Genomic DNA, 548,978 nt, shown 5'->3' on the forward strand with positions numbered 1-548,978 from the left:
GTGTCACAGAATATTTTTTTAGCTGGCACCTGCTTCCTTAGTGCGCCCTGATTAGTGATCTTTTGCACTTGCTAAGTGCTTTCATTGTTGCAAAATTAGTTACAACACCTGCCCTGCCCCAACTGACAATAATGAATTAGGGGCTGATTAATGGATTTTAACTTCCAGCCTGGCTCCTGCTTGTCTCCCTTAGCTGTAATTCAGGACCTTTGTGGCATATGTGTAACTATTCTGAGGTTCAGAGCAGGGTCACATAATAGTTGCAACTGGCAACTGAACTCTGGAGGGGCCCCTCAGGAAGCACTACAGGAAATGGCTACTAATGATGAGCCTGAACTTTTGAACCTGGTAAGTAGTTTCAGTTTTGCTAAGATCGTATTTCTGCAATTTAGCACTTATTCGCGGGGCGCGAAGTTGTACTGGGAAGCCGCGAACTCACGCGAACAGTGCGAGCAAAATCCGCTACTCGCGGATTTGCGGATTTTGTGGGAGATTTGCGAATCTCGCGGATTGCGAATTTCCCGAAAATCCGCAAAATCCGCGAGCGAAACGGATTTTCCGCCCATACCTAACAGTGGGTTAATATGCCTGCTGCAAAGAATGTGTAGCACGCAGATCACAAAATGCATATCATGTAAATTGGTCAGTGAGTTACTGCTTTTGTCTGAGAGAATATTTTGGTATTTTCAGTTTAGAAGTTAAAATCCTAACATTGAACAGTGAGCTATTAACCGTCATCAAAGACCTGCATGAAAACTTCAAGGTATAGATTAGAACATTATGATTTTTCCCCAGTCTTTCCTTATCCTAAAGTTGGAAATGGGTTTATTAGGATAGAAATCAATTCTGATTATTAAAGAGAACCACCCAACCATGGTGTTATGTTTTAAATTCTGAGTTTGTGCTTCATTAGTGTTGCAAAGCCATCCTGTGCCCTCCCCAAAGTTTTGCTGACTGGTACTGGTGGTACCTGACTCTGACTGACCCTGGCCTCTGCCTGAACAGGCACAGGGCCAGTGCTATTCTGAAAGAGACACTTAAAGATACTGTGAAACACCTAAAAATACTAGGGTGCACTGTGGATTAGGGTACCCCTATGATTGGCATGACCTCTCCTATAAAGCCCTAGTTCATAATAAGGCAGGGAGATTAGAACTACCTTTAAGTCCCTAGAATATAATAGGGCATGGCAGTTTAGAGGCCAGCAGCCTTTTCTGCGTTTGCATGTGTGCACTGCTGAAGCCTGAGGTCAGTTTAAAAGTAGCCCTGTGTTGTAGGATTGCTTTTAAAATGCAAATTGTGCCCAAACTCGACTTTTGGGTTTGGGGAACTTATAAATTGATCAACTACAATGCTAGGGCAAAATTAAGTTAAGTGGAAAAATGTTTTCAACTTAACTATGGCTGTATCATATTTGCCACATAATACATCATCTGCTGCATAATCTAACAATTTGACCCAAAACAATTTTGTAGCTCAAACGGATCAGAAATTAATAAAAGAAATGTGACTTATGTTCTGTGAAGGAACATGTGACATATTTCCGCAAACAAATACCCTGCATACCATCACTACGCAATTATCATTCCGCAAAGACAAACACCTCTCAAATTATCACAACGCAAACCTTTACAACGACTATGCCTTTACCACGCATGCCTTTACATCGCAAAGGCATGCATGTTAAAGGTATACTCATTGTAAAAGTTTTAAAGGTAAGTGTGTATACCCTACCCTACCCTACCCTACACCCTACCCTACACCCTAATGTAGTACCCCTGCACAACCCACCCTCAACACAGTCTTTTTCCTACAATAACACTACCCAGCAAAACCCCCCAACACTACCATAAACCACTTTTCTTCCCTACACAAACACTACAACACTACCTTAATACACTACCCCTACACGACCTACACTACACAAACACCACATCACTACCCTAAACTATACAAACACTACCCTAAACCCTAAAACACTACCCTACACTACACAAACACTACAACACTACCCTAAAACACTACGCCCGGCATGACCCTCACTACACAAACACTACAACACTACCCTAAACCCTAAAACACTACCCCTGCATGACCCTACACTACAAAAATACTACAACACTACCCTAAACCCTAAAACACTACCCCCAGCATGACCCTACACTACACAAACACTACAACACTACCCTAAACCCTAAAACACTACCCCTGCATGACCCTACACTACACAAACACTACAACACTACCCTAAACCCTAAAACACTAACCCCTGCATGACCCTACACTACACAAACACTACAACACTACCCTAAACCCTAAAACACTACACCCAGCATGACCCAACACTACACAAACACTACAACACTACCCTAAACCCTATAACACTTCCCCCAGCACGACCCTACACTACACAACCACCACAACACTACACTACACTACACTACACAATCACTACCCTAGCATGACCCCCCCCACCCCCAAAAAAAGAACCCAAACCCCCTTACCTCTCTCTTGTCGTGGTTCCACACTCCTCCTGATTCCATCTTCATGAAGTCTGGGTTTTTTTCACAACGCGTGTGCATTTACCATACATGCCTTTACAACGTAATTCGTTGGATAGGCATGCGTGGTAAATGCACACGCGTTGTGAAAAAATGCGGAGTGTTGGTATGCGAGGTCAATGACCTCGCGGAGTAATGGTATGCGGGCTGAAAGTCTGCGGAAAAAAAGATGCAGAGTAAACGTTGATTACCTCTGTGAAGCGCAGGGCCCTTTGCAAAGGTTGACTGGTCACCTTTCTATCTGCTGCATTTGTATGTTACACAGGTACTAATGAGGCAAAAGCTTTGCAGAGGCTGTTAGTATGTATAAGTATGTTAAAATAATAAAGTATCATAAAATGCACCGCATCACACTGCAGCCTTTTTATTGTTGTTTCATTTAGTCAACACTGCAACATAATTTTGGCCTCCATTGCTGCATAACTCCAGTGGACCAAAAGAAGGCTGCACATGTTAAAAGTGTTTATGCATGAAGCAGAGACCATGAAGTTTGCAAACTTAGGGGCTGATTACGAAGGCAGGCAGACTTCAGTCCGTCCGCGATTGAATCGGGGAATGGGACCACTGGCCTTCAAGGTGGCGGCCCCACGATAGGCATTACAATGCGACCGCCACTATGGCGTTCACCGTGCCTATCTTTTACATTGCAGCAGGTGCTGCTGGCTGCATCATCTGCCACAATGTAAAAACTGACATGTTACATATATCACTGCACTACGTGGCAGGCACAATGCGGTGCCTGCCACATGGTACACTAATATGTAGGGGGGCTTCTTAGATGCCCCCCAGGTCCCATGTCTGGGGGCTGGGGAAAGGGGCCCAATATGGGCCTCCAATGTCCCTTTCCACCAAAATTTCATGGTGGGAGAACTGCCTTGGATTGGCTGGTGGGTAAGGGGTATCGTAATCCTTACTGTGGTGCCTGGTAGGTACTGTAGTGTAGTTCCTATTTTCCCAATAGGCCCTGCGCATTGGAATAACATAAACAGTAGTATGGACGTAGAAGTGCGGATCTTCCAGGTCTCCACTGACTATGCTAAACTTAATTGGGTTTGTTACCAACTAGCTCAGAGGTCACTGGAAACTTTCTTGACTGAATAGGAAGTGATCAGCTTCCCTGGTACAGACAAGAAGGGATTCAGTTTTCCAACAACCGCATAAACATGACAACTTTGCTCCTTAGAATAAGAGTCAATCTCTAGAGTCGTGTGAAACAATAGACAGTTATTTGACTCAGTCAGTTTTGTGCAGATTACTTTCACCAAAGTGCAGAGAATAGAGAGACGGGCGTTTTCAATAAAAAGGTATTATTTATTCAACAGTCTTTCTTCTCATGCAAGAGAAATGAATTGCCACAATTGCAAGACTTGTTATTATAAAAAGTGCGTACAGTAAAATGAGTATTGCGAAATAATACTGTAAAAGCATTGATATGGTTTCTTAGCCATACAATGGTTTAAAATGAATAAAACATATATACAGTCATATATACATTTAGCTAACGTACTCAACTGGTGCTTCTAACTACGCCTACTCCAGTGTACCTGCCCTAAGCCTAATACTTGGGAGGGAGTAAGTAGGTAGCAGTTTTAGTTAAGTTGGTTTTGCCAAGGTTTGCTTCAAGAATTCTCTCTAAGGGTTTAGTCAACACCATACCTCTGAATAGAATGTTGGAGGTCTGGTACCTCCTTCCAGGGACTCGATATCCCAGTCACTCGCAAGAGTAGGCTGGAAACGCCGGAGCTGGATTTCTCGGCAAGAGAAAAGACAGCGTCTCTCTCAGCGTGTCGAGGAAGAGGAGGGGCAGCGTCCGCGGGCAGATTGCATCTGCTGGGCTCTGAAGGGGACAGCTGTTCTGCTCCTATGTGCACCACATCGTTCGCTGATGTCGTAGAGGCAGCGATAGCATCAGTATCAGCGAAGCAGCGTTTGCTTAAGGCAACGTTGGTAATATTTATACTTGAAAGGGGTTTGGTTTGACGTAAGTTTTTGGACATAAGACGTCAATAAAGATGTCACTAGGAAGTGATCGTCTCTTAGTGCTCATTAGAGTTCTATTACTAATCAAAACATAGCAAGCGGGGTTTTCCCAGGTTGCTGAGTTTTATCTTGTTGAAGAACTCGGAGTGTAATCTAGGAATCTTAGATAGTGGCTTCTGCTGTGTCATTTGCTCTAATGAGCTGCAGAGGAAGCTGCAGAGGAAGTGATTCTGAAATGTGGCTCTGTTCGTGTTAGGCCAGAGACGAGTTTCTGAAATATTACTTTTGATCGTTTATGCCAATATAGGGGTACAAAGGGATTAGAGCCGTATAGGGGCATAAGGTCACAGTATTGATCAGGGTCCTAGATTAGAACGCGAAACCCACTCCACGAATTTATGTCCATCAATTTACTAAAAACTATAGCAAAAAATGCATGTGTAACATTACCCACCCCAAAATACATATATGCATTTGAAATGGCGTATTTGAAATACATGGAATGTACTGTACGTCTTTAAGCATAGAAATCATTCAAAATTATAGCATATGTAATCAATGAATGATTTTGCGAAAAAATTACACATGAAATATCTCTTAATAACGAAAAGAAAGGCGAGATAATTTCATCACATATAAATGCATTTGTTATAAAATGTGCTAGAGGCTGGTGTAAAGTTCTTATGTCTCTAGTATTACCTAAAAATAGAATTAGAAACTTCTGTTCTTTATGAATAGGTCTACTTTAAGCAAAGAATTTCGTGCCAGAAAAAGGTAAATATTTTTATAAAGGGTTCAATTCAAAAAAATTCTTGTTGAACGGGGGAATAGAGTTCCAACGCTTTTTAGCAGTTTTTGTTGATCAAAACTGAAGGCCGAATTCAGAGTTCATGAGAACGCTGTGTGTCGGAATGCTTTTCTAAATTATTGTTTCTGTTCGGGGGAGAACATCATATCAGACAGGCTCTCAAAAAATTGGTCTACAAAATCAGGTGACAGTTCGACCAAGTTTGATAACGCTGTAACTTGGCAGGTGTGAGAATGATTGCTATCATCAAAGTCTGGATCAGCAATGCTCACAGAAGGTCATACCTGGGGGATGTTGCTTTTATTTCTCGCTCCACTGTTACCACCTAGTCGTAGCACAGGAGTCTCAACGAATGCCGTCATCAGGATTGGTAGCCGCTGGGGACAACACAATGCGTGAGCCGTTACCGGACTTAGCAAAGTATCGATATCCATTGGTACTGCTGATGGAAGTGCAAGACAGATGTCCAACACGCACTCATCTCCGCATAGCATACATCAAAGCACAGGTAAGATGCAGGTCTGCCATATCGGTCTGAATGAAAGAAACCAGGTCATGTTCAGATCTCTCAGCCTGGCCAATCCAAGGACTCTAGTTATTCGGTCCCGGTAGCGTATTGCTAGGATCGTTTCTTCCATCCTTGTAGGAGTCATGTCTGAATTTTGGCTTGCCATATCGGAGCAGGAGGGTCAAAAATAAAATGCCTGCTACAAGTCCCAATAATAGGGGTATGCCGCCAAAGACTGAATGGACAAAATTAGGAATGATTCCTAGAATTGCTTTGAATGGTGTTAGCAGTCCCGTAAAAATCGTCTTAATATGCCTGGGATGCCTGTGGCACTAGACATGTTAAGGAGTTGGCTAAGCATTTCTGTGAAATGCACGGGGCAATTTGTTGATAAAAGGTCATGAATCTCTGATGTTGTCCTTGCAACTAGGAGATCATACGTCTCTTTTGATGACGTGATGGGCACTGTTGTCTGCAAAAGCACAGACTTCATTCTGCTTAAAGTATCAATTCGTATAGAAGAGAAATTCAAACGAGGCCATAAGGGAGTCTCAGTGTCTCCAGGGCCGTTTGGAAACAATGCTTGCATACAGCATTTGACCATGGATGTTACGCTTACGAGATAGGCTTTCCCTGGCAAAAGGCCACAACAGCTGTGATCCGTTCTTAGAATGTAACTCCCATTCGAGAGCTGCTTAAAGAAAGGCTCTATCTGCGTTGCAGGTGTGACATATTGGTGGCATGAAAGGTTGTTAGAATTTCCTTCACAGGCTCCGTGTAAATTAATACCCTGGCACAAAAGTATACCGCTTAGTGAATGTTTACAGTTCTCACCACTAAGAAATACATTTTTGTTGCTGTCACTATAGCATGTGTGTGTGTATGGTAATTTCCATGTTGACTTAATGTATCCTTTACCCAATCGTTCATACTGGCTAGTAGGTATGTATTCAAGGCAATTTTTAAATTGGAAAGTTATCGGAATTGTGATAATCCTGTGTATTATCCATTCAATGACAGGACTTTCTGACATTGTCAATGGTAATCTCTCAAGTTTTTCGATGCTCAGGATTGTATAGTCTGCTCCTTTCTGTGCCAAGCTGATTTGTTTATCAGTAAGGTTAAAGATGGAAAACAATGACGTTCTGTTGATTAAACGCCAAGGCACATAGCCTGAACGAAGATTTTGCAGCGTCCAGCCTAACTGTACAATAGAACGCAATTGCGACTGGCCATGCTGTAACATTAGCAAGTCTTTGTCTATTATATCTATGGCAGATGATACAACACTGTCTAGTGAATATATTCTGGAGTCATTAACCCATTGTCCACAACAAAGTGATTTTTCCAAATTAATACGATCAATTTCTCGTATTTTTTCTGCTGTTTCAATTTGTGTGACTTTCCAAGCCTCGTTGTATGCAGCATAGATACTGGTCGCTATGAAACATTTTTGACGCTGTTTGCGTGGTCCCATAATAAAATCGCGCAAATCAGCACCATCTTTAAGTAAAGATAAGTGTAGCTTAATTTCAGCCAGTGTGGATGATTCTAGCCATTCAAGGCACATCTTCCCTACACTGTATGTTGTTACAATCCCTGGATGTTGTCTCTGGGAGTATCTAGGGTCTTGTCTGGACATTGTTAACCCCTGTGTTTTGTTCAGGAATCTATCTTGACAGTTGTTTGTGTCAGTAGGCCAGATTAACCAATTTTTCCAATCAGGATGTGTTCTGTTTAAATGTAAAATTTTAGATACGTCTATCTCAATATCTGTTGTTGCATTTTCAGGTATTGGCTTTGGAATAGACGGTTTGTTAAGGTCTTTAATCTTAGCTAGGCCAAGACAGATTGTTTGTTGAATTGTTTCATTTAAAAACATTATTTGCTCTGGGATCATGCAGGCTCGAAATAGTGCTTCTAGGCCTTGTACCTGCCAATCTTTTGTACCCCAGATTGTTTTTCTTTCAATGTTATTTTTCCAATAATCAAAACCAAATGTCATCATTTTTTCATAAAATGCTTCTGAATATATCAATTTAGTATTTGTCAGCATAGTTTTCAATCCTGTTTTGTCTAACAGTTTATAATAAAACGTTTCTGCATCACTGGTGTTAAACCCTGAGAAGTACTGAAATTTCTCATAGAATGTTTTAGAACTGCTTTAAGGTGGTGTAGCACAATGTTCCCATTGGCTATACTTAAAAACATTTCTAGGCTGTGCAGATTTATGCAAGTAATGATCACCATAGTGTGTGTAGCAGAACATCTGTTCATAACTAGACGAACCTTGTAAATAAGCATGATCTGTGAATCTAGCTGACATTACTAAATCAGACATCATATTATTAATACTTTCAAAGTCCCAATCATCAGAGAATGTACTAGGTTTTACAAAGTCACTTAATGAAACCTTGAATTGATGAGGATACTTCAGGATTTCGACCGGACCATATATTTCATAGTCAGTTTTGTCCCATACTACCCCGCCGGGTATTGGAATGGCTGTGACGTTTACTGTTGACAGTTCTCTTTTCTTCACGTGGGATGATCTGTGTGGTTTAAGGACTAATTTGATGTTCTGACTTGCGTTGTCCATTGTATTGTAATAAACCTTCCTAAAATTAAAACTAAAATTAGGCATAGTAGGAGTATGAATACCCCTGAAATAATCCAATGCTCAATCAAGGGTGCATCCATATACACTTCTTTGATTTGTTGAAAGAGTTCTGTTGCTTTTTCTTTAAAAGTCTTTTTTGTTTCTGGCATCACTTCGGGGTTGCTTTGATCCTCAGAAAAGTTATCGAAGTTGATGAAGTAGCCAGAGGCAGTTCTGTCAATTGTTGGAATTGTTCTCTCAATTTGTCTTTCGGTAGCACATTCTGATGCCACATCATTGTAGACTGGTGTTTCTTGACGAACTGTTTCAATCTGTGTTTCAAGAGGCACGAGTTCCATGGCATTATTGCGTAGTCCATCTCTGTGCACTGCAGGCTTATCGAATGTGATTTGTCTTTCAGTTTGAACCTCTTGGATTGTTGCAAGTTTGGGTATTCTGTTGTTTCTCGGGAGTCCACTGGGCCTACTGTTGATTATAGGCCACATGCTTGTGGTTTTACCAGGTCGATTGATACAACTCTGTTCTCCTTTTTACCAGCAAGGGGCGGTAGTACTACTGATCTTGTTCCTTTGATAGCTAAGACAGGTACTGCTTTTCTGTAAGAAGGCCCAAATTCCTTCTTCACCGCTATTTTTTCTCTGACTAGATCCCCAATCTTTGGAATCCAGACAGGCCTTGCTGGGGCTGGTGGTGCCTCGTCAGTGGTAGCTGGCTGTTGCTTTAACTTTATGTTGCTTAAGGATTTTCTTGTTTCATTCAAGTCCTGTAAAACAGCCAAACGATCTTTGATGTCAAAGTCTGTTTTCTTATCTTTTACCACTGATACCTGACTATCTAAGTCCTGAATTTGCATTCTAGTTCCGAACAGTAGTTCGTATGGGCTGAAACCTTTTAGAGAATTTCTTGGCAAGTTATTTAGGCTTAACTGGACACTTATTAAATGTTTGACCCACCCATCACCCGAACCTAATACCTTCGCTGTTATAGATTGCTTTATGTCCCTGTTTTTTCTTTCTACCACACTGTTCCCTTCGGGGTGTGACGGACAAGAATACCGCAAGCCAACGCCCATGCTGGCCATGGCCTCCTTATAAGCTCGAGAGCTGAAAGCAGGACCTTGGTCAGAATGGAACATGGAAATTGCGTATGTGCCGATAAAGACTCGCAGATCTTTTATAACCGTTCTGGCGTCAGCCGAGCGCTGGGGGCCACATTTTTTAAGTGGATTTAGCCTTAATGATTAATAGGACGCTGTGTGGTAGGTAGACAACATTATGCTTACCACGACATTAATGCGCTTGACTCATTGCTGCGATCTCTGTCGCAGTCCGGGCAGTTCTTTACATATTTGTAGTGGTGCAGGCTCATTCCTGGCCACCAGTATACTGACTGTAATTCAGTCAGAGATTCCTTGATCTTTTTGTGCCTAGGACCCAATCCCATGTGTGCGTCTGCTATTAAAAATATTCTCCTGTTTGGAATTACCCTATCCCCCACTCCAGGGATTCGAGCAAAAGGAACAGAGTTTGCATCAATTACGTATGCATAATTGAGTGGATAGTTCACGGGTAGTGCTGCACAGTCGCCTTTTACGGATGTTTTTACTGCCAGCATAGTTTCCCCGTCTATGTATTTTTCTGAACGCTTTTTTGTGGCTAAGCAAGCCGGTTTAGTTGCTTCCGCTGTGGCTGTATTAGCCAATGAATTCCCTGCAACGTGAACGCCATCACGTTGATGACTCGGAGAGTGTATCACGTGAGTCTTTTGTAGTTCTTTCTGTAAAAGAGCTACCTGTTTCCAGAGCATTTTATGCTTTATTGTGGCACCTGTGTCATCTTTGTAATCATTTTCAATCCAGCTCTGCAACTTATTATTGTAAGAGTTGAGGCAAAAATGCGAATCGCACACGATTAGTGTCGGGAATTCACGTTCCGCAATTTCAAGCGCCATCTTTAAAGATCTGATTTCAGCTCTCTGAGCCGAACAGTTCCTCACTGATTCAGTTTTTGTTATTTTCGGTCTGTATTTACTGCACAGCCAGCGACCTTTAACAATCGCACAGGCTGCATCGTAGGATTTGTTCTCTACGTTAAAATGCTGTACGAATCTATCTGTATAGATTATACAGGCGTACTGTGGGAGAGGCAGAAGTTCGATTGGCAGAGGATATTCTTCTTCATATTTCAAATCATTCAGTTTTTCGAATTGCGAGGCGAAATAGTATTTCACATCTTCCGCTCCAAGAGAATCTACACACTGTATCCATTTTGGATCCATTGACACTGTAGGCAGGTTTACTGGGCTGAATAGCGCCTCGAAGGCGGATTCCGCTGTGAGGATATTGATCCTTTTGCCATGTGCTAGTTCTCGTTCATTTCCTAATGCAGTTTCTACTGCTTTCACAGTTTTTTCTGTGGGACTGAATGTTTTTTCCGCTTGTGTGTACAAGTGAGATTTAATTGAAATTGGTACCTTTTCTCCCTCATTAGAGGTTAGGCACGTGGATCCGCATCTTCCTGGGATGACTCGGATTACAAAATCGCGTGTGTTGTCACGTGTATCTAATTTTGTTTTTGCTAACATGTCTGTTTGCAGTGATCTCAAAATTTCTGTATGTTTTTGAGTCCAAGTAATTGGTTTAAAATCAGGTTTAATTAGTTCGTAGAGAGGTTTAACCCTCTCCGCATAATTTAGAATGTAAGTTCTACCGAAATTCAGGAAGCCAAGAATCGATTGTAAGTTCTTCAGCGTTTTCGGAGCTTGGAGTACAGCGCACTTCTCTAAGAAGTTGTCCGCTAGGCTTTTTCCTTCACTTGATAATTCCTATCCTAAAAATAATACTGTCAGATGGGCAATTCGGGACTTTTTAAAGTTGAATTTGTAACCCTCTGCTGCAAACCCAGGTGTAATGGTGTTCACTCTTTTCAAGTGAGTCTCCAAGTCGTCATCTGTGAGATAGATGTCATCAACGTAAGATAATGCCTCATCATCATATATTTGTAGTAACTCTGTTACTCTGGCTGAGAATAGTCCTGGGCTGTTCTTGAATCCCTGTGGGAGTCTACAGAAATTTCTCTGTGACCCAATTACTGAGAAAGCGGTCAAGTATCTGCTTTCTGGTGCAATGTTTTGACAAAAGAAACCATTAGATATGTCTAATGTCGTTTATATTTTTTCCTAACTATATTATTCATTAGTGCAGCACTATGCGAATTTTGTACTGCAAAAGTTTTGCAACATGCGTTAAGGTGTTTGTAGTCCAAAACTAGACGATATGAATTGTCTGGTTTGGAGACAGGAAACAAAGGATTGTTCATTTGAGAGGTGCATGTTTCAATCACCCCCTGATATTCAAGTTGATCTAAAATCTCCCTGACTTGTTTTTTAGCTTCTTGCTTAATGGGATACTGCCTTTGTGCAGTCGGTTGACTTTTTAACTGGATTTTGTGAGGAGGAGAGTCCTCATCCCATCCTACATGATTTTTATATAATGGCGGTGCCTGGGCCACTGCCCATTTCCTTGCATAAGTATATTTTTTGTGAATCGGAATGTGATTCGAGAAGGCAGGCATAATCATTTCTTCGCCACGAGGGCACTCCCTGACAAACTCTGGGGGCCAATCCTTTTCAGCTAACAGAATGTCATAGCCTTTTGAGAGTTTATCCCAAAATAGACCCCTTATTTTCCTAGTCTTATCACCCTCTATACGCAATGGTATTTCGTATATCTTATGGGGCTCGCTAACTCTGGTGTCGGCAGTTTCAACCTGAATGTATTCATTCATGTCCACTGTCTCCAGATGACTCATCAGGATCTTGCGGGCTATACTTATTTCTGCTGCACTGTCTAGCATTGTCTGTGCCCACTCCCCGTTTTTCAACTGTGTCCTCAGTATTCTCGGCATGTTCGATTACTCTAATACTGGCTACCTTCTTTTTGGGAAATTGAGATTTTTTACTCTGAGCAGGTTCCTTGTCTTTGGACTTGGTGTGCTCTCCTGGGTCTGACCGTCCTCTTCTTTCCGATTTCTGTGAAAAAGATCGAGAGGGACGTGTATCAATACTTTGATATCTATCAGGCTTCTTCAAATTATCCCTATTTCTAAGGTTATATCTTTTCGCAGAGGGCTCCCTCTGGGGAGACTGGTGTTCTCGAGTCGGAGTTCTTTCCCTCCATCGAGGAGACCTTCCTCTGAACTGGAAAACTTTTTCCTTGGGAGTGGATTGTTTATTTCCATCCCAGCTCTTTTTAGGAGTGTTTGAATTATTTTTAATAAATAATTTTTCAGGATTTTCGAGCAGTTGGGGCTTTGCTGGTTTTCCACCTAAGTTGTCTCTACCTAATTCTTCATAGCATTTTTCTATGATTCTGGCAAGCTCAATTGGTTGATCTGTTATATCTGTTTCCTTCAACTTCTGGCGGATCGCCACAGATGCTGCTTCTCCTTTTATATTGGCTAGTAATATAGCCGAGACCTGCTTGAAGTCTTTCAGTAATTTCATACCAAGAGTTAAAGCAGGTTCTGGACCGTATTCATTCTGAATCTGTTTTAGCACCTCTGGTATTATCGCCATTGACGGAACACCATGTGTTTTTGTGTAAATGGAAGCAAAGACTGTACCCCAAGTGTCACAGTCCTCCACGTGTGGTGCGACCCCCATTGGAAGGCAGATGGTCAGAATCCTGTGTTTCTCAATAGGGGTAGTATTCAGAAATACTGCCTCTATCTGAGTAATTTTCTGCGCTAACCAGAAAGGAATTTGTTCCCGTTTTATGGGTGTTTTATCAAGACATGATTGTATGTTCTGTGGTGTAATTTTATTGGTGTTCCCCTGATGAGGGGTCAGCTGTGGTACATTAACAGCTGTTTGGACTGTTGCAGTCCGCATTACATATTGGACTAATTGCCTATGTATTTTGATTAATGTTTTTAGCTGTGCTAAAAGTTCTTCTCTAGACATTTTTGCAATGTCCGGATGTGGTGTGCAGCTGGCTAGAACCGGCCACGTTGCTCCTGGTCTACCTAGTGGACCGAGCCTTGTAATATGATCATTGTGTTTTAGGGCGCCTTTAAACCAGAGCAGGTGCTCTTGGTATTTTAATGGGATTTCAATCTCCTTGAAAGGAGCGTACTCTTCCGGTGGATCCCCTACTATATAGTAGTGGAACTCGTGTGTTGCGGCGTTTTGCCGCTGGAAATTTTATCCATGAATAGAATACCTCTGTCTGCTGATATTCGTGTGCCTCTATCACGAAGACGACTGTGCCACCTTGTGTGGTCAGTCCATTGTCTATAAGTTTTGACGTTATAGATTTTCTTAAATGTGCCGGGATGATTATTGCACCCGGTTCACTAATTTCATCGGGACTGTGCTGAGTCGCATTTACTTCGGTTCCAGCGGTTCCGTTTTCAGTGTCTGACATTATATTGTCAGGTTTTTTCAGAGCAGGTCTCCAAGGAGACAAAGATTAGGTGCACAATATTTTGGAACAGTGTATCCTTCAACGTTGAATAAACCAGAGCTTTACATAGGAATCTCTTCCTACTAAGTTCGGGCGGATTTTAACCTTTCACCCACTCCAGACGTCTATTGGAGTATTTATGGTAGAAAGGGGTCTGTGTGAAAGATGCACGACTGAGTTACTCTAACGTCTTGCGTTAGTTTTATCGCCTTACCAAACGTTGGGCGCCATGTAGTGTAGTTCCTATTTTCCCAATAGGCCCTGCGCATTGGAATAACATGAACAGTATTTTGGACGTAGAAGTGCGGATCTTCCAGGTCTCCACTGACTATGCCAAACTTAATTGGGTTTGTTACCAACTAGCTCAGAGGTCACTGGAAACTTTCTTGACTGAATAGGAAGTGATCAGCTTCCCTGGTACAGACAAGAAGGGATTCAGTTTTCCAACAACCGCATAAACATGACAACTTTGCTCCTTAGAATAAGAGTCAATCTCTAGAGTCGTGTGAAACAATAGACAGTTATTTTACTCAGTCAGTTTTGTGCAGATTACTTTCACCAAAGTGCAGAGAATAGAGAGACGGGCGTTTTCAATAAAAAGGTATTATTTATTGAACAGTCTTTCTTCTCATGCAAGAGAAATGAATTGCCACAATTGCAAGACTTGTTATTATAAAAAGTGCGTACAGTAAAATGAGTATTGCGAAATAATACTGTAAAAGCATTGATATGGTTTCTTAGCCATACAATGGTTTAAAATGAATAAAACATATATACAGTCATATATACATTTAGCTAACGTACTCAACTGGTGCTTTTAACTACGCCTACCACCAGTGTACCTGACCTAAGCCTAATACTTGGGAGGGAGTAAGTAAGTAGCAGTTTTAGTTAAGTTGGTTTTGCCAAGGTTTGCTTCAAGAATTCTCTCTAAGAGTTTAGTCATCACCATACCTCTGAATAGAATGTTGGAGGTCTGGTATCTCCTTCCAGGGACTCGATATCCCAGTCACTCGTAAGAGTAGGCTGGAAACGCCGGAGCTGGATTTCTCGGCAGGAGAAAAGACAGCGTCTCTCTCAGCGCGTCGAGGAAGAGGAGGGGCAGCGTCCACGGGCAGCTTGCATTTGCTGGGCTCTGAAGGGGACAGCTGTTCTGCTCCTATATGCACCACATCGTTCGCTGATGTCGTAGAGGCAGCGATAGCATCAGTATCAGAGAAGCAGCGTTTGCTTAAGGCAACGTTGGTAATATTTATACCTGAAAGGTGCCTGGTTTGACGTAAGTTTTTGGACATAAGACGTCAATAAAGATGTCGCTAGGAAGTGATCGTCTCTTAGTGCTCATTAGAGTTCTATTACTAATCAAAACATAGCAAGCAGGGTTTTCCAAGGTTGCTGAGTTTTATCTTGTTGAAGAACTCGAAGTGCAATCTAGGAATCTTAGATAGTGGCTTCTGCTGTGTCATTTGCTCTAATGAGCTGCAGAGGAAGCTGCAGAGGAAGTGATTCTGAAATGTGGCTCTGTTCGTGTTAGGCCAGAGACGAGTTTCTGAAATATTACTCTTGATCGTTTATGCCAATATAGGGGTACAAAGGGATTAGAGCCGTATAGGGGCATAAGGTCGCAGTATTGATCAGGGTCCTAGATTAGAACGCGACAGTACCTCCAGCATTGTAGGAACCATGAGCCCCTCTGCCACACTGGCGGGCTCAAGGAGCCAGTCGGGTGCGTGGCGGTTGGTCTTTCCGACCACCAGGGAACCACCCATCATTGTAATATGGTAGGCGTAGATGCAGTCACCAATGGCGGTGGGACCGCCACTGACTGGGTGATGTAGCGGTTTCACCTCCATTATAATCACCCCTTAAGTTTGGTGTGCATGCACATCCTACATTGCCAACCCCTGGTAAGTTGCACCACTACTGCTGAAAAAGGCCATTGGAGGTACCAATGGACGAGGTGGACTGGCCTCAAGGATCTTGTGACCTCAGTGACAGTCACTGTCAATCTAGGGTGTGCTTCTTTGTATGCCTGCTCGCAAGACTGGAGGTGAACTGCATTATGGATTGTGGTAGACAGGCCTTCAAGGTTACCTCACACTTGCCACCGTTAGGGTCCACCTGCTGGTGCTAAGACACCAGGGCTTCTAAGGTCTATCGGGCCTTCTAAGGTGTAGAATCGGAATGAGCTCTGTCAGGAGTGTGGTCTGGTGGACTGGTCATGAAGGCTGAATATGGTGCTCCAGTTCCAAATTCAGCAGCTCTGGCCAGAGAGCCACATCCTCTCCCAAACTGAACACCATAGTGCCCCCCTGAGAGAAACTTGCACTGCCTTCAGCTACAACTCAATTGTGCTGCAACTAAATTCAAATTATGCACTAGATAACAGTAAAATGCTGCCTGAAAAAAAAACGAAGAACACCCTGAAAAAAGCAAACACTCATAAGGAATGCAAGAATAAGCAAATCGTGTGAAATGTATTCAAGAACAACATGGTTACCTTAACAGTTTTAAACTCATTGGCCCACATGCATCATTGGGGTGAATGTAAGACATTGATCTACATTCTGTCCATCAAATTGTTTTTTGTCATTTTCTCCCTGAGTGTACTGGGGTAGCTCAGACGTGGGTCCCAGAGCCTCCACACCACTGGAGTCAAGCTAGCCGGGCTGATGAGAGGTGTTACCTCGAAACCGGTCCGGTCCTCGGATGCTTGATTCCGGTCTGGGAAAGATATGGCTGTGTAGTTCGGACTGGACTGTTCCCATGGGGCACAGGGTCAGAGCTGATTTGCATAAAGCCATTATCTAACCCAGGGTGGTGTGGAGTGCAAAAAACGATGGATTTAGGCCCAGATCATTGTACTGGGGTGAATGTAAGACATTGATCTACATTCTGTCCATCAAATTGTTTTTTGTCATTTTCTCCCTGAGTGTACTGGGGTAGCTCAGACGTGGGTCCCAGAGCCTCCACACCACTGGAGTCAAGCTAGCCGGGCTGATGAGAGGTGTTACCTCGAAACCGGTCCGGTCCTCGGATGCTTGATTCCGGTCTGGGAAAGATATGGCTGTGTAGTTCGGACTGGACTGTTCCCATGGGGCACAGGGTCAGAGCTGATTTGCATAAAGCCATTATCTAACCCAGGGTGGTGTGGAGTGCAAAAAACGATGGATTTAGGCCCAGATCATTGTACTGGGGTGAATGTAAGACATTGATCTACATTCTGTCCATCAAATTGTTTTTTGTCATTTCCACATGCATCATTGTGTCATTTTGCATTTCTTAATTTGCGAAAAATAAGGAATCGCAAATTAAAAAGTGCAAAATGCTATGCATCATTTTTTTCGGTATTTCTTTGTGATTCGGTAAAAATCGAAATTTTTACCGAATCCCAAAGAAATACCGAATTCTTAAGTTAATTTTCGCAATTCCCATTGATTCCTATGGGCCTAAAGGCCCATAGGAGTCCATGCAAATTGCGAGTGGCACTTAGAAAATTTCATGGGTGCAGGGGGGGGTCCAAAGGAGCCCCCCATGCACCCCTGAAATGTATTTTTCGCATCATGTTTCACACACACATGTCCTATGGACATGTGTGTGTGAAACATGAATGTTGAAAAAAAAACATTTAAAGCATTTTAAACACTTTTTCCAAATTTACCGAGTGGTTCAACCACTCGGTAAATTTGGAACCCTAATTGCGAATTTCCACTTGTCAAAGTAATGATGCATTGCTTTTAAGAAGTCGCACATCTGCGACTTCTTAAAAGCACCCGCAATTTTAGAACTCGCAACAATGTTGCGAATTCTAAAATTGCTTCATGCATCCCAAAAAGCACTTTTGCATTCGCAAACGACCGATTTTAAGTAATCGCACCGTTTGCGACTACAAAAATGCTTGATGCATGTGGGCCATTATTCAGAAATGTAAGTGATTTTTCCTGAAAAATTCAGGACATGACTATAGGACCAGGAAGGGACCCGTTTCAATGTCCATTGCTTATATCCTTATAAAATGTGCACTGCGGCTCTGTGTTAGGGATGTGATTTTTTTTTTAAAACCACACTGCTTACATTTTTAAAGCTTAAATAATTAAAACAGTTGAAAACGATTGTATTAGACAATTCCACTTCACCCATCAACCAGGTATTGCAGTCCCTTTAGGAATGGTGCACTTCCCCACCATGGGAAAACAATGTTGTTCAAAGAAAGAAGAAAAAAAGAAAGCGCTTTCACTGGCAAACTCTGTAAAGTGGCGCTAATGTGTGTGGATGTAAATAATAATCTGGCCTGTCTGCTGACCACTCTGTATTGCTTAATGTAGGTATTTCATTTTTTTTCTCTCCGTCCCGAGGTTTTGCTTTGGAATTATAAAACGGTCAGTAAATGAGGAAATATCCAGCCAAAGTGTCCGCCTATTTTGGATCCATTTCACAGAGAAACAAATAAAGAAAAGGAGATGCAAGAGAGAGTACATAAGAGCTCTTGAAATCAGAACTTAAGCAGGAGTGAGACAGAGACAGCAATGGGTATGAAGGAAAAGAGACAGTTTTTTTCCCCTTCTCTGCCCTTCCCAGGAGCCGAGCTTTCCTGCAGCATAACAAAGGGCAGAGGGCGGGTGGCCTCTTCTCCAGGCAGGTCAAGTGCAGGGCCATTAGGTAGCGCTTTCACGTGCTAATGGCCCTGCCATAGACAGAAGAGAGAGGGGAAATTCTTTTGTCCACTCGTCCCCCCCCACCCTTGTCCCCCGTGTCCCCCCCACTCCAAAATCTGGGGGGGATACATCCCCCGCGTCCCCCACACTTCCTACGCCCATGCTTACAATAATAAGTTGCAGAGCTGGATTGAAAATGATTACAAAGATGACACAGGTGCCACAATAAAGCATAAAATGCTCTGGAAACAGGTAGCTCTTTTACAGAAAGAACTACAAAAGACTCACGTGATACACTCTCCGAGTCATCAACGTGATGGCGTTCACGTTGCAGGGAATTCATTGGCTAATACAGCCACAGCGGAAGCAACTAAACCGGCTTGCTTAGCCACAAAAAAGCGTTCAGAAAAATACATAGACGGGGAAACTATGCTGGCAGTAAAAACATCCGTAAAAGGCGACTGTGCAGCACTACCCGTGAACTATCCACTCAATTATGCATACGTAATTGATGCAAACTCTGTTCCTTTTGCTCGAATCCCTGGAGTGGGGGATAGGGTAATTCCAAACATGAACAGGAGAATATTTTTAATAGCAGACGCACACATGGGATTGGGTCCTAGGCACAAAAAGATCAAGGAATCTCTGACTGAATTACAGTCAGTATACTGGTGGCCGGGATGAGCCTGCACCACTACAAATATGTAAAGAACTGCCCGGACTGCGACAGAGATCGCAGCAATGAGTCAAGCGCATTAATGTCGTGGTAAGCATAATGTTGTCTACCTACCACACAGCGTCCTATTAATCATTAAGGCTAAATCCACTTAAAAAATGTGGCCCCCAGCGCTCGGCTGACGCCAGAACGGTTATAAAAGATCTGCGAGTCTTTATCGGCACATACGCAATTTCCATGTTCCATTCTGACCAAGGTCCTGCTTTCAGCTCTCGAGCTTATAAGGAGGCCATGGCCAGCATGGGCGTTGGCTTGCGGTATTCTTGTCCGTCACACCCCGAAGGGAACAGTGTGGTAGAAAGAAAAAACAGGGACATAAAGCAATCTATAACAGCGAAGGTATTAGGTTCGGGTGATGGGTGGGTCAAACATTTAATAAGTGTCCAGTTAAGCCTAAATAACTTGCCAAGAAATTCTCTAAAAGGTTTCAGCCCATACGAACTACTGTTCGTAACTAGAATGTAAATTCAGGACTTAGATAGTCAGGTATCAGTGGTAAAAGATAAGAAAACAGACTTTGACATCAAAGATCGTATGGCTGTTTTACAGGACTTGAATGAAACAAGAAAATCCTTAAGCAACATAAAGTTAAAGCAACAGCCAGCTACCACTGACGAGGCACCACCAGCCCCAGCAAGGCCTGTCTGGATTCCAAAGATTGGGGATCTAGTCAGAGAAAAAATAGCGGTGAAGAAGGAATTTGGGCCTTCTTACAGAAAAGCAGTACCTGTCTTAGCTATCAAAGGAACAAGATCAGTAGTACTACCGCCCCTTGCTGGTAAAAAGGAGAACAGAGTTGTATCAATCGACCTGGTAAAACCACAAGCATGTGGCCTATAATCAACAGTAGGCCCAGTGGACTCCCGAGAAACAACAGAATACCCAAACTTGCAACAATCCAAGAGGTTCAAACTGAAAGACAAATCACATTCGATAAGCCTGCAGTGCACAGAGAGGGACTACGCAATAATGCCATGGAACTCGTGCCTCTTGAAACACAGATTGAAACAGTTCGTCAAGAAACACCAGTCTACAATGATGTGGCATCAGAATGTGCTACCGAAAGACAAATTGAGAGAACAATTCCAACAATTGACAGAACTGCCTCTGGCTACTTCATCAACTTCGATAACTTTTCTGAGGATCAAAGCAACCCCGAAGTGATGCCAGAAACAAAAAAGACTTTTAAAGAAAAAGCAACAGAACTCTTTCAACAAATCAAAGAAGTGTATATGGATGCACCCTTGATTGAGCATTGGATTATTTCAGGGGTATTCATACTCCTACTATGCCTAATTTTAGTTTTAATTTTAGGAAGGTTTATTACAATACAATGGACATAGCAAGTCAGAACATCAAATTAGTCCTTAAACCACACAGATCATCCCACGTGAAGAAAAGAGAACTGTCAACAGTAAACGTCACAGCCATTCCAATACCCGGCGGGGTAGTATGGGACAAAACTGACTATGAAATATATGGTCCGGTCGAAATCCTGAAGTATCCTCATCAATTCAAGGTTTCATTAAGTGACTTTGTAAAACCTAGTACATTCTCTGATGATTGGGACTTTGAAAGTATTAATAATATGATGTCTGATTTAGTAATGTCAGCTAGATTCACAGATCATGATTATTTACAAGGTTCGTCTAGTTATGAACAGATGTTCTGCTACACACACTATGGTGATCATTACTTGCATAAATCTGCACAGCCTAGAAATGTTCCAATGGGAACATTGTGCTACACCACCTTAAAGCAGTTCTAAAACATTCTATGAGAAATTTCAGTACTTCTCAGGGTTTAACACCAGTGATGCAGAAACGTTTTATTATAAACTGTTAGACAAAACAGGATTGAAAACTATGCTGACAAATACTAAATTGATATATTCAGAAGCATTTTATGAAAAAATGATGACATTTGGTTTTGATTATTGGAAAAATAACATTGAAAGAAAAACAATCTGGGGTACAAAAGATTGGCAGGTACAAGGCCTAGAAGCACTATTTCGAGCCTGCATGATCCCAGAGCAAATAATGTTTTTAAATGAAACAATTCAACAAACAATCTGTCTTGGCCTAGCTAAGATTAAAGACCTTAACAAACCGTCTATTCCAAAGCCAATACCTGAAAATGCAACAACAGATATTGAGATAGACGTATCTAAAATTTTACATTTAAACAGAACACATCCTGATTGGAAAAATTGGTTAATCTGGCCTACTGACACAAACAACTGTCAAGATAGATTCCTGAACAAAACACAGGGGTTAACAATGTCCAGACAAGACCCTAGATACTCCCAGAGACAACATCCAGGGATTGTAACAACATACAGTGTAGGGAAGCTGTGCCTTGAATGGCTAGAATCATCCACACTGGCTGAAATTAAGCTACACTTATCTTTACTTAAAGATGGTGCTGATTTGCGCGATTTTATTATGGGACCACGCAAACAGCGTCAAAAATGTTTCATAGCGACCAGTATCTATGCTGCATACAACGAGGCTTGGAAAGTCACACAAATTGAAACAGCAGAAAAAATACGAGAAATTGATCGTATTAATTTGGAAAAATCACTTTCTGTTGTGGACAATGGGTTAATGACTCCAGAATATATTCACTGGACAGTGTTGTATCATCTGCCATAGATATAATAGACAAAGACTTGCTAATGTTACAGCATGGCCAGTCGCAATTGCGTTCTATTGTACAGTTAGGCTGGACGCTGCAAAATCTTCGTTCAGGCTATGTGCCTTGGCGTTTAATCAACAGAACGTCATTGTTTTCCATCTTTAACCTTACTGATAAACAAATCAGCTTGGCACAGAAAGGAGCAGACTATACAATCCTGAGCATCGAAAAACTTGAGAGATTACCATTGACAATGTCAGAAAGTCCTGTCATTGAATGGATAATACACAGGATTATCACAATTCCGATAACAACTTTCCAATTTAAAAATTGCCTTGAATACATACCTACTAGCCAGTATGAACGATTGGGTAAAGGATACATTAAGTCAACATGGAAATTACCATACACACACACATGCTATAGTGACAGCAACAAAAATGTATTTCTTAGTGGTGAGAACTGTAAACATTCACTAAGCGGTATAGTTTTGTGCCAGGGTATTAATTTACACGGAGCCTGTGAAGGAAATTCTAACAACCTTTCATGCCACCAATATGTCACACCTGCAACGCAGATAGAGCCTTTCTTTAAGCAGCTCTCGAATGGGAGTTACATTCTAAGAACGGATCACAGCTGTTGTGGCCTTTTGCCAGGGAAAGCCTATCTCGTAAGCGTAACATCCATGGTCAAATGCTGTATGCAAGCATTGTTTCCAAACGGCCCTGGAGACACTGAGACTCCCTTATGGCCTCGTTTGAATTTCTCTTCTATACGAATTGATACTTTAAGCAGAATGAAGTCTGTGCTTTTGCAGACAACAGTGCCCATCACGTCATCAAAAGAGACGTATGATCTCCTAGTTGCAAGGACAACATCAGAGATTCATGACCTTTTATCAACAAATTGCCCCGTGCATTTCACAGAAATGCTTAGCCAACTCCTTAACATGTCTAGTGCCACAGGCATCCCAGGCATATTAAGACGATTTTTATGGGACTGCTAACACCATTCAAAGCAATTCTAGGAATCATTCCTAATTTTGTCCATTCAGTCTTTGGCGGCATACCCCTATTATTGGGACTTGTAGCAGGCATTTTATTTTTGACCCTCCTGCTCCGATATTGCAAGCCAAAATTCAGACATGACTCCTACAAGGATGGAAGAAACGATCCTAGCAATACGCTACCGGGACCGAATAACTAGAGTCCTTGGATTGGCCAGGCTGAGAGATCTGAACATGACCTGGTTTCTTTCATTCAGACCGATATGGCAGACCTGTATCTTACCTGTGCTTCGATGTATGCTTTGCGGAGATGAGTGCGTGTTGGACATCTGTCTTGCACTTCCATCAGCAGTACCAATGGATATCGATACTTTGCTAAGTCCGGTAACGGCTCACGCATTGTGTTGTCCCCAGCGGCTACCAATCCTGATGACGGCATTCGTTGAGACTCCTGTGCTACGACTAGGTGGTAACAGTGGAGCGAGAAATAAAAGCAACATCCCCCAGGTATGACCTTCTGTGAGCATTGCTGATCCAGACTTTGATGATAGCAATCATTCTCACACCTGCCAAGTTACAGCGTTATCAAACTTGGTCGAACTGTCACCTGATTTTGTAGACCAATTTTTTGAGAGCCTGTCTGATATGATGTTCTCCCCCGAACAGAAACAATAATTTAGAAAAGCATTCCGACACACAGCGTTCTCATGAACTCTGAATTCGGCCTTCAGTTTTGATCAACAAAAACTGCTAAAAAGCGTTGGAACTCTATTCCCCCGTTCAACAAGAATTTTTTTGAATTGAACCCTTTATAAAAATATTTACCTTTTTCTGGCACGAAATTCTTTGCTTAAAGTAGACCTATTCATAAAGAACAGAAGTTTCTAATTCTATTTTTAGGTAATACTAGAGACATAAGAACTTTACACCAGCCTCTAGCATATTTTATAACCAATGCATTTATATGTGATGAAATTATCTCGCCTTTCTTTTAGTTATTAAGAGATATTTCATGTGTAATTTTTTCGCAAAATCGTTCATTGATTACATATGCTATAATTTTGAATGATTTCTATGCTTAAAGACGTACAGTACATTCCATGTATTTCAAATACGCCATTTCAAATGCATATATGTATTTTGGGGTGGGTAATGTTACACATGCATTTTTTGCTATAGTTTTTAGTAAATTGATGGACATAAATTCGTGGAGTGGGTGTCGCGTTCTAATCTAGGACCCTGATCAATACTGTGACCTTATGCCCCTATACGGCTCTAATCCCTTTGTACCCCTATATTGGCATAAACGATCAAAAGTAATATTTCAGAAACTCGTCTCTGGCCTAACACGAACAGAGCCACATTTCAGAATCACTTCCTCTGCAGCTCATTAGAGCAAATGACACAGCAGAAGCCACTATCTAAGATTCCTAGATTACACTCCGAGTTCTTCAACAAGATAAAACTCAGCAACCTGGGAAAACCCCGCTTGCTATGTTTTGATTAGTAATAGAACTCTAATGAGCACTAAGAGACGATCACTTCCTAGTGACATCTTTATTGACGTCTTATGTCCAAAAACTTACGTCAAACCAGGCACCTTTCAGGTATAAATATTACCAACGTTGCCTTAAGCAAACGCTGCTTCGCTGATACTGATGCTATCGCTGCCTCTACGACATCAGCGAACTATGTGGTGCACATAGGAGCAGAACAGCTGTCCCCTTCAGAGCCCAGCAGATGCAATCTGCCCGCGGACGCTGCCCCTCCTCTTCCTCGACACGCTGAGAGAGACGCTGTCTTTTCTCTTGCCGAGAAATCCAGCTCCGGCGTTTCCAGCCTACTCTTGCGAGTGACTGGGATATCGAGTCCCTGGAAGGAGGTACCAGACCTCCAACATTCTATTCAGAGGTATGGTGTTGACTAAACCCTTAGAGAGAATTCTTGAAGCAAACCTTGGCAAAACCAACTTAACTAAAACTGCTACCTACTTACTCCCTCCCAAGTATTAGGCTTAGGGCAGGTACACTGGAGTAGGCGTAGTTAGAAGCACCAGTTGAGTACGTTAGCTAAATGTATATATGACTGTATATATGTTTTATTCATTTTAAACCATTGTATGGCTAAGAAACCATATTAATGCTTTTACAGTATTATTTCGCAATACTCATTTTACTGTACGCACTTTTTATAATAACAAGTCTTGCAATTGTGGCAATTCATTTCTCTTGCATGAGAAGAAAGACTGTTGAATAAATAATACCTTTTTATTGAAAACGCCCGTCTCTCTATTCTCTGCACTTTGGTGAAAGTAATCTGCACAAAACTGACTGAGTCAAATAACTGTCTATTGTTTCACACGACTCTAGAGATTGACTCTTATTCTAAGGAGCAAAGTTGTCATGTTTATGCGGTTGTTGGAAAACTGAATCCCTTCTTGTCTGTACCAGGGAAGCTGATCACTTCCTATTCAGTCAAGAAAGTTTCCAGTGACCTCTGAGCTAGTTGGTAACAAACCCAATTAAGTTTAGCATAGTCAGTGGAGACCTGGAAGATCCGCACTTCTACGTCCATGCTACTGTTTATGTTATTCCAATGCGCAGGGCCTATTGGGAAAATAGGAACTACACTACAGTACCTACCAGGCACCACAGTCCTGCCGAGTATCACTCATCAGACGTGACTCCGCAGCACCACACTGAAATGCATTGTCACGCATAATTCACATAGCTGACAAGGTTTCAAATTGCTATGTGTGACAGTTTCATAATTTCAGTGTAATTATGAGTGACATTTCAACAACTATGAGTGAAACTTTCTCGCGAGCAAAATCAAGCAATGAACATGAGGGAATCATGTAAATATAGGAAAGTACATCCATTTGTGTATAGCTGCTAATGTTTCAGATTGAATATGTAGCGCCATGAAACCGTTTGGTGACCGTGCGCGGTAAAAATGATTTTAACATAACATAACATGTGTGACATTTTCATAGATTCAGTGGATCGAAGAGTCAGGCAACGACTAAATATGTAACACAGAGTGGCACTTTCTTGCGATCCGAATCATGGAATGAAGTCAATGGAAATAGACAAATGCCAGAAATTAACCTTATTTGAGCAACAAGGAAGTCAAACTCTGCAGCAGGTGCTTTTAACGCTATTATTTAATTTCTAAACAATCAGCACCCTCCAACCCAGACTCTGCAGTACCACAATGCACCTCTGAGTCAGGGCGTGATCCCCTAACGTCTGCCTCCACCCCTCCTAAGCAGCAAGAGCACAGGTCAAAGACAGACCCCTCAAGCACAGTGCGCCGGGCCACAGATTGAGCCCCAGGGGAGAGTGAGACAGAGCCCCCACCTCACCTCTGGTCCCAATCCCCACTCTGACCCCGCAAAGCAGACACAGACCTGCGCTGAGAGAAGTGACCAGTGTAGTACAACATGGGAGAAGGACATAGTGCTCCCCAACCAGGCCCAGACCCTCTCACATCCACTTGCCCCTGTTCCAACCGCCAAAAGTACGACAGACAGGGCATTGCCACGTCTCGGGGCTGCGAGCACCCTTCTCAGCCCTCCTCCCTGCCGAGAAGACATGTAGGAGCGCAGACTCCTATAGGCTGCACTGCCCCCCACCCACGGGACCCCAAACGATGACTCCCCAAGATTTTTGAGCCATCTCTGAGCAGGTGGATTTGTTCCCAGAACTGTGAAAAAATACTTGGAAAAAGGCCCGGCATTCCTGGATCTGTGCAATCATTCCTGATTGCAGGTGCTAAACTCGTAAAAGCAGGAATTTCTTAGATTCCAGCACCTTGGTACCAGGCTCTGCGCCAAGTTCCGGCTAACTCATGTGTTATTTATATATTATACACTGATGCACCTAAACAACCACTACTGTTCTCACTGATCATCAAACAAGTAGCGCCCCCTCCCCAAGGAAATTCGTCTTACTTGGTCCGCGTGAGAGTGCCCCCTCAGTGAGTCCTGGTGAGCGCTGCAACCGTCATGACTCCGTCACTGACGTCCCATCTCAGGGCCCTTTCTGTAAGCCGGTACGGAATTAAATATTAATTACAATAATGAATTCAGTTGCAGGCAGACGAGCGGCTATTAAAGGCCACAAGGGGAGGGTGCAAGTCGCAGAGTTGCGCGCTGCTAGCCAAAGCCTGGACCCAAGTAATCTCAGCAACTTCTATAAAGACCTGAGGCTTGAGACCATAATTTGTTTGTAGTTTGAGAGACTGATATCTGAGGCTCCAAAACTGTTAAACAAGCAAACTCAAATAACTTCCAATATCTTCGGCGCACTGGTCGAAGTGGGCGGGATCGGCAGGGCACGCTGTGCCCCTACTTCTTCAACTCCAAGGATTTTGATCCCCTACGTTTTTATTTTGAAAATGCGTCCCAGGACGCAAGAAATCACCATCACCTATAAATAAAGCTCAGCGTTCCTGGTGTTCGAGGACGAGCGGCAGAGAAATAACAGGACTCTGTCTTCCTTCTTGCCCAGAGAAGAAAAATACATTGTCCTCTGCTGCTCTGCCATTTTTGCTGCCCCCCCCCCCCCCCACACGCTCTTTCTTTCTTCCCTCTCTTTCTGCCCAGCAGTTCTTCTCTTACTGAAAACCATGACTTCAAGACGGGGTTCTCACTCTCTTTCCTCTCCTTTCTTTTATTTGCTCCCCTGTGAAATGGATCCAAAAAGAAAAACATTTTTGCTGGAAATGTCGTATTTGTTTGACATTTCAATTCCAAAGTGCAGCATCCGGAATAAAAGGGTAAAAATTTGAAAAATATCTAAATAAAGTAAGACAGAGTGGTAGCAAACTGGCCAGATTGATTTTATTCACACTGAAACACATTAGCGCCACTTTTACAGAGTTTGCCAGTGAAGCACTATTTTTTGTTTTCTTGTTTTTGTTTTTCCTGGACTTAGAACTAGTGCACCAATCCTGGAGGTACTGCAATGTGTGGCTTGGGAAACAAAATATGTGCTGCGGCTCTGCGTCCAGGGATGTGGTCTTTTTACCATACTGCTTACATTTGCTAAGGAAATAAGTAATGGACATTGAAACGGGTCCCTTCAGGGCCCTATAGTCATGTCCTTAACTTTTCAGGCAAAAGCACACACTGATTTCTGAATAGTGAGTGTTTAAGCGTTAAGGTAACCATGTTGTTCCTGCTTACATTTCACATGGTTTGCTACATTTTGCATTCCCTATGAGTGTTTGCTTTTTCCAGGATGTTACTTTTTTTTGTAGGGTGCATATTGCTCTTGCCTAATGCATCATTTACATTGAGCCGCGTCCAGGTGTTTATGGCCGGCAGCAATTGGGTAGTAGTTGAAGGGAGTGTGAGTTTTCTCAGTGGGGCAGTATGGTGTTCAGTAGGGATGAGGATGTGGCACTATGGCCAGAGCTGCTGAATATGGAACGGGGAACTAGGTTCAGCCTTAATAACCAGCCCACCAGACCACTCTCCTGAAAGAGCACAATCCAATGCTAGACCTTAGAAGGCTTTGCAGGACCTTAGAAGTCCTGGGGCCTTATTTATGAAGGCCTTGCGCCACCGGTGCGTCACTTTTTCCCATGTTAAAAGTGACGCACCGGCGGCGCAAGGCCTTCATAAATAAGGCCCCTGGTGTCTTAGCACTAGTAGGTGGACCCTTGCAGTGGCAAGTGTAGGTTAACCTTCAAGGCTTATCCACCACTATCCATACTGAAGTTCACCTCCAGTCTCGCTGGCAGGCCTATGAAGCAGCACAGCCTAGAACAACAGTGACTGTTACTGTGGTCACAGGACCCTTGAGAAGGGCCAGCTCTAGGGCGGTGCAACCAGTGTGACCGCACAGAGTGCTGACTTTGGGTGGAGGCATTATGTTTGCAAGTATATTAAGGTTTTAAAAGCTCTTGCTGCCTCCTTCCTGACCTCCAGCAACTTTCGGCAACAATTAAAATGTCATGATGACTCTGGTGTTTAATGTTCTTCATAGAGAGAGATCATTTTGTCTAGAGGAAGTTTTGATTCATGGAAAGGTAGCTCAGAGGGTTAATGTGCCTGCTGCAGAAAACGTGTACCATGCAGATCACAAAATGCACATAATGTAAATAGGTCAGTGGGTTGCTGTTTTTGTCAGAGAGATCATTTTGTTACTTGCAGTTTATACGTTAAAATCCTAACATAGAACAGTGAGCTATTAGCTTTCATCTAAGAGCTGCATACAAACTGCAAGGTATAAATTAGAGTCTTATATTTTTCCCCCAGTCTTTGATTATCCTAATGTTGCAAAAAGTGTTCTTTTGGACAGAAATCAATTCTGATTATTAAAGAGAACCCCCAACCATGGTATTACGTTTTAAATTCTGAGTTTGTGTTTCTCCAGACCAATCACTAATAAATTATACGGCCTACTAGTATGGTTGTCATGTGACTCCTACACCTTATAGTCCTTAGTCTTATGTAACATTTTCTATACAGTGATTTACACACATATTGATAGTCTCTGAGTAATGTGTGTGATGTAAAATGCTCTGACACCCTACACTGGTATGAGTGGCACTGTAAATCAAATTAAATGTAAGGGTGGGCGGAAGTCGCGTAATGGACTTTCGCGGAGAGGCACGGAAATTTAACCAATTTCCGTGCCTCTCCGCAAATTTCCATAATGTGACTCCCGCTTGCCGCCCGCCCGCCTCCCGCCTGCAATATTACAAAGATTAAAGATGAAATAAGAGTTAAAAACACTTACCTTAACACGGGGACAGCTCTTCCTGTATTGCGCATTCTTATTTGAAACTGCGCATGAACAGGCTCCCACACATGTGCAGTTTCAAAGAAGAAGGAGCGATAGACCAGGAAGAGATGTCCCCGCGTTAAGGTAAGCGTTTTTTAACTCTTATTTCACCTTTAATCTTTGTAATATTGCAGGCGGGTGGCGTGCGGGAGGCGGGCAGGCGGCGGGCGGGCAGTGGGTGGACATTTCCATTTCGCCACCCGAGTATGCGGAAATTTGCCCCGTTTTTCCGCCTTCTTTGCGGAAGGTGGAAGGGCAAATTTCCGCACATTCCGTGGGCAGAACGGAAATGTCTGACCAACCCTTATTAAATGCATCTGAGAGAGAGTGTGGTTATCGAGACTTGAGGGGCGCTGTTAAATGGTGGTAGTGAGGGAATCCATGGCATTGGGGGGCAATAACAAACATAAATGCACAGGGCACCACCAGTGCTAAGGATGGCCCTGCCTTTGAAGCCAATCTGCCTCACCCATAGGTACCTCCATTTGCCTTGTTTCAGCAGTAGTAGCTGCAACTCACCAGGGATTGGCAATGCAGGAATTGCATGCACACCAAACTAAGTTCGCAAACTTCACAGCCTCTCTGCTTCATTCACAAGCACTTTTAACATGTGCTGCTTGCTGTTGGGCCACTGGAATGAATTATGCAGCAAAAGAGGACAAAATGATGCTGCATTGTTGACTAAATTATGCATTAAAATAAGGCTGCAGCGTAATGCAGTATATTTTCTGATATTTTATTATTTTGACATGTGTACACATGCTAACAGTCTCTGGAAAGATTTTGCCTTATTAGTACCAGTGTAACATACAAATGCAACAGTGAGAAAGGTGATCGGTCAACCTTTGAAATAAGCCATCCACTCCGCAGCAAAACAAGTCACATTTGTTTATTAACTTTTGATACAAATGAGCTGTAAACAATGTATTAGTTTAAATGGTCGGATCATGCAGCAGATCTTGCATTATGAGGCAAATATGGCAGGGCCATAATTATATAGAAAACATTTGCAAACTAGGATATTTTGCCATTCATGTTTGAACTGCTGTCGTGGAAAAAGGGAGAAGTGCTGATGACGAACTCCATGGCTCGGCGACAAATGGCTTGTGCTTCCACATTTTATCGTATTTGGGACATTCTGTGATTAGAAGCATATCCCATTTTGTGAATGTGTTTTAATGTCAACCTTTATAACCTTAAATAATCATATGTATCCATTTGTTGATTAAACTGGGCAGTGAAATGCCAAACAAATACTAAAAATTGGGACGTTTGCGCATTCTGGCCACACCTCTGGCTCCGCCCACTGATCCAATACTTGGTTATTCCCACCCTCTGATTTTCCGCCCACAGTTCCCCTACTTTGTTTCCCCCACTTTGACCACTGCTTCCATGGTATTTGGAGTTTCTGCGTGTCCTGCGTCGAGAAAGAGGTTTAACTTCTGGCAGCTATTTTATCCTCAACCAGCAGAGGGCGCTCTCTCATTCCTTTTGCGGCTTCCCGCTTGGTGAAGCAGAAAGTTTTGTGATTTTTGTACAGCGGCCAGCAGACTAATTTAGCAGCATCACCGCCTGGTTCCGAGTGTACCCTGCAGCAGGGACAGGAGAGAAAGGGGGGGGTGGGGGTGGGGGGGGGGGAGGGTGCCGGGATATGTCTCACAATTAATACATTTACCTGATGATGACAACACCAAATATGTCCATTTATTGGAGACTAGCAGCCCGTCCCGACGTTGTCCGGGTATGAATTGCTGTCGGCCAGTAGTATATTGTTTTGTAGGATTTCGTTTTGATAGCATTTCTTATCTGTGACAGGCCTGTGAAACGCTCCGATTCACAGTGCACTGCTGATGCACTTAAGAGTGCGTGTTCAGTAGTGTGTGAACTCGAGTTTCCCTACTTTTTTTTTTCCTTCCAATATTATATAGCGCGAACTCGACAACATGGCATGACCACAATTTACATTACAGAAGAACACATTCATTTGTGGTAGGCACGGGGAGACAAAGCGATTTGCCTGGAATCACAGGATGTTGAGCTGATGCCGAGATTCAAACGTAGCTCCCCAGCTTTAAAGTTCGCAATTCTAGCACTTGTGGAGGGATGTGTGTCTAAAAGTGTATGGCGGTGATGGCCATCAATGAGAGAGACCTGTGCATTTTTCAAATGGGTGGTGAAAAAATATGAGTATGTTGCTGGAGATGTGGGCCGCCGTGCCACCAATGTACTTACCGGGGGAGGGTAAACACCCATTATTCAGTAACTTTCTTTCCGCATACCATCACTCCGCATACTTTCATTATGAAAGTACCATGACTCCGCAATGGCATTATAATGCATGCATTACATTTTATATGCTTTTACCACGCATACATTTACAACGTAATTCGGTGTAAATGCATGAATGGTAAAAGCATGTTTTTTTTTAATGTTTGGATAAGGTAAGTATGGGTATAGGGGTATATGTTTTGGGGTACTGAGGTATATGTTTTGGGGTGTTTGGGTCTTTTAAGGGTTCAGATATAGTTTTGGGTTTTGGGGTACAGGGGTAGTTTTAGGGATAGGTATGGGTTTTGGGGTACAGGGGTATTTTTAGGGTTCAGAGCTAGGTTTGGGTTTTGGGGTATAGGGGTATTTTTAGGGTTCAGGGGTAGGTTTGGGTTTTGGGGTACAGGGGTATTTTAAGGGTTCAGGGCTAGGTTTTGGGGTACAGGGGTATTTTTAGGGTTCAGGGATAGGTTTGGGTTTTGGGGTACAGGGTATATTTATAGGGTTAAGATGGGTTAGTGTTTAAGGGTGTTGGGGTATTTTAAGGAGTACGGGTGGGTTATGATTATGGGGTGTAGGGGTATTTAAAGGGAGCAGGGTGGGATTAGCACACAATATGAGACATGGCATGAAGGGCGGAACGTACCACACGCCCCCAGTGTTTGTCCCGCCCCCAGCACATGCCCACAGCACAATGCAGACACGCCCACAAGGGACTACTTTGCTGGCATGGTTCTTTTACCTTTTAAATGTATATGGTGGGCGTCTGCATAGCCTATGTCCTTCTGATGCAACTGCCCTTTCCAACTCTGTATTGGGTGTTGTGATTGGTGCTGTGGTTCCTGAGATTACCCGCCTCAAAGGTTTGGGCTCTCTCTTTATTATATTAGTTTGGGTTAATTGAATTGTAAATGAATATACTTTTTTTATAAAAGGCATTGCCATTTTTAATGACCAATTGCATTGCAAATGCTTTGTTTACCACGGAAATGAGGCGGATACGTTTTGCGCTGTCATGTGTCCCTTAACCGCGCCTCTACTTCTTAGATTGTATGAATAACCAAGCATGCTTTAGCTGTTTGTAAGTTGGCCCGTTCATGCGAGTGACTCGCACAGCTGCTTATATTGACAGGCCTCGCTGTTCTGAAATTTAGCCCTGATAATAGCGAGTGAATATTAAATTGTGCGCACGTTTTCCGCCCGTATGGTTTGACCTATGGCAGAAGCCGGTATAAGATTTCCTCATACTCATTTTAAAATGTAGGTTAAGCGTTTGGGATCACATGATGTAGCAAATTATTAATTTCCGTCATACATGATTTGTTCGGATTCCACTGCAAGTTTGAAAGATGGCTTCTTTTCCTGCAGACAGCTCTGTATATAAAATGTCTAAATAGAAACTCTCAGTTTCATGTGGTGCTACATTTTAAGACGCCTCCCCCCCCCCCCCCCCCCCCCCCCCATCCCTTTAGCCAGCCCCGTCACTTGATAGACAGGAGAGAGGTATAGGCAGTGCAGCAACACTGCCCAAGCCATCTCCACTAAAAGCCTCGCTCAGACAGCACAGTATCGGGGGCGAAGTATCATGTCCATCTGTAAGTGCTGCAGTGCTTACCTGTTATGGGATCAAGCACATTGACACACGCCGTGAAAAGTGAACAATTTAAGAGGATGTTGTCAGAGATGTTCTCTCTGGGTACAATGGCACAATGCTATGCCCTGTTGTCAGTTACTGCATTTAGTTATGACTACCAATCACAAGTGATGTGACAGGGAGATGCCCTGCAAGTGAAGAGAGCTTCAGAGGCAGCAAAGGCAACTGAAATGCAAAGGCTCTTTCACACAGCACACACAGTACAGCAACTTACATAATCATGTATGGTTGGATGGAACTTGACAGAGGCATGGAAAAACGTCATGTGGGACTTTGACTATATAGTATTAGTACTGTTCTTTGCTGCGTTTTTCTCTTCATTGCAGAGGGTACTATACTTATCCACACAGATCCAAACATGTGTATTGTTTTGCTGTTTGCCTACAAAACGGAAGATTTTGAATTTGTTTTGATTTGCTTTAACATGCCAAGGAGGGCTTTTCTGCAAGCCAATTTATTTCTGATGCAACATGAAGGTTGAGTTCCTTGCTACCTTCTCAGATCTCCTGTAACCAGGACAGTTTATTGCTTGCGATCGCTCTCAAAACGCATTTGTGGTTCATCTCTTAAGGCTGGTGGATTTCCTGTTGCACTGACACTGATCGGTTATTCGTTTCTCATGAGTCAAGGATGAAAAGATAACGGGAGTTTTCACTCGTTTAGATGCATACGACTCATTATATTGTCCATTCCTCTGCATCTTGCTTTGAGTCTCCGTAGCTCCGGGAGTAGGAGGGTTAATCCGGGCCTCAGTCCCTGGATTCCTGCACACTTTTACCGATTCCGAGTAACCACAGGCCTGTTTTATTTATTTTTCGGAGTTGTCGAGGGGCCTTCTTTTTGCCTGTTTATTCATTTATGTGTAGCCCGCCCCGACGTTGTAAGGAGCAAAAGGCTGCTTCTGGGCCCCGGCCGCCCCGACGTAAATACTGACCCCTTTACCTCTCTTCCGTGCTCCTCCCCCGAACGCCGTCTTTACTTTTCCACCCACGGCTGTACTCCTCCCGCTCCTGATGATGTCAGCACGTTCGTGCACACGGCCGGCGCTACTTCCAAGGGACTATTTTTTTAGTAAGGTATATTTTTTAAAGAACGTATATTTTTGGGGGTTATATAGCCTATGTCACTCTACAGACCCTGCCAATTCCAATGATGCATTGGGTGTTTGGATTGGCGCTGTGGTTCCCGAGTTTACCCGCCTCAAAGGTTCCCAGTTCTTACTTTATAATAGTAGTATAGATTGCTCCATCACAGACATGCCTGGCTGAAGAGTAGAGCCTCCTCCTTCACCCATCAAATGCAAGGTCCTTTGGCAGGCAGGTGTGTTTTGACTTTTGTAGGACAGAAGAGGCTCTCAGATGCCAGCCCACCAGATCTGGCCTGATGTCAGACACCCTCGAGCTAGTAGTTCTTGGCTGATATATTTAGACACAGCCTTAATGTCACTAAACCGCAAGGAACTGTGGGAGCTACTAGCCTCGCCTTTGGCATCAAAGAAGTTAGTTAACAAACGTGTAAATATAATCTCGAGACATGGACATAATTGCAAAAAAGCCTCATTCCTGGAAAGTGCTAAATCTTAGGCAGCCAACATGCAAGCCAAAAATGTCTTAAAGTATTCCCACAAAAAAACATTGCTCCCAGGTGGAAAGAGACGTGGTCTGATACAAATTGCAGGCTCTGCAAATACAAAGAAGAGACTCTTTACACATTTCTGCTTTTACAGAAGTGTAAAAGATGTCTTTTATGAATGCTTTTAAGAATAACTTGTACACAGTGTCAGTGTTCTTAAGACACTCTATTGCTTTTCCTTTTAGCAACCGTTAAACTCATTTTCTCAATATGTGCTCTAACGTTTAATTAATCCTGCACAATAAAGTGGTTGTTGCCAATTCCCTACAGTGATTTGGTGAATGCCATTATCTGAAGTTCCTAGAAAAGCAGGGCTTCTTGCTCCTCTAAAGAAATCCTAAAGTTATGGAGACTAGAATCACGTGGGTGAATGTCTTTGCTCATCTAACTGGACAGCGCATCTGACTCTGGGCTTTATGTGACTGCTACGAAGCAGTCTGCAAGAAGCAGTGCTGAGAGAGGCACTTAGGCTCCACCCACATGCTGCTTGGCCGCTCTACAAACTTTTGATTGGACAGAAGATATGTGCTTCCACTGAAAAATAGTATTTTCCTTACTTTTTAGCTCTCGCCTAGCGAACGCAGCTCAAGCGCTGCTTTGCCTTGTTATGTCTCGCCTAGCGAACGCAACCCATGTGCTGCATCGACTTGGCGAGACTATTGTTGTTGACTTGGGTTCAGAAGGGAGGCAAACCATGTGTGCGCCCGGCCTGCCCAAACAAGAGCTGTGCACGCGGGGCCCTCAGGACCACCAGCGGGCCCTCAGGACCACTGCAGTATCGCCGCAGCTCACTCCGACAGGAGTGGGCAAGAGAGGCTCCAGAGTCCGGCTCCGAGTCTGTGAGGGGAGCCTCTTTGGCAGTGAGTTATTTTGTTTGTCCTTCCTTACAGCCATCTGTCTTATTTCTTTCCATTTAAACCTCCCTGTCCTTCCACCCCTCCTCCTGTTTCCACTCCTGCTCTGAAAGCATCGTACAATATATATCTCTCATTAAGCCCTCTTCTGCACCTCTTTTCCTCTTCATTTTTTCTTATTGCTTATTCCTCTTTAGCAAATGTTTAGTTCCCCACCCCCTTCACACCTGTAATTCTCTCATTAACTCTGAGCACTCGCAACGCCTCCTCACTCCCTCTCGCGCCTTCCACACACCCTTCCTTTTCTCTCTGCTTCCTACTTCTCCTGTAAAGAGCACACGTGTCCCTTTCCACATGATCGACCCACTCGGTGTTTCTCTGTTGTGATTCTTGTATTCGTAGTTCTGCATTTATAATGAGCGTACTAAATGTGAAGAAAACAGAACTGACATTCAATAATGTGGGATTTGGACTAGTGGATATGTAGCACCAAGCTTCACTCAAAGCAGAGGCACAGGTAGATCTGCTAGAAAAAGAAATGAATAGACAACTGAGCGATTTCCTGCTGATCAATAACATCTTAGACCCATCACAGTATGGGTTTAGAGCTTTTCATAGCACTGAGCTGACTTTATTGAAATCAACAGAGGAAATAAGAGAGGCAGTAGATAAAGGAGGAAATGCCATACTAATCCTATTGGACCTATCTGCGGCCTTTGATACCGTGCACCATAAGGTTCTACTGAACCGGCTATCGGATATAGGAGTAAAGGGTTCAGCATGGGAATTGTTGCGATCATTCCTATCAGATAGGTCTCAAACAGTTGACCTTGACGGAAACATCTCAGAACCTTTTACCCCTCCATGTGGGGTGACACAGGGCTCGGCACTCAGCCCAACACTTTTTAATATCTATGTTGCACCTTTGGCCGGTATCATCAGATCATTCGGCTTCCAGCTCACCTCCTATGCTGACAACACTCAAATTGTGCTGTCGCTGACGGAGGGAGCATAGAAGAAGGCGGGTGAGCGTTTCTATGAGTGTATGGGTTCTATTTCAGCCTGGATGTCCTCCAACTGCTTAAAACTAAACTCTGGTAAGACTGAGGTTTTGAAATTTGGTAACAACCCTTTGGTCTGGACACCGGATTGGTGGCCGGAGGATTTGGGTTTGTGTCCTGAACCATCTAGGAAAGCCAAAAATCTGGGGATCATCGTGGATAATAAACTCACCATGGCAGATCAAGTTAACATGGTGACCTCAGCATGCTTTATGGTCCTCAGAATTTTTAAGAAAATAAAGGTCTTCTTGACCAAAGATAATTTCAGGACTGTTGTGACAGCACTCTTAATGTCGCGTTTCGACTATTGCAACAGTTTATATCTTAATGTTCAAAAACAACATTTGAACAGGTTGCAATTGGTCCAGAACGCGGCAGCTAGAGCGCTGACCGGAACATCAAGGTTCACCTCGGTCAAGGGAGATCTTAAAAAACTTCACTGACTTTCAATTCCGTTAAGATCACGCTTTAAAGCACTGTCTATTGTCTTTAAGTCGGTCAACGGTATTGGTCCGGATTTCTTGCGGAAGAAATGTTCTTGGTATACTCCAGGGAGGACATTGAGATCCTCTGGATCTAAACTTGTTCAGACCCCCCCCCCCTTTTTTTTAAAACTAATTGGGGAGGGAGAAGTGTTGTTCATTGTGCAGCTAAAGCCTGGAATTAACTCCTGTCCCAACTCAGAAATGCCCCAGATCTAATTTCTTTTCGCAAAGGCCTTACGACATGGCCTTTCTCCTACTGTTAGGCTTTTGTTATGTTTCCCAGGCAAACAGTACTTAGCGCCAGGACACCCTAGGGTAATTGCGCGCTCTAGAAGTATTAATAAAATAAAAAAATAAAATTTAAAAAAAAGATCATCAGCAATGCAAGCTTGTTTCACATGCACAGGGCACTTAGTGCATGGGCAGCAAGAAGGTAATATTTCTGACGCAGTGGCCCCCACCTGGTCCATATCCACGGGGAAAGGGCGGACCACACTCCCCAGCACTACAGCTCAGCAGGCAGGTTTCTTCGGGGCTCCGGCAGCGGCACAGACCGGCCCCCTCGATGTTGGCCACAGCATGTGCTGGATGGTCAACCGGGGTGGTCCTCACTCCACTGGGGGCCAAAGTTTCCCCCCTACTTCTTCCCCAAACCACACTGTGCAACAGCCTGTGGAAGCCATCACCAAGGCAGGGGAGCCGGAATCTTCTCTCCACCACCGCCACCAATGAGGCCCATGCCGTCCCCACAGAGCGCCACTTGTTATTTTTGTGCAGTCTAAGAGTGCATGTTTTCGCGTTGCCTCCTTATGTGCTTCTCTGCTTCCCCTATGTCCTGGATGAGGCTATTCAATTGACGATCGCCAAATATGCACTGGTGGAAACTACATATGTCCTTACCCAAACCTGTGTTTTTTTGCGTGTGGTGCTTGGTTTGTGGGCCCATGAACAGGTGGGTACATCCTGTTCTCCCACTGATGACCTCGGATCAAGGGCCTGGGTGTCGAGCTTCTTTGCTTGGTATATTCTAGGCTGCTTGCGGATAGTGTTCTGTGCAGTGTCTTAATAGAAGTGGGGAAGGGGGTGGCAGCACAGTGCCTCCCTGATCGCAAGGATGACACCTGCACTCAACCGGGCTAGAAAGGCTACCGTTTTGTTCCGACCGGTCAATGTGATGAGTAGGCATTGCACTGTAATCTACGTTTAGCAGTTTGACACTACCCCACCTGAACCAGTGTTCGGGGCAGAGCACGCAGCTGTGTGGTCTGATGCTCTTTTCAGGGGCTGGAGTTGGGGTCGCACACCAAGGGCGTGTCTGGTCGCTGTGAAAAGGACATTTATACCTTCGACGGCAGCTAGGTAAGGACCTGCACTGGATAAACACTTATTTCATTAATCCCCATAATAATTCTACCACTCTGAAGACCCATCTGGCTTCCTGTGTGTTGCGCTGCTTCTGGAGGGCTTCTACCAAGAGACACTGCTCGGACACTGGACTGCACTGGGTCATCACATGGGACCTGTTTGCGGAAAGGCCACAGTCAAACCTACACATGCAACTTCAGCCACAGACTCTGAAGGTCATTGAATGTCCCCTTTGACCATGCTTAGAGGCTGCATGGTGTCACTCCATGTGCAGAGTAATTTGCAGCAACGTCCTCCATGTCTGGGCTTGGCAGTTGGAGAGAGGAACTCTTGACTTTGTGGTCACATGGTCACTGTCTTGTAAGTGTGCAGCTGCCATAACAACAAGCATTTACAATGCAATAGGTCTTGCGCTGGCATTATTTTGAGCTATTGACATTGTAAATGACATTGGGTTTTTTTGTTTTTCTTTTGTAAAACATAAATAAAAGGCATTTGCTCTCGACTATTGACATTGCAAATGACACTGCCTTTTATTTGTGTTTTCTTTTTTAAAACATAAATAAAAGGCATTTGCTCTCGACTATTGACATTGCAAATGGCACTGCCTTTTATTTGTGTTTTCTTTTTTAAAACATAAATAAAAGGCATTTGCTATTGACTATTGACATTGCAAATGACACTGCCTTTTATTTGTGTTTTCTTTTTTAAAACATAAATAAAAGGCATTGGTATTAGCAATGCCAATAGCTTAAACTAAACTTTTAGCTATTGGTATTTTAAATTACAATGCCTTTTATTTATGTTTTACAAAAGAAAAACAAAAAAACTAAAAAATGTCATTTACAATGTCAATATCAAAATAATGTCAGTGCGAGACCTATTGCATTGTAAATGCTTGTTTCATTGTGTTAAGGCTCATGCTCAATACAGTAAGCCTGAGTTGATCATGATGATGAGCCAAAGATAAAGGCTGCACGTCCGTGCACGTGAGGGTCGCTCAGTGGCGTCTGCAGCGGTTCCTCCACCTGCCCCATTCAGTCTCACAGTACACCGAGTATCAACCATCTTGGAGCTGGGGGGCTTCTGTCTGCTAGGCAGGGCACAGATAGGGGGTGTCGAGTGTGGAGCGCTCCAAATTGTAGGTGCGTTCATGAGGTTAGCAAACGCATGTTTAAGGACAGCCGGGGAGAGGGTCTGGGGTGACCCTGGCAGAGTGGTCGCTCCCAAGTTCACTTTGTACATAGAGCACCCCGAAAGGCTCCACAGCATTGCGTAGCTGTCCAGCGATTCGATCCACTACTGGTTCAGTAGAAAGGGGTGTTTTGGTGCTGGAATGCCACACAAAAAACAATGTTGATATTGCCTTGCACTTAAGTGCCCTAATTTGATATAGCAGGCTGATGATGATGATGCAAGATCAACGCCACAGCCGAGGAAACTTGCTTCGACATCACAGGCTCCTCTACTGACCAGAGGCGTTTGACATTTTTTATCTTTTTGAACTGGTTTGGCTCGCACCCTGGCCTACTGGCCGAGATCTGGGGATAAATGCAATTAAATAACTGGGGGCTTTAGTGGTTTTAATGTTCAACTACCATCTAATTTTAATTATCCTAAGTGATTAGAAATATGGAATAAAAAAAAATCACAAAGCAAGAAGAAGAATAAATGAGGGGACCGAAGTGCTAGCCTTCAAAATGGCAGCGAAACGCATCCGCCATTATCATGCGGCAATGAACGCTATCGATATTGTAATTAGGGGTAGGCAGAACTTGTGGAATTTCACCCCGCGGATTTCCACAGATTTATATATAAACTCACCAAGATTCTGCCTAGTTCCGACAACGGCATTAAGAAATGGGACGTATTCTCCGCCCCAGACCACAGCTGGGCAATCACTCATGTGAACAATGTAGGAGGGTGTGGAATGCACTCCTGTTCATACTGTCTTCAGTTCAGCTTGTCTCAACGTACTCCTTTTGCGTGCAGCTTAGTTACAGTGTCCTGCCCAAAGGACACTGAATAGTTAACAGCATTAAGAAATGGGACGTATTCTCCGCCCCAGACCAAACGCACAGCGAAATGTGCCACCTTGGCTCTGCTTGATTCCTTTTTAAACCACTTCGATTAATTTTATTCATCTTTGTTCCCATCTTTTTGTTTTAGCTCTCTTGAATTATCGTCCCCACATGACTTCATAGTTCCGACAACGGGCAGAAAAATGCGTGTTCCTCTGCTCGCGCTGCGATTTAGCACTGGAAGCATGTTCAGCGCTGAAAAATCACCAAGAACGGCAACACGCGGTGCGCAAGAGCGCGCAGCCATTCGAGTTGATTTTGCTGCCACTCAAGTAGGAAATCTACTCAAGAAGCAGCCCTCGGACCGCTCTAACAACCGCTAGCATGAGAAAATTATGTCAAAAGCATTCCTAGTGACTGGAAATCGCACTAGGGGGTGTTAAAACTCGCTCATGCTCTTCAGCTGGAGCCCTGCGTTGTTCCCGTTGCCATCACATTGCTCAAATGGAGAAAAAAATTGCCACGCAGCGATTGGTGGAATTTGGATGGAACTATGCGTTAGAAGAGAAATGCAGTCACCAAATGTCTCCAATTCTGCACAGGCCTAATCATAATAAAGCAGGAAAAAAAGGAGAGCAACTTTGTGAATGTCTATCTAGCAGTGTTTCATGGTTGGGGTGGCCCCACCGTGCCGTCTGGCATGTAGAGATAAGATTGTCCTACCTGCTGTGTACCCGTGGAGTGAGATGTGCCTGAAGAAGATGTATCCTGAAGCGTGTTGCCGCCACCAGCTGTGGAAATTGTGTCTCCTGCTGGGGCACTGAGGGTCTGGAGGACCAGGCCACATAGGAAGTGAGGCCAAGTCTGGGACCAAAGGAGTGGCTCAAACAGCTGGCATCTGACGTAAAGAAAATCCAGTATTTGTAAAGCGCACAGCTACCTTGAGGCATCCCGGCGCTGGGATGGCATCACTGACTTCATCAGCTCACATGCCCTCACCTCCGAGAACTACATTTTACTGGGAGACCTCAACTTCCACCTGGAAAATAAAAATGACAGCAACACCACCACCCTTCCTGACAACATGGCCAATCTCGGACTCAAACAACTTGTCGACACCCCCACCCACTTAGCCAGACACACGCTCGACCCTATCTTCACATCCAGCAAATACATCTCCTTTGATCACACCACAGCTCTCCATTGGACTGACCACAGCTGCATTCACTACAGCTACAAAAAAACCACGACCCACATCCCACCACAACCTATTCCTCGAAGAAACTGGAACAAAATCACCACCGACCAGCTCTTCACTTCGCTTAACCAAAACCCCCCCACCTTATCATCGGACCCAAACCAAGCTGCCACCAAATTCACACAATGGATCACCCACAGCGCTGACGAATTAGCACCCTTGAAAAACCACCTAATCAAACAAGGTAATAAAAAGGCCCCCTGGTTCAACGATGACCTTAAGAAATCCAAGAAGTTATGTCGCACCCTCGAGAAAACCTGGAAAAAAAAAACCCAACCACTGACAACCTGACCACCTTCAAAGACGCAACCCGCAAACACCACCAACTGATCCGATCCACCAAGAAATCAGCATTCAAAGATCGTCTCAACAACTACGCCCAAAACAGCAAGGAACTATTCAACATCGTCAAAGAATTCACCAACCCCACCGCCGGCACCAAAGACATCACTCCCTCCCAAGACCTCTGCGACTCTCTATCCTCTTTCTTCCACAACAAAATCGCCGACATCCATAACAGCTTTAAAAACCTGTCCGAAGAACAACCCACTCCACCCACCTCAGAACTAAAACAGCATTCTCACAACCTTTGCGCCTGGAACCCAATCACCACTGAAGACACCATCCGACTGATAAACTCCATCCACTCAGGATCACCAACTGAAACATGCCCCCACCACATCTTCAACAAAGCAAACTCCATCATCGCACCCCATTTCCGCGATGTCATCAACTTCTCCCTCAATTCCGCTACCTTCCCAAATAGCTGGAAACATGCCGAACTCAGCGCCCTTCTGAAGAAACCCACAGCGGACCCCTCTGAGCTTAAGAACTACCGCCCCATCTCTCTCCTCCCCTTCCCGGCAAAAGTCATTGAGAAAGCCGTCAATAGCCAGCTCGCTGCCTTCCTTGAATCCAACAATTCACTCGACCCCTCACAGTCCGGCTTCCGAGCCAAACACAGCGCCGAGACTGCACTCATCGCTGCTACGGATGACATCCAAACGCTACTGGACTGCGGAGAATCAGTTGCCCTCATCCTACTTGACCTCTCCGCCGCCTTCGACAGTCTGTCATAACATCCTCATACAACGCCTCAGCAACGTCGGAATACAAGGAAAAGCGTTGGACTGGATCATCTTGTTCCTCGCCGGAAGAACTCAGAGAGTCCGCCTCCCCCCATTCAAATCAGAGGCCACCGAAGTCATCTGCGGCGTACCACAAGGATCTTCACTCAGTCCCACCCTCTTCAACGTGTACATAAGTCCCCTCGCAACCATCGCGCGACAACACGACCTCAACATCATCTCCTACGCAGACGACACCCAACTAATCCTCTCCCTCACCAAAGACACCAACACCGGCAAAACCAATCTACATGAAGGAATGAAAGAAGTAGCCAAATGGATGAAGAACAGCAGTTTAAAACTAAATTCTGACAAAACGGAAGTCCTCATCTTAGGACCGTCCCCCTCTGCATAGGACGACTCATGGTGGCCACCGGCCCTGGGCACAGCACCAATACCAACGAACCACGCACGTAACCTGGGCTTCATCCTAGACTCCTCCCTCTCGATGACCAGACAAGTCAACGCCGTCTCATCATCATGCTTCAACATCCTACGCATGCTCAAAAAAATCTTCTGCTGGATCACCACCGAAACAAGAAAAACAGTCACCCACGCACTAGTCACCAGCCGACTAGATTATGGAAACACCCTTTACGCCAGAACCACAGCCAAACTACAGAAAAAACTCCAACGCATCCAAAACGCCTCAGCTAGACTCATACTGGACATCCCCCGTCAAGCCTACATTTCCAGTCACCTAAAAGACCTCCACTGGCTTCCCGTCAACAAGAGAGTAACGTTCCGTCTCCTCACCCACGCACACAAGGCCCTCTACGACCTAGGACCAGAATGCCTCAACAAACGACTGTCCTTCTACACACCCACCCGCCAACTACGCTCATCCAATCAAGCCCTCGCCGCAATTCCACGCATCAATAGATCCACCATGGGAGGAAGATCTTTCTCCTACTTAGCGGCCAAAACCTGGAATTCCCTCCCCACTCACCTCCGCCTTACACAAAACCACCCCTCATTTAGAAAGCAGCTAAAAACCTGGCTATTCGATAAGTAATGCACCCACCCTCCCCAAGCGCCTTGAGACCCTCTGGGTGAGTAGTGCGCTATACAAATTACTGAACTTGAACCTGAACTTGAACTTGAACTTGGGGCCTTCGGGAAGATTAGTCGAGCCCAGAGTCATATGGTGCTGGGTTAACCTTCCGCCGGGGATCGAACCGTGAGCCCCGGCGTCCGGTGTCAGTCGCCCTGGTCGCAGTGCCATACCTCGTGGCAGGATGTGTGAGGCTATCCCACCCAAATAGAGGCGGAGTGGGGTGAGGTTGACGCAGGTGAAGGATACGCCTTACTGGAGCGGTGGACCAAACATTCATACGCCTGTCAGGGGAGAATGACTGGAGATTTTGTTTATGGTGGCCCTCATACACTCACAGATTAAGATCTAATGTCTCCTCGATGGCCTATGATAGCTGGTGTTGGGGGTAATGTACTGCACCTGTTGTAACTTGATGTTGTGCCTGGGGGAAGAGAACAAAATAAAGATTGGGGAACGGCCTCAATGTGCAATCCCGTGCAGGGGCGTAGACACTTTGCCACCCGTGGCGGTCCCTGCCTTTGCCACCTGCAGCGGTTGCATGGAAGAGCGGGGTCGGGGGGGGAGTTATGGGGGGGGGGCTGGAGATTCCTTCCTGCGTTTGCCGCCCGCGGCAAACGCATGTAGGACCGGGGGAGGCCGCCGCCCCCAAAACGACGCCACTGATCACGTGTCATGACCGCTGAATATGTCATTCTTCCACTCTTGTTTTACATGTGTCAGTAATCAAGTCAACCAACCAAAGCTGACTACACACATGTAAATCTATGACAGCCTGTGTTCGCAAACAACCAATGCAGCTGGGAGATTCACCACAAGAGAGGAAGGAGCCTGATGATTCTATGTTGGCGGGGTGGGAACCCTGGCAGTAAGGGGCTGTGAAAACTGCTAAACGCTCCCCTCGCCTTGGAGAGCACTCCCATGGCGAGGGGAGCATTGCATTTTTTTATTTTGAAAGAAAAAGTCCTGTTTTGGGAATATCTTTTTGAAAATAAAAACAGAAAACACTGTTTGGTAAGGGGCTGCAAATTGACGAGATTTAATGAGCAGCAATTTGCACACAAATGGGGTGCAGAGATACTTCGCATCCTACTCAGCATAGTCAGCAATCATTATTCAGCACGGGATACCACCTAGTCTTAGCTGGGTAAGACTGAGCCTCCCAACCCCCTGGGGCCATATGAACATCATTGGGGCAATATCCTGGCCATTGACAATCTCTAGGGGGTTGGTGCAGGTCTTCACCCTATCGCTGCTGTAGATACCTGGCCAACCTCTTACATATAAACTAAGGGAGAATCAATGGTCTCAAGGAATGTGTTTTATTTGAATTATTGTATGCAGATGATATGGAGCTGGTGATGAGTGCCTGGGTGGGGTGTGCACCAAAATCGAAGTAGGTCTCCACAGTGCTGAGGGTGATGAATTCGGTGCACACACCACCCAGGTACTCCTCCCCAGCACCTGTGGTTGCACCGCAACAAGCACTTTGCTCATCCGAGACTCGATTCTTCTCTGGTGCACACAATGACCAGGAGCTCTTCACCAATGCCTCAACTTGCACCACAACACGCAACCTGCGCGTCCGAGTCTCACCCCTTCTCCTGGTGCACACGACCAGGCGCTCGTCACCAAAGCCCTGGCTGCACCACGACACGCACCATGCGCGTCCGGAACTCGCTTCTCCTCCCGGTGCACATAAGGACCAGGCGCTTGTCACCAATGCCCTGGCTGCACCACAACACTCACCATGTGTGTCCGAGTCTCCTCTCCTGTTTCGGTGAACACAACGACCAGGCACTCCTTACCAACACCTCAGCTGCACCACAACACACTCCTTGCACGTCCAAGTTACACTTCCTCGCTTGGTGCACACAACGACCAGGCACTCCTCACCAACACCTCGGCTGCACAACGACACGCTCCTTGCGTGTCCGCGACTCAGTTTACTCCTGTTTGCCCACGATCACAAGGCAGGTCTTCTGAGGGTCTCAAGCTGCAAAAGCACGCACACACCGCGTTGCTTGGGACTTCTCCAGAAACTTTTATTATCCTGTGTTTCCAAACAGGGAGACAGCTCACCTCGGGCGCTTGGAGTTCAGGACGCAGCACAAAGCAGAGTCCTGTTCAAGAAGTCTCTTCCTTAGTAAAAGCTACAAACTGCAGGCCAGCCCCAGATCACAAGGCAAGGGTCAGTCCTATCCAGCAGTCTCTTCAGCAACTTCTTCCTTGGCAGAGGTTCTTCTTGACCATGGAAAAGGTCAGAGTCTCTGCAGACTCAACCTGTCCATTTCGCCATTCAAAACGACACCAAATTCTAGGGGTTACAGTTCTCTTAGTTATACCCCGTCATGGCTTTCAAGTTATTATGTGCACAGGGGTCCCTGACCCCTCCCTAAATCAGTTCTGGGAATCTCCCTCTCAGTGTCACCTTTCTCCCTTTGATACTGGGGGCCTGGATCCCTAATCACACAGCTGGAGATGGGCCAATTGGTTTAATGTAAATGTAAATGTGTTTCGATTTATATAGCGCACTTTAACCCAGGGGCCTCAAGGTGCTTGCTTAGGGAACCCGTCCTGGTATTCCCCTGTGAGATACCCCGGCCGGGTATCCACAAGGTGAAAGCCAGGCATCCCGCCGCGAGGGGCCGTAGTGGAGATTAAGCAAGCTATTGCCCAGAGTCGCAGAGTGTGACCCCGTGAGTCGAGTAGGCACCAGAGCGAGAATTGTCGACTCAGTGGAATTTTTGAGCCCGAGACCCGCCGAGGCGGGGAATCGAACCCTGGTCCACGGCCGATCTCAGCTTCTGGGTCTGCCGCCTCTAACCACTGAGCCACGCTTCTCCACATTTATAGCAATAAGCCCAGGCCTTTTCACCTCCCGGGCTTCTCCTCCCCCTACTCTCCAGATGCAGGGCAGCCTGGTGCCATCTCAACCCCTTCCTGGGTCAAGACCTCTCCCAGCTCCTCGTGCCTCACAGAGCCAGTCAATCCACATTCAGCAGAGACACACAGAAATGCTTAAAGCACAAAACTCAGGCACTTTTTAAAAGAGTGGCTTCTGAACACACAGTGACAAAACCACCTTCATAGAAAGTTGTGTTATGACACTGAGTTCATTCATACCAAACTGCACCCCTCCATTTCAAACTGATAGGAAACTAGGCTAACAAAACACAATACCCAGCCCCCCCATTCTGTCCTATGGGCAGAGTGGCCTTTCACCAGTGAAAACGAAATGGAGTGCTTTTCGCTGTCAGAACATAACAGACACCTCAGAACATGTTCTGCCTTTTACGTACACTGCACCATGCCCAGGGGTTACCCAGGACCTACCACAGGGGTGCCCTTGTGTATGCAAAAGGGAAAGTCATCCCTGACAAGTGTTTGCACTTGTCAGGACAACATCCTAACAGCACACTGCATGCAGGCCCTACACTGAAGGCCAGAGTTCCCTTCTCTGTGCGCCTTTGCATTACTAGCCCTTGCACACACAATGCACTTCACTAGGGACTTTACTAGTAAGGCAAACATACCAATCATGGCCAACCAATTACCATTGTACTTTAAACAGGGAACACTTGTACTTTGACACTGATCAGCGGGGATGTACGACATTACAACGCATGCTTTTACATCGCATGCTTTTACAATGCAGGTTTTACAACGCATACCATTACAACGCATAGTGCTTTGGGGCGCTGGATAGTGAATAGTTTAATTTACTATTCCAACTCCAGTCCCCGTGGATAGTAGGGAAGGTGTTGGACAGTAAATTAAACCTATTCCCTATCCTAGAGCGCCCCCCAGCGCAATGCGTTGTAATGGTTTGCGTTGTAAAAGTTGCGTTGTAAAGGCACTGCGTTGTGAAAGTTGCGTTGTAAGTGATGTTTCCCATCAGCGGTGGCAAAGTACCCAAAGCATCTATCAATCTGGACAGGCCATCAGCATTGGCCTGTTCTGTTCCTGGACGGTGTTCCATCATGAAGTCCATCCCCTGAAGGGAGATGGACCACCTCAACAGCTTTGGGTTCTCACCCCTCATCTGCATCAGCCATCTGAGGGGTCGGTGGTCGGTCTGAACCAAGCAGTGGGTCCCAAGTAAGTAGGGCCTCAGCTTCTTCAGCGCCCAGACCACAGCAAAAGCTTCCCTTTCAATTGCACTCCACCTCTGTTCCCTGGGGAGTAGCCTTCTGCTAATAAAAGCTGCGGCTTTGTCCAAGCCCTCGTTGTTCAATTGTGAGAGTACTGCTCCCACCCCTTGCTCTGAAGCATCTGTCTGCAATATAAACTCTTTGGAGAAATCTTGCACCCGTAACACGGGTGCACTGCACATGGCAGTTTTCAGGGCATCAAAGGCGGTCTGGTAGGCATCAGTCCAGACCTCCCTCTTGGGCTGTTTCTTGGACATCAGCTCTGTCAAAGGGGCAAAGAGGGTACCATACTACTTTATGAACCGTCTGTAATATCCAGTGAGTCCTAGAAAGGCCCTCACTCCTATCCGGGTCTTGGGGGTTCCCAAGCCAGGATGGTATCAATCTTTGCCTGTAGGGGCACCACCTGGCGTCTCCCCACCAGGTGCCCCAAGTACACCACAGAACCCTGCCCTATCTGGCATTTACTTGCCTTGAAAGTTAGGCCCGCCCTCGGCAAGACCTTCAATACTTCACAGAGGTGCCGCAAATGTTCCTCCCAACTGGAGCTGAACACTGCAATGTCATCCAGGTAAGCGTTGCTAAATTCCCCCAAACCAATCAGCACCTGGTTAACCAGTCTCTGGAAGGTGGCAGGGACGTTCTTCAACCCAAAGGGCCTCGGTGTTACCTGCCGCCCCCCCAGGTAATGCAGATCACCACCTGGGGGGGGTCCGGACCCGGAGGGACACTCTCTCGGCCTCTCGCTTTTGGCAGCTGCCCGAGCCTGGTGCTTCGGCTCGGATCTAGGCCCTTTCTGGCCCAAGGAGGGGTAGTACTGGGGCCGGAGTGAGAAGCAGTACTTTTGTATCAACGTTGATCCATGATTGAGGCAACTGTTAACGGAGCACCTAAACTGTCGTATTACACTTTACATTACTGTTGCTAACGAACTATCGAACTGTTGTTTGATGACTGGCCTCATTGGTGCCTGACGAACTACATGCTAGGTGCGCTACACACTGCGTTATTTTTCCCTTGCAGAGTACATGATTGTAACGTGACGAATTGCATTATTTCTTCATCGCACAGGCCAGGATTATTAGGTGGGGCCTTGCATTGTTTTTCCATTGCGCAAGTACATGATTGTAGCGTGACACATTGATATGTTTCTTCCTTGCACATGGCATGCTGGTGGTGATACGCATTGCATTATTCCTTCTGTTGCAAAATACATGATTGTGGCGCTACGTATGGCATTGTTTCTCTAGTGCACAGTACTGGGGAATATCGTTACGCATTGCAGTATTTCTTTTGCAACATGTGTGCTTCTAGAAATACAACCTGCCTAACCTTGTGGGAACGGTTAGAAGTAAATTTAACGGTTAGTTAGGAGTGGTGTTTGGGATTAGAACCTACCAACGCACCGGAAGGAATACTACACATTATTATATGTTGGTTTGGTATCGTGTGGTCATATATCGTATATCTTCTTATATAAAGATTAAACTTGTTTTATAAAAACTCGTGTGGAGTCTATTTGTGGTGACATCAGTGGGTTGCTGTGAGTGTGGTTGCAAACACTGTCCACTTGTGCCTTGGAGATAAGCCTGACTGCTTGTGCCAAGCTACTAAGGGGGTGAGCAGGGCTATCTCAGACGGTGTCCTTACTTACTAAGTATAACAAAAAGGGGAGTGGAGAGAGGAAGTGTCCTCCCAGACACACAAGTGGATTCGATCTCCCCGGCTACAATTTTAACAAACAAAAGGAATCCACCTCAGTGCGATTGGTATGGTCCCTACAATGGTGGGGAGCACACTGTGTTCTTTAATACCCCTCACACACCAAAAGGGCTCTTGGTAAAATTCTTCATCATAGGGATCTTCGCATCCCTCTACGGGATGCGGCATGCTACTAACCAACGGCTACGCGGGAGCACTGATGTAATCACTATGTGTGGTGCATGAGGGTTTGAATAGAAAAGTGAGTGGTGGGGTCAGATGTGAATTAATGCAAGGTTCGCGTAGATTCGCAAGCATGCGTAGTTGCTTGTCGGGCACGTTCGTGATGTTTTTTCCTTCTTCAGGAGCGCGTTGTGCCTGTTCGGGGCGCTGTCTGCGTGCTTGGGGGATCGTAGCTCGCTAACTTACCCATGCGGTCGCCTATGGGCGTGGCCATCTTGTTTTTTCAATTGTCCCGCCCGCTCGCTTTGCCTCATTTCTTGTTTCAGGTCGCGTATAATGTGTTCGCGTTGTGCATGTCATGTTCGGGAACGCTATCTACTTGTTCACGGCGACAAGTACGTGTTTGTGAGAAATATAGCGCAAACTTACCCACATGGTCGGGACTGGCGGGGCCATCTTGTTTTTCACTCTATGCTATGGTTCTGGGCCTAGTTTTCTATCCACCTTTAATCTTTGCAATCCTTACTTATTTTCACTGTTTTTCTCACTTTTTTTTATCATTTCTGTCTCTAAGTTTATATTTTGTGATTTATTTCTACTTTCACTCTGTTTTTGTTATTTTTCTCCAGTTTTATTTAACTTTTTGTCTTCAAGCTCCTACTTCTTCCCCCTAACTTTATTTTTTCCTTCTTTTCTTTTCTGCCTCCACCCCAGAACCATGGCCAAGGGCAGCAGTACCGGCTTCACGGGCAGGGCGCCTGCGCCCAAGAGCCGGCTGCCTTGCGGCAGAATGTGCCCTGCAGGGGTGCGGGCCAGACAACTTTTTGGAGAGGTGGAGGTGGCCGCCCTGGGTTTTTTCATCCAGCGCCACCTCCCCTTGACCTTGGCAGCAGGTGGCAGGCCAGGCTCCAGGTACCTTACCCAGGAGCGTCACCGCCGGTGGTCGAAGGTGCACCGGACAGTGTTTCGCTGCTCGGGTATCCAGCGCACCCACAACCAGCTGGCCCACCGGTGGTCAGACATCCTGGACCGGGAGCAGGACCTGTTGGACCTGCTAGATGTCGAGGTCGTAGGGCTTGGTGAGTAGCTAGTAATACATAGTAGTATAAGTATTGTGTATAATTCTTGGACGGATAACACGATTACTGGTGCGCTTAGTTACATTGCAGGTCAATTCCGTTTCAAAGACTCCTGTGATTGTATGACACAGGTGCTGCTCGGCTCTTCTCTTACTTGTTTGTGACTTTACGCTAACTTGGGCTGATTAATGATGTTAGAGTTTACTTTAGAGAACTGAAGTTAGTTAATGTTATTGCTAGAGTCTAGTCCTTCTATTATCCTTCAGTGAAATAGTGGTGGATGGATAATAGGTTTATTTAGTATTAGTTCATATTTTTTTTACTGTCTGCGTGACACCTCCACTGTCACTGAATGCTTCTTACCCCAGTCCTCCATAGAACCTTTTTGTAGTTTGTTTAGTTAGTGGTAGGCTTAGCATTAGCATTGTCAGTCAGTAGCAGAACAACATACGACGCAACCAACCAACAATTTGGTGTATGCACAAATGTATGCATGTGTCCACCATCTCATCTATGCATTTTTGATGGCAAAAATAAAATGGAAATCCAGACTTACTGGACAATTGGCCCGTCTGGAATAGGTGGTGTAGGTCAGGTGGTACTTAGGCTTCGTTAGTATTCTGGAATCAGAATGATTATGGAGAAATTGATTAGTGTTCATATAAGTAGACGCTCCGTGAATCCTGCAAGCCAGGAGTGGTTTTGATTAGATAGGTCAATTTTATTGCAATTGTTGTTTCCTAAAATGTTTGACCGTTTTTTCTAATGAATTATTTGTTTCACAGCACTCAATGTTTCTTTCTTTCTTTATTATTTCTTACATGATCAGTACCCACGGGCAAGAAGACGGGGTCCGAGTTGGCGGGACAACCACTAGAGGAGCGCTCCTCTACCGAGGATCCTGCTGCTTGCCCCAGTAAGTCCTACAGGGCCTATATTATTAAAAATGATATTTCCCTAACTTTTAACACACCTTCTTTTCTCCAAACTATTAATTACGCTTCCTAATTCAATTTTTAACAAAACCTTGTTTGATCTTCATTATCTGTTTTCCAAATTTTGGTTATCCCTGCCTTTCAGTTCCTTCAAACTGCCTCTGCTATGACTCTCTGTACTACTTCGATTAGACTGTCTGTAGCTAAGCTTGCCCTGGTGGCCACTCTTTAGTTAAGGTTTTCTTTTGAATAAGCTATGATAGACCAATAGCTGTAGCCACTGGGTCCATTCCTGTCCTTTGAGTTGTCCTCTTTAATCTCTAGGCTTTGATAATTCCCACCAACAAAATGCGCAACCAGATGTTTGTCTAGTATTTTTTGTTAGGATAGTAGTACATACTACTACTGTTGTGGGTATTCTGCACAGCCACATACAGAACTATGCACAAGAAAATAGGATGTTGGTTATGGGAGGTTGGACCTTACTTACACCTCAGTCAGAACTCAGAACCCACAATTCACTGACCGACTAGCTATAGTCTCTCATCATTATGTCCCGAACTCCCACACAAAGATACCCAATGATTTTATTACACAACCGAGAACATAACACCCTTTCGCTCACTCACTCGTGTACGTCCACAACACCACACCAAATATACCACAGAGTCTATGTGAAAGTTCAAAAGGTTTATTTATTTCAAATAATAACAAGCTTTGTAAGTTGTTCCATGAAATTACATCCAACCCCAACATGCAAAATAAAGAAGATTAAAAGTTAAAACTAAACATTTGTACAACTAGTGCATGATAGAGATCTGTGTGAATTCTGGGAGACCCCCCGCCGTTGAACGTATACTGGTTACATGCATCTTTCGTAAGCTCTGCAAATCTCTGGTTCATAGAAGGGAATCTTCTGCCTATTATGAGAAAAATGGGGCACGTTAGACAGTATAATACAATTATGCAAGCTTTTTGCAGTCATGCCAAAAAGTATAAGATTATGGCTAAGCAATAGGGACTAACCGAACTCCATAAAAAAAGTGGCTTGTTTTTAACCCTTTTCACTTGTATGCAACACTCATGTGGCCTTAAAGGCGACTTACTGTGCAACAAGCTGCGAGGTAAAATGCGCAAAACAGTAGAGATGAATCTAAAATGGTTACATGGCTCAGGCTAACTTTCCAAAGACTAGAGTAGGAGTAGAGGTGACCCTAGGGACCATATACTACTAATGTCTGTCTACTGACTCTACGGTAGTACGCAATTTGGACTAGTGATTATTTATGTTGTTCTTTAACTGTTTTTTCAATCTTCCTTCCTGGTGAAAACGAGTAAAATAGGGGGAGGTGTACAGGCATCTAAAAAGGTGTACTTTTTTTATAGGTGCACTACATGTACCAACCACCAGTGCCGGCGGGGCCAGCGGGGATGCCAATGCTGCCATTCAGGAGGGAGCAGGAGAAGATGCGGCACCTGCAGGAGCACCAGTGGGGGAGGAAACCGCAGCGGTGGGCGGTGGTAAGTTATATTCATTACTTATTGGCATTACTAGCTGGAAGGGGAACACTTCACTCACTGTACTGGGAGACTTATTAAGTAAGTATGAACTTGAAGTTGTACTGAACAATATACAGCGGTTGAAGAAGACACCCTTTACTTAGCATCACCAATGCATTAGCAATAGCATTACCAGCGTGAGTTGAGTAAACAAAGGCCTCTTCTATCAGACTCCAACTCAGCTGAGAAAGTTATGGAGAAGACAAAGTCAGATCAGATGACTTTGATGGATGTGTTGAACAAAAAGGGAAAGAACTAGGGTGGAAGGAGGAAGGACGAAAGAGATGTAATATGACTAGCAGAGAAGGATACTTTGGAAGCAGCATCTAGATGGCTGATAGGAATCAGATGCATGGGTTGTTGAAGGATGGGTAGAAGGTGAAATAAGATGCCTGCCTGGGTGGGCAACACAATATGGGTGGATAGTGGATAGCAAGAATCATCAGCGGTGTTTGTGTCAAACCCAAAGCCAAGGAATGGAAGGAAGGAGTGGACTCATGGGTGGTTGTTGGTGAAAGTGAAACGAGCTAAGGTTTGTTAAGCGATATATATAACAAAAAAATGATAGACATTTACTGTTAATGGATGGATGCCCCCTGGATGTGTTCATCATAGGTGGAGACTGTCACTGGATCCAGACGAGTCTTACTTTGAAGATAATGTAAAAGAAACTGCGCCAGAGTAGCAAAGCAGAGGGTCATCATATATTATATAAAAGTAGGATTTCATTTCAGAATACAGTTGATGACTCAGTACATCCTATATATTATCAAGCGCCTTCCTCTGACTCCAAGGACCACTTCCTACCTATGTTAATTTTTTTCGATTGTGTCAGCTCACCCAGCCAGCAGAGGGTGGCCTATCTGTTGGTTACACAATCAATGAACAAAGCACCTTATGCACTAGCGGTCGGTGGTGGGAGTGCTGGCGGGTGGTGGTAGGAGTAGGAGGGGCAGGGTGGGGGGGGTAAACTATGGGTTTTGATTGCAGTGCGCACAACATTTTTTAATTTATTTAAATGTTTACTTACCAGTAATTGTCCACAATCCATAGTTTGCTCCCCCCCACCCTGCCCCTCCCCACGTCACCGCGCGCCAGCACTCCCACCTCTGACCGCTACTGGACTGATATGTTGTTCCATATAAGTAATGATCATTGGATCAGCAGAAGTATATTATATTATCATTAATCTGCCTTTTTATAGTTGCCAGGGCACAGTGAAAGTCAAATTGAGCAATTGCCCTTCATGTAACACAGAGGGTATGGCCAGTGCCACCCGTAATCGAAAAATATACGAGCTTCCCCACCTGCAGCTTAGTATATAAAAGTAACAGGCGTCTGCGTATTGACTCGTATGTTGGTCTTGGACACAAGCTTAGCTGACTGACCTGGCTTGCTGGCTACAGCCTACAACAAGGTTATGTAATTTATCTAAACTAGAGATAAGAAAAAGACTGGTGTTCTTCTGTGTACTGGAGTCCATCCATAGTACTACTAGGGCAAGTATAATGCCGGAAAAAATACTCCAACAAATGTTAGAGGCCGGGGAAGCAGGAGGATAGATACTTACCACAAATGTTATGTACTGCGCTTGCTAGTGCTACTGTGCTACTATGTGTTGAATTAATTTTGTGTTACTGTTTTGCTAGGAGCTTTGGTTACAATTCTGTTTCTTTCTTTAAGGAGTTGGCAGCCAGGGCCCGGCAACGGAAACTGCAGGCCATCGTTGAGGAAAACCGCCGGCTGGTGGCTCAGGTGGAGGAGGAGGAGAAGGTGGCGGCAGCTGCTGTCTCTTCCAATGCCCCGGGCCCCAGCCAGGCACCGCCTGCAGGAGCGTGTACAAATCCTTGTGGACAAACACTTAAAGCCCGTCGATTATAGATGGACCCTGTTGATTTGCCCCTTTTTTAGTACTTTTGTTGGTGGGTGGGAATTGGGTGATGGTTTGTTTTATTTTTTGGACATTGTTTGGACTTGGACATTGGTTGGGGTTAGGGAGAGGGGTGGGTCAGGTGTGGGATAATCTATTTTTGTTATGAAAATAAATGTTATTTCTTTTATACTTACACATACGATGTTAATGTTTTGTGGGGGGGTTACTGTTTCACGAATTAATGAATGTCACAAGGTTTAATTGCAGATGCAGGGCAGTAGCCAATGTTTGATTTAAATAATCTGCCAATTTTGTAACATGCAAACAGATAGATGCGGTACCCCTCACTGAGTTATATTTGACCTACTAGTACTACCAGTCGCTCCTCCTAGTCCATTATACCTCCGAGCAAACTTATCTTACCTGTGATTGATGAGGATTAAGTTCGGCACAGCAATGGCTGCATGGTTTCTCAAGAAAATGGAGAAGATGCCATGGTTGTGGTGGTAGTAGTAGACACTGGCACTAGCATTTGCAAACAAAAAAAAAGAGACAGTCGTTTGCCTGAGAGAGACTGTGGGAGTAGTAGAAAAGTACAGTACATAAGAAGACTGCCAAACAAACAATATTGCAACTGCTAAACTAAAAGAAAACAATGGTGGCAGGGACAGCCTAGTACAAAAAGCTACGAAATTAAACTGTAGTTGTGTTGAAGGAATAACTTAACACAATCCTAATTCGTAAACTTTAATGCTTTAAATCCAGTCAATCCCGGCAATTAAATATGATGTATTCAGTGGGTCCCCTTTGGAAAATTAATTGGCTTGTACATACACTGAGCATGGGTGGGCAAGCAGAAGAGGATCCTCGACCTGCCTCATTGACATTTAATTAGTGTTGCTTTTACCACATCTACCCCAGCAAGCGTGTGATCAATTGTTGGTGTAGATTCGATGTAGTCACATCACACCTCAATATAAAATCACACAGCCCGGGGGAAGAGGGTTAGGGTTTGATGAATGGATGGGAAGGGGGGTTTTGGGAAATGTTTGACAAAGAAAAACAGTACGCATGAAGACAACAAAAGCAAAACAATATTTGAAGACGACGATGATCCAGTATACAATAAATCTATAAAGGGAGAAAAAGGAAATGCATGCATGATGACGATAACTTGATGGTTAATGAGTGGTACTTAACTACTATTACACAATTAGACAGTACAGTGAAGTAGTATTATATGAAATTTGCCTTCGCTGTATGCCCTCAGAGAAACCCTAATTACTTGCTGTACCGGGGTGCAAGCTATCAAAGAAAATGTAAAAATTGTTGTAGGGAGCAAACAAAGTCACAGTTGTAAATGAATGAAGAGAAAAAAATAATCAAATTATTAAAAAGACGAATATGATACTATAGTTACTGTATTATCCAGGTCCAAAATGTGTAGTTGTATCTCGTCATTCATCTTGGTCCTCCCTTCCATGGAGCAGACTTTGCACATCATTCTTGGGTGCCACTGGCTGGCTGATGAGGATTGGTAAGGTAAGTGTGAGTTGTTGCTCCAAGTATAATAGCACTGGGTAAAAGGTCGGCATGTAAGTGTTGATGGAAAAACAAAAGGGGTATTGAAAAATAAATGAATTAAAAAAAGCATCAATTACGGTGTAGTGCAAAAAGACAAGACTCTTGAGCGAGACGACTTTCAGACTGAGGCGGCTTGGATACATTGTGTCTACTCTACTATTTACACAGCATTAATCGACAATAAAACAGGACAGGAGCCAGCACAGAACAGGCCAACGGCACCGGGCCGTGACCCAAACTCCATTGAACTGAATTTTTGACAGAGCCAGACAAAAGGCATATACAGCAACCTAGCATTTTCCAAATTAAGTGACTAAGGGGCCAGATGTAGGTCGGCAAATACCGGTCGGTAACGGCCGATTTCGGCCGTTACTGACCGGTATTTGCAAATGGAGATGTAGGGGCCTTCAAATATACAGAATCTGTAAATTTACCGATTCGGTAAACTTACCAATTCTGTAAAATACCGAATCGGTAAATATACCGAATCGGTAAATCCAGATGTAGGTGGCACTGAAAACAGTGCCACAGGCCATTACTGATTCGTTATTTACCATGTAATTCTATTGCATGGTAAATAACGAATACCTGTGTACATGCACATCTGTGCATGTACACCTGTGCCATGTGGCACACATACATGCCCTAAGGGCCTAAGGGCATGTATGTGTGTCACATGGCACACAAGCCAAAATCAAGGGTGCAACCGGATCAGTATTTACCGATTCGGTAATTGACATTGATTCCTATGGGCCTGCAGGCCCATAGAAATCAATGGCAATTATCGAATCGGTAAATACTGATTCGGTAATTACTGAATCATACAGATTCGGTAAAAATTACCGAATTTTTACCTACATCTGATTTACCGAATCTAGAATACCGAATCGGTAAAATTCGGTATTCTAGAGTCGGTAAACCAGATTTACCTACATCTGGACCTAAATCAATGCGCCACTGTCTGTCATCATACCACTATTCGACTCCACCACTGCACAGGCATGTAGTCTAGGTCTGCTGTGGTTCTTGTTGATTGGTTGTGTTTATGTTTACCTTTTATGCCGCTTCCTGAAACTCATTCCATCAATCATCTCAGATCCAACTGACTGACTGCGTGCAAAGACAGTATGGTCATCATCATCATCAATCATCTTCATGATGTGGTATGTGTACGTGTTGTCCAACAGACCGACACCAACTCAGTCTGTCGTGAGTGACTCCGATTAAGTAAGTCCAGACTGCACCTGCAGTAGTAGGAGTACAATTGGTTATTTTTAAACAACATGGAAACATTGACTATCACTTGAGTCACTTTTACTTTGTTATTATTTTAACTACTAGTATAATTCGACTTCATGCACATTTGCTCAGAGTCAGCAAGCATCCAATGCAATGTATGGCATCATTCTTTAATCATATACCTGTCTTACTCTTCTCTTTGGCTGTCAGATCAGAGATGCCGAGCCTTCTGAAAGTGATGACGAGTTTACTTTAGTTTTGGATGCCTGCTCATGTTCTGACAGTGAAGAGTTGTGTATGCCTACAGACAGAGGTGGTAGCCTTAAGACAGTGATGAGTTAGGATTTGAAACAAAACAGAAGATGGCTATAGTCACGTACGTTTAACTTGTTATGGAGGTACTGTTAGAGGCTACATTATTGTATTGTACTCCATCTACACCCAATGTCTGGCAAGATGGAAATGTATTTAGGGCGAGTCAGGAAGATGGAGCAGGACTCTGAGGAGTGGAGTGGAGTGGACAGTTAAATGCACAGAAGTGCAACTCCAATAGGTAAATAAAAATAAGAGACAGTGGTGATGGAATTGTTGTGGTTTGATTTGAACCAGAAAGACAGATATACACACAAATAAAGGAAGGGAGAAAGTAACAGTTTGAAAGCCTAATTGTCAGGGAAGAGGAGCTCGTCCTCAAACCCTGGTGTTCCGGACAGAAGTAGGTTATATAACCCACCACTTATGTCTTCGGAGTCGCTCTCCTCTTCCTGCTCTGATTCACGTACTTTGTAGTCCGGTGGTATGAAGTGCTGATTCAATTTGATCATGGTTAACCTCTCCACTCTTTTGGGCGAGAGACTGGCCCTTTTGACAGTTACAATGGCACTAGCCACACTGAAAACGCGCTCAGAAGAGACACTTGCGACAGGGCAAGTCAGACACTTTATCGCCAGCCTACTGAGCACTTGCCATTGGCTTCTTTTCCAATACCAATACGCCAATGGGCTTTGCGCCATGAAGACCTCTGTTGTGTCATCCAGATAGGCCTGGACTATCCGCTCAATGTTCAGTGGTGCTCCGATTAGCTTGGCCTCTTTTGACTTCGCACCAGCAATGGACTTACCCATCCCTTTCTGTATAAACCAAGCAGCTATTTCTTTTGCTGTGTCTGATTAACAGAACCTGTTGGCGCTGTTGTTGATGTTATTGGTAGTGTTGGTGACTGCTGGGAAGCAAACGCACTGCTCTCATGCTCTGAAGAAGAACTTGATTCTGGATGCCCTGTAGTACTTGCCTTGTCCTGGGCTGGCACTGGCAGGCCTCTTATTGAGAGCCGTTCATTTTCTAAATCAGTGGCTTCCTCAGCTATTAAGGTTTTGTACTTGGCAACACCCCCTTCTGAAAAAGGAATTACTGCATTACTGTTCAGAAATAATTTGTACCGTGGATCCAAAATTGTGTCAGTAATGTAATGTCGATGTGACACAATCTTATTTTGAATCCTTGTATTGTCAGATAAGCGGCCGGCTAAGGCGTTTGCCAAATAACATACGTCTACTTTGTCTTCCACACCTTCGTATGTTTCAGACACCTCCTTCAGCTGTTGCTCTAGCATGTACAACAATGGGATCGCTTGGCCCATAGTACAGTCCTCCCTGCTGATTGCCACATCTCAACGGTCATGGCTTTCACAGAAGGATCCCCTAATCTTCTTGTCATGACATAAGCATTAAGTGGTATGTACTGCTCAAACAGACGATCAAGCAGGTAATAAGTTGAGTTCCAACGTGTTGGCACCTCCTGAATGAGTGCTTCGACTGGCATTTTATGCTCACGTTCAATGACCCTTAGCCGCTTCCGGGCTTTAAAAGAATGGTTGAAATGTGTGCAAATTCTTCTGCAGGTGGTCAGTAAGTTGCTGACTTTGCTTTAATTTTTCAGAAAGTCTTGAACAACAATGTTAATGCAGTGTGCCAAACACAGGACCCTGAAATAGCCACCATCTTTCATGGCCTTAACTACATTACTGCCATTGCCGTGGCAACAAAACCAATGTTAAGCCCTCTTCGTTGCAGCCATTCAAAGACCTTGCTGTTAAACTCAGCCAAAATGTTTGCAGCAGTATGAGATTTCTCCATAGCAAACATGGCTACAGTTGTGTCAACGCCTGCAGATAGCTTTTATCTAACACCTCAAAAAGAGATCCAGTGTGCAGTGATGCACATGTAATCAGTGGCTTGGCAACTGGTCCACATGTCTGTTGTCAGGTGGATACTATGAACAGCACTCTATTGTAAGGCTTTTCCAAACAATTCCAGCACGTCGTGATGTAGTTCTGGAACAGCAACTCTGGCAAAATAGTAGCGGCTGGGAACCTTCTATGTTGGGCAGATGGCTGTCACAAATTCCAGAAAACCCACCCCTTCAACAAAAGAAAAAGGGAGAAGGTCATGTGCTAACATTTTAGTCAGCTTTGCGTTGTACAAACGTGCTATTGGGTGGTTGCGTTCATACTTTCCCTCCTGCGTAGTAAACATGCTAAGAATGGTACGCTGCATGGTATTTCTTTCTGTTTGGCTCGACGCAGCACTTTGCATCTCAGTACTCCTTGGTGTCTCTGGCTGACTCTTACTCTTGTGCCACTGAGATGTTGCTGATGCGGAGGATGTGGACTGTACCACTGCAGTGCTGGGGACAGGGCTACTTTGTGTACCACTAACAGAAAGAATGTCTCCCTCTTCTTGTTCTTCCTGTTCGACCGTGAGTGGACCTTCAACTCTTTCATCCCCACCAACATCAATGGTTCCAGTTTTTATGCTACAAAGGTGGTCCTCCCACTTTGATTGCGTGGTGTTTTTTCAAATGGGTCATTTGGCCTCCGGTACCATGGTTTGTACCAAGCTTACCACGACTAACGGAGGTATGACAAATGGAGCATATAGCAATGTTCTCCTCCTTTATGCTAACCATAAAGATGTCCCACGCTGGGGAGCTTAACTTTTGTCTCCTGGTAGAGGTGCCACTTCCAATGCTTGACGAACTGGAGGATGTGTGTTGAATTTGACTATGTGGCTGCGCAGTAGTACCACTACCTACTTCTACTGAAGTGGTGCTTGTGCTGGTTGTAGGACGCTGCCGGTCCTTTGCTAATGTGATTATGGTAGCTGGAGGTCGTGTTGGTGTTGCCTGTGTTGGAGGTATGCGTGCTACACCCTGATGACTGGGTCAGGCTCATCGTCATCATCATTATCCTGCTGTTGTACATCAACCTCCATAAGTGTAAGGCTTTCTGGAAGCTTCCTTTTCCCTAGCCTGGTCTTGGTATGTGTCTCCCTCTCATGCTCAGGTTTTTGTGGCTCCCAAGTCACATCTAGATCATCAGAAGGGCTGCTTGGCAAAGAACTCAATGGACTAACCCTCCTTTTTCTTGGTGGGGATTTGGAAGACAATAGATCTCCTGCATGAGTGGCTTCCTTTTCTTCTTGCTCTGCATTAGGCTCAATTTCCTGAACTGCCCCTCCTTCGTGAGGAACAACAACTACTATTGCGGGCGGTGGTTGCAGTTGTTGTTGTTCACCACTTATCTGCTGTGTTCCCTCATGCGTTGATTGTGTACTACTTTGAGATAGCGATAAGTTTAGGTCAGGCTCAGCATCACAGCTTTCCACCATTAGGTTGGTGTTCTGACCGACTTTTTCGGTCCTCCTTTGAGGGAAGATGATTGGAGGTGACTCCAGTCTATTATCATTCTAGTGCAGGGATTAGACTCATAGACAGGGCCTATTCACAAGGTATAGTAATGTATTTTCGTACCCTTTTCCTTAGATCAGGGCTTATAAACTTATGTTAGGGGATAGATACATTAGTACTAGTGATAATCCGTCCTTTTGCAAGAGTGTTAGTATACCTTCGATGGAGTTATGCTTATTTCGGGCCTTGTAGGCCTCAAACGGGAGAGACTCCATCTTGCTTTCTGCCTCGGCAGCTTGAGATGCTTTTAGGTCAAATGTAATGTTTAAGTTACGAGGTGTTGTTCACTTGGAGAGAACCGGCTCAGGCTGGCCCTTAACGAAAGACTGTATTTTTCTCCACTCCGAAGACACAACATCAGGCCGGCCGGCTGGGAACGTGTCCTTGGTACGGGGAGGTACAAGAATTTGGTGGGCGGCAGGTTACTGCCCGTAACTTTCCATGAAGGAACAAGCTTCCATATTAGTGAAAGCATGAGGCAGTGAATCAGTCAGTCTGTAGGCGGCAGCTAGCCGTTAGCATCAATGCTATTAATTATTTCCAGGCAGACAGTCGCCATTTTGAAGTCCGAGGAAGACCAAGAAGCTGATACTCTTTTAGAAAGATTGAAGTTATTTTAGTTGGAGCAGCTGGGGAGCTTTGACCTATAAGATCAGAGCATTCCGAATGAAGCAGTTAGTCAAGAGAACGAATACCAGAGTGGCTGAAACTGAGTTATAAGATCGAAGCCGAGAAGTGAAGATGGTCCGTGATTGAGAGGAGAGAGGAGTAGCACAGAACTAGATGTTTGTCTAGTATTTTTTGTTAGGATAGTAGTACATACTACTACTGTTGTGGGTATTCTGCACAGCCACATACAGAACTATCCACAAGAAAATAGGATGTTGGTGATGGGAGGTTGGACCTTACTTACACCTCAGTCAGAACTCAGAACCCACAATTCACTGACCGACTAGCTATAGTATCTCATCATTATGTCCCGAACTCCCACACGAAGATACCCAATGATTTTATTACACAACTGAGAACATAACACCCTTTCGCTCACTCACTCGTGTAAGTCCACAACACCACACCAAATATACCACAGAGTCTATGTGCAAGTTCAAAAGGTTTATTTATTTCAAATAATAACAAGCTTTGTAAGTTGTTCCATGAAATTACATCCAGCTCCAACATGCAAAATAAAGAAGATTAAAAGTTAAAACTAAACATTTGTACAACTAGTGCATGATAGAGATCTGTGTGAATTCTGGGAGACCCCTCGCCGTTAAACGTATACTGGTTACATGCATCTTTCGTAAGCTCTGCAAATCTCTGGTTCGTAGAAGGGAATCTTCTGCCTATTATGAGAAAAATGGGGCACGTTAGACAGTATAATACAATTATGCAAGCTTTTTGCAGTCATGCCAAAAAGTGTAAGATTATGGCTAAGCAATAGGGACTAACCGAACTCCATAAAAAAAGTGGCTTGTTTTTAACCCTCTTCACTTGTATGCAACACTCATGGGGCCTTAAAGGCGTCTTACTGTGCAACAAGCTGCGAGGTAAAATGCAAAAAACAGTAGAGATGAATCTAAAATGGTTACATGGCTCAGGCTAACTTTCCAAAGACTAGAGTAGGAGTAGAGGTGACCCTAGGGACCATATACTACTAATGTCTGTCTACTGACTCTACGGTAGTACGCAATTTGGACTAGTGATGATTTATGTTGTACTTCAACTGTTTTTTCAATCTTCCTTCCTGGTGAAAACGAGTAAAATAGGGGGAGGTGTACAGGCATCTAAAAAGGTTTACTTTTTTTTATAGGTGCACTACCTGTACCAACCACCAGTGCCGGCGGGGCCAGCGGGGATGCCAATGCTGCCATCCAGGAGGGAGCAGGAGAAGATGCGGCACCTGCAGGAGCACCAGTGGGGGAGGAAACAGCAGCGGTGGGCGGTGGTAAGTTATATTCATTACTTATTGGCATTACTAGCTGGAAGGGGAACACTTCACTCACTGTATTCTGAGACCTATTAAGTAAGTATGAACTTGAAGTTGTACTGAACAATATACATCGGTTGAAGAAGACACCCTTTACTTAGCATTACCAATGCATTATCAATAGCATTACCAGCGTGAGTTGAGTAAACAAAGGCCTCTTCTATCAGACTCCAACTCAGCTGAGAAAGTTATGGAGAAGACTAAGTCAGATCAGATGACTTTGATGGATGTGTTGAACAAAAAGGGAAAGAACTAGGGTGGAAGGAGGAAGGACGAAAGAGATATAATATGACTAGCAGAGAAGGATACTTTGGAAGCAGCATCTAGATGGCTGATAGGAATCAGATGCATGGGTTGTTGAAGGATGGGTAGAAGGTGAAAGAAGATGCCTGCCTGAGTGGGCAACACAATATGGGTGGATAGTGGATAGCAAGAATCATCAGCGGTATTTGTGTCAAACCCAAAGCCAAGGCAAGGAAGGAAGGAGTGGACGCATGGGTGGTTGTTGGTGAAAGTGAAACGAGCTAAGGTTTGTTAAGCGATACATGTAACAAAAGAATGATAGACATTTACTTTTAATGGATGGATGCCCCCTGGATGTATTCATCATAGGTGGAGGCCGTCACTGGATCCAGACGAGTCTTACTTTGAAGATAATGTAAAAGAAACTGTGCCAGAGTAGCAAAGCAGAGGGTCATCATATATTATATAAAAGTAGGATTTCATTTCAGAATACAGTTGATGACTCAGTAGTTTGCAAGCACATCCTATAGATTATCAAGCGCCTTCCTCTGACTCCAGGGACCACTTCCTACCTATGTTAATTTTTTTCGATTGTGTCAGCTCAGCCAGCAGAGGGTGGCCTATCTGTTGGTTACACAATCAATGAACAAAGTACCTTATGCATTAGCGGTCGGTGGTGGGAGTGCTGGCGGGTGGTGGTAGGAGAAGGAAGGGCAGGGTGGGGGGGGGTAAACTATGGATTCTGAATGCAGTGCGCACATTTTTTTATTTATTTAAATGTTTACTTACCAGTAATTGTCCACAATCCATAGTTTGCTCCCCCCCACCCTGCCCCTCCCCACGTCACCGCGCGCCAGCACTCCCACCTCTGACCGCTACTGGACTGATATGTCGTTCCATATAAGTAATGATCATTGGATCTGCAGAAGTATATTATATTATCATTAATCTGCCTTTTTATAGTTGCCAGGGCACAGTGAAAGTCAAATTGAGCAATTGCCCTTCATGTAACACAGAGGGTATGGCCAGTGCCACCCGTAATAGAAAAATATATGAGCTTCCCCACCTGCAGCTTAGTAAATAAAAGTAACAGGCGTCTGCGTATTAACTCGTATGTTGGTCTTGGACGCAAGCTTAGCTGACTGACCTGGCTTGCTGGCTACAACCTACAACAAGGTTATGTAATTTATCTAAACTAGAGATAAGAAAAAGACTGGTGGTCTTCTGTGTACTGGAGTCCATCCATAGTACTACTAGGGCAACTATAATGCCGGAAAAAATACTTCAACAAATGTTAGAGGCCGGGGAAGCAGGAGGATAGATACTTACCACAAATGTTATGTACTGCGCTTGCTAGTGCTACTGTGCTACTATGTGTTGAATTAATTTTGTGTTTCTATTTTGCTAAGAGCTTTGGTTACAATTCTGTTTCTTTCTTTAAGGAGTTGGCAGCCAGGGCCCGGCAACGGAAACTGCAGGCCATCGTTGAGGAATACCGCCGGCTGGTGGCTCAGGTGGAGGAGGAGGAGAAGGCGGCGGCAGCTGCTGCTTCTTCCAGTGCCCCGGGCCCCAGCCAGGCACCGCCTGCAGGAGCGTGTAAAAATCCTCGTGGACAAACACCTTCAAGCCCGTCGATTATAAATGGACCCTGTTGATTTGTCCCTTTGTTAGTACTTTTGTTGGTGGGTGGGAATTGGGTGTTGTTTTTTTTTTTTGGGACATTGGTTGGGGTTAGGGAGAGGGGTGGGTCAGGTGTGGGATAATCTATTTTTTTTATGAAAATAAATGTTATTTGTTTTATACTTACACATACGATGTTAATGTTTTGTGGGGGGGTTGCTGTTTCACGAATTAATGAACGTCACAAGGTTTAATTGCAGATGCAGGGCAGCAGCCAATGTTTGATTTAAATAATCTGCCAATTTTGTAACATGCAAACAGATAGATGCGGTACCCCTCACTGAGTTATATTTGACCTACTAGTACTGTCAGTCTCTCCCCCTAGTCCATTATACCTCCAACCAAACTTATCTTACCTGTGATTGATGATTATTAAGTTTGGCACAGCGATGGCCGCATGGTTTCCCAAGAGAATGAAGAAGATGCCATGGTTGTGGTGGTAGTAGTAGACACTGGCACTAGCATTTGCAAACAAAAAAAAGAGACAGTCATTTGCCTGAGAGAGACTGTGGGAGTAGTAGAAAAGTACAGTACATAAGAAGACTGCCAAACAAACAATATTGCAACTGCTAAACTAAAAGAAAACAATGGTGGCAGGGACAGCCTAGTACAAGATGCTAAGAAGTTAAACTGTAGTTGTGTTGAAGGAGTAACTTAACACAATCCTAATTCGTAAACTTTAATGCTGTAAATCCAATCAATGCCGGCAATTAATTATGATGTATTCGTTGGGTCCCCTTTGGAAAATTAATTGGCTTGTACATACACTTAGCATGGGTGGGCAAGCTGAAGAAGATCCTCGACCAGCCTCGTTGACATTTAATTAGTGTTGCTTTTACCACATCTGCCCCAGCAAGCGTGTGATCAATTCTTGGTGTAGATTCGATGTAGTCACATCACACCTCAATATAAAATCACACAGCCCGGGGGAAGAGGGTTAGGGTTTGATGAATGGATGGGAAGGGAGGTTTGGGGAAATGTTTGACAAAGAAAAACAGTACGCATGAAGACAACAAAAGCAAAACAATATTTGAAGACGACGATGATCCAGTATACAATAAATCTATAAAAGGAGAAAAAGGAAATGCATGCATGATGACGATAACTTAATTGGTTAATGAGTGGTACTTAACTGATATTACACAAATAGACAGTACAGTGAAGTAGTATTATATGAAACTTGCCTTGGCTGTATGCCCTCAGAGAAACCCAAATTACTTGCTGTACCGGGCTGCAAGCTAGTAAAGAAAATTTTAAAATTGTTGTAGGGAGCAAACAAAGTCACACAGTTGTAAATGAATGAAGAGAAAAAAGGAATCAAATTATTAAAAAGACGAATATGATACTATAGTTACTGTATTATCCAGGTCCAAAATGTGTAGTTGTATCTCGTCATTCATCTTGGTCCTCTCTTCCATGGAGCAGACTTTGCACATCATTCTTGGGTGCCACTGACTGGCTGATGAGGATTGGTAAGGTAAGTGTGAGTTGTTGCTCCAAGTATAATAGCACTGGGTAAAAGGCCGGCATGTAAGTGTTGATGGAAAAACAAAAGGGGTATTGAAAAACAAATGAATTAAAAAAAAAAGCATCAATTACAGTGTAGTGCAAAAAGACAAGACTCTTGAGCGAGAAGACTTTCAGACTGAGGCGGCTTGGATACATTGTGTCTACTCTACTATTTACACAGCATTAATCAACAATAAAACAGGACAGGAGCCAGCACCGAACAGGCCAACGGCACCGGGCCGTGACCCACACTCCATTTAACTGAATTTTTGACAGAGCCAGACAAAAGGCATATACAGCAACCTAGCATTTTCCAAAGTAAGTGACAAAGGGGCCAGATCTAGGTCGTTACCGACCGGTATTTGCAAATGGAGATGTAGGGGCCTTCAAATATACAGAATCTGTAAATTTACTGATTCGGTAAATTTACCGATTCTGTAAAATACCGAATCGGTAAATATATCGAATCGGTAAATCCAGATGTAGGTGGCACTGAAAACAGTGCCACAGGCCATTACCGATTCGTTATTTACCATGTAATTCTATTGCATGGTAAATAACGAATACCTGTGTACATGCACATCTGTGCATGTACACCTGTGCCATGTGGCACACATACATGCCCTAGGGGCATGTATGTGTGTCACATGGCACACAAGCCAAAATCAGGGGTGCAACAGGGTGTCAAAGTGACACCCTGTCACCCTTGCAAAATCGGTAGGCCTATAGAAATCAATGGCAATTATCGAATCGGTAAATACCAATTCGGTAGTTACTGAATCATACAGATTCGGTAAAAATTACAGAATTTTTACCTACATCTGATTTACCGAATCTAGAATACCGAATCGGTAAAATTCGGTATTCTAGAGTCGGTAAATCAGATTTACCTACATCTGGGCCTAAATCAATGTACCACTGTCTGTCATCATACCACTATTCGACTCCACCACTGCACAGGCATGTAGTCTAGGTCTGCTGTGGTTCTTGTTGATTGGTTGTGTTTATGTTTACCTTTTATGCCACTTCCTGAAACTCATTCCATCAATCATCTCAGATCCAACTGACTGACTGCGTGCAAAGACAGTATGGTCATCATCATCATCAATCATCTTCATGATGTGGTATGTGTACGTGTTGTCCAACAGACCGACACCAACTCAGTCTGTCGTGAGTGACTTTGATTAAGTAAGTCCAGACTGCACCTGCAGTAGTAGGTGTACAATTGGTTATTTTTAAACAACATGGAAACATTGACTATCACTTGAGTCACTTTTACTTTGTTAATATTTTAACTACTAGTATAATTCGACTTCATGCACATTTGCTCAGAGTCAGCAAGCATCCAATGCAATGTATGGCATCATTCTTTAATCATATACCTGTCTTACTCTTCTCTTTGGCTGTCAGATCAGAGATGCCGAGCCTTCTGAAAGTGATGACGAGTTTACTTTAGTTTTGGATGCCTGCTCAAGTTCTGACAGTGAAGAGTTGTGTATGCCTGCAGACAGAGGTGGTAGCCTTAAGACAGTGATGAGTTCGGATTTGAAACAAAACAGAAGATGGCTATAGTCAAGTACGTTTAACTTGTTATGGAGCTACTGTTAGAGGCTACATTATTGTACTATACTCCATCTACATCCAATGTCTGGCAAGATGGAAATGTATTTAGGGCGAGTCAGGAAGATGGAGCAGGACTCTGAGGAGTGGAGTGGACAGTTAAATGCACAGACGTGCAACTCCAATAGGTAAATAAAAATAAGAGACAGTGGTGATGGAATTGTTGTGGTTTGATTAGAACCAGAAAGACAGATACACACAAATAAAGGAAGGGAGAAAGTAACAGTTTGAAAGCCTAGTTGTCAGGGAAGAGGAGCTCGTCCTCAAACCCTGGTGTTTCGGACAGAAGTAGGTCATGTAACCCACTACTTATGTCTTCGTAGTCGCTCTCCTCTTCCTGCTGTGATTCACGTACTTTGTAGTCCGGTTGTATGAAGTGCTGATTCATTTTGATCATGGTTAACCTCTCCACTCTTTTGGGCGAGACACTGGTCCTTTTGACAGTTACAATGGCACCAGCAACACTGAAAACACGCTCAGAAGAGACACTTGCGTCAGGGCAAGGCAGATACTTTATCGCCAGCCTGCTGAGCACTTGCCATTGGCTTCTTTTCCAATACCAATATGCTAATGGGCTTTGCGCCATGAAGACCTCTGTTGTGTCATCCAGATAGGCCTGGACTATCTGCTCAATGTTCAGTGGTGTTCCGATTTGCTTGGCCTCTTTTGACTTTGCACCAGCAATGGACTTACCCATCCCTTTCTGTAGAAACCAAGCAGCTATTTCTTTTTGCTGTGTCTGATTAACAGAACCTGTTGGCGCTGTTGTTGATGTTATTGGTAGTGTTGGTGACTGCTGGGAAGCAAACGCACTGCTCTCATGCTCTGAAGAAGAACTTGATTCTGGATGCCCTGTAGTACTTGCCTTGTCCTGGGCTGGCACTGGCAGGCCTCTTATTGAGAGCCGTTCATATTCTAAATCAGTGGCTTCCTCAGCTATTACGGTTTTGTACTTGGCAAGAACCCCTTCTGAAAAAGGAATTACTGCATTACTGTTCAGAAATAATTTGTACTGTGGATCCAAAATTGTGTCAGTAATGTAATGTCGATGTGACACAATCTTATTTTGAATCCTTGTATAGTCAGATAAGCGGCCGGCTAAGGCATTTGCCAAATAACATACGTCTACTTTGTCTTCCACACCTTCGTATGTTTCAGACACCTCCTTCAGCTGTTGCTCTAGCATGTACAGCAATGGGATCGCTTGGCCCATAGTACAGTCCTCCCTGCTGATTGCCACATCTCAACGGTCATGGCTTTCACAGTAGGATCCCCTAATCTTCTTGTCATGACATAAGCATTAAGTGGTATGTACTGCTCAAACAGACGATCAAGCAGGTAATAAGTTGAGTTCCAACGTGTTGGCACCTCCTGAATGAGTGCTTTGACTGGCATTTTATGCTCACATTGAATGACCCTTAGCCGCTTCCGGGCTTTAAAAGAATGGTTGAAATGTGTGCAAAGTCTTCTGCAGGTGGTCAGTAAGTTGCTGACTTTGCTTTCATTTTTCAGAAAGTCTTGAACAACAATGTTAATGCAGTGTGCGAAACACAGGACCCTGAAATAGCCACCATCTTTCATGGCCTTAACTAAATTACTGCCATTGCCGTGGCAACAAAACCAATGTTAAGCCCTCTTGGTCGCAGCCATTCAAAGACCTTGCTGTTAAACTCAGCCAAAATGTTGCAGCAGTATGAGATTTCTCCATAGCAAACATGGATACAGTTGCATGTCTGCAAGTGTCATTAAAAATCTCAGCAGTGTCAAGGCCTGCAGATAGCTTTTATCTAACACCTCAAAAAGAGATCCAGTGTGCAGTGATGCACATGTAATCAGTGGCTTAGCAACTGGTCCACATGTCTGTTGTCAGGTGGATACTATGAACAGCACTCTGTTGTAAGGCTTTTCCAAACAATTCCAGCACGTCGTGATGTAATGCTGGAACAGCAACTCTGGCAAAATAGTAGCGGCTGGGAACCTTCCATTTTGGGCAGATGGTTGTCACAAATTCCAGAAAACCCACCCCTTCAACAAAAGAAAAAGGGAGAAGGTCCAGTGCTAACATTTTAGTCAGCTTTGCGTTGTACAAACGTGCTATTGGGTGGTTGCGTTCATACTTTCCCTCCTGCCTAGTAAACATGCTAAGAATGGTACGCTGCGTGGTATTTCTTTCTGTTTGGCTCGATGCAGCACTTTGCATCGCAGTACTCCTTGGTGTCTCTGGCTGACTCTTACTCTTGTGCCACTGAGATGTTGCTGATGCTGAGGATGTGGACTGTACCACTGCAGTGCTGAGGACAGGGCTACTTTGTGTACCACTAACAGAAAGAATGTCTCCCTCTTCTTCTTCCTGTTCGACCGTGAGTAGACCTTCAATTCTTTCATCGCCACCAACATCAATGGTTCCAGTTTTTATGCTACAAATGTGGTCCTCCCACTTTGATTGCGTGGTGTTTTTTCAAATGGGTCATTTGGCCTCCGGTACCATGGTTTGTACCAAGCTTACCACGACTAACGGAGGTATGACAAATGGAGCATATAGCAATGTTCTCCTCCTTTATGCTAACCGTAAAGATGTCCCACGCTGGGGAGCTTAACTTTTGTCTCCTGGTAGAGGTGCCACTTCCAATGCTTGACGAACTGGAGGATGTGTGTTGAATTTGACAATGTGGCTGCGCAGTAGTACCACTACCTACTTTTACTGAAGTGGTGCTTGTGCTGGTTGTAGGACGCTGCCGGTCCTTTGCTAATGTGATTATGGTAGCTGGAGGTCGTGTTGGTGTTGCCTGTGTTGGAGGTATGCGTGCTACATCCTGATGACTGGGTCAGGCTCATCGTCATCATCATTATCCTGCTGTTGTACATCGACCTCCATAAGTGTAAGGCTTTCTGGAACCTTCCTTTTCCCTAGCCTGGTCTTGGTATGTGTCTCCCTCTCATGCTCAGGTTGTTGTGGCTCCCAAGTCACATCTTGATCATCAGAAGGGCTGCTTGGCAAAGAACTCAATGGACTAACCCTCCTTTTCCTTGGTGAGGATTTGGAAGACAATAGATCTCCTGCATGAGTGGCTTCCTTTTCTTCTTGCTCTGCATGAGGCTCAATTTCCTGAACTGCCCCTACTTCGGGAGGAACAACAACTACTATTGCGGGCGGTGGTTGCAGTTGTTGTTGTTCACCACTTATCTGCTGTGTTCCCTCATGCATTGATTGTGTACTACTTTGAGATAGCGATAAGTTTAGGTCAGGCTCAGCATCACAGATTTCCGCCATTAGGTTGGCTACCTCATCCACACTCATCTGCTTGGGCCTGGATTGGGCCCACTGATGCGGAGCTGCTGGCCCCAGCCTGCCCCCCAGACACCGCTGCTGCAGGCGTACTTTTTGGTTTCCCAAAAAAGGTTTTGGGGTCAACACCAGACTTAAGTGTCACTTCCTTCTCTGTTCTTCCTTCTTCTCAGCAACTTTCTTGGTCTTTGAGGACCTGGTACTTTCTTTGGGCCCATCTTCTTCAGATGTCAGCAGCACTCAGTTGCACAAGTTGCAGAGATGTCTGGTCAGGTCGCACCACATGTCAGGTACAACAGAAGGACGTCTGTCTGGCAGAACAACGGGCGATGAATGATGACAGACACTTCCTCCTCAGTCTTTTGTGCACTTACAAGCAAAGAAGGCAGAAGAACATCAGTCAAATGTGGAATTTTTTGTGCTTTAATTTTCTATTTGCTATTCTTACTCAGTATGAGTAAGAATAGCAAAGAACTAAAATACAAGCGTAGTGGAAGTGGAACTTGTTTATCCTTAATTTGTGCATCATGTCGGATGGATGCAGCATCAGTGACCTGCAGCAGATAGCAATGGGGATGGAAACAGTAAGCCACCCCCATGGTCAGCCCACCCTGAAACAACAAAGTACATACAAAGGTCAGGAACAGGAAGTTGAGATCTTTGGGGAACTTCCTTCCTCTTTTTTTAAAAAAAATGAACAGAAAAATGACTCCATGCTCCAAAAACTACAACCAAAGGACAACCTGAGGAGTTTTTTTAGCAAAATGAACAAAATCATCATTTTTGAGAAGGTATTATGCAACTCGAGACATATTGCTCGCAAGATTGCAAATTCGGCGTGTTCGGAGGCGCGAACTGTACAAAAAGTCATTATCGCGTGCCCGAGCACGCAGATTGAGCATGCGAACAAGACAAAAACTGTAAGGAAGGGGGCGTGGCTTGGACGCCGATGGCGATGGTCGCCTGAGAGCTCGGCTCCGGGACTGAGCCCGCATTGATCCTGCAGATCGGAGTCCATGAGGCACCCTAGTCCCCGCAAACCGACGATCGGACTGATTGGGACCCACTGGGACACCCGGTGAAACTTGAAAACCGGTTGATCCGACGGAAAATCGAAGTTTGGGGACCCGCGGAGTGCGACCCAAGATGGCGCCCGGACCTTCTCAACTCCTTGGCCGGGACCCTTAATCCGGAGGAGCATCGTTGGGCACGGCGCACCCTCCGCCTCCTATCTCCCTATGATGTGATGGTCTGGGTGTCGCTTTACTCAGACTCTGAGCACGGTGACCAATCCCGGACGGTCTGAGGTCCGGACTATCGTTGACTTTGGAACACGGACGTCTGGCGACCCTGTGTGTGGAACCGACCCCCTGTGCCGCACCCGGCTGCACCCCGCCGAGTGACTGAACTTCATGGGCAGCACGGCGCCTTGGCGCCACAGAGTCTCCGGCGGCGTTGGTGACTCTCGTTCTTGATCCTCATCGGCCAAGCGGGCCTACCCGTCCTGGCGCCGATTGTCCCCGCCTCCTTCTCGGTGCCCTCCGACGACACGGTGGTGGCGCGGCCCGGGGTTGCGGAAGACCAACAGGCCCTGGAGACAGAGATCGACGACCCTCGGCTCCACGACAATTTGCCGGGAGGGGCATAGTCGACGCCCGCGCTCGGTGGTGCCTCTGGCTGATTTTCCACCGTGGGACTCCAGCGCCATGGGAAAACCGAGAGGACCCAAAGGGACCACTCCAGCTGCCTCGGATTCGGAGGCGCCGGACAAAGATGATCGTGGGGACCCGGAGGGCTCTGGAGGCCCTCACTTGCAACAACAATTTGACCGGGTCCTGGAGGCGATAGCGACCACGCGCTCGGCCCTCCAGCAGGACATTGCCCAGGTTGCGACGAGCCTGGGCCTCCTTAGAGCGGACCATGGCAAGCTCTCAGATAGAGTCAAGGAAGTGGAGGGCTCGGTGAAGACCTTGGAGCCCGCGCAGAAGACCCTGGCCGCGACGATGAAGGATGCCCTATCCCGAACTGAGGCCCTGGAGCGGCGAGCGGAGGATGCGGAGGGACGTAATAGGCGAAACAACATTCGAGTGGTGGGCCTGCCGGAAAAGATTGAAGATGGCGATATGGTGGCCTACTTGGAAGCCTGGCTCCGGGACACGGTGGCTCCGGAAGGCCTGTCCTCCTTCTACACCCTGGAGCGAGCACACAGGGTGCCAGCGAGGCCGCCGCAGCAGGGCTGCGCCCCACGGTCGGTGGTGGCACGTTTGCTGCATTTTAGGGACAGAGACCTCATCCTTAATGCCGCCAGACATAATGGCCCTTACAAGGTGGAGAATAGCCAGGTGAACATTTTTCCGGACTACACGTATGAGACCCAGCGCAGACAGTCCTCTTTCCTGGCGATCAAGCGCGAGCTCCGGAGCGAGGGCATCCAATACTCGCTCCTGTTTCCCGCAAGGCTCCGCATACTCGTTGATGACAAGACTCAGTTCTTCGATTCCCCGGAGGAAGTCTGCAACTGGCTCGAACTCTATAGGGCTGGTAAAGATGGTTTCAGCTCGTCATCTCAGCTGGCAACAGAACCTGGACAGCGACGGCGGTCCAAAAGGCTTCGGAGTCGCCGCGGCCAGACGGGCAGACCTTCGACCGTGGAGACATCGGCGGAACGGAAGGGAGTGTTGGAGATGTTGTCTACGCTGTCTGGTTCGCGAGAAGGCCCCATTATTGAGGAAACGGACCCTGGAGACGAGGGGGCGCCAACGGACTCGGAGGAATCGGTGACCGACAGTGTCCACGTGCCGGTGATCACTCCTAACTCGGTTGAGGACCTTTTGGATGGACAGGGGTGATGGGGTGAGCTACTTCCATTTGGGTGGGGGTCTGCAGCGGGGGTGGCAGGGGTAGGCGATTACCCATGAACTCCGATGTGAATAGGGGAGGGGTGCCCTGCTCGTGACATAGCTTTTGTTTTGGGCTCACTTTGGTCTCGGTAGCCCGAGAGTCGAGGGCCCATTACCGGCGCCCAGCCCGCACCTAGCCCTTAAGGCCTTCCTGCGGTGGCGACCGCAGGATTAGTCGGGGATTGTGGGATTGTTAGGGGTATGGTTTGGATGGGAACTAGATGGTACTATTTGGGTCCTGTTCTGGGGAGGGTGGGCAGGGGTTTGTTCCGAACGGGGGTTGTTGTTTTTTTGGTTGGGGAAAATGGCCGCCATCAGTGTTGGGTTGATTGTTGCTCTTTCTTTGTTGGGACCGGGGTGGAGAGACCCGGAACGAACGATATGGGACAATGGCTGATGTTGCTAATGTGAAATGCATTACTTGGAACGTACGAGGGCTTCACACTATGTCTAGACGCCACAAAGTCCACGCTTATTTAGTGCGTAGAGGGGTGCAGATGGCGCTGCTGCAGGAGACCCATCTCAACAAGGCGGAAGGGGCGGCACTACAGCGTAGATGGAGGGGGCAGGTCTTCTGTACTTCGTATTCAGCGTATGCCAGGGGGGCGCTGATTTGGATCAGGGCTGGGGTTCCATTCCAGGTTACGAAATCCGTGGTGGACCCGGAGGGTCGCTACGTAGCCATCTCAGGCACACTGGGGGGGAGGGACCTGAACGTTTGCTGTGTTTATGCGCCTAATGTGGACCAACTCGCCTTCCTCTCCAGGTTATCGGGCTCGTTGGCCCACTTCTTCTCTGGGCCCCTCCTGCTCGGAGGGGATTTCAATTCAATAGTGGACGTGGAGGCCGACCGCTCGCACCCCCCTCCTCCCTGACTCTCCGGTTCACCGTGTGGCTAAAGGTAGGAGAGAATGGCAGACGCACTGGGGGCTCACGGACATCTGGAGGGCACAGCACCCCGATACTAGAGACTACTCCTACTTCTCGGGCCTGCACGAATTGCACGTCCGATTGGACGGGTTTCTGGGCTCGGTGGAGTTGACTTCAGCAGCGGTCCGGTCTGAATATTTGACCAGGACTATCTCAGACCATAACCCTCTCTTGCTGGACCTTCGCTGGTTTCCCGGGGTTCCCGATGTGCCCACCTGGAAAATGCGCCCGGAGATCTTGGAGGACATAGTTTTTAAGGCGGACCTAGAAGATAAAATCTCGGAATATTTCGCGTCCAATGGGGGTACTGCGGGATCGAGGGCGCTGGAATGGTACGCCTTTAAGGTGGTGGTCAGGGGCTACTGCATTGCTAAAAAGGTGGGCATGCGGCGAGTCATCCTTGATGACTTGGCTGCGGCGGATCGGAAGCTCCGTGAGTTGGAACTCCGCCGCCCCGGGCGACCGGAACTTCAGGAGCGCACGGTGGCGGCGAAAGAGGCGGTGGCGGCGGAGGTCGAGCGGTTGCGCTGCTTCGACTATAAGGCCTATACTGCTAGGTCGCTTGCGGAGGGGGACAGATCGGGCGCATTGCTGGCGTGGTTAGCTAACCCCACACGCCAAACTTCCCTAACGACGTCCATGCGCACGGCGGAAGGGGCCGAAGTGCACACTCAACCTGAGATCTTGAGTTGTTACCTGCGCTACTATGAACGCTTGTACCGCAGCTGCTCAGCCAGGGACCCCTCCCTGATTGAGGACTACCTGCGACCCCTGGAGCTCCCAGCGGTGGAGCCGGACGTAGCGAAAGCTCTGGGCTCCGATATCGAACTGGGTGAAATCCGCAGCGCCATTAAAAAGATGGCGAGGAATAAGACCCCGGGCCTAGACGGCCTTCCGATTGAATTTTATTCCGCCTATGTTGACCTCCTGGCGCCGAGGCTGCTGATAGTTTACAGAGAGGCAAAGCGGCTGGGTCGACTCCCCGGCTCGATGTGTGAGGCCTTAGTGGTTCCCCTTCTCAAACCGGGCAGGGATTCATCCGACCCGGCGTCCTACCCTCCTTTATCCATGTTGACGGTCGATTACAAGATACTGAGCAGCATATTGGCGTCGGGGCTGCTCGGTCACATGCGCACTCTGGTGCCCGAGGACCAGGCTGGATTCATTCCCAAGCGAAACACGACTATGAACATCCGCAGGCTGTTCCGTTTGCTGGGAGAACCGCTTGTTGACGCCCCGTGCCCGGTGGTCCTTTCGGTGGATTTGAAAAAGGCCTTTGACAGCCTAGAATGGGACTACCTGCGCAGTGTCCTACTGCGGTTCGGCCTCGGTGAGGGCTTCGTCAGGTGGACTACGGTACTGTATGCCTCGGCATCGGCCAGGGTACGCGCAGGCCCGCTGATTTCCTCACAATACCCGGTAGAGAGAGGCACGAGGCAGGGTTGTTCACTGTCCCCGCTTCTCTTCGCGCTAGCGGTGGAGCCACTGGCGCTGCTGTTCCGATCCGGAGCCCACTTTAGCGGTTTGCGGACACCGTCGGGCCCACATTATGTCTCGCTGTACGCTGATGACCTGTTGCTCTTCCTTGAGGACCCGATTGATGCCTTGAATGGGGCTGCATCGGCGCTCACGGCGTTTGGGGAGATCTCGGGCCTTCGGGTGAATTGGGCCAAGACCTGTCTGTTCCCGGTTCGCAGGGGCACGCCCAGCCCCGATATCAGTAGGGAGATTAGATGGGAACCTGACTGCTTCAAGTACCTGGGGGTGTACATCTACCACGACCCGACTGACCTCCTGGATGGGAACATAGCTCGCAGCATTCGCGCACTGCGGGGTAGCATGGATTTCTGGGCTACCCTGCCGCTCTCGGTGGCGGGGCGAATCGCTCTGCTAAAAATGGTGGCGCTCCCTCGGCTGCTGTACTATTTCCGTGCGCTGCCGGTTTGGATCCCGCCGGCCACCTTTCGTCTGCTACGATCAATGGTGGTGGGATTCCTCTGGGGCTCGGGCCGCCGGAGAGTGGCCCTCAAGACCCTGACAAGGCCGAAAGCTGAGGGTGGTCTAGCGGTACCGGACTTTGAGAAATATTACTTGGCAGCGCAGCTACAGACCTTCACTCAGGAAGTCGCCAGGGAATTCCGAGGCCCAGAGACCGAGAGGGGCACAGGGATGGCTAGGCATGTTATCTCCTTCATTGCGCTGCGTCAACGTCTGGCCTTGCAGGACCTGACGCTCGAGGAAAAGACCATTCGACTATGCTGGAACCGCGCCCACGCCCGGGGACGGTTGCGGCTGCCGTACGCACCCGAAATACCTCTGGGCATGTTGACGGCCCTGCCTCACGGCGGTGATTGGTCATGACTAGCGGATTGGGAAGACGCGGGTCTGCAGCTGGTGGGTGACCTTTACGAGGATGGGGCGCTACTGCCCTTTCAGGAGCTCATTGACCGCTTCGATGTTCCTCGTGGCGACTTTCTTTTGCACACAGCCCTGGTCCGAGCGATTCAAGCGCACTGGAAGAACGGAGTGGAAGAACCTCCTACATCCCCGGTATGCCAGTATGTCAAGATGTCCGCGGGTACGGTCAAGGCGGTCACATGCCTGTATAACAGACTGGTCAACGAGGGGTTAACCCCCCTCACCACCTTAAGAACCCGCTGGGAGGCGGACGTAGGGAAAGAGATACCGGAGACGACCTGGTCACAACTCATGAGGCGGGCCTGGAAGGGCACGCGCCACGCCCGTTTTCAATTGGTCCACTTCTATGTACTCCACAGAGCATATTTGACCCCGGCGAAGATCCAACAATACTTTGCCACGGACTCTGCGGACTGCCCCAGGTGCCGCGCGCCTGGGGCAGACCTCCTCCACATGCTGTGGTCCTGCCCGGGATTGTCCTCCTATTGGCTCGAGGTGGGCGACACCCTGGGGAGGGTGACAGGGAGGTCCTTATCGGTTGATGCGGCGGTGGGACTCCTGCACTGGTTTCCACATACCCCCAAAAATAAAATTTCTAGTAAATTCATCGATCTAGGGCTTCTCCTTGCTAAGCGGGAGGTGACCAGGAACTGGAAGGCAAGAGTTGGCCCTACGTGGGCCCGGTGGCACAGCGAACTTTTGAAGTGGGCGGCAGGGGAAAGCACGCTGCGATACCAGCTAGCTAGGAGGCAACACAACGAGAAGGCGCAGGAGGCAGCGCTAGAATGGGAGACATTAGTGCCGGCCCTCAGGGATTATTGCGCTTCCAGCGACTCTGAAAGTGAGGATGCAGCTCGCCCCGAGTCCCGATAGACAGTTATACTTTATATGTCTGTAGAGTTCCCGGGAGACTCTCCCATGATCCCTTCTACATCTCTTACCATACACTGATGGCGGGGTTGGGGAGGGTTCTGTTTAGTTCATAGAGTTTTGGGGGGGTTTTCCTTTTGCTTCCCTTTTTTTTGTAGGATGGTTTAGAAAAGCAGATGACGGATTGTGGATCATCCGGACCGGCCTTGCCCCCCTAGCGGGCCCTCACTGGTACTCGCCGCCCGACCCTCGGGTTGTGGGCTGAATGGCCGTGTGACGGGATGTCTTACTGAGAGGGGAGGGAATGTGTTCTATTATTTTCGATTGAACTTATAATGCTGGTCCACTTTGTAACTTTTTACTGATTCCTGCAATAAAAATATATTTCAAAAAAAAAAAAAAAAAAAAAAGACAAAAACTGTAAGGTCGCGTTGTCGCACTGTGTAAAGTTACCAAAACTACGCGAGCTGAATTACTAGGGTTACCTAGTGGCAGAAAAAGCCATATTATTTAACACACACCCAAAAACTGAAATTCCACCCCAAAAACCACATTTTGCAAATCAATCCAAAGCCATCCATGCCATACATGATGTTACAAATTAAACAAACACCACAAAAACAGTTGTTTAACTTTCATGCACCCATGATGATGACTTGAGTACTACCTCTGGGCCTACTGGCAGAGTAGGCCACAAGCTTGGAGGCCTATGGCAAAAGCAAGTGGCTGGTCCTACAAAATGGCTGCCACCACATGGCCAGGCCACCCACAGAAAGTACATACAATGAACTCAAGCAGGCATACACTAACTATATGAACACCCTGGGTTACCTATTGGCTGAAAAGCCAATATTTAATCAACACACACCCACAAACTGAAATTCCACTCCAAAAAACAGTTTTCAATTGAATCCAATGCCATCCATGATATGTAAAAACTTGAAATTCAACAGACACCACAGAAACATGGTTGGACCCATGGGTACCTCTGGTCCAACTGGATGAAATGTCAAAGAAATACAACGTGGCCCCTCATGAAAGTACAGGCCTTCCACAACAATAATTTTTAACAAGGATTGAAAAGCCCAGAAAACTGTAGGTAACAAAAAAAATCAAACAAACATGTACACCAATTCTCCAACTTACTTGTAAAATAAAATTTCAAAGCCAAAGTCCTCAATAAATCCAATCCAATGATATGATGCAGCAGACATACACAAAAAGTGATCCTTCCAGCTCCAAATCCAAATGAAAGTGAGGAGCACATGGACAAAGCACTGGGAGGAGCCTGCTGGACAGGAGCAGGAAGTTGGAGATTCAGGGGTACTTCCTTCCTCTTGAAAAAAAAAGAGTAGAAAAAAAAGAGGACTCCTTGCACAGAAGACTACAGCCAAATCACAATCTGGGGGTTTTTTCTGAGCATAATGATCATTTTCGAAAAGGTTTTATCATGCTCGAGAGATATTCTGTGCCAGATTGTAGTTTCTGCGTGTTCGGAAACGCGATTTTACCAACACTGCGCCGGAAGGAAGATCGGGCGTCCTAATGACGTGATCACGCGTCCAAATGACGTGATCGCGTTCACACAGTCTCGCGGGATTGTGCGGCCGGATTCCAAACCTTGTGGTGCACGCGACCCGGAGAGAAAATTGAGAAGGCGAACGCAAAAACACGGTAAGTCGTTACCGCGCACGCGAGAACGCTATTGAGCGCACAAGAAAGAAAACAACTATGCTACGCTGTAGATTGCGATGTATTCGACAACTTCGCATTCACCGCAAAGTTGCCACAACTTCGCAAACTCCGCGAGCGGAGTGTAGTTCACCGCCCAGGGTTATAAACAACCCAAAACTATCCCACCTCCCCAAAACCCAGCCCCACTTACCAGACCACATCCTCTCCCAATCCTTCTTCTTCCTGTGCCCACCCATCGCGCATCTAGACAGCGTACGGTTTTAACCACGCATATGCATAGTTAAGGCATATGTGTTGTTAGGGCAAGCATGGTTCCACTTCTGGGGCAATGGCACGTGTGGCTAAGCTAGCGTTGTAAAGGCTGTTTCCCCTTCTACCCCTTACCCAGCGCTTTCCCTTTGGCTTTTCCTACGCCAATGCTGTGCACAATATCACCATGCCTATCCCTTTAGGTTACCATCTCCCTCACCCCAATCTTCTCATTAATCCTTCCTTTACAAACAAAATCCTAACTCCTAAAGTCAGCTCTTAACCATATGTTTAACCGTACCCGTTCTAATTTTTATCCTTCTAGGTTGCTGATTTTTAAATTTGAAATTTTGTATTCCAAGGTTTTCACCCACAAAAATAAAATAACCTGAAATGGCATGCCTAGATTTCATTACAAGACCGGAGGCTATCATTATGCATTATCACCTTTAATGCCACTCCATGGCACTCCTCCAGCACTTTAAAGAACTACAGAACATAAAAAGCCCAACAATCTAGAATTAGAATCTTCTCAACACAGAAAAATACCCCACTCAGAAAGTTTTTCCCCTTTTAAATGCTGCTCCTGTGACAGAAAGGTACAAATATCTGCATGCTGTTTATTTTGGTTTCATGACAGATTTAGTTGCGCATGAAGAAGTGGGCTGTTTTGAATTGTTTCCAGGTTATGGAAGCAGCTCGTGTATGTTGTCTTTTGCATGCCAAATGCTGTGTTTTTTTTGTAAACAAGTGCGTCAGTGTGATGGAGGTTTCTTAGCTTGTCACAGTGTGAGGGCATTTACGAATGGTATTGCACTTAGTTATTTTGATTGGGCGCTTGACTGTTCACACGGATATTTTTGAGCACCGCATAACATACTTTGCGAGAGGAGATGTTGACTCCACACAACAATTTAAGTCATCCTAGAAGTGCAGACTGGTAGACTATAGAGAAAGTAGGGAAGTTTATCAAAAGATGGATAAAGAAGCCATTGGAGAAGGAAGTAAGGGGTGTTTTAAGAGTAGAGTGTTCAATGCCTGTTATAGATTAAAAGGTTTCTAACAATCCTTATTTAGATACTGAGTGGATAACTTTTTTGTTCAAGATGGGAAGAGACCCGCATAAAGGTCTAGAAAGATGCTTGAAACCGTGTCAAGATAAACTCTTAAATGTTTTAGGGCTGTTGGCACGTATCTTGGATATGGCAATGGAGGCGTTTCTAAAGGAAGTTCCAGTGGATTTGGAGAGATGATAGAGCCAGAGGGCTGTGTTGCATTTGAGCATGCTGGACTAAATGAAGAGAAAAGTAAGGCAGTGCTTATGAAAAGAAATCCTAAATTGAGTAACTTGGCTGGAAAAAGGCAAGTGAGAATCCCAAGAGTTTGCTCTTTGGAAAACGTATAGATAAAAGTCTGATTAAATGTGTGTCGACCTTCACTACCTTAGTAACGGCTCAAAATAACATGAGGAAAACTTTTGGTGGTGGAAGCATTTTTAGAAGGGCTGGCAGAAGGGGACTTTCTCCTGGCAGACGTTTGCAAAAGTCCCACCATAGTTTCAAGCAAAGGAGATATGGAAAAGGCTCCAGTCTGGAACGGTTTTCTATCTCCAGATAGGAACGACTTGGAGGACTAGAGGATTATGAGAACAAGGTCAAGGAAGTTCTGGATTCTAAAGTGAGTACAGTGACTATTTTCATTTTTTTCCTAGGAACAGTAGGTGGTCATTTGAAACATTTTATCCACCTGTGGGAGAGTATTTTTTAGATCCATGGGTTCTGGAGGTGAATAAGGGTTTTAGAATAGCATTTGTGGAAGTGCCAAAACAGGTTTGAGAGTTCAGAGAATTGATCTTAAGCAGAGATGAACATCTGTTTTAAATGGAGAGATAAGGTTAATGTTGCTAAAAGGAGCAATTTTAGCCAGTTGTGGGGAGGAGAGTAAGGGATGTGTAAATACCCGGTTTCTGGTGGAGAAAAAAGACAAGGGATGGAGTCCTGTGATCAATCTCAGAGAATTGAATGGATTCTTGATTTACAGGCATTTCAAGATGGAAGGTATCCATCTTTTAAGAGATATGTTTTTGAAGGACTATTGGCTAGCAGAACTGGATCTAAAAGATGCATATTTTATGATTCTAATAAAGAATAGTCAATCATTTATTTAGTTCAGATGGACCAACCAGCTGTACCAGTTTTAGTATTTATTCTTCGGCCTATCTTCTGCTCCATTGTACTTCACCAGGGTAATGAGGGTGTTACGGTCTTTCTTTCTTCTTTGAGAGAGAGGTATTTGGATCATTATTTATCTCGATGACATTTTGGTGATGTTACAGTGTGTGGAGGAATTGTAGAAAGAGTTGTGGTTGATCAGGAAAGTATTAGAAAATTTGGGTTTTACTGTGAACAAGGAGAAGTGGTTTATGAAGCCGTCAGACATTGGAGTTTCTGGTTTTCAACAAAGATGCTGCCAATGAAATGACGAAGTTACCTGGGAAAAAGGAAAAGATGATAAAGAAAGCGATCCGGTATGCATTTAAGAAGGAATTTTCGACTTTACAAGATCTAGCAAGGTCAATAGGATTGTTATCCTCTTTATTAAAGGCTGTTTTACCTGGAGCTTTACATGACCAAGGTCTACAAAGGGTGAAAGTGGAAGCTTTGTGACGGGGCTTGTGGAATGGCAACAAGATAAGTTTAGATCAAAAAGCAACTAAGGAGTTGTTTCAGAGGTCGAAGAATCTGGAGGCATGGAATGGGTGAACCATTTTTGGATGCGTACCAGATGTTGCATTGGAGACGGATGTAAGTTTGTCAGGTTGGGGTGTACGATTAGGTGTTCAGGAAACAGGTGGATTGTGGTCAAGAGTGGTGAGGAATCAGCACATAAATTGCTTAGAGTTGTTGGCAGGATCATATGTTCTCATGAATTTCAAGGACATTTTGAAGGAGAGTGCAGTTTTGTTAGAAATGGACAAGGTTCCAATGTTTGTCAGATCTGGCGAAGGAGTTTGGGGTTTTTGTTTGGAGCACAAAATAAGTGAGGGCAGACTATTTGCCTGGGAAAGAAAATGTTCCTGCCGATTGGAATTCAAGATTCTTGAGTGGCTTCAATGATTGGAAGTAGGATCAGGATGGTTTCAGGAGAATAGATTGGTAATGGGGTCCTCTGAAAGTGGATCTTTTTGCAAGCAGATTGACATATCAAATAGAGAGGTTTTGCAGTTGGATTCCAGATCTGGGTGCAGTAACTGTGGATGTTTTTCAAAATAATTGATGGAAGGTAAGGCTTATGTGCTACCTCCGCTTGCAATAATTCAAAGGGTTTTGCAAAAGGTAAGGAGAGATGTGGCAGGTGGTGTTGGTAACTCCATTTTGGTTATCTTAAGCATGGTTTCCAAAGTTCATGGTACTGGCTTGCAATGTAGTTTTCTTGTTCCCAGCGAGAGAGCGATTATTAAGCAACGGGGATGGAGAGGATCATCCGTCGGTGGTGTCGAGAGTATTTAACCTTCTTTGAAAAGTGTCAGATCTTCATGCTTCTCAGGACTTTTGGGGGAGAGCTCGAAGAATCATGGGTATGTTGGTGCATGAAGAGGAGTTTGGGTACTGGGGAGGCTCCTGTAGTGGATTTCAGGAGGAACAATTTGAGAGGACTTAGATACAGGACTATGAATTGGTATAAGTCAGCAATTTCTGCAGGTCACAGTCAGGTGGATGGAAAGTGTGTGGGAAAGCATGTCTTGCTATGCTGAATTAAGAAAAGTGTTAGGTTGAGAAGACTCCGTAGAGCGAGATATGGCTCTACGGAGATCTTAGAGATCACTCTAAAATGGCGCCCAGACTTCAATTTATGACTGAGACCCCATCTAAGCGTTAGTCCCGTTTACTCTACTTTCTTGGGCCCCCACAAGGTTTTTCACTCCCACTCCTGATCTGCCTGATCTGCCCCTCTTCTCAGCACCCATTCCTCCCTCTCTCCTCCCCCTTCCCCCTTCCCTCTACTGGGGACTTGCTCCTTCTGTATTGGACTTTTGCAACTGTAACTACTGTAACCATGTGTCCTTTAACAAAGCACGCCTTCACCCCTAGTTGGAGAGGGATCCAGCATGTATACCCTGGAGTCTCAGCGACCCCTCTGAGAGAGTCCACAGCGACAAGGGAGCCACACACAGTGGAGGTGTGGGAATTTCCACTGGGATCACAGCACACCAGATGTTAGACACTGTTCTTCCTTGTCTCCCGGTTGTGTTTCTTTTATCCTCCCACACCTCTTTCCCTCTTTCATTCTTTGTCTACCTCCCCTGCTCCTATTTCCTCTCCCCTGAATCTCCCCTCTTGCCTGCTTTTTCCTTTACATATATGTTTTAATGCATGGAACTACGCTCCAGCAACTTGTAACTATGCTCTGACCCTGTGTAACTTGTGACTATGTAACTTGTAACTATGCTCTGAAACAATGCTCGTCCTCATGTAAAGCGCTCCGATATCTCAGGGTCTAGCCAGCGCTATATAAAACTTTTTAAATAAATACAAATACGATGTGTTGTAGGGTGTAAATTTGGTGTTATCATGTAATACATTTTGGGATTTGAAAAACCCTACAATGAAGTTGGCTTCTTTGCTAAGTTGGCTTTCGTGTTGTAGGGTTTCAGATGTGAAAGCATTGGAGGTAAGTAGTAGGTCTTATGGTACGGGTGATGTGATATTTGAGATACGGAAGAAGACAAAGACTATGTCAGATTCAGTTTTTTATCCTACATTTGATCAATGTAAAACTTTGTGTGGCTAATTGTACGAAAGAATATGAGAGCTTAGTTTGAGTATAGATCGGATGGTGTGAATCAGTTATTGATTTCGTTTGTGACATCGTTTAAGGCATTGTCTTCTACTACTATTGCAAGATGGATCAGATGGACTATGGATCGAGCAGGACTTGATTTAGAAATATTTAAGGCTTATTCTATGAGGGCAGTGTGAGAAGTTAGCCTGCCATATGATGTTCACTAGTTCTAGTGGGCACCTTGTACCAGTCTAATCGACCCTTATTGATGGTGGTTGTAAAGTCAACCTTATAGAAAGCTATCCTAGTGGTAGCATGGACCAGCAGTCAATAGGCTAAGACTTCACAGAGCATGTGAAGCAAAATATTTTACCAATTATAATCCCTTGAATACCAAATGAAAGGACACCACACAAGGTATATATCAAATATATTTGTATTTATTCTAAACACAACCCATCTGCACTCTTTATGAGGTCAGAGGTAAAAGCACAATACAAGTTACTCAATTAGCATACGATAAGTTGCACAGTATATGTTTTGCCCTAGGGGCCTCACAAACCATATACTAAAATAGTGATATAAGAACCATGTCTGGAATAGAAAGTAGGCCTAGGGCCAAGGTAATCACTGGGGCTACACTAAACAACCAAAGGTTAGGTAGGAGGCCCACTGCAGACAAGTGCAGTGTCTATACACAGCCCCGAGTTACCATTGACTTTCTATGGAAAATGTAAAAGTTACAAAGTTACTGTTTAAGGGCACTTCCAGATGGACTACGAAAAAAACCCTTTAGACTAGGACACTTCGAGAGTCAAGACCCACGGGAGCGCCAGAGTACTCGTGTTACCTCACCCAGGGAAGCCGGGTGCATAGGTGCCTTTTGATGTCGGGTTTCGTCGTTGTTTTCAATGGAGATCTGCAAAGATGTGCTGCAGGCGACCAGAGGAAAAGTGTCCGGGTGGATCGAAGATCTGAAGAACCTGAAAGCAGAAGGGACAGAGTCTGGGTCACTAGCCAGTGTCCAGGAAGGAACCAGGAAGGAACCAGGCGATGTCACGATGATCTCAGGTGAAGAGGTGAAGCTTGTCTCTGCAGCCACGAGGTCCAGGAGGTGTCGACGATGACCAGGAGCTGGATTCGAGCTGTCCAACAAAAGATCTCGTCGACTCCGGTGTCGGTGTCCGGATTGGACCCAAAAAGCCTTGGCAAACACATTCCACGCAGGAGATGAAGATTGGCTTTGGTGCAGACCAGCAAGGTCTGTGGCGCTTCTCCTTTGCAGGGATGCTGGAGCAAGCCTGGAGCAACCAGGAAAGCAAGTTAAGTTCAAATGAAAGTCTTCAGGGGGCTCACTAAACAACGAACTAGGAACTGGGAAGACGCGTCAAGCTGAAAAGCAAGAGCAGGCCCCACGGGACACTTGTGGAGTGTGGAGGGCTGTGCTTCGGTGCAAATGGTGCTCGGGTCTGGGGCTTCTCGTACCCCAATGCACAACTGCGAGTTACCTCAGGAGTCGATGCAGTTAGCAAAATGCAGGATGACCAGGAGTTCCAGTCCCACGTCTCTCGTGACGGCCACGGGTTCCAGCTTTGCTGGGATCATCGAGCAAGGTCAGGATGTCTGGAAGTCCGTGTCCTGTGTTGCAGAGTCTTCGAGTTGTGGCGGGAGCCTCAACAATGCAGACCGGCAAGTTACTGGTGGTGCCTGTTTGCACAGGGTGGTCACTCCTTGACCACAAGGGAGATGTCTTCTGTCTTCCAGTCAAAATGAAACATTGAAGGTACAGGATATGTCTTTCAAAGATTCGTCCAGGGTAATCTAAAGTCCTAGGGACACAGCTCCTATACTTATACTAAGTTTAGCGGTTAGACTACCTGGCAGGTCCCTCCTATGGGTGGACATGAGAGGGGGGTGGTTACACCCCTTTCCCTTTGTCCAGTTTCGCACCGGAGTGGGGCTGGAGTGCCCCAGCAAATGGTTTGAACCAGGCTATGCATGGAGCACTTTGTGTGCCCCAGGCAGTGTCTGAAATGCATTCACTGAATGCAGCCCTCCCTGCCCCAATACACATAAGCCTGTCTGGGGAGGTTCCAGCACCTCCTTAGACAGGAAACCTATTGTCCAGGCCTTCCCTGCCGGAATTTCGTCCAGCAGTAGGAGGTCAGACTTATGTCTGTGGCAGCAGCATCCATTTTGTGAGGCTGAGGCTCTGGTTAACTTTAACCGGGTTTACCAGTAACTACATGTCATCTCCCTCTAGAAGCGTGGAATGCTACCCCCGCCACCAGGACTGGTTTGGGGGGGGGGGGGGGGGGTGTAGTATTCCAAAGTGTTTGACACCTTACACAACATGTTTTTGATAAAGCCAAACCAAAGTTAGCATTAACCCGCGAGGATTATAATGCACTTAAGAGTATATGGTATGGCTATATCATAGAACAGCTATAAGGAGATGGTTCTGAAAGCTGCAGAGGGGCTCAGCTCATGCTAGATGAACAGGTAGAAGATGCCTTCAATATCCGTACTACATCAATATATAACACTGTAGGTCCTGCTAACACCTTTCCATTTTATCAAAATTGCAAATTAGTTAATTTGCAATTTTGATAAAAAGGAAAGGTGTTAGCAGGACCTACAGTGTTATATATTGATGTAGTACGGATATTCCTGTGATCCTGTTTTCATATTTGTATATATTTTTGCCTTTTGATAAATTCAACATTTTCATATACACCCGCCTAGTTTTGTTTTCTATTCGTTGCTTAAAAATTGCTTTTATCTTTTGAAATTTATATATGACTCAAAAGAAATGTATTGTTTGATTTAATTTTAAACCTTGGGACCATTGATTTGTCCTTACAATTGATTTTAATTAATCCGAATACAGATTTGAAATAAATTACCTTGAAGGCATCTTCTACCTGTTCATTTATATTTACCCAAGCCCTCAAGGGTAGTTTGGGTTGCTCACTCTTACAAACAGCTCATGCTAGGGCACCCTCTCACATAAAACCAAGCACTCTGCCTCCAGGATTGATAAGGCCTGCCATAGGAGTGACTTATAGGTTACTATGTGTCTATATATAAGGTAGATATAGGTATACTATATCTAAGTAAGGGGTGATTACACCACCTTACCCAGGCTGTGTGAACAGACCTGCGGTGACAGTTTGGAGGGCCAGCCAGAAGTGGCATAATACATGCTGCAGCCCCTCGTAGGCCTTGGATGCACCTATGCCCTGTGTACCTATGGTACACTATACAGGGGCTCACAAAAGGTGACCCAATACCCAATCTGGTAGGCACCTCAATTACATAGTAACAATTTAGAGAGAAAACAGTTAGGCTGTGGTCCTGATTAGCAGGGCCACAGCCAGTCTAAAGTCGAAAAACCAGAGTATCACAACAAAAAGTGGGGGGTGACCATAGGAAGCAGACCCTACTCTCCTATAGGAAGTAACAGCAAGCAAGGCTTTTTGGTACGGTGGGAGATTTGAGGAAATTATGAAGGCTGCTGACTGTTCAAATGCTAGTGTTTTTCCACAGCATTGTAAACTGATAGAGGATATGGCAGGTGTTGGGTGGCTCCCAATATGCATAATAGCCTTCGGTCCTGTAATGAAATGAGGATTCTCCAATTGTAATAAAGAGAGAATAAGGATTTAATTAAAGACAAGGAGGCTAGCATTATCCCACCCATCTCTCCCATTGGAGGTTGAGTTTAAGAAGAATAAATGTAACCAGAAATACAGAAAAAAAGAGAAGAGATAAAAGTTAAGGCAGCTAATTCATAGTGATACAAGATGGTAATGGAGATGATTTGGGTCATGATTTTGTTTTAGGATAGTTATGATTTTGTTTTGTATGAATAAGTGGTTACTTTGTTTATTATTTGTTTTAGAGATTCATCAGCGATGTTGCGGATATCGGCGTTAGGAACTGGTTCTGGGTTGGAAGAATAAGAAGACAACCAGTGGCGGTGCGTTCATTGGGGGCGTTGGAGCGTTGCCCCACTAGCCATGGACGACCGCCGCTGGTGCCAACATGCATAATAAAAGTTCAAAGTCAAACACACATTTTTGTTTAAAATAAATACGAGCGCACTGACTCAGCGCTACAGGGCCGGGACGAGCCCGACAGAATCGGGCATTGCCTATGGAAGTGGGCCGTGGGGGGCGGGGCTGCGGCAGAGAGTGAGTTACAGCGCACAGGCAGGCAGCCAGAGAGCGTAAGCAGCTGCAGCGGGGTCGGGGTGACTACGCATGTGACAGCCAGGAGTACTCATAATTGAGACTGGCCTGCGCATGCGTAGTACCTATTAGACCTCGCCCCCCCCCTGTAGCACTGAGAGACAATGGCAGGGACCCGGGGCCCCGGTCTCAATATGGGCAGATTTTCTCCTGCTCATAGCCCAATCCTGGCGCAGTGGCGCTGTTAAGCCTGCGCCAGGATTGGCTGAGTAGACAGCAGGGTCAGGTCAGGATCATGGTGCCACGCGTGGGTGTTTGCTGCTCTGTTCAGTAATGGCCAATCACATATGGCTATATCAAGCCATGTTGAGGTGATTGACCATTTCTGAAAGCTGCAGTGACGTGACCGCGCGTGACGCACCAGTGCCAACTGAAAGTCGAAGGTTCTGGAACTAATTAAGTCCAGACCAGTACTGAGAGACCAGTCGATCCAAGCGCGTGACTGACTCCTGACTCGTCGTCGTATATCGTATGGTAATGTAAGTAAGTTAAGTAACGTTATTACTGTTGTTAATGCAGTTTTGAGTTTAGTCTTTTTTACACCCTCCTGTCCGACCTGTCGCACTGCAGTGCAGGCCCATTTAGTAACCTTAGAGATAGTGGGCCTATAGTAGGTATATGAAAGTGAGACGTGGGCTATAATAATCCGACACTAGGGCAGTGGAGTGTTTGGGTAAAGTAACGTTGCCTTGGGCCGTGGTCCGTGGAATAGCAGGTTTGCCATGGTCACGCTGCTTTGTTTTAGGTTTGTTGGCTTCCTTGCTTTTTCGTTTACAAAGGAACTATTTTGTATTCATTCTGGGAGTTGCTTAAAATAAATAGCTGCCTGCACCAGGCAGAAGCAAATTATGAAAAATTGCTCTTCCCTTCTGTGATTTGTATTAGAGCATGAAAACGAGAAGGAAACCGCTCCTTGGGAAGAGAATCGAATTGATCTGCAAGATGCGTGTGAGTGCCTACACGAGCGCACGCTTTCCCCCCCTGACGGCTTCTGCTGCCCTGAGCCCAATGACATCACATCAGAAGCAGGGCTTCTTTATAACCACTGAGTGTTTAACTTACTTGTTCGTTACATTTTCCTCACGCGTGTAATAAAAGGTCAGTATAGCTGCTGTAGTAGGGGAGGAAATAAGATAACATTGCTTCGTTTCTGAAGGCCACGGTGGGTGGTTGGACTACCAAACGTAATGGAAGTGCCAGCGGCCTTTGATAATTCACACACCTGATGGATTCGGATTGTGCGATTGTCCGGTGAAATCCGATATATTAGGCAATTGCCAAAGGTGTTGGAAAAGCCTTTTGTAACATTTCTGAATTGTCCAATATGGGAAATATTTTCTGAATAATGTTTTATAGCTAGACGATGATATTTATCAGAAATGGGGGTCCGGTTCAGTCACTTTTTTCGCCATTAGTTTTCCAAGTGCCGCCCAGGCACCTGCAAAGATTCTGTCATTATATTACTGTACGATAGAATAGTCATAGTATTGCCATAGTCTAGAGAACTCCTGTGTTTGTGTTTTTTTTCTAGTTTCTTCATTGCTGCAGGTATTTCTTATCCTGGATCATTGCCTGTAGCTGTAGGTGACATCATGTTTCATGTGATGTGGCTGATTTGAAGTCTTTTTTAATCTTTTGCTTCGTCAAACGCATCTATTATCTACTATGATTTTCGGCTCATGAACAGTAGTACAAGGAGAGAGACAAAGTTGCCTCACTTACAGAACTTCCAAAATCATTGGCGCTCAAGTAATTAAAGCAATTATCGTGGTTCATACACAACGAGAACCAAGAGAACGAAAAACTCATGTTCCAAACGCGAGCTATTAAAGATGATTTTCAGCAGGGATTTACACTACATGAAAAAATAAAGAGTCACACGAAACACATTTTTTTATTAACAAAACATTCAAAACACATAAAAAAGATAACAAGTAAAACAGTTTCCAAACATATCAAGCAAAACTGATGCACTAAACACGTTTTTCATTTCACCCTCTTTTTAAGAGAGAGAAAATGGAAGGTAAATGTTCCAAAGGCATGGAGCCTGCCTGGTGCTGGCATTGATTAGCAAATTAAACCACTTATATGCTTTTGGGAGATGGGCCTCCACTGAGAGGGAAAGGTCCTTTTCCCCTAATATGACGTCACTCTTGTCACCGAACATACTTAAATGACAAGTAATGTTGAGAAAATCAAATAGCATAATCACATTTGCAATTTACCCAGATTTATTTCGAGGGTAAAACCTGGGAAAAATTAAGGGAAATTGACAAGTAATTAGAGAGATGTGCGGATTTGGGGGAGAAAAGCACAAACGTTAACATATGTGCTATTCTTCATGTTATTCCCTTTTATTACAGAGAGACGCATCATTAGGGGTATTTGCCACTCTTGATAAATAACGATCCCCGGGTTGTCAGGTGAGATAAATATCAATAAATAACGCAGAATCGATAAATATAGATACACATTGCACCAAATAATCATAACGAGGGCTCGTGCCTAAAGACATTGCACGCCTGTCAACAAACACGTTTTTAATTAGTTTTAATTCTTTCTAAATATGAAAGCTAACAACTGGGCGTTTTCTTAGATTGTACATATCTATTACCTATGGGATTATCAGCACTTAATTTGTAAAAAAAATAACAATAATTCGTAGTTGCCAGTGCTGTCGAATGCCAGGGTTTCTGAATACCAGGCATGCTAAGTTTAAATTCATACTTTCACCAGCCTGCATTTCCTTTCTCTTTATCTCTCTTGCATGTCCTTTTTCATCTGTGCTTTCTTCATTTTACACTATTTTCTTATCGTTCTTGCCCTCCTCCTTTTTCCCTTTTTCGTTTTTCTTCGTTTAGCTCTCCGGCTCTGGGACAAATTCAGATGGTGAAAAGTAACCCTTGTTCTCAAAAAACGAATGTTGGTTGCAACCGCATGCACAGCGTGCCCATTGCCCGGCCATTATCATTTTGTGCTGATTGCTCTGTTTATTTTGAGAGTTGCACGACATACATCTCTGTGGTAGTGCTTTTAAAATCTAGTTTAAATGTAATTTTTTTTACTAAGAATGAAGGAACTCTGCAGTTTCAAATGGTCACGTTGTTGGGGTGACCCCTGCCCATTAAATGTTTCGATAGAAAATGCAGATTTGGTAGCATTTCTGATGACAGATTAGCCATTGCTCTTTTGAGCAGAACAAACTTCTGGCAACCCTGAAACAGGCATGAGCAACAATGCCCTTACTGAAAATGCACAGCTTTGGATTCTGCAGATCCATTCAGTTCTAAGTCAATTGCTGAAGCCCCCTTGGAAGCTAAGGTCTTTAAAGCACTAGTCCCCCCTAAATTGGAGCCGGTCATGGAAAATGAGCAATGCTTTAGTGTCACAAATCTGGATTTTTGACTTGAAAAAGGGCAGAGGCAGTCTGTTATGCAAAGTTATGTTATCAGTGTTTTTATAGAACTGCAATCACCCATGAGGGTACTCAGGCGCTCCGAACCAGGTGTGTGAGGCCAGCCCAGGGGGCTTACTTGAAAGTCTGAGTCAAAGCCAAGGAATATTATATATCGGAAGCTGGTAAGCGACGAAGCATCTTTGTAGGGGCACTTCAGAGCTCAGCTGTCTCTGATACCATACACCAGCGGTCTTCAAACTGTGATCTGCTCCCCCACTATGGGGACATGTCTACAGCTCTAGGCTGAGTGAAGTTCCACAGCATCTTTGGCCATTAACAAGGGATGAATCCGCAGGAAGGAAAATACACCAGTGCTTGTGATGTGAATTAAAACAGCCTGGAGGCACGACCTTGTTTTAGCCTGGATGCGCCCTTGTTTTAGCCTGGAAACAAGGCCTTGTTTTAGCCTGGATGCGCAACCTTGTTTTAGCCTGGGAGTGCCACCCTGTTTTAGCCTGGGACCATAGCCATGTTGTAGCCTGGGAGCACCACTTTGATTTAGCTGCGGATCACTTCCTTGTTCTAGCCTGGGAGCACCACCTTGTTTTAGCCTGGATGCTGGAGTTCTGGACTTTTTGGTTCCGTCCAGAGGTGTCAGGGTACAACACCCAAAGACCCCGGAGTTCCACCTGCCTTGGTGCACAAATGAACAGAAACACGGGCTTCTCGATGGTGGCGTCAAAGACCAAAGGTTTATTACTGCAGGGACACAGAAGTCATAGATACTACACACGGGCAGTAACCAGGAGCCTGTTCGATTTGTACAAAGAGGGCTGCTCCTTATATACTGTTTTTTATGCTAGGGGCAAATTCTTTACATGTAATACATTCCCAAAACCTTTGTGTCTAAAACAATAAATATTTGGCGTTACACAGGAACCGTCGATAATATCTGAGGCCAAACATTGCGAAGAGAGGGGTTCCCACTAGTTTGTCACAATTCCCTGTCAATATTGCATTCAGGACCCGGACCGCCTCATCGTAAAGTTCGTTACCTCCCCCTAATAAAGGTTCAGAAAGAAAGAAATAGAGCCAGGTGTGGAAGATAGAAAAGCGGGATAAGGGATGTTTGTGGGTTGTAAATGGGCAAGGCTACCGGCTTCGGCCGCCTAATCATGATCAGGTACAATGGACACGAAGACCAGTTTGGCAGGACTGGCCTCGGGCAGAGGAGGCAGCCTTTGTCGAGTCGTGCAGCCACAGCGTGATCTGGTTTAAAGTGTACGTGTCATGTAAGAGGTGAATCTCCGGCTAAGGCTACGTGTCCTTAATCAAAGTGGAGTGATCAGAGACTATTGCATATGTGAGGGCAAGGAAACACAAAATGGTGGCCATGATCTAAGATGGATGCCGTGGGTAGATCGGAAATATATCAATAGAAGGAGTGCTCTTGCTTGTAGCGTAGCGAAAACACCAGGATATACTAAATGGATCATTTGCGGTTCGCTGATACCAATATTATGTATTTCCGACAAACTTGAAAACACGGGTTCAAATTGTCACGGAACCGTCACGGAACCTCAGACCCTCCTTTTGCCCTTACATAGGCAATTACTCAGTCTATGTCAGAATCTAGTTCTATGCTCATCAGGTCAGTGACATGCTGTTGTATCATCATCCTTTCTCGTGTCTTTTCTCCAAACGCAGGTGGTTTTCTGAGACAAGTCGCAGCACAAAGACTACACAGAGCAGGACCACACTGGATAATCAGACAACATGAGAATAGGAATACTAGGATGACACCAATGACCATTAGAACCTTCCATCCCCACGCTGAGATTAGAGTCCAAAACCACTCCATGAAGGACCAGTTTCCCTTGTCTACATGTATGGAGTCTGAAATCTTGTGCAACTTAGAGATCGCCTCATAGACTGTTGGAGCATTATTAGGAATAAAGACACAGCAGCTCGATTGGATCATTTTACATACCCCACCTCGATCTGCAAGTATAACGTCTAGAACCATACGGTTCTGCAACGTCATGAGCCTATCCGCCTGAAGCTCAGCTGTTAGATTGCTAAGGGCACCAGCAGTTTCGGTAATAGTAGATTCAACTACCCGTGTTAGCTGACGTATGTTTCTACTATTGGCCATAGGCCCCCAGAACGGAAGGAAGCCTTTGAAGAAGTCTCCAGCTTCCTGACCAGCGGTATCTTCCTTGCTGAAGACACCTCTCGCTACTCTTGTTCTGTGGTAATCAGGTGAAGCAGTGTATGTCGGAGGCAATAGTCGAGCAATATAACATGATCCTGAGAAGTCGGCAGGCAACCATGTATAAGCTCTGTCTCGACAAATGAAATAGGTACCCCTAGCAGTGAGAAAGGCAGGGGAAGAGTTAGCCGGAAACACATAAGTCTCTACGCACTCACTCCTCCCTAGCTGAGCTCTTGGATTTCTCCCATTACCTTGCAAACAGACCTGACCTCGGTGAGGTACGACCCAGATTGGAGTTGAGCTTTTACGCTTGCTTTCTCCTAAACTAAGGCGATACTCTGAAGTATTCCAACTTAAATATACTCGCAATTCGTCTCTAGAGTAAGATGGAGTATTATTGACGTCCTTGACCATGTCAATAATTCCCTGGACTAAGGCTTTATTGGCAGAGTTATATTTAGTGGAACGCGGTGGACGTGGAGGATAGGTTTCAAGGGCATAAGCAAAGATGGTTTGGAAGGCCTGAAATGATCCATTATAGCTGTAAGGCAAAACCAGATAGGGAATACCTTTATCCATGGTGTGAGGTATCAAGCCACACACCCAGCAGTCTGTCGTGTTAACTACCAGTTGGTGTTGGTGTAAGAGCTGTACAAAAGTGTTGTTGATAAATTCTGAGCGTCGGGCTTGCTCATGTTCTGGAAACGAGTGAAAAGAGTGTATAGAAGAAACAGTAGAAATAGCAGGATCAAGGGGAGGTACTGTAGTAACTGGCACAAAAATCAAATTTATACTAAGGACGATTCCACCCACCAATGTTGCTAAAACAATCAAAAATGTAATGGCACATTGCATCAGAAAACATTTGCTATGAAGAATTCTATTAAGTCTGTTTCTGCGAACATAAATCACATTTTCTCGTTGCAGCGCAGGAAGCTCCATCTTCTACAATCCGCTCGCGACCACTGATGATGTGTACGTAGATGAAAATGCCTCTATCAGCCCTGGGAGTTCCCAGAACCAACAGAAAGATCGACCTTGTGTCAGACCCCTGCAAATTCAAACTAGGCACACAGCCACGACCCTACGGCTACCCAGACGGCAAGGCAATTTTAAAAACAATAAACAATAGCAAACTTCCTGGCTGAAGGCAAAAGTTCAATATATATATATCAAAATCACAATATGCAGTTGCCTGCTTTATTTGTCCATTTTATGGCTTCTTAGGTTGTATCTCTGCTTCGCTGGTACTGTCTGATCGGAAAATAGTGTATCACTAGCAGCTGTTGCAGAGTTTAAGTTCGCAGATAGCAAAGTTTCTTCTGATGCTGGAGACATATGTTCAATGTTCAAAGGAGTTTTTTTAGGAGGGGAGTCAGGTTTCAAAGTGTCAGTAATCAATTCGGCATCGCTGAAAGAGATGAACTTCGGTGTGATTTCAGATTCGGAGGCACCAATTCCCTTTTTCACCCAGTTGTCGTAAGGGAGCGGCAACGGAACACGCTTTACATGAGAAGCGTGAATCCAGTGTTTGCGGCCAGCGACACGAACTGCTGTCCTCGTTGCCAGTAAGATCTGAAAAGGCCCCACAAATCTTGGTTGAAGGTTCTTCGTCCTCGCGAAGTTCTTGATTACAATGAAGTCACCCGGTTTCAGCTGGTGCCCTGGACTCTCCGGAGGTTTTGGCAAGGCATCGAAAACCTGTTGATGAATAAGACTCAATTTAGCAGTCAAGTCGTAAAGGTAGTCTATCAACATAGGATATTCAATGGAGCAAAATTGTTTAGGCCTTGGCACACCCCAGATATTTGCCGGGCGGCCAAACACAATCTCGTATGGACTAAGCCCTATTCTAGAATGTACTGTTGCTCTCGTTGATAACAGGGCCAAAGGAAGTGCATCTGGCCAGGCTAAACCTGTGGATGCTTGTATTTTGGCTATTTTTAGCTTGAGGGTGCCATTGTAACCCTCGACTAAACCAGCAGACTGGGGATGGTTTGCACTGTGAAATTTCTGTTTCAATCCTAAACCGGCACACACACTCTGCATAACTTTCCCTATAAACTCACTTCCGTTGTCTGACCATACAATCCGTGGCATTCCATACCTAGGGAAAAATTCCTTGAGAAGAATTTTGGCAGTCGATAGGGCAGTGTTGTCCTTTAGTGGGTATGCTTCTATCCACCTGGAAAAAGCACAAACTACCACCAGGACGTACTTTAAATTGTTGCAGCGTTCCATGTGAATGAAGTCTAACTGAATCACTTCAAAGGGACAGGAAGGAGGAGCGAAATGACCAGCTGGAGTTGGAGTTCCCTTGCCAGGATTATGCATCAAGCACACCATACAATTTTTCACCACTCTTTCTGCACACTTACTGATTCCCTCATTCTTCCAGACCGGAGCCAACATCTTACATATCCCTTTAGAACTTATATGCGCTACTCCATGCGCCATTGTCACTACTGCAAGCACATACGCATCGGGCAACATCCAACGCTGCTGTTCTGTCAAATCAATCCAACATCCATTCGAGTCCAACTTGCCCGTACTTTCTCTCCATACACGTTTCTCTTCCTCAGTCGCTTCTTTCTGAATCTCTTTCACACTTTCCATAGTGTCCTCACACATTCCAGACTCAGCAATCCATCTTGCAGACGTAGCAACATACATTCTACTCATCGTGTCTCTAGCTGTCTGTTTAGCAATTTCATCAGCAAAGGCATTCCCACGACCAACATCATCCGTGATTGCTTTATGAGCACTGCACTTCACAATCGCAACTTCAGTCGGTAAGATTAGAGATTCCAACAAGTCGTTAACTAGCTGACCATGCTGGATCTTAGTCCCATGGGACGTAATGAAACCTCTTTCTCTCCACAACCGGCCAAAACTATGGGCCACGCCAAATGCGTACTGACTATCTGTAAACACATTCACTCTCTTTCCCTCAGCTAAAACACACGCTCTTGTTAGAGCTATTAATTCTGCAGCTTGGGCAGAATTCTGACTCACTCTTGCAGTCTCCACAATCGTCTTCAAAGTCGTTACCGCGTAGGCAGCAGTCACATCACCATTCTCCAATTTAAAACATGACCCGTCCACATACAGCGTACCATCTGGGTCGGATAGCGGAGTATCCTTCAAATCGATGCGTCCTTTTGTCTCTTCCTCCGTTTTGAAATAGCAGTCATGTGGCTCAGAATCACTCGACTCTTGATCAGTCGGCAACAATGTTGCTGGATTCAATACATTGCATCTCTTGATCTGAATATGACTCGCTAGTAATGTCAGCTCGTAACCAGATAATCTCGCACTAGTAAGGTGTTGTGTCTTCGTTCGGTTCATGAGTGTATCCACTGCATGAGGAACCATGACCACTAGCATATTGTTCATCACCAAACCAGCAGATTGTCGGATGGAAGCTGCAGCTGCCGCTGTAGCTCTCAAACAACTAGGTAACGCTCTGGCTACCGGATCTAATGTTGATGAAAAATACGCACAAGGGCGTTGTTTATCACCAAACTTCTGTGTCAGAACACTCAACGCGCATCCTTCTCTTTCGTGAACGTAGAGCGTGAATGGCTTACTGTAATCAGGTGTACCCAATACAGGAGCTGAACACAATGCTTTTCGTAATTCAGTAAAACTCTCTTGACATTCATCAGACCATGGCACCGGACTCGGAACATTTTTCCCAGTCAAGGCTACCAATGGTTTCGCTAACAGAGAAAAATTTGGAATCCACTGCCTACAGTAAGAGGTAATACCTAGGAAGGCACGTACTTCTCTCTGTGTGCGTGGAACACTCATCTGCGTAATTGCTTTTATTCTCTCTGGGGTCAACTTCCTTCCCTCCTTTGATAAGAGGTGACCTAGGTAGGTCACTTCTTGGTAGCAGTATTGCATTTTCGAAGGAGACACCTTGTGATTCAAATTAGACAAATGATGCAATAGGGAAATTGTAGCTGCTTTGCAAGTTTCCTTGTCATCGGCAGCCACTAAAAGATCGTCTACGTACTGTACTAGGGCAGAACCTGGAGGAAGGACAAAAGAATCTAACTGGCTTTTTAATGCTTGACTGTAAATGGATGGGCTTTCACAATAGCCTTGTGGAGCGCGTTTAAATGTGAAACTGCGACCTCCTAGACAGAAGCCGAAAATATCCCTACTTTCTTCGGCTATTGGAATGCTGAAAAAGGCATTCTTTAGGTCAATAACTGAGAACCATGTGGCTGTGGCAGGAATCAATGTTAACAAGGCAGTAATGTCTGGCACTACAGGAAACTGCGGGATTACAATCTTATTAACTTCTCTAAGGTCTATGACAAACCTATAAACTGGAGGTTTTGTAGGATCAGTTCGCTTCAGAATCGGTAATACAGGACTGTTACAGACATTTCCTCTAGTTTCTTCAACCACACCCTTCTTAATCAAATCTTGCACAATCAATAAAAGTGCACGCTCACCTTCACTCGATATTTTATATTGGGGAATTCTTGGAAATTTCACATTCGCTTTTAAAGTCACTACATACGGTGGAATTTCTAGGAGACCTACATCATTAGGACCAGTCGCCCAAAGAGAATCAGGGAGTGAACGTAGCTCCGGCGGGAGTGCGTCCATTGACAAATACATCGGAGAGGTGATATTTTTACCCAATGTAAGCTGTACTCCTTCCGGAGAACAGTACAATGTCGCATATAGTCTTTTTAACAAATCTAAACCAAGCAGGTTTTCATTACAACCTGTCGTCAAAATCAGGGGTGCTTTCAATTGGCACGGTCCAACAGAAATAGACAAAGGACCAGATATCGGGTTGTAAACAGGGGCGCCTGAAAAACCTACGGAAACATTTGTTGAGCCAGACAAAGGTGCGCCAGGGAGTTTCGCATGAATGATAGAACTTTTTGCGGCACCAGTATCCAACAGAAACGGTTCGACTACACCTGATGTTGCTACTGCGACATAAGGCCCACTCTGATCCACTGGAACTGATACTACTCCCTCTCTCTGTCCATGGCTGTCCTAGTACCCATTTTGTTGATAACCCTCATCTACTTCATTATAGTCCTCGACAAGATATTGTTGAGATCTATTTTGCTGAGTAGATTGTCCATTTCGTTGATCAAAGTGATTGGAGGGACGATCATTCGTTTGTGGAGGCATAGCACCTCGCCCTCGACCTCTAGAATTCTGCACAAAACCACCACGACCTCTCTGAGCTGCTGCTGCATTATTTTGCGCTAAGATCGGACATTCATTTTTATAGTGACCCTCTTTCTTACAGTACGCACACTGATTCCACTGATATTGAGGTCTTGATGAACCATAATCTGTCCTTTGGTATGAGTTTTGCTGCGTATTAGTTTGATTCGCGCGAGGCGGATACGCCTGCTGCAAAAGAACTTTAGTTTTTAAATCTTTCGTTTTCTTCTCTGATTTTTCCTTTTCCTCTTTATCTCTATTTTCGTAGTACTGTGCAGTTGCAAGTATTTGCGCTGTCGTAGATACAGCCCACGCACTTTCTGAATCCTTTAATTTATTGCATAATTCAGGTAACAAATTATGCACAAATTTATCGACAAACAATCTCTGTCCTCCTTCTGTACTCATGTCCTGACCACTATGATCCACAAAAGTCTCTTCAAACCTCGTGAAGAAGTCGGAGACACTTTCGTCTTTCTTCTGCCTGCATGCTGACAACTTGTCCCAATTTACACGTAGTGCTGGCATCAGAGTCTTCATTAGATCAATTATTCTACCTGGCAGATTAGCAATTAAAGGTTCGGGTTTCGCACCACCTATTTGTTGACCATCTGCTGCAGTGATAGCTGCCCAATCACCACCTAAAGCAGCTTGATGATCCTCTCTACGAATTTTAGCCCACACTGGTTGCGGAACTACGTTACCAAACAACATATCGATGTCGGCTAGGTTCATTATACAAGCCTCAACTGTCTGTGTCAATTCCTTGTAATATCCGGCTGGATTCTTACGTGGATCTGGCAAGGCCTGTTTCACCGCTAACACTTCTGCTCGCTTCCATGGAATGTGTATCTACACTCGTTGGAACTGTGCTGGAGCAGCTGCAATTCCTGCATTATCATCACGTTGTATTGCTTCGCACCAAATTGGAGGAACCTCCCTCATAGGATATTGGCGGCTTAGCTTCACTTTACCTTTTTCTAAGTCTCTCGGTGAACGAAGAGATGGATCATTCCTAAAACTTAAAATGAGTTCCATCGCTTCCTTTATATTCTCACCCACTATCATTCCAGCAGCAAACTCTTTTTGAACCCTAATTAAATCTTCCAAATCTGATTCAACATCGTCTTCTTCTATCTCTTCACGTAACAACGAGCACATCTCATCAAAGACGTACCGTTGCGTTGGTTCCCCCCACTGCATAAATGTGTCTAGCACATCTCTCGTACTATATCTTCTACCCTTCGAAATCCATCTGAGAGCCGTGGAATCTAAAACTCCCCGTTCCTCGGTACTCGGAAGCTGACTCCGTCTCTGTACAGAGTCAGGAGTAGGAGTCTTAATCAAAGTTTTATATATAGGAGACAGCAGATTAGTAACAGAATCAGTGATTCTTCGACGAACAGAAAGTGGAGTTAGCACACTCGCAGACGTAGAGAACGCAGTAGAGGTAGGAATAGATAACGGAACAGTAGGAGTATCGAGAAAAATAGTTTGAGGAACAGTGGGTACAGAAGTAGGTATAGAGGCTGGCAGTGTAGGAAGAGGAGGAGCTGTAGGAACATTCACATTCATCACAGGAGGTACAGGAACTTGATTCTGAGGAACAGGAGCAGGAGCACCAGGTTGTCCAGCAACCGGCAATTGAACATTCGGGACGAGTGGAGCCGCAGCACCTTGTGCATACGGTGGAGGTGACCGTAACAGATAAGATAACAGAGGATCGTTTTCGGAATCCTCCAATATCTTAGCCATTTTCGATGGCAGGGCAGGATAGCACTTGTCAATCGCTAAATTATGCTCTCTAATGGCTACATCTATAGCCTTCTCACACTCGTTAGCCTGCAACTGTTTAGTCGCTTGCTCTAGAGTTAACTCTTCTTGTTCTTTCTGTTCTTTCTTCAACCTTCTCATTTCTCTCTGTTTGGATTCTTTTCGCCAATAACGGAAAGAATCAAACATTGCCGGCCGGGCTTTCTTCTTAAACAATTTCGCTTCCAAGTTGTCGAGAATCTCTGGTTCAAAACTACCATGCAGTGGCCAACTAAGGACACCATCCTTCTTACAATAACGGACCCATATCTCATTATAAGATATAGGACCCACGCCATACTTGCAATATAAATCATATAGGGGAGTCCCAATCGGAGGAACCAGACAAGAGTCCTCCAATCGTGAGTCACTGTTGCAACTAAAACAAGACAACATTTTCCGACTTACCATTTTCAGTCCGGAACACAAAACAAACAAACACGGAACAAATATGTGCACTCGAACCAAGAACTTAGGCCTACCAAAACGAACTGATGTATCGATACCGAAACTAAACCAAATAGATTATCGTAACTAGAACAACCAATGATAGTCTGACAAAACCAAACCAAACCAAGAACCGATCAAGGATTTTTAACAATCCTCACAAAAGTAACCAGCTAGCTATCACTAAATACTTAACTGAGTCACTGAAGACGTCACCAAGGAGAAACCCGTCACGTTTCGCCGTACTAAGGACTGCACCTCTTCGGGTCCAAGACAGGGCGACGGTCAAGGCAACGGCCCACTGCAGCCGTCCTGAACGGGAAACCCTCGTGGAAGAGAACTTCGGGCCACTTTTGCGATATGCCGGGATCGATGAAGTGGGGCGCCTCCCTCAGGAATCTTCACACGAAGCTTCTCGAACTCTTCAGGCTTTTGGACCGGTACCGAATGACGTCGCCCCACGTTGGGCGCCAATTGGAGTTCTGGACTTTTTGGTTCCGTCCAGAGGTGTCAGGGTACAACACCCAAAGACCCCGGAGTTCCACCTGCCTTGGTGCACAAATGAACAGAAACACGGGCTTCTCGATGGTGGCGTCAAAGACCAAAGGTTTATTACTGCAGGGACACAGAAGTCATAGATACTACACACGGGCAGTAACCAGGAGCCTGTTCGATTTGTACAAAGAGGGCTGCTCCTTATATACTGTTTTTTATGCTAGGGGCAAATTCTTTACATGTAATACATTCCCAAAACCTTTGTGTCTAAAACAATAAATATTTGGCGTTACACAGGAACCGTCGATAATATCTGAGGCCAAACATTGCGAAGAGAGGGGTTCCCACTAGTTTGTCACAATTCCCTGTCAATATTGCATTCAGGACCCGGACCGCCTCATCGTAAAGTTCGTTACCTCCCCCTAATAAAGGTTCAGAAAGAAAGAAATAGAGCCAGGTGTGGAAGATAGAAAAGCGGGATAAGGGATGTTTGTGGGTTGTAAATGGGCAAGGCTACCGGCTTCGGCCGCCTAATCATGATCAGGTACAATGGACACGAAGACCAGTTTGGCAGGACTGGCCTCGGGCAGAGGAGGCAGCCTTTGTCGAGTCGTGCAGCCACAGCGTGATCTGGTTTAAAGTGTACGTGTCATGTAAGAGGTGAATCTCCGGCTAAGGCTACGTGTCCTTAATCAAAGTGGAGTGATCAGAGACTATTGCATATGTGAGGGCAAGGAAACACAAAATGGTGGCCATGATCTAAGATGGATGCCGTGGGTAGATCGGAAATATATCAATAGAAGGAGTGCTCTTGCTTGTAGCGTAGCGAAAACACCAGGATATACTAAATGGATCATTTGCGGTTCGCTGATACCAATATTATGTATTTCCGACAAACTTGAAAACACGGGTTCAAATTGTCACGGAACCGTCACGGAACCTCAGAGCGCCCTTGTTTTAGCCTGGAAACAAGGCCTTGTTTTAGCCTGGATGCGCAGCCTTGTTTTAGCCTGGGAGTGCCACCCTGTTTTAGCCTGGGACCATAGCCATGTTGTAGCCTGGGAGCACCACTTTGATTTAGCTGCGGATCACTTCCTTGTTCTAGCCTGGGAGCACCACCATGTTTTAGCCTGGGACCATAGCCATGTTGTAGCCTGGGAGCACCACTTTGATTTAGCTGCGGATCACTTCCTTGTTCTAGCCTGGGAGCACCACCTTGTTTTAGCCTGGATGCGCCCTTGTTTTAGCCTGGAAACAAGGCCTTGTTTTAGCCTGGATGCGCAGCCTTGTTTTAGCCTGGGAGTGCCACCCTGTTTTAGCCTGGGACCATAGCCATGTTGTAGCCTGGGAGCACCACTTTGATTTAGCTGCGGATCACTTCCTTGTTCTAGCCTGGGAGCACCACCTTGTTTTAGCCTGGATGCGCCCTTGTTTTAGCCTGGAAACAAGGCCTTGTTTTAGCCTGGATGCGCAGCCTTGTTTTAGCCTGGGAGTGTCACCCTGTTTTAGCCTGGGACCATAGCCATGTTGTAGCCTGGGAGCACCACTTTGATTTAGCTGCGGATCACTTCCTTGTTCTAGCCTGGGAGCACCACCATGTTTTGGCCTGGAAGCACAACCTAGTTTTTCATTTTCCCCAGCTGTCTTTGTTTGCATACAGAGGGATTAAAGGTTAATAGAAACACTAGTACCCTTGAGCAGCTTATCTTTTTAGGTGGCACCATTTCACAGCAACAGAAGTGTGCTCAGCGAGCGATTTAAGTGGGGGATTCAATCAAATTCATGTTGCACCTACGTTTGCAGTATTTTGAGTGCATACTTTAAAAATATGTCAAACCATCGCAGTGGAAGACAAAAAAGCACTTCCACCAGTCGAGAGAATCTTCATTAGGAAGCAAACTGATAACAGGCTGAAATCGCCTCGAGATGCCCCACTGCACTGCCCAGGGATGGGTTTTAGAAGCCATGACGCACTTTCGAATCAGAAAAACACAGTACTAGCCAGCAGCAGCAAATTTTTCCGCTTTTATCATTTACAAATCCTTTCTGCGCACCTTAAATGACACAGAAAGCATTGTAATTTACAATGCTTTCTGTGTCATTTAAGGCGCGCAGAAAGGAACTGTTTTCAACACTACAAAATTCTGATTTAATAAAATTTGTTCTGACCAACACTTCTTAAGGTCTAGTAAACAGTTCCTTTTTGGTCTGTGGAATTTTAATGCGCATCAACTGTATCGTGTAAACACATTTGGATTTGCAATATTTATATTCGCCTGCAGTGTAAATTGTTATAGTTATTTTTATATGTCAGTAGTAATTGTGTGGTCCATTGTTAGGGCAAGGCCACATCCTATAAACAATGTTTTCGCCCACTGTCTAAAGCATTTGAATTTTCCAGCACTATTACTTGTGGCTTGTAAATAGATTTGGGCACCCGCTATTCGAATTTGTCAGCCTGTATTTTCATTGGCATAGCCTACAGGTCGCGCCTTTGGGACCTTTTAAATGTTTAGCCATGCAACACTTGTTGTTGCACCAAGGATATTGTTAATGTTTTTCCTAGAGAGAGATCAGAGTTTTGTGTAATGGAAGTTTTGACTCATGGAAAGGTAGCGGATAAGGTTAATGCGCCTGCTGCAAAGAACATGTACCTGATGCAGATCACAAAATGCTGTAAATAGGTCAGTGAGTCACTGCATTTCTCAGTTAAATCATTTTGTCACTTGCAGTTCGTAAGTAAAAATCCTAACATACAATAGTGAACTATTGAAAACTGCAAGGTTAAAATTGTACTGTTATGTCCCCCCCCCCCCCCCCACCCCCCCCTCCCCCAGTCTTTGTTTGATTACCCTAATGTCTCAAAAATAATTTGTTATATTTTTATTTCCAGCACCTGGTAAAGCCTGACAACCTGAACCTTTACCTAACTTTTTGGGCAAATTTTGGAGAAAGAACAAGAGGCCCAACCTCCTTGCTGCTCTTTCATCCCGGCTACGACCCAGCAAACAACTGTGTTCAAGGTAAGGAAACTGATGATACTTTTTTGTAGCTTGGAGATAGGGCTATGTTTGTGGCCACTCACTCTACATGGTGGTTGGGGTGGGTGCCCATTCTGAACATTGTACCCTGACTGGATGGAATTTAGTAACACTGAGCCTGCCCTTTGCCCTGTGCTTTGGGCAATAACGGTTGTTAAAGGCACTATCTATCCTTGCCTTGTTAAAGGCCCTCAAACTGTGTCTGTTTCAGTGCCACTATGGCACACAGAGGAAGCAGGCAGTCAGGCTGTATTTTTTTACCTATCCTGTTGTCCAAAGGGGAGCGTTATGTAGGAGAGTAAGGTCTGCTTTCCTATGGTCACCCCATTTCTTTGCCTTTTGCTTTACTGGTTTATGACTTAGAAAGGCTGTGGGCCTGCTAATCAGACCCACAGCACAGCTGTTCTCTCTCTAAATTCAAACAATGTACTTTAGGTGCATTACCAATTGGGTATTGGGTCACTCTTGTGAGTCCCTGTATAGTGTACCATAGGTACCCAGGGCATAGGTGCACCCAAGGCCTACCAGGGGCTGGAGCATGTATTATGCCACCCCTGGCTGGCCATTCAAATGAGCTGTTGGAGCTATATCAGTTGCTGTCATGCACAAGATATATGTATTTGTACTGAAATTTTATATTATTGCACCAAATCTTAAACGTTGTACTTTGACTATTGACAGGCTTCTTTCATATTGGTAAGGACAGCATCGGCAAGATGAATACGGTACAACAGTTAATTACACGGTCATTCCATGCACGCCCACTAGAAGATAAACTACAGATAAAGAGGTTAGGACCTCATCGGCCTGACCTTCAACTCCAACAAGTTACCAAGGTCAGAGGAAAATGTTACAATCGTACATACTCAAACACCTGGTACACAAAAGCTGATTGGCTTACAGGGTACCCTTCGAAAAACAGACTGTTCTGCTTCCCCTGCTTGCTGTTTAATGGTGACTTTCCTTGGACAAAAGAAGGCGTGTTAGACTTGAAGCATCTGTCTGAAAAAATAAAGAAGCATGCACACACAAGAAAGCATATGGAAAACGTGACGAGACTGGGAATGTTGGGAGACACACCGATTGAACATCACATCAGCAATGCATATCGCCAAACAATACAGAAACACAATGAAACAGTTGCTAGGAATAGACACATACTATCAAAAATAATTGATTGCATTAGTTTCTGTGGTGCTTTCGAACTGGCATTGCGAGGCCATGATGAATCGGAAGGGTCCACAAATCCTGGAATATTCATGGGTCTTGTAGATTTAGTAGCAAGCATAGACAAGGAAATGGAATCGCATTAGCAAGTGCTACAGTCTTTAAGGGCACCTCTAAAACGCTACAAAATGAACTCCTGGAGTGTATGCTAGAAATTATGAGAAGCCATATTGTCCAAGAGTTGCAAAACACAGACTTTGTGGCTATTCAGGCTGATGACACCACGGATGTGGCCACACAAACGCGGTCCGTATTAGTCTTTCGGTACCTGGACAATGGCTATAATGTTGTGGAGCGGTTCTATGGTTTCACTCATTTAAAAAACTCCACTGCAGAAACCATTACTGCTGCTATACTGCATCAACTCAACTTTATTTTTCCAGAGGTGCATCAAAGAAAAAAACTTATTGCACAAAGCTATGATGGTGCGTCCGTAATGAGTGGAAGCCATGGTGGCGTACAGAAAAGAATTAGAGATGTCTACCCGTATGCTCATTATGTGCACTGTCATGCCCACCAACTTAATCTTATCATGCAACAGGCAGTATCGAAGATCTCAGAGACACGAATTTTCTTTCAGGATATAGGAGGCATGGCAGCATTCTTCTCACGTTCCCCAAAAAGAATGGAAGCACTTCAGGAGATTGTGGACAAAAGGGTTCCGAGGGGAGCCTCAACTCGTTGGAACTATAACATACGTACAGTCCAACTAATATTTCAATATAGGGAGGACCTTGTGAAATGTTTTGAAGCCATAGAAACCAATGAAACCCTTGATTTCAAAAGTCACAGTGAAGCCCGTGGCTTTGCTAGAACACTAAAAGATAGAGAGTTTCAGTTCTTTCTATTTTTATTTGAAAAGATAATGTTAAATGTCGAGACTTTATACAATCAGTTACAAGGACGAGACATAGATACTGTCTCTGTGAAAAGATGTACCACTGACTTTGTCGCAAGCATAAACAAAGTGAGAGATGAGGTTGACAATTTAGACAGCCAACTGCCAGCGGCTTCAATTTTTTCAAACCACAGGAAAAACATCACCACTCTGGTCCGAAGGGCAAAAGAGATATGTGACATTGTAATTGTACATGCACAAGAGCGTTTTGCTTTCACAAAACCTTTGGAGAGTGCCGCATTATTGGAAAGTAAATACTTTGCAAAATATAATGAATCCTTCCCTGAGCATGCTCTGCATGCGGCTGTGGAAGCTTATCCGATGCTCAACCAAGAGGACCTGAAAAGTGAGTTGACAGTAATGTACTCAATGCCTGTGTACCAGAAGGCCGAAGATACCAGGTCTTTGCTGTCTTTAATTCATGAACTTAATATGGAAAAGACATTTACAGAGACAGTAGCTTTACTAAAAATAGTAATTACCACTCCTATGACCACCTCAGAGGCAGAACGATCTTTTTCCACCTTAAATAGGATTAAGACATTCCTGAGGGACACCATGGTTCAGGAAAGACTCAATGCATTGGCAATGCTCTCTATAGAGAGCAAGCTTGTTCAAAATATTGCTGACTTTAACATTCAAGTAATTGAAAAATTTGCTGCGCTTAAAGACAGACGTGCTGAATTTAGATACAAAAAGTAAATATGTTGAATGGTGATAGTTTGTGACCTGTTTAGTTGGTTCTTTTGTTTGCAGTTTAAATAAAAACAATCTGTGAGGTTCTCAGCATTGTATCTTGAAGTCTGTTATAAAGCTCTGTGGTTATACTGAATAAGCAGCTACCTATGTTATATGACAGCTCTTTAATAATGTAATACCTGCACTTTCACAATTGCTTTATTAACCTTCCTGCTTCCTCAAATTTTCTTGAAAATGCACCATTTTTCCACTATTTTTTCAAAATTTTCTCGGGGGGAAATCCCCCCGAACCCTCCTTAGGGGGTTCGGGCCCGCTCGCTACACTCGCTTGCTACGGTGCAGTATGCTTAGGAGTTTCTGCCCCATGACTTTAAAATGTCACCAGCCGCCACTGAAGACAACTATAGTTTGTTGAAGGACTTCACATTTAAAAGAGGAAGAGCATTCAAAATGGAGTGTGTTTGTGTTAAGATCCTAATTCTATATTGTCATTTCATGTTCTGTAATTCTTTAAAGTGCTGCAGGGGTGGCATTAAAATGTTGTAATGCATAATGCTAGCCTCCGTGTCTTTAATGAAATCCTGATTCTTCATTACAATGGGAGGATCATCATTCATATCTTGGGTATGATACTGGACAGAGAGGCTCACCTCTCAATACCTCAATGGCATGGGACCGGATATCTGCATGGTTTACGGTATACACCTAAAAGAGCTGTTGGGAAGCGCCTACCATTGGACAAGCAACCAAGAACAAAACATTCCACAAGACAACATCGGACACAAAGCATGAGGGAAACCAAACATTGGAGGCCGATAGAGTTTGTCCTACGGAATTCAGTAAACATGTTTAGGAGCCATTCTTGCAACACGTGAACCAGGGGAATAGAACCTGGATCTCAGAGATATTCACAGCTATAACAGAGTGCTCATTGGCCAATTCATTCCATTTCCAATGACACCTGAAGTCTTGCATCTTGAAGACAACTTCAGTAAACTCCTTGAGAGGGACAAATGATGACAGTATTCAGTCTCTGATACCAGGAATTGTGTTGAAAATTGTATAGACTAGGGTTCTCTAACGAGCAGCTTTGGGGCTACTGTAGCTCTCCGGCTTCTTATGGGTAACTCCGCTGTATGCACCTGAACCTAGTAAATGAAAAGCTTTTGTTTGATTGAATTAGGTATGTTTCCAAAATTGAAAAGGATGTATTTGAAAGTACAATGTGTGTGTTTTCAGAACTGATAAGCTGATGTTTGTACAAATAACAGAATTAAGGCTAAGATGTAAATGGTAACTCGTGCAGCTTTGGGGAGATGTATTACTGATGTTCTTTCCTAGGTACCAGGCGGCATTGTGTATACGACTACTATGGCATGTAGAGGCACTTGAACTGTTTCAGGCATTCTTGCTGGTGATCTTGCCAAATGCACTGCGATGGTCACGGATTGTAATCTTGAAAGCAATGGGCCAATGGAATCTTGTCTGAAGTGGTCACTGATTTAACACTGTTCATTTGCGCTAGCAGCCCTGGATTATTTTCACTGAATACAAGTAGCTCTTATTATAGAAAAGGTTGGAGATCCCTGGTATAGACAACATCAGCAGAAAGCCAACTAGCCAGCAGTAGGAAATATCCAAGTACTGAAAGCTAGGTTGACACAGTAAGATATCTTAGAGGTAGGCTAGAGCAGTCAATGCTTGGGTCATGTCCATGAGCCATCTCTTCAGATTTGAAGGCGGTGTCCCTGTTAAAAGCACAAAGGGAAGGTAAAGGTTGCTGTAACATGGCAGTACACTCTCTACCTGAGTATGTGGTGATAACGATGTACATGTTAAGTGTTCAGGCAATGTTGTATCAGGATGTTTTCCTCACTGAGGACAGCAAGTAGGGGCAAGTGCTGAGATCTGTACTTGTGCAAGGCTTCAATGGTTGTACTACCTGGATGTGTGACTGCATTTTTTGGAGGGGTGCATAGATACCCTTGTTTAACCTGCAGTATGCATATATGAAGTATATTAGTTTGCCTGAACCTTCTTATGCAATACTAGTTATCAGGTGGCTTAGGAGACACATACATGCACTGTACAGGCCTGTGTTACACCTCATGGTCACAAGTTCAAATCCCGGCAGGTCCACTCTGCCTTTCATGCTTCTGAGGTAGATAGAATGAGTACCATTGAGTTGGGATACAATAAATATCTGATATTTAGCACTTCTGGGTGAACTTGAGCTTTACAAATACATATGTTTCCAACCTGTGTTTTAGAGGTACACGCATATCTATTCATCTTAGTACACCGGATAAATAACCCCAGACCAATCAGACTCTGCTTTTCTATAACACTTTTATTGCCATATTCACTCGCTTCTTACAGTCAATTTATCCATAGAAAATATGAACTACAGAAAATATCTGTCATTGTTACACTTCAGAGGTGAATACTGAACTGGAGAGGTAAAGGGACAGGTCCAGCAGAGCAAAGAGACAAGAGGAGAGTTTAGGGAGAAGCTCTGGCAAAGCAGCCTCCAGAGAGTGGAGGCAGGGAGACGTTTGGCACAAGTTAACACTAAAACACTACACAACACTGTGGGCATATCCTATGGTGCTTTGTTACAGAGGATGCTTCTATGGCTTGCTGTGCAGATCCCGCACACGGACAATGCAGAGAGTGCTTCACGAACCCCATTAGCAGACAAATACAAAAACATTTAGATATGAAATCAATGTTGTGCATCTTGCTCAGTGCTGCAGAAGGTGAGAGGGAGCATGTGTGCATCCCAGTTTTCCCCCCGAAGTGAACACATGCGTTTGGAGTCTAGCATGCCATTATGAACAGGTCAGGTTCTGATGCATAGGTACTGGTGGATGTCTAGTTGTGCATAAAATCTACAGTAGCCAGTTCAACCCTCACAAACTGAAGATCCCACCAGCAGGTCCTAAGATTTAGATGGGGCCCATGACTCAATGATTATCCTGTTATCTTCCTCTCAATGGAACTTGCACCATATTAAATTCAGGCCAAGAGCTGAGAAATATATATGGAGAATGTGCTCTGCACAGAACCCTTAAAAAGTTGGGATTAGATATGTTAGTGATTTGTCTAAGTGCTTAGGTAATTTCTGGGCACAGAAGTGCATGTATATGGGATGGTAAATCTCTAAATGTATCACTTTATAATTAATAGGCTCACTATGCTGTTTCCAGCGAATTGACAGCTTCAATGCTAGGATTATAAACTGCACCAAAGAGACACCTGTTTCAGAAAGTCTATGCTCTAGTATTCAACTATAACTCAATAACGTGTAACATTGACCATCATAGAAAGTTACTTCTTTAAAGATCCTAAACTAGGATGGTGTTTTGAATCATGATTTATGACACATGGGGACTCCATAAGCTCTACGATTTTAACATTACATGTAGAGGAGCTTTGGAGCTCTTGCAATGCACAGATTGGTTATTCTTTTAATGTCTAAATACACTAACTTACTGGAATCTAAGAATTTACTGATCGATAGTAAAATTGTTTATAATCGTGCATCTTTCATCAGCCTGGTAGTGGTGGCCGCTTTCCGTCTCTTATTCTGCTAAATTCTCACATCAGGTTTGATTGGATCATGTCTTGTCCAAGAACCAGAACACAGTTTTCATCTGGAACTTGTAGTTTACCGGATACCATAAATTTCTTTGTTTTTGCAAATCAAATATCACTTGTAAAGCACGCGGCTACTCATATAGAGTGTCCAGGTGCTACAAGTTATTTGACCACTGATCCCGCAAACAAGAATTAAAAGGCACAACTAAATAGCCACGTTTTTAAGCTGCTCTTAAAAGAAACAACATCCTAGGTAGCATAAAGGTGCAGTGGGAGGGGCATTCCAGCCTTCAACAGCCAACACAGAAAAGGAGGAGCCTCCCCATCTCTTCCTGTTCGTCTTAGGCACCACCGCCAGCAATGCATCAGCAGAACGTAAAGTTCTAGAAGGATGATATTGAGGAAGTCTCTTAGATAGTTGGGTCATAAGAATGACCTATGAGACACAAGTGGCAGCACAGGTTCTATTGAGGTGCCCCCTCTCAACTGAAGTGAGAGTTCTGGGCAGAATACAAAACGTTTGCACTGCTACCAGTCCACATTACCTCAGTCAAAATTCTTCATCTATATCCCTCTGACATGGGGTAGCTAGGGAAGCTGAAGTGTGCAACTTTCAGGACGGTCAATTAACTACAGTCACAGATGTTCAGATGGGTCGCTTTTCTCTACAATACAAGCTGTCCAAGAAATTCTGGTCCTGACATGGTCCAGAGTTCATCAGAAGAAGTGTCAGTGGTGAAACACCCTTTCTCCTGGTGAACATTACTAGACAATGCTGAGGTCTTTCATTAGTCTCAGAGTGTGTACAGGACGGTAAAACACGTTTATAACGCAACCTTTTTTCCGCATACATTCACTCCACATACCATTACAACTAAACTACCATTACTCCGCAATACTTTTATAACGCATACCATTATATCTTTTATGCTTTTACCACGCATCCTTTTACAACGAAATTCGTTGCAAAAGCATGAATGGTAAAAGTATATGTTTTTAATGTTTAAGTTGAAGGTAAGAATTTGCATTTATTTTGGGGGTGTTGGGGTATATGTTTTAGGGGTATTTTAAGGGTGAGTTTGGATTATGGGGTGCACAGTGTATTTTTAGAGTATGGTATTTTTAGATTATAGGGTTGGTTTTGGGGGTACAGGGGTATTTTTAGGGTTAAGGGCTAGGTTTGGGTTTTAGGGTACAGGGGTATTTTTAGGGTTCAGGGCAAGGTTTGGGTTTTGAGATGCAGAGGTATTTTTAGAGTTCAGGGCTAGGTATGGGTTTTGGGGTACAGGGGTATTTTTAGGGTTCAGGGCTAGGTTTGGGTTTTGGGGTACAGGGGTATTTTTAGGGTTCAGGGCTAGGTATGGGTTTTGGGGTACAGGGGTATTTTTAGGGTTCAGGGCTAGGTATGGGTTTTGGGATACAGGGGTATTTTTAGGGTTCAGGGCTAGGTATGGGTTTTGGGGTACAGGGGTATTTTTAGGGTTCAGGGCTAGGTATGGGTTTTGGGATACAGGGGTATTTTTAGGGTTCAGGGCTAGGTATGGGTTTTGGGGTGCAAGGTGTATTTTTAGGGTCAGGATGGGTTACTGTTTAAGGGTGCTGGGATATTTTAAGGAGTAAGGATGGGTTATGATTATGGAGTGCAGGGGTATTTAAAGGGACCTAGGTGTGATAATTTTTTAGGGTGTACAGGGTAATTTCTAAAATATATATATATATCAATGGCTCCCTGGGGACTAAATAACAATGAAGAGATGTGGGTACATCTGTAAATAAAAATAGTTATTGTTTCTGCAATTGCATTGAAAACAACATCTTAGAATGCAATAATACATTCATGTAGGTACATACCTGTTGAAAATAATTTTGAGCGATGTTCGACTATTTTTCTGGGACCTAGATTGCCCATCCAGGGCTCTATTAAGCTGTCCCAACTGAGAATTTAGATAGGCCCATTCAGGGCAGTATCTCTGTATGAAGGGCGGGATCATTGTGAAAAAATGGGTATTTTTGTCCAAATATATTGTTGCAAATATCCCAACCTTCGGATGAAATGCTCAACTAATATGTCTCAGTATGCACGCATGTATAATGAAATAGCAACTTGTTGCCACAATTGTTTTTAATATGTACTAGAGCACTTTATTGTACATAGCGCCGTTTTGGTAAAATGAATTGGTTTGCTATTTGCACACTAAAAGATGGCCGCTGTATTAGCTTTCCCATCACAAACTAACCGTCATCTATGTTGTTGATGAGAATGGGAGAAGTGGCTTTAAATGGCGCCGTGTAATATTGCACAGGTTGACACTGACGAAGCCTTTTGGCGAAACGCGTCTGTTGTGGGGGTAGGGGCTTAAATTAAAAAATTCATCATTCACGATATCGGTGTGCTGGTCATTCTTGTAGCCTTATGGGAGTGGATCGTGAGGAAATATATATACATACATATACTTACAATTATATACATTTAATATATATATATATATATATATATATATATATAAATATTTCAATTTAAATGAAAAAATGTTTTTTTTTTCAAATTAAGTAAAATATATTTGTAGATATATATATATATATATACACATATATATATTAAAATAATGTACTTTTACAAAGTATATGCCTTCACCACGAATGCTTTTGCGTTGTGATGGCATGCGTGGTAAAGGCATATGCGGAGTAAATGTTTGCGGGGTCATGGTATTTAGTTGTAAACGCACTTGCGTTATAAAAAATGCGGAGTAATGGTATGTGGGATTTTATCCCAAGGAATAACATCATACATTCATACAGGACATCTTCAGCAGAATGTGCGCAACCTACTAAGAGTACTGGAGAGGGCAGGGAGAGAAAAGAAGGCACTGAGTGTTGACTTATCAAACAGAGAATACGTAAAGATGTCTCCAGGCTTCAGGGAGGTAAAAGGAGTGGTATCTATATTCAATAGCTCATATAATGTGTGGATACTAAATCTAATTAGAATGTTAAAAAATGTTTAATATGGTTCAAATCTAATAGAAATATTTCCAGTACTTGGTCAACACTATGTTGATTTTCTGGGGAAGTATTCAGTCCTGTTCCCGTCTTTTGATTGACTCCACCACAGTCCTATCTGTCTAACACAGTGTCACAAAGACAGCCACGTAGGGGTCAGTCTACGCGTTGCTGTCCATACATACTTCAGGAGACTGTGCGAGCTCTCAAATACTTAATTAGAAAAAGTGATGAAGTCTAATGTCTCAGGGGTCCAATCATTGAGAAACCTACAGAGGCAAGCATTATAGCACCGACTCTGACGGCAGCAAACCTGCTGGGAGTGCTCTGATCAGGAAATATGTGGTTTGAATGGCAGAACCCGCCATTTTAGGCAGTTGGAAGCGTCTCCTCATCCAATCGGTGGATTTTACAAGACAAGCACAGACCTGCCAACTCACATGGATTCACCATGGTTCACGCAATTTCATCTCTTTTCACACGGGCACACGGTAAGGAGGCAAAAATCACACAGTGGCAGAAAAGCCAAGCTGGAAACTTCTGCACAGAGTGGCTTGTCTTTGGGAGCAGTAAGCAGCCGATATCCATTAAGAGGTCTGACAGACCCAAGGGCAGCAGCAACAGCCTCAACAACCTTTTTTTTTTAGAGGGGGTGAAGGATTTGATGAGGGATAGTGTGTGTCTCTTGAGTAGCTCTCAGCATAAGCCCACGCCCCCTCCAAGGCCCCACCCCCTCCTCAAATGGTTAAATTAATTTGTACGTTGGCAGGAATGCAAGCATCTGATTGGGCAAACAGTCATTAGCCTGGTTTGGTTTCAACTGCCTTCAAATGGAAGAAAGAACTCAGGGACACATGCCTGCTTTCCACCCACGACCACCAAAGAAGGATGTATACCCGCTCTTAACCACTATTTTTGGCTTAAATTACAATTTCATTTTCTTGAAACCCCATTTTAATGTCATTCCTACGACACAAACAGAGATCAGGATAAGGTATTTTAATTACATTAATAGTTATAGTCATGATTCCAAATGAAAAGTGCGAGTTTGTAGGTTACTAATCAGGAAGTAGGCACCACAACACAAATACAGTATTGTGGTAATTTTGCACTTGCACGCCGTACAATAATGCCTCTGCATTATATAGCCGATACATACTGTTGCCAAGCACAAAGGAGGTGCTCATGTTAATGTACTCCAAAAGAGTTAATACTGTCCAGATTCAATGTGTTACCTCACCTGTAGGCTACACGCAGACCTCCAAAGCTGGACTAAAACCAAGGCACTGTCTTACCAGCTTCCCTGGAGCAAAACAAGCTTCCAGACATTCTCAGTGGTCCACTCTCTGAATGATGGTTCAAGCAGGAGTTCTCGCTGGCCTCACTTGGAGCCATGAGCTAACCCGCCCTGACCTAGTCTCACTTGTCCCACAGCATGATACAGCTACACATGAGGAGACATGGATTCATGATCCACTGCACACATTTACATCATCGCCCTCCGTCACACCTCTCCTTCCTACATCTGTGTTTTTGGTTTATTTACAGTGATTTAAATCACAGTTCCTAAAGTTTATTTAAAACAAATGTGTGTTGTGTTTTTATAAGCAGAAAATGCTTCCGAGATATGTCACTCAGGTCCTCGCTCGGACAGTACCATCCTCCTTGAAGGATAGGTGTCTTTTGGGTAGCTGATGCTGTGAGTGGAGAGTCAATTCTATGTTTTTATTACAGCAAAATTAAATGAACAGAAAGAAAAAAAAAAGATTCTGGTTTCCGGAAGCCGTATTGCTTTTGATTTTAGGAAGAGGGGTCAAAACATTACTTAAAACGGGTGATTTAAACTATTATTTTGGAGGCAGAGGAGATTTTGAGAAATTTACTGAGTTAGAAGGCTGGAACTATTGTCTTGGATATGTGGGTGGACCTATTTTTCTACACAACATATAATTTGTTCAGGATGGTCATTAACACTATGACCCATTTGTAGGCATACTATACTCATGAGCTAGGCACAGAGGCAGACTGGCCTATGGGGGGGGGGGGTGAGTCAAAAGACTGATTTTCTCACTGGCCGGACCTCTAAGAGTTTTGAAGAGCAGAAGTAGTGTCATGTCAGATGGGAGATGGGACAGACTCAGGTCCCCGCCTTACTTGTGCAACTATGCTCCATCGCTCGTGACACCAGATGTAAATGAAACTATTGGGAAATCCCAAGATTTCCACAAAGGCTTATGGCCTATGCCAAAAGATTGGAAGTTGTCTGCTCTTTGTTCATAAACATTATATACCTTTAACTGACCCGTTTAACAAACTAAATAAAAAGGCTTGATTAGTTTGTCCCCATGGGTGCTGCACAACCTCCTCCCCGCATGGAATGGGATCTGGACCCCATGCACAATTCTGAGCTTTCATACTGAAACGGAATCACAAACTGGCACAATTAAAGTCATGGAAGGCTTGCAGAAGCAATGCTTGGTTAAAGCCCTGGATATCAGCGACACCCGCTTCTTAGATCACGGTCTCGAAGAGAGTGGTTTTCTCGCTGCTGACTGCGATGAGGGTGTCCGGTGGAAGCAGCTTGGTCTCTGCCTCAGGGGTCAGGTACTCCAAGTGATGGTGACCCCAGACCGGCGTAGTGAGGTGCTGCCAGCGCTAAAAGAAGGGAGAAAAGGGACCGTTGTAAGTTCCATTTTAACAAAAACATTTCCTAGAATTCATTTTCAACTTGGGCACCAATTCCTTTGATGGGCAACTCTTTCCCTTGTCATGTGGTTCAGTTAGGACCAGGGAGAAACACTGCCATTTTACATGTAAGTTTCTTTCTCTTTGACACAATGACTTTTGACATGTTTGATTGCGTGACAATGCAGAATTAGTTTCTCTGAAGCCACATGGCTTACCAAACCATTTTGTAAGTACACTATCACAACACCATGAACATTTTGTACAAGGCCTCGACACACACTGTGCAAATGTTATTTTCATCCATGAGGCGTAGCATTGCTATTAAAAGAGACAATAACGGTCAGCTCAGCTGAAGCATCAAAATGGAAGCATGATCACTGGTATAATCGCACATATTTCCATGCTAAAATCAGAGGACCACTCTATTGTAACGAGGTCGCAGCTGTGCCAAAATTTCAGCCTAGTTGGTTCCTGCTCCCACCGTCTGAGAGGAGGGATGTCCAACTTGTGACCCAGATGAGACCTACATACCTAGCCTTCAGGTTAAGGGGGTTAGATCATCCACTAGGGGATTCCTGGCAGAACACAGACACTCTGGACAACTAGGTTAGGGAACGCATAGTAGGAGTACACTATGCCCAGTACTCGTATGCCAGCATATATTAAATGTTTTTAGCACAATGGTGGAATTGTTTATTCTTTTCATTATCCTTGTATTGCTAATCACTTTTATCAGCTTCTATTAATCATTGCAGCACATATATGTTATACAAGAATCGCTGATGGTTCTATAAATATAGATAACGTATATATATATATATATATATATATATATATTACGAGCTCAAAACCTCGACAGTTGATTTGAAGAGGAGACGACAACAACGTGGTGAAAAACTTCTTTTTATTCTTTAGTCGCTATCAATGCGTTTCGCCTGACCCAGCAGGTTTGGTCACGATTAAAGTTCACAGTACACATACAAACATTTAAAGTGCATGGATGTCACGTGATGCATCACGTGACAAGTAAAATCATAGAACTGAAAAACAGATTCACAGTGGTTTCTGTAGTTCTTATTTCCGTCAAGAAAAATATGTAAACGTTTAATTCATTGAGGGGTTGATTTTCAAACACAATTATACAAATATTATTGTAAAACCAAGAAACAGTAATTGATATTAAAGGAGTATTTGTAACAAAAAAAGCGCAAAATACTCGCGCCCATTGTTATGATCCTAATTTCGATTGAGACTAGATTGCTCGACAATTATTGCACAAAGTACAGCCCCAGTGGGCTTAAATTGACCTCCTTCAAACAGACTGTAGTCAATGGTTTGTATTCGATAAATTGCACTTGCATCAAGAATCCCCCAAAGTTTTTAGCGGATTACCCTCAGAAACCAAAAACCAATAGGTTTATAAATTTAGCCCAAGTGGGTAAATCTAATCAGTTCAATCATTTGAGTGTCCAAACAAAATTAAAACCAATAATAACACAAAATTTATAAACTCTAAACTAGAAGAAATGGATTACGCTGACCAGGGAAGCTGGATATACCCAAAAATTCATCACTATTACAGTTTAATCAAGATTCATAGGTGTGTGTACAGATCCTCTTCAATATTTAATCCGTATGGGCTTTTTGTATTCAGTTCCACTATGTACCACGATTCTAGTTGGCGCAACTTTTTAACCCTATCCCCCCTCTTTCATTCAAGGGTACGGAATCAATAACAGAGTAGGAGAGACTGCTTGGATTCTTTCCATGGAACTTTTCGAAATGTCGGGCGACCGGATAAGATCTATCTGCATTTTTGATCGCCCTCAGACGTTGTAACACCCGTTGATGAACAGGCTTGATCGTGCTCCCTACATACTGTAGGTTGCATTCACAACATAAAACATTAATCGCAAAAGCTGTCTTGCAGTCATACTGTCCTTTGATCTTTTTAGTTCTGTTAGAAAGGCCTGGTTGGTATGTACTAACATTCTTCCCATGTTCACACGCTTTACATTTATTACACTTTAAGAACCCATCCTTTCTGGACAACCAATTACTCTTCGTGCTTTTTGTCTTTTTCTTTGCTTTAGTCAACGTGGTTTTCACTAACATTTGCTTAAATGATTTTGCCTTACGAAAGGTTATAAGGGGTCTATTGGTGAGTGAAGGACCGAGAATTGGATCATTTTTGATTATATGCCAATGTCATGTCAAGATTTTCCTCACCGATCCATGCAATTTGTTATAATTAGTGATCAACCTACACTCATTTTCCGCTTGTTTCTTCATCATATGAGTATCTTTGAAGAGGACTTCTTCTCTGGTTTTATGTTTGACTTTACAGAAAGATGTACTAAGACAGTTATCACTGTACCCCCTCTGTTTAAAACGTAATTGGAGGTCAGTTAATGCACACTCTCTGTCCTTAGGGTCACTGCAAATTCTCAAAACCCTTAGACCTTCCCCATAGGGAATGCTGTTCACCAAACTAGTAGGGTGGAAACTACTGGCATGAAGCACAGTATTTCCAGAGGTCTCCTTCCTATATATTTTAGTCTGCAATTTATTGTCCTTAATAAGACTGTGAGGTCTAAAAAATTGACAGATTCTGTGCTTACAGTACTGGTGAATTTCAAGTTTAAACTGTTTTTTTGTATTTTGGCCAAAAACATATTTAAATCAGGTGGGGGCCTCTCCAGACAACAAACAAGTCGTCAATAAAACTACTCCAATGAAGGATGTTGTTTTCCCATTCATTTTGGCACTGCTTCCGGATCACCTGCTCCTCCCACCAGCCCATATGCAAATTAGCATAGCTGGGGGCGAAGCAGGTGCCCATCGCAGTGCCACAGGTTTGGTGAAATAATTCATCATTAAAGATGAAGAAGTTATTCTTTAAGCAGGTTGAGACCATTGATAAAAGCATTTGGGTGTGAGCCCATAATTTAATTGGTCTTGTCCCAAGGAAATGTCTTATAGCATTAAGTCCATCACTATGCTTAATGCTCGTGTACAAGGTGGTGACATCAATAGTTACCAAAATCAAATCATCTTCCCAGGGAATATCATAGATGGATTTAAGAAAATCCCCTGTATCCAAAATATACGACGGGAGTTGAGCAGCTAATGGATTCAAGAAAGAGTCAATGAACTTTGAGGTGTTCTCTAACCCACTACCTATGGCTGAAATAATCGGCCTACCAGGGGGATTACAAGAGTCCTTATGCACCTTCGGGAGCAAATAAAAAACTGGGGTAACTGGATTAGTTTTTTTCAGATACTTATACTCATCATGAGTGATCAATGATTGTCCATACCAGTTATCCAATTCCGAATTGTACTGTGCGTGGCTGTTAAACAATCTCAGGTTTAACCCTTACATAGCAAGCTCTATTGTTTAACTGTTTATAAGCTTCAGATAAATATTGTTGCCTATCCCAAAGGACTACATTCCCGCCCTTATCAGCATCACGTACTATACATTTGTCCTCCTGCTTGATTTTATTAATAAGGGCCGTCTGAACTTTTTCTTGCTTGCTAAATTTTTTATTGCACACACTAGTACATTTCTCCAAGTTTTTTTAGGTCATTCACAACCAAATCGTTGAAAATGTCAATGTTATCGCGTGCAGTATAAGGAATATATCGAGATCTGGGGCGAAAGTTAGTTGGGTCACTAGCATTAATTGCCAATCCTTCAGATCTTGCTACCTCATCTGCTTGACTCATTAGTTCTGATGGTTCACCAGTTATTTGTCTTTCAAAGCTCCCTCCATTCTCATTATCTTCGTATATTCTACCGGAAGGTTGAATATCGAGCATGAGATCCATGTCCTGTACATTTAATTCTCCCAGTGAAGCCTCACTGTTTCGGTGGTTTAAAGTCTTGCTCACTGAACCCTGGTTCAAAGAGAAATGTTTTTTTTAGTTTCAAGAGTCTTGCGAATTTGAAAATGTCTATCCGAGTTTGGACGTAATTGAACTCGGCAATTGGGCAAAACGATAGTCCTAAGTTGAGGATCTGTTCCTCTTCAATAGATAGTTCCATGTTGGTCAAGTTGATCACCGATGTTTGTTGTTGGGTCAAATCCGGGACACTGTCCGGAGACGTTTGTGCATTGATCACTGCTCTTTGTTTTGCACCTTGGCGCCTTTTGTGCCTTTGCCTTTTCCTCTTGGCGGTTTGGCGTAATTTACCCTTGTTCTTGGGCGGAGGTTGAATCGTCGGTCCTCTTGAAAAAAACCAAATTCGTCAATAACTGTAGGGATTCGTTCTTCCATTTCCCCACTAGGCCCTTCCTTCGCTGAGGACACCACATCTGAACTTGGTACGCTACTTATGCCAGATTGGGCGATCTGTTGTTTTTGTGCTGCGCCACTCATTTTCATTCTCCTTACGTTTTCAAATTTTTTGGCAAATGTATAAATCTGCCCACGGTCATAGTCTTTTTTGTCCCTTATGAACTTTTGTGCTTTTCGTTCCTTGATTGAGGTTCCCAACTTTTTCAGCCGTTCTCCCATCTCCTTTTTGTAGAGAACAATTGGTTCTTGATTATCCTCTTTAGCCAACATGTTGTTGATTTGATTAATTTCCTCCATCATTTTTGCACGAACTTTCTCCGCATACTTAATTAAAATTCTTAGCATGCGGCAAGATGAGTCTTGGTTATTATCCGCCCACTCCTGTAGCATTAGGGGGTCGGGGTCTTCGTAGGTTGGAGCCACAAGTATTCTTAGCCCCCTTGGAATTCTCCCTACTTCGAGGTAACGCTGCAGGGATCTTGATTCCCACCATTTTGATAATTCACCCCGGGGTAATTTTTCATATATATATATATATATATATATATATATATATATATCTTAAAGAGCACTAGTAACTAAACAAAAAGGTTCTCGATCTGTTATGACTCCTGGAAGGGAGGCGGGCCAAACCATTTTTACCTAACTAGGGTACTTATGGTGGAACTATGAGCTAGCTGGTCTGTAGGCCAACATATTTTGAGGTGGTGCGTAGAATCAGTCTGGCACCATCTCAACCCTTACGTTGATCCAGCATCTGGTACCCAGAGATCAGTCACTGCTCGCAGCACATCACCGCAATTGTTTGTGACATACTGTAGAAATGTCATGGGTTACGTTCTAGTTGGCTGCAATGATCTGTTAGCTGTGCAGGGTCTAGGGCTGTGGCATTTGCACACATATTTGCATTCCACAGGGTGCAACTTCTAGCCATTTGGTTACGAGGACCTCAGTGGAGCTTCATGTTATCCGACTCGGAGTATCACATTTAATTGCAAGTATGTGGAGACAGACATGAACACTCTCATGGGGCTTAGCAGCAGTCCACAGTGTCCAGGACAAACATATCCCCATCATTAAACAGAGTCTTAATTCATGCCTAGCAGTTTCTCCTCATTAGAAATCCTGTGTCAATCTGTCCGATCAGTAATTTCTATGTTTGGATGACCTCACAACAAAAAGTGAACTAACAAGATCTCCGGCAAATAGCAGTATAATTCAATTAGCCTTGCTTTGGACTGTCTAGCTTCTCTGCAAATTGATTATGAGCAACCTGATGGAGGACAAGACCGCTATTTACGGTCTTAAACCGTGACTTCTTTAAACAGTGTATATCAGTGATCCACAAGGGCTTGTACAAGCATTATGTGTTGATGCTTTACATATCACAATCCAGTTCACACCTTCACATGAAATGGCCTGGGAATCGACGTCCCCTCAAAGGAGAAATATCCAGATTGATGAAGACTTCTTCTAGAGGTGAGTGCCTCTAAAGGCCACAGCCAGACTCCGAGTGACTCAAAAGTTTCAACATTATTCCACTTAAAGTGACCCTTGCGCCTTTTCTGAAAATCGCCAGAACTGTGATTCGGAGTAAAGCCAGCATTATTGCATGTGTACTGTTCTGGGTTCCTCTGAGGTAGTCAGCTCATCTACCTACATGTCCCACCTCCACAGATGATTGCCAGAAAGAGGTCAAGGTATAGAGTGGGTGTATAAAGCTGCCACGGTCCTCTTGGCACAGACGAACAAGTTACTTACCTTCGGTAACGCTTTTTCTGTCTGATACAGTATCTGCCTGTGGATTCCTCACCTTGTGAATATTTATCCCCTGCACCAGCAGCATTCGGAATTTTTTTGTAGCTCTCCACGTCGACGACGTCACAGAAGCATGGCTCCGCTTGCGACTCCGCTGACGTCACTGGAGCCATAAGAGAGCCTCGTCGGCGTGATGACGTCAGTTCCGCACTTTTTTCTGTGCCTTCGAGGCACACGGACGGACCAACACAAATATATATAGTATACACAGTATTCAAACCAACACAAACAGTGTGAAATCAATGCAATAAGCAAAAAGAATTAAACACTTCCATTGAACGTAACAGACATAAGATGAAAACATTGTAGGTATACAAGGGTGAACAACGGGGAGGCGGGTGGGTCAGTGAGGAATCCACAGGCAGATATTGTATCCACCAGAAAAAGTGTTACCGAAGGTAAGTAACTTGTTCTTCTGATGCAAACATCTGCCAGTGGATTCCTCACCTTGTGAATAGTCCCACAGCAGTCCCCACTCCCGGAGGAGGGTGTCCACCCTTCTATACCAAAAAGTCCTGTATGACAGAATGCGCAAAGTGACCATCCCTCCTCACCTCTGAATCGAAGCAGTAATGCTTCGCGAAAGTGTGGAGGGAGGCCCAAGTAGCCGCTCTACCAAGTCCTCTACAGGAACACCCCTAGACAAAGCATATGTTGAAGACTTTGCTCTAGTAGAGTGAGCCCTTATACCGTCTGGAGGATCCTTAACGGCCAAAGAGTAACCGATCTTGATGGACAAGATAATCCACCTGGAAAGGGTGCGCTTGTGTAGTGCCTGCCTTTCCAGCAGCCCGCAAAGCCCACACAGAGCTGGTCATCCACACGATAGTCTTTAGTTCTATCGAGGTAAAAACTCACCGCCCTTTTAGGGTCCAAGCGGTGAAGCCGCTCCTCCTCCTTAGAAGGGCGAGGGGGATGATAGAAGGTAGCGAGGGTAATGGACTGCCCTAGGTGGAAGGAAGTTACCACCTTAGGAAGAAAAGCAGCCCTGGTCCGGAGTACCATTTTATCAGCATGAATAGTCAAGAATGGAGGTTTTGAACTCAGAGCTTGAAGCTCACTCACCCTCCTCGCCGAGGTAATGGCAATAAGAAATACAGTCTTAAAAGATAATAGTCTCAAAGGACACCTGTGCAAAGGCTGAAAGGGAGAACCCATCAAGTAGGTTAAAACTAGATTTAAGTCCCATTGCGGTACAATAAAAGGAGTGGGTGGAAATGTATTACTAAGGCCCTTAATGAACCTTAAAACGATAGGTGATTTAAACAAAGACGGCTGGTCCGGCCTGCTAACGAACGCCGACAATGCCGATAAATAGCCCTTCACAGTAGCCACAGCAAAACCCTGCTAGGCCAGAGAGAGAGCAACCTGAAGGATGTTAGACAAGCGAGCCCTTAAAGGGTCAATAGAATTCTACCCACACCAATGGACAAATTTGGACCACCTATAAGAATAGATAGACTTGGTGGAGAGACGTCTGGCGGACAAAATAACGTCCACAACGTCAGAAGGAAGAGAAAAAGAATTCCGATTGCTCCGTTCAATCACCAGGCATGAAGGTGCAAGATCTGGAGGTGGGGGTGTAGAACCAGCCCCTGCGACTGCGAGAGGAGGTCTGCCCTGAGAGGGAGACTGAGCGGAGGGCACGAGGAGAGGTGGAGAAGATCTGTGTACCACACCCTTCTTGGCCAATCCGGGGTGATCAATATGACTTGGGCCCGGTCTTGGCGAATCTTCCTCAGAACCAGAGGAATCAAGGGTATGGGAGGAAACGCCTAAAGGAGTCGTGAGCCCCAACTCAACTGAAACGCGTTCCCTAACCCTCCCTGCATCGGATATTGGAGATTGCAGAATGATGGGCAGTGAGCATTCGTGAGTGGCAAACAGGTCCACCCGAGGAGTCCCCTACGTCCGAAAGACGTGACGAACCACCTCCGGATGAAGTATCCACTGGCGATAGGCAGCGAACTGCCGACCGAGACTGTCCGCACACACGTTCAGAACTCCGGCCAGATGATTTGCCATCAGACAAATCTGATGGTCCTGAACCCAGGACCAGAGACGCAGAGCCTCTCTGCAGAGACAATGCGATCCCACTCCTCCCTGCTTGTTGACATACCACATCGCGGTAGTGTTGTGCGTCAGGACTTGATCCGACTGACCGCGAAGGGAAGGGAGGAAGGCCTTGAGCGCTAAACGTATCGCCCACAACTCTAGAAGGTTGATGTGAAACAACCTTTCCTCTGGCGACCAACCTTTATCTTCAGGTCCCCCAGATGAGCACCCCACCCTAAAGTGGATGCATCCGTTGTCACTGTGGCCACCGATGGAGGAAGAAGGAAAGGCTTTCCTTGAGACAGATTTCCCTCCACCCTCCACCCTCCACCAAGACAGATCTACTACAGCTTTTCTGGAGATCCTCACAGACTCCCTGAAATCTCCGTTGTGCTGATACCACTGCCTGTAGAGGCACCACTGGAGCACCCTCATGTGCCAGCATGCATGGTTGACCATGGTTGACCAGCAGAATGCAGGAAGCAAACAGACCGAGCAGGCGAAGGACCTTCAGGAATGGAACAACCGCTCCATTGTAAAACAAGGGACTCATTTCCTGAATGTCGAGAATCCTTTGTGGAGGTGGGAATGCTCGACACACAGTAGTATCCAGTACCGCCCCTATGAACAGTTTGCACTGAGATGGCACCAGGTGAGACTTGGGCACGTTTGTCGAAAAACCCAATTTGTACAACAGCTGGGTTGTCACTTGCAGATGATGAAGCACCTTCTCTGGCGACTTTGATCAGCCAGTCGTCCAGATAGGGGAAAACTGGAATCCCCGATCTCCTGAGATGGGCTGCCACCACTGCCATCACCTTGGTGGAGACTCGAGGTGCAGTAGTAAGTCCAAACAGGAGAACCGCAAACTGATAATGTTGCGACCCTACCGTAAAACGGAGACTTCCTGTGCGACTGCAGGATCGGGATATGAAAATACGAGTCTTGCAAGTCGATCGACACCATCCAATCCTCCTGTTGCAGTGCTTGAAGAACAAGCGCAAGGGTGAGCATCTTGAACTTCACCTGCCTCAGAAAAAGGTTCAAGATCCTGAGATCATCCTTCATGGGTATCAGGAAATACCGGGAGTAGCATCCCTGACCCCTTTCCCTCTCTAGAACCACCTCTATTGCACCTTTTTTCAGCAAAGTTAGGACTTCCTCCTGCAGGAGAAGAAGGTGGTCCTCCAAACAAGCCCCTTGGAAAGGAGGGTAATTTGGAGGGAATTCCCAAAAGGGAAGAGCATACCCATTCCAAATGCCAGGACAGCGCAGCTGGAAGAAATGGCATAAAGGGAGCCTGAGCATACGCTTGAGGAACCCCCAGATTAAATGCCATCGGACCCATGGGACCCGAAGGTGCTCCAGAGGGGTACATAGCCCTTTCAAAAACTCCATACATTGCATTTAAATAAGGCATTGGATCCTTCCCTGAGCCAGGGAAAGGTTGATACTATAGAACAACACAAATGCCAATGCTGAGATTGAATTGTACAACTATTTTTAGGAACTGACTTTATGAACATAACATAATGGCCTGCTTTATAAATTCCAAACACCAATTTTAATATACTATTTTAGTCATCATACATTTATTTGCGCACATAATTCTTTGTGCATGACAATATATGAAAAGCACACAGAGAAACTATACAAATATATACAATAAAATTCCACCTGACAAACCATCACTATAAACACACTATTGGCCATAAACCATTCATTCCACATTCAAACTTACCACAAACATCCTACAAACAAAAGTCCCGGTATCACAAATACCTATAAAATACAAATCAGGCTAATTTTCAATGCAAGTTCAGTTTTTGTATGTTTTTTCTTACACCCTAATTGGGAAAAAATGTCCTCCCTATTTACAACATTATATTATATTCTATGTAACATGGGACCGGACGATTCACAAGTTCTCCTCAGGACCAACAATTTCTACAAAAAAATCAAAAATAAAAACACTTTAAGGCTTATTCTGATCTGAAAGAATATGGCCATCTGCCTGTGAGGCCCCCTCTTATCGCTATCCTACCTTTAATTTGCAGGGTCAATGATCAACATCTGTATGTCACTGTTTCATTCAAAAATGCATATCAAGACGGAGCTGGAAGGCAACATAAATCACTTTTAGACAAGACATACACCTCTGTGATGGCTGTCCTTAGGTCTGAATTGAAAAAGCAAACTTACCCGCTCACATGCGCCGGACCTGTCTCAAAGGGCAGCTAGACCTCCTGGAAAACAAACCTATTGTTCAATGATTTACCTCGCTCTAAAATCCCTCAAGACTCTCTCTGAAACCCGAGGCTTACCGTGAATTGTGTGGCTGCCCTCATTGTAAAAAGCGCCCGTTACGTGTGATTTCTTGTACTCGCAGTAGCCGGGGGGAACAGAAATTATCTCAATCATTATATGTTTACAACCACCGTACTGCGTCCTTGCTCAATTGGCGGTCGGCGTGCGGAAAAAAGCCTGACTTACCGCGTAAACGGGCGTTTTAGTCCTCCGTGTTCAGTTCCGTTGATACATTCGGCATGTGATTTAAAGTTATGACGCTGGTGAATCAGCGTAACCTATTTCCTGTATAGTCCCCTTCTCAGCGCTAAGCTGTTTGGGAGTTGTAGTTGCAACGGAACTCGTGCTAGGCGCTTAGATCTTAGAACTTATGAGCGGCAAAAGTCCTCATGGGGGTAGTAGTTGGTTTGAACAGAGATTAAATAGGAGATCTCGCTAAGTCCTATGGCAGCCTATTTTTGAGATGCCTGATTTAACATTCATATTCAGATGGTGAAATGCCAGCGGTCTGATCTTTTCCTAAGTGATAGGTTAAAATATCTCGGAAATCTCAATAAGGCCGCTGATTGCAGTGTTGAATTTCATGATCAACAGCGCCTCGCGCTGACTTAGTCGTGCATCCAGATCCCCTCCACGAGGGTCCCTGTCAACTTTTGATAAAACTGTCCATTTCAAATCGTTTTGCTCATGATTTTGGCAACCCAATGATTAACCAATGGTGCATTCTCAACCTTCCTATGTATTCTCGATTTATGCTGCGTAATCCTCTGCCTAACTTCCTGGGTCGTTTTTCCTATGTATAACCTGGGGCATGGGCAAACAATGCCGTAAACAACATTCCTGGTTTTACAGTTTGTAAACACTTCATGTTTCCAGTGAATATTTTCAAATGAAAAAAAACGAGTTCTCCATTGTTTGGTCACAGCAAGTACAGGCTCCTCATTTGTGATGTCCTACCACTAGTGCTAATCCAAACATACTCCTCAGTGTAGGTGTTTTTTCAATTGGGAGGGCTGCACGGACAATATGATTAGCCACGCTTTTCTCTTTCTTAAAAGCAAATAATATTGGTACCGAAAAGTCCTCATGTAGATCTTTGAGTAGGTGCCAATTGGATGTTATCAATTTTTTCAGTTGATGTGCATTGGGGCAAAACGTTGTCACACAGACTTGCCTTTTTAACCCGGGTTTGGTCTTCTTTTCCAACAGAGTATCCAGGGGTACCCACCACGCTCTCTTAAGGGAATGTTTAAGTAGCTTTTTTGGATATACTCTTTCAATAAGGCGATCCCTGAGTTTATTTGCATGTATAAAATATTCCTCTTTAAATGAACAATTTCTACGTATCCTTAGAAATTAGCCAAACGGCAGGTTCAGTCTTAGGCTCCGAGGATGGTTGCTCGTATAATGAAGAGCTTTATTCCTGTCAGTTGCCTTACGGAATAGGGTGGTCGCTAGTCCTCCTTCAAAAGGAAACATTTTGACATCCAGGAATGTGATTGATTTATTGGACGCAGAACAACTAAACATGATGTCATTAGTCCTTGAGTTTAGCTACACTACAAATTCATTAAGTTGTTCCTGTTCTCCGGTCCAAATTAGAAAGACGTCATCTATGTACCGATTGTAGTTAGAAATACATCCGATGAACGGATTGTCATTATATACGAATTTGTTTTCGTATAGTCCCATAAACAGAATCGCCAATTCTGGCGCAAAGGGACAGCCCATGGCTACTCCCTTTGTTTGATAGAAGAACTCTGAGTCAAAAGTGAAATAATTCTTTTGCAATGCAAATTTCGCAAGCTCCAGAATAAAGTTAGTGGGAACTCTCATCGGTTGTTCCCTTGCTTCTAGGAAAAATTCTAATGTTTCCACTGCCTGTTCTTGGGGAATCTGGGTGTAAAGGGAAACCACGTCTAATGTCACCATTAGTTGTATAGTGTCATCAAATTGTACCATTGCTATTTTGTTTTAAAAGGCTGTGGTGTCTTTCAAATGTGCCGGAATTTCCGCTATGAATGGTTTTAAGAAGAAATCAATGTATCTTGCTACCGGCTCAATTAAAGATTCGTGCCCCGACACTATAGGTCAGCCTGGTGGATTAACCTCACTTTTGTGCATTTTGGGCAGCGCATAAAACACTGGTGTTCTGGGGTTCTTATTCTGTAGAAATATAAGTTCCTTTGGACCAACAAATCCCTGATCAAATCCTCTTTGAATGATGGGAAAAAGTTGATTTTGCAATTCAATCGTGGGATCCTTTCAGATTCGTCTGTAGCAGCTGATGCCATCTAATTGTCGTAGTACTTCATTTCTGTATCTAGTAATGTCCCAGATCACCACTGCCCGCCTTTATCCGCCTGCTTAATGACCACTGACTTGTCATTCTTTAAAGAGAATAATGCATCCTTTTCAGCCTTGGGAAGGTTATAGTTGACATACCTTCTCTTTTTCTCCATGGCAGCTATACCTGATAAAATTGTTGTTTCGAACGCAACTACTTCCTTGGGGATTTTGGGACCTGATGGGAAAAAAATGGACTTCTTCCTGAGTCCAGTTACTTCCGAAGTGCGCGCATCTGGGGCTTCACTGAAAAATGTTTTTAGTCGAATCTTACGACAAAACTCTATTGTCTCCAACTTCATTTTGACAAAATCTGTAGGTCTTGATGGTACGAAATTAAGTCCTTTACCCAACACTGCTATTTCCGCTGTTGTTAATACTCTATCTGATAAATTGAAAAATGGGGTTGGTTCTAGATCTTGTAGTATTGACGACGAGTAGTCAAGGGAAAGGTTGATAAGCGCCTGGAAAAGGCTAAGGCGCAGGCATTACCGGACTCGGGCCAACCGGCGCCGGCCGTGGAGCCACTGGAGTCGATGACTCATCTGGCACTAGAACTTCTTCCACCGGAGCCAGAAAATGAGCCGGAGTCGGAGATGGAGCCGGCGTCGGAGAATGTGCTGGTGATGCCGCAGGTGAAGCCGATCTTATAGGAGAACCCTGATTCGAGGGAGAAGGCGATACATAGTTTTTACAATGTCGAGAAGCTGGAGAGGACGACTTTGGAGCTGTATCCTTTTCTGAACGGCGTCCAGATCCATGGCTCTTTTTCTTCTTATGCTTCTTTGATCTTGAAGCATGCCCCAACGAAGACTTCGAGCCCGACCTTGACCTGGAACGTGACCTCGACCTTCTTCGCCCTCTTTCCTCCTTCCTCATCTTCGCCATGAACAGTTTAGCTTCTCTTTCTTTTAACGCCTTCGGGTTCATTTTCCTACAACAGGCGCATCCCTCGACATCGTGATCCGACGAGAGGCACCAGACACAATCTTCGTGAGGATCTGTAATGGACATGTGTCCTCCGCACTCCCTGTAGGGCTTGAATCCCGACTTTCGACGACATCTTCGAGAAAGAAACAAGAGAAAACCAGGAATACAATTCAGAAACACAAAGTAGCAAGTGAAAACACAGAGAGTTTAAGAAAACCGTTAGCGTTGACGGCGTGGAAAAAAGGGAACTGACGTCATCACGCCGACGAGGCTCTCTTATGGCTCCAGTGACTTCAGCGGAGTCGCGAGTGGAGCCATGCTTCTGTGACGTCGTCCTCGTCGGCGTGGAGAGCTACAAAAAATTTCCGAATGCTCCTGGCGCAGGGGATATTCACAAGGTGAGGAATCCACTGGCAGATGTATCCATCAGAAAGGATTAGCGGGGCACAAGTTAAGGAAAGTGTAGGCTGAACTCTCTGGAGAGCATCAAAGATTGCTTTGCATATGATTAGTACCTGATTACAGTGGAATGTACCCAAAGTGATTGCCAGTAATTCACAAAGATTCAACCAACTGCCAGCCATAGCTTTGGTACTGTGTAAGCAAAGTCATCTAACAAGATATTTGTCTACCCAGCAATAGTTCCTGAGCTCGTTGTCTGTAGCAGCTCAAGCAGTACTCCACTGATGAGGCCCAGCAAGAGTTGAACATGCAGGGTGGCTTATGTCACTATTCTGAGAAAGCACAACTATCAATTGGCAGCTGAACTGACTCTGGGCATCTAATCTGACGAGTCAATTTTCACTCACTTCTGCAAAACAAATTCACATTTCCTATCAAACGGGGCGGAGGTGGGTCCATTCAATACAGGAGTGGTGGATCACACTCACCTCTCGCAGTGAACCCTTTGAGCGAAGCAGCTTGTAAGCGGTGGTCAGCGGGATGCACAGCATGGAGGACAGGGCTAGCCCCCACCCGATGGCCTCGCCCCACCAAGGGTAGACATAAGTGCTATTGTACGTCAGCGGCTTGTAGTTCACCACATGAAACAGAAAAATGCCCTGCAATGAAACCGAAATACAGGTAGAGGTAAGGAACAGCCCGAGCCACATTTGACATTCTATATCACTCAATTGACTTCAGTAAATATAGGCAAATATACCAATCAATTAGTTGTCCCGATCAGGCTTCATTCAAAACACACAGCAGACTGCATCACACTTAATGAGCCAAACTCATCAACCAGTACTTCACTCAGTGAGATAACCACATCCACCTTAGCAACTAAGACCATCAGACAACTTTCAGTGACACACAATCGAGCAAACAACATCCTGGCCACCATCCATAAAACACCACACTAAGTAGCAAAAGCAACCAACACCCAGCATTCAATGAACCCAATCCAACATACACTATCCACTGAACTGGATAACCTAGAATTCACTACTAAATGTCATAAAACATTTAACTAAGAGGTTTATATGCCAGTTAGCAAACACCACCAAACCATGTTCTGTGACTTAAAGGTTTCATTCCACATTCAGGACATTAAAACTCCACACTTCATTCGATAATGTATGGATCCCAATCTGTGTTCAGAACTTTAAAATGGACACCAGACACCACTCAGTAAAACAAGACCAATGTGAAACAAACACTCAATGCACTGAAAACACCATCCCACATTCAGAAAACTTATAGCATCATCTTAAACGCTGTACATGTCCCATTCAATGATGTGAAGGAGGTAGACTTCATACAGAAAACTAAACGTGCCATAGCTCATTCAGAAAAATATCAACAGCAGAAGATATCACAGTGAACAAAATATACCACAGTACAACCAGTCATGTTGAGTTACAAGTGAACAATCATATTTATACGGTGGAAGATCAAAAGAACACGAGTGCCATGATAAGAAATATATTTTCAGTAATAAAAGTAGATCCGACAGCAATATTATCTGTCCTTCCACGGTGTATTGTGACAAAGGAATACAGGACCTACTCCACACACCGCTTGATATACGAAATGGCCTTCCGGTCCACCAAACGCATTATTCAGAGGGGTTTTGTAACACACTAGCATATACAGTAAAAAGAATATGGCACATTATTTTACAAAACACCTCCTCCCCATTCTCACACCAGCACAGAACCATACTACATTCACTAAATTAAACCAGATGTATTTCATGCAGTTCAAATTTGCTGTGAGATAACCACTGAAGATAACAAATGCATTACATTCTGTGAATGTATTTCACCAACTTTTAATCCGTGAACTAAATTCAGTATTGTAGTTTATCCAAAAACTAAATACAGAATACCTCATTCAGAGCACTAAGTGCACCTACCTCACTCAGAGCACTGAATACACCATAACCTATTCTGAGCACTACATAAAATGATCCTCCTACAAAACACTAAACACACCATAGGTGTTATTCCGAGAACTAAACTTCATTCAGAGAACTAAAACAAAACCTCATTTAGAGTAGTGTATACATCTTGGTAAATTTAGAGAACGAGTCAGAGAACTGAATATACCACAACCTGTTCAGAGCAATAATTAAGCAAGAATTAGTGCATAACATATTCAAATAACTATATATAAAATCTAACTCAAATAACGATATGTGAATACCTATTCCACAGTTCTTGCAGAACACTGTCATCATTCAAACAAACTGCTCTAGGTCTCATTAAATACGAAAACTACTGTTCATTCAGGCTACTAAATACAGCACAGATTACCAACATAGGGAAATTCACCACACTTAGTACCAACAGGTAGATGGATTGTGTATTACTGAAAAAACAAAATATCCCAAATCCTATCTGGGGAAGTAAATATACCAGACTCTGTTCCAATAATTTAACACACTATACACGTTTCAATAAACAAATTCACCACTCTTCAGTCAATACCTAAAGACAACACACCCTAACTAATGATGTGAAACCTAACCAAGTAACCAACCCCATTCAAATAACTAAACACCTGATAACATGGACACACAACATTCAAATAACTAAACACAACACACCCTATTCAAATGCCTAACCATGTCATACCCTATTCAATTAACCGAACACAATATACTTACTCATCTCAAGTAACTAAACACGCCATACCAGCCACTGAAGTAAGTAAACATGCAATATTTTCTTCAAATAATGAAACTCACACACACATGCAAATACCCAGGTATTATTTCCAACAACTCAAGTACGCGACAGACTTCTATTTTTCCGTAAGGATGTGAAAATTAGCTTGAATGTCAGTGATTGTAGTTTGTTCTCGGTAATGAGTGGCAGTGGGCAAAATTTCAGACATGTTTTAAAATGTTTACTAAGGGTCAGTCACCTAACGCATCAAAGGATTTGGCACTATTTCTAATGGCCTGTGTGCGGTATAGGTACCAAGAGGTGACCTTACAGTGTTTGTAGATGTCGTTGCTTGCGTTACTTAAGGCTGCGAGTGTGCAGGTGGAATGCCATGTGCTGTGGCGCCTTGAACAGGTGGAATGGGTGAAAGCCGAGTGGCCCTCCCTGAAGTAGGTAAATTTGTCGTGAGAAACTTAACATGGCATTGGGTGGAGTATAGATCAATAAACAGAGAATGTAATGTACAAAGGAAGTAACTGACGTTATTGCATTCCAATTAGAATGCAGTCAAAACCAATGTCCTGGGACCCCAGTGATAAACATCAGCATTCATATCCAAGAAACAGTGACTGCCACCAAATCAGGGAAAAGGCCTTACAGACACCAGGTTACTCGTGTATTTATTGTTAATGTTGGATTGTAGTGCTGAGTAAACCCAATACAGTGGTCAGGAAAGTACAAAAGGATTACAGAGGACCACTTGGTGGACAACCAGGTGTGAAGGTCACTCCGTTTGCGAAGAAGGGAACCCATATTACATTTTTGTGGCTGGTACTGCAAAGGTGCAGCTTCCAGAGCACATTTGTCTTCCGGAACTTCAAGTTTAACCAACTATTTCAAGATGAGCCAAACTGGTGGAGTATGTAGCATTTAAAAGGATTGTTCAAAAAAGTGTTGCCTCCAAGATAAGCCGGTACCACAAACAGGCAGAATTGTTTTCGTTGGAGGATTGGAATTCAATACAGCTGGGGAAGCATCCAGGAGATGTGCTCTTGCTGAAGATTTCCCCTGGTTGTCCAAGATGTCACATTCTGTAAACAGCAATATGCTCAGTACATACTGAGGAGGCCAAAATATAGATTATTACAAGAGTCAGAGGAGTGAGGCAGTCAAAACCCATTAGACAGCAGCACAAGAGGGTGCATGCAACAAGAATCCCGCTCCGCTTTAAGAACTGATGGAGAATTTATAGTGGATCAGAATGATCAGGATCCTGACTTTTGTAGATGGGGTAAGAAATGAAACTCCATATTCAGGGCAAAACAGGAGTATCCACAGTGTTTCCTCTTAACAAACCGGCCCCTCTTTTATGATGAGGAAATTAGCTTACATCCAATTATGGGTCATACGAAGGGACTGACCTAAGAATTGCCACTGCTATTAAGATTGAGGTTTCTAGGCCTCAGACATTGAAGGGCAATGTTAACGTGAAAAACACGTTAGACAAAAGTTGTAAATAAGTTTATTTTAAGAGCACACATAGACATTAAATAACACTGGTGTGGGAGAGGACATAAAGGGACCGCAAAGGTCAGCGATATTCCGAAGTGGTCCATAGAGGAGGTTGTCACTTGTAGCCTGCAGCTAAAGAAGAGGTGAAATTAAGTTTTGAGATTCAACTCTGAGGTTAATCAATCAATAGAGAAGGATGGGGTGTTCAAATGGGTTGAATACAGCAGACTTCTCTAAAGGACCACAGGCACTCACCGGGCTAGCCACCAGGCTTGCTCTTGGACAATGATGACTAACAGCGTAGTAGGAGAAGAAAGGTTTAAATTGGGTCAAACATTGGCTGAGTTACCTACATCAGTGCAAGGAGGAGAAATTATTGCCTTCAAGATCAGGATCAACATAATAATAACAGCCGCTGTCGGACAATTGATGTCTGCAATTTTTTTATGTATGTCGGGCTCACATCCCATAGGAGCTGGGCATGTCCTTTACTTTCATAATTGTTCCTTTTAACTCCATGGAAGCCAAAGTGAATGATGCCAAGTAGATGCACCTTGAGTAATTATCTGTGAGCTCAACAAACCTATCCAATGCAGTAAATCCACTGTGCAGAGTTTAGGTAATACACCACGTCTAACCAATGAACTAAGCAAACCAGAAACTAGCCAGTTCACTAAATACACCAAACCCTACTCAGTGATACATAATATTTCGATCAATTTAACAAATATAGCATCCCAAAGAAATACACTAAGTACACAACAACCAAACAAAATAAATGAACACTCCTTGCCTTATTCAAGAACCCAGAGCACAACCTGCATCAAGAAGTGGACTAAGTAAGGACGTTGAATTGTGTACATTTTGCTGTGATGGGGAGTTTCGTAAAGCGCAGCTAGTTCCTTTGAAGTTGAAAATATTTGTAAAGCGCTCTGTGACCAAGCGGTTTCCTGGCGCTGGAGGATTGATAGTGTCAGATGGAAGAGGCAGCCAGGGAATTACAGGTTTGTGAAGGCTTGGGCATACAGATGGGTTTTGAGCGTCTTACAGAAATGCAAGTAGACAGTGATGGACCTGATGGTGGGTGGGAGACTGTTCCAGAAGCGGGGGGCGAGAATGGAAAATCTGGTACCGCCGGTTCTGGATTTACGGAAGCGGGGGACACAGAGGAGAGCCTGGCTAGAGGAGCGAAGATTGCGACAGGGGTGATAGTGGGTAATAAAGGAATTGATGAAAACGGGAGCAGTGCGGTCACGGGCCATGAAAACTAGGCATCCCATCTTGAAGAGAGTTCTCTGCAGGATGGGAAGCCAGTGAAGGGATTTGAGGAGAGGGGTGGTATGGTGGGACTTGGGAAGCCGATGGATAAGGCGGGCGGCCTGATTCTGGATGGTCTGAAGGTGCCGGAGCTCATAGGCAGGGATGCCCACGTACAGGCAGTTCCCGTAGTCCAAACGTGAGAGAATCATGGCCAGAACAATTATTTTAAGGGCATCAGTGGAAAAGAAACGGGAGATCTTGCGAATAATCCTGAGGGAAAGAAAACAGGATGATACAACAGAGCTAACCTGGGGACGCATGGAGAGGTCCTGACTGATTTTGATGCCCAGGGTTCTAACTGTCCCCAAAGGAACCGGAGGAGGGTCGAGGATGGAAGGCCAAAAGGCGGGCGTCCAAGGGCTGATGGCACCACCAGTCAGGACCAACTCCGTTTTGTCCGGGTTTAGCTTGAGGGAATTTTGATTAATCCAATCAGAAATAAAAATGAGGACAGAATGAAATTTGAGAAGAGAATCAGGGGCAGGGGAGAGGTCAAAAACAAGCTGAAGGTTGTCTGCGTAGTTATACACAGAGACCTCCATGTTGAGCAGGGAAATGAGGAGGGGATAGATATAAAGATTAAAAAGAAGAGGGGAAAGGGAGGAGCCTTTGGGGACCCCACAAGGCACAGACGGGGGGGGGCAGAGAAACCGGAGAGACGGACGGCCTGCGTCCTGCCCCGGAGGAATGAGGAGAGCCAAGAAAGGGCGGTGCCCTAGATGCCCGCTGCCCTGACTCAGCCGAGGAGGATGGAATGGTCGACCGTGTCAAAGGCAGCGGATAAATCAAGGAGCACCAAACCCTGGGGAGAGTTGAAATCCGCCTTGCTCTTCAGCTCGTCAAGAACAGAAATTACCACAGATTCGGTCAAATGGACCGGGCGAAAGCCAGCTTGATGTGAGGCTAAAAGATGATTTTCCTCTATATAGGTCGACAGGCACGAAGTAATGTGGCTCTCCAGGATCTTACTTAGGGAGAAAGGAAATGGGTCTGAAATTAGCAGGATGGGTGGGGGTCAGAACCGTTTTTTTTTAATGGGGATGACTGCAGCTGATTTAAACAGAGAAGGAACTATACCTTGGGAGATAGATGCATTAAGGAGGAATAGAGGGGGGTCAGGGCAGCCAGAAAACAGCTCCCTTAATATACGAGCCGGACCACAGTCGGCAGGGGAGCCTGACTGGACCTTCCCGAGAAGGGTGAGGAAGGATTCCCTCAAGATGAGAGGAAAATGGTCAAGGGAGGAAAGCAAAGGGGGAAGGGGAGCAGCGGGAAGGAGAGAAGATGGAGGGGGAGTGTTCCGTTTGATATTAGCAATCTTCTAAAGAAAAAAGTTGTTCAAGGAAAGGCAGAGAGGTTGGGAGGGAATGGGATTGAGATTAGCTCTGTCTGATGCGGCCAGGTTATGAGCAATCTCCTTAGATTTGTTAGCTGCTGACAGAATTTTACCCGAAAAGTATTCCAGTTTGGCTGAGAGAATAGCTCTCTTGTAGTTTTTAAGAAGAGACCTGTATCGGTCCCTCAGAAGGGGGCAGTAATTGCGCCTCCACTGGCGCTCTGACTGACGAAGGGCCAGTTTGAGTACTTTAAGGTCACTGGAAAACCATTTGTTAGCTTCGTGGAGGCGACAAGCCTTGACCCTTCTGAGGGGGGCGACCAGGTCGCAGGAAGAGGACAGCCAGGAATTAATAGCGTCGACTTGAGAATCGAGAGGAAGGTCAGATAGATCGGGAAGAGAGGTCGCCAGGGAGGAGTGGAGGGTGTTAAAATCTACCCTGTTCCTGTTCCGTGCTAAGATGTTCTTGGGCAGGGAGGGCCTGTCGGTGACTAAGAGGTCAATAGAAAAAGAGATGATCGAATGATCCGACCAGGTGCAGGGGAGAATGATAGTGGGAGATATGGTTCGACCAGCCGACCATATCTGATCCAGAATATGGCCATGGACATGGGTCGGGCATGAATGTGGGAAGTGAAATTAAAGCAGCAGCGAGTGTCGGAGAAATCTTTGGAGGTCTGACCTTTCCTGGGGTCACCAGGCCAATAGTTGAAGTCACCCAGTAAGAGAACAGACGTATTGTTAATAGCAAGAGTGGCCAACAAATCTTGAAGAGCGGGCACAAAAGTGAGGCATGGTTTGGGGGGGTAGGTATAGAAAAACAATGGTGAGGGGAGCTAGAAGGTTCGTTGAGGGGGCGACTAGGAAGTCCACATTAGGTATAGGAGGATAGGCCAAGGGTTGGAATTGGAGGTGAGACCGAATAATCATGGCCACACCTCCACCAGTTTTCCCATCAGGGTGATCTGCCGAAGGGCATAATAGGAAGCGGGTAGTACGGATGGAACGTCGGGCGCGGAGGCAGTAGAGAACCACGTTTCCATCAGGAACAGAAAATCAGGGGACTCAGTATCGAGGAGATTGAACAGTTCCAGTTGGTGTTTGCCAGCTGAGCGAGTGTTAAGAAGGTAGGCAGGAGCCGAAGAGGGTAAGGGAAAGGGGGGAGTAGGAGGACAATGGGTGAGGAGCAGGCTTGGGCTTAGGTGGTAAGACAGTGGTAGGAACGGGGGAAGGGGTCAAAATTCCAAGGGCTGCTATGCATTCAAGCGTATGAGGGCTAATGGACCAATTGTCCTGATGGGCAAGGAGCTGTGCAGAAGTGTACATTAAAAAAGGCGCAGGGTCGGTGGCCCCTGGTCCCGGTCGGTCGCGGACTGCCGCAGACGGGCTCGCCTTCGGCGCGCCCGCTGCGCTTTTGCGGGGGAGGTGTCATTTTATAGTAGTCAGGGTGGGAGGGCCGAGCAAGTAATCTGCTCGCCCTCTCACTCACCCAAGATGGCGGCGGTGTTACTCTGTACAGCGTCGAATCGGCTGCTGTAGCCCCTGCTGCAAAGCGCAGGTCTGAACCGGAGGTAGGGAGTGCTCAGGGGGTAGTTTCCGGTTAAATGGCACGCAAAATACAATTTTAACAATTTTAAAAAGTTTCGTTTTTAAAATAAACCACTGTTCCCGGCTCACGCCTCAGGAACCATGCGATCGAACTATCAATGGGGAGAGTGCCGACTGAATGAGCTTTTATAGTAGTCAGGGTGGGAGGGCCGAGCAAGTAATCTGCTCGCCCTCTCACTCACCCAAGATGGCGGCGGTGTTACTCTGTGCAGCGTCGAATCCCACTGAAAGGGTCGTTCTGTAACCTGTGCAGCAGCAGACGAGCACACATGTATGACTGAATGGCAACAAAACACCATTTGATACTGAGAACAGTACAAGAAGCACCAAACCCCTTGAATCATGTGAACGATAAGAGATCTGAAAGAAATGGTGGCCCACTTGGAGGAATCATCTCAGGCGTTCTGCTCTTAATTACACTGAGCCACCCAGGCTTTGCCTCCGAGTAGAAGTATTACAACTGTCTGTAGATGAAAACCCTTCTTGTATGGTGCTCGGCAGAATCTTGCGTAAGGTTCCTACACCTCAAGTGTTGTGCAGATAGAATAAGAGAGACCGGGCATAATTCACCAACAATGTTAGTACAAACAGCACTTCACCATGTGGTAATCATGAAAGTAATGCAACTGTATCCTAACACAGAGCAGCCTTATCGTCCACCGCAGATACCATGACTCCTTCTTAGCAAATTTGTTCCCTGATCTGTTGTGGAAAGTGTCAGTATAACATCGAGCACATTCGACTTTAGTTTGCTCAAGTTCTAGAAACACCTCCCTGTAGATTGGCCATAATCTCCAGGTCTCCTAGCTACATTTACTTGGCATCATTCAATTCAATTTTGCTGATGAAAAGCAATACCTCCCATTTGACATTTCTTTATGAAACACAAAGACCAAATTCCATTAGTTAAACCACTTGTACCAAATATCAGTTTTCAAACTGAATACTTAGAGCAAAACTCTTAAGAAGGCCTGCAAACAAAAACACTTGCAATGTTGCAAAATCCCAGGGTTTATGAAAATAAAAACCTCAACGTAAATACGATGCACTTAACAGAACATCGTCATCAGAAACTGAGCTTCAACATTCCTTCTCCCCGGCTCTAGAACAAACTCCGAACTTTTGTGTGCACCTGTATATATACATGTAGAAGTGCTTTGTTTGTTTGCAGATGTATTTTTCATGTATTTTAATGTATTTCATTTTCAACCTTGTTACCCCACTTTTAGCATGATACTATCTCTATATTGCTATGCACATTTTAATTTTTTGATAAGATTTTTAAGAGAAAAATGATGTTGCTTTAGAAATATACTAGAAAACACACTCAAACTGCTCTCTACACAAACTTGACTGTTGTCTGCACCGTTCACGCAATATTCAGCACACTACGTTACAACATCAGTCGCAACACCCATATGAACTAATCATGTGTTACTACACACTTAAAACACACTGATACACAGTCGCCAAAGTATGATGGCGGGTCTAAATAAATAAATTTAGATGGCCCATTCATTGCTCAGCTAAGTACACAAGCAAACATTCTTTCACAGCCACACTGTACATACAGACTCGTTCAGTGAACACAGTGCAAAGGGCATCAACACCATCATTCTATTAAACTAGATAACTGTGTCACTGCATCAGGTACATTCCCTGTCCCAATCCAAATACATAATCATATTGTGTACTACATGTATACAGTGCAACTGCGGGTTGCTGCAGGGACTTACAGTAGCTGCTTAGCGCGGGATGTGCTCGTGGCAGCAAAGGAGAGCTCATCAATGGTGTGAGTGGTTCTGCAATTGGAATTTTACAAACACCAGAAAAGCGAAATAAAGTAAAACAACTCTCCATCACAACGCTGGAAACTTGTCACTTTACTGAAGTATCCATACACTGAACCAAAATAATTAACTTTGTTTGTTGACTATGCAACAGAACTGTTAACAAAAAAATTCTAGTGGAAAATACTGCTCTACGTTTTTTTATAACCATGACTTTAGCTTGTGTATATATATATATTTCATTATACACAAATGGGTTATATCCCCACTGGAACAATAGTCTATAACATATGAGAAATCGGAGTTTCGCCTACTTGCAAAAAACAATGTTTTTAAATACTAAGCAGTTTTCACACGATCTGAAAATTCTGATAAAGATCACATTAATAGGTGCGATATCAACAATAATAAGGCATGGAATGGTTTAGTTATGATTAGGACCAACTACATGCCAGTGTGTGATAGACTAGACTGTATGAGCAGACTGTGACAAAGAGGTCAAATAATTTTTATATTATACATTTATAGGTATGACACATGAAGAAATAGGACTTCCTACATACTGAGTATAGGGCCATGTTTACAATGTTTCGTCCTGTTACATAATTCTATCCACTGCCTTCTTCAGCACAAAATTATACATGTTCAATTTATTAATTTCTAGCAAAAACCAAATAGGCGTTTCAGATTTGTATAATACTGCAATTCAAAATGGAGGCATACGAATCCATGGGGCCATAGGCCATGGAACAGTCTGCAATAAAAAAAATTATGGGCTACAAAGGTTCCATGCTCGTTCTTTCACTTTACGGAGGCCTTCGAAGACTAGTCCTGAGCACCAGTATACTGCCAAACAGTATGAAACAAGAACTGCAGAAGCCTTTACACTCTTGCGTTGCTTGCAATGGATGCTCAACCAATAATGGTTAGCCCTAATTAAACCGCTTTCTGCAAATCCTACATTTGTGGTTATTTCTTGCCCTGTGTTGAAAAGGACAGAATACATGCTGAAGTTTCTGCATTAATCCACGTGACTCTATGCAAAAAAAGCAGTTTGCATGCATGGTAACTGAGGTGGAGAAAAAAATGGAAACTGGTGTTTAAAAAGCCCGAGCACAGAAAAACACTAGTCATATTAAAGTATATGTATACATAAAGAACACTTCGCATCTTCACGTTTACATTAGTCAGGAAATGAGGTGGTTTGGATTTCTGCAAAGTTCTTTCGCTGCATGGAAGATGTGTGGTTTAGTAGGTAATATGCAGACGGTGGAATAACCATTTTAAACACAGCCCATTATTCTCCTGGACACTGGGATCTTATCAGCGAAGATTGGACGATTAAAAAAATATTAGGCTCTGTGAAAAGAAGTTGTGAAGCATGTTTCACTATTTCAATAAGCGTGGCTCTTTAGTCTTTGTGTAATTGCAATGTGCAGCACAGACATTTATTCATGCAATGTTATCAGGTTGGCCATGCGGAATTGTGTACATGTATCCAGGTAAAATACATGATTATATGCACTTATGTTTTGCTCTTTAAGTTTTATGAGAAGTGGTAACACTGATGTAGTAATCCACCCTAAGAATAATGTGCAGGGTGTGTATCAAGTGGCATAAGGCCAATGCTTTACTTGTCTTGTTAAACGCCTCCTTGGTGTATGTATCTTGTCTTGGTCTGTCATGAAATCAGTGTAATGGCAGGTGAATCTAAACCAATATTTTCTATCAGCAACTGTTAGAAGGTGGTTCTGACACTGCGGGCCACCCGGATTTTTTGCTTTTTGAGCACCTAAATGTTGAGCTTTTACTGTGGGGGAGTCTCATAAGTTGGGACTCACCCAGAGTGAACTCAGGATGTAAGAGACTGCATGGGGATTTTACTGGTGTCCCCCTGGCTTGACCAGGCCAAGGCGCAGCAGCTGGAGTAAGGGACACCGGGCTGGTTACATGCAGACACATGTGTACATGCGTGTGCACACGTGTAGGGGCCGCGCAGGAGAGATTCCTAGCATGCGCAGAATAGGAGCAGCAACAGAGTGAATGATATGGCAGGAGTTATGCAGACTTGGGTGTTGACATGGAATAGCCTTTATACACTGGAAAGAAACATGCCAGGGAAAGTCAGTGTGTTTTACACTTCATTATCCCCTTATGGAGATGTGGAGCCAATGGGCTAAAGTAACTTCCACAAGGCCTACCGATTCCCGACATGCACTAAAGTCCACTGTAACGGATGTGAAAAGAACTATTTTGCAGAGTCCCAAGCCATATTTGTACTGCTTTCGGGTCACCCAGAAATGTCATATTTCTCTGAATCACTGGCTGGGGTCTGTGCCTGGCAGGTTAGATTAATGACCTTCCAACCCAGAGCGAAGATCTTCCCACCAAGGAGAGAAGATAGGTGGAGCTACAGACTAATCATCAGGAGCTGTCGCTGGGTGCCAGGCACCAAGCTGAACCAAGGTGAAGGCAGCACTAGGGGAAGGGGACCATGTGACCAGAGACAATGGACAACGCCATTTTGAATAAACACAGAGGCTGGACAAGAAGGAGGGAGCAGGGGCAGGGAAGTGATGTGTTGCTGTGTGATAAGGCAAACAGAGACTTCCTGCCAGCCCCTCCTCAAATTCTTAAAAGAACTTGCACAGGAAGAGGAGCTCTCTCTGGGGTGTGGTCTGCTGAGGTGGAAGGTGCTGGAGCCTGGCAATGGCAGATGGAAGGAGGTACCCCTGACTGCCCCCCAGGGCCCTAACAGCACCAGAAGAAGTGCTTAGGATTAGTGCGCAGAAGCTCGGGCCTCTGCGCAGGGAGAAGAGAGGCCCAGGAGGAGAGGCAGGCGAAAGGCTGGCGCAGGGAACCAGTGAAGACCGTTCCCTGCATAATACACTCTCTTGGAGACCTGGAGGGCAAAGAAAAAACTGCCAGAGGCTGGGGGACGCCACCAAGAGCAAGAAGATGCAAAAATGGGGCAGATCGGACCCCCAGGGGCTGAGATATGGCCACCAGAAAGTAGGCTGCCTTTGAACCCTAAGGAGACCGATGAAGCGTGTGGGGCGCCGCCGCCGGTCTCAGAGATGCCCCTGGGGTGGGTCAGGTCCCGGGGGCTGCCCCCAAGGAGAAGTAAAGACGGGGAGCGCTGTCGAGCTCCCTGTGAAGGTGCCCTGCAGGGGGGCCAGGAGCCCATCCCTGGCCTCCACTGAAGACTGAGGAGGGGGGGACATCGTCGCACACCCCCGCGAGGAGAGAAGTCAGGGAGCGCCATCGCGTTCCCCGTGCAAATGCCCCCACAGGGTGCCAGGAGCCCACCCTGGCCCCCGACGCAAATGGTGATCGGGACACGCCGTTGCACATCCCCATCCAGAGAGGAGAGACCCTGGACCCCATCTCCGGGCCCTGAAGTAGCAGAGTGAGGGGGAGCACCATTGCACCCCCACCCCCCGAAGATGTGCAGGGGCCCCAAGATCCTATCCCCGGGCCCGAGTGTGGAGGAGGTGGGGGAGTGCCGTCGCACTCCCCTGAAGACCTGCGGAAGCGGGGAAGCTGTCTCGCGTCGGGCAGACCAGAAAACAAATGCCGGTTCCCGCGGCAGCATGCAAAGGCGCTAGACAGTCAGGGGGCTGGCGGGAGCCGCCGGGGGTGGTGTCCCTGAGTGGCTCTCCAACCAGGCGGGGTCCACGGTGGGACCGGGACCCACCAAGAAGAATAGTGGCGCTGGGGGCCCGGGTGGGACCAGGCCCCTGAAACTCCGCAGAGTGGCCGGGGATGGGCTCCCCGAGCCGTGACACTTACCTGGGGGTCCGGGTAGGACCGGGCCCCCCACCGAGGCCCAGGAAGAGATGCGAAGCGCCAGTCCCACGAACGCAGCTCTCCCCGGCACAGCGGTAGAGCCGCTGCTATGATATTCATAAACAGGAGCCTGAAGCGCCCCATGGGGGAAGGATTGTTTTGGTGCTTGGTGGCCCCCCAGAGGAGGGGGGGGGGTCACCGTCAATTGAGAAAAGGTGCTGGGGAAAGCTGCTGGAGAAGCGCAGTTCCCCCCCCCCCCCCCCCCCCCACCCCTCAGCATGAAGGGAAGTCCCACCCTAAGTCACATGAGGATTTAAAAAGAATAACCCCTCAAGGGCTCAGCCACGATTGCATCACCTCCTAGGCTGGAACTTTTGTTCTACAGCTAGGGGTGCATTAAGAAGTTCATCATGGAGTGAAGGGCTGAGTTGGGGATATCTTGAGAAGGGCATCCCCTGGATGTGAAATGGTGTAATTGCATTGAAATGCATTTACTAATGGTTATTTATTTCTATTAGAGGAACTGAATTTCACGTGTTTAATGTGAAGTAGATGTAAAGTGATGTCATAAGCAAAGTGGGGTTATGTTGTCAGACATTCCTGCTAGGGTGTCTGGCTGTATATGCGTAATTCTGTGATCATCTGTGATGCTTTTAGGGGCCGTAATTGCCATGCATTTTTAATGATATCAAATGTTATGGGTACTGTCATTCTAAAGTGGTGCTTAAACATGTATTCTTGCTGCTGCTGTTAGGTGAGGAACAACCCAGACTGTTAGCCCTTAAGATGTAGAGGTGCATACTTTATGGCCAGTAGGAGATGCTCAGTCAGAGTTTTGTGTCACCAAGGCAAGTGTACCCATTTTTAATGCTGGTTGAGGTAATGGGGTGGGTCACCGCTGGGATGGTGCCAGTGCGCAGGGCCCACGCCCCAGGTTATGATCAACTAACTGCATTGGGGCAAGATGATGTGCATACATGGGAGTGGTGGTACTAGTCCCCACTCCCCTGAGGGACTGGTGGAGATGTCATGCAATGTCACAAAGTAATTACAACAGCTTATGTATATTTGTAAATTGGTGTCTAGTATAGAGTAGTGTGTGTGTTTAATAAATGTACTCTTACTTTTATAAAACAAAGTACAGACTGGACAATCAATTATTGAATGTTATTTTTGCGCACCTGCAAATGGAGATTACTAGCCCACACCACCTCCCTTGAGTAAGCTTTCAGACTGTTCTGCAACGCTACTCTCCGAAAGTCAGGCGCTACAATTGGGTGTTTGATTCCCAGTGAAGGACAAATGTAGTCATGTTATTTGTGCAGGCCTCGCAGATGCTGCTTCGTTTTCCAACAGCAACAAGTAGGGGAGGTGACAACCTAGGAGGTGCAGCAAGATGTGCACAGACCTAGGTGCAATCAGCAATCCACCTCTATATCAAAACAATATTTGGATGATAAATAAATAGTAGGTGAATAGCAAAGCTGCCACTACCAAACACACTTGCAGCAGAAAACTATGGAATATACTGATTACATTTTGTAATCCAGCACCATGTTAATAAAATAAAATACTTACTTCTAACTCTGTTTTCCATTAAGGATATCTTCCTTATATGCTTTACATTGATAAGTGCCCCCATCATCAGGAAGAAAGTACCACACTTTAACCTTTGCTCTGCCAGCCGTAGAAATATTTCTTGTGGAAAAATAGGGATATGTATGCATGAGGTAAACCGCATTCAAAATCTAGAACAGTTTCTAAAAAGAACTAGAGTAAACCATAACTAAAAAACTTTGCATAAAGGAGACCAAGCTTTGTCATTGTCTAAATCTATAAAACCACTCTTGCCAGGTTGAAAGGTGGTTATCAATAGGGGAAGATACCATATACTGCAGAACCACAGTTACAGGTACATAACTTTCTTCTTCAGTATAGTATCTTTCTCAATCATAACCTTGGAAGTGGAGTATAAAGCACAAGCTGTACAACAAGGATTGTGAGACCTTTTGTGGGAACACTTCTAAGTGATGAAAAGCTGATCGAAGATACATTTACCAGTTTTGGTGAGCTCAGTCATCAGCCTAGGAATGAGGACACCGGGGACAAGTATGTAAAACTGTGCATCTCTAGCCAAGCAAAATCCTAAGGAAACCATATTGACTTGGAAATGTATCACTGGTTTCTGCTTGGCCTTTGAATATAAGTCCATGTGCCTCAAAACATCAATTCTACTTTTCTTTGTCTTCATAATAAAGGCGTCTTTGACATACCTGAAATGTAGATGTAAGCTGCTAATACTGGAAAATTGGGAAAGGCAATTGGTGCACTAAGCAATTAATGAACGAGAAAACTCACTTGTAACCCCAGATGAGTATGGTGCACAGGCCTATATCTTTAAAACAAGTATATTACTCATTCTGTTAAAAGTTGTACAACTGGTTCATACTACACAGATGTGTTCCTTCTGGGATGGAATGTAGGTTTTTCTATACTTTATAACAAGTATCTACCACAACTTGAAGGGTAATAAATAGGTGAACTTTCCCCTTCAAAAAATAAGAGTCACCCCATGTGGAAATTACAACTACATATCCTGCTGATGGGTATGGAGACACATTCATCAAGATCTCTAACAATGGAAAACCTCAAATTAGATCTTACACCTGCAAAACCAGATATTTTGCTTGCCAAAAACACGGCAAACCAGGTCGTTCTATAAAATATGCAAATCATGCCAAGTAAGGATAAACTGCTTACCTGTAATTCTAGTTCTCTTCGGGGAACACTCAAAGCCATAAGCACTGAACAGTCCTGCCCACATACGGGGACCACAGAGCACATATCAAATATAAAATATATATTTATGTTTAGATTTATCAAAGTACGTAGTACTCTAAGTACAATATATATTTATATATACACACATACATATACAGACACACGGCCTATAGAAAAAAAGGCTAAAGAATGCTCAAATTACATTGAAAAAAAACCTTCATGTAAAATGCCTCATAACTACTCAACATTTCTGCAGCACAAAAAATACAGTTTAATGTGCAAAACACTGCTATCACTTGAAAGGAACCAGTAATGGAATGTAAAGCATTGTTAGCCAATAGACTGCATTGGAAAAACAATACATAAAAAAGTGGCACTGTGCCTTTAAGACCCCAGAGGACCTCCTACATCCCACCATACCCTACAGGTGACAGTTAGGTCAGGTCTTTAAAGTGAGTTAGTGTAAGAACAACATAAAACAGCTACTGCATCCCCTGGATGAGAACTAGGATTACAGGTAAGCAATTCATTCTTCTCTTCCAGGGATACTCATCAATAGTCGTAAGTGCTGAATAGAATCGCGGGCACATCCCATATCCCTGCGCACAAACAGAATCATTTGATAGCAGGTGAAGGCATTTCTTAAAGAAGCATATCCTACAAGAGCATCTGCCAGAGTGTTTGAGTCAAGACAGTAACGCTTAGCAAATGTAGGTACCGATTTCCATGTTGCATCCTTGCAAATCTCAGCGATGGGTACATTTCTGAGTAAAGCAGCAGTAGCCGCCTTACCCCTTGTAGAGTGAGTTTGGGTCTAGAAAGTAGGCACTTATTGGCTAACTGGTAAGAAAGCACAATACAAGATACAATCCACCTAGGGATGGTTTGTTTGGAAGAAGCCATACCTGCTCCCACTGGACCAAAGTTGATAAACGGATGGTCAGATTGTCAAATTTCTTTTTTTTGTCCGAGTAAAATTTAAGGGCTCGATTAAGATCCAAAGAATGTAGAACTCTCTCTGTTGGAGAGGAAGGGTTAGGGAAAAAAGTTTGAAGATAAATGATCTGATTGATGTGGAAATCAAAGAACAGCTTTGGCAGAAAACTTGGAAGTGTTATCATGACCACCCTGTTCGCATGAATAACCAGATAAGGTTCTTCAGCATGTAGAGCCTGGATTTCAGAGACTCTATTTGCTGAAGTAATGGCAACTAGAAAAACAGTCTTCCATGTAAGGTGTTGTAAAGAAGCCTTGGGCATCGGTTCCATTAGCTTTTCAGAGACCCACATTAATCTCCATGGAGGAGAAGGTGACCTTACAGGGGGGTAGACAGTCTTAAAACCTTTTAGAAAGTCTTTGACTACAGGCATTTGAAAAAAGGAAACCTGCGTGGGAGACTTTCTGTAGGTAGTAATGGCAGCAAGATGCACCTTTATGGAAGAAAACTGTAGGCCAGACCTAGCTAGATGCAAAGGATAAGGCAAGATGATACTTTCTTGGCTGATGACCATTCTGGGCACACCATAATTAGAATTGCTTCCATTTGAAAGAATATGATTTCCTGGTGAAATGTCTTTTGGACTCTCAAAATGTCCATACAGTCTTGCGAAAGACCTAAGTGTCCATACTGGAGGAATTCAGGAGCCATGCTGTCAAGCTCAACGAGGGCAGGTTGGGTTGGAAGATCTGCCCCGAGTTTGTAAAGGAGATCCTGTCTGCATGGCAATCCCCTGTGTGTTCCTTCCGATAGAGGTTGCAGGTCCAGAAACCACCATTGGTGAGGCCATTCCGGTGCTATGAGAATCATTTTGGTTTTGGACCTGGATAACTTCTTGATCACTGCCGGAATCAACATGATTGGGGGAAACGCGTAGAGAAAGCAACCCTGGCGTGTTTATCAAAAGGGCATTCCCTTTCAACCCTGGGCAGGAGAACATGGATGCAAAGCTCCTGCATTTTTTGCTGCATTCGTCTGCAAACAGGTTGGTTAGCGGCAGTCTTGTGTGATGTCTTCGTTTGGTATCCAGTTGTAAGCTTCTCTGAAGTTACGACTGAGAAAGTCTGCTTGAGCGTTTAGTGTTCCTGGTAGGTGGATAGCTGACAATTGTCAGGTCCCTGGCAAATAGCTACTTCCATATGGCTTGTGCCTCCGGAGACAGGGCACGTGACCAAGTTCCTGCTTGCTTGCTCAAATAGTGCATTGTAGTTGTTAATATCAGGATGGAGCTTGTCTTTATGGAGGGATAAAAGGACTTGAGGGTGAAATGGAGTGCCCTCAGCTTCAGCATGTTGGTATGGTACAGATGTTCCTTGTCCGCCACAGACCTTGAGTGTAGAGATCCTATGTGGGCTCCACAACCCAGGAGGAAAGCATCTGTGATCAGAGTCTGTGTGGAAAGTACCTGGTAAAAAGGAAATCCTATGAGAAGGTGATGACTCTACATTCACCACTGGAGTGGCTGCTTGGCATCCTGTGAGAGAACCACTCTGTCCTCCCAGAGGTTTGAAAACGGAGACCACTGGTCTTCCAGCATTTGTTATAACAGCCCAATGTGTAGTCTGGCATTAGGCAGAATGATGACGGCATTGAACCCTACTTGTCTATCCGATGCATGAGGAGTGCGAAGACAGGGTGACATTTCGTGTTGATGGAGGATAACCTCTTTTCCGAAGAATACACTCTTGCGCCTTTTGTAGCCAGGATCGCTTCCAAGTAGTGTATGTTTTGAGTTGGGGCTAGCGTTGACTTCTTGAAATTGATATGCAATCTCAGATGTTATACAGTTTAGAGGCATATCTGAAAATGTTCCTGAGTTAGGACAGGAAAGGAGCTTTATATCAGCCAGTCTTCTAAGTTTGGGCAGACAAATATTTTCCTTCTCCGCAGGCATGTTGCGATCACCGCCATGCATGTGGAGAAAGTGCGAAGTGCTGGCTTGAGCCCAAAGGGCAGAACCTTGCACTGGTAGTGGGTGGATGCTACTCTCAAACACAAGAACTGCCAGTGTTTTCTTGCAATCAGGTTTTGAAAGTAGGCATCCTAAAGATCGATGACACACATCCAGTCGCCCTGATGGGGTAGCTCTGAAGGGCAAGCATCCGGAAATTCTCCCTGTGAATGAACTTGTTTAAAAGCCTCAAATCTAGAATAGGTCTGTACTCTCGATTTGGACGTTTCTTTCCTGAACCAGAAAATAGCGTTAGTATGTTCCTAGTCCTTTCTGGGAGACTGGAACCTCCTCAATCGCTTCTTTTTTGGAGAAGAGTGTGGACTTTGTTTAGTAGCAAGGTTTGCTGATAGCAAGATGTTCTCCTCAGTGGAACAGCAGGAGGAGGAGACTTGAACCTGATGGAGTAATCATTTTGCACACTATTCAAGCCCCACTTGTTTCTTGTAATTTTGCGCCACTCGTCCAGGTGTGTTACAATACTTCTCCCACCCCCCCATTGGATTGGAAAACAGAGAAGGGGGAAGCAGTTGCTCATCGTTTAGCTGCTGTTTGGGCAGAAAACACTGACGGACGAGGAGCACCTCTTCCTCGGGTCGGTCGGCGAGGATGGCAATGCGACCTGGCATGGTGTTGCTGCTGAGTTACCAAATTAGGTGCTTGAACCCTTTGCTGATAAGAGTGATGATCATAGGGACATAATCTGCGGCAGAGTTCTATGTGCTTCTCAATGCCTACTGCCTTAAGAGTATCTGGGTCAGACTTGATTTTCGCCTCTTTATTAGCCACATGTGTTCCGAATAATGAATTGCCAGGTGAATAGCAGATCAAGTATTCTGTGTTGAGCCTCAGGTTTAAGACCTGTAAGGCGTAGACAGATGCATCAGCAGTATCTTCGTTGGAGTCTTGGTTTTTCCACTAAACCACCCTCTTGCAGGATCTCCTGAAAGTCTTGCCTGTCCTCTTTTGACAACTTTTCAGTAAATCTGGACAGAGAGTGCGGAGGAGCAGTGACTTTAATAAAATATGTGAAGATGTTGCACATCTTTTTGCCAAGGGTCAATTTACTTACTGTCTTCATCAGAGGGCACTGTAGGTGAGGATGCCCCTTGATGCATCTTTCAGCAGCAGCTATTATACCCGAGTCCGGTGGTGGGCCAGATCTGAGGAAGATAGGGCCTTGGTGCCAGGTGCCTTGTACTTCAACATAAGTGAAGGTGCAGCACCCACAGATGCTGGGGTGAGAAGCGCCTGCAGTGCTGGTTCTAAAAGACCAGGAACTAGAAGAAGCATTGGTCTGGATGCCACTCTGATCAAGAGTTTTGAATATCACTGAAGCACACGAGAAAAGTGCAGGTGTGTCGATATTTAGTTTTGTTGCCCTCTGATTAGGACATCATTGAAGGTGAGGAGGTCATCCACCGGCGAGAGCCTTGTTGGAGGTGAAGCCGACAATGTTGTTGAGTTATCTCTAACCGATGAGTGAGAAGTGTAAGTGGTCCATGAGGGAGACCTGTGCGTCTCTGGGATCTAGATCAAGGAGATCTGGATGGTATACTTCTGTGAGGGGGTCTTAGAACTCGATCTCCATCTCTGTGAGGTCCTGGATGGTGATCTTCTCCCCTGTGGGGACTTAGATCTTCGCGGAGATCATGTTTGTATCCGAAGAAGTGATGATGGAGCCTCAGGAGGAAAAGTACAAGGAGGAGTACTTTTTGGAGGAGAAGCCTTGAGAGAGCCTAGATGGGGAATAGGTTTGGGAGTATTCCAAGCCTGGACTCTGGTGTGGTACACACCATTTTTTGAAACTCTCCAGCCAACATGGAGAGATATTGATTATGTGAGCGTTAGATTTCTGTGCCATAGGCGACACCTGATCACCTGACAAGATACCGACTTCTGAAAAGGGAGACCCACCTCTGGATGCTGATCTTCTTGCCCTAGACTTTGACCATGACCTCTCTGGTTCACTTGTGACAGAATGTACCTAGATGTTGATGGGTGTCGTACCTCCTTCAACATCAGACTAGCGGTTTCTGGTGCCGACGTTGACCGGTGGTGCGTCGGCAAATGCGCTGATGTCAATTCTACTGACTTTGAAGTTTGCTTCAATGTTCTTCTTGACAGTGCGTGTGCTATCTTTGATTTAGACGTCGATGAATATAGCCTTGACGTGGACTTTCTCTGGGTCGACGGGGCTGTCAGCTACTGCCTTGATGGCAATCCCTCTGACAGTGGACGCTTCAACGTCGATGCACGTTTAAGAGACCCTTTCGACGTCGACCGTGATACAGATGGCGAGCACACATGTACTTCTCTCACTGTTGATCTCCCTGCTGATGGTATGGGGAACAACGTTTGGGTGTTTTTTCCGTTCTCCCTCTGTGTGCAGATTTGTCCAGAGAGGAGGGCACATTGAAAAGGGCATGAGATTCCCCCCCCCCACTATCTTTTTGCCACACGAAGGGCATTTGTTGACAAGGGATGGCATTTTGTGACTGAGAAAAAAAATTCAGTCTGATAAATGGTTAAAAGTACAGGAGGTACTTAAAACTGTCAAGTAAAGGCAAAATCTTTTGCATTAGAATAGAAAATTCCGTCAGGATTGTCAAAACTGATGGGCTCGGTGCTCCAGGATACTTACTGAAGGAGCCAGAATTTTTTTTTTACCTACCGTCGCTTGTGGGGCATTTCGGGATGCAGGAGGTACTCTGGGGTCTTATGCCAGTTTATATCTATTTACTCTCCAATGCAGGCTATTGGTTAACAATGAGTTAAATTCCATTGCTGGTTCCTTTCAAATAAGAAGCAGTGTTTTATACATTAAAGTATCATTTTCTGTGCTGCAGAAATGTTGAGTGGCTATAAGTCATTTTAAATTAAAGTTTTTCAATGTAATTCGAGCATTTGAGCCGTTTTTCTCTATAGGCTGAATTTATATACTAGGGCAGTATCTACCTTCTGTATATATAATTTTGTATATATTTTAATATTTCTATATATAGTTGCAATTTTGTATATTTGTAGAAATATTCAAAACACAATTTTGTGCAGAGAATTTAATATATTTCAATACAGGTCAAAAGTATTTTTCAATCGAGCACTTGGTAATCAGGTGTCTGGCTCGGCGAAATTCTTGCACAAGTATGACAAAATCTCTGACCCCTGATACAGCAATGGCAGAGGTATTGTTTGCAATTGGGTGTGTGTAAAATTCATGTAAATATTGTAAATTTTGTAATTAATTGTGATACACAATTCTGAAATGCGCAAGGGACATTTAATAAGATACATTTGTGGAATCGATACATTATTTAAGACAAATGATCGCATCTGTCTAAATTGTATGATAGTCTTTTTTCACTATTCACACTGGGTTAAGACCACGTGACACGGAACTGTAATGGTTTTAAATGGTGTTCTTTGTGTAGCTCACTTGTAGGTGAGCAAGGAGCCAAAAGTTCCGAAACGCGTTTGACAGAAGCCTGAAATAAAGGATTCTAGGTGCACCCCACATGGCGTCATCTTTCCCTGGTGGGAAATGTTGGGTTTGAAATTACGGACCTGGTCCTTGAGGGTACGACACCGCTCACGTTTGAGGCGGCGACTTTTTGTCAGGGAGACAAACCATGAAACATCTACATCGCTGCCCCCCCCCCGAAGCATCGGGACTGAAACAGTTGGATATTCATTTGCGCCAGCTCTGAATTGACGGACGCCAAACGGAGAGTCGGAAGACCCACGGGAGAAGTCGCGGCATTGGGGTAAGGCTGGGCTGTGAATGCGAAGTGGGGGAGTGAGAAAGTTAGAGTTTCCTAGCTGCACGTGTACAAGGAAACCAACTATTGGGGTGTGGCAAAGTGCCACGTATCTGCAATAATGTCGGCTTCAGAGCTCCGAGAACGGGAAGAAGCAGCTCTCCGTATCTTTGATAATGAATGCGCAATGACGGCAAGTGCGTCCAAATTGGACAACACAAGTGGGACAATAACAGATTTAGGAATGGGTTTGAAACACCTGGAAAAATTACAGCGAACAGAGCTCTCTAAATGGTGGGAGTCTAAATCCCTGCAACGGTATCTAGAAGTCCAACGAATACCTAGGGGCTACGTATTATGGTTGCCCCCACTTATGAGGAACCAAATCCGGAGATGCTACGTGAGTTGGGTGCAAACAATAATGATGCCTCACGGAGAATGTTAGCCCTACTAATTAAATATGCAGACTTGGATAGACAAAAGATTATAGAGGAGTTGGATGCCCTTCTAATACTCCTTAATGCAGAACTAGATCAAGATAGGATCACTAAGAGTCTGTCGGAAATGAAAAAGATTACGAAAATTAGAGACAACCATTAAGGATAGAAAAGCACAAAAATTCTTGCGAGATAAGCAGGACTATGATAGAGGGCAAATTTACACCGTTGCCAAAAAATTTGATTCCATCAGAAAACAAAAGATGTCAAGTGCGATGTCAAGTGCTGCTATATCACCTCAAGAACCTCAATCAGGACAAAGCATCCTCCAAAGTTCTGAAGTGGATACGGATTTGGAAGATGAACAGACTGATAGAACCAGCAGATCGGTACCAACAGTAGTGGATGAATTTGCTTTTTTAAGGGAAGAAAGACGTTTCAACTTAAGACCAAGGCCACCAGTACAGATAACCAAACCGCAAAGAGGAACAGGAAGAGGAAGAAGAGGCGGAAAAACGCAGCAAGAAGGAGAGTTACGAGGGAAGTCGAAGAACAACCAATAACAGAACAACCCAGCCTCCATAATTAATCTCATGAGTATCATGTTGACAGACCAAGAACAAGAAATCCTGAAATTAGGGTTATCTTTTTGTCCAGAAGAAAATATAGATTTCTAAAAAAGAATCGACCTTTTCAAATTTGTACGAACTCTGAAATTACGCAAACATTTTCTCTTAAATCCTATGAATAGGCAACAACTAAGAACACAGGGAGAACTAAGAACCCAAGGAGAAGTAAAAACAGAGGAATTAACAGTAGATGATATGAATTTAATGTTGGAAATATGAGAAATGGAAAGTGGACGACTATCTCTTGATTACAATAAATGTATCAACCCTGTATACCAGCATTAGGCACACTGATGGCCTACGGGCAGCGAAACATTTTTTAGGTACAAGACCGATTAGATTGTGGTCGCATACCAACATGATTTTGAAAATGACAGATATGTCTGAAAAGCAATTTTTTTCTTTTCAATGATACCCTATACCACCAAATCTGCGAAACTGCGATGAGCACCTGCTTCGCCCCCAGCTATGCTAATTTGCATATGGGCTTGTGGGAGGAGCAGGTGATCCAGACGCAGTTCCAAGCAGAATGGGAGCATAACATAATGCGTTGGAGTCGTTACATCGAAAACTGGTTCCTGGTATGGAAAGGGTCAGAGAATGAGGCCAAACTCTTTGTTGAGAGAATTTAACGAAATTATCTTAATCTGTTTCACCAGCGAGATCAGCAAAGAGTGTGTAAATTTCTTCATCTTACATCCACAATTGCAAGGTAGCAACGAAATTATACAGAAAACCTACAGCAGGTAATACGTTGCTGCATGCGACAAGTTTTCACCCTATCAACCTCAAAAGAAGCATTCTCTATGGGGAATGTTTGAGGACTAAACGCAATTGTAGTGATAATGATGAGAGCAAAAAAGAACTGTCACATTTGCGTCACAGGTTCAGGAACAGAGGGTATCCCAGAAAATGGATTGATAAAGCCATGATTAAAGTAGAAAAAAAGAAAAGGGAAGAGATCTTGTTTGAAAAGAAAAATGACAATGTACAGCAAAAAGTCAAGTCAGACCAGGGTAATCAGTGTAGGTTCATTACCAAGTTCATTGCCCAACAACACAGACTACGACTGATCATTTGTAAACATTGGCACATAATAAGGAATGACCCTGCTTTAGGTAAAGCTGTACCACAGAAACCACAGTTGACCTTTAGACGATCGAAATCTTTTAAACAGTTATTAGCAAGGAATACCCTGATATCACAACCAGTAAAATCTACACGGCTTGATGAAAAGAAAGGGTTCCTGAAATGTTCAAAATGCAAGGCCTGTAAGCAGGGGTGTCAATACCACCAGATACAAGTCCGGTCTATAAGCAGAAATGAGGAACATCAAGGGCAAATTCACGTGCAAGACTGATTTTGCTGTCTACGTACTTCAGTGCCCTGGTGGCCTGAGGTACGTGGGCAGCACAATCTTGGAAGCCCATAAAAGAATGCTTCAGCACATTTGAGCAATTAAAAACGGGGACAAAACGTACCCAGTTGCTCGGTATTTTGAAAGTTTTCATGACAAAGACAGTAAGGGTCTAACTTATTATGTAATCGATGCGGTACCAGTGGATCAACGCGGGGGAAATAGAGTCAAGAAACTGAGAATACTTGAGCCCCGGTATATCATAGAACTAAACTCGAAATATCCTGAAGGTCTAGATGTAGAAGATCTCTACATGCACTTGTAGGTAGCAGTATTTGTAAATAGAGTTATCAAGTAAGCTGTTTTGAATTTGTAAATAGTATAGCCAAGAGTCATATAACTTTGATTTGTTAATCTGCAATGGGTTAGACGGAAAAGCAACAGCCCTAACAAGATTGTTTTGGGAAATGGCCACTTGGGCTGTATTATGAATCAACACATGAATTAACGCGTGGAATGCATTATATTTAGTTATACTAAATGCTGTGACTTCCTGCCGAGCTAAGACCTCTAGTATAACAACAAACACAAGTTGGTTATAAGGAATGTGCAATATGGAGACCTGCATTGCCCACTAGGGCAGTATCTACGTTCTGTATATATAATTTTGTATATATTTTTATATTTCTATATATAGTTGCAATTTTGTAATTTGTAAAAATATTCAAAACACAATTTTGTGGTGAGAATTTACTACATTTTAATACAGGTCAAAAGTATTTTTCAATCGAGCATTTGGTAATCAGGTGCCTGGCTTGGCGAAATTCTTGCATAAGTATGACAAAATCTCTGACACGTGATACAGCAATGGCAGAGGTATTGTTTGCAATTTGGCGTGTGTAAAATTCATGTAAATATTGTAAATTTTGTAATTAGTTGTGATGCCCAATTCTGAAATGCGCAAGGGACATTTAATAAGATAAATTTGTGGAATTGATACATTATGTAAGACAAATTATCATATCCGTTTAAATTGTACGATAGTCTTTTTTCACTATTCACACTGGGTTGAGACCACTTGACACGGAACTGTAATGGTTTTAAATGGCGTTCTTTGTGTAGCTCACTTGTTGGGGAGCAAGGAGCCAAAAGCTCCGAAACACATTTGACAGAAGCCTGAAATAAAAGAATCTAAGTGCACCCCATATGGCGTTGTCCTTCCCTGTTGGGAAATGTTGGATTTGATATCACAGACCAGCTCCTTGAGGGTCTGACTGGACGACATCGCTCACGTTCGAGGCGGCTCCTGGGTCTCCACACGAGTGCCCGACTATTCTGTGCTTATGACTATTGATGAATATCCCCTGGAAGAGAATCTGCAGAAACAAGGATTAATGGTTTCACAATTCATGACCAGGAGAGCACAGCTCCACTTAAAGCTTTCTTCAACTGAGGACACAGTTTAACAGATTTGCCGGTCTTTTTCCTGGGAGGCAATGGAAAATTGGCCTTTGATCTGCTTATTTTCCTACCAGCTCTACAGATGTTACCTGCATTCATCCTCATCAGAAACCGAAAATGTACTCTAAAGCAAAATAAAACATAAGATAAAAGGTACTTAATCAACAATATCCTTTTTTAGCAAAAGCAATGGGAGGGAGGGTGAGAAAGTGCTGTGTTTTAGCAGCTCAAATTAAACAAAGACCTGTTGATTGTAGTGTCACACAAACAATGGGTAAACTAAAATATCCAGGTGACTTCACCCATGTGTTTGATGTTCCATCAGTTACCTTACTAAACACAAAGTGTGCTGGAACATACAATAGCTTTAAATTTCATGCACAACCATAGTAAGAAATCCAAAATTGTTTCTTAACAATAGAGAGATATTAGACCTCTGAATCACAGAGAAGGAAATTGAACAAGAAATGGAAACCACATCTACTGGGAGAAGAGGAGGTGGTGGGAAGGCCAACCATTGGAATTTTGTCACATCTGCAAGCCGCCTGTAAAACCTATAATACACAATGTGATTGGACAGTCAGAAAGGAATCTTAAATGTACCTCAATTCAACACTGCTATAGTCATGGTCACCCAGTCGCTGGATAGACCAAATTTTTATTATGCAGGTTTCAGGCGAAAGTCTTGAAAACATGTGATCAGAAAAATAGGAGATATACAATAAAGGTCCAAAGGGACCGAAGGGACCGAAGGGTTGTCCCCATTGAATGGCTTATAAATAACGTTTATCTTCCCGTTTTCGAATGATAGGAATGTGTACAAATTCATAGAAATCTACAGATGTCCATGGATATAACTCACCATTCTTGCAAATGCTATTGACTCCTCTAAGATAAAGACATTACAGTGATTCCTCTGGTTTAGATTCTACATTCTAAATAGAAGAAATGTACATTACATCGAGTTCAACCATACAGAATAGAACCCATTCTAGAGTAGCACATTGCTAGAGTAGAAATGACCAATAGACTGGATCATCAACAGCCCTACTGAAGGCAGAGAGGTATGTCCTAAACGTATAAAATTAAAAATCATACATGACTGGTATTTGACTCCCACTAAACTCCAATCAGTAGAAGAAGAGTTTGGACTGTTGATATCACAACTGCGGTGGCTATTACCTATGTGTTCACTGGAGCGGTCAGGACATCAAGAAATACTAGTTCTGGGCGAGGCATACAATCTCCTCTCCAGCTGCACAGGCTTTCCCCAAAGACTCAAAGAACTACACAACTTGATTTTTCAGGTGCAGTTGGTATTCTAAGGTTTTGGTTCACTTTCAAATATGATTCTGTAGACTGAGATGGCAGTCTAAGGGGCAGAAGGAAAATGCTACTTACCAGTATGCATCTGTTCTTGGCATGTAGAGATGCAGAGTTACACACTGTGCATAGATCGCCACCTAGTGTTGGGCCCGGATGTTTGCAGTTGTTTTTGTCCTGAAAAGTCTTTGGAAGTCACGAGACAGGTGACTCCTCCCTTGGACTACAGTGCGCATGGGCATCGGCTCATCCTTAGATTGTTTTTCGCCAGCAGGGAAATGATGGAGTTTTGTAAGAAACAGGATGGATGCTCATGTAAGCTGTATCTAATTATGATGATACTGGAACAGATAAAAGTAGCCAGGGAGGCGGGGCGTGTGTAACTCTGCAGCTCTACATGCCAAGAACTGCAGATTACACACGGAGCATAGATTGTATAGCAGTAACCACGTTTAGCGGTGACCACCCTTATCTGTTGCAGTAGTTTGAAAAAGTGTTTTGAGTACAGCCTGGCCCACAGTAGCTTGTTGTTTAGTTTGCACATCTACACAATAGTGTTTTGTGAATGTGTGCGGTGTAGACCATGCAGCTGCTTTGCAGATGTCATCTAAGGGAATGTTCCCTAAAAATGCAATTGAAGCCCGTATTTTCCTTGTAGAATGGGCTTCAGAGGGTACAGATAACGTACGTTTAGCTTTGTGGTAGCAAATCTGTATGCATTTGGCAATCCACCAAGCTATCCCAGATTTTGATATGGGGTTGCCTTTGTGTGGTGGTGAGAAACATAAAAAGTTGTTTAGTTTTAGAAAAGGGCTGTGTTCTTTCAATGTAGAAAAGCAATGCTCTTTTGACATCTAAGGTATGAAGAGCTCTTTCTGCGACTGTGGCTGCGAGAAGATTACAGGCAGCTCTACAGATTGGTTGAGATGGAAGGGCAAAACGACTTTTGGAAGGAATTTAGGATTGGTTCGGAGAACAACCGTATTTTGATGCATTTGCAGTAAAGGTTCTTGAATGGTCAATGCTTTGTAACTCACTAACTCCTTTTAGAGAAGTAATAGCTACTAGGAAAGCAAATTTCCAAGTTAAGAATTGCAGTTCTGTAAAGTTTCAAAGGGAGGTCCCATTAACCTTGTGAGAACAATGTTTAAATTCCACACAGGTGAAGGTGGTGCTCTGGGAGGAATTATTCTTTTGAGGCCTTCCATAAAAGCCTTTAAGCAGGTACTCTAAAACGTGATAGATGTTGTCTATTTTGTAGGTATCCTGCAATGGCAGCAAGATGCAGTCTAATAGATGTGTAAACTAAGTTACATCTTTGGAGGTGTAGTGAGTATCCTATGATGTGTTGAATAGACACATCTAGAGGATTGATGTTGTTGTTATGACAGTATATTACAAAACGTTTCCACTTGGCTGCACAACATGCCCTAGTGGTGGGGCGTCTGGCTTCTATAATAACGTTCATACAGCCAGGGGGAAGGTTTTTCTTTTTTTTTTTTTTTCAAGACCTTTATTAGGTGCAAAGGGTTAATACACAGCTTTAGGAAGGTTAAGGTAGCCGAACTCTAGGACCTCGGGAGCCAGATCGCTAGGTTGAGCTGAGCTGGGTCCGGTTGTCTGATCTCTCCATGGTTCTGGGTTAGGAAGCGTGGAGACAGCGTGGCTTTTGGTGCGGTACCACAGAAAGTTGCAGCAGTGTGGTGTACCACGGTTGTCTGGCCCAAATTGGAGCAACTAGAATGAGGGTCAGGGAATGTTGTTGTAGTTTGCGCACCACTTGTGGAAGCAGTGGGAGAGGTGGAAAAGCGTATGCAAATTTGCTGAACCAGTTCACCCATATCGCATTGGGACAGCGGGTGTGGATATCTGGTGGCAAAGCTTGGGCATTTTGCGTTTTCGTGGGTGGCAAAGAGATCTATCTGAGGTTGTCCCCACATTTGAAAGAACGGTTGAAGAACTTGTGGATGAAGTTCCCACTCATGAATCTGTTGCGTCTGACGTCTCAACAAATCGGCTATGGTGTTTTGTACACCTGGAACTTGTTGGGCTAAGAGGAAGATATTTTGAGGTATAGCCCATCTCCATATCTGCTGCGCTAACAGAGTTGCAGAGAGTGTGCCCCTCCTTGTTTGTTTACGTAGTACATGGCTGTCATGTGGTCTGTGCGGACTAAGACAGCTTTGCCTGATATTTGCTTTTGGAATGCTTTAGGGCTAGCAATATGGCCAGTAACTCCAGGTGGTTGATGTGGAGTAACTTTTGTTGCGGCGTCCACCTGCCCTGCATTGTGTGCTCCAGTAGGTGAGCTCCACAGCCGGAGAGCGATGCGTCCGCTGTCATGACTATTCGAGGAACCGGTTCTAGGAACAGTCAGCCCCTGGAAAGGTTTTTGGTGCTCTACCACTGCAGAGAGCGGCGAGTCCGACTGTCTACCAACACAAGGTCAATTAATCGACCTTGAGTCTGGGACCATTGGCGTGCTAAGCACTCTTGAAGTGGACACATTTGTATTTTGCATGTGGTACTATGAATATGCAAGAGGCCATCAGCCCTATGACTTGCATGAACACTCGATCTGGAAGAGAGTGTTGCGGTTGGAATTTTGTTAGAAGAGTTTGCATATTTGTTATCCTGGCAGGAGAGGGATAAGCTAGCACTGTCGAGGTGTTTATTGTGGCACCGAGATATTGTTGTGCGTGGGACGGTTGCAGATGGCACTTGGTGTTGTTTACTGTGAACCCCATGTCGTGGAGTAGTTGGATGGTGTTGTGAGTGTGTTGTACACACTGACTGCATGAGCTGGCTTTTATGAGCCAGTCGTCGAGATAGGGGAAGACGTGTATGTGCTGTCTTCTTAAGTGTGCTGCTACCACAGCTAGGCACTTGGTAAACACTCTTGGTGCTGTTGTGACTCTGAATGGGAATACCTTGACTTGATAGTGCTGATCGTCCAGTACAAATCTGAGGTACTTTCTGTGCGCCGTGTGAATAGGAATGTGGAAATAGGCGTCTTTGAGATCTATAGTGGCAAGGAATAGTTTTGTAGAAGGAGAGGAAGGACTTGCTGGAGTGTGACCATATGAAAGTGGTTTGATTATATGTACAGGTTTAGTGGCCTGAGGTCTACACTAGGCCTTAGAGAGCTGTCCTTCTTCGGGATAAGAAAGTACAGGGAGTAAACTCCCTTGTTTTGTTGATGTGGTGGAATTAGTTCAATCGCGCTTTTTTGAAGGAGGGATACTACCTCCTGTTTCAGCAGCAGCAAATGTTCTTGTGACATTGTGCACTGTTTGGGTGGTATGTTTGGGGGGGTAGATGTTAGTTAGAGACAGTAACCTGATTGAATTATTTGTCGCACCCACCTGTCGGATGTGATGTTGGTCCAGACAGGAAGGAATTGTTGTAGTCTTCCCCCAACTGGACTGGAATGTGGTGGGGGAAGTGGAGGGAAGTCATTGGGCAGGGGTGGAGGCAGAGCGGGAGTTGTTCTTTTTGCCTCTGCCTTTGTTGTTACCCCTGTAACCCCCTCTTTGGTAGCTCCTACTGTAGGTGGATTGGGTAGGGGCTTTGTAAGAGGTAGAGGGACTATCTGAGGAGTAGCCTCTGGTGGTGCTTCCATAGGATGAGCGACGAAAGGAGCGTCTGGGAGCTTGCGACTGCAAGGCTCCCATATATTTTGCTGTGTCCGTATCCTTTTTCATTTTTTCAAGGGATACATCCACATTAGGCCCACATACGTGTTGCTCATCAAAGGGTTGATTGAGGATGGCACTTTGTACTTCAGGTTTGAAACCTGAAATGTGTAGCCAGGCATGCCAACGCAAAAGGACACTGGTATTAATGGCCCTTGAAGCAGTATCTGCTGCGTCTAGGGCACAACGATTAGAGGTATTGGGGATGGTTTTACTCTCTTGTATAAGTTTATTGGCCCTATTTTTGTACTTGTCTGGAAGGTGCAGCATTATGGATTCTAACTCATCATAATGTGCACTGTTGTACCTTGCTAGTAGTGCCTGAGTATTGGCAATACGCCATATGTTCGCTGCCTGTGATGCTGTTCGTTTGCCTGATGCGTCGATGAGCTTAGACTCTATCTGGTGGGGGAGCCTCGCCTGATGTTTGGGAATTGGCTCTTTTGCGTGCATTGGAGACTACAAGAGAGTCTAATGGTGCAGGCCCCTTAATGTAGGCTGGATCTGAGGGGGCAGCCTTATACTTCTTTTCAATTCAGGGGTTGATGATCCGAGCTCTAACTGGATCTTTGAAGACCTCTGGTGCATGCTCAATGACACCTTTAAGCATGGGTAAAATTGAGATGGACCTTTGTGTGGTGTCAAAGGTATCCATAAGGAAATCCTCCTCTACTGGGTCAGTATGTAGGTCAACCCCATGGTATTGGGCAGCTCTATGGACAAGTTGCTAAATCAAATAGTGTCCTCTCGTGGTGAAGGCCTGGAGGGGTATATGTCATCCTGTCGCATGTTAGGGACTTCTGGGGTGTTATAATCATCCCAAGGGTCAGGTGAGCAAGGAGGACTAGGATTATCTAGTGGCTCATTATCTGCACCACCCACTCCCCGTCATCGTCATCTTCTAATGGAGTAGGAGATGGTGTAGGGGAGAGATTTGGTAGGGGAGGGAAGGAGGTGGTGGTGGAGGAGGAGGAGGAGGAGGAGGTATCCTTAGAGGAGAGGTTACAATATCCTTCTTAGGATGAGGAGCTGGTGCCGGCGTGTCTAATTGTCGTTTTTTAGAACTAAGAATCAATCGACCAGTTTTGGGATCTTTTATAAGAGTCTTTTGTGTAGGATCTGGGTGAAATAGTTCCTCTGTGGTAGGTAGATCCTTCGGTGCCGAGGTTTTCGGTTACATAGGCTTTTTCGGCACCGAACCGGTAGCATCTTTTGGCTTTAAAACATGGTCTTTTGCTGTGTCTTTAGCCAGTGGAACATGTTTTTTTTTCGGTTTCAAGGTTTTTTTTCGGTTTCGAGGCATGGGAGTCTGTTTTTTTCGGTGGCAATTTTTTGCTTGGCTCAGAGTGAGGTTTTGGCATCGAGGAGCTGGTGCCAGTTTTCTGCGCCGAGTGCTTAGATGTGGAAGCAGCTGGCATGGAGGAGTAAGATGGTTTCTTTTTCGGTGCTGGTAGTTGTGTGCCGGCACCGGGAGTATGCTGACTCGAGCCCGAGTCGCCTAAAGGCTTATTAGGCTTCTTTGCCGAGCTCCAAGGCGGGACATCGGAAGCAGTCTCTCGGTATGCACCCAGGCCCAAAGGCAAGGGTGTGACCGAAGCCTTTTTGGAGGGTGTCGAGGAAGGGTCGGGGTCGACGTGTGTACTTACGACCCGCTGTGCCGGAGTAATGTCCTCGACGTCTGAGTCGTCGGCCTCAGAGTTGGTGTTGACGCCATGTTCTCGCTCTTGTTCTGGCACGTGGACGCCCTCCTGGCAGATGTCGCCTGGGATCGAAGATGACGAGCGAGCCATGGTTCATTGAGTTCGTCGGTCCTGAATCGTCTTTTTGGAGCGGAAAGAGGCGCAAGCTGAACAGTCTCTAGCCTCGTGCTCCGGTGAGAGGCACAGGTTGCACACCTCATGGAGATCGATGTGGGGAAACTGCGACCCACATTGAGGACACTTTTTGAATGGAGTCCTTTCATTAGCCAAACTCAGGCCTAGGTAGGCCCGAAGGCCTCGATCGACGACCGGAATCGAAGACTTCGAAGATGTTGAAGATTCGTGTCGATTGGAAACGAGTTCAAAACAATATCGTTGAAAAGGGTGAGGATTGCGCACCGATGGAGAATCGTTTCCAACCCGGAGCGCAGGAAATACATCCAAGCCTGATGGCGGAAAAAAAAACAATTTAAGGATGGAGCAGATGCCCATGCGCACTGTAGTCCAAGGGAGGAGTCACCGATCCAAAGACTTTTCAGGACAAAAATAACTGCAAACATCCGGTCCCAACACTAGATGGCGATCTATGCAGTATGTAATCTGTAGCTCATATGCCTCTAACATGTTGTTACTGGTGTAACCTTTGAAGTGATTCCTAGAAGCTTCACTTAGCCATTTTTGGATATATGGCTGGTTCTCTTTTGCTAAGAAAACTAAATATACATTGCTGGTTTAGCTTCAATGAGATCAAAGCAATCACATTTTTCATTTGTCGCTTGTGTAGGACATCTTTCAAATTTATGATGTCATTAGGAGACATTGTCCTTAAAAGATATAAGAGTGCAAGATCCCTATTGGTAAAGAGCGATATACTTATTTGTGTTCGAGTATTTCATATTCAACAGTGTTACGGGACATTGAGAGGTCCTGCAACACCAGGAGGCAGGTTCGTCTTATCCAGGACATGGTTCTCATCAAATACTGTGATGCTGAAACTGTGGTTTTAAAAAATGGTCTTAGTTTATCACACTTCATCTTTTTGGGTACCCAGTTCTAGACATGGGGAAAAGACTCTTTGGCTGAGGGAGACATTAACTATATTCAAACTGAAGGGGATAGCAACAATGGCGAAGAAGGGTGGTTCTTTTATGATGTCGCTGTAAGTATTGTGCTAGGGTTTACCACCTTGAAGGAGACCCATGATTGCAAGTGATGCCTTGGGGCTGAGTTTGGTTTTATTTGGTGGTTTGACCTTAGCTATGATTCTGTATTCTGAGCAATAGGACTTCTGAGCGTGGTGTATTGTTCGTCGAAGGAGACGGACACGGTGCTTCACTGTGACAAAGAGCACTAGATCGACTTGAGCGATAGATATTCCAATGAAGTATTTTCTGAAGGGATGTACTTTCAAGCATGGACGTTTTTTTGTAAACAACAATAGTTCTTCCATCCATTGTGGAAGTATTCTGAAGACACAGGTACTTACAACTTCTAAGTGGAAGAGGAGGGGCTCATAGATCATGCATTTGACATATGTCCATTGTTCAACCAGCTCATCAGGACTGCAGTGATTCCAGACATTACCACATTGAACAAACGATTCCACACATCAAGAAAACTCAGTCTGTATAAATTGCACTCAAATGTACTTGCAAGAGTTCCAAGTACCCGAACCCCACTGGTGGCGCTGCTTGGGTGTGATAAGGAAATTCATAAGGCAGGTCGCAAATTGGCGGCCATAGGTCTCCTACTAGCGGAAAGAAGTACTGCAATGCGCTGGATGCAGGGCCCATTCCCCACGCTAGCTGAATGGCACCCAGACCTAACATATTGCTCAACACAACCAGATCATTATAATGCACTACTTCCAGTCCATGCAGACCCAAAAACATTTGGGGACCCTACCAGGCATACCTAGCCAAGAAAGCAGCAGTTGAAGGGGAACCAACACCTTTTGATGAAACAGGAATAGTAGAAGATACAGCTAAAGGCAGCGATGCACGTGCAATGGAAACAATTAGAAAGAGCGCCCACAAGCTTAACACGGGAACACACAGCAAGCCGAGAGTTCATAGGTGCCAGTGAATAGTATTATAAGGAACCCAAGAGAGTGATGTAGCTGGAAATCTTATCGAATATCTGGTTTAAATGGGAAAGTGCAATAGATTATATGAAGAATACCTATATAACATATGTAAAATGATAAATGTATACTGGTTTACTGACTGTAATGTTCACACAAAAGCATAAATAAAGTTTATAAATGGACTTGCAACAAGAAGTTATTTTAACAGAATACACCAACTAGGACACCAACAAAAGCCAAAGTCTACCTGAATCTTTCATATCCATCTGTAAAAGCGATCCGACAGGTTTTTTCGACAGAACTATTTGTTGACTTGATTGGTGAGCAGATGAGATTTTCGGTACGCTCAGGCACACATAGAAAACCACTGGCATTTTAAACATAGTATAAAAAAAACTTTGTTTCAAGTAGCCTGAAGGCATCTTGTATCACATGTATGGTGTACTTGTACAGCACAAACCTAGTCAAAAGGCAGAAGAGCACTGTACAGAGTCTAATACAAAGATACAGTCAACAAATGATTGAAGAGGTAGCTAGGACTTGGGAATCAAACTGGATTGTTACTGTATTATGATGTAGTGTCCTTTAAAGAGGCGAGTCTTCAGTTCTTTCCTAAAGTGAAGCAGGATTAGAGTGGTTCTGATGAATTAATGGATGTCATTCTGGAAGCTTGATGCATAGATGAAGGCCTGAGGCCTTGTTTTTTTCTTTTTTACACTACCTTTCTTTTTACATTTCCTTGCTTCAAGTCTGTTGGTGTGCAGAGAGACATCAGAAATGGAGAGTCTGACAGCCAACTAGGTGAGGTGTAGATTGCGATGGTTTTGAAATGATGCTTCTGATTTACAAGATAGTGTGAGCTGGCAAGGGGATCCAGTGGAGTTTCATCAACGTGTGGGTTATTTGGTGATATTTATCCAAGTCGTAGGTGAGACATGCTGCGACGTGTAGGATGCCTGTACGGAGGCGGCGGGGGGGACCCTGTGTGGCGTCCTGGAGACCATGGAACAGAGAATTGCCATCTTCCAAATGCAAAAGTAAGACAGTTCTGAAGTTGCTTTCTCGAAGACACAGTTTCACTTTCTTTAGAAGAGGGAGCTGGTAGCAGTTCGCCATTTTTGCTTGGCAATATGCTCCTTTATGGTAAGGTTTGTTGTCCAGGGTGATTCCAAGTGACTTGACATTTGATGAAAGTTGGGGTGTCAGGGTTAAGCCACTCAATCAGGTTTGGACAAGCTGCTTGTTCTTAGCAAATAAAATAATTTTTGTCTTGGTGGGGTTTAAGTCTTCTATATATACACATGAACCTCTTGCGCTTCATAAGGCCGCTATTCAGGAATAAGTTTGCCAGACATTCTCCGCTACATGCTAAATTTATTTTCCGAGCTGGTGCAATCTTGCATCATCCTCTGGATGATACAATCTGCCTACTTCGCAAACTCACTTGATCTGTGAATATGAAGGATTCAGTAAAGGCCTGGTTGCTTCTAATGTTATATGCATCATCAACCTATTTGTTGTATTGGTCCATAAACAACATTGCGTCCCTAGAGTCACGTTGTTCATAGTAAGCTCTCCAACTCTGCACTAAAGGCAGGGATGATCAAAGAATGTAAATCTGAGGAAAATCTTACACTGAAGACAAATTTGCAAGTGCATGTGAAACAGAAAGAAAGAACAAAGTAATTCAGAACCTCCCCTCCCCTCACTCCCACTACCTGAAACACTCTTTCCAGACATCTAAATGTAGATACACACCTCCAAGAACAGTCTGAAACCTACAAACAAGGAATGTGTTTCCTTCAAGTCTTTCTTTCCCAGAGAAACAGGTTTTGGTTTTGTCAATATAATATGCAATTCCACAGTGATAAAATGTAAACTTGAAACACGTTAGAAAATTAGGTATTACAAATACTTATTTTACTTATACGGTTTTAGTGGTAGGTAGTGTTTTGATGCATGTCCTTCCTTAAGCTAGAGTGATGTCCTCGACGCCTGAGTCGTCGGCCTCGGAGTTAAGCGGCTGTGTCTACATTTGTCTCGCTCGTTCCCTCTCTCCTGGGGTGTGTGAGTGTATGTGTTTGTGTGAGTGTCTGTGTTTGTGCGAGTGTATTTGTTAGTGCGAGTGTATGTGTTTGTGCGAGTGTATGTGTGGATGTGTGGAGTGTATGTGTGTGTGTATATGTGTTTGAGCAAGTATGTGTTTGTGTGAGTATATGTGTGTGTGGGAGTATATGTGTGTGGGAGTATATGTGTGTGTGGGAGTATATGTGTGCGAGTAGATGTGTGTGTGCGCGAGTAGATGTGTGCGCATGCGCGAGTAGATGTGTGTGTGCGAGTAGATGTGTGTGCGCGAGTAGATGTGTGTGCGCGAGTAGATGTGTGTGTGCGAGTAGATGTGTGTGTGCGAGTAGATGTGTGTGTGTGTGTGTGAGTAGATGTGTGTGTGCGAGTAGATGTGTGTGTGTGCGAGTAGATGTGTGTGTGTGCGAGTAGATGTGTGTGTGAGTGTGTGTGAGTGTAAGTGTTTGTGTATGTGTTTTTGTGAGTATATGTTTGAGTGTGTGTGTGAGTATGTGTGTAAGTGTATGTGTTTGTGTGAATATATGTTTGAGTGTATGAGTGTGTGGGTCTGAATATATGTTTGAGTGTATGAGTGTGTGGGTCTGAGTATGTGTTTGTGAGTGTATGTGTGTGAGAGTATGTGTATGTGTTCGTGTGAGTATGTGTGTGCATGTGTGTATGTTTATGGGTGTGAGAGTGTATGTGTGTGTGAGTGTGTGTAAGTATGTGTTTGTGTGGGTGTATATGTGTTTATGTCTGTGACTGTGCATTCCCTGCTCAGGGCGGAGTGTCTGAGGTTGTGCTCATGGAGTTTTTTCCGATGGGGAGGCTTCCAGTGGTGAGAGCAGGGTGAGTCAAGTGGAATGGCCTGATCAGGGAAGGCCTTTAGTCTTATAGGGACCACCTATAACAATGTTATTAAAGAATGATAACTTTTCCCTGCAACACAAGGACTTCCATTACAACCGTGGCGACAAGAGATACAAACAGTGGAAAATGCTGAGTTAATGTTCAGTAACAGTTACTCTACTGTAATAACTATGTACAAGGTCCAGGTCCAGATCTGTAGGTCAACCAACTCCTCCTACTGGCACCAGAAGACTTGCCACTGTGCAAGGCTCTTGGTAGCACTATTCCATACATTCCAACTCTGAGCAATGAACAACATCATATACACAGCATACCCATATTACCCAGACAGCTCTCTTGACATAAAGATGACACACAACACCCAAGCCCCATAGTTTCTATACTACAGCCTCGGCAAACTGGCAACAGCGCACTTCACAACCTGGCAAGACAGGGCAAATGAGCGCCATCATAACCAAAAATGGATCCTCTAGGGTATGTAGGTTTGGAGCAGAGTGGGAGAAACAGATAGTTAATGTAAAATAACCAGCAAATCTGAAGGAAACATCGGAAAAGCAACTGGTGAAGAACACCTCAGAAATGTTTACGATTTGAGAAAAAGTAAAAGAACAGCAAGAATTAATAATAAAAGAGCAGACACCACGGGTGAATGAGGGAGAGGTCTGTAAACATACCACTGTTAATAGTGACTTCTTAGGTGGTACATGGTGCAGGCCAGCTACTCCAGAGCACCAGGAGATGAAAGAGGCCCAGTAAGTAAGGCCAAAACGCTGATGAAAGACAGCAATGTCACATATATCGAGTTTATAGCATCTTTTCAGGTACAAGCAGATTTCATGTTCCAGTTTTCATAGGTTTGTGGACCAGCTTGCAATGCAGATCCCTTTTGAGTCAGCAGAAGCATTGTTGAAACTGTTGATTACAATAAAAGTGTATTGCTTGCCTCTGGGATCCTTCATCTGCAGTACCATTTCCTTCATGTTGCTTTTCTACTTTTCCTTCTGTTTTTGGTTAAGATGCTGGTAACCCTACAAAGAGCCTTGTGACCAGCATGTCTCCTGGTTGAAGTAAACCATCTCCAATAAAAACCTATGTTCCTGTGGGATCTGTAGAAGGACAGCTGTGATGTGGTCTGGAGACCTGGTGATGTGGTTTTGGTATTGCCTTTAGAAAGGCCTATGTGTGAAAGGAACCGCCTTGTCCTTAGGTATGGACCATGAGGTGTACTCTCTTGGATACACTATGCATGAGGAATTAACAATAACAAAATAACAAGGATCTGGACGTGGTGCAACAGGTTTCTGGGTATGCCTGCTGGTGTTGTGAGATGGTTTTGTCGGACATTGCCAAACGTGAACTATTAGGATTCAGCAACATATCCATAAGATGACCCTTTGCACTTTTCTTCTGTACACGGGACTAGGAGACTGATAGAAGTATGGCTTCCCAAGTCGTTCCCTCTTTCAAGAATATTCTGTGTGCCATTAACATGAACTTGAAAGGCCATGTCCTATATCTTCATTATGGTGGTGGGCACGCAAGTACATGATATGTAGGCACAGCGAACGTTGAACCTTGCAGGTCGTTGATTTTGCCCGTAGGAATGTGTCCAACTTCACTTATTCTGTGGAACCCAGGAAAGGGCACCCTCAAGACGAGCGGGGTTCCTACATTTCCAAGTGCTTCAGTACTCTTCAGAGTAAGTTGTCCCACCTACTGTGCAGTATGCTACTTAGAGCGCCAATACAATTAGGGTTGATGCTTGGTTGTACTTTAAGGTTTTCAGTGGATCCTCTTTGATAGCATTGAATGGGTCTGTTTTGTTTTTGTGGGATCAGAATTCACAGTAGGTCACATAATAGTATCCAGAATTACATCCTCTTGTTTTTATTCTGTTCTTTCTTGAAACATATGTTAAGGGTCAGGACTTAGTTTTCATGGAAAGGGTTTTCCTACTTTTGGCCAGAAATCTGTCACCATTTCTTGTCCCTGTAGCATTTGTCATGTGATGTGGTTGGAGGGGAGATTTCTGTAGATATCTGATGCCCTGTGGGAGGAGTTTACCTATAAATTTTATGCAACCATGGAGAAGATTGTACATAATGCAAGGAGTGATCTGGGATGAAATTCAGAACCACTTAGGGTCATCCACCATGACAAGCAAAGACCACCCTACAGTGAGGGACTCTGCATAAAAGATGTTTGTCTCATGGGAGGAACTCTAGGTTGAGCATGTTCATATTCGGTCTTTGGCCTGTTTGTTAACTTCACTAAAAGGTTAAAATTTCCGATGTTTGATATCGGGTCTGTAACTTTGCTCCTATTCGGAAAGTATCTCCAAAACTTCAGCAATAAAACGTAAGGCATCGGCAGGATGAAGGAGATGCTGTAATTAAGCTTGTATTTTGTTACTGGGTGATTTCAGATTGGTGTTGATTCTGGGGATCTCAAACCAGTCCAACAACACCAGTGCATACATGCCACTCGTCACACCTCTACTGCCATTGAGTGTGTGCGTCCTGGTTTCTGCAAATGATCTTCAAGTCTATGGGTCAAAAATTGGAGGCAGGGCTGCCAGGGAATTGGATTTCCAATAATCATAGCAGTTCTATGTTCTATTTGATCACCATAAAACACTGTACTCAAGGTACATAAAGGGGGTATTAGGGTGCAGTCTTACTAGCCAAGTATGCCTCTTCTTTTGGACTAAGTGGACTCATAACCTTCATAGTAGGCATTGTTAAACCAGAGTGTCACATAAAACATCATACCCTTACTTCTTCTGAACTACAAAAGGGCAAGCACTGCAAATCATCCTTCCTAGAAAGAGTAATGTGTCAGGAATTGCATAAAAGAAAATGACTGACTGAAAATAGTGAAACTTCAAGTAACATAATGCCAAGAGAGAAATCAGTATAAAAGAAGCTACATCTTGTCCTGCCTCACTGTAGCCACAAACTTGAGAAAGAGTACGAGAAGAAAGCTGATTTGGTTGAGTAAAGTCACACAACTCATTCTGATAACTTCATGTGTGATTGCTTGTTTTAGTTTGACGTTAAGATCCACGGTTTGCTTGGGCAATATGTGTTTTTCCAGTCTTAGACAATGAGTTCTCTCTGGAGTGGTGAGATTAGGCTAGGCTTCAAAATTTCTTGATTTAAGCCCATCAACAGGATTTTAAGTGCGACGAAGATTCAGACACATGGTTCATTTGGAGTCAGTCTTAACAGTAACCTGCACTCAGTTTGAACAAAAGATCAATGTATTGGCAACTGTGGAACAGTGAAACTGGAAGATAGGTGCTATCCTGCCACGATTAAGGATGTGAGTACTGGCCAGAAGGTGGGAAAGGAGATACTGCATCAGGACACAGGGACAGAATGCGACACATGGAGATGGTATGGCCTGGGAGGTAGAGGACAACCAAACATGACCAATTCTTTGGAATGTCAAGCATTTTCAAATTTAAGAAACGTATGGACCTCCTACAAATCTTAATTTGTGCACAACCATTCGAAGGTGCGCAAATGAGGGCTGCCAAATGCGGGTCCGAGAAAGGCCAGTTCAATGTAGGATGTTTAGAAAATTAGTTCTATATAGAATCCCCATATGTATATTTGCTTTATGTCAATGTCCTGAAAAATTGGTATTGACCTACGCTGGAAAGCTCTGGTAAAAATACTGGCTGGTAACATCACATTCATTTGAAGGCATCCACAAACATTGGGACAGTGGCTGGAATAATTGCTATGTAGATAACCACCCAACACGCTTGGATTCTCGCTGGGGTGGGCTATGAGAAGTACTAACAAAGAAGGGAAAAAGTACTCAGTGTGATATTGTACAAATAAAACCCAATTGATATGTCAAAACGAAGGACAGATCAGAGCAGAGTATCCCAAATAAGAATGTGAAAAAAGTAGTGGATGGATAATCTGCTACAGTCACAAACGCTTCAGAAGCATGTCCTTCCATTAAAATGTTTCCTTTGGCCAAATGCTACTCGGAGACACAGGGACATTTTAAAATAATTTCTCAGTGAAGGAAACATAGCCAATCAGTTCAGCATAATTGTAGCTGCTTTCACAATACTGGCTGAACTAAACACGGATGACTCTCAAACTGATTTGATCTAGATGTAATTCCTTGTATTAGGCAAAAATGCATCAACTTGGCATCTCTCAATTTTTTGTGTCTACGAAATGTCTATCAAAATAGTTTTATCCAAATGTAGACCCCCTCAGTCACATTACAAAGGATAGTTGGGCAGATCAAGGTTATTAAAATGTCCAGAAACCAACATGGGAAGCACCAAAACACATTTTATCAAGTTATACATAGCTCATCTTTCGGCAACAAATATTTGATTACATTTAATCACCTCTTACGACAATTAAGGATAAAAGCTATAGCTCCTCTAGCTTGGTTTACAACTACAGACTCCTCTTATCTGTTGAGCAGTGAATGGAAGAAAGGGACTTACCACACAGACCAAGGGGGTAAAAACTGACCAGCACCACTTCATGTAGGGTGACGGACGATAGCCAATCATACGAGCAATATCATCCATGAATCGATCTGCACCTGCAGGGAACCAATCACAGAACACATTAGTGAGTAATCTGCTCCACCGGAACGTTAGTCCAGGCTCGTGGGTACTCAAACCTCACCACCAATCCATTTTATCTGTGCCTGGTGGGTGGAGCACAGTGATGGGTTCCGAACCCTTTGATATGGTCAAAGTATGTTACAAGTGGATATGATTTCCAGGATATCCCAAAAGTTGTTGGAGTTTAAAGACATATGGTGGAAACTCCTACAATCAAAGGCACTGTTTGGGGTTAGTCTGCTGTCCTAATTGTATACCTATTCTCTCTACCAACCACAAGACCAGCTTGATGTGCGTAACCCTGAGCCTATTGAATAAGTTCTTTCATTTTCAGGTCCCCATGGCTGTAGAAAAAGATGCTTTTGGAGCTGCGTTACATCCTGAAGAAATCAGCACGGAACGGATATAGCTAGCAGGCACTGTATCTATGGTGGCACATACATTTTATTGCTCTGCACCTGCCATTTCTGGAGTTAAAAGAGCGTTTCTGATGGAAACACAAATGTATGTTTTGCTGTACAAAACAATGATCTTGGATTATCTCATCAGCTCCCTTCCAAAACACCCCTTAATCAATATACTTGGAAAACGTGCATTAAAACCTTGAAACTGTACAGTTTCTGTTTCTACAAATATTTCAGGGAGAGAATACCTTTTCCTCAAAGCAACCCTGGAAAAGAAGAATATTCAAAGGGATGCCTCTCACAATGAACAACTACTGCAGAACCTTTTGTGGTCTACCTTTTACCGCATGAAACCTATGTACAGACAGTCCAAAGTCCTCATTTGTTGATATTATGAATGACTTTAACGCCCCCCAAATTCTTCAGGGCCTAGCACTGCAGTGATGGACAAACCTGTATCCTGCCAGGGTGTATATAAAACCACCTCGGATTTTCAAATTGTCCCCATCAAGGTTACCCATGCACTTACTATTTTCACATATATCATAGTTATACTACCTTGCCAGTTATGCAAGAAGTCTTTTTTAAAGTGATAATATGTGCCATTCCTCTGGTACTACTTCTGCTCAGAACGCTCAGAACACTCCTTGCCACACCCCTTCAGACACTTCCTACTTTTCCTCCACCATGTCCCAAGATGTACCGTCATCTTTCTACCTGCCTGAGAACCAGCAGAGCCCCAGTGTATCCTGGACTATGATGCATGATTACATTTAGACAGTGGTCTCACCCTCTAAGAGATTATTAGGCCTCCACTCATTTCACTCATTTCAGGAATCATTGCTGAGGAAGAGTCCTCCTCATAGGATGTGTTGCAAGAGAATACAGGTCTTTCTAAGAGATGCTTGCTCTCTAAGGTCACAGAAGCTCGAGAGGGGACCTGCCAGTGGCTGGTCCGAAGAAAAGCCACAGCCTCTGCAGGGAGTTGGAGAGACTGTCAGTCCGCCCTTTAAGCTTGATGTAGCCTGGAAACGTTTGTGTGTTTGTTTAGGAACATTTCGTATTTCTGCACTGACCGCTTTGTCCGTTTTACTGGGAAGGGGTGGCGGTCTGTATTTTTGTGCTGATGCACTGGCATCACACTCCCTGGGTTGTTTCTGGCAGATCCCAGACCTGGGGTTGGAAGCACCAGCTTGGTCTGAGTCCCTGTCAATGATCACCCTAGGATGATGCATAGGATGATGCAGTATCCGGTCTCCGGCCATTGTTCCTTGGTTGACTCGTGTCCTCCAGAACAGAGCAGATTGTGGGACCTGTGTTAAGTTAAGATCTCAGAGCTCAACTGAAGACGGAAACCCCACAATTTGAGGCCTCTGTATGTTGCCACTACACAGGGTGTTCATGCAATCCTGGAAAACTCTGGTATGCTATACTCCCAACGTGACTGTTAAGGATGGCCTATTCTGTGATGTAAACAGACTATTGTGAGGGTCTTGACAGGATGAGGCTATGTAAAAGGTTCCACGGTGATGCTGACCATGACACGGAATTAACAGGCAGACCTAGAAGGGGCGTCAAAGGACTGCGCTAAGGGGAGCTCTGTGTTTCTCACTAATACAATAGTGTCTCTAAAATCTGGTTTTACTCACACAGTTGAGTCAAGAACCAGAGCCTGGATGAGGAGGGGGGAATCTCTACTGCTACCACAGTATCAGTCACAGTACTACAAGAACGGCATACCTGTACATGCCATGTACCCGTTTCCCTTCTCAGGTCTGTCTTCTTTAGTTGTTACTAGAGGGAAAGAACTGTGTAATCCCTGAGCCCAGGCTGGTCACTCAGAGTCAAAAGAACAAAAAGGTGACAATTTATAACTTCAATCAAACTTCCAATTTAGAACTCCTAACGACAAACATTCTTTAAACACAGGGGATTTGTTAAAGTTTAACGCATATCCATTTCCTCACATTATATTAAAGTGCTGGAAAGGCTACCATGCAGACGTAATAAGTGTTAACATAATTTAAACATGCTAATTCTTTACCTTTGAGTTTTAGCCCAGTCAATGACTATGGACCCCAATCGATTAATCTCACTTGATGAGAGCTAGATTATAGCCGATAGCAACACTGGTAGAACCTAGATTTCATGTCCAGACCAGAGTCTCAACAAATCAGTGACATTTGAAAGTTTAACTGATCAGATGCTCCAACATGAGGTTCAATCTTGTGATTACTGAGGGTCAATTGCTTTCCTTTCTTGCCTTTCAAGGAGAATGGAAAAGCCAGGGATCTCTTTTATCGGTTGTCTGCCCAAGGAAGAAACCTGTGGAGCCTGCTTGGAAGTGCGTACAGGCCCTCTTTTAAACCCCCACTCTTGCTGCAGTTACCTTGATAAATGGGTTTCCTTTTTTTACATATTCACTGATGACAGTGCTATAAATAGAAGCAAGTCCGGCATCTGGCTGCTTGCCTGCGAGTTGTGAATCAAAATACAGTCCTTCCAAAACAGAGGTGATAGTTCTAAAGAAACAAACAGACCTCTGGATCAATAATTCATGTCCATCTCCGTGAGAGCCTGTGGCCGCCTATAGATGAGACAAAGACCATAGCTCTTGTCTGATGAGATGTCATTGGTCCAAGCAGGGCGTGCTTAGGAAAAGAGTGGATTACCCCATTGTGAAAACACCAGGCAGTCCTGCCTAAATCTTGTTTTACGCAGAAATCAAACTCAACAACTATATGAGAAAGAAGTAGTAGAATAAGCCTACTGTTGGGCTGTGTAAGGGCCAGATCCACCTGCAGACCACAGAAGGTACCTAACATAGGCTGCAGATTGTTGGATTATGACAAAGGAAAGGCACACAGCACCTACGCGGACTTAAGTCTGTATATAAGCCAAAAAAGAAACTTTGTGAGCGAAAACCATGTTCACTGGTAAAATTACATAAACTGGGCTGAAGAGGAGAATACAGCTCTAAAATCTAGATTGCCTCGCATTTCATTTTAGATTTATTTTCTGATTAATCTAGCTACACACGCTTCTGTTTGAATAATTTGTTTACGTCATTTAAGGATTACTTGCGATTCTAAAATCTGTTGCGGCTTCAGCACTTTTGACTATAGAGAATTATTTGCAGGATCGAAATATTTCATTATTGAGCATCTTTATTGGTTTTTTTAATTGTAAGACTGCTGTTATTAATCTTATGGTTGTATTAAAGAAGAATAGTTAAAAAAAAAAATCAAAAAGGGAGCCCAAATAATCTCCAAGCATGCTTACTAGCAAGGCTGTCTGCTCAGCCCTTATACAAGCACTGCACTGCTAAATACAGTCATTAGGAGGAAAGTGGGACAAGGAAGGCTCTTTTGATTGGTTTGTAATTGCTTTTCGGAATGACCTCCATAACCATTACAGAGCTTGAGCGACTTTCCAAAATTGCACCAAGTGGTCACTATCTGGCGACTCACAAGACCGTAGCAACCATCGGGTGCACTAAAGATGTGTGAATCAACTCCTTATCAGTGAACATCGAATTATCAGACGGCACCTAAAAGACTGTGGGCACCAGATTGGGCAACACACGTGCTGCGCACGTCTCAAATCATAAGTGAAGCGCAACATTAGGAACAGCAAACTCTTAAGTGATCGCACATTGTGTAGTGCACCACTGCAGGACACTGAAATTCTTCCCACATCTCAAGTCCAGCCATACATGCTGCCAACATAATCACCACTCAGGCGGTGCGGAGACTGTCTTGCTGCTTGACCCAGAGGCACGTAGTCCCAACACAGTCGAACTAATTGTCCACATTCCGTTCCAGGAGCCGCGGGATATCCTGCTGTGTTGGATCACCATTGCATTGAGTACTCAGAATTTTGGAGGGTGAGATTCAAGGGCTTCTCAAAATATTGCCATTAGTAACCTAAACCGTGAGCAGGGGCGGTGGATGCCCTTCCATTTCCTATCCATCCGCTATGAATAAACAGAGTCAGGGCCAGGTACAACAGAGCAGATGTCGCTGCTGCCGACCTCCTGTGGTGAACCGGGAGTTCGACAGCAATAGGATAGCCTGTCTGCATTCTTGCTTCTCACCTCTCTGGGAAACTTCATCAACGCAGAATGAGTCCAAGAAGAGAAATTGTCATTCTGTATAGCCTAGTTGGGACAGGCAGCTATTAGGGCTAGAATTAAGGGCTTTCTGTCGTGCAATGTTACATTGGGGCAGTAGACAGTTTTCTACCACGACCCAATACAGGCTACTCTTCAAGCGTTCTGTAGCACAGACGTCAATTTGCTGTAACAAGAAGCCAATGCTCGTCCTTTGAAACCAATGACTCACCATAGTAACCTTCATCTTTGGTATGAATGCAACAGATGAAAGGAAAAGTAAACAGGGCCCTAGAGCCCTATAGCGGAAAACAATCCTTTAGCAAGAGTGTTAGGGAATCCTTCAACGAGCTAGAGTCTGAAGAAGGATGAAACCCTTAGTGAGAAGGAGAATTTAGGACTTGCTCAAAAAAGTAAGTACCTATGAATGGGGAACGTCTTAGCAGGTGCAGGGCAGAGAAGTGGAATTGAAATTCCCAGCAAGGGAGGGGAGGGAAAGGAGGAATCTGCGTAAAAAGCAAGGGGCAAAAAAAGCAGGACTTTCAGCAAGTGGGTGGATTGAAGAGGCTGGGAATCCACACTGGGATGAGTACCCTGCAGAGGTGGGAATGTGTCAGCAGGTGAATGCTAGGGGCTGAGAGGAATCTTCAGCGAGTGTATCGCTAGAGGGGTGTAAAATCCCAAGCAAGGCAGGAAACATGGGCCTGGAGAAGGCGGAAGTAGACAAGCATTTGATGCACTTAAGAGGTAGAAATCATCCTTAGATGATCAGCTGGAGGAGGCTGGAATGTCTGGCAGGCAATGTATGGGAGAGGGAAGATACAAACAGGAGATGGAAACCTGGAGGAGGCAGGGATGTCCAGGAGGTGATAAGCTAGGAGAATCAATAGGCTCAAACCAGGTAGATTATGGGAAAATAAGGAATGCCCCAGCAGATGCGGGGCTAAGCGGCTGGACAAGTGGATGCATTTCCACTGTGTAAGTAAAGGGTGTATGAGTTTCCATGCAGAAGGGTGAGTGAATGAGAATTTCTTCACAATGAATCATGGAAGACCTTTCCATGCAGGCGAAGGGGCTTTGCTACAGTTAGGCTGCTGCATGGATTTCTCTACATTAGGGTAATCGGTAACGGATAGATTGGGGAGTTGTCCTGTAGATGAATGAATAAGTAATATGTTATTTACCCTGTAAGCATCTGTTCATAAAGTGCTGAAGATTCACATGCTTTGCAAACTCCCACCATCTAGTGTTGGGCTTAGGAGTATGCAACTGTTTTCCTTTCTCAAAGAAGTCTTTCACATCACAAGGTATAGTGACCCCACCCTTTGTTGCGCATAGGCATGGACTCCATTGTTAGTTTGTTTCTTACACAGAGGTTGAGCACAAAGATAGACTAGTAGATAGAACGGTATAGGAAGTGGACATTTGACAACAATTGACTCCCAGGGAGGCAGGTGGGCTGATGTAAATCTAAGCACTACATACTATGAACATATGCTCACAGGGTTAAGTGACAAATTCCGTTTGCAGCATGTGTGGCTGTAGAAACAGATGCTCTGCATAGACTGCAGAGCAGCACACCCTTAACAGGTGGTTTGCTACTGGATATTGCAGATGATTGAAACATAGGTACCCATGCATCAAACCAAAAGCCGGTCGCAAACGGGCAGATTCGCAGAATCTGCCCCTTAGCGACCGGTATTTTTGCATTTGGGATGCATCATCCCAAATGCAAAAATTGCAACTTAAAAAATTGCTGAAATTGTGATTACTTAAATTGCAATTGCATTTAAGGAATCGCACATTGCCATTCCTTAAATGCAATGCATTGAGCAAAAAATGATTGCTATTACACTATTTGGAATCGCAAATTACCATCAAACTAAAGTTGATGGTAATTTGCGATGGCTTTGAAAAATGCACCAAAGTGCATTTTTCAAAGTCACATTTTACACACACACATGCATTTGGGGCATGTGTGTGCGTAAGATGTGGAAAAAGGTGAATTTCAGGGGTGCAAGAGGGTATCCTTTTTGAACCCTTGCACCCTTAAAATTTCATGCGCAGTTTGCGAGTACCTATGGTGTACTCGCAAATTGCGCATGCAATTTCCATTGATTCCTATGGGCCTCTAGGCCTGTAGGAATGAATGGGAATCAAATCCTTAATTGTGAATCGCATTTGCGAGCCGCAATTAAGGAATCGCATTTTTGGGGGAAATACTTCATGCATTGCATTTTGCGATTTCTAAATAGCGAATCGGTAAAATTTGCTATTTAGAAATTGCAAAATGCGTGTTTGATGCATGTGCCTCAAAGTTCTTATAACAGTCTTGACCAACTCTAGATTGTTGGCGTGCTAAGACATCCATTCAGTGATGCTAGGCAAAAGTGCGTGGAGTGGACCACTTAGCTGACTTCCAAATGTCAGTATGAGGATATTTCCAAGGAAAGCCATTGTGACTCCTTTTTTGTGTGTGCAATGCAGCCTTGGAGTGGCAGGCAATGTTTTTTTAGCCATTATTTAGCAGGCTTGGATACATTTGACATCCACCTGTCTATGCCAGTCTTTGACAAAGCAGGGCTTTTGTGAGGTTTAGTAAAAGCAACTAAAAGTTGCTTTGTTTTGTGAAAGAGTCTGGTTCAGTCAATGTAATATACAAGGGTATGCTCGATGCCAAAGGCGTTTTGGGCAGTCTCTGCTACAGAGAACAGCTGAAGAAAAATGAAAGGGAGCTCTGTGGTCTGATTGGGGTGGAAAGGGGATACCACCACCTTTGGAAGAAATCCGCAGTTACTCCTAATGCCAACCTTGTTTTTGGGAATCTGGAAGAAAATGTCTTCTAAAGAAAGGGCCTGTAGCTCGCTAACACATCTTAATGATGTGAGAGCAACAAGGAAGTTGCCCTTGCAAAGAGGAACTGCAAAGGGCAAGAGTTTAGTGGTTCAAAAAGGGGGAACCCATGAGCTGGTACGAACAAAATTAAGGTTCCAGCTGGTGAAGGAGGGGTATTTTGAGTGGGATAACTAGTCCTTCCATGAAACTCTGGAAGACACAGATTTTGAATAAAGTATAAGTGTGGCCTGATACTTTTCAAGTGAAAGAGGTAACCGAGTAATATCTTGAACTGGCGGTTTAAGAGGTTCCAGGTGCTTGGAAATTCAATAATGAGCAACTCTTTTTAACTTTGCAGCATACCAAGCTCATATAGTGTGCTTGCATGCTTCCTTCAGGGTGCCAGTGAATTCCTGAGGTAGGTTGAGATAAACTATAGGACCTCAGGACCCAAATTATAAGATTGAGCAGACTGGGGTTGGGATGTATGACTCTGCTTGGTTATGAGTGAGAAGATCCAGCCTTTTGGTTAGCTTCTCGTGCATACAAAAGGACATCTCAGAAGGGACAAGAAGCAGGGTTGTCTTTCACATGTGGGAGCCACCAGGATGAGGGTGAGGGATGTTTGCCGAAACGTCCGGACAACATATGGAAGGAGTGGGTGAGAAGAACAGGTGCACGTAGGCCTAAGCTTCCAGACAACATATGGAAGGAGTGGGTGAGAAGAACAGGCGCACGTAGGCCTAAGCTTCCAGACAACATATGGAAGGAGTGGGTGAGAAGAACAGGTGCATGTAGGCCTAAGCTTCCAGACAACATATGGAAGGAGTGGGTGAGAAGAACAGGCGCACGTAGGCCTAAGCTTCCAGACAACATATGGAAGGAGTGGGTGAGAAGAACAGGTGCATGTAGGCCTAAGCTTCCAGACAACATATGGAAGGAGTGGGTGAGAAGAACAGGTGCATGTAGGCCTAAGCTTCCAGACAACATATGGAAGGAGTGGGTGAGAAGAACAGGTGCACGTAGGCCTAAGCTTCCAGACAACATATGGAAGGAGTGGGTGAGAAGAACAGGCGCACGTAGGCCTAAGCTTCCAGACAACATATGGAAGGAGTGGGTGAGAAGAACAGGTGCATGTAGGCCTAAGCTTCCAGACAACATATGGAAGGAGTGGGTGAGAAGAACAGGCGCACGTAGGCCTAAGCTTCCAGACAACATATGGAAGGAGTGGGTGAGAAGAACAGGTGCATGTAGGCCTAAGCTTCCAGACAACATATGGAAGGAGTGGGTGAGAAGAACAGGTGCACGTAGGCCTAAGCTTCCAGACAACATATGGAAGGAGTGGGTGAGAAGAACAGGCGCACGTAGGCCTAAGCTTCCAGACAACATATGGAAGGAGTGGGTGAGAAGAACAGGTGCATGTAGGCCTAAGCTTCCAGACAACATATGGAAGGAGTGGGTGAGAAGAACAGGCGCACGTAGGCCTAAGCTTCCAGACAACATATGGAAGGAGTGGGTGAGAAGAACAGGTGCATGTAGGCCTAAGCTTCCAGACAACATATGGAAGGAGTGGGTGAGAAGAACAGGTGCATGTAGGCCTAAGCTTCCAGACAACATATGGAAGGAGTGGGTGAGAAGAACAGGCGCACGTAGGCCTAAGCTTCCAGACAACATATGGAAGGAGTGGGTGAGAAGAACAGGCGCACGTAGGCCTAAGCTTCCAGACAACATATGGAAGGAGTGGGTGAGGATGTTAAGAGTAGGCAAAGATGCATGTCCAATTCATCCATAGATCATTGCTCATGTACTGTGGGAATCTGGAGGTGAAGTTTTGGCATTTTGTGCGATGGCGAAGAGGTCGACCTTAGGGACCTCCAAGGACAGAAGTACGGGAGTTCAACTTTTGGGAGACGTTCCACTCAAACTTGTTGCTGCATCGGGTGGAGGAAATCTGCAAAGTTGTCCACTCCTGGAAAATACTCCATTAGTAGGTTATTCAGTAGTGAATCACCCAATGCCAAATGCTCTGCGCCAATGTTGACAACTGCAGTGAATGTGTGCCGCCTTGCTTTTGAAGGTATTACAGGATGGTCATGGTGTCCATTTTTACGAGGACTACTTTGCACTGAATCTCCATGTGGTGATCATGTACCGTAAATAGTTAGTTGTTGAAGATGTGTTCCTGGCCTGGACAGTTCGGCGTCTGTGGGGACGGCCACATATGGAACATGGTCCGTGTGCCTACTCTGCCTGCTGCGTCCAACTTTTTACTCTCCTTATCTGGAGGGGGAGAGTCTCCTGTAGCCTGGGCATTGACACGCTTACACGCCATGTAGACTACTAGTGAGTCCAGAAGTACATGGTTATGTATATTGCTGCCTTCTGACGGATCATCCACATATCATAGGGGTCAGCAGGGTGAAGTAGGCTACCCTCCTCTGAAGAGGAGTGTGGTGAACCCTCCAGTGCGTATGGAGGAGGAAAGGTGTTGGGTGGTGAGTGGTGGGAAAGAAAGTGGTGGAAGAGCAGTAGAAAAAGAAGGTTGAGAGCGAAAGTGCTAGTTACCAACTCCTTGTGTCTTTTCTGCTTTGAAAGTGGAGGGAGCTCCAAAGTAATCTCTTCAAAAGTCGATTTCTTCCTCCTATGGAGAATCTCCAGTGGTTTTGGTGAATTACTGAAGAGTGGCTTTTGGTGAGCATTTAGCTCCTCCAGCAACCGTTTGGGGATTGGTTGCTCCAAATCCTCAAAGTTGGCCATGAACAACATTTTCGGTGCAAAGTGTGCTTTCGGTGCAGAAGGAGTCTTCAAAGCAGATTCCTGCAGCGATGTGGCTTCGGCATCGACGCACGCTTGTGTACATTTGCCGACGACCCTCCTGGCTTCAAAGGGAATCAAGGCTTGTGCAAGATCTTTGTGAATGGTAGAGGGAGCGTTGTTGGATCGGAAGGCTTCAGTCGGTGCAAACCACCTCTGCACTCATGTGGGTTGTGTGTGGCTACTGACCATTCTCACAGTTGCAATCTTCTTCCATGCTTGTGAGGCAATAAGTCTTACTACTGTTCTCCCTCTGACTAGGAGGGAGAGCTTGGCTCCGAACTGGACAAGCTGCACCTTTGATGGGCCAGCTTCTTCCTCCACTTCAATGTGTTGTTCCACAAAGATGCTGTATGTCTCTTTGGACTCTTGCCTCTAAATACTCAGATGGGCCCACGTATGTCCGCATTGGTACTGCAGAGTCTCTTCAATGGGAGGGGAGGCAGGCTCACACGAGGTGTTGTTGTGGATGGGAATTTGCACTGCATCCAAAGTAGTTGAGAGGTCTGGAACTTAAAGTAACAAAACAATAGAAATGCAAATCCACGTTTGCCCCATCTAATGGTGCACTGGCCGAACTACGGGTTACAAATATACAAATATTTTGAATCCGTAGTGAGTGTGGTTTTGTCCTTTTAATACCTGCAGAGCATTTGGAGTAGTCTAGGGAACAGGTATAAATATCACATTAACATAAGGGAAGACATTAGAATTTGTTCCGGCCAAATCTAATCATGCAACGGCCTGGTAATGGTTTTCTAAATAATTTAACTCAGCAGTGTGGATGCGCCACAATTACAATGTGTTTATACATTATAGTCGTTTTCAGATATCAGTTGGGGAGGAGACTCACTTATGATGTTTGAATGGCTTGCTATCAAGGACGGAATGCTTTGAAACACAAATCAGAAGTTCTGGACATTAGTATTGTCTGGCTCTATCAGTACGCTAAAATATACAGCCCTCATCAGGTCCTGTTGATGGTCACTTGAAATAAGAGTGGGACCGAAACAGCGACATATTGGGGCTTGTAGGGCACCTATTACGATTGTTAAGATTAGTGAGGACAGTTACGTTGGAATACAAGGACAGTGGTCCCACTTGTATGGAGCTCTTTTATGCCCTCAAACCCACCTCTTCTCTTTGTTTTCCATTGTTTAAAAATTGTAACACTTCTGATATAATTGCATTTGTGTCTTTTAGTAGAGATGTTTGGTGCAGTTAATATAAGTTATTGTTGATGCATATAGGGTACATTTGGTGTTTAGAATATTTAATTGACGTGGATTACATATGAAATAAATATGAATTGCTCTCTTCTGATTTGACCCAAACAGGGGAATTGGGATTGTTTAACCATTTAACTAATTTTACAGTGTGCACGGGCGTTTTTGGATGTACTATTTGTCATTGGGAGAGAGGCAGAGATTTGCAGACTTGATGGACGGTCCCGGGGAACTTGGGAGTGGCACCGGGAGCAGTATTCGAAAGGGCTTCTTGTCCATCACTGTCCGTTCATTCTCGTAAACAAGATTCTCAGGATGAGGGGTAGAGGGCCCCAGTGGTAAAGCATAGAGAGAAGATTGGTCTTTGGTGAAAGTCTTGGGTAGACGAAGAACAGGTCGAAAATTTGTTGCAGTGATTTTTTCCCGTAGGTATAGGAGTCAAACGATTGAGTGGGACAGGTGGTAAGCACAAATATGCACTGAACACAGAGCACAATCGGTTCATGTCCGAACCCAAATGCAGAAAGAACAATCTAACAATGGAGCTGGTGCCCATGCGCATTGCTAACTAAGGGTGGAATCACTATACCTTGTGACTCAAAGCACTTCTTGGAAAAAAAACAAGTTGGAAACGTCAGAGTCCAACACAAAATGGCACAAGTACGCAGAGTAGGTGGATCTACAGCCACACAAATGAGTTTATCTGCATTAGGAATCATGGATGATGTTCCATGAATGAAAAACCATGGATGTTATTGCTTACAAATGGACAACTGAAGGGATTCCCTTCAGCTGGAAGGAAGCAGAGAGCAGTTACACTGAACAGGAAGCATGGGACGTTGACATTTCAGAGCTGCTCCCGGTCTGTACAGTGGACAAAGCTCCAGTGTCTCGTGAACCTTGTCTCCTGTATTCCCAAACTTCCCCCTTCTTTCCACCCTGGTCATGGGCCTACCAACCACCTTTCCTACTATTGATTTCTCACCACTGAAGTTTAACCAGCAGCCTCCTTACCGTAGACCCAGGCGATAACGACGCACTCCCAGAAGGCCTGCCACAGGAGAGTGATACCGCTGGCTGAGTAATAGTCAAAGAGCTGGAAGACGTACATTCCACCCTGTGGTTACAGGATAAAACAAGACCATATTCAAAGACGTCTCAACATGCAAAATACCTTGCTGCATATATTTGTGAATGCCAATAGAATCCACAGAAAATGTATATACTTTATGTGTAGATTTATGTCTTCTTATTAAACTGGTTCAAACGTGAGAACTAGCCTGCAGTACATTATTACATGTTATTTCAATGCTTCTAAAGAATGCAGCACTCGCACGGAGCAAACATCAGGACCCACTCCAGGACCACTTGGAAGGGCTTGTTTCCTATTTGAGCTCCTTACAGACTCCTATAACCATCTTCCAACAACAAAGTATTGTATGATACATCTTCTTTGTGTTTTTGAAAGCAGTGTTAGAGAGTTTAGGCCTTGAGGGCTGCCACGTGCAGGGCAAAGACGCATTCTACAGATGGCAGCCAACAACTCCATTAAGAAAACAGAACAATGCCCACTGTGAAGAAGAATGATTCTAAAAAGAGAGAGAGGGAAATTAGAAAGTGTGAGAGAGTGTGTGTGTGGTGATATTCTAAAAGTCGGTATTAGGCAAGGTGTAGGTTTTTGACAACAGGATCCTCTGCTCACTGATCGCATTACCCCTTAATTCCCCTGGTGGTCCACACAGCAACCTTACCTCCTCTCCCTCTCTTGAAATTAACCCCCTCAGATGCCTAGTTCAACTGATATTATAATGCGAGCTGCTGCACTTTGAAAAATATATGGGCCACTTTTGGGCTTGGATATAATTTGCTTCCTGCTGCTACTACTCCAGATAGTGCTGGGGGTCAATCACAACCACAAACTACATATCCACTGTCTGTTCACAACATTATATCCATGGGTACATTCACTACATTGTCATGTATTGAGCAAGGTTTATAGGTCTAAGCCTGACCATCTCTCACTAATGTGTGCAAATAATGTCAGCGGAGGAATGTCCACTCAGAGTAGGGTAGTGTTAGTGGAGGATACTGTTGGTAAACATCAGTGTTCAAGGGTTGCAAGTCCTGCTGTGATCTAAATGATGGTAGCTCCTTTCATAACTGAGATGTGACCACAACATCTCACAAGTACCCAAACTAAGGTCTGAAAACTTGCCGTAAAAGATCTCATTTTCGAAGGCATCTTTGAAGCACGCTGCAACAATCCACATTTCTGCCATTTTGGACAGGTGTACTAGAATGGGACACTCAACATGGACAATAGAGAACTCATCTAAACTGGACCCTCCAGCCATCAACTGTACGTCTGGCAGGTTCTAGTAACGTGTTCCCGTCTGGGTACTGAGATTCAACACATAAAGGAGAAGGCAGATCTTTTCTTTGCACATGAGGAGCTGCTCCAGGATTGAGCCCATGGGGCCACTCTCTTGGGAGATCATCTTCAGTAGTCTACCTGCCTGGGGACAATCTGAGCAGCCAGTCTGAGAGCTAATTGCCACCATATTCAGTACCCTTCCCTCTATCACTCCACAGGCTCCTCAAACCTACTTCCACGCTTTGATTGGTGGCTAACCATGGTCCTATTTGCTCAAGAATGCTATAGAGGACCTGAGCATGCACAGTGAGAAATTGTGCTCCCTTTCAAAGCTCTGTTTCTGACTCCCACACTTACTGGTGCCAAAGATACTTGCTAAGGACACGGGTGTGCTGCTCTTCCACAAGGAAATGCGGACTCCGACTCATATCTACTGAAGTTCTGTCCTGACCAAGACAGTCTCTTGATGAAATCTATTTGCCAAAATCCATAGCAACTTTCATTGAGCATGCTTGGACTGTTACAATCGGGGTCCTTTCAAATTGACCCATTCTCCTTGGGCTTCCGTTCGCCTGGTAGACTCATGAATTTCTGTAAACGGTCTTCTGGTTTTGCTTTTCAAAGCATGTCTTCCCACCTAGCTTGGACAGCTTTTAATCCTGAATCTTCTGACATCTCAGACTGCTACTCCTGTCGACAGGTATGGACAGCTGCTTTTGGTCCGCAACCCGAGTATCAAGAAGGTGCTGTTTTGGCTCCACTAAACACTCTTTACTTCAGCTGAGGAAAGCCTGTGCCTTCTCAATACACAAGGTTGATATCATGGACTGTTTTTTACAGAGGAACTGCACTTCCACTCACAAGGGAACATACTTTTAGCTTTGTGTCGTTAACTAGCAGTAGTGTTGCCCCCCTGCCAGAGACTTTGGAGTCGCACACCAGGTAGATGAGCAAACATGATCTCAAATTTAAAGGGGCTAAGATCAAGGGGCTATGCTTGGGACCAGGTCTCTTACTGAATCCCTTGGCTTAGATTTTACATGTACATCCAAACCTCATCAAATTGGGAGTTTGTTTCTGAAAAACGTGCACCTAATGGTCCCCACACAATGGGAGTTCTCCCATGTGTGTGGGTATTTTTTATTTTTACTGTCCCTCAATAGCAGGTTTTCCCTGGCGGTGACAGACAGCATAAGAAAGTCATTCGATGGCCCACTCTAAATTTGGTAGACAGTCGGCTAGCTTACCTCCAACAGCCTGTTTGAGGGTTATGTTGCCAACAGAGCCGGAGTATGCGCCATCGTCGAAATACAGTTGGTTTGCCCTGCCCGAAATTGTACTGGTGGACTAAGTCTGGTAGAGAGAGAACTCCATTGCCGATACAACATAATACCCTCTCCGCCAAACTCCCAATCTGCCCCCTATTCTTTTAGAGAGTGAAGATATAACACAACATGTTTTATATGGAAGACCAGAAACAGCAATACTTTCCTAAAGCAGGGCCAGCTGGGAAAGGAGATGAAATAGAAAATGTCTTTGTGGCTGATACTGGATAAGCATATGTGTCGTGGAAGTTAGATATGAAGGAAATCTTTTTACTTGGGTGGACATGCAGGAGAAAATGCCTTATGGGAGATGCAAGAGATGTCATTCATAGTAGAAGTTGTGCCCACTTACCTCTGTTACCATGGAGAGGTCGATAACAAAGCACACAAAACAACAAAGCGCCGCAATGATCTCCCTCCGTACGAAGCCGTTGATGGGGTGTGGGAACAAGTCGAGTACACCAGTGATGAACCCTTCCACACCCACAAACTAGAGAGAGTGATCAAAGAATGAAAAACACAAAATTACTGAAGAATCTGCCAGCACTGTATATAGAAATTTCTGCCAAGTAATGAATGTACAAGTGCTGCAGATGCACACAGCCTTCTGACTGCTCATAGTGATTTGCAAAATACAATGAGCATTTAGTAAAATGTCTCTAATTTCCTGTTAATTTAGCGCTCATCCAAACAGTCTGGCAAGGTCCCAGGATGCTTGTTTCCGGTCCAGGGAAGACATGGCTTGGCAGTTCAGGCTGGACTGTTCCCATGAGGCACAGGGTCAGACTGATTTGCATATGGCCATGTCTTAACAGGGGTGGAGAAGTGAGCTAAAGAATGATGATGGATTAAACCCAGATCAGTTGTCTGGGGGAGAGTGCTTGCAATGTTAAACACTCCGTCCATCATCCCCTTTGGTTTCACTGTTTAGCCACTGGCAGCCACAACTTAAACCATCAATGGTACAGACTAGACCGCCAAGGCAATAGCCCAGTGCACCACAGGAAACCATAGGCTTCCCTCCCCTCACTGGTTCTATGGCGTGGTACCTTGAAGTGAAGAATTATGTTTGAAGAAATGACCAAAGCAACATAAATACAGAAAAGCAAGTACCTTCTGCTTTGAGCAGGAAGGAAAACATCTTTCACATGCACTCAAAGGTAAAACGTCCCAATGCTTGCATTTCACATGGGGATGGGGGAATCCCTCCCCAGAAAGGAAGCAGCCAACAGAGCCAGATATGTTCCCACTATAAAGAATTCTGCAACATCCCACCACCTCAAATCCTCCCCACCGGGAGGAGCCCAGGAACCACTAGGACATCATCCCTCTCTCATTGTCATCAAATAACGACGGTGCCCCCCACCCCACCCCCTCCAACTGAGGCAGATCCATCTTCTCCCAAGCTGTCCAAGGCAGTCCAGCTCCTCCCTTGGCAGTGCCGCCTGCTCCATCTTCTCCCAAAACACTCCATCCTTTCTGCCCCAGGCCACTCTCTTTATCCCATCCTACTCACCCTGTGCTGATAGGGGTGCAGCAAGCTGGACCTTGAGCGGTCAAGGAAAGGCGGTCCAGAGAATGGCAGAGGAAGGTCAGTATGAAAATTCCTCAAGTGTTGTGTGTGCATGGGTGGAACATGTCTGCCAGTACAAGAATGCTTGTGCATGACAATTGCTAGAGGCAATGCTAAATGCTGGAGGACTGTGCATGACAAGTGTGCCCAATGCCCAACCTGGTCAAATGCAGCACCTGGCACAATTGTGGTTATCACTGGTGTTAAGATAGTCATCGGATGTCCTACTCCTCCTAATCTGCTTCCTCCTGCATAATGGTTGTATTCTTTACCTGCTTGTTGATATCCATCGTGTAACGGCCACCCGTGGTAAAATGCTGGTCCTTGCATAATAATGATGTTTCTAGGCAAAATGTGGGCATCTGTGCTGTCCTGGCAGAATGGTGCTAATTCTGGGCATAGTGTGAGCATCCATATTATGATGTCATCAACGTCTGAAATAATGCTGGCTCTGGCTTTTTGACTGTAATCCCTAGCACTCTGGGACATCTACCATTGGTGCCCATCTATGGTATAACACTGATCCTGGCAGAATGGGTGTCATTCTGGATATACTGTGTGAAGCACTGGCATAAAGGCAGTTTCTTCAGTATGGTGGTACTTTTTGGTATATTGTGGGCATCCACTACACAATTGTACTCAACCTTTTCACAAAGTTCTCCCTGGGATAATGGAGGGATGTGGTTATCAACTGCATCTTGGTGTTAATTGTTTAAATATTATGGGCATTAATAACCCTCACACCAGCCTTCACACTGTGGCATGATCCAGGGTGGCAATTCATGGTCCGATATGATTATACATGTCATATTGCCGCTCCAGTGGAATTATGCTGGCCCTGGATCGATGGCGGTACTGTGCATATGCATGCATGTGGCATTTGTATATTCCAAGCCAAGCCATAAGGTAGTGAAGCGCTGAACACAAACAAGGAATGCACCCAATTAATGATTGGAGCAGACCCTGGGTGCGGACCGTGGAGATGGACTGGTGCTTTATTGTAATGCAGTGTCCTTTAAAGCAGGTGTGTATTTGGCTCTTTCATAAACTGGAGCATGAATGGAACGATTCTGGTGGATTCAGAGTAATTATTGGCGAATTGTGAACAGTCAAAGTAGGATTAGTTACTTACCTGTAATCCTAGTTCTCTTCCAGGGGTATCCTCATCAAAGTCATAAGCATTAGAATATTCCCGCCCATGCGCGGGACCCCGGAAACAATATATTATATGTGCCCCACATATACATATACATATATATATAAAAATATATATATAAAATTAAGCAATTGCAGCCAAATAAAACAGTAGAGCTGGAATATGCTGTGGAGAATGTCCACCATACATGTGTATTGGCATTAGAAACATGAGAAACAACACCAATGCTTGTTTAGAAACTGTTTTAATGCTTAGAAAGCAGTAGAAATCTTATAACACACTGTAAGCATATACAGCTCCCAGGCTGCATTGCAAATACCCAGTCTAAAAAGACTGAAAAGCTAACCCTGTAGCTGCATGTACCAAAACTGACGCTGTGCCTTTAAGGCACCTCTGCCCCTAGCTTCCCATCATGCCTCAGGGGTTACAGTTAGGTCAGTTGTTCTTTTCGGAGACTGAAAACCAAACCATGGTAATAACAGGTTAAAACATCTCCTACTTAATAAACAAAGTCCTTTGCCCGGGGAGGCGGGAGGGTTGCTTATGACTTTGATGAGGATACCCCTGGAAGAGAACTAGGATTACAGGTAAGTAACTAATCCTTCTCTTCCAGGGGATCCTCATCAATAGTCATAAGCATTAGAATAGAGTAGCGAGCCTCACCTCATCCCTGCGGGCAAAGGAATCAACAGGTAACATTCATAGTCGTAGGCCCAAAAATAGGCCTCATTCTACCCAAATAGGTTTCTCAGGGAGGCTTGCCCTACTTGAGAATCCGCTCTGGAATCAGACTCTAGGCAATAATGCCTTGTAAAGGTATGGACTGATTTCCATGTCGCAGCCTTGCAAATTTCTGACATGGGAATGTCATGTAAAAATGCTATCGTGGCTGCCTTCCCTCTAGTGGAATGAGCTTTGGGTGATTGTAATAAAGGTTTGCCAGCCAGCTGGTATGCTAGTTTGATACATGAGACAATCCATCTGGAGATGGACCTTTTGGCTGCTGCAAACCCGGTCCTCATTGAACCATAATTGACAAAGAGTTGGTCTGTCTTTCTGGTGCCCTTCGTTCTTTCTAGGTAAAACTTTAGCACCCGTTTAAGATCTAACGAGTGCAACGACCTCTCAGCTGGGGTCGATGGGTTAGGAAAGAACGAAGGAAGGGTAATCGCTTGGTTTATATGAAAATCCGATACCACTTTTGGAAGGAAAGATGGATGAGCCCTCATTACCACTCTGTTGTGGTGAAACACAGTGTAAGGTTCCTTGGTGCAGAGTGCTTGAATCTCGCTAACCCTGCGAGCAGAGGTTATTGCCACCAAGAAGGCCGCCTTCCAAGTGAGATGCTGCAAGGAGGCCTTGTTTATAGGCTCAAACGGTGTAGACATCAGCCTGGAGAGAACCAGGTTCAACTCCCAGGGAGGAGAAGGATTTCTCACAGGGGGATATACCTTCTTCAATCCCTGAAGGAAATCCTTAACCACTGGGACCTGAAAAAACGATGTTTGTGTAGGTGATTTTCTGTACGCTACTATGGCAGATAGGTGAACCCTAATAGAAGCGTATTTCAACCCTGATGTCGCTAAGTAAAGGAGGTATGGGAGGACTACCTCTTCTTGTCCTTTGGTGGGATCAAAGCCATGGTCCTTACACCAAATGAAAAATCTTTTCCACTTGAACGCATAAGACGCCCTTGTGGAAGGTCTCTTTGCCTCTCTTAAAATACTCATACATTCTGGAGGCAGATTTAAGTGTCCGTATTGCAAGACCTCAGGAGCCATGCAATCAGGTTCAGCGACGGGAGGTTGGGATGCAGGATCCTCCCGTTCATTTTGCTCAACAGGTCTGGCCTGCACGGCAGACGTCTGCGTGGACACAGCGACAGATGTAATAGGTCTGGATACCACCAGTGTCGCGGCCAATCCGGAGCAACTAGGATCATGTCCATGCTCGATCTGATGAGCTTGGCCACCACCTTCGGAATCAGTGCCAGAGGAGGAAACGCATAGGTGAACATTCCTGTCCACTCCAGCAGGAGAGCGTTCCCTTGTGTCCCTGGCCGGTGGAGCCTGGATGCGAAGGCGTGGCATTTGGCGTTTTCGTCGTCCGCGAATAAATCTATGTCTGGACGGCCCCAGCAACGGAAGAGTTCTTCGACTACTTCGTCGTTTAGCACCCAGTCTGGCTGATCTTCGAAGTGCCTGCTGAGTGTGTCCGCTTTTGTGTTTAGCTCGCCTGGAAGGTGTACTGCCACCACCGACAGTCCCCGAGCCAGAAGCCAGTGCCAGATTGTCTGGGCCTCCTGAGACAGAGGGCGAGACCGAGTTCCTCCCTGCTTGTTCAGATAGAACATAGTTGTAGTGTTGTCCGTCTGAACCAGGATTCTGTCCGTTGTGATTGCTGGAAGGAACGCTTTGAGCGCCAGATGAACTGCTCGAAGTTCCAGCATGTTGATGTGGTATGTCTGAAGGTTGGTCGACCAGCGACCCTGGATCTGAAGATGACCCATGTGAGCACCCCAACCTTCCAGAGATGCGTCCGTTACCACAGACAGCGAAGGAAGAGGTTGCTGAAAAGGGACTCCCTGCAAGACATTCCGAGGGCGAGTCCACCACTGTATTGAGGTCAGTGCTGCTTGAGATAGGATGATTCGATCCTCCCAATCTCCAGTCGCTTGGTCCCACTGATCTTTCACAGACTCTTGTAGAGGTCGCATCCTCAACCTGGCGTTTGGAATTAGGAAGATGCAGGACGCCATGGAGCCCAGTAGAGAAGCTACTTCTCGCACCTTTGGACGAGGAAACTGAAGTAACTTTCTGCATTTCTGCCCCATGGAAGATAGTCTCTCCTGCGAAGGAAACGCTCTTCCTAAACTTGTGTCTAGAACTGCTCCCGGATAGTGGATAGTTTGTGTGGGATGCAGGACTGACTTTTCTGTGTTCACGTGGAGCCCAAGCCTGTGTAGTTGTTGAAGACACAGATGACAGTCTTTGGTGGCTTGACGAGGGGACGGGCTCTTCAGGAGCCAGTCGTCTAGATATGGGTACACAAAAAGACCTTTCTTGTGTAGACATGCCGATACCACTGCCATGCACTTGGTGAACACCCTTGGCGCGGATTTTAGTCCGAACGGAAGTACTTTGTACTGGTAATGCTTGTTCCCTACCAGAAACCTTAAGTACTTCCGATGACCTGGTGTTATAGGAATGTGGAAGTACGCGTCCTGTAAATCCACTGAACACATCCAATCTCCAATTTTTAGATGAGGACATATCTGATGAAGTGCCAGCATGCAAAACTTCTCTTTGACCACCACCTTGTTGAGGGTTCGAAGATCCAAAATCGGTCTGAACTTGTCCTCTTGGTCTCTTTTGGGGACTAGAAAGTACCTTGAGTACACTCCTCTCCCCCTTTGGGGTGGGGGTACCTCTTCGATTGCGTTTTTCTTTAAGAGGACGCTCACCTCCCTTTTGAGGAGGTTTAGATGGTACGAGCGAGTCTTTTTTGGTGGAATCGGTTGTGGTCTCTTCCAGAAACGTAGCGCATATCCATTGCGCAGTATATTCAGCACCCACTGATCTCTTGTGATGCTGACCCACTCTGCCAGGTGTTGCGAAGCACTTCCTCCCACTGGAGTGGGTAACGGCGCCAGAGGAAGCCACTGCTCAGGCTTTGCCTCCTCTAGGCGTGGTAGAGGACTGATGATGTCCGCCTCTGCCTCTGCCCGATTTTCCTCCTCTGTATTGTGTCTTGCCTTGTGGCTTGTTCTGGGACCATTGAGGGGTTTGAACCCTCTGTTGGCCTCCCCGGTTCTTGTTGGTCTTGAAGCGTCGCTTGAACGGCTCTTTCTTCTTCTCCAGACCAACCGCCTTCACTGTGTCCAATTCGGTTTTCATGCGGGTCATTTCCTGATCGGCATGTTCCCCAAAGAGTGAAGATCCTGAGAAGGGCAGATTGAGGATGCGTTGCTGGGCATCTGGTTTGAGACCAGTTAACCGCAACCAAGAAGATCTCCTCGCACATACCCCATGTGAGTAGGCATGTCCTGCTAGAAGGGCGTTGTCTGCAGAAGAACTAATCATTTGGTTCGCCACCAAACAGCCCTCCGTCACTGTCTCCTCAAAGTCTTTCTGGTCCTCCTTGGGCAATTTCTCTTTGAATCGTTCCATGGAGTCCCACAGCGCTCTATCGTACCTGCCGAGAAGTGCTGATGCACTAGAGACTTTCAGGGATGAAGCTGCTGTGCTGCACACTCTGCGTCCCCAAGAATCTTGGGTCTTGCTGTCCTTGTCAGGAGGAACTGAAGAAGAAGGAGCGACTGTGATTCTTCTTCGCTGAGGCTACGATAACTGAGTCCGCCGCAGGCTCTCCTTTAACAAAGATTGGATCTGAGTCGGCCGGCCTATACTTTTTCTGGATACGTGCCGGTACCGCCCTGATCGCTGCTGGCGTGAGGAAAACCTCTTTGATTGGGTCCATTATCCCTGGAACCAATGGGAGCAAAGGCCGTGAATATGATTTGTGACGAAGGGTCTCAAAAATCACCGTAGTGGAAACTTCTGGAACAGCCATTTCTATTTGAAGTTTGAGAGCGCCCCTTTGTAAAACGTCCAGGTATGTGTTGACGTCGTCAAGCGGGGAAGCTCTGGAGCGAGGGCTGTCTGCCAGCGTTGGGGAGTAATCCCCTTTAGAAGATCTCGAAGAAGATGAGGAGGAGGATGATGGTGTTCTCCTTCTCCTGTGGTGAGATTTTTCCTTCCTCACTGGCGATCTTCTCGGTCGCTCTTCCCTTCGAGGAGAACGTGATTCTCTCCGATGCTCCCTTCGTGGAGATCTCGACCTCTCAGTTCGTACCTCCCTTCTCGGTGTTCGAGACCTGGGATGCTCCCTCCGTGGTGATCGGGAGACCCTGGGGGTATGCGACCTTTCCGCTCTCCTCTCCCGAGAGCGTGATCTGTGCCTGATAGGACTCTGGACTCTGTCTGTCTGCCTCTTCTATCAGTCTCTGAAGAGGTGACCTGTGGAGTGGGCTTACGTATCTTTGCAGCCTCTCCGTCGCTCCAGAATCCTTCCACTTGCTCAACGGAGCATTCCATCTTGGCGAAAGCGTTATCTTTCGCTGGGGCAACGGACTTCTACTCCTGGAAGAGGACCTCGATGAGCTAGAGGTACCTGAGGAGGAATGGTGAGAAGCCGATTGAGTCACCAAAATAGTTGAAGGCACTGAAGGGGATTTTCGTCTCACTGGTGTTGGAAGACGTCTTAAAAGCCTTTCCCTTGACGTTGAACGCCTCTGCGGCGTCGACGGAGTGATAACCTTCGACGTCGAACGCCTCGACGACGACCTGTGTTCTCTCGACGTCGACCTGTGATGTCGAGCCGATGACGGAGTCTTCTCCCTCGACGTCGAACGGCGTCGCTCAGCCTTCGACGGAGGTCTCGACGTCGAGCGGTGTTGCCCTGCCATCGACGCATGTCTCGACGTCGAACGGCGTTGCCCTGCCGTCGACGGAGGTTTCGACGTCGAACGGCGTTGCCCTGCCGTCGACGGAGGTCTCGACGTCGACTGACGTTGGTCTGTCGGCGACGGAGATGGCAATCGACGGTGTCCTGTCGTCGACGATGCCCTTGACGTCGACCTGGCATGTGGTGACGGCGGAGGATCGGACATCCTCGACGTCGAGCGCTGACACGCCTTCGACGATGATCCCTTCCTCGACGACGATCGTCCGAGGGGGCTCTTGCTCCTCGACGCCGAGCGCCTCCGTGGAGACGTCGGCGGAGGTGTCACACTCTTCGAAGCCTGTCGACGTTGAGGCGACGGCGAGCGTGTCCTGTCTCTCGACGCCGACCGTCGCCTGGTTGACGGCGGCGGAGTTGACTTACGTCTTGACGCCGATCTTCTCGTCGACGGAGATCTCGTGGCTTCTCTCGACGCCGATCGTCGCCTAGTTGACGACGGCGGAGCTTTCTTCGACGTCGGTGAACCTCTTTTCGACGACGATTTCCTCGTCGACGCCGGTCCCGACGTCGACGGAGCTTTTTCTTTCGAACTGTCCATCAGATGTCGTTTTTTCAGCGCCGAGCCCGGCGCTGAGGTTGATGGACGCTCTGACTTGCCTTTGGAGGGAGTTCTGGGTCTCTTCGAACTCCTCCTCTCTGTAGATCTTCCTCTCATGGATCTCTGGGCCAGACCATAGAGCCTGTTCCTCTCTCTGTCTTTTAAAGTCCTTTCAGACAGATTTTGACAATGAGAACAGTCTTTTGGATCATGATCCTCTGGCAAGCATAAAATACAGACCTCATGAGAGTCCGTTTTTGCCTTCTTGTGGCCACAAGAAGGGCAATCATCAAATAATGAGGGCATCCTGACAGGAAAACCTCACAAAAATTCGACTGCTAAGCAGTTATTTACTTGACCCTGATGTTAAAAGTCAAAGTAAATCAAAAAATTGTTCTTTTGAAGCTTTTCTGACTGAAAAAGGCAGAAAAAATGTGGAGCTGTGTATCCAGGGTCCTTCCTGAAGGAGCCGGAAAGAACAACTGACCTAACTGTAACCCCTGAGGCATGATGGGAAGCTAGGGGCAGAGGTGCCTTAAAGGCACAGCGTCAGTTTTGGTACATGCAGCTACAGGGTTAGCTTTTCAGTCTTTTTAGACTGGGTATTTGCAATGCAGCCTGGGAGCTGTATATGCTTACAGTGTGTTATAAGAATTTCTACTGCTTTCTAAGCATTAAAACAGTTTCTAAACAAGCATTGGTGTTGTTTCTCATGTTTCTAATGCCAATACACATGTATGGTGGAAATTCTCCACAGCATATTCCAGCTCTACTGTTTTATTTGGCTGCAATTGCTTAATTTTATATATATATTTTTATATATATATGTATATGTATATGTGGGGCACATATAATATATTGTTTCCGGGGTCCCGCGCATGGGCGGGAATATTCTAATGCTTATGACTATTGATGAGGATCCCCTGGAAGAGAACTATGTTGCCAAGTCTCAAATGTTAATCATGTTGAGTACAGGAACGTTCAAGCAAGCCCAGACAAGAGACGAACCAGTGCAAATCAGCATATGGAACATGAAAGCATATTTGCTTAACCAACCCTCTCTCCAATACCCAGGACAGGCCCCTCTTTGCCAGTGTCAATGTTTTGGAGAGACAGTTGGGCAAGATGAAACCTACTGCATTTGTAAATGCCTGTTCTTATAGGTTATTGTCTCTATTGTGTGGAACTGACATTTGGTCCTGGTTTTCGCTTCACTATCACAACCTGCTTTTTGACATCTGGCCATCTTGATCAAAGTGAATGACTATGATGTACAAATCGCTTGGAGAACGCCATAGAATTCAAATCACAATGTTGATCTCACTAATGGCCCAATTATAGATTCAACATGTTATTTCTCCAAATGCTAAGTCTACGGTCTTCCAGACACGCGTTCTAATCTACATCCATAATAAGGAAGACTTGGCTGCTCTTTTTGTCTGCCTTCCCCTACCTACCCTCCCCCCACTTCCTGCTCTGCACTGCCCCACCAGTCTGCTTACATATTTATACTTGTACTTTTGTTGCTTCTCCCACACTTTCCATTTAAAACAATTTCTTAGGGTTTCCTCAGGATGCTCTACCACCAGACCGGATCACAAAGATCTTCAGAACAGATGCCTCACATTTTAAGGTTCCAGTGGTGTATTCATATTGTATGATGTACATAATGCTCGAGCTCTGTGTTTGGCCTTGAGTCATGGGCTGAAGCTATGGACTGAGGAATGCCACCATAGCTCCTTTCTGGGGTTGGATTGGCCTACATCCACACACCTTTATCTCCAAATGTAGCTTATGAATACACATGCTAGGTGTTGGACCCGGCCCTTTGGGCAGGTTCACCCCTAGACTTTTTGCTTTTTCCTAGCCTGTTTCTGGAACCTGGTGTTGGTGATTCTAGGCCTCTGCGCACTTTTTTCACTGTGGTACAGTGTAAAGTGCTTGAGCTCTCTGTATGAAGAGTGAGTGACCTGCCCTCCCATAGGAATGAATGGGGAATATGTATGCCCATGGTAGTTCCTGTTGTGTGGGGAGTGCAGGGGTCGAGTTTGATATGTGTGAACTCGTGAGAATGAATGCTGCAAAATGATGTATGCAGCATCACTGTGTCTAGTCTAGAAGTACCACTTTTGAAAGTTGGCATAATTGTGTAAGTTGGTGCTAGCGTGTGATTGGCTGGTGAGTCTGCCCAGGAGTGCCTGGACCTGCTGGTGGATGGACTGTCCGGTTTGAGTAGGACAGGGTCTGCAGGGTCTGCAAGGCCCCAGAGGAGGGGGTCTGAGTCAGCCGTGGATGAAAGGCCCCTCTGCTGTCAGGGATGGGAGGAAAGAGCGTCTGGTGGTGCCGGGCCGTGCCTGTCGCCCACCCTGCTAGCTCTCCATCCTGACGCCCACTGTCACCTCTGGCCCTGAAGCTGTCAGGAAGACGAAAACCAGAAACATTCCAGCACTCAGGGTCCCTTGCACGAAGTACTTCAAAGGCATTTCTGGGTATAAGAAGGGGATGAGTCTCCTTCCAACTTGTTCTTGTTCTAGCTCTTGTGGCTGACTTGGATCTACCAGGGGTGGGCGCTGCCCAGCCCCTGGGTGCCTGGATTCCTGGACTCCTGGGGGACCCTTCTGCCCTGCCTGGGCTGAAGGGGGGACTTGGCTTTGCCCCTGGGGAAGCTCTGGGACCCTGGCAGCATGGAGAAGCTGCCTTTTCCTGGGGAGAGCGCTGGAGTTGATTTCTAGCGCCTGGAGGCGCTGTGCTTCCCCCTGAGCGCCTGGGAGCGCTCTGCCTGCTGTCTAGAGCTCTGGGGCGCTTAATTTCCCCCACGCGCTTGAGAGCGCCTTTTCTGGACTTTCTAGCGCTTAGGAGCGCTTTTCCCTGCTTGTTTATAGCGCTGGATGCGCTGAGGATTCCTGCCTGCAGGGATATAATTATCTACGAGTGCCCACCTCGATCTGTCGCGGAGGAAAACAAACCACGAAGGGGCCGCGACCGGATTGGCCGAGACCCGAGGAGAGCCGTGCTCTGATTGGCCCGTGGATCGGCGAGGCCGCGCTGCCATTGGTTGGCGGCCTCGCGTCATGAGGGGCTCGTCGCAGGAGCCGCGACGTGATTGGCTGGGCCGCGCCGAGGAAGAAGGAAGATGGCGCTGCCTGCCGGCGGGTCGGCCGGGCTCCCGTGAGCTAAGGGAGCCCGGCGGCATCTGAGGAGACGAGGCGGCCGGTTGGCAGGGCTCCCGTGTACCGAGGGAGCCCTGCAGGAAGAGAGAAGTTCGACCGCCCCCGTCCTGCCGCGAGAGAAGAGACTGCCCCCGGGAGCCTGGCTGGCACCACTCTGCGTCCCGGTCCCGAGACGGGGGACCGGGCCAAGCGAGGAGAGTCTGGGAGGAGCAGGAGCTCCTCCGTGGCCGCCGAGCCCCGCCCCCGCCGCACAGGAGACCCGGTGAGTCGGGACTGAGGGCCGGGCAGAGGGGGACAGAAGGGAGGAGGGGCGCCGGGACACGTTGCCGGTGTCCGCCCCCCCCCTGGCGCGAGAGCGCGCCTGTTGGCATTACGAAGCCACGAGGGCTTCAAGGGCGGCCCCAGTTGGCAGTGGGTCGCCCCAACGCATTACAAAGCCTTCAAGGGCGGCCCCAGTTGGCAGTGGGTCGCCCCAACGCGCATGAGCCTAGAGAGGCTCAGAGGGGCCGCATTATGTTTACGAGCCCGTTTGGCTCCCGAGAGGGCCATATTCGAGAGGGGGGGACTTCGGGGCATATTGTCGGTGCTCGTCCCTTCCTGCCCCCGAGTGTGAGGGCTAGAGTCCGGTGAGGCTCCAGGGGCACCAGTGTTTTAAGAGCCTCTGTGGCTCCAACGTCTGGGGCATGTGCTATGCCCAGAGCCGGTGTGGCTCCAGCAGTGGCGCAGTTGGCGCATAAGGGCCAGTGAGGGCCCTGGCGCAGTTTTATTGTTCTCCAGGTGCCCAGCACTTAGTGGGCACCTGCTACGTTTAGGCTTTTTGGTACTATGAGACTGGCGCTGCATGGCAGCGCAACCCTGACACTGAGACTCAGGGCGTCTGAGCCCCAACAAGGCCATTGGCCTAGGGACTGCCACAGGTGGTGGCTTATGTGAGTTTGCGCAATGGTATGGTTATTGCACCTCTGAATGTGATCTTTTGCATCAAGTGTTATTCCTGCACCTCTGAAGGTTTTTAGGCCTCATGTGATTTTTGCGCTATGGTATTACTCTTGACACCTCTGGATGTTTTATGCATTATGTGTCTTTCTTTTCATGCGCTGCACCTCTGAATGTTTAGTCATCATGTGTCTTCTTGCGCTGCACCCCTGAATGTATTTTGATTGCATCATGTGCTCTGTCCTTAACACCGCTGAATGTGTAGGTCTATACATCATGTGTTTTCTTTCTTTGCTACTCCTCTGAATGTATATTCATGCATCATGGGTAATGTGTTCTGATTTATACCCCTAAGTGGATTTTATCCTTAGGTGGTTGTCCTTTTTAATACAGGGGGTCCTAGTGAGGTCCTGGTTCCCTGCGTGACATGCTCCTAAGGGGTTTAGGGTTGCGTAGTGTGTACTTACCTGTTCCCAGTAGTTACTGGATGTGATTTATAACTGTTACTTTGTGCTACAGTGATTTTATATGCTTATTCTAATTTCTGACAAGTATTTCTATTGCGGAAAGTGTTGAATATGACAGTGGCCCATGTGGCCCTGTCTTGTGAATAATCCCATGTGAATATTGGCCGTGCCAATTGGCACCATGTATATGTGTGATTTTATCTGATGTGCTTTTACAATACAAAGGGTATTTTTATAATAACCTTGTGTGGAGTCTCTTTTGTGGTGTACCTAGTATGTTGTTGCTGTTGTGCGCTGACGCAAATGCTTTACACATTGCCTCCGAGTTTAGCCTAGACTGCTCGTGCCAAGCTACCAAGGGGGTGAGCAGGGGTTATCTTGGCGTGTGACTTCCTTGCCCTGACTAGATTGGTGGTTTCTGCCTGGCTTTGGCGTCAGCCTTAGCCCACCAGAAATAGCCAGTTCTAACACTAGGTGCAACCACCTCGTCAATTTTGTAGGGGGAAAATCAGACAGAAAACTCCCCCAGAAACACATAAAAATCCCACTTTGGGTGTGGGACTTGATATTTATGTATGGAAAACCCAATCTGCGGCCTCAAGAACAAGACCATGTCTTGGGATATAGGTTTATCCTCAAACTTAAGATTTTCAAGCCCTCTCTTGGTCTTTTCAGGTCTACGGTGAGGATTATACCAAAGTGGCTTTTCATAAATACCTGGCTGTCGAGTCCCAGGACAAGAAGCATGAAGAAGAAGAGTGCAGCCCAAACTGGAGCAAACGGCATCAAGGTCACAGCTTTAGGATATGCGATGAAGGCCAGTCCAGGACCTGAAGAACAGAGCATTAGTTTAGTGTGAGCTGGAGGGACCGATGGAAAGTCCTGTGGCACTAGAAGGGTAGAATGGTATACAAGGGAGACTTTAACTTTTATCCTAATACCGCTATCAGAAATCCAACTGCCTCTCCTCCCACGCACCCACTCCTAGTTTCCCAGATTCAGTAATGGTAGAAATGTTCATACAGGACATCTGGTAATGAGAGGGGGCATGGGAGAAATTCACTTGGATGTCCCCAGCTATCATTGTATGTCATCAGCAACAGGGTGGCAAATCTATTCAAAGAAATGAATGAGCACAAGAGGTAAAGGTGGGGCGGGCAGGAGGGGGGTGGTGGGGGTGGGGGGGGGAATTGTTAGCACTGACCAAATGGGAGAAAGCAACTTTTTCCCTATTCCACAGTGTGCCATGCTGAGTTCTAGAAGTTATAACTGTAGACCAAACTTTTGCAACCAAATACTACTTTAATTATTAACATAACATTTAAATCACGTACTTTGGACCATAACTTTTAAATCAAAAACTTTAGATTATCATTTACATTCAATGTAAATCAGATTAACTGCATCTTTTCTAGGTTTTTTCTCTGCTTTGACCTGTACGTCTATCAGGGCCCAGATTGCTACAGGAACCAGAGGGCACACCAATGACAATCTTTTGTGCCCTCTGTTGCGTTTCTTTGCTGCAAAGAACGCTGCCCATACTCTGTTTATAATAATGGATACGTCTTCAAATATATAATTTCATGCGGAAAGAAATAAGCCCCAAAAAATTGTATGTGTGCCCCTGATAGAATCCGTGCTGCCTTTACATTTTACAGTGAGCAGAAAGAAAGATGCCACTCATGCCATGTGGCAGGCATGAGTGGCAACATTTCAGTAACAAGTATATAATTTTTGAAGCAGTTAAAGCCACCGCAGGGTTCATTGGTGAATTACAAACCTTAATTAATAATTGCTTTATTCACTAGAAGGCCTGAAAGGGGTAGAAGTGAAGGGTGTCATACTGTGAAGACACCATCTTCTCTCTAGCCTAGTCCATCATTCCAGTCAACTCTCTCCGGTCACGTCAATTTTCCACCCATCCGCCATAACACTAGCTGTGTGGATTTCTATGCTAGAAATGAATTAAGTGCGACAACAGAGCACTGATGGCTACTGTGTAATGTGCACTAGAAGAGGACACTTTGAAAGAGTAATCAAAAGTAATTGCTATATATATGATAAAGTACCCCCAACAAATAGAATCAGGACACCGCAAGGCACCCATCAGATTCATCACAATATATTTGCACAAAAACTGCAGGATGAGTGTCTTTATGGAGGTACTGAACTTCGGGCCTGATTTAAGAGATTGGATTAGAGTAAGTAATCCGTCAGGACGATGAAGTGAAATAATCTATCGCCTTGGAGTTGTCCACCAGGCCTGCAGACAACTCTAGTCATTGACAAGAACCGCAAGCACAGGGGTTCCGGTCAATGAATTAAAACTTGGGACGGTCAGCTCTGTCAAGCTTTTCACTTGTTTTTGTTTCTTCAAAAACAAAATCCCAAAGCAGAATTTTGTTTTTGAAAAAAAACAAAACTAGTGTGAGGGTAATATAGATGTTTTTACTGTCCCTTACCGCCAGGTATTTCACAGCAGCCAGGAAATTTAAAAACTAGTAATTTGACAGCCCACTCTAAATTTGGCATGAAGCTGAATGGTTAAACCTCTGACTGCCCTTACTCTGTCAGAGAAGCAGCCGAAGTAAGCTCCATCGCGGACATACTTCGGTCCGCCCGCCTGTATATCAAGCAGGTGGCCCTTCAATTTGGGGAGAAGATACTCCACCTAACTCTATATCAACCCCTTAGAAATGCTTTACCTTATCCTCATTACATACATTTGGGGTGATTTTGTCTTTTTAATGAATGATCCCCGAATGCATCATGAACATAGGAAGCAAAAATAGGAAAATAAACTCTGCAATCTATCACTGACAGCTATTAAATGTGGTATAAAAACCCTCATCTTAATTTGCTCCTGGTTTGATAATCTTAAGTATTAATTATACAGAATAATAAAAAAAATATATACACACAAATACAGATAAAATTCACAGCAACTATATTAATTAATATGTTTAGGACTACAGTGCAAAAGTCAAATTCAAGTTTTTTTTCACCACATTAGAGTGAAATTAACGAGAGAAACACATTTCGGTACCTCACAGATTGTATGTTACAATTCATTTACCCACTGGAATGACTCTCCTAATAGTCACAAGGCTTATTCAATGAGATTTGTATCTCAATGCGCCAATTTGGCACTTTGCCTCTGGGTATTGATTAAATACCTGTTTTTAATCAAATAGACATGAAAACACGCCACCAAATATGCTTCTCCTCTCATGAGTCATGGCACCTCCGCACAATTACCAATGTTTCAAGCTTCCTTCAGGGTCCTCTTTGCGCTAACACTTCTAAAACTGTCCGCTTTGGCTCCCTGGGGAGCCACACACCAAGCACTTTAATGTATTTAATGTTGAAGGGTCTGTTGGCTTCAGGAAAACTAATTAGATTTAAACACATGATGTCAATGATTTTTAAAGTGACATGCCTAAAGCTGTAATGTGGTTCCATGGTTCGAGAGTCTGTGGTTCGGAGATTCTGAACCCGTTCAATGAAGGTCGTCGGATATAGACGATTTTGGTATCAGCGGACCGCAAATCACGAGTGCGGTGTGTACGAGTGTTTTCGTCGTAATCGATCAATGAGAACACTACGTATTCAGGGATTTCGTTTGAACCCTTGGGTTCCATTTTGAGTGCGGCAGCCATTTTGTGTGGTTGGCCTCACATAGGCCGATGACTATGGCTGAACGAGTCTTTGGGACACGTACACCTTAGCTGACTTTTGTGTGACCTGGCCGAACTGACTCCCTTGCCCGAGGCTGACCTCGTTGAGCCAGTTCCTTGTTAAGTAGCTTGTCAGATAAAGATCAAAGAGCAGGACATTGCTGAGTTTATGGTACATGCACACACCCTTCTATCTTGCTTCTCACCTGCTTCTGTTCCTTCCTTTATGGCTTAATCACTGATTTGGGTTGAGGTCTTTATGATGGGTTTGTCCGGCCTGAACGAACAGGAATATTGGAATGTGCTTGGTCATTTCTGGTGGGCTGGACAACGGAAAGTGGAATTGTCGTCATGCGATATGTTTGAAATGTCACCGTTCCATTGGTCAGTTTGTATGTAATTGATGCTAGCCAGGAATGTGATTTTTGGCATAAAAAACAATGCTCCGCTCCTTGAATTTGTGCAGTCTCTAGCGAACCACCCGTGTTGTGCTTCGTAGACCTCTGTTCCTGGTTGCAGCCAATAAATTTGGTCTTTGACGTCATCAAGAAGTGTCCTGTGTCTCTGTTTGCCGAGGCAGGGGAATCCGAAGACATCGGGCGTTATCCCTGGCGCCGCTGGGTTCTAAAACCCGGTTCTTCAGTAAACATAGTGCTTAATTGATGGCATGTTGAGGGAGATGACCTCCATATTTCCCTGGATCCTCACGTTCCAACATTTCCAAAGTACGCAGAAGATGCCAGATTTATTTTGTTAGACTCGATAATAGTTTCATTTTTTTTCAAATGCATTTTACACCAATGCAAGTTTTCAGGAATGTACAGTTGTCCTGTCTATTAAAAACATTAAGTATTATTAAGTATTGACATTTGCAATTGAACCATAGGTACTTCCAGTACACATTTCTTTCAGTACAGACACCTTTCCAGACAGGCCTGTTCTCTCCTTGAGCACAGGGAAGTTCAACACCATATACAGCAGAATGCCAACATTTGGAAGCAAGAAAGAGGGTTGTTCAAAAAAAAAAGAATTCAGAGGAATTTATGTGACTTGCATTGATTTATAGCAATTTTAGGGAAGAGACAGCAAATATAAAACTGTATGTGGTTCTTCAAGCACAGAAACGCTTTGGCAATGGGGCCTACATGCATAGGGGTGTTATATCTAGCACTGTAAGTGGGATAAAAAGTTTGAACGGGTACACTAAAAAAAGGCCTGGGCAAAGAAGTGTAACTAGGAATATTATATTAGAGGCACAGCCTTAGTAATACGAAACACCCTGCGTATATGATTATAATACCTTGATCAGCTTCATTTTCAAGGAGAAAAATGCAAGTACTCCAGAGGGCAGGCTTACAACCCCTCCACCCTCCTAAAAAAGTAACAGTGCGGAGCCACTGGCAATGGGTCAAGGGAGCCGCAGGTTGAAAAAGTTTGGGAACCACTGCGCTAACACATGACAGCCATGCGCTGCCCTTTGGACATAGAGGTTGATTTTCTATATAAATATACAGCACAAAGAACCCATTTTACAGTATAGGCTTCTCATAGCATTGAAAGCAGATGGCCCATCTCCACCGCTGCTCACACACCAGGGGCCTGAACCCCAGAGCAGCCAGACGAGGCGTCTGCTCCTGCTGTGGGTTTGTAAAGGCGCTTCAATAACAGAAGTTATTGAGATGTCAGCAGAGTGCTTACTTTGGCTTTGGGCATTGTTCATAACCTATATTCTATATGCAGTCCCAGGGGTAAATAAAGAAATGCAGCGCGCAGCTCTGCCTGTCATCTCACATCCAGTCAGTAAGAGCAAGAGAGGGAGTTGGAAGCTGGAAGCTGTGCACTGGTGCTGGAGGCCCCGTGACAGTCACAAGCAACTCTTTGTAATACAAAAGCAAGTGACTGGCCTTTAAATTGAGATTACACTAAGTCTTACACCTCGATCACGCCTGCATACAAGCTTGGCGACGAACAGGCTTAAATCTTGCAAGATTGCATATTTATCTGCACCTTTATTTTGCAAACATTGTATGACTGCTTTAAAAAAAGGTAAATTCCACAGGATATTCTGAAAGCAGCTCTGGCCATCTTCCCCCAGGAAATTTATTATGAAGTGAGTTTACCACAAAATGAAGGCACAAGTACATTTTCTGGGAATCAAATCCACATTAAGGCTTCAGTGAATTTGTCTTAATCCCTCCGGTTCCGTTTCATAAACTAAAGTATGATTTATTGGTAAAACGCAATTTAACCCTTTGAGGCACCTTGATGCTGAAAAGTACCCATTTTATCAACCTTGGAAGGATGAAAGGCTGGGTGAACCAGCTGGGTTTCTAACCCTATGGCCCATGAGGTGAAACAAATCCCTGGACTGATTAAATTAGTCCAATGAACCACCAGAGCCAAGATTTGTTTTACTACACTCTCCCAGCTTTTGCCTTTATTTTATTTTGGTAAGAAACCCTAGAAGTTGTGTAAAATGTAAGAATTCCATATCTGTGGGTGAGCTTGAAACTTGGATGGGTATCCTTGAACATCGATCCAGTCTCCCTCACTTTCTTCAGTACAGATTTGTAGGCTGGACAATGGAGCCAGCCCCAGATGTCTTAATGATGGCAGCCATCCTGGAACCACACTATCTCCTCCCATTGAAATTGGTCATTCGGGCAATTTGGGGGTAAGGAATGAAGAAATAGATTGATATTGGATTTGAATTGATTTACAAATAGTTATTGATGTGGCAGAAAACGAGATGCTACCGTTTGACGTCAGAGAAATACTGACAGCTGCTGGACCCCGCCATTAGCAAGGATTATGCTCACCCAGCCTATGTACCGCAGATCCTGAAAAGGGCAGACCACCAAAATCCTCTTCAGCGTCAAAGGGCATTGGTCATAGGAGCATATTGGTTGGGTTGTTCCACGTACGTGCCTATGCTTTCCTGTGCCGGTTATTCAAAAAAAAGCCTGAAATTCATTTTAGTTGGAGTCCCACTTAACTATTTATAGGTCACACAGAGTTTTGGAAAACTTTACAGCTGAGCATTTATTATTGTGATGGATAATGTGGTAATTTGTTAAAGTTAAGGGGAATGCTGTTGGTTCAGCTGCAATCAAGCAAAGCAATGTAGCTTGGGCCCATATAATCGTCCAGAAGTGCTGTTCTTACAGTACATAGACTCGTACTCTGGTAATTTCTAATAAGCACAAAGAAATGTCTCAGTATGATCATCTGTGCTTTCCCTACTGCTGTAAGTGAAAGATGCCACCTGGATTAAGCTACAATAAGTAACAAGGTACTACTGCTTTCTGCCTGCTCAAGTGCAGAGTTGAGGATTTGCACAATGTCAACTTCTGCCCTTCTGAAAAAGCAAGAGGGACAAAGTTAAGACTTTGTGATGGATCAATGAACCTCAATGAGACTCCTTGGTTTGAGCTCACTCGTGAATCAGGTGCCCATGAGCAAGGAATCCTGGTTTTTGCAACTATAAGCAGCAATCTTCAGGATAGTACACACTAAAAATGTACCATTCAGGCAAAACATTTGAGGAACAGTTCTCCCCACCACATCAGCAAATTTAATTTGAATGAACTCAAGTCTCCCACAAAAACATTAACGAGCAGAAATCTTTCCTGCCAAAAAAAACCAAAAACCTTTAGTGAACACTCCACAATTTTTACAAAAACAGAGTGTTAGGAATCCAAGATCAAGCCAATCTTTTAAAAACCAGAAATGTAAGAGTGTTACAAAAGTTCAATTGTTTAGACAAGGGGGCAGACATTATATGCAGACCTTCACTAGTTATGCATCAATGGCCTTTGAAGGCTAGATACTCAACCGCGATCTGGATGGCACACTGGTCCAAAGCATCTAACTTCATGACCATCTACTCTAAATCACTTAAGGAAGAAGTAGCCCTGCGCTTCAGAGGCTTTGAACTTGCATGTAATGTGCTCTTCCTTGCTTTGACATAAAGCAGGATTTTCCTATCCTGTGCCCAGCGGCGGCTCGTCATTAAAGGCGGAGGGCTCACCCCCTTTTACATAGCATAAAAAATGTCTGTCGGGCTGAGCAAATGGCAGCCTGACTGACACGCTCCATGGTCAGGTCAGGCAGCCAGGTGCAGCTGCTGTGTAGTTCCTACTAATCCATAGGACCTGCACGTTTGTTGGACAACAAACTTTGGGTGAGGTGCCTAGACTGAGTCCAGGCACCCCCACAGGATATGTTGACCTAGAGACCAGCTAGCTCCCAGTGCCACCATAAGCCCCCCTAACCTTACCTGGGAGCGTACAGTTTCTGGCAACCACTGAACATGACAATTCTGACACCTCCAGGACCATGGAAACAGATCAGTACCTTTTTCTCAGTCACTTGTGCGTAATTTGTGCTTGGATAAATATACAGAATACACAGTGGGACGTTTTCAATATATTTATCGAACCAACGTTTTTCTGGTATAGAATACAAGTGTTGCGATAATCAGGAGACAGAACCAGGTGAAAGTGATTACAAACACCACGAGTGAATAGTAGATATAGTTCTACCCTGGTGCTAAAACAGTGTATATCCGCTTAACCGCGGTGGCAATTCCGCCGGGCCGCGTCGGCCAACGGACGTGTGCAGCACTATGGAAGTAGTGCTCGTGACGGCCGTTGGCCGAAGAGCGCATCGAAGGGGATAAATGCAGGCATATAAACAAGGCAGTAATCTGGCACACTTCTACTATGAAATACCTTACTCTAAGTGTACCTAGAGTATGTGCAACTGTAAAGCCAAGAATACCCCCAAGGGTTGATCCAACCCCATTACCTGGCGGGAGAGAATGTAGGAGCCCTTCTTGGTCATGAATTGGACACCCCTCATGGAGATGTCAGACCGCTGCGTGGTGAAGTCTCAGCATGCAGAGACCCTTCATGTCAGCTGAAGTGCCTCCCCTGCTAATCCCTTGGGATGCTCTTTATTTATCATAGAAAGCTTCCTTGCAATGTGCGCATAGATTAGCGAAGTTATAGATATGTAGACAGCCCTGTTGCCCCACGGAGCCCATGGATGAAGATAGAACAACTTTTGAACATAGTGCGTAAAAGGGCCTTGTACACGATGTTCGAGGCATCATGATAATGTTGTGCGGCGCTAGATGTGGAGTAATTTCAGAGAACAAATTCAACATTGTTGTGCAAGCAAATATGTGCAAACGGCCACAGCAGAAATGCTATTGTGAAAAATAGGACAACATAAGAAATGAACTGCTTCACTATGTGGGCCTAACCCGGGCACATTAACACTGTACATGCACAGGCGACTGGCAGCTAAATATTTCACAGCATAGTGGGTGTGGCCTCAACCTGGCAAAGTGCTGTAAGGTCCTCCTCCCGCTCATGATGTGGGGGGAGTCAATCAGACCTCAGACCTGGGCACTACAGTTTTAAGCCCTGAATTGCCCAGGGGTGGGTATCCAGACACCCCCTACCTGAGCGGGGTGTTAATGAGCAACTCTCTCCTCTCACTGGATGGCCCATGACAAGGTGAGCCAATGAGAGGACTTTTCAAAAAGTCTCCCTTTTAGAAAGGAGAACATGCTTGGTTTATAGAAAATTGTGACAACGCATGCAAACTATGTGGTTGTCCACTACAGGACATGACAAATGCTTTATTTTCAAGCTCAGGTTTTGCTTCTCCTAGAGAACGATTTGTCACCAATATTTCAGGGAAAGAAACTTTCTACATTAACTGATGCAATTGTTAGGAAAGGCAGATTCTGTAAATATTTGCTTCACATCGTGTAAATACTTTAATGTGGTTTTAACTATTTAATGTCATTCTGATGTGTGATATTGTCTATCATGAGGTTACAATATTTATTGCTAGAAATTGGGTTGTTGGTTGACTGGGGTGTAAGAGCCCTGGTCAAGCAGCAACCACAATCCTAGTCAGGATGAGGCACAAGCAAGCTCCAAATTAACCTGTGCTCACCCTCTTATAACTTAGCACAGAGCAGTCAGGCTTAACCGGGAAGCAGCAAAAACACTGCACAAGATCCCACACCAGGTTATGAAAAATAGAGAAGATTTTATTAAATAAAACAAGACTAATACAACAAAACTCCAACCACGGAAAACTGATATTGCTTTTTGAAAGTTTTACAGTAAAATAGCACCAAAAAGGGCAAAGTTACCCAAAGGGATCTTTGGTTGCACCAGACCATGACAAAGCCACACTTTCAGGCCGACCGCAATGAAGAGCGAGGCAGTTCCAGGGAACAGGTTACTCCCACTTAAAGTACCTTAAATCCTGGTTGCGGATATTTGTGTGGATCAGAGGCAAGAAGCGTAGCACGGTCGAGGCGATGCGTTGATTCCAAGATGCGGCGAAGCTGTAGCGCGAGGTCTTATTGCATTGGCGTTTAGGATCCTGTTGGCGGGGCTTGCAATGCAAAGTCCAGACTTCGACGAGGCGGCTTGCAGCTCGGGCGATGTGTCAGTTCCAGTAAACTGTGAGGCAGTGATCAGCGTCATCTTCAAGCTGCCGTCAAAGAGAGATGCAGGGACCTGGGTCAGAGATGCACTGCTGGCAAAAGCATTGGTTCTGAGAATTAGACGGTGATGCAGATGTATTCTGCCAGGCCCAATTTACGCAACAGCAGCAATGCGTCAGTTCTGCTTGAGGGCATGTGGCAAAGTCGTGGAGATGCCTTTGCTCGGCTAGAGGATGCACCGTTCAGCAGAGATGTGTTGGTTCTGCTGGTAAGCACCCCAGGCCCACTTCCTAGGGTTCAGGACTGGGGGGGCACCACTTGGCAAGGTAGACTCACAGATGGTAGAGTATAGGTGCAGATGGAAGGCTGTTGGAAGCCGGTTATGCCCCTGAGGCTTCAGATAAGAGGCCAGCCAACTAGCTCATGTAGTCACTCTGGGGTCAAGAGAAGGAGGTTCAGTCCTTCTCACCCAGGCAATGTGGCAGCAGATCAGGATGTCACCACAGCAAAGCAGGAGTCCAGCAGAGTAGAAGCCCAGCAGAGTGGCAGTACTTTTAGAAGCACAGCAGCCCTCCTTCTTGGCAGAGTTTTATAAGTCCAGAAGTGTACTGAAGTGGTGGTGTCTTAGCTCCTTTTATACACAGTTGTGCTTCCCCCAGTCCTGAGGAAGAACCGCCTGCAGAGGAATTAAACTACCCACCATGAGCCAGGGTTGAAACGTCGACGCTCTCCCCCAGAGGGCCTGTACCAAACTTCACTTTAACCCTGCCTCTTCACAGATGAATAAACTCTGTGCGCTACCAGGAAACAGCAAACACTCATAAATCCATGAGAGACATGCCCAATTGTAAGACTGGTATTATTGTAAACCACGACCAGTTTACTAAGGACATTACTAAGTAAAACTGATTGTTTTAACCTATTTTTTTTAATTCCCTCCCTATCCATCTGTTCTAATTCACGAGCACTCTTCTTCACACTCCCCTTGGAGCAACCCTTTCTTCTGTTTTAAAGCATTACTTACAGTGATCCGTTATAATAACAGTGGAATTAAACAGCCACTATTGGAGCTACATTTGGTGCTTGTGTGTCATTTTGAGGATATATATTTAATTGTATCGACAATTATTTGGAAAACTTTTAGGATGCAAATTTTGACTGATGAATACCGTTCAGAAGTAAAATCAAATAGAAAAAGTCTAGGACCATTGTTTTCTATACCGAACATTACCCAGGTCTGTGTACTATAATGGGTCACCACATTATTTCATAATGGGGCAGGCCCACTAGTAGCATTTCATTTAAAGGCCCTGGGCACATGTAGTGCACTTTACTAGGGACGTATACGAAAATTAAACATGCCAATTGGGTATGAGCCAATTCTACCATATTGTAAGGAGAGAGCCCAAGCACTTCAGCACTGGTTAGCAGTGGTAGAGCGCAAAGAGCCCTAAAGTGAGCAAAAAGGAGAGGAGGAAGGCAAAAAGTCTGGGGGTGAACCTACAGAAAAGGCCATATCAGACATTTATACTTTGCACTTTCTGCATGGAAGTTAGTGATAAATAAATACATGTGTCTACGGTCCAGTGCCTCAGATTAGGACGTTCACTCTTCTACCTAGCTCCAAAGCCTTGGCACTCCCTACACGGTTAGATGCTTAAATTTAGTTACTTGTAGCTCAGTAACCAACTAAAACACAACTTTGTGTTTGTCCTGGACCAAGCAGTAGTGACATCTTGCTTAATTACACAAACCCTTCTTGATGTTGGTGTGCTGAATACATTCTGTTCCACTTCCATGCAGTCCACAACTCTTGCTGTTATTAACAGCAAACACAGCAGAAAGACCTGTCATATGGGGTGTCTTCTTGCACCTTCCCCATTATTGCCCTTGGTAAAGCAAATGTAAGGCCGTTAGGAGGTGAAAGATCACATTTATAAGTATGGGTTTACCATATAGGCAGTAAATTCGGGGGGCCTGGAGATATTCCGATGATCCAGTCTCTCCAAAAGACTGGCATGTCTCACCTGCCATCTGATTGGCTCACCACAAACCTACCAGTCTTTGAAGGCCCCCAGCTTGTCACCCTAAGATCCGAATGAGTCAGTCAGTCATTAGGCTGTGGTGGGGGCTGTGTGATTAAGCGGGGCTGCTGGTATTCATCAAATAATTCACCAGTACCAGTTGCATGCTGATTGCATTTGCACGGCATGCCCATTTTTCAGCTCCTCAGCACCACACATGAAGACATAGGCACATGTGCACACAGTGAACCGGAGAACAGACCGCGGTTAAATGGATCATGTCCCAAACATACTTGAGTAGTAATGGAGTGAACAGAAGAGCAGAGTGTCTTCTTCAGTTCAAAAAGTATAGTTTGTATTATTTGTGAAGTGCTTTGTGAAAACTTACCAGACTCTGCTACCTTTGAGATATCAACGCCCTGCTCAGAAGCCATAAAGCCAAGAACTGAAAACACCACAAATCCGGCAAAGAAGCTGGTGGAACTGTTAATCGCTGCTAGGATGTAGGCATCCCTAGTGGAGAAAGGAAGAAACAGGAAGGAAATGAAATACACAATGAGGAAAAGAAAGCATGGGTCAGTCTTTGAGGACACACTATAGATGCAAGAAACCGGTGTTCTTTTAATCAAAGAACAGAACACTACTTTGTCTTGTCTGTAGAAACAAACCTGTTCTGTCTACAAGACTCACAAGACTTTCCACCAGAGGACTTTCAAATACCTTGCACAAAACATTGTTATGACTGCCAGAGATGACGAGCTTTTGAGCAAGTTAGTACTCAGAACCTGATCCTAAGCAAATAAAACTTCCACCTGCCAGTTCCTCGATTTAGAAATCAGTTTTTGTTTTTTCTTAGATGATGCATCTACAATCTTGAACACCTTCTGACTTGATTGCAGACTGGCCCCTTCGATTCCAAACCTTGCAGAAACCCAAACATCCATTGCAGCTGCATACGACTCCCCCCCAACCCAATGCATCCCTACTCCTACACCTGCTTCTTGACCAAACATCTTGATCCTATATTATGCCTTAGGTCCCCTGGGCATTACTATGTGGCCAACTCTTAAAGCTGATATACCCCGTCCTTACCACAGTGGCCAATATTACACTCAACGCTTTCAGGACGTGAATTTCCCACCTACATTACATTGCCTTTTATTTTAACACATGCCCTGTCACACTTGCACTATGTCTATCTTTTATTTGTTTGTTTACTGGCTATATATCTTCTCGAACGTACCTTTAAGATCCCTCAGTGGATTTATATTTCTAATTGTCGCTGCATAGACTACATGCAAGTCCCTTTCTGACCCGGTTCTCTTTCTGATGTACCTCTTTGGAACACCCCATCCTTTTCCCACATGTGCCTCTTCTGTTCGCCATTCAGACATCCACTAAGGCATGGTCGAATCTCAACAAACCCCATAAATAAATATTAAACTTGGAGGTAGGAACTCAAACACAACTATAAGAACAGGTAGAAAAAACAGATCAGGTGAAGGTTGTGTACGTCTGTGCCAACTTCAGCACACTACTTAACAGTTAGGCAAAGCGGACAACCCTTGGTCAAAGAGCTGTGCCCAAGAAATTAAGGGGAAGATTCTGAAACTAAAAAAATAAATCAAACAAAAAGCTCAAAGTGAAAAGATCCATAAGAGGGCACACTGTTGGCTTTGAACAAAATCAGAAAGCAACAAAGAACCACCCTCAACACCAAAAGAGAACTGCTGCTGGTTCAACAATCTTTAAGCATTAAAACTCTATAAGCTACTATGTAGGCTCAAATGCTCATCAGTGGGAGGGTTGATACAGGAAATGGTAATGCAGTGCAAAGACCATACACACTAACCTACCTCTCAGACCACTGAGCCTGTGCCCCTCATCAATAGAGATGAGGAGTTGGTGGTCATCGGCGTTAAGCACATATCACAAAGCCACAGGTTTTCACGATGTTAGCCAGGGAAGAGACAGATATTAAAAAGTGTCGGTCTGAATGAAGAACCCTTCTGGACCCCACATTTTGATATATGAAACGGGGGGAGGAAATCGATCTGAATGTGTTCAGATGAACGGACAGGTTTTTTTTTTATTTGGAAAGGAGCCTAACCATTGTAGGGCTTTTGAATGTTGCCCGGTCTCATGTGATAGTCTGAGCCAGGCTGGAGGGGTGCGACAGCTCTCTTACTATTGTTAAGTTATTATTATTGGGAAGAGCCGCCATTTTCTTCTAATCTTTTGATGAAATACTTTCTTTGCTCTTTTGAGTGCTTTATGATAATTCTTCAGTTCTGTATTGTAGGCCAGGCAATCTTCGGCACCCTTTGAGCGCTGCCATGTGTGCTCAAGCAATTTGCAGTTTCTCCTCCCTAACCTTAATTCCGAGGAATACCTACAACGAACAAAGTATGGATGAGTTGCCAGATTACCAAGGTGCACAACTATCCAAGGCATTGGTGATGGCGAAGTAGAATTTATCTAGGTAACTACCCAAGGATACGTCTTCTCCAAGACCTGGAGGTCCGAAGTGACTTAAAAAAGATTCTGCATTAATTTTACTCCAAGGTCTTTTTAGGGTGGAGAAAGGGTCGGGTTTTTTTTCAGAATTTCTGGTAATGTGAACAAGAAATTATTTAGAAAATGATCTGACCAAAGTAATGGATTAATGTTGTGTAGCTTAATTGCTTCAATGTTTGAGAATATGAGATCACGAGTGTGCCCAGCTTCAAGGGTGGAGCCTATGATCTACTATTTCAGGAGAAAATGTGCATTTGCCTCTCCAACCTTTTACACTGGGTCCTCAAAATTTCCATAGTTAGATTTAAAAACCCCAATCACTGAAAGCGGATCATATTTTAAGATCAGTGGGGACAATCAAGTGAAGAGATTGGAAGACAATTGGGAATTGTAACCGGGCAGCCTGTAGAACAGCACCCCCAAACCGTACCAGTGAGTTATAAGACAGCTGGAAGGTGGAAAATGTAACAGTTCAACGTTGTAGAGCTATGTTCGGCAATTTAGATGAATGGGTCCTTAAAAATACTACCAATGCACCCTCCTTGTCAGCCTACTCTATTACATTTCAAGATTTAGTATCCCTATTGCTGCAGTAATCTCTGGTAGAGCACAGCTAGTGGTCCAAGTTTCGGAGCCGAATACTAGATCTAGGTCGATGTTGTTAATTAAATCCCATATTTCATGCAATGTTTGGGGAGCGACGTAGCATTGAAGTACAAGCATTTCAGGCTTAAACCTTCTGGATTCTCATTGTTGATAGGAGGGTCCTTGAAACCAGATTTCCCACTTACGATTAATGCAAGAGAAAGATCCCTCTAGATGCCCTGGTGCTCCAATGCACATATGTTGGAAACTGGTTTGAGTATCGTGTAAGAAGAGCTTCCCGTGAGTAAGACAGTGTTCCCGGTATTTCTGGGGTGAAACTGGCAGGGGTTCTGGCGACATACAAGCTTGCCTTTGGCTTACCTTGTGAGCTACCTGCAAGTAGTTCTCCTGTGTGCATTCCAATTTACTGAATGCTAAGCTTTTGTTTAGTTGAATTAATAATTATACCAAAATTGAAAAGTGAGCATTTGAGATGGAAATGTGGGTATGGTCAGATATCATAAGCTTATGTGCGGAGGAAAATGCTTGAATTTCCAAAATATATTTTAGGGTGATAGTTAAGTGATAAATCATATGGCATGGAGGAATCTTATTACGAATATTATTCACCATGGACATTGCAGATATGGCTGCAACATATTATCCATGTAAAGGCATTTCAGATCGACAAAGCCTTTTTTTTACATTGCTTTTGGCAACCCAGCCTGATGCACTGAAGTGATCACAGCTAGCAACCCTAAAACGAGGTCACTGGTGCAGGTAATCTTGCATAGGGCACTCGCCAATGTTATCTTGTCTGATGTGGTCAATATTACAACCCTAATAATTTTAGTAGCCCTAAGTAATTTTCATTGAGCATATGTAGCGCTTATTACAGAAATGGTCAGAGTGCTGTGCCCACGAACCCCTAAAATGTGTTTGTGATAGTCTTAAAATACATGGATGAATGATGAGTAAAGTTTCTGCATAACATATCTGCATCCCAAGATTCTGTTACATCAGAGGATGCATGACCCGGAGGATTTCCGAAATGGCACAGGCGGAATGGGGCTAGGCAATGGTGTGACCATGTAATGCAAGGAAAATAAAATCCCCGAATGTACATTATAAAAATGGTGCCATTCAGCTGTTCTTAACCTTTTGAACTCTGTGGAACCCCACTGAAGCATTACTGGAATCTGGGGATCCCAACTGTGTCATTATTGGAAACTGGGGACCTCCGGTCTATGCAATTTTAATGTTTTGAACCTCTAAACAATACACAAAAATACAAAAACAAGTATGCACGAAACAAATGCTCAAATATTAAAATATATTTTTTAGTTCACAAATAAATCTAGAAAACGTTTTAAATGTTGCTTCTTTTCCATTAATTAAAGTGATATTTGATTTGTAAAGCAGTGGTGATCCCCAAGTAGGTCTTGTGGATCCCCAGGAGTCCTTGGACCCCAAGTTAAAAACCACTGGTGTAAATCATCTAAGGGTTCGAGGTCATTAAATAGGAACTGGCCTTCAAACTAGGTTCACTACATTGACAGACTACTGCTACAACTTGCAGTAAACTGTACTTAATGATGCGCTGTCTAGCGCACTCTGCTTGATAGCCAATCGGTATGTTAAACTGCCTCTAAGAGGCTTTTCTTGATGAATGTGGACTTCAAGTGGACATGAATCTTCTAATAGAATCTTTGTCACATCAGGTTTCATGTGTGATTTTGGGCAGCTGTACTTGGTTAGTATTCTCTATCTGCGCTTGACACCAATATAAAAAAAAAATGACATGGAATCTTATTGGTGTGACTAGGCAAAAGCTGTGCTCGATTTTGGCACCTGAATGGAACATTCTCCTAGCTTAGCCAGGGCAACTGGACAAATACAAAAACACATTTTTATGCGAACATCTTTAAAGTGCTGGTAAGGAGGAACTAGATATAGAGAAAGCAAATCTGAAAAAAAGGCATTCGATTTGGAGAATTACCTCGGTCACAGGAATAACATAGTAAATGTAAACGCATTCAGAAGACTTTCCACTGCCGGAGAATAGTCCAGAGAAATTACCACTTTATCTGCAAAATCGAATTTCTAAATCAGGCCTTTAATCTTGTGTCTTGAATTTTGGTATGAACTTTTGGCTTCTTGCCAAGTTTTTCGCAAACCGCACCGTGCAGTGTTTTCTGTGAAATAGAGAGTACTTGAGGCCTGATCTAAAATAAGTGAAGGCCATTAAACTCCTGAGTTTCTGGCTCCGTTTCAGCTCTGTGTATGGCAGACAGCCTAGCTGGCAAGAGCCCAGCAGGGAGAGGAGAGGGAACATGGTCCATCAGAGAGATTGGCGCAGAGCACCCTTTCAGAATCAGAGCCAGGAAGGTGATGGAGGAAGAGCCTGGCAATGAGCGCCGAAGCAGAGAGAACAGTACATTCCCAATAGGCTGGTGTCTGAAGAGCTCGTCGAGATGGCGCAGTGCTAGCCACAACAAGCTTGTTTGACATGGGGCCAACTCATACTCAGTTCACCTAGGCTGGTAGAGGGACTAGTCAGCCGGAAACTAGCAACCTACTGGCCTCTGATCTTGGATCATTCACCAATGGTCATCGAACACCACACAGGACAAGAGGTATTTCCGCCTAACGGCTGCGAGCGGCGGGGGCCACGAGCCGTGATAAGCAGTAGGAAGGAGGGGGGCGGGAAGAGTCCCAGGTGCACTCGATCTCCTCCGCGCACTGCCGCCTGGGACTCGCAGTCCCACACCCTCACTGAACAAGGTTCTGTCAGGCCAGTTCAAAGGGTCCAAAATGCCCGTGACTTCCAGACAGGCTCAGCAGGTCATCGTACGCCACACAGGACAAGAGGAATTTCCACCTAACGGCTGCAAGCGGCACCCTTTCAGAATCAGAGCCAGGAAGGTGATGGCGGTAGAGCCTAGCAATGAGCGCCGAAGCAGAGAGAACAGTTCATTCCCAATAGGCTGGTGTCAGAAGAGCTCGTTGGGATGGCACAGTGCTAGCCACAACAAGCTTGTTTGACATGGGGCCAACTCATATTCAGTTCACCTAGGCTGGTAGAGGGACTAGTCATCCGGACACTAGCAACCTACTGGCCTCTGATCTTGGACCATTCACCAATGCCACATGGACCTTCTGGCCAGGGCCGGCTTTAGGGCAGTGCGACCGGTGCAGCCGCACTGGGCGCTGTGATCTCAGGGGGCGCTGTGTTTAGCAATATTTTATGTTAGGAGAGCTATAGTGTACTTTTGCAGGTTAGTAGTGAGAGAATTTGAGGAGGCAGTCATGGGGGCGCCAAAAATGATTTTCGCACTGACCCCCACCAGTGCTAAAGCCGGCCCTGCTTCTGGCTGCATGTAGTTTTCAACCTGCCCTCTTAATCCGTTCAGCTTTCTCTGGTCCTGGTGGTAACCTGTAGATCTTGAAAACTCTAAAAAGCTGGTTCATCAAGTACACATTAGTGAAACTTCCTTTTGCACGTTATTAACCTTCCTGAATGCAAGGCTGATTTGACGATGTTTTCTGTCAAGCCCTTCTTTAGAAGATTGATGGTGTGGAGTAAGGATTTGAGCAGCATTGAGCGGCATGTGTATTCTGGGTCAGGTCACACAGGTATGTTGGTTTTAGGCAGAATGCTCTGAGTTCATCACCTGTAGGCCTTAAAGGCAGTAAAGAGGTAGTTTCCCTTAGTAACATGGAGGGAGACTAGGTCAGGCACTAGCAGCCACTTGGATACACCTAGTGCCATCAGTACAGAGTATGTCCGCATGTGATCTTAATTAGTAAAAAAACAAGCAATGGTGCCCAATGACTTGCTCAGAAGCCCTTTTCCAGAACGACCACATGTCAGCAAGCACACTACTAAGGCCTCAAAGTCTGGAATCCACCTCATGCTGCCTTAAACACCGCTCAGGCGCTCGCTGTCGTTCATCGCACTCCTGCAGGCCTCTGCTGTCTTTCCATGACAGGTTTTCAATATTTCTCTTCCCCCTTTCCCTCTGAGGGAAATGACCGTTGGGGAAAAAAAGGGCATGTCCCCAAAAATGAGTGACACATCGGCTCAAATACAGCACTGGCCTTGTTTTGCTTTTATTAGGCCAGCGAGGCAAAGGGTAGTCCCCTCTCACTCCTGAACAAGGACCGTGAGACTTCTGTTCAGAGTAAGACCCCAAGGATGAGTGCATTCCTTTCATTTCCAAAATGTAAAATCCCGACGCCCGGGCCTGCTGCGAGTCTGAGGCGGACACAGCCGGAGTATTTTCACTTCAGGCTCCTTACTGAGAAGCCAGCGACGCCCGCGGCGCGCTCGTGTTTGTCCTGGCTCGGAGGAGCGATGAGAACGGTGGAAAGAGGCGCCGAGCCCGAAAAACGAACAAGGAAGAGCGGGTAAGGAAACACGTCAAGAGCCGAGGGAAGCGGCCGCGTGCCAGGCCTGTGCAGAGGTCACGTCACTCCGCTCGAGAAGGAGCTGCGGGAGGGCTCATCTCCCGATTGGATGAAGCCACAATCACTCACTTAGGAGCATCCCTTCCCGGTTTGTAGTGCCCGCTTCTGATTGGCTGAAATTCAACTCACCTACGGGTGCATCCTTTTTCCGCTATCTGGTACTGCCGCTTGGCATTATGGGACGAGCCTTTCTCCCCCCCCCCCCCCCCCCCCCCCCTTCGCATGCCAGGTGTGTGGAACGTGCGTGTGCGAGGCAGCGTGGGTACGGATCCCAAGCAACGGGTCTCGCGAGACCAGGGGAGTGTGTGGCCGGTCTATAGTTAGTATTAGCTGGAGTAAAATCATACATGCAAAAAAGTGCTTTATTTCAAATGTCTCCCGCCCATAAAATTGCCTCTGGTGCCACAAGTCAATAGGAAAAATAAATGCCATCGTTTTTTATTGAAAAATCTCCCCAGTTTGAAAATGTTGGCATATATGTCAGGCCCAGTTTAGAAGTTTAGGTGGGTTGGAAAATAAAACACATTAAACATATGCCTATAGTTAAAAAGAAAATCAGAGGAAATACCAATAGACCACATCTCGTGTCACTTTACAAAGCCATACATAAATATTTTACAACAGGATAGTGGGAGATTTTGAAAATAAAAATTAAATTGGGGGAATGTATTTTCCCCATTGACTCGGTTAAGGCAGATCGGCTTAAAAAAACCCTATAGTCTCCCACCTGAATTGGTTCTTTTGGCATGTATGCAAAGCACATGCACGGTTTGCATTGACCATTCTGTGTGCTCTTGTCAGATTCCAGTGCCAGCCATCAGGAGCAGAGATTCCACACACTGCTCAAGAGGCACTTATGGGCACTCCAAGCGCTTCCGTATCACAGCGTTGCTTCAGACATGCACTTACTGATATAGTGGAGAATTCACTGATAAAAGGATATTCCCAGACAGTGGCCATGGATGCACACACTATGAAGTGGCGTCCTCCCTGGTACGCAGGGAGATAAAAGGTTTACTAATATAAAACAGGCACTACCACTTCACATTTTTAACAACCCACAGGGGCAAGAACACGCAGCACATTTATACCCTTCCTGAGCTGTCAAAGTGAAGTTTCCCAGATTCATACTAAACCCATAGTCACAAGATGATATGTGCAGGTGCAACATTTAAGAAAGACATGCTAATGTCCTGAGCCTATTGTCATGAAAAAAATAATAGTAAAACCTGGGGCAGGCAATACAGTACAGGTCCCACTTCATGCTCCCATTGCAGATGCGGTAACAGAGAGTTGTGCACGTGGCCCAAACAAATTGGGGAAATTGAAGCAGAAATGCATCATCCCAGAGTATAGGAAGCTCTACTACACCACGGATAACAGCCCCTTAAAGAGAAGCTTTTGCAACACTCAGTAGCTTTAAAAAGATCTTTGACAGTTTTTTAAATGTATAGTCCTTCACCAATGTACATATACATGTATTTATATAGCGCAAATCACCAACCCGGTTTCTAAGCCCTTGCTTAGGGAACCCGTCCTGGTATTCCCCTGTGAGATACCCCAGCAGGGTATCCACAAGGTGAAAGCCAGGCATCCCGCCGCGAGGGGCCGTTGTGGAGATTAAGCAAGCTATTGCCCAGAGTCGCAGAGTGTGAACCCATGAATCGAGTAGGCACCGGAGCGAGAATTGTCGAGTTCGTGGACATTTTTAGGACTCAAGACCCGCCGAGCCGGGAATTGAACCCTGGTCTCGGGCTGACCTCTGCTTCCAGGTCTGCCTTGTCCAACCAGTGAGCCACACTTCGCCACCATGCACCGGAAAAGTCCATTTAATTATTTCCAGCTAATTTGTTGGACATGGCCCACTTGATACCCATCCCAAAGCACACCATTTTTGGTTATGTTAACGTCTGAGCCAAGAAACCCCAAATTTGCTGCTAATGGGGCTCATCACACCCAGAAGGGAACCTGCAGGACGGAAAGGATATTGATTTTGTCCAGTCACACGATTCTGCTTTTGGCAGAAAAGTGAATCACACCAGTTTCTTTGTTCCTCAAACAAAGATGAGACTGATTGGTGCAATCCTCCCATGTGGGAAATGGACGGGGTGGCACACATCCCTGGCACATGACTAAGAATAAAAATACCAGCTCAAGCACCAAAAGCCTTTGTTGTCTACACCAAAAAGCCTTTGTTGTCTACACCAGAAGTTGTGCAACTCCTGGCTACTACTAGTGCAGAGGGTAATGAGGTACTTCATCCTATGCTGTAATGGGATTGTCAATCGGGGGGGCATTAGAGAGCTGCATATGCTGCAAAGCTGTGTTCTACTGCGAAGAACACGGAATATACAACTCCATCAAATGGATTAGGTTAATAATATTTCCTAGAAATTGCTAAGATGACCATTCATCTGCAATTCTGTCTTACCAGGTTGCATGCATGTACTCTGCTATTTCTGTGTCAGTTCGCAACCCTGGCTTCAATAGTTCAGCTCTACACTTAGTTTAGTTTCTACTCTATATAGACCCTTTCCGTGTTGTAGTATCCTATACGTTCCATTACACATGTGGTCAGGTGAAATTTGTTGTCATTTTCGTCAATCTAATACTTTTGATGTGGTTTTTCCCATATTGCTGTTCCCATTGTTTTTTTCCTTTACTTGGTTCAGGATCTCCAGTTTTTTTCTCCTTTGTCATGTCTTCAAGTTCGAATATACAAGCAGAAGTGAACGTTCCCTCTTCTACCGTACCGGCACCATTTGTAGGTGATGTGTGGGTGAAATATACCTCTTCCTGTTCATAGGAGACCTGTTCTTACCATTTCTCCCTACTCTGATGTGCAATGAGCCATTAGATTTGTACTCTATACACTTCCCCTGTTTATGCAGTTCATTTGCTTTTTCTACACCCCTGTTAATGTCCCTAGCGCCCTCTGAAGAAGAGTCCCCGCTAGCGAAAAAGACAAAAAAAAGGAATGCTCTTGTTATGCAATTTATTATAGGTCCTCAGGCGGCAAGGAGCATTTATCTTGCATCAAGTTCATACCTATAAAATTATTACTTGCCTGGCCAACTGGAATGTCTTACAGTAGTTTAATTGGCTATGGTGTTAGTTCTGAGTTTCAAGAACCTTCTGTGTATGCGCTGTTTATATTTAAATTTAACAAACCATAAATGTAAATAAATGGATTAGCCAGTATGGCCATTAGTAGACTCAGACGTTGTAGGTGTTGTGTCCTGTGTTTATGTGTTTGAGACCTCTTGTGGGCCTTGGCAGGCTCCTTACATGTATTACGTGATCTGGTGGGTGTGGTTAATATCATTTGTGATGCAGTGCGTTCAGTTAACGGTTGCATGCTGAGGAATAAAGACGTGCAAACCAGAGCTCTATGTGTGGCGTGGCCTCTTACCTGCTCCTGGACTGTGGAGGGCACTACAGTTGGCTAGCAGAGGAGCCATATATTGATATGCAGCTTGTAATGTTTTGCAGGGGCTTTACAGCAATTATAGTAGTCATTGATGCATCTGATGTAGAACTGGATAGTAATGGATCTGCCACCAAAAATTGGCAGTGGTCCTATTCGCCCACCTCTTGCATCCGTCATCTCATATAGAGTGCACAGGGTGGTGCATTCCAAATACTGGTGTCGCTCAGGGGGCCATGTTGTGCGGCCAATGATGTAACGTTCCTGGTGCCCACCACCACCTTGTGCTCCACATCAGGTGGCAGTCACAGCTGGCTGAAACAGACACTTCCCGCTTAAGTTGGGAGTAGCAATGTTTTTTTTGTTTTTTTACCAGAGATTTATATAGCGCAAACTTGACCCAAAGGTATCAGAGCGCTTTACACAAGCACCAGTTGCGTTACATGAGGACATTCATTTTTTTTAGGCACGGGGAGATTAAGTGAATTGCACAGAATCGCAGGATGTTGCCTGTCTTTGCCGAGACTCGAACCCGGTTCCCCAGATTAGAGGTCGACCACCCTAACCGGTATGCCAACTCCTCTCCCCATTACTGTCTTCATTTCACGTTTAACGTACCCGTGCTTTCCTTAAGAGTATTTGCTTTTTCCAGGACGGTGTGTTTTTGCAGTTGTTTTAGTGCAAGATATTACTCATGTATAGTGTGTACTGTGAAAAGAGTCTGTGTGAGCTCAGGTCGTGGGTGGGTATTTATAATAGGCTACAATTCTGAGATGTAAAGTTTAGCCAATAGGCTGTAAGAATTTCTCACACTGCCCGTCAGTTGGTTATAAAGAGGTTCCAGACTACAAGCTCATCCAATCATTGGCCTCGCTTCAGAGCACACAGAGCAATGATCAGGTGAGCCAATTGTGATTCTAGGTGAACGTGTGAATGAGGGACACAGATGTTGAAATACTGACTTGGCAAAAGTTAAAGAAAATGTAGTGCTTACGAAGGACATACGTATTTAACCGAGAGATGGCAACAAAGTGGAGAGAAAAAGGAGAACTGGAATGAATGAGGCATTCCGAAAACGACTACCCCTTCCACACACCTTAGTAATGTTTTGCATCAAATGTTTAAATTACTTTCCCTCGGTCTATATCTATCTAGATAGATGGATACACACAGATATTCATTCATTCATGCATACATTTTCTGATTGCAAGTTCTATGAGTTCCCACCAGTATCATTTGTGGCTATTTCTGTGGCCCCTAAAAATCTCTTGTAGAGACACCCAATGGAAGACCGTGCAGCCCAAGTACCCACACAATTGTTTTGGTGGGAAATTTGTTTTGTTATTACAATGATTGACTTTGGAAAAAAAAAATTCATGCAACAAGCCCCACCAAATGGCTTGTGATCTGCCATTGCAGATTTTTGTCTTCCCAAAGCCGCTATCCCTATGGAGGTGCGAAGCCACTACAAGTTAAAATGTCTGCCTTTTTAGCAGACAATACTGCGATGCATCTGGCCAGCCTCAGTCTAAACGACTTGAAGTGCCTCAGCATGATTCCCAGTAAATCTCTTTAGGATTTACAGGTACTTTTCAGTCTATCTTTACTTTCGACCATCCCTGATATGTACAGCTTTAACGTATATGATAGCAAGTGTGAATGCTCTTGCCCCCTGTAAGACTGACACCCATATACAAACCTTTCACGTCCACAAAGTGCAACGGTAGGCAAGTTGAGAACTTAGAACACTACTTTAAAAAAAAAAGTATTGTAGAGGGCAAACAAGGCCCACAAGTGAACTTTTAAAGTGTTTGATCAATCTCCAAATGGCACAAAAGTGGTTTATAGCACTGTAGAAGTTGGATAGATCTGGAGAGAAGAACATTTACAGTCGAGTTCGCCTGTACCATGTTTTCCTCTTGCATTACAACTACTCCTGCACCCTTAAATGGCCACTTACCTGTAGCAGTTGTTGTTGAACCGATTATAGCTTCCCAAAGCTGTCAGCGCCCCCAGGCCAATCGCATAAGAAAAGAATATCTGGGTCCCAGCATCGATCCAGACCTGCCAAAATATTGAGATGTTATTGAAATTGAGCCTTTTCTGGGCCTTGTAGCAAAGCCTTCGTGTAAAGTGGAACACGAAAGTTCACTAGGTAACCAAGCTTCAATGCACAGAGGTGGATCCTCATTCAGGGACTATGTATACATCAACTGTGTCTAATTTCAAGTTTATTTAATAGTTTGATATCATCCCAATATGGTAATCCAAACAATTCAATTTCGATACTTGACCTAAAATTGATAATACATCATAATGCTTCAAACTCCCCTTCATGAATAAAACAGATTGCTCCTCACTTTGTACGTATACATCTACAACCACGAGCATCTCATGGCAACTAGCGTTCCAAAACCAAAAACAGGAATTTACCCACTGTATGACACAATTTCATATTACATTTTAAAATTGCTTTCTTTAAATCACTAATATGATGGCCTGTAAAATTCTGGTAGCAGGGAGTAACAAACCTATTATTATTTTATGAAAAAACATGTGCAAAATACAATTATAAGGTAGAGACAGTGAGGCACCTTCACATTCACACTTCAGGTTCTATAATATGCTATAAAATTAATTGGTACCTCAAAAAGTTCTGCAAGGATCTCAAGTGTTCTTTTAAAGGCCTCGCTAAGAAGGAAGAGCTGCAAAAGGCACTGAGGGCCTGGTTGGCAGCCAGAAAGGCTGGTGAGCACACAGAGGAGGGGGATGGTGTAGACATGGAAGAACAGAGCCTGCATTTTGTACATCAGGATCTGCCTGGGAAGAGAGCACCCTCCAGGGCCAGCATTTGTTTCACCGAAGGTCTGTCCCCAGAGGAGCTGGAGGACAGGCAGGACGCACACATTGGAGTTTGAAAGGCTCAGGTTGGAAATGAAGGAAAATAAACTAGCTATGGAAGAAAGGGAATTGATTTTAGCTTGTGAGCTGAGCTTAAAAGAGCTGTACTTGAAAAGCAAGGCCCGCAAAGATGGTGGCAGCATTTCTTCAGTGCAGTCTGAAAGAAGAGTGCACATACCCAAGAACCTAGGGAAAGAGTACCCCAATGAGGATGACTTCCCGAAGTGGTTTCAGGGCTATGAGGCAGCTCTCCACAGGAACGGGTCCAAGAGATTGGAGGGCTGGTTTGTGGAACTACTTCACAGTGGAGGGAAGAGACACATTGTTAGCCCTAGGAAAGGTAAGTGAACTCACCTACACTGCCATGTAGGACGCCCTATTCACTAGGTACGGTCTCACTCCAGAGAGGTACAGGGACAAGTTTAGGCAGAGCAAGAAACTTGATTCCCAGACATGGCTTGAGTGTGTGGACTCTTTTTGCAGAGCACTGGATGGTTGGGTGAAAGTCAGTGAGGTAACAGATTATCAGAGGCTGTACAATTTGATTGTATGGGAGCAATTGTCTAGTCTGCTTCCACAGCTGCGCCAGCACTTGGTGCACAGCAAGCTTGCTGACCCCAGGAAGCTTGCTCAGGAGGCAGACCACTGGATGAGTACCAGGGTCCACAAGAGGTTGTATGGGGGATACTCCGCCAAGGGTGGGTAGGGTCCCAATCAACAGAAAGGGGAGAGCAAGGTTAAAAATGGGGAGTGCTCTAAAGTGCCCCAAACCAGTTCCCAGGGTAAGGATTCCCAGCCCCCTAGTAAAAAGAAGGTTTTTCCACCAGGGGAAGTCTGGAGGAAAGGGGCTCCATAAGTGTTTTGAGTGTAATCAGGAAGGACACTTCATGGGGGACCCAAAGTGTCCTAAGCGTGCACAGCCCCCTACCAGTGAGCAGTTACGGGGATGGCCAGTATAGCGCTTGGGGAGGAGTAGGTTCCAGGTGGGTGTGGGGATCCAGCTGAGATGGCCCTTGTCTCATTTAGGGGACAGTGGGATGGCCCAGAGAACCCTTATGCCTGATAACACTAAGAAATACAGGAAGTAGGTGACCATTAATGGGCAGAGGGTAAGGCTCTGACAGACACAGGAGCTAGTTTGACCACTACAGGTGTCACCTGGTGTCTGAACAGCAAGTGGTCCTTGAAGTGCTTCACCAAGTAGTTGCAGTAGACAACAGTGGGCACCAGTGTAGGGTGGCGCAGGTTCCCTTTGAGGTGGAGGGGGTGGGGGGGTGTCTCAGGTTCCTTGAGGGTAGCTGCGAGCCCATCCATGCCTGTGGATTGTCTGCTGAGAAACTACCTAGAACATACAGCCTGGAAGGAGGTGGAGTTCAGCTTGCACTTGAAATTGCCTAAGTGGGTGCCTGAGTGGGTGTGTCTGACTACTCAGTCCATGGTAGCCAAAAGTGATCAGATGGACCTGGAGCGTGAAAGAGTGGCAAAGGTGCATGCCAGGAAGAGGGGAAAGGGAGAAAAGGGTGTGAGAAACCCGCTTCAGAAATTCCCACGGTTCAGGAGGAGGCTGAGCCTGAGCCTGAGGGGAACGGCCCAAAACCTACTGGGGAATAAGTAGCCAAACTGAAGAACCTGCCTGAGGTGACCCATTGGCAGCAGGAAGGGGGTTCCTCCAGGGAGGAATTCTGTGCAGAGCAGAGAGTGTGCCCCACTCTTGTGGGCCTTTGGCAGCAGGCAGAGGACCAGGCAGCTGGCAAAGAGTCTGGATCTCACCTGATCTATTGGGAGAACGGTCTCCTAAATAGCAAGGGGATGGTGTTACCCTCTCCCCTGCACTGACACTAAAGTAACATTGTCACCAGTTGCTGGGACAGTTTGCAACTCTGTTTTCACTCACCCTAAGAGTCACCCATTTGTGCACTCATGACATCGATACGGGGGATAGTCCACCAGTGAAGGAGAAGATTTATGGGTTGACTGACAGAGTGAAGGCTAGCAATAAAAAAGAGGTTTACAAAAATGAGCAGTCCAGCAATCCTTGGTTCAGCCAAGTGGTGTTAGTTCCAAAGGCTGCCCCGCCTGCTGTCACTCCTGAACTGTGGTGCTGTGTGGACTACAGTGGGCTTAATGCCATCATCAGGACTTGTGCGCACCCCTTCCTCAAAGCTGATGAGCTCATTGATCAGCTGGGAGCAGCCAAGTTCCTCAGTACATGTCATCTAATGTCTGGGTACTTGCAGATTGCCTTGATTGAGGGGGCACAAGAGAGGTCAGCGTCCTCAACACCGTAAGGGTGTCACGAGTTCCGGGTAATGCCTTTTGGGTTGAAGAATGCCCCTGCCACATTCAGAGGTTGGTCAATCAGCTATGAAATAAATGATCCCCAAAGCGTTTAAGAAGTCGGTGAAGCAGCCACCGCTTTATTAGCACCATTAGCCACACACCTGTCTAAGAAAGCACAGGACTGATCAGGGTCCTAAGGAAATAAAAGAAATATTAGAGAGGATTTTGATACTACGACCACCCCTCCTCTCAAATCACACCAACCAGCAAATATATTAGGACTTGGCATGAGTTAAATACAGTTACTATCAATGACCTCGCCTATACAGCGTCCGTGGCCTCGCTTAGACAGCATCTGTGGCCTCGCCTAGACACCCTCCGTGGCCTCGCCTAGACACCGTCCGTGACCTCGCCTAGACACCGTCCGTGGCCTCGCCTAGACACCGTCCGTGGCCTCGCCTAGACACCGTCCGTGGCCTCGCCTAGACACCGTCCGTGGCCTCGCCTAGACACCATCCGTGGCCTCGCCTAGACACCATCCGTGGCCTCGCCTAGACACCGTCCGTGGCCTCGCCTAGACACCGTCCGTGGCCTCGCCTAGACACCGTCCGTGGCCTCGCCTAGACACCGTCCGTGGCCTCGCCTAGACACCGTCCGTGGCCTCGCCTAGACACCGTCCGTGGCCTCGCCTAGACACCATCCGTGGCCTTGCCTAGACACCATCCGTGGCCTCACCTAGACACCATCCGTGGCCTCACCTAGACACCGCCCGTGGGCTCACCTAGACACTGCCCGTGGCCTCGCCTTGACACTGCCCGTGGCCTCGCCTAGACCATAGCCTCAGATCCTCACTCTGGCCAGAAAATGAACCAAAAGTAACACATAAGATTATTCAAACCAGCCCTGCTCCCTTCCACATGTCTCTATGTCTCTGTGTCTCTCTCTCTCTGTGTCTCTCTCTCTCTGTGTCTCTCTCTCTCTCCCTCTCTCTCTGTCTTTCCTCTCTTTTTTCTGTCTCTCTCTCTCACTTTGTCTTTTCTCTCTCTTTTGTCTGTGTGTCCCAAATCTCCCACTCTGGAAACTATCCCGGGGGAGCTGGAGAAAGCAGCAGAGGCCATCAGCAGCCGCTGCCTTTAGAAATTGGGCTCCCAAGGCGGTCGCCCACTGGGGAGATGCTGATGGAATAAATGGGCAGTCTGGCACTGCGCATGCTACTCATCTGACCCTACCGTAGCCACTCTGGCTCCGAGCTCTGCTTACCTCATAGATCTAAATTTAGCAACTCCTGCCTCTCCCAAAATAAATCTGCAGATGGTCTCAAATGGGTCAAGTGAAGCACATCATCAAGAAACAAAACTCTGACCCAGCAATGTAAACCATTGACCCATCACAGGTATCCCATTCCTGGAGAAGGCCCGGGAGAATGTGTACAGATGAGAGATTAAGAGGAGTACGTCATGTCATGATTCTTTCTTATAGAGATGGAGAACTGGTGTATTGATTAGGGGCGGGGCTGTTTTAGTCAAGGTCACAGTGAATTTTTGTTCTTTTATTTTTTTAGGAATGTGGCTTATTGAAAATGACTGCATTTGGGTCAATGAAAGAGAATCCTTACCTGGGCTTCTCCAAGCTTGGACCAGTCTGGCTTCAGATAGTAAACAATGCCGTCCATCGCACCTGGAAGCGTGATGCCGTGAACCAGAAGGACGATCAGAATCACATAAGGAAAAAGCGCAGTGAAGTAGACAATCTGTGGGGAGAAGCGCTGAATGTTAATTTGATAAGCTGTGTGCCAGCTATCCTCGCCTTCTTCCTCTTCCCATATCAAGAGGGGAGGTTGAGCAGCTAGAAGTTAGAAAATTACTGTTTCAAATCCATGCAGCATCAGTCATCTGTGCCACCCAACCAGCTGTCAACCATGTTGTGCCAGCCAGCTCATGGCTTCGGAAGCGCGCCACCAAGAGAGTCAGTGGATTTTTTAGAGAAGCGACTGCCTCTAAAAAGCCTACACAGTCACAAGACAACTCCCCCCCCACCCCCCCTGTTGATAAAACCAGTAGGCCTTGATCAATAGTGGTCAGGAGAAGGCTAATTTCACAGTAGAGTGCAACAGTGGGCATCACAATTGCGGTTACCATAAGTTTCAGGGGGAAGACAAGATGGTGGAAGATCCTGGGCCATATTTAGATATCGGCAGATGGAAAACTCTGTCCCAAATGTGACGGGTATCCCGTTGACGGTATTTTACGATCTCCATAGAATATAATGGGATCATAATAAAGCGGGCATAATCCGTCATGGTTGTGACAGAGTTTTCCCCTCTGCCAAGATCTAAATAAGGCCCCTTGTCTAAAAGAGATGCTTTTTGGTTTAAGCGGGGGTTGCTCTGTTCAACAGGAAGTCCTAGGTTAAAAATTAGGCAACACAAAGTGTTACTGAAAAAGATATAGATGAATGAAGTACAGTAATTCGAACAGCAAACCATTACCTTCTATATCCGAACATATAAATATTGAAGAGAATGTATACATTTTCTGCCCAATATTGCCCTGCTGTGATACCTACATGCATCTGTTCCATACATACCTGTTTACAGGGGCTCCTGTACCCCACTGATTTCCTCGCTCATCGGGGATGCTGGACTTCTTTCCTTCTTTATGACCCCACTATCACCACTTCCCTCATGGTACATCCTCTTTGAGCAGCCCTGATTCTTCATACATTTCCTTTCCCCTTTTTAAACTCTTTGTCTAATGGCATATCTCCCAGACTCCTTTACACCGTCTTTGATCGAGATATTCATTTTAACCTATCCCAATCAAGCTTGTAGATTTGGATAGCACGGGATTAGTCAAAAGGTTTTGTTTTCTTCAACCAATGCCGCGTTCCCACCTCCAACCTGCCTGCAGGCGTACTTGCTGCCCTGAAGCTGTACTCATCCTAACCAACACCCTCTTGGGTTCCTCACTTCAGGCCAGTCAGGAGCCTTTGCTGCAGTCAGCCACTTTGTTCTCCCTAATACTTTCTCCTCCTCACCTGGTACTTCAGAACCTCATCACCTGGTTCTCGTCTTACCTTGTTATATATTCTTATCCCATTGTTCAATCAAATGACACTTGTTAAAGCTCACAGCTGCTTCGAAGGAAGTGTCCCGGCGCTATAGCAGACAGTAAAGGTGGGCCAAAGTAACGAGAAACTAAACGGAGTCAAACAGCCAAGTTTTAAGTTGTCATTTGAAGGCTGAGGGAGACTCAATTTGAAGCAATACTGTTCCATAATCAGTGGCAGCTCCTCAGCGGAGGCGGAGGAGTGCCGCCCCACTGCTGAAAAGGAAAAATAAAATGATAGTGTATCGTTATTATCACTTTATTTTCCCTATTGCAGTAAGTGGTGGGCGGGGCTGGCCAGAGCAGGGGAAGGAGTGGTGTGCACCCCCAAAGTGTGCATGAACTGTTTGGCCGGCCCTCAAACAGTTCATGCGCACTTTGCATGTTCCTACCAGGCTGCATTACACCGCCTGGTCAGGAACATGCACATGCTCCCCGTTCCAGTCTGAGCGCTGATCCATGGCGCTCAGACCAATCACATGGTGCATTGCAGCTTTGTGATTGGCTCAGGGGAGCCTGTGTGCCCGGGTGCTTCCTGCTGCCGCCAGCTGGGACGGATGAAGCCAGAGGAGAGGCGGCGGCTGGCCGTTAAAGGCAAGTCCTTTTTAAAATGTAATTCCTCTCCCCCCACCTCACCATCCTCGTCCAGTATCAGCCGCTGCTGTCCATAATTTTGCCATGTGTACAGTAAAGGAGCTGCCACCACGACGAGACTTCAACAAAATTTTGCCCGCAAAAGATGGCTATTTTTGGATCAATGCAGGGGTCACTCCTCTGCTATGGCGGAGGAGCGTCGCCCCACTGCTTTTAAGCAGTGAGAAACATAAAATGACAATAACTTGGAGTTATTGTCATTTATGTTTCCTGTCCTGCTGCTTTGTGGCCGGCAGGCAGGCGGGCTGCTCTGCTCTCCGAGCAGGGCAGGGGAGGAGTGGTTTGCCCACTCCTAAATGTGCAATGATTGTTTGGTTGGCCCTCTCTGGCCGCCTAAACCAGTCATACGCACTTCCCCCTTCTCCACGCAGGCTGCACTACAAACTGCATGGAGAACATGCCCACCCCTCCAGCCCCTGGCTGAACGGCAGACAAATCACAACACTGCAATTGCTGCATTGTGATTGGCTATGGGGAGGGAGCCTAGCTGCCTGCTTTCTGTTTCTGTCAGAGGCAGGAGAGCAGGTGCTAAGAAGACGCGGGACCCAGCCTCTGGGTATTTTTAAATTTTTTTATTTTAGTTCCGACCCCCCCCCGCCCCCCGCGCGACACCTTCCCCCTCCCCCATGGCTGCCCGCCTCCCACAAGCCATGCCGGCCGTGACTGGCTGGATCGAAGTGCCCTCTTGAGTGTACGGAGATTGGTTCTTCCTCGTCACTGCCATAAGACAATCCTCAGGTTTCAGCCCTTGGTCCCCTCCTCTGTTCAGCTGCAGTAGATGTGGTTAGTGCACTGTACTCCATAATATTCTTTGCTTCTCAGCCAGTATTTCGTTGCCAGGTTCTCATCTTATCTTATTAATTATGCTTTTCTGTTTTTCTCATTCTCTGGTCTGGTTCTTTTGGTTGATCCAGTCTTATCTACACAGATGACTTTGAAACTTCGCTCTCTATCCTTTTTCCGACTCGCGCCACAACAGTCACAAGCCGTCTCAGATGTGTTGGAACATAGATGATTACTAGTTTTGTAAATTTGCACCTGGAGGTAAATAGAATGGCTCCATTGTCCGGTCATCCAAACCCAGGCTCATCTCCCTCCCATCTCGGTCCTCCTTCCTTTCTTGTGAATTTCGACTGACAACTGGACACAGTATTCCCATCTCTGTAATGTTTGTGAAATGTTCCACTTTTGTACCCTTTTATAGTGCCAGAGTCATCATCTCGATGGCGTCGCCTTCTTCTCCTCCCCTCTTGGCCTTTTTCCTACACTTGCTCTTGAATGCTGCTGTCCACTTTCCTGGTCAATGTCTCCCCTCTGCCTGCACATCTCCTATACCCTTTTAGCCCGCCGTAGAGGGCTATACCGGCTATTAAAGGCACTCTCCAGCGTTTAAGGCCCCGAGCCGAAGGCGAGGGCCTTTAACAAGGGAGAGGAACTTTAATAGCGGTATAGCCCATCTACGAAGGGCTATAAGGCTATTAGAACATTCTGTCACTAGAGGACAGAATGCTCTAACAAAAAAACAAAGCCTTTTGGAAGAGCGAGGGGATTGGAATCCCCTCAGGCTCCCTGAAGCCTTTATTTACAGCCAGAGCTGTGAACAAAGAAACATTGGAATGTTGGAGCTCCAGGCTTATACCAGCCATTATAAGCCCAGAGCACTCCATTGTTTTCAATGGAGCTCCCAACATTCCAATGTTCTAATTTCCCTTTATTCATGCCAGTTTCCATTCTTTCATTCTCTTCTTCAGTTTCTCGTGGTCTTTCAACATGCGCTTGACCTTGTTTCTCCGTACTTCTTGCCATGCCTCTCGCGGTCTCTGCTCTAATCCTTAATTCTTCGTTGCGCCTTCGCCTCTATGCGCTCAGTCTGTTCAGATCCTTTGCGTATATCACCCCCAACATGAAGACTTGTTCTTGTGGTTCATTCCTCTCCCTTCCTCCCTCTCTTGTTCGTGCACCATTTTAACCTTTACTGGAGGACACCCCTCAATGTAACTGCTTCCATCTTTATTGCACACTTGTCAACTGTCTTTCTTCTCTGGAGTACTACTGGCTTTGCCGGCCACAAACCTCTGGTGGAAGTCTTGTAGTGATACAAGTAACAAATGTGTAAGGGAAAGAATTGTAGGTAAAATGCCCAAATCAGTATTTTGTTCATTTTACATTCTTAATGTTTATTATTAGCATAAAAGTAAATGGGGCAGTAATAAGGTATTGTTATTGAACTTTTTATTTTTTACAAATGATAAAATACCTAAGCTAAAATGATAATTTGTATGTGTATTTGGTACTTATTGAGCGCAAATATCACACGGTGGTCTGAAAGCGCTGGCTAATACTCAGGACAGACAGATCGACAAGACAGTCGGACGGGAGGGACTGTGTTAGAATAGCCAGGTTTTGAGGAGTCTACGAAATAAAACACCATGCATCATTATGGATCAATAATATAGCCTTATAGCCCGCCGTAGAGGGCTATACCGGCTATTAAAGGCCCTCTCCAGCGTTAAAGGCCCGAGCCGAAGGTGAGGGCCTTTAACAAGGGAGAGGGACTTTAATAGCCGGTATAGCCCAGCTATGAAGGGCTATAAGGCTATTAGAACATTCTGCCACTAGAGGACAGAATGTTCTAACAAAAAAAAACAAAGCCTTTTGGAAGCGTGAGGGGATTGGAATCCCCTCAGGTTCCCTGAAGCCTTTGTTCACAGCCAGAGCTGTGAACAAAGAAACATTGGAATGTTGGCGCTCCAGGCTTCTACCGGCCATTATAAGCCCGGAGCACTCCATTGTTTTCAATGGAGCTCCCAACATTCCAATGTTCTAATAACTAATAAAAGGTACTTTATTGCATCTGACCCCAGGGCCAATACACACTTTGGGGTAGAGGTGTGCTGTACAAGTTTAATTCATTTCTTATATTCATTTTCGAATACACTACATCACTAGTTTGTTACTTCTGGAGCCCACAGAAGTGTAGGAGGATGTAAATGGTGCAGTCAGAGGTGTAGAATCACCCCAACACTCTCCATGCCACATAGCATGCACAGCAGCCATTTGTAGTGCTTTCACCCCAGACTCGAGGCACATGCATTAACCACGAGCAGGGCCACCCCTGGGTGTTTCCTCTCTGTCATTGAGCCGATTGGTTTTAGTTACCTCCAGATCAGTTGACTGCTCAGCTCCTGCAAACGCTTGTATCTAGAACTGTCTCTCTTCACTTCTTCACTCAGCACTATGATGTTCAGACTACTTAATTAAAGTATCTGGTTAGGATAACAAAGTTCAGCGTGGAGACTGCCCCCTGAGTGAAAGTACACCTCAGGGGTATGAAAGGAACATTTACGCTGGAGGTTTTTTTAATTTGATGAATGGTGCAGTTTGAAATGTTTGGCATCTTTGCAAAAATTCTCTTGCTGGTGAAAATTTCCATAAAAAAAAGAATGCAGAATTTTTCCAGGAAAATCTACTTTCATCAATAGTGTTCTCCTGTTGTATATTTTTTACCTTAACGATTATAAGGATCAAAAAGACTAAAAAGGTTCAAAACGCAAAGTTATTTCAATCCAAGTTCTTTATAGGTACGAAGATTATAACATTAGACAAAGGCCACCTACCTAGCCTTTGCCCACTCTCCAGAGCTGCATTGTGCCATTAGCCCTAGCCCCTCCAAGCACCGAACCCTGCTTCGCCCCCCCCCTACACCCTCCTTCGCTGTAGCTTTCAGGCTTTGCTCTTCTAAACATCCACACCAGATGTACACGTTCCAGTGGTAATATTACCAGTCCTCCTGGGCAGGACACTCAAAACAGAATGTAGACATCAAAATCTTTCACGATTGGCTGGACACTGGGAAAGGTCAATTTAAGACCTTGTGTTCTTTTCGCGCCCATTTCAACTCCTTGACGACTCCTGTGGTCGCTGGAAGATGAAGTTGGCCCCGTTGCCAACGGGCCTTTGTTCTTGCGCCGCTGAGCGCGGGAGATGATCAGGCTCTGAGGCATGTGATTAATCCCAGAGTCCTCTGCAGCCAAGCGTGGCAGTGGAAGTGAGCGGACAGCACTCGTGAGCGCCATCACAATCAGCCGCTGAGCGCTGCGGTGGGATCTCATGACCATTAGAGAAAAACCGCATTGCGTGGGGCACAGCGCGTCCTGCGACAACAGACTGTGGGCATTGTAGAAAAGGTCGCTTTGACTAGACGGGTCTGCGCGATACAACAAAATCCAGCCCTTGTTCCGTACCCTTACAGATCTTACATACTGAACCTAAACAAATTATGAATGTAGATCAACTCTTTCCCCTCCCGTAAGTGACTTACCCACTACCTCACTAGTGCCATCTGACCAGTCCCCTCAGTCCTGCTAGCAGGGCTAGAAAACTATCCGACCAGCCTTATACATTCTCCTTATCCCGTCTCCCCCTTCTTGGACCTACCAGTACTCCATTATTTTCAATTCCCACCATCCCATAATTTCCAACTTCCTGGCTCAACCTGTCCTGCATTCACTCTCCCTTTGACCTCCTGCTCAATTCTTGTTTTAAACCCACTGGCAATGAGGCAATCTAACATGATGGCACCCTTAAAATTCCTCTTACCCAAAACTAACCCTATCCAGGAGCAACTGGCGGAGACCACACCATCTTCCCAGACCATCCAGGGAAACAATCTCCCTCACTTGTTTACCTTCCCCAGGGCTCTCCTCAGGGCCATCAACAGTCAGATGATCAACACCCTAAGGATAAGCAGATGACGTTCTATGTTCTATGCATGTATGTGTACAAATGAATTTGAACCACACCTCTACGTACTAATCATTGATAACTAGAGTACGCAATCCGATACTACAGAGGGCCCTCAGTCTTGATGAAACCTGGGGCTGAGCGTCCACATAGTTGCAACTATCTTGTCCCTAATTATTCAAGTGGAAATTAGTTTCTTTCCCATTTCCAACTGGATCACTGCAATAACTGGAGTTTCCACCAGTCTTGCTGATTTTCCTCCAAGTGGACATAGCTCTTGCTTTCTCTTGGTGCTTCCACAGTTACCAATCCCAAGGAAGAAGCAGGCTGGCCTCTCCTTGACAGGCCTGTACCCTGCCAACCTTGCCTTCTCAGCAGGAGGCCTGCTCTCCATCCTTCAGAGAGGCTTGTTATGTCCAGAGTTTCAGGGAAATGCTGCAGTTTATTGCTCCACAAGCCACTGACCAGGCAGAAGGGAGTTCTTACAGCATTCAGCCATCCAGCTTCTTTCCCTCTGTCCCAAACACCCTTGAGAAGGAGTTTTTATGAGATGAACTGAACTGTAATTGTAAATATTCACTTAGTGAATCTTGTGACAACCTAGCGCCCCACTGCAAAAGCAATCGCATAGCTCCTCAGTTTGCTGCATTTGAAAAGGGCAGAATGGACTGAGCTTCTCTGCTGTTTCAGACTTCAAGCAATGGCTCCGTTGTGCCTGCAAGACCTCCTCCCAACAAAGGAGGCAAGTGTTTGCACCAGCGGCCTGGTGGATGTGACAGGGTTGAGTGCTGCAGTTCCATTCCTTTCCTGTAGGAGGTGTTTATGGCGCCAGTTTCCTGTGAGGTCCAGGGGGTTGTGTTATAGTAATGTAATTAATCTATCATCACGAAGAGATACAGATTACAGACCGGAAATGTGACAAGTTCATCTTCTAGAACTCATCTTTGCAGCACATAGAATAAAAATTCATGTTGACTAATGATTTTTATATTTTCATAATTAGTTGTATGCTCTTTCACTAAATACAGTTGGGAAATTTACAGTTTTTGTTAATTGGTCTAGCAGACACCTGTGGCATTTCCCTGAAGGCTGGCAGGGGTATGCTGTGCTTAGACCTGGAAGGGCCTTGCGCCAATCGGAGACCAGATTTCTCTTAGTTCTTGGCCAAGCTATACCATCCAGCCACTGCCTCCACCCAAGGAGCACCGGTTCATGAAAAGATTGCACAGTAAGAGGGGGCAGCTTGTTATTGCCAAAGACCTGCATATGCATAGCAGAAACATAGTTTGCAATGGGCCATACAATAACAAATAACACAGGCGTGCAGTCTGCTCCAGGATAGTGGCCAAGGTCAGAGGCGACGCGGGACCGGTCAGGGACCTCGCGGTAACCCCAGCGTGATAACCCGCTGGCACCCGCGGATGAGCCCGAGGTTCCAGAGGACTGTCTCAGTGGTGGAGAATTGTGGCTTTATCTGCTCGGGCCAATGGTGATAACTGGCGTGGCAATGGTGCATTGAACAATGAGACCAAGTGGTCTCACCATGGCAATATTCTTTTACAGAATAGTGGTGGCAACTGTGCTCGGAGGTGGAGGAATGTGGCTTTATCTGCTAGGTGCAATGAGGATAACGGTCGTGGCAATGGTGCATTGCATACCGAGACCGGTTTCCCTTTTTGCAGTTATGGAATGGGAATCCCGCCAGGTCGGTAGAACACGCTCGTTCACCAAACCTATGCATTTTGCTCAGTGACAGGCAATGGGGCCCTTTCTCGACCCACACAGCGTGTTTCTCCAAGGTTCTCCTCGAGAGAATGGTTTGCTTAGAAGACACTAAGTGGTGTGACCCCATCTCCTTATGCCTACCCAGAGTGCCTTCAGGTATGACGAGCAGGCCATTCTCCAAAGGAAAGGGCCCTTGTTTCATTTATAGGTGACATCAGGCCATGGTACCATGAAATAAAGTTTGCAAATGGCCTTTATTGGACATTAGCCGCACACCCATCCAAGCTGTTGCTTGTGCCAGGATACTTCGCCAAGCTTCTAGCTAGCCACACCTTCACCTACGTTTGGGATTGTCGAAAAAGGCCTTCTTCAACTTCATCTCCTTGTCAGAGAAGCCTGGACTGTTCTCAGCATCAGTACAGGCCGTACATTCTCACCTTGTTGGTTCTCCTTAATCTTGGATTTAAAGCAAAGGCCTTGAAAAAAGGAAACAGCTGGCCATTTCTTCACCAGAAGAAGAAAGATTGCATGTTAAGCTTAATGCCAAGGGACTGTGTGGTGTTCTGTAACTATGCTCTGTAGCTATGATGTGATGCAGAGATCTAGCATGTAGGGTGGTTGCTAAATTGGAATGTGTTGCGAGTGCATTCCATGTCTATGAGGAAGGGAATAGACTTTGATTCGCACAAAACACACTAGTGGGTTGTCGCCCAGCAATAATTTGATTTAGTGGATTCCTATTTGCCGGGTGCCAACAATGTATTGGCAGACTTTTTACCTAGAATTGGAGACAGTGAGAGTGCGGCATGATGATGGTTTCTACTGGATGGTTTGAGAAAAAAGAATGTGGTGAAGTAAAAGGGCACTGGTAGGTCAAAGATGAGTTGGGTGTTGTGGATGGTTTGGTGATGAGGAGTAGCAAGCTAGTTCCCCCCAGTTAGGCGTTGAAAGAGGTTAGTTGATAGTGCTCATGCTAGCCAAAAGGGCATTGCCAAAACAAAGCAGAGGATCTGAGAAAGCTAGTGGTGGTGGCAATGGACCGGAGTATTGAGACAGAGGTAAGGAAATGTGTGAAGTGCTCAAACGTTGATTAAGTACTGAAGTGTAGGACACAACCCATGGCGAGTGGTCCCGGGTCTGAAATTGCCCTTAACATTCCGAGTCTGGTGTGGATAAAGACCTATGATAGGTATGTGCTTGTGTGTGTGTGGACCTGTTTTCACGCTGGCCTTGAGTTAAGGTGGTGAGTTCCGTTGAATCAAGATTAGTCATCAATTTCTGGATAGAACGGTTTGAGAAAGAAGGCTATCCTTTGACATTGCTTTTTGACAACAGTGTACAGCTCGCCTTTGGTGTGCTTGAAGAGTTTCCGTAACTAGAGCAGCAGCTCTGTACCAATCAGAGAGTAATGTGTGGTGGAAAGGTTTATAAAAGTGCTGAAAGAAACTTTACAACAAGCCTTTGTGTCCGGTGTAAAGTTGGAAACAGCGATGAGGGAAAAGGTGCAGGAGTATCGCTTCATCTCGCATTCTTCGACAGGGGTAGCCCCCTTTCAGTTATTCAAAGGCAGAATGGATAGTACTGAGGCGATCCCCATGAGGGTTTCTGAGAAAGGGATGGTGGTGGATGACCAAGTTGGGAAAACTGAATGGTGGGAGGAAAGGAGAAAGAGAAAATGTTGAAGAGGTAGAAGTGGTATGACATGAGGAAGTCTGTCAAAAGCACTGTGGTGAATGTGGGTGATAGGGTGAAAATCAAGTCTCCGAGGAAGGATGGTAAAGAATCTAAGGTTGGTCAACCAATCAAAGTTATAAAGGTGTTAAAAAATGCTGTGAAAAAAAGTGACTTAAGAATTTGGAACTTAAACAGGGTGGCTAAGTACTATAAGCAAAAGACACACAATTGATGGACAGAATGCAGAGCAAATCAAAACATTCACCCCCAGTCAAGAGATCTGGGTTAAATCCATCATTCTTTTGCTCACCATGCCACCCCAGTTTAGACCTGGTCATATGCTAATCAGTCTTGACCCTGTGCCTCATGGGAATAGTCCAGCCCGAACTGCCAAACCAGGTCCTCGCTGTACCGTAAACAAGCATCCTAGGACCAGTTTCGGGGTTTCACCCCTCATCAGCCAGGATAGCGTGATTCCAGTGGCACAGTGAGCCCAGGACCCACGTCTGGGCATACCTGGCGCACTTAGGGCGAGAAAGCAAAAGACACATAATTGAGCAAAAAAACGATGGCTTTAGCCTAGATCTCTGTACTGTGGTGAATGTATGACATTGTTCTGCATTTTGTCCATCAGTTGTTCTTTTTGCATTTGGCCAAGCACTATCCCAATGAGGTAGAAGCTCCATGTCAGGGAGCGATGCTAAATGAACATGAGCACATTGCGAGACCCCAGTGTGTAAGGGGAGCGCCTCTTCGCCTACAGGATTGTGTAAAGAATGTGTTTTAGATCCTCTTTGTAAGTTTGGTTGTATATATGTATATTGTGTTTGGTGCAATCCTTTACAGTAACTGTGTTAATTATATGGAACACTTTGCTTATGGACTAAGGGGTTCTCATGTGTTCTTTGTTGATGTAACATTGGGCGAGGGAGGTGATGTGGTGTTCTGTAGCCATACTCTGGATCTCTGTTGTGATGCAGAGATCTAGAATGTAGGGTGGCTTTCATTGTGGAATGTGTTGTGAGTAAATTCCATGTCAGTTGCTTACTGAACTTGATGGGGTTTCTGCAGATATCTTCATAATAAATTGGATTACCCTTTTCTGGACCTGGTGTACTCGCTTCCTTGAACTTCACAGAAGGCTTAGCACTAAATAGGATTATGGGAAAAGTTCCAGGGCAAAGAGCCATGCATGCGGAGCTGGGTGATCAGAACATTTAATTAGGTATTTGGCCTACGTGAAAGAATATGACACAGTCAGCTTCTCAAAGGTTACTGAATTCACTCTCTTCCTTCACCGATGGTTCCACTGCTACCAACAGGGAGTTTTCACTTCAAATTACTTGGGACGATGCAGCTTATACCTCAAGGGTATAGGGAACATCCATAAGCCCCCCTCCACCCCATAGTACAGAATACACAGTTCCAAGGCCAAGAAGATGAATATTTGAAAACATGGAAGGCTTACTATAGTGGAGAAAAGTATCTCAGATGAACCCTGCGGCCTTCACAGGACTCCAGAATGGATCATTTCATGAAAGGGCTGGACCATTCACAGTACCCCAAAAAGGTCATCCAGAGAGAGGACACTGCTTGCTTGTATTTTCACGCCTCCCGCGAACCCCAGTATTAATTCTATTTTACGCCGGATAGCTCCATTCCGCTGTCCCTGGAGGGAGCTACTTGTGTCAGAAGGTTGTAAACAGGAACGGAATGCAGAGTGTGTTTTAGTCTCTGCCTTTATTTCAGAAGAGTTCCAGCTGATTTTCAATCTGATTTCTTTTGAGAAATGGATGTTTGGACAATGTCAATCACATTGTGATCCACCACTGCAGTGGTGGACCACTGTTGGGTCAGTATGCGAGGGTTTTCAATCAACAATCGCTGCATTTCTCGTTGTTCATTTGCTAGGCATGAATGACAGCATGATTGTGACAGTGAGTGACAGGCGCGCCTCTTGCCTGCGACTATTTTTCTGGTATACACGTTTTCATTCCGTTTCCCTGGAAACCTTCATTCCGTTGTCCACACCATTAGCCACATTTTCAGTCCCAATTTCCCAACGGAGCTACGCCAAACGTTTATAGATGGTCAGTGTTTCTGCTCCTGGTCTGGGAGAACTTTGGTGTCCCAAATTACTTGAATATTTTGTGTCTAAGGTGCTGTAATGAGATTCTCTAGGTTGTGCATTTACAAGGCACCAGAAATCGCAGGCAGTCGGAGAACCTGCAGCAGTGCTCATACAGCCCAGATGGCTCCATCTTTCTGAAGCACCAAGGAAGCTTCAGCACACCAGGAGGACCCTACACAGCTTTTTACCCATTCTAAAATGGCAGCTCTTGCTTCTGCACACACAGGCAGACATAGTTGAGTGTTTTTGTAAAACTTTATGACAAATATATATTCAAAGACAACCTGTGAATGCTAATTTTCAAAAATGTTTTAATAATAAAGATTTACAAAAACATTAGAGAGAAGATTGTCAAAGCCAAAAAGGTTGGCAGCAAATGCCAGACTTATTCGCTTTGCCACCGCTTGTTTCATGATGCAAGCAGATGATACCCAGCTCATCATGTGTTTCAATGAAGCGAAGGATTAGAACAGAGATGCCGGACCGCCATTGGTAAGTGAATTCAGTGCAATGCCTTAAGAAAGAGGAGTGGTAAGACAAATATTGGGGTAGATTAACACGTTGCGGCCCAACGGTTGGCCTTCTGACTTCAGGCCTTCATCACGTCCCACAAATGTGGTTAAAATCTCACCTCCTATTTAGACGATAAGCTTTTGTATCCACTCAGACTGTCTCCACTGGTTTCTTCCAGCTCAAGACCTTGAACAGGACTCCATCCAGATGTGCTCTCCTTTGGGTTCTGGTCGGAGATGTCAATGGGCCGGTGCTGAGACCGCACGTAATAATTTTCTGCTTTGAATACCATAACTTCCTTTCGGACAAAAAGAGTACTGGTGCTCATAGGGGCCTGGCTTTGATGCAGGTGGCACCCCGTTCAGCAACTCATACCTCAACAGTACCTTCTGCTCGTCCTGCACAGATTTAATCAATGTGTAGGCCTCGACTCGACTGGCACAAGGACGTGGATGGCAGAAACCAGGGACGGATTGCATGCTTGCCGACTAAAATAAAGATTTCACCATGTGAGGAGGGGCCGGGCCTCGTGCCGAGCAGTGACCAAGAGGCACTTTTGCCCCCACCGGGTCCTCAAGCCCCCCTCCTCAAAAAAAAAAACCTTGTTGAGGCTTGTGCCGATGTCCTGGGTTGTTTTCACACCACTTAATAGGCGTCAGCACTTCAAAGTCTCTGAAAAGGAGCTAAAAATCCAGAGTTTACAGTGGTTTTCAGCTTCTTTATCCTGGCACCGTGTGATTTCGGCTCCTCACCCGGTGACCGTGTGAAGGGAGACGGATATCTCGTGTCATACGGTGGGACTGTCGAAGTTGGCATTTTGTGATTGGACATGTCACACAGACACTTGGACGCTGCCAGGACCCTATCCGTGCATTTGGAGAGAGTCCAGGCACAACATACGCATAAACCAATATCAGCCATGACCATAGTTTGGGCTTTTTATAGTGAGCAAGGAATCCTTTCAGGGCACCTTGGGGTCCCAGTGTGTGGAGGGGTCCAATGATGAAGCGTGTCCCCCTTGGGTGAATGAGGGTTCTCGTCCAAACACCGGAAGTGCCCCCACCTTTTTTCCTATCCCTAGTTCTGCGTGTGCTACTCTATACTTAGTGTGAGCATTATAATTATTGGAAGCAGTATAGGACCCATGGGTAGTAGCTTACACTTCCTCCTGACCCCTTGTGTAAGACTCATCGGCTCTATGCATCCATCTGGTTTGTCAGTGAATTCTTCTATCTCTTGGCACCTGTTTGGATAAATGATAGCAGCCATCCTGGCAGAGTGATCACCTGCATTACTAGCAGCCCTGCTGAGGCCGGAAATGAACATATTATACAGGAAGCTAGTCTGGAATCAATGCATTGATTTAAAAAAAAAAAAAAGCTGCAAGACTAGTATTGATTCCTCAGTGCGCCATTTATAGATCAAGACTGCTTATAGAAATGTAAACATCGGTGATTTGGACAAGCCGAAGGGCCTCCTATGTAACTGCTCTGCTGGGACTCACCCCCGCCCGTCTCTGAAGAGGTTTCGAGTGTGAACTTGCACGTCGTGCAAAATGCAACGCAGCCTTGGTGTCGCACCTGTTAACATTTTCAGAAACTACCAGGGGCGTAGCTATTGTTGGTGCAGTTGGTACAGTGCACCGGGCCCAGAGGCGGGAGGGGGTCCAGTTGGGCCTGCCCCAACTGATGTCATTTCCGAGGTTGCCTGTGTCCAGGGTGTGCAGCCCTGTCCTCAGGGAGGGGTCTCCAAGGTTGCAGCCCAGTTTAGGGACCATCACAAGACAGGTGAATAATTATTGGAAGGCACCCATGAGCTCTGCTGATGCACATCACGCCTGCTCTCCAGCTCCCCCTGGCGGCCACAAGTGGTACCATACGCAGCCCGACAAACCTCACTTTGTATCCCACTAATTCCATAACATCAGCCCTTTCCTCGCCCCTCTGCTAGTGCTGATTTCTCCTGGGGTGCAGTCCTCACTAACTGGCCATTTACTCACAGCCCTGCCGAGGCACCTCATTCCTGCCTTGCAGCTCCCCCTGATGGCCACACGTGGTCCCGGCGCAGCCTGATAAACCTCACTTTGTATCCCACTAATTCCATCATATCAGCTCTTAAAAGGTAATAAACATGTAATAGTAAGCGCTATATAAAATGGTCATTAGTCTAATAACTCATGGACACATCCAACATCCTTACAACGCATGCAGATTACTGGCATACAAGGCTTGGAAAAGTCAGAAACCTAGCCCGCCGTTGTTGGAATGGAAATGCTTTTAGTGGAATTCTCTGTGCATTGTATGATTTAAGTTACCATCTGCTGCACCATTTTGTATTCAGCCGCCATTTTGAGCCATGATCGAAACTAACTTCTGTCCCATTCTGTCTGCCTCAGCAGTAAGCAACTGCAATATCTTTGTTGTATTTCTCCCACGTTGAGCTTCGCTGTACTAATGAATAGACTTTTTGTCATCACATACCTTTCTCACTAGATAGGCCTGCTCCCACCCTTAGAGCGGCGGGCACAGGCAAAGTAACCTTGACACTGAGTTAGCATGTACCCGGTCCCAGGATTGATGCTCATCCTTCTGTATCTCCTTTGTTCACCGGCTGGAAGATTCTAGTCTGGGCATGTCTTTAGTGGTTCTGAAGATGTACATTATGTGTTACCATGTTGGCAGAAGTCAGTCCTTCTGCAGCAATCCAAGGAGGCTGGTCAGACCGGACTCCACTGTCTAACAAATCCACTATGTCTAATAAATTCCTTTGGTATGTATTCTCTACTTTCTGACCGACTCTTCATTTGTATGGACGGCTAAGAGGTGGTCGCGAGTGACCCAAGTAACCCTAAACGGGCCACTTCCTTCACCATTGGCACCGCCCGTATGCCCATCCCCAAATTCAACCCCCAGTCCACGCTTCTTTTGGTGAGCACCTGCACCTTTTTTCTATTTAAAGCACTGCTTCCGGTTGACAGGATGACTTCCTCCAAATCCTCCTGCATGGTCCATAAGGGTTTGCACAATTTGGACCCAGTTTACCTGCGGTACAGGTTTCCTAGATACATCAGAGTTCTGCATCAAAAGATGGGGTGCTATAGGAAATGCAACGATTGATGTGTGTTTTGTGACAAAAAACCCAATAAAATTTGTTTAAAAAAAAAAATCGGAATTCTGCATCAGAAAACAATCTTAAGTAGCCAGTTTCAGAAATTTAGCTATGAGGACGTGCTTTTAAATATTCGCACAAAATATATAGTCATAAGTATCGAGTGACACTAATATCGAGTTTTTAATATCGTGTCACAGAAGTATTGTGATGCAGGAAATTGTTGACAAAAACATCAATTTTCTAAGGTAAGTAATATAGTTTTCAAGAAGCACATAGTTAATATCATTTGTAATAATATCGTAAAAAAATATATCCTTTTTTAATTATCTTTGTGTTTTGAGTAATATTGTAATATATGTTGTTTGTATAATAGTTAATGTTTTTAAATATAGATTACAAGTTTAGCTTATTTATCCTTTTTTGTAATTGTTAATAGTAATTTATAGAGTCATAGCAGGTTTTGAGGTTTACAGGAGTCCAGGTGGGAAGTTAAGTATAATTAATTATTTTTAATATTCATTATTTAAGTGCTGAATATGTAAAGTGTGTAATTATTTTTGTAAGTTATGTTTTAGGTGCAGGTTGTTAGGTTTGTAGGGGTATTGGGTGAGAAGTTAATTAATAATGTATTAATTATTAATCATTTAATTAATTGTCCATTATGTAAATTGTGTATTTTATTTTTTTAAGATAGGCTTTAGGTGCAGGTTGTTGGGGTTGTAGGGGGCATAGAGTGCGAAGTTAATCAAGTAATAATTAAGTAAGAAGTATTAATTATTACATTGATTATGTGAATTGTGTAATCAACATCTTTTAAGTTCTATTTTAGGTGCCGGTTGTTGAGTTTGCAGGGGTAAATGGTGGAAAGTTAATTAAGAAAATATTACATTTTAATTAATTAATATTTTGAATTAAGCTATGCAATTTATGGTTACGTATTTTTTAAATATATTTTTTTATATATATTAAGTGTGTGTTGTGTTTTTAGGGGGATAAGGTGGGAAATTAAGTAATAATGAATTAAGAATTACTCATTTATTATTTTATTTAGTACCTAATATGTTAATCGTGTTATTTTTTATTTTACCTATATTTTAAATTTGGGCTGCTAGGTATGTGGGAGTATAGTGTGGGAATTTAATAATTAGGGCATATTGTATTTGATATTATTTAAAATATACAATTATGTATGTGGTTTGTTTTTCATATGTGTATATATTGATTTTTATATGAATAGTTTATATTTTTTGTTCAATTAATACATGTATTAAAGTATAGTATGTGTTTGAAAGGAAGCACTTTGCCTGCTGCTGTACAGACTGGAGTGGGAATAGTAATGTTTAACACTCCAGTGTCCAACGCTTTCCCTACTGTTACCCTGACTGGAGCGGGAATAATAAATGTTACCCCTCCTTAGACCAATGCTTTTCTTACTTTTGCACCAACTGGAATGGAAATAGTAAATAATACCCCTCATCAGTCCAAATCTTTCCCAAACGTTGCACTGACTGGAGTGGTAATAGTATATTTATTGTTTCTAAAATGTAATCTTTTTTTAGTATTGTTTCATATTGTTTCAATATATATTATATGTTTGTGCATTTCATATTTTTTATACTAAGAAATTTGTTAAGATATTTTAGTAAAACCCTTCTGTTGTTTACTTTTTATATATAATTAAATTGGCAATGTTTTAAAAGTTCTTAGTTTAATTATAGTTTTTATTTTTCATTATATATATATAAACATTATTTTGTATATACATTTTCGATATTAGTGTAAAACAATATTGTTTTCCAATATTTTTGGGACTTACCATTATATGTATAGAAAAACGATATATTTTTTATCTATATTTTTATACCACGATATATATGGTTTTGATATTATGTCAGGGTTCCGTGCTTTTAGTCTTCCTGCTGCCAGGCAGTGGAATTCTCCCCCATGCTCACAAAGTCATGGGCTACTATCCCTCCTTCAGAAAATCTTCCTCAGCCTTTGTTAATTACCCTCTGTCTCATTTGGTCTTTCAGTCCTGGGACACTCTTCTGGTATTAGTTTGCGCTATTTAAAATTTATTTAAAAAAGAACATAATCTCCTGCAATTGGGGTTTCAAATCACCCCTACTCCGACTGTCCTGTATCACCCTCTTTACCACTCAATATTAGTAACTGTTCTAAGCACTTCCATTAGCAAACGCTTCACTTTAAGAGTAAGAGCTCCTACTGTTGGTAGTCCAACTTCCGTCCAGGGTCCCATCTGTCTGCATCTCTGCCTTCTCAGGAGTTCCACTATTGAAACGGAAGGATACGGTTGATCAGTACGAGTTCTGTTCTTCCTTCTTTTCATGGCTACTCTGAGACATAATTGTTAGGGCCAGATGCATCAAAGGGTTTTACCTACTCTGTGTGTATGGGAAAATGCTTTAGTACATTTGGCCCTTAGTTCCTCCAAGGATTCCTCCGACGAGCAGAGTAGACAACATCCTCATACCAGCTTTCACTGCATGTGCTCCCATTTCCCATGTGTCTACTTGGATCCACCCCTCTGGTGCCCCACTCTAATTGAACCATAAGGAAGTAAAGTTCAAATCTGGGAGCATCTAGTCCCTCTTCTCTTACTGCTATATGAATGTATCCACTGCTGTCCTGGCCCCAGAATAGATCCATTCACATCATATCAAGATCTTTCAATGTTGCATACGAGATCCGTCCTAGCAAGTTCGCGAAGAGCTATAACGGTCTTGGCAGCATTACCATTCTAGATAAGGCTATCCTGAGCAGAATAGAGAGCGAGAGCATTTTCCGAAACGTTATATTTCCTCTCGGTGAACTCACCATTCGGTCTATGTTGCCTAGCATTTATGTCTTCATCAGAGTGATGCACTCGTACCCTGAGATATCTAAACGGATATGGTTTCCAATGTATACCAGCATGTGACATTTGATCTTATGCATTTGATATGATTGGGAAAGAGCATGTTTTTGACCAGTTTACTTTTCAGCTCGTCAGGTCCCCGATATTCTTCTAGTATGCGGATTGTCAACCCTATCCCTTTTTATGCACTCTTCAGGAGTAGTAAACGGTAATCCTCATAAAATGATAGGATATGTGTGTCTTCTTCCAAGACAGGGTTCTCCAAGGTCGGTCCTGGAGGCCCAGATCCATGCCAGATTTTTAGCATATCCCCATTTAGATAAATGTAGTTATCTTAAAAATCTGGCATGGATCGTTCCTCCAGGGCGGACTTTGGAGAACCCTGCTCCAAGGGGATACTGGAATCCCTACCATCTGCTCTTAGTTTGATAGCTAGTTGTTGCATCGGCAATGCAAACAGCATCTGCAATAGCAGACATCCCTGACTGGCAGGTAGATACATTTTATACACGGTAGAGATTATATCACAGGTTTAACTCTAGCCAGAGGGTTAGAGCAGAATAGGGGTACCCATTAAAAGAAGTCCTAGCCCCATCCTATGTGCCACAACGAACAAGTTACTTACCTTCGGTAACGATATATCTGTAAGAAACATTAGTTAGTGTTAGATTCCTTACCTTAGAATATCCCCAGGCGTCAGTCTGGATCCGGAAACTTTTGCGTAGCAGTACCCCTGCGCGTCGGTAGGCGTCGTCTGCAGGCGTCCCCTGCGGCTCCGCGTCCGTCGTCGGCGTCGTGCGCCGTGATGACGTCGCTGGAGTATATAGACGCCGCCTCCGCGCGCTGACGTCAGTTCTTTGTACACAGCTTTTCCGCGCCAGAAAACGCAGAGCCATGAGAGAACCAACACTGGTGCCATTTGAAACTAGGGCCCTGAAAGGGATGTCCTTAACCCTAGGTATCAGTTCGCAGAACGGGGAGGATGGGTGGGTTCGGTAAGGAATCTAACACTAACTAATGTTTCTTACAGATATATCGTTACCGAAGGTAAGTAACTTGTTCATCTGAAAGAAACACGTTAGTGTTAGATTCCTTACCTTAGAATAGATACCCCAGCAATACCAACCCCGGTGGTGGGTCTGCGAACCAATACATTCCTACACCAGAAAGTCCTGGAGGACAGAACGGCCAAAGAAGCCATCCCCCTGGACTTGACTGTCCAGGCAGTAGTGCCTCGCAAAGGTATGCAGCGAGGCCCACGTAGCCGCCTGGCAAATGTCCTGCAAAGGGACTCCCCGGCCCAGGGCAGTAGTAGCAGCCGTGGCCCGAGTGGAATGGGCCCTCAGCCCAACAGGAGGCTCCTTCCGAGCCAAAGAGTAGCACGCTTTGATGCACAGAACGACCCACCGAGAGATGGTTCGTTTACACACCGCCCGTCCCTTCTTCGCACCCACGTAGCCAACAAGCAGTTGGTCATCCACCCGGAACTGGCGTGTGCGATCCATATAAAATGAAAGCGCACGTTTTGGGTCCAGACGATGGAGCCGCTCTTCATCCTTTGAAGGATGCGGAGGCGGGAAGAAGGAGGGGAGGGTGATGGACTGCCCGATGTGAAAAGCAGAAACTACTTTGGGCAGGAAAGAAGGTCTAGTCCTTAGAACCACCTTGTCAGGATGAATGGACAGGAAAGGAGGTTGGACAGAAAGGGCCTGGAGCTCACTCACTCTCCTGGCAGAGGTGATGGCAACCAGGAAAGCCGTCTTCAAAGTCAGGAGACGAAGAGGACAAGAATGAAGGGGCTCAAAGGGAGCACACATCAGAAAGGTAAGAACCAAGTTCAAGTCCCACTGAGGCATCACAAACGGAACAGGTGGATACATGTGTGTGATGCCCTTCAAGAATCTCGTTACAATCGGGGACTTGAACAAAGAAGGCTGATCAGGAAGCCTCAGAAAGGCTGAAAGGGCAGAAAGGTAGCCCTTGATAGTGCCCAGAGCAGAGCCCTGCTGGGCAAGAGAAAGAAGAAACAGAAGAACCTCGGAAAGAGGGGCAGAAAGAGGATCCACAGCCTTTGCTGTGCACCATGCCACAAATCTGTTCCACCGCCAGGCGTATACCGACTTAGTGGAGGGACGCCTGGCTGCCAGAATTACGTCACAGACTTCAGGAGGCAAGTCAAATGGCCTCAACTGCCGCCGCTCAATCTCCAAGCATGGAGGCGGAGACTGGACAGGTTCGGATGGAGGACCGTCCCCTGCTGCTGCGACAGAAGGTCCTCCTGAAGGGGCAGGCGGATCGGGGGACCGACTGACATGCTGAGTAGCTCGGGATACCAGTACCTTCGAGCCCTGTCCGGAGCCACAAGGATAACTTGGGCCCGGTCGCGCCTGATCTTCTTCAGCACTCTGGGCAGAAGTGGTATAGGCGGAAAGGCGTATAACAGACCGCAACTCCACTCGCGCCGAAAGGCGTCGCCGTGCGAGTGCCGTCTTGGAAACTCCAACGCGCAGAACTGATGACATTGCGCGTTCTCTTCTGTGGCGAATAGATCTAACCAAGGCTCTCCCCATTGCAGAAAGATGCCTTGCGCCACGTCCGAGTTCAGACGCCATTCGTGATCCATCGAGCACCGACGGCTGAGTTCGTCCGCCCTGGCGTTCAGAGAACCTGCCAGGTGTTGAACCGTCAAAGTCACGCCCTGACGTTCCAGCCACTGCCAGAGGCGCAGAGCCTCCTGGCAAAGGGTCCACGACCCCACTCAGCCTTGTTTGTTGCAGTACCACATGGCGGTGGTGTTGTCGGTGAACACCTGCACTACACTCCCGTTGACAAAGGGGAGGAATGCCTTCAGTGCTAGACGAATCGCCCGCAGCTCCAACAGGTTGATATGGAGCCGGGACTCCGCCGGAGACCAGATGCCTCTGATCTCCGCCTCTCCCAAGTGGCCCCCCCAGCCCTGGAGGGACGCGTCCGTCACGACAACGTGCTCCGGTTGGGGAAGGGAGAGGGATCTGCCTCTGACCCAATCGCGGTCCGTAAGCCACCACTGCAGTTGTCTCGCAGTGCCCTCCGAGATCAAGACGTGGTCGGACAAGTTGCCCTGATGCTGGGCCCACTGAAACTTCAGGTCCCACTGCAGAGCCCGCATCCGCCACCGGGCATGATGCACCAGAAGGATGCAGGAAGCCATCAGTCCCAGCAGCCGCAGCGTCAACCTGACCGAAACCCGGGATAGCGGCTGAAAGATGGGAATCAAAGCCTGTATATCCCGGACCCGCCGTTCCGGAGGATAAACCCGAAACTGCGCCGAGTCCAGAACCGCTCCGATGAAAAGGAGCTTTTGAGAGGGACACAGGTGTGATTTCGGCACATTGATGGAGAACCCCAGGTCGTGCAAGAGGTCTGCCGTCATCTGAAGGTGGTGGACGACTGTCTGGGGCGAGCCCGCCTTCAACAACCAGTCGTCTAGGTAGGGGAAGACTGAAACCCCTAACCTGCGCAGATGGGCTGCGACTACCGCCATCACCTTTGTGAACACCCGTGGGGCGCTGGTAAGGCCGAAGGGGAGCACGATAAACTGAAAGTGCTCCTGGCCTACCGTGAACCGCAGGTAACGCCGGTGGGCCGGCAGGACGGGGATGTGAAAATACGCATCCTGCAAGTCCAACGCTACCATCCAGTCTTGTGGGTCTAGAGCAGCCAAGAACTGAGCTAACGTCAACATCTTGAACTTCTCCTTCCGGAGGAAGCCGTTGACGTTCCTTAGATCCAAGATAGGACGTAGGCCCCCCTTGTCCTTCTTGGGTACCAGAAAGTAGTGGGAATAGCAACCACGCCCTACTTCTGGCCCAGGAACGCGCTCGATGGCCCCCTTGGCCAAGAGGGCCGTAACTTCCTCCTGCAGAAGTGTCAAGTGGTCCCCCGACACACGGTGGTTCTGCGGTGGCATGGCTGGAGGAGCAGTCTCGAAGGGGAGGGAGTAGCCCCTTCGGACGAGTTGCAGCACCCACCTGTCCGATGTAATTGTGCGCCAGTGAGCGTGGTGATGGCGAACCCTGCCACCCATTGGCATCACATGGGGCCGAAAGCACGGTCTAGGAGGATTTGGAGGCAGATGCTGCGGGGGGAGGTGTGGCCTGACCCCGCCGTTGACCCCGACCGCCTCCACGGCGGTTTCCACGGCCGCCACCGCGTTGAAAAGATTGTTGCGGTGCGTGGCTGGCAGCACGTGTGGGGACGCCCCTTCCTTGGCCACGAAAGGGGCGAAACGAACCCGTTTGCTGGCGCTGGGTCGAAAGACCCAAGGACTTGGCCGTGACCCTGGAGTCCTTGAAGCGTTCCAGCGCGTGGTCCGCCTTGTCACCAAAGAGGCGACAGCCATCGAACGGCATGTCCATCAAGGTATTTTGGACGTCTGCCGAAAAGTTGGCGGATCTCAGCCAGGCGTGGCGACGAATCGCCACCGTCGTTGACATAGCTCTGCCCAGCGAGTCGGTCGTATCAAGACCACACCGTATGGAATATTTAGCTGCGTCTCGGCCCTCAGCCACAGCCTTGCCGAGCTTCGCCCGCACCTCCATGGGGCATTCTGGCAGCACTTCCGCGACCGTGTCCCACACAGAGTGGGTGTAGCGGCCCAAGAGGCATGCAGTGTTGCAAGACCGCAGTCCCAGACTCAGGGACGAGAAGACCTTCTTACCATACTGGTCATACCTCTTGGATTCCCGATCGGACGGGGCCGACGGGAATGCGGTCTGGGAGGTAGAGGCCTGGATCACCAGACTCTCGGGGGTGGGATGGGCGGACAGGAATTTGGGGTCGTCCGGACAAGGACGGTGGCGCCTGGCCACGTTCCGATCAACAGGCGAACCTGAAGCGGGCCTGGACCACGTGCCCAACAGAACGTCTGACAAGGCTTCGTTAAACGGCAGCAGTGGCTCCTGTGGGCATGACTGCGGTTTGAAGACCTCAGTGAGGATGTTAGGCCTCACGGCCGCGACGGGGAGCTCATGGTGTAAGGCCTTGGCAGCCCTCATCAGCACCACTGAGTATGCAGCACCCTCCACCGACTCCACGGAAGGAGGAGAGACAAAACCAGGGTTAGGAGAGTCGTCCAGACCACTGGCATCCCCCAAATCACCTGTCCAGTCCGGGTCATACTGGCACTCACGTGACAGAGGGTCCTCAGACCCCTCCCAACCTTCCCCGTACTCTTCATGATCTCCATACTCGGAGTCAACGATGTAGACCGGCTCCTCGGGGTTCACAGGCCCCATCGGCGTCGAGCCCGGCGTCGATCGACGCCGGTCCGACTCCGCGTCCGGATTCGGGGAAGGAATGGGGACGGCGCCGCCCGGAGCCGGCGCCGGAGCCCCGGCGCCGGCCGAAGCCGGCACAGGAGAACCGGCGCCGCGCGGGGGCGGCGTCGGGGGCAACCCAGATGGAATCGGCGCCGAACCAGCCGGTAAGCCAGCCGGCGTTGACCCCGAAGGCCCTTGCGGCGCCGGAGCCGTCGGCGGCACCGGGGCCGAAGCACCCGATGGCGTCGAGCCAGGGACACCCGACCCGTCAGGGCCTCCGGACGGTAGCACTGGGCCCGAAGGCGCCGTAGGCCCCGTCGGAGAACTGAGCGCCCTCATGGCCATGAGGAACGCCTCAATCTCCTCAGGCGTCGCACCGTGCCCAGGGACCGGAGGGTATGGGGCAGACCGCACCGGCGACTCTCGCGGAGCCGCGGAGTTGGGTTCACCCGAACCCCTGGCCGCGTCGCGCGAGCGTCGGGGGGAGTCGGGGGTACGATGACGACGCCCCGACTTCTTGTGTTTCTTACCTGATGAGCCCGACGAATGGTGACGACTTCCGGAGCGCTCGGCGCGGCTCCGCGACCGCTCCCTCGAACGCTCCCTGAACCTCCGGCCGGACCGAGACCGTTCCCGATGCGGGGCCGACACCCGGAGCTCAAGCAGCTTGCGGGACCGCTCCCGTCTAGCCTTGTTAGTGAGAGCCCGGCAGTCGACGCAGGCGTCCACGTCGTGGTCGGGGCCCAGGCACCGGAGACAGAGTCGGTGATGGTCCGTGACCGACATCGTGCGGTCACACCTGTCACAATTCTTGAAACCGGGCATCCTACCAGGCACCAAAAAGAGATAGAAGTTATAACAAAGTTGGTCAAAAGACCGGAGTACTGCTCTTCGGATCTGCGCTTGCTGGCGCGGAAAAAAGAAGAACTGACGTCAGCGCGCGGAGGCGGCGTCTATATACTCCAGCGACGTCATCACGGCGCACGACGCCGACGACGGACGCGGAGCCGCAGGGGACGCCTGCAGACGACGCCTACCGACGCGCAGGGGTACTGCTACGCAAAAGTTTCCGGATCCAGACTGACGCCTGGGGATATTCTAAGGTAAGGAATCTAACACTAACGTGTTTCTTTCAGATACAACAAATAGTTAGGTCCAGCTCAAGGTGACTAAAGATTATTACCAACCAATTGATCATACTATGGCATCTTGAAGGTCATGCGGCATCTTATCTGGTATTGTAGATAATCGTCTGATGTGGAGTGATGCGTTGCATCTGGAATCTAATCCATTTGGATCTCTGTGTACCAATGGAGTGAGGCGTGGGAAGAGACTGTAAGCTAGTGTTTTACTAAGAATTTTATAACCTAAAGTTATTAGTGACCTTATTTCTGGGAGCTTGCGGTGTGGTTTGGGAAGGGAGGCAATCAAGGCTACCACAGCTGTATCGGTGGTGGGTCCATTTCAAATGCAGCGGGGTACATCTTTACTAATTTAGCTGCAAAAGTAAGCGACAAAAGTTGAACAAGATTCTAATGCTAACCCATCCGATCCCGTTACTTTACCCTTCACACTGTGGAGCCTGCCCAGTGGCATCAGATCCACCCGTTGCATATGATACGTGACATGAAATAGGGACCTCCCGTCACCCCTAGACAGCGCCCAGAGGTCACAAGTGTGAAACTCGCCTGCCCTCCAATTCATGCTCAAGGACATCCCCATTGGGGAACGGTCTATGTTGGTCCGCTCCAAGAAAATGAATGGGGTGCTCACCTGTAGGACTCCTCAAAATATATAGGTAAAGCTTATAGCCGAGCTTCTGCTCCAGAGGCCAAGCACTCATGGAGCCTAGAGTTGTGCAAGCAGCAAATCCTAGCAAAAAAACTAAAGTTCGGCATCATTTTGCAGTGGAAAGGCTCTCAAACAGATCTAGAGCTCAGTTCACAAAGAATATCCGCAGCCTGGTCAGAGGCTCTGCAGTCACGGCGTAGTCTCCACATAGCATGGCGGACTCTCCGCATGGCACAATCTATGCAGTGCGCTGTGTAGAGCCGCCGCCACGAGGGCAGAGGCTCCGACACGAGGGTAGCGGCTCCACCACGAGGGCAGTGGCGCCGCCACGAGGGCAGAGCCTCTGTGAATTGGGCTCTCTATGACTGCATTGAAAAGTTACTTGTTTTCAACTTCAAGCAAGTCTGGAAGATGCTTATGCTTAGGTTTTTGTCCCCAGGGTACACAAGAACAGCAAGATGCCATTAGGTACTCCCACACAGGCCACAGAATGCTCAGCTTTAAGGATCTACCATAAGAAAGGCATTCGTCATCGACAGCGCGTGGAATGGAAATGCCAAGCTTAATAACCTGTGCAACCTGAATCACATCCAGGGGCTGCTCCTCCGCTTAGGCGGAGGAGCATCGCCCCACAGGAAATATAAAGTGACAACAACAGCATGTTATTTTCATTTTATTTTTCAGTACTGCTCTGCAGGGGTGGGCTGGACAGCCGACAGCAGGGGGAGGAGTGGTCGACACTTTACTTTCTAAGTGCGCATGATGGTTTGGCTGGCCGTCTTGGGTCAGCTAAACCATCATGCGCACTTGGTATATTTTCCACCAACTGTAATGCACAGCCTGGGTGGAGTACATGCCCAGGCTCCCAGTCCCCATCTGAGCGCCATAACTTGGTGCTCAGACCAATCACGCCGGCGCTGATGGCTAGGGGACTTTGAAAGCCTGGGTGCTTCCTGTTCCTGCATGCACGGAAGAAGAAGAGGATGGAGGAGAAGCGGTGGCCGGCACGCAACTTTAATTTTGTTTATCTTTAATTTTTTCTTGTATTTTTGTTTTTTTTTACTTCGCTGCCCCACCACTTCTGCCTGTAGCAGCCGCTACTGATCACCTCTACAATCACCTGAGCAAAGTTTACTGGCTGCCGGGGCGCCAATGTGTTGCCTCCAAGGTGCTGACCCACGCTCTTCATCAGGCTCATCACAGAATGGAACCAGAGTAGGATAGTCAAGGATTGCTTTACCTTTCCCGTGGACTTGACCCCTTTCCAGATGCAGAAGTAGACGATCACCCAAGTGACCAGTAAGCACAGGATCATCTGCCAGTTGAGGTCCCCCGGCTCGCTCAAGCCCCCCGAGATCTGCAGCACTTTGTTCCTGCACAGTCAAAACAGAGCATGTCATGAGTCTCCAGTCTGGTCACACCACCCTTCCAAAAGAAATGATGCCTGCATACCTAGAGGCAGGTAATGGTCCAGTTAGAGGCGACATTGGGCGATTTCTCTAACAGGCAAGGCTAATAACATCACTGCAAGCAATAAGAGGAGATTGTAAGTCGTTGTTCAAATCCTAACACCAACACGCAGGAAGTGCTGTCAGTGGTCCTATTTAGGAACACAACTGGCAGATGCTGCATTGGTTTGTAACTCATTTGATCACCACTCCATGGACACTGTATGATCTTCCAACTATACCAATGATAAAACTGCAGCATCTAGCTAGAGCACTAAGGGCCCGATTCACAGAAGTAATCTGAGACAAAATCCTAAACTTACTACTTTTGGTATTCACAGAAGGCCTTTAGTAGTAGTAAAGTTAGGATGTTATCTTAAGTCTGTCCCAAGTCTGTCCCAAGTCTGTCCCAAGTCTGTCCCAAGTCTGTCCCAAGTCTGTCCTAAGTCAAACTTAAAACAAAATCCTAACTTTACTACTACTAAATGCCTTCTGTGAATACCAAAAGTAGTACGTTTAGGATTTTGTCTCAGATTAGTTCTGTGAATCGGCCCCTGAGAACGGGAAGCTACTCCATGCTCTACAAACATCCCAGCAATCCCACCTTCCATGGGCTTCTCTACAATCCCCTCCAATGCAGCAACAATATGGCCTGCAGACCTTTCCACCAGGTGCAACAGAGGGTCATTGTGGGTACGACTACACCCACTAGTCCTTCAGTCGGTCATCTTTCCATGTAGCACGTTTGCCGCTGGTTATGATAACCGTGCCTTTTTGACAATTCGGTTGGACGTCATCAATACTAGTATCCCACCTGTACTACATGTAGCAAGGACTGCAACATTTCCACGGATGAAGCTATGCTAGTTTAGTCCTTCTAAGGCTTGATGGCTAAAGGCCTCTGCCCTTATCTGATCCCTGTTACTCCAGCTGCAGAAAGTGAAACGCTCTGCACCACATGTGGCTAAGTCTGCGTAATACAAATATCTTTAACAGAGTGGGGGAGGAAGGACACCCTTTCCTCCATGGAGGAACAATGGCTCATCATCATTTTAGCCCTTTGAGGGAGTAATTTGTATTCAAATTGAGGATCACATGGCTAAGGGAGCTTTAATTTTCTAGGATAAAGTGGAGCCTGAGAAATGCTTTACACCAGTCTAAGACATCCTGAAAGCCTCCTAGGGCCAGAATTTAGTGTTAAACAGCACAATACTCACTCCCAGAACTCGATGACGGGCGAGCGCTTCTTCTCCAGCGCCTCGCAGCTGATGTTGAAGGGGCTGGTGGCATTGCCAAGGGTGCTGTTGCGGCACTGGTCCAGGCGGAAGACTTCAGTGCACTCCGGGCTGTTCCAGGGGTGGCCACAAGTGGCCCATGGCAGCGTGTTAGTGAAGGAGTGCACCAGGTAGTAGAGTCCCCAGACCAGGATCATGATGTAGTAGGTGTTGCAGAAGAAAACTATCACCATCGACGAGAAGCCAAGGCCTGCCGGGAAAAACAATGTTCCATCTCAACCGGATACAGGACTTCTCCAGCAAATGTCAGTCTCCACAGAACTCCTGCTACTTCCAAATCTGTAATGCAAAGATTCATGCACCATCTGCCCCTTCCAGCCTGGACCAACGTATCCTGGACCACATCTACATGAACTTCTACAACCTCAGTCCTACCTACCTTACACCTCAACATCTACCTATACACTGCTAGTCCAGCCTACCCCGCACTGCCACATCCACCTATAAACTATGCACACAAGCCTATCCTACACCACCACATCCATCTATACACTTAGCATCTACCTCAACTCTGCTAGTCCAACCTATCCTGTACCCCATTCACTTCCACAAACTTAGTTCAACTTATTCTGCGTCACCATATCCACCACTTCACCACAGGTCCACCAAATCCTGCACAACCACATCTACCTATAGCTAGTCAAACTTTTTCTATGTTGCATCACCTAATTTACTTCTACACCTCTATTCCAACCTATCCTGTGCCACATTATCTAACTTTAGACCACCACATCTACCTCTACATTGCTAGCCCCATCTATCCTGCAGCACCGCTACCACACATCCTTCTACACTGCTAGCTCCATCCATCCTGCACCACCACACATGACTCTACGCTGCTAACCCTATCTATACTGAACCACCACTGCATTTACCTCTACACTGCTAGCCGTATCGATCTTGCACCATCACCACAAATCCCTCTACACTGCTAGCCCCATCGATCCTGCACCATCACGTTAACCTCTACTCTAACATATCCTGCACCACGCGTAGCCCACACCATTATTCCAAAATATTCTGCACTGCCACATGCACTAGACTCCTAGTCCAATTTACCACCACAACTCTAGGTCACCCCGTCAACATCCATTACCACATGTGGAGTACAACCATAGGCCTAACATGCTGCTGCACGCCACAATGAACTGAACATTAGTGCTACGGTAGCTGGGTAGTGTTAGGGGCATTTTAGAAACTTCAGAAGAGCCTCTGATTAAAAAGAATATAGCATCTCCACATTTGTCCTCAACCTGTTGCTGCAGAAACTTGTCCAAAACCAGTCTCTATCTTGAAGAGCGGTTCTTTGGAGTCTAAGGCTTGGGTCGGATATGGAAGTAATGGCCACTCTCAGGTCCAGGCCAGGGCCGGACTGGCCGTAGCGGGCACCGGACATTTCCCTGGTGGGCCGCCAGGGTGGGGACCGGTTTTGGGCCACTGGGGGACGTTTTTGTTACAGCAAAGCTGCAATATCAGCCCCAGTAACAAAATCGGCTGAAATTGGCCCTGGTAAACAGCTCGGCCACACCCCCAACCCCCTTGGGGGCCAGCTGAGCACTTTGCCAGAGCCGGTTTTGGTTCCCAGTCTGGCCCTGGTCCAGGCACTGGTCAGTGCTGGAGTAGTGCTCTGTTAACCTAAGAGCAGCGCCCGGATATCACGAGGGACTGTCCTTGGCCAACTGAAAACTGGGAGGCTGTGTCCTGCTCTTGAAGAACAACGTGAAGTTTAGAGCGCGGAGGAGCTCAAGGGGTGGGCCTGACTGATGACCCACTCACTGCTAAGGAAAGCTCCTTTTTGAGTAGGGCGGGGCTGTAGGGGCAGGGTGCTCTGACTATAGGGGAACAGTCAGCCTCTTTCTAGTCCAGATGGACATGCAAAGTCCTTTATATCCAATGTGAACCAGACCAGGCCCTTTTTGGCCCAGGTGGGACTGGAGAGGTCTTTGACCCAAGTGGAACGGTTGGTCCTTTCTGGGTGACGCTTCCCTATGTAGGATATGTAATGTTTCAACCACATGGAAGAGGTGGGCTTTTGGACAACTTTGCTTTAATCCCTTCCACTCCTGCACTGCAAAGGCTTGACTTGGGTACACCAACTGGTTGAAAGGCTTAAACACTGAAGAATGAGGATAACAACCAGGAGAACCAATCCCGTCCTCGGAGGTTCGTGCGTGGGGAAGAGGGTCGCTTACCTTTGAAGAGGGGCGCGATATTCCATGCCGCGATTCCTCCCTGCTTCATGAACTGGCCCAGCGCAATCTCCAAGAAAAAGACTGGAATTCCTCCCACAAAGACAATCAGCAAATACGGGATCAGAAACACACCTGTGTAGGGAGAAACCACAGAGACGTCAGAGGCACCAACTTCATGGTAGGGTTTCTGTTCTCGATAGCTTTCTTTTTTGATTGAAGAGAACATTTATTTATTTATTTAATGCGATTTTATATAGCGTGAACTTTACCCGAAGGTGTCAGAGAGCTTTACATGAGAACCAGTTGCAAAACATAAGGACTTAGGATTACATGCGTTACATAAAATATACCAACAGAAAAAATTGCAAATGTACAATATGTAAAGTCACACAAGGAAGAGATACAAACAGAAAGAAAAATTGCAAATGTACAAATAGTAAAGTCACTCAAGGTAGAGATACAAATGGATATACTCTAAGAGTCACATAGGAATGGTAGAGAGTACAAAGGTCTACTGCATATACTAGTGATTAGAGTTATCTCTATATACATATAGTAGATTTTCTCAGATCAAGACCCAAAAAAAAGAAAAACAGAAGAGCAGAGTTCCATTAAGTGGGGTGGGGGGGGGGACACAGTCACAGCACCAAGGGAGGGTGGGAGGGATACAAGAGTATGGAGAAAAGGGAAATCAGAAAAGGGAAGAAACATTTGAGGATCGTCAAGGGGGAAACGAGGGAAAAGGTTAAAGGACGAGGGAATGGACAAGATGGCGTGTCGGGGTCCAGAGAAAAGAGGTGGACAGCAGCAGCAAAATGGCGGCCAGGATAAAAAAAAAAGTAAAGAAGACCATGAGAGTCCGTGGCGTAGTTTCTCGGCTCGTAGTGCTCGGCTCTTTAAACCCTATTCCTGTAGCCTACCAGTACCTGATCTCAGCCAGTCGATCTACCTCACCAGCCATTCACCTGAAGCCACATAGCCCCCGCTAATGACTACATCTACCTGCTGTCAATGTAATCCATTGCACCAACCATTCACCTGAAACCACAGGGACCCCACTTATGACTACACCTATCTGTAATTAATATAATTATCTATCTCACCAACCATTTACCTGAAACCACATGTCCCCTCTAATGATCACACCTACCTGGCACTAATATACTCTACCTACCTACCTCAACCATTCACCTGGAAACACATAGGCCCGCTAATGACTACACCTACCTGGAATTAATATACTCTACCTACCTCATCAGCCAGTCACCTGCAACCACATGTCCCCTGCTAATGACTAAATCTATCTAGTATTAATATAATCTACCTTCTTAACCATTCCCCTGGAAACAAATGACCCCCACTAATGACTACACCCGACTGGCAGTAATCTATCTACATCACCAACCATTCACCTGAAACCACATGGCCCCCGCTAATGACTACACCTAACTGGAATGAATATAATCACAAAGTAACTGGCGGAGATGCATGCATTTGTTTTGAGAGCACATCACTAATCACAGTAACCGCTTGATTAATCACCAACCTTAGGCTCTGGAGTAGCATTCTATTCGCCATAAAGCATTTCAACGCCTCGTCGGGGGTGGTAAGTGCTATATAAATAGAATTACAATTGCTTGTCCCCGCATCTGAACAAGACCGGTTCTATTTTTAGGAAACATGGTCACTAGGCTTAAACAGCAGCTGATGAATGTAGAGACAAACGTCTGCAACATGATGCACTTATCATTTATTCATTTAGGGGTTTTGTACAGCTCTACACTTCACCAGGACCACTCTGGAGCTCTGAACCACAGGAAAAAGCGCGCTAATTAAAGATGTGACTACATGTTAGCCGTAGTCCGGCCCGAGGCACAGGTCTACCAGCCTTCCATCGCTCCCCGGGCAATGTCAGACTTTCATAAAACTCCCAAGGCATGAAGATGCCTCATGCTTGCCGTAGAACTGCCCTCACTTGACCGAGTATCATTCACTCGACGCCACTTTGGAGTGCTTCGGAGAGTCCTCAGGATTTAATTGAAACATGGACTGCTTTCCATTTGCGGGAGCAAAGATAATTTCAGCAGAAGGGCCCTGCTGCGGAGGCAGGTTTTGACTTAGAGCATTTTAGCCCCTCTGTAAACAATAGCCAAAAGCGGGCACCTCCACCCACAAGGAAAGAGGCTGCAACGGAACGGGCAGACAGGGTTACTCCGTCACAAACGTGACCGATATCCCACCCACCAAATTACAATTCCATTATATCCATTGGAACTTGTTATACATCGGACGGAATATCCGTCACATTTGTGATGGAATAACCAGCTCATTTGTGACGGAGTATCCCATCCGCCAAGTTGGTAATCAGGCCCAGAGTCGACAAACTTACTGCGGAGAGAATGGTAGATGGGCCCGCGTGGCTCCCATGGGCCAGGAATGATGACAGGTTCCAAGGTTGAGCTCGAGGGACTGTACGGGCATGAAGCTCGGCTGGCAAACCTAGAGCCTCACCAGGAAGTTACAAGATTTAAGAACAGCCATCGCTGGAAGGTAAGAGGAACTTGCACCAGTGAAGTGAATAGCGACAACCCAGAGCCGCGCCTGATATCAGGAGTAGCTGTGCGCCTCCCTGGAAAGGCAAGTCAATAGTAAGGGGTCGCAATAAAGGGGGAACAGATGGAGCACATTGTTGTACTCCAATACCACAGGTTCTGAAAGACCAGAGGAAAGGCTATAAACAAGGTGAGCAGACCACCCCAACATTGTACCCCAAACACCACATAGCCTGCAACTGTACTCTGCTACCTCACCGCCAAGACCTGGAACACTCTGCCTCTTCAACTCCTGCAAGCCCTGTCGCTGACCCAATTCAGGATGGATGGAGTGGTGTGGCTCACAGGTTAGAGGCGGCAGACCCGAGAGCAGAGGGCGGCCCGGGACCAGGGTTCAATTCCCGACGCGGCAGGGTCGTGGACCAGGGTCAGCGGACTCAATAATTCTCATCTCGGTGCCTACTCTCACCAGGGATCACACTCGGCAACTCTGGGCATTAGCTTGCCTCATCTCCACAACGGCCCCCCACATATGCCGGGGATGCCTGGTTTCACCTTGGAGATACCCAGTAGGGACCATCTCACAGGGAAAGCCAGGACGGGTTCCCCAGCGGTCTACTGCGCAGAGATACTCCTTCTGGAGTCGATTCTAGCGCATTACAAACCCACAATTAATTAATTAATTAATCTTAATTCCTGGCTCTTCGACTGAACCCCAGCGCCCAGAGGGATCAGCAGCCCCCATCATTTCCCCCAGCAGCTTGAGACCCTCACGGGGGAGTAGCAGCGCTTTACAAACCCTGATTGATTGATTGATTGATTGCGAGAGTGATCAACTGCACCATCTTGAAAACCAAGATCAAGCTCGTGAGGCTTTCTCCATACACAAGTGGAGCTCACTCACACAAGTTGTAAATGGTGTCATTTTACCTCAGCTTACAGACCATAAGTAAGTGCAGTCAATGTGTACCTAACGTACAAAAAGTAGGTACAAATTATACACTTTTAAGGCCACATAAATGTATTAAACTGGGCGCGGCCACGGCTAAAACTGCTCTGCATATGGTTGATGAAGGTCTGTAATTAGAACAATTAATTATCACTTGTGTAGCACACGCTCTGCCACTGAGAGTATGGCACAGACAAGCTGAATAACAATGGAATGGAATATTCTCTGGGTAGGTACCAGTGGATTGACTCAAATTTCCCTTGTAATTTACTGCTAGCCTATCTGTACGAGCAGGAGGCAGTTGCATACGCATACCATGGTGTGGCATAGGATTGGGATTGTTTGTTTTGATTTTTTGGGTTAGGGTCATAAATGCAGACAAGCCATGGTGCAAACATGAAACAAGGGCAAGTATAAAAATATGCACTATGAACTGAAGAAAAGAAAGGACAGAGGAGAGAGAATAAAATAAAACAGACATGAGATTAAAGGTAAATAATGCATCGTCCCACCTAAACAAGCCGGTTCGATCCACTCATTCGATCACAAATTCCTGTCCCCCCACACTGTCCAGAGGGTGTCCACCACAACACTTGCATAGGAGGCCATGTTAGAATAATTTTTCTTTTAAAGAAAGGGATGCCGGTGCATCAAAAAGCATGTTCCTCTAAGTAGCCGGTATGCTCTTTGCCAATCTTTGCGCAAAGGGGGCCCTTTGCAGGAAAGCACATTGTGCCCGCAGTAGGAGAAACTCATTTCAGAAAATAGTGCTCACAGACTGTAGATAAAGCAGAGAGTGTAACAACACAAGTAAAAAGTCCAGTTCTCATGGGAGGTTACAAATGCAGACAAGGCGGTACCAAGGAGGGACTACTAAGTCTATTCATGAATCAAAAGCAATGATTTAGAAAGGACAGCAACAGGAGCCAATTGAAAAGATGGGCGGGGGAAATGGGCGGAGCTTCAAGCCTATACCTGAATAGAGTATGCCTCAAGCAGAGCAGCGCATGCGCTTCCCAGGCTCAACTTAAAAAAACATGGTTAACTTCTGCAGCTCAAAATGCTCACAAAATTCTCACAGAATGCTAGAAACGGTGCCCTGAGCTCAAACTCATACTTTAGCGGAGGGTCCGAGGCTCGAGATTTAAAAGAGATGGTTGGTGATTTCAGCTTCGATGGAAACTGCCTGCTCGGTCCATCCAATCGCCCATTTTGAAACCCTGAGAGGGCAGAAGACATTTGAGGATGGACAAAATAGCGGTGACCTGGGGTCAGACATCCAAGGTGGTGACCAGTCCTGTAAAGGAAGAAACGTCTGAAGTGTTTCTTGGAGCCGGACCTCCATCAGTCGCCGAGAGTGCAGGGTTCCATGGCAACGGGTACCCGCAGCACCGCCAGCATCACTCCGAAGGCATCCATGTTTAAGATGCGTCAAGATAGGGGCTTGCCTGCCGAGATCCCCCGCCCCTGCATGGAGGACCATCTCAGTAAACATCCGCGACTTCAAGACGCTACAAATGACAGATGTTCCTGTTACCAGTTCAAATGGTGCTACATCTACACGCCATGGAAGGATGGAGTTGGCTTTCTTCAGAAGGACTGGTGTTTTACAGATCACAATAGAGGACATTTAACTCACTGAGCCACTTTATCTGTTGGAATCGCACTGAGTGTAAGTAGAGGGGTGCAGACCAACACATTGCCGAGGGAACCCGAAGCTGCTGAAGTGACCCTAGGCTGGAGCCTAGACCGGAGCCGAGTCGAGCCCTGGTCCGAGCCCAGACCAGGCCACAACCATTCATGGTTGAATTTGTGCAACCCTAACATCCAGTTCACCCTGGAATCCAGCAATGTGAGCATCCCCTACTTAGACATCACTATATATGTCAATGATGATCGACTACAGACAACTCTGTACAGGAAGCCCACTGAGCGAAATTCTCTACTGCAATATGGTAGCCACCACCCTAAGGGCCTAAAAGACAATTTACCTATTGGCCAATTCCTCAGGGTCAGGAGAAATTGTTCGACTAGAAGCAACTACATCCACGAATCTGAGGTGTTGTGTGATCGCCTTATCATTCGTGGATACCCTGCTCGGATGGTCAAACGAGCTAGAAAACGTGCCTGGTACAACCCACGCGGTATCCTGCTGAATCCAGAGGTAACCAACAAAGGGGAGATGGACCGCATAGTCTGCGTCACGACTTTCTCCACCCGCAGTAATGAGATTAAGCAAATCATCAATAGGAACTGGCATCTTGTGGCAGAAGAAATTGAACACTTGAACCCACCTCTCCATTCTTTCAAAAGGCCAAGAACATACGAGATATGGTAGTTCACTCCTATTTGGAACCTGCAAGTCAACCCACCATTACTACCTTATGGAACTTACCCAATCTGGTAGGGCACTATAGATGTGGGACGTGCACCGCCTGTGAGACAACCATTCAGACAAAAAGTTTTGAACATGGACAACGCACATTTCACCTTAAACATCACACCAATTGCAACACGGCATGTGTAATTTACATCATTCTGTGCCCTTGTAAACAGATATATGTCGTCCAGACCCAGCAAAAGGTGAAAGCGAGGATCTCATCCCACAGCAGTAGAATAAGATGCAAGGTGACAGGGGCACCTTTGGTGGACCACTGGCAAAGAAGTGGCCACCAAGTAAGTGATTTGAGGTGTTTGGTTGTTGAAAAAGTAACCCTAGGCAGGAGAGGGGGTAATGTAATGACCATACTGAACACACGCGAAGCTAAATGGATGTCACTTTTGGATACCATCAAAAATGGCCTTAATGAACAAGACAGTAGCCTGTCTCAATTGGCAGCACTTGGCTAATAATCACTTCTGTAGTATCTTCATTTGAGTTTACTATGTATAAACTAAGATACTGTTCCTCGGCTTCACTCTCGTGCGAGAGAAGTGCCGAGTTTATGTTTGACTTTTTCACCCAACAGGTCATCCACTGTCTTCGAATAAGTAATTGATGTTTACTCATCCCTTGTCACCTGCATGATATCCTGTGCTAATGTAATCCACGTTTTTTATATAATCCGTCTACAATCTCATGCTTTGAGAATTGCACGGTCCTTCCAAAAAAAGTATTGCTTAAAGTGCTCGGATTCCATTTGATGTTGATTTACATGGAGTACCGTGATGGGCTTTAACTGGATATATAAAATACTGTTACGTATACATACTGTGTAAACCTGACTACATTTGTGCATAACCTAAATTGTCTACAACCTCGTGACTGAGTGTTGCACGATCATGGCTCGAATTAGGATCCAAATTTCCTATTTTAATTAGGTTGGACAATATCTCTTCCTCCAGTTAATATTAAAATTAATATTAAAAAATCCGACAATCCAAGGTGCGTAACATTGATAATATATGATAGCTGTGAAGGGTTAAGTATTTCTTCACTCTCTATGGTATGTCGGACACGTGATCCAACAATCCAAAACTACGCGTAGTGTCAAAGGAACTCCGCCCTCGTTCCCGCTACTCCGCTGGACGGCGTCTCCGAGTTCGACTAACCGTGAGTTGTTTTCTCCCCCTCCCTTGCTGATTAGGAAGATGGGTCTGGTTTGTTTTTGGAAGCCGAGCCTGGTAATGAATAACGGATCTGCTTTTCGCTTTTGTCTCCCCGCATACCGACTAACGTTCAAGACATGTCAAGCAGCCTTGCCTTGTCCGGTCCCGTTTATGTTTAGGATATAGTGGTTTCCCGTCTTACTTGCGGTCCATTGTAGACCCTTTTTCCGAATAAGCTAGCCCAATAAGTGACCTCTTTACCATGTTTTGCAGTACCGCACGCAACTCCCTGAAACCAGTGTTTTTTTGGTGCCCATCCTTCTCAATTCATATTAGTAAGTGCTGATAACTTTCAGAATATAGGGTTTGGTACGTTACCCTAGCACACCAATCCACTGACCATTTTCACTATCTTTTGCCCACAGCGTTTTCGCTCGAACTGATATCTCCTGGTAAAGCGATGCAGGCATTGGTTCAATATAACCCCTGAGGACCGCGTTTAGGATATTGGCTATCCGTTTCTACAGTGTGTTTCTGTAGTTACCCCAGGCTATATGTGCTTTTAACTAAGGTGAGCATCACGGACATTTGTGTGCCGGTCTGAATTATCTAATCACCTTTTACCCAGCGTGACCTCTCTATCCGGCATTGATCATGAGTCACCTTTCACTATAACGATGGGAACCACCTTAAGTGGAGATGTTGAATCCCATTTTTCTAGAATGACCATGGGCCCCCACGCCATTAGAAAACTATAACTATCTGATGCAAGAGGGAGCCCTCGTTGACCAGATTCATTGAGCTGTATACCTTGAAAGACCAAAGTATGTCTAATAATGATCTTTCTCCTCTGATTTTAATTCCTCTATAGTTTGCGATTTTGGTTTCGCTGGGGATATTCCCCTACGATTGAGTGGTGTACCCGAGTTCCTACAGCAGAGCCCTTTGGGGCCTGTTGTCCATGGTAATTTGTTAATAATAACCACCTTGACGCCGCTGTTACGACGTCTTAAGCTTATCTGTAACAGTAGTTGTACCCCTTTGTGAATGTCTAACTCCCCCCCCTTTTTTCTAAATTCCAGATATCGTTGCCCCATCACCTCCTTTCCCGTTTTTGTCCTGATGAAGACCCCGTCTAAGGACCTAACTTGACCAACAATACAGGGGTCGAAACGTCGACGGCTTGTGTTCTCTTGAAATCCGGTTCAAGTCCCTGACAATTCCATTGATATGGTTGTTACCGTAGAATGTCTCTCTTAAAAGTTGCATCAATTTTGTCCATAAATTTTGGTTGTTGCATCTGAATTGCTTAATTGTTGTATGTCAGTATCTGATTTATCTGACTTAATATGACTAAATCTTTTTGTACTTCACTCCTTTAAGCACCCCCCTTTTCCTTTCCTTTCTCCCCCTCTCGGGGCCTCTTAATTTGCTCAATTTATATTCAGTAATTGTTATCATTTGAGGTGTTCAGTGTTAAATCACAATACTGTGCAAAGTTTCATGAATACGTGAAATTGATTGGACTTTTGAATTCTGCAAATCCAGTACTGTATATCTTCTTGCGGGGACCCCATTTCATATGTACCACAGGCCACAACCACAGCCGAGCCCAGACCACAGCCAAGCCCAGACCAGGCCACAACCACAGCTGAGCCCAGACCACAGCCAAGCCCAGACCAGGCCACAACCACAGCCGAGCCGAGCCCAGACCGAGCCGAGCCAAGCCCAGACCACAACCGAGCCGATCCCAGAGCCGAGCCCCTGTTTTGATATCAGGGTTTTTGAACTGATTGGGTGCTTGGATTAGGGCTACGATTGGCTGTAAGGTCCTGTTCTCCTATTGGTTCTAGATTTTAGGGCTAGTGTTGTGATTGAAAATGATAGAACCCTAGCCCTAACATTATCCAATCAAAATTAACAGACTAACATGTTCACTTCTCAAATTCCATATTCAACTATACTAATATACTACCCAAATAACTGAATAACATATCCACTACTCAAAATACTTCTTATTCATTCTATACTAATTTTCAACACTAATCCTTTATGGGTTCCCAGGTGGCGTGCTACTCGCCAGAAAAGCGCTTCAACACCCATCAGGGGTAACAAGTGCTATATGAATGCAAATCTTTCTTCCCCTTTTATCCCTCCGCTTTCCTTCTCACTCTAAGTAACAGACTAATATCCACCACTGAAATGACTTCATATTTCACCATATTAATTCACCACTAATCCTTTATAGGCTTCACGAATAGCATGCGTCAACATGCGATAAATAAATACAAACCTTTGTCCTCCTCTATCCTTCTGCTGTCATTCCAAATCCAAATAACTGACTAACCTATCCACCACTTAAAATGTACTTGCATGTTTCACTATACTAATTCAACACTAATCCTCTATGGGTCCCGGAGTAGCGTGCTACTCGCTGAAAAAGCGCTTTGACGCCTCGTCAGGGGTAGTAAGCACTATATAAATGCAATTACAATACAATACATAGTTTCTTCATTTCTGGGTTTCCGTGTGCATACTGGGTGTTGTAGAATCAGTTTGCTTTTAATTAGACCAACAAAGCAGATAGTGACTTGTGGTTGAAAAATGCCTCGGACCGGAGACAGTGTGCATGGTGACATGGCGGGAGGAGGCCCTCTGCGTGGGAGGGCGAGAGACATTTCAGAAGGGACAGTGACCGACAGTCCTCCCCAACAGCTGACAAAGGAGGAGGCCACGGTCCTCAGGGCACACCAGGAGTCAGGGGGTGGCTCTCAGCGCAGCCAGACCAGTGGCCCGGGGGTCTGAAGGACCTCTGATGTGACCCAATGGTGGCTTTTACTACCCAGCCGGGAATGGTTTACTCGACTCAGGGGGGTCCTGTCTGCTAATTCTCCTTGACCTTTCCGCAGCCTTCGACACTGTTAATCACAACACCCTCCTCAATATTCTTCAACAGAGAATGGGCTTGGAGGGCACTGTGCTTAAATGGTTTGCATCCTTCCTCTCTGACAGATCTCAAATGATCAAAATAGCGAACAGTCTTTCTTCTCCTGTGGCGGTGGGTCAAGGTGTTCCCCAAGGCTCTATACTTGCACCCACATTGTTCAATCTCTACTTAGAACCACTGGGAAACCTCCTAAGCAAATCCGGGATTCACTATCATCTCTATGTAGATGACACTCAACTCTACCTCAAGGTTGCCTCCACTCATGACCTCTCCATCCTAAGCTCCACTCTCGACTCCATTCAAAATTGGATGTCATCTCATCAATTGATTCTGAATCCCTCCAAAACTGAATTCCTCCTCTTCTCCTCCTCACTCTCTCCTCCCCCGGTTCAATCATGGATGGATCAGATGAATCTACTCAACAATAAACCCATCATTGTCGACAGCGCAAAATCCCTTGGTGTCATTCTAGACAAAAAACTCAATCTAACTCCCCACATCAATTCTATTGCAAAATCTGCTCGCTACCAACTGCGCCTTCTTTGGGGAATACGTCGCTTCTTCCCGGAGCAGGACCTTATAACCCTGGTGCAATCGCTGGTTCTCTCCAGACTAGACTACTGCAATTCTCTTCTTACTGGCCTCCCCAAATCTCACCTGTCCCCACTTAAGTCTGTCTTCCATTCAGCAGCTCGTTTCATTTATGGGGCCAAAAGAAGCGATCACATCACACCGATGTTATCCACCCTCCGCTGGCTTCCCTTCGAGGCTAGCGCTATCTACAAGACCGCTTGTATCACCCACAAAGCCTTGCACTCCTCCTCTCCCCGCTACCTGGCGAAGAAACTGAAACTCTCTGGAGGCTCTAGACCTTCACGCAATGCGGAGAATCTACTGCTTGAACCTCCCACTTTCAAGAAGGAAAGAACAATGGCCCAATCCTTTTCAGGCAATGCAGTGAGAATCTGGAACTCGTTTCCGCCTCAGCTCCGGACCACCGCCTCCTCCCAGGCCTTCAAAAGGGACCTCAAAGTTCTCCTCCTCCAGAGACACCTCCAAAAGTAATTCACGTCCTCTTGCTATTTGGAGGAAGACTTTCCACTACTGATATTTTCTACTTTCCATGACCATGGAAGTGCCTTCCCAGTGTTTGTCCTGCGGTTGGAGTGTCTGCCTTTTCGCAGTATTCTCCATGTTCTTGTGTTCGGTGCCCTTTTGTAACATGCACACACCACTTTGCCCTTGTAACACACGGTTGCTACCTCTCACATGTTTTTACCTTTGATACTTGCACAAGTGCCACCTTTGCCTACGTAACGCTTGTTCTTGTGCCTAGCACTTATTGCAGTATTATACCTCAAATTATACTCTGTTTTCTCTTATAACTGCACACTTGTCACTTTCCTCTTGTGCACTTTTGACTACCTCATGTATTTTTGGTTGCTCACAATTTTTACTACCTCAGGTATTTTGTTTGCTCACAATTATCACTATTACCTTTACTACCTCATGTATTTTTGGTTGCTCACAATTTTTACTACCTCAAGTATTTTGTTTGCTCCCAATTGTCACTTTTACCTTTACTATCTCATGTAATTTTGGTGGCTCACAATTTTTACTACCTCATGTATTTTGTTTGCTCACAATTGTCACTATTACATTATGTAAGTAACGTATGCTTTTGTAATCTGCTCTTTTGTAATGGGTCTCATTATGTTTCATTTCTGTTCCTAATGTGAAGCGCTCTGACGCCTTCGGGTAAAGTCCGCGCTATATAAAAATGCATAAATAAATAAAAATGCATAAATAAAAATGGTTTATTTTCACTGCTTGCCTTGGGGTCTATGCCCCTTGCTATGCCACCGAGGGGAGGGAGCCTGACCCTTCCCCAGCCCCCCTAGCCGCCATCCCTTGCCCTTGGGTGTCCTGCAGCTCGCTGGCAGGGCGCATGAAGGATGCCAGCCTCGTCGGTGCGATGACGCGTTGTGCATTCATCACCCCCTCCTCCCTGGATCCACGCGCTCTCTGACGTTGGAAGTGGCAGCAGGGGGCGTGCGCAGCGTGCCAAGCAGGCTCCTCTCCTCCTTACTAGCCTTGACGCGGTGCTACGCGGCTGCAGTGCGCATGCGCCCTCCATCACTGGCTGCTGTCTTCAGCACCCCCGGAGCCTCCCCCTCACCACCCCCAGCCCCCTCCAACTCCTCCAGTAACGTCATTGTTCCCACTAACCCACCCTCCACGCACCCCCACCCCGCGCCTTCCTGACACCTCTGCAGCGAGATTCTATTTATAAACCGTGTGTCCGTGAACAAGACAAGGAATGTGTGTGGAGGGGAGAGGGGACATGGAGGGGAGAGGGGAGATGGAGGGGAGAGGGGACATGGAGGGGAGAGGGGACATGGAGGGGAGAGGGGACATGGAGGGGAGAGGGGACATGGAGGGGAGATGGAGGGGAGAGGGGAGATGGAGGGGAGAGGGGAGATGGAGGGGAGAGGGGACATGGAGGGGAGAGGGGACATGGAGGGGAGAGGGTGGAGGGGAGAGGGGACATGGAGGGGAGAGGGGACATGGAGGGGAGATGGAGGGGAGAGGGGAGATGGAGGGGAGAGGGGAGATGAAGGGGAGAGGGGACATGGAGGGGAGAGGGGACATGGAGGGGAGAGGGGACATGGAGGGGAGAGGGGACATGGAGGGGAGAGGGGACATGGAGGGGAGAGGGGACATGGAGTGGAGATGGAGGGGAGAGGGGACATGGAGGGGAGAGGGGACATGGAGGGGAGAGGGGACAAGGAGGGGAGAGGGGACAAGGAGGGGAGAGGGGACATGGAGGGGAGAGGGGACATGGAGGGGAGAGGGGACATGGAGGGGAGAGATGGAGGGGAGAGGGGACATGGAGGGGAGAGGGGACATGGAGGGGAGAGGGGACATGGAGGGGAGAGGGGACAAGGAGGGGAGAGGGGACATGGAGGGGAGATGGAGGGGAGATGGAGGGGAGAGGGGAGATGGAGGGGAGAGGGGACATGGAGGGGAGAGGGGACATGGAGGGGAGAGGGGACATGGAGGGGAAGGGGACATGGAGGGGAGAGGGGACATGGAGGGGAGAGGGGACATGGAGGGGAGAGGGGACATGGAGGGGAGAGGGGACATGGAGTGGAGATGGGACATGGAGGGGAGAGGGGACATGGAGGGGAGAGGGGACATGGAGGGGAGAGGGGACAAGGAGGGGAGAGGGGACATGGAGGGGAGAGGGGACATGGAGGGTGTTAGAACCGGGACCCTGGCCGGCCAAGACTCGCGTCGAGGTCAGTCAGGGATCGCCAGTTCTAGGTGTCAGGGCAAGGGAGTTACACGCCAAGATAACCCCTCACTCGCCCTCTAGGTAACGTGGCGCGAGCAGTCAAGGCTAAACGTGGAGGCGATGTAAGTTAAGTATTTGCGCACGCACCCCAGCAACAACAACCAAGGCCCACCACAAAGAAACACTCCACATAAGGTTATGTAAAAATAGCCTTTGTATTATAATAAATATACATCAGATAAAACACACATCTTATTACACTGTGCCAACAGGCACGGGCGGAATTTACAAGGGATATTTGTACAGGACAGGACCACTTGGATCACTGTCACGGGTAATGGCACTTTGTAAGCAATACTAACAGCACTTTAGCAATACCTTCAGTAATAGAGCAATACCTTCTGTAATAGCACTTTAGCACACAATATAAAAGTAGGGCATACAACCAGTAATCACTGGTAACAGGACCTCTCTAGCACCACCTGTACTAGGGAGAAAACAACCACCTACACGTCACACTACCTGTAGGGGTGCAAAAGCAACACACATGATGTCGTAACATTCAGAGGTGTAAAAGGACAAAGAGAACACATGATGAAAAATCTACCCATTCAGAGGTGTAAAATCACTAACTATTTCCCCCAAACTCACCAGTCACCACCTGTGACTGTCCCGGTGTCCCAATGTCAGGGCCTAAACGTGGCAGTTGCCCACAAAGTGCTGGGCAACTGGAGCAGGGAAAGTTAGCACAAAGTTGGAGCCTCTCTGGGCTCAAAGAACCACCACTGTGGCACTGGTGAGCCTCTCTTGGGCTCTCTCACCAGTAAGGGGGGCTGCTGAGCCTCTCAGGGCTCCAGCAGCGAACAGGTGCAGCCTCGCTGGGCTGGGGGGTCCCTCGCTCTGGGGACCCAAAGCAATGATGTTCGCCAAGAGCCACGCTGGGCTCTAAATCAACTGGTGCCCCCGGGGCACCTCGTGGCTCCAAAACGCGGAGATGCTCCCTGAGCCCTCAGGCTCAAAACACACGGGCGCTTCTCTTTGGGAGTCCCCCCTCTGGGGACTCGACGTGAACGTGGGGCGCTCAGAGCCTCTCAGGGCTCGTGAAATAAAGAAATGCCCCCTGAGCCCTCAGGCTCAAAACACACAGGCGCGAGGTCGCGCTACCGAGAGGGGGCGGGGCGGACACCGGCAATGTGTCCCGACGCTCCCCCCCCTCCTCTGCAGGCACCGGCACTCACCGGTCTAGCGCTGGGCTCTCCAGCGGCGGCGGGTCTCTCCCGCTGGTCCCGGGGCGCTCCTCGGCCGGTTGCTTCTCGTCCTGCCCCCGGCCTGCCTGACTTCCGGGTCGCGGCAGCGGGGCGGGACTTCCGGTCGGCCTCTCCGGGGCCGCACAGTGATTGGTCGGCCGCCTCACCACTTCCGGGTCGTCGCGGGCAGCGCGGCGGCCCGTTTCTAGGCAGGCAGGCGGCTTACCAGATGATCCGAGGAGTGGGCTCCCTCGTGGATCAGTCAATCGGGCAAAACAATACGGCAATGAGCGGGGTGGCACCCGCGCCGTCAAACCACCACACAGGGCGGGCAAAATGTAGCGCTCACAGCACTCGGGCACAATCCAGCGCTCTCCAAGCGCTAGGCAGGCGATCTCAGCGCTCGCAGCGCTGAAGGGCAGAGAGCAGCGCTCTCAGGCTGTAGACCACGAAGTCCTCAGTGCTCCCCAGCACTGGAGGACAGGACAGGGCTCCAGCAGGGCTGGAGGCAGGCAGGGGGGCAAGGCTGGGCCAGAGCCAGCACACTGGGTCTCCAGGCAGGGAGACTCCCCAAGTGGCGGTCCTTCTGGCCCCAGCAGCGGCACAAGCCCCCTCTGGCAGGATTCCAAAGTAGAACAAATTCAGTGGGGACACAGCCCCTTCTTATACTGTAAATTCCTTTGTTACAATGTGCAGGGTGGGGGGAAAACCAGTCGCAGCTGGTTCTGGAGCACTCTTGATAGCCCAACCACCCATTCCTTTCACTGGGGAGGCCAGGGTCATTAGACACACCACAGGGGGGCGGAGCCAGCATTGTGTGGGGAAAACCCAGCCCATCCAGGGCCCAGGTACACTCCTCCCACACATCACTCATGCTAATCTCCCACTCACCACCGGGCAGACCCATCCAGACTTCCTGGAGCCTGGCATGCCAGCCAGCTCCAGCCAATCACGCTCCAGCACCCTCACTGCACACATATCTCAATGTCCAGAAGTAGCACTTCCCTTCTAGACACATACATGCCGCAGACACCATCTTGCAGCATTTACTCTCACGAGTTCAGGCATACCAAACTCGAGCCTGCACTCCCCACGCATCAGGAACTACCAGGGACACACACATTCCCCATGCATTCCTATGGGAGGGCAGGCCAGCCATACTACACGCACGCACTTTCACTCTGGGACTCAGGGGAAAGTGCGCAGAGACCCAAAAATCACTAACACAGGGTCACAAATAAGGCAAAAAGTCTAGGGGTGAACCTGCCCTGCGGGCCAAGTCCAACAGAGGGGAGAGGGGACATGGAGGGGAGAGGGGACATGGAGGGGAGAGGGGACATGGAGGGGAGAGGGGACATGGAGGGGAGAGGCGACATGGAGGGGAGAGGGGACAAGGAGAGGAGAGGGGACATGGAGGGGAGAGGGGACGTGGAGAGGGGACGTGGAGAGGGGACGTGGAGAGGGGACGTGGAGAGGGGACGCGGAGAGGGGAGGGGACATGGAGGGGAGAGGGAACACGGAGGGTAGAGGGGACATGGAGGGTAGAGGGGACAAGGAGGGGAGAGGGGACGTGGAAGGGAGAGGGGACGTGGAAGGGAGATGGGACGTGGAGGGGAGAGGGGACGTGGAGGGGAGAGGGAATGTGGAGGGGGAACATGGGGGAGAGGGGACGTGGAGGGGAGAGGGGACATGGAGGGGAGAGGGGACATGGAGGGGAGAGGGGACGTTGGGGGATGGGACATGGAGGGGAGAGGGGACATGGAGGGGAGGGGAGAGGGGACATGGAGGGGAGAGGGGACATGGAGGGGAGAGGGGACATGGAGGGGAGAGGGGACGTGGAGGGGAGAGGGGACGTGGAGAGGGGACGTGGAGGGGAGAGGGGACGTTGGGAGGGGAGATGGAGGGGAGAGGGGACGTGGAGGGGAGAGGGGACGTGGAGGGGAGAGGGGACGTGGAGGGGAGAGGGGACGTGGAGGAGAGAGGGGACGTGGAGGGGAGAGGTGACGTGGAGGGGAGAAGGGACAAGGAGGGGAGAGGGGACAAGGAGGGGAGAGGGGACATGGAAGGGACGTGGAGGAGAGGGAACGTGGAGGGGAGAGGTGACAAGGAGGGGAGAGGACATGGAGGGGAGAGGGGACGTGGAGGGGAGAGGGGACGTGGAGGGGAGAGGGGACATGGAGAGGGGACGTGGGGGAGAGGGGACGTGGGGGAGAGGGGACGTGGAGGGGAGAGGGGACGTGGAGGGGAGAGGGGAAGGGACAAGGAGGAGAGAGGGGACAAGGAGGGGAGAGGGGACATGGAGGGGACGCGGAGGAGAGAGGGGACGCGGAGGAGAGAGGGGACAAGGAGGGGAGAGGGGACATGGAGGGGAGAGGGGACATGGAGGGGAGAGGGGACATGGAGGCGAGAGGGGACAAGGAGGGGAGAGGGGACAAGGAGGGGAGAGGGGACAAGGAGGGGAGAAGTGACGTGGTGGAGAGAGGGGACATGGAGAGGGGACGTGGAGAAGGGACGTGGAGAGGGGACGTGGAGAGTGGACGTGGAGAGGGGACGTGGAGGGGGGACGTGGAGAGGGGACGTGGAGGGGGAGGGGGTGTGGAGGGGAGAGGGGACAAGGAGAGGAGAGTTGACAAGGAGGGGAGAGGGGACGTGGAGAGGGGACGTGGAGAGGGGACGTGGAGAGGGGACGTGGAGAGGGAACGTAGAGAGGGGACGTGGAGGGGAGAGGGGACATGGAGGGGAGAGGGGACATGGAGGGGAGAGGGGACATGGAGGGGAGAGGGGACATGGAGAGGGGACGTGGAGAGGAGACATGGAGGGGAGAGGGGACGTGGAGGGGAGAGGGGACGTGGAGGGGAGAGGGGACGTGGAGGGGGAACATGAGGGGAGAGGGGACGTGGATGGGAGAGGGGACATGGAGGGGAGAGGGGACATGGAGGGGAGAGGGGACGTGGCGGGGAGAGGGGACGTGGGGGGGAGAGGGGACGTGGGGGGAGAGGGGACGTGGGGGGAGAGGGGACAAGGAGGGGAGAGGGGACAAGGAGGGGAGAAGGGACAAGGAGGGGAGAGGGGACAAGGAGGGGAGAAGGGACATGGAGTGGAGAAGGGACATGGAGGGGAGAGGGGACGTGGAGAGGGGACGTGGAGAGGGGACGTGGAGAGGGAACATGGGGAGAGGGGATGTGGAGGGGAGAGGGGACGTGGAGGGGAGAGGGGACGTGGAGGGCAGATGGGACGTGGAGGGGAGAGGGGACGTGGAGGGGAGAGGGGACGTGGAGGGGAGAGGGGACGTGGAGGGGAGAGGGGACGTGGAGGGGAGAGGGGACGTGGAGGGGAGAGGGGACATGGAGGGGAGAGGGGACGTGGAGGGGAGAGGGGACGTGGAGGGGAGAGGGGACGTGGAAGGGAGAGGGGACGTGGAGAGAGGACGTGGAGGGGAGAGGGGACATGGAGGGGAGAGGGGACGTGGAGGGGAGAGGGGACGTGGAGGGGAGAGGGGACCTGGAGGGGAGAGGGGACCTGGAGGGGAGAGGGGACGTGGAGGGGAGAGGGGACGTGGAGGGGAGAGGGGACGTGGAGGGGAGAGGGGACATGGAGGGGACGTGGAGGGGAGAGGGGACATGGAGAGGGACGTGGAGGGGAGAGGGGACATGGAGAACGACGTGGAGGGGAGAGGGGACGTGGAGAGGGGACGTGGAGGGGAGAGGGGACGTGGAGGGGAGAGGGGACGTGGAGGGGAGAGGGGATATGGAGGGGACGTGGAGGGGAGAGGGGACAAGGAGGGGAGAGGGGACATGGAGGGGAGAGGGGACGTGGAGGGGAGAGGGGACGTGGAGGGGAGAGGGGAAGGGTGTATGGGGAGGGGCCATAGAGAAGGGGATGGCTTAGAACAGATGAGGGGAAAGGAATATAGACTGATCGTTGGGGTATATGGGGTGAAGGGCTGGCAGCGAGGGGAGGGGTGGATAAGGGTGCACGGGGGAATGAAGTGGGAAGAGAGGGGAGAGAACAAAGGGGGGTGTATGCTGTGTGAGGAGGAGAGGGGGGACAGGGTATATGCAGGGCCCTTGTAAAAGAGAGGGGAGGCCGTATAGAGGGGTGTAGGAGAGGGCTCTGAAGGGATGAAGTGAATCGGGGGTGTTCATTGCGTGTAGACGGAAACATGGGTGTGGGGGGTGAAGGAACTGGCAGCGTAGTGGGGGCGGGGGAAGAACGTAGATGGGTGTTTGGAGGAGGAAGGGGACTTGCTGACTGGAGATAAAGGAGGAAGGGTGGGGTGGTTGGGTGGGGGGGGGGTTATCAGTGCCTCTCTCAGCGCCTTGAGAAGGGTTCCAGCCGCTTTAGCCTCTTTGCATAGCTGGAGAAGCTTCGGGGCCAGTTTCGTTCGGTATGTTGTATAGAACTCCACCAGAGCCCCTTGACGCTCAGGTTTATTTTGCGTTCTGATCTATGGCTGTGCAGATCTCCGCTCCCATGAGTGGCTCGCTCGTCTCGAGTGGAGCTCTGTAGGGGATCCAGTCACTGGATGGGCAGCCCAGCTACAAAGGGTTATGAACCCGAAGCCGGTCCCAGGATGCTTGTTTCCGGTCCAGGGAAGACATGGCTTGGCAGTTCGGGCTGGACTGTTCCCATGAGGCACAGGGTCAGACTGATTTGTATATGGCCATGTCTGAACTGAGGTGGCGGAGTGAGCTAAAGAATGATGATGGATTAAACCTAGATCAGTTGACTGGGGGTGAGTGTTTTGATTTGCTCAAATGCTACGTCCATCATCCCCTTTTGTACAGCCGGGGTTGTTCCTTTCACTGGGGCCTCGTATACTGTGGCATAATAATCCATGAACATTTTGTTAATTGCAGTGTGGGTAGCTGATCAGGACGTTATGGCTGCTATGGGGGTTCTAAGGTGTCTGTGCAGAGGAGCCATCCCAACAGTCTACCTGCCTCGTCTCCCCCTGCAAGTTGAGGGGTAACCAGTGCTTCATTTGAGCAGGTGGTTTCCGGTGCTCGGCGCCAGCACTTAATTGTCAGCACCGGCTCTAGTGACAGCCCCAGCAGCTGTCTGTTAAATTTTGAGATGAGGACAACACCATTACTAAGTCATATTGCAGTGTAAATAAGTAATGCAAGTCTCTCACGCCTTTAGTATAGCTTGTGTGTCCTTTAATAGTCTGACTGTCGCACTTGTAGGAGTGTGATGGTTTGGTGTTGTGCTGTTATTGTCATCGGCAGCACTGGCAGAGGCAATGATGGTGCAGGCTGCAGTGTCCTTCCGAGAAGGGCCCTGGCACTGAATGCTTTACAAATTAAGCACTGAAGGTAGCATATTCCCTATATGCTAGCGGCCCAGGCACTCCACTAGATTTCTGCACTCCTGATGCAGGGCAACGAGGTTACAGTCTTTCCTGGATCCAACCCCCACCCCACCCCCAGACTAACCTCTTCCTCTCTTATCTGGCTTTCCAGTGTGTTGGTCTCAGTAGTCAACGTGCATGTTATACCATATGAGGTTTTAATGCACAGCCCCCGGATCACCGCCTTAAATGCACCCCAAACAATGCATCTGCTTGATGCTGTACCATCATTTTCAGTAAAGCATTGACTGATGTAGTCCCCAATAGAGTCCCCATATGGCGCGTCTAGCAAAGCTTGAGAGTTAAGTCTCCATGTGAGTATTCGGATGCGACACTTGCCCCATCTTACAAAGTGGGCTGTGGTCCGACAGAGTCCGTTCCATATATTTAGGGCCTCGGACACATAAGCAGATCAATTTGAGTGTGTATGAGATCTACAGGAGAGTAGTAGGAATATTCTGAGGTGTCGGGTGCATCATTCGACACATGTCAGAGTGGTCTGTCCCTAATCTGTAAGTCAAACTGGTGCAATGCCAGAAGACAGCCTGTGCCCTGCAGTGGAGGTGTTGATCTATGTACTCAAACATCATTCACATTTACATAGTTAAAATCCCCACCCCGTATGCATTGGGCTGCCAGGTTCTGCACCAATGTGTGTGTGTGGGGGCAGGGGGGGGGTGGTAAGGCCATCTAGAAATTGTGGTTGATTGCTATCAGGGACGTAAGTCGCTACCAGAGATAGTGGTACCCCCTCCACCACCATGTCCGTCCATTCCTTGTCAGTGACTCTATGAAGCATCACAAAGGGGGACCGGGGATGGGGGGGAATCAAGATCATCCCCCGTGTATGCAGAGTATATGCACCACCTGTCCCCTCTAACTCTTCGACAGTTTCTGAAGATATCAAGTGCATCTGTTGTAAGTACGGAGTGCGCACCCCCTACGTTTTAAGCATGTATGGATCCTGTGGCGTTTCAGGGGCGTAGCCATCCCTCACACATTCCAGGTTAGGACATTATATCTTTGGTACTTCTCCCCTTGTGTAGTAGCCATTGATGTCTAGCACCCGTCTTACCATTTTTTTTGCATGTGCAAATCGGCCCGGGTTGTGCCTTTCACTACAACGAATACAGACGACAGTTGTGTGAGACTTATCCACATGAACTATGGCAACTGTATAACTCCAAACTCCCTTACCCAGGTCGAGGTTACAATGGAGGCCCGACCATTGCATAACCCAACCAACTTGTGGACTCATCCATTCCATCTCAGTCTTTGGGGGGGCAGATCAAGTACCAATGGCGTACCCGGTATTGTTCCCTCCATCTGACCTATGTATCTGCTATGGCCAATGTCCCCACCGCCTGAGCGTATTGCAGGATGTATGCACCCAGCCACCCCTCCCCTCCCCTCCGCAGCTATGTGTTAACAAAAACATGTCCCATTCATATAATCTGATTGGACGTCATTGGAGTGGTAACCGGTCCAGCTCTCAGTTCCATTCAAGGTCCTCTATGGCTTCGGTCAGCCGGTACAGTGTCAGTGTTACTGTGAAATTTAAACTCAGACACCATCATGGCTCTCTCATTGGCCGCCTGCTCTTTAGAGGACCTGCCCCTCATGGCTCTGTGGGGTCTGTGCATCAGTGTCTACCACTCCCTTCTATCCCTTGGGTCAGAGCCACTGTTCAGTGCCACCCCTTTTGAAGACTACAGCCATTCGCTGGCCTCCACCAGTGACCTGAAGATGACAACTTTCTGAGTACAACACCCGAGCTTAGCTGGAAACATGAGAGAGTATGTAATGCCCGTTTGTCGTAACTTCTATTTGATGTCCAGCAAGGATCCATGGCATTTCAGAACATCCGTTGTTTAAACAGGGAATATGATCACCTTTCAATTGTCCACTTGCCACTGGTCCTCCTAGAGGCCTGCAAAATGTGTTTCCTAGCTCAATAATTGAATAACTTAGCCACCACTGGTTTGGGGGGATGTCCTGGGTGGTGGTTTCCTGGCAGGTACTCTATGCGTCCATTCAACATAGAAAAAGTGCAACTTGTTCCTCGAAGATTGACCGGTAAACAACATTGGAGAGATACATCTCCATATTGGGGCCTTCCGCTCCTTCCAGTAGGCCTATGTTGGTAACATTGTTGTGTCTCGAGCGGCCCTCCGCGTCATCTGCTTTCAGATCTAGGAGGGTCACAGCTTTCTGCAGATCTTTTATTTGTGTTTTTATGTCAGTCATTGATGGGCACAAGGTCGCCAATGTTGATTTCACTGATTCCACCGGGTCGGCAAATTTTCTGTGATCTGCTCGCAAGAGTCCCATCTCTATAGTTAGGGTGTCAAGTTTAGGCTTCAGCGTCTTTGAGGTCTTTGGTAGCTTGCAGGAGTTAATTGAAACCCCTGTATTGTTCTGCAGCATCTGGATTGGTGAACAGAGTTTCAGGGAAAACCAAGTTACACAAGCACCCTCTAAGTAATCAATTATCAGGAAATTTTCCGTGGAGTATTAGTTTTTCAAGGTTTTTACACCAACATCAACCATAAGTTCATTTGGAGTTAGAGAGCTTCAAAATATGGATCCAAAACAGTCGTACTTCAAAATATTTATTTTCAAACACATTAAAAGTTTTCTAGCTTTGCACCGCCGACACGTGTTTCGCCTACTCAGAGGCTTTTTCAAGGCAATAGAATTTCTTGACTGGTGTGATGGTCGGGAAGATCTTATTAGTCAAAGGATGCAAGTGTGAGGTGTTGAAAGTAGGCCTAGCAGTGGAGATTCGGCCCCGATGCTGACAGCTAGAAGACTTATCAAGGTCCTTAGGAAACATGACTATGTGAATATGTGATTTATCTCCACGCAGCAAGTCGCACTACCTAATTAAGACATATTTCCATGACTGTCCATATCATAATAAAACACAACGTGGGGCTTAATATCACGAAGCTATAATGGTGGACTCAATACCTAGAACAACTCGTTGTGATTACCATACCTAATAGGAATCCTACTTTCAACACCTCACACTTGCATCCTTTGACTAATAAGATCTTCCCGACCATCACACCAGTCAAGAAATTCTATTGCCTTGAAAAAGCCTCTGAGTAGGCGAAACACGTGTCGGCGGTGCAAAGCTGGAAAACTTTTAATGTGTTTGAAAATAAAGATTTTGAAGTACGACTGTTTTGGATCCATATTTTGAAGCTCTCTAACTCCAAATGAACTTATGGTTGATGTTGGTGTAAAAACCTTGAAAAACTAATACTCCACGGAAAATTTCCTGATAATTGATTACTTAGAGGGTGCTTGTGTAACTTGGTTTTCCATGATTCTTGATACTAGCATTAAGTTGCTTTGTTCAACACCCCTGGTGGTGGGTGTCTTATCAGGTTCTCAGTGCACCTCTTCTGATATTTCGCGTACAACTTGTTCAGTGGGAATAGTTATTAACGGAAGGTGGGGACGTTTTCTCTCTTTGAGAAACACTACCACCATTATTGCTGTATGGTGAACAGAGTTGATTTCCTCAATCCTAGGCTGGTGGCCATCTTGGGGCTTTTCAGCTTCTGGATCTGAAAGGACAACCATCAGTGCCTCTCTTAGTGTCAGCTGTAGGGTTCCAACCTCTTTAGCCGCTTTGTTTAGCTGGAGAAGCTTTGAAGCCAGTTTCATTCAGTGTGTTTTATAGAACTCCACCAAGAACTCCTCAGCACTCAGGGTCTTTTTTTGCACATCATCTGTGTGCATCTCTGCTCTGATGTGTGGCTCGTCTAGGGTGGATCTCTGTAGAGGATCTAGTTGCTGGATGGGCAGCCCAGCCACATAGGGCACAGGGTTGCACCATGCACCATACTTGAACCAACTGAAAATGAAAAGCAAAAATTAGATAGACTAACCTCTTTCCTTGAGCCTCCTCCCAAATCAACTCCGCTAAGAACAGACAAAAAAATCTTCTGAAATCTTGAAGTCACAAACCAACAACTCCTTGTCTGGTCGGTCAGAAATCCAGATGCAATGATTTTGCTTTTACTTTTTCTCCAACAAAATCACTCTAACTCAAACAAAATTAGCAAAATCTGGGAGGTACTAACTCACTGTCCCACTCCTGATTGCAACGGACATCGTCAGTATTTATGTTTCTTCGTTATCTATTTTCTACTTATTTAACTAATCTGTAAAGCGCTCTGATGCCCTCTGGAGTCAAGTTCACGCTATATAAAAATGTATAAATAAATAAAATAAACTAGTCAGTACAACTGTAGAGACAATTGCATCCCAAACTAAACAGAAAAGTGTCAAATACATGGATCTAATTTCTATTATCCCTGAAGAAGGCCTTCTCTCGCGGTCCGAGAAGCCCTCATCGCCCTCTGAAGATCCCATACCTCCATGCCTACAGTATACTGATGACACCCACATTTACCTTAAATTGAAATCTCCTGACTCAGTCTCCAACATACGACTAGCACTGCAGTCACACATAGATGAAACCAATTCATAACATTAAATTCATCAACCTAATTTTTTGAGCTGCAACACCAAGTATAACTGCGGCCGTTAAGAATGCCGGAATTAATCGAAACATGGGATACGGCCTAATCCCTTGGTTTTCTCCTGGACGAAACCCTTCCCTACAGGAAACATATTGAGGTGGCACACATCAACTCCAGAAGTAAAAACACCTAAAGTAATTACTGCTCATTTTAGGTCTTGTGCAGACAGTAATTTCTCAGGTAATTTCTTGACTTCATTGCGGCTGAGCAGCCTTCACCGACCCACCTACCTACCACCCTAAGAGGACTGGTCACACTGGAGTGGTTCTACAGGCTTCTTAAAAATGTTCAGATCAACTACAAAACAGGATAACATTTCACCCTTAGTTGGATGCCTTTTGACTCCTATTAACTAAGGGAACTGTTTGCCCAACACCTCAATACTTCTCAGGCACCTCATTCAAAAGTTATCCAGGTTCTCGAAAACTGTGAAACCAGAAACAAAAGCTCTCTTCACCGCACCTTCCAAAAACAAGTGCAGCTTCTCCTCCCGCAAGCTTTCCACAATCTGGACCACTCTTCCAGCTCATCCATCTCTGCCTTCAAGCCCCATCTAGAATCCTGTCCATGGAGAAGCAGCTTCATCTGCCTGAGTACTACCCCTTTCCCCTGCTCTTTGTAGCAGCCTCTAACCCCCTCCTACATGATCTTACTACATAAGTGATGCTCAGTTTTACAATTAATCGCTCTCACAACTCTAACACAATTACCTTCTATCGGATACAATGTGGTTGCACCCGGTGCACTTGGCTGCGTCATGCAGACACCTTCTGGATCAAGACAAGACTCTTCCAAACATACACCCTACATGGTGTAGCGTGCTAGCCATGAAGACAATCGCTTCAGCATCCCACCTAGGGGTAGTAAGTGCTATATAAATGTAACAATATGCAGACGCTCTAGTTGATGCACAAGCAAGCGTCTAGAGACGCTGTTGCTTGGTAAGCAGAACCAAATCTATCTCAATCCATTCGTCAACTCACTGGTACAGTCTCAAGCTACATAAACGAGGTTGACAAATAGTTGTGTGTTTGTCTCTGTGTGCATGTGTGTTCATCCGCATGTGTGTGTGTGTCTGTTTGTGCGTCACCTTGATGTTTGGTGCAGTGGATTGAATGCCGCGGGAAGACGAGGAAGCGAGGCGAATACTCTTCGCTCTTAAAAGTCGGGATCACTGCTTCATCGATGAAAGGAATGATATGACTAAAGGGACCAAAGATGAAAGAGGCGCACAAGATGAAAGAAGCGCATCAGCTGCAATGATGCACACAAGATTATGTACAGATGTCAAACAAGCATTGGCAAAGCCAATCGATCTCTCCTTTCAATGGCATTACCAGACCTTTTGGCTGCCAAAGCTTTTTGACAATGCTGTTCAGCATCAGCAAAAGCAAAAAGAAGCAACTTATAGCCACCCCGTTGCTTGTCTGAAGAAATTCTTAACTCATCTCTTTGATTTTGAAAGCCCGTAAACTTGGCAAGATGCCTCTCCGCCTTTCACCTCCACCAATCCCCCCCCCAGCCCCCACCCCCCAGTACACGGATAAATCTCTGTAAGTGCATGCTGTGGACTTTCTACTTATCAGTCAGTCGTCACATACCATCAGTTCAGCTGTCTGTGGAGGTCTTTGTGCTGCCTTGGAGCTATGAGCAGCCCTTCCTTGAGAAAGCAATCAATAGATATTCATAAAAAAGCATACAAATGCAAACCGAAGAGCCTGGGGCAGCACATCATCCTTCCGGGTACCTTTAGAAAGGAAACAACCTTTGGGGGAGGCAGGAGAGAACTAAGGACCCTTGCATGAGACAATTAAGAGATACTTCACCCCAAAAGACCATTCTGGAAGCAAGGGAAATGCACAGCCTGAATCAACTGCAACAACACAAATGTGTATTGAGAGCAAGGGAAGCTATTGGAAAGAGGAAGTGTCAGGTTTCAAGTACTGATGGAGATCGATATGCAAGCTCATTGATTTTGCAGACGGGTCAGTGTGTGAGGTTCATGCAGCCAATACGAGCTTCCTATAGATATTAAAGCTCACAAGGGTTCGTATGAATCCGTGAGGGACTCTTGCGGAGACTGGCAGAGGATGGTTCACTGGTGTGGCCTTTAGAATCTATGTATGGTTAAAATCAACTGAATCAACACAGAGAAGTGCGTGGGACGATGGTGGTGTGGACAGTATGAAGGCGAGGAGAACACAGTGATTGATGGGGCTGAAAGTTGCCTGTAGGGAGAAGGCAGTGGTCTCATTTATCCAATCCCCATAGGCAGACAGGCATCCGTGATCGGGCCAGTTTCTGTGTTGCATCTAGGATGGAGGCCACATTGGATCAGGTGTTGATTGAAAGGTGCTTGGGCCTGTAAGGCAATTGCCCTGCAGACTAACTTCCTAGTTAGGAAAGTTATACGATTGGACCCCAGTCGCCTCATAAGGCATCGTCCCGACGGGGTTTCTCCAGGCAGGGCAGACTAGGGCTGTTTTGGAGGGCAAGAGGCGTCAGTGGCGAAGGATGAGTTTCTTTGTGTCTCTTTGAGGAGATATGTTGATGCTAAGGGAGGGATCATTTGGACGCCTGGGTCCAGGGACAGAACGGTGGACAGGTTTTCGATGATCAGCAAGATATGCCGTGTCGGTATGCCTCTAATAGCAATTGTTCAAGATTAAGTAGATTCTTGTTGCAGGCCATTTTCCAGTAGGATGATACTGAAGAGAGGGAACTAGAGTAGTGTGCAGTATTATACAGCTTTAACAAGCTCCTCGCTTCCACACAGTGTCCGAGTCGTGTCACTCAGGTGATTTGTTGTCTTGGTTTTGCAGTTTCATGGAGCTGAATTCTGCAGCTGCCTAGGATTTGTTCCATTGCTTTTTCTTTCACTCTTCTGTAGCTCATGTGTGTACCAGGGAGCTAAGGGTCCGTGTTTGATGGTCTGGTTAGCACAGAGTAGTATATTGGATAGGATGACGGACATGGCGCTACGATGTGGTGTGGCAGGCTCTCGGGCTCCAAGAGCGCTGACGCTTATCCATGAGGAAGTTTTAGAATAAAGATAAACATCAAAGGGAGAGAGAGGAAAGGTACTGGAGCCAGTTCACTTCCCCGGGTATAATATGTATGTATCATGGAGAACTAGCCATGGGGCGGGTGCTACTAGCGTATGTTTGTTCTATGGAAAACACATTTTGGTTTTTAGAGTAACCTATGTACCGTTGTGTTGTCTTCTGCGAGGTGTGTCTACCCGGTGATGTGAAAAGGAATGGCTTGGTGCTCTCTCAGTCACAAGAGCGGAGGGATGAGATGCCCTTCATTCCTTGATGCTGAGGCTAAGTGATGGCGGCGTCCAAGAAACACCTCTTTAGGGCTCTGAAGGCAGCATCTCCTGGAAGACTAGAGTCTCGGAGAAGGGGATTCTTGGAACGAGCAATGACTGATGCTTGCACCTATGCATACAGAAAGGTGCTGCAGGCTGAAGGTCTTTAAAGAGGATAGAGGGGGTGGAGGAGGTTGGGTAAGAAAACTGAGAGGAAGAGCGAAAGAAAACCGATTGAAAGTGGAAGAGCGGCAAAGAGTGAGAAGAAAGGGAAATGGAAGACAAAATGGACAAGAAGACACAAGTAAAGTGAAAAATAACGGCAAAGTTAAATAAATAAATACAATTTACGTTGCACACACTGCAATGCCAACTCGGCGATGCAACGCGCCCAATGTAAATTATTTTATTTCTTTACTTAACTCTATTCTGCCGTATGCCGGAGTTTACTACCCCCCACCCTGCCTCTTCCCCGCCCCACCGCCCCGCAGCACTCCCTCGAGGAGCCGCCACCGATACTTTCTTTATTTCACTGCTCTGCATGGCAAGGACAATGCACAGTGCTCAACTCTGAGAACTGGCACCGGTCATTATGCAGAGCAACAATGCAGCACGAAGCATGACATGCAAGTCTGTAATTTCATTAGCAGGGACATACCTCTTCAACATTGCACAGAAAAGGAAAGGCCTGATTCCATGGGATATAAAGCAACGAAAAGCGCCTTATTACTGCTCCAAAGAGCTATGTTCAATTTCTGAAATGGTTAGGGTGAGACCGAGATACGCATCCATTTTATAAAGTGCAATGTCTGCATTAAGATACACGACCAAAGCAGAACTTGGCAATTATCCGAGGCCATGCTATACAAGAAAGTGTTTACTTACACCATTTCGCACATTGACCCTTTTCAATCTGATTTTATCGGAATCCAAATGCTGCTTTCATGCAATGTGTATATAAAACAGTAAGTTTGCTCGATTTTGTCAGAGACTCCATGATACCTCTGTCTGACCTACCGTATCCCAAAGATGTGCGTGCAGTTTGTGATATATGCACCAGGCCTGGGCGGTAAATTCCGTTCCACTCGCGGTATTTGCGGAATTTGAGTAGTTCAGCGGAGAACGCGGAATTGCTAAAAATTCCGCGGCTTCACTGAATTTTTTGATTGTTCGCTTTTAAAATGCGTGTTCACAAGAAATTACCCCCCCCCCCAAGCACACAAACCGCTTTTGCGAACAGGAAAAAAGCATCACGAATAGGAGGCAAGCAATTCTGCGTGTTCACGGAACTCTGCGTGCTTGCGGAGATTCTTTACCATTTCGCAGAGCATTGCATAGCGCGACTATGTAAATTCTGCCCACCCCTAATATGCACACACAAGACAAGTTCGACAGCTTGTCCTTTTTCATAGTTATGTCTTAGCTGACGTCATGGGCATTTTTAAAAGTGCAACCCTCGAAACTGTTGTGGCTCGGAGACGCCAAGATCTGCACAGACCTCCCCTTTGCCTCCACTCGCACCCTCCAAGTCGCACCTGCAAGCCTACTAACCATTTAAAAGCAGATTGGAGTTTACCTCTAGCATGTGCCACTTTGTGCCTCCATGTTTTCTCTGCTCCTGTCTGTGCCCATCTTCCCCGTGTTCCTAAACAGCAGACTGGCAGGGCAGAGAGGAAAAGACGCGACCCGAGGCTTCTTTGGATTTAAGCCTCATCTGCACTGAAAGACTCTGGATGAAAGACGCGGGCACAGCAGACTTCTTGCCCACAACTCACTTCATCAGCAGTTTTTTAGGAGACCAGGCCAGTGCTAACGTAAGAGGAATTTTGGTTTATGGTCATTAATGCTGGGGTCACAGACACCATGCCAGGTTTCACTAGCCATGCTGTGTGGGCGGAGGGGTCACCTCGTGCCGACACAGGTCTGTCTCTGACCTCAGAGAGGCACACACTCCCCAGCAGGAGGTTAGACTTCTGTCTTGGCGGCAAACCTTTGAAAAAGCCCGACAAAGGCATGAGAACACTAGGTTAACTTGAGCACCTAGGTGCATGCTGGTGGTGGCATTATATATCGCTATATGCGGATGACTTGCTCCTGTACCTCGCTGACACGGCGCGGGCATTGGACGGAGCGATGGATCTGTTGTCGGAGTTTGGCCAGCTATCGGGCCTTAAGGTCAATTGGGCGAAGACTTGTGTGTTTCCGCTGAGAGCGGGATCGCCCGACCCCGGCGGCGATTTGGGCGTGGTATGGGAGCCATCTTGTTTCACCTATCTGGGAGTTCGCATCTACCACGCGACTGCGGACCTATTGGAGGGCAATATTGGTCGATGTGTCCGAGCACTGAGGGGCAGCTTGTCTTTCTGGTCGACCCTCCCGCTGACGGTTCTGGGTAGGATCGCACTTTTAAAAATGGTGGCGCTGCCCCGCTTCCTCTACTATTTCCGGACGCTGCCTGTCTGGATTCCTCAGGGGGTCTTTAGAGACCTGAGGTCAATGATTATTGGCTTCCTATGGGGGCATGGCTGCCGTAGAGTGGCCCTGAGCACGCTACTTCGCCCTAAGATAGAAGGGGGCATGGCTGTGCCCGATTTCGAGCTGTATTATCTAGCGGCGCAGTTGCAGGTCCTTACACAGAACGTGGCTAGGGTGTTTCGGGGTCCAGAGGAGGACCGGGATCCGGGGATACAACGCCACGGGCTGTCCTATATCATCATGCAACAGAGGCTCGAGTTGCGGGCCCTCACCATGGAGGAGCGGACGCTCCGGCTGTGCTGGCAGAGGAGCCTTCGGAGAGCGAAGGCGACGCGGCCTTATGCACCGGAGATCCCGATCGGCATGCTGACGGCCTTGCCGCACGGGGGAGATTGGTCCCCATTGCTGGATTGGGAAGAGGCCGGACTGCAGGTAGTAGGCGACCTATACATAGACGGGGCTTTGGCACCGTTTGAAGCGCTCCGGGACCAGTTTGGGCTACCCGACGGGGGGGTTCCTCCTACACGCGGCGGTGGTGGCTGCCATACAGAAGCACTGGAAAGGGGGGCTCATGGAACTGACGACTATGGCGTGCCAGTAAGTGGTGATGGCGGCAGGTACGTTCAAAGCTGTGACGTGCCTCCACAATAGGACGCTGAATGAGGGACTGGAACCGCTCCAGGGGCTCAAAACTAAATGGGAGGAGAGCGTGGGCCGGCCCATACCGGACACGGCATGTGGCCACATCCTGCGGCGCACGTGGAAGGGCACGAGAAATGCGCGCTTTCAGCAAGTACATTTCTATGTGCTTCATAGGGCCTACTTAACTCCGGAGAAATTACAGCGGTACTTCCAGGTGCCGGATGCCCGATGCCCAATGCCCACGGTGTTTGTCTCTGGGAGCGGACATGGACCATTTGTTTTGGGGGTGCTCGCACTTGGGGGCCTATTGGGCGGAGGTAGGGGAACTCCTGAACGAAGTGACTGACAGGGAGGTGGAATTCGATATGGCGGCGTGTCTGCTGCTCTGGTTCCCGCACACCAAACACACTAAGGTGACGAGCAAATTCATTGACCTGGGTCTGATATTGGCGCAAAGGGAAATATCGTGGCATTGGAAGTCCAGGGGGGGACCCTCACTGCGTAGATGGAAGAGTGAATTGCTGCGGTGGTCTGACTGCGAAAGTGTGCTCCGAATGAAGCAGGCCGTCAAGATGGGGAATGAGAAGGCATTGGATGCGGCGCGTGCATGGGAGTTAGTGGTGCAGGCCTTGCGTGATTCTTTGGTAGAGGATGAGGATGGTGAGAATTAAGCCGGTGTACACCGCGGGGCGAACACAAAAGTATTATAACCCGCACTGTAGTGGATCCATCCAACTCAACGGGACGAGGCATACACCTTAGCAGTTGCCAAGGGGGGGGGGGGGGGCTTTGGGGGGTTTGGTTAATGGGAGTTTGGGGTGGGTCGGAAGCCAATAGATGGTGGCCCGCTAGGGCACCTTGAATCTACTAGGATGGTGGGTACTGTGTGGAGTGAGGAATGGCTGGGGGGAGCGGCCAGGCATGATAGACCTATAGCGCCTAGGGCAGGTCCCGACATGGGCGGTACCACTGATTACCACTGGGATGGCTGACGGGAGCGATGTTGAGGGTGGTGGGGTAAAAGCAGATACGTAAAACAATATTTCAACCATGGTCCCTATGGGACGTGCACCGTGATATTTCCTTTTGAATGGAGTGATATGCCGCCCGGCCTCCGGGATGCGGGCTGAATGGCTGTGTACGATTTGTGTTTTATTATTGAACGGGGGGATGTCACGAGTGAACTGGCTGACTAATTGTATCCTGTGGTTTATAACTCTGCAATAAAAATATATTTTAAAAAAAAATAGGTGCATGCTGGTTAAACCTCGCCACCACCACCATGTCAGGGGTTAAAAAGCACGGTGTTTGACACCAAACACGAAAGAAATGGGCCTGGCCATCATGGAGCTGGATATATAGGTAATGCCCATATGCCAGTCCATGTTACCCGATGGGCCATCTGTCACCTGCGGTAGAATTGCATATGGAATGCTACCACAGGGCAATGTATGCTTGTACATATATTTACACACACAATTAATATAATGCATTCTGCCTCCTGGGCTATAGGAGGCCTACCTTAGAGTTGACTAGCATACATTAAATGCAGTGAGGTGACCCTGTCACACGGGGTGTGTGCAGCGTTGAACTCGAGCAGGCAAGCTGCTCATGCAGGGCTGACATGGCACACCCGCAGACTTTGGTTTCACTCGGGTCACTCGGGGTGGCATAACAAGGGCTGCAGTCCTGGTACTCCTTTTACATCCCTGCCCAGGGTACCACTGACACCATATACTACGGCCTTACAGAAGTGTAAAAGTACTTGCTAATTGAGTGCACCAACTCCCATTTGCAGTGTAGAGGGAGAGCACTGATACTGGGCCTGGTTAGAAGGACACAGCACACTTTCAGATCAACTAGCACAGCATCTAGTGGCTCAAAATATGCTAAAAGTGGGGGGGGGGGGGCATTTGCAAGCAGCTCAGTTTACTACAGTTGGGATAAGCGAAAAAGGGCAGGGCTCCTACATTCACCATCAGGGCATTGTTTATTGGGTCTTTAGACCTGGGACCCCTGCCCACCACCCTCCCAGCACATCAGTCATGGAACTTTGGAACCTCGCTGATGCAGACCTCTCCTCTACGCCCAGGGACAAAGCTGATGGCAGCAGCGCAGGGACCGCTCCCCCACTCCCGGGGACTCTCACGCGGCAGCAGCGCAGGAACCGCTCACTCCATTCACAGGGACTCTCACGCGGCAGCAGCGCAGGGACCTCTCCCCCATCCCGGGGACTCTCACGCGGCAGCAGCGCAGGAACCGCTCACTCCATTCACAGGGACTCTCACGCGGCAGCAGCGCAGGGACCTCTCCCCCACTCCCGGGGACTCTCACGCGGCAGCAGCGCAGGAACCGCTCACTCCATTCCCAGGGACTCTCAGCTGATCGTGATAACAGTGTATGCAACTCCTTAATAAATAAACAAATGTTTATAGGCGCATTTCTGCTGCAGTGTGAAGGAACCATCCGAGAGGAGTAGGTTGGATATGGGGGGAATTGGGATTAAATCCGCTTGTGTGATCAACAGTGCATGTAGATCCTCTGTGAACCTTCTTGCCCCACTAACTCTAATCTCATTGCCCATTTGGCTGCTTTGAATGTCATTCTCCACAACTCAGGGCCTACGCATAAAGCTGGAAATCTATTAGATCCTATTTTTTCCAACCTTACCACTATCTCATGCAACACTTCTACTCCTATTCCCTGGTTCGATCATTTCCTGGTAAACTTCCAGATTAAACATGAACAGTACCCCAAAAGATCTTCTCTCCTCTCTGGGTCAAGTAACCGTAGAAATTGGAAAGACCTTGATATTGACAGACTTAACCTCCTTCTTAACAACACAATACCGGTTACCTCGATATCTAACTTGGATGACAATGAGGTCATCCATAAATGGCTAACCTCTTCCATTGATGCTTGCCTCCCACAGTCTATCAAGAAACGTAATTTTCATCGCCCTCCAGCCCCTTGGTTCTCAGAAAAGCTAAAATTAGAAAAAGGAAATGTAAAAATTTAGAAAGATGATGGCGAAAAGACTGAGCCAGAAAAAAAAATCCATGTACAAACATGCCTTAAACAACCATCACTCTATGTGCAGTGTTGCTCGGGCGGAGCACGCCAATCATACTATTCTTCATTCACAAAACTGCCCTAAAGTACTGTTCAAAAGTAGTGAAGGAATTATCTGGTGCCACTTGTCAGCCCGAACCTCCGAGTTTGGACTCCAAACAATGTGATGCTTTGGCGGAATTTTTTGTGGAGAAAATCGAGAACATCTACTCTGAATTTAACAAACAGACGACACCACTAATAAATTCAAAACCCGATCACCTTGCAAAACAATGCCTCCCACAGGAAGTCACTCAAGCCAACAGCGACGTCCTTCTAGACAAATGGACCCAACTTGACATTTCTCACTAGCGTTAAATCTGACTGCCCCAATGATCCGGTTCCCCCCTTTATACTTCAAAAACTGGACCCACCTATACTCAACATTTTCATGGAACTACTTAACACATCATTATGCGAGGCAAAGGTTCCAGCAGCCTGGAAACACGCTATGGTCCTTCCCCTCCTAAAAAAAGGCCCACTCTGACCCTAAGATCCTCTTTAATTTTCGCCCCATCTCCCTACTTCCGGTCCTCCCCAAGATTCTAGAAAAACATATAAACACCCAGCTGACAATTTTTTTTGAGGCACAAAACATCCACCATACGTCCCAATCGGGCTTCAGAGCAGGCTTCTCAACAGGAGCGACACTTCTGGGAGTCACTGAGAACATTCGTCAACCGGTCGACAAAGGAGAGACGGTGACACTTATTCTATTAGATCTAAGGGCCGTGTTCGACACGGTCTCTCACACTGCTCTCCTAAAAATCCTCCAATCCAGGGGCATAACAGACTTCCTGTCTAGCTGGACCTTTCAGGTCTTTTCCTCAAGTGCTCATTCCAAGACTCAGGTTTCCCTGTATGGAGTTCCCCCAGGGCTCCATACTCAGTCCATTGCTCTTCAACATCTACGTTAGCACTCTGGCTACTATTGCTGAGCAAGCAGGGCTGACAATATACTCCTATGCTGATGACACCCAGCTCATCTTTTCGCTCTCCTCCAAGGAGACCTCAAAGACACCCTCTCCCCAGCTGGGATTAAAAAAGATTGCTGACTGGATGCACGCAAATAAACTAAAACTAAATGGTGGGAAAACTGAACTCCTCATTTTTGGTAAAAATAAAAATCTCTGGGGCCCCCATTATTGGCCACCTCAAATGGGTGACCCATCACAGTCGGCCCGTAACCTGGACGTTATCAAAGAACCAATTGTAGATGAAGCAGCAAGTGACTGAAGTTGCTTCCACCTGTTTTGCTATTCTCAAATGGCTGAGGTAAATTTTTTGGATGCTTCCTTCCCCCACGCAAAAAACTGTCATCCAGGCCTTAATAGTGTCCAGATTGGACTACGGCAATGTACTATATCTGGGGGCTAGCAAGGAAGTGTTCCGTAAGCTGCAAGTAGTCCAGAACTCTGCAGCTAGACTGCTATGCCAACTTCCCAGAATGGCTTCCACCTCAGCCTCACTCCTGGAACTACACTGGCTAAGAATCGACAATCGAGCCAAATTCAAAGCACTCTGCTATATGCACAGAAAAAAACACTGTCTCTGTACTTTGATGCACCACTACCACCCCCGCGCCTACTACGTTCCTCTAATCAATTCAAATTACCGGTTCCCAGGATCAAACGAGCCAGAATGGGAAGACGGTCCTTTGCTTATTTGGCTCCCTCCCTCTGGAACTCCCTACCAATTCATTTAAGTCTAGAAAAGCACTACCTTAAATTTCGCAAAGGCTTAAAAACATGGCTTTTTAATCAATTTTTTTTTTTTACTTAGCTTCCTGCTTGTAACTCTTGTCCTACGTTGTTCGTAGGTGCCGGGAAACCTTGGTAGGAGTGCAGTGCAATGGAGAGGGGATTGGCAAACATGCAGTGTGATGGAGAGGGGATTAGCAGGAGTGCACTGTGATGGAGAGGGGATTGTCAGGAGTCCATTGTGATTGAGAGGGGGTTAGTAGGAGTGCATTGCAATGGAGAGGGGAATGACAAACATGCAGTGTGATGGAGAGGGGATTGGCAAACATGCAGTGTGTTGGAGAGGGGATTGGCAGGATTGCATTACGATGGAGGGGGGATTGGCAGGAGTGCATTATGATGGAGAGAGGTTTGGCAGGAGAGCAGTGTGATGGAGAGGGGGTTGGCAGGAGAGCATTATGATGGAGTGGGAATTGGCAGGTGTGCAGGAGTATAGTGAGGGATTAGACAACGGGGAAAACACGGCCCTCATCCTACTGGACCTGTCAGCCACCTTCAACACGGTCTGCCACCGCACCCTACGCACATGCTTCCACGATGCTGGGATCCAAGAGAAGGCCCTGGACTGGACCACATCCTTCCTCTCCGGCAGAACCCAGAGCATCTGCCTCCCCCCTTTCCGCTCCAAAGCCACCGAGATCATCTGCGGCGTACCCCAGGGCTCATCCCTCAGTCCAATACTGTCCAACATCTACATGGCACCCCTCGCCCACGTCGCCTGACTGCATGACCTCAACATCATCTCCTACGCCGACAACACCCAGCTGATCCTCTCCCTCACCAAGGACCCCCACACCGCCAAAACCAACTTCCACGAAGGAATGAAGGCCGTCGCCGAGTGGATGAAGAACAGCCGACTGAAGCTAAGCTCGGACAAGACGGAAGTCCTCATCCTCGGATCCACCCCCTCGGCCTGGGACGACTCCTAGTGGCCAACCGCACTGGGAACAGCTGCAACCCCCACCGACCACGCATGCAACCTAGGGTTCATCCTCAACTCTACCCTCTCCATGACAAAGCAGGTCAACGCCGTCTCGTCCTCCTGCTTCAACACCTTCCGCATGCTCCGCAAGATCTACAGGTGGATCCCCACCGAAACGAGAAGGACGGTCACTCAGGCCCTCCTCAGCAGCAGGTCGGACTACAGAAACGCCCTCTACTCAGGAGCCTTGGCCAAACTCCTGAAACAACTTTAGCGCTTTCAGAATGCCTCTGCACGCCTGATCCTCGACATCCCTTGGCACAGCCACATCACACCCCATCTAAGAGACCTTTACTGGCTCCCTGTCAACAAGAGGATCACCTTCAAGCTCCTCACCCACGCACACAAGGCACTCCACAACACCGGAGCAGCATACCTCAGACGGCTCAGCTGCTACACCCCAACCACCAGCTCCGCCGACCTCGCCACAGTCCCCCGCATCTGAAGAGCGACCTCTGGCGGAAGATCGTTCTCCCACCTCGCCCCCAAGACCTGGAACACCCTCCCCATCCCCCTACGACATACCCAGGACCTCCTGACCTTCAGAAGACTACTCAAGAGACCTGGCTATTCGAGCAGTAGCAGCATTCCCTCCTACCCCCCCCCCCCCCAAGCGCCTTGAGACCCTCACGGGAAAGTAGTGCACTTTTTAAATGTTCTGATTGATTGGCAGGAACACAGAGGGGTGGGAAGAGGACTACATGAGAACACTCACAGGACTGCAGGGAGATGGATATGGTATTGGTGGGATTGTCGCGTGATGGACAGGAGATTAGCAAGCATACAAGAGGTAATGAAGGGGTTGGTATGAGTGCCAGGTGGCAAAGAGTGGAGTGGCAGTGACTGGCAGGCTTGCAAGGAATAAACTGGATTTACAGCAGTCCTGGGACTGATAAGGGGATTGGTAAGAGTGCAGGAAGATGTGCAAGAGAAAGCAGAAGTGCAAGGTTTGGAGAAACAGTTGAAAGGGGTACGGGGATGGGGTGGGCAAAAAAGGGAATGGAAGGAGTCCAGTGGGGATGGAGCGAGGAAAGGCCAGAGTGTAGGGTGATGAACAGTGTGTTTGCAGTGCAGGGGGGTAGGAACAGAGCAGTGGAGAGGGGATTAAGAGGCAGGTAGAGGGTTGAAGAGTGGTTTGGCTGGAGTGTAAGGGACAGGAAGGAGATTTGCAGGATTGGAGGGTGATGCAAAGAGGATTCACTGGTGTGTCGCCACATGGTGATCAGCATATTACTCCTTCGTGGGACGCAGCGAAGGGCACGTGCTTTTATGCGCATGGTGTCATTTCTTCCTGGGTGTGTAGCTCAATGGTGTTCATCCTTGCCAGAGCCTGACGGGGTCACACAATTGTTGCTCATCTTTTTGGCTCTTCCCTACAAGTCTGGGTTGAGATGCTGTGGTTTGCAGGCAGGCAAGGGGCAGCAGTGAACAGGCATGTAACCTGGAAGACACACGTGGTTTGGTGTGGCTTGATGAATATGGTCACCACTTCTGTGGAGCAAGAAGGTGTGGATTTCAGGGGCCTCTGGTGGGTCTATGAGCAAAGAAGGAACATAGGGACCAGGTCATAGCCAGTGGGATTAGTGTCTGTTGTAGGGTCAATACAAGTGACCTTGACCTTTTTTCCCCTAAACCTCCTGGCGGAGTTCATACCAGTTTCTTGGGTCACACAACCATGTGAGGGAACAGAGTGGTCAGCCATGTGTAATCAAACAAAATGTCCATGCATGTGTAGAGTACAAACATGGACACTGGGTGGTGGAAGAAACTCCTCCTGGTTGAATTGTGTGAGGTTACAAGATAAAAGTATGTTCTAGCAATGCTATAGTCACTAAGTGACAGTAGTTTCACTGTGTTGGATCTCTCCTGTAATCGAAAGTCACCATTGGTGTAAACCCAGCGGCATTGTAGGCCCAACTCAAGGCCAGCGGCAAGGTACCCGTGGTTGGAATGGCTGAAAAGTTGACGTCTTTTATGTAGAGCTTTGAACAGGTTCAGAATCCACCTAATTTGAGAGCAACACAGTGAGACTAGCTGGACTAGGAAAAAGATGAAAAATATGACTGTGCAGCTGAAAAAGAAACAAAGTTAACAAGTTGAAGAACATCTGCACTGCTCCTTGGGTCTCAATTTGGAACTGGATTATGGCGGTCTCCTTGGCAAACTTATTAAAAAGGTGCCATTTCTACTTTCAAGTTTGGAAGTACAATCTTGACTTTTAAACTCTTTGAAGTCTGTTCCTAACCAAAGAGTGTGAACCCTGTTCCACATTCTGAATGATCGGTTGGTTTCTGGCTTGGACTTTGGCTAGTCCCAGACCGTTCACAGTCGCGGAGGGCTACCTTAGAATCGAGAGATGGGCTGCTGGAATGTAGATCTTGCCTCCACAAGGGGCGGTTTCTATAACCTAGCATTGAATGCATGAATGTTCATTGTGTGGAAATAAGGAATAATGTGGTCCAGAACTCAAAGCATTTGGTAGAAAGATATTGGATTTATCCTAGATAAAATTTAAATGTATTCTGGAGCTTCAACAGCTATTCAAACAGTTCTAATAAAACTCTGTGTCCAAGTTTATGGGATAAACTAAGGTAAGAAACCCGTCTCCTTGCCTCCATTGTCAACTATCCACCTTTACCAACTCCATGGAGCTCTCCGCCTCCGCCATCTACAGCTACTTTTGCAGCACTTACATTCTAAAGTAACTAATGTTTTTGCAAAACCAATACAGCTCCGCCCATATAGTGAGGCTCCTACTAATAGCTTTGGAGAATTGCGGTCCATAGGACGAGTTGTGGCAGGACACGGTTTTCATAAGATAAGATAAAGGCACTTTCTGCCTTATTTAGATGTTGCTGGAAAGGGTTGTGATGGAGTTCCCTTTCCGCCAACCTGATTTACAGACGGGCAGACCTGCAGTACGTTTTATTCTTTAAAATAAAAGAAATAATTGAAACTGTGCCATGCGGCGCCGCCATGTTGATGGAGCAGTAAGGTACACTATCATTGCATTTACAGGAACCACCGTGACGGCGGTTCCTGTAAATGCAAGAGATCCCTGCTGGGCCAGCGGACATCACTAAATGTGGCGGGCGGAGTGCCCAACATGGCGGAAGTAAAGTACACCAACAAAAATTAGCAGTGAGTCAAAGGCTAGAACAGTCATGTATCCAACTGAAAATGAGAAAAGCTAATACTGTGAGCGAGTTCCCATCAGTCCACCATCGAGACCGCCCTTCATCATCTGGGATCTCTTACTCTGGATAACACATGGTGACCCATAAACTACCGACTGCAGATGTTACATAGCCAGGTAGAAAGGGTCCCAAATACATCAACTCAGATGTGACTAGGGTGTGTCACAATGTGGGAACTGAATAGCAGTGCTAGAATGAAAAAAGTGCAAGTGATGAAAGAAAAGAGAAAGCTCTAAAATTAGGTAGTGAGAGGAGAAACAACTTTAATAGATATCCTTCCACTCCTAAACTAATAAAAAACAGTGCAAGGTGTAGTATAAAATATTGACTACTCCCTGAGATGATAGGTCGACATGTTTCTGCAGTCACCGGAGCCAATAGGTCTCCTGCTGCTTCTTCAGGACCTTGAAAGTGCTACTGCTATATAAAAAGTGAAGATATCACCTGATAAGTGCGTCTCCCCAACTGTAAGTCCCAATATTCAGCCGGGAAATAATATGGATACATGAAAGAAAAAGCAAACATAAGGCACAATCAATAAAGATAATAGTAATGACGTGCTCGCATCACAATGTTGTTCTTTAAAGGTAACAACGAGTGTAGAAAATTATCCTTTGTTTGCTTTTTCTTTCATGTATCCATATTATTTCCCGGCTGAATATTGGGACTTACAGTTGGGGAGACGCACTTATCAGGTGATATCTTCACTTTTTATATAGCAGTAGCACTTTCAAGGTCCTGAAGAAGCAGCAGGAGACCTATTGGCTCCGGTGACTGCAGAAACATGTCGACCTATCATCTCAGGGAGTAGTCAATATTTTATACTACACCTTGCACTGTTTTTTATTAGTTTAGGAGTGGAAGGATATCTATTAAAGTTGTTTCTCCTCTCACTACCTAATTTTAGAGCTTTCTCTTTTCTTTCATCACTTGCACTTTTTTCATTCTAGCACTGCTATTCAGTTCCCACATTGTGACACACCCTAGTCACATCTGAGTTGATGTATTTGGGACCCTTTCTACCTGTCTATGTAACATCTGCAGTCGGTAGTTTATGGGTCACCATGTGTTATCCAGAGTAAGAGATCCCAGATGATGAAGGGCGGTCTCGATGGTGGACTGATGGGAACTCGCTCACAGTATTAGCTTTTCTCATTTTCAGTTGGATACATGACTGTTCTAGCCTTTGACTCACTGCTAATTTTTGTTGGTGTTATTGATAGTTAGGGGGTTTAGCAGATGGGTCATTAAAATACTCCCCTAGGACCTCCTTTTGTGTGTTAATGGAAGTAAAGTACTCCTCCGAGGCAATTGCACGAACACAGTCTGCAAACATCTGAATTGGGCCCTTTGTTGTCAGCTATATTGTATGATAGAAGCCTCGCTTTAACGCCGATCTGAGCTTTAAATTAGCAGGAAGGAGATATAATTGTGGTGATGCTCAGGGTTCTCGCTCGCTTCAGAGCGCTCATTTTAGACTTTTCATGCTCCTCTTTGTAGACTGTGTGAGTAAGCTCCCATAGCTATAGGATGAATAAACTAAACAGGAAATACTCAAAGGAAAGGTCTTTATCACAGGCTGTTGAACACTTTCCCAGTCCATATAAGGAAACTAGAAAATCACCTCCTTTTCAGATGACCGTAGAACTTGGGTCTAAGCGACACCGAAACAACGCCAAGAAAACGCCAGTAAACCCTGAAACTAGTCCAGCGCAATGCAAAACAAGACAATCCATCATTGAGACACTAAACTCAACAACTGCCAGGCAAAATAAAGCTGCAGGAGAACAATTTATATCCCGCATGCCCTTTAACCTTGAGGAACCACGTCATGTTCACCACGAAACGACCAAAACGCTCACCTCACCCAGCTCTTCCTACATGTCATATTACAACCAAACACTTCTCTAAGGAAGTATGCAGGGCCACGTGCGATCAATGTGACAGTTATTGTTACCACCATGCCACACTAGATGTACAATTTAACATCACATAAACCCGTTTTAATGTCTGTAACTTCAAAGATGTGTATAAAACTTAAATTGGGGGCGTTGCTCCTAACGGTGGATCATCATACACATTGTAGTCTTTGAAAGCAAGACGCCCGTCCATCGAAGCCCGTGCAACGGAGAAAGTCGGCCTCTATACATCAAAAATTCATTCCATGTGTTAATGTTGGGATGGAAAAATCCCTCGCGTGGTGACTGACGTGTACCCCTGGCCTGGGTGCCCCATCTGCAATGAGGTCTGGATCCCTGGTGCGGATTCTTGTCATCATGTGCAAACACAGATCATGCGTGTGCAGCATGACAGAGGCCTGTTTCACAGATTGCAGTCTTGTTGAACCAGGAAGAGCGCCTGAAGCGCTTCCCTCATAGTGGTGAAAGGCTGCCTTTACCAGGAGTTAAGCAGCACAAGCGTGGTGCTGTCCACATTCTGTGTTGTGATCAGTAGAAGTGAAAGGACCTTTTTACTGGTGTCACTGGATTGAGGCCTACACGTTCACTCATGTAAAAGTCAGCTGTGGTCTTAAATCACCCCTGGCCAACATCAAGTTATACTGTAGGGATGTGCAGTGGGAGTGGGTGTTGTATGCATGTGCTGGCTGCATGTGTGCCTGTGAATGGTACAAGACAAAGATTCTGGGTTCCATTTTAGGAAACCAAGGGCTGACTAGAGAAGCATTAAGAGGTAGAGGAATACCCCACTCCAACAGAGTTGTGGATTGCTGGGCGGGACGCACTGGAGTAAGGGGCAGCCAGCCTCTTCAGTACATTTCAAAGGGTGCACAGTGAATCAGAGAGATCACTGAAAAAGGGTTTGGACACATTTTGGGCGTGAAATGGGGCTGATAAGAGAATCATAAAGAGTAGGGCTGCGGCTCTGGGGTACCCTTTGTGACACATCACTGTGGCTGACATTTGGGTGTGAACCTCTAGTCACTCCCAGGGCCTGGGTTGTGGGGCTAACAGGTTTGGGGTTGCTCCTGTTGTGTCAGACGGCTTATTGGAGGAAGGGCAGCAGAGGTAAGAAAGCAGCCCAACACAAACAAAGACTCAGACCCTAGATCACATCTAGTGTCTGGAAACAGACTATAAGAAGGGGAGCTCGAGGCCCACAAAAACGTCAACTGTCAAGCACCCAGTTGAGCTGTGCGAGGAGGAAAAGCTCTGCAAGACGTCTGCCTGTGACCAGGGCTGGAGGCTAGGGCGGCCAGCCTCGCAGCTGGGTGGGGGTACATCACCCAGGGTATCCATGACCACTGGACCCGGGAGCCTGGAGCCCCAGTTCCTGCCAAAACCAGTGAGTCTTGTGAGGAAGAGGACAAGTGGGGGATACTAGCAAGTGGATCTCTGTAGCGAGGTGGGAGGAGACTGCTGCTGCACCGAATGGGTTGTTGCCAGTGTTTAGGTTCAAGTGGTTGACCCTGTATGCCAGAGTGGCCCGATGCAAAGAAGCCCAGGTCAGCATCGCCACCGTGTCGATCAGGCCATCACCAGTGTGTGGTCTGCGAGTCGGCCGTCCCATATGTCAGATGGGCTACTATGAAGTTAGCTGTGCCAATCAGGCCATTGCCTGTGTGCAGTGTTCATGTCGATGACCTGGGGTACCGCCAGACGTTAGCTGCGTCAATTGGGCCGTTGCCTGTGTGTGATGTGTAAGTCGGGAACCTCCTCCATTCCTTTCCTCTTTCCCCTGAATGTAAATGTAAATGTACATGTATTTATATAGCGCAAATCACCCACACCGCAGGTATCTAAGCGCTTGCTTAGGGAACCCGTCCTGGTATTCCCCTGTGAGATAACCCCGGCAGGGTATCCACAAGGTGAAAGCCAGGCATCCCGCCGCGAGGGGCCATTGTGGAGATTAAGCAAGCTATTGCCCAGAGTCGCAGAGTGTGAACCCGTGAGTCGAGAAGGCACCGGAGCGAGAATTAACGAGTCCGTGGAATTATTGAGCCCAAGCCCTGTCGAGGCGGGGAATTGAACCCTGGTCCAGGGCCGATCTCAGCTTCCGGGTCTGCCGCCTCTAACCCCTGAGCCACACTTCTCCACTAAATCTCTCTCTCCTACTTGCTCTGTTTTTCCTTGTGCCGATTCTCCGCTTAATCTACCTCCCCGTCGCCCTTTTACATTACCCCCTTATCCTCTACATTACCTTGAACCAACGGATGTAACTTGTAATTGACGTACCTTCTGTAACAATGTGTAACTTGTAACCTATGTAACTCTCCTCATGTAAAGCGCTCTGATACCTTCGGGTCTAGCCAGCGCTGTATAAAACTCAAGTAAATAAAAATAAAAATAAAATAAATTATATGCCATAGAGGGCCGCCATGAAGAGGAGCCGGCTGCTGTCCCGATGAGGGCCTAGCCTGAGTGAGGAGCAGTTGTGGTGATTCTGTACTGCAGAGTAGGGCCACCGGACAAGACAAGTATCGTAGCCTGGTTGGGGAGTAGAAGATGCTGTGTGATCCTTGGGGCCCAAGCACCAAATGGGAACCGTAACCGTAAGTCGCTGTGCCACTGTACTGCGAGAGACGCTCTCGGAGACTCCAGTCAGGCAAACTGTGCGGGTACGACTGATCAAAGAGCCAGAAGCCTCGGGAACTGGTTTGTCAGATAGAGCTTCAGCTCTTGAACACTGTTGACATTTCTAACAGAGTAGGAGTAGGACTCCAGAGACTCCGACTACTAGTGGGGTCTAGCCTGAATGTCACCTATTGAGTCCTAACCTTAGGGGGCTGTGTGTATTGTTTGTTTATGCCGCATTTCACTTGTGTTTGTAATACTTTATACATATTACCCAGTGGCGGTCCCCAATGGGTAGTTCTAGTTAGGTCAGTGTTTCCATAGGAAATGCATTTTTTGTGATGCTAATAACAGACAATTCTCCATAAAACTTACCAAAAAAGTGCTACTTCGACTAGTTTGTGCATGGAAAGTTTCGGGGTGAACTATGAAGTGGAGCCCGAGAAAAAAGGGGAGTCCCAAAACCCAAAATCCCCATGCATTTTCCATGGAATTCTTCAGGCAGTGCTACAGCAAAAAGTGCTGAACGGAATTATATATATATATATATATATATATATATATATATATATATATATATATATATATATATATATATGTGTATACACACACATATACACAAACCCACATATACATACACATAAAAACTATGTACAAAAGTCTACAATAGCCAAAATCCTCCTTACCTCCTCCGTTCTTGTAGCAGAGGTACGGAAACCTCCACACATTTCCAAGCCCCACCGCAAATCCAACACAAGACATGATGAAGTCCATCTGTCGCGTCCATGTTTCCCGCTCTGGAATCGGGATCTTCACAGACCCCAAAGGAACCACGAGAGGGGTCGTCACCGCCTTCTCATCAGGAACACCGTCTTTGCCGCCCACCAAATCCGTTCCTTCCGTCTCCGGGGCATCAGAGCACCCGCCACCCTCTGGAAAAATATAACATTTTAATTACATCTTGAGCTACTTCAGATTCCTACGGTGAATATTTCAACCTGCCTGAAAAATGAGTTGGTGCAGAACAAATGGCTCAGAACTGGCCTCTAGCCAGCTGGCCAACTAATCGAAGAATCAATGGCCATAACAGTATTTTAGTTGGCCCAATGATGAAGAGTGTGAGGGACCAGATGCAAAATTGACTAACAGTGTACAGACCCATCATCAAAAGCCAACCTTAATACATTAACCTAGTATCAAACACATTTTCCACACTCTGTCTTCAACCATCATTAAAAGTTTTTTTTAAATATACCTTTACCTTCAAAATGTGCAAGGCTTCCTCTTTCATTGCAGGACAAATAAAATCTGCAAAAATCCTAGAAGGTGGTTGTAAGGTCAATAAAACTAACTCTTTTGCAGGTACAGTAGTGAAGTAAGTTGCAAATTCACATTTGCAGAAAAAAAAGCAGAATAGCATTTTGCACCTTTGATGGTGAATACACCAATAATAGATAAGTCTCCTCTTGAAGAGATGTTTTCAGACAGAATACTTTCTAACTCACCATTTGTAATGGACTTTCCAAGCCCTCCACTCTCCCAAGCCTAATGCTGTACAGACAACCGCCCCTAAAAAAAACCAACTTGCACAAGCGACTGAACTGCCCCTGCGCGTTAATAGAATTGGTGATCTACTGCTTCCCATCTAGGTCTATATTCTAAAAACTCCAATGTAAAGCTTAATCCTCTCTCCAGATCCTTAAACCCTAAAGTGACTTACTTACTGCACCTGTGCCACCCCCTGGTCGTACCCGGCACCGCTCCTGTACTCCATGATTAAGGCTCTCAGTTTTTACTGATTTTTACAGATAAATTCAGACAAAAAACAAATGGGGACATGCATGAAGATATTCAGGAGTTGCAAACGGTGCGAATCGGTAAATTCGGCCATTTGCGATTCCTAAATATCTTTTTTGGATGCATCAAACATTTTTTGGAAAATCGCTATTTTTAGCGAATTCCAAAAATGCGATTGCTTTTAAGGAATCGCAAATTTGCAATTCCTTAAAAGCAATGCATGATTGCATTTTAAATTGCAAATTCGCAATTAGGGGGTGCAAATTACCACAAGGTTGAACCTCGTGGTAATTTGCGAAAAAGTTTAAAAATGCTCAAAATTGCATTTTAAACACTGTAATGTTACAGACACACATGTCCTAAGGACATGTGTGTGTGAAACATGCACTTAAAAATGCATTTCAGGAGTGCAGGGGGGGTCATTTGGACCCCCCCAGCGCCAATGTAATGCATGAACATTTTGTGAATCGCAAATAGAAATTCGCAAAATGTCAATGTCTTCCCATTGATTCCTATGAGCCTTTTAGCCCATAGGAATCAATGGGAATTGCGAAATCGCAATTTAGAATTCGCATAATCCTTGCGATTTGGTAAAAATTGCGATTTTCACCGAATCTCAAAAATTATGCGAATAAATTAATGCATCCCATTTTGCGATTCCTTATTTGCGATTCCCTATTTTTCGCAAATAAGGAATCGCAAAATGTCCCGATGATGCATGTGGCCCAAAGTATTTCCTGTCTATATTCATATTTAAGTGTGAAAAAAGGCAGAAAAGTGCTTGTAGGCCTCTGAGTGACTCCATGCTGTTTTGCATGAATTCCAGGCCAACCACTGAGCAGATCGCATGGGGAGTTAAACAGGGTGAGATTTCCTTAAACACAGGCATATGTTAACATACATTTGTAGTATAATGATAATATGTATCTGTGGGTATAGGGTTCTGTTATATTTGGCTGCTTAATTTCCTAAAACACAGCAGGCATGAAAGTGTGAGGGCATTTTTTTCCAGTTGAATAAATGTGGAAATATATCATTTTACAACTTCATTTGTTTTCAAAATAAATATGGAAAAATACCAAAACAATGGCTAGTAAATAAATATGGATATATACAGACGGAAATCTTAAAACAATGAATACCATAATACCAGGAGCCCTAACCATGATTTAGGATTACTCCCCCTGGTCAAAGGCGGTAGGCCCATTTTAGTAAAAATGAACGGTTGTCTTTTCCCCTCAATCTGAAATTGATACATTAAGCGTTCTGAAGTCATATGGCGTTATGTAGAGCTGCATCCTAAACTGTAAATAAGCAGTTAATCTGCACAGCGCACAATAAAACAGGTTGTGTAAGCCACAGGGCACAGGTTTGAACCCATGACAGGGTAAAGATAACCATTCATCCTTCCCAGACTGGATCTTAAAAGCATTATTAAAGGGCTAGCCTGGTGATTAAGTAGTTTATGGTATGTTCTTCTTAAATAGTGAATGATTTAACATAAGATCTGTCCCAGAACCGATAGATCGGCCAGTCTTACACTTCAGTTCGAAGTAGGAAAAGATTTGCTCACCCCGTGGTCCAGAGGTGGGCTCCCTGTCCAGTAAACGTGACCATTGAATAGACAGGAGGTGTTTGCGAAGGGGGTGTGCATTTGGGGTTTCTGAAAGGTATGTTAGTAGGAAATCCCATTGCTGAGGGGAGGAAAGTTCTAGTCATGCGTCCAGATTTACTCTCAGGAACAAATTATCGCTTATTTATTTATTTATGGAATTTTTTAGTGTGCAACTAATACCCTAAGGTGTCTAGGCGCAGCAAATACTCAGGATTACAGCACCAATCAGAGCACGTTCTCATTGATTGAAAAGCCAAGTCTTCAGTGATTTGCGGAAATTAATAAGGGTGGCTTGCCATGTTCTTGACGGAGCCCAAGTCTGACCTAATAGTGTGGTCAATTCCTTCTGCCTATGCTCTGCCGAGGACAACACTAAAGGAATAACAAGAGCTATTGGCATAGCTCAACATCTACCAGACAGAAATTGCCACTTTTCAGGTGTCGAACAGAGCAATTGCTCCGTGAAACGGCCTGAAAGCCTAAATCTATGTTGATAGCCTACAAAATAAAAAGGCAGATCAGGATGACCAGGAGGACCCGCGGACGTATTGGGATGGCCCACACAAGCAAACTGAGTGAAATCGCCTGGGCCTGATCCAAGCAAGCAAAGGAGGGAGAATCAGACCCAATGCAACAATAAAAATCCCGGATTTCTAAATGGCACAACAACAAACAAATGGCAATTCATGGGCATGCCAAAAGCCGAGAGAGGAGATAACAGATCTTGCAGACAGCGCATGCGCGCTGCCTAGGCTCGACCCAAAAACAAGGAACAGCCAGGATCACACCAGGAATCAGCATTGGTCAGTCAAAGGGAGCACGAGTTGCAGAATATTATTTTATATGAATGCTTTAGCATTAGCCAAGATGTTTTGATTTTCTTACATTTATGTATATAATATAAATACTTGTGGGGGCTTTGGTCAGCCCCCTGCAGCCATTGGACAGTTGTCATTCACATTTTCTTCCACCCTCTACAGTAAGCAGCAGGGGACAATAGGTCAGCCCATTTCAGTCATTTATTAACTTCACTACACGCGATAGCCTTTGGCTCTTTCACAAAGAGCATAAACTAGTCCCCTTCCGTGCCAGGGAATACTATGGCAATGCATGCTTTTTGAGACCAAAAACATGTTTTGCTTTTAGTCCAGGTTAATTTTTTTATATTGGCAAGGGCCCAGTTGTTTCCCCGACAATGAAGCTTTATAAAAGCCACAAGCACTCACAAAGCTAAAAGGCTGGCTGCCAGCACCACAGCAGACCTATTGACTTTGCCAATGCTTGTTTCCTTAGGTTATGTATAGTTCAATTTTTTTTTCCAAACTCGTCCACTTCGAGCTAATTCCAAATTTTTTAATAAGGGACAGAGCGTTTTTTACCTTTGGGTTTACTGTGGAGTGTAGCACGCGTCTGGAATGTAGAAGGGAGTCAGGTGGTGGATTTGAGGGAGCGATTGGAGAACCCTTGGTGAAGCACACTGCGGCCAGATGTGGGTCCTTGATCCTGCAGGCACTGGGCGTCTACCGCTTCTGTACATTCCCTGATGCTACAATAAATATCTTGACCCCCCACTACATCCATCATTGTCACTGCAACTCTTATGTACCAGAGATTCAAAGGCTGGTTTTATCTATGAATGTTCTCACTTAACCCCTTCCATGCTGATGACGAACCCCAGCCGTCATGCACTACGGTGTTCGTGTGCTGATGACGGCTGGGGTTCGTCATGGCCCGCCCCTGTTCGTGTTGTTTACAGCACACCAGGGGAATCGCGGCCGCATGGAAGGGGTTAAATCTTAACAGATGTGGAACTGATGAGTTTCAGGATTGTAGAAAGTCAAACTCAAATATGCACAATGGACAAATCTGTTGTACTAGTAGAGAACGTTACAAGGTCCTTTAACTTCCGTGTTTTACGTAATGTCCACAGCTGCTTGAAAAGCATCACATCAGTGGGTATGATGTGATTAGCCTCCAAACCGCTTTCAGATCCTAGACTCCAAAAGCCAATTGAGTGTCCATCACACTCGAGGCAGAAGAGCGAATGGTACCGAAGAGGTTTTAAGGTACTATTGTATAGTTAAAGGGCCTTTCCCATAAGGCAGTCTGGAAGAAAATTCAGTGCCAAAAATTCATAAAGTCAGGGGTGTTTCTATGTTTATAGAAGGTGAAGTGAAATGAAATGAAATGAAAATTGTATTTGTATAGCGCATTCTACCCTAAGGCCTCGTAGCGCTTGCGGATTGCAGGAAGAGAGCAGAAAGATTTAAGAGAAATTGCAAAAAAGATAAGTCTTAAGGAGCTTGCGAAAGATCAAAATGTTAGGTTCGCTGCGCAGAGTAGCGGGCAGGGAGTTCCAGAGGTTGGAGGCATTCAAGGAAAAATACCGGCCACCCCATCTAGCCTGGCGAACTTCCCTGGTAGTGGCGAAAAAGGCGGAGCTAGACCGGAGGTTCCTGGGGGGCTTATAGGGTGTGATAAGAGAGTGTAAGATGGCTGGGCCGGTTTTCCACATGGCTCTGTGGACTTGACACAGGGATTTAAACTGCACTCTGGCACGGATGGGGAGCCAGTGCAGCGTCCTCAAGGCGGGTCTGGCCGATTGTCTCCGAGGGATTTGGAGCAGAAGGCGGGCTGCACTATTCTGAGCCGCCTGGAGTTTTTCGAGGGTGGACTGTGGGGCGCCCAGATACAGTGCATTCCCATAATCAAGGCGTGAATCAGAGCCTGTACCACAATCCTTCTGGCGTTGAAGGGAAGTAGGGGCAGGATTTTCCTGAGCATCCTAAGCAAGCCATAGCAAGTTGCTGCTAGCGTGGTGGCCTGATGACTGAAGCACAGGGAGCTGTCAAGCCACATGCCGAGACTCTTAATCTGCTGTTTTGGGCTGGGCATTGGGTGCAGACAGGTCGGCCATATCTGTGCTGATAGGGAGGATGGTGGTTTGCCCAGAAACATGAGCTCGGTCTTATCGCTGTTTAGCTTTAAATGGGAAAGTTTCATCCAATCGGCTGCAGCCTCTGGGCAGCTGCCGAGGGAACACAGTGAGCCCTCTGGGTGGTTCAGGGATACCACCAATTGGGTGTCGTCAGCGTAGGTTATTATTTGTATTCCGAATGGAAGAACAACCTCGGCCAGTGGTGCCATATGAACATTAAAAAGTGTGGGGCTCAGGGAGGAGCCCCGAGGAACCCCACTACCGAGCAGCCAACAGTCTGAGAAAACGTTATCTTCAAACACCTGAAAGACCCGGTCTTTAAGGAATGATTGTAGCCAGGAGAGAGCTGACTGGATAACTCCCAGACTTTCCAACCGGCTCAGCAGAATCTTGTGGTCCACAGTGTCCAAAGCGGCACTGAGGTCCAACAAGATAATAGCAGCTGAGCCACCCTGGTCCATAAGGCTTCGAGCCTCTTCAGTCACGGCCAGGAGAGCCGTTTCTGTCCCTTGACGGGGCCGGAAACCTGTCTCAGACGTATGGAGTAGGTTGTTATTTTCAAGATATTGGACTAGGACAGAGTTGATGTGTTTCTCGGTTATCTTGCTGAGCCAGGGAAGAAGGGATATGGGTCGGTAGTTAGACAGATTGGTGGAATCCAGGGTAGGTTTTTTTCAGCAGGGCCTTCACTGAGGCCCGTTTCCATTCAAGGGGGACCGTAGCCGCCGAGATGGAGGCGTTTATAGTGGTCAGGATGACAGGGCTTATTGTATTAGTGACCAAGGAGAGAAATCGGGGTGGAGCAGGATCCAATGGAGAGCCTGAGATTACTTTAGGTATAATTGCTTTCAGGGAGTCCTCATCAAATAAAGGGAACTCAGCGAGGGAGCAGCAAGAAGGGCTCCTGGTGCCAGTCTTGCCAGTGACGTCCTGGGAGAGATGGAAGGGGCGGGTAATGAGTTTAATTTTATGATGGAAGAATTCAGCGAGGCTGCTGCATCTAGGGAGGGCATCTTCCTGATTGGGGATTTTTTGAGGTATGGTGATCGAAGATTTGGCTATCCGGAAAATCTCCTTAGGGGAGTGCTCTGCAGCACAGATCTTTCCTTCATAGAAGGCGGCTTGTGTAGTTTTTATTTCTTCCTTACATTTCCTAATTGCCTCACGGTGGCTACCTTTAATTTTTTTCTGTTGTATTCAGTCTCCAGTTCCTTTCTAGCTTCCTACAATTTTGTTTAAGCTCTTTAAGTTTTATGGAAAACCATGGTGCGGGCCTGCGATTTGATCTCTTATGGGTGGTTCTTATGGGAGCTAGAGTATCTAAGGAGTTTAGAATCCAGCAGTTAAAGTTGAGATTCACTCTCTCTGGGTCTGGACTAGAAGGTGGTAGAGTGTTCTCTAGGAAGTTGGACCACTGGCCAGCAGAGAGGTTCAGCCATTTCCTTTTATGTGTCTTAGAGATGTTCAGAGGGGAAGTGCTGACTGAGGAGGGCCAGGTAAGTGGGATTAGCGAGTGGTCGGTCCAAGGGAGGGGTACCGGGGGATTACTCTGGAGAAGCCGGAAATTGCTAAACCCGGCGTCCAGAAGATGACCTTTAATATGAGTATGAGCGGTACCCTGCAGGGTAATTTGTAGGGCTGATCAATTAGATATGAGTTCATTGGCCAGGTTATCAGCTGGATCATCGAAGTGAATGTTAAAATCACCTAAAATCGTGTAGTTGGAAGGGGAGAGGGCTAAATTGGCGACGATGGTTGGGAGCGCGTTCATAAATTGGCCCGGAGGGCCTGGAGGTCGGTAGAGCAGAAAGCCATAGAACGTATTAGTAGGCGTGAATTTTAAGGAAACATTCATGTTTTCACAGTTCGGAAGGTCCTCTGTAGAGAATCGGCATTGAAACTGGTCCTTGGAGATTATGGCTAATCCTCCTCCTCTACCAGTTTTGCGCTCCGCTCTTAGGATTAGGTAACCTGGGGGTAGAACTTGAATGACAATTGGGTCTGATTCGGTCTGGAGCCAAGTCTCAGTAAGGAACAAGGCATCTGGGTCGAGGTCTTCTAATAGGAGTTGAAGTTCCGTTGAATGTTTAGCCATCAAGCGGCAATTTAGTAGATAGATTTTCAGGGGTGGGTCAGGGGGCTGGGCAGTTACCCTTTCTGTGTGGAATTTGAAATGGCATTGGGAACACCCGGTTGATCCAGATGCGACGTCTATAGAGTGCCTACATTTTAGATCTGTGGGGCCGGTCGGGCTCTGTAGGGTCAAGGCACTATAAATGAGGGTATCTTTCAGCAGTTTACCAGGGGTTGTGGTTGTGGGTCCGGTCGGGCGCGGACGGGCGCAGACGGGCTTCCCTTAGGAACACCCGCTGCACGTCCGTATAGAAGGTAACATTTTATACTTGCGAGGGCGTGAGGGCAGGGCAGCTAGACCGCTAACCCCAAACCTCTCTCAAAATGGCGGCCACAGATCGTCCGTTCCATACCAACGCCAGCACCTCCTCGGCCATGCGTGGGGGAGCGTGATAGTGCAAAGAGCTAAGAATGAGGCAAGTCAATTTTAAAAATAGCGTAAAACTGAGACAATTTAAAAATTGATCAAACTAAATATTTAGCTCTTCCCATCTTTCCGCCTCAGGAAGTGACCTTCGAGTTGAAGACGTCACATGGTTTTGGGGTCACAGAACCCAATGAGTCACCTGAATGGACAGTTCCACTACTACTGGTGGTGAGATGTGCAAAATGTCAAGGAGTGAAAACATGTGGACCTCAGATCTACATAGTGGTATCTTAATGGAAACGTTGCCCCTTCCAAACACAAACGAGTGTTTATCTAAAACGATGGGGATAAATCGGTCCTCTACGATAGACCGGTCTGTGGCATATCACACGGTGCTCTTACATACCAAGTGCAGGAAGCAGAACGCATACATAACACCAACGGGGTGGGACCAGTTGACACGTGCTGGTTTGGCTTGGCATCGGTGGGGTCTGTATTTTTAAGGACTAATGTACGAACTGTTGAGGAACTGAACCGAGCCGTCCGTGAAGTAGTGTGGCTCACTGGTTAGAGGCGGCAGACCCGAGAGCAGAGGACGGCCCGGGACCAGGGTTCGATTCCCGGCGCGGCAGGTTTCTGGACCAGGGTCAGCGGACTCGATAATTCTCTCGCCTCGGTGCCCACTCTGATCAGCGATCACACTCGGCAACTCTGGGCATTAGCTTGCCTCATCTTCACTAACGGCCCCACCAGACCGCCGGGGATGCCTGGTCTCACCCTGGAGATACCCATTAAGGGACCATCTCTCAGGGAAGCCAGGAAGGGTTTCGCAGCGGTCGAAGCGCCTTGGGACCCGACGGGTAAGTAGTGCGCTATATAAATGCCTATACATTTACATTCCAAGACCTCATTCTAGGTCTGGTAAGAAATTGAGAAGCTCCTGATCATCGCCTCATGGGAGCGCAAAAGATTCTAGATTAAAAGAGGTGACAGAAGTGTATAGGAAATGTAAGGTTGCGCTTCAGTGTGAAGAACCTTGGATGTGAAGTGGGTGGCGAGGGGATAAGACCTAAGCGTAGCCTACTTGAAGCAATTAGAGATGCAACACCACCAAAGAACAATGATACCTTAAATCCTTTTTAGGATTAGCAGAATTTTATGCTAAGTGTAGTAATTTCTAAAAAAAAGTTACAAAAACTTCGAGGGAAGCGACGGAAACAAAGCCTAAATGTAATTAATCAAAGGAATTTGAAAACATAAAAAGTGATATTTGCAGTTCTCCTTCCACTGCAAGGGAGTGACCCATGTGCAAGAAGCGTTATCACCACTGATGCTAGGAGTTAGGGTGTAGTAGCGGTCTTAACACAAAGTTATGCAAATGGGATAGCGGTGGTAAAGGTTTCATCTTGCGGTTCATAGCCTCCGGCTAAAGAACGATACTCTGTCATTGAACTGGAGACTTGGGCTTTCATCCGAGGAATGGAACTTTTTCACCAATTTGTGTAAGGAACATTAAGAAGAGAACACAAGCCCCTCACCATGTTCGCACAACTTACTAGTGGGTTAAGTGATCACGCGTGTATCAAAACATTGTCCATGAAACTACGTGGTACGAAGTGTTCCAGGGGTGAAAAAGTGGAGGATTGTTTGAATATTACTTGTACTTTTGAAGGAGAGTAAGCAGGCTGACTGGGAGAACTGTGTGATTGGATGGTTAGAAGGAGAGAACAAAAAAGCTATTTCTACTGAAGAATGGAGAGAGCGCTAAAGGAGGGATATAGCTCTCAACGAAGCTGGGAATTATGGGGTCGATTATGATTGAGTGATTCCGCATCCTCCGGGCCGGTGGAGGCCACCGCCGGTCCGGAGGATGCGGAATCACCGCTGCGGACCCTCAAAACACCCACCGCCAGATTATGATGGCGGTGGGATCAGTGGCGGATGGCAGGTCCGTCGGCCGCTGATCTGCGGGGTGTTGGACGCAATTTGGTGGCGGTATCTGCAAGACACCGCCAGCCAAATTAGGATAGGTTTGGAAACATGCTTTTCCGCAGCGGATTTAACATGTGGAAAAGCATGTGGAAAATAGCTTCTGGGGGGCCCTTGCGGGCCTCCAGGGTGTCGGGGGTGCACATGAGGGGTACCTATGGTACCCCCCGGAATTTGCATGCACAAAGCAGTAGGCACCACGTGGTGCCTACCGCTTTGTGCATGCAAATGCAAAACATGCATTTTTAACCTTGCGGCGGGTGCTGCTTCAAGCAGCACCAGCCGCAAGGTTAGAGATACGGGATGTGACCGCCAGGGTGGCGGTCACATCCTAATTGGTATGGAGGGACCGCCGCTGCTCCTGCGGAAGGTCCCTCCACCTTGGGAGTGGCGGGCGAACGCAAATCCGTCCGCCATCCTAATGAGCCCTGTTGGAAATGGGATCCCCGGCTGGCCAGGGCTTTCGCCACAGTCAGTCAGAGACCACCACTCCCAAGTCAGGGCAAGGGAGTTACACGCCAAGATAACCCCTACTCGCCCTCTAGGTAACGTGGCGCGAGCAGCAAGGCTAAACTTGGAGGCGATGTAAGTTAAGTATCTGCGCACGCACCCCAGCAACAACAACCAAAGGCCCACCACAAAGAAAAACTCCACACAAGGTTATATAAAAATAGCCTTTGTATTATAATAAATATACATCAGATAAAACACACATCTTGTTACACTGTGCCAACAGGCACGGGCGGAATTTACAAGGGATATTTGTACAGGACAGGGCCACTTGGACCACTGTCAAGGGTATCAGCACTTTTAGAAGAAATACTTTCAGAAATAGCACTTTAGAAAGTAAAATCAGTGTAGCACACAATATAAACATAGAGCACACAACCAGTAATCACTGGTAACAGGACCTCACTAGCACCACCTGTACTAGGGAGAAAACAACCACCTACACATCACAATACCTGTAGGGGTGTAAAAACAAAACACATGATGCATTAACATTCAGAGGTGTAGCAATAACATTGCGCAAAACTTAAATCAGTCACCACCTGTGACAGTCCCTGTGTCCCAATGTCAGGGCCTAAACGTAGCAGTTGCCCACAAAGTGCTGGGCAACTGGTGCAGGGAAAGTTAGGGCAAAGTTGGAGCCTCTCTGGGCTCAAGACCACCACTGTGGCACTGCGGAGCCTCACTGGACTCTCAAAGCGAATGACCCTCTCAGAGCCTCTCTGGGCTCACAAAGCAATCTGCCACCTCGAGCCTATCAGGGCTCAAAACCAAAAAGGTGCAGCCTCACTGGGCTGTGGGGGTCCCTCACGGGGGACCTAGAGCCAAGGGGGGGGGGGGGCCACGAGCCTCTAGGGGCTCGGTGGCAACTGCGGGGTCTGGGAGTCCCTCACGGGGGACTCAGGACACAAGAAAATGCCCCCAGAGCCTCTTGGGCTCACAGAACACAGAACGGGCTCCTCTCAGTGTAGCGGCCCTCCCTCAATGGGGCCGCTCGCAGGACACACCGAACCCGCCCTCGCACTCACCGGCTGATCAGTTGGGCCGCGGGCGGGGCTCCTCTCCTCTCGTCCCGGGGCTCCAGGCACGACGCGGCAGGCTCTGCTCCTCGAGAGCTCCCGCTCCTCGGGGCTCTCTGGACACTTCTCCCTGGGCTCTCCCTCACTTTGGGAGCCTGGGGAGGAAACGGGAAGACGCCGACTTCTCTCTTCACCGGAGCGCGGGGTAGCCTCCCGTCCGCTTCCGGTTGCCTCTCTGTCTTGCCCCCGGCCTGCCTGACTTCCGGGTCGCGGCAGCGGGGCGGGACTTCCGGTCGGCCTCTCCGGGGCCGCGCTGTGATTGGTCGGCCGCCTCACCACTTCCGGGTCGCCGCGGGCAGCGCGGCGGCTCGCTTTTAGGCAGGCAGGCGGGCTCCCATCCGAGGAGTGGCTTCCTCGTGGCAATAAATCACGGACCTGGGCACAATGAAAGCGGCAATGAGCGGGGTGGCACCTGCGGCGCCAACTCGCCAAACGGGGCAGTCAGATGCCGGGTGGGCACCGGCTGTGCACACCCAGCGCTAGCAGCGCTAGTAACGAAGGGCAGGCGCTCCCAAGCGCGTCCAGGACAGAATACAGCGCTCACAGCGCTATGGCAAAAATCCAGCGCTTTTAAGCGCTAGGCAGGCGATTTCAGCGCTCCCAGCGCTGAAGGGCAGAGAGCAGCGCTCTCAGGCTGTAGGCAAGGAATCCTCAGTGCTCCCCAGCACTGGAGGACAGGACAAGGCTCCAGCAGGGGCTGGAGGCAGGCAGGGGGGCAAGGCTGGGCCAGAGCCAGCACACTGGGTCTCCAGGCAGGGAGACACCCCAAGTGGCGGTCCTCCTGGCCCCAGCAGCAGCAGCAGCCCCCTCTGGCAGGATCCAAAAGCAGAACATCTTCAGTGGGGACACAGCCCCTTTTTATACAGTAAATCCTTTGTCTAAGGGTGCAGGGTGGGGGAGAAACCAGTCGCAGCTGGTTCTGGAGCACTCTTGATGGCCCAACCACCCATTTCTTTCACTGGGGAGGCTAGGGTCGTTAGACACACCACAGGGGGGCGGAGCCAGCATTGTGTGGGGAAAACCCAGCCCATCCAGGACACAGGTACACTCCTCCCACACATCACTCATGCTAATCTCCCACTCACCACCGGGCAGACCCATCCAGACTTCCTGGAGCCTGGCATGCCAGCCAGCTCCAGCCAATCACGCTCCAGCACCCTCACTGCACACATATCTCAATGTCCAGAAGTAGCACTTCCCTTCTAGACACATACATGCCGCAGACACCATCTTGCAGCATTCACTCTCACAAGTTTAAGCATACTAAACTCGAGCCTGCACTCCCCACGCATCAGGAACTACCAGGGACACACACATTCCCCATGCATTCCTATGGGAGGGCAGGCCAGCCATACTACACGCACGCACTTTCACTCTGGGACTCAGGGAAAAGTGCGCAGAGACCCAAAAATCACTGACACAGGGTCACACATAAGGCAAAAAGTCTAGGGGTGAACCTGCCCTGCGGGCCAAGTCCAACACAACCCCCTTCCAGCCAAAACGCAGGGGAGAACAATCACCACCGTGATGGACTTCCCTGCTTGGGGCGATAGAACACGGACGCAGGCCCGCCACTGCCGGGACACCCTCCTGTTCTATGCCACGGTGAACCCCTAGGGTTCCTTCTAAAGCTACTGTAAGGACCAACTGGGCTACCCCACTGGTACTCCTCAGCTGTCCGCGGCCAGGACCAGGCCCTGGGCCACCCAGGTGCCACCGGTCCTTGCCAATTCGCAGAGCGGGGGGTAGTAACCCCTGGCACATAGTATCCATTCTCCACTCTCCCTGTCTGCAAGACAGGACTAGACTGCCACTGGTTCACCAGCCTTTGGTCTACAACCTCAGGCGGACCAGGAGTCTCAGGGAAGGCTCTCCTCCCCTTACCTCTTCTTTTAGGGTTCCTCCTTCCCGTGCGAGGGGGACACCTAGAACGCCATTCCAACCTAGCGTTTAACCCCTCAGGTTGCACCGGGGTCAGAGGTGGGCTTTCCTACCCTCTGCACCCCCTTCCAGAGGTCTGCCCTCTCCCAACTGGAGAAGTTCCTCTGGAAGAACCGGTCAGGACACTGGTTACAGTCGTCCTACCCTTCAGGTCAGGCAGAACCTGAACCTGGCCTCCCAACCTCCGGTCTAAAACCTTTGGTGGAATAATTGCCTGGCACTCCAGGACTTCTGGGGACTCACACGCAATCCCCCTGAGGCTGACACATGACCCATGTGTCGTGTGACTGTCTGTCTGGCGCAGATCCCCCGCCTCCTGTCCACCTGACAGTGCGCAAAGATCCCCCAGACCAGAAGTGGCGCCACCCGGGTCCCCCCAAGAAGATCTAGCCCAACTGGCTAGTCCCTGGTCCACTGGTGCATCCACTGAGAAACTCATCCCCCAATCACTCCTCACTTCGGACTTCTGTGCACTCCCTCCTGGAGTAGCACTGCCGGACACTGGAACCCCTGGAGCTCTAGTTACAGACGCTCCAGGTTCCCTAGACACCAGGAGATCCTCCTCAAGTGTACTAACAGGACAGCCTAGGTCCCCAACCTGGTGTTCCCTCAAGAAACCACCCAAGTTCTGAGACAGGGCTTCGGGCCTCTGGGGGCTCTCAGCCACCCACTGACTCCTGCTCCACTGAGCCAGGTAGTCAGCCCCTCCACCCTTCTCACTATACTGGGACCTAGCTGGGCTACACTGAGCCTCTTCCACCACGCTGGGCTGGAAGCTCCCTGTACCACTACTGTTGGACTCACTCTCTAATGACTGTACAGAACCTCTCGCACTCTCCCAGCGGTCTGCTTCCTCTGCAAGCTCGTGTGGTTCAGACAATCCACACCCTACTAGGTGTTGGCGCAATCCTGGATAAACAACACTGAGCAACTGCTCTCTGAGAAACATATCAAACAATATGTCCCAATCACATTTCGTGGGCTCCCGTACCCAATCACACAGGGCTCCACAACAGTCATCCTCAAAGTCTACCCAAGACTGGTGAGACGGTTTCCTAAGGTTCCTAAACCTCAACCTATTCTCCTCCTCTGGGGAAAAAGGAACCATACTCTGGGAACTGGGAATTTCTAGACTGAGATTCAAATAGCTGCCACCACTGGACTCAACCCTCCCTGGGGGATCCAGAAAATTATGACTGCGGTCAGGGGATAACCTACACTCTAGGGCTATCTTCTCCCTGGCCAAGGCCCTCTCAGCCTCTGCAGTCCGCTCATTCACACCCAGCTGCGCCATCTCTCTGGCATGCTCTAACCTGAGCTTCTCCATGGCCAGCTGGTGCTCCCTCTCTTCTCTCCTATCCACCCACTCCTCTGGGGACAGGGAAAGGGATGGGGTGCTACATCAGACACTGGACCCAGCAAAGGACTCCCTATCTGTGGGGTCCTCACTATCTGCTGGCGTCCCTGTGCTGTCATCTTCTCCCTCCTCTTCTGAATCTTCAGGGCTCCCCACAGACCCACCACCCTCATGGTGTGAGACCCGGGCCCTTTCCTCACTGCGCGCAAGATCCCACTGACCCTTTTGCCATAGGATCAGGCTGCTCCTAAGTTCGGACTGAGTGTCTGACTCATCCACCCCTATGCCTCTCTCTTCACAGAACCTTACCAACTCTCCCATACTGTATCCAAACAGATCACAGAAATCAAAAGCAGGCTCCATTCTGGCGGACGTTCTAGTGAAAAGATTACACAGGGAACCTAGGGGTCTGAGCTTACACAGGAGTACACAATTCACAAAGGTTCAGCAAGTTCCCTCTCCCAGAGAACTCACACTCACTTGCCTAGTGCCACACACCATTCATTCACACACAACCCCCCCCTCGGACTGGTAAGGCAGTTTCTACCACCCCTGATTCCTCAACCTGACCACACGTGACACAGGTACCAAACTCTGGGCGCGGGGCAGGGGAACAAATGTACTGGACACAATTGCACAATGATACCTTTTGGAGAAGAAAATAATGGAACTTTACCAAAAACAATAATCCCCTAAAATGTGGTCATCTAAAATGCAGAGCTTTGTAGTGTGGCCTGTCGCCACTGTGGTACAGCGCAAACACAAATCCTTATCCCACCGCTGCCACCAATGTTGGAAATGGGATCCCCGGCTGGCCAGGGCTTTCGCCAAAGTCAGTCAGAGACCACCACTCCCAAGTCAGGGCAAGGGAGTTACACGCCAAGATAACCCCTACTCGCCCTCTAGGTAACGTGGCGCGAGCAGCAAGGCTAAACTTGGAGGCGATGTAAGTTAAGTATCTGCGCACGCACCCCAGCAACAACAACCAAAGGCCCACCACAAAGAAAAACTCCACACAAGGTTATATAAAAATAGCCTTTGTATTATAATAAATATACATCAGATAAAACACACATCTTGTTACACTGTGCCAACAGGCACGGGCGGAATTTACAAGGGATATTTGTACAGGACAGGGCCACTTGGACAACTGTCAAGGGTATCAGCACTTTTAGAAGCAATACTTTCAGAAATAGCACTTTAGAAAGTAAAATCAGTGTAGCACACAATATAAACATAGAGCACACAACCAGTAATCACTGGTAACAGGACCTCACTAGCACCACCTGTATTAGGGAGAAAACAACCACCTACACATCACAATACCTGTAGGGGTGTAAAAACAAAACACATGATGCATTAACATTCAGAGGTGTAGCAATAACATTGCGCAAAACTTAAATCAGTCACCACCTGTGACAGTCCCTGTGTCCCAATGTCAGGGCCTAAACGTAGCAGTTGCCCACAAAGTGCTGGGCAAATGGTGCAGGGAAAGTTAGGGCAAAGTTGGAGCCTCTCTGGGCTCAAGACCACCACTGTGGCACTGCGGAGCCTCACTGGACTCTCAAAGCGAATGACCCTCTCAGAGCCTCTCTGGGCTCACAAAGCAATCTGCCACCTCGAGCCTCTCAGGGCTCAAAACCAAAAAGGTGCAGCCTCACTGGGCTGTGGGGGTCCCTCACGGGGGACCTAGAGCCAAGGGGGGGGGGGGCCACGAGCCTCTCGGGGCTCGGTGGCAACTGCGGGGTCTGGGAGTCCCTCACGGGGGACTCAGGACACAAGAAAATGCCCCCAGAGCCTCTCGGGCTCACAGAACACAGAACGGGCTCCTCTCAGTGGAGCGGCCCTCCCTCAATGGGGCCGCTCGCAGGACACACCGAACCCGCCCTCGCACTCACCGGCTGATCAGCTGGGCCGCGGGCGGGGCTCCTCTCCTCTCCTCTCGTCCCGGGGCTCCAGGCACGACGCGGCAGGCTCTGCTCCTCGAGAGCTCCCGCTCCTCGGGGCTCTCTGGACACTTCTCCCTGGGCTCTCCCTCACTTTGGGAGCCTGGGGAGGAAACGGGAAGACGCCGACTTCTCTCTTCACCGGAGCGCGGGGTAGCCTCCCGTCCGCTTCCGGTTGCCTCTCTGTCTTGCCCCCAGCCTGCCTGACTTCCGGGTCGCGGCAGCGGTGCGGGACTTCCGGTCGGCCTCTCCGGGGCCGCGCTGTGATTGGTCGGCCACCTCACCACTTCCGGGTCGCCGCGGGCAGCGCGGCGGCTCGCTTTTAGGCAGGCAGGCGGGCTCCCATCCGAGGAGTGGCTTCCTCGTGGCAATAAATCACGGACCTGGGCACAATGAAAGCGGCAATGAGCGGGGTGGCACCCGCGCCGCCAACTCGCCACACGGGGCAGTCAGATGCCGGGTGGGCACCGGCTGTGCACACCCAGCGCTAGCAGCGCTAGTAACGAAGGGCAGGCGCTCCCAAGCGCCTCCAGGACAGAATACAGTGCTCACAGCGCTATGGCCAAAATCCAGCGCTTTCAAGCGCTAGGCAGGCGATTTCAGCGCTCCCAGCGCTGAAGGGCAGAGAGCAGCGCTCTCAGGCTGTAGGCAAGGAATCCTCAGTGCTCCCCAGCACTGGAGGACAGGACAAGGCTCCAGCAGGGGCTGGAGGCAGGCAGGGGGGCAAGGCTGGGCCAGAGCCAGCACACTGGGTCTCCAGGCAGGGAGACACCCCAAGTGGCGGTCCTCCTGGCCCCAGCAGCAGCAATAGCCCCCTCTGGCAGGATCCAAAAGCAGAACATCTTCAGTGGGGACACAGCCCCTTTTTATACAGTAAATCCTTTGTCTAAGGGTGCAGGGTGGGGGAGAAACCAGTCGCAGCTGGTTCTGGAGCACTCTTGATGGCCCAACCACCCATTTCTTTCACTGGGGAGGCTAGGGTCGTTAGACACACCACGGGGGGCGGAGCCAGCATTGTGTGGGGAAAACCCAGCCCATCCAGGACACAGGTACACTCCTCCCACACATCACTCATGCTAATCTCCCACTCACCACCGGGCAGACCCATCCAGACTTCCTGGAGCCTGGCATGCCAGCCAGCTCCAGCCAATCACGCTCCAGCACCCTCACTGCACACATATCTCAATGTCCAGAAGTAGCACTTCCCTTCTAGACACATACATGCCGCAGACACCATCTTGCAGCATTCACTCTCACGAGTTTAAGCATACTAAACTCGAGCCTGCACTCCCCACGCATCAGGAACTACCAGGGACACACACATTCCCCATGCATTCCTATGGGAGGGCAGGCCAGCCATACTACACGCACGCACTTTCACTCTGGGACTCAGGGGAAAGTGCGCAGAGACCCAAAAATCACTGACACAGGGTCACACATAAGGCAAAAAGTCTAGGGGTGAACCTGCCCTGCGGGCCAAGTCCAACAAGCCCCTAAGTGCGGACAGGTTGGCCAAGTAAGAGAAATGTAATGACGGGATTGATGGTGTTTTGGGAAGTCAGATATGAACTCACTAAAGAATAAAAAAAAAGAATTCCTTTTGAGGAAGGGTTCGACAACACCTTTAGAAATTGGAGTGGGAACTTTATGAGAGAAGCCAGGAAGGGTTTCGCAGCGGTCGAAGCGCCTTGGGACCCTCCGGGTAAGTAGTGCGCTATATAAATGCCTATACATTTACATTTTACATTTATACGATACTACCATGAGGAGCATTTGGGCATGATGAAATTAACAGAAAGCTCAAGGATTCTCGCTGGTGGCCACGGATCGGTTCTGAAATGAAGCGGTGGATCACTACTTGTGTAGAACGCGAGTCATCGTAAAAGACACCGATCACTTTGAAATCACCTCTGTGCCCCATGGTATGCCCCTGCATGCCATCCGAAGTGCCAGCTACAGATGTTATTGGACCTATGCAGTGGTATTAGGTACATAATTGAACGTGTGCATTAGTTTTCAAAATGATCCGAGTGAGAAGGCGTAGAGGACATGCTATGAAGGGAATGTAAGGTGGCTGGAGGGAGAGTGTGAGGATTGAGTGGGTGCACAACGAACGGAGAGGTGGCCCTAAGGGTGGGGCTGAACAATGTAACAAAGATGACACATTAAGAGGGAGCAATGGAGGGAAGAGGTGACCGTAACCTCTTCAACATCTACATGGCACCACTTGCCCACATCATCAGATCCCACGGAATCAACATTGCAGCCTAGGCAGATGACACCCAGCATATCCTCCGACCTCTCCCTCACAGACAACCAAACCCCCAAAACCAACTTCAATACCTGCATGTCTAACGTAGCAAACTGGATGAAACAGAACTGCTCCAAGCTCAGCACCGATAAAACTGAAGTCTTGATCTTCAGCAACAAGAGCTCTCCATGGGACGACTCCTGGTGGCCAACAGAGTAGAGGCCCACGCCCACACACACACCAAAAACCTTTGGCCATTGAGAGTCTCATCCACGATAATGCCAACAAGTGAACACCGTCACTTCCGCCTGCTTCTTCATCCAACGCATGGTTTGCAGGATATTCCACTGCTCCTCACCAACGCTCAGTCACCCAGGCCCTCATCAACAGGAAACTAGACTACGGCAACGCACTCTACGTCGGCATCAGAAATCAACTCTTATAAAGACTACGGACCACCTAGAACGAGGCTGCCAATTTCATCCTCAACATCCCCCCCAGTGCACATATCACTCCCCACTTCAGAGAGCTAAACCAGCTACAGCCCAGAAGTGATGCCACAATATCACACCTGGGTACCTCAAGCACTGCCCAACTTCCACCAACCCACCAGGTACCTGCACTCTGGTTCACGCCACCTCCCGCAAATACCCTGCATCTGCAGAAGCAAGTCTGGAGGACGCTCCTTTTCCTACATTGCTGCCAAATCCTAGAACGACCTTCGGCACCACATCAGGAATACCAGCCCTCCTCGAATTCACTAAGAGACGGACGACCTGGCTATTCAAGCAGGAGCCCAATCGGCCACTCATCTACTCCAGCGCCTGGACACCTCTCGGGTGACAAGCATGCTCTACAAATCCTCATAACATAACCCAGGAAGTGGTTAGTAATGGAGGAGGAGAGGTGACCCTCTGGTGGGTGACTAATAAAGACTCCTATGTCAGGGGCGGCCTTAGGCATGTGCAAGCTGTGCACCTGCACAGGGCCACCAAACCCCAGGGGGCACCACGCCAATATATATCCTTAATATAATAATCCTCTGAGGATGGATACATATATGTGTGGCGGCCCCTGGCAGGGATTTGTCAGCCTCCGGCTCTGTTCCACTTCCAAACACCCTGACCCCCCCCCCCTCTTCACTGGCCTCCGCGCTCTGCCTCGCCCGGACCCCCTCTTCTGGGGCCCCCTACCTATGCTCCCTGCCCAGGGCCACCATGAGCCTAGAGCCGCCCCTGCCTATGTTCTCCTACGGTGGTCCGTGGATAACGGAGAGTTGAAGGCGATTTAAATGTGCTTTTATGGTGGAAAGTCAACAACGATCCACTGGTGAATGACAGAGACGCAACGATGGTGAATAACTGAGCTGCAGAGATGACATCATTTGACACGGACACGAAAGAGATTTAAATGATATGTTTAACAAAGCGCACAGAGCGAAAGGCGCAAACAGCCTCTGGCAAAGCTCATAATATCACTGGAGTAATAAAAGGGCCTCTGTGACAAGAGCAGTAACCCACTGAGCTGTGCACATCAAATACTGTTCTGTGGTCTGTATTGTACACGCTCTTAGCAGCAGGGATATCAACCCTCCGTACTACCTTACGGGAGTCAAAGCTGCCAGGAGACAAAACTCTGCCCTCTCTCCAGCAGGAACATTAATCAGGAGTTATCTTGACACTTTTCTTGTTGCCTGGAAACTGTTGAATCCACAGGAACTCTGCGGCGCTTTGAAACTTGCTGCAGTGCTACAAAACCACACCCAGTCAGGAGCTCTCGGCGCTCCTGTTACTGAGGGTGGAAGTGTGTGGGGGGCTCCGTGCACTCTGCAGGGGAGAGGGGGGCTCGAGTTTGCTTACGCCTCTCCTGCCCGGTAGGGCCAGTCAGGCCCTGGGCTGCGGTGAAGGGTGCCCGGGCAGAAATGATGGAATGGTCCGGGCAGAGCATCGAGTGGGGGGGAAGGGCGGGGGGGGGGGGGGGTCATCTCGGTGGAGGGGCGGAAAAGTGGAGGCCATTCGCGGTTGTAAGGCGACGGTGTCCCTCAAAGAGATGTAAAAATGGAGAAGGAGGGGGGAGATTATCTATAAATGATCTCAATTCCATATTCCTGTATTTATGTGCAGATGTGGACTTTAGCACAGCTGCGGATTGGTGAATGACAAGTGAGGCCCCCGCCGGAAAGGCAGGAGGGGGCGAGCATCAGAGACATGGGTGCCCCAGTGGAAGTGGTCGCAGAGCCGCACAAGGATTTAAAAGAAATGCGGAACCCACGTCGGGTCGGCAGTACCACTCGTCGCGCTGCGGCAGCAGCTCCACGGAGAGTGGTCCATGCAGCATCCGAGACTCATCACAGCGCTGCTCACGGCCGTTTCCATGGAAACCAGGATGAGAGCATGAAAGGGCGGCTCGCCCTGGGACTCGCAAGGTTTGGGCGAGGAATCCGTGGGTGGGAGGCTGACACAGAACCGGGGGCTTCCCTCCAGGGACGGAAGCACACACTATGCGGAGGTTCCCGAACTCGCTTGTGGGAGAAGTTTGTTGCAAGAATAAAAGTTGTCATACTGCATCACAGCTTCTTTTAAAGAGGATGTTGTCTAGATTTGTGTATTGTGGTGCAAAAATCTTCACAAGTTCGAAAACCCAGGTGCTGATTGACAAATAAGGCCGGATTTAGCAGTCGTGTGTACCAGTCCGACCCGAAACAGGCACGGATGCCCAAACACGACAACAGACAGTTACGAAATTCCCTCTGTGCGCTTCGAAGGTAAATGGGCAATGCAGGCGTCACCAGGGCTTTAAGTGGCATTAAAAAACTGAGGGGTCTCTCATAGGGGTGTGGCCGATGTAATTAGGGGGTGCCTTGAAAAGTAAGCAAAGAATTTGTGCTTAGCATAGTGTTCCACTTGACTGATAATTCGCTGCTTCTGTCATTGCACCCAGATCTATACTACAGGTAACATTACACCCAGAACAAGCCAGGGCTATTGGCTTTGCCAATGGTTGTTGGACATTACACCCACAACAAGCCAGGGCTATTGGTTTTGCCAATGGTTGTTGGTTGCATAAGATAAATAAGCAACAACTATGGCTTCTTTTTATAGAACATTGAAAATGCTTTAGTTCTGGAATGATGAGGCTGTAAAGGAACTATAACTAGTCTCTTTGAAGTTACTTCAAATTTATTTATTTATTTATTGAGTTTTATATAGCGCTGGCTAGACCCGGAGGTATCAGAGCGCTTTACATGAGGAAGAACATGGTTACAAAGTTAGGGAGTGAAGGGTGGCACTGCTGCAGAGCGAAGATTTTTCACCGAGGGTGGGGAAAAATGAAAAGCCCGATAAAGACCCGTCTCAGCACCTGCTTTATAGAACTGCTGGTGCTGAGCACCGGCAGGACCCGGCCCACTTAAAGCCCCGGGCGTCTCAGGTTCCTCTTATGTTGCCTTATTGTATTGTACTCATACTGTTTCTTCATGTCAACGTTAATTTCTTTTTGTACCGCGCTCTGATACCCATCTGGATCTTGTTCGCGCTTTATAAAACTTTTCAGATAAAAAATGAAAAAACCTTTCCTGTAAGATGAGGCAATTATGTTCAGTGAGAATCATCCCGACCTCCTCAGACTTTGTGAGTTGTAACAGTGAGCGCATCACATAAGATTACATTAGTGGTACAGTGCTTAATTTGTAAAAGAAATAAGTGCCTGGGCTCTCGGCAAGGGGTCGCTGCATCTTGCGTTGCACACCGCCTCTGCCAATGACATGAACAACCAACTACTTGCCATCGCGCTTCTACAAGTGAGACAATTCGGGCTATTCCAGGCCCCCAAAGCTATAAGAATGACTTAGGCAGCAGGTATTAGCATGTATATTAAATGAATAATTGACTGGTGTGGTCATCTTTAAATTAGCCAGGCAGCACCACCTTGTGGCAGACTGTCACAAGCGCCTGTGGTGACAATTAAGTGCTGGTGCCTAGCACTGGAACCCACGGGCTCAAACTAAGCTCCGGTTGGCCAACATATACAAGACGATCGGCAATGATCACCTCGCTACATCAGGCTTGGTTACCGACGGTAACGTAAAAAGGCTTTGTCAATCAAGGTCTTCAAGGCTGTACGATTTAGCACTCAAATATCAACTTTAAACATATTTTGGAATTTAAACAATTTTTCTCCAAACATCCGTTTAGAAGTTCTGAAGATACACATTTTAGTCCCCAATATAAGTGTTTCAATTTTTGCAGACTTTTATTATTCACCAAGCAAAAACTTCTAATTTACTACGTCGGGCTGCACACAAGGAAGCTACTTACAGGTAGCTGGAGAGCTACCAGTAGCTCACGAGCTACTAGTTGGAGAAGCAACTCAAAAAACAAAAAAGCTGCATATTGGTCGATCGGACAGCAAAATACACTGGCTTTTTTCTTTACTGAGTTTTATATAGCGCAAACTTGACCCGAAGGTATCGGGTATCAGAGCGCTTTACATAGCACCAGTTGCGTTACATGAGGACACATTCATTTTTTTGTTAGGTACAAGGAGATTAAGTGATTTACCCAGAATCACAGGATGTTCAGCGTCATTGCCAAGACTCAAACCTGGTTTCCCAGATTCGAGGTCGACCGCCCTAGCCGTTAGGCCAACTCGTCTCCCCTCTTTACAGTGTGGTACATAGGTGGTTGGTAGGGGCATAACTAACAAACTTTCTCAAGCAACCTCCACAACACATGGGCCAGCAGAGGGCGGATACCCCACCAGGACAAAACAGAAAGAACAGGATAACAGACACAGAAAAAATGTAGGGAGAGTAGGGAGCAAAACACAAGAGCCATTCTTGCTTCCACGGCTGACCAGAGGATTCCTTCAACAAGTGTGCCGCTCCGGGCCCACTTCAAAGTGTCGCTCACGAGCACGTGGAAAGTCCGGCGCAATACGCTGATGCGCAGGTGTACAGCCACAGGGCCAGGAGCACCAGCAGACACTTCCCTTCACAGAAGGGGTTTAGGCGCGTGCCCTTTCCTGCACACTCCTAAACCTCAAGGACACATATTGGGCTCTAGAACATTTCAGACAAGTTAAGTATCCGCCAACTGGCTTTCAATAACGTGAAATATCAGCGTCGTACCAGGGTCCACCTAAATATTTGGGAGGTTCATGGATTGCTGGAGACACTCGTATCAGAGTTTGAGAGCCAATGAAATTGTTTCCGTTGACAAATCGCAGGTGCAGGTCCCCAATGCATAGATTTCGCCAGTTTTGAGCCCGCTTTGTGCGCGGTTGGTGGCAGAGGTGGACTGGCCTACCGAGAAGTGGTGGGCCCACCCAGTGGTTGGGGTCGAGCTTACCCGCACCGGTCAGCCCCTCTGAGGAAGGTGGGCAGAGTGCCGCTGGCCAAGAATAGGGTGGATGCCACCACAGCCTTCGAGGCCTTGCAGTGCGGGAGGCGGTCTGGAGTCCTTAAGGAGGGTGACCAGAATTTTAAAGCCAAAAACGGGGACATTTCACAAAAATAGAAGGAGGACTACAATTTTACTTCAAGCGATGACAGCGCTCCTTAGCAGAGAATTACAGAACAGGCCGTGAGAACCTAATTAAAATGCTATGTTTAAACCCAGTAGCTTGCCTGTTAATTCAATTGCGTTCTTGAAACAACTGCTAACTGTGCCTGCTTTGTAAAATATAGAAAACACCTCCCACCCTTTTTAGTCGACCCTCTCTAAAAACCGGGACATGAGCTACATTTCTTGAAATCTGCTGGGACTGCTGGTTAAAAACAGGGACCGTCCTGGCAGGACGCCTGGTCACCCTATCCTTAAGTCTAGCCTGGGATGGGGTGTAGTCGCCTCTGGCCTGCTGGTGCCAGTTTTGGTTTCATGGAGCTGGGCTGGCAGCAGACGTGGCTGGCATGAAACTGTCCTTCACCCGCTCTGCGTAGGAAGGCCTCTTCCGAGATGGCCTTGGAGAGAGCGCACGAGGTGATTTACGCAGCGAGAGCAGACTGCTTCAGCCAGGATGTAAACCTTCAACCAGGCCTTATCTGCTGGAAGCGTGCCACGCCGGGTGACGTCAGAACGCTGCAGCAGAGCCAGCTTCCTGGAGGGGGGAGGGGCAAGTGCAGGGCAGCAACTTTGATAAAACTCAGCTTCGGTGCTGAATTCCCTGCAAGACTATGAGCAAGCAGCAGGCCCCTGCGGGCCCCGCGGTGCAGAGGGGCCCCAACCCCTAAGGCTGACCCCAAACCTTCAAAGGCCACCAACGTGCCCTAGATCAATGAATATCTGGTAGACCTCGGGGCCCCTCTTCTAATTCTGTAGCCCCCCCACCCCATCGTTTTTGTATTTCATCACCGCCAAGCAGAACAGAATTTACAGGCACATGCATCAAAGGAAAAACCCGTTGCAAACGGGCAGAGTCTCAGAATCTGCCCCTTTGCGATCAGTATTTTTTGCATTTGGGATGCATTATCCCAAATGCAAAAATCGCAATTTAAGTAATCTCGAAATTGCGATTACTTAAATTGCGATTGCATTTAAGGAATCCCAAAAAATTGAGATTCCTTAAATGCAATGCATGAAAGTACAAAAATTAGCGATTTCGCTAATAGGGGACGCAAATAACCATGAAGTTGAACTTCATGGCAACTTGCAAAACCTTTGAAAAAAGCACTTTTGTGCATTTTTCAAAGCTTCATGTTGCGCACACAGATGCCCTCAGGGCTTGTGTGCGCACAACATATGTGCACAGGCCAATTCCAGGGGTGCAACAGGGTGTCCTTTTGACACCCTTGCACCCTGAAATTGCATGCACAATTTATGAGTACCTATTGGTACTCGCAAATTGCGCTTGCAATTTTCCATTCATTCCTATGGGCCTATAGGACCAATGGAATGAATGGGAAGCCATTCCTCATTTGCGAGTTGCAAATAAGGAATGTGTAGGAATCGCTATTATTATAGAGATTCCTACATGCATAGGATAATTGCGAATCCCTAATATTCGCAATTAAGAAAATCGCAAAATCCTGGCATGATGCATGTGCCAGTTAGTTAATTATTAATAATGATACAATAAGAACAAGGGAATCTGCACACTAGTGTCTGCAATACATACATTGTCCACATATATGTTATGTTATGTTATGTTATGTTATAGGCTGATTTGTATCGCGCACTGCTAGTCGAGACTGTCCTGGCGCGTAGAGGAAACAAAGACAGCATATATCCGAAATCTAAAAAGCTTATTTAAACAGATGCGTTTTTAATAGTCTTTTAAAACTGGTCAGATCCGTAGTGTGTCTTAGTTGGTCTGGCAGAGCGTTCCACAAATTAGCCGCTCTGACCGCCAGGGATCTGCCCCCTAGGCGAGTTTTCTGGAACCTAGGGACAACCAGGCGTCTAAGTGATGCAGAGCGTAATTGACGCACTGGCTGATAGAACATAAACCTGGCCCTCAAATAGGCTGGGCAGGGGCCATGGAGGGCTTTATGGGCCAGGACCAGGGCCTTGAAACATACTCTTTGGTGCACCGGGAGCCAATGGAGGTCACACAGTTGTTTGCGGACACTTAGTCTCCTAGGGATGTCAAAAAGGAGCTGAACCGTCGCGTTTTGTACCACCTGCAGTTTCCTTAAAAGAAACTCCGGAGAGCCAATATACAGAGCATTGGCGTAGTCCAGGCGCGAGAGTATGAGAGCCCTGGCCACAGCCTCTCTGGCAGTTCGAGGGAGGAGGGGAAAGAATTTCCTTAGGGTTGTAAGGGTGCCAAAGCAGGTGCCAGCCAATCTTGTGATCTGTACTCGGAAGCACATATCCGCCCCAAACCAAATCTCTAGGTTTTTTGCTATACCACAGTCCCCCTTTGGGCAGGGTGTCCCTGTGGGCCACAGCAATTCTTTGAAGCCTATAGGGAATTGTCCGTAGAGGAGTGTAGGACTTGGCCCTTTCCCCAGAATTTTTCGTTTTTTATTCCTTTAATTTAGGGTGCCCCCCATTGTAACAAAAGTGAATAGGCCTTGTGTGATGGAGAAAGCCCTGTGTAATGTTAAACTAATGTTAAGGTGCAGGTGCTTACTTCCCCTAACATGGCCGCCACTGACCCCTGCTACTGCAGCGTGGTCTTTGTAGGCGCCTTTCTGACTGGATTTACATGACACACAAAATGGTGGCTATTAACTGCCACAACTGCCAACACTGGGACTGGGCCCATAGGGCACAATAGGAACCTTCTAGAACCTTCCGGTCTCTTCTGGACCTTATGAGGTCAGCCTATATAAAGGCTGGTGAGAGGCCGGCCATTTTGTAATGACCATAGAACCTGAGGAGTGAGGCTGTGGCCCGGGGAGGGTGGCGCACAAGTAGTGGTTAGTTTCCTTTAAGTCTGACAACCTTCTCTTGGGGACGTCCCCCCCTGAGCTCCTTTGACTGAGCCCTGGTATGGTACATGACCCCTGAGGGTAGTGGGCCTGTAAGTTCCTGCTGGCCCCCCTCGGGTTCCTCCTGATCATTCCCCCCTTTTTCAAGGCTTCTAAAAGACTGACTTACCAGCCTCGTGGGAAGCGAAGCGCGAATCCACGAAGGGCACTGGGGAGGCATAATAGTGAAGGAGGCACTGGGACCCTGCGTAGGTCTGAGGAGGTGCATCACCCTCCAGAGTGGTGTGGAGAATAGCGCCGACTGAAGCGAGAGACACCGCTCCCTCGCGCATGCCCAGAGGCGCGGTGATCGTGAGGAGTGTGGAGGCGGTGCTGAGTGAGACACTGCTCCTTCGCGCCTGGTTCTTAGCGCGGCCGCCTAGGAAGTAAGGTAGGCGGCGCTGGAGTATACGCAAGAGACGGCGCCTAGCGGAGACATTGCTCCTTTGCACATGTGCGGTAACGCGGTTGCCCAAGAAGTGTGGTAGGCGGCGCCGGAGGCAGTGGTTGAGGCGGCGCCCAGCGGGGACACTGCCCCATCGCACCTGTGTGTAAGCGTGACCACTCGTGAGGAGAGAGTGGAGGCGAATGGTGTCACAGAGTCTCCGGTGACAGCAGGAAATCCTCCCGTGTTGCGGGATTGCTGGGCAAGTGACCCAGCCCATGTGGGAGGCACCAATCCCGAAGGAAGCTCCGGCTGCAGTGGCAATGACATCCAGCCCAAGTAAGGTGGAAGAGGGGGCTGACATTTGACTGAGGAACACCTGTGTGCCACAGAGGAGGGGTGGTTCTTTTTTAGCTTGCCAGATCTTGGGTAATTGAGAGGCACGAGGAGAAGAGACTGACTGAGGGCTAAGTGAACCAACAAAGAGAGGAAACAGTGAGACTAAAGGGGGCAACTGCCCAGTAAAGTTTACTTGAACCCCTGTGAGGCTGACAAGAGTGGGGATTGTATTATAGTCCTGCATTCTCTTTCAGAGGCGGGAGGGGGAAGAGAAGCTCTGGGCCTGCTTGTTTAAGTGCATCAGGCTGTGATACATAAGCTGTGTTAAGCACTGTTCCTGAGCTAGGAAATCCTGGAATAGTCACCTACTTGAGGGGAGAGAGTGTCACCCTTTGGGTGCCAAGGTGCCAACCTAAGTGTATGATACCTAAATATTCACAGAGTGTAAATGTAAGAAACGGGATCCCTGGCTGGCCAGGGCTTTCGCCAAAGTCAGTCAGAGACCACCACTCCCAAGTCAGGGCAAGGGAGTTACACGCCAAGATAACCCCTACTCGCCCTCTAGGTAACGTGGCGCGAGCAGCAAGGCTAAACTTGGAGGCGATGTAAGTTAAGTATCTGCGCACGCACCCCAGCAACAACAACCAAAGGCCCACCACAAAGGAAAACTCCACACAAGGTTATATAAAAATAGCCTTTGTATTATAATAAATATACATCAGATAAAACACACATCTTGTTACACTGTGCCAACAGGCACGGGCGGAATTTACAAGGGATATTTGTACAGGACAGGGCCACTTGGACCACTGTCAAGGGCATCAGCACTTTAAGAAGCAATACTTTCAGAAATAGCACTTTAGAAAGTAAAATCAGTGTAGCACACAATATAAACATAGAGCACACAACCAGTAATCACTGGTAACAGGACCTCACTAGCACCACCTGTACTAGGGAGAAAACAACCACCTACACATCACAATACCTGTAGGGGTGTAAAAACAAAACACATGATGCATTAACATTCAGAGGTGTAGCAATAACATTGCGCAAAACTTAAATCAGTCACCACCTGTGACAGTCCCTGTGTCCCAATGTCAGGGCCTAAACGTAGCAGTTGCCCACAAAGTGCTGGGCAACTGGTTCAGGGAAAGTTAGGGCAACGTTGGAGCCTCTGGGGCTCAAGAACCACCACTGTGGCACTGCGGAGCCTCTCTGGGCTCTGGACAAGAACTGGTGCCCTGAGCCTCTCAGGCTCTTCAACTCGAAATAGGCACTCGAGCCTCTCTGGGCTCTCAAAGCAAGGAAATGGCACCCTCAGAGCCTCTCTGGGCTCGCAGAACGATTGTGGGCGCAAGAGCCCCTCTGGGCTCAAAGACAACGGACTCTGCCTCACTAGGCAGGGGGGGGTCCCTCACGGGGGACTCAGGCACAACTGGGGAGCCTCTCGGGGCTCAAAGAACAATGGCCACGTTGGAGTCCCTCTCGGGGGACTCGGAGCAAGGACAAATGCACCCCAGAGCCTCACAGGCTCACGAACAAAGAACTGCCCTCGAGCCTCTCAGGGCTCGTGAAACAAGGGTGCCGGCAATCGAGCCTCGCAAGGCTCGCAAACAGGAAATGCTCCCAAGAGCCTCTCAGGCTCTAAACACAAGGGCGCGAGGTCGCGCTGCGGAGGGGGGGGGGGGGGGGGGGGGGGGCGGACACCGACAACATGTCCCGGCGCCCCTCCCTTCTATTCCTGTGGCAACACTCACCGGCTGTTCTGGGCGGCTTGGCTCCTCTCACTCTCCAGGGGCCTCGACCAGACTTGGCAGGCTCTGCTCCTTCTCCCGGGGCTCCTCTCTCCACTTGGGGAGCCTCGGGGACACGGCCGGCAGCTTCACTTCTTCGCCGCCTGGCCCCGTCACGCAGCAATCCGCCTGACTTCCTCTGGGGCCGTCAATGGCAGCGCGGCCCTGGGGGTATGGAGGCGGGACTTCCGGGTCGCCGCGGGCAGCGCGGCGGCTTGCTTTAGATAGGCAGGCGGGGTCCCAGAATCCGAGGAGTGGGCTCCCTCGTGATCAATTAAAATCCCAGGACGGGGCAATGCTCAAAAACGGCAATAATCCGAGGTGGGCACTCTGACATCAAACGGTGGCACCTCCCGATCAGCAGATGCCGGGTGGGCACCGGCTGGGCACCCAAAGCGCTAGCAGCGCTAATCAGTGAGGAAAGGCGCTCCCAAGCGCCACAGGACGAAAATACAGCGCTCACCGCGCTATGGGCAAAAAGCGCTTTCAAACGCTAGTCAGGAGATTTCAGCGCTCCCCAGCGCTGAAGGGCAGAGAGCAGCGCTCTCAGGCTGCAGGCAAGGAGTCCTCAGTGCTCCCCAGCACTGGAGGACAGGACAAGGCTCCAGCAAGGGCTGGAGGCAGGCAGGGGGGCAAGGCTGGGCCAGAGCCAGCACACTGGGTCTCCAGGCAGGGAGACACCCCAAGTGGCGGTCCTCCTGGCCCCAGCAGCAGCAACAGCCCCCTCTGGCAGGATCCAAAAGCAGAACCTTTTCTAAGGGGACACAGCCCCTTCTTTATACTGTAAAATCCTTTGTTTCAATCTGCAGGGTGGGGGAAAAACCAGTTTCAGCTGTCTTTGGAGCACTCTTGATGGCCCAACCACCCATTTCTTTCACTGGGGAGGCTAGGGTCGTTAGACACACCACAGGGGGGCGGAGCCAGCATTGTGTGGGGAAAACCCAGCCCATCCAGGACACAGGTACACTCCTCCCACACATTACTCATGCTAATCTCCCACTCACCACCGGGCAAACCCATCTAGACTTCCTGGAGCCTGGCATGCCAGCCAGCTCCAGCCAATCACGCTCCAGCACCCTCACAGCACATGCACACATATCTCAATGTCCAGAAGTAGCACTTCCCTTCTAGACACATACATGCCGCAGACACCATCTCGCAGCATTCACTCTCACGAGTTTACACATACTAAACTCGAGCCTGCACTCCCCACGCATCAGGAACTACCAGGGACACACACATTCCCCATGCATTCCTATGGGAGGGCAGGCCAGCCATACTACACGCACGCACTTTCACTCTGGGACTCAGGGGAAAGTGCGCAGGGACCCAAAAATCACTGACACAGGGTCACACACAAGCAAAAAGTCTAGGGGTGAACCTGCCCTAAGGGCCAAGTCCAACAGTAAAGTAAAGAGAGTAACCAATCAACTGCAGAGAATGTCTAATGTAAAGTCAAAAGTACAGTAATAAGTTAGGAAAGGAGGAGAGAAAAAGTTTACAAGATTAAGAAGTGTATTCCCTAATTTGCATTGTAAATGTGATACTGAAACAGCAAATGAGCCCAAGAAATAAGTAACTGACAACAAGAGAAAATATAAAGCTTTTTCTACTTTTATAAAAAAAAAATTAAGGTGTAGTGTCATTTCTTTTGGGATGGATGTGCACTGAGTGGCTGAATGGGTGGAACGCAAACTTCACACAAATGCTCTGAGATGAACCTTACTGCTTAGTGTCAAGCTACCCTAGGTGACTTGGTGACCCCAGGTCCAACAAGGAGTATTTCGGATTTCTCCTCATTACATTTCAAGCTGGCCTGGGCCAGCCAGTCAAATACGGACGACAGGCAGTGCTGGACTTTCTCAGTCTGTAAATCATCCTCTTTCCAGGTAAAGAGAAGTTGGGTGTCATCGGCGTAGGCCATAATTTTAGCACCCAACTTTTCTGCCAGATAGATCAGGGGGGTCATATAAACTTTGAAGAGTAGAGGGCTGAGTGTAGAGCCCTCTGGGACCCCGGTTTCCACTTTGTTATTAGATGAGTGGAATGGAGGCAGCCATACTTGTTGGAGGCGATCTTTAAGAAATGATTCCACCCAACTAAGTGCAGTGTCTGCAATCCCGATGTCCGACAACCTGGAGAGGAGTTTGAGATGGGGAACAGTATCGAACGCGGCAGAGAGGTCCAATAAAATTAGAGCCGCTCTGCCGCCTCCATCAAGACATTCTTTGATAGCCTCCGAGACCTCTGAAAGCGCTGTCTCTGTGCTAAAGGATGATCTGAAACCAGATTGGGCAGGGTGCAAAGCCCCTGAGGATTCCACACATTTCTCCAGTTGTCTAAATGCCACCTTCTCGCAGACTTTAGCAAGAGCTGGGAGAAGGGAAATGGGACGATAGTTTGAGGGGAGCATAGGATCAGCCGTAGGCTTTTTGATTAGGGGTAGAAGTTTGGCGTGTTTCCACTGGGGGGCATCACACCTGATTGCAGAGACTCATTAATCAAAGTCGCTACTATGGGAGCGACTACATCAGCCACCCCACTGAGGACCCTAGCAGGGCAGGGATCTGTCGGGGATCCTGACTTAAGGGATTTAAGTATGGCAGCCACATCCTTCACTTCCACTCTATCAAATCCAGAAAGAAACTGAGTAGGCTCGATGTTATCCTGAAATATCCCGGAAGTAGATAGATTGGTAAGGGCAGGAATCTGAAGGCTGGCCCGTATTTTTTGAATTTTCTCAATAAAAAAAGTGGACAGCCTTTCACACCAACTGGGAGAGGTAGGCGTTGAAGAGGCCTCTGCTACCGGAGAAGAAAGCTCCGCACAATAGCAAAGATTTCTCTGCTATTGTTCTTAGCTCTAGAAATTCTCTCGGTAAAGAAATCACCCTTTGCCAACTTAATGGCAGCAGAGTACTCACATTGAGCCTTACGTAGTTTCACCTTCGCTATGGAGCAGTACTCCTGTCGCCAAGCCCGCTCAAGCTCTTTACAACCTAACTTCAGATTTTTTAGGCGATCAGTGTACCGAGGATAAGATGGGGAGGCTCGAGGGCGATTTTTCCTTAAGTGGATGGGAAGCGTCTTTATGGTAGTGCCCATATGCATTTTTTACATCACAGACCAAGCCACTAGTTATGTCAGGGCAGTATATAAATCAGGACAGTAAACATAAAACGGTGGTAGAATCATTTACCAAACAATTGCTGGAGATGAACCTTCCCTAAATTTGAGGGTATGCCCGGAAGAGGCCAGTGGGATAACCCAATGTGTGTTTAGTGGATATTGTTTCACCCTTTTACAACTTCTGCCGTCTGTCGAAAGACCCGCTATGGATCATATCAGTACATACGGTGCACTGTGGAGCAGCTCACTGTTCATTGGTTGACTTGTATTTTTAATTTAATTGCTTCTTAGCCGGCACTTTTCCTGCCTCTCCTGGTTTGGATCCCTCCCCTAGAGAATCGCTTATTTGCAATCATTCTGGTTGGATGACTCGCATACATTCACGGCTCACATTCAGGGAGCTGCTTTTAGGTCTGGGTTTTGGCATCATTGCAGTCAAACACACTCACTGCTAACTGTCTACATGAAGTGGGATGTGGACAGCCTCTTTCAATGATTGGCAAAGTCTTCAGCCAATGGATTAACAACACTCATGTCTTGACTCAGCCAATGGACTATTATTCACCTCTCCTTTAATGCGATTGGCTGTTTGGGTGTGTCCTTCCACCTCTACTCCAGTGTTTGTATTGAACTGCATGAGGGACTACTTTACAACAGTTGCCCTGTCTGATTTGCTCTTTCTGGCTCCCTCACATACCTTCCTCTGATGTGCTTATGCTGCCTGTGTTAGCACATGAAACAAGCACTGGTCAAGCCAATCAGCCTGGGTTTAATTTCCTTTTAGCATTTCATGGGAGTCCATGTGCTTTCTTGCTCAGTCGTTTTATCCCCTTTGTGCACCTTCCTCCTTTGCAATTCTCCAGTGCTCTGTATTACTCTCCCACCCCACCCAGATTGTTTGTTGCTTCTCCCACGCCTCTGTTCTATTAGCTTATTTATATAACAACTCTCCTTTTGTTTATCCCTGGCCCTCTTTGCTCACTACCACACACCAAAAGTGTTTACTTGCTTCCCTCCCACTCACCCTGCTCTTACATTGCCCCATCACGTGGACCTTTTAGAAATTAACAGACTTGAAGCAAATTCTCTTTGATCGATAACTTGCTGGGACCCAACAGCAAACAAGGCATTGGAGATTTTCCTCTGGTTTGTTAGAGACAAGAATGGTTAGAGCCCCAGAGAGCGTGTATGCACAATACGCGCGATGGAATGGTTCGAGGAATGGTTGATGTATACCTGGATGGAATGAGTTACACTCCGCTGCAGATGTACTTTCTCACAAGGTCTCTCAGGCTGGTGGAATGTGAAAGTCCTGGAATCAGATCTTTGGAACACATCTATGTTCCTCCAGGATTGTTCAAGGATAACACAGTGGAGGAGTTTGACAAATTTAAAGTTTCACCATTTCAGGAAATTAGTGCAATGACGCAACTGTCCAAGGTAAACACGTTTCGGTCCCCGGCTGTAGTTAGTACAGTTTGCCTTTATGAATTATGTGGTGTCCCTTCATCATATTCCAGTGCACATCTTTTATATACAAATGTTGGAATGTTACTTTGTGCTTGTCAATGTATTCCATGAATTACTTATTCTAGAATGTTTGGGCCAAGCATTGGAATTGCTCCACAGGCAGTTGGAGCTACCACCTTGAGCCCCTAAACTTGTATGCTCATGTTTCCCGTTTACTGCAATAAACCAACTCAAAGATTGAAGACTCCATGTCTACTTCTACTTTACTGGAGAGAGAACACTTCATATTGGTTTACTGCAAGAGACCTTGACGCAACAAAAGAAACTATGTTGGCTTTTGGATGTTGATTTCTATGGTCTTCCGGAAGTTTGCATTCTGCATTATCCCTGTAGAAGACGCGAGAGAGGTTCTTGGTCTCTTGGCGAGAGGATGACTGTCTGTATGGTTAACTGATACTCATACACTTTAGACCTCCGTTTAGTGTGATCTTGTGCAGAGCAGATTTCTGCCTGAGTATATGCAACTGTACATATAAAAATACCACCGATGGTCTGAGCATCCCACTAGAGAAGTAAACAAACTAAAGTTGGATGTTGATCACCACTGCAGAGCTGCAGGTTGGAGGTTTGGCCTGAATTAGGAGTAGTTTCCATCACACATAGGGTTGCCTGGATCCCCTTGGAGCACAGGATGCCAGCACCTGTGGGCCTGCCATGATGTGCCCTTGTCTCCCTGACAACAACTAGTCTGCTAACTCACTGCAACCGACTCCATTCAATCTTACTCATGTTGGAAGTACAAATGGCCGTCTGTCTTTTTTTGTTTGTAACTCTGCAGTCATCACACACATTTTCATTGTAAAGACAATGTTTTGTAGGAATAAGTAATTTCGTGTGACATCTGTTTGAACTGATGCTGCTTTGTAAACTGTTTTAATGCAATAAAATCTATGTAACGTTTCTTTTTCAAACTGCTTCAATGCAGTAATAACTGTTCTTATGTAAACACACATGAACCTCTTTGGGTCTTCAATCTACATATAATTGCAAATCTAAATCTTCCACTTAAAGAAGGTCCCAGGCAGGCTGCCCAGAAAGCATCTCCTGGCGTTCAGTTGAGACAAACGAGCAAAAATATTGAGGGGATCACTCCCCGGAATCACCAGGTCATTGCACTCCCAACCGATAAATATCTCGGTAACTGGTTCTGCACACTGTTTTGTGATGGAGGGATTGGAAGATTGAGGTATGTAAACGAGCAGGGAGCATGCAGTCCGATGTCATGAGTGGCGCAGCACCTTGAATTAAGATGCACTGCATGGTCGTATAATCTGCTGCAGCCAAGGTTTAATTTTAGCATCCTCCAAGTGCAGGACCGCTAGTCTGCCCCCTTTGCACATGGACCGATTTATTTTCAGTTCAAACAGGGATTCATTACACTCGACTACATGCTTTACATCTTATCAATCTTTTGCTGTAGAGCCAGGGGTTTTGTCCCAAGGAATTACCAAGCCAACAGTATGGCTTTGCATTCCAGGCCTACTCTACCTGAGCCCCCATCCCTTCCTGCCGGCGTTGGGTCAAAGCCCCTACCACCTCCTCTGCCCTGGATATTGCTGCTGCAGCCTTCATCGCAGGTCCTACGGAGGCGGATAGCTTCCTTTCACAGAGCCTCACATTTCATGGATCATACGATCTGTGTGGAAGACGACAACAAGTTGGACCAGTACCAACTCCCATTGGAAGAGGGATGAACTCAAGGCCATTAAAAAGCAGCAAGCAAGCCAAGTGAGCCGGTGATTCCAAGAATACAGTGGCCCCATCGAAAACCTGTAGCCCTCCGCCAAGAAAGTCTATAAGGTTGCAATCAGAGCTCCTCGCATTATCCGCATAAGTAAATGCTGCACTGTGGCAGTCTCTCTGCTGTTGCTCGGTATATACCAGGATAGAGCCGTATTTTGTCTGACACAACATACCACTGTTTTTTTTCCACCAGTTGTGTAGATGTCTCCTTCCACGTTCCGCAGACTGTCTCTCCCTACTGCACGGCCAGGAGTAGGTCTATGCTTTCATCCCCCGTTTTTACTCCCCTTCAGGTTAAACAATGTACCCCGGTCAGCTGTACAGTTAGACTATCTACAGATAGATTCACCAATAGTCTACCAAGCGCTTTGCATTAATAGATTCTCTTGTGCTCTGCCATCCAAGTAGCCTCAGGTTTGGGGCTCTTTTGCAATTTCCTATCTCTCCTTTATTTGTTACAAATATGCGATATTCCAATCCTAGAAACCAAACCACCTTTTGCGTATTAAGTTCCACCCATTTCACCACTCACCTTCTCTATGGATGCTTTAGTCACAAATATTCCTGCCACCTAAACATTCATCCTCGAATCCAAGGGCGTTAACATGTCGGCCGTTCCATCTGTATCCCATTGTAATCTGTTGAAGGCTCCACAAGAATTTCTGCTCCAATGTGAGGCCATCGTGGATACACCGGCCTCTGCATCAGAGCCACAAGCACCGTGTACTTCCCCCTCGTGTCCAGCTAGGACCGGAAAGAGGAGTCCTGGGAACATTCCATTCTCTTCCTTCTGGTACGGGTGTCTGTGGAGGCTATCTTCTGCTCCCCTTCAGATTGGACCATCTTCCTCCAATGCAAATGTCCATCAGTTGGGGCGGCTCCCTCATGTATTCTCCGCTGAGCAACAATTGTCCATCCCTCAAATTTGGGAATTACCTGTACCCCTTTATGGGAATGGCTAGAGAGGATTCACAGTCATTGAGCTTGGATGGAGGGGACCCTTTTCATGCCTCCGGTCAGTCCTCCATTCCCACACAGGCGGAGAGCACTTACACAAGGCTGCCCATGAGCCCCAGATTACGTTGCACCTTAGAGCCCCGCCTCTAGCACCACGGTTTACCATGCACACGGGATGGGCAAGTCAGCCATGGTCATCGTGTGCTCTTCAAGGGTGGGTATCAAGGGCTAGACCTCCACTGATATCAGCGCTGAGGGCGCAGTTTTCAAGTAACATAGCCACCCTCAGGGAATGCCAGCACCCGTATTGCATCCTTGACCCCTCGGCGCTCAGATGGTCCAATGGCCAACTTGTAAAGAAAGCATCACCAGGATGGACCTCTGGAGAGGAGCAACATTCTGGGCCTCACCTGGACTCCCACAAAAGAAGCACATATATGGACATTTGTAAAGTTCACTAAGGTGAATCATGTTGGGTAACTTGTGAATATGACCCCAACTCACAACTGATATTACTGGATGCACAATTCACAAGATGCACCATCTAGACATCTCGAGCCAGTGTCGACACATATCCTGACCACGCATGTGCCCAGGGCGAGGGCTGAAGGCAGAGTATTGTCCTATGTAAGTGCCAAGATATGGAACCATGGTAAACATCATAGCATCAACGCGTGTTTCCTTTTTATGGTCTGGCTTGACAGCACAGTTGCTGCCAGACAATTACGTTTGCATCACTAGAGAGGGACTGTGGCTCTGCCCACATGTTGGGAAGACAGGAGGACATGTTTTGATTGGGCTGAAGTTGTGTGCTTCCACAAGAAAAGCGCTTGCCCTCCACACAGCTGTGATCATTTTGTTTACTTATCCAAGTGCCTGAGCTTGAACTTTCAAGAGCACACACATGACCATGGAATGTTACTAAAGTGTCTTCTATAACTAGATCATTCTGATCCAGTATTCTATATTTAGAGGTATAGTATGGTTCTGGCCAGAGGTGTAGCCAGCATTGCTCGGGGAGAGAGTGGGTGAGGGCGTCAAGCCATAAAATATATGCTGTGATGCTGTTGGGGGCCTTATTAGGAGGAGTTGGTTCAGATGTACTGATAATTTGCATATATGTAAACATTGTACTTTTTTTTAAAGAGTTGTATATAGTGCTGGTGAGAGAGCTCAAACTGTTAGAAATTGTAGGGGTGCATCATATTCACAAGTAAGCAGCACCCGCATATATAGGGATTTATAATCATGTTAAAGTGTGACACAAAGCTATGAACTCATGTACCAGAATTTTACATAGCTGAAACGAAAAGTGCTTTTGAAATACTAAAGCCATGTTAACCTAGAATTGTATTTGTGAAGTAATGCGAATTCAGTTAAAGGATGCTTAAATAGGCATTGATGTATTCTAATGCATGTTTAGTAATGCACTATTGTATTCATGTAGCGACATAGAAGTGTTTAGTTAGAAAATGTATTCCTTACTTTGCTATAATTATGTAGGCCTAATGAACGAAACTGTTTGCCAATGTTAGAGGGTGATATCTCGAAAACGTGCAGAGGCCCAGGTGGGGATAGAGGATTGTGTAGGCCGAGCTAGGAATGTTTCTCTTAACATTAAATCATGAAACTGCCTTTTCCTAGAAGGTTGCCTTAGAGAATTAATTGCAAGTAGCATGTTAATGTGAATCGATTTATTTGCGTTCCTTTGCAGGTGCAAGGTTAACCAAAGATAGTAGAGAAGGGCCCATTGTGTATGAGAGTTAGGATGGTAGTTCCAGACCTGGAGGAGTGGCTATGGAATTTTAGGGAAGCAACTTCAAGAGGAGACGACTGTGGGACCCAAGGCCGTTTTTCAACGAACAAGGATGAAGACATCATAATGAAGCCACTTTGAAAACTAATACTTTGAGAGGGGCGTCCCTTGGGGCTGATCATCCGAATTGTGGGTTTCGTATTAGGGACAGCACCCCGGGAGGAGAGCAGAGCAGAAGCGCACGAGGGCGAAGAAAGATGCTGGGTAGGCAGAGAGCTACTATGCTAGATGAGCTTAATAGACTAAGTCCGAACTAAGTGAGTGAACTTCTTTGGAATACACCACGGCTGACACCTTTGTTAGGAGAGAACCTGGTTGTAGGGATGTCATTTAGTATAGTGTAGGGTCAGATTTATCTGGATGTATTTCTTTTTTCCTTCCATGCCTACCAAGACCCAAATCATAGCAATTCTTGCAAGCCTGGTGGTCTTGGAAATTATACTGGTGTTGTTTCTTAGTCGATTGAGACTTTTCCGTAGGATTATGTTTGTATTAGTACCCGTATATTTACTGAATCTCTTACTGAGGTGTTTATATACACAATTGCTTTTGGCATTATAATAAATTTTCAAACTTGACCTTTTGTCAGTGGTTCTTTGGGGAAGGAGATGGAGATGGTTCGAATTGACTTGTTGAAAAAGATTACCTTCTACACTCTATGACAGGTAAAAAGGTCTAATCGACCTGTGACGGGATTCTAGAGTTCTGATTCTAAATCTAGATTGAAATTTCCCGCCTTTCCACTGGAAGACCCAAGAGTATCAAAGGGCTTTACAAACTTAGTCAAGGCAATGTTAGAAAACATTTTTTACAAAATTACTTGTTGAAAGTCAAATCAGAGTAATTCTTAGACAGGAACAAACCTATCGTAGATAATTGGAGGAAGAGAGTCCAGTTGGGTGCTAGGTGTTAGTATCTGCAGGGTTGAGGTGCAGATTGAGGAGAAGATATTTTAATTGTTCTTTCAAGCTCATGGAGGAGGGGTTCATCCGGATATGAACTGGGAGGGAGTTCCAGATTTTGGGGGCATTGTCCGAGAAAAATATAACATTCCTTTACAATACTTAGTTTAGCTATCGGGTACCCTTTACAGTATTGCATCCCATTTTTAGAATGTTTGAATCTTACTATCAAGATTAAAAACATGCAGCTTTAACCCCTTGGGCGCGGCCGGGATGCTGTGCCTGTGCGGCCGTTTTAATGAGTGGGCGGGTTTATGACTGCCCTCAGCCGTCATCAGCACACGCCCACCGTGATGCATGACGGACGGGGGCCATCATCAGCATGGAAGGGGTTAAATGAGGGGAGACACCTTGTCACATTTCTTTCCCCAATGTCAAGGAAATAAAAACTGTGTGGAAACTACGGTGCTGTTGCAACTGTTCATTCTGGAGAATAAACACACAAGCCGCAGTCTGGGCCTCCTGCTCCCACAACCCGCTCCACCACCGCTGCAAGACTGCATCAGTTCCGGCCCATCACACCCACACCTGAGCAGCTAAGGTCCGTCCCACCAGCAGGAGGCAGCACAGAGCAACAAAAACAAACTGAGATATCTCCAGGTGTGAAGGACATCTGCAGAGAAGCTAAAGACATTGTTCTGGCTTTTTAGACAACATGTGAATTCTTTTTACTTTCAATATTGCAAGCATGGCCTAAAATAATCATAGTATGGAAAGATGTTTTTAAAAAAAAAATCTAAATATGAACATCAGGTTTGGTTCAAAGTGTCTCTAATGGTATGGAATGTCTGACATAATATCGACAGACAGAATATCGAACTACAAAAATATCGGAACAAAAATATCGACATCAAAAATATCGGAATCCTATCTTCATAAAGGTAAGTACAAAAATATCGAGAAAAAAAATATCGTAGTACAAAAATATCGGAATTAAAAATATCGTTTTTTAAAATGTATTAATAATAATGTAAAAATAATTTTAATACATATAATTTTACAAATATGAAATTAAAATATTAAAACAAAATTAAAACTAATACATATACATTTAAAATAAATAAAACACTTAATAATTGAATGTAATTTTATTTTTTTTAATGTTATTTAATTGATTTAATGTAATATTTTTTTGTTTTTACCCTGTACGCCTGTACCCCAAAAACCCAAAACTGACCCTGAACCCTAAAAATATCCCTGTACCCCAAAAACTGACCCTGAACCCTAAAAAATACCCCTTTACCCAAAAACTGAAAACTGACCCTGAACCCTAAAAATACCCCTTTACCCATGAACTGAAAACTGACCCTTATCCCTAAAAATACCCCTTTACCCAAAAACTGAAAACTGACCCTGAACCCTAAAAATACCCCTTTACCCAAAAACTGAAAACTGACCCTGAACCCTAAAAATACCCCTTTACCCAAGAACTGAAAACTGACCCTGAACCCTAAACATACCCCTTTACCCAAAAACTGAAAACTGACCCTGAACCCTAAAAATACCCCTTTACCCAAAAACTGAAAACTGACCCAGAACCCTAAAAATACCCCTTTACCCAAGAACTGAAAATTGACCCTGAACCCTAAAAATACCCCTTTACCCAAAAACTGAAAACTGACCCTGAACCCTAAAAATACTCCTTTACCCAAAATTAATTAATATTATTTAATTACCAATTAATTATTAATTAACAATAACAATAAAGTAAATATATTAGCACATTAGCTGTAATTAATTTAATAATTAATATTATTTTTCCCAATTCATTAATTAAGAACAAAAAATTATATATAAAAAAATTACTATAATTAATGTAATTAACTAATATTAATTAATTACCAAATAATTAATAATTAAAAATATGGAAGGGGGGGGGGTGCGCGCATGTGTTTGTGTTCGTTGACCCCCCTATCCAATCCTCATAGCATGGGTCAACCCCGGCAGAAGCAAACGCTGTTTGTGAAGACCGGTGCATAGGAGGACCGGTGCGGGTAATGTCTTTATGTACTTTCGAGTGAGTGCATCAAAAAACTAAAAGTGCCGTTATATTCGCCTTGGTGCTCTTTATAACCCACCGTACTATCAAAGCACGCGTGCTGTTCGAATGGTAAATACACACTTCTTTACGGTCAGTGGCCGGCACTCATAATAATGGGCATATGATGTTGTTTTTTGTGTGAAATAGACCAACAGATGCTGGGTCAAATCAAAGTAGGTCAGAGCTACAACATACGGGTAAAGGTCTCACACACGTTAGTTGAGACTAGCAAAGTGGAGAATAGAGATTAAAGGGGGGGGGAATTAATCCTCAATTAATATGCAGTGGAGTAGTTGAAGTTTAAGGAGGGAGAACGCTAAAATAATAATAGGAGACCACCCGCCTATGATAGGAGAGATATGGGGCACTTTGCAGGTGGTAGTGAGAGAATTCGAGGAGGCCGTCAAGGGACGTGGGGGCGCCAAAAGTGATGGTCGAGCCGGGCGCCACCAGCGCCAAAGCCGGCCCTGCTCCAAGATATAAAACATTGCAGTAGTCGAGCCTCAACACGATCAAGGCTTGAACTACTGTCTTTATTGAGCACTCTGGCAAGAAGCACAATGTTTTCCTCAACATTTTGAGAAGTCCAAAGCATTTTCTTACAACTGCAGTGATTTGGTAGTCAAGACAGTTTTTCTTCCAATCAAATTCCGAGAGTGGAGAAGTGTGGCTCACTGGGTAGAGAAGGCAGACCTGGAAGCAGAGGTCAGCCCGGGACCAGGGTTCAATTACCGGCTCGGCGGGGGTCTGGAGTCCTAAAATGTCCATGGACTCGACAATTCTCGCTCCGGTGCCTACTCGATTCTCAGGTTCACACTCTGCGACTCTGGGCAATAGCTTGCTTAATCTCCACAACGGCCCCTCGCAGCGGGATGCCTGGCTTTCACCTTGTGGATACCCTGCCGGGGTCATCTCACAGGGGAATACCAGGACGGGTTCCCTAAGCAAGCGCTTAGAAACCTCTTGGTGATTTGCGCTATATAAATTCCTGTACATTTACATTTACATTCTTGACCTTGGATTTGGGATCAGGTACTGACCCAATTCCAAAACAAACAAGATGATGGACGGAATGTTGCACAATGGCAAAACATTCACCCCAGTCACAGATCTGGGTTTAATCCATCGTTATTTTGCTCACCAAGCCACCCCAGTTCAGACATGGCCATATGCAAATCAGTCTTGACCCTGTGACTCATGGGAACAGTCCAGCCCGAACTGCCAAGCCATGTCTTTCCTGGACCGGAATAAAGCATCCTAGGACCCAATTCCAAACCCAGACCAACCCAGATGTGGTCCCAGAGGCCCAGCATGCCCTGAGAGCCCACGAGCGGGTGCGCTCAGAGATGTATGTATGTATGTATGTGAGCTTATATAGCGCATAGCTACCCACAAAGGGTTTCCCGGCGCTTGCTTAGATGCACTGCCCATACCATCAGCTGAACCATGAAGGCATACAGTTGGCCCTTGGGGGCTCTGACGCCTCGGATGCCTCAAACCTGCCATCAAGGGACCCCTCGAACTGTTCCTTCCAGAAGGCCCCCACAACACCATCCTTCCACCCTCAAAGACCCTCAGCTGGCCGCCAGAGCTATCTCAAGACTCAACTAGCTGCCCTTCAGAGCTCCTCATCTTGTCTTCAAACACTCCACATTTCATCTTTAGGCTCCGGTTCACCCGGCCCTTTCACACCCTCAGTGATTTGGGGCTCATCAGAACACTAAAGTCCTAGTCTTGAAATGGGGTGGGGGGCAGATGGCTCCCCCCTGCTCCCCTCTAGCTACTCCCTTGGTCCTGGCCCATGCAGACCTTGCATGAGTGACGTGGGTGGATGGCTTTGCCCTTCTATTTATAGAGAGGTGACACCCCCCCTCCCCTTAAGCTCATACTGGCAATTCTGAGCCCTGACATTTCACGTCACAGCGCAGATTTAACCCTGTGTGCTCCGGTTGGACTATTTAAAGACTATTCAACACCCTGTAAGTGGCAGCAAAGTATACTCCGAGTCAGTTCTCATTAAAGGCCTACTTCAGCAGATCCGTGCTCACCTTGTGCTCCTCTGCAGCTCCAGTCAGCCTATGTAATGAGGCTGTGCGGTGAAAAACCCTTTGAACGAGGCATCACAAGGGGCCTTTCACCCCTCTGGCAGCCAGGCTTTGTGCCCGAGACTGGCACCGCAGGGGGCAGCCCACGCTACTCTGCAGAGGGTACTCCCCACCAGTTACCCCTTTACATTTTCCAAAAGGACAAAGTAGGACGGGGAATCCATGAGCTAATAAGCGCTACGTAAGCACATCGGCAGGTGAGGAGGTGTATGTATTAAAGCCCCTCTCTCTACCTTGGACTTCATATGCGGAATTTTTGGACACAGACCTAGAAATCTGGGGTTCCAGATTGAACCGTTCAAGAATATACGGCAGTTGGGAAACAGCGATTATTCAAGTCCATTTAAGAAGGGGGTCCAGTAATAGACCATTCTTCGAGTCTGCAAAAGAAGTACAAGAATACGTGCAAATATCAACTCTCTTTCATTCAGGGTACAACAATAAAATATACCACAAAGAAAAGTAAACCTAATGACTGTCTTGATAAAGATGGAATAATCCGATACCCATCGAAACACGTCGACGCATTTCTGTACATTATCCCGAGGAGAAGTTGGACCTGTAGATACAAAATAGAATAAATATATCCAGGCTAAGCTTGCTAAAATTATTCCTAGGGAACTGTCGGGCTAAAAGACAAAGTATTCGGTCTATCATTGTTCTACTCCCTAATTTTTTAGGGTTCTCCGTGGTAAAAGTGTTTTAAGAGGTGATGTTATGTCCTGACTTGATGAATTTTATTGTTTTTAATTATGTTGAACTGATGCATTGTGTTTTATTATATAAATTGTGTTTTCATAATATTCACATGTACTAAAGAAATTAATTTTAACACTTTTTGCAGTGTATGTTATAGTGGGATCATTGTTTGAGTGTTTCAGGAATTTTGAGTGATTTTTTTTAAAGTTTATCTATGTGCTGTATATGAATTAAGAAATCCACTATTGATCGGCTGTTCTTGCTGATTGAGTGAATCAAGGGACAATTTGTTTTTGGAGGGAGAGGCGTGCCTTGGCCCAAGCGAAAAGATTTAACATTTAGGAGATGAGGTTCTTTTATAATAGGACGTTTACTAAATATAAACCTAATATGTGGAATCGTCTAACCTGGCACTCACTCCAAGGATCCAAAGCTGCGACCTCCTGGTCACCTACTGATGTCAGCAGTAAGAGCTTAACCCACTGAGATGTTCAAATGGCATACATGGTTTCAGTGCGAAGCTCTGACACATACAATATTCAAGATAAAATCCTGCAAGGTGACGCGTATAAACCTGCCCTCAGTGCACCCTGTGAGGACACACAGACTATCAGATTGTGGACTGGACCCGAGGCCAGTTCTTGCTACAGGCAGTAGAGTAGGGTTGTGACGTCACGTCCGGTGCCGTAATTGCATTCGTGAATGAGTCCACTTACTCATCGGGACTTGGGTCTTGAGAGTCGGTATTTATGAACTCACCGACAATGTATAGAAAGGTGTTCTCCTACTAACAACAAGAAACACTACGATAGGGGAGGACCTCGGGGAAATTTACAGACCTAGCTCTGGATACAATCCCCAAAGAACCTGACAACAACAAAAGGTACCAGAGGGTCTAAGGCCAAACACAGCTCAAAGGTATACGCTAGCTACCTAATCCACCACAGTCCCCTGATAACCCAGGGTTCAGAAACGATTCAGGCACAGAAGACTCTCAAGGGATGAGGAAAATACCCATCAGTCACCATACGGATCCGCCCTTCATCATTTGGGATTTTATCCAGACCACCCGTCTGAGGAAATCAGTGCCACAATCAAAGGATGACCTGGTGGTAAGGAGGTCCCTTCCGTGGTTCTTGATTACAGTGTGGTCTACCACTCGTTGTTAATGAGTGGAAAAAGACATGGGACTGGGGTGTGCAGTGCAAGTAAATGTGAGTGAGAAAGAAACCAAGACAAAAGGGTGTGTTAAAATTGGTCAAAAGAGCACGGAACGATATTTATTCTATGTATGCTCTCAATACCAAGGTTAAAAATATATGTGACCTTAGGCAGTCAAATTATGTAGACTGTCTGAGGTGGGATCGGTCAACATGTTTCAGCAAACATGGACTATTGCGTCCTTGCTTTCATCAGGACCAGGACTACAATGTTAGAGCTACTGCACAACGTGAATAAATAATAAAGTGAAAGAGTGACAAAAGGAGAGATAAAACAAGTGCAAAAAGTCACCTGTATAGTCCAAATGCCATTACAGTTAGTGCCGATCACTGTGGATAAAAGGGGAAGTGAGTGTCAGGTTAGACTATCTGTATCCTATGGGCTATAGAACAAGTCCATCATTTATGGATCAATAATGATATCACACTAAAGATGTTGATATAAACACTCTTATTGTTAGAGAATCAGTTGCCATCCATTCGGAAATATATATTATCATCCAAACGCCATGCAGTTCTTACCTTAATCTGTAAGGTAGACTAGCCTCACCCCACCTGGCAGCGGCTCAGGGGAAAATGAAGCACCGCTCTAAAAAACATGTGAAACACATGTCAGGCATAGTATGCACATCAATATACAAACAACCCTCTACTGTTAGTAACCGGAAAATAGTAAGGCTCGCACACATATCTAATGCTGCCGTTCCCAAATCCGACGGAGAAATGCCTCAGTCGTGTGAGGTGGACTGGTCTGAGAACGGGGCATTGACGCGAGTAATCGGGTAGGGAGCAGCTCGCCTTACCTCTCCCTCGGTACTCCGGAGCCGGCTTCCTGGCCGACTGGGGAGGTACCTGAGAGCGAGCGCGGAGCTGTATTTCACACGCGCTGCCATTGGTGGATGGATCACGTGGTATCCACGGACGCGTGTTGTTATTGGTTTCGCTTGCGTCTGAATTAAAACAAGCATGCCCATTGGCTATACCGGTGTAAACCAGCGATGTCATTGGTAGATTGTCGGCCACCCTGGTCGAGATTCACTTGTATATGTTAGTTGTCAAGGAAACCAAGGGGGGGAGTGTAAATAAATACAGTCTTTGAGCATATACGCGAGGTAAAAAGGGGGAATAGTTTTTAGGGAACGCACTCATTTCATTTGCAGATTGCAAGTGAAACCAACAACACGCGTCCGTGGATACCACGTGATCCATCCACCAATGGCAGCGCGTGTGAAATACAGCTCCGCGCTCGCTCTCAGGTACCTCCCCAGTCGGCCAGGACGCCGGCCCCGGAGTACCGACGGAGAGGTAAGGCGAGCTGCTCCCTACCCGATTACTCGCGTCAATGCCCCGTTCTCAGACCAGTCCACCTCACACGACGGAGGCATTTCTCCGTCGGATTTGGGAACGGCAGCATTAGATATGTGTGCGAGCCTTACTATTTTCCGGTTACTAACAGTAGAGGGTTGTTTGTATATTGATGTGCATACTATGCCGGACATGTGTTTCACATGTTTTTTAGAGCGGTGCTTCATTTTCCCCTGAGCCGCTGCCAGGTGGGGTGAGGCTAGTCTACCTTACAGATTAAGGTAAGAACTGCATGGCGTTTGGATGATAATATATATTTCCGAATGGATGGCAACTGATTCTCTAACAATAAGAGTGTTTATATCAACATCTTTAGTGTGATATCATTATTGATCCATAAATGATGGACTTGTTCTATAGCCCATAGGATACAGATAGTCTAACCTGACACTCACTTCCCCTTTTATCCACAGTGATCGGCACTAACTGTAATGGCATTTGGACTATACAGGTGACTTTTTGCACTTGTTTTATCTCTCCTTTTGTCACTCTTTCACTTTATTATTTATTCACGTTGTGCAGTAGCTCTAACATTGTAGTCCTGGTCCTGATGAAAGCAAGGACGCAATAGTCCATGTTTGCTGAAACATGTTGACCGATCCCACCTCAGACAGTCTACATAATTTGACTGCCTAAGGTCACATATATTTTTAACCTTGGTATTGAGAGCATACATAGAATAAATATCGTTCCGTGCTCTTTTGACCAATTTTAACACACCCTTTTGTCTTGGTTTCTTTCTCACTCACATTTACTTGCACTGCACACCCCAGTCCCATGTCTTTTTCCACTCATTAACAACGAGTGGTAGACCACACTGTAATCAAGAACCACGGAAGGGACCTCCTTACCACCAGGTCATCCTTTGATTGTGGCACTGATTTCCTCAGACGGGTGGTCTGGATAAAATCCCAAATGATGAAGGGCGGATCCGTATGGTGACTGATGGGTATTTTCCTCATCCCTTGAGAGTCTTCTGTGCCTGAATCATTTCTGAACCCTGGGTTATCAGGGGACTGTGGTGGATTAGGTAGCTAGCGTATACCTTTGAGCTGTGTTTGGCCTTAGACCCTCTGGTACCTTTTGTTGTTCTCCTACTAACAACTGAAGTTCTTAAGGAAGGGATAAAAATCAATCAAAAAAAAAAAATCTTAGGCAACTATTCAATTCTGGAAGAGAGAGAAAGCACATTCAAACAGGGGAGAGAATAGCATAGGTTTTTATGAAAATGTTTATAATTTAGAGTTCATTTATTCGAAATATATTTTTCTTAAATATTTATATAAATAAATACATCAATGAATTTGTAAAAACAATACATATGATCCACATCGCTCCTACTGCTCACATTTACACATGCGTACAGACGCTTCATGCACTCAAGGAACAATACACAGAGATAGAGGACTATAATTTGATGTGCTTCTGCAATAGGTTCTCACAAATAGAACACTTATTTTTAACACAGCAGCTCCCCTGGGAAAATTGTGGCTGGAAGCAATAATCTATTTTTGACTCATTTTGTCAATTAGCCAGAAATAGAGTATTGAATGCAGCCACAATTTTCACAGTAAAGCTGCTGTGTTTAAAAGAAGTGTTCTATTTGTGAGAACCTATTGCAGAAGCACATCAAAGTTCACCACTCTATCTCTGTCTATTGTTCAGTGGATGCATGAACTTGCCGATAATGCAGGCCCGTTGCAGTACTGTCGGGGTTAGGAACAGTGGTTACTCTTGAAGGTAAAAGGAGGGAAAGGGGGCTATGGGGTAGTAGTTAACATGATCACCATCTGAAGGATTTTTAAAGGAAGGCATCCTTTTGCCTCATACAAAGCAGTAACCAAGGAGACCCCCAACGTTTCTGGGGGTCTGCAATAAGAAACAAACATTTGCAATGCAATAGGTCGCGCATTTACGAGAGTTTGAGCTACTGGCATTGTAAATGACAAAGCCTTTTATTTATGTTTTGGTTTTAAAAACATAAATAAAAGGCATTATCATTTACAATGCCAATAGCTTGAATGCGCGTAAATGTGAAATCTATTATATTGCAAAACATTTTTTCCCTCTTCACTGGGGGAGTGGAAATAGCAGTGGTGCGTGTTTGCCATGCCCCCCAGTGCTGCGCGTTGTGTCCCCTCACCCCCTTGCTCGGACCTAACGAAAGCGCCCTGCACTCTTAATTAAACTAATAAATACACGTGTCTGCTATAGTTAAAGTGGAGGCGCTATAATTTAAATAAATAAATTACGAAAGCGGCCAGTTATTAAAGTAAATAAATAGGCACATCCACCATCGTTAAAGTGGACGCGCTATAATTTAAATATATACATTAGTAAAACCAGGGGGCCTGCTGAGATGTCGTGGGTGGAATAGGGAAGATCATTAAAGAAAAAAGTGCTTACCGACTTATGAAGGAAACTGTGTAACGCCACAAGTAAAAGATCCAGTCCTCATGGGAGATAAACGTCGACAAGGCAGTAACAAGGAGGGACTAACAAGCCTCATAATCGGAAACAAGCATTTACCAAAGACAATGACACCAGCCAAAGAAAAATTTGGGAGGAGAGTGGGCAGGCTCCCACAGCATACTCTACTACAGCATGCCGCGCAGAGCGAGCAGCGAATATGCGCTGCCGCTAGGCTCACCTAGTCGCACATACAAACTACGGGCAATACTGGTGGAACAACTGCTTATAGTAGTTGAAGTACAAGTACCATTATACATAGTACTATTACCACTACCACTACTAGTAGTTATACCAAGTGGCATATACATACATTTTACGAGTAGCAATGGTACAACCACTATTTATAGAAGTGAAAGTACAAATACTGTTGCTTGTGCAACTAGTACCACTGGTTCTACTAGTGGTTATATCAAGAGGGGCATACATCAATTATACAAGTAACAATGGTACAACCACTCTTTATAGTAGGGAAAGTACAAGTACAGTTAGCTGTACTAGTAGGATCGCTACAATTACTGGTTAGGTCAGTAGTAGAAGTATGGTTGATAGTAGTAAATGTAGTAAAATAGTGACCGTCAAAATACTTGCTTTAATAGCAGGAAGATCAACAACAGTTGTTAGACTAGGGGCAGTACTACAAGTAGAGTCAGAACAGGGACATTTATTTTCCGCAAAAAATCTGGCATGGATGTGGCCTTCCAGCACCTACAATGAACTACTCAAGAGGGTTTGCAAAGGCGAGGGTGCAATGAACATTATGGCCACCACCTTCAGTAAACTCACCAACACCTGCACTCAAACCTGTGTAGAAAGGCGCAAACTCGCACTTTCTCTCTAGAACAGGGCAAGACATGCAATGGTGTACTTGAACCACAGTAAGTGAAACGGCGAACCCTGGAAGACAGAAAATACTAGCCCAGGAGCTCCCACTCAATGCAGACAGAACCCAATGCAGGCTCCGAAGATAAGTGTTCCTGACCGGGTGCTAACTCGCGGTCACCTCTGTTCTCAACCTCACGTGAGAAGACCAGGAGTCTCCCCTCAGTGCCCAACAGCAGAAAGTCAGAGCTCGATACATTAACTTGATCATGTCCAATCAAATCAAAGCCAGGCAGGAGGGCAGGCAATAAAGTATTGGGTGGACTTGCTGACATACAATGTTAAGGCAGCGATGCAAGGTGGAACAAAATGGGAGAAAACTCAGAAAGCACCAATCAAAGATTGTTGGGCACCACCATATGACCCAGTGGACAGAGAAGTTTGAGGCAACAAACAAGCAGATGAGCCATCTAAATTTTTTTAAAGGAACCAGAAGCAATTAAGACTCCTCCCTTGGCATCCAACTCAGCACTGCAAAGAAGTTTTTGTCCTCTCAGAGAGCAGGATCCTGAGGATATAAACAGAAAGCCAGGTTAATCCATGAATTCCCATCACCTCAGTCAGCCTCCAAAGGTCAGATAAGACCTTCCTTTCAGCAAGAGGCATTGGAAACAAGAACGCAAGGGAAGAATCGAAGCTTTCATCCTCTTGTCCTGCATCCGCTGCAAAATCACTTTGATAAACTATCCTTGGATGCCATTTGGCCTAGCAATCAATCACCCAATAAGGCTTTGCTCACCAACACCCTAAAAGATGCTACTCTACCACAGCTGCTGAAGAGGTTTACTGTGAATGATAAACTGCAGTCCACCTCTGGCCTTCCCTTCCTGTGGAGGATCATGGCAGGAGAGGTGCTGACCGCAAAGGACCAGGACTCTGACGACCTGCTCTACTCTGGACCATCCAATAATTGTGACCATTCCTGACCCTTTGACAGCTTGGAACATGGCCAACCACCAAATCCTCCTAGATCACCTGGAAAAGTGGCCAGGGGTTGGCAGCACTTTAGGAGACCCACAATCGGTTTACACCACAGTCAGCAGATTTCAATTGGTGCTACTATATATTGTAAACAACACGTTATTTGTTATTTTACAGTATTTTAATTTGATATTGTGTCCGAATCACCCCTATGGGGTATCTCGGTGCTGCCGGAGGACACAACAACAGGACCAGACAGCAGAGTTAAAATAGGAAGGTTTTTTAGGTCTCGGCTAGAAGCGAGCGAAGCTCGCTCTCGCCAGAGACCTTATTGTTAGCGGCTCAGCTTCCCAGGAGGACAGCACTGGCCGCGCGCGGCGATTTGTTAAGGCCACGCGCACGAGAACGCGCTCGCGGCCAGGTGCTGTCCTCCTCGAAAGCTGCCTCCCTTCCCCGTGCAGGTCGGGCCGCCGCGCTGCCTGCGGCGACCCGGAAGCATTGCCGGCCAAACCGGAAGTAGGTGCTGTCCTGCAGAGCACCGCTTTTCAACTCTCTGCTCCTCATTGCCGGAGACGGCTTTTCAAGCTCCTCGTCGCAAAGTGAGTAGCTGTACTACCTTTTTATTATTCATTGTCATGCACTTGCTGAACTATACACGAGAGGGCCATCTTCATCACATATGCCAATCTGCTTCCACACCGACCTCGTCCTCCCTATTCATACTGTCCGACTTGCACACCTTTGTATGTTTTATTCCCTTGTTTTTTTTAGGCACAGAGAGAGAAGTGACTTGCCCATAATCACAGGATGTTCCAGCGGAGAAGCCGTCCTGCTGGTTTCAGAAGAAATCTGTGCTTCGAACCACAGAAGTCTCCGGTTCACAGGCAGTGATGTGGTCTGGGGGAAGAGGCTTTTGTAACCCTGCTTAGGTTGTGACTAGGAATGGTGCACTTTTAAAGCGCTTAGAGTGAGCGTGCAGGCTGCAGGGTTTTCTTTCATGTTTGGGAGGGTGTCGTTCTTGCTGTTACTGCTTTTCATAGTGGCGTACGTAGGCTGCATATATATATGTGGTGGGGGAAGGGTGGCTCCTGGCACAACGGGGTGCTGGTCGAGAGTAAGACCCGCACTGCTCAATGATAATGTTAAAACCACGGTCCTATGAGACACTTCTTGCCTCGGGATGGCGGCCTTACAGAAGCACATTAGGCGCCCTCATCAGTAGCCTGTTGAAAGGAGCGAGTGTTTTATTGATCTTGAAGGGATGAGTCACGCCAGTCCCACCGGATTGTGAGCTACAGAGATGGCGGATTGGTTGTACAGAATCCTTGCAGTCAATACATTTGATGACAAGACATCGTGTTCACATAGCTTAACAAGTGGGAGCGGTGTCAGGGAGATGGATATAAAAATAATATGTTGTCCAAATTAATAACACTGTTGTTATTACTGGACTCAATTGTTGGTCGTAAAAGTGGTGTCATCGTCGTTAAAATTAGTTAGCATAACACTTATTTCTCTTGCATCTACATCCGAGCTAAAACAACCCCCCATTTGCAAAAATAGACAGCAGAGTGGGGAGACTACTGTACTAGCACATGTTTGCAGTGAGGAACGGCTGGATGGGCGGCCTCCCATTAAAGATATTCTGAGGTGCGGTGGATGTGGAAAGGGATCCTGCAGGGTGTTCTGTTTAGCGAGAACCTGCTAGTGCCAAACATTGCTGGCATGCGAGGATTTCGACCACACAGTTATGCAGAATGCGCAATACCTGTAAGCTCCTAGTTCTTTTATAGCAGACCACACAAAGCGAAAGAACAGCAAAAGTAAATGCGCCCCTTTTCTGATTTAGCGCTTAAATCTATTTCCAAGGTCGCCTAGTTTTGTAAGAGAACAAGCGAGGCACTGGGAAACAAAACAACTTGCCTAAGATCGCACGGTGTGAACAGAGAGGAAATATTGGGTTATAATCCATGCCTCGTTTAAAAGTCTACAAATGTATTCTGGTCTGGACTAAATGATGTTCCTGAGAAGGTGGGGGTCAGTCGCAGGGGTCAACAACTCATCAGCGTGATTGGCTTACGCATTGTGTTTGGTACACTGATGCACAGTAGCGCAAGAGAACGGAGATGGTTAGAAGGTGGTGTGCACCTGCATCTAAATTGTCCTCCATGGAACCTGAGGACCAGCTTTCGAATGGAGGCTTTGCCCATTAAACAACACTGTGATCCTGGTGCAATCGTTTAATATCCCTTTTGCCTGTTTCCTTATATCTCGAAATGTGTAGGTGCCAAAAACAAGAAGCATTGGCAAAGCCCATAGGTCTTGCCTATGTGAGATCTATAGGCTTTGCCAAGGTTTCTTAGCTAAGGTGCAACATGGCTGAAAGTAAAGGGAAAAAAGCTGTATGACAGCCAGAATTTAAAAATGTTAAAAACGTTCTGCCATGCTGCACTGAAGCTAGCGCTACTGTACAATATGGCTAAAAAAATACACTGAGAAAGCCAATAGATCTTGCATGAGCGAGACCAGGGCACGAGTCAGGGGTACACCGGGGGGATGGCGTCCAGCCACTATTTTCGCAGACTGAACTCCATCCACCCTGCCAAGAAGTTGAGCCCCACTAAATAATGTGCTGAACATGCCCTGGTGTCCTTTCCAAACACCAGGACACTTTCAGCAGCACCTGCACGTTGTCTGCTTTCCATCTGCAACAAGCATCAACGTGCAGGAGGGGACAGGGCTTTCTTATTTTAAACTCCTGCTGGGCCCATAACAAAGACCGAATTTGAGGGGTCATCAGGCCTCCTTTTGTTTGAGTCTCTTGGCTGGGAGCAGTCAGGAGCCTCACACCTAGAAGCAAACGCAGCAGAGCGGAAACAAAGGTTGGCTCTTCACACATACTTGAGAGGCAGCTATTTACTTAGTTCAGGCTCTGTTTACTAGATATGCATGCACTGTAAGATCAGATGTGTTGGTCTCCCAGTATTTACACAAAATAAATATAATTTATATAGAGCTTACTACCCCTGAGGAGGCTTTGAAATAATTTAAGTACCACTATTTTTTCTTGCATTGCGCTACTCATCCCAAAGCAGAGTGTCAGAGCGCTTTACATCACACATACATATTAAAGTTGTGGCTTGTGATGCCACTTCCTATGATATAAATTTCTGTGATGCCACATGTGATGTCATTTGCTGTGATGTCACGCATCATGTCACTTGCATACTGCCTAACTAGGTTAGTCCCCCCACTTCTTTTTTAGGTCGAGGACCTAAAGGCTGCGCTTGCGCAGTCTTTGGTCGGAGATTTAATGTTTTTGAGACGGGGCTTGAACCCGCCTCTCTCCTCCACCTCTCCTCCATTGGCTGGCTTCCTAAACGGAGGCCAGCCATTGAAGGAGAGGGGCATCACTCCAATCAAGCCCTGTCTCTTTCGGATTCGGGGGCGTGTTTTTGGCGTGCTTTCCACCTGTGACGTCATCCGTCACTCAGAACGCCAAAGCACGCCCCCGAATCCGAAAATGCTCGGAGCTTTGCGGCCGTCATTTTCCTGCTCCTTAAGATGAGGTAGGCCGCTGCTGTCCTCGTTCCCCGCCGTGTCTTTTTTCCGCCCCCCCTCCCGCTGTCCGTGTCTTTGTTCCCGCCCCCCTCCCGTTGATTAGGTCGGCCGCTGCTGTTCTCTTTCCCCGCCGTGTCTTTTTCCCGCCCCCCCTCCCGCTGTCCGTATCTTTGTTCCGTTGATTAGGTTGGCCGCTGCTGTAATCTCTTTCCCCGCAGTGTCTTTTTCCCGACCCCTCCTGCAGTCCGTGTCTTTGTTCCCGACCCCCTCCCGTTGATTAGGTCGGCCGCTGCTGTTTTTCGTCCCCGCTGTTCTCCCGCCCCCTGGAGTGGGTAGTTCCTTTGAAGCTTAGCAGGGAGAGTTCGCCTCCGAGGTAAGCTGCCCGCAGTGTCCCCTCCGAGGTCCGGCCGAGGGTCCTAAAATCTGCTCATGATGGCACTGAATGCGTTCCGCGTCTCCATTCGCCCCAAAGAGCTTGTACTTTCTGGGCCCATTAGCACTCGGAGAGCAATGGTAATCTCCGGTCACTCTGGGGTATTCTTAGTCCCGTCCTGCTAGGGCTGTTGTCATTTTTACCGTAGGTTAACCCTACTACAGGTGTCCTACTGTACTTGATATTGTCCTACTATTCTGTGCACTGTCAACACATTTGCTCTTTTTATAAAGGGGCTGCTATTAGTATCCGCAGGAAAGTGTTACTGTCTGGTTCTTCTTCCGTGCTGTGGCATTCAGAAAACCTGAAGTGGATGTGGGTGCTAAATATTTCAGTTTTGTTTACATATGGTTACAGCCATGAACCATAGTAGTATTTTTGTCTGGTACATGACATATATACGGCGGTCTCTTAGTTCCCTTAGAGTAGCGTTTTTGTTAAATCCTGGGTTTCCAACATTGGTCCACAAAGGCTGAAGCCATGCCAGATTGTCAACATTTGCACACAATCAATTTACATGGAATGAACACAGATGTGAATCATTTACATTATCCGAGGATGTCACATTTTCACTTTCTTACCTTTGTGGACCAACTTTGGAAAATCCTGCTTTCAATTGTTCAAATGTTGGAGTTGAACCACATACAATGTTTATCTTTCCTTCTCTTGTTGTTGTATTTTGTACAAATAAGAGTAGTGCCTGATTCTGTAAATCTAGCCATTCACTGGAAACAACGTAAACTATATCTAAATGTGTCAAAATGAAGCAGATGTATTCCATATTTAAATGTGTTGCCACCTAAGGGCACATTACTACCATACATTGGCTTGCTTTCACCTCATGATGAAGTAACTTAGTTCTGGAGACTTTACTTCACAGCACAGTGGTTGAATGGTGAGGGCAATGCTACTGCTATGAGCACTGGTACACAGATGTTCCTCTGTAAATTACCTTAAGCTTAAAACAGTGCATCTCTGAGTATTAATGCTTTCCAATTGCCGCTCTCTGTTGCTGCATTCTCAATGTGTCTTTCCAATTCTACTCGCTGTTGTTCATATTAAATATTATTCTACAGTATGTTCATGGTACATTTTTTTCCTCACTCCATCTCACATAGTCACAGCCCCCTCCCTTTAGGATAGACTTTCCTTTCCAAAAATAAAAATAAAATTAAAGGATCGCTGTAAAGCTGTAGATAAAAACTAACTGGACCCGTTTATCAGTTTTAGAATTAGAGTGTCATTGTCCTTTGCAATTTTAAGAATTACTGGGTAAGATGTGAAATAAAGTGATAGAACTTTGCATGTGGGCCCTAAAGATAGATCTTGCTGAATCCTCGGTTTATAGCGCCCAGGCAGTTCTAAGCAGCTGTCGGCATGCCCTCCCTCCGTACACCGAGTGGAATGGACCCTTAGGAAGGCACCCATTGTTGCGAGCCTTTATTATTCAAAACTGTGTTTCTCTTATTGAGCACACAAATAAAATACTCATGTTAGATATAAAGGATTTTGGGACTTGTAGTTACATTATGTTGTCCTCAGTTGTATGATGGAACCACGAGTTACTAAACCACTCGTGCCTCTACCACGCAATCTAAACAACAAATGCATCTTAACAAAGCATGCCTTAACCATGTAATTTCGTGGTAAAAGTATGAATGCACATTGTGACATTTTTCTTGCCTTCTGCCACCTGATTGCACTCGTTTTTCTTGCCTCTGCTCCCCTGATTGTGCCATTTTTCTTGCCTCTGCTCCCCTAATTGTGCCATTTTTCTAGCCTCTGGCCCCCTGATTGTACTAGTTTTCTTGCCTTCTGCCCCCCTGATTGCACTAGTTTTTCTTGCCTCTGCTCCTCTGATTGTGCCATTTTTCTTGCCTCTGTTCCCCTAATTGTGACATTTTTCTTGCCTCTGCCCCCCTGATTGTGCTATTGGCAATGTAAATGACAATGCCATTTATTTATAATTAAAAAATAATAATAATGTGCAATGCCAATAGCTCTACCTTTAATAATGCCGAGACCATTGCATTGTAAATGCTTGTTTATAATGTCTTACATTTGGGGAATTCAAAACATATACAAATATGAAAAGGTAAACAATTCCAGTAGGTTGGGCACGAGTAAGAGAAAGATCTGCCTCCACACCTTAAACGTTGAATGGTGGGAATAGTAAGCAGCTCGTTGTCCTTAGATCGTATATTCCTGAGAGGGAGATATTGTTTAAGCTTCACATCACCTCTGATGCCCCCGGGGCACCCAGCATTCACTGCTAATCTTAATCCCCTATGCTAGAGCCTCGGAATCAGTTCACATGCACAGGACCCACATCTGTGCATACCTGTCACACTTATGGCATCAACTGCAAAGAAAACAACGTGGGGAATGGAAGCTTGAATTAATCCCTACCACCGGCTAATGCTCTACCCATATTCCAGTCCATCATTTTTCACCCACCATGTCACTCTAGACAGAAGCCCATCTTATGCAAATCAGTACTGACCCTGCTCGTCATGGGAACAGCCCATCCCGTACTGTAAGGCGAGACACCTCCCAGATGGGAACATAAGAAGCCTCAGAACAGTTTTGGCCTATTTTGGCCTCATCAGTAGGGTGCAGTTTGAGTCCTGTGGCACAGCGAGCACAGAAAGCACAGCAGAGCATACACCGCCCACTTATGTCATCAATAGCAACAACAAAGTGATGGAAGCAATGCATGAATTAATCTCAGCTAACCCTGGGCGTAGTTCGTGTAGTAGCACTATGTATAGCTACGTGAAGTGCATTACACACACTATGCGTAGCTACGCGAACTGCATAGTGCGGCAGGGAAATGCCGTTCACAATGCTTGCACAGTGCCGGATGCTGGTCCGCACTGTGCAATCATTGCAAACAGCATCATGCACAGTGCAAGCGGTCATTTTCTGCCTCTCGAGTAGATTTGTACTCGAGCGGCAGCTTTCTCAGCGCGGACTGGTAGTTTCTCATCGCAAGCGGTCGCCAGCATACGTGACCACTCGTAATGAGAAACCTGACCTCCCCGTGTTGAGAATCTCGCCGCGAGGTTTATTTACCAAGCTCACGATCGGCAACTTGATGTTGCCGATCGCGAACGAGGAAAAAGTCTAGCTGGGATGTTGATTTTTGCTCGCTTGCGGTCGCCAACTTAACGTTGAGGACCACGAGTGAGCAAAAAATGCCCGCTACTCTACTCTACGAGTTTTAGCACTGTGCTACATGAGATTCTCGTAGTGGGTAGTTGCGCAAAATACGCACACTCAGCGAGTGTAGCTTAGTTTTCCGCCCAGGCCTAATCTAAGCTACTGGGGATTGCTCGGCTGCATTCCAGTCCATCATTTTTCACACACCATGCCACGCTAGACAAAGGTCTGTGCTATTCAAAGGAGTACCTGCCCTGCTCCTCGTGGGTACATTCCATCCCGCACTCTCAGATTCACATTATGCTACAACATTGAAATGCTCCCAAGAGCTTAAATGTCCCATTTAATATTATTTTATGTTTTCTGCAATTATGGCCTTGCTCCATTAGGGGCTGCTAGTTGCACTCGTTAAGAAGAGAGCGGCTTTCTACACATGCCAAATTCATCACTGTGCAGCTAGATTTGTTGCTGTCACAGCTATTAGTGCAAGCTTGCCTCAGCGGCTACAAGAAACGGGTCACTATTAGTGCAAGCTTGCCTCAGTGGCTACAGGAAGCCTGCCAATGTGATAGTGCAAGCATACCTCAGTGGCTAGAGGAAGCGCGTCACTCGGATAGTGCAAGCATGCCTCAGCGGCTACAGGAAGCGGGTCAGTCTGATAATGCAAGCATACCTCAGTGGCTACAGGAAACGCGTCACTCTGATAGTGCAAGCATACCTCAGTGGCTAGAGGAAGCGCGTCACTCGGATAGTGCAAGCATGCCTCAGCGGCTACAGGAAGCGGGTCAGTCTGATAATGCAAGCATACCTCAGTGGCTACAGGAAACGCGTCACTCGGATAGTGCAAGCATGCCTCATTGGCTACAGGAAGCGCGTCAGTGATCGTGCAAGCATGCCTCAGTGGCTACAGGAAACGCGTCACTCGGATAGTGCAAGCATGCCTCAGTGGCTACAGGAAGCGCGTCAGTGATAGTGTAAGCATGCCTCAGCGGCTACAGGAAGCCTGTCAATGTGATAGTACAAGCATGCCTCAGCGGCTACCGGAAGCACGTCACTCTGATAGTGCAAGCATGCCTCAGCGGCTACACTGAGAGGTCTTCAATCTGTGGGGCGCGACCCACAGGGGGGTCGTGGAGTCCTTGAAAGGGGGTCGCAGATTCTGCAGAGTGCAGTTCCTGGCCTTGGGCTGATCAGGGTGCTCACGGCGGAGGCCTAATTCACACCGAGGTGTGAAAAACATCCAAGGCTCATTAACAAGTAAAAGGCCTTTTAAAGACCTGTCAAGTACTCGGGTGTGGCTGTGTGTGTGTCCCTGAAGCTGTTTCAGCCGGGCTCACATACACGAGCTGGGCAGGAGGAGGTGGGGGTAGGGGGGGGGGGGGTGGGGGCTGGGGGAGCAGGCTGTAGTGTGCATGTAAGGATGTAAGGATGAAAGGTGGAGAGATGAAGGATGGATGAAAGGGTGGATGGATGGATGAAAGGGTGGATGGATGGATGAAAGGATGAAAGGGTAGATGGCTGAAGGATGTATGGATGGATAAAAGGTTGCATGGATGAATGATGGCTGGATGTGTAAAAAGATGGGTGGATGAATGAATGATGGATGAATGGATGGATGGATGAAAGGGTGGATGGATGAATGATGGATGTATGGATGGAAGGATGAAAAGGTGGATGGATGAAGGATAGATGGGTGAAGGATAGATGTATGGATGGAAGGATGAAAGGGTGGATGGATGTATGGATGGATAAAAGGTTGCATGGATGAATGATGCATGGATGGATGTGTGAAAAGGTGGGGGGATGAATGATGGGTGGATGGATGGATGAAAGGGTGGGTGGATGATGTATGGATGAAAGGGTGGATGAAGGATGGATGTATGGATGGGAAGATGAAAGGGTGGATGGATGGATAAAAGGTTGCATGGATGAATGATGGATGGATGTGTGAAAAGGTGGCTGGATGAATGATGGGTGGATGGATGGACAGGTGGATGGGTAAAAGATGGATGTATAGATGGAAGGATGAAAGGGTGGATGGATGAAGGATGTATGTATGGATGGATGTGTGAAAGTGTGGGTGGATGAATGATGGACGGATGTGATGAGGTCTAACAGGCGCATTTATGGTTGTCAAAAGTTGATGAGGAGTACCAGTTTCTAGAAACTTTTGTTGGACGGGGGTCCTTACGCCTAAAAAGGTTTTACAAGGGGGTCTCGGCATCACAAAGTTTGAAGACCTCTGGGCTACAGGAAGCCTGTCAATGTGATAGTACAAGCATGCCTCAGTGGCTACAGGAAGCACGTCACTCTGACACTGACGCTGATAAATGAGGCCCTCGTGTGTGACCGCATGCAGTGAACTCTATGGACTCCATCTGACTGCCTTTACTAGCAAGTGAGTGCCAGGCCGCTCTACCACTGCTCCTCCGCCCTCATCTCCTGCACCCCCTTCCCTCAGAGGTACAGCTCTACCGATGCACCTCAGTCCTGGTCTCCAGTACCCCTGTACTCTGAGGTACAGCTCTACCGATGCACCTCAGCCCTGGTCTCCAGTACCCCGTACTCTCAGAGGTACAGCTCTATCGATGCACCTCAGCCCTGGTCTCCAGTACCCCTTACTCTCAGAGGTACAGCTCTACCGATGCAACTCAGCCCTGGTCTCCAGTTCCCCTTCCCTCAGAGGTACAGCTCTATCGATGCACCTCAGCCCTGGTCTCCAGTACCCCTAACTCTCAGAGGTACAGCTCTATCGATGCACCTCCGCCCTGGTCTCTAGTACCCCTTAATCTCAGAGGTACAGCTCTATCGATGCACCTCCGCCCTGGTCTCCAGTACCCCTTACTCTCAGAGGTACAGCTCTATCGATGCACCTCAGCCCTGGTCTCCAGTACCCCTTACTCTCAGAGGCACAGCTCTATCGATGCACCTCAGCCCTGGTCTCCAGTACCCCTTACTCTCAGAGGTACAGCTCTACCGATGCACCTCAGCCCTGGTTTCCAGTACCCCTTACTCTCAGAGGTACAGCTCTATCGATGCACCTCAGCCCTGGTCTCCAGTACCCCTAACTCTCAGAGGTACAGCTCTACCGATGCACCTCAGCCCTGGTCTCCAGTTCCCCCTTACTCTCAGAGGTACAGCTCTATTGATGCATCTCAGCCCTGGTCTCCAGTACCCCTTACTCTCAGAGGTACAGCTCTATCGATGCACCTCAGCCCTGGTCTCCAGTACCCCTTACTCTCAGAGGTACAGCTCTATCGATGCACCTCAGCCCTGGTCTCCAGTACCCCTGTACTCTCAGAGGTACAACTCTATCGAAGCACCTCAGCCCAGGTCTCCAGTACCCCTTACTCTCAGAGGTACAGCTCTATCGATGCACCTCAGCCCTGGTCTCTAGTACCCCTTACTCTCAGAGGTACAGCTCTATCGATGCACCTCAGCCCTGGTCTCCAGTACCCCTTACTCTCAGAGGTACAGCTCTACCGATGCACCTCAGCCTTGGTCTCCAGTACCCCTTACTCTCAGAGGTAAAGCTCTACCGATGCACCTCAGCCTTGGTCTCCAGTACCCCTTACTCTCAGAGGTACAACTCTATCGAAGCACCTCAGCCCAGGTCTCCAATACCCCTTACTCTCAGAGGTACAGCTCTATCGATGAGCCTCAGCCTTGGTCTCCGACCAGTACCCCTTACTCTCAGAGGTACAGCTCTACTGATGCACCTCAGCCTTGGTCTCCAGTACCCCTTACTCTCAGAGGTACAGCTCTACCGATGCACCTCAGCCTTGGTCTCCAGTACCCCTTACTCTCAGAGGTACAGCTCTATCGATGCACCTCAGCCCTGGTCTCCAGTACCCCTTACTCTCAGAGGTACAGCTCTATCGATGCACCTCAGCCCTGGTGTCCAGTACCCCTTACTCTCAGGAGGTACAGCTCTCCCGATGCACCTCAGCCCTGGTCTCCAGTACCCCTTACTCTCAGAGGTACAGCTCTATCGATGCACCTCAGCCCTGGTCTCCAGTACCCCTTACTCTCAGAGGTACAGCTCTACCGATGCACCTCAGCCTTGGTCTCCAGTACCCCTTACTCTCAGAGGTACAGCTCTATCGATGCACCTCAGCCCTGGTCTCCAGTACCCCTTACTCTCAGAGGTACAGCTCTATCGATGCACCTCAGCCCTGGTGTCCAGTGCCCCTTACTCTCAGGAGGTACAGCTCTCCCGATGCACCTCAGCCCTGGTCTCCAGTACCCCTTACTCTCAGAGGTACAGCTCTATCGATGCACCTCAGCCCTGGTCTCCAGTACCCCTGTACTCTCAGAGGTACAGCTCTACTGATGCACCTCAGCCCTGGTCTCCAGTACCCCTTACTCTCAGAGGTACAGCTCTACCGATGCACCTCAGCCCTGGTCTCCAGTACCCCTTACTCTCAGAGGTACAGCTCTATCGATGCACCTCAGCCCTCGTCTCCAGTACCCCTTACTTTCGGAGGTACAGCTCTATCGAAGCACCTCAGCCCTGGTCTCCAGTTCCCCCGTACTGTCAGGGGTACAGCTCTACCGATGCACCTCAGCCCTGGTCTCCAGTACCCCTTACTCTCAGAGGTACAGCTCTATTGATGCACCTCAGCCCTGGTCTCCAGTACCCCGGTACTCTGAGGTACAGCTCTACCGATGCACCTCAGCCCTGGTCTCCAGTTCCCCCGTACTGTCAGGGGTACAGCTCTACCGATGCACCTCAGCCCTGGTCTCCAGTTCCCCCTGTACTCTCAGAGGTACAGCTCTACTGATGCACCTCAGTCCTGGTCTCCAGTACCCCTGTACTCTCAGAGGTACAGCTCTATCGATGCACCTCAGCCCTGGTCTCCAGTACCCCTGTACTCTCAGAGGTACAGCTCTACCGATGCACCTCAGCCCTGGTCTCCAGTTCCCCTTACTCTCAGAGGTACAGCTCTACTGATGCACCTCAGTCCTGGTCTCCAGTACCCCTGTACTCTCAGAGGTACAGCTCTACCGATGCACCTCAGCCCTGGTCTCCAGTACCCCTGTACTCTCAGAGGTACAGCTCTACCGATGCACCTCAGCCCTGGTCTCCAGTTCCCCCTTCCCTCAGAGGTACAGCTCTACCGATGCACCTCAGCCCTGGTCTCAGTACCCCTTACTCTCAGAGGTACAGCTCTATCGATGCACCTCCGCCCTGGTCTCCAGTACCCCTTAATCTCAGAGGTACAGCTCTATCGATGCACCTCCGCCCTGGTCTCCAGTACCCCTTAATCTCAGAGGTACAGCTCTACCGATGCACCTCAGCCCTGGTCTCCAGTACCCCTTACTCTCAGAGGTACAGCTCTATCGATGCACCTCAGCCCTGGTCTTTAGTTCCCCCGTACTCTCAGAGGTACAGCTCTATCGATGCACCTCAGCCCTGGTGTCCAGTACCCCTTACTCTCAGGAGGTACAGCTCTCCCGATGCACCTCAGCCCTGGTCTCCAGTACCCCTTACTCTCAGAGGTACAGCTCTATCGATGCACCTCAGCCCTGGTCTCCAGTACCCCTTACTCTCAGAGGTACAGCTCTACCGATGCACCTCAGCCTTGGTCTCCAGTACCCCTTACTCTCAGAGGTACAGCTCTATCGATGCACCTCAGCCCTGGTCTCCAGTACCCCTTACTCTCAGAGGTACAGCTCTATCGATGCACCTCAGCCCTGGTGTCCAGTGCCCCTTACTCTCAGGAGGTACAGCTCTCCCGATGCACCTCAGCCCTGGTCTCCAGTACCCCTTACTCTCAGAGGTACAGCTCTATCGATGCACCTCAGCCCTGGTCTCCAGTACCCCTGTACTCTCAGAGGTACAGCTCTCCCGATGCACCTCAGCCCTGGTCTCCAGTACCCCTTACTCTCAGAGGTACAGCTCTATCGATGCACCTCCGCCCTGGTCTCCAGTACCCCTTAATCTCAGAGGTACAGCTCTACCGATGCACCTCAGCCCTGGTCTCCAGTACCCCTTACTCTCAGAGGTACAGCTCTATCGATGCACCTCAGCCCTGGTCTTTAGTTCCCCCGTACTCTCAGAGGTACAGCTCTACCGATGCACCTCAGCCCTGGTCTCCAGTACCCCTAACTCTCAGAGGTACAGCTCTACCGATGCACCTCGGTTCTGACCTGCAAACAGCTTCCATTTCCTGGACCTCTGCCTACAGCTTTAGATTTGGAAGCCCGAGGCTCCCACGGTCAACACTTGGTTCATTTTTCAGCATTCCTTTCCAAGGCGCCGCACCCAGCCGAACCTGCATTTAATGAAACCCTTTGTGCTGGACTCTGGGGGTCATCCCAGCCTTGGGGGTGGCCGCTGCCTTCAGAAGAGAAATGACCTTTCAGTAAGCCCACCACCAGCCGGGATTTAATCACACAACCTTTCTTGTAGTTCACAGTCGAAATGTCAGTCACTCGTCTTCCTCGCCACCATTTCAAGGCATTTGTGGCATTTCCATGGGCGGCTGGAGAAGAGCCCCTCCCGCGCCCCTCTGGCTCGGCATCACTTAAGATGGAGGCCCCTTCTAGATCAATATATACGGGGCTGCCCGTTCCTGGGACTCTGCCAAAGGTATAGACAAAACGGCCGCCAGGAGCCAGGACTGGCCGTCACCATCCGGAGAATCAATGTGGCTCTAAATTTAGAATCTAAAGGCTCTGTATGGTACAGAGGTCAAAGGTGATGGAACGCAGCGGCTCACAAGCAGGGACACCTGCCAAGGAGCGGCCTTCTTTCACACAATGATGCAGAGGTCATCACAAACAACGTTAGATGTAACTCCTCCATGCAACGCCCGAGTGGAAACTTGGAAAAACGACGCCTCGTTGAAGTGACCGTTGTCAAGATGTGAAACGCCTCAGACCAAACTAACGTCACAACTCCAGGATCATTACAACCTTCACAGGCCTCTCGTCTGGTCTCGGGGCTCACCGAACCAGGGGGTTTCCTGGGTAATTGTAACTTTTTGTTGCATTGACCTTATTACTGTAGGTTGATGTTTTTTAATTACTCTGGGCCTGATTCACAGAACTAACTTAAGACAAAATCCCTGTCTTAAGACAAACTTAAGTCAAAATCCTAACTTCTGTGAATACCAAAAGTAGTAAGTTTAGGATTTTGTCTTAAGTTAGTCCTGTGAATCGGGCCCAAAGACATTTGTTGTAGTAATACCAGTTCATTTCTTTCTCACTTTTCAGGCTCTGTAATGGGTTTCGTAACTCCTGTTTTCGAGTTTATATCGTTTTTGTTTGGTTTTATGTAACCTAGTTTGTATTTTATAACCATACTCCGGGAATACTCCTTGCTGGCCACTGTTTTATATTTAGCGCCTAGAAGCTGGATATGCCGGCATTGTATGAGCTATACATTATAAACCGACATGCAACATCCGAAGGGAGATGTCTAGCCGCCCTGAAGCGCCTAGGCGCTATGTTCCCCGCAGCTCCCTCCGGTGATGGGAGGTCGCATCCAGACTTCTGCCTCCTGCACTTACCTCGATGTGGACACCACGTTTAATTCAGTAGATCCGGGGTCTTGAGGACACTCAGGTGTCACTGAAAGGGGGGGGGGGGGCTCTGAGATCCACCCATGGGCGCTTCCATAGATTCCTAGGACCACTTTCAGCACCGCGGCCAGCTCCGGGGCGCTCATAGGCTAACACTGGTCCTTGGTGCCCTGACCTGGCCCGGCCAGTGACCTCAAGGTCACCCCCTGCTGTCTCTTGAAAGCTTAGCCCTCAATGCTCGGCATTACCATCTCCCTCCCTCACTTTACTATCATTACTTTTAAGTAATAACTGACTGAACATACTGTGTATACAAGTGTTATTCACTGTACCTAGCCCAGCCTTCACTCCTCCTGTAAGGAGCCTGGGATTGTATGGTCACTCAAGCTCTCCCAGAGCCCAGGACCTTTGGGGGTCAACATTCAAACTCGCACCACAGTAGGGGGGGTGTATGGGAAAGTACCCTTTCTTAAAACCTCCTGGGGGAGGGTCAGGCTGTGTGCACACACCTCTCACTCGTGCAATTTGAGGCTGGTATTAAAACATACTCCAAGCAGTGCTTGAAATGTAAAAATAGAAGTGCAGGTACTCTGTGCCAGAGTACCTGCTTGTTTCTGAGAAGTGCCGGTACTCTCCAATTAAAAGTATTGCATTTCTTTTGAGAAGTGCCGGGACTGTCACTCACTCTTAAAATAAAAAAGTGGTGGTACTCCGTACCGGACAGTACCGGCCCATTTAAAGCACGCCTCCAAGTACTCCTGTTGCAGCCCTGGCTTAGCCGGGCAACACTGCTCGTTTATGGGAGAAGCTTGGCCCAGGCCCAGGTGCAGCTGGTGCAAGGAGACGGCTAGATTGAAGAGTTATGAGAGGTGTTTAGCAGGCTTCCGCATCTAAAGACTGGCACATACTGCCCTCGTTCACCCTTACGCATCTCACCCTTCTCTCCCACAACTTCCCAACAAACTGGGTCTGGTGTTCCGGCTACATCTACATGCAAGGCCTGCATCTCTAAGAGGCCGGCAGGGCTGGGGCAGCCACTCGCCTGCCAGGCTAGGACTGACTGCCCCGCCCCGCCCCAATCGTCATTTCAGAGGCGGTGTGACGTTGATATATCCCTTCGTGTTCCATTGGCCAGTCCATGGTTACCACTCGCTTTAGATTTCACTTCCTGGTCCGTGCAGAGAAGCCCTTGTGTTGCTAAGTGGGCGCGCAGCCTGCTAATGCTCACCTGTGTGAGATCAGCTGGAATCGAAAGGCCATTAACGGCGAGTAATGGACCGCGCCTCATTAGGCACCGTTAACCTGATTAGGAGTTCATGCACCCTGAATGTAAACACACATCAGCACACCGGAGGACGTGTGATCGCACCTCCAAAGCCTGTGTTCGGTTATAACCCAGTGGCACAAAGGCGAAGTTTTTTTCTGTTCTTGCTTTCTCCCTCCAGGCTTTCCGAGTCCCTCCACGGACTAGTTCTCCATTGCATTTATCGAGATATTCTCTGCCCAACTTTTATCTCCCGAAAAATCTGTTAGTCCAAGTCTCCCTGAATACAAACGAGTCGTAAACAAAACTTTATGTTGGTCCTACAACCATAAAAGTGCAATGTCCAATACAACTCATTCATACAAATTAAAATCAGGATAACACATGGGACCATAAAAATGCAATTTGCAATGTGCCTCATTTGTAAAAGATTTAAAAGGGTTAAAACTTGAGTTGCATGGCGAGAGCATACGAGGCTGGAGCCAGGTGTGTAATTCGCATGCTAAACAATCCTCTATCTGGTACCAATAAAATACCATCAGGAAAAAAAATGTATTCTAACAAAGTCCGCCATGTTGCCACTACTCGTCTGGTATGCTGCCAGTACAAAACCTTACATTCATCCACAATAAAATGCTATACAAACACTGCTTTAAACATTTAAAAACAATTTAAAAGAAAAATTCCCCTCATCCTGAGTGCAACAGCTTCCTCCTGAAGCCCCACATATGATTCAGGAACTTTGCGACTGCACACGCTATCACAGGTCTTGGATCCGATCTAAGGGGCAGATTTACAAGCCCCTTGCGCCTCTTTTGCGCCGCCGTTGCGTCACTTTTGTGACGCAGCGGTGACACAAAAGATGCGCCATGGTGTGTGTTATTTACAACGTGACGCATCTGGGAGATGCGTCACGTTCTAAAGCCCTGTGCCTCAAGGAGGCGTTCCGGTGCAGGGGGGAGGGGGGGGGGGGGGGGTCTGGCACAGGAACGCCTCCTAAAAGTGGCTGAGTGAATTCTACAAGATTTCTCTCAGTCACTTTTAGGCCAATGCTACGTCAAAACACTGTGCCTGCTTGAAGCAGGCGTAAGGATTGACGCAGCATTAGTAGAATGGGCTCCCAGAGCATTGCTTGGAGCTGCATCGTGCATGCGACGCAAGTCACGCAACTCCAGCAATGCGATACCTTTACGGCACAGATGCCTCAAGCATCTGTGCCGTTTTTTGCCCCATGGTGCGCTGCATTGTAAATGCGGTGCATCATGGGTTGCGGGGGCATGGCGCACAATTACTGGCGCATCCCTGCTAATTTGCTGGGATGCGCCAGTAATTGTAAATATGCCCCCATGTGTGTGCAGAGCTTCACCGTAATTGCACGTAGCCAACTGCTTGCATGCAGGTGTGAGCCACTTTGCCTGCCCAACCTTCTCACGCCCCAGAGCTAATAGCGCATGCGCAGGTGATTCAGAGGCGGGAATTCAACCCTGGTCCCGGGCCAGAACTCTGCATCAGGGTCTGCCGCTCTAACCATTGAGCCACACTCCTCCTGAGGCACTGAGGGGAAGCGTACCAAACCTGAATTGCATATATAGTTTCCTTTCAGTGGCTGCCTGGACGGTGTCTATATAGTTTTCCAAGGACCAACGGGTTTAAAATCCGTGAGTTCTGAGGTTAGCCGGCCCCATTGGAGGTAAGGACTGCCGACTGAGGTACCCAGTCCCAGTGCTGCGCTTGATGTGATCTATGGTGGGGAATAACGCCGAGTCCCTTTTTTTCCCAGTATCCCTCAACCCTATGTCGGCTAATAAGCATTTTACGTTTCTTAGAAAACCTATCTTATTCGGTTTGTCTAGGGAAATAATTTCCACGAGGGCCTTGGCATATCAGCATAACTGGGGGGTGGACCTGATCTTCTGCCAAAAAACAGCAGATACAGCTTATCCTTATCTACAAAACGATTTCCTGCCCAAGTCTTGCCTTAAGGGATGAAGGGGCGTGCTCTGGGGCAGCTGAACTAAACTCCTCAAAAATGTATTCTCAGATCTGGAGAGGTCGTCCATCCTTTCAAAGCCCAATGTAGGGCTGAGTTCACCGCTTTAGCATCATATCTGCAGTGCCGCGGCCACTGGTTTACTGTAGGAAGTACTATGCTCTTTACTCAGGGCCCCGGCTAGTTGCATCTGCTTCAGAGTCGACTTGACCACATGGGGCTTTCAGGAAATATCTTCACTTAAGTTATACCCAGGTAGTCGAAGGTACTAACTCTCTCAAGTGGGGTATCATCGAGAGTCGTCTCCCCTTCTAGGATTTGTGGGGATACATCGTCAAACTTAGTTTTGGAAGTAATAATCCTTAGATCATGTAAGCTACAAAAATAATTGAATTGGTTAAGCAGTACCTGTAGGGCCACGCCCCTCACTCCCTGCTCCGGGTTTTTTACACTAACAGGGTGTCATCCGCAAATATGAGCATCACAATCTTTTCTCTCCCCAGCATAGGTGAGTCTGCTGACACCTGCTGTAAAAACTGCAAAACATTATTCATATAGAGTGAAAAGAGTGTGGGAGCCAGAACACACCCTCGGCGAACGCCCCTGCTATCGTCAATTGAATCAGTGAGCTGGCCTTGGTCACGCCAGCGTACTTTGGCAAAATTTGCCTCAGGAGCCGAATAACTAAGAATAAAATCTCCAGCGGCAACCCCATATCAGTTAGTACTTGCCAGTCTCTGTCAGGGTACAAGGTCAAAGGCAGTTTTTAAATCGATGAAAGCTACATATAAACTCCCCAGGCCAATGACCACAGTCTTCTAGAAAAGAAGGAGAAAGCGGAACTCCTGGCCTATTGTTCCCGTCTTATCGCTAAAGCCGGCTTGAAAGGGAGTTAAGATGTCGTTTTCATCGATCCAGTCCTGTATCCTGACCAGGAGTGCTCGACATACCACTTTTTGTTCAGAATCAATGAGGATAATGGGTCTATCGTTACTGGGTAATGACCGGTCACCTTTTTTCTGTAGATAGGAACCACCTCAGCATCCTTCCAGGACAAAGGAATCAGTGCGGATCCTGCAATGGCATTGGACAGGGTCAGTATATAAGCGACTAATTTTCGCTGTCATGTAGGAACAGATCGCCAGGGATGCCATCAGGGCTGGAGCCTTCGCTTGGTCAATTGAATTGATACAGGACTGTGTTTCAATTCTCGTAAAGAGCTCCTTAGAATAAGTCAGAGGTAATTCTAGCTGAGCTGTTGCCGGGTCAAGCAGGTTCGGTCCAGCATACAAAAACTTAAAATGGTCATTCCAAGTGTATATTAGAATGTTATTCATTGGTTGGGGAGACCGCTTAGCTTCTAACCCTTGTCACTAGGAGCCAGAACGTTTGAATCTTTACAGGCATATGCCCCCCCATATAAGCCTCCACCTATTCTCATCACACTCCCTTTTTGTTCCAGCTTGGGCTTTTTTGTAGGACGTTCTTAGGGCTCTTAATAGGTACATGTTTTTGGACGCGCGTCCGGACAATAGTCGTCGTTTTAGTTGCCTGCACTCATGGTTGAGCCATGCAGTCTGCTGAGTTACCCTAGAACTAGATTTCGGTCAGGGTGAGGGATCAACAAAACGAGCGGCCAACTGTTTGAAGAAATGGGAGCGGCTGTGTGTAATGGCATAAAGCCCTCCTGGTTGTTAAAGCAGGGCTGTAAAGTCTGCCGTGCACCCAGTCAGTCCTTGTTTAATTGACCGGAGCTTCCCCTCATCAGGATCACCTTTCGCCACTTAAGGCATGGGATAGAGCTCTCCTGTTAGATGGGCAGGGGAAGGATGGTGCCTTCCCCCCAGGTGCTCTTCGAGTTCCTGTAAGGTGGAAGATCTTCTGCCCCTTCAGTACCTCTCATATCGAAAAATCTGTTAGTGTAAGTTTCAATGAATACAAACGAGTCTCAGGCAGATTAGCGCTCTCCTCAGTGGTTCTCCAGAGTAGCGGTTTCATGTTTTAGATCTTTGAAATGGTATTGATAAATCCTCTTTACTGGTAATGTTGGATTTAACAATACAGTTTTAGAAACGTCACTTTTAGAAAGTGGACATTTCCCTGCACATATAGCTCTGTGCACACTTCAGCCTGTCCCCAATACACGTCTGGGGTGGGTGACAGCTTCACTTTGTGTATTCTCTCCAGACAGCCACAAACACAGACGTCTAGGTGTGTCCAAGTACCACCCTACATACATTTTAATTCTGATGGCTCTTCCTTGGCAGGAAGGGGGGGTGGCTGGCACTTACACTCCAATATGTAGTGGACTGACCACACACAAAGAGCTGATTACCCCCACAGGTGTTCTAGTGTCATGGCAGAGTTGAAAGGATACTTGTGCACGTCAAAGACCCTTCTTTTAAGCCATCCCACCTACAAAGGCACAAATCGGTATAATAACTGGGTCCCACGTCTCTGAACTATCGAGGAGTATATGTGGCAGGTTGGCAGTCTCACGCTATCCAGCAACGCAGTACTGCAGGTCACAACTTGACCTCTTCCGGGTAACGTCAACGAAACCGGACAACTTCCTTAATGCCGGTGCTTCTGATTCCGCATCGGACGTGGAGGAGCTCGTCCCACACGGTAAGCGTTGGAGCGGGTTATCGTTCTTTTCTTGTTACCAGTTATCACGGTGAGCGCTGGAGCACAACACCGTACCTTGCCTTGTTTATCATTGTTGAGCGCAGGAGCGTGTCACCAGCCATAGCCTTGTTTCTCCCGGTAAGCGCTGGAGTGTGTTACCATTTCCTGCTCAGTATTCGGAGTATCACGGTGAGCGCAGGAGCACAACACCATACATTGCCTCATTTGTTTCCTTACGGTGAGCGCAACACCGTACATTGCCTCGTTAGTTCATCACGGTGAGCACAGGAGCGCTTCACCGTTCCTTTGCCCCATTTGGTACTATCACAGTGAGCGCAGGAGTGCGACATTGTTCTGTACCTTGTTCCCTCAAGTGGTAACACTGGTGCTTATTACCTTCCTCGCCTTATCGTGGTGGGCGCAGGAGTGCTTCACCAAGCCTTCCTTTCCTTTGTTTCCTAGTACCAAGCGCTGGAGCGCGTTGCCCCTTTCTTCCTACTCTGCAGCCAGGAGCAACCACACCATATTGCAGGCTAGGACTCCCTTATTATCCTGCGTACCCTGGAATCTTAACTTCCTTCAGGTGACTATCATTTCTGTATACCTGCCTATATTAGTGCATGGGAATGAGCGTGCGCAGCTAGTGATTGATTGTGGTCTTCCTGCCTTGGAGCCTAGGGGAATAACCAACAATCACCCAGGAGGGTCCATTATTGTTTCACCATACCTTCAGGCACATTCCTACCAGGATTCCTTCCCTCAGTTTTCCGCACGCCCTGGTCTGGTACTATTACGGTAGGACAAGGGAGCAAGTGGGAGCAGTGGAGGTTATTCATATAATCCCTGCGCGACTACTCTACAGGCAGACGGTAAGGCTTGTGGGGTCCCTGACACTGGGTCTCTGAGGGGCAGATGTATCAAACGTTTTTTTTGTCACAAACGCTGCGAATCGCAAAACAGCAGTGTTTGCGTCAAAAAATAATAATTTAAAAAAAAAAAAAAAAAAAAAAAAAAAAAATCGGAAAATGCGATGTATCATTGAAATCGCATCTCAAACTTAAGGAATCACAAAATTTGCGATTCCTTAATTTTGCATCAGCATTTAAGGAATCGCAAATTGCGAATCCTTAAATGCTATGTATAAAGCATTCAGGTTTTGCAAATTTAGACTAAGAAATCGCAAATTGCCACCAACTTGTTGTTGGTGTTAATTTGTGAATTTTTACAAATGCACTTTTTGGCATTTGTAAAGGTGCCATATGGCGCTCTTACATGCCCTTAGGGCATGTATGTGCGCCATATGCGCACACATGTAAATTTCAGGGGTGCAGCTGGGCGTCCTTAAGACACCCTTGAAATTATTCTCAATTTGCGATTAGCAAATTCCGAATCGCAAATTGAGAATAACTTCCCATTCCTTCCTATGGGCCTCCTGGCCCATAGAAATGAATGGAAAATTCTTCCTGAACTGCGATTAGAAAATTGCTAATCGCAATTAAGGAATTTTAAGAAATCGCTAAAAAATAGCGAATTTTTACATACCATATCATTTTGCAATTCTCAAATAGCGATTCTCCAAAAAAAAAAAAAAAAAAAAAAAAAAAAAATCGCTATTTGAGAATCGCAAATCGGTATTTTGATACATCTTCCCCTGACTCCCTAAAATTAGACACTTCTGGATCTACAACTGAAACAGTCAGAAGAACTGCTGTGCTGCTTAAAGGACTCTGTGCTGGACTGTTGATCTGGAAGCCCTACTGTCCTCTTGTGCTGCCCTGCTGGCCTTTGACCCTGCTGAAGGAGAGGTGGACTCTGCCTACCCATCCAAGTGTGCTCTAAAAGGTTTGTTGGTTTGCCTCTTGTTGCTAAGACTCAGAAAAAAATCAAAGTCTCTCCCCATGCTCTTGAGCCTGGTTCACTGGTGGTGGACCCAGATACTTGCACCAGCGAAATCAACACATTTCCTGTGTGCTGGAAGCAGAATTGGCGAATCGACCCTACTGCAGGAGCAGAATCTGTGCATCGCCACCACCACCATCAATCAATCATTTGTAAAGCGCACTACATACCCGCGAGGGTCTCAAGGCGCTGGGGGCGCTACTGATCGAACAGCCAAGTCTGTAGTATCCTCCTGAAGGTCAGCAGGTCTTGGGTCTGTCGTAGGCTCAGTGGGAGGGTGTTCCATGTCTTGGCGGTGAGGTGGGAGAAGGATCTCCCACTGGTGGTTGTTCTTCGGATGCGCGGGACGGTGGCGAGTGAGGTCGGCGGAGCTGAGCTGGCAGTTGGGGATGTAGGAGAGCCGTCTGTTGAGGTAGGCTGGGCCGGTCTTGTGGAGTGCCTTGTGTGCGTGGGAGAGAAGCTTGAAGGATATCCTCTTGTTGACGGGGAGCCAGTGCAGGTTTCTCAGGTGGGGAGTGATGTGGCCGTGGCGTGGGACGTCGAGCATAAGTCGTGCTGAGGCGTTTTGGATGCGTTGATGTTGCTTGATGAGCTTAGTCGGGGCTACCCTGTAGAGGGTGTTTCCGTAGTCGAGTCTTCTGCTGACGAGGGCCTGGGTGACTGACTTTCTTGTATCTGTCGGGATCCATCTGTAGATCTTGCGGAACATGCGGAGGGTGTTGAATCAGGAGGAGGAGACGGTGTTGACTTGCTTGGTCATTGAGAGCGTTGAGTCGAGGATGATTCCCAGGTTGCCTACGTGGTCGGTGGGTGTCAGGGCAGCCCCCAGTGCCGGCCACCAGGAGTCGTCCCAGGCTGAAGGATTGGAACCGAGGATGAGGCCTTCCGTCTTGTCAGAGTTCAGCTTCAGACGGCTGATCTTCATCCAGTCCGCGACGGCCTTCATTCCTTCGTGGAGGTTGGGTTTGGCGGTGATGGGGTCCTTGGTGAGGGAGAGGATCAGCCGAGTGTCGTCGGAGATTATGTTGAGGTCGTGCTGTTGGGCTATGTGTGCGAGCGGGGCCATGTAAATGTTGAACAGAGTTGGACTGAGGGAGTATCCCTAGGGTACGCCGCAGATGATCTCGGAGGCTTTGGAACGAATGGGGGGGGGGGGGGGGAGGACGCTATGGGTTCTGCCGAAGGGGAAGGAGGTGGTCCAATCCAGAGCCTTGTCTCGGATCCCTGCGGTGTGAAGGCGTGCGCGTAGTGTGTGGTAGCAGACTGTGTCGAAGGCGGCAGTGAGGTCTAGGAGGATGAGTGCTGTGGTCTTACCGTTGTCCAGCTGGGCCTTGAGGTCGTCGGTGGAGGTGATGAGGGCAGTCTCGGTGCAGTGGTTGCTGCGGAACCCTGACTGGGAAGGGTCCAGGGTTTGTTTTTCTTCGAGTTATCGGGTTAGCTGTCTGTTGACGGTTTTCTTGCTGACCTTGGCCGGGAAGGGGAGCAGAGAGTTGGGTCGGACGTTCTTGAGGTCTCTTGGGTCTGCCTTAGGTTTTTTGAGTAGGACGTTGATCTCGCCGTGTTTCCAGATCTCTGGGAAGGTTGCGGTCTCGAGGGAGAGTACTATGATGTTGCGCAGGTGGGGTGCAATGGAGCTGCTTGCTATGTTGAAGACGTGGTGAGGGAATGGGTCTAAAGGAGAGCCGGAGTGGATTGTGCGCATGGTCTTGATGGGGTCATCGATGCTCACGCTGGCCCATTCTAGCAGGGGGTCATGGTCGATTGTGGGCAGAGGGTCTGTTGTGTTGCTGTCTGTTGGGGCTGTCTGGGTGTTGAAGCTATCGTGGATGTCTGCTATCTTGCGGTGGAAGAAGGTAGCAAGGGAGTCACACAGGGCTTGCGACTGCAGGATGTCGTTGGAGTAGCTTCACGATGTTAAAAAGCTCCTTGCTATTGTGTGCGTTGTTGTCGAGGCGGTCTTTAAAGGAGGTCCTCTTGGCCGTCCTGATGAGGTTGTGGTGGTTGCGGATGGAGTTCTTGTGTGCTGCAAGGCTGTCCGGCGTTTGTTCACTGTGACATTTCTTCTCTAGTTTCCGGCAGGCTTGCTCGGAGGCTAGGAGTTCTGGGGGGAACCAGCTGGCCCTCTTGTTGGTGTCTCTGTGGGGGGGGGGGGTTTCTTCAGCAGGGCGAGGGTGTTGGCGGAGTCCTCGATCCAGCGTCTGAGGCTGTGGGCAGCGTAGTCTGTGTTGGAGGGTTCGGTGGGTGGGCTGAGAGCGAGGTTTGCGTATAGTTGGTCTTCGGTGATTTTGCTCCAGCAGCGGCGGGGGATCTGTTGGGTGTGGTGGGTTTCTGAAAGGCGAAGTGGATGCAGCGGTGGTCGGTCCAGAGGAGTTTGGTGCTGTGGCTGACTGAGATGTGCAGGCTTGAGGAGAAGACTGGGTCGAGCGTGTGGACGCTGGAGTTGGTGGGCGTTGTGACGAGTTGCTTCAGTCTGAGGTTTGCGAGGTTATCAATCAGGGTTGTGGAGTTGTTGTCGTTGTTGTTCTCAAGGTGAAAGTTCAGGTCTCCGAGGAGGATGTAGTCGGTGGAGTTCAGGGCGTGCATGCTGATCAAGTCGGCAATGGAGTCGCTGAACTAGGGGTGGGGTCGGTAGACAAGGGTGCCTCGGAGGGTGGAGTTAGGGTCTGTGTGGATCTGGAAATGCATGTGTTTGGCGGTCCTGAGCGCGTCGTCGGCGCTAGTCGAGACCCTGATGCTGTTCTTGTGGACGATGGCGATTCCTCCTCCGACTCAGTTTGCACAGTCTCTGCGGGTGATCGTGTAGCTGTCTGGGATGGCTATGGCGATGTCTGGTGCAGAGGAGTCGTTAAACCAGGTCTCTGGCCGGGGATGTTGTGGTGTCGAGCAGGTCCCAGAGCTCGAAGGCATGCTTGCGTGCGGAGCGGGTGTTCAGTAGTATGCATCGGAGGTGGTTGGGGTCTTTCTTGGCGGGAGGTTCGTCGGCTCGGAGGCTGTTGTAGCTGCAGTTCCGGCAGGTGAAGGCAGGTGTGCGTTTCGGGCGGCCTTGAAGCAGGTGTGGCTCCGTCCAGAGTTGAGAGCGTGCACAGTGCTGGCGTCGTAGAGGAAGAACAAGGCATACCATCTCCAAGTTAGTTCTTAATGCCGGCTAGGATGAACTGCCTTTGGAACAGGTAAGCCGCTAGAGTACCTCAATGCCGACACATCTGCATATGAAGAGATCAGCAGCTCGGTTTAGGTACCTCAACAGCAGCAGAAGTGGACATGTGTGAATCTACTGCGAGAGGGAGTACTGGGAAGGAGCAGATTGCCACCAATGGAGGTAGAAGACAATCCAGTTTGAAGAAGAAGACGTGTGAATCTACTGCGAGACGGAGAACTGGGAAGGAGTGGATTGACATGAAATGAGGGTCCCAGAATTCATGAGAATAGGTCCATGAGATGCTGATCCAGTGATCTTAGTGGCCAGCATCCTTCTCCATCCTCAGTGTCGTACCACAAGTCAGTCATTCGCTGCCCCTGGTGAGAGGTGTCCTGATTGCAGGACCAGCCACAAGAAAATGAATATTCACACACAAGCAAACCCTTAGAGAATGGTGATAGTCAGGTGTGAGTTGCATTTGGTTTCCAATGCCCTGTCTACTGGGTTTGAGAAATAAAGGTGCCCGAAAACCATTAGAACAAGCCGGAGGCATATTACTTCTCCCCATTCAAGAACAAACCTCTGCACAACCCCTGGCAGCTGGTAGCTGTTGTTGGCTGTTGAGGTCTATTCTAAGTATCTGGAGGTTGGGTTCACCAGGTCAGAATCCTATGATAAGTAATCCATAAACTATAGACAATAGACAATTGGCCACCTTTGGAATACCCAAAGAGACCAAGGTGGGGAATGGTGTAATATTAGTTCACTCACTCAACACCGCACACAAGGGCATTACTCGCCAATGACTAGCAGCCAACTGTGGAGGGTAGTCGAAGAACAAAACTGGGACCTCCGTGGAGGATAGTCGAAGAAGAAAACTGACCTCTGAAGAGGATAGTCGAAGAAGAAAACTGGGACCTCCGTGGAGGATAGTCGAAGAAGAAAACTGGGACCTCTTTGGAGGATAGTCGAAGAACAAAACTGGGACCTCCGTGGAGGATAGTCGAAGAACAAAACTGACCTCTGAGGAGGATAGTCGAGGAACAAAACTGGGACCTCTTTGGAGGATAGTCGAAGAACAAAACTGGGACCTCTGTGGAGGATACTCGAAGAACAAAACTGGGACCTCCGTGGAGGATACTCGAAGAACAAAACTGGGACCTCCGTGGAGGATAGTCCAAGTACAAAACTGGGACCTCCGTGGAGGATAGTCGAAGAACAAAACTGGGACCTCCGTGGAGGATACTCGAAGAACAAAACTGGGACCTCCGTGGAGGATACTCGAAGAACAAAACTGGGACCTCCGTGGAGGATAGTCCAAGTACAAAACTGGGACCTCCGTGGAGGATAGTCCAAGTACAAAACTGGGACCTCCGTGGAGGATAGTCGAAGAAAAAAACTGGGACCTCCGTGGAGGATACTCGAAGAACAAAACTGGGACCTCCGTGGAGGATACTCGAAGAACAAAACTGGGACCTCCGTGGAGGATAGTCCAAGTACAAAACTGGGACCTCCGTGGAGGATAGTCGAAGAACAAAACTGGGACCTCCGTGGAGGATAGTTGAAGGACAAAACTTCGAAGAACAAAACTGTGACCTCTGTGAAGGACAGTCGAAGAACAAAACTAAGGAGCTTCCGGGAGCCACCGGAAGTGGTGAGCTTTTGGGATGGAGCACCAGACACCATCCGTTTTTTTCCCCTCACTCTTTGGAAGACGTGAGCTCCCTCAGAGGCTGCGGCTCGCCTGTCCTAAGATGTGCACGCGCACACGAGCGCCCGCCCAGCTTGGTGTGAGTTGGGGTAAGCCAAGAATCACAAGTGGGGCCTTGTGCCACGTGGTGGGGTGTTAATGTATGGCATCCCCCCCCCCCCCCCCCCCCCCCCCCCTGTACGTGTGCAGTGCACCACAGCACGCACAGAGAGGAATCTAGGCCAAGCCGCGCCTCGAGCCGCAGATTACAGCACAGGGCCGCCGGGGGGGATTACTGAAAAGAGAAAACATGCTGCTTTCACAGAATAAAAGCCGGCCTGTCCCCGTGCGGGTAAAGCGCCTTATCCGCCTCGTGTGTGACCTGGAGGCGCAGGCTCGACGGTGGCGCAGAGCACACGGGCTGTCAGAGGCTGGCCCCGCCGGAGTGACCCGCAGGAGTGACCCACATAGCGAAGTGTGTGCAGCCAGGTTGGCTTATACTGCGCGCGGCTCTAGGTCAAAGATCTATTCTTTAAATGAATGAAGGCATGAAAGGGGCGGGGCTGCAGAGGGCTGGCCCCACCGGGTGACCCACATTAATAAAGTGTGTGCAGGCAGGGGGATTACACTGCTGGCGAGAGAATAAATGAATGAGTGAGTGAGAGAGAGAAGACCTCAGAGGGCCGGTGGCTAGGGGGCATCATTAATAAACTATGTGCAGGCAGGTGGGGGGCTTACACTGCTGCTGAGAGATTATGAATCAATCAAACAGGGGAGGCCTTCAGAGGGCCGGTGTCTAAGGGGGGTTATGATGAGCAGAGGGCTGGTTCCACCAGAGTGACCCACATCGATGATGGGGGGGGGGGGGGGGGGGGGGGCGGGTTTACACTGCTACTCCGAGATCTCATCTTTACATGAATAAAGCAGAAGGGCCTTCACGGGGCCGGTGCCTGAAATATATATCTGAGCTTCAGAGGCGCAGTTGATACCCCTAGGGGTAATTAGACCAAGCTGGGCCACCCACATCATTCATGCTCATGAGGTCGATACAGGAGAATCATGTAACTGGAGCCAATGCACGTCAGTCATCAGGACGATGAGGCAAGATAGGTCTGTCTATTATGAAAAACTCACTCAGAAATCATCAAAGTCCATCATTACGAAGGGCTGATCCTCTCCCGATGGAGAGTGACGCGAGTTACTAGCCAAGAAAGAAAAAATACCAAGTATGTAAAGCCTTGCGTTTGAGACGATTGGCTCGGTCATTGGCTTTTGTTTACACGTACAAGCTGGGCATTACTGATTTGCAGTCATGTATATCCATTTAAAAAAAAGCACAGTGTCCCTGCCTGCGTTAAAGTGTTTTTTTTAATGACTTTTAGCCACACTGCAATGCATCAGTGCTGCTGTACTGCATGGCTACAAAACAATGCCAAAGCCAATACCTCTCTTAGGCAAGGCCTATTGGCTTTGCCAATGCTTGTTTAAGCCTTGCTGCAAAGCCAATTCCAGATGGATTCTGGGCCTCTGCAGAGCTGCTGCACTATTGTGCTTTGTGTAAATAACTAACCATGTTTCGTTGCTACCCTGTCCTCTGGTGTTCATCGTGTAACATGTCAAGTGCCTTCACAAAGCAAAAGGAAGCTGCCCAAAGTGTCCTCACCTGCCCAAGCCAGGGCAGCAGTTAGAGTCCTGCAGGCTGGAACAAAGTTATAAATGTGCTCCTCATAGAAGAGACAGGTAAAATACAGGTGTGAGGTAAGAAACAGACGAAACAAGGCCCCTCCCATTCAGCTGCATCATTCTGAAAGTCTGCTCCTATGGAAAAGAGGGCTGGTCACTTGATTAGGGTGGATCTGGCAGTGACGAGCGACAAATCTTTCAGAATAAATATGCAGGCAGGTGAGCCCTAAAAACCAATCCTAGAACAAGTCTCGTGCACACAAGGTGCAAAAGTGAGGCCTTGGTCTTCGGGGTGATCCAATCCAAGCGCCAAGAGTCGTGAAGTCTTTTGTATAGGACTTCACGTGGTATCTCCCATCATTAGCATAGACTATGGTATGGCGTCCTTCCTGCACCCCTTGTAAGAGGGCGGGGCAAAGGCCATCCAAAGAGGCATTCATACCTGCTGACGCGGTAATACTTAACCCAGAATTCCCCATACTGTGGGGTGCAGCGATTACCGGTTTTGGGCCCTGGCACTGGAAATTATTGTTCTGATGTCATTTTCCCTACTTCCAGTCCCTGGATATCTCACTACTGCTTTTCACAGATGAAAAGGTGCTCTGGTGTAAAACCTAAAGGTGCACATTTATCACAAGACTTGTGAACCTGGATCGTGCAGAAAGGAGATTTTAACAAAACTTGTGATAGTCCCGGCCCTTGATATAGCTCCGTAAAAAAAAAAAAAAAAATTGTTGCCCAGGCATTAATTTTTTATTTGCATTTTTGGATCATGAGAGAAGTAGTTTAAATTGGGTAGACATTAATAATTCGGGATGAATATTTCTGGACAACATTTTTAAAAATGGCAGAGGTGTTGCAGTGATGATGTAATATGTCCTGAACCATGAAACCTATATACTTAATTTTGGTGTCTTAACCTAGATTTTGGTGTCAAGTAGTCTTATAGAGATCGAAAATAACTCTGCAGGGCAACCCATCATTTTCCAAAATGGCGGCTCTATTATGATGCATTTTAGCCATCATATTGGTAATTTATTTTAATATAGGATTTTGTTTCAGGTGTTCCTTTAATTCAAATTCGTAAACATGAGCGAAGCATATGGTAGCAGAGGATCTTGCCAAGCGCGAGCTGAGCATCAGCAAGCGCGCCCTTAGGGCCCGGCCCCGCGGCCCCCGCCCTCCTACCTGTTTCAGATAGGGGCGACCGGTCTGCCCCAATGGGCGACCGGCCGCTTATCACTTCCGGGGTCAGGAGGACGCACTTCCGGTGCAACAGAGGGCGGAGCCTGGTGACCTATTTAGGCACTGGGGGCAGTGACCCCGGCCTCTCCTTCCTCTGTGGCACCGGATCGTGGCGGCCTCCCTCCTACAGCCCTTAGGATAATTTGAACTTTCCTTCGTCCGGAGTTAGGAGGTGGATGCCGGAGTTTCAGCCAGCGAGCGTGTGGTGGGAGGCGACGAGGAGGAGAAGCGCGTCGGGTTGCAGCCGTCCATCTCGACAGGTAAGGAGTCGGGTGTGCCGGGGGCCTGTGTGCGGCCGCGGAGTACGGGAGTTGGTGTCCGGGGCGGGCGATAATGGTGAGGTGGCTCCCGTGGTCTGCGGCTGCCGACAGGGCTCCTAGGTCTGCAGGCTCCTTCTTGGTCGACGTGGGCGGGCTGAGTGGTGCGGGGAATGCTCCCTATCACATGAATCTGTTTTGTAATGATTCACGTGTACTGCGTGATAAAGTGCGCACTATGTGTATTCAGCGCGGAACAGGGGTTCACTAATGTTCAGTATACAGCTTTCTCTCTGGGAGACCCCGTTACGTTCCATCTGCCTTCCGCTTTGGACCTCCTTCTGTCCCAGCGCGTGAGCGTTTGTTATGTTATTCCCATGCGAGTAATTCTCTTTAAGTGCACAATGTAGGATTGCATTGGGTTGGCATGAAGAAGCAATATATTAAATAATCATGCGCGGTACACTGACCACGTGGGGGAACTCCGGAGACCGTTTTCTCGTAGTTGTCGTTTGGTAGAAAGGCCCGGGTGTTCAATCTTCCAAGATCTCATGGACAGCCAGGAAGCGCCTGACCCCGAGGTCATTGTTCCATTTCTTTTTCTTTACGTTTTCTTACGCGTAGCAGAGATTCTGTGGGGCCTACTCGGCCTTTCATCTTTTGGCCTTCCAAAATGGCGCCTGCACTGGGTTACTTTACTATCGTGAGGGTCCACGTGTCTTAGGGTGGAGAATCATGCCGTAGGTAATTATTTGTGTGTGCACGCGTAGCAGGGATTCGGTGGGGCCTACTCAGCCTTCAGCTTTTGGCCTTCCAAAGTGGCGCATGCTCTGGGTTACTTTACTATCGTGAGGGTCCACGTTTCTTATGGTGGAGAATCATGCCGTAGGTAATTATTTGTGTGTGCACGCGTAGTAGGGATTCGGTGGGGCCTACTCAGCCGTCAGCTTTGGGCCTTCCAAATTAGCGCATGCTCTGGGTTACTTTATTATCGGAAGCTTCCACGTTTCTTATGGTGGAGAATCATGCCATAGGTAATTATGTGTGTGCATGCGTAGCAGGGATTCGGTGGGGCCTACTCAGCCTTTCATCTTTTGGCCTTCCAATATGGTGCCTGCACCGGGTTACTTTACTATCGTGAGTGTCCACGTTTTGCGTAGCAGGGATTCTGTGGGGTCTACTCAGCCTTCAGCTTCTGGCCTTCCAAAATGGCGCATGCTCTGGGGTACTTTATTATCGGAAGTGTCCATGTTTCTTGTGGTGGAGAACCATGCCGTAGGTAATTATTTGTGTGTGCATGCGCAGCAGGGATTCGGTGGGGCCTACTCAGCCTTTCATCTTTGGGCCTTCCAAAAATTGGCGCCTGCTCTGTGTGAACTGCTCCCTCCTCCCCCAGTGGGTGGCACTTGCAAATGTGGAATTTTACTCTAATAATGACGAATATTACAAGGGAGTAAATGAATTTACGACTTCTGGGTCACAGTTCTTGAGTCCAAGGTTTTCATCAGAAACAGTACTTGTGCTATGGAAAGTGCCTTTGTTAATCAGGCTGTTGGCGTTTGCTTAGCCCGCAATGCATTAAGAAATACGGAGAGCCTGGGTAGAGTTGGTGGACAGGCACTACATCACAAACATGTAATATGATCTGTAGCACACGTAATAAGGCGGGCATGATATCTCTCGCGTTTCCAGCAGAGTACCACACCAACACACTCCACATCAGACCAAATGTCACGTTCATCACTTATGCAATTCAAAAACGGGAAAATGGATTTGCAGGTTTTTCTTTTTATATGATGTGGAGCGTTGCACGTTACATTTGCACCTGAGGAAAACGCAGCAATAAAAAGGGAATTAAATAAATGTATTCAACTTCCCAAATGTGCAACACGGGGCTGTTTTCAAAGCAGAATTAGTTGGTCACGTTTTGTTAATTGAATAGTCTAAATAGTGAATAGTGCGTATGTTGCAACACATCGTGGTGCAGGTATCTGGATTGGAGGCACACCAGTGCTGCGTCCTTGTAGCAAAACTGGTGCAAATGTGGCCTTTTTTCAGCAGTGCGGTGTCTCTAAGTGGCCGCGGGCTCTGTTAGTGTTAATGTAGCATTTATTCGATAGCGCTTGGATTACTAGCCTCTCCTTAGCTGATGAGCCGCTGTGAGCAGACACCTCCCCCGCCCCACTTCAGGTTTATTGTGGCAGTGGTGGCTGCAATTTTGAGTCAAAAAATTAGCTGGGGTCGTTTCTTGGCGCTGCATTGAAAGGAGGGCGCAGACAATTGGCACTTTGTTGCCCTGGCTTCGGAGTGTATTTGAAAGACGTTTTTTATTTAAAAGTGAGTGTGCCGTTCGTGTAAACGGGTGTCGGGGTCGCGGGTTCCTGTTTTCTTTGTGTCTGCTGTGATGGGGTCACTTGTCACAGAATTCTTGTATCAGTGCCTATGTTCTTGGCTGAATGCAGTGTGATTGCCTGTCTCAGAGTCAGGGCGTGTCATATATCGGAATCCGCAAGGAAAGTATAATTTCACTTCTTTCTTCTAAAGAAACGTGAACTTCCCACACTGGGCGCATAATCCACCATCTGCTGCATTACTTACATACTTTAACCAATATTACTAAGTTCAGAAGGATGAACCGTTATTAAAATTGGGGTACACTGCGTACAGAGTTAAGTCTGATACTTGGGTACATAAACTGGTCTCGTTGAAACTCCTGATTTGCTTATTTGTAAATAAACAAGTGCCAGGGACCAAGATACTGCGCAGGAGGCCACCGCAAGGTGCATTACGGACTAGAAAGGTTATCGCGGCTACATGCCAGTGTAAACACTCCCTAGTAAGCATCCCTCTCCTATAAAGGAGAAAAAGACATGAATGTTATGGCGGCATAATTTACTGCGTTACTTTTCTTTAAAAGCGACAAAAAATTTTCTCTTAAAAATTGTGGTTTTAGCAACTTTAATGGTCCCAGGCTGAATTACTGTGACCTTTGGGTCTGCATTTGCGAGAATTTCTGTAATCAATCCTGGATGTAATTAAGGGCCATTATTTGTTCACATCTTGCTCCCGATGGCTGGGTGTGGTTGGTAAGTGCATATGGTTTGCGGATGCACAATAACACCAGAGAGGAACTTAAGGGGAACAGACTGTCGAGAGGGGGTTAGTTGTTACTAGGTTGTCAGAGGGGATTTATTAGCGAACAAAGGGACCAGTAGGGGCAGAACGTGTAAGAGTTGAACTTCAGCTCTGGGTGATTTAAATAGGGCAGGAGTGCTCCATTACCATTGAGTTCAGAGGTTTATTGCTGGTCTGGGAGACAAGGGAGGATAGCGCCATGTGGGTATCTTGCATGGTAGTCTCAGTGGTGTATAGTTTAGCGTGTACATGGGGTTCACCGTACGGCTGATTCTGGAGTGGAACCCTATATGATAAACTGTGCTTTTTAATTGTCAATTAGCATACTTGAGAGTAGGCCAGAATCAGGGAAATAAGAAGTAGCTAGAATTCACTTGTCTGATCGCTTTGTCTGATAACATAGGACCCCGCCTTCAATTGGCGTATAGTTCCCATATACCGTAGATGGGTCCGTCAAGTTGGGATATCATAAACTAGGTTTGTAGGCAGACAGCCTCCATGCACCCCCTCCGAATACATTAGGCTATGTGAAGCAGCGAGCGCACAGTGTCTAGCATCCACGGCCCTGAATCCAATGAGCATGGAAACTATACAGTCACTCAGGCTCACTTAGTTTGTCTCAGGAATATGCAGGATAATTCGCGCTGTCCATTTCCTTAAGAATGTATTTAACAGTTTCCCTGGCGCGCAGCAGGGGTAGGAAAGACTTCTTGTTTGTACTTGCAGTATGGTGACTCTCGGTAACAGTACCAAAGCAAGCCGTTCAGAGTAGGGTTAGGGGGACTGGGACTGAGCGTGTTGGGATACCCGGCCCTCTCGGGCAAGATGGGTGGGGCAATGCTAATTGCAGAGGCAGGCTTACCAGACAGCACAATGGAATAAGGCGGGCGCTGGTCGTCCATCGGTTGCATGAGACCCATTGGGCCAGAATGGGGGTGTCAGACATGCCAATGATTTGCCCATAACCATACTTGACTTTTCTATTTTTCTCCTGTTCAGTGGTGTGCCCGCGAATGTGGTGGGGGCACGCGGCCCTGGGAAGAAGTCGTGATCCTGGAATGTCTCGGTGAGGCGGCTCAAGTGGGAGTTGCCCGAGTTGCGCTCAGTGTAGGGCCGCTTGTGTAACATTCCCCGAATGGTCTCCAGTCTCCGGAGAGGTGAGGTATCACAAGGTTGGAAGTGACCAGGTGGGCTCAGTGAAGGGCGGCTGGTGTCACATTCCGCACCGGATGGTTTTTTCCGGTAAGGTGAAGTATCGCAATGATGGGGTGCAGTTATCAGGCATCGGTACATTGGGCCGGGTTAGTACATTAGGGTCTTTCACGCAGAGGGCAGGTGGGGAAGGTGACGGACCTGTGGGCCCTGGTCACCTTTGTGGCGGTAGAAAGACCTTGGAACAGTACAATTGACCGACGGAATGGACGGGAGTCCGCCTTGCGTACTCTCTAGGCTAGCACTGAGGGGGGAGACGGTAAGGTCCCCGCTGTGAAATAGGGCCCCGGCTGGGGAGGCTAGGGCGACAGGTTACGAGCCTCCTGGGTTCCTGGTCAGCCTGGTGGTCGGAGGGTGGGCCCCTGGAGAAGGCGGACAAGGATCAGAGGTAGGGGGCCCTCTCCTCATGAGTCGCAGGTGGGTGGCACCTCGCGTGGATGCACGGCATGGAAGAGGGGAGCCGGAAGTCACACCCCCTTGGTGTTGGAAGATTAAAAGCTGTATCTGGCGAAAGAAGATCAGGAAGACAAGAATAAAATTGTGTAGATAACTGCATTTAATGAATTTTGAAATGCCTTGTCATGTTTATGAAAATGTCAAAAATATTAAACATGGCCGTTTTTTACACCCACACAAATCTCTGTGGTTGATTCTAATGTGGGTTGTCAAGTCAGAAGGAGGGAGCGGGGAGCATGCTGGGGGATCCGGGTCCTATGCCAAGCGCGAGCTGAGCATCAGCAAGCGCGCCCTTAGGGCCCGGCCCCCCGGCCCCCGCCCTCCTACCTGTTTCAGATAGGGGCGACCGGTCTGCCCCAATGGGCGACCGGTCTGCCCCAATGGGCGACCGGTCTGCCCCAATGGGCGACCGGCCGCTTATCACTTCCGGGGTCAGGAGGACGCACTTCCGGTGCAACAGAGGGCGGAGCCTGGTGACCTATTTAGGCACTGGGGGCAGTGACCCCGGCCTCTCCTTCCTCTGTGGCACCGGATCGTGGCGGCCTCCCTGAAGCGTCCTCCCTCCTACAGCCCTTAGGATAATTTGAACTCCCACCCACCCGTCCCTTTAGCTCAGTGGATTAGAGGGGCGTGTTGCGGTAGAAAGACCTTGGAACAGTACAATTGACCGACGGAATGGACGGGAGTCCGCCTTGCGTACTCTCTAGGCTAGCACTGAGGGGGGAGACGGTAAGGTCCCCGCTGTGAAATAGGGCCCCGGCTGGGGAGGCTAGGGCGACAGGTTACGAGCCTCCTGGGTTCCTGGTCAGCCTGGTGGTCGGAGGGTGGGCCCCTGGAGAAGGCGGACAAGGATCAGAGGTAGGGGGCCCTCTCCTCATGAGTCGCAGGTGGGTGGCACCTCGCGTGGATGCACGGCATGGAAGAGGGGAGCCGGAAGTCACACCCCCTTGGTGTTGGAAGATTAAAAGCTGTATCTGGCGAAAGAAGATCAGGAAGACAAGAATAAAATTGTGTAGATAACTGCATTTAATGAATTTTGAAATGCCTTGTCATGTTTATGAAAATGTCAAAAATATTAAACATGGCCGTTTTTTACACCCACACAAATCTCTGTGGTTGATTCTAATGTGGGTTGTCAAGTCAGAAGGAGGGAGCGGGGAGCATGCTGGGGGATCCGGGTCCTATTACCTCTTGACAGAGTGTTGCTTATTACAAAATCTGAGGACTCCTTCAACAACAACAAAATTTGTCATATGCCATACTAATCGGAAAGAAATGCTATCATCAACTGCGGCTGGACAGAAGAGAGTTCGAGATGCTGCAGAAATATTGCAAGACGAAGTTCACAAAAGATTGAAACTGATGGATGAAGACAATTAAATATTTTATCATTGTAACAAGTGCTACAAGTCGTATACAATGGAAAAAAGCCTGGAAAAAAAGTTTGTCAAAAAATTGCAGAAATCAGTGTATCACAAGAATCTGAGTCCTCTGAGACAGCAACGACAACCAGACCCAGTGCCCATCCACTCAGAAGATCGATGGCTACCCCTCGTCCACCTCCAACAACTGATCAGAAAGCAGAGGATCTTCAATGCGTTATCTGTGGTTTAACCAAAATAAGAGCCAAAGAGATTGCCCAAAGAAGAACGTACAAAGTATGCAAGTCTAGTCTCAAAGGGCAAACATGTATTTATCTGCAGTTAGTTTCTTCCAAGATGATGTTTTCTGCAGAGTAACTGATCTAAACAACAAGGTGAATGCATTGGCTGCAGATTTGGATGCCCAACTGAACTGCATGCATGCACACATTCAAAAATATGAATGCACAATGCGCTCCCAGTATCAACGTAACCGTCAGCCTTCAGTTCAGTTTGCACTCTTTGAAAAAGCAAATAAGGTTTTAAAGCCACTTGAGTGCTGGCTACGGGTTCACACTCCGTGAGATCAGAGAAATAATAGTCAACATTGATGAAACTGTATTGATCCATAATAATAAAATTAAGATTTTTCTGGTGAGAATGTACAATGACAGAATTCGTTTTTATCAGTCTAACAAAAAGAATGAGTCACTAATATGTTCTCATGCAAAAAGAACTATTGATGGACAGAATGCAGAACAATGTCATACATTCACCCCAGTTCAGACGTCTGGGCCTAAAGCCATCGCTCTTTTGCTCCCCATGCCATTCCAGTTCAGACCCAGCCATATGCAAATGACCCTGCACCCAATGAGAACAGTCCAGCCCGATATGCCAGGCCAGGTCTTTCCTGGACTGGAAACAAGCATCCTAGGACCAGTTTCGGGGTTTCACCCCTCATCAGCCAGGATAGTTTGATTTCAGTGGCATGGAGAGCACGGGACCCACGTCTATTATTTTATCAGCTTATTTCACTCCTGAAGTTCTTGCTGCCAAAATAAGATCACAGGTTGCAGTAAAGTCAGCAGGAACCATTTAAAGTAACATCCTGAAAGATTTAGATTTTGGAATTAATGACACATTTTGTGATGCCCAGGGCTCCGCAAATCATGGGGGTCAACAAGAATGTCTGATGTGGTCTTAAAATTGTTTACATCATTGTTTAATATCAGCAAAGCAAAACTGTTACAAACTAAAGTTCTTGAGTGCGGAACAGAAGCCAACAACATTGATGGCTTTGAAGATAAGGGAAGAAGTGGAAGACAATCCCATGAACCGACTGGCTTATGTGGTACAAATGTACCGTCTTTTCCAAATCATGTTTTGTAAATTATATAACGGCAACAAAAAAACACCTTAGCTACGCATGACAGACTGCCCACAAAATGTATGACAAGTGCAAAGGTAGAGAGCTAATCACTTCAATGAATAGAATTGGTGTATCAACAAGTTATATTGACATAGTACGGAGCAGGAACTTGTTAGTAGCTCATGCCGGAAAATCTTGTGAATCCAACAGCACACCACTTCCAAGTCACTTTACCAGGAAAGGTTTTACATTTGCTGCTCTTGATAATTTTGAGTTTGAAGACAGCTCTTCTTTGTCTGGAACATCTAGCACACATGATACTGCCATGGTGCTTTTTCAAGACTGTACCAATGAAGTAGCTGCTGGAAAACAGGCTGTGCCAGCTGTAGGCATAAACAAACAAAGCTGCAAACTTATAACCCAACTGCCTTGCCAACATAGGCATAATTACTACAAGCCATCAACACGTCCCAGTCTACCAGAAAGTTTCAAAGTGGCTGAGGAAATTGATCTTCTACTTGATGCTGCGGCCTGCAAAGATGGTTTAACTAAATTTCACATTGCTTATTCAATTCGGACTGAAGGATGAAGACAAGCCAATTCCTCCATGAGATGGAATTCATGTTCTGATCTCCCAGAACACCGTCCCACTGAAGGAGGTCGGGTTTTTACCAGTAATATAACCTCCATTCACAAACTACGCACCAGTATACACAGCACAGCTCTAAAAAAGTGTCCAAAATGTGTGTGCTCAGCATGAGGACCAGCCTATCCTGCCGATTTTCTGCGATGGTGTTTTCCATATTGTAGCTGACATTTTCATGAGCAATCCGGTACAATTTGATGATCTTTAGCCAATGATGGGCATTTTCCACATGACAAAAGTTGTGTTACGTTGCGATGTGCAGGAAGAACAGTGGATGTGGCATAGACGATGCACTGATTGAGGCTGAAATATTTGGAAGCAAAACTGTCCAGTTAGTATTGAGCGGAACTCATTATGCTTGTTCTTTGCAAGGTACGCTCATCATATCTTAGGCTATAGAAACTTTGAATTGGAATGCTTTCTGCAACAAGAATGGCAAGTTATGTTTAGCATATCTTATCTCTGAAGTGAACACGACACAGGGTGCACTTCACTCAAAAGACAACACAAAGCCAGGCAATCTTCAATACACTCAGTTCAAAATCAGAAAAACAAGTTCGTAGAGTTTGTCAAAGAATGTGAAGAAATATCAAAACTTTGTAAGTACTGGGGAAATGTTTTGCACAGGATAGCTCTAGTGAAAAAGTTGGTACATGCTGATCGGGAAGGTGATTGGAAGCTGCACGTGAAGCCTATGGAGTCACGGATTACTGTGTTACGCCGATTCGATTGCATAAACTACCTGAGATAGGGCTCCTGGTATTCGGAAAGAGTGAAGAAGCTAGAGGTGGAAAAACCAAACCACTACAGAAATGTATCCATTGACATTATGTGGTGGAAGACAGAGAAAAGGTTCGATACTGTGGCTCCAGATATAAAACTATAACAGACGATCCAGAGATCACAGTCAAGCCCCAAGGGAATTGTTGGTCAGACACGTAGAAGTGAATATGTTGCTCAATTGCAGCTAGTTTACCATGAAGAACTTTCTATTTACAAGGTTCTCAGAGAAATGCCAAATTCAAAATGAATGGACCACTGTGAAACTGTTCCTCACCATGAAATTGTGGGAAAGAGAGGGGAATGTTTTAATAAACATGTTGACAGCCTTCTTCATTTCATGGAGCAGCAAGGAAACCCCTTTTAAATGACTGATTCTGTGCGACTGCACAACTTTGTAACCACACAATATGTGGATAACGCTATAAGATCACGTCTACTATATGTCCTGGAACATGGCTCAAAACTATACGCAGAACTGAGGTAGCAGAGATTTGTATTGAAAGAGAAAAAGCAGTTTGACATAATCACCCTACTAAACTTCCTTTCTTTAAGTGCCACACTAAGTTTCGTCCAACCAGCCTCTACACAAAAGGTTACAAAAAACAGCGTTCACAAGCACATAGAGAGTGGATGTAGCAAAAGAAAGGGGTGAATTTATCAAGGACATTCTGTTGCATGATCTTCTAACAAACGCATTATTTGATGGGGATGCTGCAACCAAACCAGTGAAGCACAAACTTGTAAAAGAGCTCAGAAAAAACCTTCACCTGAAGAATTTCAATTCGAAATGGCGTCCTCATTAAAAAGTGCTGTTGTTCTTAACTATATGTCACAGTTGGGAATGGTTATGTTATGTTAAAGCCGTACTTTTAGAGCGCACGGCTACCCCAGGGGGTGTCCCGGCGCATGGTCAAGATTTCATCCATGCAAAACGTTCGAGAGGTCATTGAGAGTGATATCAAAGTCAGTGTGCACCTTGCAAGAACTGCACAGTGTCTTGGACAGGTATCTTGAATGAACTATCTGTCAAAGAGTGTGAGAGAATCAGACCAACGTCTACAAGTGGAACAATTGATCTTACCTGCATACATTTTATTTTTTTTAAATCAACATCTATACTTGTGCAACTTGATACATTCTGGTCATCAACAATCGAACAAGATGAACTTGGAGATGTTAACTTCGGTAAACATTGCTGATGCTTCAGTGAACACTGAATTTCCAATTATTGAAAGCGGAGCAAGCGATTGTCAATGAGGAGTTGGTGCATGCAGAGAGATATCCAAGCGGTACATGCTCAAGATTTTAACAGCAAATTGGAGGGAACTGACCTTCGTGTTTTGCCACATGTTGACAGGCTGTTCGAAATGGTTCCAATTGAGTCATTGTATTGTCAAATGACACAGATGCTACTGTTGTGCTACTTAGATTGGCAGCAATGTTCTAAAGTCCAGAGTTATGGACACATTAAGGAACAGGAGAGAAAAGAACTTAATCCCACTTCATATTCTGTACAAGAAACTTGACTCAGAGATGCTCCGTGTTCTTATCAAGGCACATATTCTTACGGATGATGACACTGAGCAAAATTGAAACAAAGCTTGGAGCTTTAACTGTTGAGCCTGTGAAATTTCTAGAAGGTTTTCCTGAGACAGAAGAAGAATGTAACTTTAAAGACATGGAAAAATCCCTTGTGCGTGTGTGGAAAACAAGCTCATACTTTCACAAATTTGCCAATCTTCGGTACAGTGAGTTCAAGAGATCAGTCCCACTAAGTGACCTTCCACTGATATCATTCTGTATGTGGATACATTAAAAGAGCGTTCTACATGATCAGAAGGTGTGTACGTGTTTTGTATCATGCATATTTATAGAAAGATCCATGTGAATTTGGGTGGGAAGATATTGACGGGGCTAAAACCTATGACATTTCTAAAGCCTCTACCCATAGAACTTACATGAATTTGTAAAACATCTGCTACAAAAAGATGTCCCCGTCGATATACTCTTCTCAAATGTTCAACATTCTGTAAATGTACCACAAGCGATGGCCGAAATAAATGAGGTTAACTTTGAAAATGTGCCTAAAACAGGAGTGATAAACATTACTTTTTTTCATATACAGATCATAAGCATTGTTTGGTGTATACATAAAAGGATTAAAGAACATTTGTTTCATTTCTATAGGTCTCTTCTTCTTCCTCCATTATAGCTGCCATTTTGGAAAATGGCAGAAGGGATGCTCTAAGGCGTTATTTTCCATCTCTCTACGACCACTTGGCCCCAAAACCTATGTTTTGATACCAAAATGAAGCATATAGGTCCCATGGTTCTTGAAATATTACATCACTGCAACACAGCCATTTTTTTAAATGTTGTCCTGGATCAACAATGTCTACCCAAACTAAATTACTTCTCTAATGATCCAAAAACACAAATCAAAAATGAAAATCCCTGAACAATATTTTTACGGAGGTATATCAAGGGGTGGGATTATGATCAGTGACGAAGCTCTCCAGCCTGAGTGAGGCCGGGCACAGAAACAGGAAACCCATCCAACCAGTGCTAGCCATGGCTAGTAAGGAGGAGCAGTAAAATCCAACAGGTGGTGTAAAGATTAACATTAATTCACACCTACTCCTCTCAATCACACTCTACAATCTCATTAAAAAAGTATACACACAAAAAGAAGCAGGTTACCTAGGAAACATCAGGGCTAGGTCACAAACACGTTGAGCACCTTCACACGCGGATCTGTGGGCGCTCTTAACCACATCCCACTGGTGACAGTTTATGTGCCAACTCGGTAGCACAACAACGCCAGGCTTGTTTCCAAGTTCAGAACTTGCTAATAAGGCCCCATACTATGCACCTTCACCATATTGTAAATTACACCTGCTTGCGGTAGTAATTTACAAGATACCAATTAAAAAATCCCTTAATTGCACATGCTTTGCTTACATGTGCCTCAACTAATAGTGAATGGTAGTTACAAAGAAGATCCTGTGCACTGGGATGCCTCACATGTTTAACGTTATTAACCTGTTGCAAGCTCATGACGGCTCCACGCCGTCATGAGTCACGGGCGGCGTGTGCTCATGACGGCGTGGAGCCGTCATGCCGCTCCGCCCACGCAGGACTAATTCCCTGCCTGTGCGGGCGAATTAGTGAGTGGGCGGGGTCATGACGGCTCCACGCTTTCATGAACATACGCCGCTTGTGACTCATGACGCCGTCATAAGTACGGGAGCGCCACGCCCCTATGGAAGTCGCGGCACAGTAAAGGGTTAAATGTATTTATTTTTTAAAATTCCATTGTGTTTTTCTTCCCAGTGTCGATGAATTCCAACAGGTCACTATTTATACTTACACTAAGGTGAGCAGACACCCCCTCCCTACTCATGTAGGCACTTGGCAGAGTCCATTTCTCTCACCCTCCCAGTCAGCCAGGTTCATGCCATCAGGGAAGCAGATGCCTTCCCTGCCCCACCTATCTGGACACTTGGAAGAGTCCAGCCACCCCCCATCCCCTCCCCATCAGCCATGTTTATGCATCATCTACCTCTCAATGCCTGGTCTCCAGGGCCTGAAACAATCAGTGGTAACCGGGCAGTGGCCGTGGTGGCTGACGGCTGCCACCGGTGCCGTAGGTGCTGCCCGAGACAGCGGGACATCAAAGGATTCCCTTTGTAGACGTCACTTGAGGCGAACAATTTCATGTCAGTCCAGGTGGTGATGGAAGGGTTGGAGGCTGGAGCTCAGATGCCGCTGGCCACAAAAATCCCAGTTACACTTAAGACCCAGTCAAAAATGCATCTTTTTCTGTAAACAAGAAATAAAAGTATGTTCCACCTGTACATACCACAGTCTTTGTATTTTTGTTGTACCTTTGCAGGGTTTCCTCAATGGACAGATTTCCATACACCATGTTACACATGTACAGAGTCTATTATGTTTAGACTCCACGGTGTCAAAGTTTGAGCCTTTCTGCTCAAATAGGAACAAACTGGTGGGTTGAAGGCGGCTGAGGATTTGAAGAAAAGTTTTTAAAGTCCGATAACCAATGTGGTAAGAGTGAACAGGGACTGAAACAACTGGAACATGACGGCTCCTGCTTCGAAGTTCAGAGCCCCTGTCAGTATGTGAACATCCTTTTTAAAGGCATTAATGGTTTTAATAAATACAAAATTCTTGCAAACCCTGCATCACCACCTTCACACCTGTGCTCCAATCTAGCCTTGGCTAGGTCCCCAGTAAGATAGCGCAGTGCGTTGCATGCTCGTTGCAGAGATTTCCTTCCGAGAACACGATCACTTTTATCACTTGAAGGAGACTCCGCCTCTTCTCCATCACAAATGGTGAAATGAGCACCTAGCACCCAGTTGGCACATAACACCCTACACAGAGCGCCGGGATAGGCTCAGCCAATCACAGAGCGCCGGGATAGGCTCAGCTAATCACAGCGCTTGGAATGTTGGCACGAGCTTCCGTTTGGCTCCATGCTGTGTTCTGGGACATCACGAAGCAGATAGGCAGGGAGTGTCTTTATTTGACAAAACAAGACTTAAAAGTGTTGACAGCGCTGCACCAGGAAACGAACTGAATCCAGTGTAGGCATTATGATGACCTCATCAATCGTACAAGTGGAGTAATGAACGGGCGAACTGCACGTTTTCGATAACGTGGAGTTGGAGTTAAAAGAACGTGTATATTTTTTTAATGGTTACTTTCAACAGCTCTTGTACCTACAATTTCCCACTATTTTTAGTTATCATCAAGATAAGACTATCAGAGGAGGATGTCCCCCTTTCCAAACTTAGCAAATCGGGTTACGGCAATAAACATTCCGAACTCCAGGAGTATCCCTTCTCCCCACTGGATAGGGCTTTCTTTCGAACCGTGCAACCTGCCCAGGCCCACAGCTATCACAAAGCAGCATTAATGGTTTTAATAAATACAAAAATGTGGCATGGCCCACAAGCTAGCGCCAAGTGGCATGGCCCACAAGCTAGCGCCAAGTGGCATGGCCCACAAACTAGCGCCAAGTGGCATGGCCCACAAACTAGCGCCAAGTGGCATGGCCCACAAGCTAGCGCCAAGTGGCATGGCCCACAAGCTAGCGCCAAGTGGCGTGGACCACAAGCTGCCGCCAAGTGGCGTGGACCACAAGCTGCCGCCAAGTGGCATGGCCCACAAGCTGCCGCCAAGTGGCGTGGACCACAAGCTGGCGCCAAGTGGCATGGCCCACAAGCTGGCGCCAAGTGGCATGGACCACAAGCTGGCGCCAAGTGGCATGGACCACAAGCTGGCGCCAAGTGGCGTGGACCACAAGCTGGCGCCAAGTGGCGTGGACCACAAGCTGCCGCCAAGTGGCGTGGACCACAAGCTGCCGCCAAGTGGCGTGGACCACAAGCTGGCGCCAAGTGGCGTGGACCACAAGCTGGCGCCAAGTGGCGTGGACCACAAGCTGGCGCCAAGTGGCGTGGACCACAAGCTGGCGCCAAGTGGCATGGCCCACAAGCTGGCGCCAAGTGGCATGGCCCACAAGCTGGCGCCAAGTGGCATGGACCACAAGCTGGCGCCAAGTGGCATGGACCACAAGCTGGCGCCAAGTGGCATGGACCACAAGCTGGCGCCAAGTGGCATGGCCCACAAGCTGGCGCCAAGTGGCGTGGACCACAAGCTGGCGCCAAGTGGCATGGACCACAAGCTGGCGCCAAGTGGCATGGACCACAAGCTGGCGCCAAGTGGCATGGCCCACAAGCTAGCGCCAAGTGGCATGGCCCACAAGCTAGCGCCAAGTGGCATGGCCCACAAACTAGCGCCAAGTGGCATGGCCCACAAACTAGCGCCAAGTGGCATGGCCCACAAGCTAGCGCCAAGTGGCATGGCCCACAAGCTAGCGCCAAGTGGCATGGCCCACAAACTAGCGCCAAGTGGCATGGCCCACAAACTAGCGCCAAGTGGCATGGCCCACAAACTAGCGCCAAGTGGCATGGCCCACAAGCTAGCGCCAAGTGGCATGGCCCACAAGCTAGCGCCAAGTGGCATGGCCCACAAGCTAGCGCCAAGTGGCGTGGACCACAAGCTGCCGCCAAGTGGCGTGGACCACAAGCTGCCGCCAAGTGGCATGGCCCACAAACTAGCGCCAAGTGGCATGGCCCACAAGCTAGCGCCAAGTGGCATGGCCCACAAGCTAGCGCCAAGTGGCATGGCCCACAAGCTGGCGCCAAGTGGCGTGGACCACAAGCTGCCGCCAAGTGGCGTGGACCACAAGCTGCCGCCAAGTGGCATGCCCCACAAGCTAGCGCCAAGTGGCATGGCCCACAAGCTAGCGCCAAGTGGCATGGCCCACAAACTAGCGCCAAGTGGCATGGCCCACAAGCTAGCGCCAAGTGGCATGGCCCACAAGCTAGCGCCAAGTGGCATGGCTTTTTACCAGGAGCAGGGCCATCTACAATCTCTGACAGTGACCAAAGGCATCTCCTAACACTACCCTAGCAACAGACTCAGCAACAAACCCAGCAGGAATTTGAGATCTGAAATCTGCTGAGAACTCAAACCACAAGCGCAGGTGGTGATGCTGTGGCCTTCTCACTGGAGCACACCGCCACTCAAGTCATCCTCTTGGGTTTAAGTGATCTTATGTTATCCGTAGGTTGGTGGAGAAGCTGCTGGGCCTTCCTCATCTAAAAACAAAACAAAAAACGCTAAAAGTAACATTTTTCCTTTCCATAGTAGTCCCTGGCCCTGTGTGTGGATTTCAGAATGCCTTTACGCACAGTAATCCTAGCCAATGGCTGAAGTGGGCTGACCCCTGCTACAATGGGTGGAATAAAAATATGAGTGACACCATACCAGGCCAATGGATGAAGAGGACTGGCTGAAAGCCCTGGTCAAATGCATGCTGTACAGGTCATGTTAGTGAAATGAGAAGGTCTTAGCCAACACCAGACCTTAGAAACTCCATCAGAAAAGAATGGTGAGAGTCGGAGTTTGGTGAAACGGTCAGCTGAACCTGATTGATGCCGGGATGCACACTTTATTTGCTTCAGATTGTAAGCTATCTAGCGGGTCGAAGCATGTGTGGGTCTGTAGAAGTAAAGCACTGGGAGTGCATTTAATGCTTGTGAAATATGAAGGGCTCCTCAGCCCATGCAGTCCTGGAAACCGCTCCTTTCATCTGAAACTATTTAAGATAATTCGCCCCTTTCTCCCAGCAACACCTGGCTTCCATCGCTGTTGAAAGTCTAGGCGCTAAACTGGAGTCCTGCCGTGCCTTGGACTCGGTTGTCGAAGCGCTTGATTCCGAGGTAACAAGTGATCCAGGTGTTGGTGTTCTCAAAAGCCCCAAGGTCTCATGACTCAAGGTTGAGGGTCCGAGGGACCGTCCATCACACCAGGCGGTCCGCTTCCTGGTGTCTTGAAGGAGACATGGGTCATCCCTGGCCCTGGGCCCTGAGGTCAAACGGGCTTTACATCCGGATCCAAGATCTTCCAGGGCCTGGGTCTAAGACCCCTGCCACCAGGGCAAGCCGCCTGAACTCACCAGTGAAACGGGGGACTGTTCGGCCTCCCCTGGCTAGCAAAAGATTTGCAGTTTCAAGGATTCGGTCCTTTGTGGGGGCTAATCAGAGCTGAATGGAGGGCAGGAGCCACTCACGGGGGCCACGTGGCGTCAGGAGAGCTCTGCAGGGCCCCTGTCTGGGCGGTGTCTGGTCTAGAATGAGGTCTGTTGATGCAGACACAGCACCCTCTCTCCCCCCTCTCCCCCATGCCAAGGTCAGGCGCTCGATGTACGAGGCTTTGTAAGCCGTCTTTGAAGCGGCATCTTGCCAAGGATGCCGCCTCCCAGCCTTGGACTGCAGTGGGAAGGGTGGCACTGGGCCAAGTGAAGCAGTACCTGGCCCCTGGCTCAGTGACGTCTCAGCTCGAGCTCTGGGGACATTTACACATGCCGCCAGGAAAGGTTAGCACGTTTCATGCACACCACGGTACCCCTCCCCCCGCCCCCTCCTCCCGGGGCCCAAGAAGAAATGAAGCCGGTCTGAGATATGTGGCAACGACTCTCTCGAAATACTCAGTCTCATAGTGAGCATCAGAGCAATGCAGGGCAGAGCAATACAGGGCAGGACAGAGCAATGCAGGGCAGGACAGAGCAATGCAGGGCAGGACAGAGCAATACAGGGCAGGACAGAGCAATACAGGGCAGGACAGAGCAATACAGGGCAGGACAGAGCAATACAGGGCAGGACAGAGCAATACAGGGCAGGACAGAGCAATGCAGGGCAGGACAGAGCAATGCAGGGCAGGACAGAGCAATGCAGGGCAGGACAGAGCAATGCAGGGCAGGACAGAGCAATGCAGGGCAGGACAGAGCAATGCAGGGCAAGACAGAGCAATGCAGGGCAGAGCAATACAGGGCAGGACAGAGCAATACAGGGCAGGACAGAGCAATGCAGGGCAGGACAGAGCAATGCAGGGCAGGACAGAGCAATGCAGGGCAGGACAGAGCAATGCAGGGCAGGACAGAGCAATGCAGGGCAGGACAGAGCAATGCAGGGCAGGACAGAGCAATGCAGGGCAGGACAGAGCAATGCAGGGCAGGACAGAGCAATGCAGGGCAGGACAGAGCAATGCAGGGCAGGACAGAGCAATGCAGGGCAAGACAGAGCAATGCAGGGCAGGACAGAGCAATACAGGGCAGGACAGAGCAATACAGGGCAGGACAGAGCAATACAGGGCAGGACAGAGCAATACAGGGCAGGACAGAGCAATACAGGGCAGGACAGAGCAATACAGGGCAGGGCAATGCGGGGCAGGGCAATGCGGGGCAGGACAGAGCAATACAGGGCAGGACAGAGCAATACAGGGCAGGACAGAGCAATACAGGGCAGGACAGAGCAATAATAATAATAATAATAATCGTCTTTTATATAGCGCCTGGTTACACTAGGTACAGTGTGTCCCCACGCTTTAAAACTGATCACCAGCACTGAACCCCAAAGACAGGAAGACTACTAGGAAGATACAGGGCAGGACAGAGCAATACAGGACAGGGCAGGGCAACGCAGGGCAGGGCAACAGCAGGGCAGGGCAACAGCAGGGCAGGGCAATACAGGGCAGCGCCCACGCTGAAGGAGGGGCGGCCCACAAACACCTACAAACGGGACACCTCCAAATAGAGTCCCTGGACAGAGTCGCCACCTCCCCAGCCCCTAATCCAGGGGTCACTCGAGGGGTTCATCTGTACCTCACTCGGGCCTGCCCTTTGTGGCATCACCCCGGGTAAAACTGGCACCAGCGCCCCTCCCCCACATCTCAAGTGATGTTGGGGGGGGGGGGGGGGGCAAGATCTTTCTCAGAGGATGAACTCTCCCCCCTCAAGTATCAAACAAGGCATCAGACATCTCTGGCCTACCCCGGAATCACAGCCCCATGGACTCCGAGAGCACGGGCACCATGGCGGCATCTTAACGGTACCGCAGCGATGCGCCTTACTCACTTCTTGGGGTGCCATGATCCTCGGGAGCGGTGGCATCGAGGCGCTTTCAAAGCGGCTTACCCAGCTACCCCATTGTTAAGATGATACTACCCTATGTGCGCGTCCAGGAACGTGGGCGCACCTGCTGCCAGGGTCAGATTGGTAACACGGGCACTCGGGCAATGCCCGAGGGGCTGGTATCCAAGTTCCAGCTGTGGGCCGCTTTTTTTTAGCAGCATGGGGGGGGGGGGGGTGATTTGGGCAGTTTCTGTGCTGTTCGATGCCACCAATGGCCCAGTGGGTGCCTGAGTGGCCTTTCTGGAGATAGATGGACGTTCATTACCCCCCTTTTGTCACTCCCTTTCTCACGCTGGGCTGGTCCATTAACATATGCATATTGAGCGGGGGAGGGGACCTGATCAGAAGTGGCCTCACTTGTTTTCAGGTTTGTTTCACCAGTGTAAACTAATCAGTGTATTCCCACCGACCCTCTTTTTTTTCAAATAAAATTTCACAGAAGCAGTGTTTTTCAGAAAGGCAATATGCAAATGTGGGCCACTTTTTTTTTTTTAGCGTGCCCGGGTCGATTAATAATCCCAATCCAACCCTGCTTGCTGCCCACCATTCTCGGGCCAGCTTTCATCAGTCAGGGTGAAGGGGGTGCTGCGCTCTCCGGGGGACCCCTCCCTAGACGTAGGAAGGCCTAGTGCCTACATGTGCAGTTCTCGACACCTCTAGGTCCCAGGGTGCGACCTCTATAGCTCTGATCGGGCTCATTGGGGCAAACTCCCTACTGTCAACTCCTTCAACCGCCAATCACAGGCACTCATTACCAGAGACACAAGACTGGCCAGAGACCCCCTGCAGGGGCTCACCGCACCACCCACGAAGCACACACTGCCAACGCAGTGTATCGCCCCTCCACCAACAGATGCCACTAGGGCTCACCACTTCAACATGGAAGTAAGTGGTTAACCTGGAACCAGCTGTTATGTACAGCAGCTCACCACACACCAGAAGGGACCCAGCACAAACAACACACAAAGAAACAATACACAACACAAAGCACCAGCTAATCACAAAACTAAAAACACAGATGCTGCACGCAGACCAAAAATGCTAACTGGTGGAGAGGTGTCCTCTTCAGTGTCAGCTCAATAACTTGCATCACAAACTCTGCGAGCTCTCGGTGCTTAATTTGTGCTGGTGCTTGCAAATGCTGGGAGTCGGCACTCACATTTAGGACCAGCTCTTATTTTTCATACTCCGACTGGCTCAGAGCAAGAAAGGAAAGGGAAAAAAAGGAGGAAGAGGAAAGAAGTGCCAAAGAGAAAAAAACTGATGAAAAGAACCCACACAAGTGAGCTAAAGAGGCAGGAAGTGTAGGGAGGTAGAAAAGAAGCATGAGATGGAATCAAGACCACACAGCTTTAGTACTCAGGAGATCACCCACCCTACCCCCTGCTGAGGACAGCATCAACTGCATCATGCCAACCGACATACACCCAAACCAGCTCACCTTAAGGAGCATCCTCTTCGAGAAGGAAACTGCGTCCATCATGAGACCCATCCACTCGGGTGCCCCCAGCAGACCCCTGCCCACATCATACTTTCAACCTCGGCATCAACCCATCAGCAAAGAACTCAAGAACTATCAACCTATCCCCTGCTCCCTTTCACTGCCAAGGTCATCGAGAAAGTCATCAACATCCAGCTCACCAGACATCTGGAAAACCACAACCTTCTGGACTTCTTCCAATCAGGCTTCAGAGCACACCACAGCACAGAGACAGCCCAAATTGCAGCCATGGATGGCATCAGAATGCTGTTGGACCCCGGGAAACAGTTGCCTTCATCCTCCTCGACCTCTCAGCAGCCTTCAACACCGTATCCCACCCCACTGCTAAACAGACTCCACCAAAACAGCATCAGAGGAGCAGCCCTCAAGTAGATAGCATCCTACTTCACAGGAAGAATGCAGCAGGTCTTCCTCCCACCCTACTGCTTTCGCTCTAAGAAAGCCAGACCCACAGTGTACCTCAAGGCTAATCCCTCAGCTCAACTCTTCAGTGTCTACATGACACCACTAGGAAAACAGTCAAGAGCCACAGACTCAACATCATCTCCTAAGTGGATGATACCCAGCTCATCCTCTCCCTGACTAGCGACCAACAACCATCAGGTACAGGTTCCAAAGATGCATGAAAGATGTGGCCGCCTGGATGAGCCATAACGGTGTCAAACTCAACACAGACAAGACAGAAGTACTCCTCTTCATGAAAGGCAAGGACACCCTCTGGAACGACGAATAGTGGCCTCCTGAGCTAGGTCCAACTTCCAAACCCAACCGCAATCGAGGCATCATCTTCAACAGTCGGCTCTCCATGAAGAAGAAGGCCAGCGAAGTCTCCTCTGCCTACTTCCTCACCCTCTGAATGGCCAAGAAGGTCTTCACATGGCTCCCACCAAACGCGGGCACGCGCAGTTCCCCAGAGACGGCGATGAAGAGGAGGAGAGCAGCCCAGGGACGCCACAGCCAAGGTAAGTGTTTTTTTATTTACTTTAAAAGTAGTTTTATTTAATTTTTAAGCAATTGATAATAGGGGGGTGGGAGGCTGGTGGCGTAGTAGAGCTCCACGGAGTTTGTTCTCAACTCCGCGGCCCTACGCGTAGCCCTTCTACGCCCGGGGTTAGACAACACATAGTATCAGAAAACACTGCTCTGATAAAATGCAGAGCAATATTAGGCATGCCGGTGTCTTGAGGACATAGGAGTTTGACCTGATGCAAGGTGCTGGCAGCCAGGAACACATGGGTTTCCAGGATGCCAGGGATCAGACTGCCTGAGCAAGGAGACAGGGGAAATTGGTGGGATTAGTTCAAGATGAGCAGCAAAGGAATGTCATTTTTGAAGGTTGCATAAATGTTGTAGAAGCACTGCATGCTAGGAATATCTAATGAGTTTGAATCACCAAAACAATTATTAAAAATCCATGAAGTACCATATCATAGCCCTGAGTTGGTCGTAAAAGCGACATTATGTTCCTATCAAAGAATAAAACAGTAATGTAGTTTTTCTTCAGCCCTTGCAGCAGCCCCAGAGCCTTTTCTTCTGTTCATTACAATTTATTTATTTATTTGTCTGCATGCCTCCTCCTTCTGCCAATCTTGTTTTTCTTGCTGCATCTGACACCCCAACCCTCCTTCTCGGCGGGTGCCTCCCTTGCCCACCCGCCGAGCGGCTGCCTCCCCAGCACACCCGCCGAGCGGCTGCCTCCCCAGCACACCCGCTCGGCGGCCGACTCCCCAGCCCACCCGCTCGGCGGCTGCCTCCCCAGCCCACCCGCTCGGCGGCTGCCTCCCCAGCCCACCCGCTCGGCGGCCGCCACCCCAGCCCACCCACTTGGCAGTCGCCTCCCCAGCACACACACTCGGCAGCCGCCACCCCAGCCCAGACACTCGGCAGCCGCCACCCTAGCCCAGACACTCGGCGGCCGCCTTCCCAGCCCACCTGCTCAGCGGCCGCCACCCCAGCACACACACTTGGTGGCCGCCTCCCCTGCCCACCCACTCGGCGGCAGCTACCCCAGCCCACCAGCTCGGCGGCCGCCACCCCAGCCCACCCACTTGGCAGCCAACTCCCCAGCCCACCCGCTTGGCAGCCACCTCCCCAGCCAACCCGCTCGGTGGCCACCACCCCAGCCCACCCGCTTGGCGGCCGCCTCCCCAGCCCACCCGCTCGGCGGCCACCACCCCAGCCCACCCGCTTGGCAGCCACCTCCCCTCCATCCTCTCAGCGTCCGTTTCCCCACCTTCCCTTCTCTCTCAAGGCTCACCTGAAGTATTGCAGCCTCCTTGGCTTTCAAGAGACACCAGGCGGTCTGCTCTTCTTACAACATGAAGTCTTAAACAAGAACATTGCTTATTCACCTCCACGTTTAAACGTCACTTTTCCTCACTTGACACATACAGTGAATAACAGTTGGAAATGTTGCCATTGTTGAGTCAATGGGCATTATTTTTTTGAACAGTTTGTTCCAAAGAATGAAGGGGTATTTGACGGGGCAGTGCCCGTTCCCTCTGCAACAGTGGCAGAGGGTTGCCCGCGGTTCACTGGTCGTGACAGAAGCCCGTCATCAGGTCTCAGAAGCTCCAGTACCATATTTCGATGAAAGCCACAAGAATGATCGCACTTGTATTGTTTTTGCTATTTACAGTGCGAAACGAGTCCCAACGGTAAACATGGACGGGTGGTAATGCATTTTGCACTAAAATATAACAAACATGAAATGCTAGATTTGCATTTCATTTATGGTTTCTAAAATTTCGCAATTACTAGGGGTGGGCGATAAACACCGCTCCGCCGGCCGAGTTCACAGAGTTTTGCCCACTCCGCATTATGCTCGAAATGCAGAGTTCTGTCAAAACTCCGCCAACTGCCGCATGGGGGAGTTTTTGCTCACACACGACTTGCCAATGTTAAGTTGATGAGTGAGAATTGGCGTCCCCTAGCATGGGACGAGAGGATTGCACCCGGCGAGATTATTTCAATGTGGGCAGTCACAATCGTTTGGGTTGAGAAAGCTGCCGCTCGAGAAAAAAATCCTTTCGAGCTGCAACAACCAGCAGTGCCCTCTGGCGTACCGCAAGGTGCAGTTCGCAATGATTTTGCATCGCAAAACAAGCTCCCGGTGCTAAAAATCAGAACGAAGTGCGGATTCCATCTGCTTGCGGAACTCCTCTGAATCTGAGTTTTTATGCAATTCTGAGGAGTGAAGTTCTGCGAGTTTTGCCAACCCGTAATAATTACACAAAAGTACTTGATTAGAAAAGCGCTGGTGTTATTTCCTTCCCGCTCCCCTCCTGCTTGCTGGTCAGATAGTTGGTTTCTCGTCACCAAGACCCTCACTCACCTCAGCCGATTGGAACGCTGTTCTGGGTGATCGGATCAACTCCGGCGGCCATCTTAGAGTGGGGTAGCCTTCAAAGGAACCGATTGGCCACTATAAAAACGGAAGACCATGCCTCCGCACAGCGGACGCGAACAGCGGACGCGCCGGATCTGCGCCGGAGTCGTGCCCGTCTGCGCCCGTCCGCGACCAGGATGCGGTCGCAGGCGCAGGTACTGCTATGCTCGGCACTCCCTCTTCCCTGACTTACGATAGCGCTAGGCTTAAATCTCTGCGTCCTCTGCATTTTATCTACCATCTAATCTTAGCGCTTCTGTCAAGCCTATCTTTCCTCTCACAAATGCGTCTTAGATCACCCCGGCGATGGAAAGCATGACTGTCTCTTCCAGCAGAAAACTCCTCCTCAGGCACATTTAAAAGCTGGCCTGTTAAACTGTCGGTCCCTAGTTAAACATTCTTTGGATGTATTCCATACCCTGGAAGAGGAAAAATGGGATCTATTGTTTCTTACCGAAACGTGGCTAAGAGATGATACTAATCCCGCTATACACTTAGCTATCCCTACTGGCTATAGTATATTGTGCGCCAACAGACAGAGTCCACATCCTGGGGGCGGAGTGGCCATTATATACAGATCCCACTGGTCCATTTTGCCCTTTCCCTATATTCAAACAGAACGCATCGAAGCGCTCCCTTTTTGTATTAAAATCTCTCCCAATTTTACCTTCTCTGGTATTCTGGCCTATCGACCACCCAATTCTAGACCATCCCACCTCCCAGCTTTTTAGGGCTCGACCTCTGCCAATGCGCAAGCATTGCAGATGTCGAGACATATTATGGCCTATCCAGAGCTTACCCAAAGGGGCGATTTGATGCTGTGCCCGCGAAAAAGCTCGTGCACAGCATCAAAGCCACCAGCCTCCCTCCCACAAGCTGTCCCCAGCGTGAGCTCTGGCATATCTCCTCCCCTAATTATTCACTGCCTACGGCCGGCCGGCACATCAAAGGGTGCTGCTCCCCGTGCGTCTCCCTTTACTCTCCCCTACTATCTAATTATTTTCATACTGATGGCCGCTGCTTTAACTTTAAGCACAGCAACAGCTTTAATGTATTTTTAAATTATTTTGTGCGTCTCCCTATTCTTTCCTTCGTTTCTAATTATTTTCATACTGATGGCCGCCGCTTTAACTTTAAGCACAACAACAGCTTTAATGTATTTTTAAATTATTTTGTGCGTCTCCCCTTACTCTCCCTATTCTTCCCTTCGTTTCTAATTATTTTCATACTGATGGCCGCTGCTTTAACTTTAAGCACAGCAACAGCTTTAATGTATTTTTAAATTATTTTGTGCGTCTCCCCTTACTCTCCCTATTCTTCCCTTCGTTTCTAATTATTTTCATACTGATGGCCGCCGCTTTAACTTTAAGAACAGCAACAGCTTTAATGTATTTTTAAATTATTTTCATGCTGAGGGGGATGGTAAATGCTCTGTTCAACAACCGCACGACTCTCAACTCAAGCGCTTCAGTGCACGCAAAGCTGTTGACAGAAAAGCGTTTTGAATGCATTAGTGAATCAACTAACAAACACCTACAAATAAATAAGTGCATGAAAGAATGACAGGTTAAACGAATCACACAGTGTGCTTCACGCACGCAGTTAAAGCCTCGGTGCCGGCTGGTGATCATGGTTAGAGAAGCGGAGGGACCGATTTAGAATTTGGGCACTTTAGTGAAAGATGCTTTTTCAGGAGCCCTTTTGCATAACGTCAAGGCCTCTTTTCAGAAAACAGTATTCAGTTGGATCAAAGTACACAATTAGAAACTGTTCAACTCTGCTGTGTACAAAAGTTTATTGATGTGTTTTTGTGTGCTCTTTCATGTGCACCAGGCGCAAAATGAAAACAGTCTTAGAAGTACAGGAGACATTTTATTTTGTGGCGCAGAGGCACTGTGAACTTACAGCGTCATCAATGCTGCCGACACACAACATATTTACAGGTTTTTAGGTCAAGCTTGTGCTCATAAGTATGTATCCCGGTCTAACTTTTTGTGTATGCGTATATGTATACTTGTCTCTCTTCGAAAGAAAGTGTTTGTTTTCAGGTATCTGTGGTGACCTCCATTGGTGTGTGTGTTCGTGTTTTTGTTTAGGATGTGATATGTGACTGTGTGTTTGAGGTCTTCTTTTGCTTGTTTCGACTTGTTGGTAGAGTCACTTAGTAATTTGTAGAGCGAGGAGACAAGCTCCTCCCCGAATGTCTGCCTTTCAATTGAAATGACGTCAGCCCAAGTTAAAATGCAGTCTGGCACTTTGAAATGCCCTCAGTGAAAGCTGGAGTCTGCTGAGGCTGTTCCCCTGAGCTCTGTGTACAGAAACCAGGTCGGCCCAGCTGCCCACGCGGGTCTCTGTTTTACCAGACATCTAAGTTCTCGGTCACTCAGCACATACTAGTTACCACACCAATGTCTGTCTTTCTTTCTTTCTTTCTTCCTTTCTTCCTTCCTCTTTCTTCCTTCCATTTCCTTCCTTCCTTCCTTTCTTTTTCTCTCTTTCTTTCTTTTTCTTTCTTTCTATTTGTTTCTTTCTTTCTGTCTTTCCCTTTCTCTGTCTTTCTTTCTCTCTTTCTTTCTTTCTCTCTTTCTTTCTCTTTCTTTATTTCCATTTCCTTCTCTCTTTTTTCCTTTCCCTTTCCCTTTCTTTCCCTTTCCCTTTCTTTCTTTCTTTCTTTCCCTTTCTCTCTTTCTTTCTTTCTCTTGAGTCAATGGGTTTAAAGAGTAGATAAGGGGGTTGGCAGGTGGGATAGAAGTGGTTCACCACACTGTAAGGCATACTGACGCATGTTTCTATTCCACCAGCTAAATACAGTGTCTTTCCTGCGTTCCAGTCACACACTAGTGGGGTTCAAGCGAAGTTCAGAAAAGTTGCACCCACTCTATCGATCGCCCTCACTCTATCTATCTATCTATCGCCCTCACTCTATCTGTCTATCTATCGCCCTCACCTTATCTGTCTATATCGCCCTCCCTCTATCTATCTATTGCCCTCCCTCTATCTATCTATTGCCCTCACTCTATCTATCTATCGCACTCACTCTATCTATCTATCTATCGCCCTCACTCTATCTATCTATCTATCGCCCTCCATCTATCTATCTATTTATCGCTCTCCCTCTATCTATCGCCCTTACTCTATCTATCGCATCACAACAGCATCACTCAGCAGCATCACTCAGGGGCACCTCAACATCACTATGGGCTACCACAGCAGCACTGAACGCCACAGCATCACTCGTCGCCACCACAACATCACTCCGCGCCACCACACCATCAATCTGTGCAACCATTCAACAACAGCTGGTTCAAATATGTTCTCTCAATGTTTCAAGCTTTATTACACATGTCACAAAAAGATGTTACTATTTCACTTCTGTTCTTGGATTTTCGTCACAATATTATGCACTGAACATAATCTTCACAAAAGTTATTTACAAAAGTTTAAGCTATTGCCATTATAAATTACAATAACTTTTATTTAACCCCTTCGACGCTCATGACTAGCTCAGCTCGTCATGAGTTACGCCTGTCGTACGCTCATGACGAGCTGAGCTCATCATGAACCGCAGGATTTCAAAAAAGTCAGCGCACAGCGGGAAAACGCGTAGCGTGCATGGGGTTAAGTATTAATTATTTAAAAAAATTAAAAGCCATTGTTATTTGTAATATCAATACATCTAAGTCACGTAAATGCAACACATATTGCATTAGAAATGCGATCGGTGTCGCGAAAGTTATAACTATTGGCATTGTAAATGGCAAAGCTATTAATTTAGCAATTTACAAAAATAACACCTAAATAAAAAAAAATCATTTATAAGACCAATAGCTCAAACTTTCCTAATGCGAGCCCTATTGCATTTCCAATGCTTGTTTAGACTTTATCCTACAAGCTTCACTGCGATATGCCAACTTTACTCTTCTTGGGGATTTTAATCTCCACGTTGACAATCCTGAGGATATTGCCTCTATTCATTTTCTATCCACTTTGGCAGATGGTGGACTGAATCAACTTATCAGCTGCCCTACCCACAAAGCAGGTCATACTCTCGACCTAATTTGTTCTAACCTGGAAGACTTAGAGGTCCTTGATCCAGTTCCAATAGTATGGTCAGATCACCTGCTTGTCCCTTTTACATTCCCATGCCACCTTATAAATCGACAAATTCGTCCAGCTAAACAGAGCAGAAATTGGAGCAAGATTTCTCCCGAGAGTCTAGCTCCTTGTCTTCTGTCGGTCGATCTCTCAGATACGAGCTCTGATCTTGATACACGACTGACCAACTTCAATGATCGAATTATCTCGATAATCGACCTCATCGCCCCAGTCAGGCCTATAAAAACATATCGCTCAGCTCCTTCGGCCCCATGGTATTCGAACGACCTCCGAGAGCTTAAATCGGAATGTAAACGTCTTGAGAGACGCTGGAGAACTACTTTCTCTCCCGACCTTAAAAACCTTTATAAAGCCGCCTTGAAAAATTATAGGAGAAAGATCATTGAACACAAAAGAAAATTTCTAGAAGAAAAAATCAACCGCTCTCAAGGGTCATCTAGAGAAATATTCGAGACAGTGAGAACTTTTACGGATCCCCTAGCTTTAAAACGACCCCCGGTGGTATCACAGACTCTCTGTGACAATCTCTCAATTTTCTTCGAGAATAAAATAGCCATCATTTATTACTCTTTCCCCAGCAGTACTCAGGCAACGAAAAGAACCACTCCTTCCCCTCTTACTGGTCCAGAGTTTCTGTTCTCTGATTTCGCAGAGATCACTATGGAACAATCTCTGGCGGAACTTCTTAAAACCAAATCTGGCTCTCCCCTTGACCCCTGGCCCGCTAAACAGTACAAGTCTCTAGCCCCCGTTCTTAATCCTTCCCTGAACAGGATCTGGAATGATTCCTTTCAACAGGGAGCTTTCCCTGATACCTGGAAACAAGCACGACTATTCCCTATAATCAAGAAGGCCAACGCGGACCCTAGTGAGCCCGCTAATTATAGACCAATCTCGCTGTTACCAGCCCCTGCTAAAGTACTCGAAAGACTCGCCCAACAACAACTAGCGAGCTTTCTTGAAACATCCGGTGCGTTTCACGACTCTCAGCACGGCTTTAGGCCAGGATATAGTACTGAGTCGGCACTCATCGAGATGTCAGATGCTGTGAGATGGAGATTGGACGAGGGATCAAGAGCGGTGTTGGTGCTGCTGGATTTGTCAGCAGCATTCGACACCGTCTCCCACCCCCTCCTCCTTGAACGCCTGCATTCAAAAGGCATTCAGGGTACAGCCTTAGGATGGATATCATCTTTTCTGTCAAACCGTACCCAGGCGGTGTTCAACCCCCCTTTCACTTCAGAAAGTCGTCCGCTTCGGTGGGGAGTCCCTCAAGGCTCCTCGCGGAGTCCGCTCTTATTTAATGTATATTTTTCCCCTCTTTTTGATATCATTGTCCAAACTGGTATAAAAGTCACTTCCTATGCTGATGATATCCAGCTTTTGTTTTCATATAACAGTATCACTCCGACCACTTTCGATCCCTTAAAAACTGCCTACGAACAATCGCGCAGTGGATGGATAATAATTTCCTTAGGCTGAATGCAGGAAAAACTGAGATTCTCTTTTTCCACCAGCCAACTCCACTTGATCTTAACATCTGGTGGCCTCTTGACTTAAGCGCCCCTCCTCTCCCAAAAGACTCGGTGAAAAATCTAGGAGTAAGATGGGACTCCAATCTCACTTTCCACCATCAAGTTCACACAGTCTCCGCCGCATGTCTAGCTAAGATCCGAATGATAAAAAAGTTCATTCATTTTCTGCCCAGTAATACTAGGAAGATCGTGGTACAGGCGTTAATCACCTCACACCTGGACTACGCCAACGGCCTGTATACTGGCCTGTCTGTGGGGCTTTGTCATCGCCTCCAGACGGTTCAGAATGCTGCGGTGCGACTGGTTGGCGGTATCCCCTTACGTGAGCATATAGCCCCTCACAGTCGTGATCTTCACTGGCTACCGATCCACAAAAGGGCAGAACTCAAAGCTCTGGTGTTAGCCCACCGGGCCTTGGGCGGTAAGGGCTCTGCCTATCTCTCCAAGTGCCTGATCCCTTATAACAACATCAGGACCCTACGCTCCTCCTCAAAAAACCTCCTCACTGTCCCAAGATTTAAGAAAACCCGTTCTGGCGGGAAATCTTTCCCAGTACTGGCTGCAGCTCTCTGGAATAAACTACCTAATGCCATCCGGTTGATCAAGGATGAACAACCTTTCCGGAGAGCCCTAAAAACTCACCTGTTCTGTTGATTGTTTTTCTTTTAACAACCATTCTATGCTGTATGAAGTTACATAGAAGCGCCGGGACACCCCGTTGAGGTAGCTGCGCGCGATACCAAAATACACTAAATAAATAAATAAATTACATGAGTGTTGCGCACTCGTGTGGGAAGTAGAGGAAAAAAAAATGGTGGAGTTTCTTGGACGATTGTGTCTCCAGTGTGCACAAGGCTTAGGGCTGAATGAAGGGCCAGGCTGGTGCTTTGGAACATGACCCTGTGCACAGTCTAGAGTTTCCGGTATTACGGAGAATAACAACGTGTCTGGTCTTTGGATACAAAGAATCCATTTGAGCAAAGAAAATCTAATTACAAGGGCGCCGAAAAGTAATAGACCAACCGGTGCATCACTGCAACGGGTTCATGTCATTCAAGAGTCCCTTCCTTCAGCACCTTTGTTTTAACTGCTCAGCAATAAAAGGGTTCAGAAGGAGCAGGATAAAGATAATGGGATTTTGAAAATGAGCAGATGGGTCGGATGAGAGGGAAACCATGTATTCTTGCGGTCATGACTGGTAGGATTGGGTCGAGCTACCATCCGCGAACTGAGGGGCACCTGGTGAAAGAAAGAACAAATGTGTCTGTCCAGGAGAGAAGGGTAGAAAAAAATGACAGTCCGACAGAACCAGACACACACACTCCTACTTTGGAGGAGGGTGTCTTTTATGCTGGTAGATGTCGAGCTAAGAACAGGCCAACAGCCAACAGGTTTCTCCTTTTCAAACTTTTGGTGTTGCCGATGCTACTCTGCATCGCAAAAATGCTTTGTGGCATCAGCATCAAGAAAAACAAAAACAAACACTGAAAGGACTTGGACATGCGGACAGGTTAGGTGCATGCATGTCATGTGCTCATATGCAGCATAACCCTATGGCAGCCCAGCATTAGGATTTATGGATGTGCAGGCATCTCCATACCTGCGTATGCATACAGCAAGACGCCCCCCCCCCCATGTTGTCTATTTTTTTGTTTTATTTACAGTTTCAATATGGCGGACACCAGTCTTGGATAAGTAAATAAAGGAAAGGTAAACATGCAACAAATATGTTTAAAGAAAATTAGCTGCCTAGCTGTACATTTTACTAGCTTTTGGGCCATCCAAAATGTAAACTTATTTTTAAAAAAAATTAAAGACCACAACACAAGGTTCTTGGGAGCACCCTAATAGTTTTTGTGGACTAAGTCAATGCGGGAAGGAGGACGCAAGGGGGAGTAAGCCGGGGAGTGCTGCACAATGAAGGAGCTTGCGGCCGCGGGTTGGGATGGAGGAGACACATTAGAAAACAAAAGCTGGGGTTGGGATAAGCAATGGATGAGCGGGGGAGCAACACAGAGCACGATGGGACTGTCGAGTATTTGTTGGAAAAGCAGCTCTTAAGGTGGGGAGCAACAAAAACACAAGCACCAATGGAGTGCTGAAAGAAAGCAAAAAAAAATAGTTCCATCATTAGAAGAAGAGGAAGGATGCAAATCATCCAATCAAAAGGATGTTACGTAAGCTATGCCCAATGAGAGGCACAAACAGAAGAAGATGAAAGTAGGAAGCAAGCTTATGAAACTGACAAGAAAGACAACCAATCACAAGACATTGGCTGGCACACCGCCCATTGAAAGTTTTGGTATTGTCCACAATATGTCTTTTTGACAACAGACAGCTAAGAGCTTTATACAAGACCTAAAACAGAAGGTCTGAAAGCTCCAAGATAGTTCAATTTGTAGACTTGGGAGACTCTGTAAGTAACTCATAGGACAGCCATGAACGGGGCGGCCTCACAGGGCCTTGGCCGTTCCTAGCTCATCACAGGCGCACAGAGAAGGTCTTCTTCCAGGAGCCTGCTGGAGGAAAGGAGGGCCCTACTTGGAGGAAGTATGGAGCCCTGAAGGATGCACGGTCTGCATGGCCTGGCACTAGGCTAGGTTTGAGCCGCTGGCCGGCAGACTCCCAGGATCCGCATGTCAATCTGTCCTTAACACCCATGAAGAAGAGGGGATACACAGGTCCCTTCAACCTGCACACTCCTGTGTGGAGGACATACAGCAAGTCACTGTTCCTGCTGCGACAACCCTCAATGGCTCGTTTAGGGCACCAAGAACCTTCCTGCTGGATAGGACCTGTTGACATTATCGGGCAGCGACAGGACATTCACTTCCGGTTCTTCAGAGAGGATCAGACGCAAAGCCCACATCATATGTGGTGCAGACCTCACACCTGCTTGTATCTTCAGATTAGGGCTCTTCGGGGCCTAGGGACTCGAAGGGCAGGATTTACTCTTCTCTTGATGGACCGGCGACGTTACATCACTTGTGCAAGTGGGACTGATCAGAGCCAGGTATCTGTAGCTTTACCAGGACGTCCACAGAGCTGTGGTGCACACATAGGCTAGGTATGCCCAGCTGACACAGGGCAGATGTGTGAATAAACTTGGAGTATGGCACTGAGCCTTCAAGGTAATTTTGTATTTCCACCAGTGCAAGGCACTACAGAGGTTTCTGTGACCTCTAGAACCAGGCAGAGGTCCTCAGAATGTTTGTGCCAAGGATGATGTTCTGTGTCCAATGGACACATGTGGAGCAGGAGGGGGCTGGGGGGTGAAGGTCACCAAAGGGCCAGAGCTGCCAACCTTGAAACTGGAGAACAAGTTCTTGTCTCAGCCTCGGCTCAACATCCTGTGAAGTGATTCTGGGCAAATTACTTTATCTCCGTGAGCTATAAAAACCGTGTAAGGTAATCTGGTGCTCATGTAAAGCACTCCAATGCCCTTTGTCCAAGTTCACACTATAAACAACTGCAAAAATCAAACAAAATAAAGAAAAGACCTAGCACGTGGTCCAGAACGTAAATCTGTTTAGTAAAGTTTAGCACCAAAAGTATAATTTGTGATGACCAAAGAGAGTAGTTGTCAAAAAAGTTGGAAAACCAGGACAACAGAAGCTAACTTTATTAGTTACACTAGGAGTTTGTGGGTTTAGTTCCCTACCACCAAGTTGTGTTTTCACTGTTCCAGATAAAAATGGCTTCCCTTCGATGCAGGCCACTACAAGGTCAGACATGTCCAACGATGCTCCCCGGCTCAAGCTCTCAAAGGTTGGCCAGCAATAAAGCCAGAAGCATCTCATGTGACCACAATCAGAAGGACGACAGACTTTTCTTCGCTGCCTGGCATTGGGATAATTTGTCTTCTACGGCTGATCTGCGGATTGGTTTTTCGCTCAAGGATGCCAGCAAGGTGCCAATTAGCCTTTCAAGTGAGCGCTCAGTATCCAAAAAGCTGCAATCAAAATTGATCCATGTCCTGTGAGCTATTGAACGGTAAAGGGCCTACTGGTCGCAATGGGATGTGGCGCAGGTCACTAAAGTGCATCCGTGACCCACGCCAACGGTGGAAGACCGCGCCAGGTTGGGTATCGCCCAACACCCATGGACCCATAAAAACAATGGGACACACTGATCGACAGAGCAGGATTTAAATTACTGATGGATGTCCCTGGACTCTCTCAATGATGGGATATTGTGCCAATAATGGGGTAAGGCGCAGATCACTGAAACACAACCATGTACTCATTACAACAATGGGACAGTGTAAAAAATGGAATATGAGAGATTACCAAAATATGTCCAAAGATCCCGCCCAATGACAGGACATGGTGCAGATCAAGGAATGATAACCATGGATCCAGGTCTACAACAGGACACAGTGCAGATCAAGAAAGGGTCTCCCTGGACGTGCAGCAACAGCCGAACGTGGAGCACAGCAATGAAAGCTATACCTGAACCCACAGCAACAATGGGACACTGTGCAATCAACTAAGGAAATCTGTGACCCCCCCCCCTCCCCTCCCATGTCAATGATGGGACACTAATCAAAGGATCCCAATGGACCACAGCAACAACTGGACATGGTGCAGATCAACAAAGGTTCTCCATGGACCACAGCCACAACTGGACATGGTGCAGATCAACAAAGGTTCTCCATGGACCACAGCCACAACTGGACATGGTGCAGATCAACAAAGGTTCTCCATGGACCACAGCCACAACTGGACATGGTGCAGATCAACAAAGGTTCTCCATGGACCACAGCCACAACTGGACATGGTGCAGATCAACAAAGGATCTCCATGGACCACAGCCACAACTGGACATGGTGCAGATCAACAAAGGATCTCCATGGACCACAGCAACAATTGGACATGGTGTAGATCAACAAAGGATCTCATTGGACCACAGCAACAACTGGACATGGTGCAGATCAACAAAAGGATCTCCATGGACCACAGCCACAACTGGACATGGTGTAGATCAACAAAGGATCTCATTGGACCACAGCAACAACTGGACATGGTGCAGATCAACAAAAGGATCTCCATGGACCACAGCAACAACTGGACATGGTGTAGATCAACAAAAGGATCTCCATGGACCACAGCAACAACTGGACATGGGGCAGATCAACAAAAGGATCTCCATGGACCACAGCAACAACTGGACATGGTGCAGATCAACAAAGGATCTCCATGGACCACAGCAACAACTGGACATGGTGTAGATCAACAAAGGATCTCATTGGACCACAGCAACAACTGGACATGGTGCAGATCAACAAAGGATCTCCATGGACCACAGCCACAACTGGACATGGTGTAGATCAACAAAAAGATCTCCATGGACCACAGCAACAACTGGACATGGTGTAGATCAACAAAGGATCTCATTGGACCACAGCCACAACTGGACATGGTGCAGTTCAACAAAGGATCTCCATGGACCACAGCAACAACTGGACATGGTGCAGATCAACAAAAGGATCTCCATGGACCACAGCAACAATTGGACATGGTGCAGATCAACAAAGGATCTCCATGGACCACAGCAACAACTGGACATGGTGCAGATCAACAAAGGATCTCCATGGACCACAGCAACAACTGGACATGGTGTAGATCAACAAAGGATCTCATTGGACCACAGCAACAACTGGACATGGTGTAGTTCAACAAAGGATCTCATTGGACCACAGCAACAACTGGACATGGTGCAGATCAACAAAGGGTCTCCATGGACCACAGCAACAACTGGACATGGTGAAGATCAACAAAGGGTCTCCATGGACCACAGCAACAACTGGACATGGTGTAGATCAACAAAGGATCTCATTGGACCACAGCAACAACTGGACATGGTGTAGATCAACAAAAGGATCTCCATGGACCACAGCAACAACTGGACATGGTGCAGATCAACAAAGGATCTCCATGGACCACAGCAACAACTGGACATGGTGTAGATCAACAAAGGATCTCCATGGACCACAGCCACAACTGGACATGGTGCAGATCAACAAAGGATCTCCATGGACCACAGCAACAACTGGACATGGTGCAGATCAACAAAGGATCTCCATGGACCACAGCCACAACTGGACATGGTGCAGATCAACAAAGGATCTCCATGGACCACAGCAACAACTGGACATGGTGTAGATCAACAAAGGATCTCCATGGACCACAGCAACAACTGGACATGGTGCAGATCAACAAAGGATCTCCATGGACCACAGCAACAACTGGACATGGTGAAGATCAACAAAGGGTCTCCATGGACCACAGCAACAACTGGACATGGTGTAGATCAACAAAGGATCTCATTGGACCACAGCAACAACTGGACATGGTGTAGATCAACAAAGGATCTCATTGGACCACAGCAACAACTGGACATGGTGTAGTTCAACAAAGGATCTCATTGGACCACAGCAACAACTGGACATGGTGTAGATCAACAAAGGATCTCATTGGACCACAGCAACAACTGGACATGGTGTAGTTCAACAAAGGATCTCCATGGACCACAGCAACAACTGGACATGGTGCAGATCAACAAAGGGTCTCCATGGACAACAGCAACAAACCAACACATTGCAGACCAATGAGGGTTCTTCGTGAACTAGGTCCATTGGTGGGTCATGACGCAGATCACCCTTGGACTCAAACAAACAATAAGACATGGTACAGTCCATTGAAGGATAACCGAAGACAGGCCCACTGGAAGCCGAAAATCAAAACTACAAGTCACCCATCAGAACAAAAAGGCACGGGTTGGGCTTGGAACCATCTTGTTACAGTCAACTACAAAGCACATGAAAGTGGGAACGTCCACAGCAAGATTACAGATTAATCAAAAGATAGAAGATACCTTCAGAACATTACATGCAGGCCAGAAGGAGAATGTCCTCCAGACACCTCTGAAGACACCAGAAGCAGTCACATGCCACGGTTCAGTACCCTAGTGTCCAGTGCTGCATTTTTGCAGACGTGCTGAAGCCTCCGCGCCGAGATGCAAAGAGTGAAGACCCCCATAGCTGAATTGTTGTAGTGCACATGCAGGCCCTGGCAGAGTATAAAAATGACCCGGCAGGAATCCAGGCTGGGGCCCACACCACAGTGCACCGGCAGGGGTCCAGGCTGGGGCCCACACCACAGTGCACCGGCAGGGGTCCAGGCTGGGGCCCACACCGCAGTGCACCGGCAGGGGTCCAGGCTGGGGCCCACACCGCAGTGCACCGGCAGGGGTCCAGGCTGGGGCCCACACCGCAGTGCACCGGCAGGGGTCCAGGCTGGGGCCCACACCGCAGTGCACCGGCAGGGGTCCAGGCTGGGGCCCACACCGCAGTGCACCGGCAGGGGTCCAGGCTGGGGCCCACACCGCAGTGCACCGGCAGGGGTCCAGGCTGGGGCCCACACTGCAGTGCACCGGCAGGGGTCCAGGCTGGGGCCGACATTGCAGTGCCCCAGCAGGCTCAGGCTGGAGCCGACATTGCAGCCGCAGAGCGCCAGCAGGGGACCTGGCTGGCACCGACACTGCAGTGCGAACTGCAGGCCCAGGCTGGGGGTGACACCACTGTGCACCTGCAGGTCCAGACTGGGCCAGCAGGTGCACTTTTATCCGCAGCCTGGGCCTGCAGGTGCACAGCATTGTTGGTTGCCAGCCAGGCACCTGCTGGTGCTCTGCGGCTGCAATGTCGGCTCCAGCTTGGGCCTGTAGGGGCACTGCTGTGTCGGCCCCAGCCTGGCCCCGGCTGGCAGGGGACCTGGCTGGCCTTGACACCGCAGGGTGAACTACGGGCCCAGGCTGGGGCAAACACCGCAGTGTGAACTGCAGGTGAAGGTTGAGGTCCGAAACTGCAGTGCGCCTGCAAGCCCAGGCTGGGGCTAACATTGCAGTCTCAGTGCGCCGGCAGGGGCCCTGGCTGGTGCCGACACGGCAGTGTACCTAAAGGCCCTGTCTTGGGCCCACACCGCAGTGCACCTGTAGGTCCAGGCTGTGGGCACTGACAGGGCACCTGGCTGGCACCGACATCCTGCGCACTGCAGGCCGGGGCTGACACCCCAGTGTGCACTGCAGGCCCCGTCTGGGGTTGACACCACAGTGCTGACACCGCAGTGCACACTGCATGCCTTGGCTGGGGCTGACACCGCAGTGCACACTGCATGCCTTGGCTGGGGCTGACACCGCAGTGCACACTGCAGGCCTTGGCTGGGGCTGACACCGCAGTGCACACTGCAGGCCTTGGCTGGGGATAAAAGTGCACCTGCAGGGGCCCAGGCTGGGGCCCCCACCGCAGTGCTCCTGCAGGCAGGGTCGGATTGTTAACGCGGACACTCGGGAAATGACCGAAGGGCCGGTAGCCAAATTCCAGCTGCTGGTCAAGATTCTGAATGGTGCCAGTTCTTGCAGGTGGGTTCCTCAGACACAGGTTTTCAGGGCCGCACTACAGACCTGTCCATCGGCTCTTAGTAGCACAGGGTTGACGGGCCTGTAGAGTTGTGGGACCTAGGCCCACGTGCTACTATAATGACGGACGCAAACACAGGGAATATGCTTGGTAAACCTGGCGCAAGCATGTGCACTCTGGCTCTTTTATTAACAGGCCGCGGTCATGCGTGACGCCTCTGTTAGATGGGCGCGGGATGCAGAGAGTGTGACCATTCCTCGAGGGAGAGGCTGGTAAAACTGGTGCCTGCTGAGACACTAGAATATGTCCAGCTGGACACTACGGGCCCTACTACAGACCTGACCCTCATCTCTTACTAGACGCAGGGTCCCTGGCCCTGGGACCCAGGGCACATATTCAAAGCAAGTCCCGTTCTCGCTTCACTTCACCCAGGGGAGATGCGGTAGTGTCAAGACTACACGCAACTCTTCTGCCCCTACTTTGCCTAATTTCTTAAAACCTCGCACCTCAGTCAACCCCCCCCCCCCCCCCCCAATGCCCCTCAAAGTGAGACACTCCGGGTCGGATTGGTAAGGTGGGCAACGCTTTTTTTGGGCAGCTTGGGGCCGATTTGGGCAGTGTCGTTGTTATTCCGATGCTGCCAGCTGCCCAGTGGGTGCCCGAGTGGCCTTTCTGCAGGCAGATGGGCGTCCATTACCTCCCTTTTATCAACGGGCAGAGGTGTCACTCCCTGTCTCTCGCTGGGCCGGCCCATTAATGCATTCACAGTGAGCAGGGGGGCTGAGCAGAAGTGGCCTCACTTGTTTTCAGGTGTGTTTCACCAGTGTAAACTAATCCGTGCATTTTTTTTATCTAAGTAAAGTTAAGAAAACATGCCTCTGTCAGCGACCCCCCTTCGGTTTATAAAACTTTGCTGAAGCAACGTTTTGCGGAAAGGCAATATGCAAATGTGGGCCACTTTATTTTTTTTTTATTTTTAAGCGTGCCTGGGCCGCTTTCTAATCCCAATCCAGCCCTGGAGACACTCCTAGATTACCAGCAGGGAGAATAGACTGCCTCAATCAGCAGGAAGAGGAAGAGCGATACTACAACAAAGTGTGGGTGTAAATCACAAGGGCCAGAACGAGCCAGGCCGGACACAGGTGACCACTGTCCTCCCTAAACCCCTCACTGGCCCCCTAGAGCCAGCGCCTAGAGGGCAGTGGTAGGCGCTGTGCACAGATGGATCAGACACAGCGTATGAACCTTCACGGCGCTAAAGATCACACCAAGCGCTTTCTGTGACTGAACTTCAGTGCAAGGCGCCCAGTAGGCGCAGGTAGGCACTAGACTGGTGGACCCCGATGACATGGTGCAGTACATGCTACATCATGACTTGGGCATTCCGCCATCAACGTGTGCCCGTGTGGGAACACATTTCCATTTACGCTGTATATTGGGACTTCTGCCACCACTATAAAAGTTTGTGCCAAGACAAACATTCCAACCCACGGGCGATGGGAGCCCAGAATAGAGAAGCCAGGGCTGCCCGGGACTGCGCGCGTGCTGCACGCGCACAAGAGCAGGGCTCTGACACAAAACAACACATACAGCAGACTTTTTTTTTTTTATTGATTACTAATTTTCTTGCCCTTTTGTCCTATGCACCAGAAGACCGGAGCCGAACACCAGTACATGTATGTGTTTGTTCGGTAGAAGACGACAGGGCCTGGGCCTCAGTCCCTGGGATGACAGCCAGCTTTCCAAGGTCAAAGCGATACAAACAGAGGGTGGACTTGGCCTCCCCAGCAGCTGCCAGCCGGGCATCGCCCTGTCAGTGCCCATGCAGAATCTGTGCCTCCTGAACTCATACTGGCCGCCCAGGTCCGTAGGGCCAATCACCAGCTCTCATGTTTGCAGGTTCGACACTTCTTTAGAGGATAACCTTCTGTGTACACAGAGCAGATCTCACGCCCATTAATCCCTGAAAAAAAAGAGGACGCCACTAAACCAATTTTGGCGGGAAAAAGCCCAGAGCATGGTCTTTCTGCATCCAAAGATCATTGCAGGCCTTGCTCCCTGCATCAGACCCCGGCCTCCACCAGCGCAGTGGCTGTCAAGTTCAAGTTCAACATTTGTATAGCGCACTACTCACCCAGAGGGTCTCAAGGCGCTTGAGAAAAGGGGGAATTTTATTTGTCGAATATCCAAGTTTTTAGTTGTTTTCTGAAGGAGAGGTGGTTCTGTGTGAGGCGAAGGTGGGTGGGATAGAGAATTCCAGGATTTGGCCGCTAAGTAGGAGAAGGATCTTTCCCCCATGGTGGATTTATGGATGCGTGGAATTGCGGCGATGGCTTGATTGGACAATCGTAATTGGCGGGTGGGGGTGTAAAAGGACAGGCGAGTGTTGAGGCATTCGGGGCCTAAGTCGTAGAGGGCTTTGTGTGCGTGGGTGAGGAGACGGAACGTTATTCTCTTGTTAACGGGTAGCCAGTGGAGGTCTTTCAGGTGACCGGAGATGTGAGCTTGACAGGGGATGTCTAGTATGAGTCTGGCTGAGGCGTTTTGGATGCGTTGGAGTTTTTTCTGTAGTTTGGCTGTGGTTCCGGCGTAAAGGGTGTTTCCGTAGTCCAGTCGCCTAGTGACTAGTGCGTGGGTGACCGTCTTTCTTGTTTCGATGGGGATCCAACGGAAGGTTTTTTTGAGCATACGTAGGATGTTGAAGCATGATGAGACAGCGTTGACTTGTCTGGTCATCGAGAGGGAGGAGTCCAGGATGAAGCCCAGGTTACGTGCGTGGTCCGTAGGTATGGGTGCGTTTCCCAGGGCCAGTGGCCACCATGAATCGTCCCAGGCGGAGGGGGATGAACCTAAGATGAGGACTTCCGTTTTGTCCGAGTTCAGTTTTAAACGGCTGATCTTCATCCACTCGGCTACTTCTTTCATCCCTTCGTGTAGGTTGGTTTTGGCGGTGTTTGGGTCTTCGGTGAGGGAGAGGATCAGCTGGGTGTCGTCTGCGTAGGAGATGATGTTGAGGTTGTGTTGGGGCGCGGTGGATGAGAGGGGACTCATGTATACGTTGAAGAGGGTGGGACTGAGTGATGATCCTTGTGGTACGCCGCAGATGACTTCGGTGGCCTCTGATCTAAAAGGGGGGAGGCGGACACTCTGGGTTCATCCGGCGAGGAACAAGATGATCCAGTCCAATGCTTTTCCTTGTATTCCGATGTTGCTGAGGCGTTGTATAAGGGTGCTATGACAGACTGTATCGAAGGCTGCGGAGAGGTCGAGTAGGATGAGGGCAGCTGTTTCTCCGTTGTCCAGTAGTGTTCGAATGTAGTCTGTTGCTGCGATGAGGGCGGTCTCGGTGCTGTGTTTGGCTCTGAAGCCGGACTGTGAAGGGTCGAGGGAATTGTTGGATTCGAGGAAGGCGGCGAGCTGACTGTTGACGGCTTTCTCAATGACTTTGGCAGGGAATGGGAGGAGCGAGATGGGGCGATAGTTTTTGAGTTCAGTGGGGTCTGCTGTGGGTTTCTTCAGAAGGGAGCCGAGTTCGGCATGTTTCCAGCTTTCCGGGAAGGTAGCCGAGTTGAGGGAGCAGTTGATGACGTCTCGGAGATGGGGTGCGATAATGGAGTCTGCGTTGTTGAAAATGTGGTGGGGACATGGGTCGGTTGGTGATCCTGAGTGGATGGAGTTCATCAGGCAGATGGTGTCTTCAGGTGGTGATTGGGTTCCAGGTGCAGAGGTTGTTGGAGGGGGGTTTTAGTTCGGAGGTGGGTGGGGTGGACTGGTCTCCGGACTGGTTTTCAAAGCTGTTATGTATGTCAGCGATTTTGTTGTGGAAGAATGAGGCTAGGGAATCGCAGAGGTCTTGGGATGGAGTGATGTCGTTGGTGCCGGCGGTGGGGTTGGTAAATTCTTTGACGATGTTGAATAGTTCCTTGCTGTTGTGGGCGTTGTTGTCGAGTCGATTCTTGAATGCTGATTTCTTGGTGGATCGGATCAGCTGGTGGGGATTGCGGGTGGCGTTCTTGAAGGTGGCCAGATTGTCAGTGGTTGGGTTTTTTTCTCCAGGCTTTCTTGAAGGTGCGACAGATCTTCTTGGATTTCTTGTAGTCATCGTTAAACCAGGGGGCTTTTTTGCTACCTTGCTTGATTTGATGTTTTTTCAAGGGTGCTAGTTCATCAGCGCTGTGGGTGATCCATTGTGTGAGGTTGGTGGCTGCAAGGTTTGGGTCTGATGGTTTTGCAGGAGGGTTTTGGTGAAGCAACGTGAATAGTTGGTCAGTGGTAATTTTGTTCCAGTTTCTGCGGGGGATTGGTTGTGGGTGGTTGTGGGCCGTAGTCTTATTTTAGTTGAAGTGAATGCAACTGTGGTCTGTCCAATGGAGAGCTGTGGTGTGATTGAAGGAGATGTGCTTGCTGGAGGTGAAGATTGGGTCGAGCGTGTGTCCGGCATAGTGGGTGGGGGTGTTAACAAGTTGTTTGAGTCCGAGATTGGCGAGGTTGTCCAGAAGGGTGGTGGTGTTGCTGTCGTTCTTTTCCAGGTGGAAGTTGAGGTCTCCCAGTAGAATGTAGTCCTCGGAGGGGAGGGCGTGTGGACTGATGAAGTCAGTGATGTCTTCGCTGAATTGTGTGCAGGATCCTGGTGGCCTGTAGATGAGGGCGCCTCTGAGCGTGGTCTTGGGGTCGGTGTGGATCTGGAAGTGAAGGTGTTCGGCGGCTGCGAGGTTATCGTCGGAACAGGTCGTGATGCGGATGGTGTTCTTATGGACGATGCCAATGCCTCCTCCTGTTTGGTTGATGCGGTCCTTTCGGATGATCTTGTAGCCGTCCGGGATGGCTATGGCGATGTCGGGCGCTGAGGAGGCGTTCATCCAGGTTTCAGTGAGGAAGGCGACGTCCGGCGATGTGGTGTCGAGTAGGTTCCAAAGTTCAATGGCATGTCTGTGGACCGAGCAGGTGTTGAGCAGGATGCACTTCAGGTGGTTAGTGTCGATGCTCTGTTTGGAGTTTGTGGATTTGGTGTGGGTCTTGATGCAGTCGAACTTGCAGGAGTGGCAGGTGAAGGGTCCATGGGTGTGTCCGGGGGCGGCCTGGTGGCAATCGGGAAGTCGGCCGGGGTTGAGTGCTAAGAGGGTTGCGGCGTCGTACGTTATGTGGGAGGAGTGGATTTTGCGGGGGCCAGGGGGTCTGGCGCTTGGCGCGGTCCAGGCGCGGACGGGCGTAGACGGGCTTAACTTTGGCGCACCTTCGGCGCGCATGGGGCGCGACCGCTGCGCGTGGACGCTGCACGCAAAAGCATCTGACATAAGTGGAGAGTGGAGGGGGGCGGAGCGAGGGAGGAGCAGCTGGGAGGCGGGAGCGGGGTGGGAGTTACCAAGGCACAAGTCCTAAAACAAGCATTTGCAATGCAATGGGTTTCGCATTAGGAAAGTTTGAGCTATTGGAATTGTAAATGACACATTTTTTTTATTAATGTGTTGGTTTTGAAACTAGCAAAATTAATAGCTTTGTCATTTACCATGCCAATAGTTTTAACTGTGACACCTATAGCATTTGTAATGCAATATGTGTTGTATTTATGTGACTTAGATGTATTGATATTACAAATAACAATGGCTTTTATTTTTTTTAATAATACTTAATAAAAGTTATTGTAATTTATAATGGCAATAGCTGATACTTTTGTAAATAACATTTGTGAAGATTATGTTCAGTTTATTTTATTGTGACGAAAATCCAAGAACAGAAGTGAAATATTAACATTTTTTTGTGACATTTGTAATAAAGCTTGAAACATTGAGAGAGCATATTTGAACTAGTTGTTGTTGAATGGTTGCAAGGATTGTTGCTGTGGTGGCGCTGAGTGGTGTTGTGGTGGTGACGAGTGATGCTGTGGCGTTCATTGATGCTGTGGTAGCGCATAGTGATGTTGTGGTGCGCCCCTGAGTGATGATGTGGTGGTGCTGAGTGATGCGACAGATAAAGTGAGGGTGATAGATAGAGGGAGGGCGATGGAGGGAGGGAGGGCGATAGATAGATAGAGGGAGGGCGATAGATAGAGGGAGGGCGATAGGTAGATAGAGGGAGGGCGACAGGTAGATAGAGGGAGGGCGACAGGTAGATAGAGGGAGGGCGATAGATAGAGGGAGGGCGACAGGTAGATAGAGGGAGGGCGATAGATAGAGGGAGGGCGATGGATAGAGGGAGGGCGACAGATAGAGGGAGGGCGACAGATAGAGGGAGGGCGATAGATAGATAGAGGGAGGGCGATAGATAGATAGAGGGAGGGCGATAGATAGAGGGAGGGCGATAGATAGATAGAGGGAGGGCGATAGATAGATAGAGGGAGGGCGATAGATAGATAGAGGGAGGGCGATAGATAGATAGAGGGAGGACGATAGATAGATAGAGGGAGGGCGATAGATAGATAGAGGGAGGGCGACAGGTAGATAGAGGGAGGGCGATAGATAGAGGGAGGGCGACAGGTAGATAGAGGGAGGGCGATAGATAGAGGGAGGGCGATAGATAGAGGGAGGGCGACGGATAGAGGGAGGGCGACAGATAGAGGGAGGGCGATAGATAGATAGAGGGAGGGCGATAGATAGATAGAGGGAGGGCGATAGATAGATAGAGGGAGGGCGATAGATAGATAGAGGGAGGGCGATAGATAGATAGAGGGAGGACGATAGATAGATAGAGGGAGGGCGATAGATAGATAGAGGGAGGGCGATAGATAGATAGAGGGAGGGCGATAGATAGATCGAGGGAGGGCGATAGATAGAGGGAGGGCGATAGATAGAGGGAGGGCGATAGATAGAGGGAGGTCGATAGGTAGATAGAGGGAGGGCGACAGGTAGATAGAGGGAGGGCGATAGATAGAGGGAGGGTGATAGATAGAGGGAGGGCGATAGATAGATAGACAGATAGAGGGAGGGCGATAGATAGATAGACAGATAGAGGGAGGGCGATAGATAGACCGATAGAGGGAGGGCGATGTAGGAGAGTAGGGTCTGCAATCCTATGATCACCCAGATTTTTTGCTTTTGTTTCACTGGTTTACGACTTTCTCTGGCTGTGGGCCTGCCAATCAGACCCACAGCCTGGCTGTTCTCTCTCTAAATTACAACGTGTACCCTAGGTGCATTTACCAATTGGTACTGGGCCACCTTATCAGACCCTGTAACTCAGGGCATAGGTGTACCCAGGGCCTACCAGGGGCTGAAGCATGTATTATGCCACCCCTGGCCGGCCTCCTAAATTTGACACAACTGGCTGCATGACAGCTGGGGCAAAGTCGTGTAATCACCCTTTGCTGTAGGTGTAGTATACCTATACCTAACCCTAAAATGGACACACAGATTCCTATCAGTCACTCCTATGGCAGGCCTTGACAATCCTGAGGGCAGAGTGCTTGGAATCATGTGAGATGGTGCTCTGGCATGAGCTGAGCCTGTCTGCAGCTTGCGGAACCAAGTCCTAATAGCTGTTCCATGATATCGCATACCATATACTCTTAAGTGCATTATAATCCTCGCGGTTAAATGCTAACTTTGGTATTGCTTTATCAAAACATGTCGAGTAAGGTGTCATACGAATTGGAATACTAACTCCTCGCCAATTCTGGCGACGGGGTTAGCATTCAACCCTTCTAGAGGGACACGACATGTATGTAACTGTGAACCCCGGTTAAAGTTAAACGAAGCCTCAGCTCCACAAAATGGATGCTGCCACCACAGACACGAGTCTGACCCCCTGCAGCTGGGAGTCCTTCCAGCGAGGGGAGCCTGGACAAAGGGTTTCCTGTCAGGGGCGGTGCTAGCACCGTCCCAGACATGGTTTTGTGTATCCTGGGTAGGCAGGGCTTTACAGGAAGGTGACTGCTGAGTGGCACCCCGGTGCTCACTACGCATAGGCCGGTCAGAACCAGTTCCAGGGGCACACCAGCCCCTGGCCTGGGGGAAGTCCGGCATGGCAGAGGGGTGTAACCACCCCCCTCCTAGTCCCACCCATAGGCAGGACCTAGTCACCGGGTCAGCCCCCTTTTTTAGTATAAAGATGGGAGCGGGCCCCCTGTTCAAATTAGATCATCTTTGGAATCAAGACACGACTTTCTGCGAAAGGACTTCAAGATTTCCTTCTTCAAGATTCTCCCTTGTGGCTAAGGAGTAGTCACCCTGCATCCGCAGGCACCATCCTAAGAACACTGCGGTCTGCTGCAAGTCCTTCTTCACGAATCAGACGACCCAGCTCGACGAGACCCGGCTTCCCTGGCACCTCTGACCTCTACTCACCTCTACAGCAAAGCTGAGAACCGTGAGTGCGACGAGACCTCGAGGGACCGACGATCGCCAAGACTGCACGACTTCTTTGCAACAAGCCCACCGTGTGCTCCACTGGTGAGTGCTTTGGGGTCCGAGAAGCCCCAACCCTGAGCAGCTCCAGCACCGAAGATCAGCTCTCCAGCATCTCCACGATCTGCGTGGGGCCCTTCTGCTTTTGCGTGCTCACCGCGCTGTGTGGCTACTAACCGGCTGGCTTGTGGCCTTCTTCACGACGCCCGACGACATCACTGCTGCTGGTCTGGTTGCTCCAGACTGGCCCTTGCTTCCTTCTTCAAGAGAGGCACCCAGGACCCTCCTGGTCCACTCCAGACGCCATTTTGAGTCCACCGCGTGGGCTTGAATTTGCCAAGGCTTTGTTGCCCAATCCTGGGTCCAGCAACGCCGACAGCTTCATCCATCGTGGGACAGCTCGCTCCTCCATCCTGGTCGCCGACAACGCCTCCTGGTCCGTGAGATCTGCGAACACAGCGTCACCCACTCACCTAGTCGAGGTGACTACCATCCGGTGCCCTCCTGGTGCCACCTGACTACTGGCTAGTAGTCTCGAACTTGGTCCCCTCTATTTTCAGGTGTCATCTTCCTTCGATCCAGGCTTGGATCCATCGAACTTTCTTCACTGGTCGCCTGCCAGCAACTTCTTTCTTCCAGGCTCCTGGTCCGTCTACGAGGATTCCCGACGTCTTTTGAGACCTATGCAGCTGCAGCCCCTGGGCTAGGTAACTTCGGCATTTCGGTGCCCCAGCATGGCCTCACTATCCAAGGGTCAGAATCCACTTTCGTTTTCCTCCTACCAGGTCGGGTTCGCCCGAGAACACTAACTTTGCAATTACTAGCTACCATAGACTTTGTCCCGCATCACGCGTGAGAGTGCACACTCTGCACCCGAGTCCCCTAGGCCTCCTAGAAGTAATCTGAAGATTCTATAGTCAAGTCCTAGCGATTCCTAAGCCTATTAGTACTGTACTTACCTGCTAGTAATTTCGCATTCCACTTTCAGAGTATATGGTTTTCCGTGCCCCTCGGGCATTTGTATATACTGTGCTAACTTAAGTATTTTCGTAAGAGTTTTGTGTTGTGCTTAGTACCCTGTCCTCATAAAGAGTACAGGGCTGTTGTGATTTATAATAAATATCTTGTTTATTTTCATAACACTTGTGTGGTGTCCTTTCACTGGGTATTCAAGGGGTATATGTGTGGTAAACAGCTGGCTTAACACGCCCTCTCGAGTCTTTAGCCTTAGACTGCTCGTATCCACGCTACTAGGATAGCTGGTCTATAAGGTTGACTTACAACCAATCATCAATAAGGGTTGCTGGACTGATACATAGTGTTCACTAGAATAGTGAGCACTGCATATCAGGCCACCTTCTCACATTGGTGAGCAGCGGTTGGGATTTGAGCTTGCTGTTGTTTTACCACACGTATCCTAAGAATATCTTGTTGAAAGGTCACATAAGTACTGTTAGTACATATAACTAAGCTTAAAATACTCTGAGTTCTACTGAACCAGCTGTTGCAGCTCCTCAAGGCTTAGCACACCTTGGCTGCAACTCTTAGAAAGGGATCAGTAGGCAAACACATAGTGTAGGTAGGTGCATCACTTACACCACACTAGAAACAGTATGTCAGACAAAGGAGGAAACTCTGAGTCTCCCCTTGTGTCAGAGGACCCTCCACAGGTCCTCCCTTCCAGATATACTGTGCTTAGCTTCCATGAGTTACGACAAGTATGCACCTCTAGGAAGATTAAGCAAGGGGCTAACCCCACCACCTCCTTTCTGATTGGTCTCCTAGAGACTTATGATGCCAGAAAGGCTGAGAGACTTCTTAGCCCTTCTAATCCAGAAGGAGGCATGCCTCCCCTTGAGGGAACCAGAGGAGACCCTGACCTAATCCACCTCTCAGCTGAGAATGAAGAGGGGGAGGAGGATGAGGATCCCTCTGGGGATGAGGCAGATAAGGGACAGGTAGAAGTCAGTAGACTAACCAGGTCCAACTTAAGCAGACATGAGATGGATACTAGGGGACCCCTAGGACCACTCTCAGGTCAGCTTAACATTGGGAATGGACGAGCCAGATCTCTATCAAGAGGCTCTGGCAGATCCCTTCAAACCAATGGCTCTCACAACTCTTCTCAAAGAGGGATGACTTCCCCTCAGAGGAGAGTGTATGAAGCTAAAGAAAGGGCAGCCAATCTAAGGATTGAAAGGGAAGAACCTGCCCTGGCCAAAGAGAGACTTGCCTTTGCTAGAGAGCAACAGTTAAGTGGGGTAGTCCCCACTGGTGGCAGCATTGTACCTAGCAATAGGGAAATGAGTTTTGATACAAAACACCTGGGTAAGATAGTGCCCCCCTTTAAACAAGGGGATGACATCCACAAATGGATAACTGCTTTGGAGAGGGCCTGCACTGTGCAAGGTGTTCCCCAGAGTCAGTGGGCAGCTATCTTGTGGCTCTCCTTTGAAGGTAAAGGAAGAGACAAGCTCCTCACTACTAGAGTGGAGGATGCTAACAATTACCACATCTTGAAAAATACACTGATTGATGGGTTTGGCCTAACCACTGAGCAGTACAGGTTGCTGTTCAGGGATACCCAGAAAACTCAGTCTCAAGATTGGGCTGACTTTGTAGATTGTGCCACTAAGGCTTTGGAGGGCTGGTTGCTGGGCAGTAAGGTTACTGATTATACAGGATTGTACAATTTGATCATGAGAGAACAAATTTTAAACAATTGTCAGAACCAGTTGTTGCATCAGCATCTTGTTGACTCAGATCTGACCTCTCCCCAAGAATTGGGAAAGAAGGCAGACAGATGGGTCAGAACAAGAGTTAAACAGAACCAGGGCCAGAATCAAGGTGGTCAGAAGAAAGCAGACCAGAAGGGTAAAGATTCTAAGGGGGAACAAAATGACCAGAAGTCTTCGACAGGTCCCCAACAACCCAAAGAGGGTGGGGGTCAGGCTCCCCAGAAGAAGAAAAACCAAGAAGGCCAATCTAAAAGGTGGTGCCAATACTGCAAAAGTAAAACTCACTGGTTTAGTGAGTGCACCAAGAAAGGAGGAGGGCAGACTCCTGCCACTGCAGCCCCTAAGGCACCTGTGCCCCCTAGTACAGTCAGCAGTGGTAGTGCACCTCCCAAGGGTTTAGTAGGGTTAACCCTGGGTTCTGAGGGGTGTGACAACTTAGTTGGTACACTCACTCAGGCTGTCCTTGTTTGTGCAGGGGATGTGGATATGTCCCCTGATATAAGTCCCAATACTTTGGGCAAATACAGACAGACACCTTTCATTAATGGAAAAATGGCTCAGGCCTATAGGGACACTTGTGCCAGTGTCACCATGGTGACACCTAACTTTGTGGACCCTGGACAGATCATGCCAGGTACAGATTTCCTGGTGACCAATGCAAGCAATGTCACTACCAATCACAGTATGGCAATTGTAGCTTTCTCCTGGGGAGGGGTAACTGGCCAAAAGAAGGTTGTAGTTAGTTCAGACCTCCCAGTGGATTGTTTGTTGGGTAATGATTTGGAGTCATCACAATGGTCAGAAGTGGAGCAGAGGACTCACATGGATATGTTAGGCTTGCCAGCACATGTGTTTGCTGTGACCAGGTCACAGGTCAGGAAATGCCCCACTGAACAGGTGCTGGATCCTGGAACAATGGACCAGACACCTTCCAAGAAAAAGAGCAGTAGGGTTAAGGCTGTGCCTTCCCCCTTGCCCCAGGTTGTGGATCAAGTCTCAGAGGAGGCTGACCTACAGGAATTGAGGGAAACTGAGCCTAGAGAGTTTGAACTTGATCAAGTTGAATTCTTGGGTTCAGGGGGACCCTCAAGGGAAGACCTGGGGAAGGACCAGTTAGACTGCCCTTCTCTTGAACCCCTCAGACAGCAGGCTGCTGCTGAGGCTGCTGGGAACGCCACAGGTACCCACAAGGTATACTGGGAAGATGGACTCCTGTACACTGAAGCAAGAGACCCCAAGCCTGGCATGACCAGGAGGCTGGTTGTACCCTTGTCTCAGAGAGGTTTCCTCCTTACCTTGGCCCATGAGATTCCCTTAGCAGGTCACTTAGGCCAGACAAAGACTTGGGACAGGCTTGTCTCACACTTTCACTGGCCTCACATGAATGAGGATACCAAGGAGTTTTGTCGCTCCTGTGTCACTTGCCATGCCAGTGGTAAGTCAGGTGGCACAACAAAGGCCCCCCTTATACCAATGCCTGTGGTGGGGGTGCCCTTTGAAAGAGTGGGGATTGACATTGTTGGTCCAATGGAACCCCAGACAGCATCAGGGCACAAGTTTATACTGGTGGTAGTGGATCATGCCACCAGGTATCCTGAAGCTATTCCACTTAGGACCACTACAGCACCTGTAGTGGCAAGGGCCCTAGTTGGAGTGTTCTCCAGAGTGGGCTTCCCTAAGGAGGTTGTCTCTGACAGAGGTGCAAACTTCATGTCAAGCTACTTAACTGCTATGTGGAAGGAATGTGGTGTCAATTACAAATTCACTACACCCTATCATCCACAATGCAATGGGCTTGTTGAAAGGTTCAACAGGACCCTAAAAGGGATGATTCATGGACTACCTGAAAAGCTCAGGCGTAGATGGGATGTCCTGATTCCCTGCCTTCTGTTTGCTTACAGAGAGGTCCCACAAAAGGGGGTTGGCTACAGCCCTTTTGAACTTTTGTATGGGCATCCTGTGAGAGGCCCCCTGTGTTTGGTGAAGGAAGGATGGGAGAGACCTCTCAAAAAGCCTGCAACCAACTTAGTGGACTATGTACTTGGTCTCCGCTCCAGGATGGCTGAGTATATGGAGAAGGCATCTGAAAACCTTAAGGCCAGTCAAGAACTTCAAAAAGCTTGGCATGACCAAAAGGCTGTCCTGACTGTTTACCAGCCTGGACAGAAGGTGTGGGTGTTGGAGCCAGTGGCCCCAGCAGCACTCAAAGACAAATGGTCTGGGCCCCACACAATTCTTGAGCAAAAGGGAGAGGTCACCTACCTGGTGGACCTTGGAACTCCCAGGAGCCCCCACAGGGTGCTCCATGTCAACAGGCTCAAAGCATATGTCGACAGGAAGGACATGAGCTTGCTCATGGCCATAGATGAGGGACAGGAGGAAGAGAGTGACCCTCTCCCAGACCTGCTCACTCAGAATCCGGATGATGGGTCAGTAGATGGTGTTGTCTTTTGTGGCAGCCTCTCTGAGCATCAACAGAAAGACTGTAAACAGGTTCTTCAGTCTTTCAGACATATGTTTTCTCTGACACCCAGTCAGACCAATTGGTGTACCCATGAGGTTGACACTGGTGACAGCCTGCCAGTTAAGAGTAAAATCTACAGGCAGCCTGATCATGTTAGAGACTGCATAAAAACTGAAGTGCAGAAAATGTTGGAGTTGGGAGTCATTGAACCCTCAGATAGCCCTTGGGCTAGTCCAGTAGTTCTAGTGCCAAAACCTCACACCCAGGGTGGTAAGAAAGAGATGAGGTTCTGCGTAGACTACAGGGGTCTCAATGCAGCCACTAAGACTAAGCTCATCTGCCCTTGGTATTGGGTGGGCATCATAGATAGATTGGCTTCTGCCAACTACTTAAGCACATTTGACTTAACAGCTGGGTATTGGCAAATCAGGTTAGCTGAGGATGCCAAGCCCAAGACAGCATTTTCAACCCCTGGTGGGCATTATCAATTTGTGGTAATGCCCTTTGGTCTGAAAAATGCACCTGCCACCTTCCAAAGGTTGGTGAATCATGTTCTCACTGGGCTGGATGACTTCTGTGCAGCATATCTAGATGATATTGCTGTCTTTAGCTCCACCTGGGAGGATCACCTGGTCCACCTGAGGAAAGTGTTAGAGGCTCTGCAAGCAGCAGGCCTCACTATCAAGGCCACCAAGTGCCAGATAGGGCAGACACAGGTTGTATACCTGGGCCACCTTGTAGGTGGAGGCCAGGTTCAGCCACTGGAGAGCAAAATACAGTCAATCAGGGACTGGGCTCCTCCAACCACCCAGACTCAGGTTCGAGCTTTCTTGGGCCTGACTGGTTACTACAGAAAGTTTGTCAGGAACTATGGATCAATTGTGACTCCATTAAATGAACTGACAAGTAAGAAAATGCCAAAAAAGGTTCAGTGGACAGCAGGCTGTCAAAAAGCATTCGATGACCTCAAGCAGGCCATGTGCACAGCACCTATCCTTAAGAGTCCAGACTACTCATCAGGCTTCCAGGATTCCCGACGTCTTTTGAGACCTATGCAGCTGTAGCCCCTGTGCTAGGTATCTTCGGCATTTCGGTGCCCCAGCATAGCCTCACTATCCAAGGGTCAGAATCCACTTTCGTTTTCCTCTTACCAGGTCGGGTTCGCCCGAGAACACTAACTTTGCAATTACTAGCTACCATAGACTTTGTCCCGCATCACGCGTGAGAGTGCACACTCTGCACCCGAGTCCCCTAGGCCTCCTAGAAGTAATCTGAAGATTCTATAGTCAAGTCCTAGCGATTCCTAAGCCTATTAGTACTGTACTTACCTGCTAGTAATTTCGCATTCCACTTTCAGAGTATATGGTTTTCCGTGCCCCTCGGGCATTTGTATATACTGTGCTAACTTAAGTATTTTCGTAAGAGTTTTGTGTTGTGCTTAGTACCCTGTCCTCATAAAGAGTACAGGGCTGTTGTGATTTATAATAAATATCTTGTTTATTTTCATAACACTTGTGTGGTGTCCTTTCACTGGGTATTCAAGGGGTATATGTGTGGTAAACAGCTGGCTTAACACGCCCTCTCGAGTCTTTAGCCTTAGACTGCTCGTATCCACGCTACTAGGATAGCTGGTCTATAAGGTTGACTTACAACCAATCATCAATAAGGGTTGCTGGACTGATACATAGTGTCAGGCGCGCAACACCCATTGGGCTCACCGGGCTTCAGCCCCCCCCGTCGCCTCCTCTGCCCGGGCTAAGATGGCACGCACTGAAATGGTGCAGGAAGGCTGCGCATCCGTTCCGAGAATGTGATTGCTTTAATGATTTCTGAGAGGCCCAGCAGCCCGAGCCAGACAGCCAGCCTCAAACAGTTTCACTGAGTGAACCCCCAGCCCCCACCTCTTGTTTTCCTTTAGAGTGGCGCTGAGGTGAAATCCTTGCCTGAAGGCAGGGATTTCACCTTAACACTTGATGTGTTCAGCATGGGGGGTGAAGATGTGCACAGCAGGGGGAAAGGGCTGGCCAGTGCAGGTGACGCTTTTCCTTTGTAAAGGAATTCCTGCTGGCATCATAGCCCAGGGAGTGCTGTCTGCGCACTTGTATAAATGTGTATTCCATACAAGTGGACAGACAGCAAAACCCTGGGCTATGACGCCAGCAGAAATTGGGGGCAAGGGTGCCAATTTTTGATTTTCTCCTCAGGAGCATTTTTTAAATGCACAATCAAATAACGGTTGTTTTTTCCCTCTTTGAGCGTTGAAAACTTTGGTGTGCACTCCTCTAATGGACAGCCTTAAAATATCTTGTAAATCAGAAGTTTATTTCAGGTGACAGTAATATGAACCAAGCTATCAAGAGAAAGTGAACGATTCCCTGAATTTCGTAGAATAAAGCCCACTACGAACGGATGCATTTAGCTCAATAAATGTAATTTATATAGCAAAAACATAATCTAATATTATCAATAAATATGTCACTCGAAGGATTACTTGCAAGTGCTTTTCTAGAGTTAATTAGAAAACACCTTTATTTTTGCTGTCGTGATGGCAGTGGTAATGTAGGACTCAATTCATAAACATTTTGCTACGTGTACATGTGACTTTCTCGTTTACGTACTCCTACATCCCAAATGTGAGCAAGGAGTATTGCTGTCCTACTTTTGCCAGGAGTACCCAAAGAGTAAGCCCCTTGGTATATAGAATTAAAGAGGAGCCTTAGAGAAGTGTACGCTCTCAAAGTTGTCTTTCTGACCTGGTCTCCTCAGATCCTAATAAATAGACAGGAGCCCTCGACTCTCCACAAAAGTTCACTGACAGGAAGATGAGGACCCACTTATCGAGGAAGAAGTGGCAATCACTACAAAGTAGTGTCACAGACTCTTAACAGAAAAGCTGCTTACATTGCTCGGCTTACATTATGCACATGTAGTGTAAGTTTGTAGTGTTCATTTTTTGGGGTGCTAGTGGGTAACTTTAGGGTTCAGGGTGGGTGTGGGTTTTAGTGTGCCAGGGGGCAATTTTAGGGTTCAGGGTGGGTTACGGATCGGGTGCCAGTGGGTAATTTTAGGGTTCTGAGTGGGTATGGGTTTTGGGGTTCCAGGGGGGTAATTTTAGGGATCCGGGCGGGCATGGGTTTTGGGGTGCCAGGCGGTAATTATAGGGTTCAGCGTGGGTATGTGTTTTGGTGTGCCAGGGGTAATTTTAGGGTTCAAGGCAGGTATGGGTTTTGGGGTGTCAGGGGGCAATTTTAGGGTTCAGGGTGGGTATGGGTTATGGGGTGCCAGGGGAGAATTTATGGTTCAGGATGGGTATGGGTTATGGGGTGCCAGGGGGGAATTTATGTTTCAGCATGGGTATGGGTTTTGGGGTGCCAGGGGTCATTTTCAGGTTCAGGGTGGGTATGGGTTTTGGGGTGCCATGGGGTTAATTTTAGGGTTCAGCGTGGGTATGGGTTTTGGGGTGCCAGGGGCAATTTTAAGGTTCCAGGGTGGTGATTTTAGGGTTCAGGGTGGTAATGGGGTTTGGGATGCCAGGGGGTAATTTTAGGGTTTGGGGTGGGTATGGGTTTTGGGGTGCCGGTGATAATTTTAGGGAAGAGAATGGGTATGGGTTTTCAGGTGCCAGGGGTAATTTTAGGGTTCAGGGAGGGCATGGTTTTTGGGGTTCCAGGGGTAATTTTAGGGTTCGGGGTCGGTATGGGATTTGGGGTGCTAGGGGGTAACTTTAGGGTTCAGGGAAATAATGGGTTTTGGGGTGCCATAGGGTTAATTTTAGGGTTCAGGGCGGTATGGGTTTTAGGGTGTGAGGGGGTTAATTTTAGGGTTCAGCGTGGGTATGTGTTTTGGTGTGCCAGGGGTAATATTTGGGTTCAGGGCAGGTGTGAGTTTTGGGGTGTTGGGGGGTAATTTTAGGGTTTAGGGTGGTAATAGGTTTTGGGGTGCCATGGGGTTAATTTTAGGATTCAGTGCGGGTATGGGGTTTAGGGTGGGAGGGGAAGCATTTTAGGTTTCATGGTGGGTGTGGGTTTATCAGGTGTCAGGGGGGCAATTTTAGGGTTCAGGGAGGGTATGGGTTTTGGGGTGCCGGGGGGTAATTTTAGGGTTCAGGGTGGTAATGGGTTTTGGGTGCCAGGGGGTAATTTTAGGGTTCAGCGTAGGTATGTCTTTTGGTGTGCGAGGGGTAATTTTAGGGTTCAGGGTGGGCATGGGTTTTGGGGTGCCAGGGGGGGATTTAATGTTCAGTATGGGTATGGGTTTTGGGGTGCCAGGGGTAATTTTAAGGTTCAGGGTGGGTATGGGTTTTGGGGTGCCAGGGGTAATTTTAAGGTTCAGGGTGGGTATGGGTTTTGGGGGGCAAGGGTGTAATTTTAGGGATCAGCGCAGGTATGAGTTTTGAGGCTCCAGGGGGAGTGATTTTAGGGTTCAGGGTGGGCATGGGTTTTGCGGTGCCAGGGGGTAATTTTGTGGTTCAGGGTGGTAATGGATTTGAGGGGGCAAGGTTGTAATTTTATGGATCAGTACGGCTATGGGTTTTGGGGTGCCAGAGGTAAATTTAGGGTTCAGGGTGGGTATGGTTTTGGGGGGCAAGGGTGTAATTTCAGGGATCAGCGCGGGTATGGGGGTTGGGGTTCTAGGGGGATGATTTCAGGGTTCAGGGTGGTAATGGGTTTTGGGGTGCGAGGGGGTAGTTTTAGGGTTCGGTGGTTATGGATTTTGGGGTGCCAGGGGTGTAATTTGGAGGTTCGGGTGGTAATGGATTTTGGGGGGCAAGCAGTAATATGAGCGTTTAGCATGGGTATGGGTTTTGGGGTGCCAGGTGTAATTTTAGCGTTCAGGGTGGGTATGGGTTTTTGGGTACCTGGGGAAATTTTAGGGTTCAGGGCGGGTATGGGTTTTGGTGTGCCAAGGGGGTAACTTTGGGGTTCAGGGTGGGTATGGGTTATGGGGTACCCAGGGTAATTTTAGGGTTCAGGGTGGGTATGGGTTTTGGACTTGCAATGATAAACATTTCACAAGCACATTGTCCTCCTATAGAAGCAATTGTTGACGAACTGGCGAAAAAGGGTCGTCGCCTTGAAATTGCATTGTGAAAATTGGTTATATTGTGTTCCTAAAGTGCTTTGTAGTAAAATATATTAAATTGGTCTTTTAATTCAGTACATTCTGTTCCTTTTTCATAAGACAATAGGACATAAATGCATCAAATTAACACAAATGTGTGCTCTAATTGTTGTCCAGTTTCAAATGCAGAATTCATCACGTTTTCTCCGCTTGACCTGAGCATTAATCGATCCCGATTATCTACCATTTTAGCCCCGCCCCATTTTTTTAACATTAGCCACGCCCCTTCATTTGCCATGTTAGCCCCCCCCGAAATGAAGACCTAGTTGCGCCCCTGCATAGTGTTCACTAGAATAGTGAGCACTGCATATCAGGCCACCTTCTCACAGGCGATAGATAGACAGATAGAGGGAGGGCGATAGATAGATAGACAGATAGGGGGAGGGCGATAGAGTGAGGGCGATAGACAGATAGAGTGAGGGCGATAGATAGACAGATAGAGTGAGGGCGATAGAGTGAGGGCGATAGACAGATAGAGTGAGGGCGATAGAGTGAGGGCGATAGAGTGAGGGCGATAGATAGAGTGAGAGTGAGGAAAAATAGATAGATAGATAGATAAGAATGAGGGCAATAGATAGATAGAGTGAGGTGGTTGTGGTTGTGGACGTAGTGGTGGTGGCCGTGGTGGAGTCTCAAAATTGGGTGATTTATTTGTTGATGGCAAGATACTAGACTTCCAAACCCTTATGGTGAACTACAATCTTCACCTGGGTCAATTCCTTATTTACAAACCCCCATAACAATCATTAAATGCCCTATTTCATGTCTGTCACGAGCACCAAACCCACATCAGGTGTGCCAGAGGTTCTACATCATAGGGACTGACTGCAAACTGATACGATGGGTGTACAGAGCATTCCTGCAACACGAGGACCACTCCAAGTCTACTGTCTGTACTAACCGAGACCGACTTGAACAAACCTCTGCACGATGCGAACGGGACCAAAATACTGTAACATTTCCATAAAGTATCCTGTGGCTCCCATTTTAAGTTTATTGAATTCAATATTCTGAACTGAGGCTACCTTACACTTGCCTGAATTAACAAAATATACCAGGAAGCTGCAGCTGCAAGCCCTCGCTGTATACGATTAGGTGCCAATTTGCTTCATATGCTGTGGTCTTGCCCCACACTCCTTTCATACTGGCAGAGAGTTCGAGGTGCTGGTGACCACAATTGGGCCATGTATTAACGAATTCCCCGGAAGTGGCCCTATGCGGCGTATTCCCCACCTTTAGTGTGAGAATCCCTCTACCAAGTTCCTCGACCTTGCTTTTCTCCTAGCAAACCACAATACTTCACTTTCTCAGATTATCGTTAATTGGACCAAAGTCTTGCTCTCTTGGCTTTGATCTGAGAGCGCCTGTTACACAGGGAGAATGTGCTGGTCTGAGAAATGTTTTACTGCACAGATGTGGGATATATTGGTGGAGGGCTTTAAAGACTGCACCAAGGATGAGGCCCTCCCCCTCTTAATCCACCCCCTCAGTTTCTGTGTACTTGTTGTTGCCAAATCTAGGCAACTACACTAGGTAGTGGTTTAAGGACACCTGTCTCCAGCACATGGTCGTGATTTTCCCTCAAAATACATTCTTCTACGCACCACAGGGTTCCTTGTTCTGCTTCCCTACACGGATAGTTAAGGCAGCGGTGACTGGGCAGGAGGATGGGAGGAACGGTTTAATATGGGTCCGTTTTTTGTTTTTTTTAACCCGTTTAATGTTGCAGCAATTCGGCCACGGTGCGGGCGTTCAATTGCGCAGGCGGGCTGCGTCGGCCAACGGATGTGCGCAGCACTACCGAGGTAGTGCTTGCGACGGCCGTTGGCCGACAAACGCAAGAGGTTAATTGTGTGCAAACGCTTCATAAATGTACATAGTCCAACATTGTTCTTCTGTAAATGTACAATGGAATCTGTTGCTACATACCTGGCTACTATCATGCTATGCAATCTCTTTGGCATAGAGCAATAAAATCTTTATTTTTTTTTAAAATACAGTGGTGTTTCAATTTAGTACATTCGATCACAGCATTACATTGATATTTTTTTGAAGTGAAAGTTTCTAAACATGAGGTTTCAAACATCCTTTAACCCTCCCTCTTGACAACACTAGGAGTGAAGTAAGTGAACCTATTTTCTGGTGCCCCCTGCATCGTGGCTAGTATTATTGCGATGGATGGTGGAACCTTACAGGCTTAAAGAACAAGCAGTTTCGTTTTTTTTTTACACAATCATCTTAAACTAATTTACATGATAGTGACATTTGAGAGCCCTTTCATGTAATTCAGACTCATGACGTAATTTCATTTAACTCACATTACACACTTTAGTCATGCAGGAAATCCGGGATTTGATCCCAGGCTTCCCGGTCATACGTAGGGCACTTAAGCCACTGACTAGATTAATTATTTTTCTCAATCCCCTTTAAAAATCGAAGGCAATGTTTTTGTACATTTCTGTAAGATAAATAGCACACAGTGTTAGATAAATACAGAAGACACAATAATCTGACACAATATCTCTACAAGAGAAAGGTACATAACTGAGGTAAGGAAGGCAGGGCACCATATGCTAATATCACTGGCTTTTTCAGACATTGCAGGGCAGATTTATTAATGTTTTGCTTGCGCCACGCATGGCATTGCAAAACCTAGAATTAGATTTGCCATGCCACGCAGAGGCACCCTGCACAGCTTGGGAAATCTGTTCTAACACAAGGCAGCGCAAGTCGTTGCCTTGCACTACACTATGCGGGAAGGAGTTACATGGGTGCAGCGTGGTTGTGTCCCTGGTCCACCAGTGTGTTTTCAGGATTCACAGATTTTCCAACAGTGGTAGATTTGGTACTGCAGCAGAATTGTGCGCCTTCCCAGGAGAGGTGCAACACAGAGAAATTGCTTTTTCTCTGCTTGTTGTTTCCTCTTTGTGTGTGTTGCATTTTAGCAGCACCAGGGGCGGCTCTAGGCTCATGGCGGCCCTGGGCAGGGTTGCGTAGGCCGCCCCTGGCAGCACACTCAGAAAGAGGTAAATGCCTCTCAAGAGTTAACACAGGCACTCTCGCACCACGGTGCAAGGGCGCCTGCGTTGGCGTGGTGCAAGGGCGCCTGCGTTGGCGCGGTGCAAGGGCGCCTGCGTTGGCGCGGTGCAAGGGCGCCTGCGTTGGCGCGGTGCAAGGGCGTCTGCGTTGGCGTGGTGCAAGGGCGCCTGCGTTGGCGCTAGGCTGCAGATTGAGCACCAGCACAGGCAGAGGACAGGAACGAGCCACATCTTGATAGATATGATACATCTGTGCCCTCGCTCTTTCACACAACAAATTGTCTTGCTGCGTTGTGTGAAAATATATTAAATCGGGGCCTACATAACTATTGGAAGCAGGAGTCGAGGTGCATTAAAAAAGGATGAATACTGCAACGGGGACGGGATCAGTGAACGCGGAGGCGAAATCGAAGGCGTGCCTCGGAAGAACTAAATATTCTGTTGCTCTTTCGCCATCAAGTAACTACATATAGAAACACGTCTCAAATGAAAAATAAATGAAAGTAAAAATAATCAGTGGGAAATTATTATTTTGCGTTACAAAACCTCCGTTGGTTAATGCGATCACTACTGAGGCCGATGTGAGCTACCAGAGGCCTTTAGAACGGAATCCTGTTTAATGCAGCAGGGGACAGTGACTTGTGTATCTTTAGTGCTACAAGATCCCTGCAACTACTGTGAACGTGCAAGACATTATTTCAAATTTACATCAAACATAGTACCATATAGGCTACTACAAAATGCACACATACATTTAGGTTAATGATAAAAAGTGCTTCTAAAGTACAAATTTAAGTAATATACATATTATACCTAGTGCAAACATTTTTTAAATGTGTCAATTAAATGTGCACACTCCACAGCTCAGCTTGGAGCACCCTTACAGTGCCTCCCAAAAAGAAAATACATCCGTCACAGAAAGTTTTAAGCAACTGCATCAATTAACACCCATAGAGGCGCCAGAGCAGCTTTTACAATTGCAGATTTAACCAACTGCACACATTTGCATTTCTTTCAGGAAGCAGGACACAGCACAGGAGACTCCCTCCCTACCACTGCATCTGGAGAATTCTTATTCATGGGAATTAGGACAAATTACCTTCATTAAACCATTAATCACGGACATTAGGGCAAAATTACAGACAATCCCTGAAAATTACAGACGGTTACTGTAACAGTCTGGACTGTGTTAGTGAGATTACAGTTACTGAATTGGCAACGTTGCTACTATATCCATTGCGGCTAACTTCGGCAGTGGATTGCAAATTAGAGGCAATAATAAGAAGAAACAGTATGTGTGCTTTCTCTTTTAACCCTTGTGGCATCGTACAGGTTGATAATGGCTGTGCTGAGACTGAGAGCCGGGAGAAGGGTGGCTGATGGCAGGCAGCGCATTGTTGCCAAAGGTGGCTAGGAGTATGGAGAGGGCGAATGTTGAGAGGGCATCCAGGGTTTGGGAGATTTTAGTTATGCCCTAGGGGGATGGCAAAGGGTTCTAAGCTTTACGAGTGGTGAGGGGTATGGGAGAGGTGCTAAGCAGGAAGATCTCGCCGGCAAATTGGACGGCTGACTAAGGAGTTTGCTGGGTTATCGTTGTTTGTGAGGGGGCCCCATATGAGAGAGCACGACGTTTTATCACGCAGTAAGCCGTACACTCTATATGTATTTTAAAAAGTATCAGAGAACTCGTGCACATCTCCTGCCCTGCGAGTTGTGCGTCGCTGTACGTGTGTGAGCAAGCAAGGAGGAGGTGTGTTAATGCGCCGCAAGCCATACGCGCGCACATCCCCTGTCCTTTGAGTCTTTCTAACGACGCCATACACGCACACAACTGCTGTCTTTTGTAATAATGCACAAGAAACTGCAAGCAGCCAGCAAGTGTGAATAAAAGGACATTTGCATGCAAAACAATTAATAAAGATCGCAGGGCATGTGTATAATTCAACAATAATATTCTAGGGGCAACAGGCACCCAAGGGACGGCAGGAAGCCAGTGAACGAGAGGACGACGTGTTATCATGCTGTGAGCCGTACACACTTCTATGTATTTAAAAAAGTAACAGAGAACTTGTGCACATCTCGTGCCCTGCGAGTTGTGCGTCACTGTACGCGTGCGAGCAAGCAAAGAGGAGGAGGCATGTTAATGCGCCGCAAGCCGTACGCGTGCACATCTCCTGTCCTCAGAGTCCTGCTAACTACGCCATATGCGTGCACAACTGCTGTCTTTTGTACGCGTGCACATATCCTGTCCCCCTTCGCAAACCAAGTCGACAACAATAGATCTCGCCAAGGCGAGCAGCGCATGGTCTGCGTCGCTAGGCGAGACTTAAAAACTACTAATGTAGTAATACTATCACAAAATGTGAAGGATAATTTGCCTTGGTCAGATAACTTTCCCAACACCACCATATAATTTACCCCTCCCCTACCGCATAATTCCACTTGCCCTGCCTGTAAATTACTTGTATCCATGCACCCATTTGCCTCAAGCTGTAGCCAAAACAGCTGCTGCATCAGAGGGGTAAGCCGTGCATTGATTGTTTAATAATGGAACCAGTTTAAATTGAATTCCAGTTGTGCTGATGAAGTTTTTCGACCGAAGAAGTCTCATGGTAGTCAAACGTGGCGGACGGAGTTTAGTGCTTGGTCATGCAAACTCTGCAAGATCAAAGCGCTTGAGAATTGTTTTCACCTAAAATTGAATCAGATGTCTAATGGAGCAATTACGAAGTAAAACACGAAATTGAGAGACCTTAAAACAAAGCCGGGAAATGAGGCCGATTCTAGGAATGCTGGGGCCTAGACACAACCACCTTGGATTTTTAAGTTGGGAATTTGCTTCTGAAGGAAGGATTACTCGTTTGGGGCAAATTTTTTATCCAAGACTCGCAAAGGTGGAGGGGTGGGGAGGAGCAACTGAATTTTTAACTGATGGAACCAAACGAGCTTGCTAAAAGTTTAAGCAAACCTGCTTGTGTGTGTTCCTTTTGTTTCTCCAGAGGGAACACTTTTCTTCCACTGAGGACCGCCTTTTCCTCATCCCAGTCAGTCTCCGACATTGGATACGGGCTTCCCTTCCCTACAAGCCCCTGGGACATAGATGCAAGCTACCGCTGGTCAAAGGAGTGAATTTACCAAGCTTTCAGGGTAGGCAAGATGTACGCAAATTCACATACTTTACACATGGACCCGACCCCTCCCCCCAAACACAGATTCGTCCACCCACCCCTGTTCGTGCAACAGCAGCAATTCAACCAGAGGCAGACATTCTGTAATGGCACCCCGAATATATAAAAATCCCTCCATGTCGGCAAACAAATGGACATCTTATGGCCTAAAATATAACATAACATGCTATTTCTAAACCGCACATTCACCCAGAACGGCATCTTGGTGCTGAATAACAGATGTTTATTCTTACCCACCTCAATGGTACTCATTTTATCTACCTCAGAAGGATGAAAGGCTCAGTGGACCCGCTGGAATTTGAGACTGTGACCATGAAGTCAAACACAAGGCCCGTACAGTGGACACATTAGTCAACTAAGCCACCAGACCCGGCCTACGTTGAGTTTAGTTGCACAAAATGCTCTGTCATTTAGGCCCTGTGGGTCAGATACTCCAACACAGTGTCGGACACCCCAGAAGGAAAGAACAGCTCACAAATGGGCCATAAATATTCAGCTACAGGTCTTAGTCCAGAAACAAGAGACGCAACCATTTGGTCCACAATACACTGTACCACACAGGTATGGCCAGAATCCGTTTCTGTGCCCCCTCTAGAACCCCGAGGCCAGCCAGCCGCCTTCTAGCGAGGATCCCCGAGATTCGCCGCATGAGAACTGGTGGACAGACCTTCTGCGATCTTGGCCCAACGGCATGGAACAAACGTCCTCTTGAACTACCCTCAGTGGACGTTACCTGACTGTTCAAGAAAAGGCTGGACACTGGGCTCTCTCAAAAAGAGCAGATGATGTAACTGCCCTCTGTAGGTGACCAAAAAGGTTGTATGACGTTACAAAGCATGCTTTTACCCCCATGTTGTTACAACACACATTTTTACCCCGACTTGTAGTCGGGGGTACGCTGGATGCTGGAATAGTATAATTTACTATTCCAACTCCAGTGTGTGCAACAGCAGGGAAGGTGTTGGAGTTAAATCCAACACCTTATACTCCCTGCAACAAGCCATTTGTGTTGTAACAGCATGCGGGGTAAAAGCATACGTTATAACGCATGCGTTGTAATGGCTGTTTCCCAAACAAAAAGCACAGAGCTGGGACACTCCATGGAGTAGCCGTGCGCGCCCTTCGAGTCGCATTTCAAAAGCCGGCCCTGGACGCACTGGATTCTGCTCCCGGAACGCCCAGGAGCGCAGTGTATGCAGAGGGCACGATGCAATGTGCTTTACGCGCCTACAGGCACACACTGCTTGATGTGCAAGCTCCAATCCCTTGAATGCATGTGCGCATGCTCAGAGTGGTCTGTTGGCCATGCTCTCTAGCACAGAGCCCTGTGTGTTCGCCCTCTTGGCCTGCACTGGAGTGACGCATTTCCTTTAAGAGACCGGCACAATTCTAATAACAGCGCAGTTTATTTGCCAACATATCTGAAACACATTTTAACAAGATGGCGAAAGGTCTAAACATCGTTGACAAGTCCCAGTGGAGTCCAGCTTTGCCCATCCCTGCCACGGCAGCGGGTTCTCCCTCTCCACAAGGGCTGCTGTTTTTAACACTGCAAATAACTTTAATTATCGTGTCCCTATGCGGCGAAAGTGGAAGTGTGAGGAATTGGCACTTAGGTGGCATTTGTACAGAGATTTGTTTAACATCCATAAAACTGTCGCAGATCTGTCCAAATGGAGGCATTGCTCAGAAACGAGTGTTTGTCCTGGAGGTTTACATTCCTAGGAGAGGCGGTCCTAAATTTAGCAGTTATTTATAAAATGTAGGACATGCCAGAGAAGTCCAGAGACTCTTTTTAATATGAAATGTACTAAACACTTCGCTTTGGAGCTGTGCCCCTTTGCAGGGCGCGGGGCAGTGCTGACTGTAAAGCATGGATGTTAAAGGCGCTACATTTTCTACACAGCTGTTTATCTGTCGGAAGACATGGCCAGCGAGATTGTATGTACACAAATAAAGAGGTTTCCTGGCATCGCTCATAGGCTGAGACATCTCGCAGAATGATGTATTTGGTGCCGGACGCACCGTGGGTTAAAGGTGCTGCAGCTTCCTGCCAGTGGCCGTTGGTGGTATTAAAAAATGGTGAGGCGCTACATATGTTTACATTACAAAATTACCTAAAAACTCATTCCAGTAAACAATTTAAAAAAAGAGAAAAATAAAGTTGCACCTATTTATCCTGCAGCACACCCTTGATGTTCTCCATTCCCGGGTTCCAGATTCCGAGAGCGAGGTGACGTCACAAAGCCAACTACCTTGTCCAATCCAGAGACTGCTCTCATGCAGCATGAGTGAAGCATCTTGATTGGCTAGAGAAAGCTGCCTCCGCGCTCTGAAAGGCACTGGAGCCCTGGGCCTGCTCTCCAACCAAGCGGTCAATGACAGCTGGGTTGGAGAGTTTGAATTGCACATGTACATTTGGCCGTAGCAAGGTAGCCGACCAAACTGACATGCGCGATTCATACTGAAGGGGCCACTCGTCACTGCTGCCCATCAGCAGCAATGACACACAGGCCCGCTGAAAAATAAAATGGTAAAAGAATCCTTTTATTACCTTTTATTTTTCCGGCTATCTGCAGAGCGGGTGGGTGGGGGTGGGGGCGGCGTTCCTCCATTCATACGGAGGAACCGCAGCTTCTTCCTGGCACGTCACAACCAGCTGTTACCCACGGGCTCCTGTTGTCGACAAGGGCATCTACACGGTTATAGTGGCTCATTCCCCAGCGTAAGTGAATCCCTTCAGGGAAGGCACTGAAAACTCCCAGCTGCAAGGAGCAACACACTTCTCTATAAGGAGAAGGGGTGAGTGGAATGTTCCGTCCCGCCGCTGAGTTTTGGCCCCTCCGTGTTACTCTTTAACGCAGAGTGGTGGCCAAATTCGACCAATTGCTGCATAGCAGAATTTTTCTCCAGTGAGGCTCCAGAATACGTGCGCTGATTTGGCATCCTCTAGCGCCATTTGTTACGCAGGCAGTCACCGGCGTTCGTTAGCGGTCGCGGTCAGAGGGCTGCCATTCAGCCCTAGGCTTGTAGATAATGTGCGGTGTTCTAAATTTTTTTAAACCCAACAAACTATGTACAAGAAAAATCCTTGTGCTACATGAAGAGTTGGGGTGAAACAACCACTAATCTTGGGCATACAAGAAGCTGACAATATGTATGTTTCGAAGCTATGATCAGCCACTAGCACGGGTCCGGTGGAAGATGCCGGCCCGTGGGTGGGCTTGGCTTGCCCTTGGTAACTATGACACTGCCCTAGTTATCCTTAGTCTCAGGTTTCATGAAGACACTGGGAACCGAGACTAAACAGGACCATTTTACTTTCTGTCGTTTTTACATCTTCCCCATGTTCCACAGACAGGGGCGGCTATTCCGCTATGGCAGAGGAGGGTCGCCCCATTGAAAAAAAAAATAATAAAACCATTTTATGATCATTTTATTTTATTACCTTATTGCCAGCAGAGGTTAGGGTGGGGGCAGAGCCATGTCAGCAGTAGGGAGGAGTGGCAGGCACTTATACGTGGGAATGTCAGTTTGGTCAGCCTTCTTAGGCCGGCCAAACAGACATGCTCACTTAGATTTTCCCAGCCCAGCTTTGTTGTACAGTCAGATAGGAGAACAAGCATTTGCAATGCAATAGGTCTCGCATTTACACGAGTTTGAGCTAGTGGCATTCTAAATGACAATAATTTTTATTTATGTTTTTAAAACATAAATCAAAGGCATGGTCATTTACAATGCCAATAGCTCAAGCTTTGTTTTACTCCTGTAATGTCCCGTTTGCTACCTCTTGTATTTTGTTTGCTCACAATGTCACTTTTGCCTCATGTAACGTTTGCTTTTGTAATTTGTTGACTTGTAATTTTCTCCTCATGTATCATTACTGTTCCTATTATGAAGCGCTCAGACACCTTCGGGTAGAGTCTGCACTATATAAAAACACATAAAATAGTAATAAAGCAAAGAAGACCGACACTGCCCCGACCAAATAGTAAGCAGCAGGCGGGAGCTACCTCATTTTACTAAATACTACAGGTCTGGCGACATGTCTAGGCTCGACCTAAAAAGAAATGCAAGCAGCTTCAATAGCGGCGATCCAAGATGGCAATTATTGTACCACACACGAATACGGCGATCGGGTGTGTAAAAGGCGAGGTTATCTTGGTGTTGCAGAAACCTGCCCATAATAAACCCACCCTCGGCTCACTTCCTACGCGCTCTCCAACTTAACCTTGGCCAACAAAAGATTTTTAAAAATGAACTAAGATTTTTTTTGTTCAAAGTTGGCAGGTCTTTCGAAAGACTACTAATGCATTAGGTTTGAAGTCTAGACAGACTGCCATCGTCGCGCTTGCACAGGCATTAAAACACTAATATTCCGGGATCTCATACGAACAAATCTAGCGCATGCGCAGTGCAACAAACACGACTATCCGCGAGTCGCCACCACGCATGAGTCTGTGTATGGCGCTGGGGCTGGTGACATTGACGTGCGTGTTCTCGGCAGAAGAACGGCCCCATGGCTGGTGCTGGCCATCATGTCACCACTGAGCGGCGGTGGACCGCTGTTTTGCGCACTAAAATTGAGCTCCCATACCTCCTTCCTCTACCGGGTAAGTTCTATTCAAGAACACCGTATATAACGGACATAGAAGTAAAACTAGCGTGACGCGACACAGTGACAGAGCGGCTAGAGCGACAGGCTCCAATAAGTGAATAGAGCGGCCAAAAGATAGAAAGGTATTTGTCAACTATTGGCCATATCAAATTCATGCAAACGCTTGTTTTATATTGTTTTCATCTGCAAACGGTGTAATAACACTTAAAGTCACATCTACAAAACGTGTATTCTTTGAAGGAAGGTAAAATTCTTGGTACGATCTTACCCTGGTAACTGAATGACTGAGTGTGCATTGAAATCTGAGTCTGCTCAGGTTCACAGATTCATGTTATTTTCTGAAAGTTGTGCTTTACAGAAGACACAGTGCGCTGGAAACAATAAGTTCCTCTAAAATCCAACTTTTCTAAGATGGCCGGTGGTGGCGGGAGAGGGGAGTGTGGTGTGCGTCTCTGTATGTGTGCGCTCGTGTGTATGCATGCATGTGCGCTTGTGTGTGCGTGTCTCTGTGTGTGTGCGTGAGTGAAAGCAGGGGGAGGTGTGGCTGTGTGTGTTGGAGGCTTTCAAGGGAGACAGGAGATGGTGAACGCGCTCGCGACCTGATCCGATTCCCGCAGGCTGCGTGTGCCCATCCCTTGTCTCCCTTTTGGGTCCTTGGAAGCAGAACCGCCGACAACAGGCCTTGGTCTGTGACAGGGCTTTCGCCCTGTATTGCAGGTGCGAGACCTAAAAACTGCAGGCTGCATCATATACAAAGGTAACGCCCTACACAAATGCTTCTATGTCTGGGAAGAGGGGGGAGAAACATACTAAATAAATAAATTAAAAAAACATACAACAATACAGATACTACAACAGGTGGTTATGGGGGGAGGGGGTCTTCTCTATCGCACTTTCTGTTCTATACAGCAAATAGACAACAGCACGTTCCACTTCTAGACTAGTGTCTCCACTGTATTGTTGTGTGGTACTGAAGAAGATGGTTGGATGTTAACAACAGACTCTGCGTTTCCCAACTCTGACCCTTGTGACTCCACCCTTTCTGCTCCGCAGATTGACCCCCAATTTAGGGGATCCTAGAGCACTTTTTTTTTCATTTCCAGAAAGGGGGGGGCAGGGAAGGAGGGTGTGCATTTGAGGGGGGGGGGAGAAGAGTGGGGAGTAGAGCCATCCCCTTTGATGTTCATATACTTGAGTGACTTTATAACCACTTAATGGTGTGTTCTTCAGCTATGACTACTGAATGCACTCATGTACCTCTTGTAAACGTGATCACAGATCATGTAAAGCACTCCGATACCTTTGTGTCAAGCTAGGATATTAAGAGCATGGGTTAGCTTGACAGGTTTTATGTTCCTACAATGTAACCTTGCAGGGCACTAAATCGACTCTGCAGGGCCCAATTAGCCTTTCATTTTTGCAAGGCACATACAAAAGTGCGAAGTAGGGATCAGTGGTGGCCGGCATGGATCGGGGTGGCGGCGCGGGGGAATCTAGAAAAACAAAACAAATATATAACTTGCTGCCGCTTCTCTCCTCCTTCTCCTCCTCCTCCTCCTCCTCCTCCTCCCTCCGCAGCACCAGAACAGTAAGCACATCCAGGCTCCCCAAGCCAATTGGGCCAATCACAACTCTGCGATGCTGCGTTGTGATTAGTCTGAGCGCCGTGGTTCGGCGTTCAACCGGGGAATGGGAGCCAGGGCTTGTTCTCCCCCTAGGCTGTAATGCAGCCTGCATGGAGATCACGCCCTAGACGGCCGGCCAAGCATTCACGCTCACTTGCAAGGTGTGCTCACCACTCCCCTCGTAAGAGCAGTCCCGCCCTGCAAAGCTGCCGCAGCTGGACGAAATACAACAACAATAACCTTGTGTTATGGTTTTATTTTTCCTTTATTTCACCGCTGCAAATCAGTGGTGCGACGCTCACGCGACTTAGCCTTACCAGAGGAGCCGGCGCTGGCAGTGATCACAGGTGCATCGGTTATTATCGACCAGAGTTTGTCTTATGAGCCTTTAGCACTACATTAAATATTCACCCTTCCCTTCCATTGGGAGCATTTTATGGAATTCGCTTTACTTTATTCATCTTTACTACTTTTTTGGTTTAACCTCACACAGGTCCGTCCTGAGAAGCTGCTGTTGTGACTGGTGTGTGTTGTCACGCGTAAGGAAAGGGGTGTCCTGTGTGTATGAAGGCGGGAGGGGGGGTGATGTAGTGTTGTGTCAAGTCTGGTTGTCCTGTGTATGGGGGGGGGTGTACATGTAAATTGTAAAAAATTGTAAATTGATACTTGTATAGCACACTACTCACCCGCAAGGGTCTCAAGGCGCTTGTACAAATACCGCTGTGGAACCCATCCTGGCTTTCCCTGTGAGGCGTCCACTCCTGGGCACCCCCAAGGTGGAGGCCAGGCATCCTTAGCGTTGTGGGGGCCGTTGTGGAGATTAAGCAAGCTATTGCCCAGAGTTGCAGAGTGGGACTCCATGATTGGAATAGGCACCGAGGCGAGAATTATCAGGTCCGTGGAATTTTGAGCCCAAGACCCGCCGAGGCGGGGAATTGAACCCTGGTCCTGGGCTAGACCTCTGCATCATGGTCTGCCGCTCTAACCGTTGAGCCACACTTCTCCATGTAGGTGAGACGAGGGACCTTCAAAGGGGATGGGGCGCCTGGCAGGATAGTGCGATGGGTACGAGTATGCAGTGCGCGCGCAGGCATGAGCAGAGCCCATGTGTGGGGGCTCTGAAGAGCACGTGGTCTACGTGCGTATGCACGTGTGGAGGTGCGGGGGAGTGAACGCACAGGCGGAGGGTGCGTTCGTGTGCGGGTGTGTGCACTCTCGCGGTCCCCTGGCGTGCTTCCATGAAGCTGGCAGTGAATTAGTGTGCGTGAATCAGAGAGGCGTGAGTGCAGCTCCCGCCCCTCCCCCGCACACACAGAGAGCTTGACAGCTCTCTTTATTGTAAATCAGATTTCATGTCCCTCAGCCCTGTGCGTAGGCCCTCAGCGTCAGAGACCCCCAGCACAATAGCGGTGGGGAGGAAAGAGGGGCGGGGAGGAAAGAGGGGCGGTGCGGGACGGGTGCGCCCCCCCCAAGCTTCCTTGATAGGAGGACACTTGCCACAAACGTCCCTTTCGCCTCCAGTCACGACTCCGGCCCCTGGGCAACCTTTCCAGCTACCAATATCGGAAGCGTGAATAATGAAGTGGAAAATATACTATCTCCTTCCTAATAGACACAGACCTTTCATCCATATTCAGACACGCCTTTCATCACATTCTTACACACACAGTACATAACACATGCAGACGTGTATCTAGACTGGCGTCAGTGCCCCCGGAGAAGGGCACGCGCACAAGTTCTGGGGAGCATCAATAATGCAACTGGTTTCCCCAATCGGGGGAGCTGCAACATTTAAATGGTTTGCAACCACAGTTCTGATTGCATACAACTGACACATGCCATCGCTACTCACAGTTAGGAGGCGGCGCCCCACATCAAGCCCCCTCCGAACCGGGTTTCGCGGATTAAGAAAAAACTCTGCAAAGTTCTGCGAGTGGCGTAGTGCAGTGCGACGGCTGTTTGTGCTGGCATTCCTGCCACTCGGGTAGACATTCTACTCAAGCAGCAGCTCCCGCTCGTGATCTTACCATTCACGAACGGGAAAAAACTCTGCTGCACATCGCGAAGCGAAGTTTTCTACAATCCGGGAGCTCCGCGGACTGCGGAGTGCAGAAAACTCTGCAAACTCTGCGAACGGAGCGAAGTTCACCGCCCAGGCCTATTTTCAAAACAATTATTTAAAAAAACAAAACACTTCAGAGTTGGAGACAAGTTTAGTACATGGTTCAGAACTAGTGTTGCAAACCCTGTGATTTTGCGAATCGCACTGTTTAGTACACCACGGCCCAGATGTACGAAGCCATTAACATTACATAACGGACGAATCACTAATTTGACCCTCTAAGAAATGCTAAATGGGCTTTCCACATGTACAAAAGCAAGATCAAGTCGCAAATGGTGTTTTCTACCCTGTAATAATCGTATTTTACAATTACCTAAATAGGATATCAAAAATAGGGATATCCTATTTGTGATTAATTTGTCATTTTACGTCTAGGTATAAAGATTATCTGAACATGCCTTAGTGCCTTATGTAATTTTGTAAAGCTCACATGACACTTCCTTATGTTAGAGGAATTTGTAAGCATGAAATGTATTTTGCCCTGTTAACTCTAGCTTTAGAATTAATAGCTGAATTTCATGTGTGCTGTGGAATTTGTTCTCTCACGTTTTTTCGTTGCAGGTGAAAGAAGCGCTCATGTTAGCTAGAATAATGTCTTTGTTTCACTAGTCAGGCAAGTGGGGGAAAGTTACATTGTTTGGTCAAAACTGATACAGGAATGCTGTTGTCCTTCGCACAGGAGAAGGCTTGGGAACCTAGGACGGAAATGGTGAGAAGAAGAACATTGCGGTCCCATGGAAAATCACCATTAGGATAACATCCAGAGCGGATGGCGTGACCCGCATGGATTCTAGAGAGAGAGACAGTGAGACAGAGAGAGACAGAGAGACAGAGAGACAGAGACACAGAGAGAGACAGAGACACAGAGAGAGACAGAGACACAGAGACACAGAGAGAGACAGAGAGAGAGAGAGAGAGAGAGAGAGAGAGAGAGAGAATCTTAGAAACAGCTCTGTCTCTAGAGCTTTATGCTGTTGGACTCATCGATGGTGGAGAGACGTCTTAAGATGCTGAAGTAGGGAAGCCATTTTAGTGCTCGTGTAGGGATAGATTGATGTTTTATATTCATCAACCCTCGATGCAGGGAAACTTGGACTCATGCCTTCTGAGCCTCTGCATCCTATTTCTTGAATTAATTGTTTTGCTTAATTGATTAAACTGGATTCGCAGAATTGGCTCAATGCTGATTCCGAAGTATTTCTACACTCTTGTTTGGAGGTGTCTATGTCCAGTTATTTTTGGCTTTGTAATAAATTAACTCACCTTATATAGCGTCTGGGGTTATTAAGTGTCCAGAGAAATTCCTGGTGAATGGATTGGCATTATGAACTACCTTCTCCCCTCTACACTTACATGCCGCTAAAATGAACCATTGGATTGTGATTCTAGATCACGTCTGGAATTTATGGGCCCGGCCCTTTCACAACCCGACACCCATACCCACCCCAAAATCCTAAAACTCCCTTACCACCAAATACCCCTATCCAAACGTAAAAATGCTGTTACCACCCTAGACCCTTACCCAATACCCACCCCTAAAACTACCCTTACCACACAAGACCCTTACCAAACCCTAAAAATACCCGTACCACCTAAGACCCCTACCCCTTTTTAATCCTTAAATGGAGAGAATATATATATACATACACATATATACACACACATACAGACACTTCTACTTACCATATATGCATCGTAAAGGCAGATACATTACAATATATGCATCGTAAAGGCAGATACATTGTAAATATATTTGTGATTAAAAAAATTAGGGGTAAACGTCCGTTGTTGTTATAAACTTGTTGTGAAGACTGTTTCCTGCATTGAAGCACTTAAACGTATCATTTTTTTTTTTTTAAGATTAACAGGTAGATTCATCATCGGCCCGTTTTGCGAGCCTGTAATAGCGATTATTAAGGAATCGCTACTACAGACTCGCAAAACGGGAACCATGTACAAATCGCAATTTTGTTTGCGATTCCTACAGCTTCCTTATTTGCGATTAGCTAATTGCTAATCGCAAATAAGGAATAACTCCCCATTCATTCCTATGGGCCTAAAAGGCCCATAGGAATGAATGGGAAGACATATCCATGTGCGAATCGCTATTAGCGATTTGCATTCTGAGTTTGCAATTTCAAGGGTGCAGAAGTGTCCAAAGGACACCCTGTTGGACCCCTGAAATGATATTAGACGCTGGTGTTACGCACACACATGTCCCAAGGACATGTGTGTGTGTAACATACAACTTAGAAAAATGCACTTAAGTGCATTTTTCTAAGTTTCCGCTATTTACCACGAGGTTTGACTTCGCGGTAAATAGAGGGCCGAAATTGCGAATTCGCAATTTTTAAAATGTTTCATGAATTGCATTTAAGGAATCTCAAATAGAGATTCCTTAAATGCAATTCCTCGCAAATTTGCGAATTCTATAATAGCGATTTTTGCATTTGGGATGATGAATCCCAAATGCAAAAATTGCGCTCGCAAAGGGCCAGATTCTCAGAACCTGGCCCTTTGCGAGCCGATTTTCCGTTCATGAATCTGGCCGTAAAGGCCCTTAGGAACGATTGAATTTCCAAACTAGCGATTTCCTAACAGCGATTGCAACTCTGTTGCTATTAATGAAATGCAAAATGGACCTCTGGGCCCACGCCCTTACTGCACGTCAGTCTAAAAGTGATAAAAAGTAGTGTAAACTGCAGAATGAGTTAGTTGATGGAGTTATCTGTAGAGCAAGGACCGCGCTAGAGAGAAGTGGAGCGCTGAACCAGGAGCGTGCACCTTGAGGTAGAACTTGTGGGCACTCCGAGCTTAATTTGTGTCTGTGCTTTCCAGTGCTCCACACCGGCACCGTATTGTCAGCACCGGGGCTATGACAGTCTGCCACATGGTGGCGCTGTCTTGCTAATTTCGATATGAACACAACAACAGTGGTTTATTTGTTCAATTTACATTAATAATGTCTGGTACCTGCCTCCCAAGCCATTCTTCTGGCTTTGGGGCCTGGAATAGTCGGACTTGTAGGAATGTGAAGGTTAGTAGCTGTGAATGTACGGCCATTGGCAGCGCTGGCATGGGTTACGTGAGGTGCAAGCTGCAGTGGCCGCCCGGCGAGAGTCCCAGCACTTATCCTTTTACAAATTAAGCACTGTGGTCACTGCATTGAGACACCCAGAGGAAGGCTCCAACTGGGAGGAGGAGTGTTTGCTGAAGAGTTGTGTCATCGGCTTCTCTTTCCGGACCCCCGCAGGGTGGAGACAGTTCGGAGACAAGAGAATATAGGTCCATATCCTGGGTGCACGGCCTGTCATCTACATGCTCCCCCCGAATAAGAAAGACATGCACAGGGAACCCCAAAGTACACATGAACCTCCTTCCAGACATGCAGTGTCAGCCTCTGTGCACCAGAGAACCGACAGCCACAAATCTCATAGCGCTGCGAAGAAACCAAAAAGCTCCCATCACGAAATATTGAAATAAAAGTCTGACAGGCAATGCCCCTCTTCATGGCTCCTCTGGCGAGAAGGATGACCAGGGCCGGACTGGGAACCAAAGTAGCCCTGGTAGATTTGGTTAGACCAGCCTCTATACGGTGCATAGCGAGCGAGCCTGACCAATACAAAGGGTTTTGGGGTGCTCTACCCCCAAATAAATTGAGCAAATAATTAATGGCAAAAATGATGCAATCTACTACACATTTTTCATTATATATTCAATTGTATTTGTTTTTAAAGCATAGTAAATCGACGACTTTACAGTGCACCAGGATACAAAGATCTTTGTTGGGTCTCGTCAATGATTCCCTCACGATCACCCTCCAACAGCGCCTCTCACCTTTCCATAAACCCTCTCACATGAATTGCATTTGTTTTATAGCACCTTTCATTCCAGCTTAGGGTGTCAAAGCACTTTCAACACACACACACACACACACACACACACACACACACACAGACAATGTCTCAAACGTGTGTACATCAGTCCATAGAAGAGGTTACATGAAGCAAAGGGGACAGGACTCCATTGCCATGCATACTGGCTGGCCTTTTCTAAGAGTGCTTGGTCTGGGGAAATTACAAACTCAGGAATCAGAATGAAACAGAGGGGTTAGGGTTGTCTTTAACAGCTAATGGAGAGGGTGTGGCTAGCGGCCAGAGCTGCCTACTTCAGAGCAGGGTGATCCAGGTTCGAGTCTCGGCTTTTTGGCGCAACTTCCTGTGATTATTGGTAATTCACTTAATTCCCTAGTGCCTGTGGACCGCGCCTGTATACCCTCTAGTCCGATTAGCCGCACTATACAAATCCAGGTATATACCTGCATTCATACACACACACACACACACACACACACACAAACTAACAAGAATCTATTTCTACTCAAGCAAACCCTTTTAGCAAAATTAGGATAATAAAAAACTGGGAAAAACACAACTTTTGTAACTAAGATTACGATTATAATTATGTACTGCACAATAACAAAAGGACATCTGTGACAACAGCAGTAACCCACTGAGCTATCCACATAAAACACTGTTCTGTAATCTGCACAGTAAACGCTCTCTGTAGCAGGCATAGTAACCCTCTGTGCTACCTTAGAGGAGTCAAAGCTGCCAAGAGACAACTCTGCTCTCTCTCCAGCAGGAACATTAATCAGGAGTTATCTTGACACTTTTCTTGTTGCCTGGAAACTGTTGAATCCACAGGAACTCTGCGGCGCTTCTAAACCTGCTGCACTGCTACAAAACCGGGCCCCAGTAACAAGCGCCCACCTCCCCACCCCCACCCTTCCAGGCCCCCAGGCAAGCCCGATGCCCGCCGCCACAGGATGGACAGTCCGGCCTTGACCCTCGAGCTGGTCTCCACGCGACCACGTACAAACATGTATTTTATCTTATTCCTGACACAGCGCCAGCCGTGGCCGCATAAGGGGCGTCTGTGCGCTAGACGCAGCATTAATAATCATATGATCAAGGGAGCAGAGAAACGTGACGGGTTCGTGAAAGAAGCTGGTGCAGGCGAGAGAAGGGGAGGTGAAAAGCGTCACAGAGATATGTGATTAGTAGAGAGAGAGGGTGAGAGAGAGAGACAGACAGTAGAGAGTGCTAAAGCGCTAGGGTCCGGAGAGAGGGCACAAAGCGCCCGAGGTGCCAAGCTGCAGGGCATCCCCAGGAAGAGGCGCAAAGAACGAGTTTTATTAAAGAAAATTACAATATACAGAGACAGCTAGACGCGGATGGCCGCAGGGCATGCCGCCCTGGGCAGAGGCGCGGGGGCCGGGCACCGGAGGACTGGGGCACCCCCATCGAGACCTGTGCCAGCCCCCTCCCTCTGAACGTCGACAGCACCAGTCCCTGGCACTTAGCGCACACCCAGGTCCTTGGCGCTGTGATTGGGCGCGCGGTGCCCGCCTGCTTTGCAGCTAAGCCCGTCATACCAGCTGCGGGCACCCCTCCAAGGGAGGGAGCTGCGGGCACCATGGCTCCCGGCTGCAGCCCTGCCCGCCGGGGCCTCGAGCCGTGTGGACAGGAAGCGTGATCCATCCGGCACTACAACGCATCCCTGGGGAACCCACTGGGGCCATGCGGTCCTCACCCCGGGCGAACCCAGTGCCAGAGGATTCTTTCACAGTGACGCACAATGCCAACTGGGGGAAACTGCCCACTCACGGCCACCCTCACACAGATTCCACCCAGCTTCAGAGAATGTGTGCCGATGACGCAAACCCTGATAAAGTCCTTTAGAGGAGCAATCCCATTGGTTGGGCTGGAGTGCGGAGAATGGATGAAACCCTAATAAAGGCGCTCTTTGGAAACGGTCCTCTGGCGCCTGCTCGTATGTGGACTAGAAGAAGGAAAGGCGTGCGAAGAATTTGTGAATCAACCTGGACGTTGAAACCTGGATCTCTTTAAAGTCCTTCACGCGTTCCCTCTTCGAAAGTGTCCCTTTACAAGACGAGCCGGCGCCAAGGAAAGCTGCATTGATTAGTTCTGCCTAAAAGACAGCAACAGCGCTCGAAGCGCGAGGCCTTATGTTACTGCACAAGTGCGCGCGAGATGTTTGCTTAGGGCACTCAGTAGGTCACGGGGCCAAGTGAGAGAGTTCAAGGCCGTCTCGATCAGCTCGAAGGGGCCAGGCTCAACCTTGGAGAGGTGCACAGTTAGGTAGTTTTCTGCCACTCTAGTAGATATTTACTTGAGCTGCAGCTTTCTCAACGCGGACTGCTACTTTCTTATTGCGAGCAGTCGCGAGCATGCGCGACCACTCGCAATGAGAAACCCGACCTCCCCGCATTGAGAATCTCGCCGGGAGGTTTATTTTCCACACTCGCGATCGGCAACTTGATGTTGCTGATCGCGAACGAGGAAAAAGTGTCACTGGGATGTCATTTTGCCTGCTCGTGGTCACCAACTTGACGTGGAGGACCGCGAGCAAGCAAAAAATGATCGCTGCACTACGCTACGCGTGTATGCACTTTGCTACATGCAGTTCGCGTAGTGCGAAGTAGCGCAAACTACACAAGCGTTGCGTAGTGCTTTGACCAGGGTTAGTTTTTAACTGTTTTTTTAAACAGCATAAGGTCCTGGGTCATAAGGAGAGCATTGCAGGCTTTGGCCGCCCTGAATGAAAGGGAGCTACCCCCAGTTCTAGCAAGGCGGTAGCTTGGGATGACGGCGAGGCATTGCCCTGTGGAGCGTAGATATCTTTGAGGCACATGGATATTGAAACGCCTCCTAAGATAGGGGGGGCCAGCTTTACATAAGGCACCATGGGCAAGAGTGAGCGCCTTAAACTGGATGCGCTGCCCCACCGGGAGCCAATGCAAATCACAGAGATGTTGCGTTGTACTCGACCTACCAGGAACGCCCAGTAGCGCTCGCGCTGCTGCATTCTGAATGGTCTGAAGCTTTTTCAGCTGATAACAGGGAAGGCCAATATATAGCGCATTGGCATAATCAATGCGCGACAAGATGAGGGCACGAGTCACCATTTCCTTCGCTGATCTGGGCAGTAATGGCAGACATTTCCTGAGTAGTTTCACTGTGCCGAAACATACTCCCGCCAGCATTTTATCTGTGAATGAAAGCGGAGGTCCTCGCTGAACCAGACCCCAGATTCTTCACAGGACTCCCCGTTGAGTTAGGCATGGGGGAGCCCTCAGGCCAGAGATATTCCCTGAAGTGTGGAGGGAAAGACCCTTAGAGGAGTACCTCAGACTTGTCCTCATTGCATTTAAGCACAAACACAAAAGGGGGCAGTAACTCCGGGGTGGTCTGCTAAGGAGGTCGGATTCGAACCGGTGATAGCTGCTGTCATCGTCACAGCGGCAAGATGGCCACCGACAGAAACAAATCCATTCAATAACAGTGGTAGATTGTAACGCACAGCAGATGGCTGGCAGGGAGGCGGGGTCTGGGGCCCCCATCTCATAAGCCCCCGAGGCGTCTTTCGCATCAGGGTGTCACTGGGACAGGCATGTGTGTGTGTGTGTGTGTGGGGGGGGGGGGAATTTCAGGAGGAACTAATACCGCTAGGCGGTAACCCACCGGCACGAGGTTACCGGAAGGACTTGCGCCCACTACAATTCCACTTCCAGTACAAAAACGTCTGATCTACGGATGTTCACGGAACGAGAGCTTTACCTTGTGTATTATACACCTCTGATAGGGAGGCGCGCTGCTAGCGCGTCACTCGAACCACTTTATCATTTACTAAACTTGAGGGGTGCCAGGGCCCCGTGAAGTGAGCACCAGGGTCCCCCTATGCCTCTGTTGGGCTGTGAGAGAGCCATACCTGGCACAGCAGACACCCCTCACTCCCGGGCCTGGTGCGCTGCCCTAGTGATAGCCAGGCCCGTGCCCTTTCACACCACAGCCTTTCCACACGTCATTTACAACCGCTCTGGCTTTTAAATGAAATCCAACCCCTTACTGTCCTCGGTACGAAATTAAAATGTTTCCTGCTGTAAAACAATTCAGACCAAAAGGTGGTATACTGCTGCGAATGCTGCTAAACTTTGAGCCTGCCACTGGGCGTGCTTATAGCGCTTAATAATAATGTCAGCGCTATAAGAGCTGCTAGTTTTGTCAAAAGAGGAAAAAAAGGAAATATAAGTGTGCCAACAACTGCAACCTTCCAGTATCGTCAACATCTCTTTTCCCGCAACGGAGGCAGCGACGGGAACCCGAACCGCATTTTACAGGAAGCAAGCTCAAGGTTTCAGGGGCTCGTGACACAAAGTTGTCGTGTTTGTCCCTGATGGACGCCTTCCCGGGCAGACTGGCACACAGATCAATACCTGGCCACAACGGGCGACTGAGGGTGCTGAATTATTAAAGCCCGACTCGTCCAGGCCTAGCAGCTGGGTGGCACAAAACAGGGAGAAAGAGGGGTAGAGAGGAGAGGGGGCGTCCATAGAAACCAGGGCGATGGGTAGAAAGGACTAGACTGAACCGCAACCCTAACTGGAGGACTAAAGGCGTCTGTGACGTGCAGGGCTTAAAGGACAGGGTTTTAGTTCCTGTTTGGAGGCAGACAGAGGAGGCATAGGAGGCTGGCTTTGTATATGGTGCAGACTTAAGTGAAGCACCTTGCACTACTCCAGACAACCTTTATGGTGCTTTTAGTGGTCTTAGACAACCATAGAAAGCTCTCTAAGTGGTAGCTGTGGAGAGCAGCCTCCAGGCTTAGTCCAGAAGTAGTGTAAAGCAGCTTGTTTTACCAGAACTAATCATATAGCGTAGGTTAAACGAAAAAGAACCACACTGTGTAGTTATAAAAATACTTATAATCATTATACAGATTGGTATATCTCCTACCCGAAGATAGCAACACAAATACACAATACTTCACTGTGTATTGTGCTTACTTACCCGTTTGCAATTGGTCTGCATGGGGAGACCAAACCATATACTAAAAAAGTGGAATGCAAACTGTGTCCAAAGTTGGGATTTGGACCAGGAGACTCAGGGGAGCTGGGGACACAAGGAACCACCCATGGTAAGTACCCAGGAACCCCAACGGAGTCTCTGTGCAGAGTGGAATCACAGCGCGTGCTCAATAGCAGTCAACTGGAAAGTTGCAGTTTTGAAGAAGGAGGACCCTTTCCAGAGGACCCTGAAGAAACCCTGCGGAGTACAGAAGGTTGGAGAGTCACCCCACCCATGGATACCCAGTATACCTACACCAGGGAAGCCGGGAGCATAGGTGCGAACTAACGTCGGAAACTGCTGTAGACCACAATGGAGGACTTCAGAAAAGATGCCTCCGACGAAGACTGTGCAAGAGTCCTCTGGAACCCAAGGGTAGATGCTTGAAGAGGACAACCTGCAAGCAGAGGGGGCAGAGTCTATGCCACTACGAGATGAAAAGGAGGCACGGAAGAGCAATGCCCGCCAATGTCCCTACTCCGGAATAGGTTTAAGCGATGGTTTTTGTTCCTTCGTAGCCTAAGGAACTGGCTATAGGGAAGATTTTCCCTCAAAGGACGGGGAGGAAAACTTTTAAAGATAAAAGACTGTTTTTTGCTGTTTCCTTGAACTTGCCACGATTGGTCCTGAAGAAAGCCCTTAAGTCCGAATCCCGGTAGATAGGGCTGAAACATGTCGACCATTTTTATTTCACAGAAATGCTAGTGCATCCTGAAAACCTAATTTTTTCAATAGAACGCACTTTTTTTGAACATTCCCTTATGGGTGTTACCCGAACCCAGACCCAATAAAGTTCATCATCTGTTTATACGGGTATTTTTAACTGAACACTGTCCACATCACTGGGTCACTACTGTTTTTAACCATGGGTAAGATCCTCCTGGTGGAGGCTGCCTACCGAAACTAACCCTATGATTATGCACACACGTGTATGAAGAGCGGAGAACCAAGATATACCGCTACCCACACTTCCCAAAACGTGCATGAGGGTTTTTTACTGGAGACATTTTTGCTTTATCTCCTGCATACCCTGGTTCATGCAGGACAAGTGATCCTTCTCCACTTGATTATTTGGATTGCCAATCCTTAGATACCAGAGAATATGTAAATGTAAATGTAAATGTAGGTGTATTTATATAGCGCAACCTGTCACCCAAAGGGCATCCTGGCGCTTGCCTAGGGAACCCGTCCTGGTATTCCCCTGTGAGAGGCCCCGGCAGGGTGTCCACAGGGTGAAAGCCAGGCATCCCGCCGCGAGGGGCCGTCGTGGAGATTAAGCAAGCTATTGCCCAGAGTTGCAGAGTGAGACCCCGTGAGTCGAGTAGGCACCGGAGCGAGAATTGTCGAGGCCGTGGAATTTTGAGCCCGAGACCCGCTGAGGCGGGGAATCGAACCCTGGTCCACGGTCGATCCCAGCTTCCGGGTCTGCCGCCTCTAACCACTGAGCCACACTTCTCCACCAATATGCATAAGAGGACATAATGCCAGGAGCGTAGGATCAACCTGTTCACTTTTAGAGGTGTGCAAGAGAGTACCCTAACAGAGCAGGAGCCCAAGCGTTTGTTGTCATGGGTCTGTAAGTGGGTCTGCCAACAGGGCATGATGCCAGGAGCCATGGGGTCCAAGTGGCAGCTTTCAGAGGCTGGGTCGGCTTTGGTGCCACCCGTCAAACACCTTTGTCGCTATGGATACCCCCCTACCACCCTTTAACAGCGCCCCTCAAATGTCCATAACCAGTTTCTCTCTTGCATGCATTTCATTTGTTTTGTAGCACCACTCATGCTAGTGTAGGGTGTCAGAGCACCTTCGATCACACATACATTACACAGAAAAATGGAATCACACAGGTGTAAATCCGTGTATAGAAAACGTTACATAAGACAGACGGCTACAAGGTGCAAATGTCACATCTCATCCATACTGGTAGGCGGTGTCTTTTAAGAGTGCTCGGTGTGGAGAAGCACAAACTTAGAATTTCAAACGTAACACCATGGTTGGGGGTTCTCTTTAATAATAAGAATCAATTTCTACCCAAATTTACTCTTTTTATGACATTAGGATAATGAAAGACTGGCTAAGATGTCCTAACCTATAGCTTGTAGTTTGCATGCAGTTCTTTGATGACAAAATTAGGATTTTTATTTTATAAAGTGCAAGTAACAAAATGATCTCTGTGAGAAACGCAGTAACTCACTGAACTATTAACATTACAGACACTTCTGTGATCTGCACGGTTCGCCTTCTTTGCAGCAGGCGCATTAACCCTCTGCGCGAATCAAAACTTCCATTAGACAACACTCCGACCTCTCTCCGGCAGGATTCGTCACACACAGCCTCATCTTGACATTTTTACTGTTGTCTGGAAATTGCTGGAGGCAAAGAATCTGCAGCAGGTGCTTTTACATCCACAATATAATGTGGAGACACGGCTACGCCCCTCCCTAAGTCGGCGCCCGGTGCCGTGGCACCGTTCGCACCTCCCTAGTGCCGGCCCTTGATTCAGAGGTCTACTTGGATAAACACAGCTCAAGTGAAGCACACAATCTAGGCCGCATTGGGGGAAGGGCGCAGACAGACGCAGTTAGCATACACCCAGGCATGCACCCCCCTCCCCCCACACACCAACACACACACAAGCCCTGTGGGAGGGCTAGCGCTGCTAGCTTCATCAGACACCCTCTCCAGGCGCTTGCTTATCCCCAGGGGCCCGCTGGAGCAGCCCTCCCCTCACTCGGGTCCTTGACCCCCCCTGACCCTGGTCGTCTCTCCAAACAGAATAAGGAGCCGCGTGGCACCCCTTCTAGCGGCCCCTGCAACACCTCACAAACGTTATTTATCAGACACGGTCTGTGGTTGGTCTGTAGAAAGAGCAGCCCGTCGTCTGCTCACAGGCACAGCTCAGCCAGTCAGGGGCCCGCTGAGTCGATGAGAATCCTGCCTGTGCCAGCACTGGTGCCGCCTGGGCGCCCAGGCCGCCGACAGCCCGGGTCCACCAGCGCCATCCTCTGCCAGACACCGAGGCCACTTGTACAGCGCCAAGTGCGGGGGGAGGCAGATAGCGCTGCCGGCGCTATGGACCAGCCAGCTGGTACTTTTATTACCCCCCGACATTGGAAGTATAAAAGTTGAACTGGCCCCGCCGAGATCCTCCCCTCTAGATCAGTAAGATACGCCATCACATTAGTCAAAAACACACACATCACTAGAATGAACAGAATACACAGAGATGCCACAGATGTTGCCACAACGAATAAAGCAGCGCATGCGCAGGCCCTGGGCATCCTTTGGACTGTGCCCAATAAGTAACTAAGAAACGCGTCAGAGGACCCCATTTCACCGAAGATCCCCTGCTAGCCAGCGCCTTACTGCAGGGACTGCACGCTCCAGGCACTGGATGTGGCTGTATAGATACTACCAGAGCTACGGAGGGTTTGACTCGAACTCCGAGAAACAGAGGGCTGAGGGAGGTCTAACCATCCCGGAATGGATAACCTGTTCCTTCCACAAGGGGCCAGGAATAACACTAATCCTACAGAGGTCGGTCGGAAGCACCAGTGTGCGAGTTATCCGTGCCAGGATATGGTTCTGTCACACACAGAGCTCTGCAGCAGGTGCCTTAACCTGGATAATAGATGAGCCCAGCAGGTGCAGTGGGAATCTGCACGCCGTTGCAACAGGCACTGGAGCCCCGGGGGTAGCTCAGTGAGTTGGAAGCAGGCAGGTGGCACTGGAGCCCCGGGGATAGCTCAGTGAACTGGAAGCAGGCAGGTGGCACTGGAGCCCCGGGGATAGCTCAGTGAGCTGGAAGCAGGCAGGTGGCACTGGAGCCCCGGGGGTAGCTCAGTGAGTTGGAAGCAGGCAGGTTACACACAGCTCTCCCGGGACGGCGCACGGATTCCTTAAATGAGCTCAGCAAGTGCCCCTTGAAGCTGTACATTGCTCTCTGCAGTAGACACAGTGACCCGCAGGGCGATCTTCCTAAAACTATAAGCCACAGCGAGCAGGGCACACGCATTTCTGCAGCAGGTGCCCGGACCCACTCAGCCGCCTCCCCGCAGCCGGGACCAGAGAGGCCGCCAGCGGCACACAGACCTCCCTCTCTGCACACGGACCTCCCTCTCTGCACATAGACCCTCCTCTCTCTCTCTCTGTACACAGATCTCTCTCTCTGCACACAGACCTCTCTCTCTCTCTGCACACAGACCTCTCTCTGCACACAAACCTCTCTCTCTGCACACAAACCTCTCTCTCTCTCTGCACACAAACCTCTCTCTCTCTCTCTGCACACAAACCTCTCTCTCTCTCTCTGCACACAGACCTCTCTCTCTCTGCACACAGACCTCTCTCTCTCTCTCTGCACACAGACCTCTCTCTCTCTCTGCACACAGACCTCTCTCTCTCTCTGCACACAGACCTCTCTCTCTCTCTCTCTCTGCACACAGACCTCTCTCTGCACACAGACCTCTCTCTCTCTCTGCACACAGACCTCTCTCTCTCTCTGCACACAGACCTCTCTCTCTCTCTCTGCACACAGCCCTCTCTCTCTCTCTGCACACAGCCCTCTCTCTCTCTCTGCACACAGCCCTCTCTCTCTCTCTGCACACAGCCCCCCTCTCTCTCTCTGCACACAGACCCCCTCTCTCTGCACACATCCCCTCTTTCTCTCTGCACACAACCCTCTCTGCACCCAGCCCTCTCTCTCTGCACACAGACCCTCTCTCTCTGCACACAGACCCTCTCTCTCTGCACACAGACCCTCTCTCTCTGCACACAGACCCTCTCTCTCTGCACACAGACCCTCTCTCTCTGCACACAGACCCTCTCTCTCTGCACACAGCCCTCTCTCTGCACACAGCCCTCTCTCTGCACACAGCCCTCTCTCTGCACACAGCCCTCTCTCTGCACACAGCCCTCTCTCTGCACACAGCCCTCTCTCTGCACACAGCCCTCTCTCTGCACACAGCCCTCTCTCTGCACACAGCCCTCTCTCTGCACACAGCCCTCTCTCTGCACACAGCCCTCTCTCTCTGCACACAGCCCTCTCTCTCTGCACACAGCCCTCTCTCTCTGCACACCACCCTCTTTCTGCACCCAGCCCTCTCTCCCTCTCTCTGCACACAGACCCTCTCTCTCTGCAGAAAGACCCTCTCTCTCTCTGCACACAGACCCTCCTCTCTCTCTCTCTCTGCACACAGACCTCTCTCTGCACACAGACCTCTCTCTCTCTGCACACAGACCTCTCTCTCTCTGCACACAAATCTCTCTCTCTCTCTCTCTGCACACAGACCTCTCTCTCTCTCTCTCTGCACACAGACCTCTCTCTCTCTCTCTCTGCACACATACCTCTCTCTCTCTCTGCACACATACCTCTCTCTCTCTCTGCACACATACCTCTCTCTCTCTCTGCACACATACCTCTCTCTCTCTCTCTGCACACATACCTCTCTCTCTCTCTCTCTCTGCACACAGACCTCTCTCTCTCTCTGCACACAGACCTCTCTCTCTCTCTGCACACAGACCTCTCTCTCTCTGCACACAAATCTCTCTCTGCACACATACCTCTCTCTCTCTCTGCACACATACCTCTCTCTCTCTGCACACAGACCCCCCTCTCTCTGCACACAGACCCCCCTCTCTCTCTCTCTCTCTGCACACAGACCCCCTCTCTCTGCACACTTCCCCCTCTCTCTCTGCACACAACTCTCTCTCTCTGCACACAGCTCTCTGCACACAGCCCTCTCTGCACCCAGCCCTCTCTCCCTCTGCACACAGACCCTCTCTCTGCACACAGCCCTCTCTCTCTCTATGCACACAGCCCTCTCTATGCACACAGCCCTCTCTCTGCACACAGCCCTCTCGCCCTCTCTCTCTCTCTCTGCACACAAACTTCTCTCTGCACACAAACCTCTCTCTGCACACAAACCTCTCTCTCTGCACACAAACCTCTCTCTCTGCACACAAACCTCTCTCTCTCTCTGCACACAGACCTCTCTCTCTCTCTGCACACAGACCCCCTCTCTCTGCACCCAGCCCTCTCTCTCTCTCTGCACACAGACCCCCTCTCTCTGCACACATCCCCCCTCTCTCTCTGCACACAACTCTCTCTCTCTGCACACAGCTCTCTGCACACAGCCCTCTCTGCACCCAGCCCTCTCTCCCTCTCTCTCTGCACACAGACCCTCTCTCTGCACACAGCCCTCTCTCTCTCTATGCACACAGCCCTCTCTCTGCACACAGCCCTCTCGCCCTCTCTCTCTCTCTGCACACAGACCTCTCTCTCTCTCTGCACACAGACCTCTCTCTCTCTCTGCACACAGACCTCTCCCTCTCTCTGCACACAGACCCCTCTCTCTCTCTCTCTGCACACAGACCTCTCTCTCTCTCTCTGCACACAGACCTCTCTCTCTCTCTGCACACAGCCCTCTCTCTCTGCACACAGCCCTCTCTCTCTGCACCCAGCCCCCCCTCTCTCTGCACCCAGCCCCCCCTCTCTCTCTCTGCACACAACCCTCTCTGCACCCAGCCCTCTCTCCCTCTCTCTCTGCACACAGACCCTCTCTCTCTGCACACAGCCCTCTCTCTCTCTCTGCACACAGCCCTCTCTCTGCACACAGCCCTCGCTCTGCACACAGCCCTCGCTCTGCACACAGCCCTCTCTCTCTCTCTGCACACAGCCCTCTCTCTGCACACAGCCCTCTCTCTGCACACAGCCCTCTCTCCCTCTCTCTCTGCACACAGACCCTCTCTGCACACAGCCCTCTCTCTCTCTCTGCACACAGCCCTCTCTCTGCACACAGCTCTCGCTCTGCACACAGCCCTCTCTCTGCACACAGCCCTCTCTCTGCACACAGCCCTCTCTCTGCACACAGCCCTCGCTCTGCACACAGCCCTCGCTCTGCACACAGCCATCGCTCTGCACACAGCCCTCTCACAGCCCTCTCTCTGCACACAACCCTCTCTCTCTGCACACCACCCTCTTTCTGCACCCAGCCCTCTCTCCCTCTCTCTCTCTGCACACAGACCCTCTCTCTCTCTGCACACAAATCTCTCTCTGCACACAGACCTCTCTCTCTCTCTCTCTGCACACAGACCTCTCTCTCTGCACACAAATCTCTCTCTGCACACAGACCTCTCTCTCTCTCTCTCTCTCTGCACACAGACCTCTCTCTCTCTCTCTCTCTGCACACAGACCTCTCTCTCTCTCTCTCTCTCTGCACACAGACCTCTCTCTCTCTCTCTCTCTGCACACAGACCTCTCTCTCTCTCTCTCTGCACACAGACCTCTCTCTCTCTCTCTCTCTGCACACAGACCTCTCTCTCTCTCTCTGCACACAGACCTCTCTCTCTCTGCACACAGACCTCTCTCTCTCTGCACACAGACCTCTCTCTCTCTGCACACAGACCTCTCTCTCTCTGCACACAGACCTCTCTCTCTCTCTGCACACAGACCTCTCTCTCTCTCTGCACACAGACCTCTCTCTTTCTCTGCACACAGACCTCTCTCTCTGCACACAGACCCGCTCTCTCTGCACACAGACCCGCTCTCTCTGCACACAGACCCTCTCTCTCTGCACACAGACCCTCTCTCTCTGCACACAGACCCTCTCTCTGCACACAGACCTCTCTCTGCACACAGACCTCTCTCTCTCTCGCTCTGCTGCACACAGCCCTCTCTCTGCACTTTGGAGGGAAAGATGTAACATAGCAGATTCAACCATGCATAAATAGCGAACAATAGAAATATATAGAAGGGATGAGAATGAAGCAGACGTACCTGGGCCCGTCTCTGCAGGGGCCGAGGGCATCCTCCCGGGTCGGTTGTTTGCCTCCTCGCGGTAAATAAAAAATTACAGTTTTTTAAAAATTCTGTCTATAAAAAGGGGAGCAGGGAGGCCGGGCTGTCAGCTCAGAAGCAGTCCACAAAGCACTTGAAGGTGAGTCTGAAGTACCTCATTGAGGAGATGTCCCCCTGTGGAAAGAAGACGGGCTCAGGGCAGGGTGTGGCGGGGGTGTCTGCAGGGGGCCCGGGCTCAGAGATGCAGGGCAGGGGCGCTGGGACTGCACCGTGCGATGCTCGGCTCCATCACCCGCGCACTGCTGCAGCCCCGGCTCCAGCCTCGCCAAATAAAGGCTGGAAAAAAAGAGCTCCAGCCGGCCCCCTCCAGCAGCCACGCGATTGGACGGCCAGCGTCAATGCACCCTGCTCACGAGCCAAGGGGCATCATGGGGGCTGTAGTTTCAAGCCCGGTGGTCCGTGCACCTGCTAGCCGTCGCCTTCTCCAGCACCATCATCGGAGCTGTAGTCCCCCGCGCTTTGGGGCTTTGCACCTGCTGACACATCCCCTGGAGCATCATGGGAGTTGTAGTCGCGCCGGCTCAGACGCCTCTGCAGCATCATTAAGGTACATCTATGATTTCCGGTGCTATTTTAATAAGAGAAGAAAGAGATCGAAAAATACCCGCATGGGAAGTGCTGTTGCTATAAAAAAACAGGGTTCTCTAAAGTCTCTCCTGGAGGGCCAGATCCATGCCAGATTTTTTGCATATCCCCTTTTAGATAAAGGTAGTTATCTTAATAATCTGGCATGGACTCAGTTCTCCAGGACCGACTCTGGAGAACCCTGCTATAAAAGAAGGAATCAGGACTGGCTGAAAGCTAGAGTTTCTACCTCACTCCTTGTCAGCAGGACACGTGTTGGGCATGGCTGTTGCAAATCATAATTATGAGGTGTTAGTCCAACGAAGGCCAAAGACTACAACTCCCAGAAAGCACTGCTCTGTCATATGAACGCTAAAGGCCTGAAACAAGGTGTCCTGATCCAATGGACCTTGTGACAAAGCGCCAAGAGCAGTGCTTTAATTGGGCCGGTGCTGTCCGGTACGGAGTACCTGCACCTCTTTAATTTGAGAGGGAGGGTCCCTGCACCTCTCAGCACTGCTGCATTACCTTAAACGTGAGAGTTATTTTTCAGAAGCAAACAGGGCCTCTAGGTAGTGAGTACCAGCACCTCTGTACTTCCCAGTGGCGTAACGATAATTGAGGGGGTCCCCCTGCCAGGTACATGGAGGGGCCCCCTCCGGACTCTATTAGGAGCTCTCAGGCCGAAGTGCAGTGCTGAAGAGACCCCCTTGAGCTTGATGGCCCCCCCGCACTGCGGGGGATGCGGGGGCCTGTGTTACGCCCCTGGTACTTCCATTTAAAGCACTGGTCAAGAGGGACAGTAATGTGAGCTATAAACACAGTTAACCTTTCAATCAACATGCCCAGTGCAGGGGCGGCTCCTCCGTAATGGCGGAGGAGCGTCGCTCCACTCGTCACTCACCGAAAAATAAAATGACAATAAAAACATAATTTGATCTTTCTGTGACTGCCTTACGCATGCGTGTAGTTTGGGGCTGGGCCGAGAGGAGTGGTAAGCACTAAGAAGTGTGCATGTAAGTTTGTCTGTTCGTCCTATGTCAGCCACACAGACATGGGCATCCATAGGGGGGGGGCAAGCGCCTTGCCCCCCCATGGAGCACCCCTCCTTGCCCCCCCTGCGGACGCCTATGCTTTTACGGACGCCTTTTGTCCGTAATTCTGGGCCCTGCAGGAAGCAGAGCTGATGGGGCGCCTCGCACTCCTCCTCGCAGCCCCTCCCGCCCATTGTCATTCTGTCTGTGGCTGATTGTCAAATACAGCTTTGAGGTACCCAAGGATGAGTGGTCCAAGATATTGGATGATATTACTATTCAACTGGACAAGCACACAAGAGAAATAAATGAGCGCAAGATACGCAAGTATCGAAGGGATACTATAGACTACAAGTTGGGGGAGGTGTACTCCTGGGCTGAAGTCTATGCCAGGAGACGCCAAAACAAACCACCGAAAGCCAATACAGAAACTGAAACTTCGTCTTCTGAAGGAGAAACACATACAGACACAAGGCGACCGAGCACACAAAAACCTTCGACTAGTGCTGAATCTTCCACTCTCACTGTGGTTCCTTTTTTAGAGGAAGGACCAGGAGAAAGAGACGACCCAGGAGGGGCAAGAACAAAAGAAAAGGAGAAAGAAAGGGAGACGGAAAGGGACGTCAGGAGTACAACACTCAACAAGAGGGTGGAGAAACCGAAGAAGAAACCAACCTAGTGATTAATATTTCGTCTTATATTCTCTCAGATCAAGAAAAGTCTGTACTACAAAAAGGCACTTCTTTCATCCCCACTAGCCACACCAACAAATTAGAACTTGAGATCAGTCTTTTTAAGTTTATGTGCAATCTGCGTTTGAGACATTTCTTCGAAAATATCATGCCTCCACAAGATAGTGATCAAATGGATCAACTCAAAGGCTTACGTGCTAAGAGCACCTTCATGGCACCTGTCAGCCATAAATCCTTCGACATTTTTGAAAATCTGGTGAAAAACGACATTAGTGGTTTCAATTACACTAGGAAGAAAAAATACACCAACATGACCAACAAAGAATGCTCTACACTCAACAATTTGGCCCAAAAAGTGGAAATCACATATCAGTCTGCAGACAAGGGGGGTGCTTTAGTCCTCATGGACACAACCTTCTATCGAGAACAAGTTCAAGAACATCTTTCAGACACGAACACCTACAGTCCTATACAGTTCAATCCGACCAGACAGTACATGGAAATATTGCTCAACATATTGTCTGCAGCTGAAGACAATGGCATCATCAATCAGAAAACCAAACGGTACTTGACTCCGAGCAATCCAAAAACGCCCAGCATGTACATGCTACCTAAAGTTCATAAGAATCTGACACGACCTCCATTCAGACCAATTGTATCCACTCGTGGCAGCATCCATGAAGGGACTGGAAAACTTATTGACAGATATCTGCAACCACTGATTCAACGATCCCGCACCTATGTTAAGGATACTACAGATTTTTTACAAAAGATATGTGATATCACATTTGAGGACAATAAAACCATTTGGCTATGCTCTATAGACGTCAAATCGCTCTATACTAGCATACCACATGACCTTAGTATGGAAGCAATTGAAAACATTTTGTTGCATTCGGATTTAAACAATGATTTTCAGATTTTCATAATGCAGCTCATGCACTTCACACTATATCAAAGTTATTTTTCTTGGGAGGACCAATGTTATGTACAGTTGTCCGTTACTTCCATGGGCAACTGTGCGGCACCGGTTTACGCGAATGTGTTTATGAAGTACTTTGAAGAGAACAATATCTTGAACCATGCCCCTTGGAATACGCATGCCAAGGTCTTTCTGAGATACATCGACGACATCTTTGTACTATGGCAAGGAGATCAGGAATCTCTAACAACAGCACTCATACATCTCAATAACATTAATGACCGAATTCAATTCACCTTTGAAATGAATCAACAGACTATCACTTTCTTGGATGTCAGTGTTACAAGAGTCAGAAATCATCTGGAAACCAACTTGTACAGAATAAAAACTGATAAAAACAATACCCCTCATTACAGATCGTTTCACCAGAGGTCACTGAAGAATCATCTTCCATTCTCTTAACTCCTTCGAGTTAAACGGATCGTATCTGACACAACCAAATATGAGGGGCAGGCGGCCAACAAGATAAGACGCTTTGAACAAAGAGGCTACCCACAAACCATCCTGACAAATGCAAAAGAACGTTGTGACAAACTGAAGCGCCAAGATGTTCTGACAATGAAGAAAAAAGACAGCGTCAAGAGACCAGTGGTCGTATCGAAATACTCAGTAGCTTCAAAAGCATACAATGCGTCCATATTAAAACATTGGCCCATTATCAGCACTGAACAAGACTTTAATGACATCTTTTGTGATCAACCTTCATTTGCATACAAGAGGGGCAACAACTTGAAGGAAATCATAAAAAACCCCAAACATGCTTTTTCCATCACATATAAAGGCAACCAACCGTGTCTCAATTGCAAAAATTGCAACAACCTAATTAAAGGGCCGATCATCAAACATCCAATGAAGGGTACAAACATTAAGTTGAGATTCAATGCAACATGTGACACGGAGAACGTGATCTACATTATCAAATGCCCTTGTGGATTAGTATATACTGGAAAGACTTCTCGAAAATTGAAAATAAGAATAAATGAACACAAAAGTAATATAAGAACTGAGAACGTCAAATCGAATCTGGCAGCACACTTTAAAGACAATAGACATAACGTGAGTCAACTTAGATTTTCTGCTGTAGAAGTTGTGGCTAAGCGAGATGACCGGGACAACAACTTCCTGTTGCAACGTGAAAACCATTGGATCAAATTTCAACAATCTTCAAAACCCTCTGGTCTCAATGACCGGATGGAATTTACATGCTACCTTTAGTGATCTAAATCGCTCAGGAATTTCATTAACCTTTTCTCATTATCTTAATGTTTCTATATTTGTAAAGCACACTGTACAAACACGATCTGTTTTTATTAAGGCAGTTTATTCAGTTCCAGTCATCATCTTTTTCCTACGCTCTCACTTGGTAAATCACGTTTTTTTACACTTGGTAAATCACGTTCTTCCGTTTTCTGTGCACCCTTACACTTCTACAATATGGCCACCATCAAAGAGGTCCGCTTTCTATGTTTATGTTCAAGCCATTTACACTTACGTATATACGGCACACTTCACAAACTTCCGATAGCGAAGGGCGCACGATTAAGACGCGTGGGTTCATACTCCTCAAAAAGTAAGTCTGTACACGGATTTTTTCACGTACTTTAACTTGTGCACAATTTCGGTATATGTAACCGCACTCGCGAGTCTGCTTCTCACGATGGGGCTTGCACAAACATTCAACGTTTTAATCTCCTGCACGTTCTCTTTCACGGTCGATTCTTTCGAGCCTTCCGAGCACTTTAATGTTTTTTTCTGTCACCCGGCATGTTCACGGGATACCAAGCTACGATTCTTTGGACAATTCACACTCGAGAACTACATATACATTGGGACTGCATTTTTTCAGCATTCTTTCATGATTCGAGCACATGTGATTTGACCCTATACACCATTTAGTAAATATACGAGTAGCATGCATTTAAATGTACAGTTTTTCTTGGTGGATCATACATAGATTGTTTATATTATTTTACAGAATACCCCTGATGAAGGACTGATAGTCCGAAATGCATTGGGCGATGAGGTTATGATGTAACTTTACTTGTGGTACCAGAAATGGAGAATGGAATTTACAAACTCTAACCTCTTGAAGAATTAAATTCATATGAAAATAACATGAAATAAATCATGAGAAAATTCAACACAATTTTGGTTTAAACTTTATTGGAACTAAACATTTTGGATAAAAACGATATTCGTTTTCTCGAGGTTGTGCTCAGAGAGTTGGCACTTATCCTAGGTGCCACGGACATTGCATTGATTGTCAAATACAGAATGACAATGGCCAGTTTGAGCTGCTAAAGCATACTTCCAGCCAGGCCCAGTTCTAGAGGGTGGGCTAGGTGGGCCAGGCCCACCCAAGAAATACCCCAAGCCATTAAGAACTGAAAAATACGTTTTTCACTCTAATGTTTCACAGGGGTATGAAGTCTCGTGGGCTGTACCTCATTGTTTTTTTCAATATTAATACCATTGACATACATTCGTTTCAGGCCTGAGGAGTGGTAAGAAATTCTGCAGGCTCCCATCACAAGGTTTCTAAGCTGAACACAGTGATGTAACAGAAACGTATTGCAAAGGATTTTCATTTTCCCAGAAAGAGTACAAATGTGTATACAACTAGAATACAGATTCACTCAGGGTACGCTTTATTTTCTTCCCACTTAGAATGGCGCCGGCAAGCTGCCAGCACCATTCTAAAATAGCTAGAAATAGCTTCAACAGGAAGCACTAATAGATAAAGTAAAGCAGGTGCTCCAGTTGAAGGTCAAATTAAGTTACACAATCATTAATCACCCCAAGTTTGGGGTGATTAATGATTGTGTAACTGAATTTGAGCAGCACCTGCTTTACTTTATCTATTAGAGCTTCGGTTGAAGCTGACTTTTGTAACTATTTTAGAATGGCTCTGGCAGCTTGCCGGCGCCATTCTAAAAGAGTTACAAAAGTCAGCTTGAACTTTTGACCCAATCCGTTCCGTTCGCGGATTTTGCGGGAAATTCGCGAATCTCGCGGATTGCGAATTTACCGAAAATCCGCGAAATCCGCGAGCGGAACGGATTTTCCTCTCATGCTTAGTAAATAAATTAATACAACACTCATATGTATGTTGATGGTTTCAATGATAGAATGATTCCTTCTGCAGGGACCTATGGGTCGGGCTACTGGAATGATGCGATTGTGCCGACGCTGTGTTTCTCTCATATTTGTTGATTTGCCAAATAATCCATTATCTGCTAAATAATCTGCAGATTAAAACATATATATATTCTAGCTCAACCCCTACTAAAAAAGCAGCAATATGTGCTGGCGCACAGTGGAAGAGTCTTTCCAAAGGTTGATTGGGTACCTTTCTGTTGCTTAGTGCTATAGCTTGGTGTTAAACTGGTACCTATAAGGTGCGTTCTTTGCCCCCAGACAGTGCTAACAAGTGTAAAGAAGTCAAAATAATTAAATAATACTCACAAAAGGTGCAGCATCATGCCACATAATTTACCTTGTCTTGCTGCATTCTTTAGACAACCCTGACCCATCATTTAGCCTTCCCCTGCCGCATAATTCCAGTGGCCCGCCTACGTGTAACAGGTAAGACACTTTAATTATTCTTAGAATGGTCACCTCAGGATTTCATCCTTATGAGGCTGATACAATGGGTGTCTCATGGTCGCATAATAGGAGCTCTTGTGGCTATATGTAAGGCTCACATGGAATGGAATGGCCAAGAGAAGCAACATCTCAGGCAAAAAGACCCGGACAGACTCAAAGCCGGAGGGGAGAACGAGAGGCCCAGTACAAATGGATTAAAGGAGGGGTTCCAGGGGGATAATTTTAGGGTTCAGTGTGGGTATGGGTTTTGGGGTACCAGGGGGGTAATTTTAGGGTTCAGGGCAGGTGTGGGTGTTAAGGGGCCAGGGGGGTAATTTTAGGGTTCAGGGCAGGTATGAGTTTTTGGGGGGCAGGGGTAATTTTAGGGTTCTGGGTGGGTATGGGTTTTGGGGTGCCAGGGGGATAATTGTAGGGTTCAGGGCGGGTATGGGTTTTGGGGAGCCGGGGGGACAAATTTAGGGGTCAGGTCGGGTATGGGTTTTGGGGTGCCAGAGTGCTAATTTTAGGGATCAGGGAATGTATGAGTTTTAAGGGGCCAGAGGGGTAATTTTAGGGCTCACGTGTGCTCTAATTGTTGTCCAGTTTCAAATGCAGAATTCACCACTTTTTTTCTCAGCTTGGCCTGAGCATTACCTGACCCTGATTGTCTGCCATTTTAGCCCCTCCCCTATTGATTAACATAAGCCACGCCCCTTCATTTGCCAGGTTAGCCCCCCTTGTAAAAAATGTCTGCTGACGCCCATGCACACAGACATGTGCATTTCAATCTCTCCACCCCAGCTGTGTTCACAGTCAGGTTGGATAAATGCCGCAGGCTCCCAGGGACTGTCTGAGCGGCAGAGCAGGCTGCTCAGACGAATCCTGGTGCTGGTCTCACAGCATGAGAGCAGTGGCTGGATTGGGTAGGGAGACTGCTTCCCAGAGACTGCAGGGAGAGCACCGAGGCACGCGTCAGAGGCAGTGGTAGCAAAAGGAAAGGCAAGTAAAAAAAATATATATTATTTGCCCCCTTGTCCGTCCCCCGCCCCCCACTTTAGTTTTATGGTGGCCTGTACTGTTCCACCGCCTCTTCGGCGTTCAAGCCAGAGCATGTTGATTTACCTATTCCAAGTCCTATTTTTTTTATCCAAAGTAAAACACTTTTTGACCGAATTTATTTCAAAGCACGCCCATTTTTGCCAGCCAACTGCTCCAAGAAGTTTGTTAAGACACTGAAAACTATCTGGTGGTCTTCAAGTCAAGCAAACTAGTTACCGTCGATAACACTCTTCGCGGTGAATGCTCTAACCGTAGATTCTCCACCTTGTGAATACCCCGACACGCCAGACTGAGTCAAAAGATTTCTTCTCAGCAATTCCATAACGCACCAGTAGGTGGCATCGTACAGCTTCGTATTGGGTCCGTCCCGACCTGGAAGTGATGTTGGGTTCACAATATAACCACTGCCTCCACGTGTCGACATCAGTTTCTTTCAGATATCTGTCCGCTCTGTCGGATGTGGAGCCTTCAATAATCAGACGGTGCCAGTTTGCAGATCTCAACTTGCAATGTTTTTAATGTGGACCAGAGGAGTCCATTCCACAGAACGGAGAGGAGGGTTGGTTAGTGAGGAAACTGCGTTTAGATAGAGTATCCACCAGAAAGAGTGTTACCAAACATAAGAAACTTGTTCTTCCAATAGATACTTCTAACTGCAGATTTCTCACCTTGTGAATAGATATTAAAGCACTACCTTCCCAGGAGGGGAGTCTGTCGAATAGGTCAAACCAGAAAATCCTGCAGGACCAAATGATGAAAAAAAATGCGCCTTTCTCCTATCTTCGGACTCTGATGCGGATCGGTTTGCAACGTCGGTGCTTTCCTCACGCCATTGAGTGACGTGATTATTCTGGACATATGCCCGTAATTTTTTCATCTGGTGCATAAAAACGACACTACTTGAGATATTGACATCATCTATAGACATTAGGTTAATGCAGTGCATAACCTCATGATTTCCGGCTGGAGGTCCTGGATTAATATGTGCAGCGCATGGTCCTGAAGATGGTCCTATGGATTGTTATAACCAACTAAGGACCGAAACGTCGACGCTGGGCAACGTTTTGTTCATTTTTTGTATCATTATTTGATTGCCAAATGACTGTATTGTGACAAGTACTATTTTGTACATGGTATTTATTTTTCCATGTGTATAACAAAAGTTGCCTTATACTACTAAGAATCTTGTCTGTCAACGTAGTAGTATTTCTGTTGCCATATTTTAGACTTGTATATGAAAAAAGTATAAAGAAGAAAAAGGATAAAAAGATTATTTTGAATAATAAAACAGTTTAAATCTGTTTTCCTTGCTTTTGTTTAATAATTGACCACTTTTGTGGCAATATTGTAATTTATTGAACATTGTTTAAACAATTCCTACAGGGACATTTGTGTAAATTATTTCTCCTATCCAAGCAATAGTGCCTCGAGAAATGTGGACTGATGCCCACGTAGCAGTCTGGCAGATGTCCAAGACACAACATATATATATATGGGGTAGCACACCTTGTTTCCGACAATTTTATCCTTTTGCTAAATTCATCAAAGTTAAACGTTGCGTGCTCACTGGCGACGTGCGTAACTGAACCTCATCATAATGGGACACCTTCAGGCCCCAAACCTGTGGCACAGCATTTTTTCCAATTGCGTTTGCAGCCATACTTAATACTTTGTCACTTGTTTCTTATTTTCCTCCTTTTATACTATGTTCATTTTCCGCTTTTGCCTTCGTCACAGTTTGCGTCCACATGCAGGGAACAGTCATTCCCCAAGTTTCTAATGTTCGTGCGGGGCCATCCGAACCTCTCCCAAGAACACGTACCAAAGCCAAATCCATTAAAAAGCAGTTTATTCAAACCCAATGCATTTCAGACCTCAAGGGTCCTTCGTCAGGGGTAACTGAAAGTAAATATTTAAACATGCATTAATTATCCATGCTCTGATATTTGAAACACAGTCTCATGCGCCTCACTATTGCTGTTGTTGTTTGCTCGATTCAAATTGACAGTGTTAACTGTGGGCAAACTCTTTGAAGTACCGCCCTTTCACGTGGCCAGTAATAAACATGCTATATTTTCGTGAACTACTTCTTCCCAAAAACGATCACAGCATATGTACACAACTGTTCGCCCATGCGCTTCTCTCTCCATTAACTCCCTTCATTTCCCCTCCTACATCTTTCGTTTTCTTGCCTGCTGATAGCATAACAACTTCCTCACTTGATCAGAAACAGAATTATCATTCCTTCCCGACCAACCGACTTTAAACTTAGTTCACGCAGCTTCATATTTGGTCCGTCCCGCCGCGGAAGTGATGTCGGGAAATGTCCCCGGAAGTGATGTCAGTTTCACAATATAACCCCTGGGGACCCCTTCATGTTTGCAAGTGCCTTACCCCCCTTCTGAGAAGCGTGGTAAACTGCGAGTGTTTTGCAACTGCAATTGCGGTTGCAAACCAATCATACATTGGGTAAGGACTCGCTATAAGGAAGGAACGCCCTTGGCACGCCCCTTCCTAATAGCGAGTCGCTAACCCTATTTTGCGATTCACTAATAGGTTAGCGACTCGCAAAATAGGGTTATTACATTGGGCTGACCTATTTTGCGGTCGCAAAAGGGCCGAAATCCTCTTTGCGACCGCAAATAACAGTCGTACATCTGGCCCCATGCGATAGAGTTGTTGTCTTCCTTGGATGGACGAGGAGGGTCAAAGAATACCAGGAGGATGATAGACTGCACACTGGGGAAAGGTGTGACAACCTCCTAGTCCATAGCACCAGCTTGGCCAAAACCAAGGTGGTGTATGGTTATTGGACATGGGAACTTGGGCTAGATCAAGACTAGAGAAGGAGCTGGTTCTGTGGTGAGTGACTGAGATCTGAAGGTACCCTGACATCCACATGAATGATGTTTCTTCACAAGAGTGGGAGGGAGAGGCAATCATGTTTGGACTTGTGTTTTTTTTGTTTGTTTTTAATTAGAAGAGGATTTTTGGATTGGGATGATGAACTCTCTTGAGAACTGCCTTGGGCCGAGAGCACTTCTGGGGCAGGATGAACCTGACGTGAAGCCACACGATGCCATCTACCAGCACACAAGGGAATTGTTGTGAAAAAGTCTGCAGATTCAGTCTGGTGTCTAGGGGTATTCACTAGCTGAGGAATCTGTGTTTAGAAGTATCCATTAGAAGGTACATTTATAACATCTACCAAGTATTCCAGGTCCATGTGTGATGAGCCCCTCGGTCAAGTTTTTTCTTTGAATCTTATGGTCCTGACTTTATAATGCAATAAATACAACTTCAAGTCTCAGAATACAAAGCAAAAACCTGGACTGGAGCAGCCAGTCATGCATGGACCTTGGAGACTTGGCAGGGCTGGTTTACTGTAAGCAGAACAGTCCCTGGACAGAGTGGTCAGTGTGGCCAGATCCAGGAATCAACTGAACCCAGTGGTCAAGGGCATAGTATATATAGCAATCACGAAACAGCTCTCGCAGTCCAGGATAAATAAAACACCTCCACAAAAGGTTGTAAACAACCTGCAAAAGAGAATGTAAAAAGGAAGATGCAAGGGAGAGAAAACATGGCTGTTACAATTTTTATAAAATATTGAAAGAATGATTGCTAAAAAAACGAAAAAACAGTAGAGATCAGCACAACGATAAATGGACAGACACTAAAATCCTACAAATAAATTATCTTACACATATCACAACACCCCCACCCCTCCACCCCGCTAAAACAAACAAGTACAAATACTCTGGAAGGTAGTTCCTCGGTTTCTTTGGAATCCTCCCCCCCAAGGCGAAATTCACCAGAACCAACCCTGAATCTCTCCCACACCTGGAGTTTCAACCGAGTTTGACTTGAGAATTTTTTTTTTCCACAACATTTTTCTGTGATCGGTGTTCTTCAGTTAGAGACAGGCTCTTCTTCAACCAGTAAAACTCCTGAAGAAGAATTCACAGTGGACTCACCAGAAGAACGGACACTGACCTCTAGACAATGACTTGGACCTAGAAATCAGCAGGACCTTAAGACCCAGAAACCAACACATCCTTGCTGACAACTGAGCTTCCTGAAAATCCACTTCTAGGTGAATCCGGGTTTCAATTTTGAGATGAACCTCAGCAAATTTGTTCAAACTCCCCCAAGAATCATCATCATTCAGTTGGGGAGAATTCTTCCCCAACTTTAAAACTTAAAATACTTTATAGGATTTGGATGTGCATTTAGGTTTCACATTATAATCGAAGCGCAATGTATTTTTGGTACTTTAATTAGATGAAAAAGTGTTGGTGTACTTTTCTCTACATTCATCTCAGCTGTGCGATATAAGGATCTTACACATAAACATGGTAAATCCCTCCTAAGCTGTGCGGGGGTCATCTCAGTGTGCGGCATTCTACCTTCCAGTCCTCGAAAAGGATCCCCTGGCCCTCGCAAATCCCACTCCACCCGCATAACGTACGAAGCCGCATCCCTCTCAGCACTCAACCCCGGCCGACTCCCAGACTGCTTCCAAGCCGCCCCAGGACACACCCATGGACCCTTCACCTGCCACTCCTGCAAGTTCGACTGCATCAGGACCCACACATGATGCAGTACCCACACCAAACCCACAGACACCAAAAAGAGCTCCGACAATAACCACCTAAAGTGCATCCGGCTCAACACCCGCTCGGTCCACAGACACGCCATCGAACTCTGGAACCTACTCGACACTACATCACCGGATGTCGCCTTTCTTACAGAAACATGGATGAACGCCTCTTCAGCACCCGACATCGCCATAGCCATTCCGGACGGCTACAAGATCATCAACCAAACAGGAGGAGGCATCGCCATCGTCCATAAAAACACCATCCGCATCACGACCAGCTCCGACGACAACCTCACATCCGCCGAACACCTTCACTTCCAGATCCACATCGACCCCAAAACCACACTCAGAGGCACCCTCATCTACAGACCACCAGGACCCCGCACACAATTCAGCGATGACATCACTGACTTCATCAGCCCACACGCCCTCCCCTCCGAGGACTACATCCTACTGGGAGACCTCAACTACCACCTGGAAAAGAAAAACAACTCCAACACCACCATCCTTCTGGACAACCTGGCCAACCTCGGACTCGAACAACTTGTCAATACCCCCACCCACTATGCCGGACACACGCTCGACTCAATCTTCACCTCCAGCAAACACATCTCCTTCAATCACACCACAGCTCTCCACTGGACGGACCACAGCTGCATTCACTTCAACTACAAAAAGACCACGACCCACAACCCTCTACAACCTATTCCCCGAAGAAACTGGAACAAAATTACTACTGACCACCTCTTCACATCACTTCACCAAAACCCTCCTGCCAAATCATCGGACCCAAACTAAGCAGCCACCAACCTCACACAATGGATCACCCACAGCGCAGACGAACTAGCACCCTTGAAAAACCATCATATCAAGCAAGGTAACAAAAAAGCCCCCTGGTTCAACGACGACCTTAAGAAATCCAAGAAGTTATGTCACACCCTCGAGAAAGCCTGGAGAATAAACCCAACCACTGACAACCTGACCACCTTCAAGAACGCAACCCGCAAACACCACCAACTGATCCGATCCACCAAGAAATCAGCATTCAAAGATCGACTTGACAACAACGCCCACAACAGCAAGGAACTTTTCAACATCATCAAAGAATTTACAAACCCCACCGCCGGCACCAACGACATCACTCCCTCCCAAGACCTCTGCAACTCCCTAGCCTCTTTCTTCTACAACAAAATCGCCGACATACATAACAGCTTTAAAAACCAGCCCGGGGACCAGCCCACTTCACCCACCTCCGAACCAACACCCCCCTCGAATACCCTTCTCGCCTGGAACCCAATCACCACTGAAGACACCATCTGCCTGATGAACTCCATCCACTCAGGATCGCCAACCGACCCATGTCCCCACCACATTTTCAACAAAGCAGACTCCATCATCGCACCCCATCTCCGAGACATCATCAACTGCTCCCTCAACTCTGCTATCTTCCCGGAAAGCTGGAAACATGCGGAACTCAGCGCCCTTCTGAAGAAACCCACAGCAGACCCCACTGAACTTAAGAACTACCGCCCCATATCGCTCCTCCCATTCACTGCCAAAGTCATTGAGAAAGCCATCAACAGTCAGCTCGCCGCCTTCCTCGAAACCAACAAATCCCTCGACCCCTCACAGTCCGGCTTCCGAGCCAAACACAGCAGCCAAACCGCACTCATCGCAGCAACAGACGACATCCGAACTCTACTGGACAACGGGGAAACAGCTGCCCTCATCCTACTTGACCTCTCCGCAGCCTTTGACGCAGTCTGTCATAGCACCCTAATACAACGCCTCAGCAACATCGGAATACAAAGAAAAGCATTGGACTGGATCATCTCGTTCCTCGCCGGAAGAACCCAGAGAGTCCGCCTCCCCCCTTTCAGATCTGAGGCCACCGAAGTCATCTGCGGCGTACCACAAGGATCATCACTCAGTCCCACCCTCTTCAACGTATACATGAGTCCCCTCGCATCCATCGCACACCAACACAACCTCAACATCATCTCCTACGCAGACGACACCCAGCTGATCCTCTCCCTCACCAAAGACTCTAACACCGCCAAAACCAACTAACACGAAGGAATGAAAGAAGTAGCCGAATGGATGAAGAACAGCCGTCTGAAACTGAACTCGGACAAAAAGGAAGTCCTCCTCTTAGGATCATCCCCCTCCGCCTGGGACGACTCATGGTGGCCACCAGCCCTGGGAACCGCACCCATACCTACGGACCACGCACGTAACCTGGGCTTCATCCTGGACTCCTCCCTCTCGATGACCAAACAAGTCAACGCAGTCTCATCCTCATGCTTCAACATCCTACGCATGCTCAAAAAAATCTTCCGCTGGATCCCCATTAAAACAAGAAAGACAGTCACCCACGCACTGGTCACAAGCCGACTGGACTACGGAAACACCCTCTACGCCGGAACCACAGCCAAACTACAGAAAAAACTCCAACGCATCCAAAACGCCTCAGCCAGACTCATACTGGACATCCCCCGTCAAGCTCACATCTCCGGTCACCTGAAAGACCTCCACTGGCTCCCCGTCAACAAGAGAATAACGTTCCGTCTCCTCACCCACGCACACAAAGCTCTCAACGACCTAGGACCCGAATGCCTCAACACGCGACTGTCCTTCTACACCCCCACCCGCCAACTACGATCTTCCAATCAAGCCCTCGCCGCAATTCTGCGCATCCATAGATCCACCATGGGGGAAGAACCTTCTCCTACTTAGCGGCCAAAACCTGGAATTCTCCCCCCACCCACCTCCGCCTTGTACAGAACCACCTCTCCTTCAGAAAGCAACTCAAAACGTGGATTTTCGATAAGTAAAGTTCACCCCCTCCTCCCCACCCAAGCGCCTTGAGACCCTCTGGGTGAGTAGTGCGCTATACAAATTTCCGAACTTGAACTTGAACTTACTTGATTGTTCGTGAAAAGATGTCCAGGTAGAGATCCGTATAAAAACAATCCCTCAGAAAATCAAACACAGGTCCAGGGTTAGGTTGATGAATCCACCTCATCTCTTCCCACTTTGAAAAGTAATCCTCAAATAGTAAGGGATATATTTTCCAGCATGACTATGAATCATACAGCCCTAATAAATCTATGGCTATCTTTTGGCACACACTTTTGGGAACTCCAATTTAACATAATTACAGCTGACTACACTCAACATTTATCCAAATTCACACACTACATCCCCTAAAATCGTCAATTTGCTGATCCATGTTAGACCACCAAAAACGTTTTCAGGTTATTTTCTTTTTCGTAATCTCCGCCAAATGACCATTAAAGACAAAAGAACAAATATGAGAACATCTCCCATTGGGGAATGATGCACTGCTCTTTAAATACCAAATCATTACAAGCTGGAAGGTAATCCTTACATTGACATCATCTTTGCTGTGGACCAACCTCTGCAACAAAATATCTTGAGCTTTTATAAGAAATTATTTCTCTCAATGGCCGCACACAATTTCTCCTATCAAAATTCTATATCACCTCTTACAGATGCTTTGTCACAATCTTCCACTGAATCATAGCTTCTATCATCAGTGGCAAAATGGATCAGGTAATCCAGATAAACATTACACCTGACACCCTTGGCATGATATTCTCCCAATCTTTTTTGCCTTCACCCCTCCTATTTTGCTGAATTTGTTTTTGTTGGCTTTAGGACTCTGTGCTGGGGCAAAGTGGTTGTGCTCTCACTTACAAATACAGTAAGATTGAGTTACACCTAATTGGCGCATTTGAATTCCTTGCAAGTCCTTAGTAGGTGGTGTAGTGTTTTGTGAGTTAGAGATGACGGGTTCCTTTTTGTTCCCAGAACAGTGACGTAAGCACGTGGGTGATAGATGTCATGATGTAGAATGTTCAGTTAACAGTTATACGCTGAGGAAAAAAGACGCGTAATACCAAGCTCGGTGTGAGAATCAATCTGTTGGATGCACCCATGCTGGGTATGACGCTACAACTGACGACAAGATAAGAGATTACGTAAACACTGCAACCCAAAGAACTGAGAGTGCTCTCCCAGAGAGTTTGCCGTGGTCCTGCAAACTGCTTGTGCGTGACTCGTGTGCCTCAGTCTAAGTGAAAATCGACAGTTGGCATATGTGGAGATAAAGTGCCATTCCAGCCAATGCAGGCCTGTGAAGAAAGGGAAGGCCTTACAGAAAGTTTGTTTGTCATCGGCTAGAAATTTGCAGATAAAGTTGAGACAGCGACAACCAGGTACAGAAAAGCACTCAAAGTAGCGACAGTCAAGTGCAAGGAAGTGCTAGCAGAGAAAATAGTCAGACACTGAAAAGCACTGAAGGCAGTGGAAACCAGGTATGGAGAATATAGTGGTACTTACGGAAATCTGAGTAAAGCGAGTAAACATACCACATCCTTTGGGCAAAGAAACCCAAGTAGAAGCCAGAGGGTTGTGAATATAAAGCTTCTGATCACTAAAGCAGACACCACAGGAAGTACCGGGAGTGTTCCGCAAGACTTGAAAGTCTTTAAGAAGTTTAAAGGCTCCAATGGCATCGCGAAAAGAAGACATACAAGTTCAGATTGGCCGTAACGACCCTGAAACAAACATGTCGCAAGAATTTACAGATGGTATGAATGGTGCAAGTCCTGATGAACAGCATATAGTCTTGTCAGTAAGGGTCATAACTGGCTGCAATGCCGCTGCATTCCTGAAACCACAGCTTCCATTTCATACTGCCAAGAAACAAGATATTGGCACAAGATGGACTGCGTGGATTGAAATTTATGAGGATTTCATAAATGCACTGGAAGAAGCAAATTATAGAAAGATTATTAAGTAGCTAAAGAATTTTAAAGAAAAAGCACATGATGGTGAAGTGACGCACTGTCAAATCAAAGGGGTGCTCAACACCAAGTTCAGTGCCATGCCAATGTCGATTACAACATTTTCAGGCAAGAAAGACAAAAAGCTGGTGAAACAATCGACAAATTTGTAGAAAGACTTGATATACTAATCAAACATTGCTGATTCAAGGATTGTAATGATGTAGAAGCTATTCGACTAAAAGTCATAGATGGTTGCCTTTCTGATTCTTTTAGACAACGAATGCTGAGAGAAATGCTGAGCCTAGAGCAAATCGTAATGGCTGCCAGAGCTGAGAAGCGTGGCGACAAACATGCTGCTGACATGGAGGCAGGAAAAGCCCAAAGTGAGTCAGTCATGAATGTAATAAGCAAGTAGAGACATAAAGCTGAGGGACACAAACGGATGTCTCCAAAGAAGAAGACATTGTGTTTCCGATGTGGATTTTCCTTTCCACATGAAGGTAAATGTCCCGTTATTGGACAGATATGCAAAGATTGTGGGAAAGTGAACCATTTTGTATTGGTTTGCAAAGCGAGGGACAGATCAAGTTCATCATGTTGAGAAAGCAAAATGGAAGAAAAATCAAGTGCGTCAATTCGAGAAAACTAATTGGATGCCAGAAAGTTCCAGAGACGTTCCAACCACTCCCATAAGGCAAAGTGGCAACATCAGTTGAGCCAGGTAGAAACTGAACGATGTTGATTATCGTCAAATTCCTTGTATAAAAGTTCATCATCATCATTGTCAAGCGATAGTGAGGAAGATGGGTGTGCGATGTCGACAGATGGACAACATGCACATTTAGGATTAGCTTCTTGCAAGGAAGAATGCCAGTTGAAGCTCCGTCGCCAAGAGAAAGTGCCAAATTCATTTGGACACTGTCCCAAAATCACACTGAAAGTGAATGGTGTTTCAAATCTTTTATCATAGACGGTGGCATGTCGATAAACATTATGCCAGCATAAAAATAGAATGAACTGTGCCCAATTTAACCCCATTGAAAAAAACAAAGTGTATATGGGGGCTGCTTCGATGCCACTGCAAAATTCCAAGATGCCCTCTCGCATTGAGAGGTGGGGGTTGCAATTTCAAGAGGATGATTGCAGATTGTGCATCGTCCAGGAAAAGATCAAAACCTTGCTGACTACTTCTCATGTGTACCAATACTATTTAAAAAAGTGCATTTTCAGTCAAGAGCAGGGATACCCAAAGTACGGTCCTGACCTTTACACGCGCCCCCCTGAGCAGCACCAGCAATTTACTGCTGTTTGCTGGACTAAGAACTAACATTTTTAAAACGTTTTAATATACAGCAAGCACTTTGTTAAAAGTTAATTGCAGTTAAACAAAAGGAAGTAACTAGGCCCTTAACTTTAGGAACACCTTCACATTTAAGGAAAGCAAACATGTACAAATAGATAGTCTTTACAAAATTTAAAAAGTGTATTTCATTGACTTGTAGAACCATTTCACCCTAGTAAATCAAAATATAGCAGTGCATTCAGAAGTTTTTTTTAAAATGATGGTTTTCAAACATGAATTTAAAAACGTTCACGCTTCCTCCCACCGACCCCCCACGCACCTACCCTGACAACAATGCCATTAGTGATTACATCCAAGCCCAGGAGATGGTTTTGTACAGCACACATCCTGAAGTCATGTATTTCAGGGTCCTCTTATGTTTGACAATGAAGAAAAAGGAGGGAAATGGAAATAAAACAATTCCCCACAGTCACACAATCATGTCAAGGGAGAAGCCAGGATTCATCCCAGGTTTTCTGGTTTCACATTGCGCAATTGCGTTCATTCAGCAGATAAACATGCTTCACTTCCCCTATACTCACTGAACACCCACCTCCCCCACTGGCATCAGTGCGGCCCTTGGTCACACCAAAGACCAAACTTTGTGACTTGGGAAAAAGTTTGTGAGTACCCATGATCTAGAGTGTCCTTTTCCCTTTCTAGCAATTTTTTTCAAAGGTTGAGACAATCTGTATCTATGCATCTCCGCAGTATGAGCACAAATCAGTATATTATTTTGGAAGGCGCTATCGCTGTCCAATTCCCTGAAGAATTTACTAATCAGTTTTTGAAACAATGATGCCAGAGATGCAAGAATGAAAGGCATCCTAATAAAGCGAAATGTTACATCAAGTTGATAAAAGTGTTTAACTCTTTGCAACTTTCCTCCAACTCAGCCTGCTGGTGTGCCAAGTTAAGATCTAAAGATGTAAAAATCTTAATCCTTCTGCCAGGACTTTATAAGATGGATACAGATCCTGACCCCTTGCCTCCCCTAGAGTCTATGTACAAGTACTTAATAGGAACAAGAACCATCTGTAAGATTCTGGATAAACAGAGAAGGACTGGGGAAGGGAAAACACTGACATGGCCTTGCGTACCTCAGAACTCAACAATCTCCTCTGCAAGGAGCCCACCACCTATGGAGAGGAACAGGATGTTATTAACGGTCTTATGCTTATGTTAAACAATAATAACCCAAGTGCATGTCTGATATTGTAGTACTTACCACTGTATGTTAGAGGGGAGGTGTCACCAACCACATGAGTGGGAACTCTACAAATGGACTAAGAATAGATGGAGATGAAAAGGGGAAGACCTTCATTGGCTGGAAAAGAAGTGAAGGCAGGTGAGGGGGCATCATGAGTCAAGTACAAGAGTCAAGAACTTAAGAAGGGAACTAAGGGGAGAGACCAAAACAACAAAGGTGCACATGGATGGAAAGCAGACTGCAAACTGGTATGCAACAAAGCAAATGAACAGGACGCAGTTGCCAGCCAGGGGCGTAACACAGGACCCTGCAACCCCCGGGGTGCATGGGTTGGGAAACACTCTAGGGGACCCCCAAGCCTTGAGGGGGCCCCCTTTAACCCCAAACCCAATGAATATCTGTGAGTTATGGCAGTCTCAGAGGCACCTGAAGACATTCTTCAGAGGGCCCATCATTTTGCTTTACAACATTGTTGCCAGCCAAAGAGGAAATTGTTGTGATGGCTTATTTACCGTCTCCTCCTCACTTAACTAGGAAGTAGGACCCTCCGCTATCTTTGATTTGAAAGTTACATACTCCAGATTAGTGAAGGACAACATGATGGAATGGGAAATATGCCAACTCTCTTGCCATGCACTCTCTAACATATCAATGTGTTAACGAATTCCACAGCTGCCATGTGTTCCTTGTAAGATGTTTTCCTGCTCAACTGTTGTGGTCTTAATTTGTTACTGCAGAATACTGGGTAACAAGATGATGAGAATCCATCACAACCATTACACCTTCTGACAAAGTCAACAGCTCCTGACTTTTGGGAATATAATCAATTTTTGTTGATCTGTTTAAAGATCTAAAATCAGCACACAATCTCAGGGACCTAGATTTTATTTTCTCATATCAAAACAATAGGGGATAGCCACTCTGTTGATTCAACAGGCTCAACGACAACCTTTTTCTGTAGCTGCAAGACACTTCGTTCTTTCCTTGCACTGAAAGGTGCATTCACAAGCTTGGTTTTAATGCAAACATAATTTGATTTCACTGAAATTTAATGTGAATAATCCTTAAATTTTTCCTAGTTCTATCATAGGAAACATCTTTTTATCGAAAACAATTCTTTCAATAATTTTTTGTATGTGCATGCAGTAAATTGCCAAATCTGAAGCAGGATCCGAAATCATGCCTAAATGGCCCTGATGTCTCCACCCCAAAATGTGTTGCATATGCATTGTTGTATTTCTCCAAGGATGGTACATGAATGGGAGGCTGCTGAAGCAACAAAATCGCCTTGAAAATTGATAGAGTCTTTGCCATAAACAAATGTTTTAAGGTAATTTTCCTCTAAATGCCTCCTCTCAATTTCCTCTTGAAAATGACATCAGACATGTGAATGAATGGTGAGGCAGAGTACACTAACTTACAAGGGTGGGAAGTCAATCTATGTGAGTTCTGCAGTTCAGATGCTTACATGGATTCATGTGTATAGTTGAGAGTTTGTCCTTCTGAGTGACACAGATTCTTTGCTCTTGCTCATATTGTCTTTAGAGGCGCTGTCTTCCTGATCGCCCTGATTCAATTATGTTATGTGTTTGTTGAGCGCGACAGCTGCCCCAGCGACGGGGCGTCCCGGCGCTAAGAACCATAGCATAACCTACTGAGGAAAAAAGGAGAGAAGGGGGACTTACAGAGGAGGGAAGAGGTGAGTTTTTATTGCTTTGCGGAAAGCAGACAGGTTGTCAAGGCAGCGGATGTGGAGGGGAAGGGAGTTCCAGAGCTTCGCTCCCAGCAGTCTGAAGGAGCGTCCTCCGATGCGGCGGAACTTCGTGCGGGGAACCACTACTAGGTGTTGCCCCGTAGAACGAAGGTTGCGTTGGGGGGTGTAGGGTGTTATCAGCGAGCGGAGGAGTTCGGGGCCATCAGTTTTAAGAATTTTGAAGGCAATAGTGAGGGCCTTAAATTGGATGCAAGCTTCCACAGGAAGCCAGTGGAGTCTGTGAATGGTAGCTCTCGCGGAGCACCTTCTAGGAAGGCCTACTATTGCCCTGGCCGCAGAGTTCTGTATTCGCTGAAATCTAGTAGTCTCCGCTTTGTTAGCGCCTAGTAACAGGACACTCGCATAGTCCAACCGGGCAAGGATGGTGGATTGGACGATGAGCTGCCGCGTTTTAGGGTCGAAGAAGCCTAGAATGGGATTAAGGCTTCTCAGCAGCCCAATACATGTCGCGGCTACTTTTTTGGTGTGGGTCTGGTAGTTAAGAGCGGAGTCCAACCATACTCCCAGGTTTTTTGGGGGGGGGGGTAGGGCCCAGCAAGGGGGGCCACCAGAGGTCGCTCCAGCAACTGGGGTTCTTGCCCAGGAGCAGCACCTCGGTTTTCCCTGCATTAAGTTGTAGGCAGTTTGCAGTCATCCAGTTGGCGACGGCGGCCAGTCCATCCCTAAATCTTGTGGCGTCGGGTGAAGGCGCCTCATTGAGGGTGATTACCAACTGTGTGTCGTCGGCGTACGACACCAGTGTGAGATCCCATTCTTTGGCCACTTCCGCAAGAGGCTGCATGTACAAGTTAAAAAGGGATGGACTGAGGGCAGAGCCCTGCGGGACTCCTTGGCCTATAGCTTGTGATTGGGAGATAAATGGGGGAGCTGACACCCGGAAGGACCTGCTCGTAAGGAACGATCGGAACCATTCTAGTGCCAGGTCCTGGATCCCAATGCTTTCCAGGCGCCTCAATAGGATATCATGGGAGACCGTATCAAAAGCTGCGCTGAGATCGAGCAGTATCAGCGCAGCACTCTGACCGGTGTCCATAATCCTCCGGAGGTGTTCAGTGGTGGAAAGGAGTACGGACTCCGTACTATGCCCGGCCTAAACCCGTGTTGGGAGGGGTCCAAGATGTTATTTCCCGCTATATGGTCATTAAGTACGGTGTTCGCATGAGCCTCTGCTAGTTTGGACACCCAGGGGAGCAGTGAGACGGGCCTGTAGTTCTCCGGTTTTGTGGGGTCTAGGGTGGGTTTTTTAATAATGGGAGTGACCCAGGCCTGTTTCCAGCATATGGGTACTGTGGCCGATGAAAAGGAGAGATTGAGGAGCGAGGTCTGAGAGGGGAGAAAGAAGTCCAAAGCTCCTAGAAAATGGGCTGGTCTCATAGGATCTGAGGGGGCACCGGATTTCACCTTCCTGCAGAATTTAGCTAGATCCTCCTGAGAGATAGCTGGCAGACAGGTGAGCCTGGAACCCTTGAAGGGGGCGTTGGGAGAGCTGGTGCGATCTGAGGGGTTGTGTGTGAAGGAGTTGTAAATCTTCCTCACCTTTTCTGTAAAGAAAGTGGCGAGGTCTTCACACTGCTGAGTGGAGGAGATATACGAGGCAGGGTTGCCACCGTTTTGTAGTTTTTGGACTATTTTAAAAATAGTTTTCGTGGGATTGGGGCTGGAATCGATTTCCTTGGCATAGAAGGCTGCGCGGGCAGCGTGTATAGCTGTGTGGTATGATTTGAGTACGGCCAAGTATGAGTTTTTGTCCTCGTGGCTGTAGTCTTTCCTCCAGTGCCGTTCTGCTCTCTTGCATTCTTTCCTAAGTACTTTCAAGTTCTCGTCATACCAAGGGTTAGAGGGGGTGTTACGTCCTCTAGTCCACTTGGCCGGTATAATAGAGTCCAGTCCTTTGGTGATCCAATCTTGAAAAGCAGCATACGACGTGTCAATGTCGTTTGTACAATCGAAGTTGGGTTCCCCTAAGCTGGCAGAGAGGTCCATATTATGGAGTTTGTGCCAGGGCTGTTTAAGACAGGGGGCGGGTGCCGCTCTGTTGGATTGGGTAGCGACCGGAATCGCAAATGTGACGAGGGAGTGATCAGTCCAGCCCATGGGCTTAGGAGGATCAGCTCTGGCTTCTGGAATGTTAGTGAAAACCGGGTCAAGTATGTGACCAGCAGAGTGAGTGGAGGATTGTATGAGGGGGGTCAGCTGCAGGGCTGTTAGGTCCGCTAGGAGATTACTGATATTAGGATCCGAGATGGCATCTAGGTGAAGGTTAAGGTCCCCTAGGATCGTGAAGTTAGCGGAGCTAGTGATCAGTGCATTAAAACATTAAATGTAAATTTTTAGATGATTTGCACACAATTTAAAAATGTACGGTTTAGCCATACTTGAAACATTCTTTGCACAAAGCAGACCACACTGCCTTTCTGGGATAAGCCTTTCACAAAACACCTCGAGCGTTATTCCTTTGGGGAAATGTGTTGCTTTAACTTGTTAAACTTCTGTTTGTCGTTGCCTTTAATGGGAGTAATTGCACTCTGTGCATATTTGTCTGCATTTAAAACTTAAAAGGACCTGGTAGACTTTTCACTTCTTTTGTCCAGATCGATAACCTCGGCCAAAGTAGATTGTTGTGTCTCAGTAGTGGCTCTCCGGTTCTGCCCTGACTGGAGTGAAAAGAAAAGAACTGATGTCAGCGCGGTGAGATTGCACCTATATATGCACCGCGCATGTCACTTCCGGCGCAGACGCCACCACGCAGAGCCAAACAACACCCCCTACTGGCACACAGGCGAACTGCTCATCAAAAGTTTCCAGATCCAGTCTGACTCATGGGGAATATTCTAAGGGAAGGATTCTGCGGGTAGAAGTCTCTATCATCTACATCGGTCCACACAGGCTCCACATTCACAATTGTCAGCTAAAACACGTAAGACAGCAAGATTGTTTTCAGTGGGGTTGATGGAAAAGTCGTTTAGGGAAAAGAAATGTAATCCCTCAATTATAATGTGGGGTGATTCAGTAAAATTAAATTTAAGCCTTTCTATGTCTTCAGAATCCTCATCAAGCGCTGCAGCTGGTACATCTTGTGGTGCATTAATCGGCGGCAATGGTCAACATTTTTATGAGTTTCTGTCACAGACAAATTCTATAAAATTACCTTTTTTCTGGACGGTGAAACATAGTTTAAGCAGGAAAATACAAGTGAGAGGAAACCTGGCGGTTAAAACACTGTAAGGAAGATGGCTCAAACAGAAACAATAAGATTCTTGGATACAAACGAATACATATATTACACACATTACAAAACACACACCTATCTGTGATACACATCAGACAGGAGCCAGTGAAGAATACACAACCCCATTGTGCAGTGCAGAGAACTGACATATGTGTAGAGCTTTGCCTCTTTTTATTTATTGAATGTATGTAGTAAGGGGGTCACTTGATGGGAGTCTAGACCACGAGCCTGACTTAATAGGTGGACAGCTCTTGCCCAAACCTTCAAGGTGGCGCACAGGTTGCCCAGAACCTAGCACCTTGGAGGTGGAGACATTTTCCCACTATGGTTCATATTCTCTAGGTGCACATACAGTTCGGTTCATTTCAAATTGTTCATTAAACAAATGACAATGAAATACCTTCGTAGAGGTTTAGCAACAGCTTGAAATTATTAGTACAACATTTAGGTAAACCACCCATGCCCCAACCCTATCCCCCAAACCTTGAGTAAACAAGCATTGGCATAGCCAATAGGTCTCGCTTTTGGTATCTTATAAGTATTTAGTTATGCAGCGCAATATCCTTGGTGCAACAACATCAAGTGTTGCATGGCTAAACACTTATAAGGTCCCAAAGACGAGGCCTATTGGCTATGCCAATGCTTGTTTAGAAAAGCAACAGAGTGGAGGACCAAAAATGGGTACAGAAGTAGGGACAGATGTGAAATCTACACTCCTGAAAAGGGAACCAAGGTCGGTGTACAGACATAATAGTTACCGAATAGGGTTGAATGATGATATACCCTGGCATCAGCTCAAAAGCATATAAAGAAGGCTGGTCGATGATCCTAGGAGCAGGACTCTGCAACATTGAAATGTACTGGATGGGACTATAGTATGACTGGAAAAAGAGGGTCAGTCTAATAAATAATAGGCAGCAAGAACATTTCTCTTAAAATTCAAAATGAGATCTGAAAGAACGACAGACAAGAACTGGCACCTAAAATGGGAACATGTACAGTAAGAATGGTCCACAGTGTCAAGACTACGACGCGAGAATTCCAAGATGGGGGCAGGGGTTAGCTAAGAGATAGCAGCATCAGCACTCTAGACCCCATGGAGTCAAAGGACACACAATGTGATGTAGAGAGACGGAATAGAGCAGAGATATAATGACATCCACAGAAGCCGCCTATACACAGCGGAGGGTAGAGAGTGGCAAAAAGCTAATGACACTCCCATGACGAAGTGAGTGTGTGAAAGGGGTGTCAGAAACAGTGAGCGGTACAGAGCCCTGGGCTTCCCCACGTCTAAACAAAACTGGGAGAACAGGAGTGGATTGAATGCCCAAAATATACTGATCCCCGTTACGAAGCTCATCACTAGCGAAGAGAGGTACGAGCAAGGAATGAGACATAGCTCGCAACTCGCAAGTGGCTGGCATGGTGACAGTGAGGAATGTCTAAGGGGTACAATCTCAGACATTTGGATGTATGAATGGCAAGGGGAAGCACTAACGTATGAATGAGAGGAAGTGCATATCTTACAGACGGCTTGCGCTACGATAAGAGGGTAATGCTTTAGCAATGGAAGTGTGTGCTCCCCTATTAATTACAAAGGTAAAATTTAACTCTGGGAATCTAATATCCGAACGCAAACGCCTCTCTGAGAAATAATGGCACAGCATGTATATCGGCACAGAATAAAAAAGGGATTTTTGAATATGCTTAAAAAGACAGGAGGTATATAACAAGAACGTGCGCCTCGCGCTGAAAGTTTAAAATTTAAAAAAAGGTGTTCAGGCTGCAGCGGGAGAGAGAGGCAAAGGAGTGCACCGGCGAGTGGTGCGCACTCGCTGGGGAGAGCAGTCTGCTCTTTTTCAAAGCACATACTTGTGCTTGTGGTGCGCCGCTGCGCACTCCTGCAAGCTGTATGTCGCCACAAGCACAAGTATGTGCTTTGAAAAAGAGCTGCACGACAGCTAAAGGTCTCCTAAGCAGCGCATGCACGCTGCGTAGGCGAGACCTAAAAAAAAGTCAGTGGTCTGACTATGTCATGGCTGCCAGAGTAACTGTAGTAGGTGTGAAAGAGGCGGAGCCTCACCAAAACCTCTGAAATTCCTTTAAAATATTACACATGCATAAGAACGGATTTTGCAATTCATGAGGTTTCTAGTAAAAAAGGGTTTTGTTTCGTATTTTGTAACTTTACTCAAACAGTTCATTATAACGGACCCATTGACTGACAGGTCCAGCAAAAGGGAAGTGATCCGACATGGACTTAGAATTGACTTCCTATTTGTTAGATACTCAGCGAATCCTTTTCTCTGAGAGTTGAATCGCCCTTGGCGCATTAATTGCCCTCTTCAAAGTTGTCGCATTAGTGCCTGCCCACGACCAGTGCTGATTTTTTCTAGATTTAGTCTTCATTATTTTTTGATCACATAAGACTTGCTCATACGTCATATGCTCAAAATTACAAGATAAAATGCAGCCACGCACAGGTCCATGGCCTGCCCCTCTCTCTGACTTCTGGAAAAGAATTTGAATCTTTCCATTTCCAACTCAATGTTCATTTTCCCCCCAATATCTTTCCTGCAATTGCTTAGTAGCAATCTGACACACATTCAAATGTGTAACATTTTACAAAGCTGGTACATTTCTTACATTCTTTCAAACATCTCCAAGGGACAACGGTAATATTAGAGTTAAATGTCTTTACTGAGTCTCTCACCACCCTCTAAAACTTAACACACGCCTGGAATAAATCAATCCACAAATCCCTTGTAATGGAGGCTCAGGTAGGAAGGGTGGTGGTGGTACCCTAAACATTTAAAATCACTACTGTGAAACCTATAGAGGTTCTACACAATGGGTCCCAAAACAACAGAATGGAGCTATTTCAACGAAACAGCGACACATCAATTCAATAAATAGAAAACCTTCTGGGCAGCCATGGAGTCCATCACTCACAGACTTGTTTCCGCTCCAGGGAAGACCTGGCTTGGCAGTTCGGGCTGGACTGTTCCCATGAGGCACAGGGTCAGACTAATTTGCATATAGCCATGTCTGAACTGGGGTGGCGAAGTGAGCTAAAGAATGATGATGGATTCAACCCTGATCTGTGACAGGGGGTAAGTGTCTAAAGTTTCAGCGCTCCGTCCATAATCTCCTCGTGTTTGTTTTCATCACTCATATAATCACATGCACTGCTCTTGTTCCAGAGTTAGGGCTGGATAATGTACCCAGCTAGTATTTCTCACCTGAAAGGACAAGCATCCATGGATTGATCACACCCCTCATTCCCTAGTGCTCACCATTATTTGTATTAATTCGGAGTAGTGTTCTTGTGTAGGCATGGTGCGGTGTGAAGTAAGTCCTCTTCAAAAGGTGCCACCATGAATTGTCCAAAACAACACAGCAGAATGCCTGTGACATCATCGTCACGTTGAGGGGAGCCCCAACATCGCCTCTAGTTTTAAAGGGCTATGGACATCGAAGGAGAAGTCTGTGTGGGCTCACACTCCCTCTCACGCACTGCTGGTTGCTGTATGATGGACCTCATCGCCAATATTGTAAGGAGGACACACACACCGAATGTGGTGGTAATTCTGATCATTCAAAGTTCCATTTCAAAGAGCATCTCCAGCCCAGCTGCTCCCAAGTCTGCACCCCTCCAGCAGTGGCCACTTCCAAGCAAGCACTCTCAACCCTTCAGCTTACATAGCACAGTCCACCATCAGCAATCTCAGCTTCACTACATTTACACAAAGGGGCCGGTTCACAGAACTAACTTAAGACAAAATCGTAAACTTACTACTTTTGGTATTCACAGAAGTTAGGATTTTGTCTTAAGTCTGTCTTAAGTCTGTCCTAAGACAAACTTAAGACAAAATCCTAACTTCTGTGAATACTAAAAGTAGTAAGTTTAGGATTTTGTCTTAAGTTAGTTCTGTGAATCAGGCCCAAACTCTTTATCACCACCACCTCTTGGCCCTTCCAGAGTAGCAAAAGATAAGAAAATGGCCGGTATTTTTCAACTTTATTTCCTGAAAAATGTGGCAACACTAGTTTCTGCCAGAGGGTCTGTGCTGCATGTCTTCCAGTAATGGATCTGAAGGAATAGACCCACCCCACTCCCCAACTCCAGAGGGCTGACCGTCCTCATGGCTGTGGGTTCATGGCAGCCCTCTCTGGTCTGTTGGTAACAGCACGCGTCTCTGGGCGTTTGCTGTAGGTGTAGTGTCAGACCCTTGCACTCCTGGGGTTTGACAAAGGACAAGGTCAACATGGTTGAGGGCAAAAACATATCTATGAAATCAAGGAAGCACTCAACCTCATCTTTCCTGTTCCCCGGTCAGAGTCCTCGCTACTAGGGTGCAGTGGAGGTTCATAAACCTGTTGGGGGCCATGTCTGAACCCCTATTTTGGAGTCTGAGAACAGCACCTCAGAAGAATGGATCAGGGATGTTGTGTGAGGGACTATTCGATCAATATCGCCCCCACACATCCCTCGTCTGGGCTCGCCTCCACTAGGGTCCCCTCGAGGCGTGGGATTGCTGCATTGGGTAAGAAGCGAGCGGTCATCGCTGTGCCCATGGAGGAGCAGAGGGAACGGATTTATTCTAAACTGCATCCTTGGCCAATGGTCACTTGGGGTTCTCCCTCCTCCTCTTTGAGACCAGTTCATGGGGTGAAGACCATTCATGTCAAGGGGGACTGTCTGCAATGAGGGGGGCGTTGTCTGGTTGATGGGGTGATAAATAAATTCATTCCTGCTGAGTCTGAGTAAACCTTGAATGGTATGACAGCATTTCAGGCTTTAACAAAGGAAAGGGGTTTCCAGAGCCTGGAGTAACTGGCATCTGGAGTTCCTAATCTAGCACCAGGCAATGTTCTAGGGGGTCAGCCCAGTGTCCAGTGCTCTGTGCTCTGTTAGTGGGTTCACCCAATCCCGTGTGTGGAATCCTACCTTGGCTCAGACTCACAAAACAGAGGCTGCTTCTAAGTGAAGCTTCATCTCCAGTGGGACATTTCCTTGTTCAGAGAGTTACTCGTTTATTGCGTGGGGTGGGAAGAGGAGGGCACAGACCGGGATGTACTGCTGAGGAGGTACTCCCATTTAAAAAATCCTAAATCTCTCAAACCCCCAGAGAGCATGTGACCTCACCTCAGAATACCCTATCATAGTTTTTAGTCTGGGGAGCAAGGTCCCCTCTAATTTCTTTCCTCTGTGTGGGGCAGTGTAAGATCTCCGTGCGCTGCAGACAAGTCTATGTGCACCCAGGAAATGATCGTACATGTGAGCGTCGCGCTCAGTTATATACATCTGTGGCCATCACCTCTCCAAACCTTTATTTACAAACATAGCAAAAACAAGTGCATTTCACATATACAGCTACCTTTAATAGGGACTTCTGACAGTTGTTCAATATAGATACACTTCGATATGACACAAATTGTTCCCTTCTGTGGCACCTACACCCTCGGTTTAAAAAAGGACGGGACTCAGAAGGTTGCAGCATTATAGGATTTTGCTGAAGTTAAAGTAGTGTCCTGGTGACAAAAACCTGGAAGGGTTAGAGCTGGTTAATGCAGCCTGTATGGCCTCGTGAGAGTGGGTTTGAGTGGTGTTATTAGCTTCTACAGTATGCAATAAGAAAACATACCTCAAAGTGATCCTAACGATGAACAAGTCATAAGGCACTAAAATGGGGTGGTCATCTCACCTGGAAGAGCGTGAGCCTCCTTTGCATGGAGTTGTGGATCATCAGTGGATCATGGCCAGGTAGAGTGCGGGTCTTGGCGTGGCATCTGTTTTTTTTTTCCTTCCACTTCACTTTCTGCTTTTGGCCTTGCTCCCCACGAGTCTCGTCCCCCTTTCCCACCTGAGCCATTTCTTCCCAGGGTCTTCTCCTTCATGGAATCGAGGATCCCCAAGGGTGCTAGGTTGGTTGATCTTGATCTCCACATTGTCTACTTTCTTATTAAATGTGTCCACCAACCCCATCAGTGTCCCCACACTCTTAAAGACCCATTAAACCGAAGACCACATGGCATTGCTCTCTGCTGATCCACCAGGAATCTGGGACCACAGGTGAAAGTATTTTTCTCATCAAACTAGTGAGTCTCAAATAGGATAAAGTGTGTCTGATTTTTGAACAATTTGAAATTGCTTCACTTAGGCTGTCAAAGTAGAGGTTAAGCAGGTACTGGTATCAGACTGCACATCATCGAAGGTTTTTGCAAGAAATCAGTGAAGCTCAATATTGGATGTTCTTAAATCACAATAAGAATAAGACAAAGCCTCTACTTGAGACTTGATTGTAGTTTGGTAATCTGCAAGAAGACCTGTAGGGGTAAAATGAGAAATTCCGAGCGGAAGTGTGTCATTTTAAACCCTCAGATTACAATGGATGAATTTGTTGTGCTGCAGTATTTACCCTCTTATTGAGTTTGGTTGGTGAATATGAATAGAAGGAAATTTATTTTATTTATTTTATTTTTGACACTTGTAAAGCGCACTGTTACCGTACGGTGTGCCGGCGCTGTCACTAAATCCCCAGGTTAATTTACAAAAAGCCATGTTTTTAGCTTTTGCCGAAAGGTCATCAGTTCAGGGGACAATCGGAGCGCAGCTGGAAGGGCATTCCAGGCCACCGCTGCCCCTCGGCTAAAACTCCTACCTCCCCAACACACTTTCCTGATACGTGGGGTCTTGATCAGTCCCAGAGTAGCTGATCTCAAGAGTCTACCTGGTTTGTACCAGTGAAAGTATTGCCCCAGGAATGCTGGCCCTATACCATGGATCGCCTTAAAAATAATGCACAGGCTTTTAAATAGGATCCGCTTCCTTACTGGCAACCAATGTAATTTCACTAGTTCGTGGGAGATGGACGCAAACTTGGGCAAGCCTGTAAGCAGGCGCGCTGCTGCATTCTGTAGTATCTGTAACTTGTCGGGTACTCCTTGCTGGGCTTCAAGGAGCACACTGTTACAGTAATTCAATCGTGATAGAGTACCAAGGGCGTCACCACTGTTTTTTTTACATTCCCCTGGAAGAAACGGAAGAACCTTCCGAAGTATTTTCAATGTCCAGTGGATGGATGAGGCCAAGGTGTTTACCTGAGGTCTATAGGAGAGTCTGTCATCTATAATGACCCCCCAAGTTCTTTACCTTATTAACAGGAGTGGGAAGAGTTCCCATCTCTTCTGGCCACCAGCTCAGGCCCCAAAAATTGGCCGTAGAGCCAAACAGTATCACTTCGGTTTTAGCCGAATTGAGTTTTAGACAATTTCCTGCCATCCATTTGCTCACCGCTTTCATGCATTCCTGGAACTTTCTGGCCACATAGTTCTCCCTCCCTGGTAGCAGTGACACCACAATCTGTGTGTCATCTGCGTAAGATGTGAGTTCAAATCCATGGGAGAGGATAACTGGGGCCAGGGAAGAGATGTAGACATTAAACAAGGTAGGGCTAAGTGAGGAGCCCTGAGGAACCCCACAAGGGGGTTGAAAGGGTTTCGACTCAAAGTCCCCCAGCGCGACTACCTGGACCCTATTGGTCAGAAAAGATCTCAAAATGTCTAAAGCCTACCCTTGAACCCCACATTCCTCCAGCCGGTCCACCAAGATGGTATGGTGGACCGTATCAAAGGCCGCCGACAAATCCAGCATGACCAGAGCCGCACGACCTCCGGAGTCCATCACCTTCCTAACCTCTTCTGTTGACTTGATCAGGGCAGACTCCGTACTGTGGCCTGATCTAAACCCATGCTGTGAGATGTCTAGCCCCTGAGTGGTTCCTAGGTGTGCACTGAGCTGGATGTTCATAATCCTTTCTATGATCTTGGCCGGCATAGGAAGTCTTGAGATCGGCCGATAATTGTTGGGGTCCGAGATGTCCAAATTGGGCTTTTTTAATAGCGGCTTGATGGACGCCCGCTTCCAGCTCGATGGGAAGTCCCCATCTCAAATAACTGATTAGATAATTCTGCTATAGCATTGGCTATGGGGGTTACTGCCAACTTTGCAACTGTTACTGGGCATGGGTCATAGGGTGAACCCGATTTTAAGCTCAGCAAGTGTCTTTTAATCTCGTCCCCTTCCACTGGGACGAAGCCCAGCAATTTAGTGGAATTGGAATGCTAGCAGCCAACTACACAAATACAGTGTTAATTATGTCACTTTCTACTCATTATGCGATTTCACATAAACATGATTTAGTGTTGCACTTGTTACACACACACTTATTGCTCCCTAATGTGAAGTAGAGGATGTAGGTAAATTTCATTAATACAAACAGCCCTAGTCATTGTATGTCAATTGTGACGCAATGAACTAATATTTTCGTTGCTCTGATTTTTTTTTCTATGCTCAGATTTCTGCTCCCAAGCAAGCTCAGGTTTCAGGTGGTTGTTTATAATGGGCCACGATGGAGAGCTCTGAAGGTGAGGCTGATGGAGGTGTGAGATTCACACAATGCCGGTTAATGGGTCCAAATGTTGTTCGGAATACTCTGCATCCAATCGGTGGTCCCTCTGTACAGCACACAGACCATTGCTACTATTGGAACGGTGATTACATGCAAAAGTGTGTGATGGAGATACAAAACACCTTAAACTGCTAAAAAAAACAAAATTAATTTCTTACAGGTAAGGGGGTGAGTGTACTACACCTTCAACAAATCCCAGTAGCAGTTACACATCTGTTGGCCATGCCCCTTTTAGAGACTCTAAGGGCCAGATGTAGGTAATTCATATTTACAGACTCTTAAATACCGAATTTTACCGATTCGGTATTTAAGAGTCGGTAAATATGAAGGGGGGAGATGTAGGTATTACAGATTCTGTAAATACCGAATCGTTAAGATTCGGTATTTACCGAATCTGTAAATACCGAATCGGTATTGCCCATTGATTCCTATGGGCCTTAAAGCCCATAGGAATCAATGGGCAATACCGATTCTGTAATTACAGAATCGGTAAATACCGAATTTTGCAAGGGTGCAGGGGGTGTCACTTTGACACCCTCTGGCACCCCAAAAATAGGCATGTGCGCCATGTGGCAGGGCATGTCTGACTGTCACATGGCTAGGTGTGCATGCACACATGTGCATGCATACCTGAATTCGGTATTTTAACACCCAATTGGATTGGGTGGTAAAATACCGAATTTGTAGGGCCTTTGGGACTCAGAAGAGTCCCACCTACATCTGGGATATACCGAATCGGTAAAAATACTGATTCGGTATTTTACAGATTCTGTAAATTTACCGATTCGGTAAATTTACAGAATCTGTAAAATCTGGCCCCCTACATCTCAAGATGCCAAATACCGGTCGGAAACGGCCGAATTCGGCCGTTTCCGACCGGTATTTGCCACCTACATCGGGCCCTATATTTTTTCCATCCCACTTAAAGCTATGTTGACAAGTATGATTTCTTCCTTGGCTGGCAGCATACTTGAGACATTATAAAATAGCTGACATTGTGTGCCATGGAAGGGGGAGGGGGACACAAATGAACTACTCTCTGAAGCCCACAGCAAAGTGGTGGGTGGGAAGAGGTAGGCAGGCCAACAAATGAACAGGGAGAGCTGAGCCAAGTGGCTCTAACATCCCATTCACAAGCCGAGCTCTGAAAATATTTGATATCTAAATCTTTCGACAAACATCACGTTAGAATAGGAAACGTTTTCTTCAAGATATTGTATATTTTTAACACACAGAACCGTTTCACCTTGGCATATCAGTTTATTTCAAAAGTATTTATTAAAAGTGGGAATTTTTTATTATGAACTGAGAAACATTCCTGCCCCGTCCCTGAAGACAATGCTTTAAATGAACAAAGAGGCACATCAGTTGTCATGCATGCAGAATACATGACCTGCATTCTTATTATAAATGGAGCAACTTTATGAGCTATTTAATCAAACACAACAGAAGTTTTTTGTGCAGCGTACATCCTGAACTCAAGTATTTGAAGGTGCTCCGATATGTTTTTTTTCAACGGTTTACGGAGGTGTTCTTATATGTGATAACGAACAAAACTGATGCTCAGTAAAATAATGTTTTGCCTAGGATTACACAGTTTGGCCAAGAATGAATTTTCTTGTTTCACACTACACAATTCAGCCGCTAAATTGGTATTTATTCATGCCATCGAACGTTAATGTTTTGTGCTTCCCTAAAGTATGTGAATAGATTTTGGTGACAGACTGAATCCTCATTTCAATGTGTGCTATTTTACACAGCACAAACTGTGGGCAGTTTTATCATGTGCCTTACAACAGGTTCCATATATTAAGTTTTCTCAGTGCCATTGTCAAATTTACATCCATTTCTGAATTCTGCAGCTGCTGAATCCTGGCAGGACCCCCACCCCACTATAAACCAATAGATCAAGCAGCATGTGCAACAGCTGACTGCTCCGAGGTTTGTCATCTGTGGCAAAACACGTGACGGCTCTGCCTTTTACAGGCATTCCGCACCTCCACCCGACCTTGTAAGCTCGCTGCTAATGCACTTCAGCTTCAAGAAAATGACCATTCATGAATGGTCACTTTGTCTCGCAAGGAGCAGTCAAGTGCGCGCTTTGTGAGAGTATGCGCGCGGGGGGAAGGCAGTGTGGGCGCACGGGCGCGCATGTTACAGGGAACAATGGGAGGACAGAATCCTGTTGACCAAGGAATTGCTGAGCAATCTTGACCCTTGAACCCATTCCTTTGCAGTGCCATGATCCCAAAGAGCCAACCCCCACTACACAATATTAATGCCGCACAGTATTTATGTGAAATCCAACACCCAGCATTTCATATTCACGCCTACGCAAATTGGACTTGCGAACTTGACAGATACTTTGTAGAGCTACCATAGTGGGAGATATGGCCAGAGGACTTGGTAGCCACCCCCTGGCAGGTCACGGTGACCTACGCTACCATACTGTACCCTGCCATGCCCCTCACACATGACTGGGATCCACCTTTTAAGCTGTGGATGGAGACTCTTGAGACAGGGGTAGCAAAGGAGGAGTGAACAAATCACCGACATGCAGAAGGCACTCAGCTCGGAGGGTGTCTGTGTGGGTGGGGGGATTGGGGGTCCGGGCATTACGGGGTGAGGGGCGGGGGAGTGTCCATGACATGTGAGTCTGTTGGTTGGATTGAAAAGGATAGTTGGGGGTTAGAAGAGGGAAGAGTCTAGAAAGTGTTTATTGGGAGATCATAGCAGTAAGATGAGGTTTGGGATAAGTATAAGGAGAGATGGAGGAGGGAAGAATCTCTAGAAATCGATGAGCTTGATCTGATCATAGTAGTAAAGTGAGTTCTGGGATGAGTCAAAGGAAGGATAGATGTGGGAAGAAGTTAGAAGAGTTGTTTGGGATTTTATAGTATTACAATGAGGTTTGGGCTGATCCAAGGAGGGGTGGAAGAGGGAAGAGTCTAGAAAGGGGTATTTTGGAGATAATAGTAGTAGAAAGAGGTTTGGGCTGAGTAAGAGAGTGGAGTTAGAGGATATATTGAGAGAGGTATAAAGTGAAACATAGGGTGGTGCATTGGAGAGAGTCATCGTTTTTTTGTTTTACAGTAGGAGTAAAGTAATAAACATACAGATGCATAAGTACATATTATACATATTTATATCAAGAGATACACATTTCTAGATGCATATATATCAACAAAAGAAATGGCTATATACACAAGAATATGTTGTACATTTGTGAGGTTCCTTTGTTGAATGTATTTGGTGATTTTATTCCTGGTGAAGAGCAGTCCCATTCATTGTATTGCTTTGTGGGTGATACAAAGCAGCTTGAATGTGGATCGTCCGGCAACCGGTAACCAATGTGGAGCCCTCAAGGCAGGGGAGATCTGGCCTTGTGGCTTTATATGTAAGAGTAGTCTGGCAGCACAGCTCTGAATCTTTTGTAGTCTAATATCAAAAATAGGAGGGAAGAGGATTAGAAGTCCATTCATTTCCCCTGGACAAACGTTCAATAATCAAAAATAGAATGGACACTAGTTTCTACAAAACCATTGGTTTGTATTCGAAAACCCTCATAGACATCCTGGTATTGTCGTTTGCGGTGTATCTTTTTTCCGCCCCATCAGGAGTCATGGCGTATTCATCGGGTGATCGATTGACGTGCTGGATGCCTGCCTCACCCGAGGCTACCTCTGGTACAAGTAGAAGTGTCCAGAGATCAAAAAAATATATGTGAAAGAATAGACTAAAAATAGTGTCTAATCAAAAAAGATTATTTATTCTGGATAACTAGGCACTATAGTTAAAAAGGGAGTTGCGATATGCAGGTGGTCAAGTTATTGGACTACCATATCTCTTGAAAGACGTGTCGACATGTTTCAGCTCACTGGGCCCGGTCGGGTCTATGGAGCTTTCGTCAGGACAAAAAAACGTATAAACAAACAAAACGTACAAAGAATAATTAAGAAATGTGCCTCACACAATTTGTGTGGGATTCAATGTTGAGTATTGGGAAATTCCCATGCTGTGGAGACAAAAACCAACACAAACTATTATGTAGGTCGGTGCTTTAATCAGGTGAGTAGACAATCATGCAAGATTCTATGGGGAGCACTATTGTTTACTCCAAGTATAGAATGAGCGCCATCGTTGTGGCTTTAACACAGTGAACAGAGAGGAAAGGAAAACACTCTAGGTCTGAGAGAGGGGAAATGAGGTAGCAGCGGTTCAAAAGAAGTTTTAACAATTATTGTTGTAGCCAAGGCGGCCTATATTTTCAAAAAACACACAGTTATTTCACATGCACAATAGACGTAAAGGTATTTAGTCTAAACGGTGTTCTATTTTGATCGGGGAGTTGATAGCATATGTGCTCCGCAATCATCTGTTGGTGAAAAATAGTGCACGATCGATAGTGGTAGTTATTTGATGGGACATTTTGGTTTTAAAGGAGACGTGAATTGTGACTTGTGTGCCCCTTATTGAAAAATAAAATTGTAGTTACCTGTTTTGCGCAAAATGAGCACTTCAACAGGGGACCCAGAGTCGCATACGGTTTTTTACTGTCAAAGTAAAGATGGGCCCACTGATTAGTACAGTTATTAGTCTTACCCGTTTTGCTGGAAAGCGGTGTGCTACCATTCTTACCCATGAGGTACAGCTTTGTGTCCCTTGTGCTGACTCTTCCCCTGGCTATGGGCGGGACTCAAGATCCCATTCTTTTATATGGGTCCTAAACACAGAAGAGGGACAACTCTATGTGCGTGTAGGTACTAGTAAGATGGAGGACACTCGAGACGATGTAGTTAATTCAGTAGAACTGGTGCCAAGGAATATGATCGTTCATCCCCAGTGTGTCTGTTTTGAAGCGGTCTACCCATCTTTGTTCTTTTTCGAATAGAATTTGCTCTGCATTTTGATTTTTGAATCGAAGCATTTCAAGAACTGTCCATCTGAGATCGTCACAGGTGTGACCTGCCTCCACAAAATGTGTACATAGCTTTGTGTTATTTTTCTTGAGTCTGATGTTGCTCCGATGTTCTCCTATACGGAGTTTGATTTTGCGACAGGTCATGCCTACGTATTGACGTTGGCAGGGGCAGGTGATTAGGTAGATTACATGAGTTGAGTTACAGTTTGTATGACTTCTTTGAGTCCACAGTATGTTGTCAGTTAATTGTAGAGTCTTGGTGGTGTTGGTAAACTTGCAAACTCCACATGTGCCACAGGGGTAGTGGCCAGTGATTGGGGTCATGTTTGTATCTCTGATGGTAGACTTGAGTGGTTTGCTTCTTGGCCTGGTGTGCACAAGGACGTCTTTGATGTTTTTCGTCCTTCTATTCGCAAATCTGGGTTTGGGCCAGTTGAATTTGCCTGAAGTCAGTATCTGCCAGTTTTTTCTTATGTGTTTTTGAACATCATAGGTTGCCGGGCAGAAGGTGGTAACACAGGTGACAAGATCTTTTATTGGTTCTTTGTTAGTGTTCTGTAAGAGGCATTCTCGGGGCTGATGTTTTGCACGTTTCCTGCACTTAGAGATTACTGCTGGAGTATAATCTCTCTTTCGTAGCTTACGACTCAGTTCCTGTGCTTGTTGTGTATAGTCGTCTTTTGGTTACCAGCCGACTGGACTATGGAAACACCCTCTACGCCGGAACCACCGCCAAACTCCAGAATAAACTCCAACGCATCCAAAACGCCTCAGCCAGACTTATACTGGACCTCCCCCGCCGAGCTCACATCTCCGGGCACCTGAAAGACCTCCACTGGCTTCCCGTCAACAAGAGAATAACGTTCCGCCTCCTTACCCACGCACACAAAGCCCTCTACGACCTAGGACCCGACTGCCTCAACACACACCTGTCCTTTTACACCCCCCCCCGCCAACTGCGATCATCCACACAAGCCCACGCATCTATAAATCCACCATGGGAGGAAGATCCTTCTCCTACTTAGCGGCCAAAACCTGGAACTCTCTCCCCACCCATCTCCGCCTTACCCAGAACCACCTCACCTTCAGAAAACAACTAAAAACTTGGATACTCGACAAATAAACTTCCCCTTCCCCAAGCGCCTTGAGACCCTCTGGGTATATAGGGCGCTATACAAATTTCAAACTTGAACTTGAACCTATGATGTTCAAAAACTCATAAGAAAAAACTGGCAGATACTGACTTCAGGCAAATTCAACTGGCCCAAACCCAGATTTGTGAATAGAAGGACGAAAAACATCAAAGACGTCCTTGTGCACACCAGGCCAAGAAGCAAACCACTCAAGTCTACCATCAGAGATACAAACATGACCCCAATCACTGGCCACTACCCCTGTGGCACATGTGGAGTTTGCAAGTTTACCAACACCACCAAGACTCTACAATTAACTGACAACATACTGTGGACTCAAAGAAGTCATACCAACTGTAGCTCAACTCATGTAATCTACCTAATCACCTGCCCCTGCCAACGTCAATACGTAGGCATGACCTGTCGCAAAATCAAACTCCGTATAGGAGAACATCGGAGCAACATCAGACTCAAGAAAAATAACACGAAGCTATGTACACATTTTGTGGAGGCAGGTCACACCTGTGACGATCTCAGATGGACAGTTCTTGAAATGCTTCAATTCAAAAATCAAAATGCAGAGCAAATTCTATTCGAAAAAGAACAAAGATGGGTAGACCGCCTCAAAACAGACACACTGGGGATGAACGATCATATTCCTTGGCACCAGTTCTACTGAATTAACTACATCGTCTCGAGTGTCCTCCATCTTACTAGTACCTACACGCACATAGAGTTGTCCCTCTTCTGTGTTTAGGACCCATATAAAAGACTGGGATCTAGAGTCCCGCCCATAGCCAGGGGAAGAGTCAGCACAAGGGACACAAAGCTGTACCTCATGGGTAAGAATGGTAGCACACCGCTTTCCAGCAAAACGGGTAAGACTAATAACTGTACTAATCAGTGGGCCCATCTTTACTTTGACAGTAAAAAACCGTATGCGTCTCTGGGTCCCCTGTTGAAGTGCTCATTTTGCGCAAAACAGGTAACTACAATTTTATTTTTGAATAGGGGCACACAAGTCACAATTCACGTCTCCTTTAAAACCAAAATGTCCCATCAAATAACTACCACTATCGATCGCGCACTATTTTTCACCAACAGATGATTGCGGAGCACATATGCTATCAACTCCCCGATCAAAATAGAACACCGTTTAGACTAAATACCTTTACGTCTATTGTGCATGTGAAATAACTGTGTGTTTTTTGAAAATATAGACCGCCTTAGCTACAACAATAATTGTTAAAACTTCTTTTGAACCGCTGCTACCTCATTTCCCCTCTCTCAGACCTAGAGTGTTTTCCTTTCCGCTCTGTTCACTGTGTTAAAGCCACAACGATGGCGCTCATTCTATACTTGGAGTAAACAATAGTGCTCCCCATAGAATCTTGCATGATTGTCTACTCACCTGATAAAAGCACCAACCTACATAATAGTTTGTGTTGGCTTTTGTCTCCACAGCATTGGAATTTCCCAATACTCAACATTGAATCCCACACAAATTGTGTGAGGCACATTTCTTAATTATTCTTTGTACGTTTTGTTTGTTTATAAGTTTTTTTGTCCTGACGAAATCTCCATAGACCCGACCGGGCCCAGTGAGCTGAAACATGTCGACACGTCTTTCAAGAGATATGGTAGTCCAATAACTTGACCACCTGCATATCGCAACTCCCTTTTTAACTATAGTGCCTAGTTATCCAGAATAAATAATCTTTTTTGATTAGACACTATTTTTAGTCTATTCCTTCACATATATTTTTTTGATCTCTGGACACCTCTACTTGTACCAGAGGTAGCCTCGGGTGAGGCAGGCATCCAGCACGTCAATCGATCACCCGATGAATACGCCATGACTCCGGATGGGGCGGAAAAAAGATACACCGCAAACGACAATACCAGGATGTCTATGAGGGTTTTTGAATACAAACCAATGGTTTTGTAGAAACTAGTGTCCATTCTATTTTTGATTATTGATCTTTTGTAGTCTATTCATAGTTGATAGCGGTGATTTGTGGTGGAGGCCATTGGCGTAATCAAGTTTAGACAGTGCAAGAGAGATAGTAGTGTTGTGTTTCGATTTAGATGTCCGTACATAGGTTTTCCTAAATCATGTCCTTATATAGGCACAATTTGCATTGCCCTTATTTGGGCATAGAATCCCAGACCTTATTTAGGCATTAGATATTCTATCCAAATACAGGCATGGTCACCTACATCCATCCACCCCAACGTTACGAGTTCTTAGAAACCAGACCCTTAAGCCATTGGACGTTTCCCTAGCCCAGGATTATTGATTTCTCCAAGAACTCATCTATTATGCATTAACTACTATTCCTTAGGAGTTCTTTCATGACGTCTTCCTCTGCTTGACTTTACGTCAATGCTAACTTTCCTAGCCACCTACCAGGTATAAATATACCTTCCCTTCCCAAGGCAAACCACGGCCTGATTTGGCTTGGCTCGCCTCTGCAAGTTCGGCAGAAACCACAACTCCAGGAGAAGTTGTGTCCCAGTTTGACGCACTGACCAGACGCCGTCATCCCTGCTCGCAGAGAATCCAGCTTCCAGTGTTCTGCCTCTCTTCGCGGGGTGTTAGAGTTTGAGACCCGGAAAGAGATTCCCACCTTGCTCATTCTAAGGTATGGAGTGGACCTAGAGGTAATCTTGCCATATTAACAAAACTATAGCTTACCATACTATAGAACAAGCATTTACAATGCAATGGTTTTGCCTTTGTTAAAGTTAGAGCTATTGGCATTGCTCTTGACATTATTTTTATTTATGGTTTTTTTAACATAAATAAATGGCATTGTCATTTACAATGCCACTAGATTTATCTCTCGCAAATGACACACACAAACACACAGAGCCCCCCCCCACACACACACAGAGCCCCACACACACACAGACAGCTTCCCACATACTATCACTATAAATGCAACACTCGCCGCACACTTTCACAACAAATGCAACACTCTGCTAACAACTACCTCCTCAACCGGGTACTGTCCGAAAATACTCCTCAGCGCCCCACAACTACGTATAAAGGGCTCTATAAATACTTCAAAAGGACTAAATTAATAGCGGTTGCTGTGCTACTCGCAAATACAAGCAGGGTGAATATCACCACAAGAACATGGTCGGAGAGTATGGCGAAGCCGAAGCATACTTGCTCTTGCAATGATGCAGTGCTGTTCTACATGACGCCGCGTATTAACACACATTACGTGCAGTAGCAGTGGGAAGGAGCGATTTAGGGAAAGTTCAGGGGCTGGCAGTGAACGACGGGTGTCACAGCGGGGCAGTATGGGGCACAACTAAGGGGGGCAGAGCCGAGGGTGCGCAGGGTGGTAAAGGGGGTACAACTAAGCGTGGTAAAGCCGGGTGTGCGCAGGGCGGTCGAGGCAGAGCTGCCGGGCGGTTCGGTATGCCATGCCTGAGGAGCTCGTACCTGCTGTCCGCAGCCCCTCCGGTCGGTCCCCGCCGGGCTGCCCGTCCAGCCCCACAGAAGCTCCCCGGCAGCTCTCTCGCATGCTTCCCGGGGCCGCGGCGGTGCAGTGACTCCAGAGGGACCTTCCCCGGTCCTGCGAGCCTCGGACCCTCTCCCTCGGAGCGACACTTGGCCTCTTTGTGCCGGAGTCCCCGTCGTCCCCCTCTCCTCGTGGTCACTGGTCGCTCCAGCCTCTTCCAGGACCGGCTCAGTCTTGTCATGAGGGAGCTGCGGGCGGCGTCGGGCAGAGGGCGCTACGCCCCCACGCCCCAATGGACGAACCGCGCCTGCCAGTATTAAGTGCTAACAAGTGCTGGAAAAGTATAGTATTCATCAATTTTAGCATAGATACAGGTGACTGTATTACCATCTATAGTTCCCATCTCGACAAAACATTATAACGGTTGTTAAATAGGACCTGCTGGAAACAGTGGAGGGGCGCGTTCAGAGGACTTTTCACAAGAATCTAAACATACACAGTGATATAATAAAAAGCAAAAAAAGGAAGTGTGTGCAGACTTTACAAGCAACCAAAACACTCAATATGCTCTTTCTACCAGCAACATATAGTGCAAGGCTTAACAAACCAGGGGGTCCCATTCAGTCGTTATGGCCCTTAACGGAGTCTGTTTATGAGCATTCTTAATGTTTACAGATAAACTAACGGAATAAGGAGATTGTGAGGCCGAAGATGCGATTTAATTCCAATTCAACAATCAAGATACTTCCAGTGCACACTTGACTCACTAAAGGTAGCAATAGCAAGCAGAGCAGGCTTACCCAAGGGTGCGGTACATGGATAGCGACTAAAACACAGTCTAGCAAGGTATTGTTCAATCTGTGTCTCTTCCATAGACAAGGGGCACAATTTAGAGAGCAATATGGAATGGAATGAAATCCTCAAAATAACTCCATTCCATTTACATGCTTCGCTCCACCAACGCCCACCATACAGACCTCTCTCCCCTGACACCAACCCTGCTGGCATCAATGCGGCCCTAAGCCACATCATAGACCATATACTTTTGACCCCTGGGAAAATGTTTGCAAGTAGTAGAGAGTATATCACAACTAAACAAATAGTGGCACAGTCAATAGGCACAAAAGACGAGGCTTATTGGGTTTGACAATGCTCGTTTATATACCGGTTCGTATCACATATGATGTGTTTAAGCACTGCAAGTAACGACTAGCTATTACATCATACAATTGTAATTAGATGTAATGGTCACTCGATGTCATCGCTTCCAGCCCTGTGCTTTCGTGTGACAACCTAATGCATTCTGGGTATAGTAGTCTTGTTTGCTCCAATTGACCCAACTGCTTTAATGCAGTTGACGTTGCCACCCTGCTTACAGTGGCATGATTCACTGGACTTCCCCTTGATGAGTTGCCCTTGGCAACTTGCAATAGAAGTGGCTGTAGGGGCCCTGGCGAGGGGCTCCAGCGCACGTCAGAGCTTCTTAACACCACAGCCTCGCGAGCGGACTGTTCTTCCAGTGATGTCAGGCCTGTTCGGCAGGAAACTCCCTCCTCGGTTTACAGAGCTCGAGGGGGAGCCCGGAGTGCAGATGTAAACTGAGCAGGGAAGAGAAACCCAGCACTGAAATCGGAGACACACGCGCCGTCCCAGACACGATCCCTTCTGGGGCAGGCGCTCCCCATTGGGCCCCGGGAGGACACAGACGGCCGGCCATGAGGCCCCAAACTAGAGCAAAAGTGCAACTCCGGGGGATAGGACCGTAAAGTGGGACAGAGGGCATTCCCCACTGATTGCAGCGCTTAGAAAAACACTTCAAGGAGCAAGACGTTTTTCGCCAGAGATCGGAAAGTAGTACATTTAGAACCGTGTTGCGTGCTGGTTTAGAGCCTCGTTTCAGCACACATCTGCTATGCCGTAGTTATCTGTTAATTTCTCGTTCACAAAAAGTAAAAAACCTAAAAAGCGGGGTGGGGTGTATGTCCTTGCGGAATGCTTCTAAAAAGAAGCCAAACATAAAAATCATCGCTCGAAAGGAGAGGCTGACCAGAAAAGAGTGTCCTGTGTGGAGACAGGCTCTCCAGAGTAAAGCACAGCTGGCAGGCAGTGGAGGGACCCCCGGAGGCAAGCGGGGCTCCCAGACGAGACGTGGGCGGACCCCGCAGCACAGACGGGAGGGGGGGGGGGGGATGCACGCCAGAAGGAGTTTGGCCAGGGGCTCCCCGGGACGCGGCACAGCTGAGGCGATGACGCGATTTACAAAAGGGGGTGGTGATGAACAGAGTGTCTGAATTGAGCAGACCACTCTTACCCAGTCCAAAGATCAGGGCTTGATCCATCACCGTTATTTATCTCACTGCCCCATCCCAGCTCAGAACCTGGCTATATGCAAATCAGTCTGTCCCTGGCCCAGTGCATCATGGGAACAGGGCAGGCTAAACTACCAAGCCAATTCTTTACCAGAAAGGAGACAAGCTACCGGGGACCAGTTTCTGGCATTTCAGCCTCTTCGGCCCGGCTTGCTTGAATCCTGATGGAGCAGTGAGAAAGGGACTCATGTCTGAGTATACCCTGCCACACCTATAGTGGCCAAAATCGATTTACAAAAGGGGGTGGTGATGAACAGAGTGTCTGAATTGAGCAGACCACTCTTACCCAGTCCAAAGATCAGGGCTTGATCCATCACCGTTATTTATCTCACTGCCCCATCCCAGCTCAGAACCTGGCTATATGCAAATCAGTCTGTCCCTGGCCCAGTGCATCATGGGAACAGGGCAGACTAAACTTCCAAGCCAATTCTTTACCAGAAAGGAGACAAGCTACCGGGGACCGGTTTCTGGCATTTCAGCCTCTTCGGCCCGGCTTGCTTGAATCCTGATGGAGCAGTGAGAAAGGGACTCATGTCTGAGTATACCCTGCCACACCTATAGTGGCCAAAATCGATTTACAAAAGGGGGTGGTGATGAACAGAGTGTCTGAATTGAGCAGACCACTCTTACCCAGTCCAAAGATCAGGGCTTGATCCATCACCGTTATTTATCTCACTGCCCCATCCCAGCTCAGAACCTGGCTATATGCAAATCAGTCTGTCCCTGGCCCAGTGCATCATGGGAACAGGGCAGACTAAACTACCAAGCCAATTCTTTACCAGAAAGGAGACAAGCTACCGGGGACCGGTTTCTGGCATTTCAGCCTCTTCGGCCCGGCTTGCTTGAATCCTGATAGAGCAGTGAGAAAGGGACTCATGTCTGAGTATACCCTGCCACACCTATAGTGGCCAAAATCGATTTACAAAAGGGGGTGGTGATGAACAGAGTGTCTGAATTGAGCAGACCACTCTTACCCAGTCCAAAGATCAGGGCTTGATCCATCACCGTTATTTATCTCACTGCCCCATCCCAGCTCAGAACCTGGCTATATGCAAATCAGTCTGTCCCTGGCCCAGTGCATCATGGGAACAGGGCAGACTAAACTACCAAGCCAATTCTTTACCAGAAAGGAGACAAGCTACCGGGGACCGGTTTCTGGCATTTCAGCCTCTTCGGCCCGGCTTGCTTGAATCCTGATGGAGCAGTGAGAAAGGGACTCATGTCTGAGTATACCCTGCCACACCTATAGTGGCCAAAATCGATTTACAAAAGGGGGTGGTGATGAACAGAGTGTCTGAATTGAGCAGACCACTCTTTCCCAGTCCAAAGATCAGGGCTTGATCCATCACCGTTATTTATCTCACTGCCCCATCCCAGCTCAGAACCTGGCTATATGCAAATCAGTCTGTCCCTGGCCCAGTGCATCATGGGAACAGGGCAGACTAAACTACCAAGCCAATTCTTTACCAGAAAGGAGACAAGCTACCGGGGACCGGTTTCTGGCATTTCAGCCTCTTCGGCCCGGCTTGCTTGAATCCTGATGGAGCAGTGAGAAAGGGACTCATGTCTGAGTATACCCTGCCACACCTATAGTGGCCAAAATCGATTTACAAAAGGGGGTGGTGATGAACAGAGTGTCTGAATTGAGCAGACCACTCTTACCCAGTCCAAAGATCAGGGCTTGATCCATCACCGTTATTTATCTCACTGCCCCATCCCAGCTCAGAACCTGGCTATATGCAAATCAGTCTGTCCCTGGCCCAGTGCATCATGGGAACAGGGCAGACTAAACTACCAAGCCAATTCTTTACCAGAAAGGAGACAAGCTACCGGGGACCGGTTTCTGGCATTTCAGCCTCTTCGGCCCGGCTTGCTTGAATCCTGATGGAGCAGTGAGAAAGGGACTCATGTCTGAGTATACCCTGCCACACCTATAGTGGCCAAAATCGATTTACAAAAGGGGGTGGTGATGAACAGAGTGTCTGAATTGAGCAGACCACTCTTACCCAGTCCAAAGATCAGGGCTTGATCCATCACCGTTATTTATCTCACTGCCCCATCCCAGCTCAGAACCTGGCTATATGCAAATCAGTCTGTCCCTGGCCCAGTGCATCATGGGAACAGGGCAGACTAAACTACCAAGCCAATTCTTTACCAGAAAGGAGACAAGCTACCGGGGACCGGTTTCTGGCATTTCAGCCTCTTCGGCCCGGCTTGCTTGAATCCTGATGGAGCAGTGAGAAAGGGACTCATGTCTGAGTATACCCTGCCACACCTATAGTGGCCAAAATCGATTTACAAAAGGGGGTGGTGATGAACAGAGTGTCTGAATTGAGCAGACCACTCTTACCCAGTCCAAAGATCAGGGCTTGATCCATCACCGTTATTTATCTCACTGCCCCATCCCAGCTCAGAACCTGGCTATATGCAAATCAGTCTGTCCCTGGCCCAGTGCATCATGGGAACAGGGCAGACTAAACTACCAAGCCAATTCTTTACCAGAAAGGAGACAAGCTACCGGGGACCGGTTTCTGGCATTTCAGCCTCTTCGGCCCGGCTTGCTTGAATCCTGATGGAGCAGTGAGAAAGGGACTCATGTCTGAGTATACCCTGCCACACCTATAGTGGCCAAAATCGATTTACAAAAGGGGGTGGTGATGAACAGAGTGTCTGAATTGAGCAGACCACTCTTCCCCAGTCCAAAGATCAGGGCTTGATCCATCACCGTTATTTATCTCACTGCCCCATCCCAGCTCAGAACCTGGCTATATGCAAATCAGTCTGTCCCTGGCCCAGTGCATCATGGGAACAGGGCAGACTAAACTACCAAGCCAATTCTTTACCAGAAAGGAGACAAGCTACCGGGGACCGGTTTCTGGCATTTCAGCCTCTTCGGCCCGGCTTGCTTGAATCCTGATGGAGCAGTGAGAAAGGGACTCATGTCTGAGTATACCCTGCCACACCTATAGTGGCCAAAATCGATTTACAAAAGGGGGTGGTGATGAACAGAGTGTCTGAATTGAGCAGACCACTCTTTCCCAGTCCAAAGATCAGGGCTTGATCCATCACCGTTATTTATCTCACTGCCCCATCCCAGCTCAGAACCTGGCTATATGCAAATCAGTCTGTCCCTGGCCCAGTGCATCATGGGAACAGGGCAGACTAAACTACCAAGCCAATTCTTTACCAGAAAGGAGACAAGCTACCGGGGACCGGTTTCTGGCATTTCAGCCTCTTCGGCCCGGCTTTCTTGAATCCTGATGGAGCAGTGAGAAAGGGACTCATGTCTGAGTATACCCTGCCACACCTATAGTGGCCAAAATCGATTTACAAAAGGGGGTGGTGATGAACAGAGTGTCTGAATTGAGCAGACCACTCTTACCCAGTCCAAAGATCAGGGCTTGATCCATCACCGTTATTTATCTCACTGCCCCATCCCAGCTCAGAACCTGGCTATATGCAAATCAGTCTGTCCCTGGCCCAGTGCATCATGGGAACAGGGCAGACTAAACTACCAAGCCAATTCTTTACCAGAAAGGAGACAAGCTACCGGGGACCGGTTTCTGGCATTTCAGCCTCTTCGGCCCGGCTTGCTTGAATCCTGATGGAGCAGTGAGAAAGGGACTCATGTCTGAGTATACCCTGCCACACCTATAGTGGCCAAAATCGATTTACAAAAGGGGGTGGTGATGAACAGAGTGTCTGAATTGAGCAGACCACTCTTACCCAGTCCAAAGATCAGGGCTTGATCCATCACCGTTATTTATCTCACTGCCCCATCCCAGCTCAGAACCTGGCTATATGCAAATCAGTCTGTCCCTGGCCCAGTGCATCATGGGAACAGGGCAGACTAAACTACCAAGCCAATTCTTTACCAGAAAGGAGACAAGCTACCGGGGACCGGTTTCTGGCATTTCAGCCTCTTCGGCCCGGCTTGCTTGAATCCTGATGGAGCAGTGAGAAAGGGACTCATGTCTGAGTATACCCTGCCACACCTATAGTGGCCAAAATCGATTTACAAAAGGGGGTGGTGATGAACAGAGTGTCTGAATTGAGCAGACCACTCTTACCCAGTCCAAAGATCAGGGCTTGATCCATCACCGTTATTTATCTCACTGCCCCATCCCAGCTCAGAACCTGGCTATATGCAAATCAGTCTGTCCCTGGCCCAGTGCATCATGGGAACAGGGCAGACTAAACTACCAAGCCAATTCTTTACCAGAAAGGAGACAAGCTACCGGGGACCGGTTTCTGGCATTTCAGCCTCTTCGGCCCGGCTTGCTTGAATCCTGATGGAGCAGTGAGAAAGGGACTCATGTCTGAGTATACCCTGCCACACCTATAGTGGCCAAAATCGATTTACAAAAGGGGGTGGTGATGAACAGAGTGTCTGAATTGAGCAGACCACTCTTACCCAGTCCAAAGATCAGGGCTTGATCCATCACCGTTATTTATCTCACTGCCCCATCCCAGCTCAGAACCTGGCTATATGCAAATCAGTCTGTCCCTGGCCCAGTGCATCATGGGAACAGGGCAGACTAAACTACCAAGCCAATTCTTTACCAGAAAGGAGACAAGCTACCGGGGACCGGTTTCTGGCATTTCAGCCTCTTCGGCCCGGCTTGCTTGAATCCTGATGGAGCAGTGAGAAAGGGACTCATGTCTGAGTATACCCTGCCACACCTATAGTGGCCAAAATCGATTTACAAAAGGGGGTGGTGATGAACAGAGTGTCTGAATTGAGCAGACCACTCTTACCCAGTCCAAAGATCAGGGCTTGATCCATCACCGTTATTTATCTCACTGCCCCATCCCAGCTCAGAACCTGGCTATATGCAAATCAGTCTGTCCCTGGCCCAGTGCATCATGGGAACAGGGCAGACTAAACTACCAAGCCAATTCTTTACCAGAAAGGAGACAAGCTACCGGGGACCGGTTTCTGGCATTTCAGCCTCTTCGGCCCGGCTTGCTTGAATCCTGATGGAGCAGTGAGAAAGGGACTCATGTCTGAGTATACCCTGCCACACCTATAGTGGCCAAAATCGATTTACAAAAGGGGGTGGTGATTAACAGAGTGTCTGAATTGAGCAGACCACTCTTACCCAGTCCAAAGATCAGGGCTTGATCCATCACCGTTATTTATCTCACTGCCCCATCCCAGCTCAGAACCTGGCTATATGCAAATCAGTCTGTCCCTGGCCCAGTGCATCATGGGAACAGGGCAGACTAAACTACCAAGCCAATTCTTTACCAGAAAGGAGACAAGCTACCGGGGACCGGTTTCTGGCATTTCAGCCTCTTCGGCCCGGCTTGCTTGAATCCTGATGGAGCAGTGAGAAAGGGACTCATGTCTGAGTATACCCTGCCACACCTATAGTGGCCAAAATCGATTTACAAAAGGGGGTGGTGATGAACAGAGTGTCTGAATTGAGCAGACCACTCTTACCCAGTCCAAAGATCAGGGCTTGATCCATCACCGTTATTTATCTCACTGCCCCATCCCAGCTCAGAACCTGGCTATATGCAAATCAGTCTGTCCCTGGCCCAGTGCATCATGGGAACAGGGCAGACTAAACTACCAAGCCAATTCTTTACCAGAAAGGAGACAAGCTACCGGGGACCGGTTTCTGGCATTTCAGCCTCTTCGGCCCGGCTTGCTTGAATCCTGATGGAGCAGTGAGAAAGGGACTCATGTCTGAGTATACCCTGCCACACCTATAGTGGCCAAAATCGATTTACAAAAGGGGGTGGTGATGAACAGAGTGTCTGAATTGAGCAGACCACTCTTACCCAGTCCAAAGATCAGGGCTTGATCCATCACCGTTATTTATCTCACTGCCCCATCCCAGCTCAGAACCTGGCTATATGCAAATCAGTCTGTCCCTGGCCCAGTGCATCATGGGAACAGGGCAGACTAAACTACCAAGCCAATTCTTTACCAGAAAGGAGACAAGCTACCGGGGACCGGTTTCTGGCATTTCAGCCTCTTCGGCCCGGCTTGCTTGAATCCTGATGGAGCAGTGAGAAAGGGACTCATGTCTGAGTATACCCTGCCACACCTATAGTGGCCAAAATCGATTTACAAAAGGGGGTGGTGATGAACAGAGTGTCTGAATTGAGCAGACCACTCTTACCCAGTCCAAAGATCAGGGCTTGATCCATCACCGTTATTTATCTCACTGCCCCATCCCAGCTCAGAACCTGGCTATATGCAAATTAGTCTGTCCCTGGCCCAGTGCATCATGGGAACAGGGCAGACTAAACTACCAAGCCAATTCTTTACCAGAAAGGAGACAAGCTACCGGGGACCGGTTTCTGGCATTTCAGCCTCTTCGGCCCGGCTTGCTTGAATCCTGATAGAGCAGTGAGAAAGGGACTCATGTCTGAGTATACCCTGCCACACCTATAGTGGCCAAAATCGATTTACAAAAGGGGGTGGTGATGAACAGAGTGTCTGAATTGAGCAGACCACTCTTACCCAGTCCAAAGATCAGGGCTTGATCCATCACCGTTATTTATCTCACTGCCCCATCCCAGCTCAGAACCTGGCTATATGCAAATCAGTCTGTCCCTGGCCCAGTGCATCATGGGAACAGGGCAGACTAAACTACCAAGCCAATTCTTTACCAGAAAGGAGACAAGCTACCGGGGACCGGTTTCTGGCATTTCAGCCTCTTCGGCCCGGCTTGCTTGAATCCTGATGGAGCAGTGAGAAAGGGACTCATGTCTGAGTATACCCTGCCACACCTATAGTGGCCAAAATCGATTTACAAAAGGGGGTGGTGATGAACAGAGTGTCTGAATTGAGCAGACCACTCTTACCCAGTCCAAAGATCAGGGCTTGATCCATCACCGTTATTTATCTCACTGCCCCATCCCAGCTCAGAACCTGGCTATATGCAAATCAGTCTGTCCCTGGCCCAGTGCATCATGGGAACAGGGCAGACTAAACTACCAAGCCAATTCTTTACCAGAAAGGAGACAAGCTACCGGGGACCGGTTTCTGGCATTTCAGCCTCTTCGGCCCGGCTTGCTTGAATCCTGATGGAGCAGTGAGAAAGGGACTCATGTCTGAGTATACCCTGCCACACCTATAGTGGCCAAAATCGATTTACAAAAGGGGGTGGTGATGAACAGAGTGTCTGAATTGAGCAGACCACTCTTACCCAGTCCAAAGATCAGGGCTTGATCCATCACCGTTATTTATCTCACTGCCCCATCCCAGCTCAGAACCTGACTATATGCAAATCAGTCTGTCCCTGGCCCAGTGCATCATGGGAACAGGGCAGACTAAACTACCAAGCCAATTCTTTACCAGAAAGGAGACAAGCTACCAGGGACCGGTTTCTGGCATTTCAGCCTCTTCGGCCCGGCTTGCTTGAATCCTGATGGAGCAGTGAGAAAGGGACTCATGTCTGAGTATACCCTGCCACACCTATAGTGGCCAAAATCGATTTACAAAAGGGGGTGGTGATGAACAGAGTGTCTGAATTGAGCAGACCACTCTTACCCAGTCCAAAGATCAGGGCTTGATCCATCACCGTTATTTATCTCACTGCCCCATCCCAGCTCAGAACCTGGCTATATGCAAATCAGTCTGTCCCTGGCCCAGTGCATCATGGGAACAGGGCAGACTAAACTACCAAGCCAATTCTTTACCAGAAAGGAGACAAGCTACCGGGGACCGGTTTCTGGCATTTCAGCCTCTTCGGCCCGGCTTGCTTGAATCCTGATGGAGCAGTGAGAAAGGGACTCATGTCTGAGTATACCCTGCCACACCTATAGTGGCCAAAATCGATTTACAAAAGGGGGTGGTGATGAACAGAGTGTCTGAATTGAGCAGACCACTCTTACCCAGTCCAAAGATCAGGGCTTGATCCATCACCGTTATTTATCTCACTGCCCCATCCCAGCTCAGAACCTGGCTATATGCAAATCAGTCTGTCCCTGGCCCAGTGCATCATGGGAACAGGGCAGACTAAACTACCAAGCCAATTCTTTACCAGAAAGGAGACAAGCTACCGGGGACCGGTTTCTGGCATTTCAGCCTCTTCGGCCCGGCTTGCTTGAATCCTGATGGAGCAGTGAGAAAGGGACTCATGTCTGAGTATACCCTGCCACACCTATAGTGGCCAAAATCGATTTACAAAAGGGGGTGGTGATGAACAGAGTGTCTGAATTGAGCAGACCACTCTTACCCAGTCCAAAGATCAGGGCTTGATCCATCACCGTTATTTATCTCACTGCCCCATCCCAGCTCAGAACCTGGCTATATGCAAATCAGTCTGTCCCTGGCCCAGTGCATCATGGGAACAGGGCAGACTAAACTACCAAGCCAATTCTTTACCAGAAAGGAGACAAGCTACCGGGGACCGGTTTCTGGCATTTCAGCCTCTTCGGCCCGGCTTGCTTGAATCCTGATGGAGCAGTGAGAAAGGGACTCATGTCTGAGTATACCCTGCCACACCTATAGTGGCCAAAATCGATTTACAAAAGGGGGTGGTGATGAACAGAGTGTCTGAATTGAGCAGACCACTCTTACCCAGTCCAAAGATCAGGGCTTGATCCATCACCGTTATTTATCTCACTGCCCCATCCCAGCTCAGAACCTGGCTATATGCAAATCAGTCTGTCCCTGGCCCAGTGCATCATGGGAACAGGGCAGACTAAACTACCAAGCCAATTCTTTACCAGAAAGGAGACAAGCTACCGGGGACCGGTTTCTGGCATTTCAGCCTCTTCGGCCCGGCTTGCTTGAATCCTGATGGAGCAGTGAGAAAGGGACTCATGTCTGAGTATACCCTGCCACACCTATAGTGGCCAAAATCGATTTACAAAAGGGGGTGGTGATGAACAGAGTGTCTGAATTGAGCAGACCACTCTTACCCAGTCCAAAGATCAGGGTTTGATCCATCACCGTTATTTATCTCACTGCCCCATCCCAGCTCAGAACCTGGCTATATGCAAATCAGTCTGTCCCTGGCCCAGTGCATCATGGGAACAGGGCAGACTAAACTACCAAGCCAATTCTATACCAGAAAGGAGACAAGCTACCGGGGACCGGTTTCTGGCATTTCAGCCTCTTCGGCCCGGCTTGCTTGAATCCTGATGGAGCAGTGAGAAAGGGACTCATGTCTGAGTATACCCTGCCACACCTATAGTGGCCAAAATCGATTTACAAAAGGGGGTGGTGATGAACAGAGTGTCTGAATTGAGCAGACCACTCTTACCCAGTCCAAAGATCAGGGCTTGATCCATCACCGTTATCTGCTTAGGGGTGGACCTGCATCCACCCAGTACAGTAGTGTCACGGCCGGACACGCCACTGAGCAGCACATCTGGGCCAGGCGGGACTTCACTCACAGGCATATAGGGGAGCCGGCTAATAACGCGCGCAGAGGGGTGTTAAGCACAGCTGGGGGAGCACTATTAATGCGCACATCGGGGCGCCCATCACTCTTGTGAGAAGCGCATCTCGGAGGGGCAAGATCCCGAATGACAGCTGGGGTCGGGTGGAGGGGCCGAAGCACAGCTGGGGATGGGTGGAGGTGCTCCTGAGGGGAACACAGCTGGAGGGGGCGGTGCTGGTGATACGCACAGCTGGATATGGGTGGAGGTGCTCCGATGAGCAGTAAATGAATGTGTCCTCATGTATCGTAACTGGTGCTGGGTAAAGCGCTCTGATACCCGATTCGGGTCAAGTTCGCGCTATATAAAACTCTGCAAAAAAAAAATCAGAGGGTGGAGGTGGGCGAGAATCACGCTGGGGTTGATGGGGGCATAGCGGGGTGAGAGGTGGTGATGCTGCAAGCGAGGAGTGCTCAGTACACAAATCACCTCATGTGCTGCGACGTTTGTAGCCTCCGGGGTCAGTGGGAAAGAAAACACTACAGGCAGGCAGAAGCCCTGTCCTGGCGCAGAGCAGCAGCCACAAGTACTGGCACCGCCGAGACGATGCGGTTGGGGCGGGTAGAGTAGAGAGGGTGGTGCACTGCCAGGACTTTGTCCTAATATCTGAGTGCACGCACCTTTTATAATCCATAACATACGACCTCGTCTATACTGAAGGTGTCCTGTCTAGACTACCAGGTGTAGTAAAAATGTGAACCCATGATTCACGTGATATTTTTCCCTACTTCGCACGTTTATCTGCAGCCTACTTTTGCAGTAAAACTTGGAAGATTTGAGATGTGTGAGACTGTTCTTAATCAGGTTCCAAAAAAGAATTGAATTACTAAACTTCAGTAACCAGCAACATACATCAAGCATTTCACACCAAGGTAACACTACATCTCTCATTTGTAATGCTCCGTGAAGACACCAATGGTACCAAAAACGCAGAATTGCCATCCGGATTTGCACACTTGGCTGTTGATATAGTTTTAACTTAACTTGCTTGCAAAGGCGTACGAAGTGCGGCTGCAGAGTTCAATATCATACTGACGGCTTCGTAGGCACTTCAATTATCAACAGGCATTACAACTGATAATTACTGAAACCGCAGGCGTAAATGCTGTAATGCAGCGGGAGGGGGGCGGGAACGGCCACACACTGACAGCGGAGGGGGGGGGGGCGGGAACAGACACACACGGACACACTGACAGCGGAGGGGGGGGGGCAGTTTCATGTGGAATAAAAATTTAAAATTATAAGAATGTAAGTGTGTGCGCTTAAGCATAAAGACAAAGTCGGTGTAATTTTGGTAGCTCACAGGCCTCTTTACTAATAAATAAACTAGCATGAGGGTTGAAAATAGAAAAATCTCATCCGCACTCCCTACGGCTGGACACTATCTCCATATATGGTACATAACTTACCAAAATAGAAATGTGCAGATATGCAGCAGATGGTCTAGAAAACAGGGGTGATGAGGATAACTGGCTCTGCAGAACACATCTAATGGTAATCGACGAGGCTCCAGCAAATAACGTAAAGGCTCAATATATAATAGCTGACAAAATGTTTGCTTTAACTGCGAATAAACTGCGGGGGCGGGGGTTTACAGGGCCGCTTCGAACCACTCTGGATTTTCTTTTCTCGCCTTTAGGGGTAGGATTTAAAGTGCACTGCCAGTGGTAGGCCTTCTGACTTGGCCTCCACTTCTGTCACAAACACTCAACAACCACAGCCGCCACCCCCACCCCCCCCCTTCCCCGCTGAGGCCGCCGCATCAGGGCAAGTCAGGGGGCAAGCAAGGCGCTGCACGTTAAGAGCATTAAGGAAACGGTGGGCTTTGGAGGGGTGGGCCTTTAATCTTGGCACGTCACAAACAGGACTCCCTATACCGCTGTTTCTCAGGTAACCAAGTCATCAATAGTAACCCATTAACAGGATCTTCAGAAGGAGCGGCCCAATAGCACACAACCCATTTAAACTGCGGGGGGCGGGGGTTTACAGGGCCGCTTCGAACCACTCTGGATTATCTTTTCTCGCCTTTAGGGGTAGGATTTAAAGTGCACTGCCAGTGGTAGGCCTTCTTACTTGGCCTCCACTTCTGTCACAAACACTCAACAACCACAGCGTAAAAACAGTCAACAGCAAAATAAATGGCAGCAGTAATAAAGGGAGGGGCGCTGGAAAAAAAAGTGCACTCAAGACCAATTTAACAGCACCAAAAAGGGCGGCTTACAGAGCGTCATCGCAAACTGAACTACTCTAGCATTTGTTGCACGAGGTTGGACGGGGGGAGGGGGGGGGGGAGTGCGGTAAGGAACGGGAACACGGACATTATGGAGCTGGGGGGCCAGGGTCGAGTCTCGGCGTCGACAACATGAAAAGCATCGTACTTTCACCCGTGTCAGCGGGAGAGGGGGTGCGGGGGCGGGAACGGACACACGGAGCGGGAGGGGGGCGGGAACGGCCACACACTGACAGCGGAGGGGAGGGGGGAGCGGGAACAGACACACACGGACATAAGGCACAAAACCTAAAATACAAAGCACTCACGCAAGCAGGAAGGCGGGTGCCGGCTCAATGCCGGACCAGATTCGGGGGCGTTCTCGACGTCGCGTGATGTCGGCAAAAGCCAAAGAATCTCGGGAACGCCCCCGTGTCTGGTCCGGCATTGACGGACAGGCCCCTCGTCCAATGGCTAGGCTCCATTTATGGAGCCAGCCAATGAATGACGAGGGCCGACCCAAACCCACACACAGTACTCATTAGGTTTTTGCCTGCGCAAAAAAGATGCGCAGAGCGCATCTTTTTGGCGAGGCAAAACCTAAAAACAGCACCTACTTCTTACCATGTACTACAATTAGGTCAGGTACACTGGGGTAGAACTATTTAGAAGCATCAGGCGAGTATCCACTTTTTACCGTGTATTATTTATGTACGTTTATATGAATATATGTCATAGCTAAAAGACAATGCTACTGCAGTATTATTTCTTGTTACTGCTTACGCTGTACGTATTATATCTCGCATACTGTCTTGCGATTGTAACAGCTCATATCTCTTGCACGAGAAATAAGACTGTTCAATAAATCCTTTTATTGAAACGTCTATCTATTTCTGTGTAACTCTGAAGAAACTAAGCATGCATGCTTGACTGAGGGAAACTGTTATCCATTGTTTCAACGATTCCGAGACATGTTCCGATTCTAAGGGAAAAAAAATTGTCATGTTTATGCGGTTGTCAGAAACTACTCCCTTCTTGTTTATTCGAGAAGTTTCTAGTGACCTCTGAGTTAGCTGGCACACAAAGTAATTAAGTTTAATATACTTGCTAGAGGCATACTGACCTCAGTCCTATGCAACAACTATAGTGTATATTATTCCAATGTGCAGAACCTATAAGGGAAATAGGAAATACACTACAGTAGCCTGGACCTTGTGTGAAAATCATAGGGGGGGGGGGTTGCAGAGTTTTCATAGTAATGAAGCTTGATCTTATTAATTTGTACACTTGGGCATTCATTGATAACTTGAAGCCCATGGTGATTCCAAGGTTTCTTAATTTCTTCAATATTTCAGGAGGTAGCCCGAGATAGTCAGGCCAGATGGAAAGTGGGTCATAATCTTTTCAATTGCCACATGTGAGTATTTCTGTTTTAGAAGCATTCAATTTGAGATGACTCCATGTCGTCCACTGATCAACAGCTCTGAGGCAACTGAAGATTTGGGAGTTTCCAATGCCTTTGGGGTTTACCAGTTTAAGGAGTATTTGTGTGTTATCTGCATAGTTCTAGCATGTGAGGTGAAATTTATTGATCAGTGCCGGTAATGACTTTATGTAGATGTTGAAATGCATGGGTGAGATGATAGAGCCTTGAGGGACCCCTGCTTTTGTGAAGTACGGTTGGATATAAAGGTTGGAGAAAGGATGACATTTGTTCTGTTTTGAAGGTAGGTTGTGATCCAGTCAAAGGCAGTCCCCTCTATGGCAGCTTCGTAGAGTCTTTCGATTGGAGTGTCAGGGTCAACCATGTCAAAGGCAGCTGAGAGGTCCAAAAGGAGTAGTGCAGCAACCCTATGGTGGTCTACTGTGTTTTTAAGGTCATCCCAGATGGCGATGAGGGCAGATTCTTTGCCTCATCCTGGACAGAATCTTGTTTGAAGTCAGGAAGTATGGAGTTATCTTCAATGAATGGTGACATCTGGGCGAATTCTGCTCTTTCTATCAGTTTGCCCAGGAAAGGTCCATTTGTAATTAACCTGTGGCTGCTGGGGTCAAGCAGGTCCAGGTTAGTTTCCTTTAACAATGGATCGTATGTAAGCCTGTTTTTAGGTCTTCTGGAAAGATTCTCGTAGTTCAGGAATTATTGATGATTCTTCTTACTGGCGTGGCAGCAAAGGTAGTTAGAAGAATGTTCTTGAATATCTGTGGTGGACAAGGGTCAGAAGTACTGCCAGCAGGCCTGCTTGCTTTGACCAGATGTATACATTCACTATGTGATATATATTTGAAGAAATGGAGAGGCTGGGTTAGCCTGGTCTTGGAGGGCATTGTGCAAATAGGTTGATGATGTTGGTTTTCCTTTGCTTTAAATAGGAGTCCAACATGTCTGCTTTGGTTGTGCAATGATTTGCCAGTTTGTCTGTAAATTTTGGACTAATAGGATGAGTTCTTTCTATGTATTTGGGTTTTCAAAATTCAGTGAGAACTTTGCAAAATTCTTTATTTGCACATTTAGAATTTTTAATTCTGTCTAAATAGCTTTTTTTTATAGCTGACTTGTATAATCGATTAAGTTTATGTAGGTGAAGTTTATCGGGATTGCTCTTGGTTTTGAACCAGATGTGTTGCAGCTTTCTGATGTGCAGTTTTATCTTTTTAAGGTCTGTATTTCTCCATGGTGCCTGTTTTTTTGTCCTTTTTTGTTGTTCTGAGGGGTATTAGGCTTTTAAATGCTTCCAGTAGCCACTCATATAGTTGTTGATTGGAATTTATTGTGTATAGATCTGTGTTGGATGTTGTGTTTCGAAGTATTCAAAATTGAGATTCTTCTATGGTCGATAGGTCGATGCATGTAAGGTGGTTATAGATGTGTTGCTTTGGGTGTTTTATGTAGGAAAGCTAGCAAATGGTGGTATGATCATGTGACTGGAGTAATGGTTTGAAAGTTAACTAGTTCTGGATTTGCAAAAATGACATTTAGGAAGTGTCCAGAGATGTGTGTGGGATTTTGGACGATCTGATGTAGGTTCAGTGTGTCAAGGCCAGTGATGATGGTATTAGGATGGGGCACATTGGGTTTGTTAAACCAAATGTTGAGGTCACCGAGAATGCATAGGTTGGAGTGTAGTGTTATCAGGTTTGTAACCGTGTCAAAAAAATGTGTCTGGAACTTTGCATTGCTTGGTGGAGGTCTGTATAGGAGAAGGAAGTTACAGGAGTAAGTTAGTGTAGGGTCACATCTAGTGAAGAGAGCCTCATAATCTGGTACAGAAATGTCGTCAGCTTTAGTGAGATGTATTGCTTGCTTGAATATAACAGCTAATCCATCTCTCTTTTGCCTATACGATATTGTGTGATAGTTTGATAGCCTATGGGAATGGCTTCCTGCAACTCTAAAGCCATGTCATCTCCTAACCATGATTAAATAATGAAGATTAAGTCAGGCAGTGTGTCAGTGAGTAGGTCGTAGATGTGATGCTTGTTTCTACAGACTGGTGTAGCATTTATTAGTAGGCAGCTTAGAGACTGTGTTTTGGTGATAGTGTGACTTTGTTTTGTAGAAGACTGAGCAGTATTTTGTGGGCTTGTAGCAGGTGGGTCCTCAGTGTTGGTATTAGCTGTATGAGGATAGCAATTGTGCTGCTTTTCTATATCGTATTCCTCATTCGGTAGACTAAGAATGCATTTTGATGGGTCTGCTGTGTAGGTGGTGGAGATGGTGTTTGATAGTGAGTTTGTGAGCTGTGTTGTTTTTGTAGAGTAGCCTTTTTGTGTGGCATGTTGTTTATTTTGTTTGAGTTTGTTTAGGGTGGCAGGTGTATGAGTTAGGGGTGGTGCAACCTGTGGGTCATATTGTAAGGCTCTGAATGGTGCAAATGATGAGGGACGTTTGAATGAGAATTGCTGTGTTCGTGTATTTGGGTTAGGTGGGGGAAGAGAGAAAGGTTGGCTGAAAAGATGGGTTAGAATGTATATTATTTGTGTAGTCAAGAGGGTGGGAGTGGGTGTATGTTTCTAGTTTGCGATGGAAAGTATTACAGTAGCGTGTATGTGTGTTATGTATTGTTTTTGTGGAGAAGTGAGAGGAGATGATGATGATGTAGGTGTTTTCTGAGAAGGATTTGTATGTGAAGTATTGTTGGTGAGTGGAAGTTGAGTGGTAAAGGGGGTGGTGATATGTTTTGAAAAAAGTGTATGTTATGAGTTTGTGTTCGATTTGATAGCTGGAAGAGGTAATATGTGTGGTGGAGTGGAGTGTGAGGATTAGCAATAATTATGAATTAGTGCCCCCCCCCCCGGCCTCTGGCCATGGTGTCACTGTAGTTGCTGCACCAACTGAAGCTACACTCTGACGGAGGCGCGCACTGGAGACACCAGTAATGAGGTGCACTCTCTCCACACATGCATTATTCAGTTTGTCTGTGTGCAGTAGAGAGGGACTTGTCTTTTTATAGATAGACCTGCGGTAACGTGAGCTACAAGTATCAAGGCCAGGTCTGGGAGGAGAGAGCTCGTATTCCACATATTCAAGTACACAGAAGAGCCCAGACTGAAAGCAACTCTGTGCTGTTTAGTGTTAACTGTTAATGTCTTTGTGAGAACATAAGTTGTGATGAGACCATACAATAGCTGGAGGGACAGGGTGTGAGAGCTATATTATAGTCAACTTTCCCTGCACATCCCTCTGCAGGCAGCTAACCACGGACACCCAAATCTTAGGCGTAACGCAGGCCCTGTGGCCCATGGTGGCCCAACTTTTCAGGAGCCACTAACCCTGTGCAACCCAAGTCCAATGAATATGTGAGACTCCCTGACTCCTCTTTGTATTCTTAGGGGGCACTATCATTTTGTTTTATGCCACGGATCCAAGTATAATTACATGTATATGTACAAGTGGAATTCCTTGATCTACAAGTGTTTATTAAACACATAATTGAGATAACTACACAGAAAGGCAACTGCAGGGAACTCCACACCGCACATGAGTTGTTTCCATCCCACACATCTTAAGGCTAGTATCCCCTATGGGGAAATGCTCCGTCTGAGGAGAATGTGTAGTCGCCCCGAGAAAGTAGCTACAAGCCAGGAGGAGGCAACTGCTAGATTTTTGCAAAGAGGAGGAAAAGCTCTCTCCCATTTTGGTCCTCGATACTGGAATGAGCTTCCTATGTTCTTCAGACAGTGCTTGGACCATCTACAATTCAGGAAGCGGCTTAGGACCACTCTTTTCTGCGCCTGATCTTGCTGTAGCTGCATCACACCCTCACGGTCCGTCCTAACCGCAGAGATACCCCTTCGGATGTCGATTCAAGCCCTATATAAGAAAATAAATAAATAGGTTATAAACATTTTACTGTGGAGACTGCTGTGAAAAAGTCAAATCAGAAGAGCAGGGAGGCACTTGTTTTGATAGATGCCCTAAGACCCAAGACTCCACTACTAGATACATTTTTATGTTCAGTAAACAGGAGAGAAAATTAAGGGCTATCTTGAAAAAACACTGGTTTAGGAAGATCATTTATTAGGACCCACTCTTCTCAAGTCACTGTCTAATACATTTAGAAAGGCTCCCTCTATGATGCCTTGGTTAAAAGTAGCCCAGAATTGGTTGAGAGGAGAAATTGGTCACAACTGAGAAATGGTTTCTACAAGTGTAGGACTTGCAAATCTGGTAAAAAAAAAAAAAAAACAGAAAATATAACACACCATTCTGTGAGAGACCATAAAAGATTACTGGCATACTGAACTGTAATACTGAATATGCTGTGTACATTTCAGAATGTGATTGTAAATTAAAATATGTGGCAGGTATCAAGTTCGCAAAAAAAATTTGCAGCATCTAAGAGTCATTACCAATACTGATCAGTCTTACCCAGTGGCTCGGCATTTCGCTCAGTGTCACAACAGCAATCCCAATTGCACAAAATACTTTGTCATTGATTCAATTCCGAAATTGATTCAGGTGGGGAGGAGGGAAGGGGAGGCAATCGTGAGACGTTGCTAAGGCAATTGGAGACCAGATATATTTTGAACCTAGACTCCAAATCACCTGATGGATTAAATCAGGAATACGATCTTCATACATTCTTACACATTATTACCAAGGTAGCTTGATTTTAATATGGAAAGACTTATTTATGAGGGTAATAACTGAGCAGCCTTCCACCCCTTAAAGTCTTTTGTAGCTTATATTTTCACATCAGGCGTGTGCTTGGTTTTCAGGCAATTGCTTAGGATCAATTGAGATCATTTGTTAACATAGCAGCACATTTTTACACTTTAGTTCTTTATTTGGTCTTTGGGGTTTCTAATTATGTGGCTGTAATATTTTGTATACCTTTCACCATGTGTGTATACGGGATGCATGCCTTTGACGTTTGACCAGGCTATGTGAAGTACCTGTTTGGGTAACTATTGCTGAATTTTACAATTGCTCTTTTATCTACATCTAGTGATGTGCGGCAGCAATTAATAGTAATAGGATTTATTCTGTGATGCAATGGTTTGCACATCCAACGTGGATACACCTAAATAACTATTTGCCTTGCATTGCTATGCTAGGTTTAGCATTTAATAGGAATGGTATGTTCCATCTAATAAATGAGGGAAGCATGTGTTGATTTTAGGACACTTAAATGGATTTATTCAGTAATTTTATTTCCAATACCCAGTTTAATGAAGTGGAGTAATGAATTATGTGTCCTGTGTAGTTGCTGATTCTGTAATAACTTTTATAACAATTTGAGTATATTGCCTGAACTGCATGATAATTATATCACGATATGTTTGTTATTTTTTATTCTTTGTTTTGTAGGTCTACACATCATGTGATTAGCGTACAAGTGTGCTTCACTATCACGGCATGTATGTGAGGAAGGCCGGGAGTGGCCGAAAAGCGTCATGGTGGAAAATACTGCAATAAATCTGCAGAGAAAATGAAGTGGTGTCTTGGTGTGAACTACGGGGGTCTCGAGATCTATATCAATATATATATATATATATATATATAGCTATATGTATCAATATATATATATATATATCTATATATCTCCAGCACTCCACTGTCGCTGGCTCTTCCATTTTCGAAGAATGGAGCACGGACCACAACTATGGTGCATAAAATTTAATTTATTCACCCCAAGGTAAATCGGCCATTACGCGTCTCGGCTCCGGAGAGCCTTGATCACATGACATGCATGGAAGTCAGCTGACCATATTTATACCCATTTTTAAAACTTTTTTTCTAGAAGTGACAATGCAAAGAGTTTGTGTTTACAACCAGGCAAGCAGTACTCCTTGAGCATTTTAGTTTCAGATTGCCTGGGTCAAAAACATCAAAAATGCTTGTTACAATTTAACATTCATGTGCCATTTTGCTTTTTGTTCGTTTTTCAATAAGCATCATCATTGTATTGTGGTTTAAATACCAAAATAACAGTTCAACCTTTTTAGATTATCAACATACTAACTGTGTTTGAATCAACGTTAATAATAATTCGACCCCATGTGCAAAATTGTGCAAATTACATTACCTTAAATACATTTATAAATAGATTTTTAAATATCATATAATCTATAAAGGGCGGTGGGAATTTTAATTCAAGGTTTAAATACCAATTCCCTTCCTCAAATAACACATCTCATTTACTGATAGTTACATCATACAGAAATTCTCTCTCTCTCCCTCTCATATATATATATATATATATATATATATATATATATATATATATATATATATATATATATCTGAAGCAAAAGCACTGGGGCTCAGGAGGGATACACGACCATGGTCCGCCATCCGGCCGTCACATGCAGCCTGCCGTTACCTTAGTGTAAATTCATTTTCTGTGCCGACGCGTTTCAGGGCTCAACACCCCTTCTTCTTGGGCAAACATAAAAAGCACGCCTGAGCCCTGCATCACTCGTTCTCTGACTTTATTGATACCTTCCCCGCCTCCCATGGGCGTGTTCTCATCGCACTGTCCTCTGGTGCTTTCTGGGGGATGGAGTTCGCGATGCAGGTAAGTCTCCTTTAAGTAAGTTCTGGCGTGGTTCTTAAAATCCGTTTTAAGCATTAGGTCTCTGAGTGAGTCACTGTTAGGCGCGGGCAGGCTCAATCTGCATTTGGAACATGGTGCTAGTTTGTCCTGGTAAGTTCAAACAACTGCCTCGCATAGCCTGTGTTGTTCGTCTTCACCTGCTATGGATGGTTCTCCTCCCCACGGCCAGGCACCGTGTTGAAATATCTGAAGCAAACGCACTGGGGCTCAGGAGGGATACACGACCATGGTCCGCCATCCGGCCGTCACATGCAGCCTGCCGTTACCTTAGTGTAAATTCATTTTCTGTGCCGACGCGTTTCAGGGCTCAACACCCCTTCTTCTTGGGCAAACATAAAAAGCACGCCTCAGCCCTGCATCACTCGTTCTCTGACTTTATTGATACCTTCCCCGCCTCCCATGGGCGTGTTCTCATCGCACTGTCCTCTGGTGCATTCTGGGGGATGGAGTTCGCGATGCAGGTAAGTCTCCTTTAAGTAAGTTCTGGCGTGGTTCTTAAAATCCGTTTTAAGCATTAGGTCTCTGAGTGAGTCACTGTTAGGCGCGGGCAGGCTCAATCTGCATTTGGAACATGGTGCTAGTTTGTCCTGGTAAGTTCAAACAACTGCCTCGCATAGCCTGTGTTGTTCGTCTTCACCTGCTATGGATGGTTCTCCTCCCCACGGCCAGGCACCGTGTTGAAATATCTGAAGCAAACGCACTGGGGCTCAGGAGGGATACACGACCATGGTCCGCCATCCGGCCGTCACATGCAGCCTGCCGTTACCTTAGTGTAAATTCATTTTCTGTGCCAACGCGTTTCAGGGCTCAACACCCCTTCTTCTTGGGCAAACATAAAAAGCACGCCTGAGCCCTGCATCACTCGTTCTCTGACTTTATTGATACCTTCCCCGCCTCCCATGGGCGTGTTCTCATCGCACTGTCCTCTGGTGCATTCTGGGGGATGGAGTTCGCGATGCAGGTACGTCTCCTTTAAGTAAGTTCTGGCGTGGTTCTTAAAATCCGTTTTAAGCATTAGGTCTCTGAGTGAGTCACTGTTAGGCGCGGGCAGGCTCAATCTGCATTTGGAACATGGTGCTAGTTTGTCCTGGTAAGTTCAAACAACTGCCTCGCATAGCCTGTGTTGTTCGTCTTCACCTGCTATGGATGGTTCTCCTCCCCACGGCCAGGCACCGTGTTGAAATATCTGAAGCAAACGCACTGGGGCTCAGGAGGGGTACACGACCATGGTCCGCCATCCGGCCGTCACATGCAGCCTGCCGTTACCTTAGTGTAAATTCATTTTCTGTGCCGACGCGTTTCAGGGCTCAACACCCCTTCTTCTTGGGCAAACATAAAAAGCACGCCTGAGCCCTGCATCACTCGTTCTCTGACTTTATTGATACCTTCCCCGCCTCCCATGGGCGTGTTCTCATCGCACTGTCCTCTGGTGCATTCTGGGGGATGGAGTTCGCGATGCAGGTAAGTCTCCTTTAAGTAAGTTCTGGCGTGGTTCTTAAAATCCGTTTTAAGCATTAGGTCTCTGAGTGAGTCACTGTTAGGCGCGGGCAGGCTCAATCTGCATTTGGAACATGGTGCTAGTTTGTCCTGGTAAGTTCAAACAACTGCCTCGCATAGCCTGTGTTGTTCGTCTTCACCTGCTATGGATGGTTCTCCTCCCCACGGCCAGGCACCGTGTTGAAATATCTGAAGCAAACGCACTGGGGCTCAGGAGGGATACACGACCATGGTCCGCCATCCGGCCGTCACATGCAGCCTGCCGTTACCTTAGTGTAAATTCATTTTCTGTGCCGACGCGTTTCAGGGCTCA

General features: G+C 46.9%; 1 protein-coding gene across 4 annotated transcripts; it reads right to left on the reverse strand.

The window, feature by feature from the left end:
* Nucleotides 1-117,702: 117,702 nt before the first annotated feature.
* Nucleotides 117,703-482,494, reverse strand: LOC147693097 (sodium- and chloride-dependent creatine transporter 1-like). 4 transcript variants are annotated; one of them, XR_015300094.1, is made up of 15 exons: nucleotides 482,147-482,473; nucleotides 312,225-312,470; nucleotides 267,073-267,204; nucleotides 264,803-265,070; nucleotides 263,378-263,510; nucleotides 236,126-236,260; nucleotides 231,290-231,393; nucleotides 218,719-218,843; nucleotides 206,872-206,984; nucleotides 193,144-193,281; nucleotides 190,107-190,209; nucleotides 177,577-177,677; nucleotides 144,142-144,207; nucleotides 134,407-134,577; nucleotides 118,871-119,722 (listed from the first exon to the last, which is right to left on the reverse strand). XR_015300094.1 is itself a non-coding variant. In XM_086939340.1 (14 exons), exons 1-14 carry the CDS (start codon nucleotides 482,175-482,177, stop codon nucleotides 119,579-119,581), a joined length of 1,944 nt encoding a protein of 647 aa, XP_086795466.1. In that variant the 5' UTR covers nucleotides 482,178-482,494; the 3' UTR covers nucleotides 117,703-119,578. The 4 variants fall into 4 exon arrangements, 3 of the variants coding, with proteins under 3 accessions (XP_086795466.1, XP_086795467.1, XP_086795468.1); XM_086939340.1 differs by lacking the exon at nucleotides 144,142-144,207 and having other exon boundaries at nucleotides 117,703-119,722; nucleotides 482,147-482,494; XM_086939341.1 differs by lacking the exon at nucleotides 144,142-144,207 and having other exon boundaries at nucleotides 117,827-119,722; nucleotides 482,322-482,471.
* Between the last annotated feature and the right edge of the window lie 66,484 nt (nucleotides 482,495-548,978).

Source organism: Lissotriton vulgaris, chromosome 9, assembly GCF_964263255.1.
Source record: "Lissotriton vulgaris chromosome 9, aLisVul1.2, whole genome shotgun sequence".
NCBI classification, from domain to species: Eukaryota; Metazoa; Chordata; class Amphibia; order Caudata; family Salamandridae; genus Lissotriton; species Lissotriton vulgaris.

What these genes read in the sequence shown, in the direction of transcription:
- LOC147693097 (XM_086939340.1), bottom strand. Translation starts at nt 482,177, where the DNA reads ATGCCCTCGGCCCCTGCAGAGACGGGCCCAG. An exon ending in TATCGCGCCCCTCTTCAAAG is followed by an intron (nt 265,071 to 267,072) that starts GTAAGCGACCCT and finishes TTTTCCCGGCAG; the next exon opens with GCCTTGGCTTCTCGTCGATG. An exon ending in TTCAACAACAACTGCTACAG is followed by an intron (nt 218,844 to 231,289) that starts GTAAGTGGCCAT and finishes TTTCTCCACTAG; the next exon opens with GGATGCCTACATCCTAGCAG.